The sequence below is a fragment of the Oryzias latipes genome, chromosome 6, assembly GCF_053564925.1.
Source record: "Oryzias latipes strain Hd-rR chromosome 6, Olatipes_Hd-rR_3.1".
NCBI lineage: Eukaryota > Metazoa > Chordata > Actinopteri > Beloniformes > Adrianichthyidae > Oryzias > Oryzias latipes.
The window spans coordinates 27,558,332-27,963,500 of NC_136242.1; the positions used below are offsets into that span (position 1 = coordinate 27,558,332).

General features: G+C 39.5%; 7 protein-coding genes and 2 long non-coding RNA genes across 13 annotated transcripts; 6 read left to right on the forward strand and 3 right to left on the reverse strand.

Annotated features, from left to right (window-relative positions):
• The first annotated feature begins 50,249 nt into the window (after positions 1 to 50,249).
• Positions 50,250 to 65,049, forward strand: pskh1 (protein serine kinase H1). Of its 2 annotated transcripts, none has more exons than XM_011476346.3 (4): positions 50,250 to 50,576; positions 54,643 to 55,238; positions 56,685 to 57,602; positions 62,404 to 65,049. In XM_011476346.3, exons 2-4 carry the CDS (start codon positions 55,170 to 55,172, stop codon positions 62,719 to 62,721), a joined length of 1,305 nt encoding a protein of 434 aa, XP_011474648.1. In that variant the 5' UTR covers positions 50,250 to 50,576; positions 54,643 to 55,169; the 3' UTR covers positions 62,722 to 65,049. The 2 variants fall into 2 exon arrangements, with proteins under 2 accessions (XP_011474648.1, XP_020559820.1); XM_020704161.3 differs by having other exon boundaries at positions 50,257 to 50,311.
• A 1,208-nt stretch (positions 65,050 to 66,257) lies between these two features.
• On the forward strand, positions 66,258 to 90,676 carry mbtps1 (membrane-bound transcription factor peptidase, site 1). Its single transcript, XM_023955963.2, has 23 exons — positions 66,258 to 66,443; positions 69,686 to 70,175; positions 71,051 to 71,314; positions 73,783 to 73,989; positions 74,865 to 74,975; positions 75,832 to 75,941; positions 76,048 to 76,164; positions 76,470 to 76,537; positions 78,131 to 78,233; positions 80,765 to 80,916; positions 81,859 to 82,020; positions 83,088 to 83,232; positions 83,320 to 83,508; positions 85,061 to 85,230; positions 85,313 to 85,428; positions 85,509 to 85,665; positions 86,430 to 86,554; positions 86,632 to 86,709; positions 86,797 to 86,937; positions 87,043 to 87,174; positions 88,216 to 88,342; positions 88,456 to 88,586; positions 89,920 to 90,676. The coding sequence occupies exons 2-23, from the start codon at positions 69,980 to 69,982 to the stop codon at positions 90,117 to 90,119; spliced, it is 3,201 nt and encodes a 1,066-aa protein (XP_023811731.1). The 5' UTR covers positions 66,258 to 66,443; positions 69,686 to 69,979; the 3' UTR covers positions 90,120 to 90,676.
• A 2,760-nt stretch (positions 90,677 to 93,436) lies between these two features.
• On the forward strand, positions 93,437 to 103,701 carry slc38a8a (solute carrier family 38 member 8a). Its single transcript, XM_011476347.3, has 10 exons — positions 93,437 to 93,839; positions 95,431 to 95,629; positions 95,726 to 95,882; positions 98,058 to 98,159; positions 98,951 to 99,008; positions 99,645 to 99,759; positions 100,520 to 100,667; positions 101,859 to 102,064; positions 102,137 to 102,188; positions 103,097 to 103,701. The coding sequence occupies exons 1-10, from the start codon at positions 93,642 to 93,644 to the stop codon at positions 103,197 to 103,199; spliced, it is 1,338 nt and encodes a 445-aa protein (XP_011474649.1). The 5' UTR covers positions 93,437 to 93,641; the 3' UTR covers positions 103,200 to 103,701.
• A 343-nt stretch (positions 103,702 to 104,044) lies between these two features.
• necab2 (N-terminal EF-hand calcium binding protein 2) lies at positions 104,045 to 246,936 on the reverse strand. 2 transcript variants are annotated; one of them, XM_023955967.2, is made up of 13 exons: positions 246,509 to 246,936; positions 243,397 to 243,421; positions 208,232 to 208,340; positions 203,552 to 203,577; positions 203,280 to 203,377; positions 170,130 to 170,266; positions 168,674 to 168,798; positions 161,356 to 161,435; positions 147,966 to 148,022; positions 116,395 to 116,507; positions 113,287 to 113,364; positions 110,723 to 110,814; positions 104,045 to 108,791 (listed from the first exon to the last, which is right to left on the reverse strand). In XM_023955967.2, the coding sequence occupies exons 1-13, from the start codon at positions 246,833 to 246,835 to the stop codon at positions 108,763 to 108,765; spliced, it is 1,296 nt and encodes a 431-aa protein (XP_023811735.1). In that variant the 5' UTR covers positions 246,836 to 246,936; the 3' UTR covers positions 104,045 to 108,762. The 2 variants fall into 2 exon arrangements, with proteins under 2 accessions (XP_023811735.1, XP_023811736.1); XM_023955968.2 differs by lacking the exon at positions 147,966 to 148,022.
• On the forward strand, positions 139,955 to 140,800 carry LOC144992478 (uncharacterized). The gene is made up of 3 exons (XR_013656454.1): positions 139,955 to 140,041; positions 140,466 to 140,580; positions 140,661 to 140,800. It is a non-coding gene; the product is annotated as an uncharacterized LOC144992478 (long non-coding RNA).
• Positions 141,289 to 142,173, reverse strand: LOC144992477 (uncharacterized). The gene is made up of 2 exons (XR_013656453.1): positions 142,036 to 142,173; positions 141,289 to 141,409 (listed from the first exon to the last, which is right to left on the reverse strand). It is a non-coding gene; the product is annotated as an uncharacterized LOC144992477 (long non-coding RNA).
• Positions 246,937 to 247,465: 529 nt separating the features above from the next.
• On the reverse strand, positions 247,466 to 333,935 carry hydin (HYDIN axonemal central pair apparatus protein). 3 transcript variants are annotated; one of them, XM_023955964.2, is made up of 95 exons: positions 333,822 to 333,935; positions 332,698 to 332,804; positions 331,758 to 331,883; positions 325,317 to 325,436; positions 324,885 to 325,019; positions 321,527 to 321,726; positions 320,296 to 320,420; positions 312,043 to 312,244; positions 311,661 to 311,853; positions 311,177 to 311,276; positions 309,755 to 309,873; positions 309,291 to 309,514; positions 309,065 to 309,132; positions 308,708 to 308,940; positions 308,265 to 308,365; positions 306,998 to 307,133; positions 305,556 to 305,720; positions 305,277 to 305,429; positions 302,317 to 302,555; positions 301,929 to 302,223; positions 301,681 to 301,824; positions 300,943 to 301,086; positions 300,741 to 300,833; positions 300,392 to 300,612; positions 288,485 to 288,635; positions 287,236 to 287,445; positions 285,442 to 285,651; positions 285,183 to 285,357; positions 284,506 to 284,597; positions 282,945 to 283,072; positions 282,602 to 282,738; positions 281,756 to 281,883; positions 281,565 to 281,678; positions 281,346 to 281,426; positions 281,104 to 281,253; positions 280,624 to 280,863; positions 280,180 to 280,309; positions 279,950 to 280,072; positions 279,699 to 279,869; positions 279,441 to 279,614; positions 278,259 to 278,395; positions 278,099 to 278,170; positions 277,742 to 277,925; positions 277,518 to 277,659; positions 277,018 to 277,174; positions 276,640 to 276,724; positions 276,406 to 276,503; positions 276,105 to 276,206; positions 275,934 to 275,985; positions 275,465 to 275,559; positions 274,830 to 274,994; positions 274,105 to 274,302; positions 273,830 to 274,024; positions 273,573 to 273,733; positions 273,309 to 273,491; positions 272,790 to 272,909; positions 272,549 to 272,708; positions 272,279 to 272,451; positions 271,940 to 272,138; positions 271,749 to 271,842; positions 270,428 to 270,521; positions 270,146 to 270,311; positions 269,371 to 269,453; positions 269,108 to 269,242; positions 268,481 to 268,580; positions 268,175 to 268,379; positions 267,296 to 267,528; positions 267,070 to 267,218; positions 266,201 to 266,396; positions 265,979 to 266,087; positions 262,389 to 262,616; positions 262,141 to 262,283; positions 261,204 to 261,416; positions 260,963 to 261,114; positions 260,747 to 260,841; positions 260,434 to 260,656; positions 260,077 to 260,271; positions 259,876 to 260,002; positions 259,620 to 259,785; positions 258,669 to 258,816; positions 258,289 to 258,496; positions 257,977 to 258,198; positions 257,626 to 257,795; positions 256,909 to 257,107; positions 256,558 to 256,707; positions 256,313 to 256,483; positions 255,974 to 256,083; positions 255,668 to 255,890; positions 254,835 to 255,044; positions 254,582 to 254,745; positions 249,485 to 249,635; positions 249,177 to 249,407; positions 248,873 to 249,097; positions 248,075 to 248,356; positions 247,466 to 247,807 (listed from the first exon to the last, which is right to left on the reverse strand). In XM_023955964.2, the coding sequence occupies exons 1-95, from the start codon at positions 333,844 to 333,846 to the stop codon at positions 247,607 to 247,609; spliced, it is 14,931 nt and encodes a 4,976-aa protein (XP_023811732.1). In that variant the 5' UTR covers positions 333,847 to 333,935; the 3' UTR covers positions 247,466 to 247,606. The 3 variants fall into 3 exon arrangements, with proteins under 3 accessions (XP_023811732.1, XP_078805061.1, XP_078805062.1); XM_078948935.1 differs by having other exon boundaries at positions 255,629 to 255,890; XM_078948936.1 differs by having other exon boundaries at positions 255,629 to 255,890; positions 332,698 to 332,801; positions 333,822 to 333,900.
• Positions 333,936 to 336,936: 3,001 nt separating this feature from the next.
• Positions 336,937 to 352,918, forward strand: pnp6 (purine nucleoside phosphorylase 6). Its single transcript, XM_004070126.5, has 6 exons — positions 336,937 to 337,129; positions 341,525 to 341,694; positions 342,754 to 342,857; positions 348,224 to 348,399; positions 348,473 to 348,663; positions 350,943 to 352,918. The coding sequence occupies exons 1-6, from the start codon at positions 337,092 to 337,094 to the stop codon at positions 351,155 to 351,157; spliced, it is 894 nt and encodes a 297-aa protein (XP_004070174.1). The 5' UTR covers positions 336,937 to 337,091; the 3' UTR covers positions 351,158 to 352,918.
• Positions 352,919 to 358,468: 5,550 nt separating this feature from the next.
• calb2a (calbindin 2a) lies at positions 358,469 to 382,330 on the forward strand. Its single transcript, XM_004069750.5, has 11 exons — positions 358,469 to 359,067; positions 362,472 to 362,548; positions 362,634 to 362,723; positions 364,329 to 364,409; positions 368,412 to 368,468; positions 374,471 to 374,548; positions 376,271 to 376,326; positions 376,450 to 376,489; positions 376,601 to 376,654; positions 379,921 to 379,992; positions 381,618 to 382,330. Exons 1-11 carry the CDS (start codon positions 358,974 to 358,976, stop codon positions 381,732 to 381,734), a joined length of 816 nt encoding a protein of 271 aa, XP_004069798.1. The 5' UTR covers positions 358,469 to 358,973; the 3' UTR covers positions 381,735 to 382,330.
• Positions 382,331 to 405,169: the final 22,839 nt, after the last annotated feature.

Below are 405,169 nucleotides of genomic sequence, written 5' to 3' on the forward strand. Positions count from 1 at the left end.
TTTAACTGTTGGGGTAAAAGTGGTTTAATTAGTGAAGAGGTCATAGTCAATGAGCAAGGCACAGAGTCCCCACATTCCTCCAATCATATCCTGGGAGGTGACTGTGAACAAGAGTATTTGGAATGCATATGAACAGTGAAAAGTAATTCATGTGTGCTTGAAATGGTTTATTTCAAGCAATCAAAGCAAGAATAGTGCACAAAACCATACAATCAGTATACATTCATACAATGACGTATCATTTTAGGATAATTAGACATTAAATCAAAGAATGTTTGAAAGGGAGTGGAAGTAAGCAAATTTATATAATCCCACACCTGTTCTACCCTAACCATTTTATTACATGATTTATCATTATCCGGTTCATAACTTATTATCAGATAACTATGCCTGCCAACCACCTACCCCAGTTTCAGGTCATTACGAATGCTTAAGTATCAATAAATCACATGACAATGATGAATTACTTGATAATTATGTAAAATAAACATAACTATGTTTTTTATATATTAACATACCACATACAGAACAGTTATCTAACACATGTTCAGATCATTTTCATTAGAAAGATCCTGATAATGATTTAAAATGACACTTAATCAGGAAAAATAGACATAAAAAATTATCATATTTTGGGGCAAGTGAAGTGATATAATTAGAGATCAATAAGTTTAACCATCTTCAGTAATTGATAAAGTAATTTTATTATTATAATTATAAGGAAATGCTGTTAAATAAAATGACTAACAGGTGCCAAGTACTGAAACCAACTTTAATGCTTTGTGTATATTTTTAATGGGCTGCACAACACAAAGAACACACGGCCAGCTGTTTACACTTCAAAAACCCAAGCAGAGTTTGGAAAATATTTACTGTTGGACTAATCTGGCCAGATATTCTTTTGCATTTAATGGGATTCAATTGAAGACTCTGCAGAGCAGTGCAACCCTTTAACAAAATTCTCTTTGTAAACTGTATGCCGAGTTTTCCTCAAGTGCACTTTATGATGTTCATTCTAAAAATGTTTTTCCAGACATTTTCTGGTCGGTTCTTTGTATTTGTTTTTCTTAAACTGTTCACCTCTCTTGTTTTTATGCAGACCTTGTCCCCAAAACTTTGCTTCTTACAGCAAATTGCTTTTGGCTGATGATCTTTTTATAGAATTGAAACATTTTTGTGTCAGATGTCAGGCAAAAAGGCAAAAGCATAGTAATAGCCATTAAAGACCCACTCAGTTGTCAAAAAGTCAACTTTTCTGGAAACTCTTTTGAAAATATCATGATAAACTTCTCATTTTTGCCTCCAATCTGTCACAATTTAGTTTTACAGCTTCTGCAGCCTCCTTGACAAGTTGGAGACAGGAAAGTTTTTTTTTTAAATGATGCAACAGCTGTTCTGGAATCCTACTGGAAGAACTTTGGCAAAATTTGGATCATAATTTACCTGGGGTTCACATAATTGTCAAAGATTTCTAACTATATTTTCTCTTTTTGGTCTCTAATTAATGCCAGTTTTGTCCAACAGGTCTTTGAATTCTAACAAAGTTGTGCCAGTATTTTCTGAATGACGTAAACAAACCAAAAGGGGTGAAACATCTGAGATGTCCATAGCAACTTAAAGTGGTTTGAAATAAAATTAATCATATTTTAAAGATGTTTAAACTTGTGCAAAAACTGAAAACTTCTGAGAAGGCATTGAGAACATCTGTGGAGGCTATTTCCAATTTGTTGTCAATAGATGAAGCTCTGAGAGATAAAAGATTATGAGAGTAATAGTAAATACTCAGCTGAAAAGAAACTACAGTTTGCGTGTACTGGAGATGTTTTATTTGGCTATATTTTCCAGAAATGCACTGAGGTTCCTTTTTAACATCCAGCCTTGTGACCTAACTGTACAGAACCAGCATGCAAACATGCATATCAAGTGGATTTTATAATGCAGGAGTGAACGCTCGACCTGCAGGCTTCTAGAAACAGCTTGTTTTGGTGAAGCAGCTTCAGGAAACATTTTTCTCTGTCTGCCCTGGGGTCTGGTACGTTTTCAGATGAAGGACAGGGAGAAGAGCAGCCTGGGAAACAAAAGGATTTCTGGTTTGCTGCAGGTTGAACCACCTGTCTGCTTTTACACAGGGGCTTTAGGTTCCAGGTTTTAATCTGTGCAGTTAACTTTTTATGCTCAAGCTGTTGTAAGTCGCATTTTAAAAGAATCGGAATTTAATGATAATAAAATATGAAAGAAGAAATCCAAAGAGAGCTGGTGTACCTTGCCGGTGGCAAGTTTATGTAAAAGTACCCCAATGGAGGTTTGTTTAATCGTGAGATACAGCAAAAATCTTGGACATTTTTCTTTTCTTGTGACAGAAACTCAAGAGAAATGTGGAACTTTTTAGAATATATCTTGAAGCCACACGGGCAGTGCTTTTTTTCTTCTTCTAACTTGCGGATCTTCGCCCAGAGATCCGCTTGGATGCTTCAAGAGGCTGCTGTAGTTTTGAACTCTAATTAAAGTGACAGAATTCGCCATTAGAATCTCGGCAGCAGTGGACTCGCCAAAGGAGCCACAATTTGAGAGCAATCTTCAGCTGAAGTTTTCACTGGAGGCCAATTCTCAGTTAATCAAAGATGTGAGGCAACACCGGGGATCCCATCGTCTGAATCTGATCTGAAGAAACTGAACTCAGCCGCCATCAACTAGCAGACTTCTACCAATGTTCAACTGGCACTAAATTTGGTTTTCCCATAAAAAAAACTAAAGTAAGCTCATGAAGTCTGTGTTATGAGAAGTTATGTACTGTAGACAAATCTGATTTCATGTTGCTTCTCAATATCAGAGCAGTGTAAACGTAACATTATTGACTGGAGTGATGTGGGGAGTCATTTTCCATCGCTGCCTCTGAGACCTAGAATCACCTTCAGCTGCAGATAAATTGACATGGTGCCTCTGCCAGCTGCTCTCCCCCTCCCCTGCCTGCTCTGCTCCGGACGCGACCAGCTGTCTCCACTTACCCTCATCACCACCATGGCCTCTTAAGGAGTTCCTGGACCTCCACTCGACGCCAGTTCGTTTTCCTCCCACGGTGCTTAGTCTGACTTGCTCAAGTTCTTGTCCTGTTTACCAAGCTTCATGTTACTAATTGCCCCTATCGTCTCTGACTCAGGAATACTCTACTCTGGATCTCACCTGGTCGCTGTCCCCTGGTTCCACGCTGTCCCTCGTCTGGAATCCTGCTGCTGCTCTCCTCCAGCCAGCTGCTGCGCCCCTGTTGGAAAGAAGCCTAAGACTCACCTTTCTATATAAAGACTTCTTAACTCACCTTATTGTCCTAGTCTCCTTCTGGGTTACAGCATCTGGGTCACTCTGAACTTTTGACAAACCATGACAGAACGAACTGGCCAAACTCCTGACCCAGCTGACCCGGAAGGGCTCCAACATGCCTTATCCATACAAGAAAATCTTCTTACTCATCAAGCGGAGGCCATCACTCTCTTGTCCTCGGCTCAGTGGGATCTTTTTCGTCGCTTCGACAGCATCACGCAATTCCTCAGTGCATCTACTAGCCAACATGCTAATTCCGCAGCCGCTGCTCAAGATCCCGATTCCGTCAACAAAGCCACTTCCGTTTCCGCCGACATCCCAGAAAATGCCCGCCTTCAGCCGGAACCTTCCTACGGCAATGTTGATGCCTTTGGAGGGTTCCTACTACAGTGCCAACTCATTTTCCAGCAGGCTCCAAGGTATTACCATTCCGACCACAGCAAAATCTCATTGATTGTTAACTCTCTCCGCAGTAAGGCGCTACAATGGGCCCAAGCTTTTCTAGCCTCGCATCCTATCGCTCATCTCCCATACGACAGTTTCATTGGAGAATTCCGGCTCGTCTTCGATCAGCCCCGAAAGCAGGAAGAAGCAGTCCGGCGGTTACTAAGTCTCAAACAAGGTAACCGCCCGGTAAGCGACCATCTGATTGACTTCCGCATTCTAGCGGTCGAAGCTGGTTGGCCTGACTCTGCTCTAAAAGGGATATTTTATCAGTCACTTAACGAACGTATCAAGGATCATTTATGTTCTCAGCCAGAGGCGGACTCTTTTGAAGACCTGGTCACCGCAGCCCTAAGGTCAGACGACAGGTTACGGGAACGGTTCGCAGAACAAAAACGTAAGTCTCCGGTCAATCCATCTCCTCCTATGCATGCGGTTCAACCTTCTAACCGTGAAACTCTTGACAATGTCCCCCATGAACCTATGCAGATCGGTCACTCAAAACTATCCCCCGAGGAACGTGATAAACGACGGGACGAGGGCTTATGTTTCTATTGTGGCCAAGCCGGTCATATGGTCTCCGATTGCCGCGCACGTTTAAAACTCCCGAGCCCCCCGTTAGATAACAGGCCACGGGGAGGAGATGCTGAACTCATTCACAGTTCCAAGTTTTTATGTGTTCCAGTCAAGCTCAGTCACAAGAATCTGGTTTTCGAACTCGAGGCTCTCATAGACTCTGGGGCTGAACATAGCCTTATCGATCAACGTCTCGTTCAAGAACTCTCTCTTCCTGTTGAACCTCTCGCTAATCCTGTTAAAGCTGCCGGCCTAGGAGGCAAACAACTCACTCGCATTACTAAGCGCACTGGTCCCGTACTCCTTCTCACGTCGGGAAATCACCGGGAATACCTTCAGTTTTTCATTACTCACTGTCCTCAGACCCCGATAATCCTGGGGTTCTCCTGGCTCCAGATTCATAATCCACACATTGACTGGAGCTCGCCCCGTATTGCTAATTGGAGTACCTACTGTTTGGCTAATTGTCTCCATTCCGCCTTGCCCATTACTAACGTACCTGATTCAGCTCAAGAGGATATCGACCTGTCAAACGTTCCTGCCTGTTATCACGATCTTCGTACGGTCTTCAGTAAAGTTAAAGCTAGTTCACTTCCGCCTCACCGACCTTATGATTGTTCCATCGAGCTATTAAACGGTGCCCCCCTTCCCAAGGGGAAACTATATAAACTTTCGGGTCCAGAAAAGACTGCCATGGAGAATTATATTCAGGAAGCTCTGTCCCAAGGTCACATTCGCCCCTCATCATCTCCTGTCGGTGCAGGTTTTTTCTTTGTAGAAAAGAAAGACAAGACTCTACGTCCCTGCATTGATTTCCGTGAGTTAAATCAGATCACGGTTAAGGACAAATATTCTCTCCCTTTAATCGATTCCGTGTTTGAATCTGTCCAGCAAGCCAAAATCTTTACAAAACTAGATCTTCGTAATGCTTACCACCTCGTGCGAATCCGTGAGGGGGATGAATGGAAGACCGCATTCACCACGCCATTAGGTCATTACGAATATCTTGTTATGCCGTTCGGCCTCACTAACGCCCCCGCAGTATTTCAACGCCTTGTAAATGACGTTCTGCGGGATTTCCTTAACAGATTTGTCTTCATATATTTGGATGACATCCTCATCTACTCTTCCGATTCCTCCCAGCATAAACATCATGTTCGCCTAGTTCTAGAAAGATTATTGGCTAATCAGCTGTTTGTTAAAGCCGAAAAGTGCGAATTCCATGTTTCCACCGTCCCATTCTTGGGATACATCATCGAAGCAGGCAACATACGTCCGGATCCAGCTAAGATTGAGGCCGTTGCCCAGTGGGAAATACCCCAGACCAGGAAAAAGCTCCAACAGTTTTTGGGTTTCGCAAATTTCTACCGCCGCTTTATCCGTAACTACAGTAGTATTGCAGCGCCTCTCACTCAACTCACCTCCATCAATAAAACTTACTACTGGAACCCTGCTGCCGATTCCGCATTCAAAAAACTTAAGTCCCTTTTTGTTTCAGCTCCCATCCTCATTCAACCTGATGTCACGAAGCAATTTATCGTTGAGGTGGACGCCTCTGATTCTGGCGTGGGGGCGGTTCTGTCACAACGGGAGGAAAGCTCTGGGAAGCTTAAACCGTGTGCTTTTTTTTCCCGCAAACTAAGCCAGGCGGAGCAAAACTATGATGTGGGCAACCGTGAGTTATTGGCTATAAAATTAGCCTTGGAAGAATGGCGCCACTGGCTGGAGGGAGCAGAAAAACCATTCATAGTCTGGACAGATCATAAGAACCTCGCCTATCTCCGCAGCGCAAAACGCTTAAACTCCCGCCAGGCCAGGTGGTGTTTGTTTTTCGATCGTTTTCACTTTACGATCTCCTACCGGCCTGGCAGCCGAAATGTTAAGCCTGATGCTTTGTCCCGCAAATACTCCTCCTCTGATTCCTCCTCTGACTCATCCATTCTCCCCATGTCCTGTTTCGTTGGAAGTCTCACCTGGGAGATCGAGAGCAAAGTCCAGCAAGCTCAAGGTGAGATTCCTGCCGGCACCTCCTGTCCTTCTGGTACACTGTATGTCCCCGAATCCCTCAGGTCAGAAGTCATTGCCTGGGGACACACGTCCCGCATCGCCTGCCACGGGGGAGTTTACAGGACCATCCGCCTCCTAAAGCGGCGTTTTTTCTGGCCCTCCCTGGAACGGGATGTCAGGGAATATATCTCAGCCTGCAGTATCTGCGCCCGTTCCAAGGCTTCCAACAGGCCCCCCTCAGGTCATCTCCTGCCTCTATCCACGCCTAGCCGTCCCTGGTCTCATATTGCGGTGGATTTTGTTACTGGGCTTCCTCCGTCTCAAGGCCATACGGTAATCCTTACAGTCATTGATCGTTTTTCAAAAGCCGCTCAATTCATTCCTCTGCCTCAGTTGCCCTCTGCCATGGAAACGGCCGATGCCCTCATCCATCACGTTTTCAGACACCATGGGATACCCAGTGACATCGTGTCCGACCGCGGACCTCAATTTACATCTCAAGTATGGAAGGCCTTCTGCTCCGCCCTCGGAGCCACAGTCAGCCTTACCTCCGGGTACCACCCACAGGCCAATGGACAAGCTGAACGGGCTAACCAGGAGCTGGAGGCGGCTCTCAGGTGTCTGGCGGCTCAGAATCAGGAGGACTGGTCCAAATACCTGGTGTGGGTAGAGTATGCCCACAATTCCCATTCGTCCACTGCCACCGGGATATCACCTTTTGAGGCCTCCTTGGGTTACTCACCCCCTTTGTTTCCTTCCCAGGAATTGGATCTGGCAGTGCCCTCGGTCCAGCTCCACCTTCAGCGGTGTCGTGACATCTGGCTGCAGACCAGGGCGGCTCTCCTCCGCACCAAGGAGAGCAACTGCCAGATAGCCAACCGTCGTAGGGTGGTGAGTCCCAACTACCAACCTGGCCAGAAGGTTTGGTTATCGTCTCGTAACATTCCTCTACAGGCCTCGTCCCGGAAACTGGCTCCCAAGTTCATTGGACCCTACACCATTGACCGGGTCATAAATCCTGTTTGTGTCAAGCTGCGTCTCCCGGCTGCCCTCAAGGTGAATCCCACGTTCCACGTCTCACAGGTCAAGCCAGTCACTGAGAGTCCGCTTTGCCCACCGTCCGCTTCCCCGCCACCCGCCCGTACCATCGACGGCGCCCCGGCCTTTACGGTTGATAGGATCTTGGATGTCCGGCGCCGTGGGCGGGGGGTGCAGTTCTTGGTGGACTGGGAAGGGTATGGTCCAGAGGAACGTTCATGGATTTCCCGCTCCCTCATTCTGGACCATACCCTCATCGACGACTTTTACCGGGCCCATCCGGACCGTCGTCTTGGACCGCCTGGTGGCGGTCGTTGAGGGGGGGTACTGACATGGTGCCTCTGCCAGCTGCTCTCCCCCTCCCCTGCCTGCTCTGCTCCGGACGCGACCAGCTGTCTCCACTTACCCTCATCACCACCATGGCCTCTTAAGGAGTTCCTGGACCTCCACTCGACGCCAGTTCGTTTTCCTCCCACGGTGCTTAGTCTGACTTGCTCAAGTTCTTGTCCTGTTTACCAAGCTTCATGTTACTAATTGCCCCTATCGTCTCTGACTCAGGAATACTCTACTCTGGATCTCACCTGGTCGCTGTCCCCTGGTTCCACGCTGTCCCTCGTCTGGAATCCTGCTGCTGCTCTCCTCCAGCCAGCTGCTGCGCCCCTGTTGGAAAGAAGCCTAAGACTCACCTTTCTATATAAAGACTTCTTAACTCACCTTATTGTCCTAGTCTCCTTCTGGGTTACAGCATCTGGGTCACTCTGAACTTTTGACAAACCATGACATAAATGACATGAAATGAACAAAGAGGAGAGAACAAATACATCTTCCCAAATGAACTGAACAACATTTTTAAACAATAAAATGAAATGTTTTGTTTTGTTTTCTTGCAGGTAAACTTTTTGTTGGTTCTTCTAAGCCGAACACAATTCAGCCCATTAAAACCAATGATAAAGTAATTACTACAACCCAAAATCTTAATGTTGAGAAGAAAAAAAATGGGTTTCTGTCATCTGAATTGCAAATTTTCTTTAAAAAAAGTTGTTTTGATCATAGAACTTTTTTTTTTTTTTCAACTTGTCCTGTCCAACAGCTAGGCAGACAGATGAGAGCTGAGGGCCTCTTGGGTTGGACATATTTTACTTTAACAAGAGGGGTTATTAATCTTCAGACAAACCAAAGGTATGTCTGAATAAACCCCTTTTGTAATTGAGGCCAAACTTTATTAATTTCAAACATGTCTGAAAATCTTTGGTGTTGGACCGGACGGAAAAGGAAAGAGGGGAAGAAGAGAGAGGGACGTTAGAGAGAGGGGGGGTAGGGGGTGATAATAGGAGGGGAAGGGGGATAAGACCATGAAGCAGCATAAAGCAACAAGTTTACTGGTTGTTAATCATTATGGTAAGGTTCAAATGTAAAAAAAAACAAAAAAAAAAAGGGCGGAGCCTGTCCACACACACACTCAAATGTTATAAACACACCTGTTAGTTGCAAAAATGTCCACCTGTCGACATGTACACAAAACAGATAGTGTTCACACGCATACTTATGCCTTAAAACCAACTAGTGTGAAATATTTCAGTCATTCAGTCTGTTGAGCTAACACCTGTGCTCAGGTGAGTGTTTATGTTCTTCTAAAATGGATGGTGGAACGATGAAAAGAAGGAGGGAGAGTGCCCAGCCCTCCCCACCCCAAGACCCCCACCGCACCAGCAGCGGCAGCCGGAATCCCCCCAACGCCATACGGGAACCGGCAGGGAACAACCGCCGCCCGGGCGACCAAGCCCGCCACCCAGGCCAGGGCCAGCAGGGCCGCCGCAAGGCCCCCAGAGCCAGAGAGCAGGGAGGCACGGAGGGAAAGAGGGCGCCGCCCCAGCCCAACCAGGAGAGCAGCCCCCCCGCCGCGCCGGGAGAACCCAACGCAGGGCCCCACCGGAGAAGGACGCCCACAGCCCCAGACGAGCACCCCACCACCACCCAGGAGTTCCGGGCATCCCCCCGCCCCAACCCCAGGTACGAGCCAGGACCCCCCAAGGGAGACCCACTCCGCACTCCAGGCAGCCATCCGCCCGGCCCACGGTTGGTCCAGGGAGGAGCGAGGCAGGGGCCCGCCGCCCCCGCCCAGAAGGGGGGAACCCCGGGGAAAAAAGAGGGCCCACAAGGGGTGTTGTAAATATGGCCCGACCAGGCTCGGCCACAGTTGGAAATTTGGCGGGGCCCAGCACTCAGGAGCAAGGACCAGAACCCACCCCCCAGGGACACGAACACCCCCGGCTCAGATGTAATGTGAACCCCTCCACCGCGCGGAGAGAGCACCGCCGGGCCCAGGAAGCCGGCACCCCGGGGACACAGCCGCCGTTGCAAAGGGGCCCGTACCCCCCACCAGGGAAGAGGCAGGGGACAGATGGTCCTAGGTCCCACCTTCCTTGCAAAATGTGTGTGCGTGTATGTGTGTTTGAGAGAGTGTGTGTGTGCATGTGTGTGTGTTTATGTTGGGATGTATATATTGAGGGGGGAGGGGTGTGTGTACTAAGGGGGGTGCGGTTAAAATTGGCGGGTAGGGCACTAAGGGGACGTCTCCTGATTACTCACAGTGACGTCCCCTCACCCTCCCCACCAAGGGGCCCTAAATGTCTAAGGTGCGGTTAAAATTGGCGGGTAGGGTGCTAGGAGGACATCCGCTGCTTGCTGGCAGTGATGTCCAAGCACCCCCCCTACCAAGGGCCCTACATGTCTAAGGTGCAAATAAAACCGAAAGAGGGGGGGCCCACTCCATACGGCAACCACAGGAGGGGGGTCACTGCCTAGTAAACCCCCCCCCCCAAGGCTCATCGCAGGCTAAGCCCCCCACCCCCTCACCCTATTATAAGGTTATATGAGGAAGGGGGTAATCTAGCCACAGGGGTTGCAAGCCAGTAACTTCTGTGCCGGTCCCAAGCCCGGATAAATAGAGAGGGTTGCGTCAGGAAGGGCATCCGGCGTAAAAAATTGCCAAAATAACCATGCGAATCATCCACAACACTTTAGACATACCGGATCGGTCGAGGCCCGGGTTAACAACGACCGCCACCGATGCTGTTAACCTACAGGGTGTCGGTGGAAATTTGACTACTGTTGGTGGAAGAAAGAGGGGAGGCAGAAGGGTCCGTGGCCAGAGAGAGAAGGGAAAAGGCAGGAACATAGGTTTGAGAATAGGGACTCTTAACGTTGGCACAATGACAGGGAAAGGCAGAGAGCTGGCAGACATGATGGAGAGAAGGAAGGTAGATGTACTGTGTGTGCAGGAGACAAGGTGGAAGGGCAGCAAGGCACGTAGTATTGGAGGAGGATACAAACTGTTCTATCATGGTGTTGATAGGAAGAGAAACGGGGTAGGAGTGATTCTGAAGGGGGAGTTTGTAAACAGTGTTCTAGAGGTGAAAAGAGTCTCAGACAGGATGATGAGCCTAAAGTTAGAAATTGAAGGGGTGATGGTGAATGTAGTCAGTGGGTATGCGCCACAGGTTGGCTGTGAGTTAGAAGTGAAGGAGAGATTCTGGAGTGAGTTGGATGAGGTCATAGAGAGTTTTCCCAGAGGAGAGAGAGTTGTTATTGGAGCAGACTTTAATGGGCATGTTGGTGAGGGCAACAGAGGTGATGAGGAGGTGATGGGCAGGTTTGGTGTGAAGGAAAGGAATCTGGAGGGACAGATGGTGGTGGACTTTGCGAAGAGGATGGAAATGGCTGTAGTCAACACTTACTTCCAGAAGAGAGAGGAACATAGAGTGACATACAGAAGTGGAGGTAGGAGTACTCAGGTGGACTACATCCTATGTAGACGAGGTCATTTGAGAGAGGTTAATGACTGCAAAGTGGTGGTAGGAGAGAGTGTAGCCAGACAGCACCGCATGGTGGTGTGTAAGATGACTCTGGAGGTCAGGAAGAAGAAGAGAGGGAAAACAGAAAAGAAGACCAAGTGGTGGAAGCTACAGAATGAAGAAACTTGTGAGGAATTTAGGCATAAGTTGAGGCAGGTCCTGGGTGGTCAGGATGAGCTTCCAGAGGACTGGGAAACTACAGCAGAGATTATCAGGGAAACAGGTAGGAAGGTGCTAGGTGTGTCATCTGGAAAGAGGAAAGACGGTAAAGAGACTTGGTGGTGGAATGAGGAAGTACAGGAATGCGTCCAGAGGAAGAGGTTGGCTAAAAGGAAGTGGGATGTAGAAAGGACTGAGGAAGGTAGACAGGAGTACAAGGAAGCGCAGCGTAAAGTGAAGAGACAGGTGGCAAAGGCCAAACAGAAAGCTTACGATGAGCTATATGACAGGTTAGACACAAAGGAAGGAGAGAAGGACTTGTACAGGCTAGCCAGACAGAGAGACAGAGATGGGAAGGACGTGCAACAGATAAGGGTGATTAAGGACAGAGATGGAAAGGTGCTAAAAACCCAAGAGAGTGTACAGAAAAGATGGAAGGAGTATTTTGAGGAGCTGATGAACGAGGAAAATGACAGGGAAAGAAGGGAGGAAGATGTGGTTGTTGTGGAGCAGGAAGTAGCAGAGATTGGAAAGGATGAGGTTAGGAAGGCTCTGAAAAGGATGAAGAGCGGAAAGGCCGTTGGTCCTGATGACGTACCTGTGGAGGTATGGAAGTGCCTAGGAGAGACAGCAGTGGAATTTCTAACAAGGTTGTTCAATAGGATTTTAGAGAGTGAGAAGATGCCTGAGGAATGGAGGAGAAGCGTTCTGGTCCCAATCTTTAAGAACAAGGGTGACACGCAGAACTGCAGCAACTATAGAGGAATAAAGTTGATGAGCCACACAATGAAGCTGTGGGAAAGAGTAGTGGAAGCCAGGCTTAGGAAGAAGGTGGAGATTTGTGAGCAGCAGTATGGTTTCATGCCCCGTAAGAGCACCACTGATGCCATTTTTGCTTTGAGAATGTTGATGGAAAAGTACAGAGAAGGTCAGAAGGAGCTGCATTGTGTGTTCGTAGATTTAGAGAAGGCGTATGACAGGGTGCCGAGGGAGGAGCTGTGGTACTGTATGAGGTCGTCTGGAGTGGCAGAAAAGTATGTCAGAGTACTTCAGGACATGTATGAGAGAAGTATGACGGTGGTGAGATGTGCTGTAGGTCAGACAGAGGAGTTCAAGGTGGAGGTGGGACTACACCAAGGATCAGCTTTGAGTCCTTTTTTGTTTGCTATGCTGATGGACAGGCTGACAGACGAGGTAAGACAGGAATCTCCCTGGACAATGATGTTTGCGGATGACATTGTAATTTGCAGTGAGAGTAGAGAGCAGGTGGAGGAACAGCTAGAGAGGTGGAGGTTTGCTCTGGAAAGAAGAGGTATGAAGGTCAGTCGTAGTAAGACAGAATACATGTGTCTGAACGAGAGGGATCAAGGTAGAAGCGTTAGGTTACAGGGGACTGAGGTGAAGAAGGTGCAGGAGTTTAAGTACTTGGGGTCAACAGTTCAGTGTGATGGGGATTGTGGAAAAGAGGTGAAGAGGCGAGTGCAGGCAGGTTGGAGCGGTTGGAGGAAAGTGTCAGGAGTGTTGTGTGACAGAAGAGTGCCAGCAAGACTCAAAGGAAAGGTGTACAAGACAGTGGTGAGACCAGCTCTGCTCTATGGGTTAGAGACGGTAGCAGTGAGACAGAGACAAGAGGCTGAGATGGAGGTAGCGGAGATGAAGATGTTGAGGTTCTCCTTAGGAGTGACCAGGTTAGACAGGATAAGGAACGAGTACATCAGAGGGACGGCTCATGTTGCCTGTGTCAGCGACAAAGTCAGAGAAGCCAGACTGAGATGGTTTGGACATGTTCAGAGGAGGGATAGTGGATATATTGGTAGAAGGATGTTGGAGATGGAGCTGCCTGGCAGGAGGGCAAGAGGACGGCCAAAGAGGAGATACATGGATGTCTTAACAGAGGACATGAAGTTGGCTAATGTTAGGGTAGAAGATGTCCATGATAGAGTGAGGTGGAAAAGGATGATTCGCTGTGGCGACCCCTGATGGGAAAAGCCGAAAGAGAAAGAAGATGAGGAAGGGGGTAAGTTGGGGACAGATGATAGACTGTCCCCCGGTGGTCAAACAGCCGTCCCCCCCCCCCCCCCCCCAGCAAGGGGGCCATAGATCATAGAACTTTAATCAAATGCAAAACATTTGGCCCCCATATTAATACTATTTGTAAATGAAAGTAAAAATACACATTGTATTTACACTCACCACCCACTTTATTAGATACACCTTGCAAGTAACAGGTTGGACCTCCTTTTGCCGTCAAAACTGTCTTAATCCTTGGTTGCATAGATTCAACAAACCTCTGGAAACTGTTTGGTCCATATTGCCATGATAGCATCACACAGTTGGTGCAGATTTGTCGGCTGCACATCCATGATGCCAATCTCCTTTTTCACCACATCCCAAAGGTGCCCTGTTAGGTTGAGATCTGGTGGCTGTGGAGGCCATTTGAGTTCAGTGAATTCCTGTCATGTTTAAGAAACCAGTCTGAGATGATTCCAGCTTCATGACATGGCGTCTTATCCTGCCTGCTGGAAGTAGCCTGTGGTGCTTCTAACAATTCCGTATGGATGAAACTCAAAATGTGTGTTTTTTGTGGTGATGAAAGCTGGATTTCCCAGTGAACACTACTAAAGTTGGCATAGTAGATCAGGGGAAATCTTTTCATGTCATGCAAATGCAGCTTTTTTGGTCCCAGATGAAACTTCTAAAGGACATCTAGTTTGTCCTTGACTTTCTTTAGTTAAGTCGATTACTTTTACAATTGTCCTTCCCTTCTTTTTAAATTTCTCAACCCTAAGTCTTAAGTATGTGAGAAAGGTATCTTTGTATAGTAATTCTTAAACTGATGCTGACTGACAGAGCACATTGGAATATTTATGTTTATGAGCAGAAATCTGTCCTTCAAGTCAATTAATAGTTTTGAAGTTACAAGAACATTGTTGTTTCAATAAGTGCCCTCTTTTGATTTCATTTAAAGAAGGGGAGTTTGTGAAAGTATTCACGAGCTGTGCTTGGAGTCCTCCAATTTAGAGTATTTTGAAGCCCTTCAGTCGAGGTTACAAATATTCGTTTTTGTTTTTTGTTTGTTGGCACTGCGTAGGGCCTTCAAACAAGGCCAAACATGAACATCTATTAGTTGAGAAATACAGCGAAGCACAAAAAACAGCTGAAATGATCAGCAAGCATTCATCAACACCTCACGTTTCCTTTTTTCCTTTTTGTTCAGTTTAAGTTGAGTGTGTGTTTTCAATGACATTTTCAAATTTAAGGTCATACTTGTGGTAGCTATCAAGACTAATTAAAAAGTATAATAAATTCTATCGCATTTGCAAAACAACCAATGCAGAGTCTAAAGTAGATGTGCCCTTAACCCTTGTGCTATCGTAGGCACTTTAACATTGGGAGTTGGGTCATCTAGACCCACTAGACAGTGCTCTGAACCTTTTTTCTTCAATGATTTGTGATCTTCACTGGTGTCCATGGATTACATGAAATCCTCTTCACTTTTATCCACCTTTGTCATGGTAGGGAGAACACATCAAAGTAAGGGTGGGGTCATAGGAATCGCACAAGCGTTAAATAAGATTGGTTTATTTCAGCAAAAACCTCTTCAGAAATGTGGTAAACATGTGGACACATTTGCAAAAAGTCAGATGTAGTTTAAGGAACACAAGTTTAAAGGTTTTAAGTATATAAAAGTTATGAAAAAAATATATTCAAAAACAGGTGACATCACAGGAAATTTTATCACAGAAAATGCTTTTGTTCTCTGACACTAAACAAGCACAAACGTTTTAAGGCAACAGAAATAAGACGAACAACATTTTCAGAAAGAAAGAGAATAAGCTCCACTGCTGAGAGCACCTCTTTCTGGGCAACAATCTAATTTAACCCTTGTGCTATCTTAGATGACCCCACCCTTACATTGACGTGTTCTCCCTACCATGACAAAGGTGGATAAAGGTGGAAAGATTTCATGTAATCCATGGACACCAGTGAAGATCACAAATCATTGAAGAAAAAAGGTTCAGAGCACTGTCTAGTGGGTCTAGATGACCCAACTCCCAATGGTAAAGTGCCTAGGATAGCACAAGGGTTACCTTCCTGAGAAGTCACGTGGGATTTTATTTTGAGGTAACATTTTTCTCATCAGGTCACTAGGAAAGTTGGAGGGGATCCTGGAAAGATACAGAACTAGACAGAAAACATTCTGAGTGTTTTTATTTAAAATTGTACAGAGAACTTGATTGCTAAATTGGGTAATCTGAAGGGAAAGCAATTAAAGACTACAAAAGATCCATGAGAAGACTAAAGCAGAAGATTTGCAAGGCTCAAAATGGATCCAAGATGCATAAACAAAAAAGCAAAAAAAAAAAAAAAAATACAAGTGTGAAAAAGAAGAAAAAAGTAAAAACAATGCAAACCAACTGAATCTACCAGCAGACAAGATGACACTTTATTCATTTATTTACGTGTCCGGTCCAACAGCTGAGCAGACAGATAACAGCTAAAGGCCTTATTGTTGGACATATTTTACTGTTAAAGCAGGGGCTTGTGGATCTTCTGACACACATGGTGTATATTTGTATAAACCCCCCTTTTGGTAATTTGGCCTAAATTACAAAAGGGGGGTTATTTTTATAATATTGATTACATCTGCATGCTTTTTTTGTTGGAATGGACAGAAAAAAAGAGGAAAGAAGGGAGGAATGTTGTAGACAGATGGTAAGGGCACAGAAGAAAGGGGGGGTTAAGGAAATCTGGAGGATGATTACAGAAGTGGTGGGGGGGCTACAATCATTAAGCAACAAGATGCTGGAGGATTATCATCATTACTGTCTGGTGTAAACTTTAGTCAAAAGGGGAGGTGCCTGTCCACACACAGACCCAAGTGTCACAAACACACCTGTTGGCTCCAAAACCAAGACCCCCGCCTAAGCCGCAGTGGTAGCCAGGAGCCCCCGACACCGGCATGGTATAGCAGATAGAGGGAATCCGCTCACCGAGACACCCAGACCATGGCTAGCAGGACCACCGCAGGGACCCCCAACGTCAGAGAGCAGGGAGGCACAGGAGCATGGAGAGTGCAGGCCCCAGCCCAGCCAGGTGGTTAGTCCTCTGCCGCTCCAGGGGCTTCGTGCTGGGGTCCCAGCATGAAAAGGCTGGATGGAGGTGGATGAGTTGCTGTTGCAACCCTTAAATGGAGCGACCAAAAGGCATGTAACCCTTGTGCTATCCTATGACCCCACCCTTACATTGACGTGTTCTCCCTACCATGACAAAGGTGGATAAAGGTGGAGAAGATTTCATGTAATCCATGGAGATCAGTGAAGATCACAAATCATTGAAGAAAAAAGGTTCAGCACACTGTCTAGCGGGTCTAGGTGACCCAACTCCCAATGTTAATGTTCCTAGGATAGCACAAGGGTTAAAAGGATTTTCCTTTACTATGAAATATTCTGTTTTTGTTTTATAAACCGATAGATAAATATGATAGAAAACATAATTAATAAAGACAGAAATAAAAGTGTACAAAAAAATCAAAAATTACAATAAAAAATAAATTAAAATGACATAAAACAAATTTATAAAAAACACAGAATAGAGTTAGTTATATAATTACAGTCACAGATAATAAATAAAAAGGTGAACATCACAGACCGCATGGCTATATTTTACTGCACATTTTATACCAGACATGTCCAAAGGTCTGTGAGGCTGTGCTCATTTCCCATCATCCCTTTGTTTACACGCTCTCCCACTAGCTTACAGCCCCTCATAACCCCAACCTGACATTAGTTGTGCAACAAAAATGATAAGCATTATCGCAGCTATCCAGCTGAACAGTTTTGAGCCAGATTCCGGCTCAGACGAGGAACCTAAAAATGTACGTGGATCTAGCCATCTGTGAGTTGATGCATCAGCATGGAGCCCAGAGTTTGTGGCCAGCCGGTAGTAATTTTTTTGTCAAATCAAAGTCTTTTTCAAATGGCACTATTTCATGTTTCACCATGAATAAAGAAATACTTAGAAACACAGTTGTACTCTTAACTTTTTTTATATATGTACCCCATCATCTAAAGCTGTAACAAGAACACCAAAAACACATTTTTCATTGGAGTGGGTCTTAGAGGTCCCCCTTAATACGTGTCTCCCAGTCATTAATAATTTTTCTGTTCCTTCAGTTTTATTTTTTATCAATGTTTTTGATTCAGACACTTTCATGTTTTTCCTTTTATAATGAGTGTTAGGAGGTGCTCTCCCAAATAGTCTTCACTTTGATTTTTTTACACAACATACTGTTGCAGTGTGTGTGTGCGCTGAGCGGGGTGCGAGCCAGGAGAGAGAAGGGGAGGGGCGAGTGCAGGTGCAGATAGGGGTGTGAGCACGGAGCGGAGGTGTGTGCGTAAAAAAATATATTGTGTGTTCGGAGGACGGAGCACTTAGTTTAATAAAGAGAAGGTGTCGTTCCCAGAATAACTGTTTTGGAGTAATTCTTAATCCGCTCTGGAGGTTGAGGGTTTCGAACGGGAAGTGAACCCCGAAGGAGAATTCCCTTCGGCCCTGGAGGAAATCTCCCCTGCGCTTCTGACCACGGTCGGAAAGACGAGAGAAAAGAAAGGAGAAGTCATTGCGCAGCGAAAGGTTCAACACTGGCGACCACGAAGGGACCCTCAGTTGTTAACAGAGCTGTGAGCATTAAGAATCAAGACAATAAAACAAGAGGATCATAAACTTTTGAAACAAAGTGACTGTAGCAGAACTTTTATTACGGTAACCACCGATTTAAGATGGCGTCCGCTCGCAAGCCTCACGATGCCGACGGGCATAATAAAACTACGTATTCCAGTCCATTTATGTCACTAACCAATGTTCAAGAGAACGAACATGGGACATTGAATACCTATAAAAGCAAGGCTCAGGCTAGATGAGAACATTATAACCCCTTTCTCTGTGATGAAAGCTGTTCTGCTAATGCTAGCTCACTGGCTAAGGGAGGAGAACTGTTTTCACCGCCACACAGCCCCGCTCAGTCTGCCTGGCGTTCAGCTCCGATGACATTTAAAGAACAGTATCCTGCTTCAAACCCATTTTCCCCCTGCCACATGGGAAAGTTTGTGCATAGCACACCGGCCCAGCCTAAACCGACTACATGCACACTCCCCATGCAACATCTTCACCTCCGCCCACATGAAACCATCGAATATGGACGTTTATCAGAGAGCCACTTCTTGTCTGGGGTGAAACCTTCTCCTTCAGAGAGCGAGGAGGACTGGGATTCAAGAGAGAAAGTTCCTACACTGCGCCCAGACTCTTATGATGGCAGCACACCTTGGAGAGAGTTTTTGCACCGTTTCGAAACCTGCGCAGAGGCTAATCACTGGTCTGAAAAGACAATGACTGCCCAGCTAAAGTTCTGCCTGATTGGAGCAGCAGGAGCCATCATCCACCGAAACCCCCGCTCAGCCAGGTGGGATTATCGCCGCCTGCTGGACGAACTGGAAACTGCTTATGGACCTTCTTCAGATCATGCTGCAGCGGCAGCAGTGGAACTGAGGCAGAGAGTTCGCAGGATTGTGAGCCTCTTCACATGTTCAGGGATGATATTTATGGGAAAGTAGCTGTAGCTCATGGTGACCGATCAGAGGCTGAACAGGATGCTATAGCTGTGGAAGTTTTCACCAATGGTCTGGGTGATGCCGAAATAATCCAGAAACTGTTAGAAAAACGGCCACCCACCTTAGCTAGAGCTTATGAGATAGCTCATCGACATGAGATAACAAAAAGGGCTGCTTCCTATGTCACAAGCGTAATGCAGCAAGGGGCTCGTAACCTCCCTGAACGTAGACCCCGCACTGCTGTCGTCAGGGAGAAAAGTGAGACTGTGGCTGCTCCATTTTCACCTCCACCAAACTCCTCACCTACTCCATGTTTTCCCTTTACACCTACTGGCACACCAAGGCAGCGCAACAACTTTAAAAAGGGAGATGTCCGCTGTCATAATTGTGGTGGGTGGGGCCACATACAACGTCAGTGCTCCTCCTCTCCAAGAAAGACCAATACAGTCACGCCAAGTGCTCCAGGTGAACGGTCGAAACCCGCTGTTGTCCACCTTAATGCCCAAGGTGGGGAAATGGCTATTCGCATGAGCATCTATGGACTGGAGGTGTGCGCAGTTTTGGACAGTGGAGCTCGGAGAAGTGTGTTACCTTTACACCATCTTAACACCATTCACCCCGATGTGAGACCTCCACTGACTCCATCTGTTGTTGAGACTTTACTTGGGGTGGGGCCTGGGGACGTGCCAGTGCTCGGTGAGACCCAGCTTCCTGTCAACATCAAACGCCGTCGAGTGGAAGTAAACTTCCTGGTTGCAGACATAGCTGGCACTGAGGTATTGCTGGGTCACCCCTTCCTCACTAAGCTGAAGCCCGGCTTGATTTTGGTAAGCACCGCATTGTTTTGTTTGGTGAGGAGGTTCCTTACTTCCAACAAGAGGCTGCTCCAAGATCATATGCTGCAAGGGTAGCCCGAACTGTAGTGATAGAGCCTGGCCAGGAGTATTTGGTCAAGGGGACTGTAAAGTTTGGAGACGTTGAAAGGGGAGTCATGATGCTCAGCCCCACCAAAGGGTTTGTGGAAAAGCATAAAGTTCTTCTCGCTAGGGTCCTGGTTGATGCCCCGTCCACCAAAGTTGTGCCACTGCACCTCTTTAACCCTGGTAACAAACCTGTAACTATTAAAGGAGGTGCCATTGCAGGCCTTCTCCAGCCAGCGGAGGCTGTTCCTCCATCCAGTGACCTCGCAGCTTCTGAAGTCAACCTGCCCACCACTCCTTGTTTGGAAGTGCCTGCAGTCCCAGAGCATCTCCAGGAGCTTTATGCCCAAAGTTCCCTCCATCTTGATGACAGTGAAAAGGCCCAGCTAACAGACTTGTTATGTGCATATGGAAGTGTTTTTTCCAGGGGGCCAGATGACTTGGGCCGCACCAGCCTTGTTCAGCATGACATCATGACACGGCCTGGTGCTCCAGTGAAGCAACCTCCTCGTCGGATGGCTGGTGAGAAACAACAGTGCGCAGACCAGCAGATCAGTGAGAGTCTACAAAGTGGTCTGGCCACCCGCAGCCACAGCAGCTGGGCATCCCCAATAGTAATGGTGCGTAAGAAAGATGGAAGTTATCGTTTGTGTGTTGATTACAAGGCACTCAATGACCGCACCATCAAAGACGCATACCCACTGCCACGTATCCAAGACACCCTGGACACGCTGGCTGCTGCGAAGTGGTTCAGCACCCTGGACCTCGCCTCAGGATACTGGCAAGTTGAACTCTCACCACGAGCCCGCCGTGCCGCTGCCTTTTGCACTCGAAATGGTCTTTTTGAGTGGAATGTAATGCCTTTTGGGTTGTGCAACGCACCCGCAACATTCCAGCGTTTAATGGACCGTGTCCTGGCTGGCATGCAGTGGGAGACCTGTCTAGTTTATCTCGATGATGTCATTGCTAGCAAAGGATGTCCCTGAGATGCTAAAGAGGCTGGGTCAGGTGTTTCACAGACTCAAGCAAGCAAACCTAAAGCTTAAACCCTCCAAATGCTGCCTTTTCCGCCATCAAGTGGCCTACCTTGGTCATATTGTGTCGGAGCATGGTGTGGCCACTGATCCAGACAAGGTCTGTAAGGTGCAGGCGTGGCCTACTCCCAAATCCATTCATGATGTGAGACGTTTTATTGGCCTTGCCTCGTACTATCGCAGATTTGTGAAGGATTTTGCTGCTATCGCTGAGCCATTACACAATCTGACAAAGAAGAATGCACGTTTTCACTGGCAGGCTGAGCACCAGGCTTCTTTTGAAACACTCAAACACAGATTGACCACTGCTCCTGTCTTGGGTTACCCTCTAGATAATGGTGAGATGATCCTCGATATGGATGCCAGCGACACCGGCCTCGGGGCAATCCTTTCTCAAGTCCAAGATGGTGCTGAACGTGTGTTGGCCTATGGTAGCCGCAAACTAGCCAAAACCGAACAGAACTACTGCACAACCAGAAGGGAGCTACTGGCAATTGTTGAGTTCACGTCACATTTCCGGCAGTACCTCCTTGGGCGGCCGTTCAAAGTACGTACTGACCACAGCAGTCTACATTGGCTAACACGGATGAAAGAACCAGAAGGTCAGCTAGCCCGGTGGTTGGAGAAGCTAGCCGAGTATGACTTTGAGATCATTCATCGGCTGGGTCGCTTGCATACTAATGCCGACAGTCTCTCCCGTAGACCCTGCCGTCAGTCTTGCCCTTGTAATCTGCAGGACTGCTCCTCCCAGCCTGGAATGATGAACCATAAGGCGATTCAGTGTGACATAGACTCCGACTCCAGATCCCTGTCGTTGAGTCTGGTGGGGGTAGAGAGAGGTTCAGAAACCACCCCAACTGTGAGTCCGGTGGGGGTAAGTGGAAACGAAAAGTCAATAACAGACGATGTGAAACAGAAAGCAACAATCTATGCTGCAAATACCAGTGAAACCACACTGTTTCATGGCTGGACCATGAAGGAGCTACGTGAAGCCCAAGCCGCTGATCCAGATATTGCCCCGATTCGAGCATGGTTGGAGGCCAACACTGAGCGCCCTTCTTGGACTGCAGTTTCCCCACACAGCCCAGCCACTAAAACTTATTGGAGCCAGTGGAAAAGATTGTATTTCAAGGATGGAATCTTAGTCCGACGTTTTTACTGTCTGAATGACACCCAGTTCTATCCACAGATAGTCCTGCCACGCAAGCTGCAGCCTGATGTCACGCGGCAGATGCATGAGGGGCCAGTTGGGGGACATTTTGGCATTGAACGTACCGTGGCGAGGCTGCAAAGTAGGTACTACTGGTACCATATAAGAGAGGATGTGGCTCTGTGGTGCCGGACCTGTACCAGCTGTGCATGTAGGGCTAGACCCCAGAAGACGCCACAAGCTCCCATGGGAACTGTCAGGGTGGGAGCTCCGATGGAACGCATTGCACTAGACATTATGGGACCACTAAACGAGACTGATCGGAAAAATCGATATATCCTCGTCATCCAAGAATATTTTACAAATTGGACTGAAGCTTTTCCTATTCCTGATGAAAAAGCAGTCACGGTGGCTCAAGTGGTTGCCTCGGAATGGGTGTGTCGCTATGGGATGCCGTATTCCATGCATAGTGACCAAGGACGTAATTTTGAATCTGACATTTTTCAAGAAATGTGCCATTTGTTTGGCATAGACAAAACTCATACAACACCATTCAGACCCCAGTCTGATGGCCAAGTTGAAAGGTTTAATGCAACCCTTCAAAAGATCCTAGCCTCAACAGCCGAACGTTGCCACTGGGATTGGGATTTGATGATCCCATATGCAGTCATGGCATACAGGGCAACCAAGCACTGTGCAACAGGTTTCACACCAAACTTTATGATGTTCGGACGTGAAATAAGTGAACCAATAGACCTGGTTGCTGGTCTGCCCCCGGACTCTGACAATGAACCCTCAGCCCCGGAGTATGTGCAACAAATGCGCCAGCGGCTGGAGCTGGCTCATAAAATCACTCGAGAGGCTCTGGGTGAGTCAGTCACGCGTGCAAAAAGACAGTATGACAAAAATGCCTGCCACACACAATACAAAGTTGGAGATGCGGTGTGGTACCTCATAAAAGGGGCAAGGCGTGTCCAGAACAAAGTCAAAAAGTTCCTACCCTCCTGTGAAGGACCTTTCTTCGTTCTCGGACAACTGGATGATCTGGTCTACAGGATTCAGAAGAACCCCAGATCCAAAGCAAAAGTTGTTCATCATGACCAGCTGAAGCACTATCGCAGTCGTGAACCCCTGAACGCTTCGTGGGTTCAGAGTCAGGTGCAACACTGGTCACCTACAGAGGTTTCCCCACCAGCGGTGGAGGGAGATCCAGAGGAACAGGACCTCGGCCTGCATGATCTCTTTTCTGCTGTCACCGCCAATGACTCCAGCTGCTCCCAATCGCAGTTTCTGGCTACAGCTGATCCCATCGTGGTTGGGTCTCTTCCATCCCCTCCTTCCCATGTGAAATGTGATCATGGTGGGGGTGGGATTGGGGAGTCACCCAGATTAAGCCTTCAGGAACAGCGACTGAAACGTCAGCGCAGGAGTCCTGACTGGTATGGTGACTGGATGACAGAGTGAGTAACATCCTGCAGTTGTGCTGATACTAGAGACTTTATAGTTACCATTTGTTCTTGGGACTTCAGTACAGTTATAAGTTGTATTTGTCCATTAAGGAACCACATTATTCTTGAATTCTTTAAAAAACAAACAAAAAAATATATATAATAGTAATGATAGCAGTGCCTCCCCTATTCATGCCTGTGCAGTTTTTTTTACTGTTAATTTTGCATAAGGTTGACAGGCAATCTCATGTTCTTGTTTAGTAATGTTTTTGTTTACAAGGGACACTACTGCCTCAATTGTTTTCAATCCTACAAATATGGGGATTGTGTGCCAGTTGTCAAACTCTGCTGGATTGGAATTGTTCATTGCCATCCAGGGTGGGGGTAGTGTTGCAGTGTGTGTGTGCGCTGAGCGGGGTGCGAGCCAGGAGAGAGAAGGGGAGGGGCGAGTGCAGGTGCAGATGGGGGTGTGAGCACGGAGCGGAGGTGTGTGCGTAAAAAAATATATTGTGTGTTCGGAGGACGGAGCACTTAGTTTAATAAAGAGAAGGTGTCGTTCCCAGAATAACTGTTTTGGAGTAATTCTTAATCCGCTCTGGAGGTTGAGGGTTTCGAACGGGAAGTGAACCCCGAAGGAGAATTCCCTTCGGCCCTGGAGGAAATCTCCCCTGCACTTCTGACCACGGTCGGAAAGACGAGAGCAAAGAAAGGAGAAGTCATCGCGCAGCGAAAGGTTCAACAATACTAACAGTGTTTATATGATGAGTAGGACAACAGTTAATGTTTTAGATACATTTGAGATACATTTACTGATAACTACATGTAAAGAGGGATAATTTACACTTACAACATGGAAAAAATAATCTGGATACTTTTTTAGTCTTATTTTTTCAGGGACTGCCAGCTGTACTACAAATTTTATGCTTTAAATTTAGGTTAAAATTTAACTAGAGTTAGCCTTAAAATTGTCCTTTTTGTCCCGAATCTTACCTTTAGCTCGAAACCAAAAATGTCCTTTACTCAATGTAGGAGGATGATTGAGGTTAATAAAGACATGGAACAATGAAACAGGAAGTTCTGTGAGAAAATGAATTGGTGAACATTAAAAATGATCTTAAAACCACACGCTGTCACTCCTGCCTTTGAACATTTGGTTAAATTGTGAAAGTAGCTAAATTTCTTCTTTACTGAAAGCATTCCAGGTACCTCCTGACCCAACTTTGTTCCAATCTAGATAAAGTTTGCGTCTTTTTGATCCCTGGATCACTCGTACCTAATGAGACTGAGCAGAAAGAAAGAAGTGGCTCTTTTCTATCAGAGCTTGTTGTGGATGTTTTTTTTTCTGTCTGGAAGCCCGTAAAGTGAGCCGCTCCAAGTTATTTGGATGTTTGCTCTTCATTTTTTTGTCTAGATGAATATTTCATTAGCAGTTCATGCCTTCGTAAACAAGCAGCATTTTATGAAGTAAACACACACTGAGTCAACCCTGAACAGACATGCACAAATTCCTGCAGACTTAAACAGGACATCCCTCTCAGCAGCAGCGTGAAGGTGTTTCTGTATAGTTTCAAACTCCGCAATCTGCTTCAAAGGTCATTTCCCTTCCAGCAATTTCAACTTTTTTTTCCCACAGGCAGCAAATTTGCAGCTCCAGGACCTTCAATTATAGAGAATGTTCTTCTCAGGTTTGTGCTTTAAAAAGTGCAGCGACAAACCTGCACGAAAAACGATTTATTCATCCTGAGTCGAAGGTCCAAATGGTTCTCACACAGATGCAGCTTTCCTGTATTATTACATTATGCCCACTATATGAGCTTGTTGCAATGGAAGGTGCGAGCATTAAAGTAAGCTTAAGCTCTTTGAAGGCATTGGTGCTATAAATGATAATGTAAGATTGATTTTTAAAAAGCTCATTTTAAAAACTAAAACTTCACAAAAAAAAACATTGATGCATCTAATAACTTAATTCTGTTGTCTGTTTGAGGGGTAATTGGGTTTTAATAAATATGGGTGTACACGGCTGTGGTAGTATTTATTTAGGCTGAAAACAGATGTGTTTCTAAATAGGAAGCTCATTTAAAAATGGAATAACTAAAAACAGGTCAGTTCTACCAGTTCATCCAAACAAGACAGCCCTTAAAAACCCAGAATTGAGTTTTTAATACATTCTTTAGGCATTTTTCTGATGATGGAAGAAAATTAGGTTTAAATTTTCTTTTCGGTGTATGATTTATTCAAATCGTTGTGAATCAGGAACAGATGAAAAAATGTAATTTGAAGATTTTGTTACGTAGAAAATACGCTGGACGGGCAAAAAACTCCCTGCTCTGCTCTTATGGTGCATCCACATGTAGACTAGATCCATGTACGTCTTAATTTTCCTTGTCTGAGTTGGCATATGACTCACATCTGTTTGGCTGCATTGCTCCAATATTGCGGGGCATGTTTTATTGGAATGGTATTGTTGGTTTGGAGGGGGGGCTGTAAGCGAGCGGGAGAGGGTGTAAACATAGAGCTCTCAGTAACAGGGAGGGGAAGAGGTGACTGGGTTACTCCACGCCAACAGTCCTGCTTATGGTGGTACAAATATGGTCAAGCAAATTGATTGGAGGACTAAAATGAAATTGAGAAACAGCTGTGGATTATTATTAATCACAGAAACGATGTGCCTACAGGTAAAATACAGTAGAACTTAAAACCTCTCAGGTTCGGGTTTGAAGGTTCTCCCCTTGTTAAATCATCCTCTCCCTTCTGTAAAGGTGTAAATCCACATCAAAGTGGGACATTTTTTTCTATTACAAATGTCCCATATACAAAAGCAATTATATTAAATTGAACTTTGATTAAAATTTAATTGGATGAGATTGAATTTATTGAAAATATATTGAACTGGATAACTTCCTCTTCACAGTGCCTTGAGATAACCTTAATATCTATTTGGCGGTATATAAACGGGCTGAATGATGAACTGCATTGTCTCTCTATGACACCAGCATGTGCACTCATCTGTGTGATGCAATGGAAAGCATTATTCATTCAACAAGAACACTTTCCTCTATTTCTGGAGCTCAGAGAGCTCTGAGTTACAAATGTGACACATTCAAGTGTGACACCTGAAAATCTGGACCAGGATCTTTTCTGCTGGTTTCAATTAAAAATTAAAAAAACACATCTTAAAAAAACTGTTGCTTCTTAAATGAAACCATAAGGATAAAAAAAACAAAAACATGATTCACCATGAAGAGTTGTTTCAATAAAAATTATGCATTATGGATACAATTCAATTGATCCAAATGTTGTGGAAAAGTAGCAAATTAATATTTTCCATATTGTTTTCATTTACTTAATTTGAACATACATTATGTTTTGGCACAGAGGTTGCACAAGTAATACAAAATTAGATTAATGCAGGTTTTAGTTTGCAAAAGGAAAAAAACATGTCCAAATCTGCAGCCATAAAAAAAGGCTCGAATCATCCAGAAGAGACACACAGCATGTTGTGTTGCTCCATTTGTCATATGGGAAAAAATACTTAGCTGAGCCTCACCTGTATAAGAGCTGATGCGTTTCACATCAGTGTGAATGCAAACCAACTTTCTGTGGACCAAAAAGCAGAAGCAAAGACCAGAGACCAAAGCAGGTCATTGCCCTGTAAAAAGTCAGAAATGATCATGTCACCTGGTGTTTTGATGAGATGCAGAACCTGTAAAGCCCACTACATCAAAGAATTGACAAAAAAATTCTACTTCTTTGGAATTATGGTTTTTAAACCCTTTGGTAAAATCCACAAAAAAGATTTGCTTTTCATTTTCTTGATAGTGTGGGATTTGGAAAGTGATTATATAAGTTTTTGCTCACAACAACATGGGTTAAATTTTACAAGTATTGACATGAGTGTTCAGAAAAAAAGCACCTTTTTTACCCACCACCTCAACTTTGATCTACAGATTTTGAACATGGTGTAACTGTATTATAAAGAATTAATTATCAATAAATTTGCATTATTTTAATACAGAACGGAGTTATTTAAAAAAAAAAAGAATAACAATGGATGAACTTTTCCCATAAAGTTTTGAAAGTTAGGAAAACTTGTTCCGCCAAGAGTTTTTGAGATTTAATGAAAGCAGCCATTTTGAAATGAGCAAGAAAAAAAAATCACGATTACTGACCCTGGTGTACTGAAGATGAACCTGGATCAATTTATAAGTCTGAAACTTTGGATCATGCTAGTGAGATAGGGGTCTCAGAAATGTGTTTATCAAAAAGGGTGTGAATGGTTAGACCGGGTTAAAAATATACGTGAGGCCTTGCACATCTAGCCAGTTATTTTTCTTTGTGCTTCTTCTTATTTCCTGGTTAGAGCTCATTTACTTCCCCAGAGTGAGCAGCTGTTTCGGGCGGTTTTGTTCTCCTCACTCTTTGATGCTCTCCAGAAAGTCAATTCCCCACAGGGTTGGAGTCCACAGCATGGATCATGGAAAAAAGTAAAATGATTGTTAATAATAAAAAAAAGAAAAACTGTTTCAGATTGTAGATCTTAGAGTATTTTACTGCCTTAATTTTATGAGCTGTGAGCAGAAGGTCCCAGAAGGTAACACCGAAGGTGGAAGTCTGCATACCTGGGGAGCACGTTTCCATTCATCGCAGTAGGTGTGTGGATACACATTAAACTGACGGCAGCAGATGGGAAGTAAAAATGCACAGAGGGGGAAAAGATTCTGAGTGGATATGAGGACTTCAAGCAAACATTATTACGATGCATCCAAAAGTGGAGGACACATTAGGGCAGAGTTGGAGAACACGGGGAGGGTGAAGGTTGGACTAATTAACAGGAAGAAAGCAAAGAGGGACATAGGAGCAGGGGGCTGAGCGAAGTTCTGTTCAGAAAGATGCTTTGTTTATTAAAAAAGATGAAGGCCTTATCTCTGTGTGGGAAGGAAGGAGGAATCCTTGAACAACCACATCAGCGACTGCACATAACTTAGGGTGTGGACACACGGACACTCAGTGTCAAGAGCATTTAATTGAATGGTAAAGTGCCAGCGGGCCTCATTACACATGAGGAGGATTGATCCGGCCCTCAGAGCTGCAATCAGATAAGCAGCAGGAGGCGTAAGGGGGCTGTGCTGCTCCTCTCAGCTTGAAAAACGTGTCACGGAGATGTATGTTTGGTTCAGCCTGATCGCTTCTCTCGTGTGTGTTTGTTTATTCTCACGCGCGTTTCCGTTGTGACGGCAGCCGCAGAGGGCCAGCTGTGGCCTGACCTTTTCTCTAATTGACTCTAATCAATTGAGCTCTATCTGTTCCATCAAGCTGCTCTGAAGGGTGTTTATTCTGCTCTTTACTCTCCAATCAAGCCTTCAGCTTCTGCTCAAGTGGAATGAGAGTAATTCTGTTTTCCTGTGAGGGATCTCTGAGAAACAACAAATTTGGGAGTAAAAATTCACACCTTTTTTTTGTTCCTGACCTTTTCCAGGTCTGATTGCAAAAGATGCATCTGGTTCTATTTTCAACTACATTGCTTTAATTGTCAGTTGAGGTGGCTCAGGCATCTAGTCCGGATGCCTCCTGGACGCCTCCCTGGGGAGGTATTCCGGGCATGTCCCACTGGGCGGAGGCCCCCGGGGAAGACCCAGGACACGCTGGAGAGACTATGTCTCTCGGCTGGCCTGGGAACGCCTCGGGGTCCCTCCAGAGGAGCTGGAGGAAGTGGTCGGGGCGAGGGAAGTCTGGGCAAATTTACTTAGACTGCTTCCCCCACACGACCTGGTCCCGGATAAGTGGAGGAGGATGGATGGATGGATGGATGGATGGATGGATGGATGGATGGATGAAATCTTTCAAAATCTATTTTTGCGTTTGTGACACTGCTGTTTACAGATGTGTTGTCTTGAATCCTGCTTTTTCTCTTTCTTTGTTTTTACATTCCTAACTCTGAGTTTAGCGTGATATTTGTACCACCAAACCAGCCAATCAAAGACAAGAGGCTTCATGCTGACTAGTCTAGATTCTATCCAATCTGTTGTCTCACCCTTGCATTCACGGTGGTTGGAAGCAGACACTGACTATGCATCGGTTCCGTTCGACCTGGAATCTGCTGTCTTCAACCTCTCTGACCCATGTCAACTAACTTTAAAAGTAAATGATTGCTGTATATTTTCACTGATTTCCATTCCAAAATTTTTAAGATAAGTTCTGGAAAAACACACCTGACAGACTAGCCTGCACATATTTCAACAGACTGATGCTTCCTCCATCTTCTCTTGAACTGTTTGAACAGAAGCTTTTAGTGTGAAACCCACCAAGTTTCCTCTCCCTCCTGGGTCCTCACGCCAGGCGCCATTTGATCACTCATAAGTGCCCGTTTTCTCCATTTTCTCACACAAACACACACTTCAGCCAAACTAGAGCTCTGCTGTAAAGCTAGAAACCCCCCCCAGCACCCCTCTGACGTTTTATCGATGATAACCAAACAACCTCCTCTTCTGCTGGGAGAAGAAATATTCTACCTATAAACCCCCTGATATCTGGATTTTATGAGGGGCATTGCTGCTTCTCTTCAGGAGTGTGAAAGCATTATTATTATTATTATCATCATTTTTTGCTTCTGCATATTGCAGCTTTCTTGGTTTCTTCAAAAGCTTCAAACTTGGTGATGGCTGCTGCAGTTCTAGTGGGCCACAAGAGACTCGACTAAAGAGAGGCGGCTGGTGTGTTCCTCCGGATCAAGTGTGCAAAACGTATTTAAAAGAAGGGTGTGTGACTGTTTGCCTGCATCTGCATCTGTGCGTTTGAAAGTTTAAAACCTCCAAGAGATGAAGCAAAGTGTTGCTGCATGTTTCAACAGAGAAAAAAGCCTCTGCTGTGCTCATTTGTGTTTGCAGGTTAGACTAAAGGGGGCCCATGATTAATTCCCCTCCATAGTCGTGGCTCTAATTCCCGCTTCAGGTGGGAATGGTCCCTGAAAGAGTCCCAGCGGAAATCACGGGAGGGAGGTGGGCAGACAGCCGATCTTAGAAACACTGATGAATTATCCATAGAAATGGGGAAGGAGGGGAGGAGGAGAGCAAATGGATGCAGGAAGAGGGGTTAGAGAAAGATGGAGAGGAGAGGAAAAAGGAAGTGATCTTGCAACATCGCAGTGGGAGCAGGGCTGTGACAGCGGGAGGCCATGTTTGCTCACGGATGGACGGAAAGGTGAAAGCCACGACATGTTTTCTTTCCTGGAAAAGTTCACACCCGGTGCTCATCCACTCATGCTCGTCGCTGCTGGAACATGCTCATGCTTGTTTGGGGGTCCATAAACCTTAGAGTGGAATGTTAAATGCTCCTCAAAAAGCCCCAGGTGAAGAGCAGCAGAGGCAATATTTCCCCGCATAGAGCACAGGTCAAACAAAAACAGGCTTTAGGGATGAAAATGTTTTCACTTTTTATTCTTTACTGAGTTTTAAATGACATCACATTTACTGTAATTTTTCAGAAATGAATTTTTGGAAAGCAACTAAAACACAGTCAAGTTAGTAATGCTACCAATGCAGACAATTTGTTGCAATATTTGCAAAAATATTTCAAAAAATGGATTAACAACAAATCTGGTAACTTTTTGGTGTTTTCAGAGAATTTTGGTATCTCTAATTTGAAGCCTTTATTTTTCTCACCATGCTTTTCTTAAGCATTTTTATAGTAAACAATATCCAGTATATGATAATATATTACTTTTGGCACGCTAAATAGAAAAAGTTTTTATTAAATATTAGTTATTTTCCTGAGTGCTTTTCCAACCCGTAAGTAAGATGCATCATTTTTCGCTCTGTGTGGGTGCCGCCCATTTCATGACGTCTACGTCTCGCCCATGGCAAACAACATCCAAACTTTTGCAAAGATGGATGTGGATATTATGCATAGAAAAGGAAAGCGTTTATGGCAAACATCCCTAGCTCTGTGGAGAAAGTGGGTCTTCGTGTTAACCTGGGGGCGGAGCTGGCAGCCCGGACTCTTCCTGGAAGGGGCTGTTCTCACTTGTCTATGTCAGCTTGTGAGAACCGGCTTGTTTTCATGGGTTGAGAGTGGCTGGTGCTCAGAGCACAGGTTATAGAGGACTACTCAGATATGCCTGAACAAATCAAAATACTTTCTTGGAGTTCCTTTTCATAAGGAACGAACATTATAATACACTAAACAAAATGATTTTCTATGGTATAAGCCCTTTAAAGAGGAGCAAAATAGTATCCCTCCTGCAGCTTGTTCACCACACTCACAGCAACGACTGTAGAAGTTAACCAGTCCAACCAGATCTGCAGCTGCAGTCAGGCCAGGAGGTGCACATCACGCTATGTTATGATGAACTTTTTTACCTAATGCAAGAAATGGAAAATTATTCACTTCCAACTCCAACCGTATAAAAGCAATTCATTCTCCATTTATTTGCAAAACAGATGCCAACATGTTTTGAGCCAGACAACGTCAGTAACCAGTAATTCGTCTAAGTTTGTTTCAGTCAACACTTCTGTTGCAACAATTCTCGTCATTCTGGAGTGGGGTTGTTGATAGTGGGCTTGGGAGAATCTGACAACAAAATGCTTCAAGTGTTCAATGTGAGAACACATGCTTTTATTGAGACATCTGATTGGCCAGCTTATAACATGAATAACTTGCACTACAAAAAAAAATATTTTTTTAAGGATCATCAAGAGTAAAATGGCTGAGTTATAGCTGTTTATTTGGAGTCTATGAGATTTTGGCGTCTTGGAACCAGCAGGTGCTCCCTGTTTGGACCGTCAGGGGGGAGGAGTCACTAAGTCAAGTTCTCATATGAAGCCAGTGAGGGTGATGTAGCAACAAGTGAGGTGGATCTCTAACAAAATTGAACCAAAGCTTTACAACCTTACAAAAGAAAGTTTACTTGTAACTTTGGTTTTCTGCAATTTTAATGAAAATACACCTGTGATGCTTCAGTTTTGTGGCTAAAACTAAGGAAATGCTACGCCTGTACTGGTTTACTAAAAATTCTTATAACCTTTGCTGTCTGTCTGCAGTGTTCTGTTGTTAATATCAATAGGATACACTTAAAATTTAGCGTTTACACAAATTATCTTATTTTCCCTAAATAGGCTGCATTTACTCTAAAAGGTTGTGTTGGTGATCAGCTTTGTATAAAATAAGTCTTTCTCAGCTGTGTCGTGTGCTGCGACTGCACCCAACTAACCTTTGCAGTACATATTTTTATGAAGGTCATTTAATAAACGCTCCGTGTGTTGATGTGACTGTACGGTAATTAAAACACAAAGTTCACTTCCAGTGTGAAGGATTTCAATCAGAAATAGGTTGGAGCCGGTCTCGTTCAGATTTCCTTGCTGTGCACTTAGTGGTTCATTATTTCATACAAAACTTAAATACAATCTGTCACCACAAAACACATGAGGGATCCATAATTACCTTGTTATGAGATTGTTTCTCATGCTGTACAGCGTCCTCACAGCCATGAGCTTTATAGACATGGTGCAAATTGCACAGAATATCATTATCTCATGATCATTCTGCTTGTAATGAACTCATAAGCTGCTTTTAATGTCCAATGACCACTGCTTGGAGCAGAACGACAACTACTTTCACCAAAAATACAGGACATGAAATATAAAGCTTCTGCTGAAGCTCTCAATTAGTGACAAAATGAAGTGTTTTAGTTTGCTGAAGGGACAGATTTAAGTCATCCCAGATGACAGAAGCAAAAATATACCCACAGAAATGTCATGTTCATTCTATTTAAGTTCATTTGGATGTAAATGACTGCTATATCTTAAAACATTGCTCAGGAGAGCCCAGAAGCCCATCTGATACTGTCTTAAGTAAGAATATTAGAAAATCTGGCTATGTTTCACCTCTTTTTTTTTACCAGCAAAACCATTTGAGAGAAAACATTAATTTTGTGGGACTGAAAGCAAATCGTAGAGGGTATGTCCAAAGTCAGAATCACCTGATTGGTCGTTGTTTTTTTTTTAGGGTATTTTTTGGTGTCAAGATTCTTCCCCTCCCGTTGTCTGCTCCAGCTTCGTTCATCTCCCTCATCACATACACCTGTTCACCTGCCTTATTTATTGCTCTGCTCAGCACTGGTTCTCTGCCAGTATTCCTCTGAGAGGAAGAGGTTCTGTGAGGATTTAGTTTGTTTTGGTTATTTTAGTCATATTTTTTTTTTTGTTTCATGTTTAAGTCATCTTGTTTAGGTATTTAGTCTAACTTTACATCATGATGTGGAAAGCCCCCAAATTTTCGTTACTGACAACTGCCTTCAGTTAGTTACATAGCTCCGTTTGTGTATTTGGGTCCATGTTTAGTTGTTCGTCATACTTTTGCCTCTCTTTCACAGGTCTCTGTTTTTAGCCTTCCACTTTACTTTACAACTAAAGTTGTGTCAACCTGCTTCAGGCCTCTGTGCAATCATCTCATGAAAGATTAAAGGATTTCCAGTCAAGCTTTTATATCGTTCTGTCCAAAAGCTCTGACTGAAACTGAACTTCAAAAAAGGGGTGGGCCTGAGCTGTCTGTCAACTAATCTGGCTCCCCACTCAAAGTCACACCCTATCCTGTCACATTTAAGTGTATATGGGAAAAAGCGGCCAAAATCTTTAAATTCGATCCACACCTTCATCTGGCTGCAGGTATCTGGCATAATCCCAAACTCTGCATAGACAAAACAACCTTTTTCTGGAAGTTTTGGTTCCAGAAAGGAATACTTACATTAAGCGACTTATATGATACTAATACAATCAAATCATTTGAAAAGCTAAAGCAGGAATTCAATTTACCTCGCCAAGATTTCTGGAGATATCTGCAGATACGGCACTTGTTAGTAACAACTTTCGGTTCCGTCACTACAGTCCCATCAAGTTGCAACATTATAGAGGACATCAAAGTGGCACTTAGACGTGGACATGAAGCTGCAGCTTATTATAGGATGCTTTTGACAATGTCTGACACCAATACATTATCCCTCAAGACAACCTGGGAAACTGATTTAAATATTAATCTTACAGAGGCAGAATGGAATGGGATAACTAAAAATATTAAAAAACTATCAAGGGAACTACGAACAAGATTGGTTCAATTTAAGGTCCTACATAGAATTTACTGGACACCCAGCAGGCTGCATAAGGTGGGATTATCAAAGACATCTGCCTGTTGGAAGTGTCAGGATGCTACAGGCACCCTTCTACATATGCTCTGGGAATGCCCCAAAGTCCAGAGCTATTGGTCATCCATACATAAGGAGGTGGAGAAGGTGGTTGGTCAAGACGTTCCCTTCCAGAGTAGACTCTATGTTCTAGGGGACCCCTCAGTTCTCAGTCGTGTATCATCTCCTCTCTCACAGTGGATCCAAACAACGGTAATGCTGGGTCGGAAACTGTTAGTGAGAGAATGGAAGGGCCCATCGACTCCATCCTTTACTCGCTGGCAAACCTCTCTGGGTCAACTTGCAGCGCTAGAGAGGTTATCATATAGACTGCTAAACAGAATGGATGACTTCAACAGTAAATGGTCTCACTATTTTGAACACATAGGTCAACGACATCTCCAGCTCTAGAAACTAGAAATTACCTAAATTCTCTATTATGCAATGTTATATCCTTTTACCCATGCATAAGGGCTAACTGTCAGATGTGGCATCTATTTGTGTTTTTTTTTTTTTTACTTGGTAGTTTTGAGGTTATGGGGATTTTGTTTTCTGTTTTTTTTTTTTTTTTTTTTCCACATTGAACTGCATCTCAGTGCTGTATTCTGTTTTTGTGGAAATTGTACTTTTGTCTTTAAAAACAAATAAAGTTTAAGTCATAAAAAAAAAAAGGGGGTGGGCATCACTAAAAACATGAAGATTTGGACAGGGATGAGGGGGCCTTCCTGCTCTCCCACACCTGGAGCAACATCCTCAAGCAAAAAACGGACATCAAGGGGCGGAGTCGCTTGTCAAAGTTTGACAGGTGACTACGCCTCAGTCACAATCATCTGTTTTTAAAGACGTCACACACCACCACCTGATGACGACCCTGACGAAGGCGGAAGGTATTCCACCGAAACATGTCGGTACGTTTTACAAAACAAACCAGTGTCTGATAAGAAATAATTTAAATACGCATGAAGATTTGGACTTTTGAACATTTCTGTTAGGCAGTTTATAAAAAATTGGCTCTGAGGTTGGTGACAAAAGCAATTTTGATGTACTTGTTGCAATGATAAAGTTAAATTCAATCATAAATGATTCCTTTCTTCTGCTCAATTTAGCTTCCTTGCTTTACAAAACAAGATTTCAAAGACGCTTTATAGACACACAAAGGGAAATTAGCATCAGTAGAGCTGTTTCAACAGGGACATTTTTGATGACACAACCAAAACTGTTTTATCTGCTGCTTATAAAGCCTTGGGGGAGTAATACATAACAATCAATGTTTTTATGCTTTCTAAATGTGCTCTACCATTTGGTTAAGCGGGCAGTTAAAGGGTTAAAGGGAAGCTTGAAAGGTTGCTCACTACCTTGAAAATCCTTGAATTTTTAAATGTTGTTTTTCTCTTTTTTTCAAAAGGTTTGATTTCCCTCTGATGCAACAAAGCTGTCCAGCAGAAAACCAAAAAATGTATATTTTGTAGAGTTTTTATTGATATCGTTTTGGGTGGTGGAAAGCCATATGACGTGTAGATGTAGCATTTCACATTAATTTAGTCTCTATGCGAGTTCTTATTTGTTTTTTGGATAGTTGGTCATTTAACAGCAGTTGAGTTATCATGAGTTCACGTACGCTGTAGTAGAAGCAGCAGTTGATTAAATGTTCCTGGGTAATTGTGTTTCTTCTGCACATCTGTGCCTGTGGTTTCTGGAAACCCCCTGTTCTATTTGTCTTTGTCTTTGCCTGTGGTTCCCTCTGTTGCTGCCTGCCTCACTATCCCCTCAACTGGATGTTGATAAATTGAGACCTTCCTCTCCTGCAAAACCTGAGGGGTTTCTAAGTACTTCATCACAAAGGTTGTTTTGTATTTGCTTTAAATGAACTTGCAATCAGGCTCACTTTGGGCTTCCTCCCTGCACACCAGTTGGGGCCGACAGCACCTCAGCACGTTGGTTGATCGCCGTCTCTGACTCTACTCAATCCTTTTTACCTTCGGTCTTAAGGCATGGCTAACATGTGCGCCTCTGCAAGGCAGGCCAGAGGATAGCACCCAGGTATGGCACTAGAGCAATCACAACTACGAAAGGAGATGCACCTTGGGACCAGATGGACCACGGACCTCAGGTCTATTTATACTTTCTGTTTGCACAACAACGACAGGGAAGACGAGCAGTGACACCTGGCCATAGAGCGCTTTTGGATTGCAGGTGAACTTGGTGAGTCTCAAAGTGTCATCAGCAGACTTCCATCAAGAACTACTAGCAAGTGACAAACCACAACAAAGACCAGAGACTTAGGACCTATGCATTCTGACATGGTTTAGGAAATTTTTTACGGCTGCAGGCCTATTTACCAGATATGAGGAGTACTCGGGTTTCCAGATCAACCATTCACAGCCGATTCCATTGCTTTAACTTGAATGCAAGATAATTGTTTCGGATGACTTCACTGACACCAAAACACGACCATGAACGTGACCAGGGGCCTGTTGCACAAAAGTAGAATTAAGACATCCGGGATAAATGACTGAGCTGAGCTCAATGAATCCAAAACATGTGCGTCCAGGCTTAATTGGTTGCACAAAGACCAAGCCAGGATGAGCAGACACAGATTCATCAAGCCAGGTGTAACCAATCCTGGATAGGTACGCGTTCACGGCTCACTCAAAAAGACCTCGCCACAGATCACAGATTAACTGATTTACCATGGCAACTAGAGCCGCGTACTTTTCCCCGTCGGAAGCACAAATCCTCATGGAGGCATACGAGGAGGTAAAAGATATAATTAAGAAGAAAGGCAACACCACCACAGTGATAAAGCACACTCAAAAAGAATTTAAATTAAATTACCAGCCAATTAAGTTTACGAAAATGTAACTTGTCATTTCAACCAGAAAATGTTATGTTTGTAAATCTTACGTGAATGAATCATGTCGATCGTACATAAAAATAATCCATTTAAAAGTTACTAATTTCAATCATTTTGATCCAATATGATACCATTAAATTGGATAAATTAGTAATTGCAAGGAATTGTGGGATTCCATTTTCTTTGTCTATCTGGGCAGATTGGGGTCTAAGTGTGAGTTTTTGTCCATGGGTTTTATTGTCTAGCTGTTTTACTCTGTTTTAACTAGTGATTTCAACTTATATGTTTATTTCTTTTCTGCACCATGAGTTAGAGTTTGGTAGAGGATGACGACGAACCCCCTTGTGCGGTAAAATGTTCATGTAACTTAAAACAGAATTCGCGTTATTTGAACTCCCGTCTTGTGATGTGGGATATTACTGCGTATATCATGTCTTTGATGTGAAAACTAAAAGACCCACTGGTTGAAACTTTGGAACACCTTATCAATGTCAGATGTATAAATAAAGTTAAAGCAAAAAATTAAGTTATATCAACATAAATTGTGTTAGGTAGTCATACAAATTTAAGTTGAATAAACTTAATTTAATGAGGTGTGACCAATTGAAGTGATTCAATTAAGTTGGATCAACTTTTATCTTTTGAGAGTGAGCAACTATATTAATTTAAAGTTGGGTCCAACTGCAGTATTTAGATTGAATCAACTTAAATTTATTAGTTTGAACCTAAGTACGTTAAGTAGGACCAATATGATTCATTTTTGTTCAAGTAACGCAATCTAATCATGTGGAAATCCTTTCCATAATTTTTTTATGTTCATTCAAAGTGAACGTTTTTTGAGTGTAGTTTACCTGCTTTGTTTTGTCCTTATTCAATAAAGGAACATAATGTTACACATTGTGGTTTTATATTCATATGGAATGTGTATTTGTTTATATGACAGAGTACTAGGGCCCCACTAAGGAAAAAAGGATAAAGTCATAAATTTATGAGGCTGGTTCTTTCTGCAGAAAAGCAACATATTCTTTTTACAGTTTTGATAGTTATGACAATGTGATACTTCATATTCTGGCACATCAGCATGTCTTCGTTTATGAAACCATACTGAAGTACAATTTCACGAAATGCCCCACATCTGTCATTTTAACAACTGTCCTCCTTTAAAACAACTGGTTACAATTTTATGACTTGTATTTTGTTCCCCTCTGTGGCCCTAATATTCTATCATTTTACATATAGCCTTATAGTCTATGGGATACTGTAAATTATCTAATGATAGCAACATCATCTAAAACTCATTATTTATCCAAAATGCTTGAAATTAATGATCACAAACATTTGAATGATGACGGTGGGTCTAGTTATATGTGATAACAATGTATAGTGAGCAGTGAAATAACTATTGGTTTCCATTTGTGGCGACTGCTGACTGACATTAGGGATGAGATTAAATAGATCCTGGAATTTAGCCTGGTCTGGAGCAGGCTAGCTCAACAGAATAAATCTCCATGGTAATTTATACCATAACATATCCTCCTGCCCCCTATCCAGCTTTAGTGCAACCGGATTGGGGATCAATTGAGCCAGGATCAACAAGATATCCTGGCTTAATCCCTTATCCTACTTTTGTGCAACAGGCCCCTGGCCATGACCTGGAGAATGCAGCAATGATATACCATCCTGTTCTCTTATGAATGTAAGGTCACCTTGCACAGAAATGATGGTTGTCAGCGTTGCTGGAGAAGGCCAGGTAAGCGATACTACGAGGTCTACATGGTCCCCGGAGTTCACTTTGGTAGAGGAGGTGCAACAGTCTGTTTAGGCATTACCAGTCAGTGCAAAACAGATGTGATTATTGTAGATGGGCCAGTCACTGCACGTTCTTACTTCAGAAACATCATAGCACCCATCATCATGCCCCAACTCCACCAACACACCCCCAACTTTCTATTCACAAATGATAATGCTCCACCACATGGTGCCAGAGTTTTCACACCTGGACTTCAGGACCTGAACCCCATATAGCAGAGACTGAATGATCGTACCCCACCCACAATGTAGCATGCGGAAAAGTGGAACACATTGGGTCAGGACATCATGAGGCTAGTGAGGAGCAGGAGATGTCACTGTCAAGCTGTTATTGTGGTAAAAGGTGGAAATACACTCTATTGACATGGCCAATATTTATTATTGAGGCTATCTATTGTTGTCTTAACCCTAGTGGTCACTACAGTTGATAGCAATTAAAAGTAACTGTCTCTTTTGTTTTTTGTTGTGGAATTGTATTAACCAGAGTGCCCTCTGCTGCCATTCTCTATTGAGGTCAGTTCAATGGTCAGTCGGTGTAACTGCAAGTAAATTTACTTTGAATCCAAGAATTATAATAACCAGTCACCCATGTCCAGGGAAGACTAAAAACACTCCAGAAAGATATCTTGACCAAGACCATCCATCCATCCATCCATCCATCCATCCATCCATCCATCCATCCATCCATCCATCCATCCATCCATCCATCCATCCATCCATCCATCCATCCATCCATCCATGTTCTTCCGCTCATCCAGGACTGGGTCTGGGGAAGCGGTCTAAGCATAAACACTCATTTAAATGATAATATCTCTAACTTATTGCAAATTTGTGATTTAAAAAAAAATTGGATTCTGTTGTCAAATCAACTTTAGGGGCTTTCTTTTATAGGAGGGGATCATATTTTTGTTACCAAGCCCATGAGGGTGCTTTGATCATTTGCATAAGTTTAATTTTTCCAAAATCCAAACAAACACAAAAAAATAATAATTCCAGGAATATTCTGGTTATTTTAAGCAGAAAATGATAGCTTGCTTGTGATGGTAAATAATGTACTAACGAGGAGTGTGTGGTACAAGGTATTTTTATCTCCTGTAGTGTCAGTATAGTATTTATACAATATTCTCTGAGGGACTTGTGTGCCTGTAGTAATCAATAGTGAGTTTACTGTGTCCTGAAGCACTGACGGCATGCAGCAGCGCTCTCTGCCTTTTTTGTTTTTACCCCAAATTCTCCTGGGGGAGTTTCCTGCAAAAGCAAAGGGGGAGTGTGGAGTGGAAATAACCTCCAATAAGAATAATTTCTGACAAAAAAGGTTATTTTCTGAAGTTTCACGGCTTCACTGAACTGCCTGCAAACAGGCTTTCTCCCCTCCACACCACACAGACGTGCAAAAACTATCTGGAATATTAATGGCGATCCAGATGAAGTCAATTGGGGCATTTCATAGAGCATCTCCTCTTCCCCTGTTTGGATATACAATACTGCAGTCAGCAAATTTTAGATCTAATAGATGATATTGACCTTTTGAAGGAGGTGGAAAAAGAGAGTGAGTGACGAGGCTCCGGCACTAACAGAGAGATTTGCGAGGAATACACACAACTTGTCAATAGAAGCAGACAAAGCATCTTAATCAGACTGCTACAAAGCGGTGATCGATCATGGGGGCGACGGGCAGGCCTGACCTGCACCGCACTGAACGTGAAGCCCTCAGAGACTCTCTTTTCTTCACTTTTATCCCCCCCCCCATTTTCATCCCACCCTGCTGGCTCCGCTCTTCTACCTCTCGTGATCACCCTCTTTCCATTTTGATTACTGTCTCTTCCTTCATCTTTCTGCCTCCTCCCTTCCCCATCCTTTCTTCCTATATTTCTATCTGCTGCCCACCATCTGTCATTCGTTGTCTTCCTCCATCTCTCCCACTCAACCCCCCCCCCCTATTTTCACTCCCTCAATCCAATTCAAGCAGCTTTATTGGCATCATAAGATGAATTTTACTGTCTCTCTGGGTGTCTTTCTGCAACATTTGTCTTCCTCTTACTAATTCTCCTCTTTTAATGCCACTCCACAGAGCTCTATAGGGCCACGGACCGATCCAGTCCGGTCCACAGCACCGCAATCAATGTGCAAGTCAAGGATATACAGGCTTTATTACCTCACAGGCAGAACAATGCTTATAATACTCATCTCATTATGTAGCAGGTATGTAAAAGAGCAGCAGCTTCATAAAAAGTTCCATCTCAGCTGGATGGGACAATTATGAAAACAGTGACACCATGTGGAGAGAAGGTGAAGCAATATGACTGGATCACTTTGCACTAATATAAAAACGCATTTGTCCCTTTATCCGTGTTTTTCTTTCCCACTGTGATCATCTTGGGATACAATATTGAATCAAACAATGAATGCCAGCAGTGGAGGTTTTCCTATGCAATGTGGGAAGTCGCGCACGAGCGCCCAGAAAAAGAAAAAAAAAAACATTGACAGTTTTCTTTCCCCCGCTGTTTTTCTAGAATAAACAGCACATTTCCATGTAATCTTGATGAAATTTAAGTGCCAACGTGTCAACTTGCTGCTATAATGAGAGTCTTCTCTGTGTAGAACACACTGGAGGAGCGCAGAGGATGTGGACAGGTAGAGAGGAAAAACAGGTAAGCGGCGGGGGAGGGACTTAGACTCACCTCTTATGATTCCAGACCACACTACAAACTAACTGCTGCTTCCTAATGATTAGATTTATAAATAAATAGTTTTCATTAATATATTTAAAATATTTTAATAGGTTTACTGGATTTTTTTAAAGTGAAAGGAAAAGAAATAGGCGTCTGCATCAAAGTGAATTAGTTTCCATCATCTCCCTCATCTTGACTCTGGGTTTTTTACCGACGGAAAAGTCTATTTAAGGTTATGGAAAATGGACAAAAGGTCAAAGGAAACATCAGCGTCCAGTTTACAAAAAAAGAGGAAGAAAAACACTTCAAGGAAAAAGGGCTAAAGGCAGTGTCCACAATTGACACACTAGGTGCCAAAGCAGACCACATTTACTGTTGAAGACGTAAGATTTTGAGTAACATTTGCCACATGTCTAATGAAGGTTTGCTCTTAATTAGACTAGTCTTGTTAACTAGCTTATTGGTGCTCATTCATCTAAGCTCTTCTGCTGTTCTCAGATATAGTGAATGCTTCAGATGCAATGTACCGTACACAAACATTTTGTCCTTTTTGATCAGTTTTATGTGACACTTTAGCACAAAAAACAGAAAAACATGTTCTTTAGTTTTCATTGATGTTCATTGATAATGCCAACGGAAATTACCGGAATTAATTTATTCATAGTTTGCGTCAGGGTTGTATTCAGCTCAAGAAAAAAAAGATCAGAAAAATGTGGCAATTTTTATTAGAACCAGCAAGCATTCAAGAAGAAACGAAAAATGAAACGTGTTAAGTGTGAAATAACTGACTTGATCTTAATTTTGAATTTAACTATAGAAGTATATTATACTTATATGGTTAATAAAGTAAAATAAATGATATATTTGGTTCCTGTGTTGGTATGGATGCAGGCTTAGAATTATTGAGGGTGGGGGTGGGGGGTGCCGTCCAGTGTTTCACCCCTGCGTCAAACTAGCCATAGGATCACCAAACTCATTTTAAACATATCAAAAAATGATCAGAAAACTCATAAGACAAAAAAAGAAACTATCTGGAAGCTGTGTGTTTCATTGAAGTAAATGAGCACATTTTTTGAAGAAAAAAAACAAAAACAATAATCAGCATCATGATGTAAAACTCAAACTCAATGATCTAAACACAACATCAAGTCCAGCCCTGAATGACTTGAAAATCTGGATTTGTATTTAATTTAGATGCTGTTTTATGATCTCAAACTTTAAAGTCTTTAAAGCTGGAATTCCATCCAAAATGTCTGAATGCAAACAATTTTGCAAAGAACAGTGGAACTGAATTTAGATGCAATACATTACATCATAAAAACTATGATAAAACAGTGCAAAAGTATGATATAGTATTGAGAATTAGATTTGCACCATTAACAATTAATAGAAAATAATAATTTTACTAAACAGTGATGCAAAATTATCAATGAACATCTCTCTAATCACTGAAAACTGCCGTTTGCATTGCCTCTGACTATCTTTGTGTCATCTAAGCATATGTTTGAAGATATGACTCTTTGGATTAGTAAATCAGAAGCGTGCAAATGTTTTTTTCTCCCTGTCATTCAAAGCATTGAGTAAGAGACAGAAACTCATCAAACTTGCTTTGAAAGGAAACACATGCTCCTTCAGTTTCATCTGAACATATGGTTCTGTCTCGTTTTTGAGTGAAGGAGCAGTGAAGTGGCTTCTCCTCACGTCTGTGCTGAATTATGAGGCCTGGCTGATCTCAGAAATAACCCCCCTAGAGTGCATCAAAAACACCCCACCACATAAAAGAAGAGGCAAGAGTCAGATTCAAATGCATGCAATATGAGAGGAGACTTTCTTCCAGTTTTGAGGTTAGATGCACAAAGAGTCACTTTAAAGGTTTTCTGGTTCCGACCAAAATTCATAAAAATTCATTAATTCATTCATCTTCTTAACCGTTCATTCCCTTTCGGGGTCACGGGGTTGCCGGAGCCTATCCCGGCCACTTGGGCGTAGGCAAGGGATACCCTGGACTGGTTGCCAGTCTGTCGCAGGGTTCACAAAAATTCAAATGTACGTTTTGTCCTTGCGTTTGTGGAAAACCCTAATCCCCCCCATGAGTCAACAACCCATCGATCCACCTTCACAGACATGTTTGTGAAGGGTTTCCGTCTGTGAACTTTGACTGTTTCACTGCAAAAAAATTCTCTTCCAGTCAAGCTTCAGCTGTCAATAGACAGCCTCATGACACTCTGGCGTAGAAAAGGAGTTCATGGTCATTCACAGTTTGAGAAAAAGCTAGCAATAACTTGAAAATGTTGAGGTGATTTAGACAAAAATTGAGTTATCCATTGAAACAAATTGACTTTTACAGTTGCTTGTTGGTTTAGTCGTTAAAATAAGATTTTATCCTGGGATTTTATCATATGTTTTTATAATATCTCTTAGAACACGCTTAAAGTATTTTTTTATTTTCAATTTTACAATATCTTTAATTCATTGTGTGTATTTCTGTGTGATCGGTACTAGACAACCAAATATCTTTTGATGGTGCTGAAGAAAGTATTATTTTCTTTTTTTAAGAGTCAATTTAGTTTTAGGATTATGAATATTTTTCTGGACTTAAGTTGAAGGGAAAGGAAGGGGAAAGGGGGTGGGGTTGTTCTTGTCAACTGTGTTCTGTTTTTGATGAACTCTTGCTGCTCTACAGAAACTATGTCCTAGAAAACGATACAGATTTTTAAAATTTGGCTAAAAATATGATAATAATAGTTAAAAGACACTGACAAGGCTTTGAAAATGTATCAAAAGCTGGTTGTAGTGGGTCTTGTGTCGATAAATCAGATTCTTTTTGATAAAGTATAGTATTCTATAGTATTTCTATAACTGAAGCTTGTAAACACTGCAGCACTCGGAGACTCTGAAAATGGACTTCATCCATCTGATTCATAACATCCAACAGGTAACCCTTGTGCTGTCTTAGATGACCCCACCCTTGCATTGACGTGTTCTCCCTACCATGACAAAGGTGGATAAAGGTGGAAAGATTTCATGTAATCCATGGACACCAGTGAAGATCACAAATCATTGTAGAAAAAAAGTTCAGAGCACTGTCTATTGGGTCTAGATGACCCAACTCCCCATGTTAAAGTGCCTAGGATAGCACAAGGGTTAAACAGAAACTGTATCATATCTGGACCACTGCCTGCACCCCGTTATGGAGACATCATGTTCTCACGCATCCATCAGCTTCCTATTTGGTTAAAAACATACTGTCATTCCATGAGCATTCCAAACGTTGATAATTTCACAACTTTTTACAATAGACCGTACCTCTTCAAATCAGACGGTTTACACCCTTACAATAGTGGTTCCCATCTTCTCAGCATGAACACCCTCCGTTCTTTCAAAACCATTCCCACCTGACGGTTGAACCAGGACACCCACACCCCTGATACATCATTCTGTGCCATACAGCATCATATACCAGTCCGCATCACCAATATCAAATCAAATCATTTCCATTCATATCCACGTGCCTCGCATGTTAGTCACAAAACCCATGTCATGCTCACATCAGATTTTACCCACAACGATGAAGATGGCTCTTTTAAATGTCAGATCACTTTTAAATAAGTCTTTTATCATGAATGATCTGATTTTAGACCATGATTTAACCTGTTTGTTTTTAACTGAAACATGGCTGGGCACTGATGCTCCAGCTATTCTCACTGAGGCTTCTCCACCTAATTTTAACTTTTTATTTTCAATCAGGAGAGGAAAGAAAGGTGGGGGTACTGCATCGATTGCTCACAAAAGAATTTCACCTAAAAAAATATCCTACTTAGTAAATATTCTTCCTTTGAGCATCATGCATTTCTTTTTGGTGACCCACCCGTTTTAACTGTCACAGTATACAGACCACCAACCCCTCCTTCCTGTTTTATTGAAGAATTTTCTGAATTTTTATCATCTTTTCATATTAGGTACTATAGGATTTTAATAACTGGTGATTTAAATGTCCATGTTGAAAAAAATATCTATGCCTGTTAGTTTTTAAATCGTCTAAACAGCATGGATTTTCAACACCATGTCACACAACCAACTCACAACAGAGGACACACCCTGGACCTTGTCATTACCTACGGTCTATCCACCGGGGTGTCTTCTGTTGTTGACTTGGCCCTATCAGATCATTATTGTGTGTTTTTTTTAATGTCCCCAGTGTAATCCAGCAAGAAGCCTCAGTGAGAACTGTGAGTAAACAGTTTTTAACTCCTGAAGTGGCTGCAAGTTTTATTGATATTTTTTAAACAAACTCCTGCTCAGATTTAACTGATGACGTTAAGGGTCTGAGGCAGAATTGCAGGAGGGCAGAGAGAAGATACAGGAAGATGAAATTAATAATTCATAAAGATATTTGAAAAGAACAACTCAAAATCTACAATAACTCAGTTAAACGAGCCAGAACCTCCTATTTTCTAAAATCATTTCAGAAAATAAAAACAACCCAAAATTTATTTTTAAAACAATTGATTTTTTAATAAACAAAGATTTCAACAAGTCCTCCATGCCATCATCTAATGCTGCATGTGAGGACTTTGCAGACCACTTCATGGGTAAAATCAATGCAATAAGATCAAACATTTCATCCATGCAATACACTGTTTTTAACAGATCACCAGCATTGTTTTTACCAGAAGAAACACTGGGGAGTTTTGTCCTGGTTGATGCGGAGATGCTTGGTTGAGTTGTATCCCTAGTAAAAATTACAACCTGCCTTTTAGATCCCATTCCCACGTCACTTTTTAAAACATTTCACGGATTATTTGAGTCAAAGCTTTTAAATATAGTAAACTGCTCTCTGAAGAAGAGTAATTTAGACCCCAAAACTCTGGATAACTATGGACCCGTATCCAAATTACCATTTTTAAGTAAAATTGTAGAAAAAAGTTTCGCTACTCAACTGCATGAGTTTTTAATTACCCAAAATTTTTAGAGAAATATCAGTCTGGTTTTAGGACAAACCATAGTGCAGAGACAGCTTTTTTAAAGATCGTTCATGATCTTAGAATAAACTACGACTTACAGAAACTTTCTGTTCTGGTGCTACTGGATCTTAGTGCCGCTTTTGATACAGTAGATCAGATTTTATTAGACAGACTTAGGAGTCTAGTGGGCCTCTCTGGAAATGTTCTTAAGTGGTTTTACTCTTACCTGACAGATCGACACTTATATGTAAGTATGGATACGTGCTCTTCAAGAATCCATGAAATAAGTTGTGGGGTTCCCCAAGGGGCGATTTTAGGTCCAGTACTTTTTAATTTATAAATGTTGCCTCTTGGTGAGGTCATCAGGAGACGTGGCGTTGACTTTCACAGCTATGCTGATGATACACAGGTTTACATCGCCGTTTCTCCTGATGACCTGAGTTAGTACCTGTTAATACTCTTTTAAACTGCATTTTAGATATAAAGGTGTTGGATGGCAGAAAACTTCCTACAGCTTAACCAGGACAAAACTGAATTTTTAATCATCGGTTCTGAAGACAAGAGAGAGATGATTTTAACACATTTTCATAATTTTAAACCTTCAATGTGTGAGAAACCTGGGTGTACTTTTTCACTCTGAGCTAAATGTTATCCCGTACATTAAAAATGTCGTTAAGACAGGATTTTATCATCTCAAAAACATTGCCAGAGTCTGCCTGTTCCTCTTGCCAGCACAGAGGCGCCGATGCATGCTTTTATTTTTAGTCGTTTAGATTATTGTAATGCCCTGCTCTCTGGTTTACCCAAAAAGTTTATTTCAAATCTACAACTGTTGCAGAATTCAGCGGCACGAGTTCTGACGAGGACCAGAGGGCGGGGACACATTACACCGGTTTTAAAATCGCTGCATTGGCTCCTGCGTTTCAGGATCGATTTTAAGATTCTTTTAATGATTTAATAAATGTTTTTATGGTGGGCCTTGTTATTTAAATGATATTCTTTTAAAATATGAGCCCTCGCGGACCATGAGGTCCTCCGGTGCTGGCCTCTTAGTAGTTCCTAAGGTGAGGACCAAAACTTATGGTGAGGCTTCGTTCTGCCATTATGGTCCTCGCCTGTGGAACAGCCTGCCGGAAAGCCTCAGGGCCGCAGAGACTCTAGAGATTTTTAAGAAGAGGCTCAAGACCCACCTTTTTAATTTCGCTTTTAGTTGATTTCAACTCCTAATTTATTCTATTAGTTTTAGTATTGGCTATTTTATGTATTTAATTTCATTTTATGCATCTTATTCTGAAGTTTCTGTTTTTATATCCATCTTGTATCTTTAATTTTAGGATCTCATCAGGATTTTAGCCCCAGTGTTTTTTGTGGGGATCTCTTCTTTCAGGGCTTGCTGGCTTGGTCGGTGGCTGTTGCCGCGGTTGTCGCCCTTGCTGGGGCAGCTTGAATCTAACTTTGCAGCTTCACGGCTGTGAAGTGGACCCATTTGTTGTCCCAGTCTTGGTGGGCACTGTGGCGGTGCTCCTTTGGCCAAGCTGGCTCCTGGTATGAAGAGATTCCCAAATACTGTTTCCTCACAGCAGGGCCAAGCCTTACTTGTTTATTTATTTGTTTATTTTTTACAGTTACATAGTCATTATTCATTGTATGAGGGGGTCATGGGTCTTATGTTTAAACGGAGGGGAGTGGGAAGGGTGGCTTGGGCTTTTATTGTAAGATTGTGTGTTTTCTGCGCAATTGCATGAGAAGCGCTATTTTGTAAATAAAGTTTGATTGATTGATTGATTGATTGATTGATTGATTGATTGATTGTTTGATTGATTGATTGATTGATTGATTGATTGATTGATTGATTGATTGATTGATTGATTGATTGATTGATTGATTGATTGATTGATTGATTGAAGTGTCTCAGATGCAGCTCTGAGGTGTCCACGGCCTTTTTAGATCTTTGAAAGGTCTGAACTTTGGGATAAACTGACTGGATCCACTTTAAGTTTATTTATATTTTGCCTGGAATGATGATAAGTTCATCATTAACAACATCTGTTTAGTATTAACCTACTCTAATCCAGCAGAACCGGCAAATATGTACTGAGTCTCTCCACTCGAAATGTCTTCTTAGTCTCTTTGGGTGCAGGAAGTGGTGATTAGGGTGTAGGGGGTCGAAACCACAGGCATATAAGAAACAAGCCTGGGGAGGTATTCCCATTTCTCCACAACAACAAAAAAAGAAAAAGTGGGGAAAAAAATAGTTGGATGGAAGGGGAGATGTGTCCAACTAGACAACAATGTAGGGGTGCACAGGAAGCTGTAGAAGTGTTCTTCAGAATAAAATCGTTTCTGTTACTGCTCAGTATTATTTGATTTCACAGCAGACAAACGGCAAACATAGTAATTGTGGATTTATATTCCAATAAAACAGAACTGAAACTTAATTTTTGCTGCTGGAACACTTTTTTTTTTTTGCATATTTGGATGAAAAAGCTCTTTTTAACTAAATATTTCTTGTCAGGATTTCTGCCCCTTTAAATTTGTGAAATGGCAACGCTCAAAACGCTGTTATCTGTTGTGTTTAGTTTTTGTCACATATGGTTTAATTTGGAAACAATTTTTGATTATCCTTGCTGTAATAAGTCCAACCTTAGAGGAAAATGTTAATATGTAGTATGTGGATATGTGTGGGTCTGTGTAGATATGTATGAAGGTTTGTGAAATGAATGATTATTTATGTGCTATTTTGTGTTCATGCAGAGGCTTGAGTGAGTGGATATGAGTGCATAGACACACAATTCAGCCCTTTGGTATTTGTTTGCATGTTTTTAGTAGTATTGGTAAGCAAAAAGTGACTTTTGCTGTGTGCATTAATTTATCCACCATCCTTTTATCCCCCCCCCCCCCCACTTCCCAAACAACCTCGTTGACTCTCCCCTTTTCTTCCATCCAATCTGAAACTTGAGACGAATACAGTACACAAAACAATAAAATAATTCATAAAAATGAAGTGTATCTTTGGGGGGGAAAAGGGGGTTCTTGTAAACACACACATTGTGCAACTAAATTAAATATAACTTCTTTTGTTACAATGAAATCAGTCCAGCATGTGAGGCTCACCGTTTAGAATCTGCACGGGACATTTGGGGAGGGGAATTTTTTATTTTATCTTAACTAAAAAAAAAAATAAAAAAAATATTGCTGCCTTTTATTTTGAAAACACTGACCGGAACTGGCAGAGGGAAGGTGGTCCTCCGTGTAGAAAAGTCCCGTCGCTCCCCGTCGGGAACAAAGTTCGTGAGTTTTTCTTCACTTTAGTCACTTTGAAACGCGACCGAAACCAAACCAGCACTTTGGAAGTAACTTGGAAAAGGCGGCGGCAGCGTGAGAGCGGGATTCGTTTCGTATGTCGGAAGGAGGGGAGCTGGGAAAGTGTGGGGTGAAAATGGAGAGCCCAGCTGAGTGAGAGTGGGGTGAGGAGGCCGGCTTTGGCAGGAGCAGGGAGTCCTGCCCTGCCGCTAACAGGCTAGCTAGCTGCTCCCACACTCCTCCGCCTGTGTGAGTACAAAACTATTGACGTAGTTTTTGTGCTTTAGTCCTTAAAAGTTGATCAGAACTGTAGATAGATTAGCTTCAGACGAGTAATATTATTATTATTATTATTATTATTATTATTATTATTATTATTATTACTAATAAAGCTGTAACATGACCCGGTCCTAACTTAAAAGCTAAGAAATTCATAAAGATTTCTACCTTTACATCAAAGATTAGCAATCTTTGTTGTTTGTGTGTTAAAATGTGTTTTATTTTTGTTTACAAGAAATCAAACCCAAAACTTATTTGTATTTCTGTTTATCAAATGTTATATGTGTAGTTTATGATACACAACCGTCCTCAACGTTAAAATATCACAAATATGTTAATTTAGTTTCTATTCCACTTTTTTTATAGTTATAATTTAGGCTTGTTGTAGAATAAAAATTTTGGCAAATATTTTTAAATTTGTAAAAAAAAGTTATACTCTCTGGGGAAGTGCTGCACGATAAGAGGAAAACGATATTAGTGAGCAAAATATCATTGGCATGATGATATGACTTGCGATACAAAAAGCAGAACAACTAATAATTTACTTCAATTTCACTGCCACAGATTTATTTTAATAAAAGTCAACATAACTTGAATTCTCACACTCCGGTCGTCTTTCTTTTAATTAAGATTATGCCGTTTTTAGCCAAGTTCAAGGACAAAGTTTCTGCAGAGTGGCAGAAGTTTCTTAGAAATTCACGTCTGACGTGTGGGTGAGACAGTTGGTGCCCTCATTTCACAGTCCTCCCTTTGTTTACACTCTCTCCTGCTAGCTTACAGCCCCTCACAACCCCAACCTGTAACAAAAATGGTGAGGAATATCGGAGTTAACCAGCCGTACAGCTTAAAGATAGATGCCAGCTGGAATGAGGAAAACAAAAAGACCTGCATGGATCTAGTCGTCCAATAGTGGCTGCATCAGAATGGAGCAGAGCAGGGAACTTGTTGCCTGCTGACTGTAGTACCTACGTCACAGCTACAGGCTTTTCAAACTTTTATCTGCTCCACAATTTGAATACAGAAATACTCAGAAATGCAGTTTTAAGCTTAATTGTTTTTTTTGTTTTTTTATATAAATGTCCTCCATCATCAGAAAAATGCCACGAAAACATGTTCAAAACACACACAAAATAAAAATTTTCATCAGAGTGGGTCTTTCAATACTTCATGCTGCCATAAGCTTGTTTTAGCATGTGTGCAAAAATTTAAGGTAACCATTTATCGCAATTTACGCCATCTTTTGCAGAACACACATTACACCGGCTGATATGTTTTGATGACTAGCTAGATAAACTAGCGATTTATGGTTTAAGCCTATTCTGGGGTTATGTTTCTATTTTAGGGCTGGACTTTAAATCTGGAGATAAGAATTTATTTTTTAAATTGGTGACTTTGAGCTGATGTAATTGTCATCGAGAACTTTGAAATGGAAAACAGGATTTCTGCATCTCCTGGTCTGTGTGAACTACAACTATGAACAAGAGCATTTTTTTTTCCAGATTAAGTCTTTAGAGTGTTGACCTTTCTGTGCATTTCTCTGGAAACATTTTAAGTTAACATCCAAATAAGCCACGTTTGCAGAAATGTGAAGTTTTTTGCTTAAGAAAATGTTTCATTCATGCAAAAATATTTCACTTAAGTTACATTTTCTTGTGCAATCTATAAAGTGGAGCTTGTTTTATCAGACAAAGGGCAACAGGCTTCTCTCTGTTTAAAGAATTGAATGCGATAGTCTCTAAACACCTAAGCTAGTTTTGTGTTTGCATCCATATTTCATAAGTTGTTTAAGTCTAATTTGGACTGACAGTTTCAGAAACGGTGAAAATGGTTGAATTCCCTTGCACAGCAAATAAAATGAAATGCGGTTAAGAAAGTGACTATTGGCACAGAGTTTTCCAAATATGTGCTGAACTGTTTTCTTGGCCGCACGGACCCAGAGGAAGAGTTGAGTTAAGGATTACTGGTTACGGTCAGGCTGCGTTCACACCGAACGGGATTTGTGCAGTAGAGGCGGCTAGTTTAAATGTTAAGTCTACGTGACAAACATGATATGAGGTCCAGCGGTGCGATTTGAGTGACTGGTAGTGCGATTTGAACAATGAGGCGATTTGGTATCAGTCTGAACCGTCTAAACCAAATCGCCCAGTATCCTTCCCGGCTACGATTGGGCGAATGGAAGCCGGCCTGCCTATTGAACTTTATTATATTTTTCTTATTTTTATCGAGGCAATGATAAAAAAGGTCCCCTGGTTTTATTCTTGTCTTCATTTTTACCCTCTCTGGTTAATTTGGGGACAGGAAGCCTTCAAACTATGTCAGATGCGGAGAACACATTTGGGTTTTTACCCTTAAGTTTAATTTTAAATACGTGCGACCAACAACAAAATCCAGCCTTGGTCATACTTAAAATGCTGTGGACGACGCAACAAGTTGCCATCTTCTCTTCTCTCACACCTGAGCTTGTGAACGCTGGACGGGGCGGATCGGGGCGGATCAGGGCGCTTGTGCAATGCGCATGTGCTACTGGGCCGTTGTGACATCACAACAGCTCATTAATTCAAACCAAGCGTGTTTTAGACAGTTTGATTGACAGTACAGTGATCCCTTGCTATATCACGGTTTACTTTTCACGGTTTTGCTACTTCACGGATTTGGATTGTGCATTGTGTTTTGCATTCTGATTGGCTAAAAAGTCACTCGGCGAGTAGCTCAAGAATGGGACCCTTTGATGAGCCGTTCATTACAGTTCTCCAACATAATCGATAGGGGCATGTCGGTGTAAGAGGGTCTTTAGCAAAGAAGAAAAAAGAGCGACAACAACTGCCTATCACTATGTTCCTCTCCCGAACAAACACACCTGCAGCTGCACCGCGGGCTTCAGAAGGAAAAAACGCTGCACAGGATGCAGCGGCTCAGTATGAAGAGCAGTGAAAAAGAAGACCGGTGTCACTATCTGTCCCACTGTACTTTTTTATTTTTTTCATAATCATTTTACATTTTCCTCCGTTTAATCCACTCGGGTCGCGGTGGGCGGGGCTAATCTCCGCAATTTAAAGCCTTCTGTTCTTATCGATGATTGAAATTATTATTTGACAGCACACTACAGAAGTTATTTGTTGAAAAACGTTTCTAAAGTACTTTTATTTGTTAAAAAAAACAATTGATTTAGCCTGTTAAATGGTTTGTTCTTTCTTTTCAATGTATAATAGTGAATTTCATTGTATAATAATTGTAAAAAAATAAAGGTTTCTACTTCACGGGTTTTGCTTATCACGGGTTCTATTTGGAACGTAACCCCTGCGATAATCAAGGGATCACTGTATACGGTTTGATTGACAGCGATTTAAAAGGAGAAATACGCAGACATGAAACAATTTGTTTTTATTGCATTTGTTCTCACGTACATGTCAAAAACTTGATCTTCATCGGAGGGGGAATTTAAGCCTTGTGCTATCTTAGATGACCCCGCCCTTACTTTGACGTGTTCTCCCTACCATGACAAAGTTGGAAAGATTTCATGTCATCCATGGACACCAGTGAAGATCACAAATCATTGAAGAAAAAAAGTTCAGAGCACTGTCTAGTGGGTCTAGATGAACCAACTCCCAACGTTAAGGTGCCCAGGATAGCACAAGGGTTAAGGAAGCTGTTATGTTTATTGCCCTCTGTTGACCAAACATAGTATTGCAGTGCAATTCGCATTTTTTTTTTAAATACCTGGTCAATGTTTTCCACTAGAGCTTGATTACTTTAAAACAAACTATTTTTGTTGCATGTTCAGCACTGCTGTGAGCAGCCATGTTGTGGATATGATGGGAAGAAATGTACAAGGAGCTCCTTTATTATGCTTATACATTGTTATTTTGTTAGTCTATCTGAACTGTCATTGCTTAAAGATGGAGGACGATATGTTCTCTTCTTGTGTGTTTTTTCTCTGCTGTTTGTTATTCTGCAACAGAAGAAATTGCCTAAAAAGTGTTGTCTGACTGCTGTTTTCCCCTGAACTTGTGTTTACATTTGATTTTTCTGTTTCAAGGTTTTCCAGACTGCGATCTCCGGGGAAGCTGCTCCTTCCAAGCCGCTGTGAAGATCGCAGATTCTCCCACCATCCGCACTTGTGTTTGGGATGGAAGTTCTGCACATTTCCTAGAACAGAAGATTTTTTTTTTAAAAAAAAAGAAGCCTAATGTCTACCATGAAACGTCAGGATTGAAGAACTTTGTGATGTCAAGATCTGTACAAACTGTGCTCGAGCAGTTTTGTTCGCATTGATTCTTCAAGGAGGTTGAGTTATCTGGTTATCGGATTGGAGCCAGAATGAAACCAGAACTCCTGTGAGCGCAGAATGGATTCATGAACTTGTGGGAGAGGTGTGCTCCCGTTGATGCCCGCCCTCTGGGACTTGCACGGGGGTCTTGTCAACTTTCTTCATGAACTTCTGCCCCAGTGTGGGCACAGCCCGGATGCGAGATGTCCGGAGTGTGTTGAATCAGCTGTTGCGGTGATGAAGCAGACATTTTGGTGGCCCGTGTGCCTGGCTGGGCAGAGGTGCGAGGTGATGTGATGGGGTGCCGGAACAGCAAGGTCCTCCCCGAGCCTCCAGGGGACGTTCAGCTGGACCTGGTCAAAAAGGTAGGCATTGGGTTTTCTTTTACAAGCAATTCTTCTAATGATGGAGGAAAAAGTGCAGAAGGATTATCTGTGAAAGCGTTCAACTGGTTAAATAATAAAAACAAAAAATTAGGATTAACTGCAGTTTGTTTCTTTCCACAATAAAGAGCTGTTAAGATAAACCTGATAAGAGTGGAATTTATTTTAATGGTAAAAACGAATTAACTGCATAATGCTGAAAATATTCCAAACAATAAATGTTAACTTGTAAATCCTAAGTAAATACAGAGCATACATAATGTTTTGTGATTCTAAACGATGCTATATATTTTTTTTTTAAATATGAACTGTACAGAACAGTTTGATCAAGCAATAAAATAAATGTGAAAATCCATGAAAGAAATTAAACAAAAGTTTTCAAATATGATAAATTCTTAACTAGCTGGAAGATGGTTTAGAAATGTGGAAAATAAGTTGACTAATACTAATTATTAGGAAAAACAACTTGGCACCTGTGTGAAATTATGAATCGATATATAGATGACGATTGTGTGAGACAGTGATGTTTATAAATGCCTAAAGCCGCACTCTGATCTTCTTTTGATCTATTTTATTTTAAAACGTTCTTAGTGGTCTTTTCGTTTTGATTTTTAACTCAAATCAAACAATCTTCTCTCGTTTTCTAGGGCATAGTTTCTGCAGAGCGGCAGGAGTTCATTACAAATTTCCCTCTGAATTATGGGCAAAACTGTAATAGTGGAACAACCCCGCCCCCCTTCTTGTTAGCTTAAACTGAACCCTCTGTTTGCGCACTGTCCCGCTAGTTTACAGCCCCTCACCTCCCCAATCTAACACTACCGATGCAAGAAACAAAATGGTGAGCAATATTGGAGCCAGATTCCAGCTCAGACGAGGAAAAAAAAGAAGTTCATGGATCTATTTGTCTACAAGCATCAGAATGGAGCAGAGCAGGGAGCTTGTGGCGTATTTTCTACGTCACAGTTATTTTTCAAACTGAATTTTTTTTTGTTTTCTCCTGATTCACAACCATTTGATGAAAGAATTACTCAGAAATGCAAATTGAAGCTTATTTTTCTTTACATTTGTCTTCCATCATTAAAAAATGCCACAAGTGTGCCACAAGAAAATGTTCAATACACCATTTTTGACAGAGTTGGTCTTTAAACGAAATGAAATAATAGAAATGCTATGATCTGGTTTAATGCTTAATGTGTCGAAGAAACCCAATTATTTTTCCCATAAATACGAATTAACTGAATTTGTGTCAAATAAACAACAAATAACAAAAATCCGAGCTCATTTCCTGAGGACTCCATCCTTACGCGATGAGGATGAAAACTCAGGACAACAGATGATGGAGGTTCTTACTGAAAGTCCTGAGTTCCATTGGAAGATTTAAATGTTGTCCTTCCTCTCCCTCTTGTGGGTTTGCTCCTGTGGTTTCAGGTGGACCCTGTCCAGCCCCCTCACACTGACATCTATAGGCACTTCATACGAGGTGACGGCACAGCCAGCAAGATGGGTGCAACCGGCGGAGCGGCAGGTGACAAGTCAGACTGCACCATCGCGAGTCGAGTCAAAGCAACCACGCCCACCGCTTCAGCCCTGCCCGCCAAAGACCCGTCTGAAGTGCCGGATCCGCAGAGGAAGAAGGTGGCGAAGTACCGAGCAAAGTTCGACCCCCGGGTCACGGCAAAGTACGACATCAAGGCCCTGATCGGGCGCGGAAGTTTCAGCCGCGTGGTCCGCGTGGAGCACAAGAGCACGCGGCAGCCGTACGCCATCAAGATGATCGAGACGCGTTACCGGGAGGGGCGTGAAGTGTGCGAGTCCGAGCTGTGCGTCCTGCGTCGAGTCCGTCACACGAACATAATCCAGCTGATGGAGGTGTTTGAGACGGCGGAGCGGGTCTACATGGTGATGGAGCTGGCCACGGGGGGAGAGCTGTTCGACCGCATCATCGCTCGCGGCTCCTTCACGGAGCGGGACGCCACGCGGGTCCTGACGATGGTGCTGGATGGCGTCAAGTATCTCCACACTTTGGGGATCACTCATCGAGACCTGAAGCCGGAGAACCTGCTGTACTACCACCCCGGCGCCGACTCCAAGATCATCATCACCGACTTTGGGCTGGCCAGCAGCAGGAAGAAGGGAGACGAATGCCTGATGAAGACCACGTGTGGCACTCCTGAGTACATTGCCCCTGAGATCTTGGTGAGGAAGCCCTATACAAACGCGGTGGATATGTGGGCTCTGGGCGTGATTTCCTACATCCTGCTGAGCGGCACCATGCCCTTCGAGGACGAGAACCGCATGAGGCTCTACTGGCAGATCCTGAAGGGGAAGTGCAGCTTCTCTGGAGAGGTGAGCAGAAACATGCATATCTTCATATTTGGAGAAGTTTTTTTTTAAGAACCAAAACCTTGTGAACCCTTTTTTTTTAATAAACTCTTTTCTTTTTGAAAAAGTTCCCCACACTGCAGCAGACACACATTTGTCTGCAAACTTTAGGTTATTGTTTGCACAAACACGCAGCTGCTGGAGTGCCAATAACAGTTTGCTGGTTTTGTAATAAGTAATCCAAAGTTGCTCAGCCATCAACGTTTTCTAGGCTGTGGTCCAAACTCTCCAGGCTGACAGGTAAGATAAAGTCCGAGCTGAAACTTTGAGTAAGTGGGATTGTTTCCAGAAAGCTGCGGTTTTCGCTGAGCTTTGCAAAGAGGGAAGCTGGGCCAACACGAAATCCTGTCTCTGAAACAGTTTTTCCATAGTGATGCTGTGTGTTTTACACCGAAAACTGATTTTTAATGGAAAAAACATCATCCCCAACATTTAAGTTCATTGCAGCTTTAATGAAAAGTTTTTAAAACAGGGTTTTTTGTGATTTTTTTTAATTATTTTTTTTTTTTTTATTCCCTAGTTCTTAATTAGATTTTCGTCAAATTGACTTGAAAAAAATATGTAATGATTTCAGCTAAACAGGTAAAACTTTTTAAACAAAATATTAATTTATTCAATTAAAAGAAAAATAAAAAAAAATAACTGCAAAGAAAATGTATTTAGATAATAAAGATTTTTTTTGCCCTTGTAAACATCAGTAGTAGACCATCTATGATGGTAGTAATGCATACTTTATAATTAACATAATACTAGTAATAATGTGTAATTTATTTCAAAACGTTTTTGCATTCAACCCCTTAAAATGGACACAATTCAAATTGTCGCCAGATTAAATTATTTTAATAGAAACTCTGTGGCTTTTAAAGCTTTTATGATGTCTCCATGGCAACCGTACAACTTTTCTGTGAATGGAGCTTAAAAAAGGACACATTTGGATACAACTTAAAAACTTACTACTCTAATGTTTAAGTCATTTTTATGAAATCATTCTACTGCCTTTAAATGTTTACATTCACCCATCCAAAAGGAGTAAATCGTCAGAATCTGTTATTAAGTCGACTACATCCATAAACATACACCTGTAAAGTTCTAGAAAAGCTCATTTCTCTCAAACTTGGTCTTTTTTTTTAAATCCTTGAGTCTTATGTCTGATTAATACTCCACTGCTTTACCAACTTCAACACTACCAATCATATTTACACTGTAATGTGTCAGTAAACATATTTACAGAGTAATAGCAACTAGAGTGCACAATTCTTGCTTTAAAAACCTTGAATTGACTTGTGGGGAGAGTGAATCATTGCATGTGTCCTGCATCCTTTTGCATATTAAAAGTGTCAAACATGTGTGTCACAATAAACTTAATCCATCTAATATTGTTTTATTACAGTACACCAAGCTTCGCATAAGCTAACTGAAAGGTTTCTATTCATTACTTGTTTATTAGCAATTAAAAAAAAAGAGTTTTTCAATTTTTATTTATTTATTTTTTTGTTCTTGTTTTGTGATAAACAAATCATACATTGAACCGGAAATAAAACCGTGACCCAAAAATCTAAATGAGGAAGGTGAATCGTTGCATTCTTAATATCAACCTGTGACGTCACAAAACTCACAGAATGAGAACTTTATTTCACAAAGGTTGGAGTTATTTGATGTGAGAATTTGAAACTGTTTCCTTTTTCTGCTTGTATTATCTCCCCATTAATTCCTGGTTCAGGGTGCAGGGGAATCCGCTTTGCTCGGCACACTGCGTTCGTTCACTCGGGAGTGAAAAAGGAATATTTTTTAATTAAAGAGCGGTTTCATGAGTCAGCGGTTCACCTACCTGACCTCCTGCTCGGTGCTGCTTCAGGGAGAGACGCGGCGTTCTCCTCCTCCTTTCAAACCAGTCATGGACCGTTAACTTTCAGAAAGGAATTCAGATTTCCCTGTTACTGCTCTGATTTTACGGCCTATTATGACACACATTTGCAGAATGTTTTATATGTTTCTTTGTCTTTACTATCTTAAATATCAGTTCTGGGTCTTTAGAGGAATTTGTACCAAACTAAATGTGAAAAAAAAAAACCAACACCACATGAATTATGTTTTTTAATCAATTCTTGCGAGCAAAAAGCAATAAACGCTGAATTCTGCTTTGTTGGAGCGGCGGGTCTGCGCGTGCCTCCCTCAGGGATACAAGTCCTAACATCTGGCGTGAATACTTTTCTCGTTTAGCCCAGGAGATAGTCATAGCCCAGCTTCTGCCAAAAATCTGTTTTATGTGGGTCGTGCATCTTTTGGCATTTTTTCAGGTGAATCACTTGGTGTGAAAGAAGAATTAAAACACATCTGGCTGGAGAGCAGGACAGCAGACTGTGTGCATGTGTACAAAAAAAATGGCCTGCAGCAGCATTATTTCTATCTTGTCTAAGCAGGAGGCGTAGTTTGACCCACTGAGAGATGCTTTGCTGAAAAGACAACACAGAAAGTCAGCAGCAGTTTGAGAAAACTGTTGCCTAAAATTTTATAAAAATTTGGTTCAATGAAGTGATCTCAAAAGACTGCAGGAGAAATTAAAATGTTTCCAAACAAAAACACAAAAATTATGAAATGTTAGAAGACTTTGATAGTTTGCTCCACACTTTGTTTTGCTGCCCCCTTGTGGTTTAAGGAGGAAGTGGAGGAAAACTTCTGGAATTTCTGCACTTTTTCTCTTAGTTGGAGTGTTAGTTTATGGATTTGATGTGGATTTAATTTTTACTAGTGGTTATTTTTGTTGCTTTTTGGTCTTTTTTTACATTACTTGTTTATTGTGGACAAAATAAACAAGGATTGAGACAGTTGGACTTAAATATGTTCTTTTAGGAGCAGGTTTATTTAAAATGAGAACAAACCTACACTATGAAGGCACAAAACTATATTTCTATCGGGTGTTGAGTGAATTTTTTTTTTAATTTTTCAATTTATTTCCTCAAATAAATCCTCAAATTTAATCCTCTAAAATTTCTAATTTAAAACCCAGATTAAAGTTCCCCTCCGAACATCTTTGATCTATTTTCAAAGCGTTCCCAGTGTTCTATTAAACAGGATTATGTCGTTTTTAGCCAAACCTTTGTTGTTTTCTAGGACATTGTTTCTTCAGAGCGCAGGGGTTTATTAGAAATTTGCCTCCTAATTGTGGGCGGGACTATTTGCAACCCCGCCCCCTTTCTCCTCCCTGGTGCTGAGAGCTTATAGCAGGGAGTTTGTGGCCCACCCAGTGTGTGTTCTACATAACAACTGGGCTCTTTTTCAAACTGCACTTGTTTTCATCTTTACCTGATTCCCAACAATTTGAATAAAAAATGTAAAAAAAATAAAATAAAACACCATTTGTATTGGAGTTGGTCTTTAAATTAGATTGAGTGAAATCTATTTCAGAATCAGAATCAGCTATTTTGGTTGGGTGTCTTATGCTCTCATGTGCACGGAGCCCGGGATCTGACATGGTAAAATAAATAAATAAAGCGTTCCCACAAAATAATATTTCGTTCCCTCGGAATTATTAGTGCGTGGGAACGAAATAATACTCTGATATACATGTATCCTGTTGTCTTTGAATGCACCACAGCTACAGGGACAGGGTGATTGGTCGAGATGCATTATCCTGAATAGTCCTGAATATTACTATTCCTATTCGACCCTAAACTACAATATCTGCTGTCTGTCTGTCTACCGGCCAGCCAGCTGCCCGAATGCCGGCATGACAAGCAAAAGAGCTCCGCGGCGGACCTCAGCTAGTAGCTCATAGCTCGAGTGAGCTAGTATGTCGGGAGCATCGCTGCGGTATGGGGAAGAAGCAAGCTGGGGCATCCTAAATGTTATGACATTTTTCTTATTGTCATCGAGATAATTATAATAGATCATTCTTGATTTTTATTTTTTCCCCCTTGAACGAATGTGGGTGATAGAGACACGGAAGTAGCGGCGGAAAAGCGGCTCTTGTGGCAGGACGGAGACCGTACCGGAATGTGAATGAACGCAGACATGGAGACATGATTACCGATGCTTTTGGAGAGCTTTTTAAAATAAATAAATCTGATCTCTAAACATCCTCAGGTTCTTCCATGCAATGTAATGAGACACACAGACAGAAATATGAAGGTATTTGCTAACATCCGTGTTTATGAATGACCGATCACGTGAATAATTATTACGTTCGCACTAATTAATTATTCTGAGGGAACGGAATATTTATTATTTTACCCGTGTCAGTTCCCGGGCTCAGTACAAACAGTATGTCCAAACAGTAATGAAATAAAATAAAAAAATGTGAAGATAAAGTTAAGTACAACAGTTCTCATGTTATGTTCCATTCTCTGTGACTGGTCATGAGTTCATCGGAGTGACAGCTGACTTTGTGGAGGGTGGGTTTGGGTCTCAGATTCAGGTTTCAGTTTTGGGACATAGGTCTGAAAGGAGGAGGCTGAAAAGATTGTGTCCGGGATAAGAGGGTCTGGAGAGATTCTGCCCTGACCCCGGACCGGTACAGGTCCTGAATGGAGGGAAGGTTGGAACCGATAATCCTCTCGGCAGATCAGCTGGTTCTCTGCAGTCCGTCGCTGTCGTGTCTGGTTGCAGATCCAAACCAGACCGTGTTATATGCGATAGATCTGGTCTTAAGGGAGCAATAGTTTTAAACTTAGGGTTTATAAGAAAACATTTTCCTTATGTTCCAAACAAGAAGTTATGCAGGCTGATGGATCAAACTCCTAACCCGTGTGTCTGTCTCCTCTCGCAGCCGTGGCCCAACGTGTCCAACCTGGCCAAAGACTTTGTGGAGCGAATTCTCACGGTGGAGCCAAGCCAGCGGATGACGGCCAGTCAGGCCCTCAAGCACCCCTGGATTGTCACCATGGCGGCCGCCTCCTCCATGAAGAACCTGCAGCGCTGCATCTCTGAGAACCTCCTGAAGCGCGCCTCCTCACGTTGCCACAGCACTAAGTCCGCTCAGTCCACGCGCTCCAGCCGCTCCACCAAGTCCAACAAAGCCCGCAGGGTCCGGGAGAAGGAGCTGCGCGAGCTGAACCGCCGCTACCAGCAGCAGTACAACGGCTAAGGCGCCTCCAGGACGCTGCGGCTCCAGGACGCTCACTCGGAGCTTCATAAACGAGGCTCGGTTCAAAACTGCAGAAGCTGAAAGAGACGAACACCGACTTCATCATCTCTCCATCCGTTCCTTCATTTCTCTTCCACTCCATTTTTTTCCAGTCACCACCTATTTATTTATTTTTGTGGAGATGATCCATGCAGAGGTTACTGGATGCTGACCTGGCAAGTCTGTTGAACAGAAAAACAAAACTGTCCTCTCTGATTCCAAAGTGCTGTGAATTTTTCTGACTTTACAGATGTGTCCAGATCTCCTCTTGTAATGCTGAAGGTTCCCAAACAGGAAGGCCTCCTCTCTGCTTTTCTGCTTCATGTTTTTAATGAATTGAAGACCCCAGCCAACAGTTAATATTGTTCATAAATTGAGTTGATGGAACACAAACAGGCAGATGTTCTGCTCCGGTCGCACCAGCTTTAAGTTTAGAAGGTCAAACTCTAATATAGAAATTAAAGGTTGCATTAAAAAAAAAACTTAAATGATTTATCCTTCTGTGGCCAGCAGGGGGAGACCTCTGATCAAAGGAAAAAAAACAAAAAGCTTTTGGGACTAGTTATTACTGGAATTAAAGGCAACAGTGATTTTTTTTAAATAGTCTATGTTTACAATAAGCTTGTGCCATTTAAGTTACCTTTTTTTGTTTGTGTATCTGCTCTGTTTACCAGTATTCGGGGCCACCACAAAAGAAAATAAATATATGAGAAAAAAGTCATGAAATTATCAGAAAAAAGTCAACATATTGCAAGATTTAAATTGCAGATTTATGATTTCAAAAGTACTAATGTTACATGAAAAAGCCTTGCTTATATTTTTGAAAATAAAGTAATAATTTCATGAAAATAGAGATGTACATTTGCAAGATTTGGTGATTCTTGAGTCATGTGAGGTGCATTCGGTTCCTCTGACTTGTCTGTAATTTAAATTAAACAGATAATGTTTGATTATCTTTATTAAAACACATCAAAAGCTCTATAAAATTTTTGTTTTGAAAAAGCATGATTGTTTCCTTGCATAATTATGACTTTTTGAAGCATAATCTTAGGACTTAACTCATATTTTAAACTGTTTTTTTCATAATTGTTTGACTTTGTTCTCATATATTTTATATATAATATGAATTTATTGTTTTGTTTTTTGTGTGTTTTAACCTTATCTAGTTATTTTTCAAATTGTATGTATATATATATTATTATTATCAGTTCAACAAGTAAACCAGCCGAGTTTATTTTAAATTTACATTAATTTTTCTAAATGATACTGTACAATTAAATAATTAAGTGTTTAATAATGTTGATGGTACTTAGAGCAACAGCTGTGTCTCCAGAGGCCGACCTAAAGCAGATGATTTCACATCTGCTGATCAATATTTCTTATCGGTCTTATTCATTTAAGACAAAGTTCAGCTTTCATCTGTCGTGTCCAATCATGGAAGTGTAACGGTAACATGTCATTAAAATAGATGTGTGAAAAGCTGGTGCAGCCGAACACAGCAGAACACCTGCAGCCGTCATGGAGAGCCGGGCAGAGAAGATGCTGGAGGAGCAGCAGCAACGATGAAGATGTGTGAATTTGTGAATGAAGTAACGAACTTTGTTTGGGATGGTTTCTCTTCCATAAATGAAGGTTTTTGACCAAGTCATTTCCTCAAACGTTGCACAACTTTAAAAACCTTTTTCTTTTTCAAAGCACTTCATGTAAAGAGTTTTAAAGGTTTTTCTTTCTTCATTTGACTTTCGGTTTATTTTAATCCAGAAGACTGGACTTTTTGTGTTTCAACCTTAGGATGCTGCTGTGATGCATTTCAGAGCTGGAAAGTTTTCCGTTGTTTTAGGAACTTTCTGGCGCACTGGAAGCTAATTTGAAGCCATGTCAGCTGACCTCAGTTTTGTTTATTGCAGCGTTTAAAGGATTGTATTCCCTCGTCCTGCTACTCTCTATGGTTTTCTTTCTCATGAGCGTTTTCAGAAAGTATCAAAGTGATGATTTGCATTTGAGGTGGGTCTGTTTGTGAGCAGCAGCTTAGTGAAACCCTGCTATCCACAATGACCTACAAATGTCAGATGAACCGCAGAACTTCTGCACATTTTAAGTGTTTTTTTGTATTTGTTTCTGTGATTTTTACATTCATGCTGTTTTAAATGAAGTAGCCTTTTCAACACTGTTAGCTGAAAATGTTTTGTGCCTCAAAGGAAGGTTAACTCCTTGATTCTTCTATTAATAACTCCTTTTTTATGTTTTTAAACGGTGAGTTTGTGTGCTAATAAAGCCCTCGAACCTGAACCTAAAGCTCGGTCTGTCTTTTCCTTCCAAAATAATAAAAATGCTGGTTAGTTGTGAATTTGCAGAGGAGTTCTTTGGGACAAAATGAAGAAAAAGAAAAAAAATATTTTTTTTGTGCTAATAAATCAATATTTTGGGAACAAAATAAACAAAGTGCTGCTGATTACATGGATCAGGTGTGTTTAGTCAATAAGGAGCTTCAATGGCAGGTTGATTGGAAAACATGTCGGACACTGAACCTCGAGGCCTGAATTTGGCACCCATAAAAGGTTCTGTAACCCTTGTGCTATCCTAGGCACTTTAACATCAAGAGTGGGGTCATCTAGACCCCCACAAGACAGTGTTCTGAACCTTTTTTCTTCAATGATTTGTGATCTTCACTGGTGTCCATGGATTACATGAAATCCTCTTCACCTTTATCCACCTTTGTCATGGTAGGGAGAACACGTCAATGTAAGGGTGGGGGTCATAGGATAGCACAATGTGAATGATTGTTGTACATTTTGATGTATATAAAGTGAAAGACTCTTATGGTGTTGAAAAAAATATTTGTAATTTATTGCCTATTGAAAGTGTTCTATCCTGAAAAATAAAAAGTTTTTATTTCTTTGCCTAAAAAAAAAGAAAAAAGCACAAGGGTTCAGTAAGATTGAAACATTTCTGGTCCAGTAGGGGGCGCACCATCCCACACAAACCCCTCTCTTCTGCCTGGGCACACTTACTGTTTTTGTTTTGTTAACTGAATGTCATAGATTAAAAAAAGAAGAAAAGAACTTTAAACTTCAGATACACTCGTGTTTTTTTTGCCTTTCTTTTTATCACAGAAATGCGCTTCCATAGTAAACAATATGCGTCCACATAAATGACCATGGCAAACAAATGTGGCTATATATATTCTGTTTTCTTTGAAAGAAAAAAAACGTTAACTTGGGTATAAAGACTTTTTCTTGCAGTTTAAACAGCAATCTGCGCCCACACTGGCAAAAAAAGTAGCCAGAGTCCAAATTAAAGGGTCAAAATTAAGTTGCCAGGTTTGACGTTATTAAGCTCACATTTAAACATTTTTAAAACCTTTTTATTGGACAAATTAGACTTAATTGTGTCATAAATGATATGATTCATTTATAAATGACATTTTAAGCCAAAAATTACGCGATGTTTTAAAGTTTTTTTTTTTTTTAAAGGTTGATCCAATACTTTGTGCTGATTGGAGGGATTTGACACCAAACGGCCTCCCCTGTTAAACAGACGTCAGGGTCCTGCGGCTGTAGGGTTTCGTGAACGTTTAGCTAGCTCGAACAGCGTTAACCGAGATTGTCGGTAAGCTCAGACACGCTAGTAAACATCAAATAAACGGTTTAAAGGAGTGGATACGTAAACAGTCTGGATCCTCGGTGAGTAAAAGTGGAACATAAACCACACCAGGAACCGTAAAGATGTGCTAGGCTAGCGAGCTAACTGTACATGTGAGAAAGTAAATATCGGGGGAAAAAATGACAAATTCGACCCCCTCTCTCTCTGTTTACAGAAATTAGCTACAGTGGTGATTTTGCGCTTTTAGGACGACTATATTTGTGCAATCATTATGTCTTCTGTCAAATTCCTGTTTTTCTTCGCCATATGTTGTGCTGCTGTTCGCTATTATGCAGTTATGGGTCGTAGCTAGTCCTTTTTTATTAAAATTATAAACTCGTCAATTGAGTATTTCCTTCTGTCTTTAGTTTTTCGAGGGATTGAGGTGTCATTGAAAGTAAGAACAATCCTTCATCATCTCGTGTCCATAATGATCTCCATTCACCTGAAATCTATGCACAGTAGACTGATGAAAAACAGGTTAAAATGTGTGTTTTTTCTCTTTTGGTCTTTGGGCCTGTTTTGTGTCTCGGTGTCATGTCGATTCATTTTTTTTTTCAATCTTCAGAGCTTCTCTGGTTTCTCCTCGAGTCAGAGATCCTGCTACAAGCCGGATCTAGTGATAAATCTTTCTCCTTAGTGACGACATCTACTCCTAGCTTGTAATTATAATATCTGCATCCTTTGATCCATGTTTGATGACAGGTTAAAGATGGGGGATGTTTGGGTTTTGTTCTCTTGAGTACAGGGTTGGTACCCAAACCATTGAAGTGCTAGTTTTGTGCACCGAAGATTTAAAAGTGTGGATGAGATTTATTTTATATAACTATGTAGATTTATTTATTTATTTTATCTTTGAAAGAAAGATTTGTGGTACCGGTAACTGCACATAGAATTGACCACAGTTGGACTAAAGTGTTGGAAAATGCTGGAGTTTGCCCTGAATACATATATAAACCCGGCAAAATATTATGACTCTCTTTGTGTTTGATGGTCACAAAAGCCTTATTGTGTCACAGAAACACTTCTGAAAGTAATGAAGTGGTTTATTCTATAAAAATATCTAGTTGTAACTCCAAGAGAATAATTTTACTTTTAACTCCCAGCACGCCCTCCGTTAGTTTACAACAGAAATAAATATACAATCAGGTTTGAGAGTCATTTTTCTTAATTTTGCCTCAACATATTATGTATTTGATAAATATATATGGAAAAAAGTTGTTAAATTATTCAAGAACAAGTCAACATTTTATGAGAATAAAATTGTAAATCAATCATTTTAATAGTTGTAATTTTGCAAGGGAAAAAGTCCTGCTTTAAAAAGACAAAAAACAAATTAGTAATTTTATTAAAACTAAGTGGTGCACTTACAAAAAGAGTAAAGCAGATTCTTCAACAGTGGGATATCCATCCCACTTCTTTGCCAAGTCTGCGACATGAATTAAACAGTCGTCTTTGTTAAAGCACTGGAAAAGCTAAAAGTAAGATTTTATTTTTGAAAATGCACAACTTTGTTCTTGTAAAATGACAATTTTCAAAGCACAATTGTGCGACTTTTTTCCTCATAATTTTGTGACTTTATTCTTGTTCAAATGTGACTTTTTTTCTCATATTTTTACAATTTTGTTCCAACATGTTTTCCTTTTATTGTGGCCCTAAAAGTGCGCTCCATAATTCCATCTTTTTTTCCTGTCACTGTGTCCCCATGGAGGGAACAAGGCGTAGTTAGGCAGCAGTAAATTACACTGAAGATAATTGAAGCTGCTGAAAGTTTCATCCCCACGAGAACATCAGACTTGTTTACTTCCTGTTAATGCTTCTTAAATCACACAAACCCAGAATGCAGGAATGTTGGGTGTCATCAGACATTATTTGCAGCAGTGTTGCACACTCTACGATGGGGCTGCCTTCCCATCAAATCAGCCCTCAAACGGGTGTTTTAACTCGCTTTCTGGCCCTGCGATGGAGGTCAGCGAGGTGGACTCATGTAACCTGGTCTCCAGGGCCTTTCAAGGATGATTTGTGCCTTTAAGTGTGTGTGTGTTGCAGTGCATTGTTGAAGCCGTAGGCCAAAAGAAAGTAATCCTGCTCAGAATTCCTGTCTTGGTGCAGCGAGGAGAAAAGCAGGTGTGCTGAAAGTTAGTTGTAGGTCTTTCTGCTGTTCTGTGTTTCTATAAAGGGATTTTTTGAGTTAAATGCTCGCTTTGTTTTTCTTTGAGCTTCTTCATGGTGTTTTCATGTGCTGTTTGTGTTCGACATTAAGACATTAGATCCGTGTGGGTCAGATTAGTTTTTATCTAGGGTACAGACTCTTTGGAGTAGCTATGCTTTTTCCAGATGAGGTCACGGGCTGCCCTTGAGGGGCGAGGTGTAGTTATTGCCCCATTCTGCATCTTTCTGTACCCAACAGCACAGCACAAGAACTGCTCCCATCTCTGAGAGCCACGTTATGGGCTGGAAATCCCAAACAAAGACTTCTTTCTTCAAATTCAATAGACTTGATTTGGAGATTTACAAACACAGGAGTAGATTCAGACAGAGCTGAGGTCGAGCAGAGATTAACCCGACTGTTTTATCAGCACGTTTTCATGTGTTGGCAGATAAGGATAGAGAGTGCAGCAGCTCTGTGAATTCATAAGCTGTCCTTCACTTTCACTTAAGATCTTTGAGAAAACAGACCATGTAGGCGCATGCTGCAGTTATATTTTAAAATGCTTCAGACCAATCTGATATTTTGGTCTCTAGAGAATTGGCACGATTTGCTCTTCTTGATATATATGAATATATAGAGAATAAAATGGGGAACTCAGCTTCTTGTTACATTTGACAAAACTTCTCTGAGAATTGTCCTCATGAGCTGCAACTTTTTATTACAAATGACAAAATATGTTTGGGGTATTCACCAATTTTAGGTTTAGACTTGGGATCTAAAATCAAGAGCGAGTGGCTTCATCAGGTCCAAAAGTCCATCTTTGATGCAAGGAGAAATTCTCCCAAAAGCTTTATTTAAATGTTCCTTTGTCACAGCAAGAGCTACCAGATATAAACCCTCCAGAGTCGAACAAAACAGAAGTCAGCCTGTCTACCTTCACGCACAAAGAGGTGCATGAAGGTGTGCGGTTATTAGGAGAACCTGTCACCAGTATCACACCAAAACTCAATGTAACGATTTCAAAACTAAATCAGTAGAGAAACATGAAATGTCCTAGAAGCTATCACTTCCATTTAGAGTTTTTGGATGAGTTTCTATTTCACCAGAGGTTTTATGTTTTTTTTCTCACAGAAAGGATCGCTGACAAGCCCCGAAATCACAGCCTCTTTCTCCATCGCTGCTCGTCCTCCTGCCGTCCGCCCTCTTCTGTTTTCTGCCTCGTTCCCTCTTCAGCATGGCGATTCTACTCCTCCTCCAGCCGTGACGCTGAACCACCACCCTGGACCACCACCATGGAGAGAAAACGCAGAAAGAAATAATTCTCGCTGCTCGGGCTTTTCACAGTATGGACTGGTTTTAGAAGCTGTGGACCTGAAAATGCTCCTTCGTCTCGGCTGATCCTGAAAGTCTTGTTTAGAGCTCAAAATGCTCCTGTTTCCCGTCTTGGTGTCCATGTTTGTGGGGTTGCTGGCAGCCCTTCTGCCTGCAGTGGGGACGGAGCCGGAGCAGGGGGCCAAGCCAACCATTGGCTCCACTCTGCTTCCCCTCCCCTCTCCGCATGACTCCAACTGCTCCCACCTGACCGTCAAACTGGAGTTCTCCTCTGAGGTGGTGGAGCATGGTAAGAACAGCTCAAAGTGGTAAAACATCCTCCTGAAACTTTACTTTGCTGTCAATTTTCTCTGAATAAAAGAGAAGCCGTAATTAAAGCAGATCCACTGACATTCGGACTGAATTTACGGTTCCTAGATGTGCTAATCACTCATCGCAAAGACATATTAGAGATCACAAAGACAATTAAAAAAAGCAAAACAAATAATAAAAAAACATTATTACATTTTAGAAATAAAAAAAAACATTCCAGAAACCAAAACAGAACTCCCAAAAAAAAAAGAAGAAACATTACAGAAAAACAAAAGTAAAATGTTGTAAAAAAGGAATGTTTACAAATGAAACGCTAACAGAAACCGGAAAAGGAAGATGATAAAGTTCATCAACGATTGGATGATGTTTGTTCATAGTTTCAACTGAGTTTTTTGGCATGATGCAACACTGTATATACTCTGTACTGATCTGATCTAATCTAAAACGTATTTAAGCAAGCAGACACTGAAGACGCATTAGGAGAGCTCAAAGGTCAAAAATCCAACCCTCAGATGTGTTCATAACCAGAATCTGTGGGATCTGGTGGCGGAATAAGAAGGTCGGCTGGTACTTGAGACCTGGAGTTGTTTATTCCTTATAAAATATAGTTGTTCTTCTCCAAATTACCTTTAAAATATGCAAAACTCTGAAAACAATTTGACCTGGAGACTCAAGACACACAGATTTTTAAAATCAGTATAAGGATCACATTAGTGCTTCTATTCTTGCAGAACATCCTCAATACAATCAAAAGTGTGAGCAAAATCTTTTTAAGGAGAAGCTGCTGTCACTCAGCTAATCCCCTCACTGAGTAGTGTTTGTTGCTGAAGCCTCTTCTCTTCTCGTTTCCAGAGTACATCGTAGCGTTTACTGGCTATTTCTCAGCCAAAGCTCGCAGTCTGTACATCAGCAGCGCCCTTCGGGGTTCCCGCGACCAACAGCTGGAGTGGCACGTTGTTCCCAGAGAAAACCCCGCCTCCGACTTCCCCAGCGACTTTGAGCTGGTCCACATCCGCCAGGCCTCCCCAAGCAGCCTGCTGACCTTGGAGGACCACCCTTACATCAAGAGGGTGACGCCGCAACGCAAAGTGTTCCGCACCCTGAAATATGCTCCCTGTAAGTCCTACAATGAGGCGAATTTGGGAGGGGTGCACCGCGTCTGCAGAGTTGACGCCCCTGTGATAGAGAAACTCTGAGCTGGGGGGTGCTGCTGCAGCTCACACAGCTGCTCTTTGTTTGCTGGGTCAGTGTTTGTGCAGCAGCAGAGGATTGTGTATCTAAATGTGAAGCATGGGGTAGTTTGTGAGTTCGCAGGGGTGTAGAAAAGGTCTATGTTTATTCATCTTGAGTTAGGGTTGGGTGGGTGTGTGGTGGTTCGTGCCTGAAGTAAGAGGGTACGCCCCAAGTCTGGCAATAAAGGACACTATTTAGTGTGTCACCCGCATCCACATAAACACCCAGAATGATTTTAGTGCTTCAGGTTCCACTCCTGATCATCTTTGATTATTTTGAAAATAATTTCCAGTAGTCTTTTTCATTCTGAGTTTGCAGTTTTTAGTGCAATAGTTCATTAGGAATTTGCTTCTGAGTTGTGGGTGGAACGGTTGGTGCGGAGTAATCCTGCACCCATTTCCCATCATCTCTCCGTTTATATGTTCTCCCGCTAGCTTAGAGCTCCTCACAACCCCACCCTAACATTGACAAAAAAGGTGAGCAATATCAGCACTATCCAGCCCAACAGTTTTTAGCCTGATCCTAGCTCAGTGGAGGAAAATGAAGGCGTACATTGATTTATTGGCAGAGTAGGGAGCTTGAGGTCTGCCCATTGTAGCTTCTGCATCCCTGCTATAAGCTAATTTCAGTCTGCTCCTGATTTAGGATGAGATGAAAATAGAAATACAATTTTAAGCTTAATTTTCCTTATACGTGTTGTCCATCATAAGAAAAATGCTACATGGACACGTTAAAAACACGATTTTCATTGGAATGGGTTTCCAATGTTTTTGCAAAAACGGGGTGCGGACGGATCTCATTCCAACCTTTTCAACTTGATTTATTTAAATCAAGACAAATAACCACAAAGTCATTTGAAGTTTTTCATTTTTTATTTTGCCATAAAAGCAAAGAAATTAACTTTGGTGATTCAGACTGTTGTAATCTTTTTATCAAAATACTCTGTCCAGTCTTTTGTACTGGAAATGCATGCGACGACTGGAGTGAGATGACTCGTTCTCTCTCTTCCTTATGGAAAAAAGAACCAGGAAGCTGCAACAACCGTTATACTGTGTTACCTCACTATCACCTCTTGCAGATTCTTTTCAATGCAATTTTGCATGTTTTTATTGTTTGGCCTTGTTTCCTCTACAGAATACATTCAATTTGCCAAATCTACATAAATCGTCGGCATATCTTTTTTTCATTCTATAACACTGGACTTATTTCTCTGCGAAAGTTTGAACTTTGAGAGTTTAAACAAAATATTATTGAAACTGACGATTAAAGACTAATGTCTGTCTGAGAAGAATGTATAAAGTGTGTAATGACGGGTTTTATGGCATTAAAGCATCTGCTAATATTGTAAAAAAAAAAAAAAAAAAAAGATTTCACAGATCGCGGTTTATTTTTATAGCTTTGCCCCCGCGCTAAGCGAAGGACAGATGTATTACAAAAATAGTTAAACTGTAATTATACTGTACATGCATGAAGAGATGAAATGCCTTTATTTCATGGTATGAAAGTTTATCTGTTATAGAAAGCTTTGTGTGAATTTTTCTAAAACTCAACACTTTTTCATTTGTGTCATTTGCGCCCCCTTGTCATGAATGTGTGAAAAGAGGGCAGGGAAACATGTGACTGCAGATATGAACTTGCATTTAAAATTTAACAGGCACAAAACACACGAGGTGGTGACCTATAAATGTCCTCTCGCCTCTTCTAGGTGTGCTGTCACCACAATTTGTGGATTTTATTTTTCAATCTTTTGGTTGAGTTGATTCCACACTGAGGGTCAAAATTCAGTCAAAAACAGATGCACTTCTGTTTAATGTCTGTTTCCACATGGAGGGTAAATAACCATTAGAGGATTCAAATAAAGACACCTGGTTGGGTTAATAAAAACAGCTGGATGGCTGCTGAATGGAGTAAAAAGTGGGCCGAAATGAAAATGGGAAGTTACAAACTGAAGCTGCGTATCATCTACGGATAAATCAGTTTAGTTTTTGCTATGGGGCACAGATTTCTCCAATTTGGGGTTTTAATGTCCACTGTTTTTTTTTGCTTATCTGTTTGGCTCCATCAATCAGCAGCCCTGAGCTATAATGAAAGATTAAAAGAAGCCGTTTGCCTCCAGCCTGACTCCCACTTGAAATTCAGTGAACTGCTGAGCGGAGCTCTGCTCTGACTTGCTAATGATGTGATGATAATTTGTTTCTTCTGATGCACAAAGTGAAGCCGTATCTTTAGATCTGAGCGGCGTGTCTAACTTCTGTTATTTATCTAAGATCGGACCAGCAATAACAGGAGATTATCATGCAAGGCGTGATTGTCATCGTCCATGCAATTGTTTTTGTGTGTTATCTCCACAGCACCTGAACCAGCGGCGCCCTGCAACGCCAAACCCGTGACCCAAAAGTGGCAGTCTTCGCGGCCTTTCAGGAGAACCAGCCTGTCGCTCGGTTCAGGCTTCTGGCACGCGACGGGGCGCCACTCCAGCCGGCGCCTGCTGAGAGCAATCCCGCGACACGTGGCCCAGATCCTGCAGGCAGATGTGCTCTGGCAGATGGGACACACTGGTGAGACCTCTTTCCTGAAGTCTCGATCAAATTAACTCCACGTTTCTCACAGTGAACTGACATTTAGCGGCTGCCAAGACTCTGGGCTAACGTAAAAGCTATTTATACATCACTGAGTATTACAATGTTGACCCAGCAAAAAATCTTTCTTTAATGCAAGTCTGGTTTGCAACCTTTTTCTTTTCTCTTAACTGCAGGTTCATTCTATAGAAAGTGGAAAAATCCAAATCCTTTCTTAAACCTCCAGCATTTTTGTCTATTCAGGACAAAAAATCTTAAAACTGGTGGTTTGTTTGTACCGGTAGCATTTCCAAAATGTTTTTTTTGTGATGCGCTGAAACTGTAAGACCTTAATTTTTAAGTTTTTCTTTAGGTTGCAATGTTTTAATTACATTTTTCTATTTTTTTTTTTACACAACTCTTCTTCTGGCCCCTCGAGATACAGAGATGGTCATAATATGTCATACTTCCTGCAGGTGCAGGAACTTCCTCTGCCCGTACTGGAGTTTTTTGGGGGTTGTCGATGTTTCTTTAGCTTGTGTGGTTTTTACAAAGTGAGGGCGCTGACCTTAGGATCAACCCTCCCCAAAAATCATGGTTTATTTTTCAGAGTTTTCCTTTTCCCAGATGGAACTGCCTGACAAGCCTATCAAGCTCTGTCTGCCCAGGTTGTTAAGTCAGAGACGTCCTTCTTCTAAGCTATGTTGGTCCACAGCACCTTGTTTTGTTTTATCCAGGGCTCCCTATCTACCAACTGGGGGGCGAGCTTCTAGGATTTTAACTTTTCAAAAACAAACAATGAAAAGACATAAACTCATTCTCCTTGTTTCTGGTACCCCCCCTAAAAAACAGGCCTGGCTTTTCTGTGTGTTCAGGTTCTGGAGTGAAGGTGGCCGTGTTCGACACGGGTCTGAGTGAGAAACATCCACACTTTAAGAACGTGAAGGAGAGGACCAACTGGACGAACGAGAAGACACTGGATGATGGTGAGAATGAAAGTTTGCTGATCTGCTTTTTATTGTGGAAAATGGGAATGATTGGGTGATGGGAATGATGAATGGGAACTGATTCAAGAACGATACAAGTTATTATATTAGCCTGAGTATTAGAAAAACTTTGTTTGACATATTGATTACACTTCAATTTTAATGTGATAAGATCATGTCTTTTTTTTCTTTGTTTTTTTTCATGAATTTGGAGTTGAGTGATTATTGGATGATCATCATCAGTCAGATCCAAAATCCATGAAGTTATGGGAATATTTTAGTAAACATTTTGTTTACCATTAGTCATTAATATGGTTTAGATGGCTAAAATGAAGCATTATTGGAACACCATAAGCTGCAATGAATTAAAGGAACTTTAAATAAACAGATATAACTTGTCAGCGTACCATGTTAACTGTTTTTTCTCTGTATTTGAGAAACCTTTTTAGTCCTTATGTCATGACTGCATGTTTCAGAAACTGTAGATTCTTGCTTTGGATGATGGTGTGGAAACATCCTCCAGATGTAAACGGGCACAGTGCTGACTGCTCTGTTTTTGGATTTGATGTCTTGTGAGAAATGTCTAATATCCTTACAATTGATAAAATTATAAGCAACTAAAAGGTAAATATCTAGAACAAAATTGTAAAAAAATGTATTACAGAATCAAGAAATTAATGTTACATTACAACCATATCCAAAACACAACTTCATAAATATTACAAGGCCTAACATGCATGAAACTCAGTAGAAAAGTATAAGCATAGTTATTCCCAACCCCATTTTGTAGACTTTTCTACAGTCGGTCAGTTTGAGGATAATAAAGGGCATTACTGATCTGTGGCGTGTTTTCCAGGACTGGGTCATGGTACATTTGTAGCAGGAGTTATAGCCAGTATGAGGGAGTGTCAGGGCTTTGCCCCCGATTCAGAACTGCACATCTTCAGGGTGTTCACCAACAACCAGGTAAAGATCATTTCCTCTCCTTAGTTTGATGAAAAGTATAATCTAAACGCGTTCTTGGAGAATTTTCTTATTTTTAATTTTTTTTTTTTTTTTTTTTCGTTTTAAGGTTTCATACACTTCGTGGTTCTTGGATGCTTTTAACTACGCTATCCTGAAGAAGATCGATGTTCTCAACCTCAGCATCGGGGGACCGGACTTCATGGACCATCCATTTGTCGACAAGGTGAGCATTGGGCATTCTTGATATAAGCAAATATGTTAAAATTGGTCCAATATTTGTCGAACTCCAGATGATAAACAGGTTATTTCTTAACTAATAACTAGATTAATTGTCACTCTCTTGTCACTAGTAAAACTCGTTTTTCAACCTATTCACAAACTGTCATAAACAACAGGTCATTCCAGATTTATAAACCTCTTTTTGTCCGCCTGCAATGCACTAATACGTTTGAGAACAACATTGTTGTTAAAACAGTTGTAATGCGACATGTCTGGTTTGTATCTCTTTTGATTTGAATTGTCTGATAGGTGTGGGAGCTGACAGCCAACAAGGTCATCATGGTTTCTGCGATCGGTAACGACGGGCCTCTGTATGGGTACGTTGTTCCTTTTTTCCACGGCTGAGAGCTCAAAGTACCAATAACAGCAGTTGGTGCCATTACTATGCATCTGGAAGTCCCATGCTTTGACCCGGGGAAAAAAACGAAACAAATTTCACAAGACTTGTTACCATAGAAACACAAATTGCGCTTGCCTGAAAGCCAAAAAATTGCTTCACATTGGTAGTTACAAACGTACTTTAGGTTTTAGTGGGTGCTGTCATAGAACTAAAAAAAATGGCTTAGTTTACTCATAATTTGTGTCATTAGTAAAACAGAAATCAAAGGATTTCCATGGAAAAAAAACAGCAGTTTGTCATTTACAGAGATGATGCTTATTATGTGGGTGTAGCTGCCGGAAATGATGGTTGCTATGCCACATTTAAGAAACTACTTTGAGAAAGAGGCATAAAAACCAAGCCATAAAATATAAAAATCTGAAACATTATGCAAATTCTTCTGTAGCAGGGACTCTGTACAGGGCTGTTGGAGGCTTGGGCATTAGTGCTGGTCTACCTTCACTTCAGTCCTGTGTTCAGAATCTAGTTTAAGGCTAATTTGTCCTTTTGGTTCAGTCATAGCTCCCAAACTGGAATCGTTCTCAGTTTTATTTCAGTTCTGAGTCTTTTAAATGTTTCTTTAGAAACCTTTAATAAAGAGCCTATAACATGCAAAATCAATTTATTTAACTTTTTAAGTGTTTTATAATGTTAATTTCTCATGCAGACAGAAACCCCAATGTGGTATTTTGATCTGTTCACGCATTTCGGCGTATTCCTCTAAAAACCTCTGAGCACCAGCCCCTCCCAACCCACGAAAACCAGCAGCTTCTCACATTGTGAAGTAGATAAATGAGGAACAGCTCCTTCCAGGAAGAGTCTGCGCTGCCAGCCCCGCCCCCAGGCTAACACCAACTTTCTCCACGGAGCTAACGGTGATCGGCGTTTGGATGTTTGTTTTTGTGGGCGAGACGCAGACACACGCTGCCGAGGACGGCTCTAGGTTGATGTCATGAAATGGGCGGCACCCACACGGAGCGAAAGGCAGTGCCTCAGACATCCAGTTGTCTTACTTCCGGGTCGGAGAAGAGCTCAGGAAAATAAAAAAAATATTTCTTTTGTGTGCCAAATGTAATATATTATCATGTACGTTGATATTGTTTACTATAAAAGGCTAAAGAATATAGGCTCTTTTAATGTGCACATGTTACATATACAGTATATTTGAGTCTTTTTTGTTGTTGTTTTATGGTGTTTAATATTAGATTTTAACAGTAAAGTTGTTCCTTTATCATACTTTAAAGCATTTGTTGTATAATAGAAATAAATATCAGGACACACTTGCTGAAGCACAACAATAAAACCTGAAATCTTTTACAACAACAAAAGTTGTGTAAAGTTAACAAATCTTCTGTTAATTTTTGAATGAATACCAATACAGTTTGCATTAAGTGTTCCTAAAAGCCTTTTTTCTTTACTATTTTTTTGTTAAATGACAACAATTTAGATTACATAAAGAGACATTTAGGATGCAAATGGCCACTAAAGCTCTGAAATTTCCCACAAAATCTATTTCTTCTTCTTCTGAAAGAACCCTAAACAATCCAGCTGACCAGATGGACGTGATCGGGGTTGGAGGAATTGACTTTGAGGACAACATTGCTAGATTTTCCTCTAGAGGCATGACCACGTGGGTGAGTTAATGCAGCCATGCAAAAACTCTAACATAAACTTGAACGACTTGCACAATTATGGAGGCAGACATCTGGGTTCTTCATTTAATGTATGCATTTATTAGCATTTATTATAAGTTTTTTATTTTTTTTTATTTTTTAAGTTCCACAAGCATCTCAAACCCAAAACACCAAGCTAGTCCCTGCTATTGTTAGAAACTGAGGTTGGCTGCACTCAGATGTTCCAACCTGTTAGCCTTTAAAAGTGAGGGGACATTAAAAATGGGTATTCCATCATACAGTAATATGACCAGAATGGCCTTATTATTTCAAATTTATCATCTGCTCCACCAAAAACTGTTATGACTACAAAAAAATGTATATTAAAAACAGTTTTTGATTAATGTAATCCCAAGAAGAATGTCAAACATTTCAGATGTTTTCAGCTTCTGCAAAAATTTCTTTAGCCTTTTAATTGTTAAAGAGTATAGTAAAAAAAAAAAAAAAAAGAAACGCCTAATATGGTGTATAAAATTACTTACCAAGTATTGGCATTTCGTTTCTTTTGCTATTGACTTTTAGTTTAAAGGCTTAAGCAAGTTATTATACTTTTTATTTATATTTTTATTTTACATTTCCATCAACAAACTAGTAAATACCACGTCTTGATAAAAATGTAATTTTAAGAATAATCTTTTAAATATACAGTATTCGTGACATATTTACGGCGGTAAAGCACCAGAGACACCCGCGAATCTGCAGAATCCACTAAAACCGAGAAACCCCCCCCCCCCCCCCCAAGCGGCCGAAGAATGTCCGTCACCGATCCTACTCATCAAAAACACTTCAGAAACATTTCTGATGCTTTCTTTAGCACCCGGGAGGAAGCCGATGGGCCGGCGTGCGCCACATCTCTGTCCCCCTTCCTGGGAAATTTGCAAGCGTCTTGAAAAAAAATCTGAAATTATTGAGGCACAAATAAGTGGGGGAACACTGTATTAACCCTTGTGCTATCTTAGATGACCCACCTTTACATAGACGTGTTCCTCCTACCATGACAAAGGTGGATAAAGGTGGAAAGATTTCATGTAATCCATGGACACCAGTGAAGATCACAAATCATTGAAGAAAAAAGGTTCAGAGCACTGTCTAGTGGGTCTAGATGACCCAACTCCCAACGTTAAAGTGCCTAGGATAGCACAAGGGTTAAGCCTTCAAAACCTTTTGTGACCCCTTTTGCTTGCCATAAAAGTTAAAAGTAGGGAACTTTTATTTATTTATGGATTGAAAATTTTAGAATTAACCTAATCAATACTTTATGGGTGAATGTGTCTGCATGTCATTAAAGAATTAATTATTATTTTTATTTGATTTTTGTTTTTTCTTGTCCTAGTGCAGGGTCTAAGTAGGGATGAGCAGATATAATATTTCTGGCCGGAACAGATAACCGGTATTTCTCCGACAACTGTGGCTGATAGCCAATATTTGCTGATACCGATACTTAGGTGTCTACAGTAACACAACATTTAGAAGTTATTTTGTTTCTTTATTAGAAATGCAGAACTTTTCCTATTACTGGACAATCACACCATACATGACCTTTTTTACACACAGCAAAAGATCTTATAGGAACAAATATCACTTAAAAATAGGGCTGCACGATATGAGGAAGATTTACGATTTGCAATATTAGTGATCAATACTGCAATGATGATATAACTTGTATAACTTGCCATGCATGAACAAATACCAAATCATCTTAATACCGGTACACAATTTCCATTTCACTGCAACAGTTTGATTTTAAATAAGAGTCAACAGAACTTACACTCCAAATGACCCTCGTCTACATAAGAGGCGAGTATCTAACATAAAAGGGGTTCATCTGATTGGTCAAATGCATAAAAGGATTTATTTGATTTGTTAAATACTTCAAGCTGCCATAAGATTGTTTTAGCTCATTTAAGGTAACCATTTATCGCAATTTTTGCAGACTTTTGCGATACGCGGATTACACCGCTTGATATCGTGATAACGATAAACTCGTGATTTACTGTGCAGGCCTAAATGTGATAAACAGACATCAGAAAAGCATTTTTATTTTACATCCACATTTGTAGCAATAGGAATAACAAAGTTTGTGCGTCGTGTTCTTGTGTTCATCTTTTCATATAGATATGTGGTTTAGAAAGTTACGATGCGTTTTCGTTTACATTTACATTTTATTTACATTTTTGCTAATGTGTTAGCTTAAACATATCAACTGTTTCACTTGTTTTTGTGGAATCTCAGAGCCAAAAAATTGTGTCTTACATTGAGCAACACACTTAATAGACACATTTATTACAATATGTTTGTGACAAGAGAGTGCAACAAAAAACAGGCTCAGTCCACAAAGTTATATACTTCAACACATCACTAACAAACGTATTTGTTGCCAAATTGTTTAGTTCTTAACGTAATCAATTATGTTTATGAATTATGTGAAAGCTAATAAAAAATTCCTGATATTTGTGGTGGATTTGAATCTTCTCTGTGTCTTGCGTGTGCAGGAGCTGCCCGGGGGCTACGGCAGAGTAAAGCCTGACATCGTCACCTACGGCTCTGGAGTTCGGGGCTCTGGTCTGAAGGAAGGGTGTCGCTCTCTGTCCGGCACCAGTGTGGCCTCTCCTGTGGTGGCGGGGGCTGTCACACTGCTGGCCAGGTCGGTTTCAAAACCTCACTCTTTCATTTGGCAAATTAAAAAAAGGATTTTTCAGAATAGGTGTGAGATGGAACTAAAAGGAAGGTTTAAAAAAAAAAATCGGATTTGAAGTCAAATTTATCTGCAGCTTTTTTTAGAAGAAATGAAGCAGAAGGAAATTCACCACAGAAATCCTTCTAGAAAAAGTGACAGTGTGACCACTTAAAAAAAAAAATCAGTAAAAACTGTAATGTACCTTAATAAAAGCACTCTATCATGGCAGATATCAATCAAATATATATGAAAAACAGTTTTGTAGTGTTTTCTTTTTTATGTTTTTCATAGAACTCAATTGGATTTTAATTTGAAGAAAACCTGCATGGGTTTTCTGATCATTTTGATGGATGTTACCTTGTTTTACTAACCGGCCTCTTGGGGAATCTAGGATCTCTGTGCTGTCAGGCTTTGCTGCATGTATTTGTCTTGTAATGAGGAGCATATTAAGAATATGCAGGGACTCCATATAAAGAATTAACAAGGTTTCCTGTTGAGACCCGACCGTTCAACTTGATATTCAGGCTCACCTGCTGCAGCTGAAGGATCACACTGAGTGTGCGGGCTGTTACTGACCTGTAGAGGACTTATATGTGTGCAACATTCAAGCCTGACGATTTAATTACCTTATTCTGTAATCCTTCTGGAACAGGAGGTGAAATGTGTCCTGGAGCAGGGAGGCGTGTCACTGATGAATGTCTCGGCTGCAGTGAAAGCCCTCTTGTTGCAGAGCTGTAACTGAGCTGGTTTGGCTGCTTATGTTCCTGCGTTAAACACCACTCCACCTTTGTTGGCAGCAGCCGCCCCCTCCCTGCTCTGAGCTCCGTCAAATGTGCAAAAACATCAGCTCGTCTCACTCCTGACCTACACAGGAAACCATGACAACCCCCACTCTCTTCTGCTCCGCAGCACCGTCCTAAACCGCGAGCTGGTGAACCCGGCCTCCATGAAGCAGGCTCTGATCGCCTCGGCGCGCAGGCTGCCGGGGGTCAACATGTTTGAGCAGGGCCATGGCAAACTGGACCTGATCCGAGCTTACCAGATCCTGAACAGCTACAGACCCCAGGCCAGGTGAGGGCCTAAGACAAACACAACAACTACACAACGTTGAGGCACAAAATTGTGAAGTCACAGCAGTGACTTCTTTTCCTGGTCATCTGTATTTAAGCACTAGTCAGTTGGATAAGAGGTCAGAGTTCCTCTGAACCATCAGAGGAAAACATAGCTTTAAATACCCCAACAAGTGGAGCAATATGATGTAGCCAGAGGGCTAGGGAAGCAATTGGGATTCGACTTAGGAAAACGCTTTGGACATGTCTTTTTGTTAAATTTGAAAGTATTCTGGCTACATCCTGGGTATGAAAATATTCAAATCTTAACACTAATAAATGTGTATCCTAAAGCAAAAGTTTGTTTATTGAATAGATTACATTTGCAATATGCTTAATATCTTTTAACTTAATAAGTCAAGATGTTTATATTCATCAAACAAACATCAATAACTACATCACGCAAAACCAAATACATACAAATACGTAATTACACATCCGTACTAAAAATTCTTTAGACTTCTAATTGATTTATTTATTATATACAACTTAGGTTGTTTAAAATGTTTCCGTAATAAAACATATTTGCATATTTACCAAAGAATATATAGTTTAGCCATTACATACATTAAAAAGGCCATTTATATACTAGTTTAAATATTTAGGACCCAGTCATGATCCTTGAGGGACCCCAAAAGCAAAATGCAAAGTCTAATCTAAACTTTACCATCCTTATAAATCAAAATTAACTAGATTTTATATAAACTCATATACTTTTATTTCTTATTTGATACTTTTTCAATGTTTTTTTTCTAATGTAAAATTCAAAAGTTTCTTTTTTTTAAGTTGAATATGAAGAAAGACAGAAATGAATAACCAGCTGTATTGTATTGCTTTGTTTGATGTAAAAGTCTTATTCGTGATGATTGTGTTGTAAATTAAAAGTCCTGTAATGTGAGAAGATTTTTAAAAAAAAGTTGAAGTTCAAGCAGCTTTCGTGGACAATATTTCTTTGCGCATAAAAACCCGTAATTTATTTCCTTGGAAGCAGGTTTCATGTTGTTCTAACACGTCCGTTTTTCATCGCAGTCTTTCTCCGAGCTACATTGACCTGACAGAGTGTCCATACATGTGGCCTTACTGCTCTCAGCCCATTTACTATGGAGGGATGCCCACCATCGTCAACGTGACCATCCTCAATGGCATGGGAGTCACCGGCAGAATCATCGACAAGGTGAGCCGGCGAGTTCTCATAAATCTGCAGAAAACGTCTTTGCCTTGCACTTTCGTGACTTCTTCAGAACTGTTCTGTTCTTTCCAGCCCATCTGGCAGCCGTACCTTCCCCAGAACGGCGACCACATTGATGTGGCAATCTCGTACTCCCCCGTGCTTTGGCCGTGGGCTGGTTATCTGGCCGTGTCCATTTCTGTGGCCAAGAAGGCGGCATCGTGGGAGGGGGTGGCTCAGGGCCACGTGATGGTCACAGTGGCTTCTCCTGCAGAGAATGACGTGAGTCCCTGAGCAGATTTTTCAAAAAACTACACATTTTTGTGTCATTTATCTACAATGATGTTCATTTATTCTGTCATGTAGATCAAGTCATGTTCATAGTCATTGTAGATCTTTCACAATAAAAGCCTGGCTTGGAGTAAAATTTAATTTTGTCCAGCATCTAATCCAGCCCGTGAAGGGTTAACATGGTTGCAACCTGCTTACAGATGGACTCTTTTTCTTATGTGGACAGATGGAGCATTCAATCTGTTTCCATATGCAACCAAATTGAACCAAATTTGTTTTTCTGCTTTTTTTAAAATTATTTGGATCTACATGTGCAAAAATTTTTTTTTAACATTTGGATATTTAGTTAGAACTGATTTCAGTGAGCAGTTGATGCTATGGTCAACCAACTCGTATTTCTTTGGAATGATTTTTATTTCCTTAAATTTGATTACAAATATTTTTGGCCTAAAAATAACTTATTTGTACTAATTTGAGATTTTTCCGTTTCATCAGAATTGACAGAACTCTGCGTTTCCTTAAAAAGTGTTTGTCAGTCATCCTTTATCTAGTCTTCCTCTATAAAATCAAAAAGCAGGGATATTTTATAAATATGGAAAATCTAAATGAAAATCAGAACATGTCAGTTGTTATAGAATTCATTTTTGACACAAATAGATTAAATTTTTTCCATTTATGTGCAGGATTAGAACATTTTTCACGTGAACATTTTCATTTACAAAATTAAAGGGGAAAAAAACACAACTTTATTTCTTGTAGAAAAAGTCTAACTGGTCAAACATTTTACTATTTCTTTTTTTTTTATTATTATTTGTTTGTCTAAAACAAATAAGCAGGATGATAGAGTAGAAGTGAAATATTTTTCTTGGCAACCCTGATCCTTTGTGGATACTTAATCTCAAAGACTCGAGCTGAATTTTTGGAATTTAGGGAGAGTTTTTGACTCAAAGTTTTTAACAATAATTCAGGGTCTTCAGAGTTTGACGAGCTTCCATTTTAATTCACTTTAGTGAACCTGGACTGAAGCTTGGTGTGGGTTCTACATGTAATGCAACACAATAAATCTGAAGCTGAAAGTTACCTAAGATTAAATAAATTGTTTCATTTATTTTTTTTAAATCTTTTGACAAATGTACATCTAAGTTTATGGAAAAGTGTTTTGGAGTACATATTGTACTATAACGGTGCTGCAGTACTGCTTTTTATCAACAGAGGGTGTAGTTTGACCAAGGAGTTATTTAACCACTGAATCTTTATTTTTTTTTGTTACAAAAATAATTTCAGATTTTCTGATCAAATGTTGTTGTCATATGTTGGGGTAGATGCTGATGCGGTTAGACACCCACTGCACAAAATGGTTATCTAATATATTATTCATTTTTTTCTCACACTGGATCAGAAAGCAGTTATAAAAAGTGTAGATTAAGGTGTCCTGTTCTGGCCTTCATCCATCTTCATCCATCATGTTTTGAGGTCAGATCTGCTGTGAAACGAGGCTGGATCATTTGTAACGACGCTCGTCTGTTCTGCTTCTTCCCCGCAGTCAGATGTGGGAGAGTTGACCTCCACAGTCAAACTACCCATCAAGGTAAAGATTGTCCCCACCCCGCCTCGCAGCAAGAGGGTGCTGTGGGACCAGTATCACAACCTGCGCTACCCACCCGGGTACTTTCCCCGAGACAACCTCCGCATGAAGAACGATCCGTTGGACTGGTGAGTCTCTGCTGCTTCAAGCTTCGTCTTTGGGATCTGAGATGTTCAGCTTTCCTTTGAGAGCTTGATTCTTCATTTCCAGGAACGGGGACCACATCCATACCAACTTCAGGGACATGTACCAGCACCTGAGGAGCATGGGTTACTTTGTAGAGGTGCTGGGAGCCCCCATCACATGCTTTGATGCCAGCCAGTACGGTACGAACACCACAAACAAAACCATCTAAAAAGTGTGATTGTAGTTTGGCTGATTGGTGGTTCTGCTGTGTTTCCTCCAGGAACACTCCTGATGGTTGACGGTGAGGAAGAGTATTTCCCCGAGGAGATCACCAAGCTGAGGAGGGACGTCGACAACGGGCTGTCACTCATCGTCTTCAGTGACTGGTACAACACGTCTGTGATGAGGAAGGTCAAGTTCTACGACGAGAACACCAGGTAGGAGCACCTGTTCAGCTTAGTCATTGAAGAATATCTGCTGTTTCTCACTCAAAACGACACAACGCACAAGTTTTTCTAGAGTTTAACAGCACACGAATGAAGATCAGATTTATTTCTTTTGAGGAGCCATGTTTCCATGTCTGGATTCACGACATCATTCAGAGTTTCTCCCAGTACGGTGAGGTTCATCAACCTCTGCAGGAGCTGCGTCTAAATGACGGCCGCTGTCAGCTGTTTGTCTGTGACCCATTTTGAAGACTCGCTATCCTTTGGCATCCATCATTTTTTCGTCAAATTGTTTTACTGGTTTTACTTTAAATTTGTTACTTTTATTTTATTTTAAATTTAATTTCATGTTTTCATTTACTCTAAATTATTTGGCTTTTTACTCTGTTTTTGTTTGAGTTTTTTTTAAATCTTTTTATTTTTCACCTTTTAACTCAACTTTCCCTTTTAACTTAGAATTAATTTTTTATCTTTATGTTTTAATGCAGCCTATTGCACTGTTCATTTAGAATTTATAGTTTATTAGCTGAAATTATGTTTTTTTGCATTTTGGCTTCATTGGATCACAGGATTGATGAGTGACAGGCAGCACAGAGGGCTGCTCAGCTTTGCCGTTGTCGTTATTTATGTTCTTCTAAACAGCCTGAAATCATTTTTATGCAGACATTGGAGCACTCTTTGTGCTAGCAGCTAGGATTTCTATTCTGCTCCCCACACTTGATTTAATGCGGTTGTTTTCTCATTCCAATCTGCAGGCAGTGGTGGATGCCAGACACAGGGGGCGCTAACGTACCAGCTCTGAATGACTTGATCTCAGTGTGGGGGATGGCTTTCAGCGATGGGCTGTATGAGGGAGACTTCAGCCTGGCAGATCATGACAGTAAGAATCTTTTAAAAACACCTGGAGACTTTTTGCTTTTACTGTTTAAAGAAAAATGTTCTTTTTTCTTTTTTAAGTGTACTATGCCTCGGGCTGCAGCATCGCCCGTTTCCCAGAAGATGGGATTGTGATTGCCAAGAACCTGAAGGACCAAGGTACCGGCACCTCTTTTCCAAGTGTTTCTCCTGGCGCAGGAAAGGAGACTTTTGCCAGGAGCAGTTTTAATAAGTGGCTGTTCACAGGTCTGGAAGTGTTAAAGCAGGAAACGGCCGTGGTGGAGGGAGTTCCCATCCTAGGACTGTACCAGACGCCGTCTGAGGGTGGCGGCCGGATCGTTTTGTACGGCGACTCTAACTGTATTGACGATAGCCACAGGCAGAAAGGTGGGGCTGATTTCACATCTGATGCTGAGACTCATCTCAGCTGAAGGTCTCCCAACAAGCTTCTTTTTTTTTTTTAAATCTCTTGTTATCCTGTTCATGTCACAGACTGTTTCTGGCTGTTGGATGCACTGCTGCAGTACACCTCCTACAGTATGACCCCTCCCAGCCTTAGCCACTCGCACAGCAGGGTATCGCCTCCCACTGGTTCAGAGCACCCACTGCCACAGAGACTGGAAGGTGAGATGGACCCTCACGAGATTCATTTTCATTGACACAACAGCTGTTCTGAGTATCATTTTACATTTCAAGTTCAACTTTATTTGGGGTGTATTCAGACCGGACACATTTGGTCCGCTTATAGTGAACCAGAGTTTGTTTCCCCGGATAATCCGTGACGCATTTTCAGTCTGAATACATCCTGGTCCACAACCCAACTAAACAACCCAACGAAAATGCTGAGCAATATCGGAGCTATCCAGCCACAGTTTTTAGCTGGATGCCAGCTCAGACAAGGAAAACATGGATCTATGTGTCTGCAAGTGGATGCATCGGAGCGGGGCGGAGCAGGCAGTTTGTGGCCCGACCAGCGTAGTTTCTACTTAACAAATACACTCTTATTCAAGGGGCATCTTTTTCATCTGTTCATTCATTCATTCTGATTTGAATAATTATTTAGAAATGCAATTTTGAGCTTAATTTTCTTAATACATGTCCTCCGTCATCAGAAAAAGGCCAAGAGAACATGTTAAAAACACCAAAAACACCATTTTCTGTTTCGCACAAGTTTTGAAATTGTTGTCTTAGCATATCAAACATTAATTAGCAATATTTGATTTGATTGTATATTTAATTTAGAAACAGATTTCTAGATTTCTATGTGATGTGTATTAGATGAAGAGGGGTGGGGTGGGGGGTCCTTGACTCACTGAAGCTTTAAAGGAGTTTGACCTCCGTACTTGACCCGTCTTTAAGTCGCGATCACATCTAAGAAGCAGCGAGACTTCAAGCCCATGATTTAGCGAGTGCACGTAGTGCAGCAGTTGTAGGTGCAAAGACTTTGTTCAAAAGCACTTCAGCAAAAAAGTAATAGACTGTATTCAATCTACTATTGTTCAGTATGTTATGCCTTTTACTCCATTTTATTTTTTACCAAGTAGTTTCAGAAATAAAATAATCAGTCTGACTTTTAAAAATTTGTTAATAGTATTTCTATATCTGCATCTAGCATATCTTTTTTGTAATACTGTTAGATTTTAACTGATCCCCTTCTGTTACCAGGCAACCATCTCTACCGCTACTCCAAAGTTCTAGAGGCTCACCTGGGAGACCCAAAGCCCCGCCCCCTTCCAGCCTGTCCCCACCTGTCATGGGCAAAGCCACAGCCCCTTAATGAGACAGCCCCCAGGTAAAAGTTCAGACGGTCTAGCAATGACATGCGTCAGAAACCACATTTCCCAGAAGCCACTAGTGTAAGGATGCAGTTTTTCTGACAACTGTGTCTGTGCCGTTTGCTCCCAGTAACCTGTGGAAACACCAGAAGCTCCTGTCTGTGGATCTGGACAAAGTGGCTCTGCCCAACGTGAAGTCGTACCGGCCCCAGGTCCGACCCCTGTCCCCGGGGGAGAGCGGGGCCTGGGACATCCCCGGAGGTACAGCCATGAACCAAAACTCCCAAGTCTGAAGTTAAATGTAGAAGAATTAAATAAGATCAAGACTACATGATCCTTCACTGAAGAAATGAATCTGTTAGTGCCTTCAGTGAATATGTGTAGATGGAGAACACAATGGATTCAAAGACAGAGAAATAGGTGAAATTTTAGGACCCATTTTTACAACTGTTTTACTCTTTTACTTGACATGAACAAACAGATTAGCAACTTGAGCATACGGTTCAAGCTTAATAAGCTTTGTTTTGGTTTTTTACAATTTGAGAATTAAGGAATTAATAATTCTTACTGTGTCCAACACTTTATTTGTCTAATTATTGAGTCTTAGTCTTTATGTTATGTGGAAGTTAGCAAGAAATGCTACATTTATAATCAACCAAAAACATAAACCTTATTTATAAAGAACTTTTTAAAATGTTTGCAAATCTTGCATTATATTGTGTGTTTGTTTTAAGTAAAGATAAAACACAACATATAAAAATAAAACAAGGATTTAAAATTGATTTATAAAAACAACCAAGGCAGGAAATGAGGAAATCGACATCAACGTTGGAAAGATTCGGGAAAGTTTTCAAAATAAAGTCAAGCTTTTCAAATGAAAAGCACCAAACTTTGAAATCCTGAACGAGGATCTTACATTTTTCCCTCAAGCTGCAATAAATACACTGCAGAGACTTTAGAATCTGTACAATATGTTGTTTTTTGATGAAAATAAAAAATAAAAAGCTAAAGGTTAGTATCAGCATAACAGCAGACGTATCCTTTCTAGTGAATCTCGGGACACCACAGGGCGTTCAGTCTAACAGTAATATTTGACTAGATTCAGTCAGTGAGGTGGACTCATTAACATCTGAATGATGCTCAAATGATGGATAGTCACCATTAGTTCAGGTTCAGACTCCTCCTTTGATGAACGCACAAAGCTCTCCTCAGCTTAATGTCACCTGCATCGCCTCATTTCTTCTCTTACTGCGCTTTCTTCTTTCAGTCTCCTTTTAAAATCAGTCCATGAGTTTCTTCTGTCTTTAGACAGCATGACTGATGAGACGGTTTGAAGTGTGCAGCAAAACCAGGGTCTAAATTCTCCACTGAATCAAAAATATTTAAGTTAGAGAGAAAAAGGGAAAAGACAAATGAAAGAAAATACCTAATAGTGAACCTCTCTCTTTGTGGATCTACAATCGCTGCATTTTTGTCCTGTAAAGCAGTGTGGAATTCTTTAGAGGATAAAATTGGAAAATGTTGGAGGTGTTTGCTGATGCTGAAGGATACATAAAATGTTTAATAAAGGCCGTTTTACTTTTCGTCTGCTCAGGGATAATGCCGGGTCGCTACAACCAGGAAGTGGGTCAGACCATCCCCGTGTTTGCCTTCCTGGGAGCTATGGTTGTCCTGTCCTTCTTTGTGGTTCAGCTCACCAAGGCCAAGAGCAAACCCAAGCGCAGGAAGCCCCGCATCAAACGGCCCACATACCTGCAGCAGCAGACGAGCACAGGGAAAACCCCCACGGTGTGACTGAGCGATTCGGCTGCTCCAGAGCCGAACTGCTAGCCGGGCTGAGGCTGGTGAAGTGGAACCGTCGAGGCGGACCACAGGTTTTTAAGCCGGAAAACTCATGGAAAGTGTTTTTTTGTGCCTCCTGTGTTTTCACGGTTGGTGTTTGTGTGTTTGTGGACCAATGAACGGTATTCAACGAACTGGTCAGGTTAAACACACCTGGAAACACCAGCTCCGGCCCAGGCAGATGAGGAGACACTGCCCCCATGATTCCCTCCTCACCTTTGAGCAATCAACTGAACTTTCTTATTTTTTTTATTTATTGAATCTGTCAGAATGACAGAGAAGTTTCCGTTTTAAGAAAAAAGAAGTTGGCACACAGCTGCAGGTCTCTGCAGCCCAGGGATGATCAGAGAGGTTTTCTAAGTCTTGTTCACATTTGTGCATTGTTTTTATATTTTATATATGAAACAAACTCTGGTTGGGCTTTCTGTTCAAGCATTACTCATGATCTTACTGTTAACAGAAGGGGTGTTTATGTATAATCCATCAAATAAAAAGCATTATCAAAATGATTTTATATTTTATTTATTCTTTGTTTTAGTTTATTTTAAGCTAATTAGCAATGATAAAAGTTATACAAGAATAATTTAGATGAATCCAGAGGCTCTAAACTCATTTTATAGATTTAATTGTGTTTTTCAAACTGCATATTTCTGTCTGCTCCTGATTCCTAACAATTTGTATAAACAAATGGTTAGAAGTGCATTTTTGAGACCCACTCTGATGAAAATAGTTTTTGGTGTTTTTAACGTGGCATTTTTCTGATGATGGCGGGCGCATCTAAAGAAAATGAAGCTTAAAGTTGCATTTCAAGTATTTTCTTTTATTTCAACTTGTGTGAATCAGGAGCAGACAAAAATTGGTGGGAAATAGCTTGGTGAAAACTAGGTTGTAGAAAACAGGTTTTTTGATTTTGGCTAAAAACGGCATAATCATTATTAAAAGACCACCGAGACCGCTTTTAAAATCGACCAAAAGATGATCAGAGTGGGACTTTAAGCTTAAGTTTCTTAACATATGTTCTCCATCATTAGAAAAATGCCGCAAGAACATGTTTAAAATCGCCCAAAACACAATTTTCATTGGAGTGGGTCTTTAATACAAAAACAAAACAAACATAGTCATGCTCTGTTAGCGTCTTGGTGTCTTTGGAGCCTGATTTAGTCACAATCAAACCAAAAGTCGGATCAGACAGACTCAACGGTTATAATATTAGATGGACAAACAAAGCTGAACTGGAGATGCTTAACCTTATTTTGAACTGATAGTCATACAGGACTTCTTCTACAACCTGCTGAATTTTGATGTTTTGTGCTCTTGAGTGTTTTATGTTTCCTTAAAAGAAATGATACAAGTTAAGAACTGTTGACAGGAAGGCCAGCTACAATACCATGCTTTTTATTGACCTTTGTAGTAGTTTTGATCATCCCTGCATCCTTAAAACCAGCATCCACACAAGATGTCTTGAAAGAATTGAGGAAAAGCGACCTACTAAAAAGGAACAAATTCCATTCAGCTTTTGGGTTTAGTGTTGAATTCAGTGATGGGCCTTGATTCTCTTTATGTGAGCGTAATCGCTCAGATCAGCCTGTGAATCTGTCACCCGCCCGGTTGGACGTTGGCTAATCCTCCTCAGAACCTTGGGAAACTGGGAAACGACCCCGGCACCAGCTATCTGCTCTAACGAGATTTGGGAAAGCCGGTGGTGAGCTGAGGTCACATGGCCTTCTTCACTCCCAGGTTCCCAGATGGAAGGATTTCCTGTTTGGGCAAACAGGTCACATGGAAGAAACCTGGCGGCAGTTCTGAGCTAAATTTTTTTTGTCCTGGAACAACTGAACCAGCGCCCAGATGTGTCGCCTTTTGATTTAGGCTTGGAAAGCCTGAACTGGATGTGTGAAGAAATTAATAAGGGGTTCACATGACCGTGAAGTCCTGAAACTGACCAAACTGGGCTTGAGAAAATCCAAATGTGGAAATGATTTTACCCTCAAATGACTTGTGGCTTAATTTGGATATAGCCCCACATTTTTAAGTGGAAAGAAGTTCAAATGCTGTTTTCTGTGAAGCAAAGGAAGCTTTATCCTTTAAAGATCTGCTGTAAAACCTTAACGTCACAACCTGTGAGTCAACCAAATGAATTCTGGATCTCTACCACATTCTCATAAAAGTGTTTGAAAAACCAATTTTGCAAGTGACGAATGAAGCAGACATCTTGGGTCACTAAATGCGGACTTGCATAATATTTGCACTCCAGTGTCACTCCTGCTGGACTCATACAGGTGAATCTGACTTTGCATTTTAATGTATCTACTTTTTTGTGTGCACCAAACATTGCTGACAGAAATATAAAAATCTTATTTGATCACAGCTCTCTCCAGCCAATTCAAGCCACAGTTGAACCCAGAGTTCAACTTTTATTTTATTTTTTAAATATTTGCTCTGAGAATAAATGGGTATGGTGTGACATTTTGATTTAAAATAGCCTCAATGGAGGTGGCATGCCAACCAAACAACTTTTTTCGAATCTGTGGTGGAGAAAAATATTCACCTACTTTTGTGTCTCTGTGTCGCAACCAGGATTTGCGTTGTCCTTTGTTTACTTGCAGCCTTAATTTGATGAAATTGTTTTTGATTTTATGTGAAAAAAAGTGATTTTCCTGATTTTGCATTCATTAAAATTCCGATCTTATCTATTTTCAAAGTAGTCTTTTAATTATGATAAATCTGGTTTGAGACAAAATCAAAAAACTTGTCAGTTACTTTAGAGCAACTGGAGTTCATTAGAATTTTGTCTCTGAGTTGTGGGCAGGACTGTTGGTGTGGAGTAAGCCTGACCTCGTTTCCCATCATCCCTTTGTTCACACTTTGTCTCGCTAGATACAGCTCTTTGCAACCCCAAGCTAACATTAGTGGTGCATTAAAAAAGTGGATGTATTGGAATGGTGCACACCTGGGAGCTTGTGGCCCACCGATGGTAGCTCCTACATCACTGCTGCAAGCTTTTTAAAACTTCTTTTTTTTTTCCTGCTCCTGATTCACAACTATTTGAATAAAGAATTACTCAGAATTGAACATTTAACCTTCATTTATATAGGTCCATCGCAAGAAAAATCCCACAAAAAAACCTTTTAAAATAAAGCAAAACTGGTTTTCATTGGAGTGGGTCTTTGAAAATGTTTGGTACTAAACTTTTTTAGGTTACCACACGTGGTCTTAATCTTGATTTATGATGAATATACTTTATGGGAATTATACTTTTTGATTGGGAAGGAAAGCATACTTGCTTTAAAAAACAAGTTTTAGAGCACCGCACAATACTGGGGTTACAACTAAAAGCTTAGTTTCCGAGCAGCACTTGAACGCACCAGAAGCAGTCTCCTCCGTCGGGCACACCCACCCGGACACACCCACCCAGCATCCCAGCTCGCGGCTGCTGCCTCGAGCATCTTCCCTCTGAGTTTTCGGAGAGCAAACATGGAGGCGCTCGCCAGAGAGAGCATCAGTCTGCTGACGTCGTCCACAGCCAAGCCGCCGCTGGACGCCGGGCCGCGGCTCGGTTCTACGGGGGCCGTGTTCGTCATGCTGAAATCCGCTCTGGGCGCCGGCCTCCTCAACTTTCCATGGGCCTTCGAGAGAGCCGGGGGGGTCCGCAGCGCGGTCACGGTGGAGCTGGTGAGCCCAGTAACTTAAGGTGTTGCAGGTGGCGCTTGGTGGGTGGGGTGTACTTTTTTTTTATAGATATCGTTAGTTGCAAAGTGGAGGCTCTACCTGCTGAAAGAGGAAGCTCATTAAGGTGATGAGTTCCACCTGTGCTCACCTGTTTGCGCCCCCCCCCTCCCCCTTTGGTTAACAGGAAAAGTTTTCTGCACGTTAGGATTCTGGGAGTTTTTTTTTTTTTTTAAGAACAGGGGTCTGCAACCTTTCAAGAGTCATTTAATCCAGTTTCTTACTGACCACAACCCAGTGAGGGTCACTTTTATTGTTTAAGAAATGTTATGGCCATTAAGCCGTTCTTTCATAAAATGTAGCTTTTAAATATTTACAATAATTAAATCAGTTCACAGTTTTACTTTTCTATATATGGTACAACACATTTACTTTTGACACATCCTTTCAAAATAAAATGTACCCTGTGTTAAGTATGGATCATTTCATTTATATGCCATTGTGCCGGTATATGCATTATAGCAGCAAGAAAATCAAATATTGCATTTGCTATCATAACAACTGATGCTCATTTATCCATTTCCTCCTTTTACTATTAACATGACAACACTGGTTTCCCCCCCTCTTCTTTTTTTTAAATACATTTTTATATTTTAATGCAATTGAATATTTTAAGAACTTTGTCTCTGAACAGCGACTAGATACTGTTGTGCATCAGAATGTAAGGATAATAAATCTCTGACAGAAAATACTGTTTGTAAACTTTTGGTGGTCATTTTACTCATTTATATGATGTTAAAAAAATCTAAATGCAAATAAAAATACTTAATTGATTAAAATAAAAACGTCAAACTCATTGTTTATTCAAATTAATTGCATGTTTCTAAAAGCCAATTAGCCACATGTGGCTCCAGAGCCTCATGTAGAACTAAATCGGATTAGATTTTTACTTTTCTTGTGCAGCAGGATTTTGTCAATCTATCTTATTTTTATCTTTTTCATAGTGAAGCAAATATGGACACTTTTAAATGGATTTAAAGGAAATAGAATTAGAGCCTTGCAAAGCATCACAAAAAATACATCTGATTTCTGCTAAATACATTTTTAAAAACATTATTATTCAAAATAATAAAGTAAAGTAGAGAACATTTTGCATCTAAAAATTACCTGCATTGGGAACGTTGTGTAATTTGACAATAATAATAAAAAAAATACTAAAGCTATTTAGTGTTTAATCATTAAAGGAAAGTTGAGCTGCCATGGCTAAAAACTGGTTCAAGAAGTTATTTTATTTTGAAAATTCTTATACTTCATTCTGAAGAACATGTGAAATCACTTAAAGTGATGATGGTGTAAAATGAATTTTGAAAATGTTGTCTTAGCAGCGTGTTAGTAGAAATTAAGTGACTAAATTAAGAGGTGCGCTATTCTAAAAATTTAAAGCTGTAAGAAAAAAAACACCAACTGAGAAGACAACTTATTTTTTAGGCGGCAAAAATTTAGTTAATGAGGCTAAAGAAATACTAGTATGTTGTCTTGGAAAGGACAAAAAACATGTTGTAATTACCGACACTGATATTTTTCTTTCTCGGCTTAGATCTCGCTCGTCTTCCTCACCAGCAGCCTCATCATCCTGGGTTACTCCTCGTCCATCAGCGGTCGGTGCACATACCAGGCTGTGGTCAAAGAGGTCTGCGGACCGGCCATCGGGCAGCTGTGCGAGATCTGTTTCATCTTCAACCTCTTCATGATATCTGTTGCCTTTCTGGTCATCATGAACGACCAGCTGGAAAAGTGTCAGTGTTTGCATCGTCGTTTATGTTTCTGTGTAGATTTCTGTGTGTGTGTTGCAGCGGCACATCCTGAGTTTTTGGTCTTTCTTCTGTCATCAGTGTGCGGCTCGCTGTACGAGGTGGTAACTGGTTTGCCAAAGTCAGAGATGCTCTACCACTTCTACACTGACCACCGCTTCGCTCTGCTGCTGCTCTGCATCTTCATCATCCTGCCGCTGTCCATCCCCAAAGAGATCAGCCTGCAGAAATACACAAGGTTAACTTCTATCAATGCATTCAAGCCTCAATGTTAACATTTTTCTTAAGCCGTTTGATGGAACTGTTTCCAGTGGTCTTTTAATTATAAGTATTCCGTTATTAGCCAAAACAAAAAAAAACTGTTTTTTCCTATGACAGTTTCTGCAGAGCGGCAGTAGTACCTCTTTATTGTGGAGCAGGGAGCTCTTGCCCCTCCAATGTATTTTCTGCATCACAAACGTGATTTTCTTTCCGTCTGCTCCTGACACAAAAAAATTTGAGAAAAAATACTTAAAAATGCAATTTTAAGCCTAATTTGCTTTATATAGGACAGGTCAATCAGAAAAATGCCACAATAAAACACATTTTTGAGCGGAGTGGGTTATTGAACACAGGACTGCCTAAAATCACAGGAATGAAAAATCCATTTTTAGCTTTTTCTTTTTACCTTTTTTTCATTTTATCATTTTTTATATGAAAGAAGAGATCTATGGAAGCATATCTGTCCCATAATTCAAATTGAAAGTCAATCCCCGAAATGCTTTTTTATTTTCACAATAAAGCTGTGTTCGTTGACTCAAAAATAAAATGAAAAATCGAACCGCCAAATGGCGTTTTCTTTTTCTTCTTCAACACTGTCATTCTGTCACTTAATTAAAATGATAAGTAAACTGTATTTGACATTTCATTTTCAAAAAGTTCTCCAGAAAGTGTAAAATGTACCAAAAACGTCATCGCCTCACCTCCCACCTGGAAATGCTGACTGGAAATTAATTATGCAACACTTTTTGCGCTGTGAATGTGAAAACTAAAATGCAATCCCCTCTTGCATCACTTTAATTAAATCCCAGAATGAGCAGTGTTGAAGTAAAAAATGAAAAAGCATTTTGGAGAATTGATTTTAAATTTTATTTTTGATTCAATTCAATTACATTGTGAAAATGAAAAAGCATGTCTGTTCATTTATTTTAATTGTCAAATTAGATATTTCTAAATGAATTTTGCTACATATTTACTAGATAACTTTTTGAAAATGAAATGTCAAATAAATTTTTAATCATTTTAATTTTGTGACAGAATGAGCGGTTTAAGGAAGAAACAGAAAAAGCCGTTTGGCGGATTGATTTTTCATTTTATTTTTGACTTTATTGTGAAAATGAAAAAAGAATTCCGGTATTGACTTTTATTTTGAATTATGAGACAGAAATACTAGTGAAATTCCATTTTCACTATTATATAATGTTGTTAAAAATATACATTTTAGTTACCTTTAGTTGATGGAGATTAGTATCTCAAACAATGCAAGTAAACAGAAAAGTTAGCTTTTTAGCCACAATATTTTTTTATAAAGATAAAAAGAAGTTCGTTTTCTGGTTTGAATGAATATTAAGGGGATGAAAAGCATCTCCAGTCAGATTTTAATCAGAATCTCAACAGACCATTTCTAGTTTCTCTTTAACCTCTTTATGCCTGAATTTATTTACAGTAAGTAATAAAAAATATTCCTCGTGTTTTGAGCGTTAAAGATGATGCTTAATTGAGTAGACTCCTTGATTTATTGACACATGGCGAATGAGCGACATATGGCATGAAGGGGTCAATCCACTCAGAGGTGGTCTTGCTTATTATACTGGTGCAGAAATAATAGACAAGATTCTCTGAACTAAATTATAGGTCCACCAGTCAGCTGGAAAACCTGCCCTTACAATCACACTACCGCCACCATGTTTTACTCATGGTCTAATAGGTTTTAAAATGTTCTTTATGAAATGCAATTAGTTTGAAACCAGATTTACCGGCATGAAAAACATGCAGGAAGTGTCCTTTTTGTCTCATCATCAGAACATTTGTCCTAAGGTGTTGTGTAGGATACAGATTTTTTTTATTCAATGTGAGACCAGTTATTGTGTTCTTTTTGCTTAACAGTTTCTCCTACAGATCCACCTTTGACCAGTCTCTTTCTTTGTTTTGAACCATGAACCCTTACCTTTTCTAGTCAAGTGAGACCTGCACTTCTTTCCATCTTTTGTTATTAGGATGGATGAGTCCTTGTTTTTGAACTGATTCTGGTCTGGAAGGTTCTTTACTGTTCTAGGTTTTCTCCATGTGTGGACATCTCCGTTTTAGATTAATAATATTAGAATCATCATTTTTAACAGGAATATAACTCTAAGCAGTTTTCTGTGTTTTACAGCATTCTTGGTACTCTGGCTGCCACCTACCTCACCGTGGCCATCATCATCAAGTATCACACCTTACCGACTGTTCGAGTTCACATCCCGATCCACTCCACTGGGTATGTTTTCGTACAATCATGAAATATGTGTGAAATCTTTGACCTAAATCATTTTATCCCCGTTACTGAATGATTTTCTAAGGAGCAGTATGAATCCCTGCCACACAGTGGTTGAGATTGGTACTGCAATCGTGTTTTCACATTGGAAAGAAGAAATGAAAGCTTCAGTTTTAAACATTGTTCAGAGAAGCAGCACTTTTGAGTCAGTATTTCATTGAGGTTTATTACCTGTAATTCATGTTTATAACTTCCTTTTCATAAAAATAGTTGTTTTTTTTCTACAATCCAAATCACTTAAAAAAAAAGAAAAACAGAATTAGTTCCTAAAATGGTTTTGATTGTTAGAAAGTTATTATTTCATATTTTTGTCACATGCATATTTACTTGCGTTTAGTACTTTACCGCAAGTTTTTTTATGTTCTTTACTTGTTTCTGTTTCCACTTGTTTTCTTTCTGCATCAAAAGTCACAAGACTTCCAAATAAATCCCATAGTTTAAACTGTTAAAAGGTAGAAAACATTGACATTTGCGATACTTCATTTTTTCTATAGTACAAATAATAAAGTAAATAACATGTTAAATGTTCCCTTGTTTTCTTATTTTTGAGTTTTATCAGAACCACATAAAACATAAGAAAGACACCTTTCATGTATTTAATCAAATTCAAGGTTTTATGACCAAACTTGTTTGTTTCATGATCTTATTGTGAATTAGGTCTAAAAGCAGCAGCGTCATCTAAAGCTCAAGGACATTTTTAGGTAAATAAATGGAACATTTGTTTGTCTGTGTAGGAAGAGCTCCTGGACCTCCATGTTTAGTGTGATTCCAACCATCTGCTTTGGTTTTCAAGTGAGTCCACCAACTAAAAATGTGATTTTGTCAGACCGCTAGAGTCCAAGTTGACATTTGTTAGTGTGGTCCTGCTGCTGCAGAGCTGCAGGCCACTGACTGCAGCCATGTGGAGGAGGCAGAAACCTCAGTGACGACTGTCACAAAACTCACGAGAGAACCTAGTTTGACTGAACGCATTTTCCTACCAGTTTACTGTGCTTAGAGAAAGTCAATGTTTTGCAACAATTGTGGAGTTTTCCTTGACATCTGGATTTATTAAGACAGTTTTCTTTTCAGTTTTATTTATCTAGCCCAAAATTACAACACAGTTGTCTCAACGGGCTTCAGTTGTTTTCACGTAGCAGAAGCTGCTCTGCCTGATTCTCGAAAGTTTCACATACGCAGGTAACAAAGACGCAGGCACGGTGGATTCACGTTTATTGTTATATTTTATTATTAATATCTTGTTGTAGCATTTTAACTTGGAAAACAGATTTTTCAACTGGAAGCTAAAACATATTAGATCTACATTCTCCTAACAGATGAAAGAAATTAAAATCCTGTTATTGCAGTAGTGTTCTTATTTTTTTTGGTCAGTTTTTGGCATTACTGTTGCAGTTGGAACTGCAGGTGTGTTTTGCACTTTTCTTTCAGTGCCACGAGGCCTCCATCGCCATCTACAGCAGCATGGAGGACCAGCAGCTCTCCCACTGGGTGGCAGTCTCTGTGGTGGCCATGGTCATCTGCCTCATCATTTACTCCCTCACAGGTCAGATGCCTCCCGCCTCGCACTCCTCTGACACACACCTGAACTAAATATCTGTTAAAAAGAAAAAGAAAGAAAGAAAAAAACCTTCAAGATTCTGAGTGTTTATTGTCATAAGAAGCAACGTTCTCCGTGAAATAAAATTCTTGCTGTGTCATCTACCCCGTGCCATCAAATCTAAACAAATACACAAAAATGCAAGAAATATATGTAAGTAAAAAATAAAAAGAGAGTATAAAAACAGATTGTAACAAGGTAAAATTCATTCATTCATCATCTTCTTCTGTTTTGTCCCTTTCTGGGTCACGGGGCTGCTGGAGCCTATCCCGGCCACTTGTGGGCGAAGGCAGGGTACACCCTTGACATGTCGCCAGTCTGTGGCCGGGCCACAATCACACATCCATTCACTCTCACATTCACACCTATGGACAATTTAGAGTGACCAAATTGACCTATGAAGCATGTTTTGGGACGGAGGGAGGAAGCCGGAGTCCCCGGAGAAAACCCACGCATGCAAACATGCAAACTCCACACAGAAAAGTCCCCCATTGGTGTTCTGTTTCAAGTCCCCCAGCCGGGACTTGAACTCTTGCTGTGAGGCAAGAGCGCTAACCACTGTGCTGCACGTAACAAGGTAAAATGCAAAATAGAATAGAAGCAGAAATATAATAAGTACACATTAAACTCTTATTATAAAGTGTCTGACAGTGTAATGTTTAGAAGTGATTGCTTTGCTGAATGAAGTGGTTTCTGTCTATTGCAGGGGTTTATGGGTACCTGACATTTGGGAGGGAGGTGAAGGCCGACATTTTAATGTCATATGCCAGCAGTGATGTCATGATGCTTGTCGCCAGGCTGCTGTTTGGAGTCTCCATCATCACTATCTATCCCATCCTCGTGCTGCTGGGCAGGTGAGAAGGTGAACGCTTCAAAAAACCAAACAGAAGCAGCTAAAAGTCAACTTTGTGCAAGTTAAAATTATGTAATGGGGTATTGACAATAATGCTTTTTCTCACGTATCCCAATAGAAAATATGCTTATTTTTCTTTGGCAGTGTTTTTTTCTACATTATCCTGCTGCCCCCAAGTCCGGGTAAATACCATGTAGTCAGGAAGGGTGCAACCATTTTTTTCTTTTTAAACCAGTTTAGTCTTTAAAAAAAAGTTTTTTTTATTATTACAATAAGAGCAATTAAAAGTGGAAGTACATTAGTGCAACTATTAGCCTACTTGCTACAGGAATTTCCCCACAAATTGAAGCATCGGTATGACAAAACATAAATAAGTCAAAAGGGAGACAAACAGTTTAAAAATTAGAACATTTTAGGGAAAACAAATGATGCTTATAGGTCAAACCTAAAAAATTATTGAAAACTTTGAGGCTTCAAACCTAAAAATGCAAAAACATAAGGGATGAGCAGCGAAATGTTTCAAGGAAGAAGATTTTAAGTCCAGTTGCTGAAACTCAACTTCAAGACGGCGCTTCCAGAATGAACGACAGAGGAAATCTGTTTGTTAGTGGAAGGCATGAAAAGTTAGTTCCTTTTTGTTTTTTGTACGTAAATATTTTTGAACTTACTAAAAAACTTCTAAGTTTAATTTGGAAATATTGATGATTATAAATGAATAAATGATTCTGAAGAAGACAGCCTGTTAAGAGTTAAAAGAAAAAAATGAAAATTAAAAAAAGTCATTTATATAAACAAAAAAAAACTACATAACAAATTATGAATGGAAAACAAAGGTTTATTTGGAAGATTTTATTTCAAATCTGCTATTTGGTTGGAACCTAAAAATAGACGCTGATATAGTCAATCAAATTTAGTCAGTACACAGAAAAATTACTGCTTTTTCCCAAAATCACAAAGTGTAAATGCATTTTTTTCATACATTTCTCAGACAAAGTAGTCTCCCGTGATCATTTGAAATATTTTTTTAAATATTTACCACAGACTAAACGATCAGTTTATAGTTTCTAGCTACCGTCACAAATCACTTCTACATGCGAGTCAAATTTTTAAATAATGGTATTTGATTTAAATTCTTACTTTTAAGGTCCTAGTATCTTGTCAGTTGTGATTTTATCCCCACTTTCCTTAACAGGTCGGTCATTCAGGACTCTCTGCGGAGCTGGCAGCGACGGCAGCGGGAAGGTGTGGCCTCAGCAAAGCTGGAAAGGCGGAGCCGCTACCTGCTGACGGTGCTCTGGATCATAATTACACTTCTGATCGCTGTGTTCGTACCCGACATCAGTAAGGTCATCGGTGTCATCGGGGGAATCAGTGCCTTCTTCATCTTCATCTTTCCAGGTGGATTGTGGTCTGGGCATGCTCAGTTAGGACTTTGCATGACCTGCTAAAGGCTGCTCTGTGTTTCCACAGGACTCTGTCTGATGTTCTGCATGCAGACTGAACCCGTGTCCTGCAGAACCAGGTGAGGAGTCTCCATGAACCACAGTCATGACAGTGATGTGATGTTTGTGTGGTTGTTAGGAATAAAGTTCAGAGACACAATTTGGTTGGCTGCTTTATCAAGCTAAAGATCACATGACCACTGCAAGGCCTCTGGGCTGCTTCAAGACTTTTTCAGCGCTTTAAAATGGCTTTGATTTCATTTTTAAATAGCTTTAAATGTTACCATCACCCTTTCAAGAAACATAGTGTATACCTTCACTAACTGACTACAGGCCATTGGTAAAACTTCAGCAGGTATAGAGGAGCCAAGTGAAATGGTAAACGTTGATTTTCTTGCTTGATTAAGGCCCAAAGCGCTTTAATCACCCAGATCTAGGTAAAGATTTATGTATCTATGATTTCTAAACCTAGGAAGAGATAGAAATTAAGCTATAGATATGTCAATCTAGATTGATCTAGATAGAGATCTGGATGGTATAGATCTCTATAGAAAAGAAAGATCTTCAAAAAACTCAAGACACTGAGCAAATAGCACGTCAACCGAGTTTGTCTTCTATGTTTGTATAATCTGGATAGATCTATATAAATATCAATTCAAGGACAGGATGACCTAAAACTACTAGCAAAATTGTTATTGAACATTCTTCTTAAAAGATATCAATCTAGATTGTTTGATAGAAACAGATGTCTAGATTGATCTAAATCAGGGGAACTTGGGAGCTAAAATTGCACATTTACATAGACTTTTCATTGGAAGTGGCTGCTCGAACGCACATTGCTGAGGGTTGAGTGAATGTAGCTTCAGACATTCTTTAGCAGGAGTGCTTAGGAGGATTTTCTGCTTTACTGTAAAACCATCAGAGAACAATTTTCCTTTTCAGCAGTTTCAATGATGCTACAACCTTCATCCCCTGTGTCTCCTCTCAGGGTTGTCCTCACTGCTTGGGGAGGGGTGACCCTTATCTGCGGCGCTTTCATCTTCGGCCAGAGTACCAGCGTCGCTGTGATGGAGCTCCTTGGGAAGGTGTGACACTGCTCTACCATCCAGGTGTTTCTTACCCAAACGGTGGTAACTGTAGTCCTGGTTTAGAAATCACCTAAAGGAGCATCAAACCATGAACTTTTGCTGAAGTCCGTGCCCCCCCCAATATCTGAGAAATGTTATTTTTAACCTACTTGAATGGATCAACAGCAATGAGCCAACAGTGATGTCTGACTGAAACCCTCAGGTTTTCTGCAGTTTTATGACTCTATCAAGCTCCAACAGTCAGGAGCAGATCTTACTTTTCTTCATGTTTCTAATTTTGACTTTACTGTTAGCAAACATTTATAGATGTTGACCTCCAGCCCACATGGCCACTGTTCTGCTGGTTCCCAGCTAACCTAACCTGGCAGCTTCTTTTTGGTAAAACACACTTGAATCTGGTACGGTAATCATATGAAATATAGTCCATACCTGCTAAAAAGAAAATAATTGGATTTTCTGCATAAAAGTATTTTAAATACATTTAAATAAACTAAACCTCTACATCAGATTTTTATTTTACACATCTAAAAGTCTTTATTTTTCTGGAAGGATCAAAGTATCTGAATGAGGAATGAACCACTCATGTGAGTAGTTTTTATAAAAGAAACCAAAATTTTCTTTAGCCACAAGTTAAATAATTAATACATGTAATTAAAAAAAAACTATTTTTGTACACCTGATTGTTTTAGAAATGAAAAGAGATTGTAGACAGAATTTCAGCCCCACATGCTCAGAACAAAGTTAGATTTCAACTGTTTTGCAGATCTTAAGTATTTTTCCAAAGTCTGAAAAGATATACCAGAATATTAAATTGAGGAAAAAGCACAAATGCAGACTAAACACAAACCTCAAGTTTTACAGTTTTATTGAGTCGCATCACTCTACATTGTCTAAAATTTCAACAAGATATCCTTTACAGACCAAATATACTTGCATCCCTGCAATAAGTCTCTACACTTGAAGAGAAAGCAGTTTTACTGAAACATACATTAAGAATTATTTCATTAAACATCGCCATAAAAGTGAATCTTCATTCATTTTTCTAGTCATATATTTTCATATATATGTCTTATAGAATAGATTTTGTCTTTCATAGGAATACTAGAAAAGAAAGAAGGTAAGAAATGCACAAAACGCATTAAAGAGTATCATGGCCTAAAACTACAGCAAAGTTGTTACTGGACATTCATTTGACATGCACTCAGTCAAAGGATAAAAAATAACACAGCCACAGGAAGAGTGGGGGGTATTAATGGCAGTCAGTTTGGCAAATTCCTGACTGGCTTTTGAACAGCTTCCCCCTCAACAGGGGGGGGGCACCGCCATGTGTCCTGCTGCTGCTCCAGGAAACATGCAGCATCACTAACAGCTTCATGTGAGGGGGTGGGCAGAAAAGAACACAGTCTGAGGAATGTATCAGCAGGTAACAGTATTGGCATTTCTAACAGTTTAGTCACAATGTCATTTTACACAAGCTGGCCACTCGGGGCGCTGTTTACACGAGGGATGGGCTGCACTCGGCTGGACTCCAGCTAGCTATGGCTTTCACAAGAGAGCTAATAAGCAGATCCATGCAGTATGGCTTGGGTTTATTGAGAATACAACAGGTCCTTCAAGAAATGTTTTATTTTTAAAAAGTTTAAGGAGACCATATGGAGATTTTTGAGTGAGGAGTAAGGAAGCATTTAAAGCCTCTATTTAGTTTTTTGCTTTATTCATTTAAAGGTGATTGTAAAGTTAATGGGGAAAAAAGCATTTTTTTTGTTTTTTAAATATAAAACAAAAGGTTTTCTGTCTTGAAGCTGCAATGCGTTCAGTGCTATGTTTATAAAAGCAAATTTTTTGTGTGGATAATTTGGCCTTTTTAAAATGTTTTGAAGCTAAATTAATTTTAAAAAATGGGAAAAATTCTGGGTTTTTTTTGCAAGTGTTTGAGGCTTTTCTTGCATTCCTTGAAGCTCCTTGTGAAAGGATTTGCAATTAAACTGCTTCTTCCTTTGATGCAAATATGCATTAAACCACTTTGGCTTCCAAATTACCTTAACTTAGCATCTTCTTGAAAGCAAAAACATAGGTGAAAAGGGGTTTAAACTAATAGAATACCAAATAAATATTTGTAAACCAGAGATACATATCAAAACACTTTTGTGTTCCTGAGGTAAACATCTTGTCATACATGAACTTAATGGAAATACAGAGATGGGCACGAACAGAGAAAAAGTTTTCTGCTCAAGTCTAGTGGAATTAGGGGGACCCAATTAACCCTTGTGCTATCCTAGGTACTTTAACATTGGGAGTTGGGTCATCTAGACCCACTAGACAGTGCGCTGAACCTTTTTTCTTCAATGATTAGTGATCTTCACTGCTGTCCATGGATTACATGAAATCTTTCCACCTTTATCCACCTTTGTCATGGTAGGGAGAACACGTCAATGTAAGGGTGGGGTCATCTAAGATAGCACAAGGGTTAATGTCACTTTCTTGTTTTTGCAGAGAGCAAACAGATGGTCAGATGAAAAACCTCCACATGGTGTCTTTAATACAAACTTGGGTTATTTTCAAGTTTTCTGAACCTACTGTAATACGGGTTTGGACCTTGACCTGTCGCAGCCCAGCCCAGTGCAGCCCAGTCCTCCTAACCATGGCAATGGTGCCGGATGGACGTCAGAACCACTGTAGCTGGATCCACCTTCTGCCACCATAATCTCACACACACACAGGCTGTCAAAAGTAAAATAGTTCCAGCAGTAACGAGGGCTGAAAGTAAAGCACTATTGATTCAAACGGACATCCCATTAATCTCCAAATCAATTTCAAAGTCACATTTCTCACTTTTTTACATTGTGCTCTTGTTGTAATCAAATTGGATCTCAGTGAGGTGAAGTGGGGTCTCTCTTTTAATCGTTTTGGACCCGAAAATGTCAACAAGTAGCTACGCTAATGAATTTCAATGGTGCTCTGCAGGTTATGACAGTTTTAAAGGTCAGGCACTAACAGAATTAACATTTAAATGTCTTTGCAATCAAAGTAAACATGGTTGAGTATTTTTCCTAAACCTCTGTTTCCACATATGTGTGTTTTTATGCACAAGTCAACTTTTATGGGATGGCAGCCCATCCTGGCTTTGATGGGGGAGCAGTGGGATCCTGCTTCATTTCCAACTATCCTCCCCTTGGAGCCTCTGATTGCTTGGATCAGGAAAATCTAAACATCAAACCGGCTGAAAATCTTTTTCTGCTACTTCATTTCCGTTTAAAAAAGGAGTCATTTATCTCCAATGTTTCCTCATGCTTTCTCAGCACATAGAAAGTCAATTACATTGTTTACAAATTGGGGCTTGCATTAATGTACTTACCTTGAAGCATTTTGAAATTTTAAATAAGCATAATTAAACTTTACAAACATACATTTAGCTGTACATTTTGTTCAAATTAATCTTAAAGAAGTTTAAACATTTCCACAAATTTAGCACCATGCGGTATTTTATTGATGTTGAGGCATATCTGCTGCTAAACAAAAGACACACATATGTGGAGACTTTAGGATTTTCACTTTAAAAATGTTCAATTTTAATACCAAAATTAAAACTTTATGCTACCTAACCATTCACATCTTTTTTCTTTTAAACGTTGTAGATGTTTAAGGCATTATATTTGTTGTTCAGGTGAGTTTTTCAGCTTTTTATTGTTATGTATATCATTTCAAGAGAAGCCCCAGCACCTCTAAAGCTACTTTCACTGAGAAATAACGTCTCAACATATCACATAAACACGTCCATAAATACAAATATGACCAATAGTAAATCAACATTTTCATTGTATGTACAGCCATTACTCATCTTACACGGCCAACATAAGCTAACCATCAACAGATGAACAGAAGATTAAAGTGTAGCTGCATGAACAGCATTGAGGATTGTTCTCAGTACACCTTTGCTCAGAGAATTGACTCATGCCTCAAAAGTTTGATAAAGTTTGCAGTTTTATTTTTTTTTAAGTGTTGCCATCTAACTATTGCACACATTACTCCCACAACAGGCATTGTAAGTCAACATAATGAAACACTTAACAACTGGATTCAAGCATCTCCAACCAAAGCCCTTGTGAGCTGCTGTCCTGCTTGTTTTGCAGCTAACCCTGCTCCAGGAATTGTAAGTAAGCCCAGTTTCTGACTGAACACACCTGATCCAGGTGACCAGGTTAGCTGCAAAACTAGCAGGGCAGGAGCTCATGAGGAACAGGGTTGGAGACATCTGCAACTGAGTGCTTCTCTGCCTCAGCAAACAAGGTCAGGCTGCACTTCTCCAACTGTAAATCTGTGAAAATGTCCTAAAAATAGAAGATAACTGTCCAATCCTTAAGTAATGCCTGATGGATTTTTCTTTTTCACACTTTTCTTCAACTTATAAATTACGTAGGTCAAAAGTTGTCTGAGTTCTGATAAGAACTACAAGTCGGGTTGTTTTGATGTAAAACTCTGGTTCCCCCTATGTCCCCTCTGTAACAATGGGCTCCTCGTGAGTTTTCTCAAACAAGGTTAAAACAGCCTCTATTGATGACAACTTTCTATTTATGCATAAAATGTAATAAACCAGTTTTTGCCTTTTTTGTCTTTAGTTGTAATTTTTTCACAGCTCCCTGGTGTAACTATGATAGTCATCCAAACCTGTGCAGAGGTTTGTTTCATCAAGAAGCCATCATTAAAGGAAAATTTAAAATGACACCTCCTTCATTAACTTGTCCCAGCACACGACACCCACAAACTTCTGGGTTGAGTGTCATAAACTTTTGCATAACTTCTCACAATTACAATAGCCTTTCTATGGCAGAATGCACCGTCATGGTGCCTTTGACTATTACCGGTAAATAGGGCGACAGTGGCTCAGGTGGTTGAGCGGGTCGTCCAATGACCGAAGGGTTGGCGGTTAGATCCCCGCTCCCACCAGCCAAAAAAAAATGTCGTTGTGTCCTTAGCCACGCCTCTGTCAGTCTGCCTCTGTCAGTCTGCCCCAGGGCAGCTGTGGCTACAACCGTAGCTTACCATCACCAAGTATGAATGAGGAGTGAATGAATAATGGACACAATGTAAGCGCTTTGAGTGTCTTGAAAAGCGCAGATAAATCCAATCCATTAAATACTTTATTAATCAACCAGGGGAAAAGGAAATTGCTTTAAACTTGGGACTGATGTAAGAGTAATGTGGTCAACTGTAAACTGTATTGACTGCAGTGTGCTGTGACTTCCTCCTAAATAGTGACTGCTACATTAACACCTCCGTCCTCGGGGCCCCTGCTACATGACAAACTCCTCCTTCAAGGTGACTCAAAGCTACTTGAAACATGAAATCCTAAAGTAGCAAACTTTTTTTTTTTGCAAATGCACCATTTTCTTCTGTTTTTCACTGCATTTAACACCATTCATTTTTTTCACTATGTAAACATGTACTTACAAAAAGAGTCAAAGGATGTGAAGGATAAAGGGGGAGGGAGAGTTTTGGGGGTGTGAGGGGGAGTTGAGAAGAATGAGGAGTGTCCAGGAGTCTTGGCGTGTAGTTGAGTCTTCATGCTTCAGTCTCTGTTCACGCTGCACCAGGCGGCTGCACAAACACACGACAGGAAGATTTAAGGGAACCGCAGCATTGAAAGCGAACAGATTGATGATGGATTAGAGAAAATTTGGCAAAAATGGGGACAAATGCATGAAAAATGAATGTTGGAAAAGAAGAGCGTAAGCATCGGCACAATCAAGTGCGTGTGGTTTTAAATTGTTTGCTTTCAATGCCAGGTATCTTTAGAAATTGGCGTCTTTTCAGAACTTTGATGCAGTAAACAGTTTTGTGATTGTGCAAAGCTGCAGTTCTTCTATCTAGGTCTAACTTAATGATTGAAATTTGAAAGGTCCCTTTTGATGGGAGCATCTCTTTTATCACACATCATTAAACTATGCAGTAAATTTAAAAAATAGGATGAGAAATGGTTTGGCCCCTCAAATTTACCACGATTCCCTTGACACATCTAGCTGTAAAATGAATGTCTGATGTGGTGAAACCTGCTAGATCTTAAAAAGACACTTGTTCTTTAACCCTTGTGCTATCTTAGATGACCCCACCCTTGCATTGGCGTGTTCTCCCTACCATGACAAAGGTGGATAAAGATGGAAAGATTTCATGTAATCCATGGACACCAGTGAGATTCAAAAATCATTGAGGAAAAAAGGTTCAGAGCACTGTCTAGTGGGTCTAGATGACCCAACTCCCAATGTTAAAGTGCCTAGGATAGCACAAGGGTTAATATGAAAAACAAAGTCACTGAAACATAATTCTAAAGGCACTTATGTACTATGATTACAGCACACTGTAAAAACTGTATCTTATGTAAAAAAAGGTGCTTATTTTAAGAAAAAATGTCCTGGAAGAAAAATACCCTCATCAAGAAGTTTTTCAACAGCAAAATAATTTTAGTCTGAAAAAGCGCGTCTTAGTGACTAGAATTATTTTTTCTTTTCTTTTTTTTACCTCATTTTCAGATTTTTTATATATTGCTTATTTTAAAGAAAATCTGCAAATAGGGTTAAGATTGACTTTATTCTAAGGGGCCTTTTTTTCAAGAAGATTTAAATGTCACACTTTCATTTGGTTTAATCTGCTTTCACACTGCACTCTCAGGAGTGAATCAAACAGTTTTGCAGTTATAACAGTTGCCTGCTAGGGGGCAGCATTGTCCAAAATAAGTTGTCAAAGTGAAATTTCTGACATTTTTGACACTAGTAATAAGGAGAACACTGATCATCCTCCTTATGCTAGGGTTGTAAGTGCAACTGCCACCACGTGATGGGGAGGTATCAGTAGAATCTTCAAGATTTCTGCCCGCCACCCGATTTTCTTTTTTAAAATTAGTAGGCGTGGTCATGAATGTTGATGGTGGCAGGGGATGACGCCATTGCGAAATTGGGCAACAACTAAGCGGCCACAGGGCGGTGGCAGCCCGATTGCCAGCCAGCAGCAGCTCTAATTAAGCAAATGTCTATGGATGGCTGCCAGGAAGCCCGGGGGTATATAAAAAAAAGAGGGCCCTTCAGCCTGTGACTGGACTGCCACAGGACAACCTTGAAATGTGCCCGGGCAAAAAATTGTCCGGTCGCCGTAAAATTTTAACTTTTTATAAAAACCTCCCTGGCCATCGCGCTGCCACCTGCCCAATTTGCTGACAGACTTGCATTTAGGTTGCTGCGCAGTGGAATTCTGGGTTATGTGGCCATATCCTTATGGAGACATGGATCTAGTTTATTTGTGTTGCATTTTCAAAGTTCCTTTTCAAACAAAAGTTTCTTTCAGAATATACCAGTCAAATTTGAATCCTTCCTATATTTTGTTTTTGTTAAGTGAGTTTCTCTTTTCTAGAAAGTTAAAACACGAGTTTAAAAAGGTCTAAGAAGGTCTCAGTTCAGCTCAAAGAAGTATGGATTCAGCCAGTCAAAAGTCCTGATCAAATAAATTATTATCTGAACAGGATTCATTTTTGTACTCACCCGGCACGGCTACAGAGGACATGGCCTCCGGTTGGCACAGCGTGTCCACCTTTACGTGCTGAAAGGCTTTGTTGGGAGCCGACTGAAGATGTCTGAAATCACACCAAGCAGTTGGTGATGGCACATTCATTTCAGGAGTCACTCAAAAGCCTGCAAGGCCTAAAAAAAAAAAACAACCTGCGGCTTTACTGTAAGAGTGAAATATTAATGGCAGTAAGATGCGGCGGGCATTGATGCAGAAACTACATCAGCAACTCCTCGTGCCCACCATCACTAAATCATGACGACCTGCTGCCGCGGAAAATTACTAATTAAATGTGGATGGAGAAATTGTTCCCATCAGGCACATGACAGTAATGGATGAAAAAAAAAGGCATTTTTATTTGGCAATCACCAATCAATAAAAACAGATGGGAACAGCAGGCTCAGCTTCACAAACCTTTCAGAGGAGGCAGAATGCTGACTCTGAAATTTTAATACAGTAATTCAGTCATGACTTTTAATACTATTACGGTGGATCAGCATTGCAGATGGGTTGTTCTGCCTGTTGCTTGGGATCAATATTCTGAGGAGCGAACTGGTCTGGCCCTCGTGTACAAATAACATTAAGATCTGAAATGTAAAATAAAATGTGTTTTACAAAAAATAAATGATCCTAAACGTTACTTTTAACCAAAAAGGCAAGAACCGAGAGAATTTCTTTGTTTAAATTAGGGGGGACATTATGGGCTGGTTTAATTATCCAAACCATTGAGTGTCCAAACTATTTTCCATAGAGGATCAGATTTAGTTTGATTAAACTGTATGAGTGCCAAGCATTCAGCCAGTATTTTTGGAACTCTTATAATTACATTAAATGCAAATGAACTATTTCATGAAAATTGTATTGCGGTGACATACTTTTCTTTCTTCACATAAAACAGAAAAACATCTAAATATGTTTAAAACAAAGATCCTGTGAATTTCTGATTTGAAAGAAGGAAAAAGTCTGTCTGGAAAAAAAACTTCAGTCATCATTAAATCTGGGTTAAATGTTATATTATTCACAATTAAATGCTCCCCTGTAAACTTTTAAATTTAAATCATGTGAACAGGAAAACAACACAATCTTATTTAGAAGTACAAACCCCTGTGATTTTGATCAGAGAAATATATAAATTCTGTTCTTCCAAACTCATTTTCACCGAGTGCCACACCAGCATAGCGGCTGTTCTCGAAGGTTCAGATAAAACTTATACATATAGCTAAATGTAATAAAAAATAAATGTAACTACTCCTTAATGTTAAATAACGAATTATTTACTATAACTTTTTAAAGTGACAATTACAGTTGCATAAAAAACATATGTTTGCTTGTTACTCTAGCATAAGTCCTTTTCAATTTGATTATCAGGTTAGGTTATATTGACAGGGTTTAAGTCATAATGTCTAGTTGCCCAGTCCGATATTTCAAGTCTGATTCCCCCTAGATATGAATAAATATACACCAATTTTTATTTTTTATTCTAAGAAATAAAAAACTTTTATGCTCTCGCGGGCCACATAAAATGACATGGCGGGCCACATTTGGCCCCCGGGCCTTGAGTTTGACACGTGTGGCGTAGAGCCTTAAGGCTCTAAGCCAACAACCTGTGGCTACTTAACCATAGAGACTATGGTTAAGTAGCCACAGAGTGTCGGCGCATGTCTACAACAGCTCATCACGTAATTTAGCCAGTAACAATCAAGAAATTGTAGATCACATTTTTAGAAAGTGCTGAGGCCCACATATTTTTGAAGTTATGACAGAAATTTTAAACACGGGCCACATTTGGCCTACTGACCGAACTTTGGACGTGCTCGGTTTAAACAGAAACTGACTCATTTGTGTTGAAACACGCTTAATGGTTACTCGGTGAACTGACCAAATGATTTGTGCCACCTCAATTACACCATTTCATCAGAACGTCACCACAAAGGCACTAAAATGGTTCATTACAATGGACTAATGTACATAAATGGAACAAAGGGTTTTTAACACAGGGGTCTGCAACCTAAGGCTCCACAGCCACATGCAACTTCTTTATCCCTCTATTAAGGATATTTGGCTTTTAAGAAAAAGCTGCTCAACAATGTTTAGTTGCTGTCCAGAGGCAAAGTTCTTAAACTTTTATAATTTCATCTACATGGATATATTTTGTTTCTTTAAATTGGATTCTTCACCATAGTTGTCGAGTTTATAAGAGTCGTGATAAAAAATGTCATGTTATGTTTTTGTTCATTTTTAATTAAAATAAATTACTGCAGCAGGAGGATCATATTTAACACAGGGTGTATTTTATTATGAAAGGAACTTGTCTGCGCTGCTGTCAAAAATAAAAGATGTGCTGCTCTTGTTGGGTTTTGGCCAGGAATAAACTTTTTTTGAAAGCCTTTCCGGTGAAAATGTGGGACAGAGTTTGAGATGAACTTGAACACGCTTTGTTTACTTTAACATCACTTCCTCGACTCTTTCAGAAAACTGGAGGGGGATTTTAGGTGAGGCTTTCCCAAACTTTAATTCTTGGCGTTTCTTCCACACTCACCTCTTCCACTCCTCCTCTCCATCCCAGAATTCGTAAACGACAAAGGACAAACCATCCGGCAGGCGCACTGCAGTCACACTGGAGTTTTTCAAAGAAAAAGTGATCAGAAAGAGAGGAACAGAGTAAACACTGCAAAAGAGGAGAACTTGACAAAAAGCATAGATTGTTTTTACATTTTGCACTCTGTTATTACCAAAAAAGTGTGACATTTCATTTAAAAAATGAAATGCGCAATCTTCTACCACAAAACGTCCAAGAAAACAGAAAACACATTGAGGCTCTTTAGCAGAAAATGTTGTGTTTAAAGGTTACTGATATAAACAGGGAGACTTCCTGGAAACACCTCAAACCAAAATATATTTTTATTTCACTGGAAGGAATTTTTTGCCCTAAAACGATTTATTTTTCTGTCCTGAAGACAGAATTTACATTAAAAATATGCTCAATAACACTTAAAATAATTTTTGGTTTCTCAAAAGATTCTGTTGATTAAAATAAGGACTAATTTCTCAAAAATGACTCCTAAAACTAAACGTCTTCAGGGTTTTGTCTCGTTGAATCAGGCAGTTCTCTTCTGATCCTGCAGAGGGTAGTGAGAGTTTGGCTTAATGCCTCGTGGGGTTTGAAAGGAAATAAACGAGTTCTGTGAGCTCTGCTGGAGGACATAATGGCGTATTTGTGGGTGCAGTCACATGTGCGTCCCCCGAAGATAATGAGAAGAAGCTAACTTTCCTCCAGTCATCTTGTGGAAGTTTAAAAGAAGAAAAAGAAAGGTCTGCTGCTGCACATGCGAGCAGACAGCTGTGCAGAAGTAATGAGCACACTTCCTGCATCACCAAACCTTCTTCACCTAATGCATTATTTAGTTTAACGACAGAGTACAAACAGATATGGCAGAAGTGCGCTGCTAAACCTGCTCAAATAGCCAGCGCGGTTTCATCTGCAGGCTGTTTACTGACCACAGCTTAGTGCTCTGCTGGGCTCCAGCAGAGAAGTTTGGGTTTGTGCTGAGAAGAAGCGTTTCCCTGTGATTGGCTTCCATTAATGATATTTATTCAGAATCATCTTTTTTCTATCATCTTTATCCGAGGCATTTTTATCTGTATGATTTATTAAGCTAATTTCATATTTTGCATATATATAAACCAATATTCAGATCAGCATCATAAATCTTCATGTTTTTCAGTTCCTCAGTGAGTCATTTAGCGATTTGCTTTTGCCAGTGGGGTGTGGAGAGGACTGAGCCGTCAGCTGATACCAGCCTGGTGGTAACTTAGATCAGGTGGCAGAATCTGGTAATAAGTATCTGCTGGGAACGTCTGCCAAAAGAACCTGGCAGATAGAGGAAACTCCTACCTCCAGAGGAGCTGTACCATGTTTAAGGGCTTGGATTGTTCCATGCCTCCACTGACCAAAGTTTGATTTTCTCTGAAGAACTTTGAATTTCCACTTCACAAATAAACCTGTCTTGCCTTGCCAAGGCTGTGATTACTAGGTTTTTGGTGTCTGCTGTGGCAGTCCTTTTAGTTGGTGGTGAAGTGGTCATCGGGCAGCTTTACCATGCTTGGTTGATCTGTAAACTTGGAAAGCAGAGAATAGGCGAAATCTGGGGGGGGGGGGGGGGGGGGGGGGGTGTACTGCAATAGATTTATCCAAACAGTCAGTCAATAGAGCTGTGAAAGAAAAATCCTGGAGCGAGATTCACGAGATTTTACCGCTTCAACATTTTGCACCAAACCTCTTCCAACTGGGAGTACATGCGCCATTGTTTAGGAGCGACAAAATGAACACCATATGTCCATATTAAACATTTTTATCACTTAAACTCTGTATTTCAAACATAATCCTGTAGGATTGAATCTGAAATTGGGTACTTCAAACCATATATCATCCTGAGGATTGGGATGTGGTGATCCTATCCTGCCTTTAATCCATATTAAAAAGCCTCTGCTGGAACAAAACTTTGGATTGAATCCTGGATCAAATTGATCCAGGAATTAAGGATTATTCTGCTCCTAGTTTAGATCATTCAGACCCCGTCTCTGATCCTGTGGATGGGATGGATCTGGAAATTCCTAATCCAGGGAGATCTGATTCAAATTAAGTCTGGTCCAGCAAATATTTAAATTAATGGTATAAAAATCTATTCATGGAGTCGGATCGGAGGATTCGGTAATCTGGATCACTTTGATCCTGTACCAAAGTTCCTGAAACGTTGTGGACCAAATGTCATTTTTAGTTCAAAATTTGACCTCTTTTTCTTTCTGTCATTCTTTTTTTCTTTTTTTTAGCATAACTTGCTCCTAAAGTCACTTTGTTATTTTTGCATCTTCAATAGCTACTTTTAAAATGTCATACAGCTTTTACAGAAAATTGTGTTGAAACTCCATCAACAAGCAAGATTTAATCTTTGATTTTTAACCACTCATGCATTTTTTTGTAAAAATATTTGTATTCATTTCATGAAATGTTTAAAAAAAAAAGATTTTTGAGATTTGCCAACTCTGTTACAGACTTTTATTGATGAATGCAGTTAACTGTAGACCTGGGATCTGTCTTTTTTAGTGGCTTCCCAAACACTTTTGCGGTTCAGATTTATGCCTCCATCTCTGTTCTGCAGAACCTTTACCTTCAAAACTTCTATAACTGGCAGCACAATAATGTAAAAAGTTGTGCAAAAGAGGCAGAACCTTTTAGTTTTGCCAAAGGCAAAGACTTAATATGACTCTGGACAATACATGCAGTATATTAAATCTGGGAGTTGGAGAAATCTCTGTGGATATTACAGTTTCCGAGGCTCTGAGTGGGAGGTGCAGCTTTGTAAGGGCTGCTGAATGTGTATATCAGGGCATAAAACAAGCATTAGAATGTACTCAGCTGGTATGCTGGCCTGCATTAGCACTCCACTGATTGAGGCAACCTGGTATTTAGTGATTACTCAAATATAATGGAGTAATGCCTACTCAGAGCAGCTTTTTGTCTATAAACTAAAATTGACAGAACCAGAGGAGGCTGAGTGAGCTGGTACCAAAGAAAGGGGAAAATGAAACCAAGCCCCGACAATGACAGAGGAACATGTATTCAGTGAAAAAGGTTAACCAGACTTACTGGAAGCAGTCTCTCTGAGCAGAGACGTTCTTCAGGTACTGCTTCAGGGCCTCGCAGAACTCGCCGAGCTTCTTCTGGGACACCACCATCTCCTGACGGATCAGCAGCAGAGACTGCAGAGGAACATGGACCTATGAGCTGCTTAAGCTTTTTCATCAGATATCTGGTATAATTGCATTATTACCATTAAACGAAATTTTCAATGAAGTGCTGTAATATTTTTATTTTGTTTCGTTTCCTGAACACCCAAATGCAAGAAATCTAAATACTAACAATTGGAATCTTGTGTAAATGGTTTTGTAGTCAAAATTCACATAAAAAAATGTTTTTGTGTTAAAATGCAGTTTAACATATTTACAGCAAATACAAACTCTTGACAATCCCTACACTTCGATGCTCCTTTTAGTACCTTGTGATATTTTTGTGCAAAAATACCATCAGAACTCCCACAGATCTGTGGGTCGTGCTTTTACGTCAGGAACATAAACCAAATTAAGGCTTTTCTTCAAACAAGGTAGAGACAAACATGACTGTAACACCATGTCTCTGTCAGGTAGATGGACAGACTTCTTCTGAAAAACATTCAGCACTGAAAGAGGAACAAAATATGAAAAAAAAACAGAAGAAAATTAATCTGAGAAGATATACAATAGATAAAACCAGTTTTATTTATTGTCTCTATTAAAAAACAAAGTATGTTTAATTCAGTATAAACTCAAACCTGTTTCCCTTTAACCTGCTTGGTTTTTAGTCATGAAAAATTTATCTGCTCTCTTCACTGACTGGAGAAGATAACTTCTGGTCCAAGTTGAGGACATGAACTAAAAAGTTCTTTTCTTACAAAGCTTCATAAAGTAAATGCTATTTTTCATATATTTATTCTTCATTTGTACTAATCTTTACTGCATTGAAATAACTATTGGGACGTGTAACATATTTTTCAAGATTTCCCATCCAGAACTGATTGATGTCCTGCTGGATTTAATCTCTTCATTCAGTCCTCATGTCCTCAGGAAAGACACTAAACCCTCAAATTGACCTCTGGATCTTGACTCCTGAGTGGGAGTTGGAGAAATGTGCTCATGTTCAGATCAGCGCTGAGTGTGGAGGGAGGATGCTTGTAATGTGAAGTGCAGCCAGTGAGTTATCAGCAACAAAGGAAAAGCAGCAGCTTCACTTTCAGTCTGAAGGGATTATCTGTGTGCAAGCCGCTCACACACTTCAGAATGACCGCTCTATATCAACGTCAGCAGTTTTAACCAGACATTTGTTGGCACACAAACAATGTTTGCCATTATCTCATCTTCCATTATTTAATCTTTAATTTCAGTCAGTTGTGATTGATCTGGCTCCATAAAAACTATATTTGGAGGTTTTGTGGAATGATCTGCTTTTGTTCTTCATCAAAAAATTTCCACAAAATCACCATCATCCATACTGACACAGGCTCAAACCAACGGGGAAAATTCAGGAATACTCCGGTCCAGGCAGCGATTTTGTTCTTTTTTTTTGCTTTTGTCAACTTCAGCAAAGGACTCAAGCAGATCCTAGAGGACCAAATAGGAATCAAATGTGAATAAAATCTTTTTTTTATAGATATAAATAAAGAAACAAAATGAAGATGACAGCAGTTGCACATTTAACTAAAAGGAAGACTATGAACTAGGAGACTCATCAACACATTGTTATTCATGAAAATCTGATCAAAAGAACATAATGTTAATCTTTTTAGCAACAACTTTGTTGGAACAGGGAAGATGGCAGTTTGTTTTTAAAAAGTTTTTTTTCTGTAAGAACTTTAATACAAATTAGGTTTAAGTTGACTAACAGTATTTTAGTACAAACGTAAAACCAAAAGCTTTATATTTCATTCATTTTCTACTGTTTTATCCCTTTTGGGGTCACGGGGCTGCCGGAGCCTATCCCAGCCACTTGCGGGCGAAGGCAGTGGACGTTCTGGACTGTTCGCCAGTCTGTCGCAGGGCCACAATCACACACACATTCACTCTCACACTCACACCTAGGGACAATTTAGAGTTGCCAATTGACCTATGAAGCATGTTTTTGGACATGAAGGGATGTGCCTTCCTCCTTTTGGCCGGAGACCCCGGAGGCCCCCCATTGATGTTAAGTTTCAGGTCCCCCCAGCCGGGACTTAAACCAGGGGGCCTTCTTGCTGCGAGGCAAGAGCGCTAACCACTGCGCCACCGTGCAGCCACTTTATATTTCACCCCCCAAAAAATAAACCAATTCATGTTTTTGGCAACTTCTAATTTTGGTGATCAGTCTAGTAAAATATTCTGATTTCTGATTTTGTCTCTAGATTGCGCCCTGCATCTAAAAACCTTTTTCTTTTATTGCCCCGAGTATTAAGTTCCGATAAAGAATGACCTTTTCTGATCTGTTGACTTAGGGTTTTTAAAACATTTATTCTTCCCACTGTTTAATCTATGGCTTTGTTTTTTTACATTTCTTACACTTCATCTAATTTGGAGTTAAGCAGTTGACTTCAAATTTGCTATTATTCGTCTCAATTTAATGAAACATCTCGATCATTGAGTCTATAAACAGAGGAAGAAAAAATCTTTCAGCTTCAGGTAATGATATGTTTCTGGAGAACCAGTTTCTCCCTGCATGTTTCTTGGCTGTTCTGTTTTAATTCACATTTCTGCACATCGTACTATCAGTCTCTCAGATTCTTTTAATAAGTGCCTCCGTTGTTATCCGGCTGTTTGACATCACGTTATTTAACTGTTGTTTGGAAAGGCGTCTGTTAGAATGCCTCACTTTGATTGTCTGTTTTACTGTCATGTAATAACCGTTCATCATTCGGCTCTGCCATTAACTTAAACTGCTGTCGTGGCGCAGCGGCAGGAAGAAGCGCACGGCTCTTCTTCAGTACAGACCGCCGCCAAGCGTGTGTGTAGTTTATGAGGCAATGACTGCACGGACACGTAAGCATGGAGCACCATAAAGGCGATAAAACTTGGCAGCATTATAACCCGCTCTCTGCCTGCAGCACCTGAAGACACGAACACACACACGGTCATCCCACCAACTCAATTAGAAACACTACATAGCCTGGCAGTCTCTGTTAATCTAATCACTACCACTCCATTAACCATGCTGCCTCCCAGACCAAATCACTGCAATTACATCTGCTCCCCTCTGACTCTGCAGCCCTGCAGAGGTGATAAATCTGGACCATCTCCTGCTCCACTTCCTCCTCTGTGATAACACCAAAGCCACACAGGTAACAGCCAGGTGGATCTGACACACCTGAACATATATCTAAGCCACTAACTAACGAGAAGTAACCCAGGAATAACTACTACTGATCGACTTTTCTACCGTTTGCATGAGCTCAAACTACAGTAATGGGATATTAGAGTGGTTTCATGCAGTTAAATAAACACTTAGAGAAACTACATTTACCACCTCCCTCGAGGAGGGTTTGCTCAAAACAGGAATTAAACAGATGGCAATGCAGGTTTCACCCCCAGAACCAGAGCTTCAACAACAACTCAGCAAAAGCAGATCACTCTCAGAAAACCAGCTGGTTTTTTAAATCGTTTAAAGATGTTTCTCATTTGGACTAAATTAAAACTTCTAAAAAATACACGATTTTAAGGAATAAAAAAAGCAATATAAAAACAATCTGTTCAGTTTTCATATCTGAAGCAACACCAGTGATTATAAGGTTGGAGCACCACCTGCCTATGTTTTTACATGAAAAACCTGCACACAAAAGAAAATCCTGCTTCTTAGTTAGAAACACGCCATTATTTATATAGTGTTCACTTAAAATTATTATAAGCAGTGTTACACACGACTTGGACATTGCTGTTCTATATGTTTCCTATAAAGTAAATACAATACAGGAATATACACTTTTCAGCTCATATTTGAGCTGACCCTCTACACATGTATTCACAGGGCTGCAGTTAAGCAGGATTACCTACTGTGGTAATTTACCCCAAAATGTGATATGCACGCATGGGGACGCCAGGTCTTAAGAGATTAAAGCAGACTTTTAGACAATAAGAAAACTTTCTGATTTCAAATAGAGGAGCTTTGAACCAAATTCATCTTCAAATTAAATACTGTTTACTAAGCAATTCTCTTTTTCTGAAAAATAAGCTGCATCCACTGCTTTGAAAGAGTCACCCTTTATAGCCTTAAAACTGATGGTAGATTTTGAGTTCTCTATAAACACTCTATACTTGAGTGTTTTTTAAATGACTGACTTCAGATCTCTTTTAGAGTGAAAGTTTAGGTTTAATGCAGAAAAACAGACATCTTCCTAAAAGATTCTAATTTTTGAGCTTGATGTGACTAAGTAAATATTTTACTCCTTTAGACATCTTAATAGTTTGCTTTTTGTTAAACTAAATGATACAATTTTAAAAAGAATGAATCTCTTTGTTTTTGTGTGAAAAGAATACAAAAATAAATAAACTAATAGTAAAAGATATGGACAGAAAAGCAATTTTGAGCATGAATTACTTCAGCTGCATTGAAGTGAGTAATTATCTATCAATAGTCATTGATATTGGATTTGACCAAGCCCACAGGTTATATAACCAGTTCAGGGTTACATGATTATTTTGACTGGACTGTTTCTAACAAGTTGAGTAAGGATCATTTTGAAATTCCTGTCATTTTTCTGCCCTCCACTCTGTTGAATTGCCCTTTGGCTCATTGATCGGGTCCTGAAGAAATGATCAAGTGATGATGTGACAAAAGAGAGTTGTTGCTCAGGCGGATGATCTACAGCAGGGGTCGGGAACCTTTTTGGCCAAGAGAGCCATAAATGCCACATATTTTGAAATGTAATTTCGAAAGAGCCATACAATAATGTAGTGTCCCTTCCCCACACTGAGGCACGGAGACTTAACCTCTTTTAAAGTTCTTTATTCTGGTTACTGCAGACCGCAACAAACGCCGTTCAATTAATTCAGCAACTCCTGAATCTCTCCCGCCGAGACGAGAGCGCTTCTCCCAACTTTATATTCCCCTGCTACCGCTGCAGCCCTCCCATTTCCCTTATTCGGCCCATAGCTGAACCCCATTGGTCCAAACTACCTAACAACAGGCTGAGCGACAGAACTGAGAGCCAATCAGATCTCTGCTTGACGCGTTCAATGAACTCCAGAACTTTTAACGCGGCCCAACAGCCATCCAACTCAGTCCGCGACAATTTGTTTAAAACTAAATATACAAATGAATGTGTGCATTTGATTTAATTTCAACATTTTTAAAGTACAATAAGTCTGTGGATTCTTTTTAATAACATTGTTATTCTGTTGCTAATAAATGATGAGTATTTCTCGTGGTATTTTTGCTGATGGTCTAGTCTGGTTGATACGTGGTGAGTTTCTGCTTCATGCAGGCGTTGAGACTTTAAACGTGATCGTAGGTCTGAATGTTCTGTAGATGTGAGACAGACTGCTCACATGCAGACGGGGAGCCAAACACACACTCACACGCCACAGTGAGTGACAGGCAGCGGGTTTTACGTTTTTACAATCCCTGCGCGATTCACCTGCAGCCTGTCCCCACAACCCCTTACCCCCACCCTCTGCTTTCTCCCTCACACATCCCGTCCCCGCAACTGAGCGCTCTTTCTCAGAGACGGGAGCGCGCAGTTTTAGGCACGTCAATTCAAAGGTTTCCAGCTGGTACAAACTCTGTGAAATAATAGATAATAGTAACTGATAGCGCTGGCGCAGATTTCTCTCTCTAAGCACCGCTACTACTGCGCGCCTCTGGCATCGCATCGCGCCCGAGAAGGACTGGTCTAATGAAAAAAAAAACTATAATTAAAGATTTGTCTGCGAGCCACATGTGACCATCAAAAGAGCCATATATGGCTCGCGAGCCATAGGTTCCCGACCCCTGATCTACAGCATCCTCCTCTGCTGAGAAGCTCAGAGCGGGATGGAGTAAAACCATCAGGGTATCCGTCTACCAGACACACTTTTTGCATCCACCTGTGTGTTTAGAGCGGAAGGGTGGGTCGTTATCCCTGTGGTCTGAAAATGAGAGCACTGTTCAGATGAGTGTGATGCTGCAAGGGGGGTAGAGAATCTTTGTTACCATGGGAACAGAGGAAAGACTGGTACCCACAAACTGGTTTTTCTTGCTGTTCTTGTTGGCCCTTCGGCTCCTGAATCTCCTCTCTCTGCCCTTCCAGCTCATGCCAATAAACCAGCTTTTCCCCCTTACAATCATTCTTTTTTTTCCTTTATTAACCTTTTCTCTTTCTTTCCATCAACTTGGCACGCAAGTGGTTCTCATGTACTTACTTATAGCTGTCAACTTTACTGTATTTTTGAAACTCAAATACATTATCATGTTAAGCGTATGTCTTAAAACAACTGCTTTAAAAAAAAAAGAAAATATCGCTGAGAGCAGCAAATATCCGTTTTATTTAGCTTTTACCTTTATTTTTAATGCTAACAAGGCTCAAAACACCTTCATAAAATATGATTTCATATAGTAAACAATGGAATTGAGTATGTTTATGCACGTCTGCATGATAAAACACGTCAAAGACACCTGCAAAAAATGTATACAAAAAAACCCCAAAAACTTTCCAGCTATGCAGCACGCAGACTAAAACCTGCTCAGGTTCATACCTCCAGACTCAGCTGTGACCATCTCCAGCTTTACTCATTTTTACTCTATTCTTGAAATAATCCAGACTGATGAAGGGCTTCAAAGGGTTCAATCATCTCAGAGAAGACAAAAAGCATCTGCAGTGTTTAGTAAATACAAACCACATAGAAATGAGCAGCTTATAGAAGAATACAAACTATTCCACAACCATCACCACACTCAACATAACAGCTGCTGAAACGGACTAGCTGTTCAATAGGTGGACTATTTTTGTGCAATGAGCGGACTAATTTGTGCAACAAAATTGAGAAAGTATTTTTCTATTTTATTATTCTTTATGTGTTTTAGAAACTTACCTTAAATGGGACATTATAACATAGTGTCATTTTTATTTATAGGCGACTGTCAGGACACTTCTGAAATTTTTGTTGTGCATGTAACTTGTCACAATGACAATAAAGCCTATTGTATTCCTATTCTTAATAGTTTGTTGTCTAAACGGTCAAAGTTCTGGTTAGTGGTTTGTTGTTTTAGACCGCTTTCATTTTGGAAGTTGGAATTTTCTGATTTGCAGATTTCTATCCTGTGCTACAAAATCAATAATGCGTTATATTGGGCATGATGTTTTTTACCCTTTTGTCTTCGTATGCAAATTAAAACTGTAAAAAAAATGCATTTTCCCATTACATTATTGAACAGCTAAAATTATGCCATACATTTGCGATTAATCATGAGGTAACGTTGTGCAATTAATCTGGATTAAAAATTTGAATCGATAGACAGCTCCAGTTAAAATTAAAGATGGAGAACAGCAACATTAGCCCAGGCTGCCCTGCTGACTGCAGCATTTTAACACTACAAATTCCCTGAAGGGACGTGCCTTCCTCCTTCAAACCAAACTGTCCTAAAGCTTCAGGCGGTTGGATTTAGGATTTTCTTTGTTGAAGGACAGCCTATAACAGACTGAAAGAACGTCTTAGAAAGAGTTCATGCAAGAAAATGAACTGAAATAATCAGGAAAAAAGATGTGACATTTTTCACTCCTCAAAACTACACGTTTATGGCCAACTTATAACTAAAACACTGCTTAAAAATATCTTAGAAATACCAGAATCTGCTGTTATACAAATGCATTCAAGCACATAACAGGGGTTTCATGCAAAAACAAACATGCAAAGCTGCACACTTGCAGCATAAAAACCCCCCCAGCGGTTTCTGATCTCGACTTCAATGGTTCAAGTTTACTTTAAGAAAGTTGGACTCAAAATTATCTTGAACAACAACTTAGCAACTAAATGACACAATCCCTTCATTTCATGGGTTCGTAAGTAATTGGACAATTGAAATAACTGAAAACAAAATGGTCATTACTAATTGGTTGAAAACCCTTTGTTGGCAATGACAGCCTGAAGTCTTGAACTCATAGACATCACCAGATGCTGGGTTTTCTCCTTCTGAATGCTCTGCCAGGCCTTTACTGCAGCGGCTTTCAGTTGCTGTTTGTTTGTGGGCCTTTCTGTCTGAAGTTTAGTCTTCAACAAGTGAAATGCATGCTCAATTAAGTTAAGATCAGGTGACTGACTTGGCCATTCAAGAATACTCCACTTCTTTGCTTTAATAAACTCCTGAGTTGGTTTGGCTGTATGTTTTGGGTCGTTGTCCATCTGTATTTTGAAACGCCGCCCAATCAGTTTGGCTGCATTTACCTGGATCTGCGCAGACAGTATGTCTCTGAACACCTCAGAATTCATTGGGCTGCTTCTGTCCTGTGTCACGTCATCAATAAACACTAGTGTCCCAGTGCCACTAGCAGCACTAGCAGCTATGCACGCCCAGACCATCACACTACCTCCACAGTGTTTTACTGATGATGTTGTGTGCTTTGGATCATGAGCTTCTCCACGCCTTCTCCATACTTTTCTCTTGCCATCATTCTGGTAGAGGTTGATTTTGGTTTCATCTGTCCAAAGAATGTTTTTCCAGAACTCTGCTGCCTTTTTTAGACGCTTTTTAGCAAAGTCCAATCTAGCCTTCTTATTCTTGAGGCTTCTGAGTGGCTTGCATCTTGCAGTGTACCCTCTGTATCTACTTTCATACAGTCTTCTTTTTATGCTAGACTTGGATATTGACACGCCTACTTCCTGGAGAGTGTTGTTCACTTGGTTGGCTGTTGTGAACGGGTTCCTCTTCACCATGGAAATGATTCTGCCATCATCCACCACTTTTTTCTTCCGTGAACGTCTAGGTCTTTTTGCGTTGCTGAGTTCACCAGTGCTTTCTTTCTTTCTCATACCACACTGTTGATTTTGCCACTCCTAATACTGTAGCAATTTCTCGCATGTTTTTTTCTGTTTTCTCAGCTTAATGATGGCTCCTTTCACCTGCATGGAGAGCTCCTTTTACCGCATGTTGTCTGTTCACAGCAAAATCTTCAAAATGCAAGCACGAGTCCTCTAATCAACTCCAGGCCTTTTATCTGCTTCACTCATAATGACATAACAAGGGAATTGCCCACACCTGCCCATGCAATAACATGGAAGTCAATTGTCCAATTACTTACGAGCCCATGAAATGAAGGGATTGTGTTTAAAAAATGCTTTAGTTTTTCACATTTTTTGCAATCTTTTTGTTCAACCCATGGAATAAAAGCTGAAAGTCTGCACTTCAATGGCATCTGAGTTGTTTTATTTAAAATTCACTGTGGTCATGTACAGAAACTAAATTAGAAAGAATGTGTTTCTGTTTAAATATTTATGGTCCTGACTGTATGATAATCTGTTAACTTGCTAGTAAAAAGACTAGAATCTGAAGATTTATGGTTGGAAATTTAAGCTAATATCAAAGTTGAAGACCTGTTCTTAGTTTTTTTAACCAACAAATTAGCTCAGAGTTATGAGAATTCAAAGATATATCCTTTATCTTATTGGATGCTTAAGTCTAAACCTAAAACCCCTATTTGCTTGACATCCTCTTCCTGCTGCCCTCCCACTGTTTTTTACATCTCCTTTATTTCTTTTTTTTTATAGTAACAATTAGCAATAACCCTGCTTTTGTTTCTGTGAAAAAAATGCCTTCTGTGTATAAAAACTGCGATGAAAAAGGTTTTTGTACCCACGTAGAACAGTTTTTATTAAAAATGATAAGAAAAATAGAAAAAAACAAAACAAAATGTGTGCACGTTAAAGTATAAAAGTAACTTACATAAATTTAAACAAATATAATAAACACATGTAAAATGTTTCAAACTAGAATCTTCTTCAGTATATGTCTTTCATCTTTGTTACTTTTATGTTTAAAACAAAATATATAAATAAATAATGATAAATAAACATATATAAAAACAACAAAGGAACAACATTTTTTTTATTTTAATCTTGTAATTTTTACTTCATTTTGAGTTGATCAGAAGTTAAAAAACTTTTTTACACTCAAGTAAAAATATTAGTTATCTTTAACCAATCACAATTTTTCAAAAAGTCAACGAGTCTTTACTTAAATGAGCTAAAAAAATAAAAAAAATAATGCTGTAGTCCTTGAGCAACAGTGTACATTGCTTCTTGGTCTATAAAAAAGGGTAGGGCAGATTTTCCTCTTTTCCTTTTTTTTTAGTAAAGTTACAGTTCAGTTGACACTGAGCTAATATTTTACCTTCATGGATTACTTCCTTGCTAAAGAAAAATGAGCTTTATCTTTATATTTTTATTCAGACTTCTGAAAAAGGTTAAACAAACAAAAAAAGGCAGAATTTTCAGATCTACCTCATAACCAAGAAGATAATTTGATCTTTAAAAATGGAAATGGAGATAACAGCCCTCCTAATGGAGCCAGGCTGCAGATCCAGGGTGAACACCACAGATGTTATCCTGTCTTCAAATTCCAGCTCAGACTTCAGTTGTTGTTAAAAAGAGAAATGAAAGCAGGTTCAAAGGCTGCAGTAAACAAACTGAAATTCGATCATGTGCTGCAGATGCACTCATTTAAATGTTTACCGATGAAACAGCAAATGTCTTTATACGCAAGGCTGTTTTAAGGCAGAGAGAACCAAACCTGCAGATAAAAACGGCAAACATTCATCACCTTCCCTTCATAAACAGGAGCTGCTTTGTATTATATTTTTAGCCAAAAGTTAATTTGGCTAAAAAAATTAATCAAAAAAGAAATCAGTTTCACCTTCAAAAATTCAATAAAACAAACCACAAATTGCTCATCCATCATTCTGACCTGTGTGTGTGTGTGTGTATATATATATATATATATATATATATATATATATATATATATATATATATATATATATATATGATAATGATAAATAAACATATATAAATATATATATATATATATATATATATATATATATATACACACACACACACACACCCCCCACACACACACACACACACACACACACCGGCTGGGTAGCTCGGTTGGTAAGGTGCAGGACTGTCATACAGAAAACCCGGTTTTTTTTTTGCTGAGGAAAAATAAAAAAAATATATAAATATAAGTCAACACAGAAATCTGCTGCTTGATCATATCAGCTTGGAAAAAATGTCAGCCCAAAGTTCAAGTAACTTCGAAAGAATTCGGTCTCTCTGGTCTCCCATAGCTAACTCCGTGACTTAGGGGGTGGGGGGGCCTGGTCGTCGCTGCTCCTTGCCCTTCTGCCGTGGGCTGGGGTGGGGGTCGGAGCCTCCGGTGCCTGGCGGGGGTTGTTCGGGGCTCCGTTGGTCGGGGGATCGGGTCCGGCGCCTGGGTGGGGCGGGCTGGGGCGCTGCGTGGTCCTTTGGGCTTGGGTGTGGGGGTGCGTGGTGGGGGGGTGGGGTGGTGGTCTGGCTTGGCTTGGGGGGGTGGTCCCTTTGCCTGTGCTGGGGGGGGTTGGCGGGGGGCGCTGCTCGGGGGGGGGGGCCCAGCGGCGCTGGATGGGCTTCCCATCTACGCCTGGGGCTGGGATCGGCCCTTCCCTGGCTCTGGGGCGGGACGGGACAACCCTCTTGGGGCCCCCGGTCGCTCTGGGTGTCCTCCGCTTCGGCTGCGGGGTCTGGGGGGGTGGGGTGGGGGGTCTTGTCGGCCCTGACCTGTGGGGGGTCATTCTGGGGGAGGGGGGGGGTCCACTATTGGTACGGGGCAGGGGGGGGTTGACGGGTCGGGGTCTCCGCTGAGGCCATCGGCGGTTTCCCCGGCCGGTTGGCTGCCTCGGTCCCGTCTAGGCCTGACCAGAGCTCTTCTAGGGCCGGCGTTTGGGGGTGGGGGCCTGGGCTTGCTCCGGGGGGGCCGGCGCTTTCTGGCTCCTCTCTCTCTGTGTGGGGGTGGTGGTGCTGGGCCTGGGGTGTCGGCGCCTCCGGGGGTGGGGCCCCTGGGCTGGGTGGGCCTGGCCCCCTTGCTGGGGGGGGGGGGGCGGGGGACAGCTGTTTGACCACCGGGGGACAGTCTATCAGCTGTCCCCAACTTACCCCCTTCCTCATATAACCTCATAATAGGGTGAGGGGGTGGGGGGCTTAGCCTGCGATGAGCCTTGGGGGGGGGGGGTTACTAGGCAGTGGCCCCCCTCCTATGGTTGCCGTATGGAGTGGGCCCCCCCCTCTTTCGGTTTTATTTGCACCTTAGACATGTAGGGCCCTTGGTAGGGGGGGTGCTTGGACATCACTGCCAGCAAGCAGCGGATGTCCTCCTAGCACCCTACCCGCCAATTTTAACCGCACCTTAGACATTTAGGCCCCTTGGTGGGGAGGGTGAGGGGACGTCACTGTGAGTAATCAGGAGATGTCCCCTTAGTGCCCTACCCGCCAATTTTAACAGCACCCCCCTTAGTACACACACCCCTCCCCCCTCAATATATACATCCCAACATAAACACACACACATGCACACACACACCATCTCAAACACACATACACGCACACACATTTTGCAAGGAAGCTGGGACCTGGGTCCATCTGTCCCCTGCCTCTTCCCTGGTGGGGGGTGCGGGCCCCTTTGCAACGGCGGCCGTGTCCCCGGGGTGCCGGCTTCCTGGGCCCGGCGGTGCTCTCTCCGCGCGGTGGGGGAGTTCACATTACATCTGAGCCGGGGGTGTCTGGTCCCTTGGGGGTGGGTTCTGGTCCTTGGTCCTGAGTGCTGGGCCCCGCCAAATATGGCCGAGCCTGGTCGGGCCATATTTATAACACCCCTTGTGGGCCTTCTTTTTTTCCCCGGGGTTCCCCCCTCCTGGGCGGGGGCGGCAGGCCCCCTGCCTCGCTCCTCCCTGGACCAACCGTGGGCCGGGCGGATGGCTGCCTGGAGTGCGGAGCGGGTCTCCCTTGGGGGGTCCTGGCTCGTACCTGGGGTTGAGGCGGGGGGATGCCCGGAACTCCTGGGTGGTGGTGGGGTGCTCGTTTGGGGCTGTGGGCGTCCTTCTCCGGTGGGGCTCTGCGTTGGGTTCTCCCGGCGCGGCGGGGGGGCTGCTCTCCTGGTTGGGCTGGGGCGGCGCTCTCTTTCCCTCCGTGCTTCCCTGGCCTCTGGCTCTGGGGGCCTTGCGGCGGCCCTGCTGGCCCTGGCCTGGGTGGCGGGCTTGGTCGCCCGGGCGGCGGTTGTTCCCTGCCGGTTCCCGTGTGGCGTTGGGGGGATTCCGCCTGCCGCTGCTGCTGCGGTGGGGGTCTTGGGGTGGGGATGGCTGGGCACTCTCCCTCCTTCTTTTCACGTTCCACCATCCATTTTAGAAGAACATAAAACCTCACCTGAGCACTGGTGTTAGCTCACCTTTGCACTAATAGCTTGCATGACTGAATGACTGAAATATTTCACACTAGTTGGTTTTAAGGCATAAGTATGCGTGTGTGAACACTATCTGTTTTGTGTACATGTCGACAGGTGGACATTTTTGCAGCTAGCAGGTGTGTTTATAACATTTGAGTGTGTGTGTGGACTGGCCCCGCCCTTTTTGTACTGCATTTGAACCTTACCATAATGATTAACAACCAGTAAACTTGTTGCTGTATGCTGCTTTATGGTCTTATCCCCCTTCCCCTCCTATTATCACCCCCTACCCCCCCCCCCTCTCTCTAGCGTCCCTCTCTCTTCTTCCCCTCTTTCCTTTTCCGTCCGGTCCAACACCAAAGATTTTCAGACATGATTGAAATTAATAAAGTTTGGCCTCAATTACAAAAGGGGTTTATTCAGACATACCTTTGGTTTGTCAGAAGATTAATAACCCCTCTTGTTAAAGCAAAATATGTCCAACACAAGAGGCCCTCAGCTCTCGTCTGTCTGCCCAGCTGTTGGACAGGACAAGTTAAAAAAAGAAAAAAAAAAAAAAAAAAAAAAGAAAACCCGGGTTCGATTCCCAGGGCAGAACGAACAATTAATGGTAATGGAAAAAATTGGCAATGAAATGGGGGCAATTACCATGGAAATGGGGCAATTACCATAACAATGACGGGCAGTTAACATCACCCAGTGAGGGTCCTTGGGCAAGACCCTTAACGCTAATGCCTACCTCACAACATGAGAGACAATGAACCACATATCATGCCGGCTCAGACGTTGCCCGGCCAAACAAAGTCTGCGTCAGGTGCTGAGGGACCAGAGCACCCTGATGGAAAGTGGGCTACTGGAACAAGACGGAAATGGACTAGATGTGAGAACAAGGTTCTGTTAGAATGCTAGTACTGAAGTAATCCCACCCAGAGGGGTTACATGCAGAGAATGTGGAATGAATGGATGCTTCGAAACCCACAATCAAGGCTAACTGCCAAACAACTGGTAGCTCAGTGCTCTAACATCCACAAACGGCAACTCCTATCACAACTTGAGATTGAAGCGATACAATACAATGCCACGGGAGAGCCAGAACAACAGGTCAGAGAGGAGGTTATGCCACACTCCCACCCTGGGATTGGGTACACAGCCCCAACAACCACAATTACGCTGAGCGAGGCAGCAACTGACCTGAAAGACAAGATCGTGTCTACAATGAACACTAGGCAACCCCGACACCAGCTACAACGGTTAAGTGACGTACCTGAAAGTCTACTGGAAACTGTGAATGAAGCATTGAGGGCAATTCCTACCACAACCATCACAGAAACCAATGAACTGGTTTACACTTCAGCAGCAGTGATCCTTGAGATACTTGGCTACAAGAGCAACCATGGAAGAAAACAGTACCCACCATGGAAGCAACGGTTAGAGGCCAAAATCAAGGCAACTCGGAAGGATGTGAGTAAGCTGACAGAGGCTCAAAGAGGTACAATGAGAAAGCAAGTACCTAAGAGATACAGCCTGATGCCCATACCTGAAGCACTGGAAACTGCCAAACAAAGGCTCCTAGCCTTGAGCACCCGCCTAAAGAGGTACACAAGAGACAATGAAGCCAGACGAATAAACAGGCTCTTCGCAACTCAACCTGCAAAAGTGTACGCTCAGTGGCAGGGTCAAAACAGCCGAGCAGACCCACCAAGGCTAGAAACTGAACAGTACTGGAAAAGTATATGGGAGAAACAGACAGCAGAATCCAGTAACCATCACAGTGGCAGACATCCAAGAAAGAGTCTCAGGTATGAAGAACTGGACAGCACCGGGCCCTGACATGATACATGCCTACTGGCTAAAGAAGCTTACCGCACTCCACGAGCGCCTGGCAGCACAAATGAACCAGCTGCTAAGAGATGGGACTCACCCCGAATGGCTAACAGAAGGGCGAACGATCCTGATCCAGAAGGATCCCTCAAAGGGTGCAGTCCCATCCAACTACCGGCCAATAACCTGTCTGTCCACAACATGGAAGCTCATGTCAGGCATCATTGCAACCAAGATGAATAGGCACATGGATCAATTCATGAGTAACACACAGAAGGGCATTGGTAGAGACTCTAGAGGAGCCAAACACCAACTCCTGGTCGACAGAACAGTCGCTCAAGACTGCAAGTCACGACACACCAACCTGTGCACAGCCTGGATTGATTACAAGAAGGCCTATGACTCGATGCCACACACATGGATCACTGAATGCTTGGAGCTGTACAACATCAACAGGACTCTAAGAGCCTTCATAGGAAACTCAATGAAGCTGTGGAAAACCACCCTTGAAGCCAATGGGAAGCCACTTGCACAAGTGTCCATCAAATGTGGGATATACCAAGGTGATGCTCTGTCCCCACTGCTGTTCTGCATAGGTCTCAACCCCCTCAGTCAAATAATCCCCAAGACTGGCTATGGATACCGACTCAGAAATGGGGCCAACATCAGTCACCTCCTCTACATGGATGACATCAAGCTATATGCTAAGAGCGAGCGTGACATTGACTCCCTGATCCACACCACCAGGATCTACAGTACTGACATTGGGATGTCATTCGGGCTCGAGAAATGCAGCCGGATGGTGACAAAGAGAGGCAAGGTAGTCCACACAGGAGGGGTCTCACTCCCAGAAGGAACAATTGCAGACATCGAGGACAGTTACAAGTACCTTGGAATTCCGCAGACAAATGGCAACAGGGCTCGGTGATGTGGCCAAAAAAAAAAAACCTAATTATTTTATGTAAAATTCAATTTTCGCCTCTCTTTACTATCTTTAGTAACAATTACAAATGACAGAAAGTATTTAATACTAAAAACTATTGTATTTTAGTATCTCCTTTGGACGATGGCCTGAACAAAGTAAAAATATATACGAACTGTAAAAATGTTTGTAAAACTGCTCAGCAACTGTTTTGTGAGCTCCCGCTAGCTTGAGTGTCTCGTTAAGGTGCTGAAACTAATTTCTCATACTCCCACTTTAGGTGGCAACAGCCCTCAAACGATAGGCAGGATGTGGTTTGTCGCTCCAAATTCACAAAACTGCAGAAACTCTGTTTTGGGAACAAGCTCCTCTTGGCTACCGCCCATTTTCCACGTTTGCGCGTTGTGAGAAACAGATGAGCTGATCTTACTCCACAGAACAAAAGAAGATAAATCTTCCTTAAACTACAAATTTGTCTATAAAATTGATTTATTGCCCAGCCCTAGTTTCTGTAAACTGAACACCTGATGATGAATGAATGAATATTTTTAATTTTTTTTTTACTGTCAATAAAGTTTTGGAACATTTCTTACAGCTTGGATCGTACAGACAGACAGACAGCGGTGAATACGGAATCAATAGTTGATATTTACTGGAAAGAATGATTTTTAATGGACGAAAAAGTATGAAGTATTGGCCGTGCTGCAGCCTTATCCCCTCTGTTTTGTAATAATGCATTTTGCAGTCATTCACGAACAGGCAATATTTATCCACATCTGCTTAACAGTGGCAATAATTTGCACTGCATATGGGGGGGGGGGGGGGGGGGGTTGTGGGCTTTCATAGAAGAGCAGGCTATTCAACACTGCCTGCAGCTTTAATTGAGCAGAGATTTCCAATATTAGATACATATTTTACATCAGTACTGTAAACTGCTCCGTGCAGGATTCCCTTTTTTGTTTAATTGCTATATTTGTTTATAATTAGAAAGCCAAACATTTATTTGGAGCTCAGTCATCTGTGCTGGGATTGAAATGTTGGCTCTTAGGACATGTAGTCAACATTTAATAATGTGCACAATCAAAATATAATTACTTTTAAATTATGTTTTTTTATTGGTTGTCTTAATTGTTTCCAATCATAAAGAAGTCGGTGTTTTGGAGCAGTTCCTTTCTTTTTCTGTGAGTAAACTGTGCTGATCCATGTGGGCAGGAAAGCCTTTAGTTTGAGGGAGACCTGAAGAAGAGGAGAGAATTCCACTACACATAATGGAAAAATGAGTGATGCTGGTCTGCCTCTCAATCATTTCCCCTTTTAAATCATTTTGTAAGTAATGAGCTTTAAAACAGGACAACTTTGATGGACAGACTAACAAACTGAGTAGAAATAGCTGCAAAACGTGCTGAAGGGAGACATGTTGCAGGAAACATCTTTTATTGAATAAAAACAACTTTTGAGCCATGGTATGACCAGGTTTGATGCGTCTGTGAAGGATCAATGCAGGAAAATTAAATCAATCTTGTTGAGCTTCTAAATTGCCAAAGCCGTGCTGTAACCATCTGCACCATGCTGAGGCTCTTCTCAGGGGAATTCTTTCATTTTATTGGCTTAATTCTCTCTTCTATGTGCATCCTGACTGAGTAAACTGAGGTTCACTTTGACGATTGTTAATTAAAAATGGATTAAAAATTGTGTTATTGTTGCAGAGAGAAGGAAAAACTGCAAAATAACAAGCCCTTTCAAGGCTTTTTTCAGACAGTTAAGCAGGGACTTTTTTTCTTTAAAAGCCCACAACAAAACGGTCAATGAAGGCAGTCAAGAGAGAGAAGAGAGGGAATAAAGGCCTCGTCAGAATTTATGGAGGTGAAAGATGGACAAGGCTGCACAGACACACGCAGAGTAACAGATACAGTGAGCAAGCTGTCAGCTTTGCAGGCTGAGTGGACTAAATTGTGTTGCGGCGCAGACAGGAGGAAGGAGGGAGGCCTGCAGTGTGGGTTGAGATTGATTAATGCATGTGGGTTATTGAATTTACTGAGAAAATCTCCAGTGCCAAGACTCCAAACAGCCACCAGGGGATAGAAACCATTCAGAGAACAAGTGGCACCATTTATAAAGCAACACTGGAGAAGGTTCCAGATTCAAACTTTAGAAATCATCTGATTGTTTAAGGTGACTGAGCTGGTCTTCTATGATTCATATAGGTCTGCATCAACCCAAAAAAGGTTGACTGTATTACTTCTGTAATCTGTTAAAAGTGTATTAACTTTTTTTTGGAAATGCGCAAAAAACCTTTCTCTGTAGAAAGACATTTCCACATTTTTTAACTGTTGTTTTGTAGGCTCTAAAGCTTATGCAGGAACTAAAGTAACTCAATTACAAAATAAAAAATGTAAATAGAAAAATGATGAATATGCAGTGGTCCCTCGATAAAATAACTTGTGATAAATAAAATCTGTGAAGTAGTCATCTTTAATTTTACCAAGTGTTACAGATGTTTGTCAGGCTGTGAACCCCTAAAAAAACCTTTATACAACATTTAAAAAATGCTTTAGTTCTTCACATTTTTATGCAATCTTTTTGTTCAAACCATTGAACAAAAACTGAAAGTCTGCACTTCAATGGCATCTGAGTTGTTTTATTTAAAATTCACTGTGGTAATGTACAGAAACAAAATTAGAAAGAATGTTTCTCTGTCCAAATATTTATAGTCCTGACTGTATTATGATAAATGTTGAGTATTTCGAATTTATTTGTTGCTTTGCATTATCTTGGATACAGCTATTGAAGAACTTTAAGTTTGGATTTGTAACTTTTGTTTATTGATTGATATGATGGATGATTTATAGACAACAGGCAATGATTCTAAATGTATTGGTGGATGTGTCCTTTATTCATGTGGCGTGACACCTAACACCTGAGAGCGACAGTCTTTTGACCGTCCTGTATGCTTTGTTATCCTTCAACCCTCTAAATTACTATGTACATAATGTGCAAACGTAATCAATGAATGACTAAAAAGAACCAAAGAAGCAGATTGTTTTCTTTAGGATGTGTTCAAAGATGCTGGAGAGGTGCTGGGTGCAGAGGCGGAGGAGTTTTCTCCTATACATGACATGGAGGAGAAAAATTGACAATGGTCTATAGGCCATCAGGACGCACAATGAACAGAAAAAATTTGCCCTTTAAAGAAAAAAAGTATGAAAATTGCACTAAGAAATCTGCGAAACAGTGAGATTACGAAAGGTGAATTGCATTATAAAGAGGGACATCTATACCCAACTATTAATACAGACAGAGTTCTCTCGTTTATCGCCAGGCAAGCATTCCATGAATAACCCGCTTAAGGTGAAATCCGCAAAGGTGGATTACAAATGTTTTAAGGCTCTAAACACTTTTCTCAGATAGAAATGAAAATTTTTACACTTTTCTCTCTTGTTTAACCTGTCTAAATTCAAACTTTCATGGAAAAATGAGTCTAGTATTGTAGAAAGAAAAAGATCTGATTGCAATGAAGATGTATGTAACTGGCAGGCTGCGGGAGATGCTGCACAGAAGAGGTTGATTGACAAGATCAACAGCTAATCAGTAAAAAAAAAAAGAAAAAAGAAAAAAAACTTGTAGCAGCGAGACCATGAAAGGTGAACTGCAATATAGCAAGGGAACACTGTCTATCCAGAAAAACAACATTTTAAGTTGGTGAAGGTTCTCATTTCTTAAAGAACCTTGTAATTCTTTATGTGTAGCTACTCCTTTGTTGACCAGGCGTTGTTTTTGGAATATTTATTCATGCTGGAAGATTCAGCCATGTTTTTCTCCTCAGTGTTCTGACTGATGGAGGGAGGTTTTTAACCAAAACTCCCACCATACACAGCAAAATTCATCCTTTCCTGTATATAGATCGGTTGTTTTTTGCCTTTTACAGAAAAACAGCTCCAAAGCATGATGTTTCCACCCCCATGCTTTACATGTATAGTGTGGATGGTGATTTTGAGGAAACAACGTAGCCTTCTTATTCAAAGACGGATTTACCAGATGGTAAATGGTAAATAACATATATGAGTATAGCGTTTTACATCTTCTTCGAAGGCCCAAAACGCTTTACAGTCACAGTCCCATTCACCCATTCACACACCGCTGCTGAACCCTGGCGCCAACCTATCACCAGAGGCAATGTGGGGTTCAGTGTCTTGCCCAGGGACACTTTGACATATGGACAGGCAATGCGGGAATCGCACCTGCAATCTTCTGATCAGAGGTCGACCGCCCTGCCGCTGGACAACGGCCGCCCCACAAGACGTGCTGGCTTAAGCAGGGGCACGTCTGCAGGATTTGAATCCATAACAATGTTGTGTGTGCAATAACTTGCAGAATAGGTAATCGCTTTTGCCCCACAGGAAAAATAGTGTATTACGTCAGCAAGTCAGCATGTTTGACTCAATGACGTCCTCTTTTAAAATGATCAAGGCCTTAAATTTGTATTGCACACATTTATTGAAAAGTGCTACATATATAAATCTGAACCTATTTTTAAACACAGAAATGGTTGGTCAGCAGAGTCAGAGTTAGTCCGAGTCAGAACTGAAGAGGAATTTTACTAGTTCATGTCGCAACATCCACATTTATAACTCTGTAATCTATTTTTCATAAAGGTGTCCTGAATACACCTTTATAGACTTTCCAGACCAGTGTTTGATTCATTTATTCACATCTTACCAGGCATGCATTATGTATTTAGGTCATTTGTTCATTTATTAATCACACCGTGACTCAGCTTTTTGTGCTGATCTTAATTTATAACCTTTTAACTTCCTTTATTAGAGTTTCCAGGCTATTCCTCTGGAAATGCTGTTTTCCACACATTCCTGTCAGTTTGCTTTGCAGCTTTTCCACAGAAAAAGTGGCAAAAAGACTGACTGAATACAGTAATTACGATGGTTACAACAGAGGAAACACTGTTAAAAATAAACCAGCCGGTAAATTATTTTGTAATATTCAGGGAGTAAAGCAAAAACAATTCAATGGAAAAAAAGTACCAAAGAAATCTCACTATGTGAAAACACTTGCATCCAGATGCTTTCTAAGTGGAATGATATTTAAATAAACATATTATAATCTTCTCATAACATTTTACCCATTGCCTTTATGACAAATGGTACCAGGGTTAAGTTTGCTCAAAATAACAGCAGAGATTAAGGATTGTAATTGTAATGAGGAAGCACTTTTCTTTAAATGTGATGGTAAATCTTAGTAAAGTAGTTTACAAAATGAACAAACCTATAAGAGTTTGTTCTTTATATTTACAGAAGACTTGTTTTTTGTAGACTTACAAAAAAAACCATTTTAAACAAGTTAGTCATCCCCGTGTCTGTAGAAAAAAATAATCCTTAAAGATTATCTTTTGATCTATTCTAAAAGAGGTTCACAGTGGTCTTTTAATTCTGATTATACAATTTTTTGTAAAAAAACAAAACACCCCGACATATTTTCTAAGACATTTTCTGCAGAGTGGCAGTAGTACATTAAAAATTTGTCTCAAAGTTTTGGGCGGGACCACTAGTGCGAAGCAACACCGCCCCCACTTCTCCTCCCTGTTGTGCGGCAGAACCTGGTGTATTTTCATTCCACACTTTATTTTTATTTTTTTAACAGTTTTTTTTGTCTGCTCCTGATTTACAATTTGAATAAAGAAATGCTCAGAAATGTACATTTAAGCCTAGTTTTCTTTATATGTGTCTGCCATCATGAGAAAAATGCCACAAGACCATGTTAAAAACGACAAAAACACGGTTTTCATCAGAGTCGGTCTTTAACAAAAATGCAGAATTATACATTTTGGAAAGTCTTCAAGCTGCTCATATTCACTCTAGTTATTGAGACTAAAGTGTCTGATCTCCTGACCTGCAGCAGCCCTACAGGTCAGCTCAATCTGAGACCATCTAATCCTGTCCACTTCATCTGTGGACTGTCTGTGTCAGCAATAGTCCAGTGATAAATGCTTCTCCTGTCTCTGGGAGATTTTCAACATCCATCAGGCAAGTCGACCTCCCCCAACCTCCTACAGCCTTGCTCAAACTGAGCTTTTCTCATTCTTGTCTAAAGAAGCAGAGGGCTGCTTCAGACAGGAAACTACAGCACACCGATGTCTGCTATCAAAACGGTTTGCACCTTTAAAGTCCCAATCCAAATATGTTTTTATCTATTTTAAATTGTTCCTAGTGGTCTTTTAATTTCGATTATGCAGTTTTTTTTAGCAAAAATCAAAAAGTGTTTTTATAACACATTTTCTCCATAGCAGCAGGAGTTCCCTAGAAATTTGCCTCTGGTTTGTGGGTGGGAATGTTGGCACAGAGGTTCCCTGCATTGACATCACAAGCATTCCTCTGTTTTTTATGCTCTCTCCCTCTACCTTACAGACCCTCACAACCCCAAGCTAGCAGGAATTTCATTGGAGTAGCTCTTAAATCCAAAACATTTATTTAAGATATAACACCTTTATTGTCTCCTGAGGCTCAATGGTCAAACTGTCCTAGTGTGGTAGTTAAACAACCTCTATGGCTGGCTAACCTGCTATGCAGATGATACCTGGTCATCCCAGTCCAGTGGGTTCTGTCAGGGATATCAGCTGGACTGATCATTGTTTCCACCTGAACTTCAAGACTGACAAACAGTTGTCTTTCTCTAACCAATGTCTTTGGGTGCAGCTCATTCCGGTGTCCATTATAACCTTTTCACAGCACATGCTGGTCATTTCGTACTGTCAGATGTGTCTGTGTACACTTGAACCTGTAAATTACGGTGGCCCTGAAGTGCAAAGCATTCAACAAATCACTCGATACAAAAACATTTTTAAGATCACAACAACAATTAAAAAAAAAAAAATTTAAAAAGCAGCATTACATTTTAGAAAACAAAACAAAATTTCAGAAACCAAAACTTGAAAAACAAAAATGACAAAAAAAAAAAAAAAAACATTTCAGAAAACAAAATTAATTTCCAGGAAAAAAAAGAAATAAAAAATGAAAACATTTCAGAAAAAAGAAAATCCAGAAAAAAAATGAAATATTAAAAAATGAAAAACATTTCAGAAAAAAAAAATTTCCAGAAAAAAAATGAAATATTAAAAAATGAAAAACATTTCAGAAAAAAAAATGAAATATTAAAAAATGAAAAACATTTCAGAACACAGAATGAATTTCCAGAAAACAAAACGAAATCTTCAAAAATGAAAAACATTTCCAAACCGGAAGAGGCAGGTACTATGGGACAACGCTGATTGGATGATGATTTTTGTCAATCATTTGAACTGAAAAGTATTTTAAAAGAAGCGATGACGGATTTTATCGTCCAAACAACAATGTACTATAATAATCCACGTATTTCCCATTTATATATCAAATAAAAAATGCAGCAAACTGTTAATGAACTTTAAAATTGTTTTTTTAACATTTCGCCTGGTCACCCGGAAGTAGTTTGTGAGCACTTTTACTTTGAACGCTGTGCGCTAATGTCTACGGCTGCGAGGTTAACGCTGTCAATCATCTTTAGGTAAGAATCAATTCTGTGATCTTTTCTTTTGTCAGTCACATGTCTCTAAGGATGTTAATTTTAGGATGTTAAAGTGCTGCTTTGAAAAGATAATTTCTTTTTATCTTGCGCATGCGCAAAAAGAACCCGATGGAGACGAACAGTCTTCACATGATAGCCGTTCCCGTTTTCGGTGACAACATGAGAGAAAAAGCTCCGAGCCAGCCTGATTCTGTGATTTATACAGTAATTACAGTAATTATATGGCATCAGTGTTGCTAAAAATCGACTTTAAGACTGAAATCAGTAAACAAGTTCTTATGGGAAATAATATTAAAGTGCATTGTATATTTTTGAACCATGCATATACATATACTGACACTTAAATATGAAGATTAAAAGTTTATAAAATACTTAATTGAATTAACATGTGATATTTCTGCAGGTGAAGTTACTCAAGGCGAAGTTCCAGAAAGGTTTGTGCTGCAGAAGAACAGATGGCAGCTCTACATCATGGGAATACAAGAAGACTAAAGTCATTCATATTGTGCAGTGTAAAGGCAAGTCACCATGATTTATGTGCAATGTAATCAATAAATATTATTTAACCTTAATATCTATTTTTTTTTTTAAGTTGCAGGTCCTGTAAAAAAAAGTCTTTAACCTGCTGCATAAGCCTGATTAGTTGTAAATGATGCAGTGGGGAGTGAAAAACGAAGCACAATTCCTGGCTTTAGCGTCGGGCTGATGATCTGGAAATCACATCTATGAGGAATCGCATCAAACACTTGTACAACTCCAAACAACTTAATGTTCCTTTAAGCAAAACTCCAGTTTAAAATGTTCATATTAGGCTTGCTTCATTTAGGAGTTTTTCCATGTTTACCATTTTAGGTTTTAAAGCTTTATTAACAAAGATGATGTTTGATTTTCAAAGCTGTTGTATAGAAATGTTTCTTTGTCAATGAAAAAAACTGAATGCTGACGTGAGGATTGTAATAATGGATATGAAAATAAACAAATTTGTTTCATAGCAAATGCAGTATATTTATTGAAAACTTAACATGAATACGTTATTCAATAACAGAAACAAAGAAACAGTTGTGGATTTTCCTTTATGGGCTTCTTCATGCAGTCAATCAAATGTTGCGCTTACAATCAGCATTTACTCAGCGTACCTGTCAGTCACATTTATTAGAGGAAAAAATGCATCTGGGAAAGTCTGTTTGTGCTTAACAACTATATAAAAAAGAGTCATGTCAGGGAAGTTTTGTCCACATTGCTGCCCAGCATCACATCCAGAGGAAGACGCACAGGTAAGAGACGCCAGTTCCTGCTCGTACATGCTTGCAGCTTCCTCTGCACTGGACTCCAGCTCCATTGAAATCCCTGACAGAAATAAATTAATAAATTAAAAATCCCTGACAGAAAAACATCAGCTGCCGTTCATCTTTCATTCAGGAAAAAGTTGAGTTCATCAAAATGAGGAGAAAATGGGTTAAACCAGAAATTCATTAGGGAGGGGTAAAAACACCAAACTCAGAATAAAATACATTATTTCAGTCTTATAAAAAATAGATTCTAAAACAATTTGGTATTCCTCCTCTGCCTGAAAGACTAAAACGTTTTTTTTTTAAAGATTTATTTTACACTACAGACTTTTCACCTTTAGTTACACACCTGGACGTGTCTGATGATGTGCACATCCAGTCATTTACTGTCATGTTTCTGTGCACTGACACACTCTAAAGTCACAGATCTTAATAGTATGAATAAGAAGCATTCATAAATGTTATTCTGAGACACAAACTGCTGCAGTTTACCTGACAGCTTTGCTGATTTATGCTGCTGGTACACCTGTCTGAGAATCCTGCCCACGTGACCCCCCCTCTCCAGCTGAAGAGGTAACCTGTCATTAACGTATGACTGAAGGATCTTGGATCTGTCTGTAAACACCCACCTAGAAATCACGTTTAACGCTACATTTATTAGATCAAACAAATGTGCCTCCATACCTTATCAGTGGATGGCGGGACTGCATTTCCTGATGTGCGCCGTCTTTAACACCCGTTTCTTCGCAGCTGCTGCTTTAGACAGAATCTTCTCACGACATTTTGAAACATTTGTACACCTGGTTGGTGTTGATATTTCTGCATGCGTTCTGTCATCACATCCGCTAAATATTCAAAGATTAACGTTTATGTTAACGTTTTACCGTCCCTTTCTTTGTTTACCTGCAGAACGGACGTCATCCGCACAAACTACTTCCGGGTGACCGTTCTGCTTCAGACGAAATATTCAAAAAATAATTTAAACCTTCATTATCTATTTGCTGCATTTTTGATTTAATATGTAAATGGTAGATACGTGGATTATTATAGTACATTGTTGTTTGGACGATAAAATCCGTCATCGCTTCATTTAAAATACTTTTCAGTTCAAATGATCGACAAACATCATCCAATCAGCGTTGTCCCATAGTACCTGCTTCTTCCGGTTTGGAAATGTTTTTCATTTTTGAAGATTTCATTTTTTTTTCTGAAATGTTTTTCATTTTTTAATATTTCATTTTTTTCTGAAATGTTTTTCTTTTTTTTTTTTTTTTTTTTTTTTTAATGTTTTTCATTTTTTAATATTTCATTTTTTTTCTGAAATGTTTTTCATTTTTTTATTTCATTTTGTTTTCTGGAAATAAATTTTTTTTCTGAAATGTTTTCATTTTGTAATATTTCTTTTTTTTTCCTGGAAATTAATTTTGTTTTCTGAAATCTTTTTTTCTTTTTTTTCTGTTTTCTTTTTTATGTTTTGGTTTCTGAAATTTTGTTTTGTTTTCTAAAATGTAATACGCTTTTTAAATTGTTGCTGTGATCTTAAAAATGTTTTTGTATCGAGTGATTTGTTGAATGGTTTGCACTTCAGGGCCACCGTAGTAAATACATACGAGTATATTTTTATATATAATTTCTACCACTGAATCCATACTCTAGTTTGTAATTTAAGTATTTTAGAAAAACTGAAAAAATCCATAAGGTTTAAACAGCCCCTTTATTCAAATATAATCCATGAGGCAACAATGACTTAAAAAGTACCTAGCTTTAAAGTCCCTCTCCGATGAATATCATGTTTTTTGGATTTTTTGACATGTCCAGCGTGCACAAGCATAGGTGCAGGAGAAGAGAAGATGGCACATTGCTGCAACGTCCGCACACATTTTAAGTGCGGTCAAGGCTAGATTTTGTTTTGTTGTTTGCCGCATATATTCAAAATTAACTAAAAGTTAAAATCCAAAATATTCTCCCTGCATTTGTTCCAAGTCAAAATGCAGCTATTATCAGCTGACAAGGGGGGATCAAGGGCGGGGCTACTCAGCTCAATACAAACCGCCACGCCCATGTAGAGGAGATTTTGGAAACAGAGGCTTCAGATAAACATGAAATATGACTTTTTAAGATATTTAGGTTATGGGATTTTGGTTAAAAACATCGTAATCATAATTAAAAAAACCACTGGGAATGTTTGTTTTTTTAATTGTCATAGAGGGACTTCAAGTGTTAGCAGTTTCAACTTCATTACGAATGTTCTTCAATATTAAAATACACTGACTAAAGCTCCAGCCCACCGTTTATAAAGTATATCTTTGATTGGAATTTTGTGTACGCACCAAAATCTATGTAATAAAGGCACAGTAGAGACTTCCCTCAGGTTATAGTGAAAACCATATGCTCTATAAGACACACACATGCTTGGGTTATGTCTTTTTAAACTATGTCTTTTTTATAGATGTAGAATTTGCCAGTCCATCCCTCTTATCTATTCTTCATCCGTCTTTTTTCACCTCTCGAGTTTCCATTGAACCTCTTTCCTAACTCCCCCCTTGGAGATTAGCAGACATGTTGGAGAGTATTTAATGGTGTTCCCTCGTCAGCTGCTCACAAGTGTCCATCACTAACACTTGTGCAGTTCCACCTCCTCCTCCAGAGCGAGTAAAGGGATCGCTGCATCCTGCATGCAGTGTAAGATCTTATCATGATCCCATGTGGTGAAACGATTCGCAGATGCTGCTTGGTGCAGAGGGGAGGGATGATTGCCTTCATTGTAGAGCAAAAAGGCAGAGGAGATGATGGGCAATCTCATTTGAGACCATCTTCAGGCGGAAATAGAAGGTCAGGAGGACACGCTGCCATTAGAGGAGGGATGAAATTACGTTAAGGTGAAGCAGAGCATGAACTTGTTGGAAGAAATCTGTGTTTAGGAGCAAAGCTGAGGTTTTAGCGAGAACGCGAAGGTGCAAAAGGTGATTCTTTCCTCAGCCAGAGGCTACAAGAAGGCAAGGGTAAGAAGTTGAAAATTAAGGGCAATGTTTTCTTATTGAGGTGCGCTGAATGCTAAAGCTTCAAGGTTTTTTCTTTTCTTATTTTTTGTCAAAAATCCATAAGCCTGCAGGCACGGTTTGTGCTTAATCAGGGGAGCTTATGTCCTTTCAGGATTGGATGCAAATTACAGGCAAGAACACAAAGAGTCTGTTTGATGAGGCATTTTTCTGTAATCAGAGCTGAGCAGGTCATTCTGAGGGCCAGTTTTAATGATCATGTTCTCAGTATTCAAATCTGATGCATATTTTAAACTTAGTCAAGACTTTTGAGTGGTGAGCGTTTCTGAGAAGGACAGAATTGGAAAACATTTATTAAAATGGCAGTTTTTGATCAAAAAACAAAATAGAAGAAACTCACAAGGCACATTTGATTTGTCTTCTGCCTTTTAACCCAGAATTAAAGCAAAATGTAAATGTTATATACTGTGTAAATGCTGGAAAATAATTAAAAGACATTATTGGGCCAAAAAGAAGATTGTAAATAAAGAAAAAACAACCAAGTACTGGATAGTAGAAAAAACAGTAATTATGTTAAATTATGCTGTTAAATTATGGTGAGCTGAATCTTTGCTCCATGTTATTTTGCTCCATCTTTGCCTTCTTTTCACTCTCTGCTATCCAATAATAGAGAACATGCCAAACAATACAAACACGCTCGTATCTGCAGCCATGACAACAGGACAAATTATTGTGCCTCTCCTGCTTTCCAGGAGCTGATGGAGAGCAGAAATGGCTCAGCTGCTGTGGGCAAAAGTCCAATATATGATTATTACATCCGCCTCTAACGCACAGACCATCTTCAGCTTTGAACATACAGACATTTAATGCATTGTTATTAGGGAAGAAATCTATAGCGAGCCTTTTCCGCATTTATTAGGGACATTCAATAAATGTCAAAAAAGCTCCTTCGCATTTTAGGGGGCAAAAAGTTTAATAGAGGTGCTCTCTGGATTGTGGCATTAATGATAGGGTTTTGGTCTAGTTCTAAACCAGCTGAACTATTTGGACCTGGACCTGTTGCAAACACAAAAAAGCCTGATTATGTGCTTCCATTTGAACCAGAACAGCTCTCAGTGTTTGGGTTGTTTGTTGAGTGTTTGAAGAAGCACACAGGTAAAAAAAAATGGGAATTGAAATCAACACACATGACACGACTCAGGCAAGCAGGTATTTGTATTAAACATTGCAACTATGCAGTGCAGTTGAAGGCATGAAACACATGAGGAGACCATAGAAATAACAAGACAGTGCTGCAGGCACAGAAAAAGGAAAAAACAAACAAATGAGCCATCATTAGTGGACAACAAATGAGCAATTTGGGAAAAGTAAAAGATAAAGACGGAGTAAGAGACAAGATACTCTGAAAACGAGGGTGGCAAATAAACAACCAGTGACATTCTCCCAAAAGCTTTAAAAAAGGAAAACGGAACAAAATAGAAATTAGGTTTGCTTGTTTCATTTTTCTGTCCACTGGACACATTAAACCTCAATGCCTCATATGTTTAGAAACAGCCATAAAAAGTGTGAAATGCCATTTTGAGCGATTAAAAAAAGTTTTTGAACAAACAAACCCACTCAAACCTCAGATGAGATCACAGAAATATTTATATAGAATCTAATTTGACCATTTGGTGAGGAAACAGCCCAACAACGGCTTCAGGGCTGTTCCCTCAAAGGCATCTGGGCTTTTGCCAACACAAAAACTGATGTACTGTTCATCAAATCACACCGAAGTCACTTGTTAGTTGTCCCCTCAGCGTAAATAATAAAGCTGTTCTGCACATGAACAGTTCTTCTGCCATGTAGCATTGATATGAAATGACGGTCAGGATTTCATGCAGATGTTGATACGAGACCATCTAATTATGTATACATAAGCATCACTAAATATTTGGACCATTTTGATTTTCTGCATCTTTGCTTTAAGGTATTTCCTCCAACTGGCTGTCTTCCAGTTTTTGCTGAACGCCTCTGCTAAAGGGCATCAGACACTTGTGGAGTTTTCTCTCCTTTTCTGTCCCTTTCACAGTCACTGTATTTTCCTGTTCTGGTGCTGCAGGTAATTGGCCCCGGGTGAATAAAAGGTGGAAGAAGACCCAGCACACTGCCTTGTGGGGGTTTCCTTCTCTGTTTGATAAAGTTTTGTGTCTTCTCAAATAATATGAAAATGTGTTTTACAAACTTTGGATGTAAGTTGTCTAAAAAGTGTGACTTTAAACTCATCATGTAGTGAATTAACCCTATTTAGTAATACACGTTACATGAATTTGGCTCTCTGGAGATTTTATCTCTGTGTATAAAACCCCTCAAATATTGACTAAAATATTTTTGAACAAGGTTAATCTTTTTGCTTGTGTCACGCTATTCTAATCGCTAGTTTAAACGATGATGTGCACTCCAGACGAGTGGAAGTAAAAGCTGCCTTATCAGCTTGTAGCATTAATTTCTTGTTTATTTTTCTATTATTTCAGGTAGGTAAAATGTTTCCCTTTTCCAGGTGTAAATAAGTATAGTTTTGCATCGGTAACTGTTAATCATTTCCCAGATTTAATTCATTATGATCACATGCCGCTCGTACATTTATGCACGGGAAAAGAGCAGATGCTGTTTGTAAGGACAGCTGCCATGACAACACGGGGGAACTAATTAAACAATATTTATAATTCCAGACAATGCTCATGATTACAATTTTATTTGTAAGAATGCATGTGTAAGTTGTCTAGAATTATTGCATATTTCCTTTTAGTTTTTCTTTTCTTAAAAATTGCCCTTTTTCTTATTTTTACTTGTTTTTTTAGATTTTAAGGAATTAATAAAAAAATTAAACAACATCTTAAATGTACAATTTATGATTCAAACAATAAATAACTTCAGCTTGGAGGAGCAATACGTCATATATATATAAGATATTAATATCACATGATGCTGATTTGAATTAAAAAACGTTTTTGTCTAAAAAAACAAAACAAGCATAATTTAACTGAAGTTGACCCGGAAAATGTATTGAGTTTGTATAAAATGTGTGTCAATAGAATAATAGAATAGAATGAAAGAAATTACATATAAATTCATTTATATGAACACATTCTCCATCTATAAAGAACAAAACTACAAGCACATCTTTTAACATTTAAAATTAGCTTGAAGAAATACTATTTTGAATAATGTCCCATGGAATAAAATGCTACCTTTTTCAGTAAAAATTGCTCGCTATAGTGCACCTAACAGTCAGCAGCAGCTCTGTTCTTTATAATAGGGACAGACTATGATATCATTCATATTAAATTTTATATATCAGCATAAAAAGCACAACATAAGTGTGCTGCAACAATCTTCCTACATGACACCTATATAACTTTATTAGTATCACAATGTATTGATTGTGCACCTAAAGATGTAATTCTAAAATGAACAAGAGTTTTGTTTCTTCAGAAATATTTTAAATCTGTAATACAACCATTGGACAGAGTATTATTTGTTGCAGTCCGGTTCGCCCACAGGTCAGCCTGTGTTAACTGCATCACAAAAGCTTCCTGAAGCAGCTTTTATTCCTGTAATGTTTGGTGTACTTACAGCGCTGGCGGTGCCATCAGTATCTGTTAGCCTCTGGTGAAGATCAAACCAGACCGTCTGCAAACGGAAGCACAACAACAACAAGAGCAGCAACGTGTCAATCAACAAGAGCAATGACAGCAACTACTACAACACAGCCTGAAGCACACGCTCTCCACTCACCACGAGGAGTTAGTGGACACACTGAGAACAGAGAAGCAGGAGAGGACTAAAAAATATATTTTTAGATATTATATTTAAAGGTGGTAAAATTTCTTAATAGGATATGTTTGTGCTTGAGATGTGAAACATTATTCTTGTTATGGTGTTTACATTTATGGTTTATTTTAGCTCAAGCCTCAGAGAATCAGGCTTCTCTAAACCACTACCCTGGTTATGAAAACCAGGTTTCTGGTCTACATGAAACTCAGGTTATTTGATTACTTAAGCACTCACCGAATGGCCCAGCCCCCTTGTATTTTATCACTATGGCAACCAATGAATGAATGTATAAAGTGATGAAAACTGCTGCACATCATATAAAATGAGATCCAATGTGGTTATTGGAATTTCAGCAACAACTCATGGTAAGATGCAGAAAACATTTGCATAAAGGGTGTTACACTTTCAGATTAGATTCTTTATCATCCTAATCTGGAGACACTCATGCTTTACTTTACCGGTTTTCCAACAGCGACTTCACTGTGATGCTCCCATGGTCAGGAATGGTAAACCTACAACTCTTTGTCTCATTGGCATGAAACCATATGGGGTGAAAGCCTGTCCTGAGCTGAACGTATTTAACAGATGAGGATGTAGGAAGCTCACTGCAAACTATTTGCAAAGATTTCAAATCTTGTTTTTAGATATTCAAGTTTTAAGTTGCTTTAACTCATCTTTGCTCTACAACTTTCCAAGCTTTTGTCAAAATCAGCAGTTACGATTTTTTTTGTCTCATTTAGAGATGGGATCTATAAATAAGGAAATTATTATTGAACACCATTTTTCCTCCATACTCTTGTCTTGACAAAAGTGAAACATAATTTAAGGTAAAAAAACAAACAAACAAACAAATTGCTTGATTTAGGAAATATTCATAAAACATGATGGCATTTCATTAAACATAATTACTAATATTATGAGGATTGAGATGGAGCACCTTGTGTAAAGATAAAAAAATAAATGAGTCATCTCCACTTATTACACTTTTTTGTCCCTACAATAAAAATAGACTACAAATAGACACATAAAAGGTCAAATCTTACAAATCATTTGCTCAGAACTTCATCATTGGGCTGTATGACATTAAATTTGAGTTTTGTTAGCTTGTTTTGCCAATTTTCAATGATTGTGTGGACCTCCTAGTTTCAAGATTTCGATATCACTATACGATTTGTTGTTGAGTAAAAATTACTTGCTGCATGGACAGATAATTTCCTACTTTCTAGTGATTTTCTTCTTTAGATTAATGTTGTTTTCCTATATTACGATAGAGACAGAGAGATAGGTAGATAGATTTAGTTATTCCAGACTCATTGTCCAATCAATAAAAAGGAGTACGCAGACCCACTACATTAAAAAGGCACAGTGTCAAGAACACACAAGTTAAGAAGAAGTGTACGGAAAAAAAAAACAATAGTTAATAAGAAATAAATAAATTAAAAGGATAAGAATAAAATAAAAAATTACTTAAACATACCACACCATAAACAGTTACAAGGACAAATAAAAAGACGGACCCGGTCCCTTCAGTGTTCCCATAAATTTGACTAGAGGCGTATGGGACTAAACTAAAGGAAAGCATCACATTTATCGACATGAAAAAAAAAAAAACTGCATTTGCTCTAAACCCACGATCCATGTTACAGCATTTTTAGTTTGAAACTTCAATGTCACATTTTGTTGGTGTTCAGAGTACCAACTCTTGGATTTAGGTTTTCTCTACTCCAAATATTCTAAATTTTGAAGTAATTTTTTATAGTTGAAGGATCGTTATCCTAAAAATTCATCCTCCCAATCCTCAGAGTCCATTTTTATGACCTTGATCCCAAAGGAACAACTTTTCGTTTTATGGAAATGAGAGGTTTAAGAGGCTTTTAAAAATACACGAAACGTCCTTGTCCCTCCATCACTAGGCAGCACTGGGATTTAAAATCCCTGCAATTGTGGAGTGGGTTTTATTTCACCCATAATTAAATCTGTGAGAAGCAGAATGAGCTTCTGTATGTTTGTTTGAAGAATAATCTTGAAGAACTGCTGAAGGTGAAGTCCGGACAGTGGGTTCACCCCTGCCTAAGCTGCATGATGGTGGAATCCCATGCTGCATGGCTGGAATAACAACAAACCATCATCTGATCATATATTTCCCCCTCTAATAGGTTTAACTGCTTATTTTTGTCAATTATAAAAAAGTTAACATGCATAAAAAAATTCAGAAAGAATTTAGTTCTATTAAAATGTAAAAAAAACAAAAAAAAACTTTTAGGCTTTTAAAACACTAACAATTGTCCTTACACTTTTTTTTCTGCTGCAGAAAACTCAAGAAAGAGTGGTTTGAAGCTGCAGTCGGGTTAAATCTGCAGAACAGACGAGCAAAGTCACACTCATGTGGGGCGTGACATTGATCCTCACTTTTCTCCTGCTTTCCTGTTGTCTGAGTCAAAGCTTGAGGAATCTGTTGGAACAGTGAAGCTTTTTGCACCGGGGCGACTGAGAGTCTGAAAGTCTCTGCGGCGCTCAGAGGGTAACTGACTTTCACGGAACGCAGTGGGGAGAGTCACACACATAAGTGCACGCATGCGGAGAAGTCCTTGCATGAATAACCAGAGCTTTAGGTGACTCAGTGCGGTCTCAGCTGTGGTTTTCTGGTCTTTCAGCACGTAAGAGTTCCCTGATGTCCTGCTGTTCCCTTTTTAACAGTGAGTGCATCTCAAATGACTTTTCTCTTCACACATTTCCCCAGGTGAATGATAAAAACACTACAGCTCTTGAAGACAGGCACTCACAGGTCTTAATTAGGGACATTTTAGTGTTTTGACGCAGATGAAGTAATTATAGAAAACCAGGATGTTTGGCTTTTACATGACATTTCGTCTAAAATGAACTCTTACAGCTGGTGTTGAATCTCTAAATGCAAATATCGATACATTCAATGTTTCAGGATATCTTCCACAGACTTCCATTAAAAGGTTATTAATAAAAATTTTTTTTTCAAATGTTTAAAGTAGAAGTAGTGTTAAATGTTCTGGTTCTGGTAGAAAGTCACATGTCAGCACAAAAGCCAGCAATTTAATGCCATTAGGAGCTCAGACTAATAGCAGGGAAGGATGCCAACTTTCTCCATGTTAGAAAGGTACAAGGTACTTATTTTCTAAATGCCAACTTTAATTCCTCAGCTGAGAGCAATTGATCTTAGCAATAGTAATTTTGATTAGGTTGGTTTGATACTGTGTGTTGCTATTGATTGCTGTGTGTTGCTATTGAAGTTTATTTAGCTAGTGATATTAAATCATTAGTACTTTAATCTTGTTTTTTTAGGGTTAAATGGTATTTCACAACAAGTGAGCCATTTAATAGGTGGTGTAACATGTTGTCCTGTTAACAACTATGGAGCCAGAAACGACCTCGCTCTGCTGCAGCGGAGGAAAATGGTCTATATATGCTGAGCATCATAAATGAACCACAGCGTCGTTTCAGAGGGAAAGTTCAACTCTTTCTGCTTGTTTTTTGTCCAGTCAACAAAGAAGGAGTCCAAAGTCATTCATCTTCAAAGCCGTTTTGTTCCTTTTTGGGTCACAGGGGTGCTGGGGCCTATCCCGGCCACTTGTGGGCGAAGGCAGTGAACATCTTGGACAGGTCGCCAGTCTGTGGCAGGGCCACAATCACACACCCATGCACACTCACATTCACACCTAGGGACAATTCAGAGTAACCAATTAACCTATGAAGCATGTTTTTGGACGGTGGGAGGAAGCCACGGTTTATTTTATTTCTATTATTATTATGGTATTTTTTCTGAGGACATTTTTATTTCTGACCATCATTGCATTTTTTTTAACTTATCTTTTTCTGTATCACTTTCGCCTGTACGCAGAGAAGTCAGCTCTCGCATCCTTAACTCCTCCACAGCTGAGGTCTTTTCTAATGCTTTTAACCTGGTTCTTTCTCCGTGTACCGATGTTAATACTTTATTATGTAACTTTAACCGTTATTGTTTTTCCATCTTGGATGAAGTCTGTCCTGTTAAAACTAGACTGGCTCCTGTCACTAAGGTTTCCCCTTGGATTAACAATAGTATTCGCCGTCTGAAACAATTATGCAGAAAAGTTGAACGTTTATGGAAAAGAACTCACCTAAATGTTCATCTCCTTCATCTTAAGGATCTTTTAGTTTCTTTTAACAATGCTGTTAGAGATGCGAGGGCTGCATATTTCACTAATCTCATTTCCAAAAGCAGAGGTAATCCTAAAGTGCTGTTCAACACTATTAGTGATATTGTTATGCCCAGTCCACCTGCCGTTCCCATCCATTCAAATGATGATTGTGAAAAGTTTTTATCATTTTTTATTGAAAAGGTCAGATCTGTGAGAAGCTCTCTGTGTCACACAGCTGGTCCTGGCCCTGGTTCTTTTCCTGGTCCGCCTCGTCCTGTGATTTTAGACACTTTCTCGCCTGTTTCCCTCCCTGAGCTAGTCAGATTAGTTGGCACAATGAAGTCATCCTCTTGCTCCCTCGACACGTTGCCAACTTCTCTGCTCAAAGATGTCTTCCAGTCCATTGGTCCCTGTGTCCTCTCAATAATGAACTCGTCTCTGCTGTCTGGTCAAGTCCCTGAGCACTTTAAGGAAGCTGTTGTACTTCCTCTCCTTAAAAAACCTGGGCTTGACCCCTCCCTCTTGAGCAGTTTTAGACCCATTTCTAACCTTCCTTTCATGTCTAAAATTTTAGAAAAGGTTGTTGCCAAACAACTTACAGCTGCTCTCGACAGTCATGGGATATTTGATCATTTTCAGTCAGGTTTTCGCAGAGCTCACTCCACTGAAACAGCCCTTCTCAGAGTCACTAATGACATCCTGATGCAGGGTGATGCAGGAAAATGCTCTGTGTTACTGTTATTAGACCTGACCGCAGCCTTTGACACTGTGGACCATAACATCCTCTTGGACAGGCTGAAAAACTGGGTTGGGGTCTCCGGATCAGCCTTAAACTGGTTTTCATCATATTTGACTGGCAGATCTTTCTCTGTTGTCTTCTCCAAGTTTAAGTCTTCTTCTGCTCCTCTCACTTCTGGTGTGCCCCAAGGCTCAGTTTTGGGACCTTTATTGTTTATTTTATATCTGCTGCCTTTACAGCATATTTTAAGTTCTTTTAATGACATTTCTTATCACTTTTATGCTGACGATATTCAGCTTTATGTGTCTTTTAAACCCCAGGATGTTTTTAAAATACAGACTTTACAAAAGTGTCTGGACTCAGTTAAGAGCTGGATGAATCACAACTTTCTCCAACTCAATGAAGCCAAAACTGAGGTCCTAGTTTGTGCTCCTGACAGTTGTCTCCCCAAGATAATCCATGAGCTCGGCTCACTTGCTTCTTTTATCAAGCCCTCTGTCAGGAACCTAGGTGTAACTTTAGACCCGGTTTTATCCCTGGACTCCCATGTCGGGTCACTCGTTCGCTCTTGTTTTTATCATCTAAAAAACATTGCAAAATTGAGTCCAGTTGTGTCCCGTTCTGAGATGGAGATGCTCATTCACAGTTTTATATCCTCCCGTCTCGACTATTGCAACTCCATCTTCACATGTTTAAGTAAAAAATCTCTAGAACGGCTCCAGATTGTCCAGAACGCTGCTGCTAGGCTTTTAACCAAGTCATCCAAGTTCTCACACATCACCCCGTTGTTAATGCAGCTGCACTGGCTCCCCATTCACTACAGAGTGCATTTTAAAATCCTGGTCTTAACATACAGAGCTCTTAATGACCAAGCACCAGTCTACATAAAAGACCTGGTGCAGCCATACACTCCCAGCAGGTCACTGAGGTCATGTGACCAGGGTCTGCTGGCTGTTAAGAGAACCCGTTTAAAGACTAAAGGAGACAGAGCCTTTGCCACAGTGGCCCCATCCCTCTGGAACTCTCTTCCTCTCAGCCTCAGATCTGTGGACTCAGTGTTTTCTTTTAAAAAGCAGCTAAAAACATATCTTTTTAAAATAGCTTTTTCTTAATTTCTTTTTAACATGTGTTTTTACTGTGTTTTACTGTTGTTTTATCGTGTTGTACTGTGAAGCACTTTGTGATTTTTATCTGGAAAGGTGCTATACAAATAAAGTTTATTATTATTATTATTATTATAAATCTTATTTAAATATACCAAAAAAGTTTTTTCAGAAATGCTTTTTCTTTTTTTTTCCTGAAGATACTTGGCCGTGCTCGACCCTGCGACGGAGCTGTTGGAGCGGATGTCGTGGGCGATGAAGCCGACCTGCTGAGTCACGGGACACGTGCATTCCTGCTCTGCACCCCTTTTCCAATAGATTTTAGTCTCAATTTTTACCTTTTTTGTTTGTGTGTTTTCCGTTTTTTTTTTTTTTTTTTTTTTAAAACCCACGCATGTACGGGGAGAACATGCAAACTCCACACAGAAAGGTCCCCCATCGGTGTTCTGTTTCAGACCCCCCAGCCGGGACTTGAACCGGGGACTAAGGTTGGGCGATGTCCCCTAAATTTACAATTGACGATGTTTGCAGTAAACCATATGGATGGACGATGATATCGTCGGGGGGGGGGGTTAATTTTTTGTATAATTATTATTCGTTATTTTACTTTATTACTTTATTTTATTTCCCAACTAATGACTCATCCGTGATGATCCAGTATTAACTGAGGGTAGTGACTTTAAAAAAAAATTAAACATAATAGAAAAGAAGTAGTCTGCTCCTGCACTTGATTAGTCAAGGAGACCGGTGGACCAAGCAACCGTGTCTCTGAGTAGAGCAGACGGACTTATAGTTTTGTGTTTGAGGGGAAGGGGGGATGCTTTGTTACGTGTGCGCTATGTGTGGGAGACTTCGGACTGCGATCCGTCCCACAGCTCTAGGTGAACGAGCTACCAAACTCAGGAGAACCGGGTCTCCCGGTAAAAGTGCGTGTCCGGGCAGAGCTCGGACCGCCAGCTCACACAGCGGCTTTGGGGTGGTGTGTGAGTTTTTCAAAGCAGAAATGTCGCTCAGTCCTTAGAAACTGTTCAAATAATCAAGTGGGTTTGTGCTTCCAGTCGTGACCCGACAAAATAAAGGCTGATGTTATTCCCACATATTTACGTGCAGCCAAGATGCAGATTGCAGCATTTCCAGCATGGATTTTATGTCCATCAAAGGCTAAATGTTGTTAGCCCGTGTTAGCCTCTCTTAGTCCTGGCTTCTTCCAGCTCCGTTCTTCAACAGAAAAAGCACTGAACAAACGGATTAAAATTAAAATGATGAGCGAACATGCGATTCATATTTGCCGTAACATTAATGAAAGCACGTTTCTCGAGCTGCCAGATATCTATGAATGTAGTCGCTCGGCGGAACTCATTTCCTCTTTCGGTATTTATTTTCAACACTACTGCGCATGTGTCAATGATTTATTCCAACTGAAAGTGTGACCCATGTGAACGTTCGTTATAATCTGAAAAAGTTTTTCTGGGCCCCTCTGATGGTGGCGGGGGCGTGTTGTCTCTCCATCGTTATGTCAGTCAGCCATCACGATACCATCGGCACAACCCTACCGGGGACCTGAGCTCACATTTTATATGCATTTTTGAAATTCTATTAGTTATTTACGCTGTTTAGTATAAAAACATGTTATGTCATTTTAGAGAAAAATTATGTGCACATATACGCAGACCAGGTCTGAAATTCAATAAAATACAATAAAGTTACAATTGTGTAATAGCGTATACAATGGTTTATTTCCACACTGCACACAATTTTCTGGTTGCCTCAGTTTAGAGAATCTGTCCCTCGTGAATCTGTCAGTTATGCCAGTGCATCTCAGAGCGTTCGACCAGTGCATCTTCATTTTTGGACATCAAAATATAGGAACTTAAAAAGAAGTTAAAAATCATCTACTGTGTTTAGTAGGTCCCTCCTTCTGGTCACAGTGACATGGCATTCCAGCAATCAAATCATTTTCATAAAGTCTTCATCATTATGTTGTTCAAAATATTTAATGGGGTCCAGGTATTCCTTCTGTGCTCTGTTTCGTCCCCATGCTTGCACTCCACAGTGTTTGGGGTCAATGGAGTTAGCCTCCAACGTATTCCACATCATGGGCAACCAGAATATGAATAAAAGTAGTAGTTATTGTAAATTATACATTCAAAGTTGAATCTGAGCGGACGTTGCTAGGACATTTTAAGATTTACCTACAAGACTTGCCAAAATAAGAACAATCCCCTTTTACTGGACTGTTCCTGAGGGCCTGGTTCTAATGTTGGACCAGCGTTTGAACAATCAGCCTACATCTGCTGAGTTTGATGACAACACCAAGGAGAGTGGGGACTGGCATAGAATGAACCCAGACATGTCGATTAATCTGTCAACAAGTGTTGTAAATTAGTATTTTGCCAAAAGCAGTAAATGCTGCTGTGTCAGTAGTTTTTCCTCCCCTCCTAACCCTAACCCTCACCCGAAGCCCCGACTGCCTAAAGAAAACAAATATCCACTGCATTTTGGCTCACAATTATATCCACCATTGAAACGTTTACATCCCCTGCTGTGGTTAGTGAGCTGTGAAATAGGGTCTTCATCACCACTACTGTCATCCTCACTGCTGCTTTGTTCCTGTGGTGGGAGTTTATAATCAGCATGCAGGACAGCATCATCATTGTCAGAAAAACTTTCCACATCTTACTTGCCTTCATTAATTAGGTCAAATAACTCTAGTTCTCCTTGCAGAGAAAGATGCTCTGGAAATAAAACACTAATAATAAAAAAAATCAAATACAAATTCATGTCATTTTTCTGTGTATTTCATTGTGTATTACATTAAGAAAACCTGCAGCATTTTAGCTGCACCAGAATGAGCTGGAAACTGATTTACACCTGCCTTTCCGGGGTGCATTTATGCTGGCAAAGCCCTTGTCCTATCTTATGGGTTGACGTCTTATCCCTACCATGACAAAGGTGGATAAAGGTGGAGAGGATTTCGTGTAATCTATGAACAAGAGTGAAGATCACAAATCATTGAAGAAAAAAGGTTCAGCGCACTTTCTAGTGGGGTCCAGATGACCCCAACTCCCAATGTTAAAGTGCCTTGGACAGCACAAGGGATAATAGTATTTTTCAGCAATGCTAAGGTACACATAGGTGCACATCAGCAGCTTTCATGACAACGTAACAATGCTATTATGCATATCTAAACAAGAATAAGATATATGTTTGGGCTTCTAACCTGTCGAGCTTTGGTTTTGGAGCAGTCGACGGAACTTTTTCTGCAGTGTGCTGTACTCTTCTGACATCGCTAAGTGGTTGTAGTATGAAGTGTCCACACATGCATTCATAGGGTCCCAGTGAAGTGAAATTTACTACTATGGAATAAGATAATTGTAACTTTGTTTGGTTTTATGCAGCTTCTTGGTCCTGCATAGAAATGTTCAGTTTCACTGGTGTTTGGCTTATCAGTATTCAAATACGATACTACCATCAAAGCCTGTCATCCGAAGCCCTTGTTTTTCCAAAAGTGAACTGTATTTTCCCGTATGCAGCCCGTGGAGAGCAATAAATAATAATAGCTTACGAAATAAAAAGAGCACAAAGACAGCAGGAGAATCTGAGAGTGAGACCAAGCGCAGAAAGCAGAAATTTGTCTCTTTAAAGCCGGTTTGGAGAAGGCAGGGTGTTATCAGAGCAGCGGTACCAACACAAGGTTCTATTTTAATCTCCCCGACTAAAACATCACTCAGCGTGTGGCTGGCCTATTATTCACTCCGTAAACAATTCATGATTCACAGTGACGCAGTGTGATAATGTAATTTCCTTTTTCTAGACACCTGCAACGCCTTGCAGAGATCAAAGCAGGAAAAATCCTGCACTTTTTAAATACTTTTTTGGTCCTTTCTCCATGTAATTCAGCTGCATTTTGCTTTATTGTGAAAAACTGGCTGACCTAGATTTCTGCTTCTCTCTCTTGTTGCTGGAGGAGTAATTTTATGGTTACTTTATTTTTCTCTCCATTTCACTGAAATAAAATTTCTCATCAAAAGCAGAAGTTATATAAAAATCAAATTCCATTTGATCGTTAATTTAACCAGTATACAGAACAGAACAATGTTGAAGGGCTTTTATCATCTTTGTGCAAAATAGAATGACACATTTTAAAAAAATAGAAGGTGGTTTCCTCAAAACATTTTAAACTGTTCTAAAAAAATATCTGTGCGTCAGAAAGTGAGAAAAACACGATAACTCATTTCGAATAACCAATTAAAGAAAAGAAAAAAAGCTTGAAATACAAAACTTTCTCTAAAAATTGCCTGTCTTGCTGGACCTTCTCAAATCAAACCAGAGCAGACTTTGGTTAAAGTTCATCAAGATAACCTTGAAGACAAAACCATCAACTGTGTAGTTGGACAATATGTGAAGTCAGGTCAACCAGTGGTTTCTATTGGGCTTAGAAGCCAAAAGAGCAACACTTCCTTTTTGAAGCAGGTTTAAAAACAAAAGAAAGTACAAAAAGGGACATTTTATAAAAATTTTTTGTGTTTTTTTATATATGACCAGCAGCGGCGGCATTCGCTAGCTCTAGCTCCATGGGCTCTGTGCCAGGCTGGTGACCTGTCCAGGGTGTATCCTACCTTTGCCCAACAGTAACTGGGGCAGTGCCCGGCAACTCACCGTAGTGTGCAAGCAGAGGAAGAGGATAGAGCCCCGCTGCCTTGGCTCCAGCCGTCAGACCCTGGGCAGTGGCACTGCCGGCAGATGGAGAGCCATCGCGGGTGCTGTCTCAGCAGACACCATTGCTCCATCTCCATAGGCTAATAAACATTATAAGCCCATGGAGATGGAGCAAAAACAATAAAAAGATCATCTAGCTTTGTTCTTTTTTATCCCCTCAAGTTAATACTGTATCCAAACTTGGCCACAGACATTGAGCAGTAAATTTGACGAGCGTCCAAAGAGAGGCGGCCGATGCGAATTTGACGTGCGAATCACGTCCGGTGTGAATGCAGCATTAGGCACACCTGTGCAATAACCAGGGTGTCTAATTAGCATCTTCATACGCCACACCTGTGCAGTGGGATGGATTATCTCAGCAAAGAAGTGCTCACCGTTACAGATTTAAACAGATTTGTGAACATTATTTGAGAGAAATGGTTCTTTTGTGTTTGTAAAAAATGTTTCAGACCTTTGAGTTCATCTCATGATAAATGGGAGCAAAAACAAGTGTTTTGTTTATATTTTTGTTCAGTGGATATTTGTAAAAGGGTGTGATTATTCTGAGTCAAATTTGTCTCCATAACATCTTCAACTAACAGAAAACAACACAAAACATAAATAACACAATGTTAGCTTTTTAATGTAATGAACAGCTGTCTTCCCTGTGTAGCTAATGGGACAGGTAGTGAACTTTTAATTTTGTATTTTGCTTCATATGTAGCTCATGATTGTTTAATTCTGCTAAGTTGACTCACAGTTGTGCTTAAATGAACAAATCACACATTTTTTAAATGCCATCTTTACTCCTCATTTTAGGATAATGTCAAGCTTTATGTCAATGAATCCTAAAATGTAAAACATTCTAGATTTTTTTTTAAGCAGAAAAATCAGACTAGACTGCATTCACTGTGAAAAGAGTCCCTTTGTGTTCCAAGCATAATTGCAAACAAGCAATCTTCAGGCTGAAGAAACGAGCTCTTGGGTTTTTTTTTAATTTGCACGTGTTCAGGAAATGGTTTTAGGTCAAATGTTTTTGAATTCTGCTTAAATCAGAGTAGTTTTTTCATGTCAGATCACAGGAAGAAGATAATGTTGTTTTAAAAGGATGGGCTTAAAACTCTTAATGTGCTTCCCTCTTTCTCCTTACACATCCTCCTCCCCCGTGACAGAAGATAGTGTTTAGTTATTCTTAGATCTCTCTGCCATGGTGGAAGGTTTTTTTAAAGACAGCCAGGTCTGTTGGGGCTCCATTAATCTGCACATGTTCAGTTTGGGGGAAACAGGGGAGCAAAAGAAGGAGCGATGAGGAAATGAGGGGAGGAGAGGGAGGGAAGACAAGATCATGGAGGCGCTTTAGAGAGTTTGTAGTGTATAAGTTGATCAGTTTGAACATCGATTTCATCTTCTTCCTCCTATCTTCATCACGTACATCACTTTGTCTCTTTCTGCTCTGCTTTCCATTCTGGTCATCTGCCCTTTGCCTTTGTTCTGTTCCCAATTCATCTAATAAATATGTATAAATCTCCTAAACTGTCTCCTTTGCTGAGGAAAATGTTCAATCAACACTTTAATCATGTGTTGAGATAAAATATTAAAATAAAAATGAGCTTTGCCTAAGTTTGCATTCTTTAAAGAAATTGTAAAAAACATGAATAATGTTTTCTTGATTTCAGCTATTTACTACCTTAAGTCAGTGTACGCTCACAGTTCCATTAAATGTATGACATAAAATGTGAGATAAACATAAGTACTTAATAATCTATTCAATCTGAAGTGACAATTGCCTTTTTATAACTCTGCAAAGCCTGTGATGTATGAAATAAAAGGAACTTAGGATCTCAACAAGGAGTTTGAAAAGATGTGAAAAATGTAGTTTTAAGATCAATAAGATGAGGAAAGTGGTAATATGGATCATTGATCATGGGCTTGCATGGTGACGTAGTGGCTAGCGCTCTTGCGTTACAGTGAGAAGGCTCTGATTTGAATCCCAGCTAAGTCATTTTGGTGTGAAGTTGATATGCTTGGGTTTTCACTCTGGCTTGCTCCCACAGTCCAAAAACATGCTTCAGAGGTTGACTGAGGATTTTACATTTTCTCTTGGAGCAAATGTTGATGGTTGTGGGGCCCTGCAACAGTATGAGGTGCTGTTTGAGGTGTACTTCGCCTTGGCCCTAAAGTAGCTGGGTTGGCTCCAGCGACCCTGAAAAGGACTCAGCGGGTTCCGATAATGGATGGATGGATTATTGACCAATGGTCTATTTTCTTTCATCTAAAATGGTCCCATTCGGTTTCTGTAATTTCCCCCTTTATCTATTTCTTCAGAATTGTCCCGTGTTGAATGAATGAATGAATGAAAAGTTGCCTTTTGATAGGATGCTAAAGGGTACTGACATGACCTAAAGATCCTTTTCCAAATCTGGAATGTTGCCAAGTAGGGTTTTCCCCAAATCAATAGTAAATCTTCTTTAAGTTTCACTTTTAGCTGCAATCTTTACCTTGTTTTCCAGACGTCCGATCAATTCTGCCAGGCGATTGATCTGAGCCTCCAGACCTTCTTTCCTCACCTCCACGGCTCCTGAAACAAACATAAAACCCATATTTTTTCAAAGGACATTTAAGAAAATCCTTACTTTTCAAGTTAGAATAAATCTACAATGATTTATGTTTTTAAATTACAAACTTCTTTTTATATGTGAGCATGCTTATAATAAAAAATCTGAGGTTCAAAATTCACATTTGTTGTATTTCTGAGATTAACTTCCCCACAGATGATCGACCTTTTGCCCATATTATTTATAGGTCGTTCTAAACCCCTGAAGCCAAATCTTTTGCAGTTACCTCACAGAGAAAGTTCAGCATTGCAGCAGCACCAGCCGTCTTACGACTCTCATGAGGAAATTCTTTACTGTCTGTTGCTAAGGAGTAACCTCATAACTAGAATATTTATACCAGGTAGCAGGGGATACAGTTTATTTTTCCCTAAAGTGAAAAGCTTCTATGAAGTTTGTTTGTTTTTGCAAGCAGGTCAGTTTTATGAAGTTAAAAAAAACTGCTTTTGAAATCTGGGAATTTTTTAGTTAGCTAAATGTCAGCTAAAACAAAGCAAATCAGAGTGTTTTGCATCAACTTTGGCAACAAAAGAAAGTGTTTCATGAAGCATTTTAAAGTGTTTTAAATCAACTGTCATAAATGTGTTAAGCGTGCATAATTTTCATTCTGTGGGATTGTGTCTATAACATTTTTATTGCGTGATTTAAATGTGCTTGTGGGACTATTTGAGGCTCTAAAAAAGTTCAGAGCCCCAGTCTGCCTGTTGGCACATTTCATTACTAGTATGTGTTTCTGTGCATTGACACACATGCAAGAAAAATCTTCTAGTATGATCAATAAAACACATGATGAAGCATATGGTTGACTGTAAAACTAATTAGAAAAAAAAAACTGAAAGGGGAAAATTGTTCTGTAGGAAATACCACATATTTAGGGTGAAAGACTACCACGCAGGAATCCAGGTTTCGATTCCCGGAGGGGAATAAACAATGGTACTGGGGACAATTACCATATCAAGGACGAGTTCTTGGGCAAGACCCTTAACGCTACTGCTTCCCAAGCGCAGTTCGGCTGCAGCTCACTGCTCCCCCAAGGGATGGGTCAAATGTGGAGAAGAATTTCCCCCATTGTGAGATAAATAAAGTATAATTTTTATTTTTATTTTTTTTACTGTAGAAGCACTGCTTTTTAGTCAATAGACAGATTGGATGGCCGTGGTGCTAAGATAGAGTGGTCAACCTTTGATCAAAAGATCACACGTTCGGTTCCCACCCGCAGTTGTTGAAAAGTTCTGGAGGCAAGACACTGAACCCCACATTGCTCCAGGTTGCGCCAGTGAAAGGCAGTGAAGCCCCCAGCAGTGTATGAATGTGTGTGTGAAGGGGTGAATGGGACTGTGGTGTTTAGGTGTTTTGAGGTCAATAAGATGGCCTTTTAACCAAGGTCGTAAAGGGCAATATAAGTACATGCCATTTACCATCATCTTCATTCCATTGGTCATCAGGAATCAGGTTTATCAGTAATTACGTGTAATCATGCATGCAGATAATACTGATGTATTTTAAAATAGAAAAAAAACTACAGATCAATTAGAATTAACATAGAAAAAAAAAGTTTGTTTGGTTAATTTTATTTTTCTGTCCAAATGAATCCTATTTACCTAAAAGTGTCATCCTTTCCCCTTTTGAAGAAGACCATACTTGAATCTTTAACATGAATTTTTGAGTTAAGTATCTGTGTGTCATGAAAATAAAAGTAAAATCTCTTTGCCAATCCCAAACAGCTCATTTAAAATTGGATTTTACCTTTCATATCCCATATATTAGGTACATAATTACATAATTACATCCATACATTACATATGTTCTATTCATACACAAATTATTTTCTTTATATAAAATTATTTTTTACGAAGTGTGGTCCCTTATTAACCAGGTACACAGAAGAATTAGCATCTGTGCTGTGACGAGCTCAGATCCAACCAGATGACAGTAAACTGAATAGATTTTCTGAATGTCAAAATCTAATTTCCCAAGTTGAAGAGCAGATTTCTGTTCCAATATTTATGTCCTCTGGACCAGACATAAGCAGCTCTAGCACTAATATGCTGTTGCTTTCTTTAGCTTTCACACCATCTCTGTTACAACATGTAGATTGTCCACAATTATTTTGCAGCCTCAGTGAGCCACAGATGGTGATATACAGCACTGTGACTCACGAGGCTTCATGCACGGCTGATTAACTGCCGTAATCACTACTAAACCAAGAGTCCTTTTTCTGTAATCTCTTTCTCTCTGTTGTATTATCATGAATATTTTATGTAAGGTGGGAGTTTCAAAATAGAAGATAAATAGGCAATTATGCAAGTTTATCAGAAGGATCACGGCCCGTTCAAAGACATGGACAAATGTGAAACCTGGGCTCCTGAGACTTGACGTTTAACTGGCTCATATTCCGGTGAGATTTTGGGATGCCACTCAAAGTTCTGCCTAATTAACTCCTGTTAAAAGTGATATTTAACTGTGCTGTAAAATATTTGCTTTTCAAATAGAAGAGAAACTAATGGACTGGAGAAGCTGTCTTTTTATTAAAGATTTTTAATCAACTGGCTGTCAGTCAGTTTGTGTAGCTACAAAATGATAGGCCGTTAAATAAAAACCTGTGATTGCTTAAATCATAAGGAAATGCTTTTTTCACAAAAGTTAAAATATGTGTTGCTAAAATGGCTTTACATTAAACTAGCTTATTTCCATTGAGACCATTTTGGTGTAGAATTGCTTAGTTTGGTTGGATCCGTTTTGCTTTTCCAATCTAAGTTTGCCAGTCGGTTGCAAAATAGACACGTGATTGGGCCAACATAAGAAAAAAGTTTATTATTTATATATTTATATATATATATTATATGAATTTAATATCCTATGCTTGAACAAGTTATTCCAATATGTAGAAGAGATTTGATTCAATAATACATTCAATAATAATTTTCCTATTGTAAAGCATTTTGGTATTTGGTATTCTGTAATGTGTTTTATAAAGTTCCTTTGTTCATCACTATTGATGGTGTAAGGCTTTAAACACAGCAGCCTATATCCCAATAAAAAAGAAATTGAAAAAAAAAAAAATTAAAAAGAACCTATCTGCAGTTTTCTGTGCTTATAGACAATCCATGATCTGTTGATATTTTTCCAAAAGATCCTATTGAGACTTGTTTTAGCTTGCGCTTGTTATATATGTCTATTCTTAGTTGGTCTAAATAAAAGCCACTGCTAAATTATCAAATGTAATTGGTAACAATAAAGATGTCTTTATTTGATCATAAGATCGGTTCAATTTGTGGCTTTTTCAAGCAAAGGGTTCTAGGGCAAGTTAGCAAACTCTAAATCAGAAATGCTGGTCCATTCTTCCGTGAGTTAAAATGCTGGAATGGTAAAAAAAAAACAAAAAAAAAACAAGTCAGAGTATACAAATAAAACTTAGCAAAGAAACTGCGAAACAAGTTTATTTATCAGATTCAACACTGATATTTATTCTGTCACACTTATATCCCTTCTCCATCCTCCCTGAGTGCTATTCTACTTTTCTTTCTTCCTCACAGCTGCTGGCCTGTTTTCGTCCCCTGACGACGGCTGCACTGCAAATTGGAGCACAGGCTGCCCAGTCTTCATTAAAAGCTTTAACAGCAAGTCAATTAGGAGCTTTCTCTCAAACAGACACGCAAACATGCAGACACATTTCCAGAACCGTAGCCCGTATCCATGGAGACGCCTGTAGATAAAAGCCCAGTGGTCATTCCAGTGGACTTAAGAAAATAAGTGGACCCGTCAATTAAAGAAGTGTGTGAGAAACTACAGCTGTCAGATCTGTTAGCAGCATGGGACTCTCCATCGATTTTCTCCTCAATTAAACCTGTTGAAGTTCCTCAACATTTGGCTGTGCAAACGATCATGGAGAATGTTCCTCTTTTGCATGTCAAATTGAGTGGATAAAGTTTAAATGTCTGCATGTTGTTCGCTTCTGTTCATCTTTAATAGGAAATGCAATTTAGCTAAATTAAAATGTCAAGTGACACTTGATCAGTTGGATTTTGTTTTGAAAGCAAATGAAGAGGCGGCTTCATTAATCAGACATCTGACAGCATAGCAGCTAGTCATTTAGTCAGAGGCGTTTGGCTTCACAAATTAACACAGAGCAAAGGTTTAAAAGTTACTCTTAAATGTGATGAAACACTGCACTTAAGGTACAGTTGCAAATAAATCCCAGCAAAAGTGTTATGATGCTGTGATAGGAAAAAAAGTGAGGTGTTGCTAAATTGTTAAAAGGCTAAAGGTCCAGGTGTTTTGAAGGGAACATAAACTATGCCTACTGTTACTTTGCAAGAGACATTGGCACTGAGGAAAAGACAGGAAACTGAGCTGAAAGCTGAAGAGATGAAGATGCTGAGGTTCTCTCTGGGAGTGACCAGGATGGATCAGGAATGAGTCCATCAGAGGGACAGCACAGAGAGGCCTGACTGAGATGGTTCAGACATGTCCAGAGGAGAAACAGTGAATATATTAGTAGAAGGTTGCTGAGTCTAGAGCTGTCAAGCAAGAGGTCTAGAGGAAGACCAAAGAGGAGGCTTATGGATGCAGTGAAAGAAAACATAAAGGTAGCTGATGTTAGAGTAGAGGATGTAGAAGACAGAGTTAAATAGAGGAAGCTGATTCACTGTGGTGACCTCTGAAGAGAAAAACCGAAAGGAAAAGACGACTAGTAATACCAAAAATGTAAATCACCTATAATTTGTTTAAGGCTTAAGTAATTGTTTTTTAGAATAGACCAATTATGTTGCAAGTGTTCATTTTTGCAGAAGATTTCTAACTCTGAAAACCTTTAAGTTTTTCTCTCCACTCTTTTAATAGAGGAGTTTTAATATTTTTACAGTTAAGGTACAAAACATTTTTTGGGAAAGGTTCCTAAAAGGCTTCAATGTGGGCTCTTTGTTTTAAGGGATTTATGTGTCTCTATCAGCTAAGAATATAAACCCAAAAAGGGAAATTTTAATCAGGGTAGGCAGATGACACACCGATCAAAAACCTCATCACCTGAGGACTGTAATGCATACAAATGCTTAGAAATGTTCATTGACTAAATAAATGACTGGATAAGTCAGTTTTCTCTGCAATAATACAAATGTAGATGAGAAGTAGAGACCTGGGAGTAATCACAGAATTAGAAGCAGTGAAGTTCTGTTTTACGTACATGACTAAAATATCTCAAATAGACTTGGAAATTTGCATGTCAGTCAAGAATGATCAAAGCTTTGTCCTGCATAATTAAGAGAAACTCACAAAGAACCAGGTCATAAAATCTGACAAAAAGAATCTCAGAAGCTAAAACAGTTTCATCCTCAACAGTATTAAAAGATTTACTAAAGAGAAAGGTGAGATAAAGAACGATTGTGGCTCATAAATAAAAAAAAACGCTTATATTTATATATCTTTCATTTTTGTGACCAATCCTCAAAGCAATCTGGTTCAATATTATTCAATCTTTTCTTTAGAAGATGAAAGGAAAGCAATATTCTGAAAAGTCTGGCTGGAATTCCTCAACAAGCTCTTATAACTACAGCTGCAAAGAAATCTTATAGATATTTTTAAACCTCCATATTGCTAGAGACTGAATTAGTCATCTCCTGTGTAAATATGGTTTGCTAGGCAGGAGTGTGCTTACAGAAGATCCTGAGGAATAAAAAACAGGAGCCAATTTGAATATAACATGAAATATGTATTCAACAATTGTGTTGAATAGGCGGTCCAATAACTGAAAACTCAAATTCATGTAAAAAACGAAACAAGTTATAGCAACACCAAAACATCACAAAAGAGCAACACAAATGTCCTTATCTGTTGTGTAAAGTTTATCTCTGCAGTAAATATCAACACAGATGTTATCCATTAACATCTCCCCATTCATAATTCAGTGCAATTTATTTAAAAAAAGTCTCTACATTAAATTGGATTAAATTGTATTTTTTTGTTTATCACAAAACCTAATGCAACAATATCTTTGAAAAATCAAAACAGTTTTGCATTATTAGATCTTATAATCTTTAATCTTATGATATCTTTGTCAATAAAAAGTTAAGTTTTCTGAATCACAAACTTGAGTTGGATATAATCTGCGACAAGCTTTGAAAAGACATTAAGGGCTAAAAGAATTGTGTTTTGAAGGATCACTCTGTATACTCAAAGAAAACTTGAAATTCGGCATGAAGATTATGATGTAAAATTGGTCCAAAGCTGTCAAATAATGGCAGGAAACCAAACTCTCTGGAGAAGCAGCTTTTACACTAAACGTGACCCCCCCCCCCCCCCCCCCAAAAAAAAAGAAATATATATATATATATATGTATATATATATCAGTTTCTCAGTGACTCAAAGACGTATCTCTGATGGCTGGAAAAATGAAGAGTCAGACATGATGTATACATTTGAGCCCCCTAAGGGGTAGAAGATGTTTCAACTCTATTGAGGAAACAACTGAAGTGTCTTTTGGACAAAAAAATTTTTCTATTGTAACACAGAAAACTTGATTTCCACGAGCAAAGCATAAAAAAATAAATTATTATAATCCTAAATCAAACACATAGAAATACAGAATGATTGTGGTTGAAGGTTACTGGAGTAATTCAGTCATTTTGAGCACCATGTAATAATTGATTTCTAGTGGCTTCATCCAAGTGAAGGAAAAATAATTTAAAGTCTAGTTGCCTCGTCTCGACATCAAGTATCCGATTTTCTCTAAAATTATTTTATTGTGTAAGCTCAAAACCCCGCCTCGCAAAGCAAATATGACTTAACTGCTTGTTTGGTTGTCTTCATTTTAAGAAAATAATAATAATAAAAATCCTGTTATTTTCAGTTTGATTCCAAACCATCTAATAAGCCTAACTTTACTATTAAGCAATTTTTGTCTTTGCATTTAAAATACTAAACAGTCTGCATTTGATTTTTTTTCTAATAAATCTTATAAAACCTTCATGCATAAATCCAGATTTTTTACCCTAAGCTTTATGTGTGCGGACTTTTCCATAGCTGCATAAGTGAAGTGCGGCCGTGTTAGTGATTGTGTGTGGCTGTTTATTTGTGTGCATGTGCACTGAAAGACTGCTTTGGAGATGCAGCCACAGTTTGATCTATGAATGACCTCACTAAGAAATACGACGCTAATCACGCATGCCCATGACGGATGGCGCCCGGCCATAATGCCGAGCTCTTCACCTGCAGCAGTGTTGATGGTCCTGACAGCCTCTCTGGCATTCACTCTGTTGTTAGGGGGATAGTCAGGGACGGTGTTCTGGTTGCGTTTCTCTGACACCCGTGGACTCACTTTAGCGGGTTGATGGCTGCAATGTGGAGAGAAGAAGACAGTTAGGGAATGATCTCTGCAAGAAATGAAGTTACAGGAGCTGCAGCAGGAACTCCCATCATTACAGGAAGAATTCATCTAAAACCCATTTTTGGGTTAAATGGTCATGTAAGTAACAGATCACATGAGCTTCATTTCTTTGACACTATTTCTATTCCTAGTCAGGTTTTATGCAATTTCACGCTTGATATGAGGGATTTGACAGAAAAAATATTTATGCAAGCCAATTTTAAAATCTTTTCAAGATAGTTTGGCCTTATTGCAATTACCAGGAAGGAATTACTTTTTTTCAACTCTTTTATTTAAGACTTCTCTTGTAGTCTCTGTGTAACCCCTTATAGTCGCACTTTGATCGTCTTTTGATCTGTTTTCAAAGCATTCCCAGTGGTCTTCAAATTACTGCTCCTGATTTATGATTTGAATAAAGATATACTCAGAAACACAATTTTACTATTACTCTTCTTAACATCATGAGAAAATGCACAAGTGTATAAAAAAACTAAAAAAAAAATTATTGGACTGGATCTTTACAGCATGAGAGCTTTATCCAAAAAAAAGAAATGAATTCTTATCTTTGGAGTTGCGGCTCTAATCAGAGTTCGACCTAGATGGCTGAATTTTGCACCCCTTCCACTCTGCAAAGGAGGCACATTTTTGCCACCTGTATGTTAACTGCTCCTTCACAATCTATGGCTCATTGCCATGGTAAGGGTAGAAACATGGATTGACCAATAAATTGAAGTTTTGCACCTGAGGAAGCAAATTTCTTCCTACCGGAGGGGGACATTCCACCTTTTTTCCATAGTCTGAAGGCTTGAAGTACACACTTGATTGCACACACTTAAGTTTTGGCAGCTGTACCTCTGAAAGGTGACCATTTTCCCAAATAACAAACAAACAAATTCTGTAAAGATGCACTGAATATATGAATATGTGAACCATAATGCCATAAAACTTAGAAATTTGTGCAGTGTACAAAGAAAAAGGAAAATAAATGATGGAGCATTTTCGTTTATTCTGAGAGTTGAGGTTAATTTAAATAGAAACAGGAGATAAAAAGCAGTAATGAGGGCAAGACAAAAGGTGATATTGAGGTTATGTAAGAGTTCAAGATTGGTCTCCGTGTGTTTGCAGAAGCGACAGTTCCTTTAACCAAAGATGATCTGCGCCTCAAACAATGCCTGCTTTCTATTGCTGCCACTGACAACATGAGTTTTACAGATTATCCCATGACAGGAGCACCGTCAAATACACACACACACACTTCTTATTTCACACATAATAACCAAGATGCCCTCAATGGCTTACCCCGACTGGCTGTGCTGCTCGTCAATCGCATCCACTGCACTTTCCACAGAGTTCAGGAGGGACTGGATCTGATTGGCCGACTCCTTGAGAAGAAAACGTGTCACAAACTGCTCCACATTGGTTCCCCTCTCGTATACCTGAGGGAAAACAGAAGAGAACATCACAACTGAATATTAAGGATTAAAATACATCACTGGTATAGGCACAGTAAGTCAGAAAAATCTGTATTAATTCCCTCCAGTCATTGAGAAAAAGGTGCTGCACTGATGAAAAAAAATGTAACAAGTTATGTCCAAAAGAAAAAGCTTTTGTAGACTTCTGTGAAGCTGTATGACGAGACATGTGGCAAAAGAAGACATAACTTCTGACAGCTGGAACAGAGCTTTAAGCAATAATGTGAACCCACACTACAGCCAAATAAAGTCCTATGTAAGATAGTCAATGTTCCCTCGTTTATTGCAGGAGTTCTGTTCTAAAAATGAACTACAATAGCTATTGGTAATATGGTGTATATGTATAAAGTTCACACTTAAAAGGCTTAAACTCATGGAAACTCATGGTCCAAACCTTTATGGAAAAATAAGTCCAGTGTTAGAGAATGTAGCCAGAGACCTGCTGGCGATCAAAGATTTTGGTAAATTTGGCAAACTGAACCACAATATGAGGAACTGCTGTACCCTTTTTGGGGTGGTTAAATTAACATCCCACCAAAAGACGTCACCATTGACACCCATGATGATGTTATTTCTGAACATTCACAAGACATGACTGCTAACTGTTTATCACGAGCTAACTCCAACTATGATAAGATCTCCATGTTAGCATTTTTGCTTTAACAATTGAGCCAAAAGCACAGTTGACCCGGTGTGATTGCTCTGGTTTTAGCTGATGATGATAACATGAAGTTGCTTTGAACTTGTAGGCGGGAGCCGGGATCTGTAAATTTCTGATTATATTTGGCCATCCAAACCTGTTAAAAAACTAAAGCTTTTGGACTAAACTTTATTATAAATATATACAGTGGGGCAAAAAAGTATTTGGTCAGCCACCAACTGTGCAAGTTCTCCCACTTAAAAAGATGAGAGAGGCCTGTCATTTTCCTCATCGGTATACCTCAACTGAGAGACAAAATGAGAAAAAAAAAATCCAGAAAATCACATTGTCTGATTTTTAAAGAAAATAATTTGGTCTACAAACAAGCAAGATTTCTCACAGATAAGTAACTTCTTCTGTAAGAGGATCCTCCGCCCCTCACTCGTAACTTGTATCATTGACACCTGTTTGAACTCGTCTATTTAAAAGACACCTGTCCAAAGCCTTAAACAGTCACAATTCAAACTCCACTATGGCCAACACCAAAGAGATGTCTAAGGACACACACTGCCCGGGTAAGGAGTGGCTTCATAAGAAGCATTTCAAGGTCCTGGAGTGGCATAGTCTCCAGATCTCAACCCCATAGAAAATCTTTGGAGGGAGTTGAAAGTCTATGTTGCCCAGCAACAACCGCAAAACATCACAGCTCTAGAGGAGATCTTCATGGAGGAATGGGCCAAAATAGCAGCAACAGTTTGTGAAAACTTTATGAAGACTTACAGAAACTGTTGAACTTTTTTCATTGACCAAAGACTTATTTTCCACCATGGTTTACAAATAGGTTCTTTAAAAATGAGACAATGTGATTTTCTGGATTTTTTTATAATCATTTTGTCTCTCATAGTTGAGGTATACCCATGATGAAAATTACAGGCCTCTCATCTTTTTAAGTGGGAGAACTTGCACAATTGGTGGTGGCTGACTGTGTACCGTTTTGCCCCACTGTAACTTAAAATAGATTTAAGTACAGCAAAAGGCACCAAACATCAGAAGTTCACAGTTGTTTTTTCCTCATGCTAAAAATAATGCAGAAGGACTTTTATATATATATATGTGATGTTACAGGAAAACTCTATGAAAACCCATCAAACTCAATCAGCTGTTACAGTTGGTCCTTACAGACTGAAAACCAAAACCTGATTTGCTCAAACTTGAAGCAGAATCAAATTCTGCGCCATAATTGACTACATGTGTACTCCAGAGGACGGAGCCAGTCTTTCATGGCAGCCTTTCTGTCAGAAGTCACAGTGCAGTGATTTGGAGAGACAATTAAGGTTCCTGTGCAGTCAGCCATTTTCTCCTGCGCTCTAATCAAAGAGAGACGCTCCCACGAGACATGAAAACCACAAAGCCTGCACTGACTTCCATTAACACACTCAGTGGATTTTATACACATGCAAACACAAACTTATCCATTAAAATGTGAAAACACAACGTAATACAGCAAAAAGGGCCTCCGTGAAAAGACATACAACAGTAATGTCCACCTTATGAAGGTGGACGGCTCTGAAAAGAAGAACCTTCTGGGAAGTCTAAACAGCTGGACTGACATCTGACTAAGATGCAGTTTATGACCTTGTATGTGCAAAAAAAATAGTCTGTAAAGCATCTAAATTCAAGAAATAGGAGTGAAACTTAATTCTTCAGATAAATGAGAATCCCTTAGTGAAACTCAACATCACAAATGTTTGATTGCAGTTCATTTACCTGCATAAAACATACCATATCAGCATTTTGTGTCTGTGCAATCTTTGTTGAATATAAGAAGCGTTTTGAATGCTCAGTAGAACAACAGTTTTACAGGAATAGATATACATAATTGCAGGTCTTTAAACAAGTGCTTCAACAGGTTCTAGATTCCTAGATTTAGCAGGTAAGTTTGTATTTTTATAGTTTTATTTGGGGGAGAGAAACTGCATTTTTCAAAATTTATCAAGATTCTAAAAATATTTAATATTTTGGAAGTAAAAAGAAGGAGAGCTATTTTTTGGATTCCAATGACAAATTCTACAAGGCAGCATTGGATGCAGTTTATTTTTCACAAACAGAAGATTATCCAAGTTTGTGCTTCTTCCCAGCTTGTAAAAAAACCCAAAGAAAAACAAACTCAGATTTACCACAAATGTGCTTCTAAACGAGGCAGTGTTTCTTTTCAGACTTTTCAGAAGTCTGCTGAAAAAACTGAAAGGAAAACACCCACAACACCTTAAAACAGACAGGTTTTGAAATAATACAAATTATAAAAAATAATACAAAAAACGTAAATTTCAGCAAATTCGGCCGGTTTCCCCGCCTGGCGGCATTTGTTATCAGGAGAGGGCAGTCGAATCGCGATACCCCGTGAGGTTTTAAGAAAAAGTCAAAATTTCATGCCGACTAGACTATTTTACTTAAGGTAGACATCGGTCAGTGGCCGCCCGGGCACATTTCGAGATCATGTTCAGTGACAGGCAGAATGGCCTGCTTTGTATGAACCTCTGGGTTACCAGGCAGCTGGTGGCACTTGATATCTATGGCTGGTGCCTGGAGACATTTGCACATTGTTCACTTAGAGATTCTGCCAGCCGGCTTCCACCACCCTATGGCCACCCAACTGTTCCCCAATTTCTTAAAGGCATGGTCACGCCCCTCGACTGACTGGCGCTCGACTGCCACAGCCAATACCTCCCCATCGCACAGCGGCAGTTGTATCTGTGACGGTAGCATAAGCTAAAGTAGTTTTAGAAAAATATGTCTTATTTAAATGATCTAAACTTCCTTAGAAAGTTTAATCAGTTCATCTGAAAACCCAGAATCTCCAATTCTTCTGCCAGTTCTTCTGACAACTCACATTTTTCCTACATGTCTTTACTCTTTTACTCCAGGGCTGTAGCTGCATATTTTTCAACTTCTGTAATTCTTCAACTGTTTGCATAATTAACGTAATTCCGGCAGATTCTGAAGTGGAGAAAAAGCAGCCGTGTGCTGATGTGCAACACTTAGTGTAGTACTTATGCAAACAATGGAAACCAGCTGATTTTGTTGGTGGAAAACAACTTTTCGCAACACTTCACATTAATGTACACGTTGCGTTAGTAATATATTGTATATCAGTGCAAAGCTGATATGAAAAACCGCCTTTCTTCGCATTATTTCTTGCTGGCATCATTCCCAGTGTTGAGATGGGCGGCAGTGGCTCAGGTGGTTGAGCAGGCCGTCCAATGATCAAACGGGTCAGCGGTTCGATCCCCCAGTCAAGTGTTGTTGTGTCCATGGGCAAGACATTTCATCCTCCCTGCCTCCAGTGTGGCTCCACTGGTGTATGAATGCGTATGAATGTCCCAGTAGTGGTTATGGGACCATAGGGGCAAACTAGCAGCCACGCCTCTGTCAGTCTGCCCCAGGGCAGCTGTGGCTACATCAGTAGATTACCATCACCAAGTAGTTACACAATCCCTTTTTTTTTATATACTTAGGATTAGTTTATGCTTTTTCTATATGAAAACTTACATAAACCAAACTTGATTGCTTTTTTTTGCAGAAGAGAATTAAAAATACCTCCCTGCACAGGAGATTCACTGTAAACAACCAGGAAAACCAAAAACCCGGAAATCCAATCAAGGAACGCCAACATCCTCCATGCCTCAGTCCATCCTCCTCCTTTCTTCATCCCGTGTGTCTTTCATGCTTCCCTCTTCGAGCGCGTCCCCCGGGTCTGGCTACAGAACCTGCTATAGAAAAACTGTAATCTATAATTCACACAGATCACTGACCCGAGAGGAGATGCTGCCTCTGCTGGCTCACCGAACGCAGGCTGGTGATTAGCTGCAGAGTGCATGTTGTGGACACGTGTGATTGTGTTTGTTTGTTTGTTTTTTTTACAAATCAGCAATGTTCGCTTGACTGAATAACAATCCATTTTACATGCTATGTATTTTTCCCAAGGTTTCATTTGAAATATTGCAAACAAATGAAATCATGTCAATTTTTATTTGCAAGTTTCTGTTTTTCTAACACAAATGTTTCTTGGTGGGTGACTGAACCCCCTCCTCCACTGCACCCCTCCCACACACACATCTTTTTGATAAGATGGAGGAGGCTGATTACAGGAGCCTGCAGAAAGTCGTAATCAGTAATTACAGAGCTCAGCCTTGTTAAGGGAAAAACAAACCAGTGGAGAAACAGCACTGATAGTGGTGTGGTCCTCAGCGGTGACTTGGCTGATAACAGCTCTGCACAACAAATTTCATCACGCATAAAGTCTTATTTGAGCTGTAAAAATTACCATCAGTTAAAAATAGAAACTGGTGCAGAACATCTAAATAGACTTTTTAACAGCAGTACTTTAATAAAAGAACAGACTAAAGAACTGATGTAACTCAATTCCTTTTTTTTGTAGTAACGGAGAAGAACAGGGTGCACAATCTTTCCGAGTTTAAAGACCCACTCTGCGCTGGGGGTCGGCCGGCTGGGGGGGGGTATTTACTGCGTGGCGGCGGGGGGTGGGGAGGGTAACCAGATGATTGTGAGTATGTGTGCGTGAGTGCATGGGTGGGACGGACCTGGGGGCTGGCTCGCTGGGACCCTCTGGGGCTTTCCCTCCCCATCACAGAGAGGGGAGGGCACTGAGAGGGTTGGGGAGGGGGGCTAAGATATTACGGCGGCGGGGGGGGTTGTAGTGTGTAGGGTTGTAGGGTTATGGGGGGTGGCTGTGGGTGCGTGGCGATCCCTGGGTTGCTCGGGTCGCGTGCCTGGGCTGGCTTGCGGAGAAAGGGCGCCGGTCGGGTGGTGGGCGGCTCATGGGTTCTGGGGGCCCTGGCTTCGTCCTTGGCCCTTGTCTCGGTGTCCGGCGCCCGGTGGCCCCCATGGCTGCCGCCTTGTACGGCTAAGCACTCCTGTCCTGTGGCCCGGGGGCCGGACACTGGGTTCGCTTATGCCTCTGGGCATTGGGGGGGCCCCTGTAGGGGGGCCTTCTCTGTGCCTGGCTGGTGGGGTGGGCGATCCCCTCTTCCCCCCCCTCCTGGGCTGCCTGGGTCCGGATGCTGGGGGGGCTCCTGGCCTGGGGGGCTCTCCTCCCCTCTCCTGGTCTGGCTGGGTAGGATCTGGTTCCCCTTATGAACACACGGTTCACGACGGCAGCATGCATGTATCTCCACCCCCACGTGCACACTACCACACACTGCTCCCTGTCTGCTTCATCCCTCCTCCTTACCTACAGTGTATTGATGGAAAAATATTTTTCGCTCATCTTAGTGTCAGATTTTCACCTTTGATGTCTTTCCAGCAGATCTGGTATAATTGTTACAGCTTAAAATAATAACTTATTCAAATCAGTGCTTGTATCCCCCACCTTTTCACCTTTCTTCCTTTTACTCTCTTCCACCCCACCCCCCCCACATTCTTCCCCTCTCCCTCCCCACACACACTTAATGACGACAAAAAGGGGTTTATACAAATCTACACTTTAGTTTCTCGAAGCTTTATAACCTTTTTTGTGATAGTAAAACCTGTCCAACACAAAAAGCCTTCAGCTCTAATCTGTTTGCTCAGCTGTTGGACAGAACAAGTTAGAAAAAAAAAAATTAAAAAAATAAAGACCCACTCTGCATTCATCTTTTGATCCATTTTCAAAGCGTTTCTAGTGGTCCTTTCGTTATGATTATGCCTTTTTTAGCCAGAATTATAAAACCTGTATTGTTTTCTAGGACATAGTTTCTGCAGAGCGGCAGTTGTTCAACGGGACTGTTGTTGCATAGTAAGCCTGCCCTTATTTCCCATCATCCCTTTATTTACACTCTCTCCCTCTAGCTTTAAGCCCTCACAACCTAGCATTACCAGTGCAACAAAATTGGCAAGCAATATTGCCGCTATCCAGCCGTACAGTTTTGATCCAGATACCAGCTCAGACGAGGAAAATGAAAACCTTACGTGGATATATTTGTCTTTAAGTGTATAAATCGGAGTGGAGCGCAGCAGGGAGCTTGCGGCCCTCCGACTATAGCACCTAATTCACTACTACAGGTTTTTTCAAACTCCATTTTTTTGCCTGCTCCTAATTTACTACAATTTAGATAAAGAAAATCTCAGAAGGCAATTTTGATCTCAATTTTTCTTGTTGGTACTTAATAAGAAAAAGCCACAAGAACATGTTAAAAACACCAAAAATACGATTTTTATTTGAGTGAGCCTTAAAAAAAAAAAAGTAGAACTTGATTTTGAGATATAGATTATTGTTAAATAAAAAAAAAAAGAAGTGGAATATTCCTGGCATTTCATCTTGAAAAAAACTCCTTTTTTTTGGAAAAACATATCACACATTACCCAAAATGTCAAATAGTTTTAGGTGGTAAGTAAACTGAAAACATCTGTGAAGTAGTTTCCAAAAATACCTGGAAATATCAGTAGAGTTCAAGATTGTCTGCAGTAAGCTTCTAGCAGCAACTAGTTGAGAAAAAAACACTAGTGTTGTCCACAGATCTTATGCAATAACAATCATTCAGTCCTTTCTTTGACATCCTATTGAGAACTAAACCATTTCCCCCTGACTACCAGCAATGCAAATTTTTCCTCTTTAGAGGATATTTCTAAATCTGGATATCTCCCGACCACTCAAACCACTGATAATACTCCTTTTTGGTATATACAGGGTACAGTTAAGGCTTTTCGGTGATACCAAATGTAATGGGTATAGCCCTGGGAATTGTTTTTAGTTCTTCCTTGTCAGGTTATTTGCTTGTCACCTTTTTGTTTCCCCATGAGCCTCATTACCTATATTGGGTTCTACGTCACCAGTTCCTGACAGTTTTATTCAAAGCCCCAAAATCAGACTAACATCCTCTAAATAACTTTATATTAAAAAAAACAATTCCATCTGAAATGTCATTTTTTACTAAGGTATACAAACAATTACGCAAAATCTGGCCTTAAATAGGAAGCATTCACTTTGATCTATTTAAGAGAAGGAAAAATGGCTGGATTTTCTCTTGTAAAGTTTTGTTTAAAACTACTTTAATAGTTTCAAAAAACATGTCTCCTATGATCCAGTTATATCATGTAAACAACCTGTACTCACTTTACAATACGTTCTTTCTCACTGTCAGGCCATTTGTCATATTCTGCTCTCCCCCTGCTGTACTTCACAAAATCAAATTAGAAACCTTACTGAAATTATTTCCTCTGCTAAAGTCAGGATTGGTGAGTCGGCATGGATGCCTCAGCCTGTAAAAGCAGCCACCAGTCTGTTAGTCTGAGTGATGTCAGTCTCAGTCCTTGGCAAATGCCCAGTAAAGCAGGTAGAAGTGTTGGTGTTGATAAAAGTTTCATATAACCTTCAGCTGAAGGCAAAGGAGTCTGATCAGGAGTGACAGCCTTAATAAAAGCTTTCAGGGAGGAGTGGACAAACCGCCTGGATATCAGACCGACAGAAGACAAGGCAGATCTTCTGGTTGAGGTGGGACTCGTGGAGGTTGTTTGTTAGTTTAACGTCTGAAAACTACTGTTTAAACGTGACACTGACATCATGAAAGCAACCAACCTCCACTTTGCATCGGACAGCTCAGGCTTCTGCGTGGTCCGTTAATTTCTGATACTGGACATATCCTTTACTTATACAACACCAAAGTGTAGGTAAGGGTGAGATGCAGGCATGTTGTACGGATTTTTCATATTTTCAACTCCCTTGAATCCTGCACACGGCCCTGTTTGTGCAATTTAAATGATAAGTGTGCGCTCTTTACACCCAGCCTGGCTGTTAGACACTAGGAAATTAGACAGAGCGTAGTTTGTGTCAGCATCCATGGACATACCTCAAGGACTGGCGTATCACGTGCACACCCCATGAATGCGGCTCTGGTGCGCAGCCAATTAACGCCCAGTACGTGTACCACACTACTCAGAAGAGTATGGCATTAGGACACCATACGACAGCATCCCCTGTAAGTCATAAGTGTGTGCAACTTGCAACATTCTTAGAATTAGTTCACAGTACACTTACCACACGCACGACAATGGCACATTCTAGTAAGATGGAGGCAGGTGCCTCAACGGAACTGTAATATAGACCTGCACCTCCTTAAGATCCAATTGCCCCTCATCTATGACCCTCCACAGGGCGGCACAACCCAAACACCCACAACAACCATAGAGGGCAACCCCCCAGGGCGAGTGCATGTGACTAATACATAAGGTACATCAAAAACTACAATTTGGATGTTATATCAAGTTATTTTTAATACTTCTGCTTTATTCAAATGTGTTAGTTTTATCATAACATCTATTTTTCTCACATTGACCTACCAGTTACTGATATTTATCTTCATTTAGGGGTGATTTTCTTTTTCTAAGCTCTGTTGTCTGGTTAGAAAGTGTTTATCTACTTTGTTCAGAGCTCATTAACCTTCTAATATCGCTGACTTTGACCTTATTTTAAAGATGGCTTTTCATCTCAGGAGTTTCTGATTACTGTCTTCAAAAGATGTCAAAGTAAGTCGTACACACAGCTGCGAAAGGCAGACCTCATCTTTTTTTTTCCAGTCACGCTATACTCCCAGGAGCGAGGAGGAGTAGTCCTCGGGTTGTAGCCCTCATCCTGAAGCCTGTGAGCGATTTGCTGTTCCTGCACTTCCTTTATGCTGATCTTCAAAGAGCTTTAGGACTTAAAATTCCCCACTCCACCTCAGAGACCTCCTGTGCAGCCTATTTGGGGATTTTTTTATCACTTTCTATTGGCTTAATCGTTATTGCCATGACAACCAATAAAAATTGTTCGAGGTGTATCGAGTCTGAGCAAACTATCTCCAGAAGTTGGGACCTTTTTCAGCTTAAAGCCTCCACAGCTTCCATATCGCAGATGTTTCTGTAGAGAAAATGTCTTACAAACTGCAGGTTTTTAGTCGGCAAAGGTTTGATGTTCTGAGGGGGAACAGATCCTTACTTTTTCGCCCCCCCCTCCACAGCTTCACACTTCAACCAATTAAAATGGTATCCTAGCAACCATGGTCAACGTGTCTCCAAGTAACACAAATTTGGCCGTATGCAAATGAAATTGGTGAAGCAGACTTCTAACGGCAGACCTCTCCGTACAGCGCTTCCCACCAGGGATCACAAACTGTGTCACAGTCTAAGAGATTCGTTACACAACTCGCACACTGACACTCACTGACACACATACGTTTGTCTCCATTATTTCTCTACTTTCTTTGTCACTGCACAACCTGAACACCTTGTGATGATGTTATTGTTGCAACAACATTAAATAGATTTATACTACAGCACCGTGATTACCAAAACATGCGTTCAAAAATGTACATGAGGCTTTTGTCATTTTACTTTTACAGTGTTTACTGTGTCTATAGCCGTGGTGCAAAGGCAAAGTGGTCGACTTCTGATTGAAAGATCACAAGTTTGGTTCCTGCCCTTCCCACTCATGTGTCAAAATGTCCTTGGGCAAGACAATGAAGCCCACATTGCTGCTGGGAGTTATAAGTTGAATCCAGTGTTAGGCAGCAGGGTGTGAATGGGAGTGTGACTATAAGGTGCTGACTATAAGGGGCTTAAGTATAAGTACTGCTTAAATCTGTGATTTTAACTACCGTAAACATTGTCTGCAAGCACTAACCAAAATAACCCTTTTTACATCAGAGCTTTAGCTCCAGTGTTTACATTCTTTTGACTACAATGACCATTCAACAGTTTTTTACACAATTAACACAACTCCAATGTATTTGGGAGTGAAAAAAGCAGCCTTGCGCTGATATGCACCACTTAACAGTAGTGAAGTGTTTACACAATCAATGTAAATCAGTTGATTCTGTCACAGAGAAAGGTGTTTTTTTTTGTGCCATTATGCAACACTTTTCGTTAGTAAAATGTTGCATAATAGCACAATTTTAAAATTAATACCATTTTTCTCTGTGTCAGAATTAGCTGATTTGTGTTGATTCTTGAAACAGTCAAAAAGTTATGGTATGCCAAAGACTCTTATTTAGGTGTCGCCAGTGACATTTCCGGTGTTAACAGGACCTACGAAGGAAGCTGCAAAGACTCAATGATAAAAGATTATGCTTTCATAAAAGCTACTGTCGCCCCAATCCCAGCTGAGGACAAAGGACTCCTAACGACCCGTAACCATGTAGTCCAAGTAGACAATGCTTAGACAATGCTATCCAGTTTCAAATCTGACTCCTCCCCCATGAGCACATATTTACCAGCTCTTTTAACAGCTATTTTAGAATTGACAAAGCCTTTTGGATAAGCGGTGAAACATCTTCAACTTAAAAAAAAAAAAAGTCCCGATGACAACCTTTAAAACTACTATGATTGAATCTACCTGGATGAATGAGAGTCTTCATAGACATCTTTTATAAAAGCATCAGATATAAGTCTTGGCAACAGCTACATTTATACCGAAAACATGAATACACTAGACACATATAACATCAGCCACAGGATCCTGGATTCAACCTCTTAGTCATTTTACTTTTTGGAAATTAACAAAGGGCTGCGCAGTGGGGCAGTGGTAAGTGCTCTCGTCCTGCAGCGAGAAGGCTAATGTTCAAATCCTAGCTGGGATCTTTCTGTGTGGAGTTTGCATGTTCTCCCCGTGCATGCATGGGTTTTCTCCAGGCACTCTGGCTTTTTCCCACAGTCTAAAAACATATATTAATTGGTGATTCAACATTGTCCCTAGGTGTGACTGTGATTGTGAGTGGTTGTGTGGCCCTGTGACAGACTGGCAAACAGTCCAGGGTGTTCCCTGCCTTCACCCAACAGTAGCAAGGACAGGCTAATGCAATCCCAAGACCCAGAAAGGATTTAAGCGGGTTAGAAGATGGACATGGAAAATAACAAATGGTCTAAAATCATAGAAGAAGAAAAAATAATAATAAAAAACCACCAAATACTTCTGGAGAGCCTCTCTTTCCCTACATCACAGCCCTGTGACTTTCTGGTCAGATGATCAGCTTCTCTTGGAGGTACTGAGGTCCTAAACAGAGACCTATTTTTGATTTTTTAACACCTCATGCTTTTGCTGCACAAAAGTTAAACAGTTTTTTGTAATAATGAAGGATTGACAGCCAAAAAAATCATTTTACATCCTACCAGTTGTGTTCTGTTGGCATTAAAGTCATTTTAGAAACAGGTCATTTTTTCTGCCCCTATCAACAACAGTTCATAAAACTGCTAGACCTTTTTGTGTTGAAGGGATCTGAAAGCTTACAGATGTAATGAGCTGATCAGAGCTGGCAGCAGCTGCAGTGGACAATGAATCTGCAGTCACTAAGAGGCAGAAAGAGCAGCATCACTGTCAGCACAATGACCCCTAACATCTCTGAGTCACTTCAACTGTACAGTCTTTGTTACTGTACCGTTTTTAATGTCCTAAATGCAGTAACAAGATCACTTCCCAAGAAAATAACTGCCCAAAACTAATTTTCTAACACAAAAACTTAAGCTACAGTTTGAAAAAATATATCTTTGGTTTGCAAGAAACCACACAGTCTGTACTGAACTGCAAGAAAAAAAAAATGTCATCATGAAAAAACGTATTTAAATTCAACCAATACAGTTTAACCATAGAAAGATCAAAGACAAAAATTGGGATTATGATTTTATAAAACTAAAAAAACTTACACACAAAGAGGAACATTAAGCTTCAAGAAGAAAAAAAAAAGAATAATTTTCCATGTACACAACAGCAGACCTCACGACTGTGTTTAACAGTAAAAGAGTATTTTAAAAACACAATATATAAGGAAACGTAACTTGTGAGTAATTTAGAAAACAAATCAGCGAGGCTGATCAGAACAAAAGGTTTCAGTTTGCTTGGGAGCTTAAAGACTGAAGTCATGAAGGAAAGGTCACATGTTCTGATGAGACAAGACTGTAGCTGCATTAATACTGAACGCATCAAATTCGCTGTTCGATGCTCCTCCAGAAATGTGTTCATGAACTTGATGCTCCTGACGTGTGGGAGGAGATACCACCACATTTTTTTGCCTCATAGCTACATGGAACCATCAACTGTGCATCTAATTTACAATGTATGGAATACATGGATGCTGTTGAGAGATCAGGTTTATTTATTTTAAGGATCTCTACAAACATTGGTGATCATGTCTTCATGTCTGGGGTCATGAGATCGTTCAGAGACTCTCCCAGTACGGTGAGGTTCACCCTCTACTGCAGGAGCTCCTACTGCCGCCTCTCCGTAACCCGGTTTGATGACTTGCTGTCCCACATTATTCAGAGGAGAGAAAAAGTAAAAATAAGAATAAAATTATAGGAACTTTTCAGTATCGTCTCGATGCAAATGCAAAATATATCAGAAAGTTTAGGAGGAGAACAATAAGGTTCTTTTGGACGACATCCGCTGATCATCAGCACGTCACGGGCCAAAGCTGAGTCTCTGATTGGTTGATGCAACACGTCTTCTTTGCCAATGTTCAGATATTCAAGCTGTGGATGCAGCGGGACGGCCTCAACGCACTATGATACCTGCTAACAGACTGCTGCGCCCAATGCTCAAATCACACTGCAGGACCTCTGATCCCATTATGACTGTTTCAGAGTGATTGCCTGATCTGTGTTTCTCTTGTACAGTCCCTACCGTACAAAGCTGTGGGAGCATGGATATAACACGGGATTGATGCAAGTCTGGCTTCATGAACATTATGAGTTCAAAGAATGAGGTCAGCTGACTTCCTGGATAAACGGAATGACCAGGTAAATCCATCAATGGCACTTCTCCTCCCTGATGGAATGAGCATTTCCAGGATGACGGTGCCAACATTCGTCAGGGTTAAACTGTTGACACAGTGCTGCAGGATGCAAACAGTCCTCTCACACATAGTTTGACCACTGGAGTTCAAGACACACTGGAGAAGACTAAGCAGAACCTCAATTCTCCCATCAACATTTCAAGATTTTGGTGTGAAAATCAGTGCAGTAAGGTTGTTTTACATATTAGCTTTTTATAAGGAGAATAGGAGCAGATAGGAGAGTTTTAATAATCTAATCCAAATAGAAAGCTTGATTTTCACAATAAAGCACCACAGAAAAAAACTTTCCAACATGCTGTTTTATTAGCAAAACTAGCTCAGTGGCCTAGGGGAAGAGTGTCCACTCTGAGACTGGGATGTTGCGGATTCAAATCCACGGTTAGGTCATTCCAAAATGGGGCCAATTTCTCTCTGCTCTGCAACAAGAGGTTGGATTGAGGGTTAAAAAAGCAAATGGTTCCTGAGTAAAGTTGCTACTGCTCAAATACGGAAAGCAGATTTCTTGGATTTAAATAAATGTACTTAAAACTTTATGTTGTGACTGCAGGCCGAGTGTCTTAAACATTCAACAATTAAGATGTTGTTGGCAACACCTACAGTGGGGCAAAAAGGTATTTAGTCAGCCATCAATTGTGCAAGTTCTCCCACTTAAAAAGATGAAAGAAGCCTGTAATTTTCCTCATAGGTATACCTCAATTGTGAGAGACAAAATGAAAAAAAGATCCAGAAAATCACATAATGATTGGAAATAAATGTGGGCATAATAAGTAAAAGTGTGATGTAGAGACGCTTCATTGTTTTTAGCATTTCATCTTGAAGCATACTTACAGTGGAGTTCTTGTTTTTTAGTCAGTTCCTCACAAAAGTGGGACTTTTTCCTGCATGCTTTGCTTGTCTGGCTTTGAACAATGTATGCATTTTGATTGATCCCTTCAGGATCTACCTTTATCATGTTTTAGGTGCAGAGTTTGAAGCTGCTGTTTCTGAAAAATGTTTATTTTCTTGTGTTTTGGGAGCAGCAGTGTGCTGGTATCTCTTCAAAAAAACCCAGAGAAGTATGATTCTTCTTCGATCAGTTATTAATACTTGACCCAATTCACAACACACAACACTAGCCCAGGTTTGTTAGGGATACTTGGGGACAAACAAGTAATTTTCTAGCAAGGATGATAGTTCTACATTGCATTCTTTTTGTGAATCCAGTGCCAAACACTTTCCATCACTATTATATGTAATATAGTTACACATAACTTTAGAGTTGTGCAACAATCCACAGAACAAAATAAATCTCTATAATTAAATGTCAAATATTATAAAACAGCTTTTTTTTCCATTCCTGGATCTCATGCTGCATTTTTGTGTCAATAGTCTTTCCTCAGAAGAATTACAGGGTTGTCATGTTCAGAGATTCATATAGAAAAGCCATGGACAACCCCTCTCACCCACTGTACCAGACTGTTTCGGACCTCAGCAGCTCCTTCAGTGGCAGACTGCTGCACCCACCATGCAAAAAGGAACGCTACCGCAGGTCCTTCATCCCAGCTGCCATCAGGCTGTTCAACCTCAGCCTAAGTAAATAGTTTTTATTGTTTTAGTTTTGTTTTTTATTCCACTGTACAAAAATGTATATACAGATGATTCTATATTCCTGCACATCTTTTTCCCTGTTTTTTATTTCAGAACACTGTTATTTTTGTAAATATTCTTTCTAAAATGTGTATTTGTTAATTACTGTCTGTACATACTTGTACCAAACTCCATGCTACTGTGACAAGGAAATTTCCCATTCGTGGGATTAATAAACAAATCTAATCTAATCTAATCTAATCTAAAAACTTTCAGCTGTGTTGTAACTGAAACAGTGAAAGGCTTGAATGACCATCTGTTTGTGAAACAGATTTTTGACCAACCTAACTGTGTTTCGTTGGATGTAAGGCTGTTTTTCCCCAAAGAAAAACTAAAACTGAGGATCTCAGCTTCAGGACTTATGTTCATGATTTATTTAAATTCTCCACAGACGATTGTAAAATACAAAAAAAGCAACTGAGGCTTGCTGATGCTTACCTGGAATACCTTCAAAGGGCATTGGTTATTGACATGAAAACCAAAGGGTAACTGCAAAGATTTGGTTAATTAGAAAGATTTAGCAGAAGAGGGGACGGTGGGAGTGTGGAGGCGGCTGACAGGAGGCATGCTGCCTGAGTTTGTTTCTAAACAGAAGGCGAGCTCACAAACGGGCTTCAGAACCATACAGTCTTTAGAAAATGCGCCAGTTTCATCAGCCCACAGATACCAAGACAGCGATAAAGAGATGTGAGGAGGGAAAGTGGCAATGAGAGTAAAGTGGAGTGAAGAAAAAAAAAAAAGAGGACCCCGGAGCCGCTGTGTTGAGCTTTCTGGTTCATTTGTGTGTTTTCTCCCCCTTCATTCCCTAAATTCTGCATTAAATCCCAAAGTGGATTTTTCCCCTGTTTCTGCTCTCTTTTTACCCAATTATCCATGCATCCCTACATTTCGATATCTCTTTTTTGCGCACGCCTCCTCTTTTTTCCCCCTCCTGAAGCCTCTACATTATTCATGCTCTGGGTGTTACCTCATCAGTCAGTACAACGCACGCTCTGCCAGTTAACCCTTCGTCTCACATTACCCAGTTGGCTGCAGCATAATCCTTGCTCCATTCTGAGCGAGAGGCGAGCAGGAATCTGCTTTCATTACAGAAGTGTCAAACGCTGCTGTGTTTCAAACATTTACAAGGAGTGATCATGACGTGACACACTCTGCAGCAGCTTTTCACCCCACTGTCATCAGTCAGGGACAAAATCCTTGTTAGTGGACGGTTGTGAGAAGTTTGACTTTGGAGCTGCAGGTTAGACCCCTCACTATTATAAGTTTCCATGCCAGACTGGAGCCGGTGCAGTACAGTTATGTTCAGGCTTCACTGCCAAATTACTGAACTTATCCCATTAAATATCTATTTGTTTGGTTATAAAAACTGCTCCAATCACACCTTACAGCAGCTTCTATGAGATACTACACATGTCCCTCACCTCTGCAGCTGCCCACAGTCATTGCCATCCATGGTTTCTCGACCCGTCTGCAGAGCAAGCTGCTGCTGGATGCCACAAGACCTATTTTGTTTTAATAAAGTAGTATGAGCTGTTTCTGCACAACCGGCTCCAATACATTAGTAACTGCATCAAAAGTAATGAAGCAAATGTGGATATGCATTGGTGGTTGTAATATGCAATAGAGTAAAACAAAAATTGAAGTTGAAAACTATAAAAGTAAATCAAAATAAAAGTTTTTAAAAAGTGTTATTCTTTCCAGCCAATGTCTGCATTTGTATAAATATGTAACAAAGACTTATAGGCAGGTATATGAGAGATAATTGGATACATTCATGCTAGGTTTACCTGGAACAACTTAAGATAAAAATTGTTGAAGTAAAAAAAATGTAATGAAACATTTCTGTGTTGTTCATATTTAAATAAAAAATCATGATTAGATTTTTATATATTTAAAACAAATATTAGAAAGAAAGAAAAACTCACAGAAATAATGTTAATCATGATCAAACTGAATGTTTGTAATAACTTGGACCAAAAGTGGTTTTTATTTAAAAATGTGGATTTTTTTATTTGGTTTGTTGTTTTCTTGCTTTTAGTTAGAACTTTTAAACAATTGAATGAGAATTGGGTTTGGGTACTATTATAACTTAAACTACTTTTAGTGACTGAAGAACACTGATAAGGCTTATCAATTTCTTTTAATGTGGACTCACTGCCGTGGAAGGAAATTCTTCCATACGAGTGTCTGGTAGAAAGAATTTAGGTCACAAAGCTTGTTTGGCCAACAGACCAGCCCACTGCTTCTATGTTTGACCGTTGTTCTCTTTCTGTAGTGCTGCATAAACTTGCCCTCTATGTAAAGAGAAACGTCTTACAGAAAGTTCCTCTTTTGTCTTATCAGTCCACACAATAAATGAAGATCACTCAGGTGTTTTGTCTAATGTGAGTCGAGTCTTTCTGAACCAATAGTCCATTCTTTGTAAAAAGTCTCTTTTTGATCATCAAAGTCTAAATATAATGAAGTTCTAGTTTTCTTTGTGTGTAAAGGATGATCACTGTTGTTCTCAGGAGCTCAACATCTGCAGAAATGTCTTTGAAGCTCTGTTGGACGGAATAAAATAAGTGATTACTGATGCCAAACTGTCCCAGCAAAAGATGACAGAGTTAGAGTCTAATCACATATTTTGAACACTCCACTTCTCATCCTCTCTCAGTACCCTGTCTCTTTGTATTGATCTCCTTCAATCTTCCAGTCCTCTCACCCTCCTCATCCTCCATCCTGCGAAGCTTTTGTGTACAGATATAAATGCCTCCCTGATCCTCTGCACCTTAATCTTAAGGAAGAAAGGAGAGGATGAGAAGGATGAAGTGAGGAAGCCGGTCATGCCTTGCAGGTGGAGGAAGACAATAACACTCAGATGAAAGAGGAGGAAGATGAGAGAAGAGACAGTTGAGAGGTAAAGGCGATGGGTGGGAGGAGTCAGACAAGAGGGTCATTCAGAAACGACTGAATGAGAAACGACTTGTGGAATAGATTTATTTATAAAGGACGAGTTTAAAAAGTTTCTGCCCAGAGAGAAATTCTGTTTGCCTTTAAAGCTGTCAGTTGGGGGGGGGGGGGGGGGCTCCCTTAGCAAAGACCCTTAATATACAGTTATAATGAGGGAGGCTCATTAAACCTCCTTCACACAGAACATACGTAATGAACGCTCACTCCTCTCTTTTTTAAAGATAAAGGAGGCTCTCACTCACCTCCACCTGCTGGAGACCCAATTAAAACCAGACTCTGTACGATGCTGAGAGCGCCGTAAAAGCTTTCAGGACCAGAAGACTGCAGAAATGCCAAGAAGGACATGGCTTTATGTCGGTTCCCCGGAGAGATGCAGCCGGGAAAGCAGCAGGAGATTAAAACTTTGTTCAAAGTCACCGTCAAAATTTCCAGATTATGACAACTTTTACATTTTGCTAACCATTCATTTTAATGAGTCGATTCATATCAGCCACTTTGACCAGCCAAAAGACATTGGCACTGAGGAAAATACAGGAAGCTGAGCTGGAGGTAACAGAGATGAAGATGCTGAGGTTCCGGATGGTTCAGACATGTCCCAAAGGAGAAAACAGTGAATCTATTGGTAGAAGGTTGCTGAGTCTAGAGCTGCCAGGCAAGAGGTCTAAAGGAAAACCAAAGAGGAGGCTTATGGATGCAGTGAACAATGACATGAAGGTAACTGGTGTAAGAGTAGAGGATGCAGAAGACAGGGTTAGATGGAGGAAACTGATTTGCTGTGGCGACCCCTCGAAGGGAAAAAAAGAAAGAAAAAGAAGAAGATTTGCATCATAATTTATGGTTGCCGACAATTCATAGTCGATATTCCTTTTGAACGAACCTATTTACTGACCCAAACATCATCCCTAGAACATCTTTAGCCAAAACTTCAACCAGTGTGACTCGGATAAATACCTGGATACTGACCAGTGCAGGTTAAGTTTTCCCTTCCTTGCATTTATTGCAAGATAATCACGTGTAAATTAAATATGTGTATAAACAATAAAGTAAACATTTTAGTTTCCTAAAGTTCAGCTCACTGTTGTTTTTCCACAGCAGAATAATCCAAAGGGAACATTATTAGAACATTCTACCACACTGTATGGTCACACATCTTTGCTAAATTCAAAGTGTTTCCACACATTGGACTGGAATGATGTTAAAGCACCCTGGCATCAATAGAAGTCGTCTTGAAGATCACATTTGATACTTCTATTTTTCTTCAGGGGGCATTTGATGGTTCCACAGAATAGTGAAAAACAACAAAGTTTAAAACAAATTGACATTTCAAGCTCGGATCTGTGCTGACCAGCAGGGACGTGTTCCATCATGGTCTTTCACTGACCCATCAAATCTGTCAGCAGATTTGATGGGTTTGGGACCTGCTTACAGCGGGGGATCCAACTCTCAGTTCAGCTCTTTCTTCTTCTAACAAGCTGCCTCAATGATTGCACCCCCAGACTCATCCCTAGAAAAGACCCACAAAGCGATCAGCCTCCATGGTAACAGTTGTCATGGAAACCTAAAGGGCAGACCAGGTGAAGCCAAGCAGGAGGAAGATAAAAGCCAAAAATTAAAAACTACTTTTTAAAAATAAAGCACTCTTGTTCTGTTTGGGGAAAAGATCCATTTGGATGTTTTTTTAAACTTAGATTGCAGAAAATATATTTTTTGACTTATAAACCAACAGAACTGCTTATTCAGTTACACCAGAACAGTTATTTAAGTAAAGATTTGATCTCATTAGAATCAATTTGCAGGGTCAAAATAGATCAACTTCACTAATGGTCAGTGTGAAAGGACAGTGCACAGGGATTACATTAAAGATCCAAAACATTTTTAATCCTCTTATCTTTTAGAGCTACCAAAGTGACATTCATCAAAGTCTAAGGATTTATTTTTAATCCAGAAAAACTGTGAAACCATTTGATAGATAGCTCTGATTATTGAGTTTACTTGACTGAATATGACAAAAGATAACAGTTAGAAGTTTAATGACACCCAAACCGACGTAGTGGTGTTTGGTCCATGCAGTTCATGTGACTCCTCTGCTTTTGTGTCCTTTAGGTTCACATACGAGACTGACTGGAGGTTTTAAAGTGGACAGTGGCTTGAACTTGATCATCAAATCAGTACTTAGGCAGTACTCAATCTGATTACTGAAACTTACTCTGCCAGTCTGCGCTCCAGCATTTCCAGCCGTTCGTGTTCTGCTCAAAGCGCCTTTATTGGATTCCCTCCACTGGTTTTTTTGTGCATTTTAGAAGTTTTATGAGGAGTATTTTATTTGTTTTTAACTCTTTAAATAAAACATATTTCTGATCTCTACTCTCTCCTAAAGCTACGTACACAGCTGGGATTTAAGAACACCCTAAACACACATTCTTGAACGCAAGCGTAGCCCATGGTGTTCATACTGAACAAGCAGGGAGGGGCTTCTTCTTTTTCCGTATCTACTGTTTACTAGCACACGTCTGCCACCTACAGTTGGTAGAGGCTTGGTGTGAAATGTTGAAGCGGTTCAAATCCCGTGACTCTTGATTAAGGCTTTTTCTTTCATAGCTCTATTCCAATATATGAAAGACTTGGTGTCAAATCATTATGGCCAGGCACAAACCACAATTATTAATTTATCTTCCTTGATCAATTTCTTAATGGTTGGGACTTCCATGTGTAACTACTAAATCCAAGTCCTTGACTGGTCAAAGTTAGGGGTTGTTATCGATGACAAACTGAATTGGAAGCAACACACCAGACACAAACAAACTAAAGTCTCAAAAGGTATTTGAATCATAAATAAATCTAAACATATATTAGAATACAACAGTAGATATTTTTTTTTTTTTTTTTTTTTTTTTTTTTTTTTTTTAACTTGTCCTGTCCAACAGCTAGGCAAACAGATGAGAGCTGAGGGCCTCTTGTGTTGGACATATTTTATTCTAACAAGAGGGGTTATTCATCTTCAGACAAACCAAAGGTATGTCTGAATAAACCCCTTTTGTAATTGAGGCCAAACTTTATTAATTTCAATCATGTTTGAAAATCTTTGGTGTTGGACCGGACGGAAAAGGAAAGAGGGGAACAAGAGAGAGGGACGTTAGAGAGAGGGGGGGGTAGGAGGGTGATAATAGGAGGGGAAGGGGGGTAAGACCATGAAGCAGCATAGAGCAGACAGGTTTACTGGTTGTTTATCGTTACGGTACGGTTCAAATGTAGTACAAAAAGGGCGGGGCCTGTTCACACACACTCAAATATTATCAACACCCCTGCTAGCCGCAGAAATGTCCACATGTCAACATGCACACAAAACAGATAGTGTTCACGAACGCATACCTATGCCTTTAAACCAACTAGTGTGAAATCTTTCATTCATTCAATCATGCAAACTATTAGTGCAAAGGTGAGCTAACACCTGTGCTCAGGTGAGTGTTTATGTTCTTCTAAAATGGATGGTGGAATGTGAAAAGAAGGAGGAGGAGCGCCCAGCCACCCCCACACCCATACCCCCGCCGCAGCAGCAGCGGCAGCCGGAATCCCCCCACCGCCACACGGGAACTGGCAGGGAACAACCGCCGCCCGGGCGACCAAGACCGCCACCCAGGCCAGGGCCAGCAGGACCGCCGCGAGGCCCCCAGAGCCAGAGAGCAGGGAGGCGCAGAGGGAAAGAGAGCGCCGCCCCAGCCCAGCCAGGAAAGCAGCCCCCCGCCGCGCCGGAAGAGCCCAACGCAGGGCCCCACCGGAGAGGGACGCCCACAGCCCCAGACGAGCACCCCACCACCACCCAGGAGTTCCGGGCATCCCCCCGCCCCGACCCCAGGTACGAGCCAGGACCCCCCAAGGGAGACCCGCTCCGCACTCCAGGCAGCCACCCACCCGGCCCACGGTTGGTCCAGGTAGGAGCAAGGCAGGGGCCCGCCGCCCCCGCCCAGGAGGGGGGAACCCCGGGGAAAAAAGGGCGGCCCATAAGGGATGTTATAAATATGGCCCGACCAGGCTCGGCCATGTTGGAAGTTTGGCGGGGCCCAGCGCCCAGGGGCAAGGACCAGGACCCACCCCCCAGGGACACGAACACCCCCGGCTCAGGTGTAATATGAACCCCCCCACCGCGCGGAGAGAGCACCGCCGGGCCCAGGGAGCCGGCACCCAAGGGACACGGCCGCCATCGCCAAGAGGCCCGCACCCCCCACCAGGGACGGGGCAGGGGACAGATGGACCCAGGTCCCACCTTCCTTGTAAAATGTGTGTGCGTGTATGGGTGTTTGAGAGGGTGTTTGTGTGCATGTGTGTGTGTTTATGTTTGAATGTATATATTGAAGGGGGAGGGGTGTGTGTACTAAGGGGGGTGCAGTTAAAATTGGCGAGTAGGGCACTAAGGGGACATCTCCTGATTACTCACAGTGATGTCCCCTCACCCTCCACACCAAGGGGCCCTAAATGTCTAAGGTGCGGTTAAAATTGGCGGGTAGGGTGCCAGGAGGACATCTGCTGCTTGCTTGCAGTGATGTCCAAGCACCCCCCCTACCAAGGACCCTACGTGTCTAAGGTGCAAATAAAACCGAAAGAGGGGGGGCCCACTCCATACGGCAACCATAGGAGGGGGGCCACTCCCAAGTAGCCCCCCCCCAAGGCGCATCGCAGGCTAAACCCCCCACCCCCTCACCCTAATATGAGGTTATATAAGGAAGGGGGTAAGTTGGGGACAGCTGGTAGACTGTCCCCCGGTGGTCAAACAGCCGTCCCCCAGCCCACCCCCAGCAAAGGGGCCAGGGCCACCCAGCCCAGGGGCCCACCCCCGGAGGCGCCGACACCCCAGGCCCGGCACCACCCACCCCACACAGAGAGAGAGGAGCCAGAAAGCGTCGCCCCCCCCCGGAGCAAGCCCAGGCCCCCACCCCCAGACGCCGGCCCTAGAAGAGCTCTGGTCAGGCCTCGACGGGACCGAGGAGGCCAACCGGCCGAGGCAACCACTGATTGCCTCAGCGGAGACCCCGACCCGCTAGCCCCCCCGACCCGTACTAATAATGGGCCCCCCCTCCCCCCCAGAACGCCCCCCCACAGGACAGGGCCGACAAGCCCCCCACCCCACCCCACCCCAGACCCCGCAGCCGAAGCGGGTGATACCCAGAGCGACCGGGGGCCCCGAGAGGGTTGTCCCGTCCCGTCCCAGAGCCAGGGAAGGGCCGATCCCAGCCCCAGGTGCAGATGGGCAGCCCATCCGGCGCCGCTGGGCCCCCCCCACCCGAGCAGGGCCCCCCGCCAACCCCCCCCAGCACAGGCAAAGGGACCACCCCCCCAAGCCAAGCCAGACCACCACCCCACCCCCCACCACGCACCCCCACACCCAAGCCCAGAGGACCACGCAGCGCCCCAGCCCGCCCCACCCAGGCACCGGACCCGACCCCCCGACCAACGGAGCCCCCCACCGCCCCCGCCAGGCACCGGAAGCCCCGACCCCCACCCCAAACCACGGCAGAAGGGCAAGGAGCAGCGACGACCAAGCCCTCCACCCCCTAAGTCATGGAGTCAACCACAGGAGACCAGAGAGACTGAATTCTTTCAAAGTTACTTGAGCTTTGGGCTGACATTTTTTCCAAGCTGATATGATCAAACAGCAGATTTCTGTGTTGACTTATGTTTATATTTTTCTTGTTTTTCCAATTTATTAAAATAGTTTTTTTGGCAATACAAAGAGTTATGAAAATGATAGATGCTAATCCTTCTTCTATATCGATGGCACTCATGTCACCAAGCACACAAAGTGACGGTGAGGCAGTGATTGAAACCTTAAGCCAGACTGATACATCGGCACATACCTGCTGCCAGAGAGCCTTGACAGGAGTGCAGAACCACAGTGCGTGCATGTAGCTGTCGGGTAGATTATTATCACAGTGCTCGCAAATGTCTGAGTTACTGAGACCCATCTTGAACATCCTCTGTCCAGTGTAGTAAATTCTGTGAAGAGTTTTGAGATGGATTAGCTGCAGATTTGAACTTTTTGTCAGTTTAAAGGTGTTTAGACAAAGTTCTGACCAGAAGCTTTCATCTGTGCTGATGCTCAAATCTGCATCCCATTTTTTTGTTGGAAGGGCAATATTGTTATCTAAATTGCATAAAAGTTTGTATATTTTGGAGAGAGTTCTATTCATTGAAAAATTAATCAGAGTGGTAACTACATCTGGTAGCTTTAAATCGTCGTCTTTAATTTTATACTTTTTAGTAATACTTGATTTAAGTTGCTGATATTCCAAGAAGTTATTTATTCCATGTTTGTCTTGAAGTTCCTGGGGGGTTATGAATCTTCTATCAATAATTACGTGCTCTAGTTGTTTTATGCCCCCTGCTTGCCAAGCTGGGAAGTGAATCATTTTTTTGTTAATAAGGATGTCCGGGTTGTTCCAGATGGGTGTCATTTTGCACGGTTGAATTGATGATTTTGATATTTTGAGAAATTCCCACCAGGCTGTTAAGGTGGCATTTATATTAATGCTTTTGAAACAATCCTGTTTTTTAACTATTTGGCTAATAAATGGTAGCTGTGACAGGTTGATCTTTCCACATAACACCTGTTCCAAGTCTAACCATGAGTTGGTTTCTGGATTATTTTTTAACCATTTTAAGATATATTGTAATCTATTTGCAAGAAAGTATTTGTGGAAATTAGGTAGTTCTAATCCTCCACAGCTTTTTGCAGATTTTAAAGTTTTTAGACTAATTCTTGCAGGTTTGTTGTTCCATAGAAAGCTTGATATGGATGAGTCTAATGTTTTGAACCATTTTAATGGCGGTTGTGTGGGAATCATTGAGAAGAGATAATTAACTTTGGGTAAGATTTTCATTTTAACCGTGGCTACCTTGCCCATAAGGGACAGAGGCAGGTTGGTCCAGCGTGTTAGATCGTCCTGTATGCTTTTCAGTAATGGGGTGTGGTTTAGCTGCACCAGTTCTGATAGTTTGGGGGAAAAGTAGATACCCAGATATTTGATATTTCCTGTTTTAACTGGAATTGTGAGTCTTTGTTCCATATTCCTGTTGAGTGGTAATAAAACAGACTTATTCCAATTAATGGAATAGTCTGATATGGAGGAGAATTCATTTATGATCATTGCTGTTTCATTTACAGAATGTAAATTCCTTAAAAACAGTAATATGTCATCCGCATAAAGACTAATTTTATGATGGCTGTGTTTGGTTTTTATTCCTATAATGCTCTCATTCTGTCTTATTGCTGCAGCTAAAGGCTCAATGAATATAGCAAAAAGAGAAGGAGAGAGTGGGCAGCCCTGTCTGGTTCCTCTTCCAAGAAAAAACCTGTTTGAAGTCTGTTTATTAGTTCTAACTGATGCATTGGGGTTGTGATATAATATTTTGATCCAATTGATGAATGCTTCTCCAAAACCAAACTTATGGAGGGCAGCAATAAGGAACTTCCAATTAACTCTGTCAAAGGCTTTTTCAGCATCCAGCGATAGTACCGTCATTTCCTGGTTTTTAATGGTGGCAAAGTCTATTATATTAACTAGTCTACGGACATTATCATCCGAGTGTCTGCCTTTGATGAATCCAGTCTGGTCGAAGTGGATTATGTGAGGAGTGATTTTTTCTATTCTCTGTGCTAGTGCTTTGCAGATAATTTTTACATCTGCATTGATTAAAGAAATGGGGCGATAGCTTGAAGGACTAGTGGGATCTTTGTCTGGTTTTAGAAGAAGAATTATGTTGGCTGAGTTCATGTTATGTGGCATTGATTGGCTCTCATTAATAGATGTGACAGTTTTATAAAATGTTGGTGCCAGTTGTTCCCAGAATTCTTTATAAAACTCAGCAGGAAAGCCGTCAGGCCCTGGTGCTTTACCATTAGGCATTAGTAATAGAGCTTCATGAAGTTCAGACGGCGAGAGCGGAGAATCTAAGTTTGTGATTTGATCCTCATTTAGCCTGGGTAGGTTTACATTATTAAGAAATGAGTCAATACTTTGCTCTGACGGATTGATCTGCGGTGTGTACAGGTTTTTATAAAAGTTTTCAAATTCGTTATTAATTTTGACCGGGTCATGGGTGACATTTCCTGTTTGGTCCATAATAGAGGTGATTGATGATTTTTCTCTGTTAATTTTAAGCTGATTAGCCAGAAATTTGCCAGATTTATTAGAGTTTTCAAATCTTTCAAGTCGCAGCCTTTGTATTTGAAATTGTGTTTGTTTATTAATGATGTCATTTAACTGCAGCTTTAAATTTTTCAGATCTCCCAGAATGTGTTCCTGTGCAGAAGCAGCATAAGCAGTCTCCAGGGTTTTGATTTTATTTTCTAATTCTAATAAATCTGCTTTCTCTTTGCGTTTTTTGTGCGTTGAATAAGAAATGATTTTCCCTCTCATGACTGCCTTTGCTGTTTCCCAAAGAACGCACGGTGGGATGTCTGGAGTATTGTTGAAGTCTAAGAAGGTTGCCCACTCTTTTTTAAAGAATTCAAGAAATTCCTGGTCCTTTAACAGAGACGTATTAAACCTCCAGGTTGTACCAGAGGGTGTGGATTTTTCCCTAGAAATGTTTGCAGAGACTGGTGCATGATCACTGATAATAATTGGATGGATATTGGAGCTTTGAATATTTTTTAAAAGAGAGTTACTGATTAATAAATAGTCTAAACGGGAGTGTGAATAATATAACAGTAGATATTTATTGTACTGCTCCTTAATATTACCACATTTAACCTACTGTATAGAAATTTGGGGGGTTAATTATAAGAGCTCACTACATCCCCTCTTTTTACTTCAAAAACGAGCCGTCAGAATTGTACATAAAGCTGTATATCATACAAACAATTTATTTTATCAATATAGACTTTTCAAACTGTATGACCTTGTGGATTTTTACACTGCACAACATTTATACAGAGTCAGTGGGAAATCATTACCATTCAACATCCAAAAACAGTTCTTAGAAAATGAAGGAGGCTACAAACTGAGGGGATGAAGGAACTTCAAGATCAAACTGATAAGAACCACAAAGAAAAGTTTCTGTGTGTCGGTGTGTGGCACTAAACTTTGGAACGGGTTAATTAATGAGCTCAAAAAATGTTCAAATATCCAAATATTCAAGAAGATGTATAAAGAAACTCTGATTTCAAGATATGACGATAAGAGGTGTTAAGAATCAATAGGTGTTTGAATAATTCCAAATTATTTCCCAAAATGTGTAAACTTGATTGTGGTGAAATAATCAAACATCTTTTAATCAATGATTTTTTTAATTGTAATGTGCAATAATGATTACTGAAATGTTTAAATTACAATCAATAAGCTATTCATTTTCTTTACTTGATCTGCAATGTGTAGCAATAATTACTGGTTTATTGTGATAATGTGTTCTATGACATATTGGTTAGCAATACTGTTTACTGAAATCATGAATGAATGTTTTCCAAAGGTAATCAATCATTTTGTTACTTGAAAAGAATCAGAACCGGATTACATGAATTGTAAAACTATAATTAACTAACTACTGAGAATTAACTCAGTAGGGGTGGGATTATATAAATTCACCTCTTCCCACTCCTTTTCAAGCAATAAATCACTACTTGACTTTAGTTAATGATCACTGTATTTATTTAAGCAAAATGTAATTTAAGGGACTCTTTTGTTTTGTTTTATTTTCTGTCTTTTTAAACTATGCATTTCAACATTTCTGTAACGAGTTTGATAAATATGTGTAAATTCTTTATTGCTTTGTCTACAATGCTTGAAATAAATCAATGAATCAAATCAAAATCAAATCAAAGTTTAACCTTGTTTAACTTTCAAAGCGGTTTAAATTGCAACGCGTTTTGTATTTATACACGAAAATGGTTGTAAAAAGTTGCAGAGGGATGCGTGAATGCGAGCGTTTTGAACATGGAAGCCCAGGGTGGCCACTTAAACGCACTTGAACACTTCAACCTCAGGTCAGCTGATCAGTTTCTCCTGAGGTCCAGGCCGAATCTCAAAGGGGAACGAGCTTTTAACTTCTGTGAACCAAAGCTGCGCAACTCTCACTGAACGGCCATCAAACATCCTCTGTGTCCAATTTTTTGAAAACATTTTTAGAGCAAAACTCTTGACTCAACATGAGAGTCAACTCTGTAAATTATAATAAATAACATTGAGTTGGTCTAAATGCTTCTTTAGTGGAGAAAAAAGTGGAAAATGTGTTTTGGATAGGATGAGTCTCAAATACCAAAATTTATGTGATAAAAGCAGAGTCTTACATTCATTAATCTATGTTAATAAGTGAAGGATCAGCTAATTCAGTAAAAACTCCAGAGCCTCCTGAGATGCAGGAGGCAGTCATGGCCGCTTTCACTAATTGATAACCTGACCATCAACATAATGAATTCTGCATGAAGTGAGTGAAAATCTCATATTTGCATGAATTATTAGCACGCTGGTTTTCCCTGCGGGGGCAGGACTAAAGTAATGACGCCTCGCTCACAGAACACCAACATTCCTATGGCCTCCAACAGCATTTCCAGCTGCTCACAGCAAACCTCTTCCTGCAGAGAGCTGCATTTGTGAATTATATCCTTTTGTGACAATAATGGCCTTGAAAGCTTCTGAATTGAAAACTGTGAGATAATGTATTCCAGGAAGCCTTTAGTCTGTAATTCTGTTTATCCTGTCTGACAAAGCAAAGACTCGACTGGGTTTTTCCCGTTACGCCGAGTCAACCCTGCATAAATTTCACTTCAATATATGTAAACCTACCATTTCCAAAATCAGTGGAGATAGATGTGAGGTCAAACCTTTATCATTAGGTTTCAGGAAAGGCCAGGGCTCAACTTTCTCATACCATCGGCCTTTCATGTGGCAGTAGATATTATTTTAATACTTTAAATTAAATGCTTCAGTTTAGCAGCTGGAGAGGAATTTTGAAAATTTGAAAAAATTGTGAATGTTATGTTAAAACACACAACATCTTTCATGCTTTATTGTTAAATAAATGCCAAATCGGCATTTCTATTTCTGTATTATCCTCTGCAAATCGATTATCTTTTAGCAGCATTTCAAACTGAAGGATGCCAACAGGGTTATGGACTGATGCAGGAAATCCTCCATAGGAAAAAGAATAGAATTCATGGTTTAATCAATTACAAGTCATTCACTTGTTCTAAGTAGAACAAATTATTATCCTACTACCCCTGTGTTTTACTGTTGTTCTTTGTTTTTTTATGCTGACAGTTTGACTCTAGAAATTACAGGGCACATCTTCCAGAAAGGTTCTCTTTTGACTCATCAATCCAGAGAACACTTGTCCAAGGGTTTTTGGGACAATCCAGGGGATTCTGTCAAATCTGACACAAGTCTGTTTTGTTTTATTGTTATAGATTTTTTTCATCCTTTCACTCTCCTATGGGTTTATTTTTGACAGTTCACGAATGATGAATCACAAACTCTGACCCTGAGTGAAGCCTGCTGTTTTTCTATGTTCTGCTTCTTTCATAAGCCTTTTTCAATGGTATGTCACTTCTGCAATGGCTCTTCTCATCACGGTTTTCTGTATGAGTAGTTAATGACAAGTGTCTGTGTGTGTTTTTTTCTAGAAACCTGAAACTGCAGAAATGTGTTTGCGAATAGACAGTAATATGTCAGTTTTTTTTTTGTCTGAATAGGCTTTTTTTTTTTTAAGATCTTTGTTTTTTATTCAGCAAAAATTTCAGTGCAAGTCAGGCAGGGCTGGCAGTAAGTACTAATTACAAAAGAATTAGATTACAGTAACATATTAACATTTTGATGTAACCATTTAGTGTCAAAGTAGTAAATTTTAACCTGCCATATTTTTGGTTTAATTTGTCCTAGTTTTCCTGAGGCACACAGGTTTGATTTCCTTTTTTTCAAAGTAGATAAACATTTTCATACTTATAAACTAAACAGACTAAAGCAAAGGTTGCTCTGCAGCAACAGTCCTGCCCACAACGCAGAGGTAGATTTGCTGCCGCTCTGCAGAATCTATGTCCTAGAAGACAGCACAGGTTTTGGCTAAAAAAGGCATAATCCTAATTAAAAGACCACTGGGAACGCTGGGTCTTAATGAAGTAGCTGGCACATGACAGTTGTCAGGTGATACTTCCCACTAAAAACGTAATCGTTAAAAAAAACCCAAGTAGAGTTGTTTTAAACCCAATTCAAAGATTAAAAAATAAATGACCTTTTTCTGGATTAAAAGGTTAAATCAAACAATTTCTACTCCAAAAAATTAGAATTGCTCAAAAAAGTAATCCAAAAATATATCTCATCATGAATAATTAAAGAATTGTGCTAACTTAAGCGAAATAAACCAAGTGGTTTAAGCTTACTCAGCTTTTGAAACAGACCGAATAGGTTTAGACATTATTTTCTTTAAATAAGTCAAACACCAGAAAGAGTCTTTTTCCAAAAAGAGCCATAACCCTGACTGTTTTTACACACTGCGTCTTTTACAGTTAACAGTGAACATAATGTCTGTTTTGCAAATGATTACCTGAGTGTGTGTGTGTCTGTTATGGTGTGTATGTGTGTGTGTTCTGGGATAAGGGGCAGCGTGAATGAGAGCGAGGGGGAAGATAAGAGAACAAGTGATACAGCGGTAGAACAAGAGAGGCACACAACTGATTGATTAAACAATGGCTGCTCATTAGAGGGAAACTAGCTGCAGGTTGTGTGTGTTTGTGCGCTGAATCGCCTGCCTCAAAACGGCAGATAAAGACAGAGCTGGGAGATAGACGCACACACGCAGAACCCACGAGCATGAAGATGAGTGTGGCTGTGGACCAGCTGCTAAATATAGCTCATGGGGGAACTAGGATAACACATTACTATGCCTCCATCTGACATACACACACCAAAACACAAACGCACACACACACAAATGCATACACACAGGGCTGAAGAGTCTGCTCTTGGAATACTGGAAACCTGATGTGCCATTCTTCTCCTGCACTCCTTAAAAAGCACATAGCCGCGCGCACACACACACATACACACAGGAACAAACGCAGATTCCACCCGACACAGGCTCACATCATCACATCCAGTCTGAGCGTGCTCAGTATGCATTGTCCTGTATGTCGAACGGGTTGTATGTGGACTCATTCCATATACTTGGTTGCAGAGTGGGCAGGGTGTCAGGGACTGACTTTAATAAAGCCAAAGTGAAATGTGTGCCTTCTCGCTCTGCCACAAGCATTTTCTGTCTCGGCTTTAGACCTTCAGCAGCAACACAACTCTCACTGTCAGTAACACAATGTTGTCGCCCATTTTTATTACTATAATACAACCTCCGCGCCTTGCAACTGTTATACATCAGCACACATATCACACTTTTGCAAGGAGAATAGCAGCTCTGAGTATGCATTAAAGAAATATGTGGTTTGTTCCATTTTTACATCAAGTTTGCCACAACCTAAAAAAAAAACTTCAAAACCTAATTTTGTATCGACTTTTACTTTAGATTCAGCTTTGGGCAAAGTAAAAAATAAAGATTGCTGCATTTACTGCTGAAGAAATTCACAAAAATAGTGCACAATGAGGACCCATAAAGGACATTATTCTGAATTTGAATGTAAACACAACTCACGTTTGCTCATTAAATACTGTAATCAAAATGTGTTTAAACATAAGAATTAGCAGCTCTTTCATTGATAAAATTACCATGCACCAATGAAAAACTACTATCAAACAAACCAAAATATTCTCAAATGTCCTCCTGCATTTATGAACAGACACGCTGAATGTGGTCTTGGTGTGAAAAGGACCCATTCAGGTCAAAACTGTTTGCATGGGGCAGTCTAGGAGCAGCAGCTGCAGTGTTATAGATAGATGTGGACTCCACTCGGCTGTGCTGCAGCCGCTACAAATATTAGTTCAGATAAATAGGACTGAGCAGACAGAAAGTCTTTATGGATGAATGGCCTTAATTTTCAAAATTAAACCCCAAGTGCTGACTCTGCATGTTAATTTTGGGTAAACTCCAGATCTTCTAGGCCTACCAAATGGATATTTCTTGGAGCCAAAACGCTTCTGAGATTAACTTTGAGTTTTAAATTCCTCTAATTACTCTTAAAGCACATTTACAGTGGGATGTTTGCACCACACCAGAGTTCATTTTTTCGGATAGTCCCCTTCTATCTGTCTCATCAGTAATAGCAGTGTAGTAAGTGAGTGTGCATTAGTGACCAAGCTTCTTGAAAACAGACAAAAAGTGTTTTGCAAAAGTAACATGACAATATTGGAGTAGAATCTATTTGTTATATATCTATGCATGTAAACGAAACTATATATTTTAAGAACTTTGCCTCAGAACACCAACTAAAGTCTGTTGTGTAGCAGATGATCAAATTATGTGCCGTAAGCCTATTCTAATGATAAACTACCACGAAAATGAATAAACTTAGAGAAATTAACCAAAACCACAAACCCATTATTTATTTAAATATATGTTTTATATTCTTTAAAGCCAAAGAGCTGTAAAGAAGGAATGAAAGAGTTGCATGTTGCCCTGCTGCTTAAACTGAAATACCCATATTTAGACACTTATGTCATTTAATATTTGGTAGCGAAACTTGCGTTTTCCATTTTTTTATGCTGCTACAGTAATGGTCAGTGGACCTTGTCCTGAAGCTCAGCCTCTTGAAGATTTTAAACAAACATTCTTTCTGCTTCACTACACGACACTCGCTTAACGTATTTACATTTAGGGTAAAAACCCAACTTTTTAACGAGTAACCCTGCCTCAGGGAACATAAAGCACAGCTTATTGGTGCATTATTTAAATATTTGCCTTGGGCTCTGTTTTTCAGCTTTTCTGCTACAGTTGATATTGTTTTGAGGCTTTATAATACCAAGATGAATGAAGAAGGTGGAGAAGAAAACTTCATCGGTTACTCCAAATTTACCTTTTTGGTGAAGTCCATGGCTTTGAGAATGGAAAGGTTGAGTGTTTCCAATGAGGCCAGAACTCCTTCATAGTCTCCCATGTGCTTGGCAAAGTAGTCTGTTTTCACAAACAAAACATCCAGTTTTTGAGTCAAACTGTGCAGCAAAAGTATGCCATTAACTCTGCTGCTACAAAAGAGCATATACTTAAGATTAAAATGGTCATTTTAATACTGGAGGGGGTCAAGAACAGTGACATGGATGTTAATGTGAGTGTGTGAAGTGTACTCACCACAGAGTTCCTTAGTGTCTACATTACTATCACAGCAAGCAGAGGACCAGCAGAAGGACAGAGAGGAGAGGTGAGAAGTAAGGAAAGTGGGGGGAAAAAAGAAAAGAAAATGATGCATCAGAGACAAGGAGAGGTTTTTAGCATGCAGTCTTACAAATTCTAACGAGTACACTAAACTCGCACACACCAACACAAAAGAGAGTCAGAGTTTGGCAGGCGGGGAGCGATCCAACAGGATTCTGACAGGAGTCTGAATCAGTCCAGCGGCATCACTCATGCTCGCTCCACCGGATGGGGAGTTATTTGGCAGCAAATTCTTCACTGCTGTGAAATGAGACTTTGCCTGGTTGAATGATGGAGAGAGTGAGAAAGAGCACAGACAGGAAGGACTGACTAAAGGAGGGGAAACGTGATGATGGGTGAACCAAAGAAACTCTGTGCTGGAAAACAGGAAATGCTGCCTAAATATTTAATTAGTACCAATTGAACTTCTGAATAAAGCTGTGGAGATATATATATATATATTAGGCCTGCACAATATACCGCAAATTTATCGTTATCGCGATATCAAGCTGTGCAATATGCATATCGCAAAAGTCAGCAAAAATCGCAATAAATGTTTACCTTAAATGTGCTAAAATAATCTTATGGCAGCTTGAAGCATTTAACGAATCAAATAAATCCATTTATGCATTTGACTAATCGGATGGAACCTTTCACATTGTTGACCAATCAGATGAGCCCTTTTATGTTTGATGTTTGCATCCTTCTGCGACAAGGGTCATTTGGAGTATAAATTTTAAACTGTTGCAATGAAATAGGAATGATGTTTTTGGTCGTTTTGCTATTTGTTTATGTATCGCAAATTATATCGTTATCGCAATATTGATCACTCATATCGCATATCGCAAGTTTTCCTCATATCGTGCAGCCCTAATATATATATATATATATATATATATATATATATATATATATATATATATATATATATATATATATATAAATATATATATACACACATACATACATATATTCCTTGTTTTAAACTTTAAATTTACTTCTCTTTGTCAAATAATGAAAGAAAAACCCAACGTTTCTTCGTTTTGTTCCCTTTCATTTCTTTTGTAAAACACCTAGTACAACATCTTTTATTTTTGTCGTTGTGGAAACGAAAAAAATGACATTAAAATTGAAAGCTATGAGGCAGATTTTTTCTTTTTTTTAACCTAGAATTCCTAAAATTCAAAGCCTCAAATGTTTTGTTTAGAAGTCAGTAGATGTTTTTTTTATTTCTTTGTCAAATAATCAAGTAGTTCGATAAAACACCTGTTTGGCTAGAGAAAATACAACATTTGATCATTTTCTGTCAAATACAACTGACTTTGTTTTTAGCGTTTTTGACTTTGTCCCCATTGTGTGTCCGTCTGTCACCTCTTGGGCTCCCAGAAGGGCGGTTTGTCTGCCACTCCTGTGTTAAGTAGTTCATCCAAAACTTTGGCAATCCGGCCCCATGGCCTCTCCTTCCTCACGAAGTCCTTGTAAAATGCATGTTTTGTAAAATAACTGATGTTTTTTTTTTTTACTTCAAAATTAAAATTTCCTCATCAATGGCAAAACTGGACATTGTGTCGGCATGACACCTTAAATATAAAATAAGATGTATGGATTTTAATGAATGCATTTCAGAAGCTATTATTTTGTAACGGTTCCCGTTTTTTACCTTTTTGCTGCAAAATCAACACATTGATAGAACTTCTGTCTAAAGCTTGCATTGCAGAGAGACTGACGTCAGATACAGACATGACGAAGATGATGTTAACTTTCCAATTGAGCAATGAATTTTCTATTGTCTTGTGTCAAAACAATGCAGCAGAGGTCCACCGCAGACAGCCCAGTGTAAATGAGTGTGTGTGGGTGTGTGTGTGGGTGTGTGTGTGTGTGTGTGTGTGGATAAACTGGACTGGTACTGGGACTGTAAATGGTTTTGGGCCTGGTAAGTACATAGTCAAGGGCTATATAAATATACACCATTTAATATTTTACTTTTAAACACATCCATTTATGACTTTAGGCTTTTCTAGCTCTGATGTTTTACTAATTATATGGATTTAATTGATATTTTTTTATTTAGATCATTTTCAAGTAAGTACACCTTTTAAAAGATAATTCAAAAGAGTAAAAAATGTTCTTTAATGACAAAATGTAGTCGATACCTCAGTGGAGGGAAAATTCAGGGAAAAATAGCTTAAAGAAATACATGAAAAAAGTGATGTAAACAGAAGTCTGGATCTTTAGAGGTTTATGGTTTTCATCTCCATATGATTTATTATTTTATTTATTCAGCTTTTTTCAGTGTCAGACACCAGATCATCTGTTACAGTCTGATCTGGCATTTAACATTTTTCACAGATTTTTTAAGCTACTTTGTGCTTCCTCATTTAACATTTGCTTTACCATAGTGCAGCTTTTAAATCCTCAATTACTTTAGACAGTTTTGAATTTATTAGTTATTGAGGCAAATTCAGACAAGGAGCAGAGAGGAAGAAGTTGATGTTCTCTTTGGGAGTGATAAGGATGGATAGAATTAGGAATGAATACAGAGAAACAGATCATGTTTTGGAGATAAATTCAGGGAGGCAGAGAGATGTTTGGACACGTTGAGAGGAGAAACAGTGATGTGTGTTGGTAAAAGGATGCTGTGGTTGGAGCTACCAGGACAGAGGAGAGGAAGACCAAAGAGAAGGCTCATGGATGCAGTGAAGGCGGACATGAGGGTGACTGGTGAGAGTGAAGAGGATGCGGAGGAAAGAGTTAGGAGGAGGTGGATGATTCGCTTTGACGAACTCTAAAGGGAGCAGCCCAAAGGCAAAGAAGTAGAAGAAGTCCTGTGGTTTCTGCTCATGCATGTCAGAAAAGGATAGCTCCTGCTGTTCACATTTCTATTTCACAATCAATGAGCCAGCAGAAACAATCATGTGCTACTTTAAATTCAGATAGTGGTTATAAGTTCTCTATAAGTCTCCTTTTTTAATTCAGTGATTAACTGAGGGATTTGTAGCGCATTTTGTGGAGAAAAAAGAAAACTTCACATTTAACACTCCGGTGCCTGTTAAACTACAACATAAAGTCCCACTTCAATTCTCTTTTGATTTATTTTGAAAGCATTCCCAGTGGTCTTTTAATTATGATTATGCCATTTTTGGATTTTGGCTAAAAATGCCAGAATAATAACTAAAGGAGTGAACACTTTTACAATAGATCAAAAGATAATTGGAGTGGGGCTTTTAGCTTCAAATGTGCCGGGAAAAAAAAGGTGTGTCTTTTAACCTTTAGTTGTACTTATTTTTCTGTGAACTGATCTGTAACTGCTTGCCTTTGTAGTGTTACATCATGTATCAAGCTGACATATTTGTCTAATCTACCCAATGTTAAAGTTAAACGTTTTAATCCCTGTTCTGTACTTTGTTTCACAAAGATCAACTAATTTTTATGTTGCAGTGTTTGTCTGTTAAATGTAAAGTTAAGCGCATTTCAACTGCAAAGAGTGTTTCTTCTAAATCCACTCATTATGATGTCATTAGTGACATCCATAAAATAATTAATCCCTTGAGTCTGAGAGGAAAAACTTTTAAATGCAGCTAAATGTTGAATTACAGAAGACAACAACTTGGATGTCTTTGTCTCCTCCTGTAGCTAAAGGTAATAACTGAAGGAAGATTCCAGGCCAGACGGGACAGAAGACAGGAATGAGTGACAGATGGAGAGAGGATGACAAGTGCATGGTGACAGGCAGAGCAATGGCAGCATGAAGGCTTGAAGAGCAATGGCAGGAAGAGCCAGGAAACTCACACAATGGCCTTAAAAGTTAAGACAGCTGAGGTGAAATGGGAGGTAACCAGAGACGGATGAGGACTGCTGGCAGGACAGAGCTCAGTCTCCATCTTTTCCATCCTTCAACTTCCTGCTTCAGGCAAGAAATGCTTACATACTCATTTCTGATTTTACTCTGTCCAATCAATAGCTTTGTCTGAAGCCCGTCGTGTAGGTGTGAACTTCACTTTGCTTTACTTTAATGAGCAGAAACTTTCTTTCCCATCAGCAGTAAAAAAGGTTTCAGTGAAGCTGTCTCCATTCCGCATGATGACCGCGAAGATGCCACCAGCTACACGGTCCACTTACAGCACTAGGCCGGGGCACCAAAAGAGCTTGAAAGATAGCTGCAGCTTGACATGGATTTATAAACATATACAGTATTTAGTTTAACTACAAGTTTAAAAAGGTCAGCTGTTGTTCTGCTTGGTTTCATTTCATTCCTGCAGGATGCAGATCTAGCCGTGTCAGCACACCCCCTCATGATTATGGAGAGGATGAATCAATACATGGATTTAACAAGAGTTATTTGATTGAAAAAAGTCTTGCTTGGTGAGGTGATTATTGGAAAAAGGAAAACTGTGAAATTCCTCAAGAGAAGGTTGAGTGACATACATGCTCGCTCACTTGCAACTTAATCTTATAGGAGTGGAAACAGGTGGGGAATAAGACGTTTATATGATGTGATTAAAAGCGAATCACAGCCACACATCTGTACACGACCTCCAAAGACTTATTTTCTGCAGGTGCTGGTTTTTTTGCATGCTGCAGGCAAACGGAACGCAGTCAGGCAGCAGCCATGCTGACCTGGTGTTATCAGAGTCGATGGTGTGAAACAGCTTCTCCAGCTCCTCCTCGTTCAGCGTGCCATCAGAAAAGAAAGCCTGGAACTCATCCAGAGACAGTTTTCCATCATCTGCAGAGACACATCAGCATGTAATTACAGGGAGAAGAAAGCCGCATATGGGTAAAGTCCATGTTTCATGTTAACACCAGAGGTACCAAACATGAGTTATTCATTCTGATAAAATCCTCTTTATGTTCTCAGGTTTTTTCTCCGGTTCTTTATACTCAACTCTGATTCTGTAAAAGTTTGAAAACGGTAAAAGAATAAAAAATCTTATAGTGATGACTTAAATATTTGACAAACTTAAAACCCAAATGTAATCTTTTAAAATTTTGTTCATTTTTATAAATTGGCAGCAACGTGTTTTTTATCTTTTGTTTCCTACAGCTAAACTGTTTATTCCAACATTCTCAAAGTATCTTTGATTACTCATGCACAGGAATGATGGTTAACAAGGCAAGAATGTGATTGTATGTGAAAGTCAAGGTCTGTATATAAAAGTGTAAGAAATAAAGATAAATGTTGCAATTCCTTCAGATTTAGAGAACATAATGAATTCTGTGTGTGCAAGGGACCAGACTAATACCATAAAAAAAAGCAAACAGCATCACATCCTCCAAAAAGAAACAAAGTGCAAAATCCAGACCTGATCTAAAAGAAAGCTCTGTTATTCTAAAGTGGTGAGTGTTTTTATTTTTATGACAACATATTGATTGTATTCTGTTCAATTACTTTTTAAATCTATTACTTTATAAATTAATTTCGCAAACACTTCCTTTCCATTTTTTGTTTAGTTTTTAGCTTTCGTTTTTTTTTTGTAAGTTTACTTCTATTAAAAAAATCTCAACGGTTGTTGAGATAATTAAAACAATAATGATACTAGTCAGAAAAGATTCACAAGGTATAGAAGCAATAAGAAATTCTGTCCAACAAAATCATCTAAATAAGAGTCTTCTTTCAAGCAAAAACAATTGATTGTTCTTGTTTTATTTGTTCCTCTTTTGTTCAGGCACAAGATCTACATCTACACTTTTCTTTTTAAGTAAAAATCTAAAACTTTAGTGTAACTTTTAAGATCAAATTTGCAACAAATGACGTACCAAAATAAGGATTTTGCTGTCAAAATGTTAAAGTGGAAGCCCCAAAGTGCAGATTCCCTCTAAAACCCTCCGAGATGACTTCAGTTCTGATGATCTTTAGATCTGAACCAAGTCTGTCCGCTTTCTGTGTTTCTAAGGAACACAATAATGTGATTATGTCACACAATCTCTAGATCTGTTGTTGTTATAATTAGAACATTTCAGGAACATTTCCGAGTTATTAATCTTGCAATGGAAAAAATGAAAATCCTAATGAAAAACTGGAGTAAAAATGTATAAAAATAGTTTAAAAGTCCGTTATTATCCTTGTGAAATCTAAAAATGGCATTTTAAACACAGAAACAATTCTAATTTTTATTTTCCTTCTGATATTTTGTTTTCGTGACTACATTAGATCATCTTTGGACACTTAGCTAAACCTGCAGGATTTGTGGTTTCCGTCATTTTTAGCAAGAAGTTTGTTGTTTCTTAAGTGATTTAGTGTAGCTAAATGTAATTCTTTTACTATGATTTTTGTATTTATAATTTTTTGGCATCCAAGCAGCACACATTTCGATATTATAGAAACAATTTCAACAGTCAGAGCTTCTTTGCAGGAAAAGAAACATTCTTAGAAAATAAATGTAGTTTTAACACGTAATTCTAGTCTGAAAGCAGGTTTATGACATACAAGAAGATTAAAGGGCTGAAAATAATGTAAATAAAGAGAAAATTGTTGAAGTGAGGAGAGCTGGAAAAACATTTGATTGCAGATATAAACGTCAGATGGATCAGAAGACAACCAACCTCCAGAATGAAGCAAAAAAGAGGAAGAAGAACAAGGAGGAAGAAAAACATCAAGGAGCCAAGGATGATGTAAATAAAAACGGAAAAGAAAAAACAGATGAGAATGTGGGAAAGTCAAGAAAGAAGACAAGACAGAGAAAAGGATGATTGTGAAGAGAAGAACTATAATGAACAAATAAACATCGGAATGATAAAGTCAGTAAAGTAAATAACTCTTTATCTATATAGCACTTTAAGTGCTTCAGAGAAGAAAATACCAGCTGCTTAAAGCAGGTAAACCAATTAAAACAATTTAAGAAATTTTAAGTAAAACAAAAGTCAAAGATAGCTACAAACAAGCGACAGCTAAATAACAATAATAAAGCAGTGAGGACATAATTATAGTTGAATTCCAAATTTTTCAAGTCAAGTTCAGCTTCTTTGAGAGTTAAAATCAGCTCTTACAGCTAAAATGAGCAGAAATTCACCACAACACTGAATGTTCAGGAATGTTACGTCTTGCTGCTTCTGCTTTGCTGCATCCCCTTTCATTCTGCTCACCTGGCAGGTGTGGCCAATGATCTTGATCAGCACCTGCCAGGTATTTAAGTCATAAGAGGCCACAACCAAAGGGAGAGGCATGCAGAGCAGAGCAGAGCAGAGCAGAGCAGAGCAGAGCAGAGCAGAGCAGAGCAGAGCAGAGCAGAGCAGAGCAGAGCAGAGCAGAGCAGAGCAGAGCAGAGCAGAGCAGAGCAGAGCAGAGCAGAGCAGAGCAGGAGGCTAAGGAGGAGTTGTTTTTGTGTTGGAGCTGTGCTGGTTGGTTGTTTCCATTTTGATTCCCTCTTGGTCCTCAGCAGTCTTATACTGCTGGGTTTTGTTATGTTATTTTGGGGTTGGACCTCGGTAGTCCTTATTTGCGGGCTTTGTTTATTTATTTTTTTTATTAGTTAGATTTTGTTAGGCAGCCTTAGCAGGGAGCTGCTGACTCCGACGGTCAACGTGGCTGGGTCAGTTGTCTCCCTGAATTATTTTATGTTTGGCCAAGGCTCCAATCCCTTTGTTTTTTGCTTTTTTTTGGGACCAGCACAGTAATTATTTCTTTCTGTTTTACAGGACACAGGTTATTTTTACCATCTAATAAACTGTGTTCCTAAACTTTGGTGTCCATCGTCCATATGTTTTGGCCCCTTTTAATTTCCCCTAGACTGGGACAGGTTTGCCTGTCGGGGCCGTAACAGGAATGACAAGAATGTCCATCAGTCACATCAGATACCTGCAGAACATCTCAGGAAAGACGGTTAAAAAAAAAAAAAAAAGTAAAAAGACTGTGATGTTTAGACTCTAAACGTTTCTGCAGAAATCTGGATGTTCGTCATCCAACTGTTGCAGAGTCTCCTGAGAAAATGCCATATAAAGAGTGTTTTACCAACAGTTCTGTGCATTTGTTGTTTCTTTACTGTAAACCTGACTCTGCATCTCTCCACATGATGCAGAGCCACATATCAAATATTAATGCCCCTGCCCTGAGAGTGTGCCTGTCCTTGAATGTGGCTGATGGGATGCAGGAGGTTGAGCAGAGGGAGCAGTGCAGAGCGCTGAGAATCACGGGGGGCAGAAGGACTGCAGCCTCGCAGAGGCTTGAATCCAAATGTGCTGCTCCACTCCTCCATCCTCCCACCTCCAAACCTCTTCTCCATGTCCTGTCTATCCACCTTATCAGTCTTTCAATTGGCTTTTAGGACTCCATTCAGAGCTGCGCTCTGGCACCAGCAGATTTTGGACAGTTAAACAGCCCTTTTTTTGTAGCAGCACTTTGTTAAAAGAAAATCCTACTAGATGCCACTTTAGAGTTTGTGGGTTTGAGCACAGAAACGTCTCCTTGTACAATAACCTTTTCACAGCAGAGGCAGACTTTAAGGTGAACTTCTAAAATGCCACTCTTCATATTGACAGCGTCTGCCCCCGGGGTAAGTTGGACTGCGTATGTGAGTCTGCAGCTGTTTCTGACTCTAACCTGCCCTGCAATGAGGCAATGTTGAAGAAAGGGCTGTTTAATGCAGCAGTGACCTAATTCAGAACACACAGGCAACTGGAATTCCCCACAAACACAACTCTGTAAAGCATGCTAACCCCATTTCCAGAAGCACGAACAGTTGTAGATTACCCGTCAAAGAAAAGCGACATTTTCCATCTATTCTGACCCAAAAGGGCTGGTCAAACATGACCCGACAGACACCACTTCCATGATCTCTTAAGGACGGCGGGCCACTTGGTGTTGTCCTGATTGGACAGTCAGCCATGAAAAAGCATAGTTGATTTTTCCTTCAGCTTTTACTGTGCTGCTGCAGCCAGCATTCACCCTGCAAGCCCCTAGTATAAATTATTTACAAGTCAGAGATGCACTCTCCTCAGTAATCATGCAAGTCACCGACACAGGAAGTGATGCAACGGCCGACAGTTTCATCTGAGGCAAATTGTGCAGCTGAGATGATAAACTACTTTCTGAAATAATTTAGTCTAGAATAATCCACACGGAGAAGGGACTTTGTGTCAAGAATTTGACCCAAATAAAACAGTGGGGTGGGAAAAGCCCAAAAACTGAGCAAAACTAAACAGTTAAAACTGCTATACTCTCAAGAGTATGTGGGTAATGATGTAAAGAGTGTGCGGTGGGGAAGACTATAATGCTGATTCCATTTTTTAGGAAACCACGAAGTACATGGAGGAAATAGTTTTCCTAAAGGATGAATTTACCCCTGTTGGTGGCAAAAGTGTTTTAGACCATGGGGATGACCTGCAGGGGGAGCCCTAAGATGCTAGTTTAGGAAGATGGACAGAGCGCAGCGTCATATGAGGCTGACTTCCTTAGATTAGATGTGATGAAGGTAATATATTTTATGCAAAGACTGAATGCTGAAAATTTTAATTAGAAAATTGCATTAAATGTGTCATGAACCATAGGAAATGTTAAAAAATAGCAAATATTTAAATATGTGAAAAAAATGATCAAGAACTTCATGTATAATTACTTTGATTCATTTGAATGTTATTGAATTAGAAATAAAACAAATTCTTGCAGAAACATAGTAAAATCAGTCAAACATAAAGACAAATGTGAATAAAAAAATTGTAAGTTTGTCATGTTCAGTTATTTTAATGTTAGTCACAAGTCTTTCACTGTAATCTGATTTGCCCCAAAAAACAATCACTTGGATGTTTTTTTATTTCTCACGGGGGTTTTTAAAGCATAATTAATTGTAACATCACTGAGTTGGAAAGACGGCTGAAAATGGAGTCTTGACTATTTCCTGTTTAATTTCTGTAATAATGGTTTTACACAGCAGAATTAAAACGGATCTGAAGCAGCAGACATCTGCAGTTATTGGAGCAATGACCAGCAGGAGCGGCCCTGTCAGGATGGGTTTTCCACACGCCAATAACAATTTGCCCAACTGAGCTTTTTGGCACCTTATTCCCACAGCTGAAAGAATGCAAACCAGTCACACTCAGACAAAGTACAGGGATGTTAAAGCTTTAAAACATGTTTTCTTTTTAAATCTACTGTAGTAAAGTCATTACTTTGGGCGATAAAGTCTTTGAATCTGGACTTGAAGTCTTCTTTCTTTGAAGCGTTTCACTACTTGCCAAAGTGCCTTGGTCAGTTTGCTGGCAGAGTGGTGAAGCATTTCAAAGAAAGAAGATGCCATGATTCAACTTCAACACATCACCAGGATGAATGAGGACCTTTATCAACTTTAGACGGCTGCACAAGTCAAGTGTTTACAAAAGGAATTCCTGGTAAGATTTAAAGTGATGACACAAAATTCCCCAAACTAAAGATTTAAATTCAAATATGTTGCAGAAGAAGAGTTGAAATCAATCTGACATACCCGCACATCTGACTTAAAACACTTCAAAACATCTCAGAAGTATACTAAACACACAATTTTGTTTTAAAATTAGGTTTAAATATTTGGGGATAACCCACAAATCTTTCAGTTTAAAAAAAATAGGTCGGCACAGTGGGAAGACTTTTGCTTTTTTACAATAGCTTTTTTTTTTAATAAAAAAAACACTACATAAAAATACTCTGCAATGCTTCAATTCTGTATAATGTTTGAATTCTTGCTTGATAATAGTGAAATATACTTTGGGAGGTTTGGGGGGGGAAGCCTCAGCTAAAATTCCATGGTTTTCGTCAGGCATTGAACACACCAGATAATTGAGTTTTTGAGCAAAAGATTCAAAATTAGATTATTCAGAGTCTTTATGGGTGCATCCATCAATTTCCACCTGTGATGACTTTTGTACTCATGCATATTTTGATATCATTAGGAATCCTTTGATACCCATTTGTGACTCTTAGACACATTGTTTTTGACATTTGCATTTAAAAATATTTAAAAAAAATTGAAAATTCACACTTAGAAAACTTAAGATTTTATCTTCATAGGAAACATGTTCTTGTGGAATTTTTCTTATGTTAAGAAATTTAAGTTCAAATCTGATTTCTGGATGTCTACTAAGAGAAAAAGAGCTTTTTTGTGACATAGAAAATGCAGAGTGGGCTACAAGCACCCTGCTCCACTTGAACAGAGAGCTCTCAGCAGCAGGGATGGGAAGCGGGGATGGGGATGCTCTGCACCAACAGTCCCTCAACAGTCCCACCACAATTTCTAATGAATTACTGCTGTTCTGCAGAAACCATGTCCTCAAAAACGACAGGTTTTCTTTTGTGCCTAAAAACGGCATAGTTGTAATTAAAAGACCACTGGGAATGCTTTTACAATAGATGAAATAGTTCAGAGTTGGTCTTTAAGCAAAAGGCAAAGTTGGGCTTCATCTAAAAAAAGAGCCAAATGTATTTGTACTCACTTTTATTTATTTACAAATACATTTAGCTCTTTTTTTGGTTGAAACCCAACTCTCCCAAACATCTTGTCCCTTTAGCATATGAAGAATTCCCAAGTCTTGATTTTTAAGTACTCCCCTGTAAAAGTGCTGCTCTAGGAAAAGCGCATGCATGGCTTTTGTATGGATTATGTAACTGGCCTGAGGTACCCAGGGAGAGGAAATGGGTTGGATGTGCGTGTCTCATTGTCTGCAGCTCTGGAGGAGAGTCTAAGATAGCTTTTTTTCTTTCTGCCAATGTTTGTGGCAGTTCTGCCCAAAGCAGCTTTTCCTGCTGTTCCTCATGTTTCCTCACACGGATTCTGCTCTGTCTCACACAGAAACATGTGGACTCTGTCATGATGCAAAAACATGAAAGCTGCTGTTCTTCTAAAAACATAATAATAAAAATCTATTAGACCTGAGTGCGATTTTTCTATCTGCATTCACTGCTGGAGATGTGATCATTTATAACTTTCGCTAGTTTTTCAGACAAAAGTTTGTGTGAAAAAAGTCGCAGGAGAGTTGAAATTGTGAATAAAAAAAAATTGTGAATAAAAAAAATTGTGAATTTTTTTTTTTTTTCTTTCTAACTTGTCCTGTCCAACAACTAGGCAGGCAGATGAGAGCTGAGGGCCTATTGTGTTGGACATATTTTACTTTAACAAGAGGGGTTATTAATCTTGAGACAAACCAAAGGCATGACTGAATAAACCCCTTTTGTAATTGAGGCCAAACTTTATTAATTTCAATCATGTTTGTAAATCTTTGGTGTTGGACCGGACGGAAAATGAAAGAAGGGAAGAAGAGAGAGGGATGTTAGAGAGGGGGGGGGGGGGGGGGGGGGTGATAGTGAGAGGGGGGGGTAAGACCATGAAGCAGCATAGAGCAGACAGGTTTACTGGTTGTTTATCATTACGGTAAGGTTCAAATGTAGTACAAAAAGGGCGGGGCCTGTCCACGCACACTCAAATGTTATCAACACACCTGCTAGCTGCAAAAATGTCCACATGTCAACATGTACACAAAACAGATAGTGTTCACAATTTGTGAATTTGTGAATAATTTTAAGGAAAATTTGACAGACTTAAAACTGCAGACCAACCAACTGATACCGGGGTTATGGAAAATGAAACCAGTTTGGTTTCCTCGTTTTGCCACAAGGGATTTTTCCTCCTGTCATGCAGGGTCTTTATTTTGGAGACAAAGGAAATCAGGCAGCTGAAATGACCTTTGTTCAAAAGAGCATCTCGTTAAAACGTCACGTCTGTGGAGCAGAAAATTGCAGGCGGTGGAAACAAAAAAAAACACCTCGTCATTCAGATCTGTGAGGGTGAAATGATATGTTCTGCGTCAGTGGCTGATCTGATTAAAGTCATGGATCAAACTGAACAAATCACTAATGACTATTTTCATTGTCATTATTGCGTGTGGAACAGATTCTGGAAGTTTAGCCACCTGTTCCTCCATGCCATGCTTTTTGATAAAAAAACAACGCTTTCAGCCAAAAGCCAGAAGCCTTTTCTACAGAAAACAGTTGTATTCAACCTATATCTGCATTTTATGGTTAAAAATAACAAACCTTCACATATTACCATTTAACACAACCAGGCTTAACATTTGAGGCTACTTTCACACCGCCTTTAGCAAAGCACATTCAAGCAGCCACTTCCAATGAAAAGTCTATGTAAAAGGCAAATAAATGCATGTTTCGGGCTTCCGCATTCCAAATTTACATCACCCAAGCTCCTACAATTATTTTTTGGGGCTTTATGAACAAAATGTACAAAAAGCTCCATAAAAAAATCTCATAGCTTTCATGGGTCTAAAGCTACGTTCACACCGCCCTCGGCAAAAATTCTATGTAAATTTGTGTAATTGCACGTTTTGAGCTTCTGTGTTCAAAGGTCTCACGTTTACGTGTAGCTACGCAAGTTTCTGCTACTGTTTTTGGGTTAAACGTATAAAACGCAGGGCCGTTGAACACATGTTGAAAGTTAAATCAGGTTAAACTTTGACCAACCAGGGATTGATGGCGTCCCTTTTAATTCACAGAGGTTTTTGAATATTGCTCATGGAGGAGAAATTAATGTTTGCTGTTTGTGCCTGATCAGAATTATATTACACCAAGTCTTTCATTTTTTCTGAATAGAGCTGTGAAACAAAAAGCCTGGAGCAAGATTCATGAGATTTACACCGCTTTGATATTTCGTACCAAGCCTATTCCAACTGTAGGTGGTAGATATGCGCTAGGAAACAGTAGAAAATGAAAAAGAATAAGAAACTTCTTCTTACCTGTCTACTGTTAAAATCATGGGCTAAACGCGCATGTGTGAACGGTGTGAACGTAGCTTGAGCTTGAACCATCAGGAGAAGCTCATGCATCCCATCTGTCTTCAGCCTCAGTAGAGAACCATCACAGATTACATATCGCAGCTCATCAACTTGACACGTTGAGTAACTTCCATGTGTTTTAGCCTCAAACAAGAATTAACACTCTAAACGCTGCAAGCACAAAGCATAGTGGGATGTAATTATCTCTGATCAGAAAGGATCCTCCAATATTGCTAAAATAAACAATATTTGATTCATTCAAACATCTTCGTAACAGACTCTTCCAGAGTATTTCATGCAGTCAGAGTAGTTTGAGAGTAAAAAGTCTGTTTTCGAAACAAATCTTGAAAGATTCTCAAACTTCAAGATGGAAGAAGTTCTGCAGAAATGTACAGCTGGAAAGCCTCATGGTCTACTTCACCGGGTTTTCACTGCACACGTCAGCCGCCTGCTGAGTTTCAAAAAGAGGTGGTTGGAGCGAGGATCCTGCTGTGCTAACTACTCGCTTTTCTCGGTGCAGATTACAAAAAAAAAAAAAAAAAAAAAGAGGAAAAAAAGCTATTAACTCTTTCTTCTCCCTGCTGGAATCCACTTCCATTCACTGAGGAGGAAGAAAAAAAAGAAGTATGCCAACACTTTTTTTAAAGGTGATACTTGATCTCTGCTGTCTGTTTTTGCACTTATTTGTCTTACAGTTTACCAGCTTTTTGGGGCACCGGATGATTGTTGTTATGGTAACAAGCGGAGGGAAATCCGCCTCACTGCTTAACACCATCAATACAGCAACACCACTGACTGTCTGTGCTGTTACTTCCAGATTGTCACTGCAGCGCACCTGAGACAAATACGACCTTCTCTCCAACCAATCAGCTTCTCAATGCCAAAAGTACAATGTTGTCATCAGTACGGATTAAGTTCAGCAAGAGTTCAACAAAGGGAAAACAATAACTTCCTCCCCAGAACGATCACACCACTGCTCTGCAAGCTGGGCTTAACTTCTCCTGGATGACAGAAAGGAGGCTCAGCATTCTCATGCAATCATCCCTTCTTACCCAAAATGACGTCCTCCATGTAGAAAACAGATTCATAAACAGATTCATTTAATGCAGAAATGCAATTTGTTTAATTACTAAATGTGACAGGATTAAAGGAAAGGCCATCAGCAAACTCTGTTTACATTAAAGCATTTTTCATTACAGCAATTTAACTTCCTTTGTTGCTCAGGAGCACAAATGATGATTACAAAACAGTTAATTTCACTTTTTATTAACTATGACCATGAAATCATCCTGTGAAATAACAACTCAATTAAAGACTAACGTATTTCAAGTTTCATTTTTAAAACTTGGAAAAATTTGCCCACTGTTATTTTAGCTAGCCCATAATAATAAAACAAATCAAAAAACAATGTCATTAACAAACTAGATATTTTTAGTTTTTGATTAAATTGCTACAAGGTAGAAACAGATATTTCCACATAAAAAATTGTAACCACATTGTTTCTTCCAAGCTTGCATTTGATCCTAATGCCCTTTAAGTAAATAAAACAGCAACTTTCAAAAGTAGTCTAGCAAAATTTAGGATCTTTCACATCAATAAAAAAACAAAATAGAAAAAAAAATTGTTAATTGTTGCAATAAATGGGCAGATCTCAAATTTATCCACCAATGCTGTTCCCACCTATGACGAGGTGTCTCCATAGTAACCATGACAAATGTAATCATAATGGCTCAAAAAATGTTTGTTTTATAAACTAAAAATTACGAGAATATTTATTTTTAAAATTTATAAATGTTTGTAAAAAAAAAAAAAAATCTGAACTGTTGTGGCTCTTTAAGAGAAGGGTTAAATAATTTTACCTCACATGCTTAATCTGGCTATCTAATGTACACTGCTTTATTTAATTTGATCACTAAGGTGAGCTGAGCGTGTATAAATCATTGTTTAAAAATGTTACATTCACTCTTGTGTAAAGTTAAGAAATTGACAACACATATCTAATTGGCACCTCGGTGAAGGCTGCCGTTTTTACTTCAAAGGTGATCTTTTTTATTTTCGGGCTGTGCTCCTCTGTTGTTGTGATGAGAAAGATGTAGAACACTAAAGCACGTTGGAGGTAACAGCAGAGAGGCCCAGATGCAAAAACACAAGAACTTTATCACAAGTGCTGAACAAGTTCACAGCATCACTCATACACCACTTCTTCCAAACGTAAATAAAAACAAGGATGAGTCGTAATTTTTCTTAATGAGTGAGACCTGATCTCCGCGGCGACAGCTGCCTCCCTGGTATAAACATTTTGTGTTTCTGTCTGCATGAAGAAAGGATCATCAGTCACTCTCATCTATTTTCTGCCTCAGACGAGAGCAGAATGATGTGTAATCATCATAATCAATCTGCAGGCTGCCCATAATAATGTTATTAGAGACGTGGGTCTGTGAACAACACGGTGGGGGTAAAGTTCAGGGATGACTGCGTGTGGGTCTATCCTGTTGATGAGTATCTCTAGGTGATGGCAGATGATTGCAGCGAGGCAGGGTGGCCGTGATGCATTCAGGTACTGGCTTCAATCAGACGTTCGGTGAGACCTTGTTCAAACAAATGTTTTACAGTTGCTGTTGTGGACAACATCTGATGTTTTATTTTACTGTAATTGACTCTGGCTCCTGTACCTGCTGTTTTTAATGCAGCATGATGGTGCTTCACGGAAGATAATGGAACATCAGTGCATTAACAAGGTCATTCCTGCACGTCACATCAAACCTTGTTAGAGTTATTACATTATTACATGTCGGGCTGATGCAGATTAACAGGATCTCTTGGGGGGGCGAGGGGTTAGTCTATCATTTGCAAATTTATGGACCGACTTTCTGTCATGTAGTGAATCCAATCAAAGGGCTTTCCATCACTTGTTTGATTAAGTCCAACAAAAACAAAACTGAATGTTCTGTTAACACAAACTGGATTCTTTAAAAACTCCAGTCGCACATAAAATCCTTCCAACACTGAGTGGCTGCTGTTTAAAGACCTACTCCAGTCATCTTTTGATCTTGTGTAGAAGTGGTCCTAATTGTCTTTTCATTGTGATTATGAAATTTTTTAACAAAAACTGGTCTTTGATAAGGTTATATATATTTTTTGCTGCAGAGCGGCAGGAGATCATCAGAAACTCACCTCCAATTTGCTGTAGACAGGCCCTGCCCTTTGGACTAACATCTACACCTGACAGTAATGAAAATTCTTCAGCATTGTGTTGCTTTGTGTTTCTAACTTTAGTTATCCTCCAACTTCCTTAACCTCCACCTTTTTTTCCTCTCCCCTTTCTTTTGTACCCTTAACCCCATCTCTAGCATCCCACTCTCTCCTTCTCCCTTCTACTTTTTTCCCCCGGTCCAACAAATAAAATGTATACACATAGAACTAACACATATAAAGTTTAGCCTCAAATACAAAAGGGGTTTATACAGATGTATATCTGTGTGTCAGAAGATTCATTACAGTAAAATCTTTTTAACACAAGAGGCCTTAGGCTCGGATCTGCTTGCTCAGCTGCTTGACAGGACAAATTTAAAAAGAAATTCACCTCCGAGTTGTGGATGTGACTGTTGGTGGGGAGTAAACCCATCCACACTTCCCATCATCCTTTTCTTTACGCTCTCTCCCGCTAGCTTACAGCCCCTCACACCCACAACCTAACATTATCAGTGTAACAAAAATGGTGAGCAATATTGAAGATTTCCAGCCGTGGTTCTCCAGTTTTGAGCCAGACACCACCAAACACGAGCATGTTTTATTTGAGCAACAGACTTGCGGCAAATCCAGTTTCGTACTGAACTTTGTTCCAAAAACAGTTCCTTTGTGAAAAGGAGCAAGAAAACAAAACCTCTACAGCTGTTTTGCTTATCTGAGAACAAAACAAAGCCTCCTGCTGCAGAGTTGAGATTTCCTCTGGGAATGTTTGAAATGCCTGTCGTCCTCACAGAAAAGAAATCTTCACTTTCACAGTGGAACTCCATCCTGCACAGCAGACACAGCTACACATCTCATCGACTGTTATGCTACACTCATCCGACGCACACTTGTTTAGCCCTTGGTGTTCACACTGGACAAGCAGGTAGGGGCTTCTTCTTTTTCTACTGTTCCCTAGCTCATATCTGCCGCCTTCAGCTGAAAGAGGCTCGGTGCGAAATGTCAAAGTGGTGCAAATCTGGTGATTCTTACTCTAGGCTTCTTTTTCACAGCTCTATTCCGATACACGAAAGACGTGGGGTTATATAATTCCAGCCGGGCACAAACCGCATTTATGTATTTCTCCTCCATGATCACTTTTCAAAAGGTTGGCACATTCAATGAATTAAAAGGTACACCTACCCAATTGGTCAAAGTTTATTGGTTCTTTTTCTAATATTCATCCTAGAATAAGAAAACTTCAGTCAGACAACTCATGCAGTAAATATATTTATTTTCACATTCTTTTACTTTGGCATTAGGCTCTATTCAATTACATGAGACAAGATCTCCATAAAAGGTTTGGGTAATAAACTACCCCTAACGGAGCTCACAGGTGGAAGCCCGGGAGGAGGGTGGGGCAACGAACGCAGCGCTGCAGTAAAGGAAGAGAAGGAAAACTATAGGACGCTGAACAGGCGAGTTGATAAACTGAACCGCCCTAGGGAGGAGTAACCGAAGTAACGCACTGCTCGAGTAGTCTGCCTAGAATGCTGCCAGGGTCGCTCACCTTTTATAAGCTACTATCTTCCAAATAAAATTTAAAATATACTAATAATATGGTTTATCTGAAATATAATCCCTGAACAACTTTAAAAGCTCTGCTTGTTTCTAGGTTCTGAGTACTGCTGAGGATGTGAGTCAATGTTTAGGAATTTTGCAAAAAACTAATTTAAAAAAAAAGCATATATATATATGGGTAAGCAAAGTCTGAGGACGAACTGTTATAAATCTGGTTTCAGAGGCATCATCATCAAATTTCTGAGTCTGTTTCTGTTTCTCACTTTAAGACAATCCTTCATAGTTCTGTCTGCTCCATGTTTCTATTCTTTAATACAACCTTCATTGTGTTAAGTCAATATAATGAACAATTTGTCCCATTACAGATGTTCCAGTGTTTTTGCCTCTTTCCCATCTTCTCTAAGCCCGAACAGTTACATAACGTGCTCCTCTTATTGAGGTTCTCTGCCCGTTTATCCGTTTCTCAGCAATTGCTCCAACTCATGGTCGCTCCAGTGAGTGTTCATTATGGCTCGTAAAGATAGATGGAAAACTTTCAATTGGCATATGTATGACCTGCATTGTAAATACAGTTTGCTCTTTAATGTAGCTCCCTCTGTTGTTCTGTTGCAGCAAAGATTGCCTCCTATTCCTAATTTTGTTTTTTAAACCTCAACCCTACAAAAACAGCCTAATGTAGAATTTAAAGGATTTTTCCCCTCAATTTTTAGCTCTCATGTGTTTTTGTTAACTATTTTTAGCTAATTTCGCATGTAGTATTTCCTCAAGCCCTTTTTTATTTTACTTTATCCATATAATGACATTTATGCTTAGTAATAATTTAAAATGTCTATTTTTTTAACCTTTTCTTGCATTTCTTTTATGACAAGCATTTCTTTATACTTACAAGCCCTTTTTGTTTTGTTTTTCAAGTATGAGGTATTTTGTTTTTAGTTTTCAGCATTTCTATATCATTTTAGCTGTTGAACATGAACTTCAGTCGTTCTATCATTTTTATGTTCTTCCAATAAAATATTGTGCTCACACCAGCAGTCCTTAGTGTACAAATATTTAAACATTTAGCTGTAAACAACACAACAGGACCAGTTTCCCTTCAAATCCTCAGCATCCGTCCGTTTAATGAACGCCCTCGATTTCCATTAAAAAGAAAATGCTGTTTAAATGATCAAATGGATTTATCAGCTCACCCAGCGACAGGACAAATGGGCAGAGGAGTCAGCAGGGAAAGGGAATCAGGAGGAAGTTTAAATCAATGTCCCCCCACCCATCTATCATGCCTTCTTTTTGTCCTTCTCATCTATCTTTCCTGATCCCTGCCACCAACCGTCCTCTTCCTCTTTTCTTAACACTACGAATGAGAACGTCTCCTTTTCTATCCCTCATGGACTAAATATTTCAATTAAACTTGTGCCATATGATCCCCTCTGCTCCTCTCTAAGTGGCATCCTTACAAGGAGGAGATAAAAAGGCATAGAGTGGAGAAACGGAGGGTTTCCTGTTCTTCATCGTCACTTACACAGCAAAAGCAGCTGGCAGGAAGAGGATGAGAGGCTTCCAAAAAGAGATTAAAGACATTAGAGTGTGAAAAATAAAAAAAAACAAATCCTTCATCAAATCCTAAAAACTAACAAAAAGAAGATCTTAGACTTTCATAAAAGCAGTCCTCCTGAGAATTCTTCAAGGCTCACTCAGACCTCTGCTCAGCAGAAGGAAGCTGCTCCTCACAAAACGCTTCACACTGAGGGGAAAAAAGGCGCTAATGAAATCACCTGTCAGTGCGACTGGAGAAGCAGAATCGCTCAACAGAAGAGACCAGCGATGAAAGCTGTGATCAATCTCAAGACTTGGAGAGAAAAAGGCAAGAGAATGGGGAGGTTTTTTGTAAACACGAAGCTGTGAGGTCATAGCAAATAATCCAGTGTTGAGATAGTCTTTAAAATTTAATTTAATTTAATTTTTAATAAAGGAATCTTTATTAACCTCAATCCACATCCAGTCAAAGTACGGATGGAACAAACCGCAATGAAACAAACATAGAAACGAGGTGATTTCTGTTCTGGTGCCAAAATTGGTGAAAATCAGCTTTAAAGCTACGTTCACATCGCCCTCGGCAACACGTCTACCAATGAAAAGTCTATGTAAACGTACGTGTATGTGCATATTGGGTTTCCGCATTCGTGCATTACATTGCAAGTTAGGATCGTTATCAGGCTCTTGCGTACAAAACACGATGCTATTGAACGAGCGTCGAAAGTTAAACCAGGCCTAAATTTGACCAACCAGGAACCCTGATTTGGCAGTCGTAAAGACGAATATAGCTGAGAAGGAAAAAGCCTGGAGCAGGTTTTCCAAGATTTCAGCGCTTCAACATTTTGCACAAAGACTCTTCCAACTGCAGGTGGCGTAGTGATGGCCAAATCGACGCCTCATGAAGCACTGACCAACTGCAACACGACTGGGCTGAGATCGACTTTCAGCTGGACCATTTCAGTTAGAAATAGTGACATCTGGTGACATCTGGTTGTCTGACATTAATACATCCAAGCACACATGCAGTCAAAACCACATGACTTCAAGAGGATTTTAAAGCTCAGACGATGTTCATCTTTTCATAAAATGTTTCCTCAAAGGTCTGTAATTATATTTTTTCTGGATAATGGTTTGACAGCTCTCTGATGTGGCAAATATGTTGCATAGTAATATTGGCTTTGGATATGCAATTGGCAACTATGATCGTCATATCTCCACCAGTGATGCGTCTGTCGCCAATGAAACGGGGTTGGGGGATGTTTGAAGGGGGGGTTACACGTGCAGCAGCACATGAACCGAGTATAAGGGAGAGACGGCGAGAAAGCGATGGGTGAGCCACAACACTACAACAACACAAAAACGCAAAGAAAATGGGTGACAGCACTGGGAATATAAGCAAACCATTTTACTTTTATTGATAATAAAAGACAATAAAGGATTGTGTAGGAAAATAACTTCATATAAAATCAGCTCCACATCCAACCTGTACAGACACCTGAGAGAATCTTCTCCAGAACAGGGCAGATCAATACAGAAGAAACTAGATCAGCTACTCAAACCTGAGACATTGGGTATTTCTAAATGCCAACCTTGAGCGAATTAAAGTTTTTTTTTTTTTTGGCACACACGTTTTGACTTTTTAAAGAGGACCGATAAAGATGTGAGTAATTAAAAGTTGAATTGTAAACAGCTGGTTTTATCATTTTTTTGTACATTTTATCTGGAAGGAATACATTACAACATCCATGTTATACACTTCTATGAATAAAAAACCATTTTTTACAGTAGTTATTCATTTTGTGCATAATCTTGTGTTGTTGATAAATTAAATAAAGCAACAACAAAAAACCTAAAGAGGCGTTTGGGAGCCGAAAAGCTCTTTTCAGTGAGCGGATCCAAAACCGCCAAACCTCTGAGACAAGCCGGGATTTCCATCACAACAAGAACCCACGCCGGCAAGGACGTTTCGGTCTGTTGTAAAGCGCGGCACTTATTCTAAACAGCTCCACCCCTGACAGACTTAACCCTTGTGCTATATTAAGCACAAGGGTTAATGGGAGTTGGGTCATCTAGACCCACTAGACAGTGCGCTGAACCTTTTTTCTTCAATGATTAGTGATCTTCACTGGTGTCCATGGATTACGTGAAATCTTTCCACCTTTATCCACCTTTGTTATGGTAAGAAGAACACATCAATGTAAGGGTGGGGTAATCTAAGATAGCACAAGGGTTAACTGTGATCGACAAGGGATGCAACGTAATGAGACCTTGTTTCCATCAATCATGTGATTTGCAGTCTACTTGAATCACTACTGAGCAACACTTCCGGTTTAAAAATCCATGTCGTGTTGAGGAGGTGTCGAGCTGGACATCTCTAAGGTAGCAGACATGCGCTAGTAAACAGTAGAAAAAGCCCTTCCCTGCTTGTTCAGTGTGAACACCATAGGCTAAATGTGTCACTTGACCAGTGTGTCTCTAGATTAAGATTAAAAAGATCACCGCGGTCAGCAAAAGACAACAGAAATAGTAACTCAAGAAACCCTGAGAAGAGAACATGCTCCTCAAAATATCAACCATTGTTTAGTCCTGGAGACAAAAGCTGCTCTGAAACTGTACTATACAAGTTTTTTCCACTCAAACCCACTTTATATCTGCATGAAACACATGTGCTTTAGATCCTTAGAATGTCAGTATTTCTTTTTTTTTTAGCAAACTTTATTAAAAAATAACTTTATTCACGTCAGGGCATAAACTTAAATTCTTTCTTTTAAAACTGTTTTAATACTAAAACCTTATTACGGTTTTGTCCTCTTTGCTATAGACTTGTTTGAAACACAGATTGAAAATGTATGTATGTAAATAAATAAATAAACACAATAGAAGGAAAACATGCAAAAAACATCAAGTTGTTGAAGGAGGTAAAGTTTTCTCTGCCAATAAAATCTAAGTTAAAAAAAAAAACTTATGAATAACACTTATCCAATAGGCCAAAAACGTTTAGCATAAAACTAATGAAAAATACATTTCATAAAACTGCAAAAGTCATTTAAAAAACCCAAAAGTATCCGGTAAAATAAAATAAAAACAATTTAAATTTTGTCACAAATTCATGTAAAACCCATGATTGTCTGGTGAAAAATGGTTTAGTTAATGTAGCTAATGCTATATTATATAGTCACTGACTGCAATTTAATGCAGCTTACAAATAAACTGTTAACCTTAGATTATTCTTTCGGATCTGAAATGAACAACAGACAGATCCAACAAGAGCAAGTTGAAGCGATTTGGATTTCATCTGTCTGTTGATAGACTGACTGCATTTCTGTCTGCAGAAATATCTGCCTTTTTTACGTTGCTGCTGAATCGTAAATTTTTGGAAACTTTCTGACTTACTTGTTTGTGTCACGCACGCAGCTCCGTCCTCGTGAACAGAACTTCAGAGGTGCACGTGAGGCAAACACGCCAGGTGTGACGCGGGACCCCTGATTGCGTGAAGTTAGCCTTAGGTTGGACTTGCGACAGTTAGGGAGCGTCAACAAAGAGCTTTGCTGTTAAACCGAAACATTTTTAAAAGACAAAATGGAAACAGGAAGCCTAAGTGATTAAAAATGTATACTCGTTTTCTAATAGGAAACGACATTTTACATTTAATTTCTGTTTGATTTTCCTGAAGATTATTTAAAATGAAAAAAATGTGTTTCTCTTAGTTTACCTTGGACAAAATTAATATTTTTCTACATACCACAGTAAAACTATCAAACCACATATTTAGATACTCAGTGTTAAAGAGATTACTACAAACATCAGGATTCCATCCAAAAGCCTTTTGGGGAAGGATCCTTTCAGAGTCACTCAGAAGTAACCAACCCATCGCAAAGTCTATTACTTTGACCAAACCAGATGTGAGGGAGTATACTTGAAGTTGACTTTTTCATGCCACTATATTGTAAATATACTTGGTACACACAGGTCTACTTGATAAAATGAATTCAAGTGTATACTTTTTGCCAAGGAAAGTGTCTCCTTTGAAAAGGTCAGGATGTTTCGTTTATTTGTTCCTTTTATCCTTCATAAAAAAGGATTGTGGATAATCTCTAATCCCATAATTCTTTGTGGTCACAACACTGAATAAATGCCCAACCGTTTACTATTAAGGCCTAGAAGCACAAAAACGTCCAGGGCACACTGAAAAGCTTTTACATTTTTTTTATGCTACTAATTTATGTTTCACAGTCCATCAATCGCTCACATCGTACTAATAAGAAAGAGCATTTAAATGTATAAATGAAAATGCAACCCCCTGGCCCTGGTACTTTTATTTAGTGATACTTTTATTGAATAAACTTTTCTCTGATCAAATGTAGGAAATTAGAAAAATCATAATCTGGATTTATTTCCACCGAAACGTCAAAGTCACATTTATTACTGCAGCGAAGGCCTCCAACATGGCTGACTTGCAGGCCATCTAAGGGCTCAGTGTTGCTGCTGTCAGATTCTGGAGCCTCTGATTTGGAACAGTTGACCTGTTGTGTGTCATCTCTGCTTGGCTGCTCATCACTTGATGTTTATGCGATACAGACATTCGATGTCAAAAAAAGCAGCTTTGATGTTTGTGAAGTCGTGACATTAGTGGGACAGGAAGAGGGGGAAAATGTTTTGACTGCCGGCAGTGGTCAGGCAGAAATCTAAAACGCCACGGGTGAAGGTGATAGACAGATGTAGCAGTACAATGATCCTCTGTTTTTATAAATGTGTTTGTAAAGTCAGACTATAAGTTCCTATTCACCCCTGAGCAATCTCTGCAGGCGTGAAACCTTCAAGCGCTCTTCATTACATGAAAAACCTTTAACGTTTTCTTGCATCCTGGTCCCATCAAATTTGTTTGTGACTTCAGTTTTTTGGTAGATGGCTTTCCTGACCCAAACCCTCAACCTTTACCTGGGCTTGAAACCAGCTTAAAAACACTGGAAAGTGCCCCCATGTGGTTGTAGCAACACACAGCACCCGCCACAGTCCAACCTGCTCAGTTTCTGAACTCAGATGCATAAATTCGGGTAAAATGTCTTTTTGCATACAAAGCTAGACAGGACTGAAGTGTTTGTCTTAACTCTGACATACGATTTTTTTAAATTTGAGTTCATTTTTAAGATTTTCCAGAGAAGACCAATAGGTTTTAATCCTCCTGGGAAACACTTTCATGCAAAAATCCCAGCTCTCACATTTGTCAGACAGAATGACCTTGATGATAAACACAATTTAACAATTTAAATCCAAAAACAGGATCGACACAGCTGCAGACTGTAGTTGTGGGTTCTAACACATGAGCTGGGCTCTGTAACAACAGGCTGACGGCACCGACAATGTCTCACCTTTGGACCTGAAATGTCAAATTCTCACTTTTCTGTCATTTTGGATTCACATGTTTTCTAGACTTCTTAACACTTTAACTGTTTTTTTTTTTTTGGAAGACAAAATTATTGTGTTTTTAACCTGATACAATAACAACTGCAGCTCAGAAATATGTGCTCTAAAAGAAGAAGTGGCTTTTGCTGATGGGCTCACCTTGTACTCAAACAGCAGTGTTACCTTTGTTCCCACACAGAGATTAGGTGATGATACAAACTTAGAATTAGACACCCTGAGCTGCAGCAGAAGCTGAGGAAGGCAGCTCCGGTGAGAACACCTCTGTCGGAGGAACCGTGTTCAGACATTTCACTGCTTCAAGTCGGTGAGAACCCGTGAACTGACGCACATCCCTCATGAACTCTGTGTCCTCAGCTGGTGGGCGCCACCTGAGCGTAAATTAAAAAGAAAAAATATGGAAGTAGCCAGCTGCAGAGGAATGTTTTGTCAGAGGGAACTGGGGGGTTCGCTTTGATGCCATGGCAACAGCAGGTTAGAAACCCCCAGGGAGTCGAACGAAGGGATGCTGTAACCAGGGGCAACTGAGTGGTAACCGGGGTTGCCTGATCTGAGCAGAGGAAACCTGCGTTTGAATCCAGACAGGAGATTCTCGCCTGCATGTGTCAAGTTACAAAACAACATAAGTTAGTTTTTGATTCTGAAACTTTATTCCATAAGTGACTGAAGTGCAATAAAGCAGAGGATGCATGTGTGTGTTAACTAAACATAAAAGAACCCCCCCCATTATCAGAGACCTTTAAACAGTTATTATGCACACGACACACCCAGTGAGGCCATGGTGTTAATTATGGGCCATGTAAATGTCATGTCTTTAGTGCCCCCGTTGCTTGCAGGCTCACAACAGAAGACCCCCACTCCTCCATAGTTGTGCACTCCCTCTTACGTGCACACAAAGAGACCATCCTCTGAGTCATAAAAGAAAAAGTCTCCTGGAGAACCAAACAGCTTTTCTTCTGATCATCCGCTCCGCCAATCAGAGGCCAAAACGGACGTCACCATGGTAACGCCACTGATGTTTGAGTGCGTGCAATGGCTGTCTCACAGCAAGAGGATGGAGCTTCTTCAGAAAAGTGCACCGTCAGATTTATTGCTCCACAACGGAATCTGAATCGAGAGTCCAGAGACAAAAAACTAGCTGCAAACAGATTTTCTGCAGTTTTTAACTTAAGAAAATATTACGGTTTTCAGTTGAATTTATCTCAACAAAAGATCTAGAAGTTGGGAGAAATATGTTGGTGTCTTGATGTTCAGTCTTATTTTACTGGTATACTAACGGTATATAGTTTTGATACTGAAAACATATTAACTCAGTTTTGTGTGAGTATGTTAGAACAACATAATACCAATAATCCTGTTAATCTAGAAAACTGTTTTAAAATGTTCCTAATCTGTTTTCTTACACCAAAACTTTACAAGCTAGAACCAAATTGATTTAATCTGTTGTGATCCAGAGCTGTAATCCTGTTGCTGCTGTGGTGGGGTCGAACATGAAGCTGATTCCATCATGGTCCATTGTGGTTCTCAGACGATTGGTGTGAGGAGGTGTGAGCTGGAAAAGGTCAAAGCGGTGAATCAGTCATTGACTTTTTTACCTTCTGTTCTTCAGATGGACTGATTACAAGGTTTTGCTGTATTTCTGATTACTTTTTTGTGCTCTTAATTTCCCTGACCTTTCATTCAAGTCATTTACTTTTGTGTTGAGATTGGTGAATACACACTGGAGGTTTAAAAGTGTTTTTTCTTTTTTTTTTAGAAAAACCTTCATTCGTTCTCTTGAGCTTCTTCTGTCAGTCTAAAAGACCTGCTTTGATGGAAGATCAGACCTGGTTTACTTCGGTTTGCCTCCAGTATTGGTCAGGACGGGTCAAGTTCATTGCAAAGGCGTCTTCATAACCCACATTTCTACTAGTTTGGCTTCAGTCAGAGCATTTCAGACTGTAGATTCTCTCTCAAAGTTTTACTCACAGAGCTGTAACAAATTAAATGATGACATATCAGGAGAAAAACTATTAATTTGCAACAGTTATTACAATGAATTTGATTAGAACTCACTTCAGTTACTTGTATTATTAAAGATTAAGGTCTGTTAGTTGTCACACAACTACGTGGGGGGAAATTTCTTCACATTTTGACCCATCCCCTGGGGCAAAGGTGAGCTGCAGTCAGGAGCTATTTGGTGGTTTAACCCCCCGATCTACCCCTTAATTCTGAGTGTCAAGCAGAAAGGCATTGGGTCCCATTTTTAGTCTTTGGCATGATTTGACTGTAGATTTGAACTTATGACATTACCGTCTCAGGGTGTACACTCTACCACAAGGCCGCTGAGTTTTATTTAATCAGAGCAGAAAAGATCACTGCTCTAAACTCTGTAATCTGGCTTTCTGAAGTGGTTAAATTTAGTTTTGGCGTAAAGTTTGACTTTGCAAAGTTTGTACTAGTAAATTCTAAAACCAGTCTCCAGTGGTAATATGAAAAACAATAATACTTAGCTCTTAGTGGTGAATTTTAACTGCAAAAATTAAATTTAGGGAATTGGTTTTACAACCCAGCTTCTTTTACAATGCTATGTAAAACGTTTATGTTGCCTACTTCCTGTAGCATTCATGTTCACTGTAATTATGGCATAACTAGCCTTAGATACAATTTTGGGAGGAAAATTCAAATACATTTATATATCATATTTATTATAATCATAATTTATATTTATATACATTATATATAAATTTATTTTGTTTATTAACTAATAAAAAAACATATTTCTTACATACCACATGCTTCCATCCAGTTTCTTAACCCGCTTTATCCCTTTTGAGGTCACAAGGTTGCTGGAGCCTATCCCAGCTACTGTTGGGGGAGGGGAGGGTACACTCTGGACAAGCTACCAGTCTGTCGCAGGGCATACAATCTCTACCACTCACCTAGGGACAATTTAGAGAAACCATCCAACCTATGAAGCATGTTCTGGAATGCGGGGGAAGCTGGAGTACTCAGGGAAGGCTCATGCATGCATAGGGAGAACATTCAAACTCCACACGGCAAGGTCCCAGCTGGGATTCGAGCTAGGGCCTTCTAGCTATGGGCGAAGGTGCTAACCACTGCACCATCATGCAGCCCTACAGTATGGTATCTAAAAAGGTAAATCAACACAAAAAGGATTTTTTTGATATTCGAACAGGGGTTGCATGATTGTTGAACAAGCTTCTAAATTGTGCTAAAATTTTGCTTCAGTTCACATAAGATATGTGTACCTTACAAATGTCTCAGTGATGTCTCCAATCGATCACACCTTAGTTTCAGATGTAACCTACTTTCACAGATGCATCCACACGCTTTCACTCAAACTAAACTGGATGTGAGAAGCCTGTCAGATGCGTTTCTGACATGAGAGCGAGGCCGTGGACCAATGAGAAAAAAACAAAACTGAAGGAATCCAGCTCCGAAACTTCACCCTATGAACCGCAGAATATGGCACATTTTTGGTTTGACTTTTCAGAATGAGAATATTTCACCACAGCAAGCAGTGTTTATTCAAGTAAACAACAGTTTTTGGACCAGAACTGAGCAAACAGTCAAACAATTATCAAAAACGGCTTTTAATTTGACCTTTTAGGAAATTCATTAACAAAGAGAGCTGTGTGCTGCTCAACAAATAAAAGATGATAAAAATACCAAGTTCGGTTCTAAAACATCAGTGGGAAGAAAACGTCTTTAAACGGTATCTTTACATGTAAACTTTGACCAACCATGACAGCTAACAGAGTCATCTGACTTCTTTCTTCTTCGGGCAAACAGGACTGCAACATCTTTATACATTCAGACTAACCAAGTCATGTTCCAAGGTGACAAATCTTTACTGTTTCATCTCCTCACAACATATGGTTTAAACCAAAGAAACGGCTCTCTGAACACTTTGCATTTCCTTAAAACCTTCCATTAAATCTGCCTGTTCTGAGTTATACAGAAAGACTTGATCTCAAGAACTCTATCTCACTCATGTCAGATAACTGCAGAACAGATGCCAGAAAGCCAAATTTTAGCTGATGGGTTTCTTAATCTGCAGCATCACTGCTGTATGATGTGAAAGTTCTTCTTTACAGCTTCCTCTCTTTAAACACCCACTCTGGTCGTGTTTTTGGTGTTTTTAACATGTTATTGTGGCTTTTTTTCCCCCGATGATGGAGGACACGAATACAGAAAATTAAGCTCAAAAATGGCATTTCTGAGTCTGTTTATTCAAATTGAACTGGGAGCAGACAAAAAAATGGCGTAAGTAAGTAAGTAAGCGGGCCCTAATCTGCATTCTAAGTCATCCACTTGTAGATGACTACATCCATGTAGGTCTTTAAAAACAGCATAATCACAATCAATAGACCACTGGGAAAAAGACGATCGTTGTGGATCTTTAAACCCTAAACCTTCGTTTTAATAGTTGTACTTTAGAAGAAGGAAATTGAAGCAATAATGGTGATTAAAAGATATTAAAAAAAACAAAGTCAATGGTTACCAGTGAAACCACTGAGATGGTAAGTTTGAAATAACTGTCACAAACTCTCCAGATTCAGCACACATCAGATTTTATCAAAATAAATGAATGACTCCGCCCATCACATGATGTCACAGTGAACATTGTGTCAAACTGAAGACAAAACAGATGTGAAGAAAAAAAAAAAGACAAAACAGATGCAAACTTGTAAAAAATATTAGCCAAACCTGAAACTTGCAAGTGCGTCTCTGGCACACTGGGAGTTGGGCTGCGGTAATGAGATTTGGCACAGACTGAGGATAACATCATGTCCCTAAGTGAAACATCACAGCAGCAATCCTCTAAACAGACAACAAACTACATTTATTTAGAACAACATGTCAGCAGCATCGTTAGAGAATGGTTCAATAGAATAAAAACAAATCACTGAAAAATTACTGAAAAGTTACAGTAAAAACTCTGCTGTGGCTTTGACAAATTGCAAGATCTTTGATACAAGCCGAAACACTTTTTAGTCCAAAACCTGGATATAGATGATAAATATTTATACTACTGTATACAACTGTAATGTAAAATAATACAAAAGATATGTGTGAGCTTTTTTTTTTTTTTTTTTTTTTTTTTTTTTGTGGCCAAACTTTATTAATTTCAATCGTGTTTGAAAATCTTTGGTGTTGGACCGGACGGAAAAGGAAAGAGGGGAAGAAGAGAGAGGGATGTTAGAGAGAGGGGGGGGTAGGAGGGTGATAATAGGAGGGGAAGGGGGGTAAGACCATGAAGCAGCATAGAGCAGACAGGTTTACTGGTTGTTTATCGTTACGGTACGGTTCAAATGTAGTACAAAAAGGGCGGGGCCTGTTCACACACACTCAAATATTATCAACACACCTGCTAGCCGCATAAATGTCCACATGTCAACATGCACACAAAACAGATAGTGTTCACGAACGCATACCTATGCCTTTAAACCAACTAGTGTGAAATCTTTCATTCATTCAATCATGCAAACTATTAGTGCAAAGGTGAGCTAACACCTGTGCTCAGGTGAGTGTTTATGTTCTTCTAAAATGGATGGTGGAATGTGAAAAGAAGGAGGAGGAGCGCCCAGCCACCCCCACACCCATACCCCCGCCGCAGCAGCAGCGGCAGCCGGAATTCCCCCAACGCCACACGGGAACAGGCAGGGAACAACCGCCCCCCGGGCGACCAAGACCGCCACCCAGGCCAGGGCCAGCAGGACCGCCGCGAGGCCCCCAGAGCCAGAGAGCAGGGAGGCGCAGAGGGAAAGAGAGCGCCGCCCCAGCCCAGCCAGGAAAGCAGCCCCCCGCCGCGCCGGAAGAGCCCAACACAGGGCCCCACCAGAGAGGGACGCCCACAGCCCCAGACGAGCACCCCACCACCACCCAGGAGTTCCGGGCATCCCCCCGCCCCGACCCCAGGTACGAGCCAGGACCCCCCAAGGGAGACCCGCTCCGCACTCCAGGCAGCCACCCACCCGGCCCACGGTTGGTCCAGGTAGGAGCAAGGCAGGGGCCCGCCGCCCCCGCCCAGGAGGGGGGAACCCCGGGGAAAAAAGGGCGGCCCACAAGGGATGTTATAAATATGGCCCGACCAGGCTCGGCCATGTTGGAAGTTTGGCGGGGCCCAGCGCCCAGGGGCAAGGACCAGGACCCACCCCCCAGGGACACGAACACCCCCGGCTCAGGTGTAATATGAACCCCCCCACCGTGCGGAGAGAGCACCGCCGGGCCCAGGGAGCCGGCACCCAAGGGACACGGCCGCCATCGCCAAGGGGCCCGCACCCCCCACCAGGGAAGGGGTAGGGGACAGATGGACCCAGGTCCCACCTTCCTTGTAAAATGTGTGTGCGTGTATGTGTGTTTGAGAGGGTGTTTGTGTGCATGTGTGTGTGTTTATGTTTGAATGTATATATTGAAGGGGGAGGGGTGTGTGTACTAAGGGGGGTGCAGTTAAAATTGGCGAGTAGGGCACTAAGGGGACAGCTCCTGATTACTCACAGTGATGTCCCCTCACCCTCCACACCAAGGGGCCCTAAATGTCTAAGGTGCGGTTAAAATTGGCGGGTAGGGTGCCAGGAGGACATCTGCTGCTTGCTTGCAGTGATGTCCAAGCACCCCCCCTACCAAGGACCCTACATGTCTAAGGTGCAAATAAAACCGAAAGAGGGGGGGCCCACTCCATACGGCAACCATAGGAGGGGGGCCACTCCCAAGTAGCCCCCCCCCAAGGCGCATCGCAGGCTAGACCCCCCACCCCCTCACCCTAATATGAGGTTATATGAGGAAGGGGGTAAGTTGGGGACAGCTGGTAGACTGTCCCCCGGTGGTCAAACAGCCGTCCCCCAGCCCACCCCCAGCAAAGGGGCCAGGGCCACCCAGCCCAGGGGCCCACCCCCGGAGGCGCCGACACCCCAGGCCCGGCACCACCCACCCCACACAGAGAGAGAGGAGCCAGAAAGTGTCGTCCCCCCCCGGAGCAAGCCCAGGCCCCCACCCCCAGACGCCGGCCCTAGAAGAGCTCTGGTCAGGCCTCGACGGGACCGAGGAGGCCAACCGGCCGAGGCAACCACTGATTGCCTCAGCGGAGACCCCGACCCGCTAGCCCCCCCGACCCGTACTAATAATGGGGTGTGAGCTTTTTAATTTACTAAAATTAGGTTTAGAACAGTGAGCAGAGGAATGGATTCCAGTTTCAGGTTGAGCTTTGATGAGTTAGATCTCAGAAATGTGTGTTAAAAATATTATAATAATAATGACATTTTAAAGCAGCAAATATATCACATTATATGCCAAAGTTAACATGTTTTTGGGACAAATACTCAAACCACATGAAGAAATGCAAAAAAAAAGAAATTTGCTACACAATCTCTTATCTATAAAACAAAAAAAAATCCAACAAAAAAACTATATACATGTGTAAGAACTTCTTTTTTGACACAGAGAATCTCATTTACTCATCATCAGCACTCTGGGATTTGTCAGTGTGAGAAACTGTGATTAAAGTCTGCAGGTAATTAGATCTAGGACACCTCTGTGTGTGATGTCCCTACGCTTAGAACACTAAAGACAAACACTTTGCTTTCTTGATGAATAAACTGACATTTTTGTAATGTGACAACATCAAAGTTAAAACATTGAACTAGAGCTACTCCTATTTTTAACTGTTATGTACCTGAAGTATTTAAATTTACATTAAAAATCTTAATTTAAAACTTATCAAAATACTGTACAAAAAAGAATTAGATACTGTTATTGCTAATCAGTCATTTTTAGGCAAAGCATCAAAATTGACAGCACTTATATTACTAACTAACACATAAATCAGTTTGTAAAACTATATGGGTGGACTAATAAAACATCCCTTTAAACAAAGAAGACAGAAACTACTGATTTAGCTTTCTTTCATGATTGAACAGATGAACAGGTGACATTCCAGGAGAAGCAGCAGATCCAGAGCCAAACAAAACCATCAATGAAATCAGAGCAACTGCACCTCCCAGCCGCTCCAAACCTTTGTGTTCTCTTCAACAGCAGGAAGCCTCCCTCCTGCATCACCTCCACAGGTGTTTCCACTCTGAGTGCCTGCATTCACTCACTGCAGCTGCTGGACTCTCAGGAGTGAAGAGCAGCAAGTGGAGAAGTTGGCTCATTGCTCAGGGGTAAAACACATTGAGCAGATATTACCCTCAGCTCGCAGATGTTCCAATCCTCTTTAGTGCCCAAACTTCACATTTACATTCTCAATAAGTTGTTGGACAGAAACCATGTGGCTTTAAAATCAACAGGGAGTTTCCCCCTACAACAATCAAGAATTTTCCTCACAGCAGTGAATCCCACGGATGTGACACATTTACTTAACGTTTATCATCACTTAGACCAGCTTCATAGCTCAGTGAGAGACAATTTCTTTCTGCAAAGTTCAACAAAACTAACATTTTAAAGATCCACTCTGATCCTTTTGAACCATTGTAAAAGCGTTCTCAGTGGTCTTGTAATGATGATTATGCCATTTGTTGGCTAAATTAAAAAATCTGTCTCAGTTTATAGGACATAATTTCTGTGGAGCGGCAGTAGTTTATTAGAAATTCGCCTTTAAGTTGTAGGTAGGACCGCTCCCCTTCCCCTTCCCAGTGCTGACAGCTCTGAGCAGGGAGTGGCCCCCCTTCAACATCACAAATAAGCTCTTTTTCCGTCTGCTCCTGATTCACAATGATTTGAATAAAGAAATACTCAGAAATGCAAATTTGAGCTTAATTTTCCTAACATATGTCCTCCATTGTCAGAAAAATGCCAGTTATTTTTATCGGAGTGGGTCTTTCAAGTCTTTGAAGTTTGTTGCAGCTCCTTTAAATAAACAGGTTTATAATTGAGAAATGTTTATCCGTATCAGTTCTGGTCATTTTCATTGGGCAACTATCAATGATAATTATACCCTTAAGGAAAAAAAGGTTCATTTTTTTAAATAATTTTTGTATCAGAGGGAATCTTAGTAGTTCTGCATCCAGTACAGGAAGTGAATCAACAAAGGTTTTAGGCAGAACCATAAAGCAGTTCTGCTCTTCCTTTACCTCACCTGTTCATGAATCTTTAACCTTTTCATGTAACACGTAGCTCGTCAGCTCCTAACAGCTCCAGGGTTGATTTCTGAAGCGTTAGGCTCTAAAATATTATTTATCTACTGTAATCTTATATAATTTTTGTCTGCTGGTTCTATTCTGTTGACTCAAGAAGCAACTGTTGAGCTTGTGATACCTTAGATGATGAATATAAAATTTTAAAACGTTTATCCTTTTAATTAATTGAACTTTCCTGTATAAATAAAGGCAAAATAAATATATATGAATGTCATTGAACATTGACGCCCCATCATAAACTGCAACTGTGTCACACAGATAGTTTACTTCATGGTATAGTCAGGAAACGCCATTTTTACTGAATCTTAAAAGTTGATACGTGATTTTTTTTTCTTTACATGTTGAGCTGGAAAATTCCAAATAAATGCCTTTTTTTCATCATAATTTTGTTTAAATAGACATGGACCCACAAGGCACATTCCCCCTTCCTGAGCTGCTGGTTCAACAGCCCTGAAGTCCAGAATGGAAATGACAAACTTCAGCCGAGCAAACTCCAATTACTGCCCCCATGTCAAACGTACGATGCTCTCACTTCACCTCGCTTCCTCTCCCCTGGATCCTTCTGTCATCTCCCTCCTTCCTCTGTACTCTTTTCTTTTAACAATCCACCATTCTACCACTTACCCCCCCCCCCCCCCCCTCATTAAACAGTTCTAGTCTTCTCCCAGGAGCGAAGAGGAGGAGGGTAAAAATAGCTCTTCCTCAGCTTGTGCTTGCTGGTTCTTTCTGCAGGCTGCCATCTATACATTAAAGGATGTTCCTCCATTATAACCGTCTTTGTTCCGTTTGCCGCAGAAGCGTATGTGCGTCTTTAAAGAGCACCTGGAACGGAGCTGTTGGAGCTCTCCAAGAGACACGTTTCATGAAGTTTCAACCCAACGGCTCTTTTTTGTGAGGAGCTGCTGAAGCGAGTGGCAGCTGTAAACGCGTCTGAGTGGCGTTCTGCATCAGAAAAGTCTGTGATTAGTCTTACAAGCATTTAGTGATAAAGGCTCATGACCAAACCCGCCAAAGATCATCATCTGAGTGACGGGCTGCACGTTTGCTGAGCATCAGCGGTGGGATTCAGCTCTGAGATGAACATCAAGCAAACGGTCTCGATCTTATTTGCAGGGATGAACATTGGGAGTCGAGCTGCACTGGAGAAAAACCAAAGGTCCCATTGGCTTGGATGGAAATAAAACCCGTTCCATGCTAACAAAGAATCGCTGGAAGAGCAAGTGACCATCTGGCTAATTTGGAGCTTTTCATGCTTTTTCTCATTAGTTAAAATTATTCTGCGAGCTGCATCAAGTTGGACTGAAGAGACAGAGTTGAAGAGAAAACAGCAGATGCCAGAGTCTATAAACAAACTTCTCATTGGCAAAGCTGCACAGAATCCTCTGAAAACACTTGAATGTCCCAACACGCTAAAAATACAACACCGAGCTTCACCGCTTTCCCTCCTAACAACAAGCGTTCACTTTTCCAGAACGGAGACTCATTCATATATTTAACACAAACATGAAGTTCTGCTCTTGGTAAGCATCCAAAAGTATGACTGAGGATGAGATTGTCTTCACCTGCACCTTTATCGGTTCTTTCAGGATTTCATTTGTCTGTGTTTCACTGCACCGGAGCACCAGAATCATCTTCTGTATCCATTCATATTTATCGTTGAAGATGCATCATCTTGTAGTGGCTTCTTGTAATCTCATTACAGATGGTTTTTGTGAATCTAGTTTAATTTGGCTCTTTTTCTATATTTTTCTATATATCCATTTTGAAGTTACGCATGTGTTAGCCTGCTGATATTTCCTGTCAATCAACCTGCTCGATAAGGACCTGGCTGCACAAGATGGCGCCTGACATCCTCGACCGGGAGTGTATATTACACAATTTACCCAATGCCCAATTCTAACCCAAACCCCAAACTGCTGAGAATTGTAGGAAAAACTTTTGTCAAGTCTTAAAATGGGGAAAAAAAATAACTCTTTGCGTCACTAGTTAAAAATGAAAATGAAAGTTTTGAGCAATGTTAGGGAACTTCCTGTTCATTTCAACGACTTCCAACTCTGGATGTTGATGTCTGCAGCCAGCTCTTCTTGGCCTTCTATGCCAAATCTCATCTGAACTCATTTGCCACCTAGAATATGGATTTCCCTTCTATGCTCCCTTCTAAGCTCATTCTTTCCACTTAAATCCAGTTCTTTAGGGATGTCTGGGCTCCTCTGGTTTATCTCAGGAGGGTGGGGGGTATTTAGAATTCCACTTTACACTGCAAAAACAGGAATCCAAGAAATAAGTCAAAAATTACAATTTTTATAAATAAATCTTTAAATAAGCAATAAATCTGTCAATGTGGTAAGAAAGATCCTTCCCAAGAAAAAAATAAAATCCCTGAGACATATTTACTTTAACTAAGATTATTTTTCAATTATAAAACTAACATTTATTTTACTTGCAAGCCAGGAAATAAGACATTTTTTCTTAAAACAAGAGTCTTTTTATATTCGTAAACAGTTTGGAAGGTTATTGATGGGGAAGCAGCATGAACTGCCCTAGTCTTACATGCTTGAGCCGAAACTTCAACATGTTGGCTTCTTCTTTGTCTTTTGACTATTCCCTAGAGCGACTCCTCCATCTAATCTCTTCTGCATCTTTCTCGCTCACATCATCCACCCTCATATCCTCCCTCACTACAACCGTAAACCTCCCCTTTGGTCTTCCTCTACTCCTCTTTCCTGGTAGCTCCAACCTCAAAATCCTTTTACCAACAGGATCCTCTAAAAGCACCTAAACCATCTCAATCTGCTTACTCGCACTTCAAAACATCTAACAAGATCTGTTCTTCCATGGATTCATGATCCATCCTAGTCAATCGCAAAGACCACCATATTCATCTCTGCTACCTTCAGTTTTGCCTCCCGTCTCTTTCTCAGCATCTATAAACCAACAGCATGGCTTCTCTCACCACCATTCAATCTTCTCTGGTTACATTCTCTGCAGCCACCACTTTGCAGTCACTGATCTCTTGCAGATGATATCCGTACAAGATATGATGACCTTTTGTGCTCCTCCCTCTACTCATACATGCCAGCCAATGGTCTTCTCTTTTCTGGAAAACCATCTTCACCACAGCCATTTTTATTTCTTTAGCAAAGACCTGCACCAATCACCACACTAACCCATTCCTCGTCACCTTTGTTTCCCACCCACATGTCCATTAAAATCTGCCCCAATCACTACTCTACCTTCTAGGGATAACCTGAATCACCTCATCCATCTCCCCCAGATGGGGGGGGGGCAGGACCACTGACAAATTCAACTTCCAGCTCCAGACCCATCACCTGTCACTTCCAGAACAAGTTGATCAAACTCCTCATTCAGGGTCTCTCCATTCTTCTTTCCATCCACACCATGATAAAACAGCTTGAACCTGCTGTCAATCTGTGACCCTTAATCTTTCCCATCTGGCCCCTTGAACACAGAGGAGATCCAACTTTTTTCTCTTCACTTTTTTCTGTCAAAAGCTCAACATTCAAAGCTCTATACTCCTGCCTTTCTTTTCTCTCTGCTTCCTTTATCCTGCTTCAACCAACATTATACCATGGTCCAGGTAAATACTCGATTCTGATTGGCTGCTGGGTGTGCATTAAAAAGTGATATACCACAGAATAACCGCAAGGTGAAAAAAGAAGTTCCGGTCACCTAGCTTAAATGTTTCATATCACTGCGCCGGCTTCTTTAAAACAACATTTTGCTTCATCATCTAGACAAAAAAAAAAGCAGTAAGAGGTGAACTTTCTCTCTGAACTGATGCTTTATCAACCCATCGGAAAGATCAGCACATATATATCGCGGAGTCTTGACTGCAGCGGTGGTGCGGCGCGACACGGACTAGTTGTTACGTAGTGCGGCGCCGCGCCGCACCACGTATCAAATAGTTCGCTTTTTGTGAGAAAAGCGATCCATATTGGAAAAAAACAAGAATTAAGGACTAAAAACTGGTTACTATTTATTTCTTTTGTAAGTGACCATGGTATAAGCGGGTTAATGGTATGTGTTCGAAGTGTACGTTATCACTTTTTAACGCACTTCGCAAAAGCAACCGGATGATTCAGGCTTCCACGGCGTACTACGTTAAAAAGTGATAATGCATACTTCGTCGGCCATTAACCCTTACGTATCCAACAGTTTGTTCAAGTTGCTTTAGTCTTACTGTTGGGTATTTGCATTTTCTTGTTCAGTTGTTTCTCTATCCTCCACGATCACTCCACATTTTAGTAAATAATAATGACGTAATCCTCTCAGGCATTAAAGCCAGTGGTTTCTGTTGTTCTGTTCTTCTGAAAGTCACATTTTACTCCTCTCACTTCCTTAAGCGTTTAAGTCAAAGTCTTTTGGTAACTTTTGTGTGTTTAATGAATCAAATATTAATATCAAGTCTGCCTCTGTTCTTCTTTATTTTCCAGTTAAAATCCAATTTCATATTCAAATTAAACAGAATAATAATATGTTTTAGCTTCCTATAAGTTGAGTTATGACATCATTTTGTTTGGTTGTTGTAAAAATTATGTTTTAATTCATTCTTGCATGTTCCACATAGGCAGATTATTTACTGAGGAAAAATAAAATATTAAAAAGAACATCATTTACAAGAATTCCTTCAGGACTTTTATTAAAATTGAAGTGTGTATTCAGTACCAAACTTCACCAGAAAACAGTTCAAGTTTGTTTACCCATGACATAAAACAAACAAATCTGAAACTGTAATCTTAAATGTAAATCACAATTAAAGTCATAAAGAAGAAATAAAAATCCTAAATCAATATAGATTTTTTCATAAATGTATTAAATAAAAAGCTTAAAAATGTTTACTTGATCTTCCTTTTATCTGCTTACACCAAGAATTTACCAGAATAATTAACAAATACATCATTTTTTTTAATAAAATATGTTTTAGGGAAAAAAAAATAATATATATATATATATATATACATATATATATATATATATATATCCTCATATTGTGTGCAAATAAATACAGTGATGATTTTCTGTGATTAACTAATATAACATTTCACTTAAAAGTGAAGCTAAATCCATGAGCACTTTAAACTTCTGCAGATGTTAATGCCGCAGAAACCCGACATTTAAGCACTAACGTCGCCTCACATTTACTATGGATGTCAGAAGATGAAGATCTCCACTCACCATCTTTGTCGGCTCTTCTGAATATCTGTGAACACAAAGCAAACACAGTGATGTCAGTGTGGGTTTTCTATGCCTGAGGTAGCTCAGTTAGGGTCATGGGGATGCTGGAGTCCGTTGGTTTCAGATGTTTTACAGGTTTGATCATTTATTGTTTTTATTTTTATTTTTATTCCTGCTTTTGATCTCAATTTTCTGACATATATCTGACTCGTGACTGGATTAGATTCAACTGTTGAGCGTATATGAGGGTTTTTCCCAACCCAGACCTGAATGCTCACATTCGCCATGCATAATGAGCCTGAATCAAGCCACTGCAGTGCTACCCCCCCTCCTTCTGGGGGACAGAGTTAGCAGGAGAGAGGGGGAGCTGGACGTACAGGACATTTTGTTGAAGAGAAAACAATAGGGAAATGTCAGAAATTGAGAATCGGGGAAAGCCGAGACTCTGGGGGTCAAGGGCTGAAAAGGAAACACAATTTTCGGAGGGAAGGGAACAGCTGGGATGAAGAGCAACACAACTGAGGACATAAATACAGAACTACAGAAAATTCCCCTGAAAGGATGATCCATAAAATGATACTCGCGCATCAAACAATCACTTTTTAAATAGATTCTCCTTTGCATACGTATGAAAAAAAAAGGTTAACATCTTTTTCAAACAGGCACTTTTCCAGGTGCAACCATAGTGTGAGTGTTATCTGAACAGCTTCAAGGAAAACCAAAGTATATTTCCATTTCCCAGAAGGACTTTGACGTGCTTTCTGGGTAATGGAAAATACAACAGATTTACAGATTTAAGTAGGTGAAAGCTTTTAGACATTTAGTCTGTCCAAGGAATGTTTTAATCCAATAAAGGTATGGATTAAAACTCAAACACTTTGGACCTATTTCTGTTTAAATCCAACTTTAACACCCTCAGATTATGATGCTGAAAGTCGATTTACCCCTCATTGCCACAGTGAGAAGAGAGCTGACAGATGGTAAAACACATGCAATGTTGTGATTTTTTTTTTTTTTCGAGGAGTGACTAATTCTGTGTAGAAATAGGGAATCTGGATTGTAATTAGCGGCTGGTCAGCCAACATTCAGTGCCCAGACTTTTCTGTTTGTCAGTTCACACTGAGGCTGAGGGATAAGGTGCAGCACAGAGCCGATGATGTCCACCAGACTGATGAGGACTCACTGCATGCTCCACATTGAGCTAATTTATAGCTGCAGTAAAAGCTTTGACCTGTTTGGAAGTGAAAGGCTCAGAACTGGAACTTCTGATAAGGAGAGAAACACAAGGATGTGGAACTGGAGGTCGGACAGAAGACAGCTCATAAAGACGAGATCCAGATTGCAGCATTTTTTACTTTTAATGTAAGAACTTGTCTGCTCGTCTGTCTGCGTCATCTTTTTTTTCCTATTTACTTTTCTATTCAGGATCAGCTGCAAAAACACAACAATACAGTAAGAAGGACCCCTGTGTTGTTTCTGAATTCTGTAACCAAAGAGACAAGGTATTGCTGCATCACAGCTGTGTGTTCTAAAGAAGCAAAAATGAGCCCAAATATTGACAGAACTGCAGCAAAAAGCTTCAATGCTTCTTAAATGGAGACTTCCTTCATTCGTTGATGATTTTTGTGATCCTCTAATGTCTAAAAGGGTACAAAACAGACAAGCTGCTAATAATTTATTGGTTTTATTTAAATATGAATGAGAGAATATGATCGTTTTCTAGTCACTTCTGTCAATAACAGTACTGGTGTTGATGGAATCTCTCATCAAAATGTTTCCTTTTTCTGGATTTTGCAGAAAAAACTTGCATAAAAGCTGTTTTATGTTTAATTATTTCCTTCCTCTGTTGCAGTGAAACTCATTAAGAGGTTTTTGCATTATGGCAGCTAAAGCTCTAAATAAGATGTGCAGTCTTGGAGGCATCATTGTAGAACAGATCAAAACCTTGGTGCCAAACTGAGCTGTGCTTCAGATGACAAGCAGCTCTGCATTGTTCGGCTCCTCTAATGCACCCATGGGGCCAACTCAGCCCCACAAACAAGAGCCAGCAACAGAGGAGCTTGGAAAAGAGTGTCGCGTTAAGGAGGCGGTGGCTCACAGCACAGAGGACCAGCAAAACTGTGAGGGCTTAACTATTTCTTTAAAATTAAGAATAAACAGGAAAAAGCCGGACGATGCCTGAAACCTTATTAAAACGGATTTCTCTGAAAACAGGAGGAAAGGACAAATGAGGAAAGGAGGGGAAGAAGAAAAGAGCAGACCGTAGGAGAAAAAAAGACAGCTGGATGCAGGTGTGAGCGTGCAAATCAAATGTTCACTTCTCCACCATGATAATGATGACGGGGTCAGCAAGAGTGGAACATGGCAAAATCATTAACATTCTAGAGTTCGGGGTGATGTGCAAAAGAAGGAGAGAAAATGCTAAAATGATTCAAAGCTGAAGTCAGATCCTGCAGAGAAGGAAGAGTTGCAGGCTTAGAGATCAAAGCGGACTGTCACTGAGAGGCATAAATACAAAACGACAGAAATAATGAACAACAAAAACAGGAGAGAAATCAGGAATCTTTTCATGTATCCAAACACACAATTTTAGTTTGCTGGTAGGGATTCTCTCAAGAAATAACTTTTTGAAAATCTAGAATAATGTGACATGAAATTTGAATTGGCCCTCTGGTCATAACTTTATTCAGGTCATCTGCAGAAGCTGATCTAGTTTCTCTTTTGTTTTGTCTTCTATTAAGGCCGGACTAGAAGATCTCAGGGGGAGACAAACGATCTGCGGGTATTGATGAGCTGACCTATATTAAAGATTGCGCCAAAAGTGGATCAGTGAACCATCTAACTGACTGATGAATAGATTTTTGTTGTTGTTTTAAGGAATCTGTTTCGAAGTTTATAAACTGAATACAGCTCAGGCGGTTTGGTGGAGGATGCAGACAGAGTGGAGAGTTCAGGCGCCAGCCTCATCCCGGACACCCACCAAAGTGTCAAATAACCAGCAGACCTCCTGCCAAGTCTCCACTCCTCGCTCTTGTCTGTGCGTAAGTGCGCACGGCGCGCACCGCTCCCTGGATCCTGCGCATCCAACCCCCCCATGCAGCCTGATACTTACATCCAGAATGACCGAGATGCCTCTCCGTGGCTCCGGGGCAAAGAACTGCTCCTGGGCCACGGCCACCTCCTCTTTGCTGGAGGCGTACTCCCGGCTGGAGATGTTCTTGTTGTCGCTCATTTTGGTGACGATCCAGCGGACGAGCCCGTCGATTCCACCGGGCTGGGCGCCGCTGTTTCCGGACTGCGCTGCCGTCGCGGACTCGCTGTCCTGACCGGCTGAAGGCTTGGGCTGCTCGCGGCTCTCCTGCGCGCGGAGTTTGGCTTGTTCTTTGTTGAGCAGTTTGTGGACTCCGTCCCTACAGTAACGCGCTGCCTGCTCGCACATCCTTTTGCTGCGGAGCGCTCATGCTGCGCTCTATGGGGGAGAGAGAGGAGCTCCCCACCCACCCCACTTCCCTCCTTACATCACACACCCACCCCAAAACACACCCACCCCACATTCCCTGCAAACCCACTCAGGAGACAGAAAACCTTGTGGAAGCTTCAACTTCTCACTTTCCATGCGCGTTTTTTTTGCAGATCATGCGTTATGTGGCTGATTTCAAATGCACGTCAGAACTTTTTTTTTCCTTTTCAAAAAATATTTTGTGGGTGTTTCATCCCGCAAACAGTTTCTGTCCTTTGGCTGTATTCCAGGGGGAGGATTTCTGCATCCCTGAAGGAGCATCAGAGAGTTTTTCCTCACGCAGCTCCTCTCATTAGAGGGTGTCCTGCATGAGTGATGTGACAGATTTAACCTTTAGTAATGACTGACTCCACCAGGTCTGCCCTTTTCCAGAGTTAACGGAACAAAAAGAAGATCAGGACAAATGAGGTCCTGCAGGAAAGTTGACAGAATGACAAAACAGCTGTGGAGGATGATGTGTCTTTCCTCCATCAGACAAGCAGCAGAACTCTGATCAGATTACTTGACATTACTGCCCCCTTGTGGAAATGAGAGTGCATCGACAGGAAGGACTTTGTAGAATTTATTAAGTCATTTAGAAAATGTTTATGCTTTAAAGTATTGCAGCTTCGTCATTCTAATTAAATTCATATATAACAGTTACTAAATAATAAAAACGGATCAGCTGCTTCCTGTTGTGGTTATTTATGATCACTGGGATCCTTTCAGGTAAAAGACCCATGAGCAAGGCTTGCTGTGTCCCTCGCAGCGCTCGCTGGAAACGGTCAGCTTTCCGAACCAGGCCTCCCTTCCAGGCTCTCCATCAGGAGCTTCAAAGGAAACCTGGATGTTGTGAATCTTTTTTGGTTTGATGTTGTCTGGTCCTTTGACAGTAAAGCAGGGGTTGTCCACCTAAAGCAGCAGAACATCCAGTCAGTTTCAGGTTACTACATTTACAGGCATATTCATTTGGGAATCCAGCAACTCAAGCAGCATAACAATAGAAAAGTTAGATGTAAAGTGGGGTTGGAGCACTTTGTAAGTCACTGTGCTAAATATAAATGAGCTGGGTGCTGCTGCAGCCCTTATGAATAATTTAAAAAAATCTTCTATTGAAAGTAAACAGGTCATAGTTCTTAATATGAAGACTTCCTTTTACAAGGTCTGCCTGTTCTTTACCTGAGCAGTGAATGTAATGCTTTGCAGGAACACGTTCTTGAAGGGGATTGTGATGCTGTGACCTGCCTTAATGCTGAGTGGACCCTGAGCTTTAGGGGGGAGGCAGACCCCATGTAAGGGAAAGATGTACTCTCCATGAATCCCAGAGGACAGACTGAGGTCCGTTTTCACTTCGCCAAGCTGATGAGGCTCAAAGCAAACCTCCACGCTGACCTCTGACCCCACCTGGAGGCCCGGAGCAGCAACAACAGTTTTGGTCACGATGAAATCCGGACTATCGATCTAAAAGGCAAACAGAAAATAAAAGTTATGATCTCTGCTGTGAAAGTATTTAGTATGTAAAAGCTGCTGAGATCAACAGTTTGGGAAAACACAAACTCACAAAATCAACTAAACATAATCTTATTAGAAATTACTTATAGAGTTTAAAAAGAAACAGCAAAATGTTAAGTGATTTTTTTAGAGTCTTAAATAAAAAGAAAAACAAGAGTTAAAAAAAGGCAGAGGCATTTTTCAGGACGAAGACTGAAAACAAGTTTCTAATGGGTTTAGATTAATCTTGCTTCAGGTTGTTTCAGGTTAAATTAAATGTGCTGACTGATAGACTAAGTAGTCATAATATCTTCAGTGGTTGGGGCATTTGTTGAAGTTGCTGCAGAAGAATATTTGATAAGAGTTGATTGGTGACCTCTGTCGAAGGTTGACCGGCCACACCCCTCAGCCGGTCAGGCCTACCTGACCTCAAATGGATCACCCACTCCAGTTTCGATAGCCAGCATATCTTTACCACACTCTCACCTTGCTTGAGTATTCAGTTTTACTGCGGGAGTAGTTGATGAATTTAATGGTGGCGGTGTGGCTGCTGCCCAGCCAAGTGCTGAAGTGCACAGGTTTCTCTGGGGGAGGCGGCAGAGCTTTGAGGAGCAGGTCGTAGTGGAAGGCACCCAGCTCAGAACTGATCAGAGACAGTCGTGCTGTGGACTCGCCTGCTGTCAGCGGCTGGAAATCAAAGCTCAAAACACCCTGATAGGACAGACACAGAGACAGTGAGAGGTCGTCTTTGTTCCGTTTGTTTTTCATGAGATGATGCTCTGGATTATACCTTGGATTTTCCTTGCACAGTGAGCTGGGAGGGGGCAAAGATGTCAGGGCATTTACACTCTGAGGTGAGGCAGATGGGTGCGCTCAGTGGGTTTTCTACGGTAACAGAGGTTGAGACTGTCTGACGAACAGCTGTCTGCAGCTCCATTGTGGACAGGACTCCTGGAGGCGTGAGTTTGAAGGTGACGAGGTAGAACAAGAATTCACCTGTCACCTTGTTACGAAACGTCACCTGGAGAGAGCAATTACAGTGTAAGCAAAGTCCATATATTTCTATAGAAACACCTACAGAAACACGTGTGATCAGACCTTGGTGTTGTATTGTCCCTCTCTGTGTGCACAGAAAATCATTCTGTAGTTCCTCTTTGACAGAGCAGGAACATCAATGTAGCTGGGACCCTTCAGGGACACTGTAGCATCGTATTTTTCTGGTTTTACCATCTCTAAAAGCACATGGAACCTGAAAACAAACACAAATGTTGAATCTATGATTTTGAATACAAATAATTAACTTCCCCCAACACCCTTGGCACTGGACTGTATATTCCTTTGTAGAGATTGTAGTTCAATTTGATTCTGTAGCAGATTCAAGCTCAGAGCTGCAGTCGCCTTTTTCAAAGACCACTGCAGGCAGATCCAATTAACCGCTTTTTACATGATCTTGTAAATATGAGGAGCTGCTGGTTTTCTGTTTGTGGTCTTAACTTCACATGGACTGCTTTTTCTTCTTTATATGCTGCAGGAATGATGGCAACCACCTGTGTTGTTCATAATATATATAATCTGTTTGAATCTAATTAAAACACACAGTTTGACTTCTACTTCACACATATGTTATTAAGTTTTATTTATTAGTTGAACTACATTAATGTTTCTTAACTCCAGTTTATTTTATTTTATTATTATACTTAAGGGCCTTTCACATTAAATTCAGTTTGAAAACAGACTTGTCACTAAATGTGTTTATACAATTTTATGCATTTGTTTGTTTTATATTAACCTTTTTATGTTTTACTCCAGTAAATCTAGTCTATGTTCAAATCTTTTACAGTAATTGGGCTTTTTTCTTCATTTCAGGACCACGGACAGCACCCAGTATTACATCAGACTCATGTGAATACTTAGTCAAATATATGTTCTAAGAAAAAAATAGTTTACTTTTGGATCTTTGAAATGTTTTTGTTCCCCATCAGACAGCAACTGACAGTGTTCCCATTTTTTTTTGTGGTCAATTCAGTGTTTCAGTGATGCAGCTGATCAAGCAAACTTTAATGACTAAGAAGAGCAGAGTAAATAAAAATAGACCTATTTACACTCATCTGAATCTTTTTGTAAAATGAATTGCTTTTTTATAAATTGGATACTTGGTTCCATCACATTGGGCCAGTTGTTCAAAGGTAAGCTGATCGGATTTTGGTGATCGGATTGGATCAAATCTTGAAAATGGGTTGTTCAAAAGGGAAAGAAGGAATCTGAAATCAGATTAGATCACAGAATCCAATCCTAGATCTAATCTGGATCAAACTTTCAGGGGGTAGGATTTAAAGGTGGATTACAGGAGGGAAATGTAGAAAAACTTTAAAATTGGTCAAATAATACATTTGTTTCATTTAGTGTTTATACTTTTATTTATATTTTGCACTTGACTTGTGTAACCGTTGTAACAGTGATAAAGTAGATATAGTAGACATAGGCTGCCAATTAAGCTATTCGGTAAAGTAAAAACAATGAAATATGAAATAATCCCAGAAACAGATTTCAATAACAAACAAAAATAATATATTCAATTCATCACCGTATATTAATTTCAAAGAAACAATCATCAAAGATGAGCCTGTCAAAAATAATGATGATGCCTATGAATTACTTCTAAAACGAGAGACTGAAAGAGCAGAAGCACAGATACTCCTGGCAGAGGAACAAATCAAGCTGACCAAACTGCAGCAAACCAAAGCCAAACTGCAGATCCGCCTCCTAAAAGCAGAGCTTGGAAATGCTGGTCTCTCCTCCTCAGATAAAGAAAACTACCTGAACATTCTTTATTTTGTTAACTATTGGACATTAAGCCATTTTATTTAAGACGTTTTCAAAATATCCACAATGTATTTGTTAATGCAGTGTTTTTCAACCAGTGTGCCGCGGCACACTAGTGTGCCGTGGGAGATGGTCAAGTGTGCCGTGGAAAATTGCCCTCATTAACTGATCTAAAAGCATTTCCCATCTCCAGGAAATCAGCTCTTTGTTCATCCAAACAGGTCCTGATAAAACACTGAGTAGTTAGGAATATAAAAGATCATAAAATACTTTTTTCTTTGTGTTTATTTGATTCTATTAAAGACATTTTGATAAGAATGACGCGAAATAGCTGCAGCTATAACTGTGTAAGGAAAAGTCCCGCAGCTTTTACTGTCTCCACGACTCCACCAATCATTCTTGAAGGCTTAATCACATGTCATCAGTCTGACCAATCAGAAGTGGTTAAAGTCTCCACTTTCTTGTTCCAAATTAGCTCATAACTCAGTCAGTTCCGACAAAAACACCAGCTAAAGCTCGTCTTTAGCGGTGTAGCTTTCCACAGAATCCGGTATCAGACCGTGTAACAAGTGAACAAAACCATGAAGCTCAGAGACGCGAGTCTTTCTGCCTTTTTGTCGCAGTTTTCACACTACATCTCCCATGATGCATTGTCTTAAAGGGACAGCGTCTTGAAAACACAACGAACATACAGCTTGTATGTAACTTAACTTATATTACATCTTTTAGAAAAACATCAGCAACTTCCTGCTTTTTCTGCCACAATTATCACAAAAATGCACGTCAGATTGCCGGGGGGGGGGGGGGGGGGGGGGGCTGTAGATCAAAACAGACTATGAGTTTCTGCTTTTTTTTTTTTTTTTTTTTGGGATGCTGGTGTGCCGCGGGATTTTTGTCAAGGTTAAAGTGTGCCGTGGCTCAAAAAAGGTTGAAAAACACTGTGTTAATGTATATTTGTTTTTATTTTTTGTGACTCAGATGAGGGGTCATAAAAGAAATTATGAATGGAAGTGGATGTTTGTTATTTTTGTGTTTTTTCTCAAAATAACAAACTCTTACAGTGACCCCATGTTGGCTCTTCTACCTGTTCTTTACATAGCTGGTAGCCCCTGTTGTGATATGTTGTCCCATTTAGAGCACAGGTAATCTGGATTTGGTTATCTTGTAAACTGTGTATCTGGATCAGGGTGATCCAGTCCAATGTTGCTTTGAAAAACCGGCATAAAAGTAAAACGGATTACCTGATCCTGCATAGGAGGAAATGTGATTTCCAAATCCGGATCATTTTGATCCAGATTAAACTTTTTGAACAACTGGCCCATTGTGATAAAATACTTTAGGTAATCAGAACTCATTCACTTAACCAGTTTTTTATATTTTTTCTTCAAGTAAAATGATATGCATTATGGTTTTATTTGTTTTAAATACACAAAATTGTTGTAAATTTGGGTGTGTCACTTTTTTATATAATCCATTTAAAAAAAGTGTGCATTGTCCTATGACTGGAAGACGACTGTCATTATCAAACCAGAAAAAACTTGCTGGTTGAATGAAAATAACTTTCATTCACGTCAGAATTTACTAGGCGTTTTCATAAATCTGTTTAATGTAGTTAATTGCAAACAATTAAACAAATTTAAATAATTTAAAGTTTGCATCTGATATCTCGAAACAGCAAAGGCCTCTTTATTATTTGCTGAAAAGTAACTGAAAAGGGCCAAAATACTGCAATCTTAATTTTTACTCCATTATATGTCAATTCTCTCTTTAAAAACATTTTGAAAACTTTCTCCTAGAGAAAAGATGTTTCCTAGATGTTCAAAGTGCTTGTCAGCTTATAAAACACTCCATAATTTTACTTTTCAGAAAATCTCAGGGTTTTTCTGAAACAGAAGCTGTTTAAGATCGTTTGTTGGTAACTTGGAGCTTTTATAACAAAGTGAAATTATTATAATTAACTCAAATTACAGCATTACAGTACTATGCATAATTCCCAGAAAAGGATGTTTGTAGCACTAACTGTGTCATCAAATGTCCATAGTATCTCCAGCGAGTATTCTGACCAGCGAAGTGCACACACATCTCCTGAGTATTTTGCAGAACCATCTGCCTTATGTTTGCTGTCAGTGTGGCTCCATTTCCGTGTGATTTCGGTATTTACTTTCTTGTTTCCTTCCTCTCCATGTGCTGTCTTACCTCCACAGCTGCTTCCAAATTACCGGCACACTTCACTGATTTACTGTTTGGTATTCATCCCACATCTGGGATCTACTACTAGAGCATCTGTTACGTATTATCATCAGAACCCACGCAGGCATGTTGTAGCAACTTCAGCCCCCTGAATGACAACTTCAGCATAAAAATTAGAAGGGGAGAAAAAGGTTTTAATGGAACTGTCAGACTCTTGGCTGTCAGGACTTTTTTCGGCGCTCTGAATACACTGACAGCAGTAGAGAACTCTGCTGTCCTTCCATACTTTGTTCCCTAAAGGTCCACCTTCATCTCATAGTAAATAATGGTGCAATAAGCAGGGAACTGCAGACAGTGTTCACACAGCATGAGTCACTGAAACACCAATCTCTAGAAATGTGGCTCTCATTCTTACAAATATTCATACCACAGTATGAAAGAGTGGAAGAAAAAGACTTGGAGATGATAACTCAAGCTTTATGCGTCTTTATCTCTTGGAATTTTTTCATTAGAAAAGGTTTTTTGATTAAAAACATACATATATATATATATATTATGCTTAAAAGCAAGATTTTTCTTTCGTAAAGACCCACTCCGATCATTTGATCTGTTAAAAAAAGCGTTCTCAGTGGTCTTTTAGTTATGATTATGCTGTTTTCAGCTAAAATAAAAAAACCTGTGTTGTTCTATATGACATAGTTTCTGCAGAGCGATGTCTTTGAGTTGTGGGCGAGATTGTTGGTGTGGAGCAACACCGCTCCCCTTGCCCCCACTGTTGCTGAGAGCTCGGAGCAAGGAGCTTGTGGCCCGCCCAATGTGTCTTCTACATCACAAATAAGTTCTTTTTCACACTGTATTTTTTTTGTCTGCTCCTGATTCACAACAATTTGAATAAAGAAATACTTAGATGTGCAATTTTAAGATGAATTTTCCTAATAAATGTCCTCTATCAGAAAATTGCCACAAGAACATGTTAAAAACGCACAAAAAAAATCATGGGACTGGGTCTTTACATTTTCTTCAATCTTCAAACAAGATCTTCAAATCAAACACAATAATCCAATTAAAACAGTGGCAATTATTATGTCTCAGATTTCCAATAAGGGATATTTTGTTAGATTTTGAAATTCTATTTTAAAGGTCAAGGCCTTTGAAAATGGTTAAATGGGTGTTGATTTTTACCGCTGCTGCCTTGGGAGCCAGTTGTTGACATGGAGCAGCTCTGTGTGCTGCGCTTTAGCAGTTATCTCTCTCACAATGCTGTCCTCTGCTCTGGGCGGATCAGCTGTTCCCTGCAGAGAGTACATCAGGCCTCTACCGTCTGGGAAGGAGAAAAAGATGGAGCCCTGAAAAAAGAAGTCAGAAACATGCCACGATTAGTCACACAAGATGTGAAATGAAGCATCACAGAAATGAAAAGGTGTTGCTCCTGCACCAGGTGTTTCTTTTCTTCTGTAGTCATGGTCAGAGGCTGATATGTGACATCAACTGTTTTGTTCTGGTGAGGTTCAAAGGTCACAAGCATGGCTGCAGTCCAATGCTCGCCCTCAACAACTGGCGTGATCCTGCAGCGCTGGTTTGTGGGGTTGACGATGACCAAGCTCTTGGTTTCAGAGCTACGCACGGGGCAAACAAAATTCACCATCTGCAGACACAAAGAGCACACACATGCAGGAGGCTTCAACAGCCTTTTTACTTTATGCTTAGCTAAACTAACTCAAACATTTGGGTAACCTTGCAGGATTTCATATTCATCTTTCTAGGTTAAAAAGCTAGTGACTGCATATGAGTGTCTATCAAATTTCTTCCGAAACAACAGAGAACAAACAAGATTTCTGCAGAGGAAATGAAACACAAGCTCTTGCCTTTAACTTCTTCCCAGTCTCCCAGACTTCTGAGGTACTCAGCTAATTAAAGTTGACTGCATGTTTTTAAAAATCTTTAAATCTGTCCAAAGCTGCTGACTGATACAAATGAGCAAATCAATGTCTCACATTATTTGCTGCTGAGCTTTAAGGATTCCTACAGAACATAATTGTACTGCAAGACAGCATTTAGGCATTAGCTGAGAGAAAAAGATAAGCCTGCAAATATCTAATTTTATTATTTTACTCCCTTTTTAAAACCCGCTTTTATTAATTAATTGTGTGATATTTATCAAATCTTGGCATTTTTACAAAGCTGTTATTGATGTCAAAAGAGAAATGATCTTCAAAAAGGAAGTCTCGCCTGTAGTTCCAGATCGTACAGAGGGTGCCCCAGTCTAACCTCTTTGTTTGTGGAGGCCGAGACACAGGAGGCCGTGATAGTGAGAGTAAGTGGAGCAGAGGAGCCCTCTACAGAACAACACAGATCCTCATATCTGCTGTCACCACTGAGCTCCACGGGTGCAAAAGTAACGTCAAGAGGAACTTCCATCCCCGGACAGATATACCCCTTTGCTGGTGTGATGGAAAGCTCTGCAGGAAAATTCTCAGTCTTCCAAAAGAACCTGGAGAACCAGAATGCACAAAGAATTCATATTTTTTTGCAACTATTACTAAAAATAACCAAAATTTTTCTTTTTATACCTACCTGGCACCAATGTCACCTGTGTTCACCATGACAGTCCTCTTTCTGCTCTGACAACGCTGCACGACAGCTCCAAATGAGAGCTGGTCTGGGTCTAGTTTCACCTCAACTCCCTGAAGGTTTAAAACCCAATCTCATTTTCAAAATAATCAAAATATCAAAAACACATTTATGATACTAGAGTAAATACAGTGAATGTAAAATCAATACTACAGGCCTCTTTAAAATTTGAATTGTTATTCAAGAAATAAACTATCCTTAATCTGATATGAAAAATCAATTTTTGTGCCTTATTTAAAGTGACTGTTATTAAAAATGACCAAGAGTGTCTTTAATAGCCACCTGGCAGCAGCCCTGAATGGTCAGCAGGGGGTGTAACAGGTCTGCCAACACCGCCTGCAGCTCAGCAGTGAAGGGAGGAATGTGCTGACGAGGCAAGAAGCGAATCTCCACTGTGCAAGAACCTCCGTTGGATCTGAGCTTCAGCTCTCCTGCTGGACTCACTGACAGATCCTGGTGGATGGGAAGAGACCAGCTCTCACTGATTAACAGTACAAGTTTGGTATTTAGTGAGTGAGTTTGCCCACCTTTAGATCCAGTTGTGTGTTTGCGCTGAGAGTCAGGGTGAAAGAAAGGTTAATGCTGCTGTGATTGACAAGAACGATCTGTTTTTTGACCATCTGTCCCAACAGAGCTCCCAGTTTGAGTTTTTTCTGTCTCCGATCCTCCACGTCCAGCTAAGACAGAGTGACAGTTTGAATGTAGAATGGAAACTTCCATTTTCAAAAGTTGACATTGACAGAACATTCATACACAAAACCATTTGGTTTACAAAAGAAGTGCAGAAACAGAATTTGTGGAACCAACTAAATCTTTGAGAATTAAGTTTTAGAAAAAACGATTTTCTCTGTAATATAACCCACTTTCACGTTTCTCACCTTTATCTGAACACCTTGCCCAAGAATCTCCACCTGTTTTTGAATGCAACTATTGAAGAGGAAGGTCAGCTTTTCATGGTATCTGCATTCTGCACGAGGATAAAAGGTGACCGGCACTTCCATTAAAGCTCCAGGAGGTAAAACTTCTGCTTTAAAGTCGACCTGAAGAAAATCGGTGTTCTTGAACTGGCACTCGATGCTGAGAAGAGAAAAATAAAATGAAAATGTTAGGAATTCTTCTGTATCTTTAAATGTTGCTTAGGTTTGGAAATCATTTAATTCTATGGTGATTTTTAATCATAAATACTAAAAACTACAATAATTTTTTTTAGCAGTTTTAACAATCACATATTTGTGAGCATTTTAGGGAAAACGTGCCTGTTGGTCTGAAGAAGATTTTAAAAAAAGGTATACAGGAATAGATTTTTTTTTTTTTAAAGTAAGCTCTGATTTCATGATTTTTTAACCAGTAAATAAACATGAAGAGTCAGATGGAAGATGGTCTCTGAAGGAGATTGTGAATTTGATGTCTCTCAGGTAAAGAATAGTCTTCTGATCAATCATGTCTTTGCCAAACTTTAATTAATATTTATTGTCCCTAAAATAATATAAATATCGTGTTTTGGTGCCTGCTGCTAATTACACAAATTTATTTCAATACATTTCTTTGTTTTCTCTTTACTTTTAATCATATATTGTAATGAGAGTCATAAACACCTGATGTCGCTTTTGCTTTTGTTGGTAATCTTCAGTGTTTGGGATGGAGGCGTCATTCCAGGACAGAGTACGAAGAATTTTCCAAAGCTGAACCTGGTGAAGGAGAATTCAAGACTCGGCGCTACAGCTTGACCTTTAATGATGAAGCTAAATGTCGGTCCAAGCTTCACCTGCGGACAAAAATTGAAAAAAGAAAGTCGATACAAAGTGAATAATATTTACAATTTGTTACTTTGTTGTAAATGTTAGTAGTTCCTTTTTGTCATTCCGGTATTTGTATGATTTTGATACTTCTTTTGGAAAACTGTACCTAGTTTATTGTCTCATTAAGATTGTTGAATAACTTCGTACCTTGACATCCAGCCGGACATCTTGCAGGATGCAAATGCTGCGAGGACAGAAGAGGAGAGAAGCCTGCAGCTGCTTCCCAACCTCAACAACAGCAGTTTGTGGTTTTGTTTCTAAGTCCTGCAGAAATTCTGCAGGACCTGTGAGTTCAAAATTCACTTCCAAGATGAATCTTGCAAAATTGGACATCAAGAAATTACAAACCGAAAGCTCTAAAATCCCCACCTGGAATAATAGACAGACAGTCATGAAGAGAGAAATGACAGCTGTGTTTAATGTGAGGCTGGAGGACTTAGGCATTTGTGTGCTGCTGACCGTTCCAAAGTCCAGAGACTCCTGGAGGTTGGGAGCAACCTCTCTGAAGGGTTCATCTGCTTTTCCAAGTTGAAGCAAAGCATTTATGGCGAAGCAGTCGGCTTTTACAGTCAAATGGAGCAGCTCTGACTTCTTTTTCACCTTCATTTTTAGTCGGAAATGAACAGGTCCTTCCACGGATGGCACGAAAGACACGGACAGAGGCAATCTGGAGCGACATGTATAGAGGAAGTATGGTGGATCAAACAGAAAACTGTGTTTCAAGTGCATCTAGTCAATGTTATTGCACGCAGGCTGTTAAAAGACATTCAAAACCCACATCCCCTAATCAAGTATTTTCATTTGACTTGAATCCTGTCAACAAGTGGTCTGTTACTCACCTATCTTTGGATGCCACTCTTCCACTCATGGGCTGCAGAGTGAGGCTGGACTGCTGATCTTCAGAGAGAAGAGACGACTGCAGGATGGAGAAGTGGACAGGCTCCTCTTCTCGGTTCACCAGATCAACTATGCTCTCCACTGTATGACCTGTGTGCACACAAACATGTTAGTACTGTTTCTGGAATACAGCCTGCTTTAGGATCAAACAGATTCATGCATTTTTTACATATTTGCTGTTTCATATTTTGTTGCACAGATGTCCTTCTATTTTCAAAACCAAAATCAATAAAGAAGTTTCCACTCATCCTATTTTAATTTATAAACTATATCTCAAACCACTGCTATTTGTTTTATTTTTTCCTTTTTTTCATCTTTTGTCACAAATCCGTGTTTTCAAAATTAATAACCTATTCTGCTGTTTTATCTTTCTTTGTGACAAAACTTTCTTAAACAAAAAAAAAAGTTCTCATGAATGTCATCGTGGCTAAGAACTGCAGCAGGTACAACATGAATTGAAAACCAGTGGAAAAACTTTATTTTAGTGAAAAAGTAATGTTTAAACATGTTTTATAATTTTTGGATGTAGCCAAACAAGGCTACAAACTATCATGAATAAATAGAAAATGAACAGTGAAGATTATATTCCTATATTTAAATACCTAAATTAATATTTTTTATCTCCAATCAATATTGTTTTTTGCTATCAGATCCATAGGGCTAGACTTTTAACTGAGTAGATAAACTCCCCTCAAACGTGCATCTCCTCCTGCTCACCTCCTCCTTACGGGAGCCAAAACATTTCACATGTAAAACTTAAAAAATAACCACAAACTACAGGAAAGTGTTTTTTTTTTCTAGAAGATGTCCAGCAGTCCAGAATATTTTTGTCCTCATGGAAACTTCCAGAGGCAAACTTCCCATAGCAAGGCTTAGTACTCCAATTTACACACCTACAAGCACTTCTCCAAAATCCAGGTGAGGCATGTTGAGAAAGACAAGCGGCTCTCTGGCTGTGCCCACCAACAGGAAGGGGAGGCTCAGTGAGAGACTCTCAACCAGAAAGCTCCAGAATGATTCCACTGGGTCCTGCTGTTCCGGGAAGTAATCAAAACACATCTGTGGACATAACCACAAGAGAAAATTCATGTGGATGACAAAGCAGAGGGATGAAGATGAAGCTGAGTGATTACAGAAGTTCTGTCTGACCTCTACTTTTCCCCCAGGCTGGATTGAACCACTAGGGGTGAGACAGCTGAAGGGGCCGAGCTCCGTGTCCTCACACCTCCACTTGAATGAGTACACCTCACTGGTTGTGTTCAGCACACTGAAACATCTGCAGAGTGAACCCAGACAGAAAGTCAAGCTTAAATACATGAGATTGATGTCTTTGACGTCACCTTTCATCACCGTGTTGATGCTGCCAAGAGGCCAACAGCTTTGAACTCTAGAACTTTGGTGTTTGGGTTGATCGGGTCCTGGAGATCAGGTCTGCGGCGGCTCAGGTAGTCTGAGTCCTCCATGTCAATATGACAGTAGGGCAACAGGCTGCAACCATAAACTGGGATACATGGAGCTGTATTCCCGTCTTCCAGGTTAGGAATACTGAGAAAAAGGTGAAAAATAATAAGCTCAGATCTGCTGCATTATGGGTAAAGTTTAAAAAAGAATTGTATTTTTAATCAACAAAAAACCTTTTTTGTTAAAAATCTGGAAGGTGTTTTGAAAGGAATTATTAACCCATCAATTCAAAGTTAGAGAATTTACCTGCAGAGGAGCTTTCCATGAAACTGAGTCACCTCCACAGGTGAGAAGCGGATGGTGAAGGTCTGTGCTACACCGGGATTGATGGTCCCGCTGCTCGGTTCCACCGTGAATGGAGGCAGCTCAGGGGAGGTCATGAGGAAAGACATCACACTGGCCAGAGCACTGGAGGGACGGACTGCAGGTCCCTCTGACCTGCTGCCAGGTGGAGAGCGGGAGCTTCCAGCTGTGACAAACAGAACATTGTAGAACATTTAGATCTTTTTTTTTTTTAAAAGATGAAATTAACAGATGTTTGATAAATCTTTGGTATTACTTCCTTCATGATGCTTCACAGCACTGCTGCTTGATTCCATGAAAACTTTCCAGGAGAATTCCACTTTGACGCGGCCCTCATTTGTTAACTTCAGCCTGTGCAGAATATTGTGTACAAACGACAATAAACCAATTCAGGGATTACCTATGAGAGTGAGCAAAAGAGATGCAGAAGATTACATTTTGATGCTACAGATAGGACTAAAGCCTAACTCACTGGTGGATCCTGGTTTGGAAAAGCATAGTGTCTTTGAAGTGAATGCGGTTGTTGCTGCAGCTGAACTTGGCATAATCACAAACTGCACTGATGCATAACTTCAACTCCATCTGAGAGCCTTCAACCACAGAGTAGCTGGGCTCTGGATTGGTCTGCAACAACACAAATGGAGAAGCATGAACTTACAACTGATCATCACACATATCTCTGTAACAGTAACCATGCAAACTTTACTACTCACAGGTTGCTGTGTTGATTCTGAAGCCTGCTTTGAGGCATTCTGCCACTGAACAGTTTTCTGGCGGTCATCCCAGTCACTCACTTGCTCTATCGGCTGCTGGAACTCCACCTGACATACTTTACACTTGATCGGATGGTTCTTCAGAGTCACTGGCTGATTGGCTCTAAAGGTGACGGTCACTTCTTTAGAACAACCAGCATGAAGGTGCCCAACCTTTAAAAGAAAAACACAAGTTATAACCAAACCTTTCCATGGCGGAATTTCCAAAAAACAAAGCTTTATTTTTGAATATATGAAAAAGTTTTGCTAAACTGAGACAGGAACAAAATGAACAAAACGCCTAATCTTGGTTAAATCTTCCACTTCAGGCCTTTTGACAACAGTAACACGATCCTCTTTATACACTCACATCTGAGTCCAAACTTTTATTTGCGTGTCCAGTTTTTTTGTTCAGCCTTTGACCCCAGAACTGAACTAAATAACATTTTTATAATTTAAGCAGCAATAGACCCTAAATAATTTACCTTCTAACTACAGCCAAAGCTATATTTTCAGGGGTTCAGAGCTCCTGTGTTCTTACAATTTAATTGTGTTTAAATTAATTCAGTAACAACCAATTTATTAATCAGAATTCAACTAAACAAAAACATTACTTGTCACAGAAGCACAATCAAAGCACATGTGAAGAGGTCAGCTGAACGTTTTGTTTTGTTAAAGGTAGAAGGTAAAAAAGACAACAATTCACACAAATAATAAACTAAACAATTAAAACTTGGAGAGTAACAAAGTGCAGAAAGGATAAAGATTACAATTAAACAAGACTACTCATTTACAAGGTTTGGTCATGTGTTTTAAAAATAATAAATGTTAATTGAAATATATTAAGGGAATCGGGTCAATGTGCCAAAAGTGTCTAGAAAAGTCTACCCGTTTCTACCTGTGGAGAAATGTGAACATGATGTCCACTGGGAGGCCACTCAAACCTCAGTGCCTGGTTTCTGCTGTGGTTAGTCATGGTGAAATGTCTGTGGTGTGGATGGTCCACATGGCACTCCCCAAAATGCAGGAGCTCATAATTACCTTTGATGGAGAAAGAGTAGTCTATTCAAAAGCACCATTAAAGTCCTACTGACAACATCTTATTCCTGCCTTTCTCTCCCACAAAAAATTTCTTTGTTTTCATACCTTCTTCCACATCAACATCATAAATTGACATGTTGATATCCAAAGAGACCACTTCCTGGTAAGCCTCTCCTGTCACTTGGATTATGATGCCGCTGTACTGGTTGTCCTTCACTTGCACTGACATCTTTGCTTTGACACTCAGTGGTTTATTAGAGCAGAAGCTAACTTCAAATTCAGCTGTTTCACCAGGGTTCATCTTCAGGATGGCTCTGTGCACTATCTGAGGCTCTGCACAAAAATGAAGTTTCACTCAGTGACAGAATTGTCTGTTAATACAACAAAAGCTGAAATATGCCAGCATCTCCTGCTTGCTGGCAGTGATGTCCAAGCATCCCCCTACCAAGGGTTCAACATCTCTAAGGTACAATTAAAACCGAGGGGGGAGGGGCCCGTATCCATGTGGCAACTATGGGACCACTGCAAAGTAGCTCCTCCCCCCAAGGTGCATCGCAGGCTGACCCTCTCACCCTTATAAATGATTATATGAGGAAGAGGGTAAGTCAGGGATGGCTGCTAGACTGGCCCCCAGTTGATGAAACAACCATCCCCCAGCAACCCCAGCATTGAGCCCAGGGGCCTCATTTATAAACGTTGCGTATGCACAAAAGAAGGCGTACGCCACTCTCTACGCAGTAGTTGAGATTTATAAAAAGCAAACTTGACGGGAAAATGTGCGGTCCTTCACGCAAGCTCTGACCCAGGCCTGCGCACAAAAACGGGTGAAATGAGAAACGGCGACACCGTCGGCAGATGGAAGAAACACGTGAAAGTGAAAATGACAACACTGCCTCTCATAAATAACATTAAGACTTCACAAAGCAAGTCTTTCAATTAACAGCCTACACGAACACCCGTTTGATCGATCAGCAGTGAAACAAAAAAAAAAAAATCAAACGAAAATTACAACAGAAATTCAAATGAACAGTTATTTGCAAAAAGAAAAGTGAAATATGTTCTGCAATATTGGCATGTTGTGCAATTCATCCTCATAAATAATATAGTTAACAGAACGAAATAATGTGCAAAACTGAGATTCTCGTCAGGGTGTCCGTCTGGCGGGGCAGATATAGGTGCGGGCGTGCGGACGGACAGACGTACTAATTGTCCACTAGGGAAGTTGTTTTCATATTAAAACATTTCTTCATAAGCTATGGAATTATGGTATTCATACATAAGCCTTTAGTTTGTTTTATCTTTGATAAAACAATGTATGGCGTATTTTTCAACCATTCACAAAGCAACAAGAAATTACATTTGCGCTGATCAATTTCCCATTTCCACGTTGATTATTACTGTTAAGTATTGAATGTATACTAATTCACTCTTTCTACTCCATTTTCCATGAGTCACTTCTGTTCCCATGAGTCATTGTTCTGGTATTTCTGTGTCGAGGGTTGATGACATCACTCGCTAAATGAATGAGCCCTGATGTACGAGAGAGACGAATTTGTTCCGTGCTCAATGGTTAATAAATATGCCTAGAGGAGGCTAAAGTTGATCCTGTCCCGGAGTCTTCTTCATCTATCCACCACGTGGATGAAAGATCGGAGCTGCGCTCAACAATTACCGACATCTGTAGCTTGTCAGATGCAATAAATGGATGGAAATAAAATGCCCCATCACAATGCGTAATGACGCACAATGGCTGATCTTGCGCACTTAGAAGATGTGGCAAATGGAAGAATTCGGAGAGAACGCATCTTTAGACAGCAAGAAGACTTGCTGGCAAACGAGGACGAGTGGCTTATGAGCCGGTTCCGACTTCCTCGAGCCGTCCTCTTGGACCTCTGCGGGCTTTTGGGCCCGGCATTACAGAGGAGCACTCGGAGGAACCACGCGTGTCACCCGGTGCATCTGGCGCTCCGGTTTGGTGATTTATTAAGGGAAAGATGCGTAGGATGTGCGTGCGCACGGTTTTATAAATCCGAATATTTCTGTGCATATGCAGTCCTATGTTTCATCCGTACGCCACTTCTGACGCAAATCCTACGCAAAGTTTTATAAATGAGGCCCCAGGTCTCCCCAGCCCAGGGGTCCCATCGCTCAAAATCCATCCATCCATCCATCCATCTTCCTCCGCTTATCCAGGACCGGGTCGCGGGGGCAGCAGACTGAGCAGAGATGCCCAGACTTCCCTCACCCCAGCCACTTCCTCCAGCTCCTCTGGGGGGACCCCGAGGCGTTCCCAGGCCAGCCGAGAGACGTAGTCTCTCCAGCGTGTCCTGGGTCTTCCCCGGGGCCTCCGTCCAGTGGGACATGCCCGGAACACCTCTCCAGGGAGGCGTCCAGGGGGCATCCGGACTAGATGCCCGAGCCACCCCAGCTGGCTCCTTTCGATGTCGCTCAAAATAAGCTGATTATTTTCCCTTTAAAGTAAATTGTACTTGCTTTTTCTTGATGACACATTTTCTGTTTAGATATGGAGTGGACAGTGTACTCTGATTAGTTTGTGTAGCATTTACATACATATACTTTTATTATTGTTAAGGTGAAACAAAAAGTGTTATGGTTTAGGAACATGTTTTAATCAGAAAAGGTTAAAGACTTGACTGCAGCTCTGGAACTACAGAGACCTGTATGCACGCATACGGTAAACTGGAGAATCTTTTTAGGAACTCACCAGAGGGAAAAAAAACCTTCAAAGAACAGAAAATAAAGACTCCTTCAGGGGCTCATAAAGAAGCAGAAGAATATGGATGAATCTGTAGGCCTCACTTGATTCTCTTCAAGTCAGAATTAACTAAACAGTAATTAGAAAGAGATGCTCTGAAAGGTGAGTTCAAGAAAAAATATGCTACAAAGCAGCAAGAACACAAAGGCTTGCCTCTGATTTCATGAAAAAGATCAGAATGTTCATGTTTCAAATGAATTTTCTGTGAATGAGGAGACAAAGTAGAAACTTTTTTAAAGTTTTAACTCCCTAATGCCTGTTGTTGCAAATATACAACAAACCACTTCAGCTCCCAAATTACCTACATGTAGCATCTACTTAAAAGCAAAGACATACATGATTTTCTTTTCATAGCTGGAAATAAAATCAGGTAATAAACGGTCAGGTCTCACTACATCTGGAGTCAAACCAATAAGATTTCATAAAAAAGAATATCAGAGCAAAAGCCAATCATGGTGGTGGTAGTTTGATGGTGTGGGGCTGATGTGCAGCTTCAGACTGATAAAATCCAGAATTACATTGTGTACCATAAAATCCAGCAGGAAAATGGCCATCATCAGTTCTTTGTTCAACAGAAGTTGTTCTTTTAACAATTATAAGCATATAGATGAAAAACAAACAAATAACTTAAATTTTAAATAAATCCTCTAAAGGGTTTATTACTGTGTTTGCTGCCAGAAGTCGAGTAACCAGATTTAAAGTTCAACAAATAAAATTCTACTAAAAAGGTGTAAATACAATTTTCCTCTAAAACACAAAATCTTTTTTTTTCCTTCAAAAACAGGGGTAATCAATCTAGTAATATTTTTAATCAAGAAAATGAATTCATTAATTCATTTAGCTTCTTCACAAATTCTAAACTAAGTTGAATACAGCTGTGTCATTTGTTCAGACAGGATCCAACATCTTTAACTGTTACCTGAGTCTGCTGAGGAGTTGAGCTCCAGGGACTGGATGGAGCTGATGTTGTGGTCAGATCCAGCTTTCAGGGTAAAAACTCTGTTTTCATCCAGCATGTCGATCTGGATCTACACAGGAAATGTTGATCTCAAAACTCTCAAAGAGACATTTCCGATTTCCTATTTAATATTTTCCATGTCATTCATTTTGGAAAAAAAAACAACAGATTTTGTCCTCTCACCTCAGCTGGAACATTTCCATCATTTAGCAGAACCAGAGGTAGTGTAACGCTCCGTCCAACCCAAACCCGTCTGAACTGCAGCAGGGGATTTTTGGTGCTGTCTTTCAGAGCTGGGCGCAGCACGCACACACTGGGAAGAGTGCTTTCTCCAACCACTTCAAACTCCAGCACTTTACTTTTAAGGGCAGTAGCCATTCTGGAATACAACAGAAAACTATTTTTAGCTAGACTTGGGGCAGGCATAGAACCAGTTTACATAAAAACAATCTAATAACTGTAAGTAATAGAAAAAACTAAAATACAAGAAGGGACAAAAATACATGCATTTCAGATATCTAATGTTTTTTCAGCATTGCTTTACGTGTTTCAATCTCTGATCAGATTTGCCTGTTATTCTGATGTTACCTTAAGATTTAATACTCAATTGCTTAATGTATTTCAAACACTTGTTCAATTTTTGTTGGAAATGTTTTTTCTAAATGCCTACAACAGTGTCAGTTAATCTATCGGGCTCCAAAACAGACTACAATCTTCTGCTGTCCTTGGCTTATGGTCTCTAAAAGAGAAAATGACTTCACCTGGGATTGGTCTCCTGTTTTCTCCAAACACCCTGCAACTCTATTCTACATGATCTTTATTTTTATTTGATATTTTAAGATTTAAAAGAGCAAAATGAGATAATTATGTATTACTAGATGAAATCAGAATTGTTGACCAGACTTCTCCAATTAATTTCTATTCTTTTGTTTTTATCATCCCTAAAGTGATTCAAAAGCTTCAGAGGCTGGACAATTATCAGAATTTGGGGAACATGTAAGCAGAAAAACCAGCAGTCAAAAGCAGGGCACACAACAGTGGTCTTCTTTTACCCTGAGGTTCCCTCTATTGTGGCCTCAAACACAGCGCTGTACTGCTGAATGCTCGGAGGAGTGAAGGTGACAACAGCAAATGCGTGGGACTGGTTGGGCACGCTTAGAGTTGTAGCAACCAAATCAAACACATCTCCGTGTCGGAAAACCTGTAAAGAAAAGCAGGATTTAGTGATCATTTACGACTTTCCAACTTTCTGACCAAATAAAGCTTTAAAAGTGTCACCTTGGCGCCGACGTTTCTGACCGCCAAGCTGAGAACACAGGGAACCTTGCTGTTATTGGTGAGTCGGAAGCGGGCCTTGGCAGTCTGACCAACAAGGACCTTGTTGAAGATGAACTTGTTCTCATTCAGGACGTAAATGCCAGCAGCGTTGCAGAACGGTTCAGAGGAGAGCTGGCTGCTGTGCTGGCACAGATGGTGCTCCTCAAAGATGGAGGTCATGTCTAACAGTATGCCTGAATCAGCAACAAAATTAAGAAAGAGAACAACTGAAATCTCTTTTTTTCCAACGGTTTGCCTTATCAGTTCATTTCTAACAGCATATCAAGTTCTCATATGTATTTATAATATAATTTTCTTTTCCATATAATAAAAGTTTATGCCAAAAAATGTGATTTTGTTTCAATATAACCCTTTCAATCTATTCTCTTGATAGATTTTTATCATTTTTCATATTTGCTAACTTTTAAGAATAGTTTTTGTTGTTATGGGCAGAAAGTGATGAGATCCAAAAAATATTTTGCAATTTTTAAAATATTTTGGAAAGAATAAATATAAAAGGGTCACCCGGAGATGTTTATAAGAGAAAAGGGAAAAACAAGAAGGACTGAGCAGACGTATGAGGAAAATATACTGTATTGAACAGGGGATTCCAGTGAATGTAGTAACCTATCACAAGTCTAAAACAAGTGGAAGAGTCAATAACCTATATAACTAATTTCTTGGTTGAAAGATGAAATTCATTTGTTCCACTTTATGCACATTGATGAGTTTACATCTTCATAACAAATCAATGTTAATGTTTCCAAAGTGAATCTTGGAGGGGTTGTGATTTTGAGCCACTTTTTGCACAGGTGTTCAGATCATCCTCACTGGTCTCACCTGGCCTGCAGACTTCAGCCAGCAGTCTGTATGGAATGCCGCTGTTGTGATCTGAAGGGTCACGACCGCTGATGTCAATCAACAAACTCTGGCTGAAGGAGCCCAGCAGCTCAGCTCCACAGTCCACAGTGATGAGCTGCTGACATCCAGGCTGCAGGCTTCCCACGGACGGAAAGAGTGAGAACACCCCCATGCTGAGTCGATTCTAAAAAGGACACATTGGATAAAAATCAGGGGGAGTAAAAGGTAAGAGTACCAGGACTCCTGAAGAGAAAATAATGTATTAAAGCCCCTGCAGTCACTTACCTGGAAAATATTTGAGTCTTTCTGGAAGGATTCTTTTCGCTGTTTGAGACTGGCATTGACTGGTTTTGCACAAACACTGTCTCCAAATGGGATCTTAGCCCTAAACCCAGAACAGGAAAACAAAATTTTGCTTCTAAAATCTCAGCTATTATTCATAACATCTATTTAAGTTCAAAAACAATTAAAATGTCATCTTGCTTATGCTGCAGGTAAGACATTTATAGGTGAAAACCTGCCTATTTTTTAAGCCACAGATTGTGCCTGATAACTTTTACTTTCATGCATTGATGTGTCTCACAAAAGGTGAATCAAATATCTGAACTGTTTCCATCCAGATGGCTGCCAGCCATGTCTTTGTGTGTTTGTACTATTCTGGGTATTGGTTCATATTTAAAAAGAGAAGCTTTAGCTTTTAACAAAATTGATTAATTTCTTGAAATGGTTGTACTGTTCAAATTTAGTTTAAATACTAAAGTTGGTCTGTGAAACATGGAGTCAGGAAATGGGGTTTGGTATATTCCAAGTTTCTTCTTCTAGATTTAAATGTATGTTCACAAAGAAAAATTAAATCCAGCTTTTAGCATCTATTGTGTCTGGGCTTCATGATAACGTTGTGTGCTGTCTCACCCTGGTTTTGCTTGGGCGGCCAGGTCAAAACTGAACTCAAAGACACCTTTGTTTTCAATGGTGAGAGTTTGGCTTTTTTTAGAGCCGTAAACAAGTGGGCCAAAGTTGATGTCACAAGCAGGCGTGATCTCATATCTGCAGAGAAAACAGAAAATGTTTGCAGTGTGGGCACAATATTTAGCATTTGTTTCCAATTTTAGGTGCAACACTAAAACTGTGAAGATGATGAGGCTGTTTAGAAACATGTTAAAGAGCATAATAACCTGGAGAAGAAAGATTGAACGGAAATCTTGATTTCTATGACTTCAATGACTTTGTCCTCCTTCCCAGTGTTAGGATCAATCACCTGCAAACATGTTTTTTCTGTTAGTCCTCTTGGAAAATTATGAAATCATAAGAAAAACATTTGTAAAACTTGGATTTAAAGGCAAATAGACCAGAGCTGTGATAAGCCTCTCTGTGAACAATATTTGAATAACAGTTTGTTGAAATCATAGTTTTACTTAGCTTCCTTCTACTCCCTTTCAAGCAATCTATAATTTGATGATTAATCATCCTACAGTATGTTTAATTCGTCTTTTATGGATGCAAAATTGTTGATTGTATTGTTTGTGCATTATTCTTGCATTGGTTGACTGAAATAAACCATTTCCAATCCAATCCAATTTTGTAGTTAGCGTGATTGTTAATAAATCCGGTAAATGTTTTTGCAGGGGAATTTTTCACAAAAAACACAAAAACTAACTGATCGAAATTATTCTGTTTTTTAGAAGGTGTTTCAAATTATTTCCAGCTTTCTCCAAAAAAATATCAACTCTGACTCGTTATGTCGTATGTTTTAAATGTTCTGTGTCAATTTATGTACCGGTAAGTTAGAACCTTGGTGCACTATTATTTACATTTCAAAAGATCTCAAGAGGTGACACTGTTTTATTTTGTCTTGAGTGGAAGCTAGAAATAACATTTTTTTTAGCTTTTCTGGGAATATAAACCTGTTAGTAATAAAATGCGCATAACAAAAAGATGATCGCCTCACACCTGGCAATGCAAGATGGGTTGTTTAACGAGGAGGACTTCCTTATCGGGTCTGCAGGTGACCCACACTCCTATAGACTTGTCTTGAGGCATTAGAGATCCACTCTGGGGGGACACTGTGAAAATGGAGTCCAGTTTTGGCCTTTTGGGGGTCTGATCAAACACAAACCTTTGTGAAACAAAAAGAAGAAAACATGAACACGGATTTTTTTTTCTTTTAAAGCGAAGGTGTTTAAACTCTGCTGGATGGAGTTGGGAGGATGCAGAGAATGCTGGTAAACTTACTTGAAAGCTAATGAATACTTTCCCTTGTTCTTCAGCCTTAGAGGAAGTTTGACCTCTTCAGAGACTCGGATGGTTCCAAAGTCTAGGATGCAATCTGTTGCAAACAAAGAATCAGTTGACTAATCAAAATATTAATTGGACCATTAACAAGAAAATCTAGATTTTTCAATCATAAATAAACAATGGCAGACAATTTAGAATTATTTTGTTGTCATTAAATAAAATAACTGGGACTTTTTACCGCAAGAATCAGTTTAAAGACCCATTACAATGAAAAGGGTGTTTTTGGTATTTTTAACATGTTCCTGTAACATTTTTCACATGATGGAGGACATATGTAGAAGAAATGTAAGATTAAAACTGTTTTTCAGAGTATTTCCCTACTCAAACTGTGATGGATCAGGAGCAGATAAAAACCCATTTGTAAAAGCTCTCAGTTGTGATGCAGCAACTGCGATGGAAGGGCCAAAGTCTCTCTGCTCTGCTCCATTCTGATGCATCCACTTGTAGACAAATAGATACATTTTCCTCATCTGTGCTGGCATCTGACTCAAAACAAAATCTTTTTGTCTTTCTCTTTAGCTGTGGTATACAACATGTTTCCTTCTAAAGGTCCCGTACTATTTTCTTGCAGCGTGGAGGCTGCGTGGAATGCTCTAATATTGCTCTCCGGTTTTGTTGCACCTGTAATGTTAGGTAGGGGTTGTGAGGGGCTGTAAGCTAGCGGGAGACAATGTAAACAAAGGGATGATGGGATATCAGTGGAGAATCACTTTCACGCCAACAATCCCACCCACAAATCAGTGGGGAATTTTTAATGAGCTACTGCCGCTCAGCAGAAAATATGTGTTAAAAATGACCCAGGCTTTTTGATTGTGACTAAAAACTGAACAAGCATTATTAAAAGTCTACTGGAAATAATTTTCGATAGATAAAAATGTAGTTTAAAAGGGATATTAAACGTTTTAAAAGTAAGTCTCCATAAAATTAATTTCCCAGTTAAATCAAATCACGCAGGTCTCTCTCTGCATGTTTAAAGATTTTGTTTTTAAATTTAAAGAATGGAGGATAGTCATGACTGAGTGACAGCTTTTTGTGTAATTGAGAAAACTTAAGTTCAAGTGTGCCATAGCTCATGTGAATCCAAGAACCCTAACAAAATGAAACTAGCAACTGTTTGTAAAGGCAACAGCAATGGGAGTGGTTTGTTTTCAGTTTGTTGAAACAAATACCAGTTTAATTATACCAGTATACATTAAAAATGCCAGCAGTTACATTCTGAAATAAAACCAAACCTCTACAAAACTGTGACAGATGCTACCTGGTGTGATCTCCACTTCGATGTTGTAGGCTTCAGCAGAGACAATAATGTTTTCAGTTTGAACAATTCCAAGAATATTTTCCATATCTGACACCTGAAACAAAAAAAATCCCATCAGCTAGCTACTGCATAGATCTGTGTTATCATCTTTAAGTATCTAAAAATGATCCTCTGAGATGTGTTTAACTCACCTCCAAACGTAGGATCTTCTTGACAGCAAGTGGTTTCTTGGCTTTAAAGTTCATGCATATGGGGACAGAGGTGTTTGGTGGGACAATACCCTGATCCTGTGGCACCAGAAACTCATCACCTAACTCCTCCACACCCTGAAGTCTCCAGCACACTGGTAGAACTGTCTTATTGAGAACGTTCACACTGTGGCTCTCCTCCCTAACAAAAAAACCATATGAACCAGGTGAGATGATTATAAAAGTTATATACCATATATTGCTATATATGGTATATGTTATTATATAACATATATAACATATATTGTTATCAGTTGTTTATGCTTTTAAGCACCATGGTACCTGTGTACCAGAACCTTTCCAAAGTGCAAGTGCTTGTTGTCTAACTCCAGCTCTGGCCGGACCCCCCAGCAGGACAGACTGATGATAACAGGTTCAGGATTATCCCTGATTTGACAAACAATGCAGTCCTTCATTTCTCCTTCTTTTGTTGGGTAGGCCCACACTGTCAGCTCCTAGAAGAACACAATTCTTTCAGTGAAATGAGGAAACAACGGTCAAAAAAAAAAAATAAAAAAAAAATCAAGACGATAGGTAAGGGGGGGGGGGCACCTGTTTCTGGTCAGGTTTGAGTGTCATGGTTGGGGGGTCCAGCAGAAATGTAGCAGCATGAGTGTCATGTTGGAAGGTAAAGTGGATCTCTGCCTCTAGACTTGAGTTGTTGTGAATTAAAAGCTTCACTGTGTTTTCTGGGTATCTGCCATCCTTGTACCTGAGCACAAACACGATGATCTGCAGTTAAAGGACGGAATCCATGATATTAAAGCAAATTTGAGCATGACTCTGTCCTCACCTGTCTCTGCTTTTGCTGCAGAGTAAAGGCCCAAACTCAAAGTATCCAGGTTTTATCACATACGTTTTCTGAAGGCCTTTCTGTGTTCGTGGTACTTTCTTACTCTTGGCAAACAAGGTCCTGTGGAGAAAAACATGCTAAATTCATGGTATAAAAGGGGAAAAAAAGGCACAATCAGAACAGCTTCTTATAGTTTTTTTTCTTCTTCTTCCTCTTTCGGCTTCTCCCATCAGGGGTCGCCACAGCGAACAAGTCGCATGGTAAACTTGGCAATGTTTTACGCCGGATGCCCTTCCTGACGCAACCTTCTCAAACTGGGCTTGGAACCGGCACAGAGGTAGAGAAGGGAAGAGGGAGCAGCCCTGAGTCGAACCCTGGTTTCACGGACGGAAGGCGCTGCAAACCAGCACGAGCTAAACCGGCTCCCATTATAGTTTTTTTTTTCTTAATGTTTAATAATTATAATTTTATGATTCTATTTTTTCAGCGGTGGAGTTCGGTCAAACGAAGTAGACTCACATGTAGTCTTTGCAGATTGAAGGGTAGCTGCACAGTCCTCTGCAGGTCAGCTGGTAGAGTTTCCGGGTCCCCACAAGCTCAAAGTTGAAGGTTTGCTCAAACTTTCCAGGTGTTTCTGAGTAGAACCAGACCTTCAGACCTACCTCCCCGCCAGCTGGAACAACCCATCGAAATGTGCTCAGGCTAAACAAAGAGTGCAGACAATCAATACACTTGAACAAAAGCAAAACAGTTGAAGTTTTGTAGTATGTGAGCTGCTCTTGCCTTCTTTCTTCTCGTGTCCCATCCAAGCTCTTTTCTCTAGTCTTGCTGGAATTTATTCTCTTGCTCTTCTGGACCTCTTTGACCTTTTGATGTCTGTCCTTTGGCACTGCGCTCTCTTTGAAACTGCTTCTTTTGAGAATTTTGGAGGCTGTTGACCCCTCCTAAAAGAGCACAAAACAGTCAACAGAATAATTTGGTTCTCAGAATGTGTGTTTATCAAATGTTACGATATGTTTTTGGTGGAAAATGAAAAAAACCTTTAGAGATAATTGTGTTTCCTCCTCTACATCTTTGCTCTCTTCTTCCTCATCTGGGATAGGGGGAAGCAGGAATCGGAAGCATGTCTGTTGAACCTTGGTTTGGTCTCTGTATGTGGGGAAAGGAACAACAGAGAACATAGTGGCAGGAGGTATCGGGGGTCCACCTGGTCCTAACCCCAAATCATCTAACACCTAAAGAAAGTAAAACAGTGTTTAGCAAAAATAAAACTGAGTGTAAGCATCAAGCCAGGTGTAAATAATGTTTGCAGTACCTCATCAGGTAGAGGGAGGGTGCTGATGAGCTGTTCTGAGGTACTTTCTCCATCGCCCTCCATTATTTTCAAGACAATTTGAGGAATGGCAAGTGAGGGCGACTTGTAGTCAGCTTCAGCTGATGCTGCTCTCTGAGTCGGCACTGGAGAAAGGTTCTTGAGGGCTCCTTTCCTACTCTTCTTAAGGACAGCAGGGAGCTGTGCAAATGGGGAGTGGTGAAACAAATGTCATCTAAAAAGCCTCCCCTGGTTCCACTAAACTAATTACTTCGAATCTGCTCAAACAAGAGGTTTTAGTCCTTTTACCAACTTAATTTTTTTAAACTGAACCCATCAAATCAAAACAGCAAATCAACTATGAAAACAAAAATAATTTGAAAAATTTGTATTTTTGCAAGCTTTGGCTACATGTGCCACTCCATTTACAACTCTTGGATGTTTAGAACCGGTTATTATGGCTTTCAGCATTCTTATTCTATCTGCAATCATAATATTACAAAGGAAACAGTTGGAGGTTCTAAGCCAGTCAAAACATCTTTCTTTTGCAAGAAGGGTTGCAATTTTTAAGTGAATGTATAGCTTATAGTTTGAAGTCTTCACTTCAGAGAAGTGAAGATACTTTTCGTTAGGAATCCAGTACAGAGACTTATTATTAACGACACAATTTCTCTCTTGTATTTGTCCAGTGTAATTGATTGAAAGAGATCCTGAAAAAAATAAATCACCTGTTTTCCTGTTGAAAACTCATCCAACCATGGATGGGTTTGACCTGGGTTAAGAGGGGCCAGCAACAGGCCCCTGGCTCGGTCCCAGTGCTGCAGAATATGTCCAACTTCAACCTGGCTCAGCTCATATTTGTTGAACTGACACTGTAGCTCATTTTCAACATGCTGGATAAAAGAGAATGTAGATCAGTGTGATAGAAAAGAAATACTGGATGCATTCTCATGCTTCCATTCAGTATTCTAACATCTACAGCAAATGCAGGATTTACTACTTAGTTGAGTCTTTTTTTTAAATCATTCTTGGATTCACTTTACTTTCAAAACTTGATATGCTATTTTTTACTGGTTTGTTCATATAGACATTGAATTTAAAAACTGCACATTTAGCGTCTATTTAATTTTTTGGATCATATTCTAGCATTGGCAGCAACATTTTTCATCCATGCTTTTTTATAGGTGAATTTAACCTCTTATTTTTAGACTTGACTTAATAGTACAGAAGAAGTTCACTTTTCATCTTTTAGCATTTTTAGCAAAAAAAAATCTATATATTCTTTCTCAATTTTGAGTTACCTATAATTTTTTTAGCCTGTAGTTAAGGTAATTGAATTCTTTTCAGGTGTAAAAAAACGTACCTTTTCTTCCTCTGGCTTTGGTAAATGTTGAGAAGTCTCAGTTTTGCTCTCTTCTGTTGTCATATGTGAATCCTCAGCATCATTGTCTTCACACACTACAGTCACAAATAGAGACATTTTTTTTTGTTGTTTTTAGGACTTTAAATGTCACAGACCACCTACTGTGTTGTGGGACTTTTTATTATAAGAAACAGTAAGGTCAAAAGTTCATAAAACCTGCAAAAATGTAAAGCTATCGTGACTTTTATTTTTTTTTTACAGTTACTTGTTGGAGTTTTACCAGTAACTAACGGAGACTCTAGTAGAAACTAAATTACCTTCCAGAAATTAAGATGTTTAGATTATGATTACAATAAATCGTACAAAATTCCTTGGAAATTATTTGGAGTTTGGATAATCTTACTGGACAGTAAAGCAAGACATTTTGTGCACTTTTACATAGCAAAAATGTAAATACACAGATACTTACAAAAGTGTAACCCCTCATTTATGGTCAGTTGTTCTTTTTCCATCAGACGTTCCTATGAAGTGTTTCAAAGGTCACAAGATCATCTCAGGTTTTGAAATTAAAAACTTACATTTCACTGTCAAAGAATATGGTTTTTATCTAAAGCCATGTTGCAGATGTTTGTGCACAGACCTCTGTTCTATTGACCTCTCCTTGTTCTGTTTGCGCTTTCTCTGCTTCCTCTGTGATTTGGTTCAAGTCTTTGTCTTCTTCTTTTGTCTTTGTGTCTGAAATCTGACAGTAAAACATTAGATTATGTATGACATTTGATCCAAACATGTTTTTGTTCATTAATTATGCATGTGCTATTTTATTTTGATTTTACATTTTGACTGATGACAATGTCTTGATTTTTCAGAGAAACTAAAATTTTCTTAAGTGTAGAGGTGTCCTTAAATAAAACTAGGCTTGATTAAAATATGATCAAACTCACTTTTTCTATCTCCAGTCTGTCAGTGGATTTAGGAGTCTGTAAACGTTTCATATCTTCCAGCCCCTTTGATAAATCATGTGGATCTTTGGTTTGATGCTCTGCATAGACCAAAAACATATCAGATGTAACCATATGTAATTGCTAAAGTATATAAAGATTTACCCTCATATTTTTTGCTTGGAAAATATACATTAATATTTAAGTAATGTCTTAGAAAAAAAAACTGGTTCCCACCTTCACTTGAATGTCGCTCTCTTGCATCCGTAAATGACTCTTTAGAGTTGCTGCAGGATGACATCCTTTGCACACTTACTGCAGACTAAAAAAAACAAATAAATTTAGAGCTTTGCAAATCAAAAAATCTGTTCTTTTTGTCTGTTGAAATAGGAATTTACATTTTTAAATGTCTAAAATTTAGTGTGTAAAAATAACAATGCTTTTGTATACATTTGTGGATTTTAAATTAGCATAAAAAAGCTCAGGGGAAAAAACATCTCCTACCTTTAAGTTTTCATGATTATGTGAAAACAATAATTAAAATGTAAAATATTCCATGACTGTTTCTGTAACCATTATCTTAAAGAACGAGTGTTATCACACACGGGTACATACATGTGCTGCTTCAAAGTTTTTCTTTCGTATTGAATCTTTACTGTCCTTTTTCCCCCCTTTTTTGCTCTTCTTCATCATGTTTTCTTCCTTCTGTCTCTGCAGCTCTTCCTCCTGTTTCCTCTTTTCTTCTTTTTCTTTTGCCAGTTGCTCGAGCTGCCTTCAGCACAGACATCCATGTGAGTACAGACATTCAAATCGAGCTATCTTTAAATAGTTCTCAAAATGACTTGAGGATCAGTTCAGGAGTCACATTTAGGATTGTTATTGAGTAACGCGACATTACATAGTATTTTTTTCTCATTTTGTGAGCTGTAACTCATGATCCACTGATTTTACAAGTCTGCAGCTGAGAGTGCTGTTTATTACAAGCAGTGATCTATTGGTGAAGTTTAATCTTCAGGTTAATGCACCCAAAAGGTCAATGTTTTTCTCTCTACAGATTTTTGATCAAAGTAAATGTCAAACACTGCAGCAGGCCTGCGAGTGTGGCCTGTGAGTACCTGGCTTTCTCTTGCTGAAGTCTCTTGATGTGTACTTGTTGAACACGCTCCTTGTCCTCTTCTGGCAAAGCCTCATATTCCTCATCATCCAGATCCTGTAGCCTCCTCTCTTCTCGTTCATCTCTTTGCTTTTGCAGAAACTCTGGGAAAACAATGGACAAGCTAACTAAGACGTTCCCACTGAAAATACTCAGACTGGTAGAAAGACTTTAAGTACATTTCACCTTCGACTTGTCTTTGCTGTCTCTCCCGTTCCTTCACAGCATCATAGGAGTCAGAAAGATTGACCACATAGATGTGTTTGCGGTTACTGAGGGCCTTCAGAACAACCAGCATCGTGCTAGATGCAGAGTGAGTGAACACTGACTGAAGGCCATCAATTACAACTCCATGGTGACAATCTCTTCGCTTTGGTCAGAACAGCGGCAAGGCAGCATTAGGAGATGAAGAGGAAACCATAAGTCAAATGTAAACAAAACACGTGTGAAATCTGTCAAGTTAAAATAATACACATCCAGAAATGTCTTGGTTGATTGTTACAACTGTGAGATGTGTTGTTTTATTAGAGCAAGGACAAACACCTGAAATCTTTCAGCCAGTATGTCAGCAAGCAGCTGTTCAGGCAGGAGCCTGCAGAGACTCACTTCTCCCTCCTTAAAAACAAATATAAACACATTTTATTTATTGAACCAACTTACTGCTTTTTTGACGACTCCCAGTAGGTAAAGCAAAAAATCATACCATGCAGATGACACTGAGAGCGTCTTCAGTGACCAGCTGAGCTGTGGCATCATTTTCCACAGAATCAAGTGAAGCTGAAATTGAGGATGAAACTGTGGCTTCCAGACATGCTGGAGGTCTGGGATCAGCAGCTTCAGCTGGAGGAACAGCATGTTATTGCATAGTGTTAGTTTACACAGGAATGTGAAAGAGAAACATTTCAAACAGCTCAGGTTTTCAATCACTTTTTTCAACCTTAGCCTCATGTTGGTTTTCCAACTTTCAGACTTGGCTGTCTGAGTGTCGCTGATGAGTTAGCAGTGGTTTCCACGAGGGTGTTTCAAAAATGTTTTTTAAATTTGAATGTGATTTTTAGACAACAAAAAAGATTAAACAATAAAAACCCACTTTGAAGAAAATGGCATTTTGGGGGTTTTATAATGTGTTCTTGTTCCATTTTTCTGATGATGGAGGACATATATTGAGTAAATTAAGTTAAAAATGAGTATTCCTTTATTCAAGTTGCTGTGAATCAGGAGCAGATGAAAAAAACGCCATTGGAAAAGGTTTGTAGGTGCGAAGTATAAGCTGCTACGGCAAGGCACAAGCTCCCTGCTCTTCCCCATTCTGATGCATCCACTTGAAGACAAATAGATTCATAAACATCTTGCATCTGGCTCAAAACTGTATAGCTGGATTGCTCCAACATCGCTAGCCATTTTTGTTGCACCAGTACTGTTAGGTTGGGGGGCTGTAAGCTAGTGGGAGAGCGTGTAAACAGAAGGATGATGAGAAGTAGGGGCAGGGTTGTGCGTGCCGCACCAAAAGTTCCGCCTATAAATCAGAGGGAAATTTCTAGTGAACTACTGCTGCCTTTACAATAGTAAAGATCACTTGGAATGTTTTTCCTATAGCTCAAAAGAGGATAAATTAGAATCTGCAGAACAAATTTTATCTAAAAAAAATCAACCATAATAGGTATGAGAGGCAAGAAGCATAAGAATTATAAGGTGACTTTTTTAAAGGGGCTGGTCTAATGTTTGAAGGTTTTAGAGCTCCTCCTTTTGGTGAAGAGAACTCAAAGCTTGAGATTGATCAGGCCTGCAAAGTAATCAGCAGTTAAGTGTGTGGATGGAGAAGGTGGATTGAGAAGGGGCTTGCAGGTGATTTGGCCTGGTAGGATCCACACTAAGGCATTCTTACCCACTTGAGCAGCCCTCCTCTGAGCACACCTTGCAGTCGCAGCCTCATATTTCTGGCGTGCTGTGATGCTTATAGCTGAGGTTCCACTTTGAATTGCATTTGTGACCACATCATCGATGCTCAGGCATGCTGCACCGTACCGGTGTGCCAGACCTGCTGCTGTGCTTCTTTTATCTGGAAGAAGATGAGTTTTAAAATCAACTTCTGCTCCTCTGGTCAACTTTTTAACCTTTCTGTTAAAAAAAACAATCTTTTTACCAGTCAGTGGTGCTCCATACACAATAACCGCAATGCCTCTGAGATTGTGAGCCATCAGTGCATCAGTTGACAGGTTGTATCCCATGTGGCGAGCAATAGATCTGAAAACAGGGCTCTTCTCCAAATCCCCCAGTCTCCCACTGCCCCCCTCTCTGCTCAATTCTGAAAAAACTGATGGCACAGAAGGATGAAATTCTAAAATTCAATATACCAAGTCAGGCCTTCTCAGCTGTTGGCTTCCTTCTACTTACATGTTTCAGTTGCTTTGGCCCTCATGCCACTGATCTCTGTCTGAGCGTTTCGTTTTGACTTCCTGTCTTCCTCCTGTGTTGCACCTCCTTCAGCTCCATCCACCTCCAAACCCACATTTAGCTCTGGTGAATCACAGGAAGAGGCAATTTATGATACACACTAAAATAAGTGTGTTTTTTGCTTATCTGCACCCTTAAAACAAGCAAAAAGATCCTTCGTGTGAATCTACCATTATCTCTGTGCTTAGAGGAATACTCTTTGTAGTATTCCAAGAGCTCTTTTGGAAGACCTTCTTCAGGGAGCCTCGGAGGAAGCAGCAAAAGGTTGTTCTCATTGTATTCCTTCATCAAACGAAGGACCTTAGAAAAATGGAAATAAAAGAGAAAACCCAGCAAAAGTAGGGTCTAGTTTGGTTCATTACTTTGGGTTCCTATGTCAGCTTAAACACAGATGGATTTATGACCTTTGTTGTTAATTTTCTCAGTTTGCTCAGCTTTTCAAATTAAAATTGTGGCAAAAAACCATCAATGCAAAATTTGATTTGTGCTTAATGCTTCAAACTTAAAACATAAATGATTTCATTTTAGGATGCATAATTCCATTATTTATGTTGGCAAAAACAGGTGAGAAAAGGGATCACAATACTCCAGTTTAGTTTAGAGTTAAGATATACCTTTTCTTCTTCTAAATACTGAGTATCGAATTCCAGGGAGTAAAACTCGACAGGGAAGGAGCAAGGGTTTCTGACTGTGACCTCAGCTTCAGCCTCAATAAAGCAAGGAAGACACGGATCCATTTCCAGTACGGACGGCCAGAACTCGAGCTGCGGTTCTTCACCCTGACCATGAGCTGCTATGAACACTCGCTGAGTGCTGTCATCCACGCAGACCTGCAGCCTCCTGTTGTATAAGCACTAAAAGAGACAAAACTAAATCTTTATCCTTGTTGTTATTAAAGACATTTTCTGTGCACCAACCACATCTTAAATAAAAAAAATTAAACTTAACAATACTTTTTCTTATACAGCATGCACCGCAGTGAGCTGAGTAATGGTATATTTGCCATATATGTTTGATTCAATAAACCATTGTGGCACAAACAAAAATTTTCACATTACTTAAGAGCATCTGATCTAACATAAAACAGTTTGTACCCCTTCGTCCGGAGTAAACTTGATAAAGACGTTGCTTCTTTCACCAGGGAGGAGCACACCAGAGGTGGGAATACATTCAAACACAGCTGGAGGAGGCTGCTGCTCCAGCATGGCTTTTCTGCGCATGTTCAGGGGCAGGAACTTGTCAATCTGTGACAACGGGACAGACATGTGTGTCACACAAAGGCTCAGAAGAATAATGCTTAAAACTGCAAACCATGTCGATTCAAAATGTGTCGCACCTTTTTAACTGGCTTCACCTCCTCGGCTATTCTCCAGCGACAAGGCACTGCCTGCTGGTTTGACAGCTGGATGGCCTTCATCTGACGGGCAGAGTCATTGGAAATCAGCAGAAAACATGCAATTCTTCGAAAATAAACATGAACTAAAATGCTAAACTTTAATACTGTTTAGATAAAGGCCCCCACAAACAAACTGAAGGTGTAGAAATCTTGAATCACCTGACACATGCCACACTGAACGCTGTCAAATTGCAGTGCGCTCTCAGACACTGTGATGGTTGGCATGGTGACCTCAGCGCACAACCGCACCCGTACAACTGGACCGCCTGAGACCTGCCAAACCAAGCACCTTCACCTTCAGCGCATAAAGTTGGCAAATTCACAAACAACAGATAGGAAAATAGCTTTACCTGTATTGGCAGAAGAACACAAGCATTGCCCATCTTCAGTTTGGCTCTTTGAGGGTCAAATTTAACAGAGAAAGTCTCAGCCTCACCACACGGCAAGTCCTTCACTTTTTTTAAATCTGCCGCAAAGCCTTCAAAAAAACGAAAACAAGGACAATAAAACATGTGAGATAACAGCTCCAGCACTGAGAAGCCTCAGCTGCCATCTTCCATGAAGATAATTTTGCTGAAGAATCTTCAAGCTTCAGAGTTGGTGAGAACACACTACAAATTTAACACAAGAGCCAACTATTACTACCCTCAGTTTCCTCCATGTTTGTACAAATAGAAAACTGTTACTGAGGTAATATTCTCTGTTTGGCTCTATGGATGACCATAAAGTCTATTCTGCTTTTGTCTTTTCTAACATGCAATTTAATTGATGAAAAGTATTGAATAGAAGTCAACACAATCACATACCTCAACAGATTAAAAAAAGTAAAATTTGAAAATTTGAAAGGAAAAAGTAGTTGAAAAAATGGTGTGAAACTGAAGTAATGGATGGGAGATGCTCTGTGGAACCTTCAGAGTGTAAATAAGCAACATCATTTGTTTAAAATGGCAAGGAATAAGGCTTCATTTTCTCTATTTCCGGTGTGTTGTGTAGATAAATGTCTGTAAATTGTTTTAATTTAGATTCTTTAGATTTTTTTCCTTCATTGAATATGATTTATGACTTTACGACTGATAACAATAATAGCTCACAATGTATTTAAAAATAGTTTGTAGAATGTAAAAAGGGGCAGTTTTTTTTATGATAGTTCTGAATCTAACTGCATACTTCCCATTGAAACGGAGAGGATGTTTCACCTGTTCCTGTCAGTCGCTTGCAGTTGGCATGAAAAGACACTGGGATGAGTCCATTATTGGTGACATTCACAGTCTGACTGACATCTTTGCCAGGAATGACAAACCCGAAATCCAAAACGTATTCTGGGAGCTCCAACCTGAAAACAGGTTAAAACATCAGTTTTATTTGAGTTTTTACTTCCTGCTCTTCACAGAGGAATGTTTTAAGATCATGAAATATTTCAAAATACGTCTAACACTATTTTTTTATATAATAAAAATGTATTTCTTACAGGCAGTTAAAAAAAACGAGCCCCTACCTTTTAAAAATCCAAAACTGATTTTTAATTCAACAGTTACATACTCGCTTAGGCTGTGTAGCTCTGGTGAGAAGCTGTGTGAATGGTGGAGATTCAGCAGAGTCTCTGATGTGATGAGAGCTTTTTCTCTGATTAGGATATTCTCCATTTCCATGTAAAGCAGCTCTTCATCCTGCCAACAACCAAGAGGAACATTAGGAATGAAAATGATAAAGAAAGTTTGAACATTTTGTAAAGTTACAATGATTTATCATCATCATCATTATGAACAAAAGACACAAAAACAACACACAAAAAAGAAAGAGGTTTTTGGAGATTCTCAGTCATACAGGTCATGCTATTGCAGGGTTCTGTTTTCAGGTCATCTGAAAAGTTAACTTGATTATGTTTTGCAGCACATCCAAAAATCTGAGATAAACACCGTCCATCCCATCCATTTTGTCAAGAGTTCTCTAGTCATAAGAGAAACTAAACAATCGTTCCTCCAAAGAAAAAAAAAAAAAAGAAAAGGCACAAAACAGAAGAGTTGCAACATCAGATAAGCAGTTCACCTGGAGAATGAAAATTAGACGAAAGTGCAAAACATTTCTAAAGTATGTGTAAAAAATGTTGTCTTTTACAGCTAAATCTAACTTTTTGAGGCAGGATGAGGATGGAAAACTTGGAAGAACGTCTACATCTGTATTGTTTTTAAAGTTTTGTTTTAAACAACAACAACAACAAGTTAGAATAACTTGTTCTTTAGTTAGAAAGGTACCTGTTGATTTTAAAAATTATTCACTTAAATTAAATTTTTTTGATGATTTTATTCTGTTTTGTATTTTTCTCACAGTCAGTTAAAAGGCTTTGAAAACAATACCAGTAAAACATTTAGGCATCATAAGTTAGTTTTCTAGGTGCAAAGATTTTATGGCATTTGAGGCCTATTTTGGCATTTGAAATGCTTTGAAATTTATGGGGATACGCTCCCAGAAAAGGTTGACGGCACACAACAATATGAGTAAATACAGAGAAGCACATACATGTTAATAGAGTAGCTCAACAGATCTTGTCAAGGAAAAATGAAAATGTGGAGAGTCCGTTCACAGATTAGAGGAAGAGGCAGCCTTTCAGATTAATAACAGTTGAGATGCAAAACTCTACCTGGGAAGGAAGAGTTAACATTTGAATAATGTGAGCCGATAAAAAAAACATATTAACTCATAATTTAAAACGTAATCATATGTGTGGTGTGTTGTTTTAGTACTGTGCAGACAAACAACTACAATGTTCCCATCAAAATATCAGCGAGCAATTGAGAAATGTGTCACACTTTTTCCCAAATGGTTTAAAGTTTGGGGCCAGTTTAACATTTTTTTTTATCTGTTTTTGCTTCCTGTAAAAAGGACCACCTCTTAAGTTGTTTTGAAGTCACTTGCAAAGCAGCAAAATGACATCAGAGAAGATTAGCTCATTCATTTACCTCTTCTGGTTTAAACCACTTTCTAATGCAACTTTAAGCGAAACACTAGCAATGTGGTGAAAATATAAACAACAAATGAATGAAGAACAGCAAAGGTCTGGGAAGGTTCTCTGTATTAAATGTTATTTCTTGTCTGTACTGACTGTGAATGTGCAAAAAGCCTCTGGGTTCTCATCCCGGGCGGCCTCAACTGTTGCTTTAGCTTGCTCGAGTTGGTTGCTGTAACACTCTTCAGCTGCAAAAGAATAAGAGGAACAAGTTGTGAAACTCCAGGAGATGAGAGACCTGGTTCTAAAAAACTATTTCAAGGCAAAGCATGAGATACATACATTTCTATGGACAATCATTCATTAGAACCAAGACAAATCATGTGCGAGTCCCACCACATTGTACACTGCTTGGTGCAGTTCTTTAAATCTTTTACTATAATTTCTGTTTACATTCTAACCTCATAAATCTGTAAAGATTATCAGCCATCCAAGCTCCTACAAAGTGAACTACAACACTCTAAAACATCCAAGCTACCATTGTTTGTGATGTTATTATAGTCAGTGATATACTTTTAATTAAAGATGTTACCAGACAAATCAAGTTGAATGATATAGTATTGCTTTTTGGCCATATTTTTGATGAAATGTTAAAAAAGACAAAAGAAAGAAGGCAAACAAATGCTACCTCAAAAACATTGTTCGCTTTCTGTTAAAAAAAGAATGTATCTGTCAGCAAAAGAATGCAAAGCCAAATTCTGCACACATTGTAAAGATTTGACATTTAAATTTCTGTTTTCAGTCTAACTGATTCAAAGTTCACATCAACATACACAAGTCTCGTGGTAAATTCAGACTAATCCTAGGGAAGACTCCCATGCCCCTGAGAGTGATGTCCTCTGGTGGCAAGAAGGCAACTTGCAGCTGAAGCTGCTTCTGAAACACCTCAGGGATGCCAGGGAGGTAGAGCACACGCACATGCAGCTCTGTGCCTGCATTAATGTGTCCCTGACACAAAAACAGATAGAAAAAAGCTCAAATCAATAAACTACTCAGACATTTTTAGGGGATACAGCCCTTACAGGTACTCACCGCAGCTGGAATAAGCAGGGGCTTCCCAGGCCAGACCTGCAGGGCCCCCAGGTCTATCTGTTTCTGTACTTCTTTAAGCACTTTCATCTGTTTGCTTGCCTCCTTATCAGCCTCCCCCTCTTCTGTCTCAGTGTTTATAAAGCTGAATTCAAAGCCTACCTTCCCGGTGTTCCTTAAGGTAAAACCAATTTCTCCGACACTGTGAAAAAGCTGGGGAAAAAGAGGCACATCGAAGAGAGAAATGACTCCACCTGCTGTCTGCTTTTACACAGCATCCCTGTCTCCACTGGAGCATTCTGAGCTCAATAGGATGAATAACTGAGGTGGAGACAAACGTAAAAAAGATTTAAACTTTTTTCTACTTGATGTTAATTTCAAGACTAACAGGATCTCCTAACCTCTATGGATTACTTCAGTCTTTGGCTGCAACCACAGCTGGAGCAGTGGACAGAAAGACAGCACAGAGAGAAGAGTGCTGAACAGACAAGAAGGTCGAAGGGAAAGTTCTGCTGAATCAGTGCTTCATCTTAATCGAAATCAATGTGTCCTTGTTTTGAATATCAATGATAACTGGTCCTGATGGCTTGCATGTGTAAAGAGGTGAATGAGTTTGACCAAAGGGTGGGAAGAAAAGCAGTGACATTCAAACTCCACACTTTCTCATTTTTTTCTAATAATTGTAAACATTTTTAAAATGTTGAAATTAGTATCTCTAAGTTAAAAAAAAACAACATTCTGCTAAACACATAATGAAGTGAATATACCATTATATATTTTTTGTTAATTGGAGATGAACCCAAGTTTTTTTTCAACTATAATAAAACTTTATTATTCTCACTGTTTGGGAAATTGACTTAATCAATGACATGCGAGTAATTCTACGCCCCTCCTTCCTGTTTCTATAGAGTTCAGAGGAAGAATCACAGACAACTGTTTTTATAAAAACAGATTTCTGACAGTTTCTGAAGCCTTCAGGTATCTTTTATCATACTTTAAACGAAAAAAAGAGAAAAAAATTTGTCAGAGAAACAGCTTTTGCTTTACATAAATCTGCAAAGGTCATATAAGTATTAGTTTTCAGAGAGAAAGGTACTTCATGAATGGAAAATTTGGAAGATTGTTGTAAAGGTTGTCTGAGGTTGTTTTCACGCTCCGACAGCCTAGAAGAGGTGGGCTTTAAACTGTGACTGCTTCCCATGTGACCCAAATCCTGGAAGAGCATTAGATAATGGATGGTATTGAAGAATTTATCCAGCTTCATTTCACAAAGAACATATGAATGAGCAATTACATTTTTTTTTCTTTTTGTCAAGGTAACACTTTATTAAACTTTGGTGTCAAATCAAAGATCCTTATTGCAAGATAACAAGTTATACTTTTGTTATGTTGTACTAAGAAAATTGTTATTGTTATCATGTGATAAAGAGTTATTAAGTCATCGTCTCAAGAAAACGAACAAAAAAAATATTTACAGACACAGTTATAGCTGTCATTTAAGGACCAGATGTGAGCTTGTAGAGTCTTTGTCATATGTTGAATCGTTTTAAATCCCATTATAATCCGTTCAAACCGCATTGCCTGGTACAAAGTCAATTTATTGTCAAATCAATAATGAATTGTCAGCAGCACAGATGAATCACCACAGTATCAGTAGAGGGCTTCACTGTATGATAGCAAATCAAGATGCGATTTGAATTGGCCTCAGAGGTGGGGATTAACATCCCTAAATAAACACAAATGCCAAAGCCCATTGGTGTGAATAAACATGGAAATACAGTAAACCTTGGCTCCTACCAGCAGACCAAAGTCAAGACAAGTGGAATCCAGGCTGAATCGGATCTCTGAGGCTTCTCCCCTGAGCTGGACTTCATACGTTGGCCCGTCTTTTACGCGGCACTGCGCCACCACCTCCCTGCTGATGTTCTCATGACCGAAGAATGAGAATGTGACAAACTGCTCGTCTCCAGGTTGCAAATCACCAAACATTGGCAGTATGTCAAAAACCTGAAAGAGAAAAATAAAAAGATTGCTTTTTTAGTTTTGCATTTTAAAATGTTTCCCCCGAGTAAACCACAACAACCAAGTTTTTGTATCCTGAACCTTTAACTGTGACACAATATGAATCAAAATTTCCTCTTCCACAAACGTGATGTTCAGATGGCAATCTTGCTAATTAACTTCTGACAAATACATTTTCAAGCTATGTTAACCTTAAAAGACAGGAATGAGTTTTCCAGTATGGACTTCTGTGTCAATTAAAAAATGATTGTGTGGTTTTTAAAGGTTGTAAAGTTTAAGACACTAAAGTCGGCCTGTGAGCTCGGAGGAAAACCATTCAAGTAACTTGACAGTTTTCTTCAAAACGGAATCCATTTTGCATTAGCTTTCCCATATTTTGACTAAAGGTGGCACTAAGACTGGGAAAAATGAGGGTCATGTCTGTGGCAGAATTTTGAAATGGTTTGTTTTGATGAGCACGAGTACTGATTTTCAGTTTTATTGGTAAAAATTAAAAAGTCTGTTTCTATCCTTTAAGAGCCAAATAATCAATGTCATCAGTTTCCTACAGCAACAAAGAAAAATATGACTTTTTTTATTCCCTTGATGCCGGAATATATTTCCAGCTAAGAAAAAAAATTCACTTGTGGTTTTGCTTTCAAATGGATGCTAAATTAAGGTACATTTGGAGTTAAAGATGTTTGATGCATATCTCCATCAAATTGGCGTTTAGGGGTCACGTTTTTTTTTACTGAAATATTTTGTCATTTGAAAACACAAAGAAAAACAATACAATACTACCCCTTTTTTATCTCAATAAACTTAGTTCCTAATTTCTTAAATTCTCTCTTTATGGCTAAGTGGTTTGATTGGTATTTATTCTGATAAGATAAATGCTCTCAGACACTTTAGGCTGACAGATGAGAACAAGTGTGAAGCATGAATGTGTGTTTACCACCACAGTGACACAAATGTATCACAGACACTGGAAAAGCTACTAGCAGCCTGCTGGGGATCTCAGGGAAGCCCTGGTTTGTTTGCCTACCTCTTCCAGACACACAGGGTGCAGCTCAATGCTCTGCTCCTCTTTATCAGGTTTGGGGCTTTGAGGAAGAGCATGACGGGGGGCTGGAGATGGGCTCTTCCTCCACTCTTCAACCTGTCTTCTCTTCCTTTCATCCACTATCTCAGACTTTCTGTGTAGAAGTCAAATAAAGGATAATTATCAATTAAGTTGGAATTCAGCAAAAAAATATGCAATAACAACATCTGGGCGAAATCCTTCTACTGTGACAAGAAAAAAATCTCATCTTTCAACGGAATGAAAACAAGCAAATTAAAGGGGTCAGTGAGGCATGCAGACAAAATGTAACCAAAAGGAAATCATACGCTTCTATTGTGTATCCAAACCATCATTCATGCATAATCCACATCCAACATAAGCAAAAAGTCTTCAGTAGCAACACCCCAACGAACTTAGTCTCTAATTTTCTTTCTCTTCTCCCCTCTTTCTCTCCCTGTGGAATCACACTGGCTGCATCCATCAAGTTAATTAAACAGAGTGTTCTATAATTAAGAGGAATTTTAATAGGCAAGCAGCAGGAAACAGGTCAGGATAGATTGCAGTGAAGTGCTGAATGACCATGAAAGCGAATGACAGAGATTTAATGAGTAAAGACATCTTAAAACTGGACAGGAAAATGCTGGGCTGATCCAGCTCATGCACAGGTGTGCGCACAACTGCAGTGACAGTCCTGTCACACCAGCTCACAGGGTTGTTCAAAAACAAACCAGCAGGGGGCACTGCTGTATGATCGCAGTGAGGAATGCTGTTTCAGCGAATGAGCTGGCCGCCAAGTGATAGAAGAGAAATCAAACCCTGAAGGTTAAAGTATTCTGGGGTGGATTGCTTTTTAAAATGCGCACTCCACTGAAGACTTTAAAAATCAGTGATGTGCGAACACAGGAACAGATGGTGAGGCGGCACCCGATGACTCTGCAGGAGCTGAACACAAAACAGAAATAGCCCTTTTCTGACATTTTCATATCCGTCTCTCTCTCTCTCTCCTCCTTCTTTTCTTCATGTTCACAGAGACTGAGACTGTGTTTTCTCGTGTTCAAAGATTGCTGAACCGCAAACATCCCATTTCCAGCAGTCCGTCAACAGATAGATGGGTGGGGAGAAACAAGTACTAGTGGGAGGCTGAGCAGAAATCCTGCTGCAGTCCAGTTTGTGTGCGGAACAAAACAAAAGCAGAGGTAGTATGTTTGATCAAGTATAAATCTGCGGGGGACATTTTAGCACTTGATTCTTATGCAACTTTTTAGCTATATTATGAACGAGCGTGTGAAATGTTAACAAGCAAAAAACACTGAATACTGTAAAATCTAAATTCTTCCCCTAACCCTACGGCTTCACCCTAGTCTCTACCCCTACATTTAGCCCTCCAAACAGAGAGTTATAGAAATATGTCAGAATTCTTTCACTACTCACTACATTGTGAGCTATAAAGTGCGTTCGCGATTTTGTAGTGCTGTCCGAATCAACAATTCCAAAATTGAGTGCCCTAGCAAACTCCCAGAGGTCTCTGCGAAAAACCAGTGTGCATCGATGTTCACTAGATTAGCTAAAATAGACCACAATGCATTTCATTTCAACAATTTTTGGGGGAAAAAATATGTTTAAATGTACTTTTTAAATAAACAATCAACCTTTTCGTAGTCAGAACACAGTATTTTCATAAATAGCCATTGTAAAATGCTCGTATTGATTCGATTTTTACTTCAGGAATTCTTTGAGGTCATATTTCCCGTTTAGAAAAAAAGAAATTTAGTTAGCATAGTGTCTGAATTGCTTTTAAAATCAAGCGCACTAAATAGTCCCGCACTGTATAGTTTTTTAGTAGTTAGGGGTCATAGTGCGGGACTATGGAGCTCACCATGCTCACTGCTTTTATTTTTTTTTAAATATGACTTGTACCAATGTACCGATATCAACTATGAATTGTACCAACAACCACAAATTATAAGATGAATGGAATTGTTGTTAAAATGAATTGTTACACCCCTATTGAAATACAATAAAATGAATTAAAATACAATTGTTCCTTGATCGTTATTTTGACCACGGTCAGACTGACCATGCCATCATTCCTTAACCTAATGTGCCGATCTTTGTAAAGGCACAGTTTGATCTGACAGACTGATGAAGACATGAATAATTCTCTAAATCCAAGAAATCTCCTTTCCCTAAATCTTCAAATCCTTCCTTCACATTTCCTTTATTCAATGAGGTTTTCCAGGAAGAAGAGATAGAAGGGAATTAGCATTTTATGTGGTTATACAAAATGGAAGAGGATAAGGACAGATCAAAAGCAGCTTGTTAATTAAAAACAGAACCCAAGTGTGAATATATTATCAAGAGTTACTGACAGAAAAAGATATCAGAACTCAACAAACAAGAAAAAGAACATTCATGCATCTCTTTTCTGAACCCTCCTGGTCCTGTTCAGGGTCAAGGGAATGCTGGAGCCTATCCAACTATTGTTGGGCAAAGTGGGGAACTTGCTAGCTAGACAATACATCTGTCCCAAAAAAAAAAATATTGTATAAATATTATTTAAAAGGGTACTTTAAATTGAATGAATTAAATGGGGGGGGGGGGGGGGGGAGTTGCTCGCCCAGGGAGTAGGTTAGTGTAGAACTGCCAGTGTTTATGTATGATCTAAATGTTGAATGTATGTGACGAAATCTCTCTTATACATGTATTTCCCATGAGTCACATATGAAACTTTGATCATTGGTTACACTCAGCTTATTTCCATCTTTGCAGTTTGACGTTTCCCCCAACAGGCTTTGAGGATCTATTGAAAAGTGTGAGCAGATTGTTATTGGAAAGTCTTTTTTTTTCAGTTGAACTCCTCCCTCTGGCTTTAGCTTTAAACTCTGTGACATCTGCAGGTTTTTCACACACAGATCAGTCAATATAGCTGTAATCCCAAAGCTAGGGGGTGGTGCTGAAGTATCTACATGGAGTCTTTTCCACTATCTAAAAATACAAAAAAAACCATTACTTTACTGAAAACCCCATCTCCAAAAATTTTGGTATAATTAACAATAGGGATGTATTTAGCTGAACAAAGCCAGATAGTGAAGATTTTGTGTGACAGAACTGTCTGAACACAGGGTGAGGTCTCCATTTAATTAGCATGATGTCCTATGAGGAAGATTGTTAGGAGAGGTCACAATCTTTAAGTGGGAGAGGCTGAAGATAGAGAGGAGGTTGATTGGGATTACAAAGAAAGGAGAAGCACCAGCAGGGGAGCGCAGAGATAGAAAAGACTGGAGAAGGAAAGAGGACAAATAAGCTGTGTAAAATCCTGGAATCAGAAAGAGAGACAAAAAAGAAAAAAGCACCAATGGATGAAGGAGTCAGAGAAAAAAGCTGATTGAGGATGACAAATCTTGCAGAGCTATTGCTGTTATTTGGTTCAGGGCCATGGTCAGACTGCTGGAGTATTCACAGTTCATTCAGACGAGCCAAAGAGAAGGCGCAAATGAGAAACACTGCAAAGTTTATAAAGCCCACAATCAGTAAATGTGTCGTCCCCAGAGAATTTATAATGGATCTGGCTTTCAATTCCCCGGGTTAAATGTATGGCTACAGTACTGAAGCATCCCAGTGGGCAGTTTTAATGCATGGCAGAGAGCTTCGCTGCTCTTGTCGCTGAGCTTTGCCTACTCAGTATTCCAATGTTGTTTTTGCTGCAGGTCCGTAACAGCATGTCTGAAGGCACATAATAAGAGAATAAACACCCTTCAGTTGTGTACAGCTACAACACTAAGAACAAACAGCTTCATTTGAATCTTTGTACATTATCTTAACTTCTTTATGAATGTGTTCAGAGATGAACAATGCAAACCAGTTTAAGTCTAAATCAATACTGACCGACATACACGATTACTTTATGTGAAGGTGAAAGATTTTAGCAGAGGTAAGTTGGCTAAACTGATATTTCTGCAAAGAAAAAAGAACATAACTTAACAATTAGCAAAATTTAAATGTGACAGAAATTTGAATCATGACTAAAGTTAAGAGTGAAGACAAACAGATCTGATGGAAACATTGACACTGAATAAATACATCCAGAGCTAACCGGTAGCTGAAACCAAAACTGCTGGTTGACCTGGCCTGATGGCACAGGAAGCAGAGCAGAAAAACCCAAATTCTAAACCACAGGCTTAATTAATAAAGAGCAAAAAACAAGAAAATGTAATAAAAAGCATTAAAGCATAAAACATGGCACAAAATTATTGTCTTTTATGCAGTACTGATTGTTTTCAAAAGATACAAAACTTTTTGACAACAAATCTTTAGTAACTAAGGGCATATATATAAAGGAAATGCCAAAAACAAGCAAACATGTAGTATCATAAATGCCACAGCAGAAGCAGACTTACGGGAAAAACATTGTAGATTCTGCAAATTCAGTTTGTGAACATAAAAGAAGAAATAGAAAAATAACAAGAAACAGCTAAAAATCCTTTGAAAGTCTCTATCAGACAAAAGAAATATTTTGCCAAGAGGTGTAAAAACCCCCGGAGAACTGTTCACGACTTGACTACAGTGTACATAATGATAATGATAGTTGATTGGATTTTTCTGCACCTTTCCAGACGCTCAAAGTTTACAATATGTGTACATTATTCATTCACTCCTCATTCATACCCGGTGATGGTAAGCTGCATTAATAGCTTGGGTAAACCGTAGACAAGTACACGCCTACAGCGCCTCTGACCCTCACCAGGACATTCAGACCCATTCACACACCAGTGGAGCCACACTGGAGGCACGGACACAATGACATTTGACTGGGGAGAGTGGAGTTTGAACAATCATTCGATTGTTGGGCGACCTGCTCAACCACCTGAGCCACTGCCATACTTTTGTTTGAGCACAAAATCATAGGGTTAGGTTCAGAATGTAAACCCACCAGTGGATTTGCTTAGATATTAAATGTAACCATTGGAAAAATGTCTTTAAAACCCGACTAGATGTTCCTTTCTGTTGAGAATTTAAGCTATTTCATACTGGAGTGAATTGAGATTGGCTTAAATAAAGACGAAGCCTTTAGACGATGTGGAAATTTTGCACTACTGATATACAGTGATCCCTTGCTATATCACGGTTTACTTTTCACGGTTTCGCTACTTCACGGATTTGCATCGTGCATTGTGTTCTGCATTCTGATTGGCTAAAAAAGTCACTCCGCTTCTTCTCTACCTGCACGTCAATAATGTTGCTGTTTAATATGTACACGTACGTAAATCAGCTTTCCAAATTACGTACATGCAAATCATCTTGCAATTTCAAGTTTCTCTAAAACCCATAGAAAAAGAGCGACAACAACTGTCAATCACTATGTTCTTCTCCTGAACAAACACAGCTGCACCGCGGGCTTGAGAAGGAGAAAACACTGCAGCTTCTCAGACTGAAGAGCATTGAAATACACCTGAACCACTATTTGTCCGTTTGTACTTTGTATTTTTTTCATGATCATTTTAAATTTTCTCCCGTTTAATCCAATTCTTCGGGTCGCGGTGGGTGGGGCTAATCTCCGCGATTTGAAGCCTTCTGTTCACATTGATCATGATTAAAATTATTATTTGACAGTACAGTACAGAAGTTATTTGTTGAAAAAAAATGTTTTTAAAGTACTTTGATTTGTGAAACAAATGTTTGAGCCTGTAAAATGGTTTGTTCTTTCTTTTCAATGTTTAACAGAGTATTTAATTGTATAATAATTGTTAAAAAAATAGAGGTTTCTTAACTTTCTACTTCACGGATTTTGCCTATCACGGGTTCTTTTTGGAACGTAACCCCCGCGATAAACAAGGGTTTACTGTACACTGAAGTCTGAAAAAAACGATTACATTTCATCTTTGTTCTGTAATCTAATATTCCTTAAAGGCACTAAGGTTTCAGACTCAAGAGTACCATGTCATTAATCATGATAGAAATAAAAATGTTTCAGTCAGACAACTCTTGCAGTAAGAAATATTTATTTGACATTTTTCCACATTCTTTAAGTTGGCATTCACATATTTCCGTTTGGCATAAGGCTCCGTTCAATTCCATAAAACTTCCATAAAATTCCATAAAACTTTCGGGTAACAAAACCCCCCTTTACGGAGCCCACAGGTGGAAGCCGGGGAGGAGGGTGGGGCGAAGAATGAGCGCTGAAGGTAAGAAAGAATGAACAACTGCGCACCTGGCTTAAATAGGACGCTGAGCAGGTGAGTTAATTAACTGAACCGCCCTAGGGTATTTACCTGAAAAAACACTGCAGCGAGTATCTGCCCGAAATACGATAAATCGTCATTTCAGTCAGACAACTCTTGCAGTAAGAAATATTTATTTGACATTTTTCCACATTCTTTAAGTTGGCATTCACATATTTCCGTTTGGCATAAGGCGTTCAATTCCATAAAACTTCCATAAAATTCCATAAAACTTTCGGGTAACAAAACCCCCAACACTAAAATCATCCAGAAGAAGAGAAAATGTGAATGTAAAATCAGTGTGTAATAAAATGGGGTGTGTTTTCGGCAGCATTCCATTTTCATTTCATTTCCCAGTATGACTGCTATGTGTGACCCGGCACCATTGACCGTTTGGGCCGCCCCCGTTCGAGTACAGCGCCACGAAGGGAACATGCTATCTAGTGGATCTGCTATGTGTGACCCGGCACCATTGACCGTTTGGGCCGCCCCCGTTCGAGTACAGCGCCACGAAGGGAACATGCTATCTAGTGGATCTGCTATGTGTGACCCGGCACCATTGACCGTTTGGGCCGCCCCCATTCGAGTACAGCGCCACGAAGGGAACATGCTAACTAGTGGATCTACTATGTGTGACCCGGCACCATTGACCGTTGGGCCGCCCCCATTCGAGTACAGCGCCACGAAGGGAACATGCTATCTAGTGGATTTGCTATGTGTGACCCGGCACCATTGACCGTTGGGCCGCCCCCGTTCGAGTACAGCGCCACGAAGGGGACATGCTATCTAGTGGATCTGCTATGTGTGACCCGGCACCATTGACCGTTGGGCCGCCCCGTTCGAGTACAGCGCCACGAAGGGGACATGCTATCTAGTGGATCTGCTATGTGTGACCCGGCACCATTGACCGTAGGGTCGCTCCTGTTCGTGGAAACCACTAGAGGAACATACTATCTGAAAGAGAGAGGGAAAGAAATAAAAGGGGAGCCAACATAAACTGATCTTAGAACGTAAGCTCACTTCCGCAAAACGCTGTGCTAAACTATAATTTAAACCGCCAAACAACCCGTATGATACACTAACTTAACATCCAATCCAAAGCTTCCGATGGCGTATGACATGCTTAACAGCCATTATTCAAACTTCTATTAAACTAAGAACAACTTTGATGACCATAAACTCTACCATTTTGGCAACTATATATACACGCGCTTAAGTAACATCCGTTATTTCGAAGCTCCCAACGACAGTACCACGAACGAGCTTAATAGCCATAATTTTCTCCATTTGGCATACCAATTATAAGCGCTCAAGGAACATCCATATAAATGAGGTTCCATCCCAATATTAAGAACGAGTTCAACGCCCATATTTACTATGCTTCATTGGCATACTACAAACAAATGAGCTTAAGAACCAGATCCGAGCACCGCGCAAACTATGATACAACTTAGAGCAACCTAAATTTTTGAGGCTTCCACCTGGCTATAATTTTCTTTTAACATCTATAATCGAAGAATTTACATTCATTCTGCGGTTGACATTGATTAATTAATTCAGTCAGAAGTGTCATTGGAATGCAGAGGAGGTCCAACGCCCCGTCACTTTCAGTGCAGCAATAGGTACGTCGAGCAGTCATCGTTGCAGCACCAGATCAAGGAATGCATGGGTGACATCATTTCCTGGAAACGGAGAAGCTGATCGGGGCGTAGGGGTTCGCAGGCTCAGGATGCGATGCATAGATAAAAACAAAGCAGTATTAGTCTTGACAAGAATATATAAATAACCCAGAAACTGATCAGTTTCAAAAATGATTGAGATAAATTAAATAACAGTGCTTTTAAAAAGAAACAACAAATCTGAGAAAGTGAAATTTAGTAGATAGTAAAGGTAAAGACCCATTGTGGATTTATCGCACCCTAGAAACCCCCATAATCACAAATTCCAACAGTGAAATGATAGTGAAATATATAACCTGCACGAAATCTTAACACCAATTTTTATATACTCCAATGATGAGAAAAGTAACCTTTGACAGTTTCAGAGGGACGCACCTTCAGGAGGCCATCGAGGAGCAGGTGATGGGAAGAGTAGCCAAGGAGATTTGTAGATGAGGAAGGTCAACATCCCACGTAGCAAAGGATTACAGCTCGGCTGGATTTGATGCTTTGATTTGATATTAGTGATTCTCAAATTTTTAATTAGCCAATGGCGTCTGGATACTGCAAAAGAGAACTTGAGAGCCATGAGGGATCATAGGTTTTGATAGTATTTTTTGCTAGACTGAACCTTAAGCATTTAGAGGCGGAGTATAACAAGCCTCTAAATGGGGATGCATCTAGCAGAGTGTCATCTGCTTAAACAAGGCAGATGGAAGACTGACTTGTGGACACAAGATTTAACTCTTGAACTAAGCTTGAGAGCGCAAGTGATATATTTCCTACGGTCAGGGTAGAAGTTGCTCAAGGTGTTATTTAAACATTAACCAAGTCAACCGATGACAATACTATCATTCAATATTGAATCAGCTTTAATATAATCTCCAAGGATGAAATAACCGGACAACCCTTAAAAACCAACAGAGCTGTAGATTCCGGCGGCCGGACAAACACAAACCACTCTTCTTAAATCCTTTTCCCCCAAACCAGAAGGCGCAGACTCAGGAGAACAAGTGGAGGGAGCCTGAAGACACAACAGGTATCACAAAACCACTTCAGGCATAAAGAGGGAAAGATCAAACGCAAAACACGAAAATCCAGAACAGGAACACGTGGCCCAGGATCGAACTACCCAGAACAAGAACACAAGATGAACGGATGACCATAGGACCAAAGCTACAGCAAACGTCAGGTGGCCCAATCATTGACGAATCATATCCAACCAAAATTCGAAGAAACGACATGCTGCACAAAAGCCAGAGATGACATAATGGGGAGAGACAAGCATCAATGAACCACCCAAATCTATAGAAGAAAAATAAATCCGGACGGGTGGAGGACCATACATTATAGATAACGTGGAAACCCAATTTTGAAAATAAAGTTTTTTCACAGAGATTCAAAAGACCAGGGATACAGAGTAAAGTTGGCCACCAAGAAACAATCAATAACATGCAAAATGAAGGGCACCCATCGCCGACAAATATCCAGTACAGGGCGATAAAGTCGATTTTATGAGGACTGCCACGACAACGGAAAGGTAAACCGACCAACACCTCGAGCGCCAACTGAAGGCCAAGAGACGCCACTGAGAGGCATAGAGGCAGAACAGTGAGACCATCAGTGACAGTCATCCTCAGCCTTATATCGCGTTCGGAGGAAATTCGTGGAGACAGCATGGGGAGCTGAAGAAAATATATACCAATCCTGAAGGCGCATGGGGAACCAGGCCACTGATGCCCAGAAGATTAACTGCGAGGCGCTAGCAGGTCCAGATCAAGTCACATCAACCTGAACACTTCCTAGGGGCCACCCTTAGTGGCAGCTTGAAAACGATGCCCCGGAAGAATCCATCACATAGCCCCCACAAACCTCCAACCAAACTAGAGAGAGAATAACAAATTAACTGTCCAGCCGAGAAAACGAGGCCGCGACGAGACTGACACACTCACTAATGCGGCCGACGCAAGTCCCTGAAGCCAGGGCATGACCCACTGGGGTACACAGAGCGGGGAAAAACAGGTGGAGCAGAACGTGCGGGGGCAATGAATGAGGATCGCAGAGTGAATAAAATGAGCCATAGACGCTGCATAAGAGAGACCAATCATAAGGGAAAATGTCCATAGAGCAGAGACGGGTCCAAGAGACACTGATTCACATTCCAACTAACCAGCAGCTACAACAACGAAGAAAACAAACAGAAGAACCGCCATAATAATAAAGCCAGCATCAAATTAAAGACAATCAAGATTTACACACAGCTCCCAAAGAACAAAACAGCAATAGAAAACAAATGCTAAAAGCCACGATAAATTCAGCCAGCATGAGAAACCTGTCCAAACGAGGCCTGCCAGCCTTCACAACCACAGAAAGGACCCCACAACCCCTGAAAAAAATAAATAAAATAAAACAACCGGACGACGCAGAACTACGCAGCAGAAAAAGAATCAGAAGTGCATCATGAAGGACCCGGAAAAAAAAACTACAATTCCCAGGGTCCTTAGGGGCGTGACGTCACCGAAGTAAACAGGAAGTGAGACGCAGCCATAGAAAACTACACGGGAAAAGTACCGCGCGACGCTCACCGTGGATAATTGGGGTGACCACGGCAGACGAGAAGACCCGACTACTCCTGATCGGGGGGCACGGACATCCCGAACATTGCGGAAAGCACACCCCCTGCAGATGCACGCGACCGCGGCGAAACGAATGCGCTGTGCGCCGGCAGCCGCCCGCGGATCGTCAGCCGCCCGCGGATCGGAGGAGAAATTAAGGAGAGCAGACGCGGCGAAACCAAAACCCCACACCAGAAAGATGGGGATCATCCTTCCCAAGGACGGGGGAACACGGCAAGACGCCGAAAGAGAAGGAGACCCGCGGGCTCGGAGACCGGCGAAGAATGAGCGCTGAAGGTAAGAAAGAATGAACAACTGCGCACCTGGCTTAAATAGGACGCTGAGCAGGTGAGTTAATTAACTGAACCGCCCTAGGGTATTTACCTGAAAAAACACTGCAGCGAGTATCTGCCCGAAATACGATAAATCGTCATTTATTTCTTGTGGTGCAAAAGCCTACCATATTGCATGTCATTTTTATTAACAAAGAAAATCACACATTTTCTCTGTAACTTGCAGAGAGATCACAGCATTAGTTAATAATAATAATAATAATAATAATAATAATAATAATTGGTACTTTATTTATCCCACAATGGGGGAAATTCTTCTCTGTATTTGACCCATCCCCTGGGGGCCGCCGAACCGCACTCGGGAGGTAGCAGCGTTAAGGGTCTTGCCCAAGGCCTTTGATATGGTAACTGCCCCCAGTACCATTGTTCATTCCCCTCCGGGAACCCTGGATTCCTGCGTGGCAGCCTTCTACCTTACCAACCTTTTTTAATCTGTTACACTCATGTTCATTTTCTATTCTAATAGAATAAATAATTCAGTAAATCCTCATCTGTAGAATTAAACCAATTAGCTTCAATAACCTGAGGTCAGAAAAGTAACCAGAATCAATAGTGGCTCTGATAGAAAAGCAACTATCAATTGCTGTTCTGACTGGTGAGCCCTTCATTGAGCTCTGCAGAAGCCTGATAAGAGCACAGTCATTTAAACTAGGTGTGCTGGAGAAGAGAAACATGTAAAACATGCAGGGTGGGGCAGTGGGAAGAAACTGTTTAACTAAATGATGACTTTTTTTTAATGTTGTTTCCCACAAAAAAAACAGATATTTATGAAGACAAATATTATACTTATAGTCAGTCTGTGTAATTTCTAGATTTGGTCTCTTCTTGTTTCTTCATTGGGGTTTATGATCCAACACTCATGTTTTTACATACATGTAAATATGCAAAAGAGACTATCCACATAAGTTTGCACAAAAAACTGCTTTTTATTTAATCTAAGCTCTTTTTACAGCAAATGTAATCATACACTCTGCAACCACGTCTTTCTTGTGACAGCAAAGCTGTGTAATGTAGGGACTTGACATGAATTCTGGTGTAAATGTACCTGATCTTTGGTTGTTCGTGGTTGTCCAGAAAAGCCCAGTGATACGACACAGGAAGCAGAGAACAGTTGGTGACAGTGAGTACTTTGTGAGTCTCTGTGCCGTTGAACACGCAACCAAAATCAACCATAGTGGAGGAGAAGTGGAGGTTGGGGAAGTGGACCTCTGCATGCAACTCCACCACATCTTGTTGAGGATGTCCCAAGTAAATTATGTCAAGATACTGATAATAATGTAAAAAAAAAAGACAAACATTTGTGTGATTTCACTGAAAGTAAAACTTTTTAGCATGACATGGTGACGTGTGCTGGGGTGTTCACTGTCAATTTTAAAGGAAAGTACACTACTTACCTCATCCACAACACGTGACTGTCGATCCTGACAGAAACTTGGATTGAAACATACCCATAATTCAGCCTGTTTCCCATCACCCAACACTAATGACTAAACAAAAAACAAACATGTGCCGGTTAGTGCAAAACTGCCTAAGCATGCAAACTCCTAAAACTAAAACTAAAATAAAATTATAAACTTTACATGAGTAGAAGTTCACCTTTTTTGTAGCTGAGCTTTGTTCTCCAGAGGCATCACACAGAAAGAAAGGTTCTCCAAGTTTGAGCTCAATGGACAAAGACAAAGATGACACATTCTTCAGGAGCAGCTTCTCAAAAAGAAGAGGCAGCTTCTCCCCTTTGACCTACAAGAGAAGTACAAGCCTGTTACTACTGTAGCTAAAGTAGAGACACGCTGAAAGCTCTCCCTTTATAAATCAGGTAGATTTAACTAACTTTGCTGAGATTGAAAAACGAAACCAAGGAAAAGTACAGAAGCGGTGTGTGTAAACCTTATCACTAAGCAGCTCTTATATTACAGGAATAGTTGATTGGATGGAGAGTTGACTTGTTGGAAGAAAAAATAACTAAGAAAAACGAACGTAAACATAATGATGAAGGTTCTCAATCAAAAAAACACTCAACTCTGCAATGACAAAACATCAGGTGTTTTTGTGTCAATGTGGGATTTTACTTGGACATTTGGTCATATATTTGCAGAAGCCAGCTTTTTCAGACTATTATTCCCTACTGTAGAGAGCAGTTACTGTTTCAGCAAGTTGCCTGACCTATGGTCTAAACCACAGACAGGTAACTGTGGGTCAGAGCGCCACTGTCTCTGTTGCTTTAGATGTTGCTTAGATGTTTCCCTAAACACTGTCTAATACCTGGATTAGGTAGATCCAATCAGTCATAGAAGCTAAAACAGAAGCTACAAGGGTAAGGTAGAAGGGTCCTACCTTCTTCATAAAGAAATTCAACTTCTTTGTTGGAATACTCAGAACGGGGGCAACAAAACGACAGGTAAGATCTACAGTCATGATGATCTCCTGAGAGCCCTGCCGACCAATAATGCCATGACACACCAGACGCTCACGCACAACCTGGAAAGACAAGAAGACACATTCCACAATCACATAAAAGCCGTAGTGAAGAAACGTAGACCTTCATTTTATTCAGGTGCATGCATTCAAGACAACTACGTCACCTGGGGAGAGTCTGAGGTTGCTGTCAGTACCATGTCAGCTGAGCAGCCAGGAAAAAGCTCAACACGAGACGGGCTAAGGCTAAACATTGGTTTCTCTCTGCTGGAGGGGAGTGAAGACCCATAGCTAAGAGTATCTCTCTGCCTGGTAGTTGAGATGGGGGGCAGGAACGATTTCTCTGGTAAGCTCTTTTCTTTATGTCTTTTAGAGGGAGGGCTGCTGTCAATCTTCCAGTACATTCGATGAACCCGCTGGCCTTGGTTGGTCAACTTAAAGTGGTACTGGCACAACCCATGGCTAACAAGACATGATGAGGAAAGAACACCACATGACATGGATTGTAACACCAACAGTTTTTAAACAGATTGACCAGCCTGGGACATTCTCTACCTGAAGAATGTGCCGAGGTCAAGGTTTGGGCCTAACGGTCTGTTGCTGACAATCGTAGTGCCAGTGCCTGTGGCTGAAACACTGACGATTAGAGTCTGACTGTCCTGGATAGAAACTTTCAACTTGTCCTGGAACTGAAGAGTGTCCTTCAGGTGAGCCACCACCTTCAGCACCAGCTGGCTCTCTGCTGGCACTTCACCCTCACTGGGTTCAACCCTCCAAAATGACCCTCGATGGTTCTGAGGAAAAACAAAAAACAGTAGTCCAGATGAGTTTTTGTTGGAGACAGGAGTGTTCCAGTAGATCCTGGCGTGTCTGAAATGTGATGCATTAAAACACCTCCCTTGAGGAGACACTTTCCTTAAACTGTACTGCACAAACCCTGAGACTGCAGCCATAGCTGGACTTTGAGGGTTTAAGCGTGTATCGAATGACAACATAACCACATCAAACCTCTGTGCAACATAAGATCTAAGAGGCTGAAGCAGACCCATGGCTCTCTGTCTGCTGTAACTAAGACAGAAAGTATCAATAATATGAACAGGGTAATGTGATGAGAGGGATCTTCAGACATGCAATGTTAAGATCCGTGAAATATTTAAATAATTTGTTAGTATTAGAAAAAGTATTAAATTTTTTTTAATTATTCTCCAAAACAATTGCAGAAAAATTTCTTATTTTTGCTGCTTTTTGAATCACGGCTCCTTGAATAAAACTCCGGTTTGAGGAGAAAAACAGTAGTACATCCCATGTTGAGTCTTTATTTTGCTCCCTGTGCTGTATATACATCTGACCAAGCAGTGGTCCAGATCACAATCAATGTTCTATACAGCGTTTGGGCTGATGGATAGCTGGAACATAAACTTTTAAATGGGATTCTGAAAATGAGCTTCCCATAGACGCAGTGAAGCCTGTAGAACAACACAGTAGTGCGTTGATATATGGAGAAACGCTCAAACACGGCACCGGACCTCTTTATTGTGGCACTGAGCTGGAAAAGGAAGAAAAATGATTTTACCGTTTTGTTTCATTGTCGTGTTTAAACTCGGCACTTAAACAGCGATCGACTCTGGGAGGCACCGATCTCTGTCCTGCGGTTTGTGTGATCGTGAGAAGGAGCTTGTGGAGGCAGTATAGGAGGAGGTTGATGGGAGTGGGTGGGGTCAGAAAAAAGAGAGAGGGGGATTGACTCCCCAGGGTGATGAGTAAGAGGTGCAGAATCTCAATGATTACATTGAACCCGCAGCATCCCTCAGCTTGATTAGGATTGATTGAATGCAGCATGAGTCAGAATAGTTCAGAACTCAAGCACGGGCTCTGCGCTCCATCATGAACACGCACAGCAATATATTCCTTACTGTAATTATCTAAATCTATCCTGTGTGGCCAGACATTACTGTCTTCTTTCCTTTTGTATATGTGTTTTGCTTGGTAACTTTCACACAATGAAAAATAACAGAATTATCTTTCGAAGCAGGAATACTCTCTCAGATAAAACTTCAACAGTGCAACTCTACACTCCTATCCAGCTCTGGTTGTAAGGATATTTTTCTGGGCTACATTACTGATCCAGTTGCTCTCAAAGAAAAACACTTTAACAACAACTCAGCATGATAGCTTTCTGCAAAACTCCCATAATCCCCTGTCAGCTGTTCGACTGATGTGGCTCTTTGTCTGGAAGATGCAACGTAATTCTAAGAGAATCTGCATCGATCGACGCCTGAGAATGCAGGAAAGAAACTCCTTCCCTCGACACTGCTTCAGAGGAGAGTGCAGGGTCACACAAATTTTGCAAGGTCTGCCCCTGTGCATTTTAATTTGTGTGTGTGCATTTGGCATTGCGTTTTCACTGGCTAAATGAGATACATAAAAACAATAGCAATTAAATGAACACATTTGCAGTCTTCAACATATATTTCTGTAGTTCGGCTTAAAACATCTTTTATCTTTGTGGCTAAATTTAGTATTCTTTTTCCAAGGTACATGGGTTGACTGAAAGACCCAAACAACGAAGACTTTAAGTCCAGATGACATGACTTAATTTCAACACAATGTACACAAGGTGAAAAAAATCTCCCTTTCTGTTTTGTCATGAAAACTGTGGACAATTTGTCTTTCCTCATTTTTGGAAATGTAAAGTTCACCCACTAGCCCTTTGAAGTTTAATTGAAACTTTCTTTAATCTTAATTACTTCAAAGTCAAAGACGTCTATTCTAATTCTAATTCATTGTAAAAAATATATGCTATTTACTTTACATTTCTACTTTAATTTTTCATTTTTGCTTTAGCACAAAACCTTTTATACTAATGGCAATTTAAAAAGAGCTCAAAAGCAGGAGGACGGTTCATCACTTTTATAACAAAACTAAGAGCACAGAACTGGAAACAGCATCCATCATCATTTTTATTTCAATTGGAATTAGCTTTAATAAATCTATATCAATAATCAAAAACAAAGACATTTAATCTGATATCTATATTTTCCTGCAAACCTAACACATACTAACTGACTTTAACATTTTACATCAAACATGGAAAACTGAACTTCATTTTTCATCTAATCAGTTTTTAAAGTTGTTTCCCTTCTGCATTTCTGCATTGGCAAAATGTCACCATCTGACTGGTTTAAAATGGCACAGAGCCCAAGTCTGAGGAGGGTAAACCACCTGGGGAAAGATTAAAATGGAACGATAACTAATTACTCTGGGCTAACAAAGCATTAATCACATATCCAACCAGAGTGAGGTGAGCTACTGGCAGAAGGAGAAGAAAATAGACAGTTTTAATGAAAAATAAGCAGGTGAATGAAGGAGATTTGGCAGATGAGATTTGTGTAAATCAAGTTTTGTTATTTCTTTGTTGTATTTATAAAGTTTACATTTGATTTTCTGTTATTCTATATTGATTGTTTGTATTTCTGCAGCCATTTCTCAATGATTTAGTTTCTTTTTGTTCTTACCATTCGAACAGTGAAGTGGGCGGGAATAGGAGACTGATTGAACAGTTGCAGCGGTCTAGCAACATCTTTCAGAACTGCAATTCTGCCAAAGTGGATCTGTGTGTTTTGAAGATGAACCACAGGTCCCTGCCCAAAGCATGACAGTAGCACCTCCTAGAATCCAACACGAAAGAAGAGGAATACTAATGCAAGATTTGCTCATCAGTTCTGCACATAATTACACCATCTGAATGCAAGTGTGCAGTCTGAACTTTAAGTGCAGAAGTTGAATCTACTAACAAGTGGTTGCTGGGGACTGCCAAAAATGGCAATACGCAGAGTGTGATGCAGCTCCCCGATAGCCTGAGCCTGCAGGAGGACAGGAAGGTCTGCTGAGCTGCCTGGAAGAAGAAGTCCTTTGGGTGCAGGGCTGCTAAAAAACACTGAGAAGTCTTCGTCAAGCTTCTGAAAACAGGAAAATAAAATGGACAATCATTGGACTCTTGGACAGCAAAAAAATAAACACAAATATATATCTAACAGTTAAAAAACACGGAGAATCTTTAAAGCTGTTCAGATTCTTGATAAAGGCTGTGCCCATGTCAAGTTTTTTTATCATAAATTTACAAAAAAAAGTGTATAGGATTTAAGACATGATATATTTCTCTGAATATTGTGCAAATGTCTTGCAGGCATAACATTTCAGACCCTGAACTTAAAAATTAATTAACCAATTTGGCAGCAGTGTTGTAGAATTAATCCTACAAACCCGGTGGACCTTTTGTTGGAGTGTTTTTCAATCTTCTTGGTAGACAGACACACTGAAGCTCCTCCAAGCTAGAGCTTTCCTGAACCCAATATTGTCTCTTGGCATAGCTGTTTTATTAAAAATATGAACCTTTACTTTGGCCTTACTGCTCACATAGAGCACACGTTCCTTCTTTTCCTTTATCCTGTGCAGTTTTCTGATAATAACAGCTTCTTCATCACCTGTCTGAATACTTCAATCCCCTTTCATATTAGGTACAAATGAATTCCAGTTAAAAATAATCTAAACTCTAGGAGAAGTAGTTTAAATTTCTTTTTACTCTTACAACAAAGTCAGATTCTCCCACTGAGGTGAATTCTGTTTAAGTTGACGCAGGAAGTGACAGGTAATTCATAAAGAAAATCTATTTTATTTAGCCTGGAAACGTAGTTAAATGCACATTTATTCATTTAAACATGGATTGTATTTTTAAATGGTGAAAAATGTCCAGTCTGAATTAAGAAAAGACAATACAAAAGGCTAGTTAGCTGGATAGCTCAGTTGGTTAAATGCAGGACTAGCACTTCAGTCTGGCTCCCCCTGTGCCGGTCCCCAGCATGGACAAAACAAACAAGAATGTCTCAAGAAGAGCATCCTGTTTAAAAATCCCTGCCAAACCACTGAAAGCTGAAGGGATATGCTGAAAGGTGAACAACAAATCTTGATCAATGTTGAATTTTAAGGTCGTCTTTTGTGTAATCTCCTCTGGGTTTGATTAGTAGCTGTTTCTTCTTCATTAATCACCTATCAGTGTATTTCCTTATGATTTAATATATAAAGTTTAGATTTTTTCCTTACCTTTCCTTTCTTCTAGAAATGCTTAGTTGTGATTCAGTTTTGTAAAATTAAGTTCCTTTTTTTGACACAACTGCTGACACAAAAACTGACTTTCTTATATAGATCATAATAAGTTTGTTGAGGTGATCAACTTAACCTGGTCTAGAATTTCATAGCAGGCGGGTAGATGACTGGGGTTAATCAGCCGTATTTGTCGCTTGTACGGGTGACGGAGGAAGCACCTTTGGAAGTCTAGAACTGGAGGCTGTACTACAATTTCAGGCACAGCACACCTGTAAAAGAGAAGAAAGTATAAATTAGAGAGAGAAAGAGGAAAAGACTCGTGCATACATCTGGAGAAGTAATCTTTTTTAACTTCAGTTCATTTCTCTGCTTTAACTCTGAGCCTTCCCTGCTGCATTAATATTAGTGGGGTTCAGTTTTTAGTCAATGATTTACAAAGGAAACAATACATTTTGTTCTTCTTCAGTCATCATTGTGTACTAACAAAGGTTGCACCAAATAATCATTGCAAAAAACAAAAATATTGAAGCCTAATAAAACTGGAGCCACTACACAAGCAAGGTAGTCTCCGTTTATTTAAGTGTAAAATGTTACAGCAGAAATAAACAGTTGGGTGTTAAAAACATTCCGTAACCATTTCAGTATTTAGGACAACTTTAATTAACCTTCCTGGTACATATGCACACAAAAAAGGGCAGAACTGAGAGGATTGGTGCTTAACAACTTAGCTTCATCGGTCGAGTGATACTTTCTTTGTTCAAGTTATATTCTGTTTTCAGACTCGTGTTTTTCCCGCCTCAGTGCTACTTGGTTTCATTTGCTAATCACCCATTCATGCTTTCTGTTAGTTAACTATCCTACAGTGTTTTTAAGACTCTGGTTTTGTCATAGTTTTTGTTTTTCCCTTGTCATAGTCATGCAATGTTTAAGTTTTGTTTATCTTGTCAATTGTCATTACTTCACACTTTTTCCAGTCATTAGTCAAAACATTTTTCATATTCTCAACACTCTTTTCAAACAAGAACTGACTTCATGTAGTTTCTCTCCACTGGACAAGACAACTCTATTCTATAGTATTTTACACTATAAGTCACATTTACACTGAACATCTTTAATATGTACACCCACTAATTAGCCTACGAAGTGATGATGCATCACATATTAGGGGAAACAGGGGTTTGGCATTATGCACAAGGTCACATCGACTGCTCCTTCTCCTGCGCCATGGCTTTCACTTGATTCAGCAAGAATAAGATCTGGTGCATGACAGACGGATGAACTGAAAGACTGACCTAATAATGTTAATGTGCAAACTTTTTGGGCATTTTGAGGAGAAAAGTAATAATTGAAAGGAGTTGCATTCAAGCACATTTAATGTCATGTTCACTTTCGTGTCCAACCTGGCATTGATGGGCAGAGTCATGATTTCCTGTCCAACACCTTCAACATCCACCACAAGAGCCAGGCGGTAAACCTTCACCGTGTTCGAGCAAAGTGTCACCTGGTGAGTGGAACAAACACATGACGCTGTCACATGATAGAAAATGGAAGTTTGTATGTGGCACACTGTTCTGGAGAGGATTGGCGAATGTCACTTGTAGGTGTTTGGGCTTCATTAACTTACCTAATTAACACAAAAAAACAAATGGAAGTTAATGTTGAAACTTTGACTAAATTACATGTATGCATAGACAATTTTAAAAAAACAAACAATAATGAACTGAATTATGCATCTTTTCATCAGATGATTACTTCTGTTGCCTTTGTTTTTTTCGTACATTTTGTTGTCAGTTTGTGAATTAATCTGAAAATAATTTTCAATTGCTGTGTGCATTAATTATACCTTAATGTTGACATCAGACATGGCCCTCACAGAACCAGCAGCAGGTATGATGGTAAACTCCACTGGCCGGACACGAGCAGCATGGCCTTTCCAGTTCTTATGTGACAAATTGGACACTTGGCTGGAACTGCTTACACTTTGGGAGCCCGACCCATCCCCCAGGACACGCAGAGAGAAATTCATTGGCACAAAGGATGTGTTGAAAAGGGTACATGTCAATGTAGCTGGGAAACCTGGAACGTTTGTTGAAAAATAAAACAAAAAGAAGCAAAATTTGTTCTCTTGGATTTTTTTTTTTGTGTGTGTAAATATTGCCATGCAAGCACGTCTCATGTGGCGATGTGAATTCAAATTTACCAAACGCTACATCTCCGAAATTAAGCTCAAACACATTGAAGTGGAATGTTGGTCCGATAACACAACCCCTGAAAGAAAACCAAAAGACATGAATGCACAAAACAGGCTAAAAACAAAATCCAAGAACTGTAAATTAAATATTCTGTGAGGCATCCATTTTGCCAATGTCACCACTGTGACAGCTGATGCCTTTGTTTATATTGGTGCACCTAAAAGCTTAGCTCACCTGAAGGTCAAGGTATGAGGGTGAGGCTGTCCATTTACGTTTAGTAGCAAGTCCTCTGAGAATGTCCCCAAGTTGCTGCTCTGGAAGGTGACTTTTACATTTTGGGAGGCTCCAGGAGGAACAACACCCTCCACCGGACTAATGGAGAAGCAGCGTCCAAATGTGGTGTCAGGCACTGAAAACCTGAAAAGAGCTTCAATGAACCCTACATTTGACATCTGCACCTGAGGGAGAATAAGAAGACGTTTTTTCTTCCATGAGAGTGTCTTCTTCACAATACTAAATAGTCCCTGTAGATGCATGTGAGATTGATTTGGACATTTTTGGGGTTAGTTTGGATTTTCGGTCATTGGAGAAGAAAGTTATCCCAAGTAAAATATGTTCATTAACTTTATTGTGCATTCTGGTCAAGCCATTAAAGAACCATATTGATTACATTATTATCTCAGGTTAAGAAGTCTTACGTCATATTGGTCTTTGTCGCCTATAAAAACATTGTTCATGTCCATCAGGCTATAGCTAAGTTCCAGTTCAGGTCCGAGGCCTTCCCCTGTGATTGTGAGTGGTAGATTCGATTCACGACCTAAAAAAACAGACAGACACACATATGACACATTCAAAACAGTGTTTTCGCCTGGTAATCAAATATATAAGTAAAGAGAGACGTTTGTAATTAGGAGTTTTGACAAATCACTCTAAAAGAACAAAACATGACAATGATTTTAGGTTTATTGAGCCTAAATGTTAAAATTAATAACATATTTGAATTAATTATAGTAAAACTGAATAAAGAGAAATGTTAATGCAAAACTACAGTCATTTTAAAATGTGAATATACTAATTGGATTAATAAATCAAGTAATAATAGTGTAAATAAATAATTAAATACCAAGTATGTAAAATGCTATTTTGTAAAAGATGTTGCTGGTTAAAAATGTATATCATCAGTTGATTCCAGTTTAAATCACTACAGAAGCTCAATTCTTTCTTGAGACTGTTCCACAGAGCATCATAACATTAATTTTGTCAGCAATAAACTCCCACAAATCTCATCTTTACACAATGAAAGCCATGAAGGCCTTTATAAATTGGTTTCTCAAGCTTTCAAGAAAACAAGGAGGCGGAGAACAGAGGTCCAGCCACAGAAGTGGGTCAGTACATTACCTGCTTTGGAAAACATGGAAATTAATGTAAATCTCCCCTACGTTTCGAAAGACTCACATAAAGGACACATGCAAATTCATCAACGGCCTTTCACTTTTCCCTGGGATGGGATGGGATGGGAACAGACCACACAAACATGGTGTGATACGAGCTTCCTCCATGCCCACATTATACGTCTAAGTTTTCTCTGTACTATTTTCAAAACCAAATATTACACCAAAAAGTGCTCAAGTGGTTAGTTCTTACTACTAAAGTGAAAGTACACCAACCAATTTTTGATTACGGTAGATTGAGTAGTGACGTAAAAGAGGGAAACTGCATGTTAGAGGATGAGTCTTCTAAGAACCACACACAGTTTGCTGGCTGGCATGAGTGTGGACCAGTAACCCTCAGGGTGAAAGAAGATGAGAAAACCAAATATATTGATTTGCAGCAGGGAAGGCCAACTGCTAGAAAAGCCCAATATGTGCAAGAGGTTGAAAAACAGTTTTTGTCAGTATGAAGAACCAAGCCAAAAAGGCTGGCCAAAAATTTAAGCCATCCACCCTTTTAACTGATTTTCAGAGACAGCATAAAGCCTAAAAACAAGTGGTACAGGATCAGAACCCCATAGAGCGCCAAAATCAGCTCTTGCCCAAAAGCAAATATATATTTACATTATGAGTATATTAACTTCCATTTTTCTAAATGTGTGTTTGTCTCACTCCTGGCTGCACACTGACCTGTCACATCACAGTACACGGTGTGTTGGTAGATTTTGGCTTCCTCTGGTTTAAAGACGATGCTGAACTGTGCAGTGGTGTTTGGCCATATCTCACCCTTCTGAACCACAAATATATAAAAACAATTAATTGTAGCTTAAAAAAACAAATAATGTAAACATGGTAAAATTATTGAAATTATCTCAAAGAAATTTATAGGTGAGGGATGTGAAGACACAACTTTCGACATCATTGCTTTGAGACTTCTTTATGCATCAAGAGATCCATACATTTGAATGGTCCACTTTTTTAATTGTCTGCACTAATCTTTTAAACCTAAGAAGTTTTCATTTTTACTTTTATTCTTATTAAATTCTAAAAAAAAAAAACATTTTCTGAAAAAATAAAGAACAATAAATTGTATTATTTTTGCTTATAGTCAAATTAATCTGCATTGGTGAAAAACATGAACATTGTAAATAAAGCCTGTAAAACATGAACACACCAAAGGCGTCACAGCAATGCAGCCGAATGTAAAGCTTAGGAGATGGTTCTCTGCAGCTTGGCTCCCATTCTCCTGCAGGGCTCCGGATTGCACCGAATAGTGGTGGGCCGCTGTGGAGCTAGACTCGCATTCAAAAAGCCTCTGGCCCTTCGACTCCTCCTCCTTCTCCTCCTGCAGGAGCACTGAGTTTTTCCTAGAGAAGAGGTGATAAAACCCTGAGCTATTTTTGCCATTGCATCCTTTGATTAAAATAAATAAACAGATAAATGGAATCACAACACAGCAGGGTGTCCTGTCTGATACAAGCACGAGCAGAAACATACAGGGAGTTTTTACAGTCCAAGTTTAACTCATCAAAAATGCTTTGGGTCTGCATGTATACCCTGGCAAACTCTGCTCCTCCACTTCCTGGATGGGCCACATGGTCCAACAGTACTGAAGAGTAGTGTCGCTGCTGTTAGTCAGCGATACTGTGTGAACATTTGTCAGACCAATGTAAGTCCTCTTCAGCGTGACACACTCAGGTTCCAGGTGAATGTCCAGTTCCTCACAGGATCCACACAGGCTGATGAACACATCCTCACCTGAACAGAAGGTCAAAATATCATAGAAGTTCAGAACAGGGGTATCCGTAACTTTTTTCACACGTTTGCCATTATAGCATCATCATTTTTCATTTGTGTAATGCGGCAGGTTTTGTCCATATTATTAAGCGGGTAACCACAAAAGGGCATGTTCCAGTGCAATTGTGTGCTGGTCCCAAATCTGGGTAAATGCTGAGGATTGTGTCAGGAAGGGAATCGTATGCAGAATCAAAGCCAAATCAAAAATGCGAATCATAAACAGAACTTTTATACGGAATTGGTTGTGGCCAGGGTTTACAACGACCAAATGCTGTAGGTGGAAGAAGAGGAAGACATGCAAATGGGGAAAGGCTGGAGTGTTAGGCTTATAGAAATAAGAGCTTTGAAAGTTGGGACTTTGACAGATAAACTAAAGTTGGTTAAAAGGATGTAAAAGTAGAAAAATTATGTCAAGTGTTTTCAAGGAACTACTTGGAAAGGGAGCACGACTTATAGATTAGGAGCAGGTTCAAGTTTTTTTTATCATGGAGTAGATAAAAAAATGTCAGTAGGAGAGGTTTAGTCAGTTTAGACCTTAGAAATAAAATTTAAGGCAATGTTCTTTAAAAATACAAAACAAAGAGCATACAGAGAACATAAAGCCTATATACCTCAGAGTCTTTAAATAAATGCGGCCTATTATGTTCAGAATTCTCTATCTATCTTACAATAACAAGATACAGTTATTCACACACAAAAACACACTAACTAGCAACATAAAAATAAAATATTTGTATTTATGACACCTAACAGAAAATTCTGTTCAGTAATTGAAGTTGAAATAAATGATGAAAAAGCCTTAAAGTGACTGACTACAGCTAGAAATTAGGACTTTGTGGCATTTAATCATCCATAATGTTAAACTGTTTTGATGTTTTCAGCGATCACTTTTTTGATGACTTTTTAGAGTTATTGCCTGACAGCCTGTGGCTTCATGCTGCGGATAGACTGTGGAATCTAACAGTCAAAGTTTGGGAGTTCTGCTCTTTTACTTCGAATTTTGAAACCACAAGGTTTTCTAGAAGCTATTCAGCAATTAAAGGATGACACAGGGGCAGCAATACTACAGTAGCATCCCCAAATGAGCTCACTCCAACAGGGAGACTGAGAGCAGCAGGAACCAGAAGCAAAAATAAGATGCAAAACATGGTTTTCAACAAAGCCACTAACAATAAGGGCACATGCAAATGTGACAAGTGTTTGTTTACATTCAAATCAGAAGAACTGAAGCTTTGCCCTGCAAGAAATCTTCACTTCTGCTTTGATTGCTCATATTTGTTTACCTGCATTGAAATAAAATTCCATCTAAAAGGGAAAAAAACTGTGAACACTTTTTCATTTTAGAAGCCAATACAAGCAAAACTCTTAATTCAAAGCACCAACTTTGGATATAGTCTCTAACTAATCTCTATTTACCTTTTTGGTGAGTCATTTCACTGATACAAGATATTTCCAGTGTTGGGCAATCACAGAAAACTGGGTCAACAATGACTAGAAATAAAAACTAAGATCAAAGAGACATGGTGGGTTTTCTTGTTAGAGTGCAGCTCAACTCAATGAACCAAAATGTTTTTTTTTATTTCACTGCAACTGTAGTGCTTTCACAGCCAAAAACAACTATGAATGTTTGCCATCATTTACTTTTTTTCTCACATTTTTCCGTCCAATTGAGCCCCTCGCGTTCAAACGGACCAAGTATTCCCTACTGTGAGTGAAGTCAAAGTGATGGAACTGCTGACGCATAAATGTGAGGGGTTTGAAGTTTCTCGCAGTGGGAGGCCCAGAAAGATGGAAAGATACAAACTAATGTGGACAAGTTGCTACATAAATGTTGAACGTGACAAAAACAGAGAAAAAACAAAAACTTTTTTAAACAAACCATTAAATTTTACCAGAAAAAATGAAACTATGTTTGTATTCTGACTGCAGTGTTACAGGTGATACCTATTAGTGTTATGACACTTTATGCTCTGGTATTTACACACTTAGTTCAGACAGCTGTTGCCATATAGGAGCGGCTGAATTCGTTCTTTATAACCAATGATTGATGATCAAAAAAACTTCAAAATCAAAACAAGTTTCAAAAGAAAACTCGATGAAGCAAATAGACAAATAGAAAAAAAGATTTGAGCCAGGGGTCTGCAACCTGAGGCTCTGCAAAAGATGGCATGTGGTTCTTTCAGTCCTCCTTCACGACTCTTAAATATTTGGTTTACAGTATGGTTAACTTAAGCATTCTTTGCCAATTAAATTTAGATTCTTACCATCAGGCCAAATGATAGAAAAGGGTTTAATCTACCAGATTGGTTTAAAACTAGATTAATCATAAAAGACATTCTTCTCTTCTGCTGTACAGCAGTGTCTAGTTGCTGTTCAGAGGCAAAGTTCTGATAGTAAATTATTTCTTTCCATGTACATATTAGCAAAATTAAACTAAATTTGTCATGTCTATATTCAATAGTAAAAGCAGGAAAATGAAGGCAAACCAAAGTCATAATGATAGATGCCGTGTTTGAGTGTCTTGCATTTTTAATTCATGTAAATCTGCTGCAGCAGGAGGATTTATTTGACACAGGGTGCATTTAATTTTAAAACGAACTTGTGTTTGCTGCTGTAAAAAAAAAAAAAATTAAATGATTTTATATACACATATAAATATAACACAATTATAATCAAATTATTATAATATTTAAAAGCCATTTTCTTTTTATAAACGAATGGCCTAGCGGCCATAAAATAAATTAATAAAGTTTGTTTTTTGTAATGCTGAAATGGGAATTGACGGTTCTCGCTGGGTTGCAGTCTGAGTCAGTCAAAAACTGGCCTAAATGTCCGTTGAAGGTTGCCGAATCCTTTTGGCTAATTCTTCTGCTAATTGTCTGAGGGAGTGTGAAAAACTTGCAAATAAAAAAGGCAAATTGGAAGAAAGAATGAAAGTGGACAACAGAAATATCTTGGGTCTAAGGTCATTTCATTTGTTTTTTTAACTATTTCAGATAGTAATTAAACAAAACTGCAGTTCAATAAATGTACATTTGTAGTATTTAAAAACTTAAATACAGTCTTCAGTCAAATTTCATGTGAGTTTCCTGACTTTCTCTACACAAACCTAAGTGTTTTTAGTCTTGAATCATATTGAATCCTATCAAGTAAAATATATCTGCAGGAATTAAAAAATATGATATTGTCTAAAATAATTTAGATTTGCAGAGGCATTTTATCTCAGCAGTCATACTTTCCTTTTGGATGTGTAATAAGCAACTAAAACTGTTTTAAATTTACAATACCTACAAAGCTGCATGGTTTTATGGCATGAACTATATAATGTTTTTGCATTTTGTACATAGTTTCTTTGGTCAATTCTTCTTCAAAGCAAACTAAGCTGTCCTTTTGTCAATTATTTGATACTTTCTGCATTTGACCTGTGTCCTGAGAAAATGATGAGAAAAAAACATTTTCTATCCTTTTGATTAACACCAGTTCCCTTATTTAAGCATCCTACTTTTGTGACATCTTTTAAAAACTTTAAAACTGAAGAGGTTCAATTCCGCTTTGCTCTTAAATTACCTTTTAATTTGATTTTTCCTAAATGACAAATGACAGTGAGCAAGGTAATTTTTGATTAAATTTTGATTTAAAAAACACAGTAAAGCCATTTTAAAAAACCAAAACCCAGAAACCAAAGTTTCTGGTTTTAAAAAAAAGAACTGAGATTCCAAAAGTGATCTCCAGCTGACTTTTTTAAAACAAAGATCAGAGTTAAAACCCACCGATCAATCATCCAAATCCAACACAGTCATCTCTCCCAATAATAGGCAAAAGTGTTGAATTTTTAAAAGCTGGTTTATCCCATTAGGTTTCAAGTCTTGCTTATTGAGGACTAGACAGGAAAGCTTTTAATCCATCTCTGGCTGGGCTTGAATACGAGTGAGAGGAAGTGATTAATTGGGGCCTCATTTCAGAGTAACATGAAAGATTCACTAGAACACAAAAAAACAACTTTCAATGTGACTTACTCAACTTTAAAGTACGTTTACTAAAATGTGACGAATGCAGGCAGGTACGGCACTCGCGTCAAAATGGGATTCCTGCAGTTATTACACATCGCAGAAATTTTATTAATGTTAAAGCTGGAATTCAATTTACACGAAAAAACTTTTTTTCTGAGGCTTTAAGTCATAGAGACGGAAAATCAACTCTGAAATGTAATCAGGTGAAGAAAACGCAGAAGAAAATAAAGATGAGATGGACTGATGGAAGGAAATGAGCAAGGTACCAAAAGCATTGGGATCCTGAGAGAAAAGCAATTATCTCAGAGCATCCGGATGTGATGACAACAAGTGACAGACAGGGAGAGCTGCAGCTTATTTCTCCATTTTCATCACAGCTGTCCGCCCACACTGGCTTTCATTTGAAACTTTTTCTATATGAATGCACACTTTAACTCTCTCAGCTACCTGTGATTACTGTACAGTGTGCGGAACGAGTGCGTGGGACTGTTTATATTTGAACACGTGTGTGTTTGTTTCCGTGTGACAGCTCTGCAGTCCCATTGGAGCTGCAGTCCTGTCAAAGCAGATGCCTCAGAGCTTCCCAAGAGCTTTCCATCTTTTGCTTTAAACCAACAGGAGTGACAGGGGGGGCTGCTGCTGGGTGCCATATACAAATGCAAGGAAACAAGCGAGCTGTGCAATTTCTGAGCCGTTTTCTTTTTAATCTGACAGCAAGACAAAAACTGTTAACTGTCATGTACAAAGTGACACAGCAGGCCCCAAGTCAACCTGCAGCATTTGCTGTGTGCCGAGCTGAAACGTATATGAGAGAAAGGGTGAGAGAGAAGGATAAGCATGGAAAGGTGCTAAATTAAAGATGATATTCTCGTGATGTACTGTAAGTGGTGCTCTGGACTCAGGATGGTTCTCTTGTTATCAAAACTTCATGCTGCTCAGTGCCGCTCCTGGTGCCACGCCCTCGCCAGCCCCACCTCTTCAGCCACAAAACAAAGGAAAGTCAAACAAACTGCCACCACAATCCCAGCTTTATGTTATGAACAATAGTCCAATTCACACTTCTGTCAGACATATAGTCACCTATGAAGAACACAGACGAACATTCATCCAGGTGATGCGTCGCAAACACACATGCAGAGCAAGCTGCAAAGCTAAAATTAGCATTAAAGACTCCTTGATGCTGGCTTGGGTCAGGAGTGAGACTGATCCGTTTTAAATTTTTCAAGTGCCTGAGCTGTGTTTACTGTCTTTATTTTTAGTTGAAGCAGTTAAGCTCTCAGAAAAAAAAAACACCTATTTGTTCCACGTCGAGTTTGCCACATTTCTGGGACATTAGAACAAGATCATAAAAAAGAAAAATCAGGAATTTCAAACGGACAGTAAAGAGACCCAAACATCACAATTTCAATGCTGCTACTGTATCAACAGCTGGATAGATTCATGTATGAATTATTTCAAGAACAGACATAAATTGTTTTATGCATAACTTCTGACAAGAACATGCAGAAATAATCAAGTGAAACTGAAAGTTGCCTTAAGGCAGAAAGGACGCATGAATTAATGCAACATCTAAGTTATTTCCATCATGATTCATGAGTTATTCATGATGTTCATGTCTTCTTCATGCTGTTGTGGGCTAAAAAAACTGAGCTGAATATGAAAGCCCAATTTAAAAAAAAGATCTCTCCTATAAAACTGGACATAAATGCTTGATTTCTTACTTGAATAGTCCTTAAAAACAAAAGTTGAGTCAGAACTGAAGAATGACAAAAGTGATGATATTCTAATGAAATACAAACTCCTGAACGTACTACAAGGTGACATGAAGGAGATTGATTATTCATGAATAATGGTGATTGAAATGTCTTAGTTATTGCGGAGGGTAATGTGAAGTTCTTGCCTGAAGCCATGTGTGCAATGTTTTAATTTATGTGAGTTTCTTGGAGTTTATGAGGTTGGGCACAAGAGAGAAGAGGAATTCCTCTGAGAGAGAGCCACAGTGAACAGTAAATAAAATATAGCACTGCTGTCATGAACTTAATTCTCACAGCTCAGTTCCCTGAGGATGAACTGGATTCTCATCACCAGTACTTATGATCAGAGTTTTTACATATTTGGTTTCGTAGCTCGGAGCAGAAATAAACCCACACATGAGCACTCACTTTTAGAGTCTGCCTGGAACCTTTTAATTTACTGTAAAATTTAAAGTAGGTTTATTCTTACGTGGATGAACAATTATATATGAGTTTATAGGAAACATTACAGAGCTAAGTAATTTTTTTCTAAAACTACGTGCTATATAACTTAATGTCATCATGCTTTTTATGTCCTTTTGAGCTTGTATTGTGATTTTTCTTGCAGGTGCAAACCCGGAAGAAGTCCTCCACCGTTACCAAACTCTGCTAAAGGAATTTCAACGGACAAAAAGCACGACCCTCACATATCTCCAATGTAATATAGACAAAAATACAATAGATTTGACTGCAACTATTGCAGAAATTACTTTGGCTGGAAAAGGTGAGGATCTGGGGCCATTTCCTGTTTTCACGGTGGGTGACAAACTCATGAGCTATGCAAAGGAGTGTGAATCATTCCTGGAACAACACAAAACTCTGGAAGAAAAGATAAATATGAAAAAGAAATCTATTCTTTGGAATGCTCCTTTTTTACCGTTTTGTTGAGAACTTAAAACAAATTTCATTGTGATGACACTTTGTATGCTGCAGAAGTGTATCATATTAAAGATTGTTGTTTTCACTGCTGTCTTGTTTCTCTTTAAATTTGCCACATGTTACAAGAAGTAATCAGGCCAGAATATGTTTTTACAATGCAGTTACTTCACCTTTACCAAAAAGTTAAAAACACCAAAAAAAAAACAGATTTTCATCACTGTGGATCTTTCAGCAACACAAAACCAAGTTGACATCTCCATGTTGAAATGTCAGTGATAGTAACTGAAACTGAACAAAAACTATCTTGTTTTTTGTAGTGTGCTTCTAAACTTGGTCTTAACTTTGCCATTTCTTTGTAACAAATCAGGGTTTTAAGAAAAAAAATGCATAAATGCCAGTCCACGTTCAGTGGATGGATGATGTTCCGTGTGCTAAAAGAGTTTGTTTAATCCATGCATGAGGTCGTTCTGAGGCTCAACATGCTTAATTTATTAAATAAAATGGGTTTAGTTCAACAAAACAGGAGAAGAAAAAAGGAGTTTTTATAAATGTGCATTTCATTTTGCTTTTTGCAGGCCACGTGGACAAAAATCAAGAACTAGGAGGAAAACACTCAGATTTCTGCTGTAGAGATTTGCTACAGCAAATTATATTTCACACTTGAAGTGTTTTTGTGAGCCAGCTCCTTTTACAGGCATGTTTTGCTACAAGGTCACTGCTTCAGCGCACATATTGTGGTGTTCATTTCAGTGATTACAGCAAACGGACTCATTCATGCTCTTAGTTCTGCTCCATTTGACTCTGATTACTATGCAAATTCCATTTTTGTTACTTGAATAAGTCCGTCTATGTGTGAGCATGACACACACACAATTTGACAATGATGAAAGTTGTAATCAGACAATGCACACCTGAGCAAACATTACATTCAAAATCTTCTACATAAGCAAAATGCTTAATCTGCTGGTTTGACACTTAGTTTGAGAGAAAGATGGAGAAACTGTCCCAAACCACAGAGCACAAGACGAGTAACAGTCAAATCTCTTAAAACTGATGTGATTTCACTGAAATAGTAACATTTGTTTTAAGAATATATATATATATATATATATATATATATATATATATATATATATATATATATATATATATATATATATATATATATATATATATATATATATATATATATATATATATATATTTATATATTTATATATATATATATATATATATATATATATATATATATATATATATATATATATATATTTATATTTTTATATATCTATATATATATAGATATATATATATATGATGAAGGTCTCACCTGTGTGGTAGTGCAGAAGTAGATCTTCCCGATGGTCGCCTACAGTTAAAGGATGGAAGCTAACAGTGACCTGCAAGCTCTCGCCAACATCAAGGGTCCCAAAGGAGGGTTTTACAGAGAAAGGCCTATAGAAATGAAGACACTTTTAAAAATGACATTCAATCAAACTTTTCATTTAACAAAATGTAAATGTATGTGTCCAACTAAGTTTTAAAAGTCAAACCTATATGCACCAGCTGCAAGACCTTCAGGAATGTATTTTGTTGTTTTTTTTTGTTGTTTTTTTTGTTATCCATATAGAACTAGAATTCTTTAAAAGAGTTGTGTCATATTTATGTGTAATCTTCTGATTCTTAAAATGTTTTCAGACGCTGAAACTGTGTAGCAACAAAACATTTCTTCTAGGAACATACAATGTGAAGGTTACAGGAATTTTCTGAGTTAGCATCATTGTTCTGCTGAGAACAACAGGCCTCCCTGGAGAAGATGTCATGATGTGGACATCTGCTGATCTAAAGCACAGCTGCTCAGCCTTGGTCCTCGAGACTGGCTTGTTTGGCCACTTGTACTGAACTACTCACCCACTATTTACCTGTGTCAGATCACCAGATTTAGCTAATTAAAGCGCAGAGAACTAGATCCCCAGGACCATGGTTTGGCAGTTCCGGTCTGTTCCAAAGGCATCAATGCCACTTAAATCAAAAATACAGATACTGAACTGGGAGGGCACAGTAGACAGATTTTTTTTATCTTCTCTTACATCTGAAGGTTAATATCTGTGGTTTTCAGACAGCATCTTGAATGATCATCAACACCAATGGCCTCATTTTTTGCTCCTACAGATTCTTTAGGGTTTAAATTTTTTAAGTACTTTATATGATTAAATATTCTCACACTTTAAATTCTTTTGATGACTCTAATGATAAATTTATAGTTTAAAAAATATGTAAATTCTTCAAAACGTGCAAAAATGCTTTACTTTTAATATTTGCTGTTAGTTTCTATTCTCTATTGCACGTAAAACTCATCAGTTTTAATAATCAGTTCTAATTTAAACATTTTCTGTTAGAACATATTTGGAGTTTCTAAAATATTAAGGATCTGTGCTTCTAATTGACTGCAGATTCTCGTTTACTTGAACTTAAAATCCTATTTCTGTTTTACGCTTAAATGTGCCTCAGAAAATCCCTCCCTCACAGCTGGCTTCGGCCTGTCTTGTGTCGGCTCTCACCGCTGAGTGTGCAGTTTGAACTTTGCCTGGCTGTTTCCGATGTTGCGGAGAAGGTGAGTTTTCTGTGTGAAGGCTTTCACCAGACAAATTGGGAAAAAAATCTCATCTCGAAAGTCCAAAATGGCACGGGGCCCGATAGCACGGACTGGGATCTCAAACCTCTCTCTCTCTGTTACACAGATCAGTCTGCCCTCATAGTCCTGAAGAAAAAGGATAAAAAAACATTTTTTTCATGTCTATATGTACACTTATGCGTATTTTACAAACGCTTCATTACAGTTCATGCTGCAATGTGTTATAAGAAACAAACAGTTTGGGGGAATTGTTATTAAAATAAATATTTAGCAAAAATAAATTATCATTAAAAACAAGATATTGCTTTTATTTTAGATTCCTTATTGATTAGGACTGATTATCTGCAGCTAATCAGATCTAAAACATAGCTTGACATAGCATGACATGAGGAAAATTTGCGATTTGCGATATTAATGATCAATATTGCGATGACGATATTATTTGAGATACATGAACAAACAGCAAAACAACTAAACACATCATTTCCATGTCACTGCAACAGTTTAATTTAAAAAAGATTCAACATACCTTAAATTATACTCTAAATGACCCTTGTTTACACAGGAGGCGCGCATCTAACATAAAGGGCCCTATCCGATTGGTCAAATGCATGAAGGAATTTATCTGATTCGGTAACCATATATCGACATTAAAGGTTACCATTTATCGCAATTTTTGCCGTCCTTTGCAATATGTATATTGCACAGCTTGATATCGCGATAATGATGAATTTGTGATTTATTGTGTAGGCCTAGTTTTACATAATCAGACGGTCACTAAATATCAAGAGAAACAAATTTACTAATTTCAGGGCAAAAAAGAAAATATTTGGAAGAGGACAAGAAAAATTTTCATTTGAAGTCATATTTTCATCACATTAAAAAGGTTGCTACGGTAAGATAACCAATAAATAACTTTAATATGTATATTTTTAATTTAAAGTACAGGTGTTTAATTTGACACATGGAATATATTTAATAAATCCAAAGAAAAACTCTGAAAATCAGTAGAGGCATTTCAAAGGGCTCATCAACCTTTTAGTTATTCAATTTAAGCTCCTTTAAACTCCTGACGTTTTAGACTTTAGTATTTTGCACCTAAAGTTTAATTTGGACCAAAGTAATCTTTAAAAACATCACACTAGTAAATTTACAGTTAAATCAAAAAGGCATGCTCCAAGTCTTTTAGAAACTTTTAAAATCCATGGTGATATTGAAATGTTAAAATATTTCAGGGTTTTCATGACAAGATTGTATGATGTAAACAGTAATAAAATAAAAAATGGATTATTTGCAAACATGTGCAACTTAATATCCCTTCTTTATTTTTCAGCTGTTATTTTTTTGTGTGTAACTACAAAAGGAAAATATGAATCAGTGATGTGAATCATGTAAAAATATGTTTTAAATAACTCAAAAAAAAAGATCTAAGCAAAGCAGCATTCTTATGCAATTTCATATGAGAAGCCGCTCAATACAAGTAAATGTACGGTGGCCCAGAAGGGTCACAACACAACACATTAACTTTACACACAACACATTAACTTTACACACAACACATTAACTCACAACACAACACATTAACTCACAACACAACACAATAATTCACAACACAACACATTAACTCACAACACAACACAATAACTCACAACACAACACATTAACTCACAACAAAACACATTAACTCACAACACATTAACTCACAACACAACACATTAACTCACAACACAACTCATTAACTCACAACACAACACATTAACTCACAACACAACACAATAACTCACAACACAACACATTAACTCACAACACAACACAATAACTCACAACACATTAACTCACAACGGAAGTAAAGCTGCAATGAAAGTGCTTTTATTGTGAAATTTCCACTGGGCTGAGTGGCTAACTGCCTAACAGAAAGTAACGTCACAGTGAGCTGTGGAGGGAGCATGATTTTCTACAAGAGAAGCTAGCTGCACCGTTGCCAGATTGGGCGGTTTTGGGTGTAAATTTGCGGTCAAAAATGCATAATTTGGGCGGTTTTAAGGTCGGTTCAGCGGGTTTTTTCCCACTTATGAATATATAATAGAGGCCTACGTTAGGCCATGTGGCTTTTGGAGTTCTACTGAAGCTCGTTGAACGGCAGAGCTTATTGGACCGGGCTCTCATCTAACCTGTTGTTGGGGGAGTGCAACGCCCCGCCTCTTAGAAATTGTGTTCATTAAAGCCTGACAGTGCGATCTCTCCACATTTGTGTGTCAAGTGTTGGGGACCGCGTGCGTGTGTGAGAGGAAGAGGGAGCGGAAGAAAGGAGAGGACCGCGTGCAGGGACTGGGAGGGTGTGTGGGTGGGTGGGGGGTGTTGGGGACCGAGTGAGTGTGAGAGGAGGGGGCTGAAGAACGGAGCAGAGAGGGGTGCGGGTGCAGCGCGGAGGAGTTTGCGTTAACATTGTGTAGCTTCTCTTGTAGAAAATCATGCTGCCTCCACAGCTCACTGTGACGTTACTTTCTGTTAGGCAGTTAGCCACTCAGCCCAGTGGAAATTTCAGAATAAAAGCACTTCCATTGCAGCTTTACTTCCGTTGTGAGTTATTGTGTTGTGTTGTGAGTTAAAGTGTTGTGTTGTGAGTTAATGTGTTGTGTTGTGAGTTAATGTGTTGTGTTGTGAGTTATTGTGTTGTGTTGTGAGTTAATGTGTTTTGTTGTGAGTTAATGTGTTGTGTTGTGAGTTATTGTGTTGTGTTGTGAGTTAATGTGTTGTGTTGTGAGTTAATGTGTTGTGAGTTATTGTGTTGTGTTGTGAGTTAATGTGTTTTGTTGTGAGTTAATGTGTTGTGTTGTGAGTTATTGTGTTGTGTTGTGAGTTAATGTGTTGTGTTGTGAATTATTGTGTTGTTTTGTGAGTTAATGTGTTGTGTTGTGAGTTAATGTGTTGTTGTGTAAAGTTAATGTGTTGTGTGTAAAGTTAATGTGTTGTGTGTAAAGTTAATGTGTTGTGTGTAAAGTTAATGTGTTTTGTGTTAAGTTAATGTGTTGTGTGTAAAGTTAATGTGTTGTTGTGTAAAGTTAATGTGTTGTGTGTAAAGTTAATGTGTTGTGTGTAAAGTTAATGTGTTGTGTGTAAAGTTAATGTGTTTTGTGTTAAGTTAATGTGTTGTGTGTAAAGTTAATGTGTTGTGTGTTAAGTTAATGTGTTGTGTTGCGACCCTTCTGGGCCACCGTATAAATGTCTTAAAAACTTGAGTTGATTAAGCCTCTTTATGTCATTTTATGTTCTCTTCTGTTTACCTTGTTCTCCTTGGGAGTGAAGCCAACAGTGAAAGTTATACTCATTCCTGGGGCCACTTTGCTGCCTGAATTGACTGGACCCACTACAAAGAAGTCTTCTGACTCCTGCTGTTCCAGTTTCACATGCCGTAAAACCTTAAGGAGAAATATTAACTTCATCAGATGGAAAACAAACCAAAGGAAAGACATAGATTCATAAAGATGTGTTATTCATGACGCCCCTTTTTTCTACACTTCTCCTCCAAACCCTCATGACCTTTTCAAACATTCAAACAAACACATGGGGTTTCATAGTTTCTTTGCTGCAAATGTCAGAGCGAGCGCTGTAAACTCCGAAAATATCTTTGTTTCACACCAACCTTTGATTAAAGAAAGTTATTCTTTTCTTGATGAGGTTTGTTATTGATATTGTTGCAATCTTGATGAACTCACCTTGTCATTGTTGAGGAGGATCAGCGGCAGCTTATAAGTCTGTAATGGAGTAAAGTTCTGGAAAACCAGCTCTGAAGGGAAGGGCTGGAAAAGTGGTCTCTCCATGTGAATCAATGAAAACTGAAAAATAACAATAACAAATAATAGAAATAAAGAAAAAATTGATATAAAAACAATCGAAGAAATCTATCTTTGATGCTTATGCATTTTAGAAGAAAAATAAAGAATACTACATGTCTTAATGGTTTTTTTAGAATTGTGTATGGTAGTTTTTCAATTTTCTGAAAACTTCCTTTTTGCATAATGTATAAAAGTGAAAAACTGCAGTACATTTTTTTGCCACTTATGACTCTGAGGCTAACAGCTAAAATGTGCCTCCTTTCAAACTGAATGTCAAATGTTTAAGCTATAGGGATGCAAACACATCCTGCTGGGGATCAACATTTGCATATTCAACACTTAAGCAAAAAGAAAATTTTTAAATAAAGAAGACAAGGTGAAAATGCGACAAGTGTGGCTGCTACTGATGATGAGGGCATCTCTTCATTTCAAAGACATTTGTGAACTTTTGATGGAGTTTCTGCTTAAGCCTTCAGCTGAAGTCTGCACTGAAACTAATGAGTCACATTGTTTGCCCTCTGACCATCAAAAAGCACCTGCTGACTCAGGAGGAACAGCTCTGGTACAAAGTTGGAGGTCTCACAGGTCTGGTCAGGTCTGTCATCATCAGTTTATTGTCATAGAGCTGTCAGGACAGAATTGTCCCCGTTTTCTCATTACATTATGTTGAGATTAAAAATGGTATAACAGAAAAACGAAATGCAGCTTTTAAAAAATTATTTAATTGTTTGAAAGATAAAAGCTTTTAAAACTCGAACAACACGATGTAAAAGTAAATGCATTGCAAACTATTTGAATTCTCCAAAGATTTTTTTTAGACATTCAATTTTTTTTCTTCCAAATTGTTTTACCTTCTAAGCCTTTCTCAAAAACAGCACAGTCAAGAATTTTTTGTCTCATCAAGAGCAAGGGCCTAGAAATCAGGAAGGTAATATTAAAATTAGTCTAAATAGACAATAGAAAAACTTGTCTTTAGACTAAAAAAAACTCAAATAAAACTTAAATATAATGTTTGTTTGAATTTTAATGATTTTATTTAAAAATTCAGTGTTGACAAGTTAGACCGGCATCCATCGTTATTGTAATTGTTTTGGGTAAAAAAAATAGTTTTAGAATTTATGGGGATTTATTAGGATGGACCAACCTGTAATACGATCATTTTATTCACATTTTGTTCAAACAAAAGTATTTCTACTTATTACACTAGTTTTTGTCACTGTAATCAAAATAAACTCCAATAAGGTAGATAAAGGCTCATAATATATATATATATGCCATAGTTTGGATTTCTCTTCCTTATTTTTTACTTCCTTTTTTGTTTCTGTCATGTTTCAGTTCTGCTTACTGTTTTATTTTAAAGGTTTTCTGAATGTCATGGTTTTGAGTTTCACTTCCCTGGTTCCAATCTCTCCTGATCGTTTTCACCTGTGTCTCGTCAGTGTGTTTGTGTATATATATATAATATATATATATATATATATATATATATATATATATATATATATATATATATATATATATATATATATATATATATATATATATATATATATATATATATATTAGGCCTGCACAATATACCGCAAATTTATCGTTATCGTTGCAAATTTATCGACATCAAGCAGTGCAAAACGCATACCGCAAAAGACGGCGATAATCGCAATTAACGGTTACCTTAAATGTGCTAAAACAAACTCATGGCAGCTTGAAATATTGAACAAATGAAATAAATCCCTTTATGCATTTAACCAATCGGAATGACCCGTTTACGTTGTTGATCAATCAGATGAGCCCTTTGATGTTTGCCTCCCACGTCGACGAGGGGCATTTGGTGTATAATTTTTAAACTGTTGCAGTGAAATGGTAACGATGCGTTTGGTTGTTTCGCAAATTATATCGGGTTTTCCTCATATCGTGCAGCCATAATATATATATATATATATATATATATATATACATATATATACATATATATATATATATATATATATATATATATATATATATATATATATACATATATATACATATATATATATATATATATATATATATATATATATATATATATATATATATGTATATATGTATCTGGGACATTGATGAGCAACACCGGAGCACCACAGGGAACTGTACTATCGCCTTTTCTCTTCACACTCTACACTGCTGACTTTAATTATGCATCTGCAGCTTGTCATGTCCAGAAGTATTCGGACGACACTGCTATTGTGGCGTGTGTAAAGGGAGGGGATGAGAGTGAGTACTGGGAGCTCATCACCAGATTCACCTCCTGGAGCAGGGACAATGGTCTTGTGCTGAACACATCAAAGACCAAGGAGATGATTATTGACTTTAGTAGGAAGTCCTCCCACCAGCCAGTGATCATCGATGGAGGGGGAATCGAGGTGGTTGACTCCTACAAGTACTTGGGTGTGCACCTTGACCACAAACTGGACTGGTCGGAGCAGGCTCATGCTCTGTATAAGAAAGGGCAGAGTAGGCTGTTCTTCCTGAGAAAGCTGAAGTCCTTTGATGTATGTACTGACATGTTGCTCCTCTTTTATCAGTCGGTTGTGGCGAGTGCTGCCTTCTATGGGGTTGTATGCTGGGGTGGCAGTATGACCATAAGGGATTGCACTTGGACAAACTGATTAAGAGATGTGCATCTGTGATCGGGAGGAGGGTGGACTCTCTGGGATCTGTGCTGCAGAAGAGGATGAGGGCTTTGACTCAGAGCATCCTGGACAATCCCAGACATCCCTTGCACAACACGATGTCTGGTCAGAGGAGCTCACAGAGTAATAGGCTCCTTTCACTGCGCTGCAGGACAGAGCGCTTTATGAACTCATTTGTCCCTACAGCTATCAGGCTGTTCAATGAACCTGCCTGATATGAAATGATATTATTTTGTGAACTGTCTTTTTACTGTTGTTTGTTGTGTGTGGTTTGCTACCGGAAACCTGAATTTCTCCTTTGGGAGATTAATAAAGTTTCTTTCTATCTATCTATCTATCTATCTATCTATCTATCTATCTATCTATCTATCTATCTATCTATCTATCTATCTATCTATCTATCTATCTATCTATCTATCTATCTATCTATCTATCTATCTATCTATCTATCTATCTATCTATCTATCTATCTATCTATCTATCTATCTATCTATCTATCTATCTATCTATCTATCTATCTATCTATCTATCTATCTATCTATCTATCTATCTATCTATCTATCTATCTATCTATCTATCTATCTATCTATCTATCTATCTATCTATCTATCTATCTATCTATCTATCTATCTATCTATCTATCTATCTATCTATCTATCTATCTATCTATCTATCTATCTATCTATCTATCTATCTATCTATCTATCTATCTATCTATCTATCTATCTATCTATCTATCTATCTATCTATCTATCTATCTATCTATCTATCTATCTATCTATCTATCTATCTATCTATCTATCTATCTATCTATCTATCCATCCATCCATCCATCCATCCATCCATCCATCCATCCATCCATCCATCCATCCATCCATCCATCCATCCATCCATCCATCCATCCATCCATCCATCCATCCATCCATCCATCCATCCATCCATCCATCCATCCATCCATCCATCCATCCATCCATCCATCCATCCATCCATCCATCCATCCATCCATCCATCCATCCATCCATCCATCCATCCATCCATCCATGTCTTGTCTCTGCCTTCCTCTGTCCATACTCTCATATCCCTTTTGTCTGCTTACCACAGTGAGTTTTGTTTTGGGTTCCCTGCTCAGCAGCGCTTTCTGTTTGATATTAAACCCCTTGCCTTGGAACCGTGTGCCTCCAATCTCGGCATTTTTTGTCCTTAATGCTCATCAATCCGCGAATCTGACAATAAACCATTTACTTAGAACTAGCACAAAATATAACTTATTTGGCCTAATACAGTTTTTCTCAGTCGCTTTAGTACAATTCTCAGATCAGAAGGAAATTCAAAAAACTATTTGTTCAATCTTCACATCATGATGTCACTTGTGCACATCATATAAGCAGTTTCTCACTTCTTTGAACAAGTTGCAATTGCTTTGGTACATCCATGCAAATAATTAAGTACAATTCTCTGCTCTTTGTTACATTATCAATTGTTTATGTCATGTTGATCAAAATTTATTATCTAGTTCACTGTGCAATAGTCTTACTCCTCAAAACACCTAGTCATTAGTTCATCGTATAAGTCATTAACTGCAAAATGGTTTACCAAGTTGTCATAATGTGACAAACATATTTCTATACATCTCCATTATATGTTTTTGTCTAAATCTGTTCTGAATTGGTAAATTGCTCTCAGGTGACTTGACTTCCTCTAACAAAAGTGCATCTCATTGACAGTGAATAGGCAAGTATATACTGTATATGGCAGAAGCACAACACAATGTTCTATGTCTGACAATGGAAGGACAAGGAATTGGGCGGGGTCAACAGCCAGAGAGAAGAAGAAGAGGAAGAGTAGTGAGGTTGCGTGGTGGAGGAGTTAGGGGGCAAAACCGAGGAAGAGGCCGAAGACATGTACGTGTTCCTGATGAGATGCGGATGGAGTTCATTTCACGCTACTGTCCTTTCCTTAACCCTATTGAAGAATTTTTCTCAGCATGGAAATGGAAAGTTTATGATCCCCAGCCACATACACAAATGACCCTCCTGGCTGCCATGGATGCAGCGTGTGATGACATCACGGCAGACGTCTGCAGAGGCTGGATAAGACACTCTAAAAGATTCTTTCCACGCTGCATTGCAAGAGAGGATATTCGCTGTAATGTGGATGACAATGTGTGGCCTAACATACAGGAACGACAAGAGGTGTAGGAAGACCACACCAATTCCTACTGCACTGCCTGTACTGTTGTACAGAATATTGTCCTATCTTTTTTTTCCCTTTGTGTTACTGTTTGCAGTGGGGGTTTTCTATGTTGGTATGACATGGTCTGTCAACAAATTACAATATGAACAATAAAAGTGTATATGTGAATCTTGTCCAGTCTCTTGCAATCAAACAGAAAAGGTGTAACTTACATTTTACAATAATTGTCATCAAAACTTTAGCCATAGTTTACATCAGAACCTCCCTCTAAAGTACACAGTTATATTGACAACATGACTAAGTAATTTGACTGTCTTGTTCGTAGACAATGACAGAAGGACTTGACATTCTGATGGCACTGACATGTTCAATGACATAAAAACTTAGTTTTGAGAGATGAACTAAAGATTTTGAGCAAGTTACAGGCTTTTGCAAGAAATCCATAGTGTTTTGCTGTTTGTACAAATTGTTTTGAGAAATGCACACACGTATTTGCAAACTTCAATTCTGATCTGAGAATTGTACTAAAGCGACTGAGAAAAACTGTAACATTCAATTTTGACTAATTCCAACTAGATTTTGATTTATTGTTTTAAGATTTCTTGTTAAGTAAAAATTACTTGTTGCATAGACAAATAATTGTATTACTTTTTAGGAACTTTAAGTTAAATTTAATTGTATTTATATAGCCCAATATTGCAACACAGTTGTCTCCGGCTTTACTAATTATGCAAAACATGAAATCAGTCATAAAATACAATAGCTGTTTGCTAAACTAAACCAAATAGACTAAACTAAACTGGGCATTCCTCCCCTTGGACCTTCCTTATCAGGATGGAAAAAGTCCTAAAAAAAATGCTTCCAGGAAAAAAAAAGAACATACCAAACAAAAACACTCAAAAACAGAAACACCTCAATTTTCCTCGAATAGGACAAATGTTCTGTGGACTGAAATAACAAAAGGTAACTTCCTGAAATCCATGAATCTTGGTACATTTGGAGTAAAACAATTTCAAAGAAAAACAACAAAATTACGTGGTATTATTTTAATGGTGAGGAGTTTTAGTATATCAGTTTTAACTTGAGTAATTAAGTTTAAGAGGAATTCATTTTCTCACATAAAACCAAAGTGATTTTGTTAAAAACTGCATGCTGCTCGCAGTTTGTGTTATGTTAGGTTAACTATCTTTTACAAGTGTCAAAACAATACAAAAAGATTAACAATACCCAGTTCTGTCTATTGTTGAACGACCTGAAATTATTTTTTTTGCTTTTCTAACAAATCTGAAAGTCAGAATATTAGTCAGTGCTGTCAGTGTTATGTTTCCCATTCAAACTGTATTATTAGCTTCTAGGACTCAGTTCAGGCTGTCATGAGCCATCCGTGGCCTTTTCTGCTGCATTCATGACTTGTAAAGCTCAAGTCAAAAAAACAACAATGACTTGCACTTACTTTTTGATGAAGGGTGTTGCTCATGTCAAACCACTCGAGAATGCGTGGTGGGTTCACCTCTGTGGTGTTATTCAGGCGTTCCTCTGTGGACTGCAGCATGTTCTGGATGAAAGCTGATGGCGTTACCTGAAAGGCCACATCATTAATAGCCGCTAACAGTTTCTTTGCTCTCTTTTTGAAAAACTTAAAACGGCAAATAAAAAAGTAAAAAGCTCAACATTTGACAGCTTTCAGCAACGACCATCAGCTATTTAGTAAATACTCATTGACATGTTTGTTTGTTTGTTTGTTTGTTTGTATAGGGAAATTAATTAAACTGCAAGATCACCTGCACATCTGTTTTGTTTCAGGATAGGGTAAGTCAGAAGAGAATTTACCCTGAACTCATAATGAATAATGCATCAGGAGGTTACAGTATATGCAAAATTAAACAGCTGACAGATAGTGTGTATTTATAATCCACTTTAATATATAATTTAACAACAACAAAGTTGCTGAAATAAACAGAATTCCGTCGGTAAGCAAGTTGAAAAGTGTTGTGAGCTGTCCTAGGTTAAATGTTAAAATATTCAGAAAGGCAAGTTAAAGACAGAGCTGTTGAACATTTTTCCTAAGATGTAAATGAAACTAAAAATTATAATGCAGTGATGAAAGTAATACGTTTAAAGGGTGGGGTTTCAAAGGATAGCAGAAAAGACATAAGAAATAATATAACTATGCAATCCTATATTAAATAATCAGCATTGCACAATAAGGCTACTGAAGCTTAAATTGCAGTCAGATACATATATTTAAAGAAAAAAACAAATAATACTTTAAAAGCATGAGGCAAGCTACACTAATGTTACATCATGAATATTACTAGGAATTTATTAGGTCTTATTGCTATAATTTGGTCACTTTTTCAATTGACAAAGCAAAAACAGCAAAGCATTCTCACCCGTCTTGGTTTGTTTTCCTTTGCAACCACTTTATATTGACAAAGCAAAGATGCCTTGTTCTGAAATTGAACTGCTTTCATTTTTGGCAGATGTATGCCAGAATCTTCTGTAAGATAAAAAAAAGGCACAAAAAAGTATTGCATACATGAATTAAAATAAATGTAACTTTGTACCGTAGATATAACAGCCACTCTGAGTAACCGAGGGAGAAAGGAATCTTCAAAGAATTACAGAGCAAATTAGCTCAGTCCCTCTTCACTGTATTACTACTGATTTTGACAGAATTCAAAGTTTATTATGGCACTTGGATCTTTGGAGAATAATGAAAGGAGATGATTGCAGTTTTTGAATTCGATGACAATTAACAGAGCTGAAGAGAGTTGCATGTTCTGAATTGAATGATAAAATTAATCAGATACTCAAAAAAACTTTTATTTAATTTATCATAAAGAAAAGTTGTTTATTTGCATATTTGAGGACATTTGATTGTGATGGTGTTGCTATGCTGCTTCTTTTCAAGTCAAATTAATTTTATCAAGAAAAAAGAAGAAGAAGATTCACAGATAATATAAATTATATTTGATTAAAACCTGTGACTTTTTCGGAGAAGGAAGCTACGTTAGTGCTTTTTCTAAAATGTTTTTTAGTCTATTTTATTTAACCTTCAGTTCTGTGCATTTACATGTACACTCGTTGAAAACATGAAAAAAAACCGCACAAAAAAGCCAGTAAATGTTAGCATGTAGCTTTTTGTGAGGCTAAAACAACAGCTAATTGTACACAACGTTCACTCCATATTTGTCAGCCCAATTTCGCTGAAGACGTTGGACGCAGTTTTTTTCCCCCACAAATACTTCTTTTTTCCCCCACAAAACGTTTATTATTTTCCCAACAATATAAATAATCCTTTCCCCTGAAAATAAATTATAATTTCACACACAGAGAGAGAGAGAGAGAGAAAAGAACCACTAGCTTTGGAGGATTACAATTAAAATTTCGAAGTCTAAAAACGTTTTGTAACCCTTAGCCGAAATAAACAATATTCTCCGTGAACTTATCGGTTTAAAATAACCTTAAAAAGGATTGTTTTCTTTTTTTAAATAATAGTTTGTCGAAGAATTACCGAGATGTGACCGAACTTCTGCCATTCTTTTGAGGACGCCCTGGTGTTCGTTGCAGTATGTTGCTGTGGCAACGGACTCACCTAGATCCCAGTAAAGCGCTCTCTGATTGGCTGAAAAGGCTTGAACCCTCTGAGGAGATGGAGTGATTGGGTTCGTGCTTTTTATTTATGTTACTGTTTTTTTTTCTTTTAAATTCCTTTGGACATAGGGCTACTTTCTCTCTATCGAAAGATTTAGTGATTTTAAAGCTTCAAAAACATTGGAAGTTTACCAGTAAAGGCATGATAACCTAAACCTACATATTACAGCACTGTATGATATCTTTACATTTACATACATATTTAAGTGTAGATGTAATACATTTATTTTGATCATCCAAACATAAATCCAATTCCTGAAAAATTTAGCGAATGTACAGTTAAATAAAAAAAAGGTAGACTTGATAAAATATTCTCAGTGCTGCATTTAGGCTAAATATGTGAATGTAGAATCCAAAAGTTATATGGTAAATTTAAATCTTAATTAAAAAATGTAAATATCATTGCAACAAGAATAACCCACAGCTCTGAACGGCAGACTGAAACTCTTTGACCACCTAGAATGAAGAGTTTTTTTCCCCAGAAATAAGTACAATTATTAAAAATGAAAAAGCCCAAAATTTGAACATTTTAGAAGCCCCTTAAAAAAACTTTAAATTTACTCTTTCTTCAATTTTAAAATAAAGAATGCTGATTAAATAAATCCAGTCTGGGATGATGTAAAACTCTCCATACAGGCTAGGTCTGATGAGTCTCAATTTCTGTTACAACATTCGGATGGTAGGGCCTGAATTTGTCGTCAACAACATGAAAGCATGGATTCATCCTGCCCAACCCTTCAGGCTGATGGTGTAATGGTATGGTAGATATTTTCTTGGCAAACTTTGGGCCCCTTAGTACCAGTTGAGCATGATTCCAACACTACAGCCTAAGTATTGTTGCTAACCATGTCCGTCTCTAAATGAAAAAGTGTACCATCTTCTGATGGCTACTTCCAGCAGGAAGAGCTGGGATCATCTCATCTCAGATTTGTTTTTTCTTGAATATGACAATGAGTTCAGTGGACTGAAATGGTCTCCACAGTTACCAGATCTCAACGCAATGTTTCATCTTTGGGATGTGGTGAAACAGGAGATCAGCATCATGGATGTGCAGCAGACAAATCTTCAGCAACTGCATGATGCAATCATGTCAAACTCTGTGAGGAATGTTTCCAGTACTTTGTTGAATCTATGCCCCCAAGGATTAAAACAGTTTTGAGGGCAAAAGGGGGCCCAACGGGTGATGCTAAGTTGACCAGCATCAGTTGAACATGAAAAGTTGAACACAAACGCTTTCAGCTCTGTACACTACAGTAAATTCAAGTTGTTTATTTTTAGATCCTGAACACAGCTTTACAGCAGTTTTATTTCTTTTGAGGTCACGGGATTGATGGACTTGTCCAAGTTACTGTTGGGTGAAGGCGTGGTACACCCTGGATAAGTTGCCAGTCTGTCACTGGGTACACAATCAGTCCCACACACTCCCACACTTAGGGACAATTTAGAATAACTACCGGTAGTTAATGTGTGTTGAAGGAAGTCAGAGTGCCCAAACATGCACTGCTGGAAAAATGTGCAAACTCCACACAGAAAGTTCCAGCTGGGGTTTGAACCAGGGCCTTCTCACCGTGAGGTGAGAGCACTAACCACTGCTCCACCATGCAACCCAACACCTTTGTTTTTTCACAATTTTACAACGTAACTGAGTTAAAACTGAGAAATTAAGTAGACGTCGTGTATGGCGTCTGAATCAAGCAGTCCAGGTCTCTCCTTGGATGCCTTCCTGGAATCATTCAAGGAGGTAGGAGAAGTGTCCTAGTTAAAGTAACATCCATGCTAGACCACGTATCGCTCCCACTGCAGGACTCCTTGTCTGCCCTGGAGAGCAGCTTTACTGGCAGATTTATCCTCCCTCACTGTGTGAAGGAGACATTTTGCAAGTCTTGCCTTCCTGTTACAGTCAAACTCCACATCATACATCTGTGACCGGAATTTTTCACCCAACAACTCATAAAATCTGCACCAATTTCCCATTCTGCTTAACTGTACACACCTCCTCTTCTATGTATTTTTATATCTGACCTCACCCATGCATGTGCACGCAGTTCATGTGTTTAGACACTGTTTATTTCATGTGAAATATTTATATTTGAGAATATAACTCCACCCTTACTGTGCAACAGTGCACTGAGGGACAAATAAAGGACTTCTTTTTTTAAAAGAATTAACTAGATCTACATTCACATTGTATTTTACAATATATTTGTGTTGATGTTGTTGTTGTTGTGTGGATAAATTCAAGCTGCCTACAAATGGGGTGTATCCCATACGGCCAAATTAAAAATGTCTTTGTGTATCATAGCGATGGGTGGATGTAATGTTTGTCTGTTACTGAGGTGCAGGATGATATGTCATCAGATTTGTAACTGTTTGGGTTCAGTACATAATCTGTTTTTCCATTGATCTTAGCTTCAAAACTCAACAGCTAATAAAAATTATTTTAAAAACCAATTTAATTCTATTTTCAATTTCATTTGACCATTACTTTTTTTAAACATAAGTGTGGGTTTTTGAGGGGATACTAAAAATGTAACTGCAGCCTGACCATCAAATTTGACTAGCACGTATTTCTGTGACTTATTTCCTCCTGTTAAATTTCCTTTTTTCTTTCAATTCATCACTTCACATTCTTCTCCTGTATGAGTCAGCACTTTGAATTGTTAAAGCCTGGGTGAGGGACAGAAAGAAAGAAAGGCACTTGGCACAGCTCTGGTACATATAAAGAAGTAGTCTTATGATTTTTATTTACACCAACCACTCAATTTTATTTGCATATTTTCAAAGTTTATCAACATAAAAAAGTTCTGGATGCCACACTTTGATTCTTTTGTTTTGTACTATTTTCTCTGTATCCTCTGCCAGTCTGCTCCCGAGCTTCCAGCTCACGGATCAGTGAGCTGCTCATCCGTGTGTTAAACAGGATTCACCAGTCTTCAAAGGGACCGGCATTCAAACGCAGGCGCCACCCCCCTCGTAAGAAGGGTTGTGACGTCAGCACGTTTCATGACCTCCGCCACTCGGTGCGCCGCCTCTGAGTCTCCATCCACCGCTAACTATCCACCTGAACTGCGCTCGGCATCACCTGTCAGAAACGAATCACAGAACGGCGTAAAAGGCAGGTTTTCCGGACATGGACGCGTCGACTTCCCCCTCCACTCTCCGATGCAGGTAAGAAGACTGATGGATTAGCGCGAAACCGCTGTCAATAAGGATCCAAATGATTAAGTTATTGGAAAACAAACTGTAGAAATCGATTTTAAAATGATATTATTGAATAAATGTGGTCAGTGAGATGGGCAGAGAGAACACGTCGTGTTATTCTGAGGATTAAAAGCAGCCTATGAGGGCTTTTGCTGCCATGACGTAACCCCGTACTTGTGCGTGCGGTGGAACCGGTAATTCTTCATGCCTCTCTCTCCCTCATTAACATTTGCGAGGCCTGAGAAACACAATTAGCAGGCCGGACTCGTCCGTTTCGTCCTCGGTGCCCCGAGGCTCGGGAGCAGCTCCAGTAGACTTTTAGGAGGAGTGTGGGGACAGCGTGGTGTCCGGACCTGCTGCGGATCCCGGGCGGAAATGAGAGTTTTAAGGCAGCACCATGGACAGTTCCGCAGACCCAGATGTTTTTTGTGTTCCAAATCAAGAATCTGCAACTTGTCGCTTCAGAGCAACATACTGCTCATTTATTGTGGCTTTTTGGCTTTAACAATTTGCATAGATATTGAGATTGTAGTTTTTGGACAGGCCTAATTTGTTCTAGTTAAGTCGTCATTTATGCTTAGATTTTAAAATGTCAGAAAACTGTTAAAAGGTTTCATCTGCTGTCAGAATGGTTCATTATTAGATTAAGCTTCAAGCAAATATTCTAAGCAGTTTGACTGGAATTGATTGCATTTTTATTTCAAGTAAATCACATAGGGTATATTTTAAAAGTTTCAGATCTAAAAAAAAACTGCAATGAGTTAAAAATAAAGGATGCTTTTAGTGAAACAATAAAGTCATTTAAAGACCATCAGAGGACCAAACAATGTGCCTACTCAGTACTCAGTTCACATTTCACAGACAAATACATTGTCGTAACATATTTGCATTTATTCTATTTATGTTATGATCAGTGTGGAGCAGGGGGGCGTGGCTGACCTTTTCCCTGTTGCCTCTCTACACTGCACACCTGACACACCATTTCATCACCATGTCTTTAAAAAACTGCACCTTTCTCTTTCTCAATGCCAGATGATTACTATTCAGTAGCTATTAGCACCTGTCCTGTATATCATCATATCTGTGAATTCAGCATCCTGTCTAACTTCGTTTTTGTTCCTGAGGAATAAATTGTCAACCTGCCCTTGACTTCAGTCTCTGCTTTGGGATCCTTCCACTCAACCTAACAATTTAATTGAATTCAAACACTTCTAACCACTTACAGTTTATGTAACAGACAATGTCTGACTTTATACTTATTCATTTTTTAGGTTTAAATAGTTTTTTTTTTTTACAAGAAGGGAACCATGAGACATGTTGTTATGGTGATGGTTACCAAGGAGGAAGTGGTGCATATGCTAAACATCATGTTAAGTTACAATAAATCCTCTTTTCTGAAGGAAAGTCTCCCTCTTATCACTTGTTTTTGTCCAGAAAATAAAGTAAAGGGTTTTTTTCAAAGAAACAAAGTCCACAAATAATTTCCTAGATCACTTTTATTGCAAAGAAATATCCACCCGTAACTCTGAACATTAAGTGCACATCAACAAACAATTTATTCAAATAATTACTAATACAATTATTTATAAATAAGTAATCACTATGTTTCAAATAAAGAGGTATAAGACAGAAAGACAGGCAACAAACTAATTCAAGGCAGCATTGCGGTCGATGCTAATATTTGCTAGAGATCCTGTCAGGTCCATCATAGAGACATTTGATGGGTAGAGATCTTTTTTATTGTCTTGCTGTGGTGATAAACTATGGAATAACATGTCCACCTGCCCTCCAAGTTTCTATTGTTCCGGTTACCAACTGGAACTTCGTTTTTAGATCTCCATTATCACTTTTTAATGGACACCATGGCATAATCTTTAATAATATAAAAGTACACTTCTCTGAGTGGAAGAAAATGGATGGATACACGTATCAGGTATCTATTTCTAAATGAAAGTTTATAATAACGGGGTATTGATATTGCTGGTGTGATGGGTGCAAACATTGGTAGCTAACATTGAAACACAAAAATCCCCGTGCAGACATGAAAAAAATGTATACATCTGTCATTTATGAACTTATTACATCCATGGAGACAGCTTTTTTCAAAGTGTGAATCCTTACAAACAATGTTTCAAAAGTGGGGTACTGGGTGACATACAGGCAACAGCTAAGAGTCACTAAAAGATTAGACACCTGTGCAAATCCATTTGACAAAAGTTTCATTGACTTCATATTTTTTAGCCTAAAGTTTGACTTCGCTGTTTTTTTTCCTGATTCAAGAGTCACAAACAGACACTTCTCTGCCTGTAGTTGCAAACTTTTTCAGGAACAATTTACTGCTGAGCCACGTGTCACTGTTGCTGATGTTTTAGTGTTTCAGTTTTACTGGTTTATAAATTATTGTTTAAAAAAGGATGTTTCCCTTGAGTCTGGTTATTCATTCCCAAATTCTGCTGGAACAAGTCCAGCATGACCAAATACCATCATAGCAGATCTGCAGAAATCTAAATGTAGATGCTTCAGCAGCAGTCAAACTTGTTGCACCTTAGCACAACTTGTAAATCCAACAACAACAAAAAAAGTAATTTTTTCTTTCTTTCAGTCCAGAAATAAAGGAGCTATAGCCTCTACAGATATTTGGCACTGCCTAAATTGACAGTCGGTAAGACTACCACAAAACTTTCTGTTGATGAAAAAGTCGTCCAGATCCAATTTCAGCCACATTTGAATAACGGAGCAGGAGTAAAACGCTGCAAAGATTGAGTGTTTGTGGGTATTCAGATGAAGCAGTCATCCCATATGACAGCTGTGAAATGGGCTCAGAGTCATCAGGCTTTGTCCTGCAGCAGAACAGCCTGGTAAAGGCTGCAGTCTAATGTGATACTCTGTCTTGATAACAGCGCTGGAGGCGCAGTGGGAACATTACTAAATAGATTTACGGGCAGATTTATGAGTTGAATTACAGACTGTTTCAGACTTTGTTCAGTGTGGCTCCTTGGGGCAATCAAAACAACACGCATGAATAATAATTTGGCTTTTACTCTTATAAGTGAAATGAAAGTGTGCTGTGTATCATAGCTTACTACACGTGTCTTACAGAATTCTACGGTAATGAAACAAGACTGTCAGTTTTTTTTCCTAAACCTTTTATTAAATTCTTTTTTAACTGTAACCATACACCAATCGCTCATTATAGGTAATCCCAGCGGAAGTCAAAAACACTGATTATGTCTTCTTCAAAGCTCCCGTTGGTGGATGGGTTATATTTGACTGTAAACAGGAAATCTTGGTGAGTTTGAGAAACTCCTGTGGTCACATGACCCAGTCAAGAAATCTCTGATCCTGCATCTCCTGGGGGCCGTTTCCGACGTGCAGAGGTTGATGTCGATCAAAAACGGAAGGATGGCAGCGAGTCTGAGACAGGAAGAGAAAGAGACAAGAAGTTAATGTTGGTTGTGACAGAAAAGTGAATAATCAGATCCTCACAGTTGTGTAGGGTAGTGAAAGACTAGTCCACCACTAAAAGAACCACCAGTAGGGATCAGACCTGGACCACGATGAAAAAAGAACCTGGTTTGAGGAATCTCTTTTTTGGGCCGGTTGTTTGTTTCTTACCTGGTAAAGTTGTTGCTCCAGGATGTAATATGGGAAGAAAGAAGGCCAGTAGAGTTGGTATCAGGATTTGGGAGATATCCTTTTGTGACACCTTTGTTCTTATCATCCCTGTGGATTGACATGTACCAAATACCAAATCATTGCTGCAGACGATGAACATTCTTTCATGACAGACAATAATGCCTGGTAGCAGTTTTAGCCCAATCATGAGTCCCGCCACGTATCAAAAAGGATTCATCAGTGGTTTATAACGTTGAACTCCAAATTCCCTAAATCTGCATCCAGCATCTGTTCAGCATCTGTGGAATGTGGTGCATAAACATGAAAGATCCACCAAGTCGCTACCCTGCAGCCTAGACGACTTAAAGGATCTCCTGGTTATATCTTTGTGCCAGATATCAAAGCTCAGCACAGGAGGGACAGTCCAATATGACGCAGGCTGGGCCTGAGAAAAATGCATAAGGGAGAGTATTCTGTCCTTCTTTGGCATTGCAGCATATGTTATTGTTGTTAATGTACTTCAATTATCTTTTATAGTACTGCCTTTTGTACTTCCCTTTTCACTTTGGACATAAATTAATAATGTGATGGCAAGAGTTGTAATTTTTCCTGCTTCCCTTTAACATTTTTAGCATTGCTTTAGCAGCAATTTCACTTTTCACTCATTATATTTTCTCTTTCGACTGATTAGACCAAATACAGTAATCAGTGCTATTCTCATTTCATTTATTTGAAATTGTATTCCAGCTACAGTTTTGAAGACTACAAGCAGACAGCAGACTGGTTGTTGGCGCACACAAAGCAGCGTCCTAAAGTGGCCATCATCTGCGGTTCAGGTCTGGGCGGTCTGGCTGACCTGCTGGAAGACAAGACTGTATTCCCATATGGGGATATACCAAGTTTCCCCTCCAGCACTGGTGAGTCGCTCCTTTTAGTTGCAGACAAACCTAAAAGGGTAAATGTCTTATACATTTTGTTTGGGAAAGTCAAGTTTCAGTTTATATACTTAAATTTACATTCCTCTGACAAAGTGCAGCAGTTGAAAGATTCCAAAAAGGAACATGTCCCATTGCATTTAAAACAGTTACCAAAGAAAGAACAAACGTGTTTCAAGCTGACAAGGTTGCAAATCTGGAATCTTGAATCGAAAGCGAACTACAGCAAGAATTGGAACTGAACAATAGAAGAACCCGCCCAGCAGGAGTGATCAACCGACCCATTTAGGAATTCGTAAAAGCTGCAAAACAACATGGAAAACACTGCAGGCCTCACTTGATTGAGTTAGGGTCAGAGTTATCGAGAGTGGTCAAAAATGAATCCATCGGAGAGTTATGGAGAAAGAACCTGCAGAGCAAAAGGAACAAAAAGACTTCTCTGACATTTAACAAAAGCAGATGAATTCTCTGTCAAACCTTTGAACAAATGTTCTGTGGATGATGAGAAAAGAAGAGGAACTTTCTGAAAAAATCTGTGGTCAAACGAACAGTATTTCGGAGAAAAAACATTAGACCTTTTATTCTATTATCTATACCTACAATAAAGTAAACTAATTTTACTAAGAAAAAAAAGTAGTAACTAAATGAATATAGTCAGTTGTAGCTGAGTAGAAGTACAGGTGTTTTATCATCAATCTACTTGAGTAAAAAGTATAATGCTGTAAAACTGCTTTAAAGAGTGAAATATTTTCAAAAACTTAATTGTATCTGAGTAAATGTAACTTGTTATTACCAACCATGAGTAAACCAAATGAATATTTTGGAAGGGTTCAGTCAAAGTTAGCTTTAAACTGAGATTCTGTTTCAAAGCAAGTGTTTTGTGAAATACATCGGATAGTTGTCCCAAATACTGGAATGACCCCATCAGTTATTATGTGATTGTCAGTTAAATACACAAAATGTTAAGTTGTTAGAAGCAAAGTGTCTTAAAGACTTAAAATATGTGAAACTGAAACGTCATTCTGTGTTTATACCATGCAGTTCAGGGCCACGCAGGTCAGCTGGTGTTTGGGAAGCTGCAGGGCTGCGAATGCGTCTGCATGAAAGGACGCTTCCACTTCTACGAGGGCTACAGCATACACACGGTAAACAGCCCCACTAATGGCAAAACACTGTTGTATGTTATGACCTGAAACAACAAACTTATTTTCGGAGGTGTGCATGTCATAACTTTATCAAAATAAAAGAAGCTTTCAATCCAGGAGATCAGAAAAAAACACATTTTAAGCAAAACACGCAGAAACCAGAGTTCATATGGTATTTTTTGCATCAATAATCAGTTTATCAGCAAAAATAGAATCACATGTTTCTGATAGCATTTGTCATCATAAAAATCTAGAAAAAAAGGGGTAATTTCATAGTTTTGTTCTTTAGATCAGTGTTTTTGAACCAGTGTGCCGCGGCACACTAGTGTGCCGTGGGAGATGGTCAAGTGTGCCGTGGGAAATTGCCCTCATTAACTGATCTAAAAACATTTCCCATCTCCAGGATTTCAGCTCTGTGTTCATCCAAACAGGCCCTGATAAAACACTTAGGAGTTAGGAATATAAAAGATCGTAAAATACTTTTTCTTTGCGTTTATTTCATTTTATTAAAGACATTTTGATAAGAATGACTGTACCGCGATTCAGCTGGAGCTTCGGCTGTATTTTGGAAAAGTCCCGTCCCTTTAACTGTCTCTACCAATCATTCTTGGGGGGCTTAATCACATGTCATCAGTCTGACCAATCAGAAGTGGTTAAAGTCTTCACTTCCTTGTCCCGATTTACCTCGTAAAGTCGCTCAGTTCTAACAAAAATACCAGCTAAAGCTCGTCTTTAGCGGTGTAGCTTTCCACAGAATCCGGTATCAGACCGTGGAACAAGTGAACAAAACAATGAAGCTCCGAAAAGCGATCTTCGGCCGTTTTATGCACTACATCTCCCATGATGCATTGGGTTGTGAGAGTGACAGCGCACAAGGAGATCTGTTGTTAAACGTCTTGAAACCAACGAACACACATCAAACTGTTTTTAAATCTTCTAATTTAACTTTTATTGCATCTTTTAGAAAAAAACAGCTGCAGCTTCCAGCTTTTTCTGACACAATTATCTCAAAAATGCACGTGAGATTGTGGAGGGGCTGTAGATCAATACAGACTATGAGTTTCTCCTTTTTTTTCTTTTTTTTTTTGGATGCTGGTGTGCCGCGGGATTTTTTTTAAGGTTAAAGTGTGCCGTGGCTCAGAAAAGGTTGAAAAACACTGCTTTAGATCATTTGAAGTCACTTGTATATCGTGGACATCTGTAAGGTTGGGTTTCAAGTTTGATTGACAATTCCTGTTTTTTTGTTATGTTTACCCAAGGACTTAGTTGGAAATGATCCCAGTCATTTCAGTTTTATGTAAACCCTTCAGAATTTTTTAAAGCCACTTGTTCAGTTGTTAGGTGTCAGATCTTTTATCTTGTCTCTGTTTGAAAGATAGTTTTTATTACAAAAATAAAATAGTAAATTTGCTACATTTAAAATAGATTTTCCAAAATGCAAATTTTTCTGCTGTAAAATGCTTCCAGTGAAGTAATTCTAAGTATAATAAGATAATTTTCCATAAATAAGAGCAACATACATGTTAAGATTGAAAGTTTTTGCAGTGAAATGCTCTTAATCCTCTGAATATGGTCATGTACAATGTCTGAACTGAAGCCAAATCTCATGTGTGAACTGTAGAGGAATTCACTTTGTTAACCCTGTGAAGACTGTAGAAGTAAGAGAAAAAAGAAGAAGAAAAAAAAGGACTAAAAGTGAGCTAATGTCTAAAGAACTTTCAACAAATCAGGAGGAGTTATTAAAAGACAATAATCAAGTTTGGCATTCTGAAAGCAAAAGATAAGTAAAAGCGCTGTAGAAGAAAATATTTATTACATCCCTGGATCAATTTAAATGACATGTTTGATTTCAGCTTTAAATGCCAGAAAATTAAAAACTAGTTACTGAAAGTAAAATTTCAGAAAGAGCTGCTGTTAGCAGTTTGGCGCTGTATTTAAGGGTGTATTTAGACTGGACACATTTGGTCCGCTTAAAGTGAACCAGAGTTTGTTTCCTCCGATAATCCGGAGCAACTTTTCAGTCTGAATACACCCAAGACCCTGGTCCGGGACAATAGAATATGTTCCATGCTCGGAGCAGAACAACTGCCGGGCATTACAGGATGTAAACAGAGTGGGAATGAAGCAACCATTAATGACGAGAGACAGCAACTCATTGAAATTTGGTCGAATTAATCCGCGTTCATTAGGACAGGTTTTAACGTGATCCACATTGCGCGTCACTCTGTTTTCCCTACACTGTATTTGTCATAAACATTTATTAGCTTATTTTGTCAGCCATGATTTCCACCGGACCAAAGGAGCAAGTAAAAAGTGTTGATCCTGACGTTGAGGTTTAACGTTTAACAGATGTTTAGCAGACGCTTAACACTGGTCAGCGAAATATAAAGTTTGAATAGGTGAACTATCCAGCTTTTGTTTACAAGCTTTGGTTCGAAACAGAAACCGAAGTAATGTTGGAAAGTAGTCTGAAGCGCAAGGTTCAGGATTCGACGAGGGCCAAATTAAGCGGACTCGGTCCAGACCAACAGACTTTTCCATTCAAGTACACCTTAAGTTTGTTAAAGCTTCATTAAAAACAAACTTTTCCAAGTGAATTAATGTCGAGTCTGAACGAAAAGAAAGCGGTTTTAATCCTTTTACAGATACTAATTTACACACGCCCTTTGTCATATTGTTATGTCAAAATGCTTTAAAATCACTTTATGGTCTTTTTACAATCTGCATTGTAGATTTTTTGGGAGGATAAGCAGATTTTGATTTGAGTATATTTCTTAATGTGTTCAGCTCTCTGAGTTTGTAAATGATACACGACGTAAGGTCACTGAACCAGAACTTTCAGTGTAAAGTCTGACTTTTAGGAAAACATTCACTGCAAATGTAAACCTGACTCATCTCTAAGCTCTGTCTGTGTTGAAAAAGTTAACTGTTGTTTTTTAAAATGATTTCTTTTTTTATTACAATAAAGCACTGATTATGATGGCATTGTTTTGAACATGGATCTATAATTTTCTAAATTTTCTCTCTATAGTTTGATGGTCAGTGCCAAACAAACTGCCCTTTGCTACAAACAGGCTTTTATCGCATCCTTGTCACCGTGAAAATGCTCTTAATGGCTTCTGATCGACTCTGACAGACCATGATGCTACTATAATTTTCACTTTGTGTTGAATGTTTAGCTGCAGTGTCACATACCCTCGTGAAGCTGGCCTTTGGCCTGTGCTCGCTGTGTGTTCTGTTTATTACTCGCTGTGGAGCCTTCTTTTCACATAAAATTACCCAGTAACCCAGCGGGATCATAAAACCCAGCTTTATTCTTACAGTAATAACATCACAGATATTTTACAGCCCCCCTGTAACCTATAACAATCCAACACATAAAACGCCTGTAGTTGAAATATCCACGTAAAAAAAGCGTATGGGTTGCCTCCAAAAAAAAGGGTTTTGGAAAAATCAGTGGAGAAAAGGAGATGAAAGTCATCTTTAACTCAGCAGACGTTTCTGCTCCAGTTCGCTGGTTTTCCTTGGCTGGACGTTTACGGCTGGACTGTCTCATCTGCATTGTTTTCAAAAAATTGTTGCTGTTTATTTGCCGGCCTATAGAGGAAGAACATATTGACTGAACAAAAGAAGTCCCAGTGTTGACCCCTGGGGGACTCCACAGGTCAAGACCAGTTGGTTTAAGATAAAATGACTTATCTTAACAAACTTTGCCTCTTCAAAATAAAAGAAGAGATGAAGTCTTCCAACCTCTGCTGAAGGATCACATCTGTATCAAAAACTGCTCTTAGATCCAACAAAACTATAAAACAGATTCTGCCTGCATCTGCATTGAGATGGATGTCATTTGCCCCCTTCAGAAGAACTGTCTCAGTGCTGTGATTGGTCTAAAACCTGACTAAAAGTCATCAAAAGAATTGTTCAAAACTAAAAAGTCAGTGAGCTGTTGGTAAAAATAATCTTTTTAACAACTTTACTTGAATAGACAGGTTTAAAATGGGCTGATTATGATCAGAACTGTGGCATAAAGAAGGTTCCTCTGCAGACAACTCGATAGCAGATGGAAATATTTTACTTATTTTTTACTGCATTAAAAAATAAAACCCGTTCAGCACAGATTTTAGAAACCCAAGAGGAACCAGATCAAAGCTGCAAATGGATTGGATTTGAGATTATTTTTTGGGACAATTTTTTCCGGGTCAGCTTTAAATGTCTAAGAAAATCTGGGTTGTGAAGTTAATTTGACATTTTATCCAAAGAATTTTGTTGTTACATTATTGCACACTTATTGTACTTAAATATAGAAATGAGTTCTAAAGGAAATACAAGTAAATGAATGTTGCATGAACCACTTACATGTGTGCTCCATGGTCATGTTTCACGGTTAATGGTTATACAGTAAGTAATACTAAGGTGGAGATTTATACCATAGTAATCACACACATGTTGCATTTCCCAAACTGACTGTGGACAAAATACAGTCTGAAAATTTGAATGGCTTTCAGTTACATGTCTGTTTTGTTTCCTCCCATTTCTAGAACTTTTTGATTCTTCTAATTAAAGGACTGATGGGTTAAGATTTGAGGGGGTTTTTGAACATGTTCTAAGAATTGTTAAAGGATGCTTTGTGACTTAAGCCTTAAGCATTTAAAAAATCTAAGAACATTTCAGTACTTATTGGACATTCTTTTGCAAATGTGGTACACCATTGGTCAAAAACAGTGATACCCAAGTGATAAAGAGAATCCAGGCCCAACCCAGCAAAGAGTCAAATGCTTTGACTTGTCAGCAAAACATCCATATCGGAGAATATTCTGCTTTATATGGCATGTGCTATAGTTTATCTGAACTCTGTCAGGATATAAACTTTGTCTGAAAGTTAGGAATGGTTTAAAAAAGTTGACCTTTTGCACTAGCATGCCTTTTTCACACAGAAACATGTGAATAATTTAATGAAGTCAACCCACCATTAACCGTTTCTTTCTAAAATTTAACAGCCTACAACTGGTTTAACACAAGTGCAGCTTGCAGTGCTCGACTTCCTTTCTAACAGGGTGAAAATGTAATGCTCAACTCTATCCTTACAATATGCAAAATAGCAATCAAAAAGAACAAAACAGTGGTGCTGACCTTATCAGTTCTGCAGTTTAAATGTTGAAAATATTAACTGAAAAAGAAAAAAAGATATTTTTTGGCTGCTTTGAAAATAATAATGATTTAATTTTTCAGAATGGAGGCAACAATCAGAACTTTAAGAAAAAATTAGCTTCATCTGTGATTTGTGTCAACGATACCTTCATCTGTGCTCTGACAAACATCAGATTCAAAGGAGTCTTCTGAACCACATCATATTCGTCTCTGTTCAGGTGACGTACCCGGTGCGAGTCTTCCGCCTGCTGGGCGTGAAAACTCTGATCGTCACGAATGCAGCTGGAGGGCTGAATGCTGCTTTTAACGTGGGAGACATCATGCTGATCAAGGATCACATCAACATGCCGGGGTTTGCGGGGCAGAACCCACTCTGCGGCCACAATGATGACAGGTGAAGCTCCTGCTCTTCTTCTCCTGAATCCTTTTTGTGCATCGTTGTCTGATGTATTCTAATGATGCTGCAGGTTTGGGGTGCGCTTCCCCTGCATGTCCGACGCCTACGACCGAGATTTAAGGGCTTTGGCCAAGAAAACAGCAAAGGAGCAGGGCTGCAACAGCTTCCTGCAGGAGGGGGTTTACTGCATGCTGGCTGGACCCACCTATGAAACCATTGCAGAGAGCAGGGTCTTGCAAATTCTTGGGGCCGACGCTGTTGGTGAGTTATTTTCTAGGCTTACTTAAACAAAAAACATCTCTAGAAAAGAATATTTTTATAGAATTTTACACCACCTTGATTTAAAGATAAAGCACACAAACAGCCACAAGGAGATAGAAAATAGTACTATTCTAATTCTAATTCAACTTAATTTATTGGTACTTTTCTTTTTTCAGAACATGCCAACGTGCTTTACATAAATAATTAAATGATTAAAAGTTAAAAATTTATAGTGCAAAAATAATTGTGATAAATGCCCCCAACAAAATCAAATCAAATCAAAAATCAAATTAAAACATGAAAAAATGGAAAAAACTACTCCAAAGCTAAGCTAAAAAGATGAGTTTGAAGTTTTTTTTCTTAAAAACCTCTACAGTGATGAAGCCCTCACATCCTCAGGCAGGCTGTTCCCCAGGCAAGGCCCACAGTGCTGGAATGTGGACTTGCCGTTAAGATTAAGATTAAGAGTTTGTTCTGACCTTTGGGACCACCGGCAGAGCTGCACCTGAGGACCTGAAGGCTCTGGGAGGGCCAAAAACTAAAAGCAGTTCTGATAAAAAAAGAGGGTCCAATTCCTTGAAGTCAGTGAAAAACAGATAAAAAGAATCTTAAAATTGATCCTAAAGCTGACTGAGAGCCAGTGCAAAGATTTCAAAATGGAGTTATGTTCTTCTTCTTTATAGACCTGGTGCTTGATTTTAAAGACCCACTGAAAATTGTGTTTTTGTTGTTTTTAACATGTCATTGTAGCATTTTTGCATGATGGAGGACAAGAACATTTAGATTTAAACTGCTTTTCTGAGTATTTCTTTGTTCAAACTAAAATGAAATGCGAGTTTGAAAAAATGTGAGGTTGTTACATACAAACCACATTCGCACACTGCTCCGCTCCATTCTGATGCATCCACTTGCAAACAGAGAGAACCACTGGACTGGCATCTGGTTCAAAACTGTACATAAAATATTACTCACCATTTTTGTTGGACCGGTAGGTTGTGAGGGGGCTGTAAGCTAGTGGGAGAGCATGTCCAGATGCGGCAAACTTTTTGTGAAAAAATTTAGAATTTTTTGCCATTTTTTCTTTTCACAAACTAAAAGTCACATAAACTTAAGTCATGAACTTTTTACAAAATATTAACATTTTTGGAGCTGTACCTGTATGTGACACTCCAAGATACCACACAGCTGCAAGACAACATTTGATGCAATTTTTTTGTCTTGCCTTACCAATTTATCAATTTTTAAAACTTGTATTTACAACACATCTTGAGAAAAAGGTGGTGTGATAGGCGGGACAGCAGTGTTCAAAGTGGACAAGACTACAGCTTCAACGCTGCTTGGTTTGAAGAGATAGTAGAGGTGGTACAGAGCCTTGAACATCTGTACTGTTGTTTGAAAGACAACATAGACATTCAGATATCTGTTAATTAGTGTGGACAACAAACTAACCAATAAGAGAGATTTGTCTGAAGTATAAAAAGTCCTGACAGAAAAGAGGACTTTTCTTGAGATAGATACTTTTATTTGTCATTGTCACATGTACAATGACATGTGACAAGTGCTTATAGGTCAGTGCTTCATTCAGAAAAATAACAGCAAATTTGCCAGTAATAAATAAAAAGAGTTTTTGAAAGACATTTAACATTGCTTGGTTTCAGCAACTGCAGTTTTAACATTTTTTAGCCATTTAATTTTTTTTCCCCCCACTTTCTGTATGACACAAATATTTAAAGACAGGTTTAAGGCAGACGCAACGGGTGGATGAATCATCTCAGAGCAAATATCTAGAGCACATTTAGCCGCAGCACTTATGCAGGGAAACTTAAGAACCAACACAAAATGTTGCTCTCAAACACAGCTTGAGATGGGTTGAACAGAGTTTAGTCCTTCAGCAAAAAAACTTCAAAGATAGTTTCTGCAAACACGCTGGCTCCATGCTCCATTCCTTTGAGCTAAAGGCGGCAAGAAAGGTGACTAACTTCCCATAATACTTGTGACCCAAAAATAAAATCACTACTTTTTATCATGTGTCATGAGAAATGCCGCTAACTTTATCTTTTGGTCTATAAATGGTTCCTGAACTCTCATCATGGATTTTTCATGGTAACAATTCCAATACTCATTTAAAGACAGTGCTGAAATATCTTTGTTGGACTTAAACATCGATCTTTTGTTTAGGCTTTTTGCTGTTCCTCATTCTCAGATTTAATGAAAGGAAATTGTCTAGTTGCATCTTCAAAATATCTTGCTTGTCCTAGCGTCACTGTTTCTGTGTCCAGGTATGAGCACAGTCCCGGAAGTGGTGGTGGCTCGTCACTGTGGCCTGCGTGTCCTGGGTCTGTCCCTCATCACCAACAAGGTCGTGATGGATTATGAGAGCGAGGAAAAGGCAAATCATGAGGAGGTGCTGAGGACCACCGACCGCCGAACCAAGGACCTGCAGAGGCTTGTCGGCCAGCTTGTCTGTCAGCTCGCCGCTGAGAAACATTTATGAAGCACAAAAGAAACAGATTTTCTGCAATACTTTGCTTCCCCCAGTAATGGGATATTCACAGATTAGAACAAATCTTGAAAAAATCCAACATATTTATACTTAGATCTATGCTTAAGTACACAAGGGACTTGCATGATGTTGTTAAAGCAGATTTCAGTCCTCAAGGCCCACTGTCCATCACGTTTGTGTGACATAACATCGACTGCTGATGATCGGAATCAGTTTTGCTGTCAGGCACCGGGCCTCGAGGACGGGGTTACATACCCCAGAAGGTTGCTTTACAATCTAACTGTTATATTTTGCTTTTTTAGCACTACCTTTTTTTCAGTGTGCAAAATGTACATTTTTATAACACAGTCGTTCTGTGATTTTTATGGTACAAAGTTAGAACATATTCTTTCCTAAACCTTAGCCGCTAATATTTCTCCCAACCTTCAACAAAAAGGGCTAAAAGAGCAAGTTAAACAAAAGCAGAGAATGAACACACGACTTTAGAACTAAAATTAAACTTGTAAAAGAATATTATACAGAAGAAATATAGTTTATTACATGTTTTTTGTGTTAAATTTCAGAATAGAATAAAGAAATCACAATTTATGATATAAAAAGAAAGAATTGTAGTGTTTGTCAACTTAACACATACACCATTAAAGGTTTACCATTGGTACCGTTAGACCTGGTGGATCCAGGCAGCATGAGTGTTTTCTTCAACCGAACCTCAATGCAGCAAAACATCCAAAATACTAAACTAAAAAATCTGAATAAACAGTTCAAGAGATGGGAAAACATGTTAGTAATGATGGTAACATGTTTTCCCATAACGGAAACACAGAGGAATTATTAAAGAGCTGGGATCTTCTCATGTTTCGGCGGCACACTCTTCCACTCTTTGAAGTCAACATAGGAAACATTGAAACATCTTTTTGTGGTGCCTTTAACTGACAGCAGAACATGCTGGATTTTTCTGACAACTCAAAATACATCATTTTATTTTAAATACAAATATAGAGCTTTTACTGATAGATTTTTGCTATTTTTTCAAATGGTGCTAATAGGATTGTTGACATAACAGGCTGACTTACTTGACCTTTTAGCTTGTTTTTTATTGCATTATTCTAGCTGCTTTACTTTTGCACATGCTAAACATGTTTCATCTATCGATAACACAAACGCAGATTCCTTTTAAAGAGAAAGTATAGTAGTTTTGCACAAAATCACTTTTGGCTGAAGATGAACACAACTATTTTTGAAACAAAAGAAGGTTTTAATATTTAGGACTATATGGACAAATTATTTTTTAAATGTTTTATTAATATTACAAAAAGGATTTAAACAACATTGCATTGGAAAAAAAGTTTAGTTTTTGAAGAAGATTTGAGATTTTATTCATTGTAATAAGACACCAGAACACTGTAATACTACAGAGGCTTTTAATAACTGGACCTGCAGTTTTTCAATCTGGATTCCTTTGCCAGCTTTCTCTGACCCGCCTAACCCATTCATTACCGCTTGAAAGTCTACAGAATTCCAACATCAGCACTCCAACTCTTTGAAGATTTGTGCCAGGCAGAGCATCAAACCACTAATGGAAGTCTTAAAAGGGAGTTTTACTCGATTTTTAAGTCAAATTTTTCATTTTTGCTGCATTTTTTTAAACATTTAACTGGCAAAAAATGTGATTGTATATTGAACTTACAATACAGAAATATGTACTCATGGCAAAGGATGAAAATATCAATAAAAATGTGCAGATGTCATGTGGATGGTGGTGCTTTGTGTGTGCGTTCAGCAAAAATTCAGTCAATATTAGAGTTGCATTCAAGGTGAAAATTAGTTTTTTCCCACTTTCAGTGCTAATGAGGATCAGTGAAAGGAGATTAATGTAAAAAGATACACTCCAGGCACATGCACTCACTTCTTCCCTTTAAACACACCTGAAACTGTGGAAGGTTAAGATGAAGAGGAAATGGCTTTTCCATTTTCTTACATAATTCATTCTACATTCTGCATGTAGAGGTGCAGCCGACGGAGGAGCTGAATTATTCATAGGAACCAGGCAGGCAGCCCAACAACACAACACCTCTGTTACATCTACGCTCATTCATGGGCTCTCAGCAGAAAGAGGATCGCCTCAGCTTTGTATGCGGGGAAGAACGGGACAGACAGATGATGCGAGCTGCACAAGAGTGTCTTTAATTCACCACTCCCCCAGGCTGAAGACAGGCCTCATTTCCAATGTAATCTTCATCTATCAGTTGTCACCACGCCAACAGTAGAGGCTGCTACTGATTATTAAAAAGAGCAAAGAGACGCAGATGAAAACAGAGTGGGACAGCTGTGCTGAGTTCACACATCCAACACCGTCACGGTGTGCTTTTCTTCATCTTTCACAAACACGTCTGCACTGTCGTGTACCTGTGCTCCCACTGGCGGTGAAGCTGCACAGCTCCTGCTCCGATCTGAGGAGGAACGCCTCTGCTGACTTCCACACGCTGCCTCCAAACAAGCCTGCTGCCAGCGGCGTGTCAGCACTTCAGGGTGGAGCTGGAAAACTACTGCTCCACCTCTGTGGAGCTGGGCAGATCAAGTTCAGCCGAGCATCACCTGCTTTATTTTTATAGAGCATTCAAATGCAGTGACAACTGCTTGACTACAATGCATTTTTGGGTGTGTTTGTTTTTAGAGCGAAATGGACAACTCATAGTCAGCAGTATGTTTTTGTGTCAGCAAATTCTAGACTTTCTAATAAAAACATTTATTTAAACAGAGGTATTACTTAAAGAACCCTCAAAATCTGTTTTTTTTTCACTTTTAAAGCATCTGTTTAGTTCTGTGGAAGTTAGAAACTGCTCTTAAAGTTCTTTTCAGTGTCATAAAGTTAAGTCATAAAGGCGTTCGCATGGTCATATTTCACCTTAGATCAGTCATAAACCTGTTAGAACTGTATTTTCAAAGTTTTATGACTTTAACAAACACCAACCAAACTTTGCAACCATCTTGGGTTCTATTTTATGGTTGCTTTGATTGATTAATTGTTCATGGAGTTGTTTTTTTGTTTTTTGTTTTACAAGTCAGCCAAGGTTGGAGCACAGTGTTGGATCAAAACATAACCCTTTTAAAGCAGCACCTCAATATTTAAAACTGTTCTTTCCAATCCAAGAAAAACAAATAATTTTGCATTTAGACTTCCTGTCAAGTTACACATGCACAATCGTAGTTCTTTTACATTTTTATACAAATTTAATTTCAAAAATGTGCATGGCAGCCAGGCAAAATCTGAATACGAAGTTACTATATTAACTGCTCATGTTCATGTCAAAATACCAATGAAGTTTTCAATGAATTGACATTTAAGTCCCACTCCAATCCTCTTTTAATCTATTCTAAAAGCGTTCCTAATCATCCTCTTTTTTTTATGAATATGCTGTTTTTAGCCCAAAAAAAACAAAACTGTTGTTTTCTACGACACAGTTTCTGCAGAGCAGCAGGAGTTTTTTAGACCGTTTGTGCAATCTAAGCCTGCCCACACTTCCCATTATCCCTTTGTTTACACAAAGGGTCTGTTTATTAAAGAATAAAACAGAAGATCTTCTCAGCATCTCAAAAACAGTCAAACCCATTCAAAGATCGAAGCCCCTTATTCACTGTTAACCCAACAGATTTTATAGATTGGGGGACGTGACTCTAAGCACATTGTTCAAACCCTTCTTTTCCTAACAACAAGAACATTTCCTGGCAAATCCTACTTGGGACATCTGGCTGGACATTTGCTTCCTCCTCATCTATTACTGGAAAGAGTGGTCGACAACACTTATCAATCATAAAGTTCACCTTTAAGTTCTTATCCTCAGATGTTCCTGCAGGAATAAAATTTGCATAACAATTTAAAATGTGCAAATATTTATGTTAAATATAAATAAAATATAAAGAGAAATTAATCTTTTTTAAATAGATCTTCACAAAGGTCCACATGACCTCTTTTAAAAATAAAAGACACCCTATGTTGGATGGGATCAGCAGCAGTAATAATGACTTAAAACAGCTGTAATAACAAAATAAAATAAAAAAGTTTATTTTATTGTTTATGGTGCATTTAAGTCAGAAGTCTAATGAACTAAATTAAATCAACGCTAATTAAGTGACCTTGATCATATTTTTCAACCAGGCACAGTAAAAATCCTTAAATTTGTTCAAAAATCTGGTTTATAATCCAGTGCTCCCTAATTATGGTTGTGTTTACTGACCTCAAACTGATTTTCGGTGGCACAGGATGCTAAAATATCTATCAAAATTGTTTAAATGACTTTAGTAAACAATGAAGCTTGATAGATTGTTGGAGCATTCTGGGTATTGTAGTCAGTTGGCTCGCAGAGTGATACCTGTCCTTCAACTGTTTGTAAATGAGTTGATTAAAGTTTGAGTTACTTTTTTTGCTTTACCACTTTACTTTCTTACTTTTTACTTTACAGATAGTTTTTAAAACTAAAAACTTTTTATCTTTTTCAGCAAAGACAGAGGTGTAAAAATCCACCTTCAGATGGGAACCTTCAGCCTGCAGATCTCTGGACTTAAGGAAATACTCATCCAAAACAAATTCTTATCAATAGTCAGCAAACCTCATTTACACTTTTGCCCTGATAACTGAACACCCAGAGTGTGATGATCATGATTGATAAAATTTATTGAACTTTGTAAAATAATCCCCAGAGAAAACATGGTTTGCACCAGTATTATTAAGCTCATTGAGTTTATTTAAAACCGTGGCCCCAAAAATAAAAGAGTTCAATACAAACACACGGATGTTATACATAAACAAATGCTGAAAGTAAATAACACACACACAAAAAAAAAAAAGAATTCCATGAATGCTGAATATGAAAAAGAGAAACAGAAAACTTTTTTTGCATGATACAGTGATGATGACATCTATTCCTTATTTTTAATTCCACAGAAAGCTGGAATCAGTTTTTGAGACACGTTTCTTTTTTTCCTTTGCAAACCTTAAAAATAATTTACATAATTAGAGTTGGATATTTTCTTGTTCGTTTTACCTTTTGAAATGAGAAGTCTAACTGGCCAAATGCTGTTTTTCCACTGAGTACAACACATTGATCGTAATAATATTCTTACTAAATTGTCAAAAAGGCTATTTTCTCTTTATGTCGTATTTTCATTTAACATAATATTAAAAATAACACAAATACAAATTAGTGTTTGTTTGTTTGTTTTTTGTAAGACTTCGTGGCTTCTTTTGGGTTGTGGTCAGTGAGAAATCAATCTGTAGCGCTTTTTAAATGCTGAAGGTTGCATTCTGATGAAAAACAAGTTCCCCTGCGAAGCATGGTGGTAGGAGTGTCATGCTGTAGGGCTGTGTAGCTTTGGACACAAGAACATTTGCTTAAGTGAAATCATAAGAGAAAGAAGTTGTATCAATATTCTGAGGATTAATCAAATGAAATTTTCTGTTAGGATGATTTTTAGCTGACAACTTTAAAGTGTCTTGATTAGTCCAGAGGGCCAAAGTATGAACCAGAATGAGATCCTGACGGTGTCCTGTTTGAGTATATATGTTCTGTCAAGAATATATGAAGCTATGGAAGTAAAAAAAATATTAAATGCCAGTCTCACAGATCCTAAACAATGCAGGTTTTCCATTTCAAGAGGTAAGCAGCTTCTCTTTTCACAACACAGAGCTGCTTTCTGAAGACCTTAATGTAAAATATTGCCATTCTGTCAAAGGCCCAAGAGTCAAATGTCCTTTGGCAACAGCTCCAGATTCCCTGGCAGAGGCACTTCCAGCAAACACAGCTAACATCCGTCTACCTAAGAACAGAAAAGCCAATCATCAGCAAATAACTGAGTGAATGTGAATGTGAATGCAGGCCCAGAACCAGAAGAACAATCGTGCAAAAGTCTTATTTAACATGTAAACCATGTTGGTTTTTAGTGATTAAATACAGTAAATGTAGAAATGTTTGTTTCCTTTTATGCTTTCAGCAGATAATCAAACAAATGCTACGCTTTCATGACTACACAGTCACAGCTGACTGGATGTAACCTCACTAATTTGTGAGTATTGCAGCAAGGCAAACATTTTACATGTTAGAGGAAGCCAGAGTGAATATGTATTAAAGCGTAACTGCTGTGCACACAATTAACCTCTCACAGCTCATTGACAGACCTCCAGCTATTTCTCTGCCCAGCTTTGCTGTTCTCATTTTAAAGAAAACAAGAAAAGGTGTTTGCTTTTTTGTTTTTTATGTTGTTCCTTTCTGTTCTTTGGGTTTCATATGGACAGATATGAAGGCTGGTTAATTTTTTTTCAAACAACCCTATCATTGCAGTAATGGAACACACCTGATCCAGGTAATCAGCAGCAGGGATATCTGAAAAACGACATCAGTTTGTAGTCATCATGTGCCTCTATCTTGGAGAAAAAAGGTAAAAAATAATCTGGTTTTGCTAATTTCGCTAAAGTACTTAAAGTTTGAGTACCATTCTAAAACCTCAATGTGAGCTGAGAAAACCTGAATCATAACCAAAGCTTTTTGACACCCAATAGAATTTGTTTGGCTGGTGTGAATGCGTTGTTCCTTTTGGGAGCATGTTTAAAGACCCACTCCAATGAAAATTTTTGGTGTTTTTAACAAGTTCTTGTGGCATTTTTCTCATGATGGAGAACATATAGATAAGAATTTAAACTTAAAACTGCATTTCAAAGTAATTCCACGCCAACGGTCCCATCCACACTTAGAGGCACATTTCTAATGAACTATGGCTGCTCTTCGGAAACTATGTCTTAGAAAAAGACAGATTTTATTATTATTATTGTTATGGCTCGGATTGCACTGTCATTAAAAAAAAACACTGGGACTGATTTTAAAATGGAAAAAATATATGATTGAAGTCAATTTAAAAATAGAGTTTAGACCACTTGGCCTCATTGGAATGATCTGGACTGGACATTAAATTATTTGGAATAATTGGATCATAACAATCGTGATTAATGTATCTTGGTTTGGCATTTCTTGCCTTTTGTGTGAGCCCTCGAGAAAACCCCAGTTGTGAATTGGCTTTTCATAAATAAACTGAATTAAACTGAATTATGTCCCAGCTATTTGTGAGTCTGCAATTTTATTTATTTTTTATAATATTTTTTTTCAAACAAAGTCTTGCTTTTCCTCTTTATGAGGGTCCTATACCTTAAATATTATGACCTCTTGTATTTAATGACCTGGAGAAATATATAGGGGCATGTATCTGTCTCCTTCATAGCAGACTGCCCATTAATGAAAAAGCCCCCACCCTCTCCTCTTTTTCATAATCTACATTTGTTATGCGGGCTAATCAGCGCTGGCTGGAGGCTGTGTGGGAAATGTGATTAGTGTGTGAGCTCTAATTAAGTCTGTGAAGCCTCACACGCACTGGGGGACAAGCTTGGGGAGCTGTGCGCTTAGATGACGGAGGGGTGTGCAGGCACACACGTGCATGTGCGATGGATCAAACGCAGCGCGTGCACAGAGGATCAACTGTAAAAGGAAAATTACGCAACAAGAAAAAGAGTTGATCCATCTGCATCCCAACTCTCGCATTGCGCGCACACACTTGCCAGCTCACTGCGGTGCTCCGGTCGTCCTGGCGCACACGCGCGCACGGAGGCTGATGGATGCAGCCCGTGCGCCCCCAGCGGCGATGCAGCGCTCATGCGCCGCCGTTAAAAAGCGGCGGGGCGGCGCGCGGGGACCACAGTGAGGGGTGCGTCTGAGCGCGAGTCACTGAAAAGTTCCAGTCGGATTTGAGTGGCAGTAGCATCACTATGGCAAACACGGCGCAGCAGCCTCCTCACCTCCACCTGGCCGAGGTCACCGCATCCCAGTTCCTGGACATCTGGAAGCACTTCGACGTGGACGGTAAGAGTTTGAACTCCTGAAAGTTGACTCCGAATTATTCTTCTACTGCTTCAAAGAATCCGAGGAAATGATGAAATGATGTGACCTAGAAAATACTTATAAATACATAAATTATGTACTTTATTGCACTTTTAAGCATTTTTACACATCGTACTTTAGAAAAATTAAAGTTGATTTATGAAGAATCAAATGTAAATATTTTAAACTTAAAACATATTTCTTTTGTTGTCTAAACATCCCATATAAGTCTTATTTTACTATTTTACTCATATGCAAAAAAATACCAAACGTTTTATTTTGGAATAATATATCATTATAATTGTTTATTTTGAATTTTTTTGGCCAATAATGCAGTCTTATTTGTGAAATATTTGGACTATTTCAATGCATTTCAAATTTGCATAAATATAGGATAAAAACTATTAATATTAACATAGAACAGAAGTCATAAATGCTAAATAAAGAATATAAATTACAATTTGAAAATAAGTGAACTGAAGCGCAAGCTTTTTGCGTGCGCATGCGCTCTTAAAGGTACACGGAGTTCTTAATGCGAACATGTCCAGCTTCTGATTTTCACTTATTTTTTGTCTATATTGAGATTATGCTGTTTGTTTGGTAATCTGATTTGAACTGATGTTTTTTAAGGTGGATATATTCTTTTTTAGTGGTCTGGACCTTTTTTTCTTGCAAAAAGTTATTTTGGTGGATGGTGGAGATACTAATCCTGTCACATTCAGAATAGACATCTTTTATCTGAAAATTTTATTTGAAGTTCTTGTCAGTTCTGCCTCTGTGTGTTTCAAAGAACGGTGAAGTCTTACTTAATATACATTTTTATATTTAGATAAAAATAGGTAAAAAAACGTACCCACTTCTGTGTTATTTAATTTTTCTGGTTCATTTTTGCTTTGGGCACAATTGAGACTAGACCACAATCAATGAAAACAGCACCAAATGCTTTATAAATATGGGGAATATATGGAGTCGGAGAGTTTTTGCATTAATAAAACACCCCCTCCCTCAGCGTATCCATCATCAGTGCTCACACAAAGATTCAAATCTTTTGTTGAACTGATTTACCAGTGTGGTAAGAACGTCTGGACATTGCAGCCACCAGGCAGGTGCTGCAGGACTGTTTTACATAGTCTCTTTGCAAAACAAATGCCGCCAGAGAGCACCCACAGATTTGGATAAGGTGTTGATTTGTACTCTCATTACCGGAATTGTCTTGGGGCTCAGTGGAGAGAAAGGAGAGCTAATTTGTTTGTTCAGATCTAGTAAACATCTCTGAGTTGCAGATAAAAATACACAGGAGACGATGAAACCGCATATTCCCTTGTTGGCACAGGATCAAGTCTCATTTGGATTGCGTTTTCATGCAGCTCCTCTGTTTTGCTTCCCTCTCATCTGTCACTGCTGCCTCTCTCAGGCTTTTTTATTTCAACCCCTTCAAAGCAGGAAAAGAAACACCAGCATTTCCTCTCGCTAATTATAGAGAGTTTTCTGTCAATTAGTTCTAACTGACCTGTATACGGTGGTTGAAAAATCTAGCTTCTGACCTGATCCAGCTGTGAGCTCAGCACGAAGAGCTGCATTCGCTTCTGGAAGGCACTGTCTCAGTTTTAAATGTGCACTTTAGTCAGTAAAACCTTGAGAGTTTGGCTGTGCTGGGGTTCAGTTTTTGCTCCACAACCCAAAAAGGTCTTCACTGGAGTCTCTTGAGACTAGCAAATCCCAGACAGACTCAAATTAGACTATAAGTGTTTTTTTTAAAGGTTTTATCTCAGGGACAGAAGTGCTTCTGCAAGAAGGCACCAACATGCGATGCTAAACTGGTAGAAACCCAACAAAGTTTATAAACCTGTTGATGTGTAAAAGAGTGCTGAAATTAAAAAGATACAATGTTATTCTGTTGTTTTTTGCAACAATAAATCAGGCAAACTGGGAGTGAGAAATCAAAGCAGCAAACAACATTGACCTGCGTCTAAACTGGTGCCTGAATGATGAATGCTACATGTTTTGTTTGTACAACAATGAAAGAGAAGATATATTACAAATTTAAATAATCTGTGTTATTTAATTTTTTTTATGTTTGGTCTGTCAATCTTTTTTTTTGTATCTCAGGTGAAATTATTTGTGATTGATTGCTATATTTCTACAGCAAAGCAATGATATGTATTTTTTCTCTTTCGACAGTATTATGATTGTTGTTTTTTCTTTGACATTTAATAATAAATCAACTGGTGTAGATTTGAGGGAAATCTTTAGAGGTTTAATACTGGTTTGTAAAATCTTCAATTAAATGAAAGACTTTTTAATGATGTTTTTGATAATTTCTATTTATCAAATTATACCCAAAACTAGTATGTAAATGTTAACAAAGGTGTAAAGGTGTTAAAAGATTAGTTCTATTTAAATCTATTTTAATCTCTTTTTTGAGTCTTTTGAGTCATATGGAGTACCAATTTTCTTAGCTGTGGGTGAAATTTTAATTTAGTCCATTTCTGTGACCATACAGATCTAAAAGCAAAGCGGTGACTCTGCAGTTTAGGAAGCTGTTTAGGTTTAGTTATGGTTTAGAACAGAAATAAATGTGACAAAAGCATGCACATACTCCTTGGGCTTCTAAATCCCAAGATATTTCTATTGTCCTTTTTTTTCACCATGTAGTTCATCACGTCTCACTTAGTTTAATTACCCAGCAGGCCCGTTTCCTGGCAGAATGGTAAATGTCAATAAGACCCACAGGAGAAAGGCTTTGATTGGAGCAAGACGCTTCTATGTCCCACTTATTAAAACATCGTCTTTGGTTCATAGGTTTTGATAAAATCTCTGAGAATTGCGGATGTGGGTCCATTTACACATTTCTACAGACAGGATGAAGGCAGCTAAGATGTTTGCTCAATAAAGAAAAAGAGTCGAGTGGAAAGTGGAGGAGGGAGGCGGTGAGTTTGAGAGAGGGAAGAAGGGAAGAGGATGGCATCATAGTCTTTGTTGGAGTTTAATGAGGCAGCTCTGCCTTCCAGGGTTTTATTGAAGCAGCTCGTCGCATCGTTTGGAGCCATCTGTCCAGCCACTCAGCGTGGGTCTTGAAAGAATTCTGGCATAGTCTGCATGCTACCTGAGTGAAGTGAGCACACTCATTTGTCCCCTGAATGGGTGCTGTCAGGGCCGCACAACACCAGGAATAAGATTAAAGCAAGATCTTAACAAAAAAAAAGTTTTTTTTTCTAAAACTTGGAATCATAAGGAAATTGTCCAAATGAAGCAGTTTTATTTCCTTAATCCTAGATCCTTAGAAATATATTTAAGGCAAGAAAGTGCTGGGATACAGGGCTGTAAATGTTTTGAAGGTATGATCTGATGCCATATCACACAGCTGTGGCCTCATCGTCCCACAGGTAATGGCTACATCGAGGGAAAGGAGCTGGAGAACTTCTTCAGGGAGCTGGAGACTTCCCGGAGAGGAGCAGGAGTGGTAAGTTATATAGCAAGGAGTAGTAATCCACAGATCCACTGTGACCAACTCAGGTTGTATTTGTTCTCACAAATGTATTTTTCAGGATCCCTCAAACCCACAATTCAGAGAAAAGATGAGGGAGTTCATGCAGAAGTTTGACAAGAACAGAGATGGACGGATTGAGATGTCAGAGGTAGGTTCATGGAGGAGTTGCTCCCACTTTTGCATGTTTTGGCATCAATTAGCCATACTTCCAAAAGATGCTATTTCTTTTTAATAGAATCTGTGAAGACTCTCATTCTTCTAGGATAGTTTGATTGGATGAAAAAGTTTAACTAGGGGTCATCCGGACTTAGTTTTGTTCAGTCCTGCAAATGAACACACAGATTGCAGCTGAGTGCCTCTTCTAACGGACATGTTTTGCTTTTCCAATTGTTTGTTACTCTTCGAGTGTGTTAATATAAATCCTTTTTTAACAGATGTGAACTTTATTGAATTTTAGCCGCTCGGACAGGACAGGGTGGGGGCGATAATATAAGGTCATGGGATGAGTGTCATGTAACTTGCATTACATGTGTTGATGCTCATACACACGTACACATACCATCAAGTGGTATCCACGCAACTGTTTACAAGTCTTAGTCATAACTATATAAATTCACAGTATCTATAGAAGACTTCCTGCCACACAGCACTCCGACCGGCACCACCTCGTGCACACAGACATGAATACACAAGATTAGACGTTCAACAAATAAAACAAGTAAAACATCCCGACCTGGTTTTTAATTACCTTTTTTAAAGTCTTTTCTTTGTTGGACTTAAAATATGGATGTGTGTATGCAAGTCAGTTGATAAAGTTATAATAAATAGTTTTAAATTTGCTTTTCACGCCTGCAACTGTTTTTTGGAAACAAACCTAAAAACAGTTAAAGTTTTTTTATTACTTTTGTTTAATTAAAATGTATGAGAAATATCCTCCCAGATAATAAAATTCCGATGTAAATTGATGAAATATCTTAAGATTCCATTAAGAGGGACATTTTAACAAAGTGAGGCTAAGTAGTCATTTTAACTCCAATAAACTACCTCCAGGGGTCCTGTTGAGGTTGGTTTTAGCAACCATCTCCATCAAATACAGTAACTATTTGCTAGTCCAAATAGATTCACGTAATCTAGTGAGAATCCACCTGCCACACATGCTAATCCAGCCTCTAGAATATAAAAAAATAAAGCTTAGCTAATCAATTATATTAATGAGAAACATAATCTTCTGATGTCAGCGTGGAACACCAGCATCTTCTCATAAAGGCTCAAAGAAGCAGCCGCATTCATTTTACTTTGAAGGTTCACTGTGGTGCAAAAATGCAGTTTGCTTTGACATTTGATCCATTATTTCCAAAAATAGTTTGCTGTCTTAATGCCATCATCTCAAATGGTGGAGCAAACAAGAAATCCTGGAACGGAGGGAAACGATCCACAAATTACACAAATCCACAAATTACATTTTTAATTTGAGTGCATAAAATCAAACACTGGGATGTGAGTGTATCTACTTTTTTTTATAAAAAAAGATAAAAGATGTGAGAAAGGCTTTTATGTTAAATAAATTAAAATTAATGACTCTTTTAAAAGTCTTTGAACATCTTGAGGTGGATATTTCAAATGAATGTCCATTTTTGTAACCTACCGCTGGAGGTTTTTACACTCTAAAAGCTTCAAACGTTCCTTTTTTCTCTGAAAATAAAAGCTTTTTTTGTTCTCACCTCTTCTGTTCTTCTGTAACTCCTATCTGTAGCTGGCGCAGATACTACCAACTGAGGAGAACTTCTTGCTCTGCTTCAGACAGTTTGTCAGCTCCAGTGCTGAGTTTATGGCGGTAAGTGTTCCTCAACTACAGTGTTTTTTTTTTTTTGTTTTTTTTTTTTTAACAGAAAGCTTCACAGCCATTTTGTCAGCGCAAAGCACTGTTGGACTTTTTGTACAGGAGCTTCTTGTTCACTCAAAGCTGTCACCGAGCAGAGATTCTTGGGCTAACATGCAGTACATTATGGACCTGAGTCAGCCGAGTGTCGACAGCTTACATGTTTTCGCTGCTACCAACCTGCTAATTTTGTGGATTAATTCCCTCTGGAAGGTAGAAGGTGTACCAATTAGTGACTTGAAGCGGAGTACTCTGGAATTAACAGACGAGGCTGCTGCCTTTATTTGCACATGGCTGCACATGTCTGCTCCTGACACTTGAGAATAGTTGAGTTTTATTTTAAAGCTGTACATCAGGTGACCACAGCATGAACAGAGGCTGGATAATTGGCTAAGTGCGAAGAAGGCAAAGGTTTGATGGATAACTGAAGAAAAGATGTGTATTGGTAATCAAACGGGAGATGAAGTGTAAATCTAATCTAAATATAAATTGAATGTTTGTAGGGCTTCTGCTGAGTGTCTGCTGCTAAATGTATGTTTGGCTGGAGATGATTTGTTATCAGAAGAGCTGACTCAGGATAAATGTAGTTCAGAAGGAAGATGGCTAACCTGAAAGGCCTTGCAGATCAAAGTTGCCATTTTTTTCACTTTTACCCTTTGAAATTATGTGACCATTGTGGGTTGGCTAATTTCAATAGGTTTAAACTAAACAGAAGGTTTCTGCCCTTTTTCAATCTCGTTTAAAGTATGATGAAGATGGTAATACGAGCTTGTTGTCTCACTTGATGGGAAGAGGAAAAACAGGAACTGTGCTTATATGATAGACTTGAATTGTAGGCTTCACAAGTTATTATCAATCCTCCAGGATATGGAGGAGGTGTCAGTTTACCATGCCGATGAGTTAACACAAGCAGCAGAAAACAAACACCACAAGAAATCCCATATGAATAATAGTCTTTTACAAAGGTATAAGACGACGGTAAAAGACATAAAAAATGTTCTTGTTCACCTTTTGGGAAATCCCTTCAGGGGTCACCACAGCAAATCAGAGGAACCCAGACTTGGGCTTCCTTGTGGCTACATAGTTAGGCAGCAGGGTGAAGGAGGGACCCACGCTTGATAAAGCTCATGCGCCCCTGTGTGCTAGTCTTTTGCTTAACCAATAGAGCTATCCAGCCGTAGTAAACAACAACAAAATCAACTGAAAAATCTCATATTACTTCATCAACTCAAATGTAGCTGGTAATTCAAGTTTTCATTATTTGTTTATTTATTTATTATTACATTTGTTTCAAAAAAAATAATTGCAATACAATCAATATGTTACAAATCTACAAAATAAAAACCTTAATACTAATAATAATAATAAGAAACATTGAAAGGGCGTAAACAGAGGCTTAGCTAATGTAGTAATAATAATTTAACAATCATAATCATCAATGTCCAATAATATTGACAGTATCTAATCAAATCAAGCTTTATATATATAAAACTTTGACATCTCAGGTTACTCAAAGTGCTTTGCATGAAAATATAATCAAATTTAAAAACAAAATGACAAGACAAAGAAATGCTTTGTTTAAAACCTGTACAATGCCGACCCCCCCCCCCCCCCCCCCCCAACACCACCACCACTACCACGATTAAAAAAAGTGATAAAATGATGCAATGTAGAAACCTGGCTTTGTACTGAAATGGGGAAACGATACTTTGGGGACATGTCCACATCAGTGACCCCCCCACTCAAGTTCACAGAGTACACTACCACAGGACCCCCCAGATCTGATTAAAAGAGCCAGACCCGGGGGATCCCACTGCAGCGACCCCATTTACTGAGAAGGGTCAGTCACTGATGTGGAGGATCCCTCAGAGGAAAACACTGGAGTTACAAGTAAAATGGAAAAGGAATCAAATTAAAATTAAAACATATTAAAAACAAAAAAAAAAACAAATAAGTATATAAAAAAATCATATTAGACAAATAAAATAGTAAGTATGAATGAAAAATTAACAATAAATAAATTAGAAAAAGTAAATAAATGTATGTACATACACGTATATCAAACTGGTAAAAAGAGAACATAAATAATTAAAATATCAAATAAGTTCCTAAAATTCAACTAAAAGCTAGATCAAAAAGGTTGGTCTTACGCCTTCCTTTAAAAACATGAACAGTCTCTGCGGCCCTGAGGCATGCTGGGAGGCTGTTCCACAGGCGAGCTCCATAAAATCTGAATGAGGCCTCGTCGAATGTTTTAGTTCTAACTTTTGGGATGACCAAAAGGCCTGTATCAGAGGACCTCAGGGTCAGCGAGGGCTCATACTTTAAAATCATATCAGATAAATATGACGGCCTGAGACCATAAAACATTTATAAAACAACAAAAGAACTTTAAAATCAATCCTGAAGCGCACAGGGAGCCAATGCAGCGATTTTAAAAACTGGTGTAATGTGTTCCCATAGTAACAAATGTAAATCTTTATATGAATGACTGTGCATGTTTTCCATCATGGTCTTTGGTTTATATCATTAATATCCACATAATAAGCTTTATACATGCTAGTATTTATTATTAAATAATATATTCTTGTACTGCGCTGATACAATATGCTTGTAATTTTTTTCTAAACTTATTTTATTGTTTTTTATTCAATTAATTTTATTATTTGTATAGCACCTTTAAAAGCAAGAACACCCAAAGTGTTGAACATAAAATAAAATATAAATAAAATTGTTAAACAATAAAATAAAATAATGAAAGCAATTAACCAGTAAACGCAAAAAAAGTTTGAATATTAAAGCCTGGACGATTTTAAATTTTTGTTCCGCACACAGACACACAAAATCCCCTACAGTTGGTAATTTATATTTTCCTGTATTTCTAACAATTTTGACTGTATAAAAAGTTGATTATCATGCTGTAAGTATCCTAATTTTTTTAGATTACACTTAAAAACACTATAAAACAAATCTGAATTAGCAACATAACAAAGATCTATCCAATTATCTTTGGAGCCAGTTCAAAAACATAATCCTAATGACACTTGTGGACAGTGAAGATCATTTAAACTTACTAAATGCCACAATTAGTTTTCAGAATGTCAGAGAAAATGAGAAAATCCCCTTGTATCTGTCATTGCAATGGGGTGAGGTGGACTTTTAAGAAACCTTTTACATGAAAATGTCCAAAGTTTGAGTGCTGATGTGAAGTTTGAATAATAAATGATTACAGCATGAAGGGTTTCTGAGGAAGCAGGAGAAAGAGGAAATCATTTATCCCACCAAATACCTCCAGATGATACAGTAAGAGAAAATGTCAGATTTCTTGTTAGATCTGCTGCACCGAAGAATGAAGGCAATTAGAAAGCAATTACAAGTCCGCCGTGTCATATTGAGATGGAAAAATGAAGCGAGAGGGCTTGTCGTATGCAGGGATGGCAAAGAGGAGAAAGCAGAAGCAGTTAGTCTGTGAATGAAACACCAATTGGAAGTTTAGGAGCTGGGTTTAAGGACATAAAACAGAGGCAGGAGATTAATCAGTCTTCGCTGAAAGGTGTAGAGGTAGGGCTAGGAGAGGAGGACAGGTTTTAAAGGGTTGGAATGAGAAAGCAGAACCTTCTATTTTCAGAGTCATATATAATGGATACCACCACTGTAGCTCCTCTCTGAGAGCCCAGAGGAGGAGCAGAGGAGGAGAAAGGAGGAAGGCCATCCATCTTTGATAAGAAGGCCTTCTTTGGACAGCTAAATTAAAACATTCATTAACATGACTCTCGTTTTCTTCCTCGCTCTGTGTTGTATTCTGCTCCAAATTTGGATGGATTGTGTTGAAATCTTAAAAACTACACATACAACTATAGAAGATTTGTTATAAATAACAAAAAAAAAAAAAAAAACAAGATTTTTTGTGCTTCTGTTCCTCAGCTCTGACTCTGATGTCTTCTCTAAAACTTTCAGGCATGGCGGCGTTATGATACAGACCGCAGCGGCTACATTGAAGCAAATGAGCTGAAGGTAAACAAGCACGAGAAAAATTAGTCTCCGGAAAAATGTGTTGAAATGTTTTCATTGTAGAGATCAGAAAAACGTTACTTTTTAAAATCTGTTTTCCATTTGCATGCTTATTTTTTTTTTGTCTTCTCTTTTCCCCAAAACCCATCCAACATTGACAAGCAGAGAGCAAACACTAAACTGTAATCACAGCTAATTTTGATTTGACTCCTCAAAAAGTGTATCCCATATCAATTCATTTGTATTTTGTGTGTTTCTGTTACCTTTTCTGTTTTTTTGTTGGCAACAATAAAACAAGACAAAGAGAATGACCAGAACAATCATTCACTTGTTTTTGTGTCAGGATCAGAGATGATCCTTCCTGACATTGTTTTGAAGAAACCGTTTTGTTTGAGATTGAGGTTAGACAATATAATGGTTAATTATTTTTAAAAATCTAGATTTTTTTAAACTGAAATTATCTTAAGGCATCAAAAGAAAAAAAAAATCAAGCCAATCAAAATTGTCTAAACATTATAGATCATTATAATCAGGTCCAGATCCTTCCAGTGAGGCCAGACTTTCTTGACATTAAAATATTATCCAATTCAATAAACCTAATAACCTCATGATTCTGACAACACCGTACAACAATTTCACAATTTTTTTTCTGGGTTATTTGTGGGTTTGTTTGGTTTCTTTTTTTACATTAACTGAGAGGAATCAAAAGCAAACCTTAGTGATCTTTTAAAACCCACTGCATGAAAATCATGTTTTCGGTCTTTTTAACACATCCTTGCGGCATTATTCCCATGATGGAGGATACATGTATGAAGGAAATTAAGCTTAAAAAGGCATTTCTGAGGATTAATTTGATCAAGTAGTTGTAGTAGTTGTGATGAAAAACTGCCATTTAAAAAAGGCTGTAGCTATGACGTAGAAGCTACAACAGCAGGCCACAAGCTCCCTGCTGTGCCCCATTCTGATGCATCCACTTGCAGGCAAATCGATCCGTATACATCTTTCTTTTCCTCATCTGACCTGCTATCTGGCTCAAAACTGTATGGTTAAATAGCTCCAATTTTACTCACCATTTTTGTTGCACCAAGAGTGTTAGCTTGGGGTTATGAGGAGATATAAGCTAGTGGGAGAACGTGTAAACAGATTGATGATGGGAAGTGGATAGGCTTACTCCACACCAATGGTCCCGCCCAGAACTCAGAGATGACTTTCCGATGAACTGCTGCTGCTCTGCAGAAACTATGTCCTAGAAAAGTTTTTAAATTTTGGTTGAAAATTTCATAATCATAATTAAAGACCTCTGGGAACGCTTTTACAATAGATGAAAAGATAGTCAGAGTGGGGCTTTAAAGATGGATTCATGGGTCCATCTTTTGCTGACAGAGTATAAAATGTACACCCATCGGAGGACGCACTGATGCAGAATCATCCTGATCAGGCAGAGATCCTGACCCCATTTTACAGATGTTTTCCCCACAGACCCTCCTGCAGATGTTCCTGCAGTAACTGCTGTGCACAAACCAGCTGAAAGGCCTCTGAGACTGAAAACCCCTCAGTTGCTCAGCAGGCAGAGCCGTTGTGGATCAGTCTGACAGTCAGTGGTTTGGTTCTGAGACTTGGTGGTCGCTGGATCACTGAATCCCATCTTTTTTGCATCTCAAACCTCTTCAAAACTGAAACTTCCAAGAACTCCATTCAGTTTAAATTTTAAATTTGTGTTTCCTGTTAAAAGTTTCTGGTCTGTATTAGAGGTGAAAGAACCGCTTTATATTGGACATGTAAACATCTGCAAAAAATGAATGAAAAAGTCTAAATGCGACACTGATTTATTCAGAAAATCATTTTTAAGCCAACAATTTCAGCAACATACAAGTCCCACATTGAACAGATGTCACAGGTTTGACATCATGTTTGCAGGAAACCTCATTGGCTCCTATAAAATTCATATGAACAAAACACAGTCAGCATAATTCAGTCAAAATTACCTTATTTCATTTCAGCTCTAATAACCACTTCTTTACTTCTTCCAAAGTAAAATATCTAATTTTTGTTTTCTTAACCGTTTGGATTTTTTTTTTACTTGTAAAGCTGCACACAGGTTATCTTTTTATTTTAACAAGTTTTCATGGCTACCAGCAATGCAAAATTGTCCTCTGTAGAGGATATCTCCATACCTGAAAATCATCTGACCAACGCATACTACTAACTTGACTCCTTTTGGTTTCTGCAGAAGACTTTAGGGGAGGTGGAGCTCTGGGAATGGTGTACTGGTTGTAAATTTGAAAACTTTTTGACTGGACACATTTTTTTTCCCCTGATTGTCAGGAGGAGATAATATTCTCTCTACCACCTTGTGCACTAAAGCTGATCTGGAGCTTTTTCTGTCCACTATTATACATTCTTTATAGCTGAAATTGACAGCTACAAAGTCTGCAAGGTCTTTACATTTTAGTTTCCAAAGAAAAAATAGCTTGGAAGCTAAATTTAATTTACTAATCTTTTATATGTCTTATGAATTACAAAACAATTTTTATTGTACATTACATAGTGTTTTTTTTTGAACTAATGGACAAGCATTTGTTAACTCAAGAAAGATTTCTATAATATTAGATGATTTGATTAATTCACTGCTAAAATTTTGTCATTTTGGCTTAAATCTGATTTTTGATTAAATTAAATTAAATTTTGTAACACCAATACGTTCTCCATAATTTCCAAACCACTCATGGTGAGACTTTTTATTCTTAATGATGTGACACAATAATAAATATTATTTTATTCTAATTTAGATTTAAAGTTCAAATCAAAATGGTCATTTAAATCTATTCAGTTCTTTTCTCTGTGACTTTTGTTGGTGCTTATACATCATCCATACAGATAAGTACATTATCACTGTCAGCAAAGAACATAAATTCCTAATTGAAAGGAGAGATAAGTAGTATCTCGGGGCACAATGAAAATAAGCAAAAACATTCACAACAAAGCACCAAAATCCAATTATCTGAGATTGTTACAACCCTTTTCAGTCTGCCTCGGGCAAACAGTTATAAGAATATTTGAAATCATTTTGTGTGTTAAGCCAGAAGATTCAGGGAGAAGAAAACAAAACTGTTTTATGAAATGAACCAAATCCAATAACCAAAAGTTAAGGCCTGATTTCTAAACTCTTCAAACTAAAGCCAGAAAAAGGGAAACAACAAAGATGAATATACATATGAACACATTCTCACTGGGGTAAAATCAGGAGACCACCAGCAGCTGTGATGGTTTCAAACTAAAAGCAGGTGTGAGCGTTTAGCAGAACACACGAGTTCAGTTTAAAGCAGAGGATGAAGCAACAGTAAAGTGTTTCAGATAAAAATGATCTAAAAAGCAGAGCATTTAAACCACAGCTTTTATTAAAAGATATTAATGATTCTTATTTAAAATCTTTTGCTGTTTTAAAATGGAAAAAACTGGGGAAAAAACATGAAATTTTCATCAGAATCACTCTGTAAGATCAGCCCCTTGGCTCAGCTGCCTGGGGTCAAAGAGGACAAAAAAAGAGACAAACTCAAAAACACTGAAACATGTTTTGCAAGAAATAGAGGTTGAAAGAGTGAAAAACTCCCAGTCCTCCAGTGGCATGGGTTAAGTATGGTTTATACTTCACAGCGATTGGCCGTCGCATCAATCGTATCCACAGTTGTGCGGTCTAATTCATACTAATGTAGGCTGGTTTTGCTTGCGACTGTCTAAGATAACTGGGATGAAAATCTGTGTACAGGTGTTGATACTTTTCAAGTACCTCTCCAGCGTTTATTTTCAACATTAAGGACAACTTGAGTGTGCAGCTACACTATTTGCTCCGTCTAATTGCTCAAAATAAATTCAGGTTAAATGATGCAATTTGCACGCATTTGCACTACGGGCATAAAATTCCAGACGCAGATGATGTCATAAGCTTTTGCCGCATTTCCCAGCGATCGGGGTGATTCCGTTCAGATGGCCTAGAGACCAATGCATGCCAAGCCATTGCAAGTCACTCTGAAGTAGAAACTGGGCCTTACTTCTCAAAAAAGACCTTCACCAGTTAAATAAATCTATGTCTTAGTATATGAGGTCATAACAACATTCATTGTCTGCACTTAAAAATGTGATAACTTTATAAATAACTATTTGATATATGTAGTATTATTTCTCCATGTAAATGTCTTAAACTGTTTTAAACAGTTTTCCTTCTTAAGTTTCAGTCATTTGAAATACAATTAACTAAAAAATTTGTAATACATTTTACCTTTCGCCTCTGTCTAAAATCCTCTGAGGTTTTCCAAACTGAAAGCTTTCTTTTTCCAGATTTTAAACATCTGCCTTTGAGCGAAGCGCCCGGTTGCTTAAACTGAGCCACCAATCCTCTAACCGTTTCCCAAATCAGCGTTTTAAGAAAGCATCAGGATTACAGCAAAGCCCCGTTACCCACTAAATATGGCATAAACTGTGTTTGAGTCCCACTCTGATCCTCTTTTGATCTATTGTAAAAGCGTTCCCATTTTGTGGTCTTTAAATTTGATTATGCAGTTTTCAGCCAAAAAAAAAACTTGTGATGGTTTCTTGGTACGTAGTTTCTGCACAGCAGCAGGAGTTCATCAGAAATTTTTCTAAGTTGCGGGCGGGACCGTTGATGCAGAGCAACCCCTTCCCCCTTCCCCTCCTCGTTAGGAAGCAGGCCCGCCCAGTATATTTTCTACATCACAAATACACTCCTTTTCCAACTGCATTTATTTTTGTCTGCTCCTGATTTACAGTGATTTGAATGAAGAAATACTCAGAAATCTAATTTTCAATTTTCAATCATCAATTTAATTTTTTAAAAACACCAAAAGCACAATTCTCATCAGAGTGGGTCTTGATGTCAACACCTAAAGTCTATCCCATTGAAATCATTCTTTATCTCAAAATAACCAATCACTTTTACGCCACATTTGGCCCTCAGAAAATCTGACAGTCATAGGAGCTGAAAGTGGCCCAAATACCCTGAGATAGTAAAATCTGTTACTTTGGTTTTTTTAGAACCTCAAAAGAAAAATAAGCTTTCATAAAAAAGTAATGTATTAGTTTGTCTGGAAAACATTTATATACATAAATGGAAATTGAATAATAAAACACCATATTTTCCAATTTCTAATTTCTACTGGTAGGTCCCTTTTCTTGCTTTATGGGGCACTATTTAAGAAAGTTGACAGAGTGTTATCTTATTCCTGGTTCCTGGTTAAGATTTCTAACTGAGATGCTTCAGTGTGTTCTCACTGCAGGATCAAACACAGAACTACAGATTATCCTGCAAACACATGAGAGTGTTTCTACACATAGAACTAAGTGGTTCCTCTGAAGGAAAATCCCTAATGACCTCCCAAGTGTTTTTTTTTTCTTTATTTGCTCTTCTTGGAAACATTGTGTGAAATTCTATGAAAGAAGGCGATCACGCTGGGGAGCCAACATTAGTGCCGATTGGGCGGTTCTCACCGTCTGGGGAATCTGATTTCTTCCAGCTGACCAGTTACAGATGAGTTACCAGGTGTGGCTTTCTGAAAGCTTTGATTAACAAAAGAAAAAAACAGATGATCTCCCCATCTCCAGACTTGTGTCTCACCACATAATTGTGAGCAGATGAGGAAAATATTGATGCTGGCAGACGATGTAAAGCTCCTACACTTTACTGGACTGTAATCTGCTCTGAAGACAGAATCTCAGGGACTTTTATTTACCATAAACGACAGAGAACAACCCACAGATTCTCTTTCACTCTCTAATAATTCTTATCATAATCATTTAAAAATCATGTATGCGGTTTCCACTAAATTTCTTAAATTTATTTTACTGAACCAAAGATAAAAATCAAGGTGTCTGCAGAAGCTTCAAGCATTGTGAAGCCTCTGCAGGAAAATATATATTTTCCACACAAAAGGTCATTGATTACAAGTTAGATCCACTTGTTTTTGTCCACCTGTGTTTGCTTCTGTCTGCAGGGCTTCCTGTCAGACCTGCTGGAGAAAGCTAACAGACACTACGATGAACAGAAGCTGCACGAGTACACACAGACCATTGTAAGACTTCACCTACACAACTCATTTGACCTGAAGGAAAGGTTCAGTTCCAACAAAGGAGATCTCACAAAAAAGATTTCTTGCGTTCATTTTAGGTCAGCTATGGTTTTAGGTAAAAATAAATATGACTGCCTCAAAGTTTGCTCAAAAGACAAACCAGAAACGCGGGGAACTGTCTTAAAGTCTTAAAGAAAGTGCCATCTGCTCTGCTGGAGCTCAGACTTGTGCTGCAGTGATGGTGGCGGCTGGGTGGCCATGTCCCATCAAGCCCTGCAGGCTGTCTGACCACTGCCCAGATGAGCAAACATCTGCTTCATCCTAGAACCCCGGAGCAGAGCTGCCTGATTCTCTGAAGCTCAAAGATGGACCCACTGTTCCTTTGTGGTTATTACAGGGAATCAACTCAACCCGACTGGATTCACCTCCCACTACAGAAGAACTAGCATGTTTGGGCCACTAAATACAAACACAAAAAGAGGCAGGAATGTTTTATGAAAGCCTCTTCAAATCTTGTAGTTTGGTTTCCATCTCAGAACAAAAAAATAAAGTTACTTGTAGAAATCTTACTTTTTTATTAGAAAATTTTGAAACAGAGCTTTTCCATTCGTAACTGAGTGTTAAAACATCTCCATCAAGAACAGTTTTAACTTACGATGAGCTTCAACGGTTTCCAAAAATATGTGACATATAGGCATGTTTACTTTATTTCGTACTAAATTTGTAGGAAAATCTCTGGACTAAAAGGTCAAACACTAGCCTTTTTTGACATGTTTAAAACTCAAGTTTAAATTTGGCAGCGGTCTAGAATGAACTGCTACCCTGCTTATGTACCATTTGTAACCGCTTATGTACCATGCTTTGTGATTTTGGGGGGTAACTTCATTAAACACTGTTGAGAATTAGAAAAATTTAACTTTGAAAAATTGTAAAGATTTCCAAAAAAATATCTCAACAAAGACTCAAAGCTGGTCTAAATACAGGTTTTTAAATTCTACAAAAACATTATTGAAAACAAATATCACTGAGACTGCTTTGAACATTTTTGGATCAGTTGTGTACAAATGTTCTTGTTTTTTATGCCTTCAGACCACCCGAACGTGTCTCAGATGCATTTCTGTGACGGAATGTGTTGAATTTGTGTTGAATTAAATTTAAACTACCAGTGTTGCAGGTAGTCTGGGCGAAATTAAAAATGATTTTGATGATGCATTCTGCAAGTAGCTGGGTAGCTCGGTTGGTAAGGTGGGAAGCTACCATGCAGGGTTCGATTCCCGGAGGGGAATGAGCAATGGTACTGGGGGCAATTACCATATCAATGGCAAGCAATTAACCTCACCCAGTGAGGGTCCGTAGGCAAGACCCTTAACGCTACCGCCTCCCGAGTGCGGTTCGGCTTCAGCTCACCGCTCCCCAAGGGGATGGGTCAAATGCGGAGAAAGAATTTCCCTTCGTGGGATAAATACAGTGTACTAAAAAAAAAGTGAAAAAGAGTTGAGGCCTTCTGGAGATGAGCTCAGTTGTCTTCTTTATGTTTTACATTCCTAAATTAATCATAAAAACATGGTTAGAAAGTTTAATCCTTTTTCCACAAAGAAAAACCTTTTAGTCAGAGAAACTATGGGTGTCACATTTGTCTTCATTTATCTGCACCCTCATGCAAATGCACAGAGCTTTCCCTCATTTTCTCTGCTCTCCCCTCCTTGTCTGTATTCTGCCTTGTAGCTCAGGATGTTTGATCTGAATGGAGATGGAAAGTTGGGCCTCTCTGAGATGGCAAGGTAATATGTAATTGACTTGCTTCTGTTCCCTGTGTAAATGTTGAAACACATTTTCTCTTGAACTTCATTCTCTATCAGCGAATGTGAATAATTTAACAACACTGCATTCACTGTCTTGCCCAGGCTTCTCCCTGTTCAGGAGAACTTTCTTCTCAAATTCCAGGTAAGACTTCTGCACAGTTTTTTTTTAACCACCATTCTGAAATACTAATTTATTTATTCTATGTTGCTTGTGCTTTTGATAGAATATAAAGACAAATACTTTTTTTTGCAGGGTGTGAAGTTGACCTCTGAGCAGTTCAATTCCATTTTCACATACTACGATAAGGTATGGATGCAGGTTTTCTTTAGCAGCCTTCATTTCTGTTGGCTTTGTCTAAAATGTGGTCCTTAAAAACTCAGCAGCCATCCAAAAAAAAACATTCCAAAAAAGGTTATCCACAACAGACTCATTCCAACACCAACCATTGTTTTTTGGAAGTATTCATTAGAACAATAAATTAATATATATAACAGTAAAGTCATAAAAGTACAAGAAAAAAAGTAAACAATTTACAAGATAAAGTCGTAAAATTGTGAGAAAAAAGTTGTAATTGTACTACACCAAACCTGTAAAATTATAAGAAAAAGTTGTAATCTTAATTACAACTTTTAATAATTATATTATGGCACATTCCATGTGCCATAATGCATTTGGATCTCTGCAACTATTCTGCCAAAGGGAAACACGGTCCACCCACTGGAAATCCACTCCTGGGAAACAAAAAAAAAAACATTTGACTTGTTCATTGATGTAAACAATGATTTCCCTGCAGTTGTTCAAGTCCAAACATTTCTTCCTCCTCATAAGAAACAATTCCTCCCCAAATTTGTGGCATTTTATTCTGAAGAGGCCCAGTTTCCAGAAAATTATTTTCAGTGTCCTTATACTTACAGTAAAATAATGTTGACTCACTAAAAGACTTTCCTCTATTTGTAAAACAAATGCAGACGTAGCCACTTACAATGTGCTCTACATCTCTCATACTGAAACTTTATAGTGGTTCTTTTTTTATTGTTTCCTTTTTTCTAAGTACGGTAAACAGCCTTTTGCCTAATAAATTTACATCTTTAATCTCATAGATTCTCAATCTATAACATATGAAATTGTAACTTTGTTCTTGTAAATATGGATAAATTTTCTAAAAGTTTACTATGGCAAAATTTTGACTTTTTTCATATAATTTTTCGACTTTATTCTTGTATTGTAAAATGTTTCTTTTCATACATTTTTTTGCTTTTTTCTTAAACATTTATTTAATTTTGTATCTTTACAATGGCCATGATACCTTTTTAAAAACAGTTTAACCTAAATCTGCATCATTTGTTCAAACAAAAGCTACTTTTGCTCCTAAAAAAGAGTTTGAGTTGATGACCCCGTGCTGTTCATTTAAAAGTGCAAACACACAAATGAACGTTGTTGTTGCATGGCGGGGTGAGGCCTGGCACACATCTCCCTCTGTAAACAGCTCAAGTTGATCGAGTTGTGGTTCAGCCGATCGCCATATTTCCCACATTAGCAGTGAAATGTTTCACTGAAATGTAGATCACAGGGCAGTGATATGAAACACAACAAAGGAGATGTACATTTGCGAATCTTCTTTACTTGTTTGTGATGTGTAATGAGCCCTTTGAACCTAAGGGGTGCGTCATAAATGAGGGGCCCTAAGGACGGTCCTTTTCTGAACGGAGTAAAATGTGCAAAAGCATCCGTGGTTACTGTGTTTTTTTCTGGCAAACTCTTTCTACATGGATGAAAAAACTGAGCTTAAGTTTTCACAGCAGAAGGTTTTGCATTGAGTAAAGTGGATGAATTTCCTCTTTTCTAATGTTTAGGTGTTAACTGGATTCCATACTCACCAAACAATACATCACAAAAAGAGAGTGAAGGATGGAAATCCCTGCATTGAGAGTCAACAGAAAGTTTAAGAATGAAATCTTGCAATGATGCAGTGCAAATACTATTCTTAATGCTTGACATCAGTAACCAGTCCTAAAAACGTCTTTTTATTTTTATTTTCTTTCACTTGAAAATAAAAAACGAGAAATTTTTCCCTAAATCGATTTGAGTCAAACTCACATAAGCCCGTCCGAAAATATCTTTAATTAAACACATTTTTTTTGACAAAATGAGTAAAAATAGATACATTCCAGCTCTGTATATTAAGGGTGAGGGTCAGGGAGGTTCCGTGCTGCTCGTGTCTGAGGCTGGACTGAAGGTTTGCACTTTCTCTGGCTTGCTGGCCTTCGGAGGAAACGGTTGAATGTACAATTATAAATGAGCCACTGAAGAGGCTTCATGAAAGCAGCATTAAAATCTATGTGTGTAATTAGTTTCATCATTTTGTCATGAGCTCAGCCCTGCAGCATAAGCACGGGCAGCTGCTGTCGCTGGTGCTGGGGGAGCGCGTGCGGGGCCGAGTTAGGCCGGTCAGCCGAGCACTAACATGGCTCACAGTGCTGTCGCTCCAGAAACACAAGATTGGAGTTGGCAGAGATGTCTAATCTAGCTCTGCTACCTCAAAACTTTGAACGTATTAAGAAATACCAGCAGAATTCTCACTTTATTCTCCAGATCTGGGACACATAAAAAAAACTTCTAAAGGAACCTTTTAAAGTAAAAGGAAAACAAACAAAACGAAAAAAAACTAGGCTGGCAACTTGTGCAGCTCTGAAGTCATCTTGAGACCAGGCCCACATGAGCAGCTCGCGGTTTTACACCGTGTGCCAAAAGGCAACTTTCCAGTAATTTGGCCTTATCTTCTGGCCTGAAACTCTGTAAACAGCACAGTGGGATGTAACTCATTAATTTCCAAGAGCCTCCACATTGACTTCCCAGCACTCTGCTCTCAGACCCGTGAATGACAAGTTCTGTGTTAGATTTTCCGAACCCTTGGCTGCTGCATTCATGAATGTTGCCATAAAATTCTGAATGAATCTGAGCGGGAAAAGTAGTATGGAATCATATTCCTTTTTAAAAACTGTTGTAAAAAGGATGTAAATAACTAAATAAGTTATGCATTTCCAAACAAAGTCTGTGCATTTGTAAAATTTTGCAAGCAAAGAAAAATGTAGTGCTTTTGCAATACCAAACAGTCCTCTGGCAGAAAAGATTTGTGACTGTAAAAATTATTTAAGCATGTGTGAAACCAAAAAAAGAGGTACAGCTGTAAACATGTCCTGCAAAAACATTTTCTGTTTTCAGAAATACTTTTTATGATCCTCAGATGATAAAAAGTGTTCATTTCTATCACACACAAACCTGCAGATTTGAACTTGAATTACAAATGTTCCCTTCCCATTCACTTGAATGAGAAGGTGTGTCCAAACTTTTGGACTGTACTGTATGTTGATTTTACCAATACCAAATGCTTGTGAGAGACATGAAACTCCATAAAGCTCAAACGGGTTTTGGATGTGATGGAGCAGGTTAGTCCATATTTATAAAGCAATTCCCATGTTGTGCTTTTGGTAAAAATTGTTATTTACTGTTCTCTCCAAAAATTTAGACTTTCCTTTTGTTTGCATAAATATGTGTTTACAACCTTCTTGCAGGATGGAAACGGCTACATTGATGAACAGGAGTTGGAGGCTCTGCTACGAGATCTTTACCAGACAAATAAGAAGGTGAGAGCTCAGCTGAATAATGTGTGTGACATGTGCACGGCGTACACACCAGGATTTGAGTCTTAGACTTTGATGTTTATTATTTGAGTTGGATGATTTCATCCAATTTTTCTGATTTGACACTTGGGGCTTGACTGAGACCAGCCCCTCTTCCAACTCAAGATTTAACTGGAACTTCTGATCACAGACACAGGACTAAAGAATTGTGTGTCGCATTCCAAACTTGACATGTACCTTCCCTCCTGCTTTACAAACCAGACTTTTGATCGGACTTCAAGACTAACTCCAATTTTCTTTGGAGCTATTTTAAAACTATTCCCAGTGGTCCTTTAGTTATGACTATGCATTTTAGTCAAAAAAAAGAAAAAAAAACTGTGTTTTTTTCTAGAACATAAATTTTGCAGAGCAGCAGTAGTTCATTAGAAATGTGTCTCTATGTTGTGGGTGGCACCGTTAGTGTGGAGCAAGTCCCCCACCATGAGCATATTTGCTCCGCTCTATTCTGATGCATCCACTTGCAAACAAATAGATCCATGTACGTACGTCTTTGTTTTCCTCACCTGAGCTGGCATCTGGCACAAAACTGTACGGCTGGATGGCCCCAATGTTGTTAGGTTGGGGGTGTGGGTGGCTGTAAACTAGCGGGAGAGAATTTAAACAGATGGATTGTGGGAAGTTGGGGCAGGGTTGTTCTGCACCAACAGTCCTGCCTACAACTCAGAGGTGAATTTCTAATGAACCCTTGTTGCTCTGCAGAAACTATGTCCTAGATGACAGCACAGGTTTTTTTGATTTTGGCTAAGAATTGCAACATATCAAAATATGATTTGAGTGAGACTATCAGTAAAGATTTGAAGTTAAACCTGGTCATATGATGCTAAAAGTATTATAACAATATGACACGTGACTTATGGTTGTTCTTGTGAATTGTGACCCCTGGTTTAGATTCAGCATCATTTTAAAACATGTTTTAGAATAATAAGTTATCTATTATCCACCTAGCACTTTTATCCTTACAGTAGACATTTTTTCAAATTCAGGGTTAATGAGGTTTTAAATGTCTCTCCTAAAGGCATAAAAACTGTCAAACTAGGGTTTTGAACCTCTTACCAACTGTTCATTCCAGTGAGAAACAGCCACCTCTGGCTGCTAAGTAACTCAAACGTCCCCTCTAAGACCTAATGCTTGACTTGGACTCATGATTAGAAAACACAACTGTCTGACTTCAAAGCTGTGAGAGTAAATTATCTCTTCAGAGAATTTCAAATAGTGTACTCTTAACTATTTTAGGGTTTCAAAGATTTAATCAAGTACTGAGAAAGTACTAAACTTCGGCAATGACAACCAAATGTCTATGGATACAAGTTTTATTGAAGAAATCCTCCAGTATACTGTGATTCACCCATTACCAATATTTCCTGATTCACCTCTTCTGGTCATTGGAGAATTAGATGTTTCCATAAATGTGAAACATGTCTGATGGAAGGATAATAAAAAGCACTATCTTTCCAACACAAAGCTGTTAGAGACTGGCTATACAAAATAAAATCTACAAAACAACTGTAAAAAAGCCAATAGTTAAACATGTTTAAGAAGCTGGTTATATATTCCTTTTGTTTCCTCAGGAGATTGATGCAAAGAGCCTGATGAGCTACAAGGAGAGCATCATGAGCCTGTCTGACGGGGGGAAGCTGTACCGTGGAGAATTGGAAATCGTTCTCTGCAAAGAGCCAATTGTGTGATTTCTCCTGTCCTTCTGTGTTTCTTTGTTTTCTCTGCTTGCCTTGCTCTCTTTTCCTGAGACCACACCCACTTCCAGCTGAGTGGTAACATATACCAGGTGCATGTGCCGGACACGCCCCACCCCTATTTATTCTCCCCCAAAAAATCCTCCCCCCACAATGGGGAATTCAGAGCAAAGGATGAGTCAGCACGACCTCCAACACGAACCATCTCTAACGTCCACCTTTCACACTCAGAAGATCCCTCTCCTTTAGCCGCATTCTGAATCTGATCCCCCTCAATGCTGTGACTGACTTCCAACGCCTGACCAAAACCTCAGACCCGTTCAAAGAAATGACCGCACCGCTGACCCGGCCTCCTCGCCCCGGCCTCCTCGCCCCGGTCTCCTCGCCCCCTCTGTTCCCTGGCTCTATGACTGCAACTGTAATCTGTGATTGAACTGATATTTATTTTTTCACATTTTCTTCTCTTAAATCCATCTCATTCAAATAGAATTGTTGTGTAACATGTCCATAAAATGCTAAACATTTCCGGTGGTTGTTTTTGGCTGATACTGTCAACTAAAAAAAAAATAATAATAAAATATATAAGACAACTGATGTTTCTTTTTGTTGAGTTGTGTTTGAGGAATTTCCCCAAACTCTTACACAATCGTTCATCAGATCAGATTAGTTAATATATTGACTATATTGACTTAGTTTAGAATTTAAGTTCACTTGCTATCATTGTCAAACGTTCCGACATCATTAGCGGTCAAACAGTTCCTTCAACTTTTTAGATTTTTTTTTTGGCAAAAAATTGAACTTTTCAAGTTGTGTTTATTGTTATTCTTTTAAGCTGCTTCATAAATGATCATTTTGCATATACTTTACATAACAATTATCAGTTCACCTCCAAGAAAACGGAAATATTTCAGGTTTTTGTTCAATTTCTTAAAGACATACATGTTTTGCTTTACTTTAATTGACCTTAGTAATGACAAGTTGAACGCAGTGAATGTGATCTTGCTGTGCCCAAAAGGAAAACTATGTTGTGCCTGATGCACTTAATGTCAATCAAAACATAGATCCACAGCCTATTACATAATCTTAGCCATGAAACTTAACAAAGATCCAATAAGGCAACCCCAAAGACTTGCATCTGGAATGGGTAGTTGCCAGTTGCATTCCTGCAGTCTATACTACCTCAGGAGATGTTGCTCCTGAGGTAGCAGGACATGACATGGTATTTCTAGTAAAACCTCTGTAATTGAGTTGACATGCTTTTAAGGCCGTCTGAATAATAGAGGGTGCGCACAAGCTCGCATCTAACAGAAGAGATGATGCAAAGCCACATCAATTAATCAAAGATATTTAAAACTTTATTTGACACACAGTTGCACAGAAAGGGCTTGCAGATCTCAGAGGAAGAGTTCAGTTCTGTAAATGGTTTACAGTGCAGATATATGGGCTCATATAGCTGTAAAAACAAAAGCAAAATGCCAATAACAGTGAAATCAAGGCTTAAAAGAGCAAAATTTTCACCTGATTCATTTTCATAAACAAAATATCAACTCAGTGTTTATTCCTGCAGGAGAAATTTGAACGAAAGGCAGTGCATGCAAAGATGCATCTACAATCCCTGGATTTATTCTGGCAGAAACTACCTTCTGCTACCATCTGGCAGATTTTTTGAAGATTCAAAATTCCATTCTTTCGCCATGACTCTGTGCAAATAAATACACATAGACCTTGGAGGTTTGGCAGGCTGGGGTCTCCACTGAGGCAATCAGTGGTTACCCTAACTGGTCAGCTGCCTCTGTCCTGCCGGTGCCTGACCAGAGCCCTCCCAGGGGTGACGCTTGGAGGCGAGGGCCTGGGCTCGCTCCAGGGAATTGCTATTTCTTGGCACATCTCTCTTTGTGTGGGGTGGGGGGCTTGGGGTCTGCTCCTCGAGCAATGGGACCCCTGGGCTAGGGATACCTTGGCCCAATGCAGGGGGGCTAAGTTTGGGGCTTTGGTGTGGTTATGACTGACTCCTCAGCTTGGTGTGGTTATGACTGGGCACTCTCCTTCTTCTGTTCTACATTCCATCATCCACCTTCAAAGAACACAAACAGTCACTCGAGCACAGGTGCTATCTCACCTTTGCACAAATAGTTTTGCATGACTGAATGAAAAGTTTTACATGTCTTAGTCTGAATGCATACGTATGCGTGTGCGAACGGTAGTTGTAATGTGTACATGTTGACATGTTTATATATTAAGATTTTTGGAGCCAACAGGTATGTTCGGAACATTTGACATGCCCCACCCCTTTTAGATTTAATATACATCTACACCTGACAGTAATGATTATAAACATCCAATGATGATGCTTAATGATGCTTTACAGTTTTGTCCCCCCCCCCCTTCCGTCCAACAAATAACGGTCACAAATACAATTAACATAAAAAACTTTAGTATAAATTACAAAAAGGGGTTTCAGTCAAATATACACCTTGGGTGTCAGAAAATTTATTAGCCCATGTTGTAACATATGTTTAACATAAAGTGCCTTCAGTTCTCATCTGTTTGCTCAGTTGCAGGATAGGAAAAGTTAAAAAATCAATCAATCAATCAATAAATAAAGAAAAACAGATAGCAATTTTTGAGAAAGGTTGTTCAGATTCATTATAATTGTCTGCAGAAAACTGCTTTGTTAAACTTGTCAAACAAAATGGCTGTATTAGAAAAAATGGCTTGGCTGGATGTCTTATTCACAAACAAAAAATTAATCCATCGGATGTTTATCGTGGAGCATGATAAACATCCGATGGATCAATTTCAGTTATTTGGTGTAAAAAGGCCCTTCAACCATGTCATACAATTGAATCGGTTATTTCAAAAGGGGCCCAAGTCCACAATTTTTCAAAATAGAGATATTATATGCTCTATGGTCTTCAATAGAAAAGCTATCTGATTATGTGCAAAAAAGTCCCAAGTCTGTTGTAATGTATTGACTATGCTTGACATTGAAAAAGCATTAAGTGCAAAATTCTTGGACTTGTGCCTCTCTTGCATGGGTTTTGTTTTATCCCATAGATGGCAGCACTAGTTATCCAATATGGCAGCGCCCCTGTTTAATTCAAGAAGGGCCCAAGTCCAAAATGATAAAAGTGAGGTTCATATTATAGCATTTGTTAGCTATGAACTGGTGCTAAATCTGGGTAAAGTATTAATCGTTTGGTTTAGCCTCCCTTTAAGCTATGCAATTAAAATCATTTCAACAAACAAACCTCTTGGACTTGGGCCCCTTTTGAACTAACCAATTCAATTAGAATCCAGCAGCATGATCTTCTGCCATGTAAAACTCATCATTAGCAACTATAAAGATCTTGTATCTCTTCTTTTTTATTTCTTTCCAAAACTGCTGACTAGTTACTTTCCAGAAGGCTGAAGTGAAGAATTTAGAAAGGTTTCATTCTAAAGTGAGATGCCAATCAATCAACACCGACAGCTCAGGAGACTTGAATGTAAAACTGTCACAGTGGTGGTCTAAATGCAGATTACAAAATTACCATCTACAGTGGACCGTATTCCATCATGAAGAGTACATTCAGCAGAAACAGGAAATTCCTTACCTGGAAAACAACCACCACCTTGTTTTTAGATACGATTTATTTTATTTCTTTTTTTATTAGGGGGGGGGGGGGGGGTTAAACCATTTTTGGAGCCATAAAGTATGATGGCTCCATTTATGTCCAGATAATTCTACCTATACAAGAGTGACAAACATTTTACAAACTGCATGAAAGACTTTGGAGCTCCGTTTGTAATTTAAGTTATGTAAACCAGCTGGACCAGAGGCAGCGTGGTCAACCAATGATCGGAATGTTGCAGGTTTGGTTACTGACTTGCCCCCAATGTGTCGAGGTATGGCAAGACAGTGAACCACACATTGCTACTGATAGTTATGGTGCTCGGCAGCTGAGTCAGTGTGTGAATGTGTGTGTGGATGAACGGGACTGTGACTGTAAAGCACTTTGGCCCTTATTGTAAAGTGCTACAAAGGTATATGCCATTTACCATGGATTAAATGCTAATTCCAGAAAATCACTGGTTTATTTTAAATGTGACCTTTATCAGGGGTCAACTAATAGGAAAACTTGTTTTTATTGTAGAGTAGTTTAAGGAGATGAGCAATATGAAATGGGATCGGAGTATCATAAAACATATAATTACGTGACATCATTGTGTTTTGTTGTTATGTTGTGCACCTTATGCAACATTCTTAACAAAAACACATTTACAAGCACAGAACCAGGCGGATCCCTGTCTTCAGTTCTGTTTCTTGGTTTTGTTCTTCGGGTTATTCAATCATATTTTGTTGGATTTTTTTACAGTTATGTTAATTTTTCATTTCATTTTTCTACTGTGTGAACTGTGAAGATGAGGTCCTTTTAATTTTAGTTGCCTTGGCTTGTATAAAGTCATGTTTTCTTGTGTTCAAGTTATGTTTTCTTACCATGTTCCATTTCTCACAGTCGCAGTCAAACCTGGTTTTGGTTTGACTCCTCTGCTGTTTTTTTTTTCTTAGTTTGTTCATTTTTTCTTAGTTTGTTAAGGTTTTTCTGTTGTTTTAATGTAGGTCCTAGTTTCTTTCTCTCTTTGTGTCCTATTGTTTTAAATGGATTGTGTATTGGTTGAGTCCAGATTCAATGCATCAGAAGTTGCACTCTCCACCACAGAGAGAAGGACAATTGAAAACAGCTTATTCTTTATATTAAAGATCCTCAAAGTATCTTAAATCTTACTTTTTTTGTTTTTTTTTTTAACTTTATTTTTCATCTTATTTACATTTAAATTGGGGCAAAAGTCCCCTCTTCTACTTACAATGTCAAAGTATTTCTGCAGAAAAGTCAGAGTCGCACAGAATGATTAAGCTGAAGTGGATAAAAAGAAAAAAAGAGTTCTGTAGTCCTCTGCAGTTCTGATACACATACTGCAGGCAGCCACTGTCAAGTGATGAGTGGAGGATTTTCACTTCAGTGCTGCACACCTAAATTAGCGCACGTTAACATCCGCTGCAAATGAGCCAGAGGACACCCTGCTTCTCTCTGCAGCTATGGATGCCATGTTGTAGGAACTTTACCCACACAATACCTCTTCCAGATGATAGAGCATCCACATCTTCAAATTAACATTTTATTGTATTAGCACTTTTTTGAAAGCTTCTAATTGTTTCTCTGGGAGCAGCTACTTAACAGCTTCTTGAATCTGGAGATCTCCTTTAGTTGTTAGTGATTTTTCACTAATTTGCATTATTTCCTGTCTCGCTCTGGTAAGCTGAAGTTCCCTGAGGGATGCTGAACAGCACTGAATCCTCCACCACGTTCAGTGGCCCACATGACAGGAAGATAATACCCATTTGTTCAGTTTGCACAGACAAACTAGATGAGCAAATATTAGATCAGAGCAAATCTGCAGTGCACAAAAACACATTCCATCATGCATCCAGCTGTTATGAACTGTTGGTATAAAGAAGCATCCAGAAGGAGCGCTGAGCAGAGGAGGATATGAAGACAAGAGGAGAACTCTCATGATTAATTCATTGATTAAAGAAACCCCTGTGATTTATTTATGATTTCTTTAAATATAGTTCTTGTGAATTGAATGAGAGAAATGGATGTTCCGACCTAGATAGTGATGTATCCCACAACTGTGCACTAGCACATGTCAGCATGCTTTAACAAACAAGCCTCACTTCAGAGCATCGCCAGTTCCCCCACAGTCCCTTCTGAACTCCACCCAGAGCTGAAGCTGCTGTTTGGCTTCACAAAAACCAATGGCGTAAAAAGATGTTTCACAAAAACGCATCAGAGACAACGTTAAAACAGTTTTCATTCACACAGTCTGCTATTTTTGAAAGGGATAGGGATAGGCTTCTTTTGTCTTGCACTTGCAAAAAGGGTGGATACATTTATTTTCTCTATAGAAATCAGTGTTTACACGGATTGCGCCCACAGTGTTAACACAATAGTATATTACAGCACAGCTGTTTGCAGCACTGTGCCGCTTCATGTCAAATGGGGAAGAACGGCAGAGGTAGGAGACATCCTTGCAGACTAACTGCTCCACATCTCTAGATCAAGCAGCTAACACAAATTTCTAGCTTTGAATTTAAATGGATGAGTTTGTAAAAAATTGTTGGCAGTAAAAAAAAGCACTGGTATTTGACTCTCAGCAAACGTATGGTTTTAATTGATAATCATACATACAACAGACTGAAAGTAAAATATGTGTGTGGTATTGTCACCGTGCAATTGATTTTTTACATAACTAACACATTTCGACAATTTTTGATCAGGACCTTTTCTTTTTTCTTTTTTTTTTTAGTGCATCTGAAATAATACTGCGATCTCATTGATTTCTATTCATATTTTCTGTTTGATGTGAAAGCACATGCATGTCTGAAGCTCTTAGCTCCTTCAGTTGCAGACTGTTACGCCCTCCATGTAGGAAGGAACAGTTCCGCAGATCAGTCATTCCAACAGCTGTTAGATTGTACAATGCCACAGTTTAAATATGCATTTACAAACCGGTTATCATGCATCCATAGCCCATCCAAATTTTCTCTCTTTTACTTAATTTTATTTTATTTTACATATAACATGTTATGTCGTAACAGTGTACATAGGTGTAGGTTCTTCTTGTTGTTAAATGTTATTACTTTTGCATTTTTGCACATTTTAAATACCCTTTCAATCTTTTTGCACATTGCTGTTGTTCTTCTCTTTTCTCTATTTTGCACTGAACTGCTGTAACAATTTAATTTCCCCAACGTGGGATCAATAAAGAATATCTTAGCGTATCTTATCTTATCTTATCTAGTCTTATCTTAGAAAAGCTAGGTTTTATGTAAATTCAGATGGGAAGCAGCTTCTGGATAAAAAAAATTAGAATATTCATGCTGGAAATTATACCAATAATTCTAAGGCTAAACAGTTAGAATCTCCTTTTGTAAAGAAAGAACAATGAAATGCTGATATTTTTTTAAATATTTAAAATCCTTAAGTTTCTCTGGTAAACAGGAGCAAACTGTTGGCAATCTTTAGTCCACAGAGAACGGAGTTAATTCATCATCATTTATTATCAGTTTTCAGGCATATTAGTTTGATGCTCTGAAGCCCTTACAGTTTTTGTAAAACTGCACCTTATTGTGTCTTTTCTTCTTTAAAGACCCATCCCAATCATTTTTTGAGCTTCTCCAGAATGGCAGTAGTTAATTCGAAATTCACCTCTGAGGACCATTACTTGGGAGAAACCCCGCCCGCTTTTCGTCACCCATAACTGAGCTCTCTGTTTCCTTACAACTTATAGCCCCTAACACCCCCAACTTCATGTTAGCAGTGCAACAGAAAAGGTGAGCAATATTGGAGCTATCTATTCGTACAGTTTGGAGCCAGATGCCAGCTATGACCAGGAAAACGAAGACACACATGAATCTGTTTGTCTGTGTGGGTCTTTAAAGAATTGAAGCTAACAATCAAAATTAAAGAACAAAACTCCAACCTGCGCACAACCATAGAGACTGAACGAAACAAAGGTGTAAAATTGATTTAAAATTTTTTTAATGAGAGTACAGATGGAACGTGACCATCACATTGTTAAAGTTCTTTTAGGATGCTTTTTCTCTATACTTGAACAGATAGTACCACCCAGAAGAGTTGAGCTGTGATCACTGACATTACCTGGTCAGAAACAAGCACCGACATAGACAAGAAAAAAAACAAAAGTTTCACTGGGTCTCTAACTATCAAGTCTAATGAGTGCCTTTACCTTCATCGCTTTACCTACACGATTTTTTCAAGTTTGGATGGTTTTGATAGTCAGTGTGCATTTGCACTTGCAAGTGAACCAAGATTTTCTTGTTTGTTTGATCTGCACCAAATTTGAAGTGAGCTTTCACGTCACCTCAGCCTGAAGTAAGTCTACTAACAAAGTCTGGGGCAGATCGAACGGGGCAGTATAAAAAGACCCTAAAACTCCCAGCTGAGTCCTTCCAGGCTTAGGAAAGAACTTTCTGTGGGAATCTATAAAAAGCTGCTGATGCTTCTCTTCCTGATTTACAGCTTTTATAGTTCTTGTTTAAGGGTAAAATACCTTCCACACTCGGGAAAGCAAAGTAAGGCTTCAAGGTCAGCCCCGTCAAGCTATTGAGAAGACAGTGTGGTTGAAAAACAATTGCTTCAGAAAATTGTAGGTCATTCAATCCCACCAGGTCAAAACAGTAACCCAGCTGTAAAATCACCGCACAGCAATGACTTTTTTGTTTATGATGAGGCCTTCAGTCTGATATTTTTGACTTGACATTTAGGTGTATCTACATGAGACAGTAGGGGAATTTAGCACAGGCATCATCACCTTTTTAATGGATAAAATGAAAAAGGGTAATATTTCAGTGAAGGCTTTCTGTCCATCCAGCAAATTTCCAATATGTGTGTAATTGTGTGTTTACCCAACCCTGGGGGAAATATCTGACTCCTCAGCTAATTGTGCTTGTCTGCTCCTTAGGCAGTTTCACGTACTGTATAGTAGTTTTCTGAGTTCTTTCACTTTCTGCAGTAATGGAAAATGACCCTGTGGAGCTCAGAGTGTAGATACTGCAAACGCTAAACTGAGAGATGAGAGTTAAGTTTACAAAAACGATGCAGCTTTTTTGTAAGTTTTGTAAGTGATCCAAAGAAATAACTTAGGAAATAATGCAGCTCATCTCATAAATCTTTTAGAAAAAACAAAAAGAAATCTTCCAACAAACATTTTGGGATTCAGAAAAACAGTTCTGATCACTTTTCTCAGACAGGAAAGTCTAGAATCAGTTGTAATGAAGATAATTGTGGATAATGTCACCTTAGTTTAATCATAATTAGGGCCCGAGCACGGAGTGCAAGGACCCTATTGTAATTCGAATGTTTATTATTATTATTATTATTATTAGGGCCCGAGCACGGAGTGCAAGGACCCTATTGTAATTCGAATGTTTATTATTATTATTATTATTATTATTATTCTACCGGAAGAGTCGCCTTTTTGAGGCCTTTAACATACCCCAAAACTCACCAAATTTGGCACACACATCAGGAGTCGCGAAAAATTTCGTATTTTATAGGAGATTGGCATGGGCGCACAAAAACGGCTCGATAGCGCCACCTACAGTGACTTTTGTCCCGACGCCCCGCATACGCTTTAACGTACAAGCTTGATTTTTACAGGGCATGTTCTTCAGATGGAGACCTACAAAAAAGTCTGAAAGGACCCACCTGTCACTCGCACAGGAAGTCTGATATATTGAGGTCAATATGTCATTTTTGCTTCATTTTGGACATTTGCAGGCCTCGCTCTAGAACGAACTCCTCCTAGAGATTTTGGAGTAATGACTCCAAACTTTGGTTTTGTAAACTAGACACATGTCCGATGTTAAATAGCGAAGCTTTTAAGTTTTTACGGATGTTTGTGACCGTGGCGGCGCGTCGAAAATGGAGGTCATTTTGAAAACACGCCATGAAAAGAAAAATGCCCATTACTCAGCCATGCAAAATCCAATCTGATCCAAAATTGATATGCATGATTGTAGTCTGACTCTGAACACATCAGAGGTGGAAAAATCCAGAACAGGTGTAGCGCCACCTGCTGGCAAAAGGAAATGACATGTTTTACTTGGAGCATCACTGCTCCGAGTAGGATGAGCCGACACACCTCAAAATGATGTCCACCTGTTGAAAAGCCATTGAAGTTTACTCTGATAAAAAGCCATAACTTTCAATGCGGGGGTGTGGTCGTGACAGAGCGGTGAAGTTGGGCGTCTCGCCATGCACAGAAAAGTTGCTCTCACGTGCACATTCCTTGTCCAATCTCACTGAAATTCAATAGAGGTGATGAGGCTTCCATTCTGAACCAATGGATATGACAATCTTGGACGAACTCCATAGCGCCACCTAGATATTGACAAATACATTTTATGTCACATTCTGACCTATCTTTTCTCTGTGCTTTGTCCGACATTCTAAAAATTACAGCAGGAGATACTCATAAGGGTCTTCTCTCATTGTGTAAAGTTTCATGGGTGTACACCTGACGGTGCCTGCGCAAGCCACCACCAAACAGGAAGTGGTTGATTGCGTTGCAGTCAGATAATTAAAAATTCATAAAAAATCAGCCGTTTGTATCACGAGGCTGAGATTTCAGAATGAGATGCCTCATAAATATCTCCAACTTAGATATACAGCACTTGCATGGGTGAACAAAAACGGCTCAATAGCGCCACCTACCATGTTTGTTTTTGAGAGCCCCGCCATGTTCTTTAACATACAAGCTTGATTTTTACAGGACATGTTCATCAGATGAAAACCTACAAAAAAGTCTCTTGGTACCAAGCTGTCAGTTGCACAGGAAGTCTGCTATATTGATGTCAATATGTCATTTTTGCTGTATTTTGGTCATTTGCAGGCCTCGTTCTAGAACGAACTCCTCCTAGAGATTTTTGAACAATGACTCCAAACTTTGGTTTTGTAAACTAAACACATGTCCAATATTAAATTGCGAAGCTTTTAAGTTTTTACGGTTGTTTGTGACCGTGGCGGCGCGTCAAAATTTGAGGTCGTTTCGAAATCACGCCATGAAAAGAAAAATGGCCATTACTCAGCCATAAATAATCTAATCTGATCCAAATTTGTTGTGCATGATTGTAGTCTGACTTTGAACACATCTGCAGTCGAAAAATCCGAAACAGGTGTAGCGCCACCTGTTGGCAACAGGAAATGACATGTTTTACTTGGAGCATCACTGCTCCAAGTAGGATGAGCCGACACACCTCAAAATGACGTCCACCTGTTGAAAAACCATTGAAGTTTACTCTGATAAAAAGCCATAACTTTCAATGCGGGGGTGTGGTCTTGACAGAGCGGCAAAGTTGGGCGTCTCGCCATGCACACAAATGTTGCTCTCATGTGCACATTCCTTGTCCAGTCTCACTGAATTTCAATGGATATGATGAAGCTTCCATTCTGAACCCATGGATATGACAACTTTGGACGAGCTCTATAGCGCCACCTAGTTATTGCATGGGGCACATTCTGCCCTGTATTTTCTATGTGCTTTTTCCGATGTGCATGAAATTAAAACTGGAGATACTCATAAGGGTCTTCTCTCATCATCTCAAGTTTCATGGCTGTACATCTGACGGTGCCTGCGTAAGGCACTGCCAAACAGGAAGTGGTCGATTCCGTTGCAGTCATATAATCAAGCTTTATAGGAAATCAGCCGTTTGTCTCAGGAAGCTGAGATTTCAGAATTAGATGCGTCCTACAAAGCTCCACGTTTGAAAAGCAGCACTATACGTAGGAGAAACATTTAACCACCTTAATCACCCTATTGTGCTAAAAGCAAATTTTTGGACATTTTGACTCAAGCAAATATTTTTATCATAACTTCTGTTTAGTTTATCAGCACCAAAATAAAAAATATTTACATTTATGAAATGAACTGGTCAACTCTAGGATTTTATTTTTTCAATCTTACATCCTCAAGCTTTTCATCAGTCCCCCCTGCTGCAGGAGTGGAGTTAGCCCCCCCCCCCCCCCCCCCCCCCGGCTGTGTGCTCACATGTAAATTAGCCAGGAGTGGCAGACAGAAAGTAGAACAGTTAGAAAGCCTAGTTCAACACTAAAATACAGCAATTTCCTTTGTTTTGTTTGTCTTTTATACATCCTTAGCACTAATCATTGCTTTTTTATTCATCCAAAATACAATTAACTTTATATTTTATCTTTTTTTTTTTTTTTTTTTACAAACAAAACATATGAATGTGCTCCAAAACAAAACCCAGCCTCAGTACACTCCTACAGATGTAACATCAGACAGTAAATGTCTCTTTTATGCTTTTTTTAATCAATGCTGCAACTTCTTTTCATTTCCTTTCAATACATCCTATAAAATTAAACTACAATGACAACAAACACAACATATAGCAAATGTCTCTAAGAAGATTGTGTATATACAATATGTACCACCTTTAAACACCAAATAAATAACAAATCTTTCTAATAAAATCACAAAAAATGGAACACAAAATGTAAAACCCAAATTAGAAATTGCAATTTTAAAAAGATACATTTTTCAGCAGCTTTTCAAAATCAATCACATATTTTACTCTTCTGTGGATGAAACAAAGAACTCCAGAATAATGTAGCCACTTCTCCAAAGTCTCTGTCACCTTCGGTTTTAAACAAAGTCTGTGAAAATCCATTATACATTGGTCACATGTATTCAGAGACCTGCTAAAAGTGCACAATTGTAAAAGCTCTTTTATATAGACAACTGTTTGTTTGCTTAGAGCTCTAAATATAAAAAAATGCTTTTCTATCACCTAGACACAGGTGGAGAACCACATCAACTGGATTAGTAACAGGGTGGCATGTTTAGGTTTAAACTTACATCAATAGACAACATGAAGCTGTTCATCACATTTTTGACCTAAACATGTAAACACATCCTTGGCTCTGCGGTTAGGAAATGGTAATTGGGAATCTCTTCATACCAGGAGCCAGCCTGAACATTGGAACATCACCACAGTGCCCATCCAGACTGGGACAGCAACGGGGTCCACTTCAGAGCCGTGAGCTGCTATGTTTAACTCCAGCTGTCCCAGCAAGGGAGACAACTGCAGCAACATCCACTGACCAAGCTGGAAAGCCCTGGCAGAAAAGATCCCCACAAGAAAAACACTGGCTCAGGCAGGCTGGTCAATAAAAAAATATAGTTTTGCCAATGTCTTGCAGCTCGCAGATCAAGTGGTTTAGTTTTCCAGTAATGTCAGTCAAGAATACAAGTTCAGATTCACCATATTCATATTCACCATATTCAGCAGATATCTCCACCAATAGCACCTTAAAAATCCTGTTCTGTTTTGCTTTGCAGCTGAGGTTTTTTTTATGATTTTCACAATAGGAGTCATTATGTGTCCAGAGCCAATCACTTCTGCACATAAGGCCTACTGGTGAATGACGCAGCAGTAATGCAGACATTTTGGAAAGTCTGGGTCAGCTTTACAGCTTACAGTGAGTGATGAAACCTGTCTGCAGTCACTGCTACTGGCTTTTCTAATGGTACCTTTTTCTGCACAAAAACTCCTTCACCGTGTTATACATTTCAACTCCTCTTGTAGTTGTCTGTTAGGGCAGATGTGTCAGGAGTTCTTCTCTTGTGGAAACCAAAGGCTATGCTGTACTGTTGCCGTCCACAGACTCATCACACTGGATGTAAACCCTCTGCACTTTGCAAGATCCCGGTCCAGCTAATTGGCCAAGTTATCAGACATAGCTGACACTCATCTAGACATTGTAGTGGAAATTGAATGAGTTCTATTGTTCTCATTCTTAGGAACAGTGATAGCAATTATCATCATTGCTTGTTTCTTAATCTGATAAAAACCTTCTTCTACTTGATGAGAAATTGAGCAGGTCTAAACGAGGCTTAGATTTAAGAATTTTTTTCATGCTATATGCATAAGTCTTTGTCCTTTAAGGAAACAGATTACAGTCCCCCCCCCCCCCCCCCCCACACACACACACAGGCTGCTGTCATATTAACATTATCTTGGAGCTCCAGAATGGACAAGAAAAAACAACGAGAATGGCTCGAGCAGGGCGTTGCTCACGGGGCGGTCGCTCGTGCCAGGCGGTGGCACGTGCTCGGGCCCGCTAAATGCTACTTGTAGCTTTAATTATTATTATTATTATTATTCTACCGGAAGAGTCGCCTTTTTGAGGCCTTTAACATACCCCAAAACTCACCAAATTTGGCACACACATCAGGAGTCGCGAAAAATTTCGTATTTTATAGGAGATTGGCATGGGCGCACAAAAACGGCTCGATAGCGCCACCTACAGTGACTTTTGTCCCGACGCCCCGCATACGCTTTAACGTACAAGCTTGATTTTTACAGGGCATGTTCTTCAGATGGAGACCTACAAAAAAGTCTGAAAGGACCCACCTGTCACTCGCACAGGAAGTCTGATATATTGAGGTCAATATGTCATTTTTGCTCCATTTTGGACATTTGCAGGCCTCGCTCTAGAACGAACTCCTCCTAGAGATTTGTGAATAATGACTCCAAACTTTGGTTTTGTAAACTAGACACATGTCTGATGTTAAATTGCGAAGCTTTTAAGTTTTTACGGATGTTTGTGACCGTGGCGGCGCGTCGAAAATGGAGGTCATTTTGAAAACACGCCATGAAAAGAAAAATGGCCATTACTCAGCGATGCAAAATCCAATCTGATCCAAAATTGATATGCATGATTGTAGTCTGACCCTGACCACATCAGAAGTGGAAAAATCCAGAACAGGTGTAGCGCCACCTGCTGGTAAAAGGAAATGACATGTTTTACTTGGAGCATCACTGCTCCAAGTAGGATGAGCCGACACACCTCAAAATGATGTCCACCTGTTGAAAAGCCATTGATGTTTACTCTGATAAAAAGCCATAACTTTCAATGCGGGGGTGTGGTCGTGACAGAGCGGCGAAGTTGGGCGTCTCGCCATGCACACAAAAGTTGCTCTCACGTGCACATTCCTTGTCCAATCTCACTGAAATTCAATAGAGGTGATGAGGCTTCCATTTTGAACCAATGGATATGACAATCTTGGACGAGCTCCATAGCGCCACCTAGATATTGACAAATACATTTTATGTCACATTCTGACCTATCTTTTCTCTGTGCTTTGTCCGACATTCATAAAATTACAACAGGAGATACTCATAAGGGTCTTCTCTCATCGTCTAAAGTTTCATGGGTGTACACCTGACGGTGCCTGCGCAAGCCAGTGCCAAACAGGAAGTGGTTGATTGCGTTGCAGTCAGATAATTAAAAATTCATAAAAAATCAGCCGTTTGTATCACGAGGCTGAGATTTCAGAATGAGAGGCCTCTTACATATCTCCAACTTAGATACACAGCACTTGCATGGGTGAACAAAAAACGGCTCAATAGCGCCACCTACCATGTTTGTTTTTGAGAGCCCCGCCATGTTCTTTAACATACAAGCTTGATTTTTACAGGACATGTTCATCAGATAGAAACCTACAAAAAAGTCTCTTGGGACCAAGATGTCAGTCGCACAGGAAGTCTGCTATATTGGTGTCAATATGTCATTTTTGCTGTATTTTGGTCATTTGCAGGCCTCGTTCTAGAACGAACTCCTCCTAGAGATTTTTGAACAATGACTCCAAACTTTGGTTTTGTAAACTAAACACATGTCCGATCTTAAATTGCGAAGCTTTTAAGTTTTTACGGTTGTTTGTGACCGTGGCGGCGCGTCAAAATTTGAGGTCGTTTCGAAATCACGCCATGAAAAGAAAAATGGCCATTACTCAGCCATAAATAATCTAATCTGATCCAAATTTGTTGTGCATGATTGTAGTCTGACTTTGAACACATCTGCAGTCGAAAAATCCGAAACAGGTGTAGCGCCACCTGTTGGCAACAGGAAATGACATGTTTTACTTGGAGCATCACTGCTCCAAGTAGGATGAGCAAACACACCTCAAAATGACGTCCACCTGTTGAAAAACCATTGAAGTTTACTCTGATGAAAAACAAATCTTTCAACGCGGGGGTGTGGTCGTGACAGAGCGGCGAAGTTGGGTATCTCGCCATGCACAAATGTTGCTCTCACGTTCACATTCCTTGTCTGATCTCACTGAAATTAAATAGATTTGATGAAACTTCCATTCTGAACCCATGGATATGACAATTTTGGACGAGCTATATATGTTCATAAATGATCATGAAGCATGATCATATAATCAAGCTTCATAGGAAATCAGCCGTTTGTCTCAGGAAGCTGAGATTTCAGAATTAGATGCGTCCTACAAAGCTCCATGTTTGAAAAGCAGCACTATACGTACGAGAAACATTTAACCACCTTAATCACCCTATTGTGCTGAAAGCAAATTTTTGGACATTTTGACTCAAGCAAATATTTTTATCATAACTTCTGTTTAGTTTATCAGCACCAAAATAAAAAATATTTACATTTATAAAATGAACTGGTCAACTCTAGGATTTTATTTATTCAATCTTACATCCTCAAGCTTTTCATCAGTCTCCCCTGCTGCAGGAGTGGAGTTAGCCCCCCCCCCCCCCCCCCCCCCCCCCCCAACCCCCGGCTGTGTGCTCACATGTAAATTAGCCAGGAGTGGCAGACAGAAAGTAGAACAGTTAGAAAGCCTAGTTCAACACTAAATTACAGCAATTTCCTTTGTTTTGTTTGTCTTTTATACATCCTTAGCACTAATCATTGCTTTTTTATTCATCCAAAATACAATTAACTTTATATTTTATCTTTTTTTTTTTTACAAACAAAATATATGAATGTGCTCCAAAACAAAACCCAGCCTCAGTACACTCCTACAGATGTAACATCAGACAGTAAATGTCTCTTTTATGCTTTTTTAATCAATGCTGCAACTTCTTTTCATTTCCTTTCAATACATCCAAAGAAATTAAACTACAACGACAACAAACACAACATATAGCAAATGTCTCTAAGAAGATTGTGTATATACAATATGTACCACCTTTAAACACCAAATAAATAACAAATCTTTCTAATACAATCACAAAAAATGGAACACAAAATGTAAAACCCAAATTAGAAATTGCAATTTTAAAAAGATACATTTTTCAGCAGCTTTTCAAAATCAATCACATATTTTACTCTTCTGTGGATGAAACAAAGAAGTCCAGAGCAATGTAGCCACTTCTCCAAAGTCTCTGTCACCTTCGGTTTTAAACAAAGTCTGTGAAAATCCATTATACATTGGTCACATGTATTCAGAGACCTGCTAAAAGTCCACAATTGTAAAAGCTCTTATATAGACAACTGTTTGTTTGCTTGGAGCTCTAAATATAAAAAAATGCTTTTCTATCACCTAGACACAGATGGAGAACCATATCAACTGGATTAGTAACAGGGAAACATGTTTAGGTTTAAACTTACATCAATAGACAACATGAAGCTGTTCATCACATTTTTGACCTAAACATGTAAACACATCCTTGGCTCTGCGGTTAGGAAATGGTACTTGGGAATCTCTTCATACCAGGAGCCAGCCTGAACATTGGAACATCACCACAGTGCCCATCCAGACTGGGACAGCAACGGGGTCCACTTCACAGCCGTGAGGCTGCTGTGTTTAACTCCAGCTGTCCCAGCAAGGGAGACAACTGCAGCAACATCCACTGACCAAGCTGGCAAGCCCTGGCAGAAAAGATCCCCACAAGAAAAACACTGGCTCAGGCAGGCTGGTCAATAAAAAAATATAGTTTTGCCAATGTCTTGCAGCTCGCAGATCAAGTGGTTTAGTTTTCCAGTAATGTCAGTCAAGAATACAAGTTCAGATTCACCATATTCATATTCACCATATTCAGCAGATATCTCCACCAATAGCACCTTAAAAATCCTGTTCTGTTTTGCTTTGCAGCTGAGGTTTTTTATGATTTTCACAATAGGAGTCATTATATGTCCAGAGCCAATCACTTCTGCACATAAGGCCTACTGGTGAAAGAAGCAGCAGTAATGCAGACATTTTGGAAAGTCTTGGTCAGCTTTACAGTGAGTGATGAAACCTGTTTGTCGGTCAATCATAGCAGGAGCCCCGTCTGCAGGTATGGCTACCAGCTTTTCTAATGGTACCTTTTTCTGCACAAAAACTCCTTCACCGTGTTATACATTTCAACTCCTCTTGTTGTTGTCTGTTAGGGCAGATGTGTCAGGAATTCTTCTCTTGTGGAAACCAAAAGCTATGCTGTACTGTTGCCGTCCACAGACTCATCACACTGGACGTTAAACCACCTGCACTTTGTAAGATCCCGGTCCAGCTAATTCGCCAAGTTATCAGACATAGCTGACACTCATCTAGACATTGTAGTGAAAATTGAATGAGTTCTATTGTTCTCATCCTTAGGGACAGTGATAGCAATTATCATCATTGCTTGTTTCTTAATCTGATAAAAACCTTCTTCTACTTGATGAGAAAATGAGCAGGTCTAAACGAGGCTTAGATTTAAGAATTTTTTTTTAATGCTATATGCATAAGTCTTTGTCCCTTAAGGCAACAGATTATAGTCCCCCCCCCCCCCCCCCCCCCCCCCCACAGGCTGCTGTCATATTAACATTAGCTTGGAGCTCCAGAATGGACAAGAAAAAACGACGAGAATGGCTCGAGCAGGGCGTTGCTCACGGGGCGGTCGCTCGTGCCAGGCGGTGGCACGTGCTCGGGCCCGCTAAATGCTACTTGTAGCTTTAATTATTATTATTCTTTTTCTTCCGACGGAAGAGTCGCCTTTTTGAGGCCTTTAACATACCCCAAAACTCACCAAATTTGGCACACACATCAGGAGTCGCGAAAAATTTCGTATTTTACAGGAGATTGGCATGGGCGCACAAAAACGGCTCAACAGCGCCACCTACAGTGACATTTGTCCTGAGCCCCTGCATATGCTTTAACATACAAGCTTGATTTTTTCAGGACATGTTCATCAGATGGAAACCTACAAAAAAGTCTCTTGGTACCAAGCTGTCAGTCGCACAGGAAGTCTGCTATATTGGTGTCAATATGTCATTTTTGCTCTATTTTGGACATTTGTAGGCCTCCTTCTAGAACGAACTCCTCCTAGAGATTTATGAATAATGACTCCAAACTTTGGTTTTGTAAATTAAACCCATGTCTGATGTTAAATTGCGAAGCTTTAAAAGTATTACGGATGTTTGTGACCGTGGCTGCGCGTCGAACTTGGAGGTCATTTCGAAAACACGCCATGAAAAGGAAAATGGCCATTACTCAGCCATGTATAATCCAATCTGATCCAAAATTGATATGCATGATTGTAGTCTGACTCTGAACACATCTGCAGTGAAAGAATCTGGAAAAAGTGTAGCGCCACCTGCTGGCAAGAGGAAATGACATGTTTGACTTGGAGCATCACTGCTCCAAGTAGGATGAGCCGACAAACCTCAAAATGATGTCCACCTGTTGAAAAGCCATTGAAGTTTACTCTGATAAAAAGCCATAACTTTCAATGCGGGGGTGTGGTCGTGACAGAGCGGCGAAGTTGGGCGCCTCGCCGTGCACACAAAAGTTGCTCTCACATGCGCATTCCTTGTCCAATCTCACTGAAATTCGATGGAGGTGATGAGGCTTCCATTCTGAACCAATGGATATGACAATCTTGGACGAGCTCTATAGCGCCACCTAGATATTGACAAATACATTTTTTATCACATTCTGACCTATCTTTTCTCTGTGCTTTGTCCGATGTTCATAAAATTACAACAGGAGATACTCACAAGGGTTTTTCTCTCATTGTGTAAAGTTTCATGGGTGTACACCTGACGGTGCCTGCGCAAGCCACCGCCAAACAGGAAGTGGTTGATTGCGTTGCAGTCAGATAATTAAAAATTCATAAAAAATCAGCCGTTTTCCTGACGAGGCTGAGATTTCAGAATGAAATTCCCCCATACATATCTCCAACTTAGATATACAGCACTCGCACGGGTGCACAAAAACAGCTCAATAGCGCCACCTACAATGTTTGTTTTCGCGAGCCCCGCCATGTTCTTTAACATACAAGCTTGATATTTACAGGACATGTTCATCAGATGAAAACCTACAAAAAAGTCTCTTGGTACCAAGCTGTCAGTTGCACAGGAAGTCTGCTATATTGGTGTCAATATGTCATTTTTGGTGTATTTTGGTCATTTGCAGGCCTCCTTTTAGAACGAACTCCTCGTAGAGATTTGTGAATAATGACTCCAAACTTTGGTTTTGTAAACTAAACACATGTCCGATGTTAAATTGCGACGCTTTTAAGTTTTTACGGTTGTTTGTGACCGTGGCTGCGCGTCAAAATTGGAGGTCGTTTCGAAAACACGCCATGAAAAGAAGAATGGCCATAACTCAGCCATGCATAATCTAATCTGATCCAAAATTTATGTGCATGATTGTAGTCTGACTCTGAACAAATCTGCAGTGGAAAAATATGGACTAAGTGTAGCGCCACCTGTTGGCAACAGGAAATGACATGTCTTACTTGGAGCATCACTGCTCCAAGTAGGATGAGCAAACGCACCTCAAAATGACATCCACCTGTTGAAAATCCATTGAAGTTTACTCTGATAAAAAACCATAACTTTCAAAGCGGGGTGTGGTCGTGACAGAGCGGCGAAGTTGGGCGTCTCGCCATGCACACAAAAGTTGCTCTCACGTGCACATTCCTTGTCCGATCTCACTGAAAATAAATGGATATGATGAAGCTTCAATTCTGAACCCATGGATATGACAAGTTTGGACGAGCGCTATAGCGCCACCTAGTTATTGCATGGGGCACATGCTGCCCTGTATTTTCTCAGTGCTTTGTCCGATGTTCATAAAATTACAACAGGAGATACTCACAAGGGTATTCTCTCATCGTTTAAAGTTTCATGTTTTTACACCTGACAATGATTGCGCAAGCCACCACCAAACAGGAAGTGGTTGATTGCGTTGCAGTCAGATAATTAAAAATTCATAAAAAATCAGCCGTTTGTATCACGACGCTGAGATTTCAGAATAAGATGCTTCTTACATATCTCCATTTTAGATATACAGCACTCGCATGGGTGCATAAAAACGGCTCAATAGCGCCACCTACAATGTTTGTTTTTGCGAGCCCCGCCATGTTCTTTAACATACAAGCTTGATATTTACAGGACATGTTCATCAGATGCAAAACTACAAAAAAGTCTCTTGGTACCAAGCTGTCAGTTGCACAGGAAGTCTGCTATATTGGTGTCAATATGTCATTTTTTCTGTATTTTGGTCATTTGCAGGCCTCCTTTTAGAACGAACTCCTCCTAGAGATTTGTGAATAATGACTCCAAACTTTGGTTTTGTAAACTAAACACATGTCCGATCTTAAATTGCGACGCTTTTAAGTTTTTACGGTTGTTTGTGTCCGTGGCGGCACGTCAAAATTGGAGGTTGTTTCGAAAACACGCCATGAAAAGAAGAATAGCCATTACTCAACCATGCATAATCTAATCTGATCCAAAATTGATGTGCATGATTGTAATCTGACTCTGAACACATTGGCCGTGTAAGAATCCGGAAAAAGTGTAGCCCCACCAGCTGGCAACAGGAAATGACATGTTTTACTTGGAGCATCACTGCTCCAAGTAGGATGAGCAAACGCACCTCAAAATGACATCCACCTGTTGAAAATCCATTGAAGTTTACTCTGATAAAAAGCCATATCTTTCAAAGCGGGGCTGTGGTCGTGACAGAGCGGCAAAGTTGGGCGTCTCGCCATGCATAAATGTTGCTCTCACGTGCACATTCCTTGTCCAATCTCACTGAAATTAAATGGATATGATGAAGCTTCCATTTTGTACCCATGGATATGACAACTTTGGACGAGCTCTATAGCGCCACCTAGTTATTGCATAGGGCACATTCTGCCCTGTCTTTTCTCTGTGCTTTGTCAGATGTTCATAAAATTACAACAGGAGATATTCACAAGGGTCTTCTCTCATCGTTTAAAGTTTCATGGGTGTATATTTGACGGTGCCTGCGCAAGCCACCGCCAAACAGGAAGTTGTTGATTGCGTTACAGTCAGATAATTAAAAATTCATAAAAAATCAGCCGTTTGTATCACGAGGCTGAGATTTCAGAATGAGATGCCTCCTACATATCTCCAACTTAGTGTCCAGAGCCAATCACTTTTACACTTAAGGCCTACTGGTGAATGAAGCAGCAGTAATGCAGACATTTTGGAAAGTCTGGGTCAGCTTTACAGTGAGTGATGAAACCTGTTTGTCTATTGATCATAGCAGGAGCCCCGTCTGCAGTCACTGCTACCAGCTTTTCTAATGGTACCTTTTTCTGCACAAAAACTCCTTTACCGTGTTATACATTTCAACTCCTATATTTGTTTGTAAGGGCAGTTCTGTCAAGAGTTCTTCTCTTTATGTAAAGAAAAACAAAAAAAACAAACAAACACACAGCTGCGCTGCACTGCTGCTGTCTAGAGAATCTTCAAACTGGATGCAAAACTACATGCGCTTTGCAAGATCCCATTCCACCTGATCGGCCAAGTTATCAAACATAGCTGACACATGTCGAGACATTGTAGTGGAAATTAGATCACTTCTATTTTTCACATCTTTAGGTACAGTGTTAGTGATTATCATCATTGCTTGATTGACAACTTTTTAATCTGAAAAGGCCTTCTGGATGAGAAAATGAGCAGGACTAAAGAAAGCTTTGTTTGAATTTTTTTTCACAATATATGGAAAAATATCAGTCCTTCAAGGAAACAGATTACAGCCCCCCCCCCACCCCCCCCCCCCACCTTCCGCCGAAAGGCTGCTGTCATGTTAAATGTAGCTTGCAGCGCCAGAATGCAGAAGGAAGAACGACACAAAACGGCTCGAGCAGGGCATTGTTCATTCACTCACTCGTTCATGCTATATGCAAAAGTCTTTGTCCCTTAAGGCAACAGATTACAGTCCCCCCCTCCCACACCCCCCACAGGCTGCTTTCATATTAACATTAGCTTGGAGCTCCAGAATGGACAAGAAAGAACGACGAGAATGGCTCGAGCAGGGCGTTGCTCACGGGGCGGTCGCTCGTGCCAGGCGGTCGCACGTGCTAGGGGCCCGCTAAATGCTACTTGTAGCTTTAATTTTTGTAATGTTCTTTGTGTTTAACATTCAGAATTGTCAGTCATCTGATAGTTCTCCACAACTTTTATTAGTTACGTCTGTCATCCTTCTAAGTGTCTGATTTTTATTTTGTTCCTCCTCCGTTTGTTTGAATAAAGTTAAAGTTGCCTCTACAAGCTCAGTTTCCTGCAGTTTTGAGTCCTACAGCATAGCAATTTGATATAAAATCATTTTTATGACTTAAAAATATGTTTAGTAAATTACATATTACTGTGTGTATAAACAAAGATGTCAGTTGCCACCAGAAAAAACATGAGTATATTCACTTTTGAGAATTTGTCGTACTAGTAAAAGCTGTTCACGTTTAACTTATTTTATTTATAATAGTATCAAGTTTCATTCATTGACTGTTACTGTCAGTCTTTTTATGGCTCCTGTTAAATTCTAGATGTATGTCAATATAAAATCATTCAGGCACATATCCTAAAGGATGTACAGGAAAAAAAGGAAATCAAAAAATCAATATTTCCATTTTCAGTGGAGAAGAAATCTCCTTTCTGTGAGTCTTAAATGTAAGTGTTGGAGCGTGTGGTATAGTGTGCAAAAACTACTTCTAAATAATGTGAACAGAATAAAAACAATAAGACCTTTAGTGATAAAAATTAAAATGTATCCAAATATAAATCTTACTGTATTAAAAAATAAATAAG

Bases quoted from the DNA above. Each gene is read 5' to 3' on its own strand.
- pskh1 (XM_011476346.3), top strand. From the start codon at position 55,170: ATGGGGTGCCGGAACAGCAAGGTCCTCCCCGAGCCTCCAGGGGACGTT. The intron at 55,239-56,684 runs GTAGGCATTGGG...CTGTGGTTTCAG, and splicing joins AGCTGGACCTGGTCAAAAAG to GTGGACCCTGTCCAGCCCCC. The intron at 57,603-62,403 runs GTGAGCAGAAAC...CTCCTCTCGCAG, and splicing joins AGTGCAGCTTCTCTGGAGAG to CCGTGGCCCAACGTGTCCAA.
- mbtps1 (XM_023955963.2), top strand. From the start codon at position 69,980: ATGCTCCTGTTTCCCGTCTTGGTGTCCATGTTTGTGGGGTTGCTGGCA. The intron at 71,315-73,782 runs GTAAGTCCTACA...TTATCTCCACAG, and splicing joins CACCCTGAAATATGCTCCCT to CACCTGAACCAGCGGCGCCC. The intron at 87,175-88,215 runs GTGAGATGGACC...TTCTGTTACCAG, and splicing joins ACTGCCACAGAGACTGGAAG to GCAACCATCTCTACCGCTAC.
- slc38a8a (XM_011476347.3), top strand. From the start codon at position 93,642: ATGGAGGCGCTCGCCAGAGAGAGCATCAGTCTGCTGACGTCGTCCACA. The intron at 93,840-95,430 runs GTGAGCCCAGTA...TTCTCGGCTTAG, and splicing joins GCGCGGTCACGGTGGAGCTG to ATCTCGCTCGTCTTCCTCAC. The intron at 99,009-99,644 runs GTGAGTCCACCA...CTTTTCTTTCAG, and splicing joins CCATCTGCTTTGGTTTTCAA to TGCCACGAGGCCTCCATCGC.
- necab2 (XM_023955967.2), bottom strand. From the start codon at position 246,835: ATGTGCGAGCAGGCAGCGCGTTACTGTAGGGACGGAGTCCACAAACTG. The intron at 203,578-208,231 runs GTCAGCATGGCT...TTGCTGTGATAG, and splicing joins ATCGACTCTGATAACACCAG to TAATGTAGACACTAAGGAAC. The intron at 203,378-203,551 runs GTGAGTACACTT...TTGTGAAAACAG, and splicing joins AGACACTAAGGAACTCTGTG to ACTACTTTGCCAAGCACATG.
- hydin (XM_078948935.1), bottom strand. From the start codon at position 333,846: ATGGCAGAAGTTCGGTCACATCTCG. The intron at 273,734-273,829 runs GTTTTTTTCATT...GTGCTCTTTTAG, and splicing joins AAACACAATTATCTCTAAAG to GAGGGGTCAACAGCCTCCAA. The intron at 249,408-249,484 runs GTCTGATCACAC...TGCTCTCTCCAG, and splicing joins AGGGACAATACAACACCAAG to GTGACGTTTCGTAACAAGGT.
- pnp6 (XM_004070126.5), top strand. From the start codon at position 337,092: ATGGACGCGTCGACTTCCCCCTCCACTCTCCGATGCAG. The intron at 337,130-341,524 runs GTAAGAAGACTG...ATTGTATTCCAG, and splicing joins CCCTCCACTCTCCGATGCAG to CTACAGTTTTGAAGACTACA. The intron at 348,664-350,942 runs GTGAGTTATTTT...TTCTGTGTCCAG, and splicing joins TCTTGGGGCCGACGCTGTTG to GTATGAGCACAGTCCCGGAA.
- calb2a (XM_004069750.5), top strand. From the start codon at position 358,974: ATGGCAAACACGGCGCAGCAGCCTCCTCACCTCCACCTGGCCGAGGTC. The intron at 376,490-376,600 runs GTAAGACTTCTG...TTTTTTTTGCAG, and splicing joins ACTTTCTTCTCAAATTCCAG to GGTGTGAAGTTGACCTCTGA. The intron at 376,655-379,920 runs GTATGGATGCAG...ACCTTCTTGCAG, and splicing joins TTTTCACATACTACGATAAG to GATGGAAACGGCTACATTGA.